At 42.2% G+C, this 486490-nt stretch overlaps 5 protein-coding genes, 1 long non-coding RNA gene and 1 other non-coding gene across 9 annotated transcripts; 2 read left to right on the forward strand and 5 right to left on the reverse strand.

Moving 5' to 3' along the window:
* Window positions 1-6246: 6246 nt before the first annotated feature.
* On the reverse strand, window positions 6247-74574 carry CLUL1 (clusterin like 1). Of its 3 annotated transcripts, none has more exons than XM_047791647.1 (9): window positions 74344-74574; window positions 43073-43191; window positions 41528-41676; window positions 35524-35691; window positions 33205-33637; window positions 25412-25549; window positions 18122-18336; window positions 15042-15226; window positions 6247-6453 (listed from the first exon to the last, which is right to left on the reverse strand). In XM_047791647.1, exons 2-9 carry the CDS (start codon window positions 43176-43178, stop codon window positions 6450-6452), a joined length of 1398 nt encoding a protein of 465 aa, XP_047647603.1. In that variant the 5' UTR covers window positions 43179-43191; window positions 74344-74574; the 3' UTR covers window positions 6247-6449. The 3 variants fall into 3 exon arrangements, with proteins under 3 accessions (XP_047647603.1, XP_047647604.1, XP_047647605.1); XM_047791648.1 differs by lacking the exon at window positions 74344-74574 and adding an exon at window positions 44042-44102; XM_047791649.1 differs by lacking the exons at window positions 41528-41676; window positions 74344-74574 and having other exon boundaries at window positions 43073-43127.
* On the reverse strand, window positions 44314-44419 carry LOC125134738 (U6 spliceosomal RNA). The gene has a single exon (XR_007136749.1). It is a non-coding gene; the product is annotated as a U6 spliceosomal RNA (small nuclear RNA).
* A 1725-nt stretch (window positions 74575-76299) lies between the features above and the next one.
* On the reverse strand, window positions 76300-77029 carry CETN1 (centrin 1). The gene has a single exon (XM_047793470.1). It carries the CDS (start codon window positions 76991-76993, stop codon window positions 76475-76477), a length of 519 nt encoding a protein of 172 aa, XP_047649426.1. The 5' UTR covers window positions 76994-77029; the 3' UTR covers window positions 76300-76474.
* Window positions 77030-143124: 66095 nt separating this feature from the next.
* On the forward strand, window positions 143125-332475 carry COLEC12 (collectin subfamily member 12). The gene is made up of 10 exons (XM_047793871.1): window positions 143125-143296; window positions 165834-165884; window positions 293869-293991; window positions 302572-302670; window positions 303671-304717; window positions 315248-315736; window positions 316680-316816; window positions 318300-318409; window positions 322536-322681; window positions 331006-332475. The coding sequence occupies exons 1-10, from the start codon at window positions 143290-143292 to the stop codon at window positions 331023-331025; spliced, it is 2229 nt and encodes a 742-aa protein (XP_047649827.1). The 5' UTR covers window positions 143125-143289; the 3' UTR covers window positions 331026-332475.
* LOC125134497 (uncharacterized) lies at window positions 316721-373805 on the reverse strand. The gene is made up of 3 exons (XR_007136652.1): window positions 373638-373805; window positions 319187-319293; window positions 316721-317114 (listed from the first exon to the last, which is right to left on the reverse strand). It is a non-coding gene; the product is annotated as an uncharacterized LOC125134497 (long non-coding RNA).
* THOC1 (THO complex subunit 1) lies at window positions 373281-418059 on the forward strand. Its single transcript, XM_047793873.1, is given in 24 exon segments — window positions 373281-373940; window positions 376115-376188; window positions 376282-376342; window positions 377827-377893; window positions 381494-381612; window positions 382491-382539; window positions 383037-383096; window positions 383099-383131; window positions 391801-391883; window positions 394363-394436; window positions 396039-396147; window positions 397382-397513; window positions 405487-405587; window positions 407679-407745; window positions 407944-407994; window positions 408080-408100; window positions 408102-408151; window positions 408814-408884; window positions 408887-408908; window positions 409477-409542; window positions 414145-414228; window positions 416261-416408; window positions 417090-417165; window positions 417662-418059. Coding segments are annotated over 24 exon segments (2091 nt in total). The 5' UTR covers window positions 373281-373763; the 3' UTR covers window positions 417958-418059.
* A 2272-nt stretch (window positions 418060-420331) lies between these two features.
* USP14 (ubiquitin specific peptidase 14) lies at window positions 420332-469776 on the reverse strand. Its single transcript, XM_047793874.1, is given in 17 exon segments — window positions 420332-421089; window positions 422123-422230; window positions 422890-422950; window positions 430347-430475; window positions 433995-434038; window positions 434041-434086; window positions 434240-434305; window positions 437345-437459; window positions 438423-438508; window positions 438879-438959; window positions 440835-440965; window positions 443959-444017; window positions 448997-449100; window positions 449829-449933; window positions 460739-460771; window positions 464660-464805; window positions 469558-469776. Coding segments are annotated over 17 exon segments (1479 nt in total). The 5' UTR covers window positions 469574-469776; the 3' UTR covers window positions 420332-420940.
* Window positions 469777-486490: the final 16714 nt, after the last annotated feature.

A 486490-nucleotide genomic window follows, 5' to 3' on the forward strand; every position in this document is an offset into this window, starting at 1 on the left:
GTCAGCATTTACATTTTCCCCCATCTTCATTCAAGGCTGGCAGCTGAAGCAAATGGTATAAGGCAGCTTTTTTACTTGATTAATGACAGCCAGTGGTTTAAATTTTTGAATAGCAAATCTTACAATTTTAGTGAAATATTTATTATAAGAACACTCGTGGGTAGGACATATTTGATAATGACTTTAAGGGGTATTAATACATGTACATGCAACAGCAGTCTTTGGAATCAACAACAGTTTATTGAGCACATGGTAGTAGATGGTGATAAATTTTTTTGATGTCCCTGCATCTTAGGTTATGAAGAACAAGAGTATAGGCTGAAACAAACCAAACACTGTCTTACCATTCAATTAAGTCAGTGGTCTTGCTTGCTTTGCCTTTTGTTTTCCCCTTCTGGTTATCTCAAGTTTATTGTCGGTGCAAGATTCTGGAATCTCTGCTAAAGGACACTCCCAAAATTCAAGGTTGAAATTGTAATAAGCAAACATTCTAAGAGGAGGTAAATATTTTTCACCTGCAGCTCGGCCTGATCTGCTCAGCAAAAACAATGTCGCATTTGTGGGGCACAAAGCCTGAAATCCAACCTGGAAGACAATTTACAAAGTAGCTGGCCATTTAGGTTAATTGGAGGGGAAAACAAACATTAAGAAGAGACTAAGTAAGTTTTTCAGGGACTATGTCACAAGCTTCATAGTTGGAATGCTCTTGCTGTTTTGTTGTATGAGTATTCACAAAGGGTACACTGAAATGTACAGTTAGCACATTTTAAATCTATTTAATCTATTGAATCTATTTAATCCATCACCTGGTAGGCCGGCCTTTCCTGCTTTGCGAGTTTCATTCTTCCCCTCCCCCAGCATCTTCCCAACCCCTGCCCCTGACACCAGTATAACAATAACATTAAAAAGCCATCTGTATCTGCTTGGGGGAATGATGGCCAGCCTGTGTTGTGCTGTACTGTGTAGACAGTACTGTGCTGGGTTGTCTCCAGGCACGGTGGGCATTCTTCCTAATGGTCATTTGGGAAGAGATTGCTTATTTGGAAAACCGGAACTCAGAAAACAGGCTTTATGGAGTTCCCACTGTGGCTTGGTGGGTTAAGAATTGGACTAGTGGAGTTCCCGTTGTGGTGCAAATCTGACTAGAAACCATGAAGTTGCCTGGAATCATGACGTTAACCCTGGCCTCGCTTAGTGGGTTAAGGAGCCAGCGTTGCTTGAGTGGTGGTGTAGGTCCCAGATGCGGCTGGGATCTGGCATTGCTGTGGCTGTGGTGTAGGCTGGCAAATGTAGCTCCCATTCGACCCCTAGCCTGGGAACCTCCATATGCTTCAGGTGCAGCCCTAAAAAGCGAAAAAAAAAAAAAAAAAAAAGTATGCGGGTTTGATCCCTGGCCTCACTCAGTGTGTTAAGGATTCCATGTTGCTGAAAGCTGCCTGGTCGGTTGGGGATTCCGGCTCGGATCTAGCGTTGCTGTGGCTGTGGTGTAGGCAGGCAGCTGCAACTCCAGTTGGATCCCTAGCCTGGGAACTAATATATGCTAGACGCGGCCATAAAAAAAAAAAAGAAAGAAAGAAAAAGAGGTTTAGACAGGAATGGGGCCTTTAGCAGTTGTTTGCCCTAGCTTGAGAGCGTGCTCCTGGTGGAACAAGCTAAAATGCTGTGTGGAGGCACAGGCTTCGCTGTGCAGGATCATGGAGCACATTAATTACTGCAGGACCGTAGGTGCCTGCCCAAGGACAACTAAATGCAGATATTCCACCCAACCTCGTGCAGACCAATCATGTGCAGTGTCTCAGGCTGAAAATCTCCCAATTGTCTAGTTGCAGTTACTTTCTGTTTTATTTTCCTTTTGTTATTTGAGCCAAGGCTCTCCTGCCCGCGTGATTTCTCTTCCTTTATAGTATTTGGAGGATCTTGGTTTGACGATAATGGGGAAAGAATGGTTCCTTTTCGGACGGCTGCTCTGTTAATGAATGATCCTCACAGAACAAGTGTATCATTCATTCATTCATCCTGCAGCATTTACCTCACAGTGCCCACCAGGGGGCACCGAGGAGCAAAACAGATAAGGCCCCTCTGACCAAACTGGTACTCTAGCCCAAGAGGAGCGTCTCGAAGTCTGGGTACAAAGGGTACAAGACGCCTGCAGGTAGGGACAGGTGCTGTGTCGATAACATAACTGGGTTCTAAAGGACTATTTTTTTATTTTTTATTTTATTATTTTTTTGCCTTTTAGGGCCGCACCTGCCGCACATGGAGGTTCCCAGGCTAGAGGTCTAATCACAGCTACAGCCGCCGGCCTACACCACAGCCACAGCAACTCGGGATCCGAGCCGCATCTGCGACCTACACCACAGCTCAGGGCAACCCCGGGTCCTTAACCCACTGAGCTAAGCCAGGGATGGAACCTGCAACCTGATGGTTCCTGATGGATTTGTTTCTATTGCGCCATGAAGGGAACTCCAAGAAGGACCATTAAGGTCCTTGAGAAGGTCACGTTTGAGCTGAGACCAAACAATGAGAAGAAACCAGGAGGGGGAGTTTTGCGGAAAGAGGGTTCCAACTATGAATGCATTATACCAGCCGGTTTTCACAGCGCTTTCATCTATAAAAACCCAACGTGAGGATGATACTGATGCTGAATCCTATCTCACTCTAGAAAGAAATAAATATGAATGTATCCGCTAACTTATTGTAGGGGAAAAGCTCTTTTTATTAAGAGATCTATTTCTGTTGGACTTCCCTTGTGGCCTTCAGTATTTCTGTTAAAAATTTCACTGTTTATGTTTAATAGTCATAGAAATGTGTAACATTTATTTTGATCAATTATGTACAAATAATAAACTGCAATGAATAAATACAAATAAATAACTCAATCCAGAATGAGTATTTGATACCTAGATTTTTGTGTCCCAGAAAATGTTTTAAATTTAAGAATATTTACATTTTATTGACCAATAAAAAATGTTTAACCATAAAACCCTATTAATTAGAATAAATTCTCTGAAGAAAGTAGGATGAAAATAAGAGTTTAAGGAAAAAATGGAATGATAAAATTTCTTACTGTTGAAGAAAAACTCGTTTGTATTATTTCTTTAAATGATTGATACTGAGTATCAACTTACCATGATACATGATATGCAGATTCCATTGGGGACTTTTGTTTGTTTGCCATATACAGGGCATGGGGAAGTTCCTGGGCCAAGGATCACCCACACCACAGCAGGGGCCTGAGCCAAAGCAATGTCAATGAGGAATCCCCAACCCACTGATCCTCCAGGGAACTCCCACTGGGTACATTTTAAAGAGGAGTGAGATAGTTGTTTTTTGGAGATAGTTTTATTTTTAAGATGCTAACATTTACAATATACAGAAAATTAAAATTTTCTATTCTTTTAAAATATTGAAAAATCATGTGCAAGCACATACACACATTTTTCAGGTTCCTTTTAGGGTGCCAGCTTTCAAAAAAGTTGGCACAATTAGGTAAGGGAAAGCAGGAAGCTAAAATTTGAGAGCCAACTGTGAATCAAGTACTAAATAACAAGAGTTCCCTTGTAGCACATTGGATTAAGGATCTGGTGTTGTCACTCTTGTGACTTGGGTAGCTGGGTAGCTGCTGTGGTGAGGGTTCAGTCCCTGGCCTGGGAATTCCACATGTGATGGGCATGACCAAAAAGAAAAAAAATTTAGTATTATTTATACAGTCAAAGCTGCCATCTATTGATGGCATTATGAATTATTTACTGTAGTTCTCAAAACTACCCAATAAAGTAAAAACTATTACTTTTTAATCATTTCATAAAAACACTGAGGTTTGGAGAGATTAAGGATCTTGCCTAGCCAAACACCTTGAAAATCTGACAGCCAGGATAAAAATCTAGGTAGGTCAGCCTGCACACAAAGGCTTCTTTCTGCCAGCTGCTTTGAGCCTGATCTCTCTTTTCCTTTCTTCACTCTACAAGTTTTTGATAGCGCATCAGCTATAAAATAGTCAGGCTCCCTCTGTAACTTGTTTTTAGGCACTTTCTCTGACAAATATATCAAATGTATGGTTGAATAGGCTCTGTTTATTTGAGGTTTACTGTACATTAAGGAATCCAGTTTCTTTCAATAGTATCCTTTAAAAAAAAAATAGCCTTCAGTTATGATAAGAGAGGCTTTGTCTTCATTTGAAATTTTTATATTCAGTAGGTGGCCTTGGACCTGACAAGACTTCCTACCAAATAGCTCAAGACAGGGTGAAAAAAAAAATACTTTAAAGGTCTTGAGAAGTTTCCTTCATGGCTCAGCGGTTAACAAACCCAACTAGGATCCATGAGGATGTGGGCTCGAGCCCTGGCCTCGCTCAGTGGGTTAAGGATCCAGCATTGCTGCAAGCTGTGCTGTAGGTCGCAGATATAGCTCAGATCCCACATTGCTGTGGTTGTGGTGTAGGCCGGCAGCTGTAGCTCTGATTGGACCCCTAGCCTGGGAACCTCCATGTGCCATGAGTGTAGCCCTAAAATAGTGAAAAAAAAAAAAAAAAAAAGGTTTTGAGTTCTCTCCTTTAATTATATTTCTTTTTATAATTTGAAAGGCGAACATGAATATATCCCCAAGGTAATCCTTAGTGACATATATTGGCAAATGACTCCCTCTGTGTGTTGCACCAATGTCCAAATTCTGAGGTTAAGTAAGTGCCAGCCAAAAACACCATCTTGTGTTTTATTGTAAAACATGTATGGCCTTGTTAAAAGAGAGCACGGTTATGTGTGTGTGTGTGAGGGGGGTTAAAATGGCTTTTCTTTTTAAAAATAATTTACATTTTCTTTCTTTTTTGGCTACCTTGTGGCATATGGATTTCCTGGGCCAGGGATCAGATCTGAGCCAAAGTTGCAACCTACACCAGAGCTGTGGCCATGCTGGACCCTTAGCCCACTGTGCCAGGCCAGGGATCAAACCCCTTGACACCTCCAATCCCCTTGTGCCACAGTCGGAACTCCAGTTATGTTAATTTTTAAAAGAAACTCTGCAGTGCACCTATTCGCATGGCAGTACAATGACCAAAAGATGGAAGCCACTCAATTGTTCATCTCCAGATGAATGGATAAGTAAACTGTGATACACATGTACAGTGGAATACTATACAGCCTTAAAAAGGAAAGAAATTCCAGCATATCCCACGACAGGGATAAACCTTGAGGACATTATACTAAGTGAAATAAGCCAGTTGCAAAAGGACAAATACTATATGATTCCACTTATATGAGGTACCTAGAGTAGTGAGATTTATAGAGGCGGAGTGTTGGTTGTCAGGGATGGGAGAAGGGGAGAAATAGGAGTTACTGTTTAATGGGGACAGAGTTTCAGTCTGGGAAGATGAAAAATGTTCTGGAGATGGATGATGGTGATGGCTGCACAATAATGTGAATTTACTTAATGCCACTGAACTGGACACTTAAAAGTGGTTAAAACAGTAATTTTTGGAGTTCCTGTCGTGGCGCAGTGGTTAACGAATCCAACTAGGAACCATGAGGTTTCGGGTTCGGTCCCTGACCTTGCTCAGTGGGTTAACGATCCGGCGTTGCTGTGAGCTGTGGTGTAGGTTGCAGACACGGCTCGGATCCCGAGTTGCTGTGGCTCTGGCGTAGGCCGGTGACTACAGCTCCGATTCAACCCCTAGGCTGGGAACCTCCATATGCCGCAGGAGCGGTCCAAGAAATGGCAAAAAAAACCCCACAAAAAAACAAAAAAACAGTAATTTTTGTTATTCCTATCTTATCACAAAAAATCTAGGCAAAAGCTATAGATCTTTACATAAAGGAATGAATTACAGCTTTTTTCAAAAAGTCAAATATTATATAAGCTCAAAACCAAATTGGAAGAAATCTTTATTAATTAGAAAGTGGGGGTTCCCATTGCAGCTCAGCAGTAACAAACCTGACTAATATCCAAGAGGATGCAGGTTTGATGCCTGGCCTTGCTCAGTGGATTAAGGATCCCGGCAAGCTGCAGTGTCGGTCCCAGACGCAGTTGGGATCTAGTGTCGTTGTGGGCTGCGGTGTAGGCAGCTACAGCTCTGATTTGACCCCTAGCTGAAAATGTCCAGATGCCGTGGGTGTGGCCCTAAAAGCCCCCCCCCCCCCCCACCAAAAGTGGTATATTTGTAGTAGAAGCAATAGAACACAGACACCTTAGTGATTCAATATTTAATATACAAACTACTAATATACCATAGGATACAGTAATATTTACCTTTGATTTAAAAAAATGAATTTTCATTTTAATTCAATTTGAATAGCTATTAAACTACCATTCAACATAAGAAAATTAAAAGTACTTTATAATATATAACTGACATACTTTCCTGCAACTACATTTACTGTATTATCTTATGTGTTCAGGATTTTCAGGTATCAGCTGAAGAGGTAATTCTACTTGTCAGGTATAGGATGCATCAGATCTCACCTTTAAAAAAAGTATCAACAGTCAAAATGTTAATAAATTACTTGTAGACTGAATTTTTTTTTTTCTTCTTAGGGCCGTACCTGCAGCATATGGAGTTTCCTAGGCTAAGGGTTGAATTGGAGCTACACCTGCCAGCCTACACCACAGCAACAGCAACGTGGGATCTGAGCCGCATCTGTGACCTACACCACAGCTCATGCAACACCAGATCCTTAACCTACTGAGCAAGGCCAGGGATCGAACCCGAAACCTCATGGTTCCTAGTCGGATTTGTTAACTACTGGGCCACGACAGGAACTCCTGTAGGCATATTTTTAATAACACTGTTTGAAGGGGGGGTTTCTCAGTTCTCCTGGTTTATTGAATCTCTATGATGGCCCCTGCCATAGTTGCAGCTTAGGTCGAGATTGTGGCTCAGATCTGATCCCTCGCCCAGAAGAAATCCATATACTGCAGGCTGACCAAAAAAGAAAAAAAAAAAAAAGGAAGATGATAACAGCAGTTTTGTAAAGATGATGGGATGGTGGATAATTCTTGTAAATTTTTGGAATTTTTGATTTTATTACTTTTAGAATTAAAGAACTATGCATTAAAAAGAAAAACATTAATATTGCCTTTATGAAAGATCACTTTGTGAGCCTTACTAGTAAATAATTTTTTCACTCTCAGTTTTTCAGCCTATCATTTCACATTGTCATTGCAGTCTCTTCATTCCAAAATCTGTGAAGAGATTTTATTGAAAATATTTTTATTTTTCAATTATAAATAGTACTTATTTGAGCACCAGCACACTGTTTTCTTCCTCAAAATCCTACACTTATTTTCTTGGTCAGACCGTAGTCTTCCATTTCTTTTCATTGAATTGATCTTGGTTGCTTACAACTAAAGAATCCAAATTCCTATGGGGGAGATTCCTGGACAGAGGGAGGTGGGAATCATCCTGGTTGGAGGAGACTAGTTTAATAGGACTTCTTAACATCCCTAGTGATGAGGCACTCCAGTCTTTCACCCCCATTTGCTCACATTTCTCCCTCTTTTTGGAATCGATTTTGGAATATACTCACTTTCATATCTGATCATTATATATAAAATTATCAAATATTATTTTGATAGTATATGTGAGCAAATATACATGATGTGTATCATATATACTTGGGGGGGTGGAGGCAGCAGCAAGTGGGGGAGGGAGGGAGGGAAGGAAAGAGGAAAAGATGAAAGCGGATAGAAGGCTGATAGGAAAGGAAGAGAAAAAAAGGAAATATATCATACTGAGAAGTTTCTCCCCAGAGAAAAGTAAAGACCCTCCCCTCAACTCCTGGAAGTTCCCCTTGGACACTCACTAAACGCCTCCTGGCCTTACTGTTTTGTGTCATGTACCTCTCAAATCCATCATTTTCTCCTCCACAGTACTGGGTCCTGTGCCTTCACTTAGGACATGCTAAAAAGATATTGGTTGATTGATGTAACTTAAACAAAAACTTCTCCAAAATTTAGAGGTAAAGGAAGAGTCCTCTAATCCAGAAATATCCAGCTTAATTATACGTTGATGGTGACCTACTAACAAGATCTCTTATGAATAACACCTTAGGATTAAAATTTAACTGGTCTTTAAGCTTGACCATATTACCACATGAGAATACTATGTATAGTTTTTCTTTTTTGGCCACCCCACAGCATATGGAGTTCCCCGGCCAGGGATCAGATTGAAGCCATATGGCAATGCCAGATCTTTAACCCACTATGCCAGGTGGGGGATAAACCTGCATTCTGGCGCTGCAGAGATGCCGCCAATCCTTCTGTGCCAGTGGGAACTCTTCTTTTTTAATTTTTATGTACAGTTTTAATTGTGCTGTTAATTTAGAAGGTCATCCTAAATTTAAGTGACACATGTAATCTTGAAATGTCATTCAATTATTTTCCCTGCCAACTTAGTAGACCTCCATTTTATCTCGATGTAGGAATATCATGGAAAGAAAGTACTTGTACTAAGGTTTAAAGATGCACAACACATTAATATGTTGTTCTATCTCCTTTTAACTAGTTATTTTAGTAAAATAATGACTTCTTCTTTTCTTTTTTTAGGGCCTCACCTGCAGCATATGGAAGTTCCTGGGCTAGGAGCTGAATCAGAGCTGCAGCTGCTGAACTGCGCCACAGCAACACCAGATCCTAGCTGCATCTGTAACCTATGCTGTAGCTGTGGCAACAGTGGATTCTTAACCCAGTGAGCAATGCCAGGGATCAAACCCACATCCTCACAGACACCGGGTCAGGTTCTTAATCCACTGAGCCACAATGGGAACCCCAAAATAATATCTTTTAGTTTGAAGTCTTAAAGTTATTTACTATAGAAAATTGTAAAAATTTCAGAAAATGAAAAGATTTTCAAAAATCATCCATTCCCCATTGTAATTCGTGCCAATTCTTTGTTTTTAATGCAAATTTTAGATTTTTTTGTTTTGATCATGACATTTATAGATTTTGTGTCTTGCTTTTATTTTTAAAAAAATTTTTGGACCAAATGTTCTAATGGGAAGCAGTATAATGTAGTAATTATGAGTCAGAGAGAACCAAGTTAGAATTTGTCTCTACCGCCTACTGACTTGACTAATTCATATAACCTTGGACCCTGAGTCTCAAGTTCTTTTCTGGAAAATGGTAATAATAATATTTACCTCATAGATAGGCTTATAATAAACCCTTGTTCCAGTAGTTATCATGTCATTATTTAAATTTTGTAAATATTTTTAGTGGTTTCATAAGATTTATTGAGCATATTTATTTATTTATTTTTAATTTTTAAAAATTTTTTTATTTTTTACAAGGACATTTATATTTGTCAGGGTCCAGCCAGGAGCACAAAAGACATGCCAGATCATTCAATAGCGGGGATTTAATATAAGATTAATTGCAAATGTTTAGAGGCAAATATTTTACATCTAGAGGGTGGTGACCCAGAGTCACAGGCAGCCCTGCAAACAAGGCTGGGGAGTGGGGAATCAAAATTCCTCTAAGGCCATTTCTTCTACTCCTTCTTCTATTCTTCATCCTCCTTATTCTTGCTCCTCCTTCTCCTTCTCCTCTTCCTCATCCTTCTTCTTCTTGTCTTTTTAGGGCTGCACCCACAGCATATGGAAATTCCCAGGCTAGGGGTTGAATCAGAGCTACAGCTGCTAGCCTACGCCACAGCCACAGCAACACCAGATCCAAGCCACGTCTGCAACCTATATCACACCTCACAGCAACACCGGATCCTTTAACCCACTGAGCAGGGCCAGGCATTGAGCCAGAGTCTTCATGGATACTAGTTAGATACTAGTCAGGTTACAGCGGAACCATGACCATGATGGGAACTCCCTTTCTGCTTCTCTTTGTGTATCAACTTTCATTTCTCTCTGTAGACCATCTTTCAAATGCTTCTCCATGCACATAACTGCACCAGCTTTTTTTTAAAAACACTTCAAGATTTTATTTAAATTATTAATTAATGAACAAACCATTAAAATGCTATCCCTCATTCCAAGCAGAATCTGAAGAACAGACCTCTATAGGCAATCAGCAATGCTGAAATAAATTTGACCCTCTTCTGAGCTACAAGCCCATTGGATAGTAGACAGAAAGAAGGGGTTGAGCAGAGCAGCTTATAAGAGTTATTGTCTGTGAGCTAAACTGTCACTTGAAAACCTTCAATAAGACATATGACATTGGGCAGCTTACTTTTGATCCCTGATTGCATGAAATATTTTCTTCCATCCTCTTACTTTCCAGTTTGTAAGTGTCCCTAGAAGTGAAGTGGGTCTCTTGAAGACAGCATATATATGGGTCTTGTTTTTGTATCCATTCAGCCAGTCTATGTCTTTTGGTTGGGGCGTTTAGTCCATTAACATTTAAGGTAATTACTGATATGTATGTTCTTATTGCCATTTTATTAATTGCTTTGGATTTGTTTTTACTGCTCTTTTTTCTTTCCTTTTTCCCTTGTTCTCTCCTCTTCTGGTTTGATGACTATCTTTAGTGTTGTATTTGAGTTGATTTTTCTTTGTTTGTGTATCAATTGTAGATTTTTGGTTTGCAGTTATTCTGAAGTTTTGATATGAGTCTATATGTATATGAAATTGTTTTAAGTTGTTGGTCTCTTAATTGCAAGTTCATCTCCAGTGTCCTGCATTTGTACCCACCTCTTCTCATGATTTCTGATTTTGGTGGTATAATTGTGAATGGATGATTTTGTATCTTTACTGTATATATATATATATATATATATATATATACCTTTACTGGTAAGCCTTTACATTTGTGGAATTTTTGTTTCCTGTTGCTGTTTTTTTCTTTTCTGCCTAGAGAAGTCCCTTTAGTATTTGTTGTAAGGCTGGTTTAGTGTTGCTGAATTCTCTCAGCTTTTGCTTATCTGTGAAACTTTTGATAAATCTGAATGAGAGCTTTGCTGGGTAAAGTAATCTTGGTTGGAGGTTTTTTCCTTTCATCACGTTAAGTATATCATGACACTCCCTTCTGGCCTGCAGAGTTTCTCCTGAAAAATCTGCCAATAACCTTGTTGGGGTTCCCTTGTATGTTGTTTCTTTTCCCTAGCTGCTTTCAAGATTTTCTCTTTGTCTTTAATTTTGGTAAGTTTGATTAATATGTGGTCTTGGTGTATTCCTCCTTGGGTTTATTTTATATGGTATTCGTTGTGCTTTGTGGATTTGAGTGAGTGGTTCTTTTCCCATGTTAGGGAAGTTTTCGGCTATTATCTCTTGGAATATTTTTTCTATCCCCTTCTCTCTCTCTTCTCCTTCTGGCACCCCATAATACAGATATTGGCGCGTTTAACGTTGTCCCAGAGTTATCTGAGACTCTCTTCATTTGTTTTCAATCTTTTTTTCTCTTTTCTGTTCTGCATCCATAATTTCTACTAATCTGTCCTCCACCTCGCCTATTTGTTCCTCTGCCGCCTATATTCTTCTAGCGAATTTTTTATTTCGTTATTGTATTTTGCATCTCTTCTTAAGTTTTATATCTTGTATCTCTTTGGTCAGTGTTTCCTGTAAGTTATCCATCTTTGCCTCCAGTTTATTTCCAATGTCTTGCATCATCTTCAGCATCAACAATCTAAAGTCTTTCTCCTGGAGGCTGAGAATCTCCTCCTCACTTAGCTGATTTTCTAGGGTTTTTCCTTTCTCCCTCATCTGAGTTAGTTCTCTGTCTTTTCATTGTTATAGGTTTTTGCTGTGGTGACGTTTTTACAGATACTAGAGTTGTAGCCTCTCTTACTTCTGGTGTCTGCCCCCCTTGTGGCTGAAGTCTGTGTGGGGGCTTGCTGTAGGCTTCCTGATGGGAGGGGCTGATGCCTGCCCACTGGTAGGTGGAGCCAATTCTAATCCCTCTGGTGGGTGGGGCTTAGTCTCTGGGTGGGATTAGAGGCAGCTGTGTGCCTGAGGGATCTTTAGGTAGCCAGTTTACTGATGGGCGGGGCTGTGATCCCACCTGGATTGTTGTTTGGCCTGGGGCTTCTCAGTACTGACTGACAGGTGGGGCCAGATTTTCCCAAAATGGCCACCTCCAGAGAAAGGCACGGCTGCTGAATATTCCTGAGAGCTTTGCTTTCAATGTCTTTCCCTAACAACAAGCCACATTCACCCCTGTTTTCCCAGGATGTCCTCCAAGAACTGCAGTCAGGTTTTACCCAGATTCCTATGGAGACTTTGCTTTACCCTGGGACCTAGTGCACGTGAAAGTCTGTATGCACCTTTTAAGAATGGGATCTCTGGAGTTCCCATCGTGGCGCAGTGGTTAACAAATCTGACTAGGAACCATGAGGTTGCGGGTGCGGTCCCTGCCCTTGCTCAGTGGGTTAAGGATCCGGCATTGCCGTGTGCTGTGGTGTAGGTTGCAGACACGGCTCGGATCCTGCGCTGCTGTGGCTCTGGCGTAGGCCAGTGGCTACAGCTCTGATTCGACCCCTAGCCTGGGAACCTCCATATGCCGCAGGAGCGGCCCAAAGAAATAGCAAAAAGACAAAAAAAAAAAAAAGAATGGGGTCTCTGTTTCCCCCAGTCCCATGGAGCTCCTGCACACAAGCCCCACTGGCCTTCAATGCCAGATGCTCCAGGGGCTCTTTCTCCCAGTGCCAGATCCCCATACATGAGAGTTTGATATGGGGCTCAGAACTCTCACTCCTGTAGGTGAGTCTCTGTGAACCAGTTAGTTTCCAGTCTGTAGGGCTTCCCATTCGGGAGGTATGGGGTTATTTTGAAATTGCCCCTCCTACCTCTTGACGTGACCTCCTCTTTTTCTTCTGGAGTGGGATATCTTTTTAAGGTTTCTGGTCCATTTGGGTGAAGATTGCTCAGCCTTTAGTTGTGAATTTTGTTGCTTTTAGGAGAGAAGTTGAGCTCCAGTCCTTCTATTCGCCATCTTAATCCCATCTTATTTAGCATATTTAGCCATAGTTTTTTAAACTTTGTCTTATCTTAGACATTAAGATTGTTTTTAGGAGTTCCCGTCGTGGCGCAGTGGTTAACGAATCAGACTAGGAACAATGAGGTTTCGGGTTTGGTCCCTGCCCTTGCTCAGTGGGTTAACGATCCGGCATTGCCGAGAGCTGTGGTGTAGGTTGCAGACGCAGCTCAGATCCTGCGTTGCTGTGGCTCTGGCGTAGGCTGGTGGCTACGGTTCCGATTAGACCCTTAGCCTGGGAACCTCCATATGCCGTAGGAGCGGCCCAAGAAATAGCAAAAAAAAGACCAAAAAAAAAAAAGATTGTTTTTAGCACTTGACTCAAATAATTTTGCAAATATAGATCTTGGGGTGGGGGTGGGGTGGGACCTTTTAGTCAAATTTAGATTTATTCCTTTGGATTGATTCCAGAAGTGGAATTATTGTGTCAAAAAGAAATTTCATAGATTCCTATGGTCAATTAATCTTTGACAAAGGAGGCAAGAATATAAAATGGGAAAAAGACAGTCTCTTCAGGATGCTGGCAAAACTGGATGGCTACATGTAAATCAATGAAACTAGAACACATCTTCATACCATGCACAAAAATAAACTTGAAATGGCTTAAAGACTTAAACAAAAGAAAAGACACTATGAAACTCCTAGAAGAGAACATAGGCACAGCATTCTCTGACATCAACTGTACAAATATTTTCTTAGGTCAGTCTCCCAAGGCAATAGAAATAAAAACAAAAATACACCAATGGGACCTAATCAGACTTACAAGATTTTGCACAGCAAAGGAAAACATAAAAAAAAAGACAACCTATGGAATGGGAGAAAATAATTGCAAATGATGCAATCAATAAGGGCTTAATCTCTAAAATATATGAACAACTTATACAATACAACAATAAAAAAACCCAAGCCAATTGAAAAATTGGCAGAAGACCTAAATAGACATTTCTCCAAAGAAGATATACAGATGGCCAACACACACATCAAAAAATGCTCAACATCACTAATTATTAGAGAAATGAAAATCAAAACTATAATGAGGTACCACCTCACACTGGTCAGAATGGCTATCATTAATAGGTCTACAAATAACAAACGCTGGAGAGGATGTGGTGAAAAGGGAACCCTCCTGCACTGTTGGTAAAAATGTAAATTGGTACAACCACTATGGGAAACAGTTTGGAGGTACCTCAGAAAACAAATTACAGACTACCATGTGATCCAGCAACTCCACTCCCGGACATATATCCAGAAAAAAACTACAATTCAAAAAGACACAAGCACCCCTATGTTCATTGCAGCACTATGCACAATAGCCAAGACATGGAAACAACTAAATGTCCATCAACAGATGAATGGGTTAAGAAGATGTACACATACACAATGGAATACTACTCAGCCATAAAAAGAACAAAATAATGTCATTTTCAGCAACATGGATGGAACTAGAGATTCTCATACTAAGTGAAGTAAGTCAGAAGGAAAAAATACCATATGATATCACTTATATACAGAATCTAAAATATGGCAAAACAAAATTATCTACAGAAAGAAACTCATAGACATGGAGAGCAGACTTGCGGGTGCCAAGGGGGAGGGAGAGGGAGTAGGATGGACTGGGAGTTTGGGGTTAGTAGATGCAAACTATTGCATTTAGAGTGAATAAGCAATGAGGTCCTGCTGTATAGCACAGGGAGCTATATCCAATCATTTGTGATGGAACATGATGGAGGATAATGTGAGAAAAATAATACACACACACACACACACACACACGGGTCAATTTCTGTACAGCAGAAATTGACAGAACATTGTAAATCAACTACAATAACAAAATTTTTAAAAAATAAATTTCATGAATCCTGATATGTATAATTGAGTAATTTTTCCAAAAGGCAAAAAACAGTTTATATTCCTGGCAATAATATATGAGAATTCTCATTTCGTCACATCCTATCAGGACTTATTTTTTTATCTGCAAATATGATAAGCCAAAAATGCTATCCTGTCTTAGTTTTCATTTCTTTGATTATTAAGGATGTTGAAGGTATTTTAAAAGTAATTTTGTTGTTTTTTTCCTTTTATGCATCATCTCTTCCTGTCAATAGGCATTCTGAATCAGGCACTCTACTTACCGAGTTTTAAAATGTTCCTTAAACTGCTGTACAGCTTTTGCCAGCATGTGGCTAATGAAGTTAGAACTCTCAGCACTTTCTTTAAGAGGGATGGGGAGTGTGAAATTAGGGGAAGGCGGAATGCTTAAGTCTATCCTCATTTCATCTTCTTTGGAAAACTTTCCTTCGTGAACACCTGGAACTACCTAAGAAGAAGGATTATACAATAAAAGATTACTAAATTCCAGTGCACATTCAGGATTAATTTAATACCATATAAGTCAGGATAGGCTAGGCTGTGCTGAAATAACAAATTAGTCCTAGCATTCCAGGGGCTTCAAGTAACAAAATTCAGAAAATTTTCTTAAAATTTTCTTATTTTCCTCATTCATCACAAGAATTTTTCCTCTTTAAATTAAAAGTGTTCAACTATATCAAAATATTTTACTCTCTTAAGAGTGTAATCTGTCTAATTAGGTAACAGAATCAGAGAGTCAGCTGGGATTGAAGAATAGCTTTAAAAATAATTTGTGGTCTACAGTTTCAAGTACATTTCACATCATGATTCAAAAACACACCTCTACTTATGTGCAAACACACATATTTATACACACACATCATGGAAAAGGAATGTTCCATAACAATTGTATATGACTTATTAGATGCAATGCACCTTAATATTTTCTCTTCTAGTTTGTCCTATTCCAGTCTTTATTTTTGTTTTAATGTGATAGTTGTGATCCTCTAAACTTATTTCTCAAACCACACATGGGCCACAACTTTGCAGTATGAAAGAGAGTGAATCACTAGGATACAGAATGTCTTGGGTCAGATTCCCTAGAAGCAGAGCCTGAGACTCTGACACGGGTAACAGATTAAGGATGCTTTCAGGTGAAACTTTAAAGGGGTTGAGGCAAGTAAGACAGAGAAGAGGGAGAAGCTAATCAGGGAGATGGCTTCAGGTGACCTCAGCCTAATCCTGCAGGGAGCTCTGGGGCATAAGTGGTCCCAAGCGCAACCATGTGGAGAAGGTTGCAGGGGTGAGCAGTTAGCAGCAGCACCAGATGGGGTTGGTAAAGCGATCCGGGGGAAGTGGGCAGGGTACCAACATTACCCTGCTGCAGAAAGGATTGTACCTTCAATTGCTCTACCCTGTGGGGTTTTTTGTTTTGTTTTGTTTTGTTAATTGCCACATCTTCAGCATATGGAAGTTCCCAGGCCAGGGACTGAATCTGAGCTGCAACTGTGGCAACACCAGGTCCTCAATCCACTGCCCTGGGCCCAGGATCAAGCTTGTGCCTCCACAGCAACCTGAGCTGCTGCAGTCAGGTTCTTTACCTACTGTGCCATAGTATGAACTCCTTTACCCTGTGATTTTTGTAGCCAGATCTTTTTAGGAGTCCACCAATACCAACCTCATCAGGAATCACTAGCCTGGTACATCACATATTTTGTAGTGTGTGTGTGTGTGTGTGTGTGTGTGTGTGTGCGCGCGCGCGCGCGCGCTCAGGTGTGTAGGGACATCAGGAAAGAAATTCAATCACTGTCTTATCTTATGCAATAGAAGTTTTTTTGGTTTTTTTTTTTTGTCTTTTTGCTATTTCTTGGGCCACTCCTGTAGCATATGGAGGTTCCCAGGCTAGGGGGCAAATCGGAGCTGTAGCCACTAGCCTAGGCCAGAGCCACAGCAACGGGGGATCCGAGCTGCATCTGCAACCTACACCACAGCTCACAGCAACACCGGATCGTTAACCCACTGAGCAAGGGCAGGGACTGAACCCACAACCTCATGGTTCCTAGTTGGGTTTGTTAACCACTGCGCCACTACGGGAACTCCCTTTTTTTTTTTTTTTTCTTTTTTGGTAACACCCACAGCATGTGGAAGTTCCTGGGCCAGAGATCAAACCTGTGCCACAGCAGTAACCAGAGCCACAGCAGTAACCAGAGTCAAAGCAGTAACAATGCCAGATCCTTAACCTGCTGAGCTACCAGGGAACTCTGCAACAGGAGTTATTGATTGTAAGTGGGAGAGATAGTACAAGTGCAAAGGAAGATGGCAGTATGTTTATATGTGAATATTAATATATAAATGTGTTTAATTTTCAAGGTAAGTCAGGAGCTTAATGTGTCGAAACTAATGAGAGCTATAATTTACCAAACTCTTTTTTGGATAAGGAACCTAAACTCATTGCTTTGCAGATATCCATTTTAAAGTAGCTATTATGGCAGTTCCCATCGTGGTGCAGAGGAAACAAATCAACTAGGAACCATGAGGCTGTGGGTTTGATCCCTGGCGTTGCTCAGAGGTTCAAGGATCCGGTGTTGCTGTGAGCTGTGGTGTAGGTCTCAGACACAGCTCGGATCCCACGTTGCTGTGGCTGTGGTGTAGGCTGGCAGCTACAGCTCCAATTAGACCCCTAGCCTGGGAACCTCCATATGCCACGGGTGTGGCCCTAAAAAGATAAAAAGACAAAAAAAATAAATAAATAGCTATTATTATTTCCATTTTCCAGGTGCAAAAAACTGAAGCCTAGAAAGGTTATGGAACTTTCCCACCATACTCAGCTGGTAAATTTCTGAGTCAGCTTTTGAATTCAAATTGCTTCATCTAAAAGTCTTCTGGCTTAAAAACGGCACTGGCCAGGTCTCTTCAAGGTTACCTGTGGTGTTCCCGCTGTGGAGCAATGGGATTGGCAGCATCTCTGCAGCACCAGGATGCAGGTTTGATCCCTGGCCTAGGAACTGCATATGCCTGGTGGCAGTCAAAAACAAACAAACAAACAAACACCCACCCAAACAGAATAAAACAAACAAAAAAGTTTACCTGTATCAGTGACAGCACTTTAGCTCTAAGCAGAATTAGCCATCTCTGGATTAGAAAATATTGTGTGTTTTAAATTGGTTTTATTTATAGTATTTCTTGTTTTCTAAAGACTAGGCCCTACATTATATCAAGTGAACTTGAGTTCAATCAAAATGGAACTATGAATATCCTCCTACAGCTTGTTTTCAAATTCAGATGTATTTAATAAGAAAACTAACAGAAAAAATCAATGTGTGTACACATCATCTCCATATCTGTTCTTGGGTCTCTCCATTACCTTCATAGAACTGAAGATGTCCTGGGTTCCTGGGGTCTGGTTTGCCAGTTCTGTCACCCAGCCAAACTGCTCTCTCATCTTCTCCATCAGATACGTGGTGTCCTCCAAGTGATGCTGGGTCATCTGGAGAATCTGGGTGTATTGCTGATTGGACAGGTTGACCAACTCAAGGGCCTCATCTACTTTTGTGTGTAGTTCAGGTACATTAGGACAATCTAGCAAAGAAGAGGGTAACATGGTGAAGGAAAAGGTTCTTGGGATTTGGAGTTGGATGCTGTGGATTTAAATCCCAGCCCTTAAGCTTTCTACCTCCGGCCCTTTCTTTTCTTTCTCTTTTTTTGGTTGCACACAGCATAAAGAAGTTCTGGGGCCAGAGATCAAACCCTCACCATGGCAGCCACCCGAGCCACAGCAGTGGTAATGCCAGATCCCCAACCCGCTGTGCCACCAAAGGAACTCCTACGTCCAGACTTTTGATCTCAAGTGAGCTTTTGACCAGGTACAAAGGGCATGAACAAATTAACACTGTAAAGTGCCTGATCAAAGGGTCAGCACACCCTGAAGATTTAGCAAATGATCCTTTTCCTTGTCTTCCTTTCCATAGTGTTTCTGAAGGTCATCAGGGCTATTCACTGACACTCTGACAAGGACATATGGGAGACAGCACTTCTCTGCCTCCTTGAAGTTGAGTGTGGTCATCTTCAAAGTGATGTGTCTCACAACTGGAGAAAGCCTTTAAGAACAGTTTAGGATTTATTATGCTCCCTTGCCTGACAGTGGAACTGGTTTTGCTCCATGTGGGGGAGGCCCATCATCCTGAGTGAGGTGTGTAGCTGTAATTGACATGCAAGCTGTAAAGGACATGCTGTAACTGACATGTCATAGAGTGAGAAAGAAACCTTTGTGCTTACAAAGCACTAAAATCCTACAGCTCTGTGTTATTATTGCACAATGGCCCATCTGAACTGAAACAGGGTTAAAGGAACTTCTATAGCTGTGCCAACGAGCAGCTGGATAGTGTGTGAAGATTATCTGCAGACAACGGAAGTGTCTCTGTGTTGGGGCATCAGGGATCATAAGAGATTGTTGTGGGAAAAGACCACCAACTCTCTAATCTGCATCTCCTGGGACAGGGGGTGATGGACTGGGAGTTTGGGGTTAGTAGATACAAACTATTGCATGTAGAGTGGATAAGCAATGTGGTCCTGCTGTATAGCACAGGGAACTATATCCAATCACTGTGATAGAACATGATAGAAGATAATAAGAGAAAAAGAATGTATATATGTATAACTGGGTCACTTTGCTGTATAGCAAAAGTTGACAGAACATTAGAAATCAACTATAATAAAAAATTAAATAAATAAACTACATCTTCTGCAGTTTAATAAAAACCATGCCTTCAAGAAGATGGGGGAGAGAATCCACCAACCAGAAGCTAGGTGACTACCTCATCTCAGCTCTTAAAAATCAGTTTATTGTTGGAGTTCCTGTCGTGGCACAGTGGTTAATGAATCTGACTAGGAACTATGAGGTTGCAGGTTTGATCCCTGGCCTTGCTCAGTGGGTTAAGGACCCTGCGTTACCGTGAGCTGTGGTGTAGGTCGCAGACACGGCTCGGATCCCGAGTTGCTGTAGCTGTGGTGTAGGCTGGTGGCTACAGCTCTGATTGGACCCCTAGCCTGGGAATCTCCATATGCCACAGGAGCGGCCCCAGAAAAGGCAAAAAGACAAAAAAGAAAAAAGAAAAATCAGTTTATTGTTTCTTTTTGATATATAGATATGTATGCAGGATTCTCCAGCCTTCACACTTTTCCAAAAATTGTTTTGGGATCTTCAGGAGAAGGAGAACTTTGTACTTGCAAGTAAACAAATTTGCAATAGGATATGTTTGAAAAGTAACTCAAGAAAATATTTTGAAAACAAAGGGAGTCACAGCTAGCAAGATATAGTATACATTTGAAAGGAAATCCAAATATTCTTTAATTTTTATTTTCTTCAGACATTCTTTTAAAATGTCTTCACTTGCAAGTTTAAAATGTCATTTGTTAACTTTTAGGATAGTAGTATAAATATTTTTTTAAATTATGAGATGAGAAGTTCCTGTTGTGGCTCAGCAATAACAAACACAACTAGTATCCACAAAGATGTGGGTTTAATTCCCGGGCTTGCTCAGTGGGTTAAGGATCTGGCATTGCTGTGGCTGTGGTGTAGGCCAAGACCTGCAGCTCCTATTGGACCCCTAGGCTGGGAACTTCCATATGCTATGGGTGCGGCCCTAAAAAATTAAATTAATTATGGGGTGAAAGGTGTTGATGTCCCTCATGACCTTAGGCAAGGCGAATTCTACAAGGGACACTCATTTACTCTTTTAGAGAGTGCCACTTGGGAGAAAGATTTCCCTAAAACAAAGGTGAAACTTTATGCAAAACACAATCATATGACAAAGGAAAAAGTAAAACTGCTTCTATTTACAGATGACATGCTCTTGCATGTAGAAAATCCTAAGGGGTACATACATATAAAAGAACTATAAAAGTAATAAATAATTAATTCAGCAAGGTTACAAAACACAAGATCTATATGCAAATATCAGCTGTTTCTTTATGCTAACAATGAGCAAGCCAAAAATGAAATTAAGAAGATAATTCCATTCACAGAAGCATTAAAAAAAAAATTAAAAAAATGCTTGGGAGTTCCCTTTGTGGCTCAGCAGTTAACTATCCTGACTAGGATCCATGAGGATGTAGGTTCAATCCCTGGACTTACTCTGTGGGGCTCAGTGGGTTTAGGATCTAAGCTGTGGTGTGGGTCATAGACGCAGCTTGCATCTAGCGTTGCTACGGCTGTGTTGTAGGCTGGCAGCTATAGCTCCACCCCTAGCCTGGGAACTTCCATAAGCTGTGGATGTGGCCCTAAAAAAGCCAAAAAAAAAAAAAAGAAGAAAATGCTCATGAACAAATTTTTAAAAACAATATACACTAAAACTAAAAAAATCTGTGAAAAAAATTAAAGAATGAGTTCCTGTTGTGGCACAATGAGACAAGTGGTATCTCTGCAGTGTTGGGATGCAGGTTTAATTAACACTGGGCACAGTGGATAAGGATCCAGCATTACTGCAGCTGCATCACAGGTTGCAACTGTGGCTTTGATCTGATTGCTGGGCCGGGAACTCCATATGCTGTGAGGCAGCTCCCCCCACCAAAAAAAAATTTTTTTTTTTTTTTTGCTTTTTAGAGCTGCACCCATGGCATATGGAAGTTCCCAGGCTACGGGTCTCATTGGAGCTATAGCTGCTGGCCTAGGCCACAGCCACAGCAACGCGGGATCCGAGTTGTGTCTGTGACCTACACCACAAATCACGGCAACACAGGATCCTTCACCCACTGAGCAAGGTCAGGGATCCAACCCACAACCCCATGGAAACTAGTCCAATTTATTTTCCCTTTGCCACAACGGGAACTCCTGATCTACATTTTTAATGCAATCCACATCAAGATCCTAATTTCCCTTTTTGTAGAAATTGACAGGCTGATCCCAAAATTCACATGGAAACGTAAAGGATCCAGAATAGCCAAAAACAATCTTGAAAATAAAGAACACTGAAGTACTCACATTTCCCAATTTCAAAACTTACTACAAAGTATACAATAATCAAGACAATGTGGTATTGGCATAGGATAGACATACAGATTGATCGAATAGAATTGGGAGTCAAGAAATAAACTCTTGAGTTCTGGCTGTGGCTCAGCAGAAATGAACCTGGCTAGTATTCATGAGGACGTGGGTTCGATCCCTGGTCTTGCTCAGAGGGTTAAGGATCCCCTGTTGCTGTACTTGTGGTGTAGTCTGGCAGCTGTAATTTAGATTTAGACTCCTAGCCTGGGATCTTCTATATGCTGCACCTGAAGCCCTAAAAAGCATACCAAAAAAGAAAGAAACTCATATATTTGCTCTCAATGGGCTTTCAACAAGAGTGCCAAGGCAATTAGGGGAAAGAATAGACTATTTATTTATTTATTTGTCTTTTCTAGGGCCGAACCCACGGCATATGGATGTTCCAAAGCCTCTAATCGGAGGCGTTGCTGCTGGCCTATGCCAGAGCCACAACAACGCCAGATCCGAGCCGCATCTGTGACCTACACCACAGCTCAAGGCAACGCTGGATCCTTAACCCTCTGAGCAAGGCCAGAGATCGAACCCGCAACCTCATGGTTCCTAGTCAGATTCGTTAATCACTGAGCCACGATGCAAACTCCAAGAATGGACTTAAAAAAAAAAAAAAAATGTGTGGCTGGATTTCCCACTGTGGCTCAGCATTAACAAATCCAACTAGTTTCCACGAGGACCCAGGTTCGATCCCTGGCCTCATTCAGTAGGTTAGGGATTTGGCATTGCTGTGAGCTGTGGTATAGGTTGCAGACTTGGTTTGGATCTGGCATTGCTATGGCTGTGCCGTAGGCCCGCAAGTGCAGCTCCGATTCGACCCCTAGCCTGGGATCTTCCATATGCCACAGATGCAGTCATAAAAAGCAAAAACAAACAAAACCATATATACACACATATATATACATATATACATATATATACATATATACATATACACACACATATATACATATATACACACATATATACATATACATATATATATGGCTGTACCTGTGGCACATAAAAGTTCCTGGGACAGGGATTGAAAGCAGGTATCTCTTAGGAAATGAGACAACATGTCCCTATTAGCTTTTGCAGCACAACAAACAAGTACTTAGTATTTCTCATGTGTTTATGTGTTGCTTGGACTATTCTTTTTTTTTTTTGTCTTTTTTGCTATTTCTTTGGGCCGCTCCCGCGGCATATGGAGGTTCCCAGGCTAGGGGTCGAATCGGAGCTGTAGCCACCGGCCTACGCCAGAGCCACAGCAACGCGGGATCCGAGCCGCATCTGCAACCTACACCACGGTTCACGGCAACGCCGGATCGTTAACCCACTGAGCAAGGGCAGGGACCGAACCCGCAACCTCATGGTTCCTAGTCGGATTCGTTAACCACTGCGCCACGATGGGAACTCCTATTATGATAATGTTTTATTCCTTAATCTAGGTGGTAGGCACATGGGGTTTTTTTTTAATTCTTTACACATTAATAAAATGCATTTTATAATAAAAATTTTAAATTGCATGGGAGCACATTAGGAATCCTTTCCTTTGTGTTTTACCTTTGCAACTATAAATTTATAGTGCATGAATACTGTGTTATCTGATGCACTTATATGTATTATCTGATTTATTTTGTATTGCCTTTGTCCAGTTTTATCGAGAAATAATTAACACATTATCATATAAGTTTAAGGTATCAACATGATGGTTTGATTTACATATATTGTGAACTACTATAGGTAGTTAATGTCCATCACCTCACATGGATACAATAAAAAAAAATTCTCCTTGTGATGAGAACTCTTAGGATCTATTCTTTTTCTTTTCTTTCTTTTTTCTTTTTGTCTTTTTGGGGCCACACCTGTGGCATTCGGAGGTTCCCAAGATATGGGTCGAATCAGAGCTGTGACCGCTGGCCTACACTACAGCCACAGCAATGCCAGATCCGAGCCATGTCTGCGACCTACACCACAGCTCGTGGCAATGCTGGATCCTTAACCCACTGAGCGAGGCCAGGGATGGAACCTGCCTCCTCACGGATACTAGTCAGATTCATTTCCGCTGAGCCACAACAGGAACTTCCAGGATCTCTTAACAACTTTTCTAGGTATTGAACAGCAGTGTCAGCTACAGCCATCGTGTTGTATGTTATATCCCAGTCCTCACTCATTTTGTAACTGGAAGTTTGTACCTTTTGACCACCTTTCTCCAGTCACTCTCCCCGCCCCTCCCCCCACCCACCCGCCATCTCCTCTATTATCTTATGACAGTCACGGAGAGGTTATTCATCAAAGCTTTTAACTGGATGAAAGGAAGTTAATAATTCATAGGTGGGATGTTTGAGTGGGGCTATTTTTGTAAGTGGTCAGTAAATTAGTGTATATATTTCTGTTGTAAAAACTTATGTCTGTGACTGCAATTTTGTAACTGTGACTTGAAAAGCAAACAGGAATGACAAAAATCATTAGTACTTCAGACATTTTCCTTATTTCTCAAGACACCTGTGTGAAATAGGAATATGAATTTCATTTTCCAAATGATGAAAGAGAGGTTCAGCGTCACCCAGGGAGCGATTCTAAAAAAACAAGACCCTCATAGGCTCTGACAAAAAAGAAGGTCCGGGAGTCCTGTCGTGGCACAGAGGAAACGGATCCGACTAGGAACCATGATCCCTGGCCTCGCTCAGTGGGTTAAGGATCTGGTGTTGCTGTGAGCTGTGGTGTAGGTTGCAGACACGTCTTGGATCTGGCATTGCTGTGACTGTGGCGTAGGGTGGTGGCTACAGCTCCGCTTAGACCCCTAGCCTGGGAACCTCCAAATGCCATGGGTGCGGCTCTAAAAAGACAAAAAAAAAAAAAAAAAAAAGAATGTCCAGTTCATATTCAGTCTTTTGCTCCAAATTTTAGCCACACTTTTTAGAATTTCCTTCCCTTAGGGCTTTGGCGGGGTAAAAAGCAGAAGCATAGCGATTGAAAGCTCTTCTGGACTTTTGTAAGAAAATTGTTCTCAGGCTCTTGCAAGTCAAGGGAAAGGAATGGGACAGGTGAGAGGAGGAAAGGGGGAAGGGGTGGCCAGTGGAGAGAATTTTTCACCTGGAGAAGGAATGAAAGGCTGCTCCTCTTGGGGTGGAGGCTTGTGAGCAGAAGCCTCTATCCATATTTAAATACCAATAAGTAATTAACCCACCAAATGGAAAGAGTGAACGCCACTTAAAAAAAAAACAAAAACAAAAAACGAATTCAATTGGCTAAAAATTTGCTCATACACAGTGAAGATTTCTTCATTGGTGGTTTTCTGTCTCTTTGCAATAAAAGGAAAAGTTTGCCCTAATTTGTTCAGGAAAAGTTTGCCCTAATTTGTTCATCGTTCTCTTGCACCCGAGTGTTCCTTTGGTCTGTTAAAACATAAAAAGTTTTCATAGGAGCAATGAGGGAATTTTGAAAAGGGAAAAAGCGGGTTGACTTACTTTTGAATAATAAAAGTTTATAAGCCTGCCCTGAGCATCCCCAGATGGCAAGGAGCACACACAAAAGCGCTTGAAGGGAAGCGAATGAATCCACCGGGCTTGTAAAAGTGAGATTTTTGACCTCTGACGAGAAGGCAGCTGAAACCCCCCCAAAATAATAATAATTTACCTTCCCATAGGAAATCCTGACATTTCTGGCATCTTGCAAGAAACTGGAAACATTCTGACGAATTCTGGCTGGGTTCGCCACACAGTCCCTGGCCCCGCAAGGGCAACATCGTGGAACTCAGGCCGTTGCTGGCGGGCACTGCAGGTAACACAGCACGTTCACATCAGTGTCATCAGAGACTCTGAATTTTAGAGGAGTGGCTACAATGTCATTTCTCTCCCTAACCAACACTTTCAACATCCTTGTTCTGTATTCCATTGTAGGAGTGCATACTGGTGCAGCCAGTCTCTAGAACAATTTGACATCTATTAAAATACTTACATCCTTTAGTCTAGCAATCTCATTGCTATTATTATTACTCAACATTACTATTATTATTCCTTGCTTCTCCCACCCCCGCCTCCAAACACACACAGGTTAATGCATATAATTTTATTTTCAAGAAGGAATCATGAAGCGTTATTAATAGTAACTATCTATGGGAAGAAAGACTTGGTGGGGGTGGGTGAGGCCAGATTCCATTTATTTTGTTCCTTTGTATATTTGAATTATTTTAAATTTAGTGTGTCTTATTATTATCATTGTTATTCCTGACGTCATTGGTGTTAACCAGTTAGGGATTAGTAAGCCATTTTTCTCTTTGGAATTCTATTACTTTTTCCTAGTAGTTATTTTAATTTCTTCAAGCTATAATTTGGATGTGTGTTGGAGTTCAAAAGTTATTGGAAGTGTCTATTTCTTAAACTGGGTGGTAGGTATTTATTACGATTCTTTCGTGTGTTTCACATATATACTGTTATGAACAGTAGGTCAAAGATTTTGGTAAACATCTAATGCAGATCAACTTTTGAGAAAACTTTTTTTTTGTTTTTCCTGGAAGAGTTAACCATATCTATAAAAATGATGATGTAAAAAAGAAGTCTATCCAACAGAAAACTGACAGTTCCCAACTGAGCGTTTTATATTAGGAAAAATTTATTAACTTGTAATGTGATGATATTCTGTATATTAAATCCTTGATGTTAAAAGATGAAATAGGAGTTCCCTGGTGGCCTAGTGGTTAAGGAGTTGGTGTTGTCACTGCTGCTCAATCTCTGCAATCCCTGGCCATGGGCACAGCCAAAAAAAAAAAAAAAAAGAGGAACATTTTACTTTGAGATAAATTGTGAAGTGTATTGTTTAAAAATCTACACAGGAAACTATGTCCAGTCTCTTGGGATAGTCCATAATGGAAGATTACAAGAGACAGGGAATGTGGGAGTTCCCATTGTGGCTCAGTGGCTAACGAAACTGACTAGCACCTGTGAGGACTCAGGTTCCATCCCTGGCTTCACTCAGTGGTTTAAGGATCCAGCATTGCCGTGAGCTGTGACGTAGGTCACAGATGTGGACTCAGATCCTGTGTTGCTGTGGCTGTGGCTGGAGGTTACAGCTCCGATTGGACGCCTAGCCTGGGAATATCCATATGCTGAGGGTACAGCCCTAAAAAGCCAAAAAAAAAAAAAAAGGGAATGTGTATTTATGTATGGCTGGGTCAATTTGCTGTACAGTAGAAGTTAGCATAACATTGTAAATCAACCTTACTTTAATAAAAACTATGTAAAAAAAATCTAGAAGACATTTGCTGGATCATCTGGTGGGTAAGGCAGCTACCCTCTTTGTTTAATGAGAGTTTTCAGAGTTCCTGTATTGGCTCGACAGAAACGAATCTGATTAGGATCCATGTGGATGCCTCACCCAGTTGGTTAAGGACCTGATATTGCTGTGAGCTGTGGTGTAGGTCGAAGATGCAGCTCGGATCTGGCTTTGCTGTGGCTGTGGTTTAGGTCAGTGGCTACAGCTCCAGTTCAACCCCTAGCCTGGAAACTCTATATGCCGCAGGTGCGGCCCTAAAAAGACAAAAAAAAAAAAAAAGAGCTTTCAACAAATTTTTCTCCCACTTTCCTCTAGATTTAGTGGCATCTCCTCTTGCCCCACAGAACCCCTGTGTTTTGCTGCAGAACATCTGTGCTTTATGTGCTATTGATATCTTCTCTATTAGACTCTGAGTTCTTTGAGAGAAGGGATTTGGTCTTGCCTTTTTTTTTTTTTTTTTGGTCTTTTTGCCATTTCTTGGGCCGCTCCCGAGGCATATGGGAGGTTCCCAGGCTAGGGGTTGAATCGGAGCTGTAGCCACCGGCCTACACGAGAGCCACAGCAACGCGGGATCCGAGCCGCGTCTGCAACCCACACCACAGCTCACGGCAACGCCGGATCATTAACCCACTGAGCAAGGGCAGGGACTGAACCCGCAACCTCATGGTTCCTAGTGGGATTCGTTAACCACTGCGCCTCGATGGGAACTCCCTTTTTTTTTTTTTTTTTTAAAGGTCACATCTTTGGCGTATGGAAGTTCTCAGGCTGGGGATTGAATCAGAGCTGCCACCGCTGGCCCATGCCACAGCCACAGCCACAGCCATGCCAGATCCAAGCAGTTCACAGCAACCCTGGATCCTTAACCCACTGAGCAGGGGCCAGGGATCCAACCCACATCTTCACAGACACGACGTCAGATTCTTAACCCTCTGAGCCACAATAAGAACTCCTTGTCCTTTTAATCTTGTTTTTCCATACAGTCTGTCATTCCAAGTACAATATGGTAGTGCAATTGTCCACTGGTCTGTTTTCCTTTCTTTGGACTGAACTCCTAAAAATCAAAGGCTGTGTTGGAATCATTGTCCTATTCCCAGTATCTGGATAAATACCCAGTATACTCAGGCATGGCAAATTCCAGGTCTGTGGGACACCAATTCCCCATCCTCTACTCATGGCAATAACCTATCACCTGCCTTCAGCCATGCCATGACACAGCCTCCGACCCTTCTAGGCAGCTACTTCTGGTGGTACCATCGCTGATCTAAATCATCTACTCTCCCAACTTGCTTGTTTCCCACCAAGGGAAAAATCAAAGTCAGCAAATTCTTCAGGGCAGGATTAAAACCCAGTCTCCACAATGTGTGAAGCCACTGCACCCACAGTTTGACTCAGAGGATCTCATCTATTCTCACCAGGGATTTGTAAGTCAAGTGAGGAAAACTGCAAGTCCTATCTTACTCTGCTTCACCTGATTCAGGAACCAAAGTCTAGAAGGACCCGAGTAGAAAAGAAATTTCCTCATTTGGAGTTCCCGTCATGGTGCAGTGGTTAACGAATCTGACTTGGAACCATGAGGTTGTGGGTTCGATCCTTCGCCTCTCAGTGGGTTGTGGTGTGGGTTGTGGACGCGGCTTGGATCCTGAGTTGCTGCGGCTGTAGCGTAGGCCGGTGGCTACAGCGGTTGGACCCCTAGCCAGGGAACCACCATGTGCTGTGGGTAGAAAAAAAAATTCCCTCATATGGAGATTAAAATAAAACAATACTCAATAAAGTAAAAATATTAAATGATTTTTTTTTTTTTAGGGCCAAACCTGAGGCATATGGAGGTTCCCAGGCTAGGGGTCTAATTGGAACTGTAGCCGCTGGCCTACACCACAGCCAGAGCACTGCCAGATCCAAGCTGCATTTGTGACCTATACCACAGCTCATGGCAACGCCAGGTCCTTAACCCACTGAACAAGGCCAGGGATTGAACCTGCATCTTCTTGGATATTAGTTGGGTTCCTTAGCCACTGAGCCACAATGGGAAATCCCAGATATTTCATATTTTTAATATCACCTTTCTCCTTACAATAGTGTTTGTTATTCAATTTGAGCTACTTTCCTGATTTTGGCTCCTAGGATGATCATGACAAATAAAGCCCATCCGTGAAGATCGCTGGATACACAGTGCAGACTCAGAAAATCTTAACCACTGCAAGTGATGAGAGGCATGTAAGAGTTTCCTATTGCTATTGGAACAGATTACCACAAAGCTAGTGGTTTGAAACAGCATGGATTATTTTACAGTTCTATGGGTCAGAAGTCTGAAATGGATCTTGGTGGGCTAAATCACAGTGCTGGCAGGCTGTTCATTCCTGCAGGCTCTGGGGGAGAATCCATTTCCATGCCTTTCCAGTTTCTAGAGGCCACCCACCTTCCTTGGCTCATGTTCCTCTTCCTCTATTTTCAAAGCCAGCAAAGCAGGGCCAAGCCCCTCTCGTGCCGCCATCTCCACTGATTCTTTTCTGCGTCTTTCTACTTTTAAAGGCCCTTCTGATTATACTCAAGCCACCTGGAGAACCCAGCGTCCTCTCCCTATTTTAAGATCAGCTGATTAGCAACCTCAATTGCATCTGCAACCTTACTTTCCCCTTGCGATTTAATGTAACATATTCACAGCTTCCAGGGATTAGGATGTGGGTATCTTTGAGAAGTTTTATTCTGCCTACTCCAAGGGGCAAAGCTCAACATGTCTTCCCATTAGTTGCATTTTCTAGGGGCAGTGGGTTCATTCCTCACCTGTCCAGAAAAGCGATGGAAACCGCATGCAAATACCCACATTCCCCTGCCTGTTTTTGCTAAACAGTGCCTATGTGCTCATCTGGGAAGAGCATTCCCCTGCTTTGAGCTTGCTGTTGGGTTAGGGTAGGGATACTGGAGAAAGAAGCCTACAAAGGTATAACAAAGCCTTTTTGTGTTTGCTCTTTTGTTTTTACTTTTCACATTTGTGGGGGACCCTTGAGTATCACCAAGGTGAAGATGGGGCTGAGGGGAAAGGAGAGGGGCCCAGGAGCCAGCTGAGAGCAGGGGCTGGTGCTGGGTGAATGGGAGGGACCTGGGGCCAACAGGTGGAAACCCACAGCTCAGGAATTAGTGTCTCCAGTGGGCTGAGTTAGTTCCCCAGGGGCAGCGGTTTCTCCAACGCCCTTCAGGAAGATGATGACCTTGACTTTTCTCTGCCTGACATTAGATTACAAGAGAGAGTCATGGTAGGTAAAGAACAGACCAACCTGCACTGGCTGTACCAGGGAGTTGCAGTGGCTGGGAAACTGTTAGATTGTAATTGTGTGTGAATCAGGAACTCCTCTGTCACTTTGAATGTGGCAACCCATGTATAAGATTGCTACATAACGGGAAAACAGGTGGGGGAGGTTTTTTTTTTTTCTTTTTTGAGTGGGCATGAGTGAGGGGTCAGGAAAAGGCACTTGTGATGAAGCAGCATTTGCCTCTAGTGTGTGATGTGGATCAATACAAACATTTCTAAATCTATTTTAACTCACGTTTCTCATACAATTAAAAAAAGCATCCATTGACCATAAAGAAAAAAAAAAGAACACATCAAAAGGTGAACGGTTCAGGAGCTGATGTCTATGAAGTGGGGCCTGAAGACTTTCAACCTCCCCCTTGGCACCAGCCTGCCAGAGGATCCAAGGATTGTGAGAGGGAAAACTCCAGAGGCATCCCTGAGGATACACTCTTATTCTGACAAAGATAATTTGGCCCACATACTTCTAACCTTAAATTTTCTTGAGTGTTTCAAGTGATATTGGAGCCTTTCATGCCATAGTCTGCAAGCCTGGGATTTTATATTTGTGGGGAATAGACCCAGGTCAACAGCCTCAGGGTCTTCAAGTTTCTGGGAAGCACTTGGGGGTTTGGAAGAGAGATCTACGTGTTCTTCCTAATCAGCCAGTAAAATGAAACTTAGCTGAGAGATGCTTTTCCAAATTGGTACTTCTTGGGGACAGTTGATAGTATTCATTTTACTTTTTTTTTTTTTTTTTTGGCTTTTAATGCTAAGCCTGTGTGCATTTCTAGGAACTGTATGCCTCTGCCCCCCGGGAGGGTCATTCTGTTTTAATGAGCACATTATGCATATTATTCCAAGACAACTGATTTAAATCTATTTAAAAGGTCAGGCAAAAATTATTCAGTATCATCCCAGGACAGATCTATTTAGTCTACTGCCTTGATCTCTTTCCTTTACTGCCCTGATGCTTTTCCTAATATTTGGTGAATTTGGAACTTCAGAATGGAATACCAGAAAAACACCTGATTTCCCAGAAAAGTCCACCAGACCCTGAAATAGAACCTAATGACAGTTCCAGTAATGACCTCCGTTCTCTGCCTGGGAACAATGGGGTGGGAAGGATGTAACACATTGTTTCCTGGCTTCAGTCTCACACCTAGGAGATAAATCCCTCCTATATAGGCCAGTTATGCAATGTCCTGGCCATTTTATCAATTTGATTCAGGTGTTGCCGGCTACAACTGATATAAGTAAAAAATAGCTAGGAGGAGCCCATTTTTTCCCCTATATACAAAAAGCTGTGTATAATTAATATCTACAACTTGATGAGTTTGAACATAAGCATATACTCATGAAACCACCACTGCAGTCTATACCATAAAACCATCACCCCCATCCACCCATCACCTTCAAAAGTTTCCTCCTGCCCTCTTTTTAATTATTGTTATTTAAATTGCTGTTGCTGTGTCAAGCACTCTTCACAAAAGATCTACTCTCTTAGAAAAATTAAGTGTACAGTACAGTATTAGATGGTGTAGAGTTCATCTTTAGGACTTATTCATCTTGCAAAACTGGAAATTTGTACCTTTTGATCCAACATTTCCCCATGACCCCCTCCCTTCAGCCCCTGGCAACTGCCAATCCACTCTCGGCTTCTATAAGTTTGGCTAGTTTAGATTCCTCATATAAATGGGCTCAGATAATACTTGTCCTTCTGTGTCTGGCTTATCTCATTTAGCATAATGTCTTCCAGGTTCATCCATGCTGTCACAAATGGTAGGGATATTCTACCAATGGGCTTTCTAGAAGGAGCCCATTTCATTTTTTCTTGCCAGGGGAAAGTAGCCCTATTCTTGACCACAGTAGTTAAGTGCAACGGAAAACGGGTTCTATCCATGGCCCACATGGCAACTCTCATTTCTAAGATGCTAGGTCCCAGTTACTCCACAGAAGCCCAAGAAGTTACCTCTTTCTGCCTTAAAACAAAAAGCAGCATTGTTTTTCCATCATGGAACATCAGGGGGTACGATTGGCATCGGTAGAAGGCGATTCTTATCTTTTACAGAAATTTCAATAGTTTTGGGTTTGTCTGTGAGCATTTTCTCCAGTTTTGTGCATAAATGTTATGATTAAGGGAATTACAGTAGCGATGCCGAGGATGTCCTGGAGGGCACTAAATATGACCTGGTTTTATGTGGCACTAAGCTTCTTTCAAACTGGGAGTTGAGGAGCCTGGGCTGATTTTAATGAAACTCTATGATGTTCAAACAGAATACAGCTGAGCATCTGCCTGAGTTTAATAAAGGAGGCAACAATCTTTTTCAAGTTCTCACCTTACTAGATTTTTTTTCAGCTTTGAAATTTTGCTTTAAAAGGAGAGAACAGCCCCTCAGAGCTCTTGACAATGATGGAAGAGGACTGGTGTTTGGCAGACTTCTAAGCTGCTTCTACAAGGCTGTGAGACTTGTTTTTTGTTTTTTGTTTTTGTTTTGTCTTTTTAGGGCCGCATCCATGGCATGTGGAGGTTCCCAGGCTAGGGGTTGAATTGGAACTGTAGCTGCTGACCTGCACCACAGCCACAGCAATGTGAGATCCAAGCCATGTCTGCCACCTACACCACAGCTCAAGGCAACACTGGATCCTTAACCCACTGAGTGAGGCCAGGGATTGCACCTGCTTCCTCATGGCTGCTAGTCAGACTCACTTCTGCTGAGCCACTATGGGAACTCCTGTGAGACTTTGATGATCCATAAACCATCATTCTCAGAAACATCATACAATGACAGACATGGCTACCATTTCTGAAGCTAAATAAACCTTGACTTTACTATAGATATCTAAGTAAAAACAATCTTTTAAGACTTACCTTTGTCTTGTTTTGGTAAATCCTCTATTACCTTCAGCATCTCAGTAACTGCTGCACTGACACTTTGATAAATAGAGAGACTGAAATTGCAAAAGCGCTGGAAGAAGCTGGGAATGTCCCAACTTTGCACAACATGTGCTTTTTTTGTTGGCTCTCTGGATAAAGCTGGAAAAAAGTAAGGCTCGATGAAGTCTGTATCTGACATGAAATATGATTGAAAAGCCTGGTCAAATTCTTGCTGCATCTGTTTGAAGACATTATAACTCCTATTATAGAGAAATCTCACATCCATGGTCAGTTGGCTGAACACATTCTCTATCTGGGTCAGCTGCGCATCCTCCTCAGTGAACTTCTCACCCATGGGGAGATCTTTTTCATTATCTCCATGGAAAGGAAACAGAAACTGATATATCTTCCAGATAAACTGTTCAATCTGTGCAGTGGGAACAGAAATGAAATAAATTTATGTTCTTTCCGGACTAATTTTTATTATATATATTTTAAAATCAACTGACAGTAGGCATTCCAAAGCAAGAACACTTCTGGGCAAACTAGGAAAAAGTTATCTGCTTTAAGATAATTGATTAACGCCTGGCTTTCACTTTACGGAAATAGGTCTGAAATCCCTCCTGGTTTCTGTTTACCTACCAAAGGCCTAAGAAGGCCAAGATTTCAATATTGATGACAAGCCACAGCCCTGATGTACCAGTGGTAGTTGGCATGAATAATTTTTCCCTGTGTATATTGCCTGAAAACTGTAAAGGCTTTTGTCTTTCACTTCTGCCTTCGTGTCTTGGTTCTTTTTTTTTTTTTTTCTCCCTTTACTGAAATGTTATTTGTGTCTTTATGCGCTCCTCTTTCTTTTTTTATAAATTAGTCCATGGAAAAGAAAATATCAATACATTCACACTGACCAATAGAGGCTTAATACAGTTAAATGGGTTACTTAGTGATGGTTACATATTACCAGTGATCAAAGCCCTCCTTGGCTGTATTCAAAGGAATGAAGCTCTAATTATAGAATGTTCTACTTAGGGGGAGATCTTCCAGTAGTCACACCATGCTCTCCTTCATCTATGTGACACATAAGTTCATGCCAGAATATAGGTGCCCTGTGTGATAGTGATATGGCCATGTTGTGTGTTATGGGACATAGCAACCACCAAACATCACTGCTGATGCCCCCCAGTGCTATTCAAAGAATTCTCTAGGAATTCTTAGAGAACATGTGCCTTTCTCAAAAAGCCATCTGGGTGGATCATCTGCCTCTCCCTCTGACAGCTTCTGTTTCTCTGAATCTAGCCACAAGAACAAAACATTAAAGGCCCAGGAAATTGTCATAATGTCACACAACTGGCACAGAAAGGAATGGTCCCCAAACCTTATGACTTCTAGCCAGAGCTCATTCTCCCATATTCTGGTGTATCAGAGAGTGGCTATAAAAATAGAGCAGATGCAATTAACAGTGGAAGCAAATTAACTTGGCATATAAATTATCCTGAGGGTTGCTTTCTCTGTAATTGGGTATGGCACTGCCAAGCCAGACACAGACTCTAATTAGTGCATTCTCTGATATGGGGAGGGGAATTTCACTGTCTTTCATACTCAGCCCACTTCTTGAAGGGGAAGGGAAATTCAAACCAATGGAATAAGAGCCTTTTATGGGTCAGAGCTCATCCTATTCAGGTCACCACCCTCTGTGATTCCCTCTGCCCAAAAGAGAGCCAAAGGGGACAAAAAAGTAAACATGTAGTCCTACAGGACGTGCATGGATCTGGGTAGAGGGGACAAAAGTGTGGGCATGTGTGTGTGCACACGCATGTGGGCACTGCCACAGGGCGGCGAGTGCATTGAAGGAGAGACTCAGGGAGCTGAGAATGCCTTCAAGGGTTTGGCCTCCCGGGAAACAATTAAAGCAGGTTGAAATCAGAGACCATAATACTATTATTCAGAATGCAATTCAGCAAATATTTATTGAATACCTATAATTCTTAAATTAATGCAAACAAGAAATGGTTCCTGCCCTCAAAGAGCTTACAATCTGGTGGTAAGATAGTCACACATAACAAATACAGGGTAGAAAGAGGGTATTTCTGAGAGATACATACAGTGTCATGCAAGAGAGGGACAAAAATTATATATTCACAGGTGATTCACGTATAGGCATGGATGTTAGATCCTAGCGTTTTGCTAGGTTGCAAAGGGTCAATATCAGGTCAGCTATCTCTATTCTAAACGTTAACATAAATTAATTTTTAAAAGTAAGCTGAAGCAGGTACCTTAAGAACTTAGGAATCTTGAGCTCTATTTTTCCCTTACCGTGCTTTTCATAGAGGACCAACTGTTTTGGCAGGTTGTGTAAAATCTCATGCAGTTACTTTCCAGGCAAGATTTGCATTCTTCCCAGGAATCTCTAGAAGACACCTGGCATAGCCTTTCTTCTTCTTCCAGATGTTCTTGAACTTCATTCATAAGTTTCAGGGCCTCCTAATTTATAAAGTAGAAATATATATCTTATTTCCATTTCATGACTCTGTGTGTTGTACCTTGGTTGGTTTACACTTTTAACGAGACCTGCGTGTGCTAAATGAAAACTCATTCCTTCTTCAGGCCCTTAGTACCAGGCAGATCTACCCTGAAGCTTTCTGTTAGGTTAAGAGAGCACTGGTAGATCCCTATGAAGACTGCAGTTAAGAAACCCACCTGTTCATTCATTCATTCAACAACGATTTACCTATGTTCGTTCATTCATTCATTTCATTCATACACTCATTCAACAACCTGCTACCGGACAGACATTGACCGCCCCTCGGTGAACCGACCAAATGCAGCCCCTACTCCGGGGAAAGACTGCAATGGATCTGTTTACTTGTCTGTCTTCACTTCTAGTCCTCGGAGGATGTGGAAGATGGGTTTTAAGATTTATAAAGTTGATATTTATTTCCTTCCTTCAAGCTGCCTTTAATGTTTGTATGTTCTTAGACATTGCAGGGACACACAGTTCCTAAGTATTTCGAATCAAGTTTTCGCAGCCAGTTGCGTTCTAGCGGCACAGACGCTGTAGCCTGAGCGCTTCCTTCTCGTCCGTATTCCTAGCACGCCCCCTTGCGGTGCCTGCTGCACTCGGTCAGGTCCCGTCCGGCAGAGGCGACGCAGTCCCTGAGAACATCAGTGACACGGTCCCTGAGAACATCAACCCGGCCCCCAGAGCTCCCGCTAGGCCCGCACACATGCACGTGTGGACTTCTACAGACCCGCTCCCCGAAGGCCTGAGACACAGTTCGGGGGAATCAGGAGCTACAATGTACCCGTCGGTAAGAAGACAGCTTCTGAGCTGACAGCAACTCCCTTAAAAGAAAAAAATACGATAGAAAAAAAACCTCCCTTAAAAGAAAAAAATACGATAGAGCACAGTTTCTAACCCCAATTTAGCGTGCACTTTTATCTACTGGAAAAAGAAAAAGAAATCATCCTTTCCTGGCATAGTAAGCCCAAAGTAGCTGGGCGCTGACAATCTCTGACTTCTCTGCTGGGCTCCACGTTTTCAGCTGCTCCTCTGGCAAAATCTTGGGGCTAAACTAGGTGCCACTGGCGATGTCCCACGTAAGAAAACGGGCAGGGCCCCAGCCTGCCAAATGCACCTCATGATCTAGACAGGTTTTACTTGTCTCTTTGGGCTCTGCAGAACAATTTTGGAATCTGACATCTTCCCAAGAAAGGTTGCCTCACTGGGGCAGGCGGCAATACTGCCCAGATTTCCTCAATGTAAACATTCTGCTCATTAGCACATAAACCAAAATCCCAATATTTCCAGTTACAGACTACACTCAATGTGGACCCTTGGGCAAATTACTTAACATCTCTGAGCTCCTGTTAGCAAATAGGAATAACTGTAGGATCTACAGCTTAAGGTTTTGTATTAAGTGAGATGAGCAAGCAAGGCACCCAGTCAGTTATCTGATTTCCATCACTTCTAAAGCATAACAAAACCAATGACCAATCAAATGTCCCGAGTTTTGGTTGTGAACCTCTGCCATGGAGGAAGTCAGTTTCTGGTTTACAAATGCCCTGTCCATTTCTTCTGTTTACCCTTAAATCTCCCACCCACTGATAGATACCATACTTAGAACTCCTGGCCTGCAGTTTGTAGCTTATCAAAGTTCCAAATAAATCTGGGTCAGGGCAGGGCATGGGTGGGGAATCACTTTAAGCTGCTTTAGGGTTTCCTGCTTTAGTAAGAGCAAGTTTCAGATGCTCTCACTAAATATAAATAGGGAGAAGCTGAGGAGGGGGATGGAGATTATGCTGGGTTCCCTGAGCATAGGGGGTGTTTTGTACTGGAAGCTGGGGAGTTCTTACATCATATTTGCACACAAATTCATATTTGTGTGACGAATCCTTTATTTTAGGTTTAAAATCATTTTAGGGAGGGAGACGCTGGGTTAAACAGGTCTTTTCTTTTTAAAATTAATTTTTCAGTGAGTGCCCAAAACTTAAGAGTAAAATTCAATGATTTCAAAAAAATAAGTAGGCCTTCAGAAAATAAAATTAAATTTCTACCAATTCCTGGATTCTTCGGGTCAGAAATGAAACGGACACTTGCTTATTTGACCCGCTCCACACTGAGGATTCTTTTCATAGTATATGTAACATCCTTGGCTTGCCAGGAGGCCTGAGAAAGGGAGAAAAACAAAGTTCCTGGGTTCTACAGGCCCAGAGCCAGCTGACTTTCTCCCGGGGTCAGTCATTGCAGGGTTAACACATTAATGAACATCTCAAAACTCAGTTTGCTTGGCTGTCAAATGAAAGAGTTTAGCCAGGTGCTGGAAGGATTACGCGTGCTAATGTGTTTTATACAGGGCCTGTAACTGATATCTAGTGTGGTTATTCCTAGGGGCCAGACTCACCAGCCAGCCAGGCAAGAAATCAGCTAGAAGGGCTCCCACAGTCTCCTCACAGAGTTGCTGGTTTTGATTTCCTCAGTCTTTTGCTTGCTGCCAAAAGGGAGGAGGGCTGGCAGCTGCTGGTCAAGCAATCTTTCCTTCTGGGGGTCCCGTGTGATGCAGGGAGAGGTGTGGCTGCAGGGTCAACCAGCCTGGTGACAGGCTGACTACAACTTTGAAGTCACAGCCTGTGACATAGCCCTAGTCTAGCTGCTCAGTAGATACTCAGTGGCCACCGTGTTCAAAAGTGAATTCTAGCTGCTCCTTGGAACTTAGTGACCTCCACCTTTATAGGTCTAGGTATAGGACTAGGGAGGGAGATATTAGAACTTCTATTTGTATTTTTCAAATTTAAAAATCAATGATAGGAAGGAGAAATGGGGAGTTGCTTAATGGGTATAGAATTTCGGTTTTAGGAAATGGAAAGGATTCTGGAAATTAGTTTCCTAATAATGTGAATACACTTAATACTATTGAACTACACATAAAATGGTTAAGATGGCAAACATTTTTTTCTTTTTTTTCTTTCTAGGGCTGCACCTACGACATATGGAAGTTCCCAGGCTAGGGGTCCAATCGGAGATGCAGCTGCCAGCCTATACCACAGCCATAGCAACAGGGGATCTGAGCCACATCTTCGACCTACACCATAGCTCACAGCAATGCCTGCTCCTTAATCCACTGAGTGAGGCCAGGGATTGAATGTGCACCCTCACAGACACTTTGTTGGGTTCTTAACCTGCTGAGCCACAACAGGAACTCCCAAGATGGCAAATTTTATGTTATATACATTTTACCATAATTAAAAATGTTTAATAAAATAAAATTTAAAGTAACTCTCAATGTTAAATTTTAAAATATTTCCCAAATTTTTGTAGGAGAATCTTTTAAATGTTTATTTATTTATTTAAATTGGGAGTGGTTCCTCTGCTTTTTTTGCTTGTTTGTTTTTTTTTTTTTTTTTTGCTTTTTTCTTTGGCCACAGTGTGCAGTGGCTTGATGTGGGATCTCAGTTCCCAGGCAAGGGATTGAATCAGGGCCACAGTGGTGAAAGCACCAAGTCCTAACCACTAGGCAAACAGGGAACTCCCCTCAATTTTTGTTAGAGTTTTGATATCAATTTCGATTTCAGGGTATGTTAGAAAATAAAATTTTAGAAGTTTTGATTGTTCTGAGTTATGTTAACAGTTTATACTATTAAACTATGAGCCATGTGATATTTATAATTTAGAAATGTATTGAGCTTTATATTCTAACATATGAACAATTTTTAATATGGCCCATAGACATCTGAATATATTGTATATCCTCCATTGGTAAGATATATAGTTTGGGCAACAGCTAAGGAAATGTATTTGAATTAAAAAAAATTGATGAGGCTGATGTACTCTTTTTTGTTTGTTTTTTGTTTTCTTTTTTAGAGCCTCACCTGAGACATATGGATGTTTCCAGGCTAGGGGTCAAATTGGAGGTGCAGCTGTCAATCTATGCCAAAGCCACAGCAATGCCAGATCCGAGCCTTGTCTGTGAACTATACCATAGCTCGCCGCAACGCCAGATCCTTAACACACTGAGGGAGGCCAGGGATTGAACCTGAATTCTCATGGATACTAGTCGGATTCATTACTGCTGAGCCACAATGGGAACTCCCGGATGTACTGTTTCACATGCACTGGTGCTCATGTCAGGCCATCGCATGTGGCCAGCTGTGCATGAGGACCCTGTGGAACAGGGTCCCTACATGTTCCAGAAGCATCGACTCTGGCTGCCTCTCTCTTTGTTCACCTGAAGCTGCTTGCAATGAATTTCCATTTAAGAGGATTCAGGTAAATGAGGATTTTCAACTACTTTAAACTAAACTAGCCCTCATTAAATGGATAGGAGGCTTTAAAGTTTTCTTGGGAGGAAAAACCCCCAGCAGATTAAAAAAAATACAAAGGAGTTCCCATTGTGGATCAGCAGTAACAAACCCGACCAATATCCATGAGGACCTAGGTTTGATCCCTGGCCTCGCTCAGTGGATTAAGGCGCTGGTGTTGCACTGAGCTGTGGCGTAGGTTGAAAACTTGGCTTGAAATCCAAGTTGCTGTGGATGTGGTATAGGCCAGCAGCTGCAGCTCCCATTTGACCCCTAACCTGGGAACTTCCATATGCCACAGGTATGGCCCTAAAAATAAAAAAAAAAAACAACCCAAAACCAAACAAACAAAAACCATGAATAACTTAAGCTCAGGTAAACAAGAAAAAAATGGTAAGGCTGCCGCTTTTTCCTTATGAGCTCTTTATTGGCCTTGTGTCAGTAAAAATACAACGATCTAATCAGATCTTGCCATCAGCTAAAATTTTTTCAAAGTATCTAAAAGATTATTTGAAATGTGGACTTACATCCATCCAAGCTAATGTGAACCTCACCCTAAGTGTATTTTGTATTAATTAATCATGGTAGCAATCCACGTGTCTAATTTATAAATAATATACATATCTTCAGGAGTGAATACGAACAGTAATTATGGTATTAGGGATGGGAGAACAAAAAACTTTGGAGGCCACTGATCTAGCTGAAAACTCCACAAACACTTTTGACTCAATATTTCCAACTTGGAAAGGACCAAGGATAAAGGATTTTTTTTTTCTTTTGCTTTTTGGGGCTGCGCCTGTGGCATGGAGGTTCCCAGTCTAGGGGTCCAGTCGTAACTACAGCTGCCAGCCCTTGCCATAGCCACAGAAACTCAGGATCCAAGCCTCATCTGCGAACTACACCACAGCTCACGGCAATGCCAGATCCTTAACCCACTGAGCGAGGCCAGAGATCGAACCTGCAACCTCATGGTCCAAGGATAAAGGATTTTTAAGAAAGCAGAACTTTTCAGGGAGTTCCTGTTGTGGCTCAACAGTAACAAACCCCACTAGTATCCAGGAGGATTTGGGTTTGATCCTTGGCCTCACTCAGTGAGTTAAGGATCCAGTGTTGCCTTGAGCTGTGGTGTAGTTCGCAGATATAGCTCGGATTCCACATTGCTGTGGCTGTGGCATATGTAGGCTGGCAGCTGCAGCTCTGATTCAACCCCTAGGCTGGTAACTTCCATATGCTGCACCTGCAGCCCTAAAAAACAAAAACAAAAACAAATAAAAAGAAAGCAGCACTTCTCAAACAACCGAAGTCCCCAAATTCTCAAGTTGGGAGTTTTTCGAAGGCCTATTCCACGAGGAATATGTTCTTTGAAGAAATTTGAAATATCCTACAAATTCTTCCTCCATTAAGCGCTGCTTTCCAGAAAACCTATGATCATGGTAAATACGTAATTCCTCCACTGCACTCAGACATGCACTATTCCTGGTCTGTGTATGTTGAAGAACAGGTATGATTTCAGGGATCGTACCTGCTTTTCCTCTCTGCATTTCTTCAGGGTTCTCATTAGGCTGCTGTGTTCCTCCTCTCTTCTTTCCATCAGGATTTTCATCTGCTTCATGCCAATCAAAGCCTTCTTCACCTCTTCATCTATATCTATCTCCCCAGCCTCAGAAAAACCTAAAAGGTTATGTTGTAGGTTTTTTTTCCTTTGAGATCCGATCAGATTACATTGTATCAGAAAACAAGTAATTCACTAATTTTTCACAGTCCCCCCAACAGAGGCTTAATTTTTTTTGTGTGTGTGTGTGTTTTTAGTGCCACACCATGGACATATAGAGGTTCCCAGGCTAGGGGTCCAATCAGAGCTGTAGCCGCCGGCCTACACCATAGCCACAGCAATACTCAATCAGAGCTGCATCTGCAACCTACACCACAGTTCACAGCAACGCCAGATCCTTAACCCACTGAGTGAGGCCAGGGATCGAACCCGCATCCTCATGGATGCTAGTTGGGTTCACTAACCGCTGAGCCACGACGTGAACTCCTTAATTTTTTTTTTTAATAGCATCAAACTCTGAAAGCAGATCACCATAATTCAGATCTCAGCTGCTACACGGACTCGGCTACCACCCAATAATACCTTCTGTTCCTCACTTAAGAGCTTCTAGCCAAGTCAGAGTCAATTTAACCCCATTCTTATCATTTTCCTCAGAGCCTGTTTTCATTTATCGAGTTTTTTTTTCCTTTCCTTTAAAACCCAAGTGTGTTTAGATTAGAGAAAATGTTGAATTTTCTTCACAGACAATTTATATTAAATGCCCAACTGGGAGCCTCAAACACATTGAACACTTTCCCTTTCTTTCAGCTTCAGTTACCTTCCCTGGAGGCATCAAATCTAAAAGTATCTCATATAATGCAAGATTCTTTAATAACCTACTGGACATCTCTTACACCCTTTTAATAAGCATTTAGTGCGTATGAAATTCATTGCCATTGTCTCTTCACAATAGCCAATGTGGCCACCAAAGAAGCTTAATCTTGCCTCCAAATTTAATTATATAGATCCCCAAGAGGAAAACTTAAACTCACTATTTTTCTAAGTGTTAGGTACCCAAAGCATCCATCAAGCAAAGGCCACACATTAATGAGCACAGACCAACCGGATTCAATGTCGTTACAACCTATTCTTTCACTGTCTCAAGACTAATGGCATGGATTACTTTAATTGTTTAAATTTTTCAAATGCTGGAAAAGAATTTCACTGTTCATTAAAAACTGTGCTCAGAAGACACCAAACATCTGGATGAGACCAAGCAATGCTGCCGAAACGTTGGCAGGTTTTATCTCCGTGATAGCAAACATCTGGCTATGCGATATCCATTGGAATGTTCTATTTTTATCCAGATGTTGGGCGTCGTGTCTACTTGGCTTAAGTGCCTGGAGATTGGCTCACCGTGAAACTAGAGGGAGTCCTAAACACAGTTATCTCTCAACTGTAAATCACCGTAAATGCCAGTAGGACGTGCAAACAGGCACACAGGACACAGTGCAGATAAAGAAACCAAACCCTTACCCTTCAGGTTTCCACGGATGGCAGTTTTGTCCTCCCAGATAGGTGCACAGTGACAATCTTTCAACCACAGCAGATACACAATAAACACCAGGAGTGGCAGCTTCATGGTTCCACAGTTACTGCAAAGGAAAAATAAACCTGCATCAAATGGCTTAAGTTAGTTTCTTGTGGCAGCAATTGAAAACACATGGTGATCCAAAGAGTTTTTCTGTCAATTTTTCTTTATGACTTGAGACAATGTATGCTAATATGGCTGAGACAAAAGGAGACTTGAAATCTAAATACATTTAAAAAAAAGACAACACAAGCACTATTTTGTTTACATTCTTCATAACAGTTAAATAAGACCATCATCTGAAGCTTTTGAAATTTAAGGCAACCAATAGTGTGGATCACAGCCCCATAGAAGCCAAATTTCACTTTCTTTCCTTATCAATAGCAAACATCTCCAAACACAGAATTAATTAATTAAAATATGTTGGCAGATTGCTTTTTCTCCAAAATTCTGAGTCCTTAATTAAGTTTTTACCTAGATGGTTTACTACTTATTTTTAATGAAAGCAGAAACAGCCTCAGATTTTTCTCATACATCTTATAAAACTCATCAAGATACACGAATCAGGCAGAGTTAAATTTTCTTTCTTCTCAGGTAATCAATTTTCTTTTAAATTTAATTTTATATACATTAGCTGTAAACATTCCAAATAACAATGCATGCTTTAATAAAGTTATATCTGTAAAATAAGTTAGATTATCTTGACTCCTCCCAAAGGGGATGTTTATCTGCTTTATGTATATTCATTATTTTGGGGAAAAAAATGCTCCATTATTTAACCAACACTTGGAATGTCTCTTAAAAATACCAGTAGTTACAAAGCTATTACATTTTACATCTACATTTACCATTTGGACTAATTCTTCTCTTTCTATTAAGACTCTATTTACCAGATGAAATTTTAATATATTTACCACTAACTTTGCAGGCTCTCCCCCAGTGAATTTTCCACCAGCTTCTGGAAGGACCCTCACCTTTCTCTGATTTAATTTTCATCTGTGTCAGGGATTTACCCTTGTTCTATTAATTTGATGACACAGTTCTTAATCCTATTAACCTAACATTTTGAGATTAAGAGTATGGTTTAAAATGTGGTAGGGTTTAGAAAGAAACACTAGAGGGCGGGCTGTCTACACGATCAGGAACAATGACCTTGAGATACTTTAAACACGCAAAAATTTTTTTTTTAAATATGGATCGCTTCGCCAAATTTGCCAGTCATCCTTGCGCAGAAACCATGCTAATCTTCTCTGTATGGTCCCAAGTTTAGTATATGTGCTGCCATAGTGAACAGACACAAGTATGTTTTGATAGACATTAAAGCCTTAAAAAATTTATTTTAATTTGAATTGTATTGGAGTTTCACTGTGGTGCAATGGGATCGGTGGTGTAGCTGCAGTGCCAAAATGTAGATTCGATCCCGGCCCAGCACAGTGGATTAAAGGATCAGGCGCTGCTGCAGCTGTGGAGTGGGTTGCAACTACAGCTTGAATCTGATCCCTGGGTCAGGAGCTCCATATACCGAGGGACAGCCGAAAAAAAAAAAAAAAAAAAAAAAAGTATTACATGTATATTTTTATATAGGCCAAATAAATTCCTTTAATTGGAAATATAAGCAGAAGTATGAAATAGAGTAAATAAACTCTTCAATAAAAAACAATTTGAGGAGTTCCCATGGTGGCTCAGCGGAAACAAATCTGACTAGCATCCATGAGGATGCAGGTTCAATCTCTGGCCTCACTCAGTGGGTAAAGACCTGGCGTTGCCATGAGCTGTGGTGTAGGTCTGCAGATGTGGCTCAGGTCTGATGTTGCTGTGGCTGTGGTATAGGCTGGCAGCTATAGCTCCAATTTGACTCCTAGCCTGAGAACCCCATATGCTTTGGGGGGCAACCCTGAAAACAACAACAACAACAATTTGAAGATTATTTACATAGTTGCATAGCATTTAAAAAATATATGCAAACACATTTAACTAGCTAAAGTGATACAATCTAGCATATAAACAGTGTAATAGCTATTTCACCACAATTTGGTAACGGATTCATTGAACTGCAAATTCAGAGACTGATTTGTTGAGAGTTACCATAGCCAGGGAGAGTCTGGGTTTCTGGCTACTGAAATCTCAAGATTGCCTTGGGGCCCCTGGGCAACTTTTGAGAGATTAGCCAATTAATACTTATTATCCCTCGTGCTTTCTAAGCAGGTCACACCGACTGTTCTGAACTGCTTCACCTGACATTCAGGGGCCCTTAGAAGTTGGTCCTTGTGTTTGAGCAACCTGCAGCCTGCAGTTTATCTCTGCTCAGCTTGGGCACCCAGATGGGCAATTATAGGACATGCTCTTGCCTACACCCCATTTCAGCTGTCTTGACTGCCTGCTAATTCTCTGCTGGAAAACAGATCAGCTCAAAGCAAAGCTTGAGCTATTATTTAAGTAGCCCAGTGTCACTTTTGAGCAACTACAAGCCACACCTACAAACAGAAGTGTCCGCTCCTGAGAGGTGATCTGTTGGCCAAGGGAAGAAGCTGCACTTTGGCTATTTTTCTCAGGAAGAGGAGAGCCCAGTTCTGGAAAAGTCAATCATAGGAAACAGTGCAGCGTCACTGCGAACTCTGACCCTGAGAGCCTTTCTTGTTAGTTTGCTATTGTCCAGGTTTGGGCCCCTTTTGAAGTCATGGCTTCAACATGCTCTTTTTCAGCAAATACACATTTTGTTGAAACTGGTACCAATGTTTAGGAAGACCAAGGGCTCATCCTCTAGTGGCAGATTTTTCCTGAATTCCATGTTCCCCCTTTAATTGTAATTTCCGAGAACAGAATTTTATTGCTAATGAGAATTTTATTACTAATTATTTTAAAATAACTCCAAGCTTCCAAAACATTTCTTCCTCTAATTATTTCATCTGTTTTCACAGCTGCCATTTTGTTCTTAAGATTAGGCAATACTTCTTGTGAATCCAGTTACTTTCCTAATTATGACATCACTGTGTTGAAGACTTAAGTGGGTTGTAAAACATTATAGGTAGTTGGGTGGTAACTAAGGAGACCTAGCAGCAAGATTGTCTTAATTAAGCAGGGCAACAAGAAGATGCATGTGGTAGGAACTGAGAAATAGAGTAGTCAGTCAGATGGACTTCAAAATGTCAGGCTTATTGTTGCTAAGTTAGGGCTTGGACAGAGCATCTTAGATGTGTGGCCATAATGGAATTGCTACTGTGTTACCCCTGATTAGATTTGCCCTCAGCCACAGGCATAGCCAGACAACCTCTGGGCTTCCCTTTGGGTACCTACTTGTCAGAGAGCAGCCTGGGAAGCCTGTGCCATTTGTTCTACCTCCTACATGGAGCCCAACTCCAGGACATAATGTCAATGGTTCCTGGATTCGTGCTACCCAGAAGCCCTGTGCGTGTCCTGTGGATGAGCTGGGGTTCGCTGTCTTGCAGCAGAAAGATCAGAAGGGAGAAGAATGAGAGCAAATCCCTAATGCCTTCCCCACAACTTGATGAGAGCCATGGACAAATGGACTAAAGTATTCTCCTGTGAGTCAAATAACCCTCTCCCACTTGGAAGGAAGTGTTAGTTACTCTGGTAGAAGTCCCTTCTTCTGCCATAAAACAAAAAAACAAGGAGGGAATACACAAGAGAAGTTAAATAAAAGACAAAAGCATAAAGATCCAAATACATGATTTATGTAGATTATAGTGAAACTGTGGGTAATCATTAGTCAAGTCCATTTCACCTGCCTCCACTAATCAAGGTCATTGCGTGTCCTCCAACAGCATGTAGCCTAAGCAATAAGATGTTTGCCCAAGTTCTTTTTCAGGAACCTGGAGTCAGTTGTGTTTAGTTGGAACGGAGCTGGATGCGACCTCTGGCACTCCAGATGGGCATGTGCCATTGTCCACTTGGTGACTTTTTGATGTCAGAGACTGAAAACTCCACCCTTAGATCATGCTAAGTGCTCCATTTTTGGATGTGCAGAAGCCTTTGCAGAATGACAATTACCACTCCTTTTCTCAAGCATTTTTCCCTCACATTCCCCACACTCCCCACCCCTCAGACCAGCCAGCTTCCTTATTCTTTATCCCTGAAATACCCCCAGTCCTTTGCCTTTTGGAAAGTGGATCTGAGACTTGTTCTCCCATCTTCTCACTTGGCTGCCTTGTGAATAAACCCTCTCTGCTCCAAATCTGGATGACTCAATGTTTTGGCTTGCTGTGTGTTGGGCAAAATGACCTGGTTCAGTAATAATAATGGTAATTAATTTCACTGGATCTATTTTCTGCCTCCCTCCCTCCTTTCCTTCCTTTGTTCCTTTCTTCCCTCTCTATTTTTATTTATTTTGCCATTCATTTAATAAACAAATATATAATTCACATCAGAAAGCAAAAAATTAGTAGTAGAGTATTAATTAATCATTTATTTATTTTTTGGTCTTTTTTTGTCTTTTAGGGCTGCCCCCATGGCATATGGAGGTTCCCAGGCTAGGGGGTCCAATTGGAACTGTAGCTGCTGGGCTACTCCAGAGCCAGCAATGCAGGATCTGAGCTGCTACTGCAACCTACACCATAGCTCAGGGCAACGCTGGATCCTTAACCCACTGAGCAAGGCCAGTCCTCATGGATGCTAGTCGGGTTCACTACCACTGAGCCATGACAGGAACTCCTGAGTGTTAATATGCTCAAAAATTTCCCTCTTTTTGGGCAAATGTTGGCTAGCTTTCTAACAGAGAGGGCCAGTGGTGATGTCTAAAGTTTATGGATTTAAGAATCAGTTTCCATCAAAATCCTTGTCACACACTGGGCCCTGGATTTCTCTGGGTCCTCATCTAAAGATGAGAAGTTATTGGAAGAAATAATCTCAACTGTTACTCCCAGCTCTAAATTTCTGTGATTATTATTCATTTATTCTCATCAAGCTTCAACAAATTTGAGTCAATCTGTAAAACAATATATTACAACTACCTTATCTCCTGTTTAGAGTTGCTGAACAGGTCAAGTTAGTTAATACAAATGAAAATGTTCTACTGAGCCATAAAGCATGATGTAATTGGAAAGTAGACCAACTACCTCTTTTAAAAATTCAGACTAAACTAAAATGATTATTTTAGGCTCATATAACACAGGCAGCAAAAGTAGGCATTGAACCCAGACTTCAAAGTCTTTTATGAAAAAAATCAACTTTGAAGACATGAAGAAATTGTATCCCGTTTAACCCTATCATGAAATCAGACAGAATTTATCTATACAGACCAGTGCCACATAAACTTAATCATTGATCAGGATGTACAGAAATATCGAACACAGTCTATAATTTCCATCACAAGAAAGCATGGTTCCTTTCTTGCTTCTGGGAATTTCAGTCTTGGACCAGTTCCTTCATCATCAAATGTGTGTTGGGCAGATTTATGTTCCCCACTCTGAGGTACTCAGGGTACCAGGAACAAAACAGATGGTCCCTCCTCTCTGGGAGCTCCTGTTACACCCCAGGGGGAGGGAAGTGGACACAATAAATAAGTAAGCAAGAACACATCAGATCAGGAAAGCTTATAAAGAAAATAAAGCCGGGTATGGGGTTGTGAGTAATTTGGAAAGTGGGGGTAACTTTAGGTCGGGTGGCCAAAGGAGGTCCCTCTGAGAAGGGGACCTCTAGCTAACACCATCCCCGAGAGCAGGGCCCAGCACCAGATGGAAAGGGGAGGCTGAGCCATTTAAAAAATGAAGAATTTCAAGATGCCAACGGCAGAGCATTAAACTGATACCAGAGCATGGGGTGCAGGACACATGTGCAGGAAGCTGGGGCTGCCTGGAAGACAAGAGCAAGAGCAAGGGTAGGAATCAACCTGGTGCATTTGAAGAACTGAAAAGCGGCCCATGTGGCGGAGGCGGCGGGAGGAAGGGGAAGTGGGATGTCAAGTGAAGAGGAAGACGATGCAGATCGAGGGATGGGCGGGGCCCTCAGTAAGGACTGTTTCTAGTAACCGGATCATTGCGGAGGGCTGTACAAAGGGTGATGATGTGGTCTGGCTGCCTGATTTTAAAAGACTCGAATCTGACTGGAAACCATAAAGTTGTGGGCTTGATCCCTGGCTTCCATCGGTGGGTTGGGGAGTGGGGATCCACGCGTTGCCGTGAGCTGCGGTGTAAAGTCGCAGAGGCGGCTCAGATCTGAAGTTGCTGTGGCTGTGGTGTGGCTCCAATTCTACCTCCATGTGACGCAGGTGCGGCCCTAAAAAGCAAAAAAAAAAAAAAAAAAAAAAAGAGAGAGAGAGACTACTGTGGTTGCCATGAAGGATGATGGTTCATTGCACAGTCAGGGCAGCCAGTGAGGGAAGCGGTTTTTCATCACCAGGACAGATGGCTACACAAGGGCGGCTCCTTGGGCGGAGTGAGAAGTGGCCTGATTCCGGCTTACTTGGGAGGCAGGGCTGGACTATGAGTTGAGGGAAAGGGCAGAATCACGCGGGGACGGATGGGGTTGTGATGAGCTAGGGGTGGACAGCGACACAATCTCCCCGATGAGAAAGGCTAGGGCACGTGGCCCTTCCTTCCCCTACCCTCTCCGACACTCAGAGCCAACCTTCTGCTGGCGGGTTTCTCAGACCATGTGGCCCACAGGCATTTCAGACTCAACAGTTCCTAATACAGCTTTTTCTCCTCAGACTCGCCTTACCATGGTTTCCCTGTCACCAGACCTAGACATTTGGGAATTAGCCCAGACTTTGCTCCCTCCTTCAGTCCAGTGGCCAACCCAAGCAGACTGCCAGATGATGTGTTGTATCTGGGCTCACAGAATGTCAAGACTCATGTGAGTTAATGGTTTTAGAAGCATTATTATTGACAAACTAAAGCATGCAGGAATCAGCAGACCATCAGAGCAAATAAGTGAAATCATACATAATGAAAATCAACCCTTTCTTTAAATTCTGGCCACATTGTTATGACTGTGGCAAATGTGTTTTAATTTGGTTCTTGATCTCCATGGCAACAGGATGGGTAAAAATATTGGATTGGATGACAACTGTAGCCTATCTCAATGACCTGTGAAAGAGTAAATCTATCAAAGTTGTGAATTAATATGATTATTTCCTTATGGTAGGTGAAAGTGAATATTTTTTAATGTATTTAATTATTGTTTTGCTTTTTAGAGCTGCACCCGAGACATACGGAGGTTTCCAGGCTAGGGGTCAAATCGGAGCTACAACTGCTGGCCTACATCACAGCCACAGCAATGCCAGATCCGAGCCACATCTGTGACCTACACCACAGCTCATGGCAACTCCAAATCTCTGACGCACTAAGCGAGGGCAGGGATTGAACCCACATCCTCATGGATACTAGTTGGATTTGTTTCCATTGTGCCACAATGGGGACTCCCAAAAGTGAATGCTTTTTAAAAATTATGTGTCCACAATAAGAAAAAAACCCAAATCCAGTCTCTGGGGATAGAACATGATGGAAAATAATATAAGAAAGGGGATGCAGGAATTCCTGTTGTGGTGCAGTGGAAGCGAATCCAATTAGTATCCATGAGGATGCAAGTTTGATCCCTGGCCTTGCTCAGTGGGTTGGGGATCCCAAGTTGCTATGGCTATGGTGTAGCCTGGCAGCTGTAGCTCAGATTCAACCCCCTAGCCTGGGAACTCCTACATGCGGTGGGTTCAGCCCTAAAGAAGAAAAGGAAAAAAGAAAAAAAGAAAGAGAATGCATATATATGTATGACTGGTTCACTTTGCTGTACAGCAGAAACTGGCACAAATTGTAAATCAACTATAGTCTAATAAAAATTAAAAAACAGTAAAGAAAAATCCCAATACCTCTCTGATCACCAAGATCAAATAATACCTAACAGAGTTGTGTATTATCTGTTCTGGCCTTTGTGTCTGTCAGAATCCTGGAATAAAACAGACTTTATCTTATAGGACTCAGATGAAGAGACCCTAAGGACAGGTGCTCACCAGTTACCCTGGAAATTTGTGACCACTCCTGAGGCTGATGCAAGGAGGGGCCCCCGTGGTTTTGGTGAGCAGGAGAGGGGCTGTCTGGTGAGAGAGGTGGTCCTGGAAGGGGACCCCAGGGATCCAATGAGTATGAGGCCGGGTGATGCCTGGGTTCAAACTTCTTGGGGCACAAAGCTAGGCAGAGAAGTGGGGGTGAGGTGGCTACAAGCAGATGCCAGTCACAGCCCCACTCTCGGTCTGGGGACCAGGCGAAGGCTCCCTAATCTTTGCCAGTGCATTTTCAGTAGGGGATTGAATTCATCATGCTGCCCTGTGCAGCTGATAAGCTCCATCTCCCTCCCATCTAATTATCTTCCATAGATGGAGAGGAATGCACATCACTGTGAAAGAAATTTTAGGGGACCTACTAAAACTATTACACATATTTTATTAACACTCCAAAGTAGTGGGAACTGAAGGTAAACTGAACTTGCTGGTTGTGGGGGTGGGAAGTGGCGGAGGAAGGGGGAGGGAGGAAGCGGGGAGAGAAAGGAGCCAGATGCCCGGGAGAGCTCGTGGTCAGAATACTCTGGGAGAAATCATATCTAAAATCACCTTAGGCATGTGTGTTTGATGTTTTATTTTTATTGTAATTTGTTTCTCCTAATCTCTAAATCTTCAATAAAATCTCTTATTTGAGAAGAGACTTTCCTAGCCTTCTGGATCTACAAAAAGAGAGTCTTCAGTTAGGCCAGGATGAGTCTGAGGAGAGGGAGCTAAAGGTTTTGGATTTTTTTTTTTTTTTTCGGGTCATACCTGCAGCATATGGAAGTTGCCAGGCTAGGGGTGGAATTGGAGCAATGTGGGATCCTTAACCCACTGAGCAAGGGATCGAACCTGAGTCCTCAGGGATACTAGCCAGATTCCTTACCACTGAGCCACAACAGAACGTCTGGTTTTGGATTATTTTTGAGGTTGACTAATGTTTTGGCTTTTCCTGGCCTGGGGTGGGGTGAGGGGGGGAGTAGTGGAAATGAGGGTAGGGGACCCAGCCAGCATGTAGAGATATGAGCCCTGGGACTTCAGGAAGAAATGTCATGAAGAAAGAAAGAGAATGCTGCATTGCATTCTCTCTCTGCAGCATTCTGGGGCCTAAGAGGGAGGTGGTCCACAGTACCCTGAGCTGTTTTCTGCTCTGTGCTATATCCTTCTTGGGTCAAGCCTGGCTGTGTGATATTAGGAGTCAGCCACACAGGACAGGGGCCAGGAAAGGGACTTTCCTTTCCTTCTTCCACTGCTGGGCCTGCCCAGTGGTGGCAGCATCCTGTCAGGGAGGAGCCTGACCAAGAAGCCTCTGGGGCAGTGGCTCACAGCCAGAGGTGCCAAACCCAACAAAGCGGGCCTGTCATCCTGTAATCCACAGGGCCAGGACTTGAATCATCCTTACTTGAATATTAAAGGGAGGTGTGATCCTAGAAGGCAGAAAAACTAGGGAACATTTTAGGTTATGTATAAATTCATTAAAAAGTAGAATAATAGGGAGGTCCCGTTGTGGGTCAGTGGTAATGAACCCAATTGGTATCCATGAAGGTGCAGGTTCAATCCCTGGCACCAATCAGTAGGTTGAGGATCTGGCATTTCCGTGAGCTGTGGTGTAGGTCACAGACAAGGCTCGGATCCTGTGTTGCTGTGGCTGTGGTGTAGGCTGGGAGCTGAAGTGCTGATTTGACCTCTAGCCTGGGAACTTCCATATGCCATGGGTGCGGCCCTAAAAAGAAAAAAGAAAGTAGAATAATAAAACAAAACAAGAGTTCCCGTGTGGCTCAGTGGGTTAAGAATCCAGCATTTTTACTACTGCGGCTTGGGTCACTGCTGTGGTTCAAGTTTGATCCCTGGCCCGGGAGCTTCCACATGCTGTGGATGAGGCCAAAAAACAAGACAAACAAAAGAAAAATAAACTATCCTGAAATGTGTCCATCATATTTTTTCCTTTTTTAAGTGATTTTTTAAAATTATAGTTGATTTATAGTGCTGTGGCAATTTCTGCTGTACAGCATAGTGACCCAGGAATACACATATGTATATATATATATATTTTTTCTTTCTTATATTATCTTCCATCATGGCCTATTCAAAGAGACTGGATATAGTTTTCTGTGCTGTACAGTAATGATCATCATTTTCATTTTGACACTTTCTTTTTTTTTTTTTTGTCTTTTTGCCTTTTCCAGTACCCGCACCCGCGGCATATGGAGGTTCCCAGGCTAGGGGTCAAAACAGAGCTGTAGCTGCCAGCCTATGCCAGAGCCACAGCAATGTGGGATCCGAGCCACATCTGCGACCTACACCACAGCTCATGGCAACGCCAGATCGTTAACCCACTGAGCAAGGGCAGGGATCGAACCCGCAACCTCACGGTTCCTAGTCGGATTCTTTAACGACTGAGCCATGTCGGGAACTCCCTGGAGTCGTTTTTTTTTTTTTTCCGTCTTTTCTAGGGCCGCACCTGAGGCATATGGAGGTTCCCAGGCTAGGGGTCAAATTGGAGCTGTAGCCACTGGCCTACATCACAGCCACAGCAATGCCAGATCCCTAACCCTCTGAGCAAGGCCAGGGATCACACCCTCATCCTCATGGTTCCTAGGATTCGTTAACTACTGAGCTATGATGGGAACTTCAAGCTTTATAGTTTTAATTTTTTAACCTTTTTTTTTTTTTTTTATGGCCGCATCTGTGACCTACACTGCATCTTGTGGCAACGCCAGATCCTTAGCCCACTCAGCGAGGTCAAAGATCAAACCCTGGACACTAGTCAGATTCGTTTCTGCTGAGCCATGATGAGAACCCCCTAGAATTTTAAATTCAAAATTTGCTTTTCTTAAATTATTATTTTAAAAGATACTAGATTATTGATAAAAGTATATATACATATGTATAATATACACTACACATATAAGACAAAATAAACTCTTTTTCTAGTGCTTGGGGCTGCATGTGCATTGGGCTCATTTTTACTAACAATGCCAAGCTTCATTCCTTACAGTTGGTCACTTCATCCTCAACATTCTTTTTTTTTCTTCTTCTCTTTTTAGGGCGACACCTGCAGCATATGGAAGTTCCCAGGCTGTGGGGGGAATTAGAGCTATAGCTACTGGCCTGTACCACAGCCACAGTACACCAGATCCAAGCCACATCTGTGATCTACACCACAGATTTTGACAATGCCAGATCCTTAACCCACTGAGTGAGGCCAGGAAGTGAACCCTTGTCTTCATGGATACTAGCTGGATTCATTATTGCTGAGCCGTGATGGAAACTCCCATCATCTACATTCTATCTTATACACTCACTCAAAAAATGCGTCAGTTGTACACAATTGTTCATCGCAGCTTTGTTCATAACAGCCCCAAACTGGAAAGTACTCACATGTTTTTCAGTGGGTTCAATGGGTTGAACTGACACTGGTACATCCATGACATGGAATACTACTTAGCCAAAAAAAAGGGGAGGATATTGATACACACAACTTAGATGAGTCACAGGAAAAGCCAACTTCAAAGGATCCATGATACATGATTCCATTTATGTAACATTCAGAAATATGATAATTATAAAGATGAAGGACAGATGAGTAGTTGCCCAGGATTGGGATGGAGGATGAGTCTGGCTATAAAGGGGTAACATGACGGTTTGAAAGTGTTCATTATGGCAGCAATATCACACACATGATAAAATTACATAGATACACACATACATATACACCCAAGTGTGTGCATAATTGATGAGATCTGAAAACACTATGAATTATATTAATGACAAGTTTTTGGATTTGAAAACTGTGCTGTAATTGTATGAGATCTGAATATTGGAGGTGGCTGGGTGAAGGGTACATGGGATTTCCCTATACATTTCTTCCTTCCCTTCTTTTTTTGAGCTGCGCCCATGGCATGTGGAAGTTCACAGGCCAAGGATCAAATCCGAGCAACAGCTGCAACCTCTGCCACAGCTGCGGCAATTCTGGATCCTTAATCCACTGTGCCCCATCGGGATCTCCCTTATACATTTCTGCCTTCCAAGTACTAACCAGGCCTGACCCTGCTTAGCTTCTGAGATCCGACAAGATCGGGCACCTTCAGGGTGGTGTAGCCATACACTCCCCTGTACATTTCTCAGTGACCTCCTGTGAATCTATAATTATTTCAAAATTAAAAATAAAAAAAATCTAGGACTTGTTTGCATGGTCCTGGGCATTGTTCTCCTTTTTAATTTCCTTATTATCTGTTTTCACCTTTATACCGCTACTGCTGCTGCCCTGTTTTGGATCTCCCACCTCTCTCTGATTTGTCTTACCTGCCTCAAGTTTATCTGTCATGCTCCTATCAGAGGATCTTTTAAACAAGTGCTTTTTAAACTCTGCTGTGCAAATGAACCATGTGGGATCCTGTGAAAATGATGCAGATGCAGATTCAGTATGTTTAGGTGGGACCTGGAATTCTGCATGGCTAACAAGTTCCCAGGGATGCCAGTGGGGCTGGTCCTGGACCACACTTCAAATAGCAAGGATCTTAAGGACTTTCCCCACCCACCATGGAATCCCTATGCTTAAATCTCTTCAACTAATTCTCACTTTTGTTTTGTTTTGTTTTTTAGGGCCCCACCTGCAGCATATGGGAATTCCCAGTCTAGGGGTCAAGTTGGAGCCGTAGTCACCAGCATACACCACAGCAACACCAGATCCGAGCCATGTCTGTGACCTACATCACAGCATGGCAAGGCCGGATCCTTAATCCACTGAGCAAGACCAGGGATTGAACCCGAGTCTTCATGGATACCAGTTGCATTCGTTACCACTGAGCCACAATGGGAAACTCCTCTTACTTTGCACAAAGTAAAGTTCAATCAGAGTGGGTAACCCTAGCTCAAAAGTCTCTAATGGCTCCCCACCTCCCTTGATGTAAAATTCAAAGGATTTCCAATAGCTGATGAGGCTTGCCCAGAACTTCCTGCCCTGAAACTCTCTGACCTCACCTCCCATTACTCTCCTTTTCCCTGCAGCTTCACTGGCCTTATTGATGTTCCTGGACTGTGCCCGTCATGGTCTTGCCCCAGGCCTTTGCCCTGGCTGATCTCTGTGCCCAGAAGGCTCTTCCTCCAGATATCCATGTCCTTAACTCCCTCCACTCCTGCAGCTCTAACAAATTACCTTCTCAGTGTGGCCCATCCAAGGAGGCCTCTCTAAAACTGCAGCTGACTACCTCCTTCCCATGCCGGTCTTCCTTTCCCCTCTACTTTTTCTTTAACATAACACATCACCTTCCAACATATGAATTAATGTATTTATATAGCATATATATTGCTTATTGCTTGTGTTCCCCTAAGAGTAGAGAACGCTGTTTTATTGTCTAATGCATCTCAAGTGCCTAGAACAGTGTTTGGTACATAGTGTGTGTGTGTGTGTGTGGTGTGTGTGTGTGTGTGTAATGAACAGAATCGGTTAGCAGACGTCCATGGCCTGACCCCGGCCTCTTTCTCTACCCTACCTCCCACTGCTGCCTTCCATACACGTAGCGCTCCAGCTGCCCGAAGCTGGTAACAGTTGCATGAATCCATCCTGGTTAATTTTCTCTAGACTTTGCCCCTTCCCAGTCTTTCTCCCACTTGTTACTTATCCTTCCATGTTCAGATCAAGAAGCATTCACTTATCCCCATTCTCTGGGCATTCTTGAGAGTGTCCTTTATACCATCATTCCACTTGTATCTGCCTCTATTATGTTACTTACCTGCCTTGACTTCAATAGAATATTAACTGATTGAATCAGTCAGGGTTTGCCCTGGAAGTAGAAGGCACACTCATGTGAAACCATGAAAATAACTGTATGTCAGGCCTATTCGCAGAAGTGGGCAGAGGCAAGGAAATCAGTTCTTGACTTCGGGAGCCCTGTGAGTGCTGGAGGCTTGGAGGAGGCATGACCAGGGCTTCAAGCCAAAACAATGCCTCCCATTGGCTGAACTCAGCCAGAAGCCACAGAACAAGACAGTCCCCCAGATGCTGCTCATAGACATCAATCCATAAAGCTTGGGGGTGAGACAGAGAGATGCATAAAATGGATCTGGAGATAGTGGAAAATAGAGACCAAACCAACACACATTTATCTCCCCATTAGATGGAATGTTCCTGAGGGCAGGACCAGTCTTCATTCATTCTCTCTCTCTCTCTCTCTCTTGTTTTTCCCCCAGCCTCACCTGCAGCATATAGAGGTTCCCAGGCTAGGGGTCAAATTGGAGCTATAGCTGCCAGCAATGGCAGGATCCAAGCTGTGTCTGCGACTTACACCACAGCTCATGGCAACGTCGGAGCCTTAACCCACAGAGCAAGGCCAGGGATCAAACCCATGTCCTCATGGATACTAGTTGGATTCATTAACCACTGAGACACGATGGGAACTCCTTCATTCATTCTTGTACTCCCAGCCCCTTGCACAGGGCTTGGCCAGGATAAGCACCCAGTGAACCCTGGTGAAAGTGAATTACAATGTTAGAGCATATACTATCTTTAACTTAATATTTATAGGAAGGTAGGCAGAAAGGCAGAAAGGCAGACAAGCTGTTCACAGTCTAGCTTTGCCTGTCTTCATTTACTTTCACACAGAATTGTTTCTCTCTCTCTCTCTCTTTTTTTTTTTGTCTTTTTTAGGGCCACACCGTGGCTTACAGAGGTTCCCGTGCTAGGGGTCAAATTGGAGCTGAGGCAGCTGGCCTACATCACAGCCACAGCAACGCCAGATCTGACCCATGTCTGTGACCTACACCACACCTCACAGAAACACCAGATCCTTAACCCACTGAGCAAGGCCAGGGATTGAACCCAAGTCCTCATGGATGCTGGTCGGGTTCGTTAACCGCTGAGCCACCGTGGGAGCTCCCAGAATTTTTTCTTGATGTAATATCTAACTTAGATGACAACAGCACAAGCAGGACAGAGTCCACTGGAAAGTTCATTTTGACTTGCTGAGTTCAGTCTAATAGCTCCCAAAGCAACATGAACCTGGAAATAGAAGTATCCAAGTGGGGCTCTTGGTATAAGACGCAAAGCGTGAGAACCACACATTATTTCAGTGTGTGATGCTTGTCCAGCAATTGCACAACATAATTTCCAGATCCTGGCCCCCAGGTGGCAATGAATAAAAGCTTGTTGACTCTGGAATTTCCATCGTGGTGCAGCGGAAACAAATCCGACTAGTATCCATGAGGTTGCTGGTTCGATCCCTGGCCTTGCTCAGTCAGTGGGTTAAGGATCTGCTGTTGTCGTGAACTGTGGTGTAGGACACAGACATGGCTTGGGTCGGGCGTTGTTGTGGCTGTGGTGTAGGCTGGCAGCTGTAGCTCCAATTGGACCCTTAGCCTGGGAAACTCCATATGCCTCAGGTATGGCCCTAAAGAGACAAAAAAAAAGCTTGTTGACCATCTAGAGTCAGGCAAGCCAGGTAGTCTTTTGAGGCAATAAAAGAATCCAGATATACTATCTAATGATATGCATGAGGCCATTGGGTCTGGGGGACCAACTATCCTGGTTTGCCTGGGACTGTCCTGGTTTTATCACTGAAACCCTTCAGCCTAAGAAATTAGTCCTCTGACAATCAGGGTCAATTAAAAAAATAGATTTTTGAGTTCCCATCGTGGCTCAGTGGAAACGAATCTGGCTATTGACAATGAGGATGTAGGTTTGATTTCTGGCCTTGCTCGGTGGGTTAAGGGTTTGGTGTTGCCGTGGCTGTGGTGTAGGCCCGAGGCTACAGATCCAGTTCATCCCCTAGCCTGGAAATCTCTACATGCTCTGGGTGCAGCCCTAAAAAGACAAAAAAAAAAAAAAATCCTTTTGATTTCTCATAATGTGGTTTCATTAAGAGGCATTATTCAGAGATGATAAAGCTCTCCTAGCTTTCTGACAGTTATCTTGAGTTTTATAAAACTTAGAATCTTCCTCACTTGGGGTCTGGTCACTTTGCTGATGAATCAATTTAGAAGTCCTAAGAAAAGCCCTTCACTGACAGTATTTTCTTAACCCCAAACCTTAAAATACATACTTAATCTAATTACTTCCTCAGGTGTAAAATCAAAATGTACTCTAGCATATTTATAGCAATAACAAGCCTTTCTTTCCACTAGTTTCCTCTGGTTTCTGGATATATTTCCAAACACCCTCCCCAGCCTTTTCCTCTGTAAACTACAAGTCCCTTGTTCTAAGAGTCAGTGGGAGGAATAGGCACACACAGCTATTGTGCCCATGGCCATTTCTAGTCTTTGCATATGCTAAGTGAGAAAGTGGTTGGGAACTAGTTAAGATGTTTACAGCAAACTTTTGGCTGAACTGTAGAAACTCAATCTGCAATAAAACGGCCTGATTCTGGAATCAGATAAACTTTTATGAGTGAAACACATCATATACATACAGATTATGTGTCCTTTATGTAAGTACAGGGAAGATTTAGCCAGCATGTAGTATTTATAATTTATGAGAGATTTTTAGGAACCCCCCCCCCCCCCCCCCGCAAAAAGGTTGTTTTGTTTGGTGGGAATGGCTTAAGCTACTGAAGCAGGTTAAACAAAAAAAAAAAATCAACTGCTGTGTACAGTGATGATGAGTGAGTGATAATAGGTCAAATGAGTTTGCACATAAGAGGAATAGAGAAAACACCCCCAAATTAAGATCTGCCTATGTGATGTGATATTAAGGGAAATAATTAATACTTATTTAAATAATCATTCATTTTTATGATTGTGGCAAAAATGTCACTGACGTTTCTGGTGCTAGAAATAAATAATTTGGGGGGTATATTTTAAATGAAGGAATTGTGTGGTATGTAAATTATATCCTTTTCTCTTCCAGTTTTATTGAGATATAATTGACATATGGCACTGTATATGTTTAAAGTGTACATACAATGTAACGATTTGACTCATGTTCATCATTACCATAAGAAGTAATGATTATCACAAGAAGCTTAGTGACGCTCCATCATATAGACACAAAATTAAAGAAATAGAAAAAAAATTTTTTTTCCTTGTGCTGAGAACTCTTAGGATTTACTCTCTTCACAACATTCATGTATAACATACTACAGTGTTAATTTTCTTTTTTGCTTTTTAGGGCTGCACCCACAGCATATGGAGGTTTCCAGGCTAGCAGTCAAATTGGAACTATAGCTGCCAGCCTACACCACAGCCACAGCAACTCGGGATCCAAGCCATGTCTGCGACCTACACCACAGCTCATAACAATGCTGGATCCTTAACCTCCTGAACGAGGCTAGTGATCGAAACTGCAACCTCACGGTTCCTAGTCAGATTCGTTTCCTCTGCACTGTGGCTGGAACTCCCAGCAGTGTTACCTATATTTATTATGTTGGACATCACCTCTCTAGTAGTTGTTTATCTTTTTTTTTTTTTTTTTTGCTTTTTAGGGCCACACCCTCAGCACATAGAGGTTCCTAGGCTAGGGATCAATTCGGAACTACAGCTGCCGGCCTACACCACAGCCACAGCAACTCAGGATCCAAGCTGCTTCTGTGACCTATACCATAGCTCACGGCAATACCGGATCCCTGACGCACTGATCCAGGCCAGGAATCAAACCTGCATCTTCATGGTTACTAGTCGGATTAGTTTCTATTGCACTACACAGGGAACTCCCAGTTGTTTATCTTATAACTGGAAGTTTGTACTTTTGACCACTTTCATCCAGTTCCCCTTCCCCCAAACCCGTATGTCTCATAACTGCAAATCTGAACTCTTTCTGTGCATTTGTTTGTTTTTGAAATATAATCAACCTACAACACTATATTAGTTTCTGGTGTACAACGTAATGATCTGATATTTTTATACATTGCAAAATGATCACCATGGCATTTAAATCATTTGAAAAATCAACTATTTCTAAAGTTTTAAAAAATTTGTCTAAACTTTTTTTTTTTTTTTTTGCCTGCTCCCACAGCATGTGAAATTTCCCAGGCCAGGGATCAAACCCTCGCCACAGCAGCAACCCAAGCTGCTGCAGTGAAAACGCCAGATTCTTAACCCACTGCACCACAGGCGAACTCTGGTATAAGCAACTTAAGTCACCATCACCAAAGAAAACTACAAATAATGAGAGTTACTTTAACTGAGCATCTTATACCATGTCAGGTGCTCTTTTAGACATTTTACATAGAATCTCATTTAATCCTCTCAACTCTGTGATATGAATTTGCCAAATCCATCTTATAATTAAATTAAACAAGGATCAGAGAAGTTAAGTAATCTGCCCCATGTCACAAAACTGTTAAGGCAGAGAACTAAAATTCTATCCAGTCCAGATCTTTTTGTTCTTTCCATTACATCACACAATTACCTTAAAAATAAACCAAAATCACTTATAAGGTGTGTAAAAATACTATTCCAGTGACTGTATTATTTTGCTTCTCTTTGTAAAATTACATTGTATTTTTCTAATTAAGAGTGAAGTTAAATAACAGACTTACATAGCATTATGAGAGCTACACTGATGCTTTTTGTATATTCGAGTATTTGTGCCTTGAATGCTTACTGAATGGTACTTGCTAATTCTAGTCATTGCTAATTTGCTCATATATTTCCATTTCTGAAAATGTTTCCAAAAGCTGTTAAAAGGGAACAATGGGCATATTTTAAAAGCTTAGTAAATCAAAACAACATGGGCACATGCTAAAGATTAATTTGGGATCATTTACATATACGGCATTCTGAAGAAAAAAGAGGAGGTGCTTTTTTTTTTTTTTTAAGTGCAGAAAAAGGAATGCAACCTATTTCTTGCAAGGGCACATGAGTAGGTCTCATATTCTCACACATGGCTTTGTTTTCAAATTCTTGAAAGTGCAGAAATTCTTTTAATTTAAAGGTGAGCCCATGGAAAATCTGGAACAGCTGTAGAAAACTGCAGATGAACACAGTGCCACAGCCACTTTTTCTCCCTGTGACACCACCCCAGGGAGATCTGACCCTCTGCTCAGCACTGTTCTAAATTATCAAAGAGGCAGCCCTGTCGCCCTTTCTATGAGCGAGATGCTTCCATGGAATTGATTGTTTTATTAACTGCTCCTGCCTAAAGGTTGTTAAGTGCAGAGAGGAACTCAGACGACCCTTTAGATACAAGAGAGACTCCAGGCTGTTCAAGGAAGAAGGCTTAGATGAGGTCTAAGTTCACCCGACTAGATAGTAAGACTTGGGAAAAAGTCATAGCTCAGGGACCTAGAGGAACATTGCCATGACTTTCTTCAAGGTCATGCAAAGTTGAAGTGATTTTTACTCTCCCACATTCCAACATGTCCTTCTCTGTCCATTCATTTCCCATGGTAGTTCATCATTCTTTATTTATGGCATCTTTATTAGGTAATAACATCCCCTCTCTCTCAGTAATTGTGCTGCCGCAAATTTTTGGAAACTTCCCCTGATCACTATCAGGGACTGAGGGATTTTCATCAACGTTGAAGGGGGAGTTTGAAAATCTTATTCTGGAATGGGACAGGTGAAAAATGGTCTTACTAGGATTCCTGTTTTCAACATCCAGAGGAAAGTCCCAGGAAGAGAAAAAACCGATAACAGAGCATTGTGTTGTCCACTGTTAAGATTTGCACACTGAAAGTAGGCTAAGCTAGAGTAATCGGCTTAATCTAGCCATAAATAGTGTATGCAAATCTTCATTTGGTTAACATTATTAACCAGGGTCTGTCAGGAACATGGGCTGAAACCACTGGCCCCTTCAGTTTCCTCTGATGCTGAATTTAGCAAACTGTGCTGAGAGTGTCATGAACTGCCTGTCACTGATGCACACATTTCAGCCCAATTCTTTTGGTGCCTGTCTTGTGTGTTTGGTGTTTTTTGTGTTTTTGTTTGCGTGTTTGGTGTTTTTGTGGTATTTGTTTGTGGGTTTTTTGTTTTTTGGTCAATGGTTTTGTGGGGATGGACAGTCTCTTTGCATCTACCACCTCCTCCTGGCTGATTTGATAAAGAGAAGAAATGAACTGGAATAGCCCAGGAGGTCACCTGAGTTTTGCAGGCAGCCTCAGAAGCAGCCACCAGTGTTTCCCGCGTTCCCTGGAAACAGGCGATGGCTTTGTTCTGCCCACACTGGAAGGGGCGGATATCCACGGAGCCTGCCTGACCCAAGAGTGGCTTTCTCTGGCTCCTCGGTGAGGAAAGAAATTTCTCAGTCCCAAAGGATGTCATTCCTCACCTGTCACTCATATGCATGCAAGTGCTGCCCCCTTGAGGCAATTATGCCACTAGCTGGAAATCAGACCTATTAGCCCAGAGCGGGGCGTTGTCCCTGGACGCTCCATTCTGGGGATGAAAAAGCTACCAGGCTCTTGGGCCCCTGGGAGAACCAGCCAGGTCTGCAGAGACCAGTGAGCTATTTGGCTCCAAATAAAATGCCCAACTGGAATGTGGGCCTACTGTGGAAAGAACATTCTGTTTTCCAAAAGATGCTAGAAATCTAGAAATAAAGATTCCTGCCTGAAATTCCTGACTTTCAAATGTGGCAACCTAATTCAGTCAAAATAGAAAAACAAAACAAAAAAACATTCTGATGGCAGGCCGGTGAGTAATGAATGTATACAATGATTTGTGTAAATTAGAAAGAAAAAAAAAAAGCACCCCTCTGGGCAGATAAAGCAGAGAGTTTAAAAAAAAAAAGCAACCAGGGCCTGTGTGCCAAGTAAAGGGAACTTCTGGGCAGTTGCGCCTTGTGCCGGGTCCTGGGTTTAATGAGTGAGCCCTGGCTGGGTTTCAGCCTCCACTGCTCATTGGCTGCACGCTGCACCGAGGTACACCCTGCACAGCTGCAGGCGGCTCTTGTGTGGCCGCTGAGTGAGTCTGTACAAGCCAAATTCTGCCCCTGGGCCTCCGGGGCCCAGCATCACAAACTCTGGGCCATGGAGGAGGAGTTAGAAAGCAGGGAAGCCAACAGAAATTGCAAGCCTGCCTTTGCTATGTGACCATAAAAATTTTAAATATTTTCCCCATACTGGATCTCAAACTTCCTCTCAGTAGGTGTGGTGGGGGTGTGTGTGGTATAAACATTTAGACGGCATTTTTTGTCCACTTTGTCTTTTGGGATACAATTCATCTATTATTATTATTATTATTATTTTATTTATTTTTTAGCTGCCACACGGTGTATGGAGTTCCTGGGTCAGGGATCAGATCCAAGCTGCAGTTGTGACCTACGCAGCAGCTATGGCGACCCACTGCTCCAGGCCAGGGATTGAACCTATGTCCTGGTACTGGAGAGATGCAGCTGATCCCATTGCACTATAGTGGGAAATCCCATGTATCATAATTTTTTTTTTCTTTTTTAGAGCCACACTTGTGGCATATGGAGTTTCCCAGGCTAGGGGTCAAATCAGAGCTGTAGCTGCCAGCCTACACCACAGTCACAGCAAGGCAGGATCTGAGCCACATCTGCAACCTACACCACGGCTCACAGCAGCACCGGATCCTTAACCCACTGAGCAAGGCCAGGGATCGAACCTGCGTCCTCATGAATGCTAGTCAGATTCGTTAATCACTGAGCCACCATGGAATTCCCCATATATTACAATTTTCAATGTCTTCCCTTTTATTGGTCTACTATGGGTGAGATCCCTTAATAGAAATTATTTCTAACTCTGACAACATCCTGACAAGATGTTGTTTTACAGATAAAGACACTAAGGCTCAGAGAAGTAACTTTTTCCCATATAACCAGCTAGGAGTTGACTCTGTGCTGGGCTTCCAGCTTCAGACTGTCTTGCTAGGAAGTTGTTGCTTGCCCTAAGATGATCTGATGACTCTGTTACTTCTATCTGAGATGCCAAAGGCTTTTTCTCTCTAATGTTACCTAGTGAAGATTTGTGTTATTCAAGTACATAATGCATGGAAATCTCAATATTCTATGCCTTCTCCCTTCTCCTTTTTCTTTCTTAATAATGCAAGAACAGTTCTTTTTATATAAAAGATGCATCTGTGTAGTGTATAACTTTGAAAATAACAACATCACCAGATGCGCATTTCCCAGTGAGTGTTGTTCCTTCAAACACTGGGTTGCCTTGGTGATTAGAGACTTATTTCAGCAATGCTGTCATCAGTCACCACCTTTCCCGTGCTTCGCTTTTGGAAGGGACTTCAAAGCCAGTTTACAAACCATTCAAAGATATCAGGCTCATCATTTCAGTGGCATTGACAGTTTTGAACCTCAAGTGATAATATCCAGCTTTTCCAGCCACTCTGTTCATCAGATTTGAGTACAAATAACTTGAGGCTCTTTCAAAAACTCAAGCTCAGTCTCAGTGGAGTTAGATTTGCCTCTTGAGAGTGTTTGGAAGAATTTGCTAGAGATTTTTATTTTTTCATTTATAATGATTTTTTTTTTTCCATTATAGCTGGTTTACAGTGTTCTGTCAATTTTCTACTATATGGCAAGGTGACCCAGTCACACATACATGTATACAATCTTATGCTAGAGGTTTTTAGATTGTCTCCAAAAGAGGGGTTCAAAATTATTGAGCCCAGTGGCACCATTGGTTAAGTGTGACTTTTGAAGGGGACATGTGCATTGGACTGCAGAGGTCCTGACAAGTTGATTGAACTAAATTAAAGAGTTAGGGTGGTGGATGGGGTATAAATTTTTAGTCTAGACTTAGGAGTCAGACAGACTGGGTTCAAACCTCCCCTTTATAACTTACTATTTTGTAACCTTGCACAGATTATTTGATTTCTCCACATCTCAGTTTCCTCTTTTTTAAAATGGAGATAATAATTGAATATGTAGGAGTTTTTAGAACAGTGGGTGTTGGCTATTGTTAAAGTCACACATATCACTCTATAGCGTCACTTTGAATTATAAATATATCAGGCAAGATCCGTAACAAGGCAGACATTTTCTGCGACTATCATCATCAACTGTAGTAATAAAATGATCTTAGGTGGGAGAAGTAATTGTGTTTGGTTGTTCAAATCAAAATGGAATTTTCCAGGCTAAAAGTTCTGTATCTAAATACATTTCATTTCAGATTTAACCGGCAAAAAACCTGAACTACTACGCTATACAGTTGAAAATTACATAATATTGTAAGTCAACTATAGTTCAATAAAAATAAATAAATAAATACATTCCATTTCATTTTACACCCAAGAAATCCATATGAAAATGGAGATGCCTGGTATGGTATCACAGTATCAATAGCCTGGAATACCTGTGGCATCCTGGCAAAACATTCATCTAACTCATATCTTTGCACCTTTATAATAGGACTATAATCTTTATTCAGGGGCAGGGCCATCTTTGGGCAGCTTTGGTTGTTGCCCAAAGTCTTCCTGGTACTAAATTGAGACCGCTTTCCTTTATCATTCCCTCTCTCTAAAAGAAAAAAGATGGAAAATGATGTATCTTGCAAACATTAAGGAAACAGAAGCACTATATTTATATCAGATAACATAGACTTCAGAGCTCACACAATTACCAGAGACTGAGAGAAATGTTAAATAGTAAAAGTGTCAATTCACAGAGACGTCACATCAATGTCTTAGCACCAAACAACAGAGCTGCAAAATATGTGAGGCAAAAACTAATAGAATTGTAAGTGGAGGCTTTAATGTCCCTCTCTCCAACAAGTTGATAGAATAACTGGACAGAAAATCACCAGGGTTTTAGGAAAATTCAACATCACTAACAACCAACAGAATCTAATCATCATTTAAATAATAGATATGCTAAGGACACCAATCAAAAAAGTGGACATTATGAAAGAACAGATGTGTATGTAAGCAGAGAGATGGAAATTCTCTCTGAAAAGAGTCAAAAGGAAATGCTAGAAATCAAAAAGACTGAAATAGAAATGAAGAATATCTTTTTGGGGGGCTCATTAGTAGACTGGACTTAGCCAAGGAAAGAATCAATGAGCTGGAAGACACGGCAATAGAAATTTCTAAAACTGAAACATGAAGAAAAGAAAGAATGAAAAAGACAGAACAGAATGTATAAGAACTGTAGGACAATTACAAAAGGAATAACACAAGGGAATACTAGAAGAAGAGAGGGAGACAAAGGAAAAGAGGAAGTCTTGAAAATAATAATGGCTGAGAATTTTCCAAAATTAATGACAGATACAAACCATAGGTCCAGGAATCTCAGACAACACCAAAAATCTCCATGTAATTATCAAACTGTAGACGTGGTGATCCTTTTGTAACATATAGAACTATTGAATCACTATGTTGTGCACATGGACCAAACACAGCGTTGTAGGTAAATATATTTAAATAAATAAATAGAACACCACACTATGTTACCATAAATAGTAAAATAGGGTGCATTTGCAGACCCTTTTAAAAATATCTTTTTGGAGTCCTCCCGTGGCACAGCAGGTTAAGGACCTGGAATTGTCACTGCTGTGACTGAGGTCACTGCTATAGCAGGGGGTTTGATCCCTGGCCTGGGAATTCCCACATGTTGCAGGCATGACTAACCACCCCCAACCTCCATTTTTTTTATTATTTTTATGATTCTCCTTTATACTTTTAAATATACACATTAGCTGAACACCATGTATTTTATTTTATTGTATTTTATTTTATTTGTCTTTTTGTCTTTTTAGGGCCACACCTGCAGCATATGGAAGTTCCCAGGCTAGGGGTCCAATTGGAGCTGTAGCCGCCGGCCTCCACCACAGCAATAAGGGATCTGAGCCATGTCTGCAGCCTCCACCACAGCTCACGGCAATGCCAGATCCTTAATCCACTGAGTGAGGCCAAGGATCAAACCTGTGTCTTAATGGATACTAGTCAGATTCGTTTCTGCTGAGCCAGGATGGGAACTCCCCACCATGGTATTTTAAATGCTTGCTATTTAATTTTAAATTTTCCAAGTATTTCTTGGTATTTAGTTAAACTTAAGTTATAAAACTGTAAAAAATGGCACATGCCAATAATATTACAATTAAAGCCTTTCATTAACAAATTTTTTAAAAACTGCAGAAAATCAAAAACAAAGAGAAATTCCCCAAAGAGGCCAGAGGTGGGGTAGGGGAAACACCTTACTTGTAGGAAAACAAGGATAAGAATTACACTGACTTCTCTTCAGAAACCATGCAAGCAAGAAGAAAGTGGAGTGAAACATTTAAAGTGCTAAAAGTAAAAAACCCTACCTTAGAATTCTGGGTTCAGTGAAATTATCTTTCAAAAGTGAAGGAGAAATAAAGACTTTTTCAGAGAGGCAAAAATTGAGGGAATTAGTAAAGCTATCACCAGGTGACCTGCTATGTAAGAAAGAAATTCTTCAAGAGAGAAAGAAAATTATTTAAGTCAGAGACTCAGAGCTACATAAAGAAGAACATTAGAAACATTGATTTCACCTCTACGTGGAATCTAAAATACAAAACAAATGAACTCACATGACAAAACAGAAACAGAATCATAGGTACAGACAACAGGTGGTTGCCAGAGGGGATGGGGGGGGCTGAGGTGAGTAGAAGAGGTGAGGGGAACAGAGGTACAAACTTCCAGTTGCAAAATAAATGACTCACAGGGATGTAACATATAGAGTAGGAAATACAGTCACTAGTAACGTAATATTTTTGTGTGGTGACAGTGACTAGATTTACTGTGGCAATCATTTTGTAATAGAAATTTTGAATCACTGTGTTGTGCCCCAGGAACTAACATGGTGTTATAGGTCAATTATACATTAAAAATGAACAGACACTCATAGAAAAGAGACCAGAAGCACATTAGAGAGGAATAAATGAGGGTAAATAAAATATTTTATTTTGGGAGTTCCCATTGTGGCCCAGTGGGTTACCAACTGAGTATTCATGAGGATGGGGGTTCGATCCCTGGCCTCGCTCAGTGGGTTAAGGATCTGGCATTGCCGTGAGCTGTGGTATAGGAAGAAGACACGGCTCAGAGTCCACATTGCCACAAGCTATGGCATGGGCCAGCAGCTGCAGTTCTTACTTGACCCCAGCCTGGGAATTTCCATATGCCTCAGGTGTAGCCCTAAAAAGAAAAAAAATTATCCTTCTTTTTCCCAATTGATAGAACACCTTCTATTTTATTTTATTTTTTGCTTTGTAGGGCTGTACCTGCAGCATATGGAGGTTCCCAGGCTAGGGGTCAAATCGGAGCTACAGCTGCCAGCCTATGCCGCAGTCATAGCAACATCAGATCTAAGCCAAGTCTGCAACACACACCAGAGCTCACGGCAATGCCAGATCTTTAACCCATTGAGAGAGGCCAGGGATCAAACCTGCAACCTCATGATTCCTAGTGGGATTCATTTCCGCTGTGCCACAACAGAAACTCCCTGAATGCCTTTTAAAAGAAACTGACAGGTTGGATGAAAAAGCAATACCCAACTATATGCTATTTATAAGAAACATACTTTAAATATAAAGACACATGTAGGCTAAGAAGTAAAGATATTCCATGTACTTCTACTAATCCAAAAAAAAGCTGAAGTAATAATATTAATTTTAGGCAAGGCAGACTTCAGAGCAACAAAAATTATCTGGGACAAAGAGGGGCATTTACTAATGAGTAAAAATGTCAATTCTCCAAGAAGACATAAAAATTCTTAACATGTATGCGCCTAAAAACAGAGCGTCCAAAATACAAGGCAAAAAACTGATAGATCTGTATGGAGAAATAAGTGAATTCATTGTTATAACTGGAGACATTAACACGCCTGTATCAGAAACGGACACATCCAGGAGGAGAAGCTCACCGAGGACAGAGTTGAACTCAAAATCACCATCAAGGAGTTCCCATTGTGGCAAAGAGGAAACGAATCTGACTCGTAACCACAAGGTTGAAGGTTCGATCCCTGGCCTTGCTCAGTGGGTTAAAGATCCGGCATTGCTGTGAGCTGTGGGGTAGTTCGCAGACATGGTTCCGATCTGGGGTGGCTGTGGCTGTGGCATAGGCTGGCAGTTGTAGCTCCGATTTGACCCCTAGCCTGGGAATCTCCATATGCAACAAATGTGGCCCTAAAAAGAAAAAAAAAATCACCATCAATCTGCTGGTTATAACTGACATCTGTAGACAAGCTTATCTGAGAAGAGCAGATTACACATTCTACTCAAACTCACACCAATCTTTCACCAAGATGGACCGTACCATGGAGTATAAAACACAACTTGATGCATTGAAAAAAGCAGATCTCAAAAACAGATGCTCTTGGACCACGGAGAATTGATTAGAAAAGATAGAAAAATAGCAGGAAAATTACAAACTGTTTGAGATTAAATAATAATATTGCATGGGTCAAAGAAGTGTCAAGAGAAATTAAAACATATTTGGAATGAAAATAAGAACTCAGAAGGACCCAGTGAAAAGTGGAGGGAAATTAGTAGCACTGAATGCATATGTTAGAAAAGAAGAAAGACCTAAAACTGATAATCTGCCACCTTGGTAAACTAGAAAAAGCAGTTGTCTGGCATCATGCACAAGCAAGCCTAGAGGGCACAAGTCAGCTGCTTGATTGATAATCTGTTATCATCAGATGGTACCAGACCTGCTCCCTCAGCTCATACCTATGACCACACGGGGGCAGGGGGCCCCTTATGACCAGCTGCTGGAGGAGTAAATATGCTGAACTTGGTTCAGGATAAGTCAGCTTGGCACAATGGACTATGGATGCATTACACTCAAAGGTAAGCAGTCAGAGAGCAAAACCTCCCAATGGGCAAGCCTCCTAATAGAGCAGAATCTACTTTGCATGACCAGAAAAGCAGTTTGGATTTAGAATGTATGTGGACTCTGACAGCAGTGACAATCAAGTTGTTGATTGCTCAGGACCCTGGAAAAGGAAACATTGGGGATAAAAGGGTCTGGAAAAAAGGCACATAGATGGATTCTATGGCGATGGATAGGAGTATAAGGAATACCTATCAGTGTTTCTATCGTAGAAGACACCAAACAACTAAGAAGACAGAATGACTTGGGCAGTTGACATCTGTCTGCTCTGTCATTGCCACCCCAGGCCTGGCACTGTATGCACCTGAATGGAACAGTCATTGTGCAGAGTCAGAGGCTGTTCGTGGGTTCCATTCACAAAGGGTGATACAGCTACTGCTGCCACTGAATGCAGAGCAGCACTGTGTCCCAAGGAGCCTCCTGGTGTCAGGGAATCTAACTGGATCGCTTTGACCCTGGAAAGACCAGTGACTCATCTCGCCTGGTCTGAACCCATGTTTTGGTCATGGGTTTGCCTTTCTTGCCTGTGGAGTTTGAGCCACCACCATAGCTGAATATTTATTCTACCCGTAGAGGATCCCACATAGTATTACAAGGGACCAAAGGACCCACTTTACAGGAAAGGTGGTGCAACAGTGGGAAGACAGGCATAGAAGCTGCTGGTCCTATCACACACAGAAATTTCAACCTGCTGGAGTGATGGAAAAGCTTGCTGGAGATGCCCCTGAGGGGCCAGTCTGGACATGTCAACCAGTGGGGTCAAGTCGCTCTAAATCAATGACATTATATGGTATGGGATCACACGAATCCAGCACTCCAAGGTGGAAGGAGTTCACACCACAACTCATAGTCATTAACTCTTCAATTTGCGCTTCCCATCCCCACAACTCTGGACTCTGGATATGGAGAGAGCTTGGCTCCTAGAGGGGGAATCCTCCTCTCAGGGGGCACAATGGGAGTCCCATTAAATTTCAGACTATGTGTGCCATCAAGTTATGATGGGTTCCTCTTGCTGAGAGGGCATTGGGCCAGGGAAGGCACCCCCACAGAGGGTAACTGCCCCTGGTCATCAGATGCTGAGTTTCGAGCACGACCTGATGAGAATCATCAGGTAACGCACTGGAATGTCTCTTGAGGCACCTTCATTCAGTTTTGAAGGCAGAGAGCTGAGTGCAGTGAAACAGAGCCTGAGCAGGGCCTGGGGACTTGGTGACTGAGGGCTCAGATACTCCTCAGGAGGAGGCGGGACACCTATGTCAGCACAGTGGAATTGGTTGGGGGAGAGTGATGAGCACCACCTGTGGCCTCGAGACCACCTGCTATGACAGGGCTGTTGTTTGTCCTTCTAGATTTCCTTTGGTAAGTTTCCCTGAAGAAGAGCGATCCATCAGAATCCTGAATTAGCTTCTCTCAGACCTAACACAAAGCCATTGGATCTACATGGGGTGGGGTAAGGTATGGGCTGCAAACTGTGGGGCCCCACCCAGATCTCCCCTCTGCCTATCCCCAGGTGATTGGAGTCTTGATGACTAATAATTTGCAACTGAGTTCTCCTCCCAGTGATTGATTGCCCTTGGTTGAGGACAGCCACATTGCTCAAGGTCAAACTCCCTTTCCTAGAGACAGCTCAGGTCCAGTGACTGTCTATCAATGACAGGTATTTTTTGCTGTTGTTATTTTCTCTTTTTATGGCATATGGATATTCCCATGCGAGGGGTTGAGTTGGAGCTGCAGCTGCTGGCCTACACCACAGCTTGCAACAATGCCAGATCCTTAACCCATTGAGTGAGGCCAGAGATCAAACCTGAACCCAAATCCTCATGGATACTAGCTGGGTCCTTAACCCACTGAGTTGCAGTGGGAACTCCCAACAACAAATTTTGTTTGTTTGTTTTTTAGGGCTGCAACGGTAGCATATGGAGTTTCCCAGGCTCGGGGTCGAATTGGAGCTACAGCTGCCAGCCTACACCACAGTCACAGCAACACCACATCCGAGCCTCGTCTGACCTACACCACAGTTCATGGCAACGCCAGATCCTTAACCTACTGAGCGAGGCCAGGGATCGGACCTGTAACCTCATGGTTCCTAGTCAGATGCGCTTCGCTGCGCTACAACAGGACAAGTTTTAAAGTAAAAACTTCCTGGTCCCAATTTGGGTTACCTGCAGGGTCACCCTTGCTCCAGAGCTCCCTGTGAGATCAGCTGAGGCCTTTTCTGTGACCACATTATAGCCCAATTTCTCCCTCTGCCCAGTCTTGGTTTCTCTCCCTGGCCCCAGGTGATCCAGAGAATGCAGTCAAACTTTCTGTACATAATCCTCACACTCAGAGTCTGCTTCCTATGGAAATCAACCTACAACAATTCAGAGTCTAACCCATCCCATCCTCATAAACATAAGATGCCTTTAAAAAAGAAAAAAAGAAAAAAAGAAAGAAAAAAAAAACCCTTTACCGTCCCCTGCTCACTTGGGGCATTGCTATCTTGATAGCTATACAACCTGGAGACTGTCTGTTTTCACCCTTGGCCTGATGCTCTGCCTTTCACCTGCTACATTGACCAGTAGAAGCAAGGGCTTATCAATGAACTCCCAACACAGTTTCTTTGGTCTATTTCTTGCTCCTTTGCTGGGACCATTTGTAATAACCTAATGAAAATTACTTTTTTGGTTCTTCCCAACCTTTATAGCTGTGTTTACTTATCTGCAAAAAGCATTTATAAATTTTCATTGGAATTTTTTTGGTTCTACTTGTGTAAAGACTAGGATACATGTCCTAGTCTTAAAATGCAAACGTTGGAGTTCCCATCATGGTGCAGTGGGAAACAAATCCAACTAGGAATCATGAGGTTGCGGGTTCGATCCCTGGCCTTGCTCAGTGGGTTAAGGATCCAGCATTGCCATGAGCTGTGATGTAGGTTGCAGATGTGGCTTGGATCTGGAGTTGCTGTGGCTGTGGCGTAGGCTGGCAGCTACAGCTCCAATTAGACCCCTAGCCTGGGAATCTCCACATGCCCCGGGTGTGGCCCTAAAAAGACAAAAGAAAAAAAAATTCAAACTTCATGGGAGTTCCTGTCATGGCTCAGCAGTTAACGAACCTGACTAGCATCCATGAGTATGTGAGTTCAATCCCTGACCAAAAAAACAAACAAAAAAAAATTCAAATGTCAATCTAAGCCTGCGCCAGCTGGCCCCTGCCACTGCTTTACCCTCCATGCCCCATAATACGAGCCAATTGAGAAGCAAGATTGAGTGTGTTTAGAGGTTCTTCCTCAGCAATGGATGGGAGCCCCCTGCCTGTGTGTGGGATGGACTGTGTCCTTAATGCAACCCTCTAAGTATGGGGCTACAGCCTCCACAGTTGACTCCACGGTATTTGGGCAGCCCGACAGCTGGGCTTCAGCCCTGGTTCCTGGTTTTTGCTTCTCTCCTCTGCTGGGCTGGGAGCCAAGACGGAACCCAGTGCAGCTGGCCGAGGCTCTGACCCTCTTTTCTAGTCTCTGCCAACTTTCTTTGTTTCTGGTTTTCCTACCTTGATCCGTATGTAGATCCTTGGTCCAAGACTTGGGTCAACAGGATGCCAGGAACTCTTGTTTCCCAGAATGCCACCTTCCTCCCCTGGCCCTCAGCTCAGGCCTTTTCACATGGATGCTGATCCCAATTGCACCTGTATTCAACTGCACCTGAATCCACAACATCCCCACAATCTACCTGAATCCTTGAACCTGAACTGTTAGAGTTCGCAGCATGGGTGTGTTCCTCTGACCCGTAGCAGCCACCTCAGCAAAATCCTTTCTCACAGTAAATGGCCACATACCCATCACTTCAGCTAGTACTGCTGCTTTGACAAATCAGTCCCTGTTAATGAGAATTAAACCCAGGGTAGTTGTTCCCCTAATTAGATTCCCAACTCTCTGAAGGGTAAAATTGCTGGCAAAGCAAGTGAAAAATTTTCCAGAATTTCAGCATTTATTTTAATGGGACTTTGTATGAAGATTTAATTTAGGCTTAGTTGTGACCAAAATATCTTGCTTGTTTAATGGTTTTGTTGTCTATTATCAAAACATTTGTGTAGGCCTCCACCTCAGTAGATATATAGTTTTCCCACAATTATGATATTTAAATTTTTTCCAACTTCATTTTTGTAAATGTGCAAAAGGTGACGTATCTTATTTTAAAACAAGAAAGACTTGGAGTTCCCTGGTGGCTTAGTGGGTTAAGGATCTAGTATTGTCACTGCTGTGGCTCAGGGTGCTGCTGTGGCTCAGGTTCACTATCTGGCCTGGGAACTTCCACATGCTGCAGGCTCAGCCAAACAAACAAACAAAGAACCTAGAAAGGCTTCATTTATAACAGAGGACAAGTAGCATTAAAATGTACACAAGCCACAGTGAGTGAATAGTTTCTTGGGATTATAAAATAAAGAAATACCTCTATGCCAGACACTCTGGCATTGACCACATACAAGAGGTGGGGGAAATTAAGTATCAAGAACCAAAATGTTCTAAGAATTAGAAGGTAGACAGTAGCTTATAATAAAGTAGTAATAAAATGACTGACTAAATTATAGTTTAATCTAACAGTTAAACACTAGTTGATCTTTCCAAGGACAGATAAGTAGTTTAAAATGTACTACAGATATATATATATGTATATATAAAATATATACATATATTTTTGTATGTATATATGTATATATGTGTGTGTGTGTGTATATATATATATATTTTTTTTTTTTTGGCAATTCTCCTGGAATGTGGAAGTTCCTGGGCCAGGGATCAAACCTGTGCCACAGCAGCAATCTGAGCCACAGCAGTGACAGCACCATATCCTTAACCTGCTTCACCACAAGAGAACTCCCACAGACGCTTGTTAGTTTCCTAAACTGAAATCTTACATTTGTAAATATTTACTCAAAATCATTAGTTAGTTTAATCTCTTAAGCAAATTATACTTTACTTGGGCCGGTATTAAATTTTGTTTTTATTCTGTAGCCCAAGAATGAATACATTCCAGCCCTGGATAATCCACAGTAGATAACATATACACAAATGGAGAATCGTTTACATGTGACGAAGTCAGAGAATAGTCTCAGTTGCACAATTTACCACCAGCCAAAGGCAAGCCTATCCCTTAGAACAGTACCTTTCCTGAGCGCAGTAAATAGCTGCGATGTTTTCCTTCAAACCAAGATTCAGTTAAGTGAAAAGCAATGGCTAGGATGACCCGCTGATGAATCCACCTCATCCTGCAAGAACAATGACTTGAATTTAAGGAATTACATATGAAGCAAAATAATTTAAGACCACCAAAGAAGCGCCAAGAGAACAGCACTGCTGTTTTGTCCCAAGAAGCCACATTGCCTTCACTTTAATGGATGTCCACCAATGCAGGGCACATGGCCTGGGGACAAGAATTTCAGAACTCTTGATTCAACTGAAACTACTCCAGGTCTGCCCATGGGAATTACAAACCAAAACTCATGTTAAAAGCATCTTTAAACTTCTGTAATTGAGCTAGAGATTTGGAAGTAGAGCTTTTAAGACAAATTGGGGGTAAGGAGAGAGGCAGTGAAGTCCTCTAAATCAAGGTTTCCCAAAACAGAAGCAGGGAACCCGGCAAGTGAGACTCAACTCTGCACGTGCTTGCCTGAGAAACCAACATTAATACAGGTTGGTCTTTTTCATGATCCGAAGAAATTCTTCCTCGTTCACTTCGCCGTCTCCATCCCGGTCCGCTTCGTCAATCATTTCCTGCAGCTCCTCATCCGTGAGGTTTTCCCCCAACTCATTGGCCACGCGTTTTAGATTTTTGAATGAGATCTTGCCAGTTTCATCGTCGTCAAAGAGCCTGAAAGCCTTCAGGATTTCCTCTTTGGTATCTTTCTCGGCCATCTTCTGAGTCATCACGGCCAGGAAGTCATTGAAGCTGATTTTCCCTGTGCCTTCCTTGTCCACCTCCGAGATCATCCTCTTCATCTCCTCCTTTCTGGGTTCAAAGCCCAGCGCTCGCATAGCCACCTTCAGCTCCTTCACGTCGATGGTGCCGCTGCCGTCAGCATCGAAGAGGTCAAACGCTTCGCGAACTTCTTGCTTCTGATCTTCAGTGAGTTCAGGCTTAGGTCCCACCTTTCTTTTCTGGCTGGTGGAGGCCACTTGTGGCTTCTTGAAGCTGGAAGCCATCCTCCGGCGGTGGCGGTGGTTATTTAACGCTTGACCTCACTGCGCTTGCGCTGGGGCGCCCCCACCTGGAACGCGGGCGCGGGGCCTCCCCTCCTTCAACCCTCGTGCCCTCTCTGGGGGCTTCGAGGTCTGATGCACTTTAACTGCCGCAGTCTCCTCCATTACTACCCAAGCTGGCAAGACTTGCTTGTATCCACTGTTGTCCTCTGTAACTTGTTGGCATTTGTTCTTTCCAGGCCATCTGTCAGCATTCATAGGACAAGGTTAATATGGTTATTTGGAGGTTATCTTCCTCTCTCCTTTTCCATACAAACTTAAAAAAACCCTCCTGGCCTGAGGTTACCTAAGGGTAAGCTTAGGATCATCAAGACTGAGTTTGATTCCTTGACATAAAATGTGGGGAAGGAGGAGGAGAGTATATTAAAAGTCACACCATGTGTTCAACTTGACATAAATGGAAAACAGATAAAACGGAAAAAGTTATGTAGAAAATTTGTACAAGTGTGTTTCCTGACATTATGCTCAACAGTAATGAAAGTTTCACGAGCTTATTTGGTGTGCACTGAAACATGAGATGTGATATCCACAGGAGAGATTTACTTTCAGTGATTCCATTTTACATGCTCAGTATAATTGCAGTTGAATAATGGTCATAGTTTCATTCACTAGGCTTTGACTTGGAGAGACAGGGGCTGAAATACTGCCTTCTGGGTTGGTAGTTTAGAAAACACTATCAGCGTATTACTCACTGTTTATCATCCAGTTGGGGCTGTGCTGAAAACCACATTCTGATGGCCCTGCTTGGGCAGTGGACACAGGAGGAGGTGATACTGGGCATGCTGGGACTCAAAATTGCCTCCTGAGAACAAAGGGGCAAGAGAAAAACAGGCTTTTCAGGTGAAAAGAAAGAACAAATTCACCAAGTCAGCCCATAAAGGGATTGTGTCTGGAATTGCTCTGTAGATGCTAGGACTCAGTGATTTTTGTTTGAGCAAAGGCTGGACATCTTTAGGGTTTTCCCTTCGCATCAATGAAAAATGAATGTTTCTTTGCACATAATTAAAATATTTTGAATAAACTATTGTTGCTTATGGTGGTAAAAATAAAAAAAGAGAGTGATTGTTCCTTCTTTAAATGATTTAAAAAAACACAACAGAAAGCTGACTTTAGCATTCTTGCAAAAAAAAAAAAAAATTCTCGATTTATCCCTACTTGATCAGTTACAACTGAGGGCAATTTCAAGAGTTTTAATTGAAGGATTTTTGTATCCTCAGCATCTAGAACAGTGCTTAACATATATTAAGTAGGTTAATAAATATTTGTTGAATAAATAAATGACAGTTAATGATGGGCTTAAAATACTTCTGAATTGCCAAAATAAAACAAACAAAACCCCAAAAGATTAAAATATGCTAGGAGTGTTTTTTAAAATTCGTGATCAGATATTGTTTACACGACAAGCTTAATTAGCCAGATCTCACTACCTGCCTCGGTCGATATATGACATAATGGACAGAGGGCCTGGGTCCAGGCTTTCTAAAGGTCAAGGAAACTTACTGGGACATTCCTCCAACACCCGCCTTCCCTAGCACTTGTCACAAATGGTGTCAACTTGAAGTAGACTTTGGCAAGTATAAATTGACATTGCCTGCCTTCCAACCCTGCAAATCCTCCTGCTTGCTTGCTTTCTTCTTTTCCTTCTTTTTTTTTTTTAGCTATGCCGATGGCATACAGAAATTCCCAGGCCAGGGATTGAACCTGTGACACAGCAGCAACCTAAGCCACAGCAGTGACAACTGGTAGGTCCTTAACCCACCAGGCCACCAGGGAAGTCTCAAGCCTCCTTTATCTTAACTGGGTCAAAGAGCTTGGGATCTTATACCAAACTTTATTATCCCTGTGACTTTGAGAAAGTCACTTAACCACCCAGACTTGGTTGAAACATCTGCAAGTAGGCATACTTTGCAGTATGCTTACCACATAGTAGGAATAGAGCTTCCTATTAGGGCTCCTGAGAGTGTTCAGGGAGCTACCCCAGGGACAGTGACTATAAGAAGCTACTTCAGGGGCCACACAGGGCTGGGTGATTGTTAGCTGAATATGAATTTGTCCCAGACATTGTGCATTTCTTTTGACATCCACTCTTCTACCCAAATGCAAGCCAAACTATGATGTGTTGGGAAAAACTGAAGGATAGAGGCTGCTTTATATAGAGCTACATTTGGGCCAAGCTGAGCTCAAAGCAAAACGGTTGTCATGGTTTCCAGATGTGTGCAATCAGCAGTCACAGCTAAGGGCCACCAGGAGCTCCTTTTGGAGAAAACAGTGCCTTTGGCCAGAGTCAGCTCTCTTAGGGAGTTACTTTGTGTTCATAGTCTGTGATCTGAAAAGAAGAAGGGAAGCTTACATTGATTAGGTGCCTAGCATTGGGCTTGGTCCTCTCATTTAATCCTTGTCATCCTTTTGCAAATGAAAAAAAAATGAGGCCTGGGAGGGGCTGTCACATATACAGGGGTGCACAGCCAATAAATGGTGGCTCTGGAATTTAAACCTAGTTGGTTTGGGTCCACTGCTGAGGCTTTGTTCACCACTCCACACTGCCTTCTTTAGTAGTTGAGATTATTACCAAAGTGCAGTGTCACTGGGAAGGTACGATACTAATTTTCTTCCCTTAGCCTAACAACAATTAATCATCTTCCCTAGAAAGATTTAACGAGATTTTGTAGGATCTCAGGCAGGAACCCATTGGGGCTGAGTCACTGAGAGGAGGAGCAATATGCTTGGAATTTACATTCGTTCTTCAATTCTGCTTCACCCCATCCCCTTTCTGCTGGGAAGCAGTCTGGGCAAAGTGTTTTTGGTTGGCATCAGTCAGAGTCTACATAATGCTTGCGAAATTCAGCTTCATTGCTTTAAAGTCACTTTTCAAGTTTGAAGAAGACCAACATAAAGTAAATGAGATGTTCTGGAAAATCCATAGTTCTGAGCGGTTTTGTTTGGTTTTGTTCCTGCACTGAGCATTTTCTATACCACATTGTCCTAGGTAGTATGCTCAATCAGTTGTTGATTGAAAGGGGGAAGAGGAGAGACGGTTGTTTAAATCTGGTCCTAAGAGCTTAACAGCTGGAAAGGGCTGGGGTTGGGGGGGGAGTGAAGAGGAGCTGGAATTCCACAGCTGGGTCCAGAGTCAGCAGAGAGCAAGCAAAAGGACCCCTGCAGTTTGCTTATTCTAATTATTTGGTTTTCCATTAGACTTACAGTGGCTTGAAAAAGGTGAGGCTCAGGAGCCTTTTAAATTTAAGTTGAACTCAGCAAATTCAGCAAATTCCAGGTGCCACCCAAGGCAGAAAACGTGCATAATAAAGTTTCTTTATTGCTGCCTATTTACTTTCCAACAAATGCAGAACAGAGAAAATGCAAAATGCTTGACACTTCTGCATGAGCAAGATTACTGTGTGTGGGGAAGGTGATCCCCAAACCAACAATAACAGAACTATTTATTCGTGAATACGTCAATACGTGGAGCCTTTACAAGAAATGGACTCAGCAGCAGCAAGTTTTACAATCCCGGTGGTCTCAGAGTGGGAAAATGAGGTCCAGTCCAGTGACTCAACCCAAGCCTTTTTGGCAAGCCCAGGAGCAGACTTAAGTGTTCAGCCAACGGCTACATAATTTCTCCTTCCACGGACCCCAGAAATACGCCTCTCAGATACAAAAGCCGACTGTGTTTCAGAAAAGAATTTACCAGAATCTCACACTTCTTCTCAAACTTTCACCCACATACTCCTAAGAGCAGGGGAGATTTAAAGCACTCCCTAGGGATCTGGGGAAACATTTAGAAGAAGACTACACCCAGAATGAAAGGTCTTTTATTTATTTATTTATTTATTTATTTATTTATTTATTTATTTATTTATTTATTTTTAGGGCCGCACCCACAGGCATATGAAAAATCCCAGGCTAGGGGGCGAATCAGAGCTGTAGCCACTGGCCTATGCCACACCCACAGCAATGCCAGATCGGAGCCGCGTTCTCGACCTACACCACAGCTCACAGCAACACCAGATCGATCCTTAACCCACTGAGTGAGGCCAGAGATCAAACCCGCCTCCTCATGATTGCTAGTCAGGTTTGTTAACCACTGAGCCACGATGGGAACTCCCAGAACGAAATGTCTTTATAATCCTGTTTTCTCTTTTTAAAAAGTGAATTTTGCTTTCTGCTTCGTTGCATATTTGGTGGTTCTATTATAGTTTTAAATGACTGACCATCAAGCAAATTTGATTCCTTCTCAAGGGAAAAAAAAAAAAAGCACTGTGTGCCACGGTCTAGGCATGTGGGTCGGAAGGAGAATTTCTGGACTCATTTCAGGGTAAAAAGAGGAGTTTATTGAGCATGGCGAAGTGGAGAGAAAGTAGAGTTTATTGAGATAAGAGTCACTGCAAGCACAGTGGGATGGCTTCCTGACAATCAGGGAGAGCCAACAATGAGCGCATGGTCATGTCTGTTTTTATAACCCAAGGAGAAGAGAGGTCTTGCCATACACCTGCTGACCTGCTGATTGGTGGGGGAAAGAGGGGTTTTATGATACACTTGCTGGTTGGTTGGGGGCCCTATAGGGGTGGGGTGAGGAGTGGGCCACATGCCTTTCCTAGTAGGGGGTAGGAAGGAGTAGGCTAGCTTGTTCAAGTTGGGGAAAGGGGTATTACAATGGTGGGGCATTACAAGTTGGGGTGAAGATAAGGGTCTGGTAATTCTCGTCTTGGCCAGAGGCTTTAAGTTCAATCTCCTTGAAGGGGCCCTGAAGCTCAGCACTATGCTTATTTGGTGACTTTAAGTATACCTCCAGGAGCTGGGAGAACCTTGTATGTTTTACTAAATTCTAACCTAAAGTGGAGTTTGCAGTGAAAGGAATAAAGATCAGCAGTGTTTTCTTCTCCTACCCAACCAAGATCCTCTCCACTTATACATCATTTGGATTTTGGTGTCCAAGAAGAAGGAGGAAGGAAAAGTGTGAGGAGTAGAAGAAGGAAGATGAATGAATCTCTAGAGCATCTGCAACTTGAAAGCTGGTGTGAAATGAAATGCATGTTACAGCCACTGTGCAGCAGCCCTATGGCTGCAGTGTATCAGCTCCATCAGCCTTTTACCTGGCGAGAAACAAAGTGAGCACTTGGAGAGTTGGAGAACTCAGGTTTATTATGCTGGCTGGCTCAGAGGAGATCACGCTCCAGAGTCTGCGCCCTGAAGAAGCATTTCACAAGGTTTTTATGGGCTAGCTCTTCTGGGTCCATGCTTGGCAGGACAGACAGGAGTGACAGCTGTCAGGGTCATGGCTGTGGAAGCAAATTTATAGAAGCAGATGCATGGGGGAGGGAGTAGTTAGCTGGATTCTGCTTAGTCATCATGGCTGGGGTGGATCTTCCCTACTTTTTATCCCAGGATAGTTCCTCCTTCACATCCATTGAAAGAATGGCTGCCCTCTATTCCCAGAGCCCAAATTAGCCCAACTTAAGCATTGCTTTATTGGCAATAAGCTTGTAACTGAGGAGGACCCTGTGGGGCTCCTGGGCACAAAAGCCTTTCTATTTCCCCCATTTCTTATTTCTAGGAAATGGGCCTCATCAGCCACCATGATCTTCCTTGAGTCCAAGGGGCAGGTTCAGACAGTTGCTGATCAGGGAAGGGAAGGGATGCAGAGACAAGGGAGGAACAGTCAAGAAGCAATAGTATGGCTTTGGGGCAGGATCCTAAACCCCCCCCCAAAAGGATATACAGAATGATGTAGGCATTTTATACACCTAAGAGACAAGTTATATTCCTATGCTTCTTTTAGAAATGAATTCTTTAAAATTGAACAGCTTGGAGCCCTTCTGTGTGCTTCTCCCTCATTTAGGATTGCACCCTAATACAATCACCAGTAAGCTAAAGATTAGGCACCCTGAGCACAATTGCCTGTGGGCTAGAGATTATTAGCTCATGATATTTAGCAGAAAATTTCCTAGTTTGTTAATCTCTGATTAATATGTCTTTTTTGCAAATATGGTTATTCTAGGTGATAACCCAGAAGACCACCACCAGGATCACATTGAGATCTCCTGATACCAGCTTCGATGACTAAAATTTCCCCAAAGAAAGAAGAATGCATGTTTGTCCCAATCCTGATTATTACCTGAAACACTGTTTCTCTCCTTTTAGACTATAAAATCCTTACAGTTCTTCCCCAAAGGGGAGCACAATCTTTAAGGCATTAGCTTGCTATGGTCTCCTCTGCCTGGCAAAGCAATAAAAGCGATTTTTTTCATCTTCACCCAAAACTCTGTCTCCACATTTCTATTTGGCACTGGTGGACAAAGGCTGAGTTTTGGCAATGAGCTGGCAAAGGACACAATCTATGTTGACATAAACTCAAAGCAGAGCCTCATGGGATTTATGACCCAGCAGTTGACCACTGAATTCAGGCACACAACAGAAAATGCAGAACCAAAAGGACCAGGAGCAGCTTAGTTGGATTTTTAAAATACCTCCTAGAATAAGCCATTGGTTTCCTCTTTGATCTGCTTTCTTTCCTTCTCCAAGGCTGAGACTTTAGCATCTCAAGCTGATTCCTCTACAGAGAACTTCCCGCTCACCAGAAGCAAGAAGGTCAAAAGCCCTCAAGGCTGGTAGTGACACAAGATGGGCCAAGTGGCCTGCATGCTAAGGGTGTCTTTAGGGATTAGCAGTGAACTGGAGAGTTTGTGCCCTTTCAAAAGACATTCAAATTCAAATTCAAATTAAAAAAAAAACAACACAACAACAACCCCAAATAAACAATAAATGGCAGGCCCAAGAAAACTGGTCTTCTGGAAAAGAGGTCAGACAGAACGTGGCCAATGGGCTGCATGGTGTTTGTCTCCTCCTTGTATCAGCCACTTCTGTTGGGGTTCAAGCAGTACAGACACTTCTCAGAGAATAGGACAGAGACCGAGGGAAAATTGAATTCTGGCTCCATGCCTGTTCACACCTAGTTCCTTGAGCACAGCATCAATAGCTTTATTGCAGGATAAACTGTGCAATAAAAGGACCAGCCCATGGGGAAAGGGAACTTCTGCAGAGGTAGCGATAAGCTGTTTATTTTTCTGCCCCAAGCCAGCTGGGAAGGAGAGGAGCCCACTCTGCCTGCTGTATTCCTGTGACCTTTCCTACCAGGACCCCTTTGGGAATAGATGGTCCCAGTGATTGGCAGCAAGGCTGATCCAGGTCCGATCCTAGAGCCTCCTCCTGGGTCCCATGCTTGGCACAGTGAAGGAGCAGAGTGGTAGGGGCCTACCTCCATCCCGGCCACAACTGCCAGGTTATCAGAGGTCGGCCTCTGGATTTACTGGGAATTGGGAAGGGACAGTAGATGGTAGAGAAAACATACGCCTTTTAAAAGAGGATTTATTTGCCTTAGTAAAAATTTCTGAGAAGTGGATTTCGACTCAAAATCAGTTCTGAGACTGCAACAGATAAGCTTCTGAACTAAATTACAGCTCCATTGCATTTCAAAGTTTAGCAGTTGTATCAGCAAACAAAACATCAAAGGGAACCAATGGGTCCTGTTAGTCTCCTCTGAAGCAGTCACTAGAAATCCCTTCATCCAAAAGGAGTCATATTACAGCTCCTTCCAGCTAAGCCTCTAAAAAGGAAAGGGGTACAATCAGGACAGGAGAAAATGACGCCCCGCTCTCGTCCTTTCCAGGTGGCAACCAACCTTCCCCATGGAGGTTTTTCGTTTAGCTGTTGGTGAAAACATCTATTGAAACCTAGTGGATTCACAACCTGGAGTTACTGACCCTCTGCTTTCCTTCAATTCTGCATTTACTACTTTGCCTCTACAAAGTCCTTTCCAAATTCCTTTGGTTTCTGGATCATTCTTATCTGAAAGCCATGTTCTTTCTTTCCTCCCCCTTTGGCATTGGTCAGGGTTTCTTTTGCCCGGAGTGCTGTGCATGGGACAAAGCTTACAATGGAAACAAAGTCGTTAACTCGTGGTCTTGTTCTCAATTACACCTCATACAAAGTGTTTGCCAGGGTGATCTCAGGCTCCGGTGCCTTAGTGCAAGCCCATCGTGAGTTAATTTTGAAGCTCTCCTCATTCTCTAAGAACAGATTTCCTGCAGGCACTTTGAATAATGTTTTAAGGATAACAGATGGGAATGAGGCAAGAAGAGAAAGCTGACTCCCAGATATGAACTCACATTTCAATCTCATCTACCAATTTGGGTTGAAAAAGGCGAGGAGGATACACCTCACTGCAGTCCTGTCTTGTGACCTTATCAGAATCGTGCATATTTAGTGAAACCTAAGAAAGTGATAGATTTTATATAGCTTCTCTTTCTGCTTTCAAACTGTGAACATCCTAACTTCTCAACATAGTAAAATTTTATTTATTTATTTATTTATTTATTTATTTAGTCTTTTCAGGGCCGCACTAGCGGCATATGGAGGTTCCCAGGCTAGGAGTCTAATCAGAGCTACAGCTGCCGGACTATGCCAGAGCCACAGAAACGCCAGATCCAAGCCGCATCTGTGACCTGCACCACAGCTCACGGCAACGCCAGATCCTTAGCACACTGAGTGAAGCCAGGGATCAAACCTGAAACCTCATGGTTCCTAGTCAGATTTGTTTCTGCTGAACCACAACGGGAACTCCATAGTAAAATTCTAGAGAATGGAGTTCCCACTGTGGTAAGTGGGTTAAGAATCCCACTGCAGTGGCTTGGGCCATTGCATAGGTTCAAAGGAGGCACAGGTTCGAACCCTGGATCCTGCGTGGCCACAGCTGTGGCTTGGATTCAGTCTCTGGCCTGGGAACTTCTATATGCTGTAGATAGAGCCATAAAAAAAAAATTTAGAATTTCCCATTGTGGCACAGTGGAAATGAATACATGAGGACTTGAGTTGGATCCCTGGCCTCACTCAAGGGGTTAAGGATCCGGCATTACTGTGGCTGTGGTGTAGGCTAGCAGCTGCAGCTCTGATTCGACCCCTAGCCTGGGAACTTCCATATGCTGTGGTGTGGCTCTAAAAAGCCAAAGCGAAAAAAAAAAATAGAGACTAAGACAAACTTATTTTATGTTTACGTATTATTCAAATAAAAGAAAGAATGCCTTAGAATCATTCTCCTCCGTTCCTTAGGATTAATTTAGAATGCCCCAAAACAAATACATTTGAATTTAGCACGGAGGCACTCCAGACATTGACATGGCTAGATAAATGGGTTAATGGCTAAATAAATGGAATACGATTAAGAACATGTTCAGAAGCTGTATTCTTCATCTTAGTGAAACAAGCTCATGGGTGGAGAGCTTTCTGTCCTCCGGAGGTCATTCCACTTCAGCCAGAGCCCGTGGTGGCCCCAACGAGGAGAAGCCAGACAGTGCAGCTCTCGGTACATTCTGATCTGAAACGAGTTGTTATGTCCCTGGTCTGTAACTGCATAGGGGGTGAGCTTATGGCCCAGGTGCACAGGTAGCTGCGTGGTGAGAGGCTTGAGGGGACCCAGAGACCTGGGTGCCTGCCTTGCCACACCAGCCCCAGCCGCTCAGTCGTGTGACCTCAGGCAAGCTAAGCTGTCATTTCCCATAGAACAGTGGAAAAACAGTTTACTTGCAGGGCTGCAGTGGTGATTAAATGAGATAGTCCATGTAAAGGGTTTAACACCGTGTCTGGTCCACAGCACATGCTAAGGGAATGTAGTGCTTTAAGGTCTACAAAGCCCTTCTGTATACACATATAACACCCTGTTTCACTTCTCAAGAAACTACAATGTATGTTTTATTGTTGCCATGTTCTCAGTGCAGCACCTGAGATCAGAGACTCAGCCTTTTTCCCTAATCACACAGCCAGCAGCCAGCAGGGCAAGCACTCAGCCACTTACTCAGCTCACCTCGGGTACTTCTTCCTTCCAATCCCCAAGGTCACTTCCTTCTCTTACCCCTCCTACCTTTTAACCACAAGGCAGGTGAACTACTTATTTTAGACTTTCCAAAGTCCCAGAGAAGAGCAAAGCTCAGAGCTTGCTTCAATCAGATCTAGCATAATGGGTAAATCACGGGCTTTTGAGCCAAACAAACCTGGGTTCAAACCCCAGCTCTTCCACTTCCGCTGGGTCAAGTTGCTCCCCTCTCTGTCCCTATCTCCTCCTTCATGATGTGGCACCAACTTCTCTTTAGATCACTGTGGGCACTTTGAAGGAATGTCCAATGCAAGGCTCTGTCAAGTTCAGTCACATACTAGCCATCTGCTACAAGTTTGCTTATTCAGTGGGGATGTATTTAGTGTTCTATGGGTTATTTCATCCTCCTTAAGAATTGGTAGCATTGGTGATATATGATAATCATATTTGTAAAAAAATGATTTTTTGCATTGCATTGTTTCAGCTTAAAACATACTTTGCCAAGGCAAGAATGTGTATATTTAATAACATGTTTGGAGGGGCTGAGTTTGGAGGGCAATGCCAACCAGTTAATCCAGTGATTCAGTACCAAGTTGTTGGACCTCTTCTTAGGAGTCCAGGACCGAGCCATGGGGTGGTGAGATTCTCAATGTGACTGTCATACAGACCATGCATCTGACAGCTGTTTACTGACACCTAACATTTTTATTCACTTTCAAAAAAAAAAAAAAAAAAACCCTCCGGTTTGATATGTACAGCTTATGATGATCAGACTTATCTTTTCTTAGTACTCCAAAAAACAGTTTCAGTAAAGAGATGCATTTTTCCTTCTCTCTCATCCAGTCCAAGCTCACATGGCAACCCAGACATTCCCAGGGTGCCAAGCTCCTTCAGTATCATCGTTCCAGCCCTCCTAATGGTTTGCTCTTGTTTTACAGTCTGAGATGCCTCCCCAGCAGCATCTTGGTCAGTAAAAAGGAGGGCGTATCAGGCACCACTTCAATCCTCTCAGCTCCACCTAACCACTCCTTGGGGTGCCCAAAGCTGTGCAGTCTTAGCCATTTTGCACAATTGCAAGCTGGCAATGCAGCCAGGCTAGCCCACCCTCCAGGCTTCACACCTTTGTTCTGGGGCTTCTTGGACAGAGTAGCAAATGCCAACTAGTGGTGCAGAATTTACACCTTGGCCAGTGGCAGTCAGGTATCAATGGGTATTTCCCCTTTCTGTTTCCCCATCAGAAAGTCCTGTGGGCCTGTGTGTGTCACCTATGATAGTGGCCAATTAATAACATTCTTGCACAAGTTCTTCTTTCTTCCTTGTCACACTCCTTCTTGTCACCTCACTCCTGCTCCCTGAAACCACTTCCCAAATAAACCTGCAGTCAAGCTTTAGCTTCAGATCTATTCTCAGGGGAAACTTGGCTGAGAGAGGGGAGCACATAGTCCTATGAACCTGAAATTGTCCCATCCCTTCTGCTCACAATCCATGGGCCACATGGAGCTGCAAGGGGGACTGAGGAATGCCTTCTTTATTCTGAGTGGCCATGAGACCTGTTAAAATATCTGTCAGTATGGATGAAGTCTCTGCACATGCTTTGTGTGGCTATTTCTGTTTCACAAATTTGAATGTGTACACTAGATCCTGGATAGACCAGAGAAGTGGGACCTGAGTTTTTACCCACATTCTTTTTTTTTTTGGCTGTGCCCATGGCATGCAGAAGTTCCCTAGCCAATGCCAGCGCCCAGTAACCCAAGCCACAGCAGTGACAACACCAGATCCCTAATTGCTAGGCTACCAGGGAACACCTTTGTCCATGTTCTTCTACCCATTTTCTATGTGAACTTAAGCAAGTTGCTTAAGTCTTCTGGGCCTAAATGTCCTCACTGGTAAAATGGTGATGGTAAGAATGCCTTTCTCTGAGCAGTGGGGAGAAAAATGAGATTGCAGATGGGAAAGTGCTTTAAAATAGACCAAGACCATGAAATGTAGGTTAGATTTGGTTACTGCCTAAATGTAAACTGTAAACCAGTAGCAGAACGTTAGCTTCCATTGTGTCACTAGATTACCAGACAGGTACACCTACAGTGTGATCCAATTCACCCCACAGGTAGATGAGCTCACTCGGCCTACCATCCCAGAAAACAGTGATCAGCATCAGGGAAATGTTTGCTTCCTCAAATGTTGCACCAACATGGGTTCTTGCAGAAAATCTCACTTCATTTCATCTTCATTTCCTTCTCTTCCAAGAGATTATTTACCTCTGGAATTGATCCTTTAAAAATAATCACAGGAGTTCCCGTTGTGGCTCAGCAGAAACAAATCTGCCAGCATCCATGAGGATGAGGGTTCGATCCCTGGCCTCACTCAGTGGGTTAAGGATCTGGCGTTGCAGTGAGCTGTGGTGTAGGTCACAGATGCAGCTTGGATCCCGCATTGCTGTGGCTGTGATGTAGGTCAGCAGCTACAGCTCCATTTGGACCCCTAGCCTGGGAACCTCCATATGCTGCGGGTGTGGCCTTAAAAAGACAAAAAAAAATCATAAAGAGTAGTTTTTCTTGTGGCTCAGTGGGTTAAGGATCAGCATCGTCACTGCTGTGGCTTGGGACACTGTTGTGGCACAGGTTCGATCCCTAGCCCTGGAATTTTCACATGCCACAGGCATGGCCAAATAATTACAATAATCATAAAGAGAAGAAAGAGGGAAAATGTTACTCGATGTTTGCTATGTGAGCCTAAGGGACAAAACTGCATTCTCTCTCCCCATCAATAACCTATGCTTTCAAACATTAAGGATTCCTTCTGGACTATTTTAAGAAGCAAATTTATTAGTTCTATAGAATCTTGTAATCCTGAGGCATTTAGGAAAACTACATTCTTTGGATTCTATAACCCTGGCTGTTTTCCCAAGCTACTTCAAACAATGGAGCTTTTGCTGATGGGGCACTTCGTGGGCCAGCAGTGTTGTTGAATTGTAAGTAAATAATCTTGAAACAAATCCATGGTTGACATACTGTCATATTATGTTTACTGCTCCAGAGGAGGGATTTATTCTGAGGATATTGAAAAATTCCATTGCTGGTTGGGGGAAGTGACAATTGGGATCACTCATAAATCACAGTGACTGCCCTCTGTACCATACACAGGGTCCAAAACATTGAACATGCACTCAAATGTCATGTGCGAAATAGAACAGTGCTGGCTAAAAATATGTAATGTTGCTAAATAAAAACAGATTCTGTAGATATGACAGATGTTTAAATTGCAAAGTTTGGCTATTGCTAGTGCTGTTCTTCTCCTCCCAGGATTAATAAACAGGGGAGATCTAAAGCGGAGCAGAAAAACTTCAGTTCAAGTGCAACTTGTTTCGAATAGATTTCATGATGTAATGTAGCTCAACTGTGGGGTTGTTTGTTTGTTTGTTTGTTTTTTTCTTTTTAGGGCCGCACCATGGCATATGGAGGTTCCCAGGCTAGGGGATGAATCAGAGCTGCAACTGCCAGCCTACACCACAGCCGCAGCAACTCGAGATCAGAGCCACATCTGTGACCTACACCATAGCTCATGGCAATGCCAGATCCTTAACCTACTGAGTGAGGCCAGGGATTGAACCTACTTCCTATTCATCACCGCTGAACGACAACAGGAACTCCAACTTTTTGGTTTTGAATGGTTCACTGTTTAATGAGACAGATAGCTTTTTTCTTATAAGAAGGACATTGTATTGTAACTTTTTATTTTTATTTTTGTCTTTTCTAGGGCCATACCCGCAGCATATGGAGGTTCCCAGGCTAGGGGTCTAATCAGAGCTGTAGCTGCCGGCCTATACCAGAGCCACAGCAACACTAGATCCGAGCTGTGTCTGTGACCTATACCACAGCTCACAGCAACGCCGGATCCTTATCCCACTGAGTGAGGCCAGGGATCGAACCTGCAACCTCATGGTTCCTAGTCGGATTTGTTAACTCCTGAGCCACGATGGAAACTCCTGTATTGTAACTTTTTAAAAACCAGCAACTGCTCTGTCATCTCCTCCATGCCTGGCTCTCTTGGGGATTGGTCTGGCTTTGCAGTTGGTGGGTATTGGTGAGGGGGTGTCTTTCGTGTGATGTAGGGACAAAGGGTGGGGAAGGCATACACCACAGTCCTTTATTTCAGCAGAAAATTCTCTAGGCTAACTCCATCTAAATCACAGCAATGTGCAATTACAGATCGAGAAGAACAAAACTAAGGTTAAACTACAACATCCCCTAGTGCATATAATAACCTTCCTCTGATACCTATGATTTTTTTTTTTTTTTTTGCCTGGCTGTGTTCACTGGCCTGCAGAGGTTCACATGTCAGGGACTGAACAAAACAGCAGTGAAAACTCGGGATCCTTACCCCACTGAACCACCAGGGAACTCCCTTCTATAATCTTTTATATAGTGAACATGTACTTTTTGAAGACAATTGATTTCCCTACCTATAACAATATCCATAGAGAGACAAAAAGAAAAAAAAAAAAGGAGCTCTTATATACTGGTGGAATACTCAGCAAAGGACAGTTCAGCAGAGTGGAAGAAACCAGAATTGCTGCAATAAATTATAGCCCTCTGCCTGTAGTCAGGGAGCACTTCTTGGAGGAGGCTCCATTAGAACCTGCTCTAGCAGGATGATTATGAACCGCCCAGGAGTGGAAGGCTTTCAGGTAGAGGGAATAATGTGCGCAAAGGAATAGGAGCAAGAAAATGCGCCACAAATCCAGAGCTGCACTTTTGGGCCTTCCTGGCAGAGTATAGGCTGTGTGGGTGTGAACATGAGGGGTGGGAAGTCGAGGATGGCCAGGGATGGAGGTCTGGGGCACTCATGCTTGGAAGGCATTGGGGTGGCAGGCATGAGCCTTGAACGTCCTGGGAATGAGTTATAGAGTCATGGTATAGGATGGTCTAGGGAAGATATGGGTTTCCCTATTGTCAGCTGCCCAGGAGAGGTGGCCTATGGCTGGTGCAGCACAAGTTGACCACAGCATTTCATCTGCTCGTGCCCTTTTTCTGGCCAACCCAGAGGCCCAGACCCAGAGGCAAGACCATGAAGGTCCTCAGCAGCAACAGGAGAGGGGATGGTCTCTTGCACAACACCTAGGATGGACCGCGGCCCCCATGATGGTCTCACCTCCACCCACACCCCCCTGCCTGGCTGGCTGGCCCTATTATATCTTCCTGCCTGCACATTTCACGCGCTCTAGCTAACTAGACTCTTCCCCACATATAAAGAACTGGCAAGTCCCCCTTTCATTTGCTCCCCTTCCTTTTTAATCTCCTCTGTTTTACACTTTATAGCCAGGAATAGTTAACATTCAGATAATCAGTAAATACCCTCAATTCTCTTCTGTGAGAATTCTCTACACCTACACCCCTGCCTCTCATGCCAAGACACACACAATCATAGGAAGAAGAGCAAAATGAACTCTCATGTGCCTATCACCCAGCTTCAGCATTTGCCAACTGCTGGTCATACTGTTTCATCATTACCCCCATCCCTAGGTTATTTTGTAGTTGGTCCTAGATATTTCATCTCTAAATAGTTCATCATGAACTAAGAAAGATTTGACTCCCATGACAGTCTGATGCCTCCATCCTGGCCCCCTGGCCAAATTTAAATGTGTTATTTTTATGTTAATTGTCATCGGAGCTTTGGTTCTCAGTTAACAACTAATTGTAAGGCCATTTGCCACTTAAAAAAACATTATCCATGCAAAAACATTTATGTCACATATAATATTAGAACTAAAACTCTTGGAATAATATTAGAACAAACACCCATGTGCGATCATGATCCAGTGAAAGACAGAGAAAGAAAGAACATTCCCAGTGTTTTTGAAGTACAGTGTTTGCTTCTTCTGTCTCCTCTAGTTACCATCTATCCTGCAATTTGAGCAACTCATAGCTCTGTGAGTGTATGTTTGTGTGTGTATTTACCACTCATAAGTTTGAACCTCTAACCAATATATTATTGAGTTCTGACTATTTGTGAACTTTTCATATAAATAGAACCACACTGAAATACTCTTCTGTGACTTTTTCTCCTTCAACATTATGTTTTGCAGGTTGACTCATGTCTAGCTATAAATCATTCATTTTCACTGCATCATGGTATTTCATGATATGAAAAGATTGCTATTTATTTATCCATTCTATTGTTGATTGACATTTGGATTGTTCTTGGAGTTTTTCCTCCAAGAAAATGCTCCTAAGAATATTATTATACTGGTCTTCAGGGCATATGCTCAAGAATTTCTCCCAAGAGTGGAAGAATATGCTTATTAATGCATATTCATATTTACCAGGTGATACAAAGTTTTTTTTCTAAAGTAGTGTATCATTTTACATTCCTACCATCTCTACATCATAGTTCCCACCAACTTGGTCTTGTCTGACTTTTGAATTTTTGTCTTTTGGTTGGTTTCATGTTTTTCCTCCATTAAAAATGAGAGTAAGGGGAGTTCCCGTCGTGGCGCAGTGGTTAACGAATCTGACTAGGAACCATGAGGTTGCGGGTTCGGTCCCTGGCCTTGCTCAGTGGGTTAAAGATCTGGCGTTGCCGTGAGCTGTGGTGTAGGTTGCAGACGCGGCTCGGATCCCGCGTTACTGTGGCTCTGGTGTAGGCCAGTGGCTACAGCTCCGATTCAACCCCTAGCCTGGGAACCTCCATATGCCGAGGGAGCGGCCCAAGAAATAGCCACAACAACAACAACAACAACAAAAAAGACCAAAAAAAAAAAAATGAGAGTAAGCATCTTTCCATATGTTTATAGGCCATTCAGTTTCTTTTTCCATAAACATCTGTGTTTTCACTTTTTTTTTGGGGGGGGGGAGTCTTTTTCTTGATGCTTCCTGGATGTTTTTTACATATTTTGGATACCAAAACTTTGTTGGTACATAGAATGTCTGCAAAGGAGTCTACCAGCAAGGCCTCCCATCCCTGTAGGCACAGGCTGCCTTCGTTGGCCTCTCTATCGTCTCCTCTTGGGTCCGAGCTGACCTGGTGTCTTGCTTTGATCAACAGAATGGGGCAGCAGTGATGCTGTGTGACACCTAGAGGCCTTAAGCTTCCATCTCACCCTCTGGAAAACCAGCTGCCTTGTGAAAAGTTCCAGCTACCCTACTGGTGAGAAAGACCACGTGGAGAGAGGTTCTTCAAGATGAGAGATGGTGTAGGGAGAAGGGGAGGCCCAGAGAGGTCCTAGCCTTTCAACCACTTCAGTACATATGCTGCACATGTGTATGAAGCTGCCTTGGAAGTTTTAGTCCCAGCCAGGCTCCCAGCTGGTTGAACATGTGACCTCAGCTGATACCTCTGGAGGCTGAAGAACTGGCCACCTGAGCTCAGCCTGAATTCCTGACCCACAGAATCATGGGCATTAAAATAATTGTTTCCAGCCAGCCAGTTTTGGAATAGTTATACCATAGATAATAGAAACAATTTATTGTATATGTTTCTAAAAATCTTCTAAGGTCTGACTTTTTTACTATGGTATCTTTTGACTATCGAAAGTTTTAACTTATACCATGGTTGAATTTTCCAAGATTTTCTTTTACGGTTAGTGCTTTTTGGGTGTTGAGAAATTGGTTCCTACTTTAGCGTATTTTCTACTAAGAGTTTCAAAGTCATCTTTCACATTTAAGTGTCTTAATCTCTCTTGAATGGGGAAAAGCAGGGGTCTGTTTTCCTTTTTTTTTCCATTTGGATAACTGTTTCAGCATCAGAGGTTTTGTTTTTTTGTTTTTTTTGCTTGTTTGCTTGTTTTTTGCTTTTGCTTTTTAGGGCCATGCCTGCACCATGTGGACATTCCCAGGCTAGGGGTCAAATTGGAGCTGTAGCTGTGGGCCTATGCCAGAGCCACAACAACGCCAGATCCAAGCCACATCTGCAACCTACACCACAGCTTAAGGCAACGCTGGATCCTTAACCCCACTGAGGCCAGGGATTGAACCCGCATCCTCATGGATGCTAGTCGGATTCATTTCTGCTGAGCCACGACAGGAAGTCCTGGCATCAGAGATTGAATGGTCATATACTGACTCTGTGTCTGGACACTAATTCTGTTTGTCTGTTTCTGTTTGTTGCTACCTGTATCTCACTGTTTAAATTACTACAGTTTTACAATTAAGTCTTGATCTCTGGTAAGACAAATCTTTTTCTTTTCTTTTTCAAGGAAGTCTTGGCCATATTCTTACCTGTTTGGACTTATTTATAAATTTGTTATCACCTTATTGAATTCCATAATAAATCCTCTTTGGGATTTAGATTGGATTTTCATTGACTCTATAAATCATTTGGGAGGAGGATTTATGTCCTAAATATTGGGTTTGTAAAAATCTAAATCTATGTCTTCATTTTTAAAAAAGTGGTTTTTAAGTTCTTTTAAAAATTTTTATTATTTTCTACATATGTCTTGCACAAATTTTGTTGGACTTATTCCTAAGTATATCTTATTCCTAGGCATCTTATTTTTTTGTTGATAGTTTTTTTCTTTTATTTGAATATTTTAACTGATGAAAGAAATCCAGTTCACTTGGTATAGTAATTTAGTATTTTGGGCATCTTACTAATATTATTTTAATTCTAATAATGTGTACATTTTGAAGGTCTTCTTTGTACAACTATATCATCTCTGCACAGCAGTTTTGTTTTTCCCTTTACAATTCTTATTATTTAAAAAACCAAATCTGTTGTCTAGGACCTTCAAGGGTTGCATGAAAATCCTTATCTTTTTCATAATTAAGTAAAGATTTACTTTCAGAGTTCCTTCTGTGGCTCAGCAGGTTAAGGACATGATGTTGTGCCTTTGAGGATGCAGGTTCAACCCCTGGACTCACTCAGTGTGTTAAGGATCTGGCATTGCCACAAGTTGCAGTATAGGTCACAGATGCAGCTTGGCCCTGGTGCTGCAGTGGCTGTGGCATAGGCCTTAGCAGCAGCTCTCCTGGGAAGGGAATGGAAGTAAAGAAAGAACAAAAAAAAGTTTTACTTTTTTTCTTTTTTTTGGCTGCACCGGCAGCATGTGGAAGTTCCTGGGCCAGGAACTATTTCACCAGAGCAGTGACCCAAGCCTCAGCAGTGACAATGCCGCATCCTTAACCTGCTGAGCCACAGGGGAATTCCAAAAAGGTTTAATCTTCCATAATTGATTGTAATGTTTCCTCTGTGTGTGTGTGTGTGTTCATTTCATTTTATTTTTTATTTTTATTTTTTGGTCTTTTTAGGGCCACATTTGCGGCATATGGAGGTTCCCAGGCTAGGGGTCCAGTCAGAGCTATAGCTGCCAGCCTATGCCACAGCCACAGCAACACAGGATCCGAGCCTCATCTGCAACATATACCATAGCCCACGGGGATGCCAGATCCTTAACCCACTGAGCAAGGCCAGAGATTGAACCTACGAACTCATGGGTGCTAGTTATTTCCGCTGAGCCATGACAGGAACCCCAGGTGTTTTTTATTTTATTTTATTAATTTATTTATTTATTTTGCTTGTTAGGGCCAAACCAGAGGCATATGGAGGTTCCCAGGCTAGGGGTCTAATCGGAGCTGTAGTCACTGGCCTACGCCACAGCCACAGCAACCCCAGATCTGAGCCACATCTGAGACCTAAAGCATAGCTCACGGCAATGCCGGATCCTTAACCCACTGAGTGAGGCCAGGGATAGAACCGAAAACCTCATGGTTGCTAGTTGGATTCCTTTCCACTGCCCCATGACGGGAACTCCCAGGTGTTTATTTTATAATTCTTCTTTTTTTTTTTGGTTCCACCCATGGCATGCGGAAGTTCCTGGACCAGGGATCGAACTCATGCCACAGCAGTCACCTGAGCCCTTGCAGTGACAATGTCAGGTCCTTAACCAACCCTTCCACAAGGGAATTCCTAGCCAATATTTTTTTTTTCTTATTGTCCTGGTTAAGTTTGGGATAGTATCATAATATGAGTTTGGGATTAATTTATCTTTTTCTATAATCTGAAAATACTGTAAAGCTTGGAATTTTTTAATCCTTGAATGTTTGGTAGACCTCAACAGTTAAACCATGTATCTGATATTTTCTTTGAGAAAAGATTTTGAATTGCTTCAGTTCCTTTTATGATCCAATTTCTTTAATGTATATAGAACCATTATGATTTTCTATTTCTTCTTGAACCAATTTTGATCATTTACATTTTTCTAGTAATTTGTGTATTTCACATGATTCTAAAATTTATTGGATAAAGTTGTACATAGTATTACGTAGTATTCTAAATCTTTTCTGCTGTATCATTATGTGTCATTTTCTATTCCAACATTATGAATGCCTTATTTTTTTTCTTGGCCAGTCTTGCCAGAGATTTGGCAATTTTATTAGTCCTTTTAAATAACCATGTTTTGGCTTTGTTGATCCACTTTAATATAGCATTTTCTCCCATTAATTTCCTCTATCTTTATTATTTTCTTCCTTCTACTTTCTTTTTCTCCTCCCTGCGACTCCTTTAAGCTTGTTTTTTAAACATTTATTTTATTTGTGGCTCCATCTGATCAAGGTTAGTTCTAGATTCAAAGTAGAAGTGCAGCCACCCCCTCTGATGAGCCTGCAGCCAACAGCGCATGGCAGTTACTTCCAGCGCGCGGAAGTTTCTGAAAAATCTGCTTCTCTGTGTTTTGCCATTTAATATTATGTAATTCTTTCTTTCTTTTTTTTCAGGGGCTGAATCCACAGCATATGGAAGTTCCTGGGTCAGGGACTGAATCCGAGCTGCAGCTGCATAAACACTGGATCCTGTAGCCCACTGGCTGGGGGTTGAACCTGAGCCTTGGCAGCGACCTGAGCTGCTGTAGTCAGATTCTTAACCCACTTAACTATGGTGGGAACCCCCCTCTTTTTAACTTCTTAAGCGACATGCTTAGTTCACAAATTTTCAGCCCTTTTTTTTTTTTTTTTTACTGCTATAAGTACATAAGGCTATAACATTTCTTTAATCTTTAGAATATTTTAATGTTTAATAATTAGAATTATTAATATTAGATACTTTAAACTTTCATTAATGTTAAGCAATCTTTGCTGTCACATTGTTGAGATAGTCGATTCACTTCATCATATTTTAAAATTTTGGTTTAACAGTTTATGACAACTACTTGAAAGTCTGGCTCTAAGTTCAGCTTATTTCTGTACTGGATATTAATGACTATCTCAGCTGAAAAACATAACTTATGATATATATATAAACAAAAAATGAAAAATGTGCCTGGTTGGGCACACTTACTACTGACGGTATCCATTTTTTTTTAAGTTTCAGACACAAATTATGAAAGGTTTTTCTGAATATGTGGTTAAAAAATTTCCATCTTTGATGATCTGAAGACACTGCTTTCTCTATATTTGACAAATGGTTCAAAACCGACTGCCATTCTTCACTTGGAAGAGTAAATAATAATAATAATAATAATCTCTTCCCAAGTCTAAGTAGTTAGATAAAAGAGTTCTAGGAACTGAAACACATCTTTTGGGCAAGAAAGTTACATAATAATGGAAGGATTTCTAAACATAATGGTGTAGACACTATCTTTTCTCTAGTTTTTATCTTGGATATAAAACATTTTAGTGAGTTTCAGTTCAGTTGAAGCTTCCTACTCCTTATGGGTATTTCACTGCATTTCATTTTTTTTTTTTTTGTCTTTTTAGGGCCACACCTGAGGCATATGGAAGTTCCCATGCTAGGGGTCGAATTGGAGCTGCAGCTGCCGGCCACAGCCACAGCCACACCAGATCTAAGCTGTGCCTGCAAACAGCTCATGGAAACACTGGATTCTTAACCGACTGAGTGAGGCCAGGGATGGAACCCACATCCTCATGGATATTAGTCGGGTTCGTTACTGCTGAGCTGCAATGGGAACTCCCACATTTCTTCTTAATCATAGTTATTTTTGTCAAAAGTCTGGATAGTGGATTATTTTAAAAAGCTTATTTTGTTTGTTATCATTATTTACTTCTAATAGGAAGGTAGAGAGATTGAGAATATGCCCATCTACTATCCTTTGTTTTTGACCCTGGTGGCCTCAGCATTCACTTACGTCCCTTAAAATGACCAAGTGTTTTATGATCACTGCCATGAAGGGCATCCATAGCAAGCCCTCAACAGGTAATGGCTGGATGTATGTATGAATGAATGAATGACCTCTTGTTTGGCTTCCTCCATAGATCGCGAAATGAAAGAAGGGACCGCTTATTTCTTTATCTTAAGAATTCAGCACAATGCTGCACATAGTAAGTGCTAAATTTTTTTCGGGAAGAAAGCAGCAGAAAGGAGGGAAAGGAGAAAGGAGAGGGAGAGTAACTGTCCATGTTCTTATCTGGGTGTCTCAGTTCAAAGGAATGCTTAATAGATTCGGCTAGTTCAACTTTGACCTTACTTAAAGCCTTTCCGCGCTTATTTTTAGTGAGAGCCGTCAAAAAATATTTTCAGGATGATTATTTCTCTCTGCGTGAAAATGTGTTCCCCAGGGACAGAGGAGCGCGTGAATTCGATTTTCACAGAGTCTCAGGGCTACCCCTAATTGCCTTTGGATTGGAAAATATTCCTTTGTCTTTGATGTTAGTATTTCACTGTCTTTTCAGTGATAGAAAGGCAACAGAGGTTCCGGACTGGATGACGCCCCTCCCACCTCTGCCCTGGAAGTCCGCGGACGCTGGGAGTCAGAAGGAAGAGCGAATGAAGCTGCAAATATTCGGCCACGGCGGATTTACATGAGGGATGCATCTCACGGGGTCCTTCACCTCATGCCAGGTTGTTTAATCAACGCCTCTGACCAAGTGACGTGGTCACCTGCAGTGAGACGCCAGTAATACTTTTAGAAACCAACCCACCAGTGAACTCTCGCTGTGAAGGTATTTCAATAATTAAAAACATTCCGCTATCAAAGGAGTCTCCTTCTGACAGTGGAATCCACGACTTCTGCAGCTTTTCTTTTCAAGGCTCTTAGATGAAAGAGGTGATTGTGTTTTGTGCAGCACCAACTATTTGGGAAAAAAACAAAACAAAAACAAAAACGAAAGGAGGCCCAACTTTGTTCAAAACCTCATGGGATGAAATTTTAATAATCATAGATGGGGGCACCCAGCTTCTTGCTGGGAGGGGATGTAAAGTCTTCCTGGAGGAGGAGCGAGTGGTCTGACTGGGCTACAGGAGATGTTTGCATTTTTTTGTTTGGATCTTGACGATCTGTTTTTGTTTACACAGGAAACTACTGGACAGGAAATCTCAGCAGTAGGGTCCAGGCTCAAATCTCTGAAGATCAGTGACGGGAAACAGGAGTGTCTGAACGCCCACGTGCGTGTGTGGCACACACGCGCAAAGGCTTCATGTCTTACTCATCGTGGAGGAAATACAAAGAGCCTCAAGAAAGGCCCGGAGATTTAAGAGGGTACACATCTGGAGGAGGAGGAGGTCAGGAGGAGGATGTGACCACACTCCAGTGAGGGAAATACCACCTTCTGAGCATTTTTTTTTTTTTTTTAATGACAACCATTACAACAGAGATCACTTCCAAGATTGAAGTGATTGAAATGCACGCAAACTGGTCCAGATGGTCGGAAGCCCTCTCAGAATGAAAGGGCTCTGCTGTGGGGTTTCAGGAAACGTTACTGATGAGATTAACATGCCCCTGTTAGCTGTCAGAAGAAACAGGCACCATCGCCATCACCATTTTGTCTCTGAATTGTCACCCACAGTGAAGACTGGATGGTAAGGAGGAGAAGGAGTGTTGTCATAGCAACAGAAAGTGATGGCTATCAGGGAAGCTGGAATCGGAAAGTCTGTTCAGGACACTGAGGAATTCTGATTTGTGTGGCAGGTTGCTTCCGCTGCAGACCAGAGCTGGATCCAGCCAGCTGCAGACCTCATTCTTTGCTTTTGAAACCTCCATCCTCCAGGCAAACTGACAAGGAAAGGTGGACCCTGGCCTGGGGGCCAGGTTGGACACTCCCCATGGCAATCACATTGGCCTTCATAATTGATACACCTGTTCCCTGTTCATAAATCAGTTTTCTCAAGTTGGGTTAGTGTAGACATTCATTCCCAGGCTCTAATATTCCAGAATGAACTGATTAGAGCAGGATTTTCAACCAACAGATAAAATCTGAGGCCCAGTCTCCAGGCCTCAGCTGCCCCAAAGTCCTCAACTGATGGAAAGTGGAGCTGGGCATAGCTGTGACTCCAGCCACACTGAGTGCCCAGGGAAAGACCAGAGCAATATTTTAAAGTCAGCTAGGTTACTTCAGTTTGTAATAAATTCACTACTTTGTGCCTTTTCTGAGCTTCGATTTCAACTTTCAGTGTTCTTACCATGAAGCCCCACCTTCTTTTAGTCTGATTTCTGGCTCACCTTTATCAAGCACTTCCTCTTTGTAAAGCCTTTCACATTCATTATCTGTGCTATTTATTTTGTTGCTCAGATTTTTCCAGCTTTGGCCATTGGGAGTTCCTCTATCCCTAGACATGCCAACACACTTTTTTTGGAGGGTGGGGTGGGGGACAATTCCTTACTTGCTGGATTACACGATGTTCCAGGTTCATCTTGTATTTTCCTTGCCCAGCCTGGAATTAGTCATTTCTCCCAGGAGTCCTGGTGCCTTTCATTGGAGAATGGTATTTAGAAGCCATTGTGTGCTCATTGCTGTTGGAGTGTCATGACCTCTAGGCCCATTCAGTAGACAGAACTAGAGCACACATACAGAGATGTGTAAACTAACTCACATTTCCATACATAATCATTGGTTTTTAACTGACAACACAGGGGGGGTAAAAAAAAAAGAAAGAAAGACCCAAAAAGAATTGCATCTTTGGCTGAATTTTCTAAAATATGATACCTCATTTTCAATTTTATCCACCCATTATACAGAGCTTTATGTTCAAATCCATCTAGCAAATGGATGGATTTATTTTTCCTGATGTCAATCTGTTGGTTCCTGCAATTTAAAAAGTGTCACGGAGTTCCCATTGTGGCTCAGCTAGTTAAGAGCCCAACTAGTATCCATGAGGATGCAGGTTCGATCCCTGGCCTCACTAAGTGGGTTCAGGATCTGGTGTTGCCATGAGCTGCAGTATAGGTCACAGACCTGGCTTGGATCTGGCATTGCTATGGCTGTGGTGTAGGCTGGCAGCTGCAGCTCCAATTCAACCCCTAGCCTGGGAACCTCCATATGCCACAGGTGCAGCCTTAAAAAAAGAAAACCCAAAACAAACAAAAAAAATTGTTGCATTTCTGTATGTGCATTCAAAAATAGATTAAGGGAGTTCCTGTTGTGGCTCAGTGGGTTACGAACCCGACTAGTATCCATGAAGATGTAGGTTTGATCCCTGGCCTCACTCAGTGGGTTATAGGATCCTGTTTGCTGTGGCTGTGGCATAAGCCAGCGGCTGCAGCTCTGATTGGACCTCTCACCAGGGAACTTCTATATGCCATGGCTGCAAACCTAAAAAGAAAATAAATAAATAAAAACCAGCCGAAACTCTTAAAAAAGAAGCTACAAGTTCTCTTTCCAAGATTTTAAAAAATGCAGATATCAGAGTTTTAGAGATTGACACATTCTATTTTCTGCATCAAAAGTCTATAATCATGGATGGAGTTCCTATCGTGGCTCAGTGGTTAACGAATCTGACTAGGAACCATGAGGTTGCGGGTTTGATCCCTGGCCTCGCTCAGTGGGTTAAGGATCCGGCATTGCTATGGCTGTGGTGTAGGCCTATGGCTACAGCTCCAATTAGATCCCTAGCCTGGGAACCTCCATATGCCATGGGAGTGGCCCCAGAAAAGACAAGCCAGAAAAAAAAAAAAGTCTATGATCATGGAAATACTTCTAGACATCCAGTTTCATAATGCTTTTTTCAGAGCACAAATTGCATTTAGACAATATTTACTTTCTCATTCACTGTGAACATATCACCTTATCATGAAACTGTAGAATAAGAATGTTTATTTTTATTTATTTATTTACTTATTTTTTTATTGTGGTAAAACATACATAGCATAAATATTACCATTTTAATCATTTTAAAGTATACAGTTTAGGGGTAATATTCACACTGTTCTACAACCATCACCGCCTTCTGTCTCTAGGACATTTCAAATTGCAAATCTGAAAATATGTACTCATTAAACTATAACGCCCCATTTCCCTCTCCCTCTAGCCCCTAGCAACTGCCATTCTACCTTCTGTCTTTATTTGATTACTCTAAGTACCTCATATAAATGGAACCATACAATATTTGTTCTTTTTTAACTGGGTTATTTCTCTTATCTTCCTACCTTCAATGTTCATCCATGTTGTAGCATGTGTCAGAATTTCCTTCCTTTTTTAAGGCTGAATAATGTTCTATTGTAGTTTGTATCATATTCATCCATCTATGGACATTTGTGTTACTTCCACCTTTTGGCTATTGTGAATAATGACACTATGAACATGAGTGTGCAAATGTCCATTCAAGTCCTTGCTTTTATTCTTTTGGTGGAATTGCTGAATCATACAATATCTCTAATATTCAATTCTTTTGAGAATTTCTTCATCCTTTTCCATTTCATGACAATCTCATTTTTATAATATCAATCTCAACAAAGACATCTTTAAAACCTTGAAATATACTGAAAGTGAACACAAAAATTTTTTTGAACAAATGGCTTGTGTGAACAAAGTGTTGGTACATGGGTTCTTATAGCAGATTATGGTACATATTAGGAAATCTTCATTTTTCTTGTTTTTTTATTTATGTATATTAAAAAAAATTTTTTGTGTCTTTTTAGGGCCACACCCACAGCATATGGAAGTTCCCAGGCTAGGGGTCAAATTGGAGCTGTAGCTGCTGGCCTACACCACAGCCACAGCAACGAGGGATCTGAGCTATGTTTTCAACTTACACCACAGTTCAAGGCAATACCAGATCCTCAACCCATTGACTGAGGCCAGGGATTGAGCCTGCGTCTTCATGGACACTAGTCATGAGGACACTAGTCATCCATTAGATTCATTTCCAATGAGCTATGATGGGAACTCCCATTTTTGTTTTTAAAATAGAATTTTAATAAAGGCAGAAATCCTTTTTTTTTTTCCCTTCTCTTATACCAAAGGACCACTGCTCTAGATGGCAAGGGAGGGAGTGGGGTGGGTGACAGCCTGGGTCTGATTTTTGGTTTGCCTGCCCTGCCCTCTCCACCTTGGAAAGGTGTCACTGACTGCTGTGGGGGGTGGCGACCAAGTCCCAGGCCTCCCTCCCCTGTACTCTCCTATTCTCACAGTTATCACTACCACCAATCCCATTAATCATTATGGTCCCATTAACCCCTTGGTATCTCAGGCCCTCAGCCTAAAACAACTTGCTGAGGGCTCATCCGTTTTCTTAATTTTCTCATAAGCCAATACAGCAGAAGGCTCTGAGCCCCTGGGGCACCTGTAATTGGATTTACAGTAGGAATTTGCTCAGTGGATTTGCCCCAGGGATCAGCACCTCCTGCCAGTGTTGATATTCACTCAAAGATTGCTAGAAGTTTTTGATTAATGGATGTAAGTAGAAAAGCTCCTGCAGGGACCTACATATAGGACTTTGGCTGGCGATACGTGTGACAAAAGAGTGACAAGCAGTTCTCACAACCGTCTTATGGAACTCATTAGCAATGGCCCGTGCCCAACACTGCACAGTCAGAATGATGACTATTTCTGTGTGTGGGGCTATGTGTATGTATCCAACTAAAACGTAGAACCAGGGCAGGCTTGGAATTATTCTACCGTCATGCAACTAGGCCTGCTTACTTCATTTGGAAGGACAGCCAGTTTTAGGTCGTTCCGTGCAAGTATGCTTATTGAAACTGTCAGACAATTGGTGAACTCATGCTGGGTTTCCTTCAAACACCCTTGGTGCTTTTCTTGTGAGAGGGTCTGCCGGGACCCGTATCAGCACCTTCTCCCCCATGATCAATGCTGACACTCTTTGGGGTGAAAAAAAATGAGTTTTCTCATTTAAAGTTACTGATGTGGCAGAACCACATGCCTACATGCCAAGTCATATAGAAAAGAGAGAAGGGGCATACAAAAAGGGGAAGCAGAGAACTGTTTCCTAATTAATCAAGATTAACATTTAATTAACAACAGCACTTCAGTTTTTACCCATGAAATACCACTGTGTTCCACAAACTGACATTTGGGGCTTCAACTGAGGAAGTAAGACTTCAAAACGAGAAAGAAAAAGATGTTAATGTGAAAGAAAGTACAAAATAAATTGAGATTTTTTTTTTTTTTTTAAATGGCCACACTTGTGCCATATGAAAGTTCCTGGGCCACAGACTGAATCTGAGTTGTAGCTTTGACCTACACCATAGCCATGGCAATGCCTGATCCTTTAACCCACTGCTGTGCTGGGCTGGGGATTGAACCTGAATCTCCACAGCGACCAGAGCCACGGCAGTTGGATTCTTTACCCATTGTACCACAGCAGGAACTCCTAAGTTGAGATCTTAATTGTTGCTCTCTACTATGAATGTGCGCCTATGGATTAAATTCTACACTGAATCACAAAAATCTACTTTCAAAACCATTATTACCTATGTGGAGATAATTTCCCCAGGTTTGTTTGTTTGTTTGTTTCTTTTTTAAAAAAATTTATTTATTTATTTTTTTAGGGCCACACCTGCAACATATGGAAGTTCCCAAGCTAGGGGTCGAATCAGAGCTGCAGCTGTTGGCCTACACCACAGACACAGCATCTGCAACCTACGCTGCAGCTTGCAGCAATCCTGGATCCTTAACCCACCAAGCGGGGCCAGGGATTGAACCTGCATCCTCATGGATACACAGATTCTTAACCTACTGAGCCACAATGGGAACTGCCCTAGGTTTTTTTCTGATAAAAGTAACCTTAAAGAATGCAAGGAAGATTTCACAGGCATAGACTGACTTTTGTTCATACACTCAGCTCTGGACGCAGGATGCACGTAAGCACAGAGCATTTCAGGCAGGGGATAAGAAACAATTTGTGGAGGAGGGAAAATATGAGGTGGGAATTGAAAGGATGGTGGAAGGTGGGCATTAAGGGTGCAGAGAGGTTTCGGGCCATCAGGGGACAGAGGTAAAGGGCAGCATACAGTATATCCAGCGTGCCCAGAGCATTGGGGGTGTAAGAAAGTCCAAGAAGGGCTTTTGGAACCAGATGCAGCTGCCCTTGAGTGTGAAGTGAGGGGGTTGTAAGGGTCCCTTGCAGATTTTTTGAGCCCGAGAATGAAAAAACATTTCTACTTCCAGGACAAAAGGCCCCAGTTTCATAGTCCTCTGAGGCTGAGAAGAGAAAGCCGGTCTGACGTGAAGAACTCCAGGAAACTTTACACTGGTTTCATGGAGTCAGGCAGGGGCAAGGCAATACTCCAAGTTTAGCTCTAAGAAGTGTGTTTTGACAAAGCATCATGTGTAAGGTAATCCCAATTTCTAAATCTATATTTGAAAAATGTGTTCTCAGTTCATCTTCTCGTCATCGTAAAAAGTCATAGGAGCACTGTCTAGAGGGACAGGAGGAGTGATCCTGTCTCCATGACCTTTCCCCCAGGTAGATGGATGTCCTTGTAGGTATCCTCCAGTTACATTAATTCTGGGGGTTGCTTGGCTTCCCACTTTCATTACTGAACTCAGCCAAATCATGTTTGGAACTTAAGTGCCCCTGATATCTTGGCACTGAGTCCATTGCTACAGTCCACATGTGTTTTCCCCAGTTTGAGCTTCAGTAGATCAGAACTCAACCAAAATTACATAAATGTGTCAAATCACACAAGGAAACATGAAAACAACACCACTCTCAGACAAAACCAAATGTGCATCACCACCAGCTGGCTTCACCCTCTGAGAGTTGGGAGATCATGACTGTCTTTCCAACATCCATTCCCCCTTTTCTTTTTCTTTTTTTTAAATTTACATAATGATTTTAATTTTTTTCCCAGTATAGCTGGTTTACAGTGTTCTGTCAATTTTCCACTGTACAGCATGGTGACCCAGTTACACATACATGTATACATTCTTTTTTTTCTCACATTACCATGCTCCATCATAAGTGACCAGACATCGTTCCCAGTGCTACACAGCAGGTCTCATTGCTAATCCATTCCAAAGGCAATAGTCTGCATCTATTAACCCGAAGCACCCCATCCATCCCACTCCCTCCCCCTCCCCCTTGGCAACCACAAGTCTATTCTCCAAATAGAGTTTCTTTTCTGTGGAAAGATTCATCTGTGCCATATATTAGATTCCAGATATAAGTGATACCGTATGGTATTTGTCTTTCTCTTTCTGACTTACTTCACTCAGTATGAGAGTCTCTAGTTCCATCCATGTTGCTGCAAATGGCATTATTTTGTTGTTTTTTATAGCTAAGTAGTATTCCATTGTATATATATATATCACATCTTCCTATTCCAATCATCTGTTGATGGACATTTGGGTTGTTTCCATGTCTTGGCTATTGTGAATAGTGCTGCAATGAACATAAGGGTGCATGTGTCTTTTTCAAGGCAAGTTTCGTCTGGATATATGCCCAAGAGTGGGATTGCTGGATCATATGGTAGTTATATGTATAGTTTTCTAAGGTACTGCCATACTGTTCTCCACAGTGGTTGTACCAGCTTACATTCCCACCAACAGTGCAGGAGGGTTCCCTTTTCTCCACACCCCCCTCCATCATTTGTTATCTGTGGACATATTAATGATGGTCATTCCAACTTGTGTGAGGTGGTATCTCGTGGTAGTTATGTTTTGCATTTCTCTAATAGTCACTGATGTTACACATTTTTTCATGTGCTTGTTGGCCATTTATATATCTTCCTTAGAGTAATGTCTATTCAGGTCTTTTGCCCATTTTTAAATTGGGTTGTTGGCTTTTTTGCTGTTGAGTTGTACAAGTTGTTTGTATATTTTAGAGATGAAGCCCTTGTCAGTTGCATCATTTGAAACTATCTTCTTGCATTCTGTAAGTTGTCTTTTTGGTTTTTTTATGGTTTCCTTTGTTGTGCAAAAGCTTGTCAGTTTGATTAGGTCCCATTGGTTTATTTTTGCTTTTATTTCTGTTGCTTTGGGAGACTCACCTGAGAAAATATTTGTAAGGTTGATGTCAGAGAATGTTTTGCCCATGTTCTCTTCCAGGAGTTTGATAGTGTCTTGTCTTATGTTTAAGTCTTTAAGCCATTTTGAGTTTATTTTTGTGCATAGTGTGAGGGTATGTTCTAATTTCATTGATTTGCATGCAGCTGTCCAGGTTGCCCAGCACCATTTTCTGAAAAGACTATCTTTTTCCCATTTTATGTTCTTGCCTCCCTTGTCAAAAATTAATTAACCATAGGTGTCTGGATTTATTTCTAGGTTCTCTATTCTGTTCCATTGGTCTGTATGTCTGTTTTGGTACCAGTACCACACTGTCTTGATGACTGTGGCTTTGTAATATTTCCTGAAGTCTGGGAGAGTTATGCCTCCTGCTAGGTTTTTTTTCCTCAGGATTGCTTTGGCAATTCTGGGTCTTTTGTGGTTCCATATAAATTTTTGGATTATTTATTCTAGCTCTGTGAAAAATGTCATGGGTAATTTGATAGGGATTGCATTGAATCTGTACATTGCTATAGGTAGTATGGCCATTTTTACAATATTAATTTTTCTAACCCAGGAACATGGAATATCTTTCCATTTCTTTACGTCTTCTTCAATTTCCTTGATTAATGTTTTATAGTTCTCAGCACATAAGTCTTTTACCTCCTTGGTCAGGTGTATTCTCAGGCATTTGATTTTTGGGGGTGCAATTTTAAAAGGTATTGTATTTTTGTATTCCTTTTCTAATATTTCATTGTTAGTATACAGAAATGTGACTGATTTCTGAATGTTAATCTTATATCCTGCTACCTTGCTGAATTTGTTGATCAGTTCAAGTAGTTTTTAGGTTGAGTCCTTGGGGTTGTTTATATATAGTATCATGTCATCTGCATACAGTGACAGTTTTACCTCTTTTCTTCCAGTTTGGATACCTTTTATTTCTTTTGTTTGTCTGATTGCTGTGGCTAGGACTTCCAATACTATGTTGAATAATAATGGTGAGAGTGGGCATCCTTGTCTTCTGCCAGATTTTAGTGGGAAGGCTTTCAGCTTTTCTCCATTGAGTGTTATATTTACTGTGGGTTTATCATAAATGGATTTTATTATGTTAAGGTATGTTCCCTCTATACCCACTTTGGTTAGAGTTTTTATCATGAAGGGATGTTGGACTTTGTCAAATGCTTTTTCTGCATCTATTGAGATGATCATGTGGTTTTTGACTTTTCTTTAGTTAATGTGGTATATGATGTTGATTGATTTGCATATGTTGAAGCATCCTTGTGCACCCAGGATGAATCCAACCTGGTCGTGGTGTATGATCTTTTTTACGTGTTGTTGGATTTGGTTCGCTAAAATTTTGTTCAGATTTTTACATCTATATTCATTAAAGTTATTGGCCTATAGTTTTCTTTTTCGGTGGTATCTTTGTCTGGTTTTGGAATTAGGGTGATGGTGGCATCATAGAATGTCTTTGGGAATGTTCCTTTTTCTTCAACCTTTTGAAAGGAGGAGAATGGGTATAAATTCCTCTTTGTATGTTTGGTAGAATTTGCCTGTGAAGCCGTCTGGTCCTGGACTTTTATTTGTAGGGAGTGTTTTTATGACATATTCAATTTCATTTCTAGTGACCAGTCTGTTCAGCTGACCTATTTCTTCTTGATTCAGTTTTGGCAGGCTGTAAGTCTCTAGAAAGTTGTCCATTTCTTCTAGGTTGTCAAATCTGTTAGTATACAATTGTTCATAGTATTCTGTCATGGTTTTTTGTATTTCTGTTGTGACTTCTTTTTCATTTCTTGTTTTATTTGGGTTTTTTCTCTCCTCTTCTTGGTGAGCCTAGCCAGAGGTTTGTCAATTTTGTTTATCTTTTCACCCCTTTTCTTAATATCTATTCTAATTTTAAATATCCACCCAATCAAATGTAAGCATCAGGGGAAAAGTTTATACCCTTGCATGGAAAAGCTGGGTATATGGTCAGAATTCCTGGTCAGAGATGGTCATATGGGCCTATTTTGGGTAATAGGAAATGAGGAAAGCTTTCCTGAGGTCTTGGGAGAAGCGCTGCTGGAAGAGCTGGCTGGTAACAGCCAAAATGGGAAGGCCTGGAAGAAACTGAACCTTATTGGAAAAGGTAGTTTTAGGTATGATGATTTTTATTCTTTTTTTTTTTTTTGTCTTTTCAGGGCTGCACCAGTGGCATATGGAAATTCCCAGGCTAGGGGTTGAATCGGAACTGTAGGTGCTAGCCTACACCACAGCCACAGCACCTCAGGATCCAGGCCGCATCTGCAACCTACCCACTGCTCATGGCAATGCTGGATCCTTAACCCACTGAGCGAGGCCAGGGACTGAACCTGCATCCTCATGGATACTAATTGGATTTGCTACCACTCACCCACAAGGGAAACTCTGATTTTTATTCTTTCACTCAACAAATATCGCATGACTGTCATGTCCTGGGAGCCAAGTTCCTGCCCTCAGGACACACAGACCTGGGGGAAGCCTGGCTTATACGTGGATAGTGGCAACACAAAGAGATGAGGACATTCAGCACTGAGTGTTCAGGGTGTCGCCAGAGGACCCATAACTGAAGGGATCAGAAAGGTTTCTGCATGAGTTACCTGGTGGGTGTTGGGTGGGGATCGTCGCATGGGCCCTGCAGATGTGTGGGGCTATGTGAGGCAAGGTGTTGGTCGGGTGTGCACAGGAGACAGATAAGGAGCGAAGGTGTTTAGAAGGAGAGGCTCTTACCCCAGCCTTAATAGGGAACAGGGTAAGTGGTCATCCTTGGTATGGTGATCAATGTCAGTGTCTGGGTGAATAACCCAGATGTCCAAAATGACATGCTTCTCCTCTAGGGGAGAGACAGCTGTAGGTGGGGGAACAGGAATAGTTTTCATTTCTCTCTCTTTTTAACACCACAGCAGGAACTCTTTTTTCTTTTATTTATTTATTTATTTTTATTTATTTATTTATTTATTTTTTGTCTTTTTGCCATTTCTTGGGCCGCTCCCACGTCACATGGAGGTTCCCAGGCTAGGGGTCCAATCAGAGCTGTAGCCACTGGCCTATGCCACAGCCACAGCAACGTGGGATCCAAGCCTCATCTGCGACCTACACCACAGCTCACGGCAACGCCAGATCCTTAGGCCACTAAGCAAGGCCAGGGGTCGAACCTGCAACCTCACGGTTCCTGGTCGGATTCGTTAACCACTGCACCACGACAGGAACTCCTATTTTTTTATTTTTTAACTTCAATGAATTTTACTGTATTTAAAGTTATACAACTATCATCACAACCTAATTTTAGAACATTTCCATCCCAAACCCCCAGTCCATCCCACCCCCCGAACCCATCCCCTTTGATAACCATAGGTTTTTCAAAATCTATGAGTCTGTTAGTTTCCACTTCTTGAGTTCCTACTGTGTGTTCATGGACTGTTAGATGTTTTAAACATCTTGCCTATTATATTTTATAATCCCGACCATCCTCATTAGGAGAAAGATGCACTTGAAATTGATAGTTTAAATCACTCTCTTAAGGTCATGAAGCCCATAAGTATTGGAGCAGAGATCAGAGTCTAGGTTGTTCTGGCTCTGATGCTCGACTCTACACTTGGTTTTGCAGCTTATATAGAATCAGCTTGAAACTTCAGTTTGAATGAAACCACGTGGTATTAATTAGAAGGAGAAATTGGCAAGTGCTATTTGTGATGCTTTGAACAATTCTCTGGAGAGCACATTAAATACCCCAAAGCAAAGCAAAAATGTATGTTAATAAGAACACAGCCATTCAAAAGGCAATTGTTCACCATCAGTTCCAAAAAGAATAAAGGGAGGGGGAATTCAATTTCCCCACTTTTCCATGCCAAGCGCTCAGGCTCCAAATTTCCCTCACTGCTCTTTCTTCACCTCCTCTCCTTACACGTTGCACGTTACCCGTTACAGCTTCATTCCATAAGATGTACGCGGTATTTATAGGAAATGCTGATCACTGCCAATGAGTGAATACTCCCGTTAAACACGATTTAAAACAATCTTCTCTCCAGTTGTTTATAATAACCTCTTGGAAGTTTGAAATTAAAATCTGTATCCCATCCAGCCCTTTTCCCGCCTCTTATATTAGACCAAGCCAAGAACTTGCCCTTGAACATACTTCAGTTCCCTGGCCCACCACCCTGACATGCTCTGCAGCTAATTATCTCAATCCCTAAATATTAGTCTTTTCTCTTGTCTTCTCTGGTTCCCTGGATATGATTCACCCTCCCTGGGTAGTTCATTGTTTATGTCAATGAACAAACTCTTTGTCCCTTCAACAGATTCTTTCTCCTCCTTGCTCCATCTTCCTCCAACACCTTTGCAACAAAATGTTTGCAGAACTCTTCTTTCCTAGGAAGAGACCCAAAAGTTGGGAGTTCAGCCTTCCCATTAAAGAGACAAGGTCACTGAGACCCAGAGAGACTATGCCATTTACCTAAAGTCACACAGCTGGAAAGAGGCTATGTCAAATCAAGAAGATGGGACCCTTGGGTTCTAGGACCATGTCCTTTTCACCACCCTGCAGCAACCCCTGATCCACATCCTTCCCAAGACCTTGTCAATTTATTTTATTTTATTTTATTTTTGTTTTTTAGGGCTGCACTCACGGCATATGGAGATTCCCAGGCTAGGGATCCAATCAGAGCTGCAGTTGCCGGCCTACCCCACAGCCACAGCAATGCAGATCTGAGCCACATCTGTGACCACAGCTCACAGCAATGCTGGATCCTTAACCCACTGAGTGAGGCCAGGGATCAAACCTGCATCCTTGTGGATGCTAGTGAGATTTGTTAACCATTGAACCACGACGGGAACTCCACACCTTGTCAATGTGGTGTCGGATTGCATCTGCCCAAAGCAGAGAGCATGTCCATTTTCACCCTTCAAGTGACCAGAGTGGGATGGCATGGTGCAGTTGCCTTGGATACTTTGTCTCATGGCCCAAATGCCACATGCGTGCTCATCATTCTAAACCCAGGTATCTTCCCAAAAGCTTCCCTCCCAAGCCATTCCCAGGTGTGCACCATCCCTCTTCTGAGGACATCTGAAGAGGACAAAGTTTTAGCCTAAACATTTCAGAGAGAGAATGGTAAAGGCCAAGTGCATGAGGGTGGGTGGGCTGGGTGGGGCTTCTAAGGCAGGGCCCAGAATTGCTGAGCTTGCAGGATCTGGGAGGGATGCGACCAATAAAGGCTTTGCTTTGTTCCCATTGCCTTGAGATTCTTTGAGACTATTGCTCTTCAAACGAACACAGCAAAACAGCACTCAGGGAAAGAAAGCAGAAAAGGCAGATTTCTCTTCAATGTGGGGTGTGTGGTTCTATGTGAAACTGGCCTCAAGCCGCTTAAGGTCACTTAGGTCCTGACATCTGCCCAGTGAGGATATTGTCCTCTCTGGGCCTTTTAAGGCCTGAAAGACTTGTAAGCACTGCAAAAAGTTGAGCTTTCTTTTTTTTCTTTTTAGGGCCGCAGTTGCGGCACATGGAGGTTCCCAGGCTAGGGGTCATATAGGAGCTGTAGCCACTGGCCTACACCACAGCCACAGCAACACCAGATCTGAGCCACATCTGTGACCTACAGCACAGCTCATGGCAATGCTGGATCCTTAACCCACTGAGCGAGGCCAGGGATCGAACCTGCATCCTCATGGATGCTACTCAGCTTCATTTCCCCTGAGGCATGACATGAACTCCTAAAGATGAGCTTCCTGACATCCAGAGAGGTGGCCTCAGTAAGGAAGGAAAAGCCCTGGCCCCTGATTTTGGTGCAACAGGGCAATGGCTAACCCGCCCCCAAGGCTGGCTGGCTTCAAGTAAAGCTCTGCTCTGTTTGACGTAAAGCTCTGCTGTCATTGCCTGGAAATTCTTAACAGGGTTTGAAATGAGTCTCACATTTTATTTTTTATTTTTTTTGGCTGCATCCATGGCATGCAGAAGTTCCCAAGCCAGGGATTGAACTTGCACCACAGCAGTAACCAGAGCCACAGAGGTGACAATGTTGGATCCTTAACCCACTGAGCCATGAACGCACTCCTCTCACATTTTATTTTGCACTGAGCCCCACAAGTCCTGAAGCTAGCCTGGCACCACACACCACACACCACTAGTTTCACGTATAACTTCCCTAAGCGAGACAAAAGGGACAAAATTCTGTTCATTTTTGTTTCCCACCTGGGCCTAGCAAATTGAGTTATAATTAGACCACAGCTTTTTTTTTCCTTCCTGACCAATGCCCAACTTTATTCATGCTCAGAACATCATTACTGTCACACAGCTACACAAGGGCCTTTAACCTTATTTCTAAACTTTTCCAAGCTCTGCAACTTCTGACTCTACCTTTCTTCTTGCTTGGGTGCTATTTAATTTTGGAAACAGGTTGTTCATAGCAACTTCTCAAAATTACTTTCAGAAAGCTTGAGAGACAGGTTTCTTTCACTCGAAATGAAAATAAAAATGTCTTACAAGATTGCTTCAGAATGCAAGATTTTCAAAACCTTTTTCTGTAAGATGAATAAAAAATCAGAGTGTCATTTAAATTTCACTTGGTCAATGATACACATTTTCTTCTAAGAATTAGCTTTTGGGCAATCCTCATGGACAAAAGAAAGCACTTGGGAATACTGTAGCTGTTGGGAATGAAAATAAATATATCATTCTATTATTCACCATGTCAATAATTAATTTCATAATCATTTAATATGTAGTAAGGCCTTATTAGGTTTAACTTTAATAGTAGCAAGGAATAATGCCTTGAGTGGAAAAGACTCAAGACCAATAACAAAAAGTAAAAATCAAACATGCCAACACGAAAGATAAGATGCTTGTATGCAATTTGCCGTAAATCTCAAATTCGGGCACTTCGAATGCAAGAAAGAAATTGAAATCCTTTGCTTCTTCATTTTCAGAAAGCATAGTGGCTCCTATCACTCATTATAGGTCAAACATGCTTATCCTCTTAGTAAATGTTTACTGAAGAGTTCTAAGCATAAACGCTTGAGGGAGGTGCCATGTGGGCAGAAAAGGGATCAATTTCATTTTTGCATTTAAGGAGCTCATTCTCTGGGTGGGAAGACTGACATGGAGCCTAATGCCTCATACTACCAGACAGTGAGGTTTTGTTTTGTTTTTTTTTGTTTTGCCTGCACCTGTAACATGTGCAAGTTACCAGGCCAGGGACTGAACCCATGCCAGAGCAGCTATCCGAGCTGCAGGAGTGACAGTGCCAGGTCCTTAACCCACTGCACCACCAGGGAACTCCTCAGCTGGTGAGTTTTGACCAAAATGTGAGTCTGTCTTAAATCACTTTTTTCTAGTGCACACCTAGCATAGAGCCTGTGATATCTAAATGTACAACAAATACTTCATAACTGACTGGCTGAGTAAAGGAATGCATGAACACTCATGAGTAAAGTACTAACCAGCTTCTCTTTTTCTCATAAAGACCAGCTATCTCTCCTTTTTTTAACTTGGTTTTTTTTCCCCCCTGCTGTACAGCACGGGGAGCCAGTTACACGTACATGTATACATTTTTTTTTCCTCCCTTTGTTCTGTTGCTATATAAGTATCTAGACATAGTTCTCAATGCTACACAGCAGGATCTCATTGTAAATCCATTTCAAGAGCAATAGTTTGCATCCGATAACCCCACGCTCCCAATCCCTCCCACTCCCTCCCCCCCGCCCCTACCCGCCCCAGACAGCCACAAGTCTATTCTCCAAGTTCATGAGTTTCTTTTCGGTGGAAAGATTCATCTGTGCTATATATTAGATTTCAGTTATAAGTGATATCGTATGGTATTTGTCTTTCTCTTTCTGACTTATTTCACTCAGTATGAGTCTCTAGTTCCATCCATGTTGCTGCAAATGGCATTATGTAATTCTTTTTTATGGCTGAGTAGTATTCCATTGTGTATATCTACCACATCTTCCAAATCCAATCATCTGTCGATGGACATTTGGGTTGTTTCCATGTCTTGGCTATTGTGAATAGTGCTGCAATGAACATGCGGGTGGATATAAGACCAGCTCTCTTTAGTTTATTACCAACCAAACCATTGAACAAGCCCCATTCAGAGGAGAACATAGAGTCAATACATTAGGCCACATCTACCTGACCTTCTATACCCTTTTTCATATTGCCTTCAAACAGGAAAGGAGTCATGACAAATGATGATACTGATGATACTGATATGTTCAGTTAATAACATGAAACACCTTATTTCAACAACCCAGGATTGGCTAGACAAGATACAGTACCAACATAAAGTGGAATTCTATGCAGCTAGAATACATAGAAATGTATTTGTGGGCATGGAAAAGTTTCATGATACAGTACCATGTGAAAAAAAATAGGTGGAAACTTAGGCCCCCAAACAGCCTGAACATCACTTCTGAGGGTCAACAATTGTGGATCTCCAGGGAGGGGCCTGCAGGGAGCTTGCTGGCCTGACCCTAGGAAGCGCTGGCTTGTATCTTCCTACTGTTGTTCCTGCTGTGGAATGTACCTGTGCTCCTTTTATCCTGAATTCCAATACAGGATCAGTGATAAATTAGACGAGGCCTTAAATTCAGAATACACAGAGAAGACTTGGGGCCGCTATATCTGGAGTGGCCATGGTGCTTACAGGCTGAGCCGGGAAGCACTGTCTGAGCAAAGAGACCTTTCCCCAACCACTTTATAGTGCGGACCTCACACATAAGAGATTATCACTCAAACCAGAAAATTTCTGTTAATATAACATTGGTGTGTGAAAATGGATCCTAAAATACAAGTGTGAGAGAGCAAAGGAAGACAGAGTGCAAAGCATTTGGTCCAAGATCCAGAGTTCCAGCCTGGCCCCTACTACTCAATAGCAGGTGATCCCTGCTATTGAGGAAATTCTTCTACTAGCCTTGCTGTTGTAGAAATAATAATAGCCTTGCTATTGGTAGAAATAATAGTAGCTGCCTGGTCTCATTCCTGGGCTGAGTCTCATTTGAGAAAGTGCTTTGTAAAGCATTGAACTTTATACGTGTCTAAGGTGTAATGATTTGATGGTGAGGAACACCTGGGGGTTGGGAAATTTGGGTTGAATCCTTGCTCTAGTTGTGAGATAACTAGAGACAACAACTTAAGTTCCTTAGGTTTGTTGACTCATGGTCAAAAGTGGAGTCTACCTAAGTGCTTTCATTCTTTTTTTTCCTTTTTTCTTTTTTTTTTTTTAAGACTGTGCCTGCAGCATGTGGAAGCTCCCAGGCTGGGGGTAGAATCAGAGCTGCAGTTGCCAGTCTATACCACAGCCATAGCAATGCGGGATCTGAGCCACATCTGCAATCTACACCACAGTTCAGGGCAATGCCAGATCCTTAACCCACTGAGCGAGGCCAGGGATGGAACCCATGTCCTCATTGACACTGTGTCAGTTTCTTAACCCGCTGAGCCACAGATGGGAACTCTTGCCTTGGAGTTTTCTGAAGATACTTCCAACATGAAAATTCTATTATGTTAAGAAAATTACCCTTATGCTTCATCATCATTTTTAGTTTTTCTCATGTAATGGAAGACTGAGTCTTGAATTTGACTTTGTGAAGCTATTATGTGTGCAAGAGTATGTCTGTGGGGGAGGGGGTGTTGGGGAGCAGGAGGAGAAAGGAGGAGGGTGGGAAGGAAGGGGGAGAGGAAATGGGAAAAGTGATGAGATAGTACAGCAGGCTTCATAGGTTAGGAAAACAGACCACCCAGAACTGGAGACCTCTGATTCCGTGTTCTGAGGAGCCAGGAACTCCAGCCTGGGGCAGAGTGGATGCCAGGACAAGCCCTGCTCTGGCCAGGAGTGAAGCCACACTCCCTCCACCCTCAGCTCCACCAGGAGCTGCCTCCGCCATGCCAAGTGTTCCTAGACCTGATTTTGGTGTGGTCTTTGGCTTTTCCAAATTCTTTCTCTGAGAAAAATGACTTTTATCTACTTTGCACACAGTGGCTTTGATGAGTAAAGAAGCTCTTGGGAATAAATACAGACAAATCCACATTGAACTATGGACAATTTTCTACTGAAATTGATTTCTTTCTACTGTTCCCAATTAAGATTCTGTCTTCTGGGATTTGGCTTCGATGTTTGCATTTTTCCCTCATGGAGGCCAAAAAACATCCGGTTACAATTAGCATCGGGACAGTAAAAGACCTGACCACATCTAGGTGGTTCTTATAGGCACAGGGTGGTAGGAACCCAGAGCAGCACTGTCTGGTTAGGGAGGTCAGAGCAACCGGTGCAGCCAGGCAATCACTAGCAGTGGGCTTACGACAATTCTTTTTGGCTGAAATTATTCGGGATGGTTAACCCAGTACTTTGATTCATCCTACCTTTCTAGGTATACATTCTGACAAGGAAAATCAAGTGCCCCAATTAAATTCATAAAACAAGTCCCTATATAAGGGCTCTTTCAAGATCTGAGATGGAGGGAGCTGGAGACCCTAGAAGAACAGCTTTCAGGGTCTCAGAACATAAGCACTAGAGAGATTCTTGCTTTCCAATCAAGGATTCAGAGGTCAGAGAAGTTGGGTGACTTGCCTAAATACCTCAAGACCAGGACAGTCTTGGTCAAGACTCCTAGGCCATTTTTTTTTAAGATATATATTTTATTTTATTAAAGTATAGTTGATTTACAATGTGCTGATTTCTGCTGTGCAGCAAAATGACTCAGTCATACGTATATATACATTCCTTTTTTATATTATTTTCCATCATGGTCTATCCCAGGAGATTGGATATAGTTCACTGCGCTATGCAGCAGGACCTCATTGCTTCCATTCTAAATGTAATGTTTTATAGCCACTAACCCCAAACTCCCAGTCCATCCTACTCCCTCCCACTAACCCCCATTCATCTTTTCCATCATAGCCCAAGGCTTGTTGGGTTAAAAAGAATTTAGAGCCTTAAACATAACACGTCAGAGGTAAGGTTATAGAAAGATGTCATCAGATCAATTTGATTAGCACCAAAATAAGACTTTGTTGTGAAATCTGAAAAAATAAGTACAAAAGACATCATCTAAAAGATACCTGTTTCCAAGAGCATGAAACTGGGAGTTTCCTTCGTGGCTCAGCGGTTAACGGTTAACGAACCCAACTAGGATCCACGAGGATGCAGGTTTGATCCCTGGCCTCGTTCAGTGGGTTAAAGATGCGGCGTTGCTGTGAGCTATGGCTGTAGGTGGCATAGGCCAGCAGCTGTAGCTCCGATTCGACCCCTAGTCTGGGAATTGCCATGTGCCATGGGTGCAACCCTAAAAAGCAAAAAAAAAAAAGCGAGAATGAAACCTTTAAGAACAGTCTGGTTGCAATTTCCATTTATTTATTTATTTAAAAAGGCTAGTTGCAGTAAATAGCAGTAGTTAACTGATACTAAATAACAGTAGCAGTTAACTAGCTAAAGGTGTGGGAAGGGAATGGGGTGGGGGAGTGGAGTGGAAAGTGGTGGGAAGGGGTCAAGGCTGGAGGGTGACCAACAAATGTGAATGACCGGCTGGGGATAAGTGCTGAGCCCACTTGCTTTTTTATGATGCTTTCACATGCGTTTTGAAAAATTACAGTTCCAATGAATCATGTTTAGTAGTTTTAATAAATGTGTAGGTTAAAGGTAGTTGCTACGTTAAAATGTGTCCTGTAAGTGACATGTTCCTAATTTTGGCTTGACCTTGTGGTTGAAGAGTAAGCCTCGAGGAGCTGCCATGTGGTTAATTTCAAGTATCAAACCTACACGAAGAAAAAGAAGCTGTGTTCACCAGAGAGAGAAAGAGGTGGGGATAGAGGAAAGAAAGAAGAAAGAGAGAAAGAGAGAGAGGAAGGAAGAGGGAAGGGAAGGGAAGGGAAAGGACAGGAAAGAAGGAAAAAGAAAGACGGAAAGGAGCGAAGAAGAAAGGCTGTTCTTTAGCCGTGAGAGTTTATCATGGAAACTGTTTTCCTTTTCTGCTTAATTTGTTTTGAACATTTTTCAGTGTTTAAGATTGAGTTCATTGTAGTTTTGTAATGAACTTTGCGTGGTTGGTACTCAGATTCCTTCTAATGCTGTCAACAGTGAAAATGCGATTATGTTATAGTTTCTGATTCTCACAGGCTATCTTTTGAAGCCCTGAGGAGTCTGATGAAAAACAAGCAGGACTGGCAAAATCTTGCTCTTGAAGGACTGATTTTCACAGGCCTGTCTTGCTTTTCCGAGCCATTAAGTCAAAGTTCTCGACTATCTGTCAGGTATGTTCAAAAGCCTTCAAGATACGCTTGTGTCAGTGAGCATCTCACTAGAGATGATTACTTTTTTTTAATTTTTATTTTTGTATTAGTAACGGCGTTCTTTCTGAGAATGTCAAGACCCTGTGTTGATTGTCTCTAAAATTTAGATTTTGAAGATGTTAAAATTATTTATAGAATGATTCTCCAAACTTGGGAACTTCCATATGGAAAAGGGAGAAGGAATCTATCTATGGACACAGCACACAATGGACTTACAGCCCCTAGAACATGGTCACCTCTGCAGAGACTCCCCAGAGATGCCCCCCTCCCTCCTCCCTCCTTGCTCATCTCCCTGCAGCGTGGACCACACTGAGACCATTTGTTACCTGTCTGTCTCCACACTGGACCGTGAAATCCCCCAGGTGCCTTGGAGCTACCCTCAGCATCTAGACCACTGTCTGTTCCAACATAACGCATCAAGAAAAATGTGTCGATGTGTTAAATAAATGAGTGAGTCCTGACAACGGGTGACTACTGTCTGAGTAAATGTGCTCCATTAAGAGAACTAACCAGCCATCTGTGTCTTATCTCCAGCTTGATCTAAGCCCAATGAATAAATTAATGACATCATTTGAAGTGATACTCAGACATACAGTTTTATCTGATCACCAAGATTTCATCCTGTTGAACCATAGCCAAATATTTAATAAACGTTATCACTCATCATCTCTCTCTTTTATCCAACTAAAACCGAGGCGTTGACATTTTTTTCAATCCAAAAGGACAGCATCAGTATTTCTAGCCTTTCATTCAGGTACTTTTCACAATTATGATTCATGGTTTTTTTTCCCCTTTGGTATATGTTGGCTCACCTGTGACAATTTATAATGCCAAGGCTGCTCTGTGACATCTGAGCAAGAAGGCAGGCTGTTTATCAGGACCAGGTCCGTGAAAGTGGCAGAGGGGTTCAACATTGGGTCAAGGAGCACACATGAAAGGACCAGGGTTACCATGAAGTTTGGTTTGCATCTCTAAGCAGATTGGTGGAGGAGCAAACAAGAGCTGGGTATCAGCGAGAAGCAGTGGGTCATACAGGGGGTTGATCTGGGCTTAGTGCTGAAAGGTATGACAAAGCCATTCAAATGAGGATGCCCTTGACAGAACCCGCTAGTGCCTATGATGAGCCGCCTGACAAAGGATCCCAGTGACTCAGGACTAAGGCTGGTCCCAGAGTGGAAACTAAGGTATAGCCTGCCCTGGTCTTTTAGGAATCAGGGAAGTAGTGGCCCCTAAGCAGAACAGGAGTGTGAGATGCAAAGAGCATTCCTGCTCATTCTGGGTAGCCATGGGGCTCACACCCTCTGAGTTTGAAGGGTGAGGACTTTGTGGCAGAGAGCAATTATCATCGATAATCATAAACTATCAGGACTACAAATGATGAGGCAGTGCCCTCTGTTAGGCAAGATGGACACATTCAGTGCAGAGAAGATCCGGAACCAATCAGCCAACACTTTGGACAGAGGTGGTTCAACTGACCACAAAGGTAAGGGGCTTTCAAAAGCGTTGGAAAGACTGGTCATCAGCAGTGGCTGCATTTATTGAGAGCTCACTAGGTTTTCAGCGCTTTACACATGCATCTCATTTAATCCTCACAACAGTTCTGTAAGAGACATATTATTCCCCAGATTTTACACTTGAGGAATGAGAGATTAAGAGCCACAAGCAATTCACCCAATGTCATGCAGCTGACCAGTGGCACAACCAGCATTCAACCAGGGCTGTAGGACTTCACCACTCAGGCTCTGACTCTGAGCAGCTGTGTTGTGACACAGCTGTGCCACAATCCCTTTTGATTCACGTTTACTACTCAGTGCTTCCTATAGTTGAGGGTCCACAGTGTGAGAAAAGGGATGTGACTTGCAGTACAGCTCACAGTAGAATGTAGTAAGATGTACATTCTACTGCCATCCAACACTGAAGAAAAATATGCTTATGGGTGGGGGATTTGCTGACTACATTGGAAGGGAAAAGCTGGTCAGTAAATAGTTGTATGTATTGTAAGTATGTATTTATCTTTCTATGGCCGCACCTGAGGCATATGGAAGTTCCTGGGCTAGGAGTTGAATTGGAGCTGCAGCTGCTGGCCTACACCACAGCCACAGCAACTCAGGATCCAAGCTGGATCTGAGACCTACACCTGCAACTTGTAGCAATGCTGGATCCTTAACCCAGTAAGAGAGGCCAGGGATTGAACCCACATCCTCACAGAGACAATGTCGGGTCCTTAAGCTGCTGAGCCACAATGGGAACTCCAGTAAATAGTTGTATTTATACAGAAACTTTGCTGAAAGTCAATAGAATATCAAGATAGTGGTTGCATTAATGCCTGTACTTTCATCTTTTTTTTTTCCACCTGATGTCATACCAGGGATCAGACCCAAGCCATAGTCAAGACCTAAGCCAGAGCTGCAGCAACACTGGACCCTTAATCCACTGTGCCAGGCCAGGGATCAAACCCATGTCCCAGTGTTCCCAAGACATGTCGATTCCATTGTGCCACTGTGGGAGGTCCTAATCATTTTGAATGTACTACATAGAAATCTATATTCATAAGTGCATAGCAAACACAAAATTGAGACCTGTCTCTGTTAGCTCATTGCAAAAAAAAAAAAACCCCAAAAACCAAGTCACTCTAATGGAAAATCCAAAAACAGAGTAAGTGGCTGCCAGAGAGGATTTCAACTAAATGAATCTCCTCTTTAAAAGAGGTGAGGAAATAGATCAAGAGCATTTACACATTCTTGAGATAATCCTTGCCTGGCATATTTTCTTTTTTTTTTTTGGTCTTTTTTTTTGTCTTTTTGTTGTTGTTGTTGTTGTTGTTGTTGCTATTTCTTGGGCCGCTCCTGCGGCATATGGAGGTTCCCAGGCTAGGGGTTGAATCGGAGCTGTAGCCACCAGCCTACACCAGAGCCACAGCAACGCGGGATCCGAGCCGCGTCTGCAACCTACACCACAGCTCACGGCAACTCTGGATCCTTAACCCACTGAGCAAGGGCAGGGACCGAACCCGCAACCTCATGGTTCCTAGTCGGATTCATTAACCACTGCGCCACGACGGGAACTCCTGGCATATTTTCTTAAGAACCAGTGCAATTTCACTTTATCAAGAAGATAAATACTGTTGAAGTCGTTGAAAATGTTTCAAGTGATTTTTAGCAACAATACATTTTACTAATTTATAAATAAATATATGAATAAGGAAACAAAGGGTGAGAAAGGACTGTTTTTATGCTCAAAAAATTCAGATGAAAATATTTCAATGAACCCCCCCCCCCCACATTTTTAAATATTCTCACTATTTGGGGGGATATGAATTTAAATTGGAAATAATGCACATTCAGTTAGTGAAATTTATGACTATCCTGTAGTAAGCTTGTAATTTTGTAGCTAATACAGAACTAAAATTGTACTCATAGCTACAGATAAAAGCAACCAGAAATAAAATCATCTCTAGAACAAATTCAGTGCATACATAAAGGCCAACGAACAATATACTTTTCACTCTCCTTTTTTGTAAAGAGAAAACCAGAGTACTCACCATGAAGAATCAAACAAGGATCTCAACCACCTTTGAGAACAACGGAGGGAAAAAGGTCAAAAAAAAATCCGTCACCAGCTGCCTGAAATTCTCTGGCTCTCACTTCTCCCCGAGCCCAGCAAAGAAACCAGAGCACCGCTGTCTGTGGACACTGCACCTGCTTCCCACTAGCTCCAAAGGGAGTCCTGCTGCTCAGACAACAGCGTTAAAAGTGAACTCTCTGAAGTCGGACAGCCACGAGTTTGAGGCCTGATTTTAACCCCGATCAGCTGTGGGACCTCGACCAAGCTGCCTAATTTCTTGGCCCCTCAGTTACCTGCTAAGTGAGAAAACTAATAAGGAATAACCATATGCTCAAAGCAGTCCTCAGACTGTTGGCTCATGGTATCGTGAGCACAGTATGTGACTAAATCACATCTCCAGAAGGTAAGAGCCTAGAAAGGTGTGTGTTTGATATATCTTTGAATTTTCCACACTTCGCAGATCATCTTCTCCAGAGCAGTGACTGAGTGAAGGTTTACTGAATGAATTCTGGTTGCACCTGCTGCTTGCTGGGGGGTAACTATGAGATTTCATAGTTGGGTTGGATCTAAGAATGGAGTTGGTGGAGCCAGTTTGTCCTCATGGCCTACCCAGCCAGTGAGTTGGGTTTGCTTTTTCCTTGGAAGACACCTCATTTCCCTTCTGTGGATTCCCTTTATAGCTGCTCGGCACAACCCTGACCCATGAACTAAGTTATGGATTCCGCAAGCTGGGTCTCTTGTGTTTTTGGCTCCAAATTCTCACTAGCTTCAATGGCCTGGAAAAATTAACTGTGAGCCCCGCTTTCTTTTCTAAACTTCTCTTGCTATAAATCTACCAAACATACCTTGATGGATCTCTTCAAGATCTAAAAAGCTTTTTCATTTACACATACTTTTTTTTAAAGCCCAATTCCAAAACAACTGATATAAACTAATTCATTTCTAAACGTCCTTTCATTGAGCTCCATTTTCACATTGCTCCCTCCTCTAAAGCTAGTTCTCTCTGGTCATTCTAGAAATTGCATTTCTGGTAACATAATTACACATTTCGCTTAGAAAATGAGACAGGAGAACACTTCTTTCTGAGGCAGTGCAAAATTTACCAAGGGCCGAAAATGAGTGGCCAGTCTATTCTTTCTTTAAAATCAATCCTCTTGGAGTTACCATTGTGGCTCAGTAGGTTGAGAACACGACATAGTGTCTGTGAGGATGCAGGTTCAATCCCTGGCCTCTCTCAGTGGGTTAAGGATCCAGCTTTGCTGCAAGCTCCAGCAGATGCAGCTCAGATCCCGTGTTGTGGCTGTGGGGTAGATTGGCAGCTGCTTGGCTGTGGCTGTGGCATAGGCCAGCAGCTGCAGCTCTGATTTAACCCCTGTCCCAGGAACTTCCATATGCTGCAGGTGTGGCACTAAAAAAAGGGAAAAAAAAAATCAATCCTTCTTTTTCCTTAGATGACACTTCTTTGTCCTTTAGGACTTAGTGTCAATGCTGCTTCCTTCTGGAGGCTATCCCTGACTTCTCCAGACAGACTTAGAGTCTTTAATACAAAACCGATAACTGTTAAGAGTGCTGTGCATTGTCTTAAGCTCTTTTCATGTATTATCTCATTTAATCCTCAAACTAGCCTGAGAGGGTAAGTTACTTTTATAATCTCTATTTTGCACTTGACAAAGCTGAGTGCAGGGCAGGACAGTAAGTTAGCAGAACTGGCATTTGAACCCAGGCAATGTGATTTCAGCGGCCTTGCCATCCAATACCATCCTGCCTCCCAAGGCACTGTTTGCTCACAGAACACGCTATACTTTTCCTGACTCAGCACCTGTAGTAAACATCAGTGGATCGCCTGCTCAGCACCCATCCTGTCTTTCCCTTACAACAACTTTTTCTTTCAATCTGCTTACATAGTCTTCATCCCTGGCCCCAGAGGTGAAATACATAATGTAGACTAAACTAATCAACATATCCCCTCCCACTGCTCACAGTGATTGGCTCAGGGTAGGTGTATGGCCTAGGGTGGTCCAATCAGAATAAATCTTGAGACTTTTTCTAGGAAGCTGGGACTGCTGGGCCACAGGTTCTTGTTTCCCCACCGTATGTGAATGATATAGCCTACAGTTGCTTGGCATCATCTTGGGATCATAAGGGGGTTCTCATGCCAAAGAGCATACATCATGGAGGTAATGCTGAGAAATGAAGAGAAAGAAGCGCTGGGTCTGGTCACATGCTTTGAGCTGCCTCAGTCAAGTCTTGCTAAAGCCCCCCAATCTCTGAACTTCACAGGCCTATGTAAATTTCCTTTGTTGTCAACCCAGTTGGAGTTGAGCACTCAAAAGCTTTTTCACTCATCAGCACTTACACATGGTATTTTTCTTATTTAATTGCTCCTTTCTCCCAACTAACACTAAGATCCTTGAGGGTAGAAATCACTGTCCTGTCGTTGTTGTATTCCTAGTGCTTGATTCCTTTTAGACACTGCATGAATGTTTGCTGAGTGAATAAAATGGATGAATGGCACATTTTAGTGGGTCATGAGTGATCCAAACCAAACTTTCAGTTTGCTTAGATTTCGTGCCATTTTTAGGTGCTTGAAATCTTCAACATGAAAAGTTTGGGTTAGTCAAGCCAGGCAGAGACTAAAATGAAAATTCTGATTCCCAAAACAGTCTCAGGGAAGATTGTCATAAAGGGTCCCCAGTCCATAAGGGCCCTATATCATCTCAACTTTTGCTCCTTTACTTTCTTTGACCATCTTTCAGGGAGAACCCTCTGCATGATGGGGGCTGCATCTTCTGCACCAGCTCCTGGGGTGCCTCTTGTGTCCACCTGTAGCAAAGACTTATTCTAAGCCTGGAAACTTACCTCTGGGCCTTTCCATGAAGAGGCTTATTGGCTAGACAATGGATCCTTTGAATTGGAAAAACTATATATTTGAAAAAAAAAATTAAAGAACATTCACCCTCAACAACAGTTTTACTGGTACCTATGGCAAGATCAAATTAAAAGGTGGATAGAAAGAAGTATAACAGCCAGCCTCAGGGACTCCCTTAACAAAATGAAAGAATGGAAATAAACTAAGAACAAAAAAATTTAAACTCTACACCAGCGTAAATTCCCCCTCCTTAGAATCCAGAGTTCAGCATGCTACCTTTCAGCATACCTCCTTATTTTATGTCTAAGAACTACAGGTTCCAGAAGCTATAAATATCTACAACAACAAAAACAAAAAAGGCAAAGTGTTCACTAAGCTTGTTTTGTGTTCTAAGAACTTGGCTTAGTTACCTTTCGTTTAGGGCAGGGGTGGAGGGGCTAAAAAACGTGGCTGGACAGAAGTGTGGGTTGCACTCTAGGGTCCTACTGAGCTGCAGCAGTCCTCAGGGGAATCCTCATAGGCATTAGAAGGAAGGTCCCCATTAGATAAGATCATTTAAAAAGTGTGCTTAAAAGCCATGGCTTTCAAATCAAACAGAATGGAAGACCTATTTTAATTGGTATGCAAGAAACTCTAGAAGTTCTCGTGGTGGCGCAGCGGAAACAAATCTGACTAGGAACCATGAGGTTGCAGTTTGTCTTTTTGCTTTTTCTAGGGCTGCTCCAAGCTGTGTCTACAACCTACACCACAGTTCATGGTGCGCCGGATCCTTAACCCACTGAGCAAGGCCAGGGATCGAACCTGCAACCTCATGGTTCCTGGTCGGATTCACTAACCACTGAGCCACAACGGGAACTCCATGGGAATCCATGTGGTTTTCTTCTTGTTTTTGTTTTGTTTGCCACACAGGCAGTATGTGGAAGTTCCTGGGCCAGGGATCGAACCCACGCCACACAGCTGCAACCAGAGCCACAGCAGTGAGAATGCAGGAGCCTCAACCCACTAGGCCATGAGAGAACTCCTGAGGTTGCGATTTGATCCCTGGCCTTGCTCAGTGGGTTAAGGATCCAGTGCTGCCATGAGCTGTGGTGTAGGTCACAAATGCAGCTCGGATCTGGCGTTGTTGTGGCTGTGGCGTAGGCCAGTGGCTATAGCTCCAATTAGACCCCTAGCCTGGGAACCTCCATATGCCGCAGGTGCAGCCCTAAAAAGACAAAAAGCCAAAAAGACAAAAAAAAAAACCTCTAAAAGTTTTCAAAATTCCAATTAGCTTCATTGAGAGATCTGTTGTAAAAGGCTAATGTAAAGTCAAAATCCAGGGAGCTGTCTAAGCGGGAGGATGCTGAGACAATGTGACCCCCACTGCTCCCCTCTGGCCTTCTTTTTCTGAGTCTTCACTTTTATCAGTTCTCACCTGAATTGCCTTTCCACTTGGAGGAGACTATTAAGCAGTTGCCTTTGAAAATAAGATCGCCTGAGGCCACAGGCAAGCTTGAGGTAGCTTTCACTCCTTAAGTCAAAAGCTGAACTAAGGGCCATAGTTAAAGAATTTCTTAAAACCAGGGAGGATCCTCAAATTTTTGTAAATGGATCACCTCCTGAGATTAGTTAGGGAATAAATATAGCTGGTAGAAAAACATTTTAGGCCTTCTCCCTTAAATTAAAATTGTTTACCCAGAGGGAAAGGACAAATTGACGATGATGAAGTCAGATGGGTGAATCAATCTATGACGTCAGCTAAGTCACAACCCAATTCTTTGAGGAACTGAGAGCAACTGGAAATGAACCTCTACAAATGGTTCAAATTCCACCCATTCCTTTCCACCAATCCCCAAACCTCCCATATCTATCTCAAAAGGCTGGTAACCTTTCCAGGAACTCTTATCTTAATCATCCCCAATTCCTAAGACTGGAAAAAAAAAAAAAAAAGGAAAAAGAGGCCTTTAAAAAACAAACTGCTGGGAGTTCCCATTGTGGCTCAGCAGTTAACAAATCTGACTAACATCCATGAGGATGCAGGTTCGACCCCTGGCCTCACTCTGTGGGTTAAGGATCTGGCATTGCCGTGAGCTGTGGTGTAGGTCGCAAATGCAGCTCGGACCCTCCATTGCTGTGGCTGTGGCATAGGCCAACAGTTATAGCTCCGATTTGACCCCTAGCCTGGGAACCTCCATGTGCTGTGGGTGTGGCCCTAAAAAGTAAAATAAAATAAAATGAAAATAAAAAACAAACTGCTATAGAAACACCTTTTTCCAGAATCTATTCAAGAACAAAGGCAAATCTTAAGGACCTTCTCCACAAGTATTAGCACAAAAACCTTCAGCCCTCTGAGCAGATAAACTTAACTTATTCCAAATAGTTATTTATAGCTACTGAGTTTTATAGTTATACTTGATTCATGGCCAGACATTTTAAAATGAAAGCCACATGATCTCTGTTTGTATCTGAATACTTAATGTATGTCTATATAGGTATATTATGGATATGATATTTTCTAGCTCTGTATGGTATTGCTAAAATTAATTTGTAAAGTGCTCTATTTAATTGGCTTAAACACATATAAACTACATTCTCAGAAAATAGGATAGGAACTAATTCAAATGTTTTTCAAGTTCATGTGATCTAGGATAATTTTCAGTACATAAAATCTAGTTTAAGGATGTTGGTTTAATTCATCAGACATATCTTTAGAGTTATCAATAATAAGCATACTGTTATTCTACGTAGGCTTACTAAAAGTTAAATACGCTCATGTTATCTCTGTTACAAATTTGTCAGCCAGGAAAATAACTTAGCATATGACTGATGTTGTCTAATGTCAAATGAAGCTTTTGTAAGTAATCCAAACACGATTGCTAAGAACAAATAAATTAATGTTAAGTAAGAGTTTTTAATGCAAACTTTTAAGCAATGACTGTTTTATGGTATGTCTACTTCAATAGTTTCCCAAGAGAAATTCACCAAAATCTACAAGTATTGCTGGCAAAATCTGATGGTAAAATCTTGGCTTGGCTAGTTAGCCTAAAAAGGCATTTACTTCATTTTATTTTTTTTTTAACATATTCTTCTTAAAATTTTTAAAAATATTTTTATTAAAGTATAGTTGATTTACAATGTTGTACCAATCCCTGGTGTGCAGCAAAGTGACCCAGTCATACATATACATGCATTCCCTTTCTTATATTATCTTCCATCATGGTCTATCCCAAGAGACCATGTATATACAGGAGGGTTATACAGGAGGATCTCATTGCTCATCCATTCTAAATGTAATAGCTTGCATCTACTAATCCCAAACTCTAAAAAGGCATTTAGAAGTCCAATCTGAAATCCTAAAAATCTGTCAGAAAATATAGGTCAAAAGTGAAGAAATGGCAATTAGGCTGATAAATTTCTCTTGAGCAGCAGTATTTGTCAGAAGCTAAATTGTTGGGAGATAGTAACTGGCAATGCATGTTCTATACCTTGATAAGTGGAGAAAACAAATATGTGGCTTTTTTGCTTCTACGGTGGGAAAAACCATTACCTCCCTTCAATACTCACCTGGTGGTAGGGAATTAACTGAACATAGTAGGGAGATTCAGGTGCTAAACACCCCAAAAGAATGACAAGTATCTACCACAATCCTTAACTCCATCAATGAAAAAGTTTAAGAAAATTACACGAGTTAGCATTCAACTAAAAACAAAAACTAGGAAAAACAGCAGAGTAAAACCAAAGGAAAGCCATAATAAAAATTAATAAGGGAGTTCCCGTCGTGGCGCAGTGGTTAACGAATCCGACTAGGAACCATGAGGTTGCAGGTTCAGTCCCTGGCCTTGCTCAGTGGGTTAATGATCCGGCGTTGCCGTGAGCTGTGGTGTAGGTTGCAGACGCGGCTCGGATCCCGCGTTGCTGTGGCTCTGGCGTAGGCTGGTGGCTACAGCTCCAATTCAACCCCTAGCCTGGGAACCTCCATATGCCGCGGGAGCGGCCCAAAGAAATAGAAAAAAAAGAAAAGAAAAAAAAATTAATAAGGATAAGTGCAGAGATAAATAGAGAAATAAATATAGATAGTAGATGATACAACATCATCAAAACTGTTTCTTTGAAGTAAGCAAACCTCTAGCAGACAGAAGGTATAAATAATGTCAAGAATAAGAAGAGATGATATATATTTTTAAAAGCAAAAGCAACTACTATGAATTTCATGCTGGTAAATTTGAAACTCTACATGAAAGGGGAAAGTTTTGAAATATCTAGCAAGCATTTGGACAATTGTGTTGGAGCTCAGAGAAGTCCAGGTAGGAAACTGAGGTCATCAGAAATGGAACATTGTTGTTTTTAAAAATTGTATTAGAGTATAGTTTCTTTTTGGTTTCTGTTGTTTTGTTTTTTAGGGCCGCACCCACGGCATATGGAAGTTACCAGGCTAGGGGTCCAATCGCAGCTGAAGCCGCCTGCTTATGCCACAGCCACAGCAATGCGGGACCGGAGCCATGTCTGCAACCTATAACACAGCTCACAGCAACACCAGATCCTTAACCCACTGAGCAAGGCCAGAGATGGGACCCACATCCTCATGAATACTAGTCGAGTTCGTTAACCACTGAGCCAAAATGGTAACTCCTTTATTAAAGTATAGTTAACTTACAATGTTGTGTTAGTTTCAGGTGTACAGCAAAGTGAATTAGTTATACAGATACATATATGTCCATTCCTTTTCCGATTCTTTTCCCATATAGGTCACAACAGAGTATTGAGTAGACTTCCCTGTGCTCTGCAGTAGGTCCTTGTTACTCATCCATTCCCTATAAAGTAGTGTACATATGTGAAGAAAAATTACAGAAGGGAAAGAAGCTTTTTTATTTTCAATGTCCCATTTCTGGCTTACAGTCAGCACTTGTTAACATGTATTGAATGAATAAATAAAAGGATAAATGCAGTAATTTTAAAAAAAGAAATGGAAAATGATTGAGTTATGGGAGGTAGAACTGATGGCAGGATCCTTGGGAGCAACTTTACTTTGAGGCAAGGCAGATAAAGTGGAGCCACAGTGAAGACCAAGAGTAAAGAATGAGGAGTTGGTGCGAGAATCAGAGCCGTGATGACATCTATCCGAGGGTAGAGGGAGATTCAAGAAGTTTAGTGTCAAAAGAAGAGAAGTTAAGGAGCCAAGGGTGGAGCTGGTTGCCCATTGGATTTGGTGGTTTGAATGGCTTGAATGACCTTGGTTATAGCAGAGCTGGTGCCACTGTGTGGCCCCAGAGGTGTGGCCATGTCTGAAGAGGGAACAGATCCTGGAAGTGGACACTGCAAGTGTAGCCGACTTCAACAGCTTGGCTCTGATGGAAAGAGGAGTGGAAGAAATAAAGGCAGAAACCACAAGAGAGAGAGAGGGAATAATAATAGATGCGGATGGAAGGTGGATGGAGCCCTGAATGACAGATAAGACGCCTCTTCCTGGTGATAAGGAGAGGAAGTGGTGAGGCCAGGTGCTGAGAGAGATAAGTTGTAGAGGGCTGGGGGTTGGGGGGAGAGTGCAGGAACTGGAAGGGCTTCCTGCCAGATAACCTCTGATTTTCTCCAAAGGAGGAAATGAGGACTTCTGCTGAGAATAGGAGAGTGGGTGTCAGGCAGGGTCTTTGAGAAGAAGGTCAGGAGTAGCTGCTAGAAAAATGGGGAGTGAGCTGCCCAGGGCACTTCCATACCCAGCAGAGCCAGCTATGAGCAAGACCCTGGGTTTTGACTTGTAGGCAGTTTCCTTAAAGCTTCTTAGAATCTAAGATTCTAATATATGATAAAAGATTTCATTAGCCATATTTTCTCATAGGAGGTATTAAATAGGATGTAAGAATGATCTGCATTCCTATATTTCTACAACGTCCTAGATTTAGTTATAAAATCCCTATTCTTTCTTTTCAGTCTCAAGTTGTTCATTCAGCTAAACTCTAATTCTCAGAAAATCATGCTTGTTTTGAACACATTCAACAGGAATCTTAATAGAAACTTATTCTTGACTTGGGCTCAGAAAAGTTGTAAAACTCTTTTAGGCTTTAGCTTCCATTATAGGAAATAATAAATATTTTAATTGAGTGGGATTGGAAATCTACAACTTAAAAAATCTGTAGAGTAGATTGACTTAATGGGTGGGGCCATATAAGAATTCACTTCATCATGGGAGCAATTGACAATAAATATCTTTCAAATTCAGAAAACAAAAAAACCTTTGAAAAGATCATATTTAACAAATTATTTGCACTTTCATTTTGCTTTTTCACTTTTTTTTTTTTTGGTGACCCTGAGAAACCATGATCTGCCCCCCACCCCCCCCCTTATTTTGCTTTTTAGGGCCGTACCAGTGGCATGTGGAAGTTGGGGTTAGGGGTCAAAGTGGAGCTACAGCTGCCAGCCTACACCAGAGCCACAGCAACGTGGGATCCGAGCCATGTCTGAGACCTACATCACGGCTCATGGCAACACCGGGTCCTTAACCCAGGACCAGGGATCGAACCCACATCCTCATGGATACTAGTCGGATTTTGTTTCCATTGAGCGACGACAGGAACTCCTATTTGCAGTTTTTGATGCTCCTTATTTATTTATTTATTTATTTAGGCTGCACCCACGGCATATGGAAATTCCCAGGCCAGGGATCGAATCCAAGCTGCAGCTGCCAGCTATGCCACAGCTGCGGCATTGGATCCTTAACCCTCTGCACTGGGCCAGGGATAGAACCCTCAACACTTTGGAGACAACGCCAGATCCTTAATCTGCTGCATCACAGGGGGAACTCCTTGATGCTCTTTATTTTTAAGTAAATCTTTTAGAACATTGATATTCACTATTTTTTTTTGTTTTGTTTTTGCTTTTTAGGGCCGCACCTGGGGCATATGGAGGTTACCATATGGGGTCTAATCGGAGATACAGCTGCCAGCCTATGCCACAGCCACAGCAATGCCAGATCTGAGCTGTGTCATGGCAACGCTGGATCCTTAACGCACTGAGTGAGGTCAGGGATCGAACCCGAAATCTCATAGTTACTAGTTGGATTCGTTTCCACTGCTCCACAACCGGAACTCCCTATACTATTATTAAGTGCTAAGAAAGCACATTCAAGGTACAGTAAAATTTAAGTTCAAGATAATGTATTGTCTCAATGAAAAATATAAATTAAGTGGAAAAAATTACTGGATCTTGACCTTGAATAAAAAATGTAGTGTAAGATATTTATAGGAGTCCAAAACTCCAATGAAAATTGCTAGTTATTTATAAGAAGTAAAGGGTAAAATACAATTTTGCCAGTCTTGAAAGACTGTAATATCAACAGATAATACCACATACGAATAAAACTGTACTGTGAAACCTCACCAATCTTGATATACTTATTTGGAATTTATAACAATTTTGACAAAGGCTTAGCAGAAGTTTACCTTTCCACCATTATTAATCAAATTATAGTATAAACAAAATTCATAAAGTTAATGTTTAAATTACTTTAGAGAACAGATTAAGTTCAAATATCTTGTGCACACCATACTTAGTAACAATGAACATGTGAATTATAAACATTTTAATCTATCTCTTAGAGTATTTTTTTTTTTGGATCTCCACTATTTTTGTACTTGATTCCTCTTAAAAATGAAACTGTCTCTTTAAAGCTATTCCATCATTCAGATTGGGGTTCCGGTTGTGGCTCAGCAGAAACGAATCTGACTAGTACCCATGAGGACACAGGCTCTATCCCTGGCCTTGCTCGGTGGGTGTTGCTGTGACCTGTGGTGTAGGTCGCAGATGCGGCTCAGATCCTGCATTGCTGTGACTGTGATGTAGGCCAGCGGCTATAGCTCCAACTGGACTCCTAGCCTGGGAACCTCCATATGCTGTGAGTGTGGCCCTAAAAAGGAAAAAAAAAAGAAGCTATTCCATCATTCAGATGTTAAGTTAGTTTTACTAGGCTCTTCCCTACCCAGCCAAATTATTATTTCACATAAAATAATTGAATGAAATTATTTTGCCTTTGATCAATTTGGTCTTCTGCTGTACTTTAAAAAGCAAAATAGGGGTTTCCGTCGTGGCTCAGTGGTTAACAAATCTGACAAGGAACCATGAGGTTGCGGGTTGGATCCCTGGCCTTGCTCAGTGGGTTAAGGATCCGGCATTGCTGTGAGCTGTGGTGTAGGTCATTAGACTTGGCTTGGATCTGGCATTGTTGTGGCTGTGGTGTAGGCCATTAGACTTGGCTTGGATCTGGCGTTGCTGTGGTGTAAGCCGGTGGCTACAGCTCCCTGGCATGGGAACCTCCATATGCCGCAGGTGCGGTCCCAGAAAAGACAAAACAAAAACAAAAAAGCAAAATAGAAGGTAGAGAATTATGAGAAAACTATTACATGTCTCCTAAGGTACAGGTAGTGTTTGAGGGATTTTAAAGCATTCCCTCTAATCCCTCCCCCCAAATATTGCAAGATAGATGTTATTGTCCTCATTTCTCAGATGATCAAATTGATACTCAAAGTTAAATGGTTTCCCTAAAATCCCAAGTATTTTCTGAATCGGGTAACTAAGATATTGTGCATGAAGGGCTAACCATGGTATCTAGAACACGGAAAGCACTCAGTACATGTCAGCTGTAGCTGCTGTTGTTACCATAATGAAGAGGCTCACTTTAAAGATAGGTGAGAACTGAAGGGCAGATGAAACAGCTTCTCTGTTTCAGTTGTGTTTACATATTCATTCATTTAATCATTCAACAAACATTTACTGAATGCTTACTCTGTACTGGGAATACCAGCATGAATATATGGACAAAAGTATAACTCCGAGCTCATCCAATATTTTAAAAAGTGATCAGCTACATATATATGTATATATATGTATACACACACATATATACAAATCAGTGATCAGCTACAGATATATACACACAAACATATATCTATCTATCTCCAAACTATGTCTGAATTTCCAACTTCCACACTGTGTGTTTATTCTCTACTAAATAACATTGATATACATTTCATGTTAAGGTTTTTGAGCCAAAAAGACCTTGGAAATGAGTCTAAAACCTTTCATTTTACAGTGAGACTACTTAGGCTTTGAGATGTCAGAGGCTGGCCCTAATGAGAGTGGCACCTGATAGCAAAACAGGGCCTGGAGTCAAACTCTGTGGATTGCCAGTTTGTGGCTTGGCTCAACATGCTTCATCTCCACCAGAACGAATGAATAAGACCCTTTGGAAGATAAAACAAGTAAGTCCCTCTCATCTATGCCACCTCAAAAGACACGTGCTGCCTTAATAGGGCAACAAAAACTCTGAAATCCTTCTTCATATAGGTCAACTGTCTGCGATGTCCAGGTGTAACACACCTGAAACCTAATGAGAAAACACTCATTAACATTTTGGGTTGGAATGGAACCATTGGCCATCTGCCTCATACTTGGTAGGTCCTGATGAGGGGAATGTAGCTTTCCCTGTGGTGTACCCAGGTCTCCATGCTGAGATGCAGGGATCCCGTTTCTTTTTCTCTGTTTCTGTTTCTCTGGGTCCTTGCCTTTGCACTGACATTAAAAAGAGGCTCCCTGGAGTTCCTGTTGTGGCTCAGCAGAAACAAACCCAACTAGTATCCATGAGCATGCAGGTTTGATCCCTGACTTCCCTCGGTGTGTTAAGGATCCAGTGTTGCCGTGAGCTGCAGTGTGGGTCATAGATGTAGCTCAGACCTGGTGTTGCTGTGGCTGTGGCAGGCAGCTGCAGCTCTAATTAGACCCCAAGCCTGGGAACTTCCATACGCCTCGGGTTCGGCCCTGAAAAATAAACACACACACACAAACAAATAGGCTCCTGCAGCAGTCCCGAGAACCGTCAGTGGCCTTGTGGCGGATGAGAGGAAAAATCGCAGACTGATCCTCTGAACCATGAAACAAGAAAGGAACAAAATATTGGCTTTTTGTTCAACCAGAGAAAATAGCTCCCCATCAGAGCCTCCTTTCAAAAACCTTAAGTTTATTTAAAAACTAAAGAAACAGAAACACTAGCTGACAAAAGCTATAAACTTGTAAAGACCTAAAAGCTCTTTCTTATCCAAAAAAAAAAAAAAGAAACAAACAAAAAACCCACCCCAAACTTCATGCAGATCTCAGGCATAATTACATCTCAGAGGATGGAAACATAACACCTGGTGTCCACTGTAACACCATTAGTCTCTTTACAGGGTCAGAACATTTCAGTGGACTTGCTTAATTGCACAGCAGCTCCTCTGGTAAGCAAGGTTTATTCTTTGTCAAGTATGGAAGAGAATATGAAGTGACTCAGATAACCATTCTGTAGAAGCCAATATCCTTCTCAAAAAAGCAGCTCATCCTCCTGCCATATCCAAAGGCTTCATTCAGAGCAAGGGGTATCATCCATTGATGGCCATCCTAAGGGGGGTGCCATGCACTTTGTTTTCCCTGGTCTGCAGTTCCCTCCATTATTAACCTTTTCCCATTTATCCAGACTTTCATTGAATTTTTTTGGTTTGTTTTTTAGGGCTGCATCTGTAGCATATGGAAGTTCCCAGGCTAGGGGTTGAATTAGAGCTATAGCTGCTGGCCATGCCACAGCCACAGCAACTCCAGATCCAAGCCAAGCCACGTCTGTGACCTACACCACAGCTCAGGGCCACGCCAGATCATTGACCCACTGAGCAAGGCCAGGGATCAAACCCACATCCTCATGGATCCTAGTTGGGTTCTTTACCGCTGAGCCACGATGAGAATTCCCCAGACTTTCATTGAATGTTAGTTGCTAGAAGCTATTGTTACAAAGATGAAGAAGACATGGTCCTTCTCTTAAGAAGCTGAGTTTAGTGAGCACGAAAATCAGCCGGGGAGCTTAGAAAACAGAAACAACCAAGTTTACCCCTGAAGGATTCTGATTCAAAGGTCTGAGCTGAAGCACAACCTTCTGCACTTTATGAAAACAAGGTGAATCGGGGCAGTGTTGAGAGGATGTGAATGGTGCGATTGGAGGAAAGGGAGAGGCTTTAAGATGATGCTTATGTTCTAGCTTAGACAGCCGGGCTGCAGGCTGAAGGCACTGCAGAAAGGGGCAATTTAATAATGTAATCATTTATTAAATTATGTGTTTATTAATTTCAAAATATTAACCTGAGTTAATAAAATTAACCCGTGCAAGAAGTGACTCACTAAGGTAGTTACTCCATAATGGGGAATGACAGAGAACAAGTTGGAATACAAAGGAGGCTCAAGTATGGTTTAAAGGTTTCCCATGAAGTTCTGTTACCTTTTTCACTCCCCAGCCCCAAATGGGAGGCAGTGTGGTTGAAGTTTTAGATGGCCACCTAAGGAGAGCTTGTGGAGGCCGAAGAAAAGATGGCCACAGATGAAATCCAACAGCTTAGGGCAGGTGGAGAAATAGGAAAGAGAAAATGAAGGGAGCGATTACAAACATGAATTGAAAAAATAAATAAGTAAATGAATAAAAACGATGACCAGCAAGATAAGCATAGTAGTGGGATAAAGTTCAGTAGGATAAAGCCCAGAAGGAGAATCATGGATTCGATAAGCAGGAGGTACCGTGGCAGCCATAAGAGCAGTTTTTGTGATGTCAGGAGGCCTCAACTTGGGTAGTAAATCACAGATCAAACGAAAGTGGCATATTTCATGGAAAATAGGATCTGAGGAACTTTATGAGATGGGAAGACTTGAGCTTATATGGAGGTTTAGGGAGGTTTGAAGTTGTGAGAAAGGGGTCAAATAACAACATGTGATCTAGGGAGACTTAATTCATATACTTATTTGTACACGTTGGTCTGCGGTTCAGCGCTGAATGGGATCCACGTGGTCCCTGTCTTCATGGAGCTTGCAGCCAGTGCGAGAGTCACTATTCTAGAAGACAGTGTGGAATGCAGTTTACTACAGAGGCACAGGTTGGGTGGGTGGGAACAATAAACTACTTTAGGGAGAAGAGGAAGATTAAGCTGGGCCAGAAATTTAAGTTAGGTAATGAAAGGGTAGGCCTGGGGGAAAGTGCTTCCAGCAGGAAATGGGGTATTTGAAGGCTGAGGTGAGACAGAAAGAGAAAGTTAAAACAAAAAAAGTGTGGGCTAAAGCATAGAGCACAGAGGGGAATGTGAGCTGAAGCCAGAGAGATAAATATGGGTCCAGTTATAGAGACCCTGGTAAGCTGAGTTTGAGACTTTAGCCTGAGGTCAAACCATTGAACTTAAGTTTTAAGTAGGAGGTGACAGGATCAGATTTGCATTTTAGAAATGTTTAGGCTGTACAGGGTGAACAAATTCAAGGAAGCAAGACTGGAGTCAGAGAGGCCAAGTAGAGGGGGTGGGATCAAGTGTATAAGTAAATTAATTTCAAAGATGGGAGAGGAGGAGATAAAAATGATTATTTATAGGAAAATGATTTTTTTTATAGGAAAAAGCAGATGCTTATGGACAGGGAAGCTGAGGGCATTCATATCTGATTAGGTAGGCTTCGAGGGAGCAACAGTGGGCCACTTGGAGAGTTATGGCAGAATCACAGATGGGCTACTGTGGTCTCTTCATAGGGGGTGGGGTGGCGATGGAAAGAAGTGGGCTGTGAAATGTATTTTGAAGGAAGAAGCAGAGCTTGGTGAGGATGGGGTTGAGGGAAAGGGAGGAGGCAAGGGCAACTGAGATTTTTCATCAGTAAAAAGGTGATACTATCACAGGGGGTGGGGTGAGGATGAAATGAGACGTCTTCTCTAGTGTTTTGAAGGTAATGTGATCGAAGGGTGCGGCTGATGATTCTGGAGCTGGGAGACTTGGGTACCAGCTGGAGGCACTGCAGCCCATTTCTGCTGTAGAGTGCAAGGCATCTTCACTAGCGTGACTTGGTCCTTTCCAACCACACCATCCTTTCTCTCCCTGGGTCCCTGCTCAATCCTCAGCTCTTCCCAGAGCTCTGGACCAGAGACATCTTGGTCAGCTGATGATGTGCATGTGACCACACGCTTCAGCCCCTGTATCCTTCAGAGTAGGGCTCAGAGGAGGCACCGAGCTGGGGACCTTGGGGCTTCACGTGCTGAGGCTCAATCAATCTCACAGAAGCCCCTCTTAGAACTTCCTCTAAAGAGGTGCTGAGCTTCATCAGCCAGTCTGCGAGTTTAGCCCATTGTAGCCAACAGTTTTTGTGGATTTTTTTCCCAACCCCATAATTCTGTTAGATTGTGTGTGTATTAAAATACACATTGCATAAAACTTACCATCCTAACTTTTTAAGGTGTACAGTTCAGTGGCATTAAATACATGTACATTACTGCACAAACATCACCGCACAAACATCACCACCATCCAACTACAGAACTGTTAGCATCTTGCAAATTAAAATTCTGTTCCGGGAGTTCCCGTCGTGGCGCAGTGGTTAACGAATCCGATTAGGAACCATGAGGTTGCGGGTTCGGTCCCTGACCTTGCTCAGTGGGTTAACGATCCGGCATTGCCGTGAGCTGTGGTGTAGGTTGCAGAAGCGGCTCAGATCCTGCGTTGCTGTGGCTCTGGCATAGGCCGGTGGCTACAGCTCCGATTCAACCCCTAGCCCGGGAACCTCCATATGCCGCGGGAGCGGCCCAAGAAATAGCAGCAACAACAACAACAATAACAACAACAACAATAACAACAAAAAAGACAAAAATAAAAATAAAAAAATAAAATTCTGTTCCCACTAAATAGCTACTCCCCATTCCCTCCCAGCCAGCTCCTCCTGGAAACCACCATTCTACTTTTTGTCTCCATGAATTTGACTACTCTTGGGACATTGTATAAGTGGAGCCATACAGTATTGGTAATCTTGTGAATGGCTTATTTCGCTTAGCGTAATGCCCTTAAGGTGCATTTATGTAGCATGTGTCAGCATTTCATCTGCACCTGAGACATTCTGTAGTTCCTGGGCCAGGGATCAAACCCATGCCACAGCAGTGACAATGGCGGATCCTTAAACTGCTGAACCACCAGGGAACTCTGAGAACTTTTTTCCTTTGTAAGGCTGAATAATATTTCATTGCTAGTATGTGCCACATTTATTTCATCCATTTATCCACTGATGAACACTTTTGGGTGCTTCCACTTTTTGGCTACTGTTAATAATGCTGCTATGAACATGGGTGTACAAATATCTGAGGCTCTGCTTTCAATATTTTGGGGCATATATCCAAGAGATTGCTTTTTGATCTTATTGCTGGATCATATGGTAACTTTAATTTTTAGAGAAACCACCATACTGTTTTCCATAGTGGCTGCATCATTTTATATTCCTACCACCAATGCACTAGGGTTCTAAGTTCTAATTTCTTCACATCTTTGCCAACACTTGCTATTTTCTGTGTAAAATTTTTTTCTTTTTATTTTTTTAAGGGAGGCACCTGTGGCAAATGGAAGTTCTCGGGCTAGGGGTCAAATTGGAGCTGCAGCTGCCAGCCTATGCCACAGCCACAGCAATGCCAGGTCTGAGACACATCTGTGAGCTATGCTGCAGCTTGCGGCAACCCCAGATCTTAAACTGTTGACCGAGGCCAGGGATCAAACCTGAATCTTCATGGATACTAGTTGTGTTCTTAACCCACTGAGCCACAATGAGAACTCTGAAAATTTCTGAAAATTTTTGTGTAATGGTCATTGTTCTGAGTGTGAAGTGTTATCTCATTGTGGTTTTGATTTGCATTTTCCTAATCATTAGTGATATTGAATATCTTCCCATATGCTTATGGTCATTTGTGTATTCTCTCTGGAGAAATGTCTCTTTGAGTTATTTGCCCATTTTTTATTTGGGTTGGTTTTTTTCTTGTTGTTGAGTAATAGGGGTTCTTTACATATTCTGGATATTAACCCCTTATCAGATATATGGTTTGCAAATATTTTCTCCCATTCTGTGGGTTGCCTTTTCATTCTGCTGATAGTGTCTTTGATGCACAAAAGTTTTTCATTTTGATGAAATCCACTATACTTCTTTTGTTGACTGTGTTTTTGGTGTCATAGCTATACTTTAGGTTTTTAAAATGATTTTTTTTCTATTCGAATATCGGAGCCAAAATTCTCTCCATTTTTCAGTTGGAGAGATTATTCAAAGAAACTGATGGGCTTATTCCATCCTGTTTGCTGTGCAAAACAAGGCAGGTACTTTGGAGAAAATCTCTGGAGTAATCTTCAGGGACCCTATAGTTTCATCACCCCCCCCCCAAAGTGAAAAAGTGCGTTTTCATCTTTTTCTTTGCCAGTCATGGACAAGTTTCCCCCTAATGTTCAAAACAGAAAGCTTTTGGAATAGAGAGTCTGTGAAATATTTTAGAATGTATTCATTTCTGGGCACTGCCTTTACTAGAGCAGAGAGTTCCCTGTTTACAATGAATCAATGGGCTGGTGACACCCTGTTACCAAGTCTTCAGGAGTGGAAATCTGAAAAGCTGTGACCACTGCCCAGCCAGAACTGTACTGCTTTTGGTGCGCTAGCAAGCGCACAAGTCTTCTTTTATTTCTTCATTGAAGGAAGTTCCTCCACACTTCCCTCCTCCTGCTCCCCTGCACCCCAACTCCACTCACCACTTAGCTTTTGTAGTAAAGCACCAAAACAATGGGTCTGCTTAGGAGAGTTTCTGAAAGGAATGATAAACACAGTGAAGCAACATGATGAGCCACAATGAAAAGCACTCATTATGAAGCCGCTCAACAGCCCAGCCTCCTTTCCTAGTAAAACTGGCGTCAACCTGGTCTTTTCAGGGGCTGTGGGTGGGAGGAAGACTTTTCTAACCAAGGGGAGTGTGGTGGGTCTGTTCGTCTCTCTCTTCTTGAAGTCTAGCAGTTATAATCCTGCTCCGAATTCTTCAGGGAGAGCATCTAATGGTGACTGCGGATTCAGCGACAGCTCTTCCCGGGTGACAGTGAGCACGATTCCTTGTGCCCCTTTGAGCATCAACAAGCGCACTTGGAAACTTCGAGCCCCAGGACGTTCGCGCCCCTCTTTGATCCTCTTACCGTCCGTGCCCAGAGCCGTTTGGGGACGGGAAGAGCTAACTTTGTGCCCCCATGACGCTGCTGCTCCTAGTCCTCTCCACACTCTAGGTAGTCTGGAGTCTAGAAACAAGCCCAGCGGCAGCATGTTCTGCCCACCCCGAGGGTGAGCGCTGACTACCCTGGAAGACGCTTTCCTCCGACGTCGCCCCGCTTCTGGTCTAAAGCTAAAAAGAGGGAGCCTGGGGAGACCCGGCGAGCTGCGGCGGGGCAGGGGCGGATGCCGACCTGCGGGCGGGCGCGCGCGGGAGGGCGCGAGGGGGGCGTGGGCGCGGCGGCTCGCGCGCCCCGGCGGCCGGGCCAGGGGGAGGGGCGCTGGCGGGAGCGGCGCCTCCCGCCCGGGGTGAGCGGCGCGCGCGGCGGCCCAGCGGCACAGAGCGCGGAGCGGGAAGGGAGGGCTGGAGCGCAGACGGCCGACGCGCGGGGGCTGCCATGGGCGCGCACTGACCCGCTGCTCAGCGCGAACTTCCTTGGCGGCGCGGAGCTCCCCGGCTGGCGGTGCGTCTCCTCCGTCACCATGAAAGGTAGGGCGGGCTCCTGGGCGCGAGGAAAGCGACAGAGGTGCATCCTGCGCGGACTTTCTCTGCGCGTTGTCCTGGGGGAGACCCGGCGCCCATTTTGTGAGCGCACCCTTGGGGCGCCCCTGGCCCCTAGCTCGGGAGTTGGGTACCGACGGAGACCTAGAGGTTGGGGTTTTGAAGCGTGCAAGTATTCCCTTCTGCATAGTGTCTGCAAAGTAGTTTGAAGCCCCAAGTCATTGTTTACGGATTCCAGTTCCCAACTTTTTATTGAAAAAATATGCCCAGGAGAGTGGCGGCATCATCATGCACCTCCCCACCCCCCCCACCCCGCGCCAGTCCGTTCTCGGCTCTGCAGCCCTACCGGCTCTCTTCAGGGTCCTCTCTCCTCCCCGCTGTTCCCGTTTCCCTAACCCAGAAGTGAACGGGCTGCCGGCCGGGTGTTTTTTCTGGGACTCGGGGATGTTCTCGGTGCGCCCTCCCCACATCTGGCAATGATTAGGTGCCCGCGGAGTTCATCTGACTCGGGGAGTGAGTTTGGCATCTTTCGCCATCAGAACCACTGACTGGAAAATAACGCCCTCGGTTCCGCGTCCTTTCCATGTGCCGCCTCCGAGTTGTGCCCACGTGTGTTCAGGGGTGACAGAGTCACCTCGTTAATCGTCGCCCGGGCGGTGTCCTCTGCAGGTCGGTTTTGGGGACGTGTCAGATGTTATCGTACCTTTAAACGCAATCGCGAGGAGAAGGGCTTCGCAGGGCCGCCGTCTAAACGTAAAAACACGAAGATTTTTCAGCAGAATCCAGATTTATATGCGAGATAAATCATCACAGCAGAGGCATCCAAGGGGATCGTTTGGGGATGGTCCGGCGAGGTGTTTACACAAGACTGGAGTCCTGGTCTTGGGCTAGGGTAACAATTTTCAGTCCCCGCGCTGGACGGGAGTGAGGGGGCTGGGTGCTAAATGCCATCTGACCGCAGGGACTGAGTTTCAAGCCACCAGAGACCAAGCGATGCGGACCGCTTTGACTTGCAAGCGTTGCGCCCCAGGAGCCTCGCAGACTTGGAGAGTAACTTTTGGCTCTGGGTTCCTCTGGAAGGCAGTTCACGCTAAACACTCCGGAGCGATAATGTCTTACCAATTAGTTCTCCTTTCAAGGGAGTCCTGTGTCCTCCTCTGGAGACCCTGAGAAGGTGGAAAGGGGCCCACCCGAGGGCTAGAGAAACAAAAGACGTGATGTACACTCTGGCTCAAGAATTGCAAACACCTTGGCTTGTGTTCCTTCTTTCTCCACCTCAGTTTCTCTTTGCTCATTTACATTCTAGGAAACTCTCACACTTTCTTTGGTTAGCGCTGATTGAAGGATCCTCCCAGAAAGGAAAGTGTTCCTGTGGCTAAACATTACTCTGGGGCTCAGTTACTATCATTTTTAGCCAGAAGTTAATCTTCTCATTGCTGGTTACTGTGGCCAGTAGATTTTTGAACTCTTAGCAAGATAAGCCAGCTACTCATTTCATCAGCTCCCATGTGGATTCCTAAACCTTGAAAATCTTGTTATGCTTTTGACTGGGTCAATGACTGTTATTGCATTTTGGGGTATTTTTCACTGTTAATTCAAATCTGCAATGGAAAAACACCTACAAGTCTAAACATAGTTTTTTGTGAAATTTACACTGCATTCTGGACCAGCTTGCAGACCTCCTGGAGAAGGCTCACTGCTTACCCGCTCTGATCTGGGCACTGTGGAAAAGACCCCACTTACCTTCTGCCTCAGTGGGACAGAGGTCTGAGGGACTGGTGAGCCCCGGGGTAGACTAGTCACTTTGAAGCCTCTTTTAAAACAAAATATTCTGTAAGAGGTTTGCTTATCAACTCTTGCTGTATAATTTGCACTTATTTGTCTGGTTGGTGAAGTGGGGAAGAAAGAAGAGAGTAAGAATTTTTAGTACCTACTTAGTGCCAGCTGCTGTGCTCTACAAGCAATCTCTCCATGAATCCTCTTAACCACTCTAGGAGGTAGGTGTTTTAATCCCTACATGATAGATGTGGAAACCTGGAATCTAGAAGAAATAGGCACCAGCAAGGAGGAGGGTGGTAGGTGTCCAAAGACAAGCTTTGCCAGTTTCCCAGTGAGGCTTGGAGAGGACCTAGGACAATAGATATGATAACCTCTGGACTAGTAGATAAGCGAATCTGAGAGTTAAGTTGCCGAGTAATTCAAAGTTGGTGCAGCAGCCAGGAAGGGGTGGAACCAAGAAATCGGACACAAGGCTTCTGAAGCCAAGCAAAGTGTGTTTTAGCCAAAAAGGAAAGCTGCCTTTACCAAGCAGAATTATTTTGACAATTTTCTATAGGTAACCAATGCAGGGTTTTCCTTGGGTTTGTGATTATGTCGTATAGCTATTAACTCACTCTGTTTAAGAAAGGCAATGTTTGGAGTTCCATCTGTGGTGCAGTGGGTTAAGAATCCAACTGCAGGAGTTCCTTTTGTGGCACAGTGGAAACAAACCTGACTAAGGTCAGTGAGGACGCAGGTGTGATCCCTGGCCTCACTCAATGGGTTAAGGATCTGGCATTGCCATGAGCTGTGGTGTAGGTTGGCAGACGAAGGTCGGATCTGGTGTTGCTGTGGTTGTGGTGTAGGCCAGAAGCTACAGCTCCGGCTTGACCCTAGCCTGGGAACCTCCATATGCCGAGGGTTCGCCCCCCCCCCTCCCCCAAAGAATCTGACTGTAGTGGTTCTGGTCACTGCTAAGGCCCAGGTTAGATCCCTGGCCTGGGAACTTCCATATGCTGCAGGTGTGCCCATAAAAAACAAACAAACACCAGTGTTCATTAGAATTTGATTTCCCTAAATGATAAAAGTCAGTGACAAGTTTTAACCTAAAACATTCTTTAGCCAAATAGAAAATTAGTGGATACCTTAGAAGTTTTTTTTTTTTTTTTTTTTTGCCAAAGCAAAAATGTAGCTACTATGTGAGTCAGATGCCTTTTCAAGATACCTACTTCACTTTCTAGTTCTGATGTTTAAAGGTGGGATACAGCCTTTGTAAAACCCCAGGCCCTTGGAGTCTAATTCCAGGTCTGCCATGGGCCACAGCGCCACCTATCTGTTGCATTCAGCAAATATGTCTCTTCTATTTCTCCCATCTCTGGAGTCACAAGTACCAAATAATGACATCATTATATATTTTCCAGAAGAAAATTACTTGCTTCATTGCCGCAACACTTGAAGTCTTGCAAACTGCTTAAAACATGAAGTTGGTTTTAATTTATTTCCAGTTACATTTTCAATTAGCTGTACTGCACCATAAATCTCATGGTGTTGGATAAATATTCACATTCTTTATGGAGGAATCTGACTCCTCTAGAGTTAGGTGTGTCATTACGAAATCACATTTCTGGTTCTGAAAGTTGAGAATGTTGGTGAGTTTTAATGCAACAGCACTCGTTGCCTAAGAGACATCTGAAAACAACCACCAGCACACGAGACCACGGGGGTTCAAAGCACTGTTCTAATTTAATAGAGGAAGAAAGTTGGTGCCATCAAAACATAGCATCTAGCTGCTTATTTTTGTGCTTTTGTATGTGAAATTTCTGAAATGCTGCTTGGCAATAATACTTTTTTCTCTCTCTTTTTGTCTTTTTAGGGCTGCACCAGAGGCATATGGAAGTTCCCAGGCTAGGGGTCTAATCGGAGCTGTTGCCGCCAGCCTACGCCACAGGTCACAGCAACACCGGATCCTTAACCCACTGAGCGAGGCCAGGTATCACACCCGCAACCTCATGGTTCCTAGTCGGATTCGTTTCTGCTGTGCCACGATGGGAACTCCCTGGCAATAATACTTTAAAAAATGCACTAGTAAGCAGTATATTTCTCCAACTGCCTGTGGTTTTCCCAGATCCATGGTCTCCTTGCTTTCCTGGTATCTCTCTGAGATGTCTTGTCCTTAATTGGGATAAGGGAACAAGCACCTAAGGGCTGACTGCATTTAACATGGAAGGAATCATGTTTTCTGCAGGGAAGTAGAAACAAAGTGAAGGCTTTTTCCTTTCACCCGATTGGGAATTGGGCCTGCATTTCCTTGGGAGGACATTTACAATCCAATTACACTTTTGACTTTTTACTAGTTTGAAAATGCTTGACATTCTTAAGCTCAGGTTTAATTATTGCTAAGTATAGATCATCCCCGTGGTCTCCTTTGCAATTTTCCAAGATTGTTCCCATTCCCCCCTCCCCCCACCATGCAGCTCATCCACTGATAACGGTGTGAATGGGAAAAAGCTGTAGCATAACTAGGTGTCTAATTTTCCGAATTAATGCCTATTCTCAGTAAAACATTATTTCAAAACCATTGATGCAGCTGCTGCCAAGGTAAGTTAAATGGCCCTTGAAATATTAGTTTCCAAATGGGAAAAAAAGACATTTAAGTTTTGTGATAGAAAAAGTCTGTTTTCGCCTCGTGTAAACCCAGCACGTGAGTGATCTCTCAGGGGGAAAGTCTGATCCACATGTCTCCCTGTAGTGGAAGAAGAGGGGGTGGGTTGCTGGGAGAGGAGCCCAGAGTGGTGGCAAATTTCAGCCCTCCTGCTTTTAGTGAGTGAATCTGAGTGAAATGGATGAGGCAGTTGGGGGCCAGGGGACAGCGTTCTAGGTTGTTGGGGTAATCAGAGAGTCTACCGTCACCATGGGGTCGGCTCTACCCAGCTGGTCCTGCCCTTTGCATCTTCTGTTCCTCTGCTGTTCCAAGGGCACAGGTTCTCTGAGCTGCTGGAATTCCTGTCTATAGCCTGGGGGCAGGGAACAGGGTCATGAATTGGCAGATAAATGACAGGGATGAGGTGGGTCTATAGCATGGTTTGATCATGAAAAAAACTTCTCAGGCATGACTGATGGACCGATTAATCTCCCCACTTAATATTTTCCCTTTTAATGATGTTAATATTTATTGATCATTGGCCATGCCAGACATTTTTTTCCTTCTTCATTGTACAGATAAGAAAGCTTAGGCTCAGAGAGTTTGCGTTACTTTTTTTTTTTGGTTGTTTCCCAGGCTATAAGTCAAATTAGAGTTGTAGTTGTCAGCCTATGCCATAGCCACAGCAATGCAGGATCCAAGTTGCATCTTCCATCTACACCATGGGTATAGCTCACGGCAATGCTGGATCTTTAACCCACTGAGCGAGGTCAGGGATTGAACCCAAGTCCTCATGGATATTAGTCAGATTCATTACTGCTGAGCCACAACAGGAACTCTTGAAATAGAGTTACTTGTCTAAGGGCATCCAGCTAGCCAGTAGGGAAATGAATATTTAAATTAGACAGACTGATTCCAGAATCCACGTTTTATCTCTAAGATTCCCTCTTAGCCACACTCTCATGTTTCATTCAGTAAACACGTCTTTGTTAAGCACCTACTGTGTGCCACCTTCCACCAGATACTGAGTGAGCAGGGTGCAGAAGGTCCTACTGTCTGGGCTTGGACCTCAATAGCCTGGCATCAAAGGTTGAAGAAATTGCTGTGCCCTTCTGCTGCCAGAGGCATCTCTAGGCTGGAGCTCCTGCAGAGATGAGGCAGATTCCGGGGTGGCTGCCATGTGTAGAATTTATCTGCTGGGAGGTTTTCTTGTGACTGATTGAATGAGTGTGAACGGCCAATTGAAGCCATAAATTCTGAAAATGGTCCCTGCACTGTCTTGCCCACAGGTTTGCTGTGAGACAAAAAAACATGGTCAGATGTGCCATTTTCAAGAACAGACTGTAACCACTAGTAGGTGATCAGTAATAATAATAATAATGATAAATAAACATCTTAAACAAGGGGTAGGGAGGTCCTAACGTTCTTCATAGAGAGTATCTCAGTCTTTACTGCTGATAACACAGTTTCTAACCACACAAACCATCCAAAGCTTGTGGGAAGTAACTTTTCTATCAAGCAGAGATTTGGTTTTTATTTAAGTGAGTGATGTTTGAAGGGCCCAAACCAATGGTTTGTTTTGTTTTGTTTTGTTTTGTTTTAACGGCTGCACCAGTGGCACATGGAAGTTCCTGGGCCAGGGACTGAATCTGCAACTCTGCAGCAACCTGCTGCTGCTGTCAGATTCTTAACCCACTGTGCCACAGTCGGAACTCCCCAATATATTATCTTTAACAGATCCTGCTGATTGCTTAAGGAAGTTTTGTAATTATATAGCAGTGAAAGGCAATGTAAGCAGAAATTAGTAATCCCAATTTAAAATTCCAAAGAGATCCTAGGAAATTTCTTAACCCTTGAATTTATTACAAATATTCAGTCAATACTCTTGAAAAATATAAAGGATATGTATTTTTCAACATGGGAGAACGTTTAAAAATTAATTTATTTGGAGTTCCCGTCATGGCTCAGTGGAAACGAATCTGACTGGCATCCATTAGGACGCAGGTTCGATCTCTGACCTTGCTCAGTGAGTTAAGGATCCGGCATTGCTATAAGCTGTGGTGTAGGTCGCAGACACAGCTTGGATCTGGTGGTGTTGTGGCTGTGGTGTAGGCCAGTGGCTACAGCTCCGATGGTTGACCCCTAGCCTGGGAACCTCCATATGCCACAGATGCTGCCCTAAAAAGACAAAAAAAAATTATTTATTGGACTTGGGTATATTAACTATGCCTCCCTTATGCTTCCTGAGCCATTAGGGACTGTAAGTCAGTATCACATGAAGTCATATGCACTTGCCTAAGAGGTTGGACCTTTGACACTATGTGACAAAACTAACTTTATATTGGTATGTGGAAATATCTGTACTTCTTTGGGCATAAGTCACTTTCTTGTGACATAAAGATGTTTGGAAACTAGCTGATATTTATATGACATTTTATTACTCAAAGGCAAAATTGCCCTAATTCATAATTGATAATACATATTTTAAAATACTACCATTTCAGAAAATGTAATTACATGTAGTGTTCCCAGTGAACCTGATGGTTCTAGTGTGGTGATGAGGATTGTGGGATCTGAAATGAGAGGGCCTGGTGACTGCATGCAAACAATTTAGCTCCCTGGAGCCCCCAGTTTCCTTATCTGTCAAATGGGGGATGATAATGGCATCTGAGGGGGTCCATTAAAATTTTTTGTTTGTTTGTTTTATTTTCATTTTGTTGATTTATTCTAAAGATAAAATAGATTAGTAGAGCTCCATTGTGGTTTTTTTTTTTTTTTTGGTCTTTCTAGGGCCACACCTGCGGCATATGGATATTCCCAGGCTAGGGGTCAAATCAGAGCTGCAGCTGCCAGCTTACACCACAGCCACAGTAATGCCAGATCCGAGTTGAGTGTGTGACCTACACCAGAGCTGACAGCAGTGCCAGATCCTTAACCTACTGAGCAAGGCCAGGGATTGAACCTGAGTTCTCATGGATTCTAGTTGGGTTCCCAACCCACTGAGCCACGATGGGAACTACAAGCTCTATTGTTTAGAATGGTATCTAGCACTTAAAGAGAATGCAAGACATATTGGTCTTTGGAATACCATGTAATTATCACCTGCTGCTTTTTCCAGGCAGCAACGGAATTGCCAATTATAAGCCAGTTATGTTAAGCTAATCAAGTGATAGAGTTTCTACTGTGAAGAAGAAAGTTCAGTTTTGACTTGAAAGTAATTTTCAAATCACAGATGTGTGTTAGGGTGGGTGACCTTAGGGGCAGGAGGATGCTGTGCTCTGTATGGGAAACAGTGTTGCAGTTGGCCCATCTCCGGCTATCATCACTTGCGTTATTGTCATTGTCATGCAGTCAGAAATCAGCCCTACTAAAAGGGCATGGACCATATGTATAGTGATGTTTGTAACTATAGTGGGAATGGTACCGTTTTCTCACCTGTTACGATAGTGGTAGGAAATTGGTAAATATGTGCAAATACATTTAATTTACCTCGGAGCACTAATTTTCCAAGAGCACTAGTATTCAGGTGCCTACTGATGGTGAACATCACATTTTCAAAGATCTATATTTCAAATCCACGGTCCAGGTTTATCCAGTAAGGATGTGACATCAAAGAATCAAAACAACCCCCTTGCTGTACAGTGGGAAAATAAAAAAAAAAAAAAAAGAAAACATAAAACAAATTCGTCTCTAAATAATTAGGACAGATGTATTGTATTTGTGCTTTTTTAAAGCATGTGACATCATGTCTCCTTCATTAGTAGTATTCCTTTCTATTAAGCTGTCATATTTCTATTTTATTTATTATTTAAAATTGGGCCACCAAGTCCTAGCCAGCTTTCATTTGTCCTTTATGTAGTATATTATTTAAATGTATTCAAATATTCTTTATATTAAATATAGTCAGATATTCTTTGTTTAGTGTATTATTGAAACATAGTCAAATATTTAGTATGTATATAGCCTCTGTCCTCAAGATGCTTGAGGTCTGATGGGCAGAGTAGGACTTATGCAGCATACCTGGGATCCAAGGTAGAAGACGGCAAGCGCCTTGTTTGAGGTTCAGATAAATGCTGCTGGATGACAGGAGGAGAGGGCTGAAAACAGGGATGTTTTCCTTTTCGGGGGAGGCTCAAGCTGATTCACTCTCTCAAATTATGTTTCCTATTTCAGATTACATTACTCTAACAGTAATCAGAGGCAAATGGTGTCAGGGCCACCCTGAAATCTTCAAGTAAGGACATTTCAGTGTGGGAGGTGAGAAAACATAAAATTCAAAGTTTTCTCAAACTTTGTCTCCTAAGCTCAGTCTGGGTCCATCCTTTGTACCTAATTACAGTCTATTACTTTGGTCTAATTGTTTGGATAACCTAAATAGAAAGTTAAATGATTTCAGAACAAAGCAGATATATCTGTTTTTGTTTTGCTTTTAAACAACGACCACTTATTTTTTCCGCATGCCTCCAGAGTAATGGACGGCATTCGTTTTCTTGCCAAATGACCCATGCATTTGATGCCTTATAAAATGTGGGTGAGGGACTCAGGTCCTCATCCTGGCTCTGCCTGACCATCCTGATGAGTTGAGCAGGTCCCTCATGAAAGAAAGGGAGGCCTATCACCTCCCCTGTAGTTCCCCGTGAAGGAGAGATGGGACAGGGTCAGTGTTTTGAGTCTCATATTTATTTCCTTTTAAGTTGTTGAAGTGGGCTGCTGGAGGAAATCTTGTTTCGCCCCCCACTACCAATTTAGAAGTAAAAGTTACCAGAAAATCTCTTCAATTTTGTGGAACTGTAAAGGAAGAAAGCAACTATCGGCTGTTTTGTTATAAGCATCAGAATTACAAGTTGTGCCAGACATTGGAGACATTTTATGTCTTTCCAATTTTAACATTAAAAAAATCCCCAGAGTTTCTGTCCTGGCACAGCATGAATGAATCTGACTAGTAACCATGAGGTTGCAGGTTCGATCCCTGGCCTCAATCAGTGGATTAAGGATCTGGCATTGCCGTGAGCTGTGGTGTAGGTCGCAGACGTGGCTCAGATCCTGCATTGCTGTGGCTGTGGCGTAGGCCAGCAGCTGTAGCTCCAATTTGATCCCTAGCCTGGGAACCTCCGCATGCCATGGGTGTGGCCCTAAAAAGAAAAAGAAAAAAAAATCCTCAAACCTATATACTATTGAACCAAAAAGTGATCCTATTGCTGTGAAGTGTAAAATTCAGAAAGCAGCTGAGTCATCAAAAAAAGTCTCTTGTAATATTTGGAATAATCTATTTACATATAGAGTATTTAAATATAGAGTATTTAAATCCCTGCAAACTCCTTTATCCATTTGGGGTGGGGTCTAGGGAGACCTGGAAGCAGCTGAATGGAAGGCAGATCTGATTACCCCACGGACATGATCTTGACACTTTCTTATACTGAACTGAGCTCATTCACTTCAGGAGACAACAACTGTGGCCCAGAAATGCCCCTGGGGCAAAAGCAAACTATACAGGGGGCCACATCATGCTTTATATCATAAAGCTATAAAACCAAGGTGGATATTATCACTATGGATCCTAGGGTTAAATCAAAGTTAAAGAATGTCTGTCTTCAGTTTCTGTAGCCCAAAGACATAAAGATAACTCTTCAATATCATATAAGATACTTCAGTGCTGGTTAGCTGCAGTCTGCATGGAACTCAGGAATGGTGCTCACCAGCTGCTTCGGAAGCAGTGAAATATTTGAACAACCTGTGGGCCTGCACTGTTTTGTTCTGACAGTGACTCTACAAGACGGGACAGGGTGTACGGCCGCACTGAGCCCAGCTTGGAAGGGAAGAATTCAGCCTCGCCTCTGTCCACGGTCCTTCATTCAGCCTGGCTTCTAAAAAAGGCCTGAACTTGTTCTATTCAATTTGGTGTCTGCTGGAACCCACTTTGTGCCAGATAGTGAAGGTGGTGAGTCCACACTTTCTCCGCTGTTGCTTCAGATTGATCTCTGTGCTCCCACCCTTTGGAGCAAGGGACCTTCCTGGTCGTCAGCGTCTGTTGGACGTCTCCTTGACTTGTATCTTCCCTTCCCATTCCCTTGTTTTGTTTGCTTGACTTTAGTTATTTTTATCAAAGTTAGAGATGCACATAGTTTAAAGCATCAAAGGATATCGCATTTATTATGAAAACCAGCAGTTTCCTGCCCAGCGCATTCATTTCATCATTTTCCAGTCCCCAGTGGCAACCTCCTGAGGACATTTTTTGCATTTTCTTTCAGCATTGACTTTTCTTTCACTTATCTACTGATGCCTCTAACACACCATCTGCAAACCCTGTAACTTCAAACAACAGCGTGTATTTGTTCACAGTTCTGCCGTGATGGGCGGGGATGGCTGGTCTCTGCTTCACGAGGTGTTGGCTGGGCTGGAGGATCAGCAGGGTGGCTGTAGTAACCAAGGGTTGGCTAGTCCTCAGCTTCCCTTTGGGGTCCCTTATGCTCCAGGGAGCCTCTCTCACCAAGTGGCCTCTGGTCCTGCAGGGATGTGGGACATTTCCCACTGTAACTGGCCACCAAGGCTAAAATCAGAAGCTGAAAGGCCGCTAAGACCCAGGTCCTGAGGTCACTCACTGCTACTTCTGGCAAATTCCATTGGCCACAGCAAGTCACAGTCCTCCCAGATCCAAGAGAGCAGAAATGACTTGCACGAGGAGGGATGGGAAGAATTGTTGGTAGCTCTTAATGCAGATGAGCTACTATGGCCCCATGTCCTTAAGTGACATGCTTATGGCACTCTTCATTTTCCTCATTTGTAGCCGATGAGGACTTTGTTCTTTTATCCTTCACCTGCATCTGACAACCATCATGGGCACCTCCTGTTGCTCGCCCCCACCCCTCATCATCCCAGGATAGTTATAGCAAAATCTGGACTAGATCGATATTCAGCGTTTATGTTATTGAGATGATGTAAATGCTATTCACAGCTGACTTATATTTCTTTCTTGCATAACTTCTGTTTCCTCTTGAGTTAATAATCCTTTAGTTATTTTGTCTATCTTCCCACGTATGGGGCCACCCCCACAGTTTCTTCTACTGCCCTCAATCTCTGCAGTGTGTTCATTAGTAGGTATTATCTCATTTTCACCTTCTTGAAGAAATCATTCCTGGAGCCTTCTGACCTGCTCAGGGTTAGGATTGGGGTTCGGCTGGAGTGTACACATGTGCGTGTGTGCATGCACGTGCACACACATATCTTTCTGGGTTTGTTTCTTTTTTTAAAAATTTATTTTTGTTTAACTTTTTTTTTTGTCTTTACCTTTTTGCCTTTTTCTAGGGCCGCACTCTCGACATATGGAGGTTCCCAGGCTAGGGGTCGAATCGGAGTTGTAGCTACCAGCCTACACCACAGCCACAGCAACTCAGTTTCCGAGCCGCATCTGTAACCCACACCACAGTGCACGGCAACGCCAGATCCTTAACCCACTGAGCAAGGGCAGGGATCGAACCCTCAACCTTATGGTTCCTAGTCGGATTCGTTAATCACTGAGCCACAACAGGAACTCCCCTAACTTTTCTTTTTTTAACAGGACCTGTGGGTTTTTTTTTTTTTTTTTTTTTGCTCTTGAGGGCCACATATGGAAGTTCCCAGACTAGGGGTCCAATCAGAGCTGCAGCCACTGGTCTACACCACAGTCACAGCAATGCAGGATCCAACCGAGTCTAGGACCTCCACCACAGCTCACAGCCATGCTGGATCCTTAACCCACTGAGTGAGGCCAGGGATCGAACTCTCATCCTTATGGATCCTAGTTGGGTTTATTAATCATTGAGCCACGAAGGAAACTCCCTGGGTTTGTTCCTTATTTCAGTGGAATGCTTTCTCCAATAAGTTCTCGTGAAAAGTATGCATAAGAAGTACATTTCTGAGGAATATGTAGGTCTGAAGAGGTCTTTATGGCATCCGTTCATTTAGTTGAGGGATTTCTTTGTTGCAAATAATGTAGCCTTAGAAGGTTTAAAAGTATTTTTTAGTATTTGTTTTTTGGCTGCACCTATGGCACCTGGAAGTGTCTGGATCAAGGTCAAACCCATGCCACAGCAGCAGCCTAAGCCACTGCAGTGACAACACCAGATCCTTAGCCTGCTGTGCCACACGGGAACTCCCTAGGCTTAGAATTTTGAAGTCACTGATCTGCTCTCTCTCTTTTTTTTTTAATTTTTTTTATTATGTATTTTTTTTTTTTTTTGCTTTTTAGGGCCACACCCGCAGCATATGGGGATTCCCAGCCTAGGGGTCTAATCAGAGCTATGGCTGCCAGCCTACACCACAGCCACTGCAATGCAGGATACGAGCCACAACACATCTGCGATCTACACCACAGCTCATGGCAATGCTGGATCCTTAACCCACTGAGCAAGGCCAGGAATTGAACCTGCAAGCTCATGGTTCCTAGTTGGATTGTTTCCACTGCTCTATGACAGGAACTGCTCTCTCTCTCTCTCTTTTTTAATGATTTTTATTTTTTCCATTATAGTGCTCCATCAACTCTCTACTGCACAGCAGAGCGACCCAGTCATCACACATACATTTCTCTTCCCACACCATCTTCCACCATGCTCCATTACAAGTGACCAGACATGGCTCCCAGCACTACTCAGCAGAACCCCACTGCCCATCCACTCCAAAGGCAAAAGTTTGCATCTATTAACCCTAGATTCCCAGTTCAACCCACTCCCCCACCGCCCACAGCAACCATCTCCAAGTCCACAAGCTTTTCCTCTACGGAAAGGTTCATCTGTGTCGCACATTAGACCCCAGACACAAGTGAAATCACATGGTACTTGTCTTTCTCCTTCTGACCCATTTCTCTCAGTATGGGAGTCTCCAGTTCCATCCATGCTGCCACAGACAGCACCATTTTGCTCTCCTTTATGGCTGAGCAGCATTCCATTGTGTATATATACCGCGTCCTCCCAATCCATTCATCTGTTGACAGACACCTAGGCTGTCTCCATGTCTCGGCCACCACGAACAGTGCTGCAATGAACATACAGGTGCATGTGTCCCCCTCAAGGAAAGTTTTGTCCAGGCATATGCCCAAGAGTGGGACCGCTGGGTCGTATGGCAGCTCTATATCCAGCCCTCTGAGGTACCTCCGTACTGCTTTCCACAGTGGCCGCACCAATCCACATGCCCACCATGGTCTGTGCTCTTACAGCTCCAGTTTTGCTGGTGACATCTGTGAAGCCACTCTTTTTTTTTTTGAATTCTTGTAAGTAATCTTTTTATCCCACCCAGAAGCTTTTGGGCTTTCTCTTGGTCCACAGGGTCCTGAGATTTAACCAAGATGTGCATTGCAGGGGATCTTCTTCGTTTCTTTGTGCTGGGAAGGGACGAGCCCTTTCGTTCTGGTGACTCATGTCCTTCAATCTTGGAAAATGCTGTTTATTACTCTGCTGGTTCTTTCCCACTGTTCCTTTTTCCTGGGACACCTCTTATTTGAATATTGGACCCACTGAATTGGTTTCCTAATTCTTTTTCTTCTCTTTATTCTTTTCTATTTATTTGCCCTTTTTCTGCTTTCTGGAATATTTCAACTCTATCTTCCAACTTTTCTATTAAGTTTTCATTTCTGCAGTCATATTTTTAATTTCCAAGAGTTCTTTCTTTTTTTCTCTGATGAAGTTCTCTCTTTGTCTCTTTTTTAATCGTAGCACCTTGTTCTTATTTTACAGATACATTATCTTCTCTTATCTCTATAAGGACATAAATGGTAGGATTGTTTATTTTTACCATCCTGCATAATGTGTATTTCCTCTAATCTTTGTCTATGCCTTTTCATGTTAGAGGCTATGTTGCATGTCTGATATCTGCTCATATATAAGAGCAGAGCATGTAAACATTCATTGTTTTGGGAAACCTCATTGTTTTGTTGGGTTTTGTGAACTGTGACTGTCACCTAGGCTGAAGTGGCTGGGCTGTTCCATTGGAGACCTCCTGGAATCAGAATCATTAGATAGGAGTTCCTGTCATGGTGCAGCAGAAATGAATCCGACTAGTATACATGAGGATGTGGGTTCGAACCCTGGTCTTGCTTAGTGGGTCAGGATCTGGCATTGCTGTGAGCTGTGGTGTAGGTCGCAGATTTGGCTTGGATCCTGTGTTCCTGTGGCTGTGGTGTAGGCCTACAGCTGTAGCTCCAATTGGACTCCTAGCCTGGGAACTTCCATATGCCATGGGTGCAGCCCTTAAAAAAAAGAAAAAAAAAAAGAAGAAAAAAAGAATCATTAGTTAATTTTTCTCTTAACTGGTCAGATTTCCCAGGAAGAACCTTTCCAGTCATTAGCCTGGAGGGTGGAGTGTAGTCTGGTCCACTGGGTGGGCCAAGAGGGCTGAGTGTCTGGACATTCAGTTGGAAATTTTCCCCTGATTCCATTACAATTCCCCTCCTCTCAGCTGTTGCTCCTGTCCTCTGGAGAAGGACACCATTTGCATCCTTTTGTTTTAACTTCTGTGAGTTATAAACCTTCCATCTTTTGCTATGGTTAGGGAGGGACCGTCACCCAGCTCTATGAAGGACCAGGAAGGTCCAGCTGCTTTATTTATTTATTTTTAACTTATTTTTAAAATTTTATTGCTGCACCTGTGACATATAGAAGTTCCCAGGCCAGGGATTGAATACAGTAAGCCACAGCTGTGACCTGTGCTGCAGCTGTGGCAACGCTGGATCCTTTAACCCACTGTGCCAGGCCAGGAATCCAACCTGTATCTTTGTAGCAACCTGAGCAGTTGGGTTCTTAACCCATTGTGCCACATCAGGAACTCTCAACTACTTTATTTTTCATATACCACACAAATCACCTATTTAAAATGTGCAATTCAGTGTGTATATATATATACACTCCCACACACAGGGTTTGCAACCATCGTTACAGTTTTAAAACATTTTTATCACTCCCCCCCAAAATCCATACCCACTAGCAATTACTCCCCATTTTCCCTCAAAAGCTCCAGCCGTAGGCTTGAATCTGCTTTCTGAGTATGAATTTGCCATATGCAGACATTTCATGTGAATGGAATCATACAAGATGTGGCCTTTTATTACTGGCTTCTTTCACTAGCATAATATTTTCAAAGTTCATTCTTGTTGTAGTATGGATCAGTACTTCATTCCTTTTTATTGCTGAATAATAGTAAATTCATATTTTGCTTATCCACTCATCAATTCATGGACATTTGGGTTGTTTCCGCTTTTTTTTTTTTTTTTTTTTACTATTATGGATGATGCTGCTATAAGCATTCATGTCCAAGTTTTTGTGTGGACATATGTTTTCATTTCTCTTGGGTAGATACCTAGGAGTAGAATTGCTGGATCACATGGTATCTCTATGTTGAAACTTTCGAGCAGCTGCCAGACACTCTTCCACCATGGCCGCACCATTATGCAGTCCCATCAACAGCATCTGAGGGTTCTAATTTCTCCATATCCTTGCCAACATTTAGCATCTATCTTTCTGATTATAGCAATTGCTTCTTAAACACATGTTCAACAAGTCCTCCTCTTTTAGCCTCACTTGTAGCCTCCTTCCAAAGTGGCCTATGTCCCAAATTCCTGGGCCTTTTCAGGATTCTCGAGTCACTTCCCAGCATTGTCACTTCCCAGCATTTTCTGCTGTTAGCACAGGGTTCAGTTTCCTGAGTGTGTGAGGTCAGCACCTCCCATGGTGTAGACCTTGAGGGTAGTACAGATGTGTGTCTTAGTGTTGCCCTGGCTGCTCACAGGTTGTGGGACCCTGGGTCAAATTGTGTGAATAACTCCTTTGAGCCTCATATTTCTCACCTATAAAACAGAGAACTATAACATATTGGAAGTAACTGACATTTGGTAGATATTGACTGTTAGTTCACTTCTCTTCCCCAGACGTGGACATTCAGAAAGTGAAAGAAGGAGTTCCCCAGTTCTGGTGCAGTGGGTTAAGAATCTGGGTTACTGCAGAGGTGAGGGTTTGATCCCTGGCCTGGCTCAGTGGGCTAAAAGATCTGGTGTTGTGGTGGCGGAGGTGTAGGTTGCAGCTGTGGCTCAGATTCAGTCCCTGGCCTGGGAACTTCTATATACTGCAGGTGTGGCCATTAAAAGAAAAAAAGGAGTTCCTGTTGTGGCTCAGTGGTTAATGAATCCGACCAGGAACCACGAGGTTGTGGGTTCGATCCCTGGTCTTGCTCAGTGGGGTGTAGGTCGCAGACGTGGCTTGGATCCCGAGTTGCTGTGGCTCTGGCGTAGGCCAGCAGCTACAGCTCTGATTGGACCCCTAGCCTGGGAACCTCCATATGTCGTGGGAGCAGCCCTAGAAAAGGCCAAAAAAAAAAAAAAGAAAAGTGAAAGAATTCCTTCAGGAGTTCATCAGCTAGTGGGAGAGACAGACACACATATAACTCTATAATCTGCTTAATTGTCAACAACGACTATTGAGTGCCTACGATGTTTCATAAATGTGATAGTTGGTGGGGGTCCTGTGGGGCAAGTTTCCTGTTTTCCACAGGCTTGCCAACCAAACCAGAATATAAGTCAGGCGGAGGTAACTGCTGTCACACTGATACAAAGGGAATGTAGGGGAAGGAGAGGTAAATTCTAACCATAGAGATATTGCACAATTTGGTCCACAGATTGATTGGAACGCATTAATATGTATGACTCTCAACTCTCCAAGCCAACTAACTAAACTTCACTTGAACTCGTGGTTCTCTGAAATAGTGAAGCTCAAAGAATAAATCAGCAGCAGAATTCTGTCCAGCGTTTCTCTGTCACGAAACCTCTGGCCAGTGTGTCTCTGTGCCAGTTACCAAGGAATGGGAAAAAAATTAATGAAAGAAATAAAAATCGCATTTTGAAATAGGCGAGCAAAAGGCAATGTGGCCCAGGCATTACAACAGAAATGCTGCAGTAAAGCTGTGGCAGCCAAAAAAGTGTGTGCTCGGAGAGTCGTCTCCAGCTAAACACGTTTTGTTATTTAGGGTGTTAAGGTTACTTCTTCCCTGCAGACTAACTCCTGTCAGAAGCAGGGATGACATTATGGCCACTGCAAACCTTAGAGGCCTTATTATATCTTCACAAAATCCTTGCTGGTGGAGGAGTGTAGCCGTTACATGATGTTGATTGTGTCAGAGGCAGATTTTGAAAAGTGGCAAGTTCAGAGTTCCTGTCGTGGCTTAGTGGTAACGAACCCGACTAAGTATCCATGAGGACGCAGGTTCAATCCCTGGCCTTGCTCAGTGGATTAAGGATCCGGAGTTGCCATGAGCTGTGGTGTAGGTGGCAGACATGGCTCGGATCCTGCATTGCTGTGGCAATAGGCCAGTAGCTGTAGCTCCACTTTGACCTTTAGCCTGGGAACTTCTCTATGCCACAGGTGCAGCCCCAAAAAGATAACAACAACAACAGAAAGGAAAAGTGGCGAGTTGCAAAGGTGATGGCATAGTCTCCAGGGAGAATATGCTTAGTTGAGCCCTTCACCTCCGCAGGCCCCAGAAAATCTGGGTTACATTTAGCCTGGATCTGCTCAGTGTGAGGAAGAGGTTTTCAGAACAAAATATAACCTTGCACGTAGTATCAGGCTGTTTGTCCTCCTCAAACCCATCTGTCAACCATGTGGGCCTTGTCAGAGTCTTTGGCCTCTGAAACGTTGAGGCGTTGGAAACAGCTGACCTCTCATCCTCTCTCCTGTGGCCCCTGTAGCCTGATGCGGGTTGTCCACACAGCCACAAGTCCCACCTCTTCCTCAGCTCCTGAGATGCCTCACTCCATTACCAGCTGAATGTCAACTACTTAACTAGGAGAATCTGGCAGGGGGCCCTGGGGAACCTCTGGTGACAGAATACCTGCTAAGTGTTACCTGTTCAACTCCACCCACCTTTTAGGGGTGTGAAAAGTCAACTCTGGAAAATGTTGAGTACAAGAAAGTTGAACAAGTTTCTCCCTTCCTCTCCCTCTCTCAGCACCTCCCAGAGTCTCTAATAGTTCCAAAACCACTCTGAGTTTCCAAGAAAGGGATATGGTATGCAGTGTTTCCCAAACTCTTTTTCCTTCCAAAGAATAATTGTTAAGAAAGATTGATTTTTTTAGGCTTGTGTTTGCAAAGGGGGAAGGGGGAGGGAGTGGGATGAATGAGGAGTTTAGGGTTGGTAGATGCAAACTCTAACATTTATAATGGATAAGTGATGGGATCCTACTGTACAGCACAGGGAACTATGTCCAGTCTCTTGGGTTAGAACATGATGGAAGATCATATGAAAAATGTGTGTGTGTGTGAGAGAGAAAGAGAGAGAGACTGGGTCACTTTGCTGTACAGTAGAAATCGAAGGAACATTGTAAATCAACTATGCTTTAATACATTTTTTTTTAAAAGAGAGACTGCTTTAAGACACTTCTCTAGGATACTTTCCCTGATAATCCCAATAAGACATTCTCTATGTTACTAACCCCAGTGCCTCCTATGATTTGCTCTGTATTTGTAGAGTTGGACAAGGTAAAAATTAGTATTCTTTTAGTAGCTGCTGTAAGAATTGCTCATCTTCTTGGGATGAGGGTTAAGACAAGAAGCAGGGCATCCTCCTGGAGTCCTGTTAGGGACTGCCTGTAAAACCTTTGTGTCCTTGAGCCCCTAATGGGTTTGAGTCGGTTCACTGGGAGGCAGCGCTGAATTGCTTTAATAACAAAAATATGAGGCATCTGAAGTTCCCAGGGAATTTCAGGAAGGAGAGAGGAGTCAGTCAGACTAAATGCTGCATGGGAAAAAGACCAGAGAGGAGAAAGAAAACAAACAAACAAACTAATGGTAGGTCTGCTGAAAAGAAGCTTAGAGAGAGCAGAAATTTTAAAGCTATTTGTTGTTGGGGTCACAGTGTAACTGCTTTTTCCTGTGCACTGTGAAGTCCTCAGTGACGGCTCCTTGGCCCACAACTGGGCATGTCAGCAGATGCTTTTGCAAATGTGGCTCAGGAGTGGATGGTCTGGGGCTGGCAGGGAAGGCTGGCGTATGGATGGATCGTTACCTGTGTTCGTGTCTCATCAACTCCACTAGTCTGGAAGCATTTAGTGAATGAGTGAATAAATGAAAGCATGGGTTTCTATCTTAGCGGCAGATAAGGGTTTCTCTTTAATCCAGACTGGACTAGACCTCTCAGCCACTAATAGAAGAGTTAGGAGTTCCATTGTGTCTCAGTGGGTTAAGGACCTGATATTGTCTCTGTGAGGATATGGTTTGATCCTCGGCTTTGCCCAGTGGATTAAGGATCTGGCCTTGCCGCAAGCTGCAGTGTGGGTTGCAGATGTGACTGGGATCTGGCCTTGCTGTGGCTGTGATATAGCCCGGCAGCTGAAGCTCTGATTCAGCCTCTAACCTGGGAATTTCCATGTGCTGCAGATGCAGAAGTAAAAAGAAAACAGTACAAAACGAAATGAAAAACCAAACAAACAACAAAAAGAGAATTACTTAGGGAAGCAGTAGGGGCTTCATATGTATTTGTTGGATTAACCAATCACCGAGTCAAGGAGAAGGATGCTGTTCTTTCGGTTGTAAGCACATTCTTCCATCTAGAAGGAACTAAAGCTTTAATCCTTGATGTAGGAAGATGATTTGAATTGTGAAAACCTAGTTTTCTAGATTCCAAGAAAGATCTCTTCCCTATTCTCTGAATAAGGAAACAGTGATCAAATACAAATAGACCCACTTCTCCATTTTCTTAGGAGTCTTCATCCTGTAACTCATATTTTCATAGCACTTCATACCAAACTAGTGTGCCAGGGTTCAGCACTTTGTGTGGTATATATCATGCATCTAGGGTTTTTCTCTAATATTTCAAGGTTCGGTTATAGCCAGGTCCTGTGTCCCATTTGGGGGCTGAAAAATATGACCACAGAGGCTATATTTCCCCCCCCTTCCCCCGAATGTCTTTTTTCTTTGAAAGCCTGTCAACTTCTTGAGGGAAGGGACTGAGACTCACTCATTTCTGCTGCCCCACCGCCTGGCAGTCTCTGGTCCATAGTGAATCAGTGCTTATGAACTGAACTGCACATGGGGATGGAGCTGGGTCCTGGTGCAGAGATGGTGACCAGCTCAAGAATAATTGATTAGACAATGGGCAAGACATGGAAGCAACCTAAATGCCCATGGCCAGGAATTCCTGGCGCAGCAGAAAAAAATCCAACTAGGAACTGTGAGGTTGTGGGTTCGATCCATGGCCTCGCTCAGTGAGTTAAGGATCTGGTGTTGCTGTGAGCTCTGGTGTAGGTTGCAGATGTGGCTTGGCTCCTGCGTTGTTGTGGCTGTGGTGTAGGCTGGCAGCTGTAGCCCCAATTCAACCCCTAGCTTGGGAACCTCCATGTGCCACAGGTGTGGCCCTAAAAAGTAAAAAAAAAAAAAAAAAAAAAAAAAGCCCATGGCTAGAGGAATGGATAAAGATGTGATACACACACACACACACACACACACACACACACACACACGCACTCTCACACACACACACTCTCACACACACACACATACACACGCACTCTCACAAACACACACACACAATAGAATACCACTCAGCAACAAAAAAAGAGTGAAATAGTGCCATTTGCAGCAACATGGATGTACTTAGAGATTATCATACTAAGTGAGGTAAGTCAGAAAAAGAAAGGTAAATACCATATGATATCACTTATATGTGGAATCTAAAATATGACACAAATGAATTTATTCATGAAACAGAAACAGATTCATAGACATAGAAAACGGTTACCGAAGGGCAAGGGGGTGGGGAAGGATAAATTACAAGTTTGAGAGGAGCAGATACAAACTACTATATATAAAATAGATAACAAGGGCCTACTGTATTGCACAGGGAACTATATTTAATATCCTGTAATAAACCATAATGGGAAAGAAAAAAAGAAGAACAATTGATTAGGGCTCCTTGCAAAGGCCTGGTTTTGACATCTTATTTCAAAAGTATCATTAAATTGCACAATAAATTGCCAGACCCACGCCTGGTAGAAGTGTCAGCTGAGAAGTTCTTTATCAGTGATAAGGAATTGCGTCATGTCCATGTAAGGAAGGGGATAAGCTTTTGGTAGAAAGCATGGCTGACGTAACATCTCTCTTGTTTCCACAGTGGCCCTACTTTTAGGAATTCCCACAGCAAAGCTGTCTCTGTTTTTTTTTTTTTTTTTTTTTTTTTTTGCTTATTTAGGGTTGAACCTACGGCATATGGAAGTTCCAAGGCTAGGGGTCGAATCAGAGCTACAGCTGCCAGCCTACACCACAGCCACAACATGGGATCTGAGCCACATCTGCAACTTACACCACAGCTCGTGGCAACACCGGATCCTTAACCCATTGAAGAAAGCCAGGGATCGAATCTGCATCCTCATGGATACTGGTCTGGTTTGTTACCCTGAGCCATGCAGGAACTCCCAGCAAAGCTGTCTTTTGAAATGCATTTACTAGGAAACCATCCATGAGCCCCATGTATCCAGTAGAGAGAGTGGGGAAGGATTTAGCTGTCCTTGTAGGAATCATGCCAGACTCCTGAGGTGGTGGAAAAGGTGATCTCAGAGCCTGGCATCAGAAAAGGAGGGCTTTAGGTTCAGTTACATGAAGATAACTTGACCCTTTGGCCAGTTGGTTATTCAGTCATTCATTCACCAAAATTTATTAAGCCCCTGCTCTGTGACAGGCACCATTCTAGGCACATAGGATTCATTCATGAAGCTAGACAGAAACAATTTCTGCTTACATGCTGCATGACCACACACACACACACACACACACACACACACACACACACACACACACACACACGGATGATATCAGCCAATAATAGTAAAATAGGATGGTGTGACCCAGAGTGGCTGGGTGGTGGTCTGGATAGGTATCTCGATGGTATCACACCTCGGCTGAGACCTGAATTAGGAGTCACCTAAGGAACAGGAGGAAGGGCATTCCAGGCAGAGGGTACAGGATCCTGTGCTCTTTCTCAGAAAGAGCAGCCACTGTGAGGAGTGTGGTGGGGGAGGGGAGGGGGGGCGCAGGTGGAGATGGCTGCAGCTAAGTCCAGCACTGACCCTGCACTTCCAGCCTGGCCACAGTTAATGCTCTGTCTCTTCTTTTCCCACAGACGACTTCGCAGAGGAGGAGGAGGTGCATTCCTTCGGTTACAAGCGGTTTGGTGAGTTCTGACAAAGCTCTGTTCCTTCCTTGTGCGCAATCTGGGATGTGGTAATATGACCACGACTGGGCCTCAGACACACACAAATGTGTGTGGCTCAGAGGCCCGATTTTGGTTGGAAATTGAGTTTCTGTATCATAGGTGAAGGATTTCTCACAAAATCTGAGGTAACAGGATGGGAGTTGTGCCCGGGCATGGGGAAGGCTCGGGAGCTTGGGGGTTTCGCCGAGTACGGAACAGATGACTTAACCGTTAAAACACAGTGGGAAAGGTAAACCTGTGGAAATATATGGCACTGCTCTGTGTTGATGCTTAGGAAATATTGCTTCCTTTTTCTCTCAGGCCCTGTGCACATGATGTAGTCAATGCAGTGACGTGAGAGGAAGACTCTTTTCCAACTAGACACAAGTGCTCCATGTGGGCTGAACAGGGGCAGCAGAGATATCTTCATCCTCAGTCCTGGCCCATGAATGTTACTTAATAAGCAGCAAGTGCTTTGCAGATGTGATTAAGTTTAGAGCTTGAGAAGGGGTGGTTATTGTGGTGTCCATACAAGAGGGAGGGAGAGGAAGGTTTGACCACAGAGAGAAGAAGGCCATGTGGCAGTGGAAGCAGAGGTTGGGGTGCTGTGCTCTGCAGTGGAGGAAGGGGCCGCAAGCCAAGGCATCTAGGTGGCCCTGAGAAGCTGAAAAAGGCAAGGAAAAAGAGGTTCTGTTCACAGCACTCCAGTGGGGCTGCAGCCCCTCCAGCATTTTGGTCTCAGCCAACTTCGGCTCCTTTCAGACTTCTGGCCTCTCAAACCATAAGAGGAGAAATCTGGGTTGTTTTAAGCCACTGTGTTTGTGGTGATCTGTCACAGCAGCCACCTGGAACTAATGCCCACTCCTCTGCCCCCTTGGCTGTGGCACACGGGTGCTGTTCTATCTTTGACCAGATCTCTGCTGCCTGGCCTCGAATCTGCCAGTGAAAATATTACAAAGTTCCAAAGACAGATCAAGAGCACTGAGGCTTTTCTGTCCTGTTTGTTTCTGTGCCTTGATGGGGGGGAAATGAAGAAGCATCGAGGAGAAAAGAGTGAGTGAGTGAGTGTGTGTGTGTGTGTGTGTGTGTCTGAGAGAGAAAATATGAAAGAGAGTAAATCTACTTCCCGTTGCCTAAAAAAAAAAAAATCCTGGCGGGACTCTGATTAAAGTTAACATCCCCCAGCTGCTCTGGCTCCCTCATTGCTTTAGCATTTTTCCTTCTGGATGCACACTTCTGCATTTCTTTCTGGGAAAAAAACAAAAACAAAAAGAGGGCTTAAAAGTGGGACTTCAGGGGCATGGAACCCACGGCCCCTCTGTTCATTGGCTGCCAGAGAGGCTTATGTCCAACACGCTCTCCCCTCCCCCACACCACTGTTCTTTAACTGCGTGATTACACGTTTGTGGATTGATACCCTGTGTGGCTCTGCTTTTCCATCGTGGGTTTGCTGAAGGTGGTCGTAGGAGTGAAGAGGAAACCACACAGTATAAAGGAAAGAAAAAACAAAACAAAAATTAAAACACAGAAATAAAGAGGAAGATCAAACTTATAAAAAATAAGGCAGAAGAAATGCCGATGTGCCTATGAGTTGTGGAGATCAGTTGTTTTCAAATCTGTATTTGGAAATCTGTAGCAATGGGAAGAACCAAAAGCAAAGGTTTTGGACCTGCTATAGAGCACAGAGAACCCTACCTGGTATTCCGTGATAATCGTTGTGGCAAGAGCATCTGAAAGAGAAGGGATGTGCGTACGTGTATGACTGAAAAAAAAAAAAAAAAAAAAGAGTGACCTTGAGAGAAATTTTATTCAGAATTTCATGACCCTGGAACTAGCTTGATGGGTGGGGATTTGGTGGAAAACATGAAAACGTAGTAACTTGCTGAGAGAATTTAATTTACGGTGGTGAAGTTATGTGTGCAAACCGCAAACTGATGACTCAGAGGGGAGACAGGGTAACAATGTGCAAAGAGCGCAGAACCAGAGACGAGGAGTAATGCCAAGGAGCATGAGCAGAAGAGGGAGATGACGTTACGATGGAAACTTGGGACTGGGGGCGGGGGTGGGGATTCTCGGGTTCAGCTTTTAGGCACAGTGATGGATATCCAGCATGGGGGCAGAGTAGAATTTGGGGAGTGCAAGAGCCTTTCAGAAGATTTATTAGCCTTTATCAGATAAGGAAGGCGAGACTCAGATTAAGTCCTTGCTCAGGCACGTTAATTGCAGCTGAGGTGGGGATGCTCACTCGCAGGCTAGTGTTCTTTTAAGGAAGATCTGGGAATGAGATTGAGGTGACCATTCAACTCCTGTGTCCTACAAGGGCCCCTGTAGTTCTGGAACCTGAAAGTGGGCTGGCCACCCAATTTTGCCCCCCTGCCCAGGGAGGCCTCGTCACTTTCACAGAGCCGAGGACTCTGGACCTGGTTTTACAGAAGATAAATGGGTTTTTAGTTCCTAAGAAGTGGCCTAGGCTGGTCTGTTGAAAGCAGCAGGACCCAAGAACCCATTCCTTCAGGTATGATTCAATTTTGGCCATTAAAGGAAGACAGGCAGTCGGGTAGGCCTGGCTCCTATATACTCTTGTGACTTGGAACCAGTCACTTCCACTCTGGGGGCCTCAGAGGCTGCATCTGCCCTGTGGGCAGAGTGATGCAGGCCCTGGTAGTAAGTCTGCCTCACGGGCCTTTGGACACCAAGGGGCAGGTGGACAGGTGCCTCGAAGGAGCAGCACTATAAAACAAGGCTGAGCTCCCACTTGCCTGAGTGTTATCACTGCCTGGTGCTGTTATCACTCTGGACGTTTGGGCCCAGCTACTGCCGGATATCAAAATGTGACAGGTCTGAAGGGAGATGTAAAGATGAACACGGTAATATCATTATTGGCTTTTATTTTTGCCAAAAAGACTGGATAACGTGTAGAGGCTAGTTATTGTTTAACTTTAGGTATGTCTTGTTTGTGCAAATGCAGTGCTCACAACCAGAATTTAGACTGCAGATGAACCAGGGATTACTTAATTGCAGGCCAAGGGGGCTACTATTTTAGCAAATTGTTACCTGGTGGCTGGTTTCCAAAGTTATTCATATGTAGTTATTCAGAAACATTCGCTACCTAAAGCTAAGGCTTGTTTACATAGTAGTACTTGTGCTTTTTCAAATTCAGTACAATATTACAATAAAGAGCAAAATGGGTGATCATCTCCAGTGATCTAGAGCATGATGGTATTATTTTAGGCTAATTATCCCTTGTCTATTCAAGAATTTTTGTTATCGCATTTTGGGTTCAACCAATTCTGTTTTTCTTCAGTCTCTCTATTTTGCTTTTTAGCCTCTTTTCCAAAGTTCTGGGCAGGTGTCTGGAGAAGATATAGGGTTAAACTTGATAAGTTTGCCTCTTACCTGTTCCTCTGACAAAAACTCCAGTGAGGGGAAATTTTGAAATGTTAATGAAGTGAGCATTTTCAAATTTTCATCAGGTCTGTGGGTCAGCATTTCTGGGCCTCATTACTCAGAGCTCATTAACCTAGGATGTAAATATAGTTACAGTTTGGCATAGCATTCTCTGGAACATGAGGTACCAGATATTAAGTTTTATTTTCTATGGGTAGAATATGGTATATGCTACAGTGATATCTTTTTCAGGAGACAGCTACTGTTTTCTTCCAAAATATCACAATGGCTCTAGCATCCTTTATGGTCATGCTTAACAGAAAGATTAAGTATGGAGGAGTTCCCGTCATGGCTCAGCAATTAACCAATCTGACTAGCATCCATGAGGGTGTATGTTCGATCCCTAGCCTTGCTCACTGGATTAGGGAGCCAGCGTTGCCGTGAGCTGTGGTGTAGATTGAAGACGTGGCTGGGATCCTGTGTTGCATAGATCAGCAGCTACAACTCCAATTCGACCCCTAGCCATATGCTGTGGGTGTGGCCCTAAAGAGCTAAAAAAAAAAAAAAAAAAGGGTTAAGTATGGAAAGAGAATTTGTTCATATTCTAAGTACAAATATGAATTTTTAAAGTTTGGAATTTGTGATAAGTTGATCAAAAAAGTCTGAAACCTTCTGATTAGTCATATGATTAACATGAGTGCATTCAAGCTTAAAAAAATTTTGGAGTTCCCGTCATGGCTAAGTGGTTAAAGAACCTGACTAGTATCCATGAGGATGCAGGTTCTATCCCTGGCCCCGCTCAGAGGGTTAAGGATCCAGCTCAGTGGGTTAAGGATCCAGCATTGCAGTGCACTGTGGTGTAGGTCACAGACGTGGCTTGGATCTGGTGTTGCTGTGGCTGTGGTGTAGGCCAGAAGCTACAGCTCTGATTCAACCCCTAGCCTGGGAACCTCCATATGCCATAGATGCAGCCCTAAAAAGAGAAGAGACAAAAAAATTTTTTTTTTGTATTAAAATGATAGAGTAGGAGGAATAAGGAATGTCATTTCAGTTCCAGGGGATAAGTGCCCTACAGTTCCATAGAAGCGGAGAAGAGTGGGGAGAGGGGTGAGTTCCAAATCCCACTTTTCAACCCAGTAGAGATGCTCACCACTATCCAGCTCACATCTGTCTTCTATCACTTTCATCTTCCCCAAGGATGTACTAAGGTAGTTTTCCTTCACCGTGACTCCATGAGGCCAACAGGCCAGATGCCATCTTTCCTACTCGATGCCTTCTTGTCATTTTTCCTGGGGAGTGGGGTGGGGGGGTGGGGAGTGAGGGTGGGGCATGGTGCCCTGGCTGGGTGTGTGGGTGCTGGGACCACGTGGGTAGGGTTGGACCCAAGTTCCAACACTCACCGACTGTGTAACCTTGGGCACATGATCGTCCAAAGCTGTAAAATCTATTTCCTTCCTTGGAAAGCCTAGGTCAACTCCACAGGGTTGTTGTGGAATTAAATGTGCTGCCAGGTTGGCACTGTGCCTGGTACACCTGACTGTCCCGTACATGTTGACCATTACTAGGTTCCTTCTTGAACCTTTTGGTCTTGCTGCTTGAACATGGTACTGGGGTGTAGTAGGCCCCTGGAGCCTTCTGATGTTCCACAGCCTCATGGATTCTGGCTCGATCACAGCCCCTGCTTTTATGCTAAAAGCTGGGGAGGGCAAGAAGTCTTGGGGACAGTGGCTCCCTGCCTCAGCACTCTGGATGTCCTAGGCCCTCCCTCTGGAACCTGCTTTGCCCCTTTTCTGTGCCAGGATAAGTAGGGGGGGACAAGATTGACTTTGTTTCATTGGTTGCATTGTGTCCTCTGGTGTTATCTTTGCAGCACAACCTGGTATTGATAATAGGATGTTCGAAGTTGGAATGATGGAGCAGTAAGACATATGTGGTTCTGCCAGTGAAAATCATGGGTAGACTGAAGGGCTGACAATGAGCAACTGGGGGCAGCTGGAAACATTTGTTGTTTGTGTTTGACAAACAAGGCTTTGACAAAAGTACTTCCTTGGGCTCAATAACTATGAGAGAAAAAGATCTCGAAAATTGCAAAGTGAAGTAGTGTAGTAACAAAAAGTACCAGGAAGCACATTCAATGGTGTAGAACTCAAGTCTTTTGTAAAAGCTCAGTGGAAAAATTCTAAGAGAACTATTGAAAAATTACTTAGGGGTTAGAGTCCAAAAAGCCTCACCAGAGGCCTTTTCCTAAGTGTTATTTCCTCACTGTTTCCGAAGTAGGTTCTTGAATTTTTTCAGGAAAAAGTGAGTTTTGTTTGCCTGCCCCTTCACAGGCCTCCCTAAACCTATAGTTTTATACAGGCTGGGCTCTTTTCCCTTTCCTCCCTTGGACAAAACTTTGCAGACTAGCAAGAATATTTTTAGGTTGCATTTGCACAGTGCAGGGCCTGTAGAAGCAGCTGGAGAGATGGATGTGGAACAGAACCCAGCGTGCCCCTTACCCTGCTTCTTAGCTCCACCCTCCATGCCCCCCTTCCCAGCCTGTCCCCCAAAGAGATAACATATGAAACTTCAAAACGAAATCATAGGGATGTTTCTTCCCCAAGGGGTTTGAGGAACTGAATGTTGGAAAGGGCAGGGGACTACTTGGGCTTCTGAAAAATAGTGACATAGGTGCGCTAAGCCACATACCCAGAGAGAAACGTTCTCACTGAGGCGCTGGGTGAATTTCTGCTTTCCATGTAGAGAGGGTTGCAAGAGTTTATCAAGAAGATGCCGGACTGTCTTTGGGAAGCTGCTCAAAATAAACACTTGGCAGCCTCCACTTCTGGTTGTTTGTGCTCAGGGACCAGGCGGCCTGTCTCTCCTCTCCCGGCCTCTTCCCAGAAGCCTGGCTTCATCTTTGGATTTGGGGAAAGTGCTGCTTTGAAGTCACCCACCTCCAGCAACAAAGGAGGGCTCCTTGCATTCCTCTCCCCTCGAGATGGACACCAGCAGGGTTCACCCCTTTCCCGATAAGAATCCCAGGAATTTCTATCATTTCCTGTGGGGAGTGACTAAAGAAGGCTGTCCTTTCAACAGCACCTTTTCCAAACATCTCTAAATGGAAAGGATACAGCACCAGCCAAGGGACTGACCCTGGGCAGAGAGATAAGTGAGGATCAGAGGCCAACTTGGGCCCCCGTGGTGCTTCTCTTCAAAGCCATCTGCCCCTCTTAGTGGCAGGGTCTTATGTATGTAGCTTTGCAAATCCTAATGGAGTTGATGTTTCTGATTTTGCAAGAATTGGGGGTCAAATGGCATGTGGAGAAGTAAATGCCGAAGAGCTTCCCTGGGCAAAATCACCTTTCAGGGGATTCTCAGATTAGCTTCCCAACCCCTCTCTGTGCTGCTTCCAGTCAAGCAGGCACGGTTCAGACCCGAGATAGGGTTTGCTGGCTGTCATTTTCTTCTTCTTTTGATTTTATTGGAGTGTCATTGTTTTACAAAGTTGTGTTAGTTTCAGGTGGACAGCAAAGTGAACCAGTTATACAGATACACATATCCATTCCTTTTTCCATTCTTTTCCTGTATCGGTGATTACACAGATTTCCCTGTGCTGCACAGTAGGTCCTTATTAATGTCATTTTCTTTTAAATAACCTGAGAGTTCCTCATTTTTTATCATCTGAGATGATGTATACAATCTCCTCCAGCAACAATGTTTGTCCAGATTTCACCTTTTTTCCCCATCAGGAACGTCTCAACAGTTAGGTCACATCCTCCCTGCCTCGTCTTTCTTACTCATCAGTAAAAATTTGTTCACCTCCATATTCCCATGTAATTATGATTTTTGTTCCCCCTATTTTCATGTGAAAGAAACCATTACACATTTTTTCTTGAATATGTGCGAGGTGGGTTTCCGCCCATGAGTTCACTTCATTCTTCCAGAAATCCTTCAAGGTGGGAATTCCCTGCAAATGAGGAAACCGAGGCTGAGGCACAGCAACATCTGAGTTCAACTCCACTTCAGTCCGGCTGGCTCTTCCTCTTTTCCCCATGGCTGAGACACACACACACACACACACACACACACAGATGCGTCCGTTCTCAGAATACCCCAGCATTTTGATGGGAAAATACTTGATCATCGATGTATGTGGATTAAGTCAGCAGCTGTTTACACACGGTCTTACATTTCAGAATTTCATCATATGTTGAGCTTGAATACTTGAGCCCTGAAATGTTCAACCGGTTTAAGTCTAATTCTGCCTGCCCTTTTCTGATTTTCATTCACTTACGAATTCTGGAAAGAGGGTGGGGAGGGAGCAGAGAGGGAATAATTTGTTTTTCCTACCATTGGGTTGAAGCTGAATGTAGTTTGCTTTTATTTTTGGAAAAAAATTAAAGAAAAAAAAATCTTTTCGGCCATGTTTCTGTTAGGACAGCCTGAAGACATTAGGTGGTTTCCAATGTTTAATGGTTGGGGGTAGGGTGGGAACGAGTTAGTCCTTTTGGTAGCAGCTCCAGGCAACTTAAAACAGATGAATGCTGGAACTTTCCTTGAAAGATTTGTGTTTTTGTTTGGAGGCGCTCTGAGAAAGGCAAAGATGTCCCAGATTTTGAGGGGAGACCATGACTTTCAGTGAAGTGTGAACTTGAGTGACTTTTTTTCTCTCTCACATCCCCTCTTGGCACCCTAGGTGTTCAGGACAGTGGCTGGTTAGGCGGCAAGCAAGTGATCCAGCCTCTCCAAACCTCACTTTGCCCATCTGTGAAATGCGACTGGCGGGAACACCTTCTTTGCAGGATATCTGAATCATAAAAATCTATAAATAATATTTTTGTGGGGCCAGGTGTTTGGCAGGTGTGTCACTGAACTGCTGACAGCCCTCAGGCCTCTGCTATCTTCTCTTCCCTCCCAGGTCCTGGCACCCGTGGGCTGGCCTGGCCTCTGACCTCCCTTGGTAAAGCCCATCGGGTCTCCTGTTCTCCCACCTCCTACCCTCCCTCTATTGAAATCTTGCTGCCTTCATGCTTGCATTCTCTGCCCTGCATCACAGTCATACTTTGTCATTCAGGAAATAGCGAAGGAGTCTGTTTTCTTGCAGGTTTTTTTTTAATTGAAAGGCTTGGTGGCCACCAGCAAAGCATGCATTTTGAGGAAGGTTGTGTGCATTGGGGGTTAAGAGCAACTTCCTCAGAGGTGGCATAGCAGCCTCATGGCTGAGGGAATGTCCGCCAGAGCTGGCTACCTGGGCTTAGCGTCCCACTCTCTCACTTGCCAGTGAGATAGCCTCGGACCAGTTAACCAACCAATGCCACAGTGCCTAAAAGATGAGGGCGGGGGGTGGGGGGTGCAGGTAATTAGAGTGTCTGCTTATCGGCATGTGGCGAGAACTGAAGGAGTTAGAACGCCTTGCACACAGAAAGACCACACAAATGTGTGCCGCATGAAAAGAGACATAAATGGTCACGAAGTGGCTGTGGCAGTTCCGGGGGGCGACAGTCTTGGGTTTCTGTGGCTTTTGGGAAGCAGGGAAACTTTCCCCAAAGGCCTTCAGTAGACTTTCTCTCACATGTCTTTGGCCAACATTTAGTCTGTTCCTAGATCAGTTATGGACAAAGGGAACAGGTTGGCTCTGGTTGGCTTGGGCTAATGGTTTGGGGTGAAATGTATGGTGAGGAATTAATCACTCTTACCACTATTATTATGTATAGGTTAATATCCATAATATAGACTATTATAAATACATAATGTAATGAATATGATAACATGTAATGTTATATTTACAATTTAGTGTTAAATTAGATAATGATTAATGCTTTAAAAAATCTTTATTAGGAGTTCCCGTTGTGGCTCAGTGGTTAACGAATCCAACTAGGAACCATGAGGCCGTGAGTTTGATCCCTGGCCTCGCTCAGTGGGTTAAGGATCCGGCATTGCCGTGCGCTGTGGTGTGGGTCGCAGACGTGGCTCGGATCCCAAGTTGCTGTGGCTGTGGTGTAGGCCAGCAGCTATAACTCCGATGAGACCCCTAGCCTGGGAATTTCCATAGGCCACAGGTGCAGCCCTAGAAATACAAAAAAAAAAAAAAGACAAGTAAAAATTTTTCATTAAAGTATAGTTGATTTACAATGTTGTGCCAATTTTCTGCTCTACAGCAAAGTGACTCAGTCATACATATATATACATTCTTTTTCATAGCATTTTCCATCATGGTCTACCCCAAGAGATTGTATAGAGTTTTGTGCACTGTACAGTAGGACCTTATTGTTTATACATTCTAAATGTAATAGTTTTCATCTACTACCCCCAAACTCCCCGTCCATCCCGCTCCCTCCCCACCCTCCTCCCCCTTGGCAACAACAAGTCTGTTCTCTGTGTCTGTGAGTCTGTTTCTGTCTTGTAGGTAAGTTCATTTGTGCCATATTTTAGATTCCACTTATAAGTGATGTCATAGGGTATTTGTCTTTTTCCTTCTGACTTACTTCACTTAGTATGAGAGTCTCTAGTTCCATTCATGTTGCTGCAAATGGTGTTGTTTTGTTCTTTTTAATAGCTGAGTAGTATTCCATTGTGTACATGTACCATACCTTAATTCATTCATCTGTCGATGGATATTTAGGTTGTTTCCATGTCTTGGCTGTTGTGAATAGTGCTGCAATGTACATAGGGGTGCATGTATCTTTTGAATGAAAGTTTTGTCTGGATATATGCCCAGGGGTGGGATTGCTGGATCATATGGTAGTTCTATATTTAGCTTTCTGAGGACCCTCCATACTGTTTTCCATAGTGATTGTATCAGTTTACATTCCTACCAGGAGTGTAGGAGGGTTCCCTTTTCTCTACAACCTCTCCAGCATTTGTTATGAAACAACTTATGAAAGATGGCCATGCTGACCAGTGTAAGGTGGTACCTCATTTATAGTTTAGACTTGTATTTCTCCAATAATTAGTGATGTTGAGTGGAATAATTAGTGATTAATTGTTAAATAACAATATAATTTACTTATAATCTAATCCATTATTATATACTTTGTTCTGCTTATAAAATTATCATGTTTTATATAACATTGAAAAATTCAGTTTATTCACAAAATAGCCACAAGTTTCCTGCTATGATTTGGAATTTTGTTGTAAATGGATCTGCCAGGTGCTGAACTCTCAAGCACCAAGAGTTCTTCATTTTTGACAGTTTTTATGTATAAAACTTCGAAAGATAAGAGATCAGTGTCATCAAGAAGGGAATGAATAAATGGATGAACAAAAGGTATTTTGTTTTCTTGGGACTTAGTCTTCTCAGTAGTGTTCAGCATATTTGGAAGAAACAATTTTTCTTTCAGAAGAGGAACTTGGGAAAAAAAGAAAAGGAGAAAGTCCCAAATCTCAGTGAATATAACGCTTGCCACAGGAAACGTTGTGAAATTGGTCTTCTGTTCTGAGTCATAACTATAAACATTTTCTGCTTCTTCTGATATTGCATTTTTATCCTTCTTATACATTTTTGAAAACTGACATTTGGCCCTGATTGAAACAAGCTTCTCTTTTTATATACTAGAGTGTTTTTTTCCTGATTGGTATAAATATTTCCATACACAGATCAATTTCTTTCACACACTGCAGAATATGAAGGATTTTTAGACTTGCTGGGGAAACAGGAGAAAGAACTAGAAGACTGAAAAATTTTTGGCTACATTCTAATTCCAAATACCTAAAGATGCCCTCTATGCACTAATATTTGAAATAACCTTTTTTTTTTTTTTGCTAGGGGTCCAATTGGAGCTGCAGTTGCTGGCCTACATCACAGCCACAGCAACACCAGATCCAAGCGACATCCACTACCTACACCACAGCTCTTGGCCGGGCCAGGGATCGAACCCTCATCCTCATGGATACTAGTCGGGTTTGTAACCTGCTGAGCCACAACGGGAACTCCCTGAAATAACCTTTCTAACATGTCCTTCTTGTTCTGTGTAGCAGGAAAAGGTGTATAAGTCAGATCATTGCTGACATTTTAGATTTCGAATCTTCAGTCTAAGCTCAAACATTCAAAGCAGTATAAGTGAGAACCATATTCTCTCCCTTTGGGTTTTTTTTCTTTTTTTTAATTTCTAAGAGGAAGTCCTCATGACAGCTTATATAATACTTGTTTGGGGGAATTCCTGTTGTGGTTCAGGGGAAGCAATCTGATTAGCATCACGAGGACTCAGGTTCAATCCCTGGCCTTGCTCAGTGGGTTAAGGATCTGCTGTGGCCGTGAGCTGTGGTGTAGGTCGCAGACGTGGCTTGGATCTAGCATTGCTGTCGCTGTGGCGCAGACCAGCAGCTACAGCTCCAATCTGACCCCTAGCCTAGGAACCTCCATATGCCGTGGCCCTAAAAAGACCACATGTGCTGTGGCCCTAAAGAAAACAACAACAACAGAATACTTATTTGGGTTCATTTAATGAAGAATGTCCAGATGCATTGTTGCTCTACCTCAGGTTTTACATAGAAGGCCTACTATTGAGTTCCTTTGGGAAATCATCCAGAGGAAATAGGAGTGCTTTTCACTCTGGTAAGCATTCACTGACTGCCCTCTGTGTGCCGTGAACTGGGGTACAAAGATGAATAAACATGGTCTCTGCCCTTGGCTATTTTATTCATTTATCATCAACATTTCTCATTCATTTTAAAAACATTTCGCAGAAAACAAAATGTGTAAAGGCCCTTATGAAGACACAATTTTTCTCGGAAAAATGTTTATACTAGGAATAGCCCAGTTGATAAGCCTCATCAAAGGCTTCACCCAAAGAGTCATAAAGTAGATAAAGAAACAGGGCTGCCTTTTTGTGATGGATGTGATATGAAATAGGGTGTCAGAAATTTGCATATAAATTCTGCAGGTGGGCTTGGAAAGAGAGTGAAACAGATGGGGAACAGAAAGGAAGCCCATTAGCTCAGGGAAAGATGAGTGAGGCATTGGTGGAAATTTGGGGAAGAGATTCAAGCAAGGAACACAAGCCTTAAAAATGCCCTTTTTCTGTGACATATATGCACTTTGTGAGATTTGCTGAGAAATTGAAGCAAGCAAGACTCCTGGGAAAATTTCATTCTTAGTCAATGCAGTATGAAAGTGATGTGACATTTATTAACTATCCATTATATGTTGGTACCATGCACAGTAAAGAAGGGAGACATGGCTTTTTGCCTTTGGGAATTTCCAATGTAATGAAAAGCAGACAGAGTTTTCCAACAGGGGTATATTTGCATGAAAGGAAAACATCAGCCAACCCTACAAATTGCTTCCCCTCCCACCCGCAGGATTTCAGAAGGCACAATAGAGGGCACCCCGTGCCAGATGGAATGCGAGCCGAGCCGCCTCTTCTCTCTGTTGTTCTAAGTTCAGTGTCGGCAAGACTTCAGTGGTTTCCGGATGAGGTGGGGGGTTGCCTTTGCACCCGCCTTGCATCTGCACATGAAGAGGGAGTGTGTGTGACTGTTTGCCTAACAGGAAAGGTTCAGGACGAAGCATGAGAACCTGTTTGATGGAAGCCCAAGAGAAAAGGTTGGATGGTAATTTCCATCTCCATATGGTGGCGTGCCATCAGCCCAGCTGTCAGCAAATTGCTGCCAGCTGAACCCACCCTGCTTATTAATGGCAGTTACGGTGCTTTAAAACACAGTTCAGAAAGTGTGTAATAAAATGACCTGGGGAGTTCCTGTTGTGGCTCAGCAAGTTAAGGACCTGGTGTTGTCTCTGTGAAGATGCAGGTTTGATTCCTGGCCTCACTAAGTGAGTTAAAGATCTGCGGTGCATAGGCTGTGGCGTAGGCTGGCAGCTGTGGTTCTGATTCAGCCCCTAGCCCGGGAACTTCCATATGCTGCAGGTGTGGCCATAAAAAGAAAAAACATTAAAAAAAAATAATTTGGTTCAGAAGCCTTCACTTTTGATGGACCAAAATGTACCTCCTATAAACAGTAAATAAGGACCTCAGAGGGCCTGAGTGACCTTAAATATGTAAATTACCATCTCTAAGCCTTCTTTTTTACTTGTTATGGAAAGAGGGATGATGAGACTGCCCATTGAGAGGGGTGCTGCAAAGATTAATGTAAGTGAAGTGCTGAGCACAGTGCCTGACGCTTAGAGGCTATTCCATAATTGCACATCCGAGGAAGAGAACTCGATTTTTTTAAAAAAAAATTCAGTTAATTAAATTAAATTAATTAATTTATTTATGGGCACCCCATGGCATGTGGAAGTTCCTGGGCCAGGGATCTAACCTGTACCATAGCAATGACCCAAGCCACTGCAGTGACAATGCAGGATCCTTAATCTGCTGAGCCACAAGGAAACTCCTCAGTTTTTTTTAATTGAACCATTTTTCTCTCTGTCATTGCATGCACACACACACACACACAATACACACATGTAGGGGTGTGTGTGTGCATTTGTGTGGGCATCACTGGATATTTGAAGAGTTCTGAATTGATAGCATGGAGATTAGAATATCAGTCTTTTTCTGCATGTTAACTAAATCTGTGAATTTTGCAAAATGATGTAAGCTCTCTGGGTCTCAGATAAGCTCTTTGAGGAATGAAAAAGGGGGTTGGAATAGATGATTTCAAAAACTTTTTTTTTTTTTTTAAATAGCCTCACCTGCCACACATGGACATTCCAGGCCAGGTATTGAATCCAAGCCAAGCCGCTGCTACAACAACTCGGATCCTTTAACCCACTTCGCCAGGCCAGGAATCACACCCACATCTCTGTGGCAACCCAAAGTGCTTCAGTCTGATTCTTAACCCACTGAGCCACAGTGGGAACTCCTCAAAGACTTCTTTAGGCCATGCTGTGTCATGGGTTTGTATCTCTAATGTAATCCAAGGCTCTATTTTGCCACTACATGCAATTTTTTAAAATATATGTTAATTTTCACCCTTTCTTTTACCTCAGAATAGGTATTTTGGTACCCTCATTTCAGATATATTTTCCCAGGTATCTGATACAAAATTGAACAAAAATTGGCCGAGGGAAAACTTTCTTCTGTTCTCATTAGTTTTGTTCAAAATATCAGTGACCTCATGATGTTTGGTTTTCCATTTGGTTGTGTTCCTATCATGTAATGTTAGAGATATTGAAGCATTCTGTAGGCTTAAATGTTTTGAAATCACTTTATTCTAGACTTCTACGCTCAAAAATGGAAGATTGTCTTCCTTCCAAGCTTCTGAAAATCAGTAATTACTCAAATACACGTGTCTGCAAATTTAATAAGAAGCATAATGGTTCCATTAATAATCCCCCCAAAATTTGTCCATTTCCTCTCAATTCAGTGATCTGTTTATCATATTATGAAATTTTTCTTTGTACATCTCATGTTAATTAAAGACATCCTGAATGAAAAGATAAATCTTCTACTTATGAATAAAGGGAAAAAAAATCACTTTAGCTATGCCTCTTGTTGAGAAAAAGGCCCACTGGGAACTCTGACTTTCACACCTTCTTGGGTTAGTGACCAAATATTTGAATCCACCAAAAAAAAAAAAAAAAAAAAGAGAGAGAATCAGGTAGTCGTCTGTGTCTTGAGGCTTTTTTTCCTTCCTCTAAGATTACAGTTATATAAAGTGGGACGATGCACATTTAAAAAGCTTGCGAGGTTGACTTTCTTCTAGCTGGGAAATTTTTAGGTTAATTCCTTCCCTCTCTGCCTTTTTGTAAATAGTTAACCTCTCTTTGAAAATTGTGAATGGGTCAGCATTTAAAAGAAAGAACGGAAGAATATTAAATTTTTTTCTCATTTATAATTGCAAAACCTAGAAGTGGTAGATTCTGATGAATTGAGAGTCTTTTTTTCCCTCCTGCTGGGCCCTGGGGTGGACTTAGGTATGGATGCAGGTAGCTGGAGACCTGAAGGATTAAGGGTTCCTGGGGCTGAAAGAAGGAAGAAGGAAAAGCCACACTGGAGGGGAAGAGAAATCAGAGTGGGGGTTGCCGAGAATTCCTCAGGCCATGGAATAGGGTTGTCAGGCAGTCAGATTTAGTTCTCAAGGACCAGGGATTACAGGAAGAAGGGAATGATCAAACCCTTGCGTCCTTATAATATCTTACTTTTTTTCCCCCTGCTTTTTGGGCCGCACCTTAGGCATAGTATGCAAGTTCCCAGGCTAGGGGTCGAATCAGAGCTACAGCTGCTGACCTATACCACAGGCACAGCAACACCAGATCCCAGCCGCATCTGCAACCTATACCACAGCTCATGGCAATGCCGGATCCTTGACCCACTTAGGGGGCCAAGGATCGAACCTGCATCCCCATGGATACTAGTTGGTTTCGTTTCCTCTGCACCACAGTGGAAACTCCTCTTTCTTTTTTTTTTTAACTGTATTTTTCCCTGCCCTGGTGTGAGTTCAGCAGGAACAGAGAAGGTGTGTTTTGTTTACCATTGTACCTGGGACAGTTCTTTGGCTCAACAATTCCTGAGGAAAGAAAAGTGATACACTTGGTGTGCTTAGAAGTTGTGTTGTACTCAGTGTGTTTTCTTAAATCTTACTGAAGCTCATGACCTGGTGGGTGTCTCCCCAAAGGTGCCTGTGTGGATGAAGAACATTTTGCAAAGTTGATTTCTGGGGAGGGAGAGGCAGAGACGCCTAGTCTGGCAGCCAGTCCCGGAGCAGACTCAAATCCAGGACAAGTACACCATGGTGGGTTCTCTTTTTCTTTTTTGGTCACCCTGAGGCATATGGAGTTCCCAGGCCAGGGATCAGATCAGAGCCACAGTTGTAACCTGTGGCAGCTATGGCAATGCCTGATCCTTTAACCCATTGTGCTGGGCCTGGATGAAACCTGTGTGCTCATGCTGTAGAGATGTAGCCCATCCTGTGGCACCACAGCGGGGTCTCTTAAAGGGAGAGACTGAAGGGAGCTCGGAGCTGCTCTGAAGCACCTGAAAATCTCTGAGGTGGGTCCATGTCCCTGTCCGCTTCTTCAGAAAGACATTGGGACGTCCTTTGGCGTCATCTGGATTTATTTTGTGCTTACACTTAAGGAAGAGTAGAGAGCTCTGGTGAAGTGTAAACACACTAGGAAGTTGTAGAGGGAGGATGGATGCTGGTTACTCTTAGTCGTCTGCACTTTAGGGTGAACTGTTTAATCAGATTGCTTTCTTCCTCAAATCTCGATGTAGATTGAAGATTTGAAGAGTTGAGTTGTTATTGTGAAGAGAGTCATCTTTCAGAAATATGAAAGGTTCAAGGAACTTTGGATCTCAGGCATCTGGGGGAGAAATTTTAAAAATATCTGTTAAGTCTCTATTATATCCTTACCTTTGCTAGACCCTGGGGTGGGATTGCTAAGACAGGACACCAATATGTGTGGTCCTCGGGGTCTACCAATGGAGGGAAAAAAAAATCAGCATCATCGTACTATAATTGGAGAGGTCCTTCAAAGGAAATAGAGGATAAATATAGGACCTAGATTCTTTTTTTCTAAGTTTTATAGCAGTGTAGTTGATTTATAAGGTTATGATCATTCCTGCTGTACGGCAGAGTGATTCAGGCATGCACGTACACATATCCATTCTCTTTCAGATTCTTTTCCCACATAGATGATCAAGGGATACTGGGTAGAGTTCTCTGTATAGGACCCAGATTCTGAAGTTACTGTTTCTGCAGAGAGGGGAAGGAACCCGTGATCAGAGAAAGCCACAGAGAAGTGTGGTTGTTTAAGGAGGGCTATTAAAATGAGGGAGGCACCAGGCAGTCGGTGGAAGAGATCTTCAAGGCAGAAGAAACAGAGGGAAGTTAGAACGGTAGCATGGAGAGCATCAAGGGGCAGGAGCTGCTGCTGTGGTGCAACGGGATCAGCAGTGTCTTGGGTCAGCTGGGACATGGGTTTGATCCCTGGCGCAGTGGGTTAAGGATCTGATCCCTGGCCCAGGAACTCCATATGCCATGGGAGCGGCCAAAAAAAAAAGAGTGTCAAGGGGCATTAAGTCCTGTATTCAGGGGGAAATGGACTGGGGCTTGGTGCAGGGGTGGAGGAGACACAGACAGGCACACCTCAGAGATATTGCACTTTCCGTTCCAGATCACTACAGTGAAGTGACTGTTGCAATAGTGTGAGTCACACCATTTTTCTGTTTTCCCAGGGCACATAAAAGTTACATTTAGACTATACGGTGGTCTATTAAATATGCAGTAGCATTATATCTTTAAAAAACCAGTGTATATGGAGTTCCCATCATTGCTCAGCGGTTAACAAATCCGACTAGGAACCACGAGGTTGCGGGTTCAATCCCTGGCCTTGCTCAGTGGGCTAAGGATCCGGCGTTGCTGTGAGCTGTGCTGTAGGTTGCAGATGCGGCTCGGATCCACCGTTGCTGTGGCTCTGGTGTAGGCTAGTGGCTATAGCTCCGATTAGACCCCTAGCCTGGGAACTTCCATATGCTGTGGGAGTGGCCCTAGAAATGGCAAAAATACAAAAAAAAAAAACCCAAAAAACATTGTATAAACCTTAATTTAAAAATACTTTATTGCTAAAAAAATGCTCACCATCATCTGACAAGGCAGGATTGCCACAATTACCTTCAATTTCAAAGCATGATAAATCAAGGTACACCTGTATACACCTGCAGGCAGAGGTGCACCCCGCCTCTGGGATCCAGTATCCAGTGATAGTCACTAAATGCTGTGTCTCTTAGGCCCCTGGTATATTTTAGGGGCTGTGAAGATTCAGAATAGAGAGTCATGGACTCCGCTGTCAGCATGTCCACAACCAAGTTAAGAGGACAGAAGTGACGCACATGAAACAAAGCAAACAATCCAAGCCAGTATATCCTAGAGGTCTGTAATGAAGATGAGTCCAGATAAGAGGAAATGAGGAAAGAAAAAGTAAAACTGCTGAGTGCAGAGGGGCAGGAATTAGCTGAGGGTGCATGTGGGGGTGAGGAGAAGAGACCCTCAGAGAGGGAAACAGGAAACCTTCCTGCCTGGAGCTGGGGTTGCATGTTGGGGCGGAGGATGGGCCAGGCTAGAGAGCTGAAAATTAGGCAAAAGAATTTAGATTTGATTAGATTGAAGTACCTGATCTGGGCATTCCCACTGTGGCACAATGGGTTAATGGTCCATCTTGTCTCCGTGGCATTCCCCAGCCTGGTGCAGTGGTTAAGGATCCCACATCGCTGCAGCTGTGGCACAGGTCACAGCTCCAGGTCAGATTGGATCCCTGGCCCAGAGAATTTCCATATTCTGTGAGTGCAGGCAAAAAGAAAAAAAAAAAAAGGAGTTCTGGTCTTGGCTCAGTGGAAATGAATCTGACTAGCATCCATGAGGACACTGGTTCGATCCCTGGTCTCGCTCAGTGGGTTAAAGATTCTGAGTTGCTTGGCTACAGCTCTGATTCAAGCCCCCTAGCCTGGGAACCTCCATATGCCATGAGTGCAGCCTTAAAAAGACCCCCCCCCCAAAAAAAAAAAAGAGAGAGAGAGAGAGAGAAATTAACCAGTCTCAGAGTGTTTTAACAGAGCCATCTGTGTAGCAAAAGGAGTCTTGAAAGGGATTTATGTGATGTTACTACATTGTTTTATACAGAAAAGAGAGAAAGTGGAATTTAGGAGAGGCGGCCATGAGCTGTAGCTGTCACCAGTGAGTAAGCTGATAATGTACTTGTGACACGGGGAATGAAGTGAGAGAGACGCCATCATCTGTGACTCCAAGATGTCTCTGACTCTTAATGTGGTCACTGATAGCATCTGCCACTGAGATTCAAAGGTCAGTGAGGGAGATAACGGCCACGGCGAATCACCATGGAGTTCTCTGCCCTGCCAGGCACATGCACTGTTGACGACACAGGCGCCACCTTTAATTGCAGGGAGACTCTTAGGCAACTAAGTATTTTTCTTTGTATGTGTGTGGTTTCTTTCCTTCTTAATTTCACTAGAACATTTGGTTTGTTTGGTCATTGCCAGATGTCTTACATGCAATCCTGTATCATCAGATATGGTTAATAAGCACTTTTTAGGAAGTCGCTGCTGCTTCATTGGGGGTGCCAGAATAAAGCTGGAAATCTTTGATTTGGAGGAAAATGAAACAATAACAAACCAAGCCTAAAACAAAACATTGCAAGAGGAGTATGAAACGAAAAATCAGTGAGGTTCATGCTCTGGCAAGGGTGAGTAAACCCCTTTCTGGAAGAGCTGATGCTGGAGGTGGGCTCTGAGGTCAGCAGCCCATTTGGGGAAGCAAGTCGAGGTGGGGGAAGCCGCAAATGGGAGGCGCTGGGAAGGCAGCGGGATTGCAGGGCTCGGCCTGCCTCACTCATTGTGGAGCCGCTGCTTCTGCAGAACTTGCCGCCCTCTCCTCAATCACCCCCTCACCCATCCTCCAGAGAGAACAGATCTGAAGTTGCTGGCTCCTCTCTTGCTGCTGGGATGGCTTAAATGTGAGATATTGCACTTGACTCCTCTTACTAAACTCTGGCTAAGGAGAAATTAACCTGGAGCTGCTCTACCTTGCTTTTTCCAATTAAAAAAAAAAAAATACCAGCTTCAACATTTCAACCATTGTTTGTGCTTGTAGCAAGTGTCTCCATCTGTATCCCTGTGGCTCCATCTCCTAAGAGCACCTGATAAATTGCACACAGTTTGGAGGGACCTCAGGCATCGGTGCTTCTTCTGTGTTTTCTTTTAATAACAGCTGTATTAGGTGCAGTTCCCATATCATACAATCCACTGATTTAAAGTGTTCTGTTCGATAGTCCTTAGTGTATTCAGAGTTGTGCAGCCATCATCACAATTTTAGAATATTTTCTTCTCCCAGAAAGAAACCTTGTACCCATTAGTCATCACTCTCCATTCCTTCCAAATCCTCCTCTCCTGCAGCAACTACTAAGCTACTTTCTGACTCCATGGATTTCCCTGTTCTGGGCATTTCATATAAGTGAGATTGTACATTATAGGGTCTTCTGTATCTGGCTTATTTCACTCAGCATAACGTCTTCAGGTTCATTCATGTCATGGCAAGGATCAGTACTCCATCCTTTTTATTGCTGCATAATATTCCGTCCACATTTTGTTTATCCATTCATCAACCGATAGGTATTTGGGTTGTGTCTACTTGCTGGCTATTCTTAATAATGCTGCTGTGAACTTCTATGGACCGGTTTTTGTGTGGACAGGCGTTTTCAACCAACCAACATTCCTTCAAAGTTAATTCATTGCCTATCCCCAAAATAAGACAAAGCCTTGACCAACAGAGAACACATCCACAAGGATGTTAAATTGAAGTTCTGTGATAACTGAATTGTGCCCCTTCACTGACCCTCCCGGTCACGGGCTGCCTGAGACGGTGCTCCTCTCTGTTGTGTGACCTGATGGACATTGCAGACTAAAAAAGCAAAGAAGATGGACACGTGTCTCGAGCTTGGGGAAGGTTGATCGCTGAGTTGTCCTACAATGAATGTGTGAATTCCACTTAACTGTAAATAGAGAGGGTTGGCCCTGGGCTTCTCATCTGCATTGTATGTTGGAAGGTCAGTATTCAGGTTACCAGGTAAGCTATGTCTTTAACCCTCTTTTGTAAAACTCACAACCCTCTTTTGTAAAACTCACATTATGTGCTGGCAACCCTCTTTGCGTAAAACTCACATTATGTGCTGGTGTTTTTAATCTCAAATATCTGGACATAAGTTTACCACTAGCGGTTTCATGATTCAAAACAGAGAACAGACCTGTGTTTTGGCAACATCCCCAGGTAACATAATTTAGCTTGACTGCAGACCTCAAGACAGATAAATTCCTGAATTTCACTCCAGTAGGAAGAAAACTTCTTCCCCTTTGGCTGAAACTTTCGCTGATGTGTAAAATGAAACTTGGGGCGAGGGTGGATTCAAAAGGTGAGATGAAGTCCATAAAACCTTAGGGCGTATAGTGAATGAAGAATTCTGATGTCTCTCGTGGCGCATTCCAAGTGACCGTGGAAGAAGAGGAATAAAAATGGGTAGGAGCCAGCCAGGATTTTATTCCTGGCTGACAGCAGAGGGACTCCACGTGTGTTTAAATGACGTCTCTTGTCAGAAACATTCTTACTGTTTTATTGATGTTGCTTACTTGAGCTCATTGCCAGATCAGAATAGCTGGGTTCATTTTCTTCTTCTTTCTCTTGATGAGTTCTTAAGTGAAAGATTCACAGTTATATCAGTCACCACTCATCACTTGCCCATTTTAAAGGAAGAACCTCAGGGAGATCCCTCTGTGGCACAGCAGGTTAAGGATCTGGCATTGTCACTGCGGTGACATGGGTTCGATCCCTGGCCTAGTGCAGGGGTTAAGGATCCAGCATTGCCACAGCTGTGGCATAGGTCACAGCTGTGGCTCACATTCTATCCCTGACCTGGGAATTTCCATAAGCCTCGGGTGTGGCCACACAAAAAAATAAGTAAAGGAGGAATCTTAGGGCAGCCCCTCTGGGAAGTACTGAGAGGTCACTATGGTTTATTGAAAAATGAGATAATTAAGAGAGAGACAACAATCCCGTAAATGAATTCATGTGTTGGACACGTGTTTTGTAGGATTTCCAGGTTGATTTTGGGGCCAATATTATGGCAACAACCTCCTCTAAGAAGGTCCTCAGCATCCTTTTTCCTGCTGTACTCTGCTACCTTATACCTGAGAGGCATGGGAGAGTTAGGAAACCACCCTGCCTCTGGCTTCACTTCTGTCCACCGTGAAGCTTCCCGAAGAAGAGAAAGGAGGAAACAAAAGCCATCTGACACACTCACAATACTCACTGCCCTGCGTGTGCAGAGAAAGCTGGTCTGGGGTCTCCTGACAAGGATGTGGCCTTAGCAGAGTTTCAGGCAGATGGAACTATCTTCAATGTGCCTCATTTCTCCACTCGGGTTTACATACTGGGCCCCCATCCACCTCTTCCATTCTTCTGGCCCATCATCCCTGTGAGCTCTCCCCGTGAGAAATGCTGTTTGATTTACAGTTTCTCTCATAAACTCATTCAGCACATGCATGCCGGGCACTGTGTGTGTTCTTACTTTTCCGTGGATTGTTCATTCGTAGACTTTTGTCAGAGGTCTCATTGTGCCTCAGCGGTAATGAACCTGACTAGCATCCATGAGGACGCAGGTTTGATCCCTGGCCTCACTCAGTGGGTTAAGGATCCTGCCTTGCTGTGAGCTGTGGTGTAGGTCGAAGATGCAGCTTCGATCCGGCATTGCTGCAGCTGTGGTAGAGGCCAGCATGTGCATCTCTGCTTCAACCCCTGGCCGTGGAAATTCCATAGGCTGTGGATGCAGCCCTAAAAAGACAACGACAACAACAAAAAGTAGACTTTTGTGATTAGGGCACAGCTTAGCCCCCCAAAAAAACACACAATACCTGACTTTTGAGACTTAGGGCAGATGGACAGGACAGAGGCGGTTTTGTTAGCACCTTCACATCTTAGAGGGATTTCTCCACCCACACCTAAGAGCCATCCTATCCCAAATTGGTCCAAGCTCCTCTCGGAGTCCACCGAGGGAGAACTCTCTGAGTACCCAGCATGTGGGGTGAGAGGTCCATCAAGGACCGGGGTGGAGCAGAGAGGAAGCTGGGAGAAAAGACTTCACCCAGGAAAGAGAAATCTTGGGATGTGGTTGTATGGGGTAAGAATCTGGGATCATAAATTCTTTTTTTTTAAATAAATTTTATTGGAGTATGGTTGACTTAGGAAGTTGTATTAGTTTCAGGTGTGCAGCAAAGTGACTCAGTTATGAATATAAATTTATCCATTCTTTTTCTGATTCTTTTCCCATATAAGTTATTACACAGTATTGAGTAGATTAACCTGTGCTCTGCAGTGGGTCCTTGTCACCTATCTATTTTATATATAGTAGTGCGCACATGGGATCATAAATTCTGCTAGTTGGAAATTTAGATGGAAGAAGCCCAGAAATAAGGAGGGGCCTTTTTTTTTTTTTTTAGATCCCACAGCAACTTGGGATCTAAGCCGAGTCTGCGACCTACACCACAGCTCACGGCAACTCAGGATCCTTAACCCACTGAGCGAGGCCAGGGGTGGAACCTGCGTCCTCATGGATGCTAGTCAGATTTGTTTCCACTGAGCCAAGATGGGAACTCCAAGGAGGGGCTTTTTAACAGGTGGAACTTGGCTAGCGTGGCCCAGGCCACTCGTAGGTTCATCATCAGCTCCTAGGTCCTGACCTGCCACTTTTACGCAGAAGCCGAGACCTGCCTTTGGAAAGCTGGGCTGTGTGGTCAGGACCACGGTTCACTGGTGCCTGTAGGGAGAGCATAGGGCCGGCCTGGATAGTGCAGGCAGCCTCTCCTCCTCACCCCCTCCCCAGCCCACCCTCACGGCTTCTCAGTTGTTTGGAGAAGGTTGCAAGGAGAAAGGAGAATTGCCCTAAATTACCAGAGATCTATGTCTGCTCAAACACGAGGCTTAATTCAGTAGCAGTTGACATGATCATTGCTTCCTTAACAGGAGAAATAAAAATACCTCCTCAGCGGGATGTTTCAAGGATCATTTAGGAAATTAGTACTAGAGTGTTTGGTCTTGTCTTGACAGAGTGTGTTGAGAGAATTCTTAAAAATTTTACAAATAAGAAAACTTAGAACAGAAAAATAATTGCCTACGAACCTTTCCCAAAGATCATAAGTGAGCTGAACATTGTTCTTTTTTTCCAGCTTTGGGCTTGAGGGTTATTTCACATTCATAGTCCTCTGGTCTGGGTGCTTTACTGGTGGGATCCAGCCCATTCCTTTTGCCACAAGGAAGAGGCAGTGCCTCTGGTCAGCCATTTCTTTAGGCCGCCTGTGACATGTTTATGTAACTCAGAAGAATTTTAAAAGATAAATGTCCAATCCTGCAAACTTACTGTAACTTTTGAAAAACGATGCATATCCTGCCAGTAAGACAGGCCATCCCCTTAATCATACACTCAAAATGGTCAAGGATCCCGTTTTTGTTGGCAGGGATGTTTCCAGATGCTGAATGAAGAAGGCTTGTTTTCCTTCCACTACCTCCCCCTACCCCGCCCGTCCCCGCCCCCCGCCCCGGGTGGAGTGCTGAGAAGAGCAGAAAGGGGGAAACAGCTGAGAAATGCTGCAATTGTAGGAACTAGATCTTCATAGACGGGTTTAGTTGGCTTCATTTGCACCTTATGTTAAGTAAATAAAGCCTGGACTTGGCGGGTGTCCATGAAACAAACTCCACCAAAGGATTCTACCGCCGATGCGATACCCCCTCCTTCATTTCAGAGATGAGGAACTCTCATCCACATAACTCAGTCCACGCTCTCTAAATAAGTGTGCGTTGCTTAAGGACCGTGCTTGACTCCATCAGCCTGAGCATGTGACATGGACATCTTTCAAGGCAGGGTTAAAAACATCTGCAGCCTAGAAAAATCAGCCGAGTTCCCCAGGGAGGGTGTTAAATCCAGAGTGTGCTGATCTGTTTCCTGTCTTTGTTATGATTTCTTCCCTGTAACTGAATATCCTTCGGCGCGCTAGGGACTGGGTACGCGGGCGCAGCTGTGTCAGCAGGCCAAGGACTGTTGGCTTACAGGGCTCTGCGCATTTCCAGCACCAGCCCCCCTAATCCCAGGCAGGCCTAGTAATTTAAAGGGTAAGCCTTTCCTTGTCTGTGGATCAGCGGGCCTCGCTGAGCAGTCCCTGCTGTTAAATATAATCTAATTAAGGCTCATTAAGAGGACGAGCTGTCACCCTCCCTGGGACTTGATCCTTGCCAAGAGAGCGCGCGCAGGGGACCCCAGCAAGCCGCCATCCTGACAAAATGCCCGTGAAGGCCACCAAAAAGCAGTGAAATATTTAAGCCCCCAAAGGCCTTTCCAGGCTCTCCCCAGGAAACGCCGCAGGGCCGAACACTCAGCGGTGTTGTGCATTACGCAGGCAGAGCTCTTGCTTACCACCTCTGGTGTATTTTTACTTTCTGGCTGGAAAGCTGATCTCGCCGTCCCAACAGCCTTTGATCCTCATGTGCGATCCTTCCAGAATCAAAATAGTGAGTTTCGAGGGGTGACCGCTGCCCACAGCCCAGTCAGAAGCTCCTCTTTGTCGGAAGCGAAAATGTGCCTCTTGGAAATCTTGAAAATTACGTAGTTTACTCTCCAAACAACTCCATCAGCTGCCAGTGGGTTTCCAGTAAGCTGTGAGGGCATCGAACCCAAAGTGGGTTTGTGACCTTCTTGAGCCTTGAGTGTGGGAAGGCTCCAGGGAAGCGTGGGGAACAGCTCATTGGTAACTCAGAAGTCGTTCTACTGGTTCTGGCCCTGAGGGGAGCCCTGCCAACCCTGAGTGTTTCTCCAGAGGAGGTTTCTGGGCTACTTTTCTCATCCTGTGCAAAATGATTCAGCTCTGTGGGCCTGGCTTGGTGCGCAAGCTGCTCACGGAACACAGTTGGTCCAAACCCCCAGTGCTTTCTGAGCAGCGAGGGGTTTGAGTTTTGCAGGAAGGTTGGAGATCTCAGCCGTGTGCCAGATGGAAGTCAACGAAGCATCATGCCAGCCTCGTAGTTCTGCACTGAGAATTCGGGCTGAGTGTGGCCAGATCGCCTGCCAGATGTTCATGCTGAACCACCCACCTCTATGAGATGGGCCAGATGTGGGAGTCAGGTGATGTTGCTCAAACCTGTGGCTGCGTTCAATTCAGAAAAGTAGAAAAATGCTCCATATAATGGATTGTAAGACCCTCTTAAACCAATCAGGCTTCAGCCACAAGTTCTATAATCCCACCTGAGGGCTGACACACAAGTCTGATTTCACACCCTGTTTGGGTGTGCCTGATACACTTAAGTATTGTGTCACTTAAACTGCTATTTTTATGTTATCCCATCCCTGTGCTGTTCATTTCTATTTATCTTCCAGTGGGGCTTTCCTGCTGAGCTCCCACGTCATCACGGAATGGGAAGCAGTGATTTCTGCTGGCTTACAAGCACGGGTCTGAACAGTAATGTGTGGTCTGTGATCACAAAAGGTGACTCTGCTGGTGGGGGAGGGGGGGTGCTTGGGCATCAGTAAGATCAGGACATCTGGGATCTTCAAAGATGCTTCCAGCCACTGTGTACCCTTCATCTCTTTGAAAATCAGACTTAAAATCTGACTATAGCAAGTCCTTTCTGGCCAACCTCAATGGCTCAACTTTGATTTATTTGGGCATTTATCGAACACCTGTCATATGTAAGACTCTCTTTTAGACTCTGGGAGTAGAGTGGAGAACAAGATAGAGTACCTGTCCTCAGGCAGGTGGAGGGGGGCGATAGATAGTCAACTAATAAAAACAACTCAAATAGTGATAGGTGCTATGGAGAAAAACTAGGTCGGGGGACCAGGGTGTGGAGACGGTGAATGGTGTTCTAAATAAGATAGTCAAGAAAGCCTCTCGGAGCTCCCTTCATGGCTCAGTGAGGAACGAACCAAACTAGGATCCATGAGGCTGTGGGTTAAGGATGTGGCATTGCTGTGAGCTGTGGTGTATGTCACAGACGAGGCTCAGATCTGCTGTTGCTGTGACTGTGGTGTAGGCCAGCAGCTGTAGCTCTGATTATACCCCTAGCCTGGGAACCTCCATATGCCTTGGGAGCAGCCCAAGAAAATGGTGAAAAGACAAAAAAAGAAGGAAAGAAAGAAAGAAAGAAAGAAAGGCCCCTCGGAGGAGGTGATGTTGGAACAATCAAGTGATGGATGCTGTGATTTGGGGGAAGAATTATAGCCTCAGGTGGAAACAGCCTGGAATGTACAACGAACAGTACTAAGCCAGATGTGGCTAGAATAGAGTGAAGGGGAGATGGAGGAGGTGAGGTTAAGAGATAGAGGGGCCTGGAATATGTTGAGACCTAGGGTCCATGGGGAGGAATTTGGAGTTTATGGAAAGCCTCTGTGGGATCAAGTAGAGAAGTAAGCTGGTCTGACTTACATATCCTCGTGTAAGCCATCTGACTCCTCCATGGAAGAGTGATTCTGAGGTGTGGAGGGTGGGGAGGCAAATGTGAAGGCAGGAGGCTTGTAGGGGGGGCCTGCCAGGAGACTAGATGGTAGAGGGGCGGCTGTCTTTGACCGGAATGGGAGAGATGATGGAGCTGATGGAAGTGATGGGATCTAGGGTGTATTTTAGAGGCACAGCTCATCTGGCTTGCTAATGTGGGTGTAAGAGAAAGACTGAGGTCAAGGATGTTTGGGTGTTTGTTTTAAGCATCTTGTGTTTATTGGCATCAGAACCTAAGGGAGGAGCACATTTGGATTGTTTTTTTTTCTTTATAATGATTTTTGTTTTTTCCATTATGGTTGGTTTACAGTGTTCTGTAGATTTGGAATTTTATTTTAAGTCAATTTTGAGATGCTTATACATCTGGTGGGATAAAGTTGCATGGTCTGGAGCTTGGTGAAGTTGTGGCCGAAGATAGGAATTGGGAACTTCAGCATTAAGTCAAGCGACTGGGGGCAATTACACAAGAAGAGGGTGTCGGTAGGAAGGTTGGGAGCTACGGACTCTCAGTATTATGTAAAGGTTGAGAAGAGGAAGAACTAAGTAGTCTGTTCCTCAAAGTTCAGCACTGACACCTGAATCTGCACACCAGTTCCTCACTCCCAGCGGAAGGCTCTGTGCTCTTCCCGTGTGTCGGGGACAGGGAAGACAGGTCCTAACATTCCCTCCTCCTCCGCCTCTCTCGTCTTTCCATTGTTCCTCTTCCCTCTTTTCTCTCTTGATTGACTCCCGAATTCCAGAGTTCCCCAACCTAGCCAGGACTGGATCTTGTTCTGGCGACTTCTCTACATTCTTGTCCTTGCTGATCCCCAGAACCAGCCCAGTGACAGAGATCACGTGTCAGTAATTCAGAATTCTTGCTTGCTAAGTCCACTGCCCCTTCTAAGTAGGGGAAGTTGGACTTGTGATGGGGGAAGGAGGAAAATAAACCACCCAACCCTAGAGCCCTTCTTTGTTGTCCAGAAGTTCTACTGTGTATCACAAGGATGGATTTGGCAGTATGTCATAAAAAAATAACTCCAGTTTCCTGCTGGGTTTCATATGATGTCTTTTGGTTACGTTCTTTCAACTTGTAGAATGTCAACTTCAAATTCCCATGGGTTAGGGCTTCTGACTTTGTGTCCCTAAGTGACACTGTTTCATGGGGCAAAGGCAGCATCCTTCCATCCCTCCCTCAGGAGCAGCTCCAGCTCCCGTTGGAAGTAATTGTTGCCAAAGCACTAAGGCGCTTGTGGGGCAGGAGGAGCAGATGTGAAATTCCGTAGAAAAGACACACAAGGCAAAAAAAAGATATTGGCAGAACACGGTAGTTAAAAAAGAACAAATAAACTTGCAAATAGGTCCTGGAGATCTAATCTTTGTGTCCTGGCTTGGGTTGGGGAAACTTTTGTTTTGTTGGGGGTGATATTAGCTGATCTTCTGCACGCCCATGGAATCCTGCCAGAGCCACTCTTGGATGCATAAGATTCTTTCCAAGATTCGTAAGAAATGGTCTTTGATGGTGGTGGCGAGGAGGAGGAGGAGGAGGAGGATGCAACAGAAGCAGTTTCTAGGAGCAGCAACCAAAGCCTGAAGGGAATAACAAATGAGAATGATAATAACCACTGTTCTGTGAGTCCGTACATGCACCAGGCACTGTGCTGTGCTTTACATGTCTCACCTCATCCTTACTGCGGTCCCACAAAGAAGGAACTAAGCTGAGGCTTCAAGGGGTTGTATAAGTTACCCAACATTACAGGCTAGTAGGTAGGAGAAATTTGAAACCAAGTCTGTTTGATTTCAGAACCCAAGCTCTTACTCTAACTCATATAATTGGAAACAATGGTGCACAATTCAGGTTGGTTTTCTTTTTCTGACAGAGTCTGTGTGAGTGATGATAGATGCCAATGAAATTTATTCCCTCAATAATATCTAGTTTAACACTAGATCATGCATAATGGGGACATTCAATTATATGCTACTTTAGTCTTTTCTCCAAGCAAGTTAACAGTCTATGAGAAAAGACACAGTCTGAAAAAATAGAGTCTCTGGTCATATTGGCTTCTCTCTGTTGTATGATTTCTGGGGATTCAGTCTTTTAAAGAGAAGAACAATGCAGCCCTGAGATAGTCTCAGCCAGGCTGATGGGAGCCCTGGAGCAGAGATTGCCTCTTAGGAGTATTCTCTGTGGGGAAGAAGTGACCTTGATCTAGTGGCCCTGCCATGCTCAGTCATTGACTCAGGGCAGACCTGGGACAGCATGGCCTCAGCAGGAACACTGTGGCAGGTCCCTAAGGTGCAGTAGCTGGTGGTCACAGCTAGTTCTCTCTCTCTTGCTCTCTTTTTAAATTCAAGTATAGTTGATTTACAATGTTGTGTTAGTTTCAGGTGTACAGCAAAGTGATTCAGTTATACGCCTGTTTATGTATGTGTGTATCTATATCTTTGCAGATTCTTTTCCCTTATCCATTATTACAAAGTAGTGAGTATAGGTCCCTGTGCTATACAGTAGCTCCTTGTTGTTTGTTTATGTATAGTAGTGTGTTTATGTTAATCCCAAACTCCTAATTATTCCTCCCCTTCTTTCCCCTGCAGTAACTATAAGTTTGTTATCTGTGTCTGTGGATCTATTTTTGACTTGTTAATAACAGTTGTATTAACAACTGTATCATTTATTAGAATTCCATGTATAAGTAACATCATATGATATTTGTCTTTGGCTTACTTAGTATGATAATCTCTAGGTCCATCCATGTTGCCGTAATTGGCTTGCTTGCTTGCTTGCTTGCTTGCTTTCTTTCTTTCTTTCTCTCTCTCTCTCTCTCTCTCTTTCTTTCTTTCTTTCTTTGTTTCTTCTTTTTTTTTTTGGTCTTCTTAGGGCCACACTTGCGGCATATGGAAGTTTCCAGGCTAGGGGTTGAATTGGAGCTACAGCTGCCAGCCTACACCACAGCCATAGCAACATGGGATCCAAGCCACGTCTGCAACCTATACCACAGCTCACGGCAACACTGGATCTTTAACCCACTGAGGGAGGCCAGAGATTGAACCTGCATCCTCATGGATATTAGTAGAGTTTATTACCGCTGAGCCACAAAGGGAACTCCCTATTTCATTGTTTCTTTATGGCTGAGTAATATTCCACTGTGTACATGTACCATGTCTTCTTTATCCATTCATCTGTTGATGGACTTTTAAGTTGTTTCCATGTCTTGGCTCTTGCAAATAGTGCTGCTGTGAACATTGGGGTGCAGGTATCTTTTCAAATCATGGTTTTCCCCAGATATATGCCCAGGAGTGGGATTACAGGATCATATAGTAGCTAAATAGATTTAGTTTTTTGAAGAACCTCCATACTGTTCTCCATAGTGGCTGTACCAGTTTACCCTCCACCAAGAGTGTAGGAAGTTTCCCTTTTCTGCACACCCTCTCTAGCAGCTGGTTGTCTCTTGAAGGGAGATCTGAGTGGTGCACATCCATGACCCAGAGCGGTTTTCCCCGTACCCTAGAAAGGCATCTCAGTGTGGGAACTCCTGTAAGAGTTTGCTGAGGAAGCTTCATTATGTGGTTCTAAGGCAACTGATAGCACTTGAGGGTTTTTGTCTACATGGCACTACAAGTTGCTTTCAAAACGAGTGCTGGTACTTTTTGATGTTTGCCTCTAGTTAGATGGTAAACAACATCATCAAGAACATTTGTTTCCTCAACCCAGCCTCAGAGACAATGTCTTAAACTAGAGTCGCTTTTTCAATTTCTTTTTTAAAATTTTTACTAGAATATCGTTGACTTATAAAGTTGTGTTAATTTCAGGCATACAGCAAAGTAAATCAGTTATATATGCACACATACATCCATTCCTTTTCAGAGTCTTTTCCCATATAGGGTACCACACAGCACTGAGTAAATTTACCTATGCTATACAGGAGGTCCCCAGTACCTGTCTATTCTATAGGTAATAGTGTATAGAACTAGAGTTTTTAACTAACATTTTTTTTCTGAGTACTAAAATAATATGCAGTTGCTAGAACAATTTAGATTTAGAAACATGCAACGTAAAAAGCAAAAGTCTTGGAGTTCCTGTCGTGGCACAGCAGAAACAAATTGGACTAGGAACAATGAGGTTTCAGGTTCAACCCCTGGCCTCGCTCAGTGGGTTAAGGATCTGGCATTATTTTGAGCTGTGGTGCAGGTGGCAGACGCAACTCAGATCCTGCATTGCTGTAGCTGTGGCGTAGGCTGGCGGCTACAGCTCTGATTCAGTCCCTAGCCTGGGAATCTCCATGTGCCACGGGTGGGGCCCTAAAAAGCAAAAATAAATAAATAATAAAAAATAAAGAGTAAAAGTCTGCTAGAACACTCCACCCCCAAAAGAGAATCATTGTCTTTAAAAATGTGTATGTCCCACATTTAAAACATGTTAATATACAGACTTCAGATTGCTTTCAATGAAAGAGATGAATCAAGTAAACACATTCCCCTTCCGTCTCTCAGGTGTCGTTTCTTTGGAAGCAGAAAAATTACCTCATTTTGTATATCTGGCCACTATTCTTTTTCTTGTTTGTGAATGTACTGAATGTGCAATATTCCTTCCATGAAAATAACTTTTTAGAAGAAACTCCTGAATTTATTCCTCTGTGCCCTATAACAAATGGCATTGCTTTACTTCAGTCATGTTTAGGTCCAGTGTAGTAATTTAAAAGATCTTTTAAATCCAGTAAAAATAATGTTCTTACTTGTCTAATGGAAACGCTACCTGTTAAAAAAAATTTCTCCTCACCAGTTTCCTTTGATCATTTCTGTTCCCTTAAATATTCTAATCCACGCTTATTTTTGGCCACTGACACTGACAACCTCGTTGTCAGAGGCATCTCATTTTTATTCGACATCTTCCACTAGTTGAATGCCATCTCCTCTTTGGACTCCACAGGATTTTGGACAGTAATTGTGAAGTTCCTGGCAGGGAAATGAGGGTCGGACTGCCCATGTATTTTGAAAAATTGCGAGAGAAGAGAAAAATTGTATTTCAAGTTACTTTGGTTTTGCATAGCAGAGTCTGTGCCTAAGCATTCATTCTCCACATTTCCACTGAGGGTTTTAGGAAGTCAGCCTGTGTACACTGTGTCTTAAGTCAACGGTCCTATTTTTACACAAAATGTGCCAAACCAAGTTGTACTATGTCAGTGTTCTGCCAACACAAAGATGATAGGATCAAGCCCTTCATGAGCCCTCATTTGCCAAACAGAGTTGGTGGTATTTTATCTAGACAACCTCAGCCTCCCCAATCCATCTTGGAAAACTCCATTGCGTTGACCCCATGATGTTGACCAAGTGGCTACGATATTTTCAAGAAAGACAAAAGACATTGATACAGACAGGCTTTGGAGAAAGATAGACTTTGTGGCCACCACTTGGGTATTTGACAGCAGTGGAATTACTGTTTTCCAGCCACAGCAGGGCTGCATGCCACACGGAACGTTTTAGATACATATTTTCACGCAGTGTTCCCCAACGTCAGAATCCCCACCACCAGCCCCAATACAATTTACCTTGACTGCTGGCTGTTTTTGAAAAGAGTTCTAAAACATTGGTTAACTATCAAAAATGAGGGGGAGTTCCCGTTGTGGCTCAGGAGTAATGACTCCGGCTAGTATCCATGAGGATGCGGGTTCAATCCCTGGCCTGGCATGGTAGATTAAGGATCTAGTGTTGCTGTGAGCTGTGGTGTAGGTTGCAGACAAGGCTTGGATCTGGTGATGCTGTGTTGATGTGTAGGCTGGCAGCTATAGCTCCTATTCGACTCCTAGCCTGGGAACTTCTATGCGCTGCAGGCAAGACCCTAAAAAAAAAAAAAAGACCAAAACAAAACAACAAAAAAATGAAGGTTGAGGTTTTTCCTCCCCATGTGATTGCATTGTTGATAAATTTCACTCTATGAGAAGAAAAAAAGGGATCTGTAGCTTTATACTTAGTGAAATTAGAGAAGCAGGACCTGCGTTTATGGTTTTCCTTGCATATTTACTCCCTATTAGTGAGAGATCCAAGCACTAGAAACTGCTTCCAATGTTTGTCAAGTATATGTGTTGGGGTGAATTTTGCAACAGGAAGAAACTGGGGTTATCACCTCCCACTCTTGATGGTGGCTCATAAAGTGTACCAGATTCCCAGCACGCCAAGGTCACGCTCTGCTATTTTTCCTGGAGTGCTTCTATGTGGATCTGTTTCCCTTGGCCTGGCAAAGTCGTCAAATTCTATTCAACCGGCCAGACTGGGTGGCCTCCATTCAGCACAGCAGGCAAGAACTGTGGGTGAATTTCCGAAAGTTGTGGGCTGATCCGCCTTGCCTCTACCTCCACAAGAAATGGGGAAGCTTTCTACTGCCCCAGGGGGAGTTGAAGGGAGATGGGATGGTCTCCTGAGGAAGTCTTAGCCTGCTCATAGCAAGGTCTCTCCCCATGTAAGAAGGACCTCAAAGGTGAGTACCTCTTAGATGATACAACCATGGCTGACCCTGAATTATTGTTGCTGAAAACTCGGCCTCTGTCCACCAGTGCGGAATGGAAATGTGCTGACAGAGTTTGGGGTGAAGGAGAAGAAGATGCTTTTATTGCTTTGCCAGGCAAAGGGGGCCATAGCAGGATAATGCCTTAAAGACTGTGCGCCCCTTGGGAGATAGTGTTATTATTTTGGGGGTGGAAAATAGGGCTGCAGACATGGATCGTGGTAGAAGCAAGCTGGCATTGTTTTCCAAAGCTGGTGGTTAGTGGCCCCAGAACTGGTTCTGGTGGTCCTCCTTCTTTCCAAGCATTGAATGAAGAATGCTTCATTAAGTAGTAGTTCTGCAGAAGAGCTCAAAGATACTGTTATGTATGGTCCTTGAGGAGGAACCAGACCCTGCCCCAAGGTTGCACTATTGTCTCTTGACTGCTTCTCCCTGGTCTCTGCATCCCCTCCATTCCCTGATTAGCAACTGTTTGAACCTGTCCTTTTGGAACTCCGGGAGGGTCATGGAAGCTGAAGCTTATTCCTTAAAAACAAGAAATGGAGGACACAGAAAGGCTTGTGTGCTCAGGGGCCCTCAGGGTCCTGCTCAGTTACATTATGTATAGAAAAAGAGGATGTACTTGGAGCTTTCCGTGCCACAGCGAGTTAAGGATCTGGTCCCTGCTGTGGTGCAGGTTGGATCCCCGGGCTGGGAACTTTTTAGGTGCAGCCAAAAAAGGCACGGGGGAGGTGTGGGGGGGGGGTTGTACTAAAAGATACCAAATTTTGTTGGTTAACAAAAGCTATGAGCCAAGGAAAAAGCCTGAACATAAATGTCATCTTCACAGCAGGAACAGCTCTTCACAGGGAGAGAGTCAACGTGTGACTAAAGGCATGTTATTCCCAGGAGGAAATCACTCCCTCTAATACAGGCACCAAAGGAGCCCAGAAATGGTTGGCTTTTGAACATGGGAAGATACTTCAGTACAAATGATTAAGAATAGCCGTGAGGGTGGCACTGCCTGCTCAAAGTAAACTGTCAAAGACAAATGCATGAAGCCTATTGATGGGCTTATGTGTTCCTGTGAAACTGACAGCATTAACGCCCTGAACCTAGCCAGAACACAGACTGGGACTTGAATCCATGTGCCAGGACTCGAACCCAGCCTAAACCCAGATTGGTACTTGAACCCACGTCCCGGACTCGAACCCAGCTTAAAAACCCAGTGTGGGACTTGCACCTACATGCTGGGACTCCAACCCAGCCTAAACCCAGACTGGGACTTAAACCCACGGTTTTAAATTAGAATCACTCCCCTGTGTCTGGACTCACTGAGGTTCAGGTTCTTCATTCAACAAGAGACAAAGTGATAGGCAAGAAATAGATTTATTAAGATAAGGACGCTTGTGAGCGATGCAAGCGGGCAGGCACGGAAGCTCTACCCTGAGAATCCGGTGGGCTACAGTTTTATCATCCAAGAGGAGTGGGGGTTAGAAAAGCCTGCCTCTTTCTTTCTGGGAGTAGTAGCTCCTCCTAGTATCCGGTAAGGTGTGTATTCAAATCCGCAGAAGGGTGGTCCTCAAACTCTTGCCCTTGGTCTGAATCTGAATGCAGGCCTCATCCCATCCCCCACTCAACAACCAGAGGCATTTCTCACACCTCCACTAGTCAAGCAAGCCTGCATTGTGCTGATGGCCTTTTTTTTTTTTTTTTTTTGTCTTTTTAGGGCCTCGGCACATATGGAGGTTCCCAGGCTAGGAGTCTGATTAGGAACTGTAGCCACCAGCCTATACCACAGCCACAGCAAGATGGGATCCGAGCCACGTCTGCGACCTACACCACAGCTCACGGCAACGCCTGATCGAGGCCAAGGATCAAACCCTCAACCTCGTGGTTCGTAGTCGGATTCGTTAACCACTGACCCACGACAGGAACTCCGCTTTTTTGAGCAATTTTTTGACTTACATTGATCTCCCAATGTCCCCTACGCTTCCGCTTTTATCTATGGTCCTTTATTGGGACTTTACAACTACCTGTGCCCACTCTATCCCTATCAGATGCAGGATTTTTTTTTTTTCATTTTGCATTTGAATTTGTTCACAAAATTTGTTTACATACATAAGATTAGTATCAGAAGTTCCTCTAAAGGATAAGACCCAGCAATTCCACTCCTAGGTGTGAAAGGAAAACATACATAAAATTGCACGTGTATGTCCAAAACAGCATTATTCATAATAGCCAGAAAGTGGAAACAATTCAATGTTATCAGCTGATGAATGGATTAATAAGATACAGTTTCTATTGTGGCCTCACCATTCTTGTCTCTCTGAGGATGCGGGTTCAATCCTTGGCCTCGCTCAAAGTGTTAAGGATCCAGCATTGCCATAAGCTGTGGCATAGGTCGAAGGTGTGGCTTGGATCTGGCATTGCCGTGGCTGTGGTGTAGGCCAGCAGCTGCAGCTCCATTTTGACCCCTGGCCTGGGAACCTCCATATGCTGCAGGTGCTGTTGCAGGATTCTCGTACAGAGGGATGGGACACCAAGGCTTTTTGCCAGGAAGCCACGTTTATTCATGCACTGGCTCAGTGGATTCACATCCAAAGCTGAGCCCTGAATGCAGCAGGGTGCTGTCTTATATACCCTCCATTATTTTCCCTTTTACATTTTGGTCCCTTTGTCCCCCTTGTAAGATGACATACAAGCTGTAATTTCTGGTTGGATGGTCTGTGTTACAAAGTTGCACATGGATACTGATTACATCATGCTGCTGCTGAGTTATGCATGTGCACACAGATGCTGGTCATGCCATGTTGCCTTCCCTTTGTTCTGGGAGGGCCCTTACCACAGTGTGGCCGTAAAAAGAAAAAAATAAGTAAAATATAGTATCATCATGAAATGAAATATTATTCAGCTATAGAAAGGAAGTACAGATACCTGCTTCAACATGGATGGACCTTGAAAGAATTTTGCTAAGTGAAAAAAAACCAGGAGCTCCTAACATGGCTTAGCAGAAATGAATCTGACTAGTATCCACAAGAACACAGGTTCGATCCCTAGCCTCCCTCAGTGGGTTAAGGATCTGGTGTTGGACTGAGTTGTGGTGTAGGTTGCAGATGTGACTTGTATCTGGCATTGCTGTGGCTGTAGCATAGGCAAGTAGCTACAGCTCTAATTTGACCCCTAACCTGGGGACCTCTATATGCCATGGGTATAGCCCTAAAAAGATCAGTAAACAAACCAGATACAAAATATTATTTATTTATTTATTTATTTATTTGCTTTTTAAGGCCACACCTGAAGCATATGAAAGTTCCTAGGCTGGGGTCGAATCGGAGCTACAGCTGCCAGCCTACCTACACCACTGCTACAGAAATGCCAGATCTGAGTCACGTCTTCGACCTACACCACAGCTCATGGCAATGCCAGATCCTTAAACCACCAAGTGAGGCCAGGGATCAAACCTGAGTCCTCATGATACTAGTTGGGTGTGTTACCCCTGTGAGCCACAACTGGCACTCCCAAATGGTTATTTTTATATGAAATGTCAGGACAGGCAAATCTGTAGTGACAGAAAGTAGATTAGTGGTTGCTGGGTACTGCAGGAGCTGGAGAACTGCTGATGGGTGTTTGGTTTCTTTTTGGGATGATGAAAATATTCCCAGATTGATTATAGTGATAGTTATACAACTCTGTGTATATGACTAAAAGCCATTGAATTGAACACTTTAAATGGATGAATCATGTGGAATGTGAATATATCTTAATAAGTCTCTTCTGTTAGGGAGTTCCCTGGTGGCTCAGCAGCTTAAGGATCCAGCATTGTCACTGCTGTGGCTTGGGTTTGATCCTTGGCTAAGGGACTTCTGCATGCTGCAGGCATAGCAAAAAAAAAAAAAAAATTGTTCTAAGAAGGTAAATATCAATCCATTCTTATCAGAATTTTCATAAATATGAGTAATTGGCATTCAGGTGAATGAGATCTTATAAACACCTGCAAATTAAGAGGAGCAAAGGTGAGTAACAGTAGCTACAACCTGGGAGAGACTGGTAATGTTTTTTCCAGGATGCTCTGACATCCTCACTAAATGGAATCTGCTGACTTCATACTTGGTCAGAGTGAACAGTCTTGCCCCGGTCAGGTTTGATTACTTTATTATATGTTCACCTCCAAGTACAAACATCATGTGGAAAACCATTTTCAACTGAAAGAAACGAACCGTAAATATCATATGAAGAGGGCAGTGAGTCGGATTTGACCTCTGTTGTAAAACGGTACGTAAGGAAAAACATCTCAATAAATAAAAATAGCTTAAACTGATAAAGGGGAAACAAAGCATAATAAATCAAGGAGGAAGTATTTTCCTAGATCTGGAAAAACTTTGTCAGATCTTGCACACCATTTAGAGAACTGTGGTCAGCATGGATTTGGGACCTGGTGAGATGACTGCAGGATATTGTTTCTGATGAATAAATTTCTCACTTTTTGGCAGTATGGAAATATCATGTGTCTAGCTCATTTACATATAGGTATATATTTTTCAAGTAAGGGTTGTTTTCACATTAGGGAAAGAGTCTTCTTGTTTTTCATTCCTCTACTTATGATTTAACCTTTTCTTTGCCCTTCCTATTTCATCTCCCCCGACAAAAAGAAAACCCCCAAAGAAATGATGGGCTGTCGCTCCAAAAAAAAAAAATAATAATAATAATGTCAAGTGTCAGGACTGGAAGCCACTTCTGAGAATATCATGTCTCAAAAATTAATTTTGTATCAAAACTGCTTCTTTCCTTTTACACTGAAGTGGAAATATGGGCTGATAGTTTCTTCTTTTTTCTTTGCTTTTTTTTTTTTTTTCGTCTTTTTAGGGCTGTACCCGTACACATATGTACATATATGTAATGAGAGACAGCCTTCATCAGCTACATACCTGCAGAGGAGACCTTTTAATGATTCTTTAAAGGGCTGCTTTTTTTTTTTTAATCAGGAACACATGTAGAATTCTGACTGGAACACACAAGGGTGCACTTAACCTGTGCTAATGAATGTTTTCTAAAATCACACTGCAGTGCAGCCCAGGCAAAGATGGTAGTCACCACACCCCAGCCACCGTGGTACCCTGACAGTGGCTGGAGCTTTATACAGGCGGATCTCCCCATTGTCTGAAACCTCTAGACAAGCCCCAAACTGAAGCTTTTTTTTTGTTTTTTTGTTTTTTTTTTTTGTTTTTTAGTAGTCTATGGAAAAGAAATATTTACTAGTGAAATCCCTTTGTAAGAAATACTATTTTAACAATTGTTTCAATAGGGAAATAGGGCAAATATGAGATGGGCAAACTGTAAGCGTCCATTACAATAGCAACGTTGAAGGTTCCCAGGCTAGGGGTCCAATTGGAGCTGTAGCCGCTAGCCCAAGTCACAGCTACAGCGCCACAGCAAATGTGGGATCCAAGCTGCATCTGCAATCTATAACACAGCTCACAGCAATACCAGATCCTTAACCCACTGAGCAAGGCCGGGGATCAAACCCGTGTCCTCATGGATACTGATGGGCTGGTAATTTCTATCCACGTGCTTTACTAACTGTACAGCTGGAATGTTATTTTTAGTCGCAGCTTGGTTTTTTTTTTTTTTTTTTTTTTTTCCTTTTTAGACCATAGCCGAGGCATGTGAAAGTTTTCAGGCCAGGGTTCTCATATCGGAGCTGTAGCCTCCAGCCTATGCCACAGCCATGCCATGGCAACGCCAGATCCTTGCTGCATCTGCAGTCTACACCACAGCTTACAGCACCGTCAGATCCTTAATCCACTGAGAGAAACCAGGGATCGAGCCCTGTCCTCATGGATACTAGCGGGGTTCGTTAACCGATGAGCCACGATGGGAACTCCATGACTTGGTTTCGGATAAGGGTGTTTGATCAAAAAGTTTGGAGAGCTCACTCTTTTTTCCTAACGTCACCTTAACCCTTATGCTCCAGCCTCGTGATCCATTCCACCTGGTCCCCTTCCCCTCTCCCTGCACCATTAGGCAAAGGGAGCTCAGGCACATAGCTGGAGCCAAGGGTGCCTAGGGTCATGGACAGACACACATTTCCACGAACACCTGAAAGGACAGCCTCACTTCCAGAGCCAACTGTTCTCAACCACCATTTCAGCAGACAGCCAGGAGAATATTTAAACAAAAAGTTATAGTGGTTTCACTTGACGCACCAAAAGACATGAAAATGAGACACAAGGTTATTGAGTTTCTTTCAGGTTTGACCTTTGGTTTCTTTCAGCCCTGAGAGAATGGATGTATCCAATTTTCCAGATTTGGAGATTTTGATCCCTAATTTAACTCCCATCTGAAATACTTAAAGTCAGTTAAATACTCATTAAGTACACACTATATTTTATTTGTTTTTCTGTCTGCTTCCCTGATTGGGTGATTTCTATTATTCTGTCTTCCACACTAATTCGTTCCTCTGCATTATTCATTCTGCTCTTTATTGCCTTCAGCTCAGTTTGCATGTCTGCAATGAATTTTCTAATTTTTCTTGGGTCCTCCTTGTATTTTCTAGTTCTGTTCTAAAGGAATCTGCATTACTGTTCGTATCTTCTCTTAATTCCTTGATATTCAGCCTTAATTCCTTCAGTATTTTCACTATCTCCCTTTTGAACTCAAAGTCTATCAGACTGCAGAGGTCTGCTTCATTGTTGACTGCTTTAGGTGAATTCTCCTGTTCCTTTAACTGGGAATGGTTTCTCAGTTTCTTCATCTTGCTTATGTTTTTATGTGAGTTTGGGGAAGCCAAACTGCAGTCTTGTAAGGCTACTTCTATGCACGAGCACCCCTTTGTATTTTTGGGGGGGGTTACTATTTATTTTTGGTGTGAGAGTTTGAATATTTGCTGTCTCTTTCGTCAGTGTGGGCAGGGTGTTATCCCCAGGATGCTCAGTGTGTTTTCAGGGAGAAAGAGGCAATGGGTAGGGCCAGCATTCAGTGCTTGGTCGCTGGGCTCTCAATAGCAGCGAGGACCTGCAGGAAGGTGGCACAGGCAACTCGTAGTTGCAGGGCCCTGGGAAGAGGTAATGAGCTCTAGGCTACGAGGTGACCAGAGTATTTGGCAGTAGCAGCAACAGCAACAGGGTGTGTGGATTCCCAGGGGTGTGAGAGCAACAACAGCTAGTGTTCGATTGCAATGCCCTCCTCTGAGGTGATTGGAATCTCAGGTGGTGCCTGTTCGGGCACCCCTAGTGGGAGTGGGCTATGACCATCTCTAGAGTCAGTGATAACTGCGGTGGTTTGCCCTCGGCGCCTGTAGACCTTGCATGAAGCAACCGTTTCACTTAGTCCACATAGAAGGTGCTGTGCAGGCTGCTACTAGTTGCAGGATCCTGGGAAGTGACAGATCAGGCGTGTGGGTACTGCCTGGAGCATTCGGCAGTGGCAGGAGCAGGGCGGGTGTGTTCCCAGGGGTGCAAGAGTACCAACAGGTGGTATTCGGTCACAGTGCCCTCCTCTGTGGTGCCCCTGAGGTGAATGGGGCTGCAAGTGGTGTCTGTTCACGGACCCCTAGTGGTGGCAAGCCACTCCCACTTCTGGAGCCAGAGATAACTTCGGTGGTTTGCCCCCGCCTCCTATAGACCATGCAAGAAGCACCATGCAAGAAGCACTTCATCCTCCTTGGTCCCCACAGGAGGTGCTGCACCAGCTGCTCCTAGTTGTAGGTTCCTGGGAAGGGACAGGAATCAAGCCTCTGGCCACTGACCAGAGCATTTGGCAGTGGCAGCAGCAAGGGCGGGTGTACTCCCAGGGGAGCAAGAGCAACAACAGGTGGTGTTCCGTCGCAATGTCCTTCTCTGTGGTGCCCTCTGAGGTGGCTGGGGCTGCAAGTGATTTTTGTTCAGGGATCCCCAGTGGCGGTGGGCCATGCCCACCTCTGGAATCAGAGATAACTGTGGCAGTTTGCTCCCATTGCCTGCAGACCACGCAAGAAGTACCCTGTCCCACTTAGCCCACGTGGGAGGTGCTGCACCAGCTGCTCCTAGTTGTAGGGTGTTGGGAAGGGACAGTGACCAAGTGTCTGGGCACCGCTCAGAGTGTTTGGCAGTGGCAGCTGCAGGGCGGATGTGTTCCCGGGGGAGTGAGAACAAGAGCGTATGGTGCTTGGTTGCGGTGCCCTCTTTTTTTCCTTTTTGTCAAACTCTGAGGTGACTGGGGTCGCAGGTGGAGCCCATTCACAGGCTCCCAGTGGTGGCAAGCCACACCTCCCTCTGGCCTCCAAGACGACTGCCATGGTCTGTCCCTGCCACCTGTAAATCAACAGACTATATTTTAGAGGCCATGGGAAAAAATCAGAAAAGTGTTTGTTCTCCAAGAGCTTTCACAATAATTGGGAAGAGAATATGTTTTTCACATATGTGAAATATATATATATATTTCCATGTCAATACACGTGTAGAAAGTTAGTGAACAGCCAGGATTGTATATGAGACAGCTTTGATTTATCAGCAAAAAGAGATGACTTTCCTGTCAGCAGGTGTCCAGATGAGCTCTTGCAGGGACTTCTGAGGGATGCTCTAGGGCTGTGCAGAGGAGCTGGTAGTAAGGGTCCTAGGAGTTTGGAGAAAGCAGAGCTCACTGCAGGTTGGAGAGAAAGTTCCACAAGCAAGATGAAACATGAGTACACATAGGATAAGCAATATATTCAAAGAGCTAAAGGCAGGGACAGGCAGAACTTAATAAGTGAGCCTTGGAGTTCCCAACGTGGCACAGTGGGTTATGAATCCTACTTCAGTGACTTAGGTGGCTGCTGAGGCGTGGGTTCAATCTCAAGCCTGGTGCAGTGAGTTAAGGATCCATTGTTTTCATAGCTGTGGTGTAGGTCACAGCTGAGGCTCAGATTCAGTCCTTGGCCTGGAAACTTCCTTATGCCACAGGTGTGACCAAATACATTTCTAAGTAGAAGTAACCACAAAGAGTCGGACCTAGGAGTTCCCATTGTGGCTCAGCAGTAACGAACCAGACTAGTAACCATGAGGATGCAGGTTCGATCCCTGGCCTCACTCAGTGGGTTAAGGATCCAGCATTGCTGTGAGCTGTGGTGTCTGATCCAGGTTGCTGATGCAGCTTTGATCCCGGATTGCTGTGAGTGTGATGTAGGCTGGCAGCTGCAGCTCCGATTTGACCCCTAGCCTGGGAACTTGCATATGTTGCGGGTGCGGCCCTAAAAAGACCAAAAAAAAAAAAAAAATTTGGACCCAGCTATGAAGAGCTCAGGAGAGAAGTCAGGGCTGAAGATAAAGTTTCAAATGCCCTCTGCATGGATGTCATAATGAAAGACTTTAAATACTAACCCACCTCTGAGGGAAACATTGTGGAGATGGAAGATCAGTGAGTCACGGGCTGAAGGAGGACAGACAATGACAGCCTACGTCCCACGCTTCATAAGCTCTTCTTCGCTGTCTGCATCTTTCCTGACTTACCCCTCAGACGCCCTCAGCACCAAGGAGCACAACGTTGGCATACAGGCTCAAAATCCCTCCTCCTTCCTTGAAGATGGGCCTCAGAGCATTACTTTTTTTTTTTTTTTAATAGATGCTAGAACTTCATATTAAGAGAAGGAAGTGTTCTAAGTGAGGTCAGGCATACAATGAGACACCAACATCAAATGCTTTCACTGACATGTGGAATATGAAAAAAGGACAGACTGAATTTCTTTGCAGAACAGATGCTGACTCACAGACATTGAAAAACTTATGGTCTCTGGAGGAGACAGTTTGGGGGATGGGGGGATGTGCTTGGGCTGCAGGATGGAAATCCTGTGAAATTGGATTGTTATGATCATTATACAACTACAGATGTGATAAATTCATTTGAGTAATTAAAAAAACATTAATTCATGCTTTAATGGAAAAAATAAAAATCATATAAAAAAAGCAAATTTAGTAATTAAAAATAACTTATCTAATAAAGTATTTAATTTAAAAAAAGAGAGAAGGAAGTGTTGAAAGAAATCAAATGATAGTGTTGGAAGAGACTTTAGACATTTAACCACTACTCAGAGTTCAAGACTCCATTTTAAGCACTATATTTCTCTGCCACTTTATCCCCTCTTCCCCACCTCCAGCCAATTTTCATGTCATCTCTTTGGTACTCCAATATCATTCATTCTGTTCTGTTATTATGGCACTCATGGTATAGGATGATAATGTTTGTTAGACGGTGCTGTTCTGAAGACTCTAAACAATTTCAGGGGAGAGACTTTGTCTCATTCCTCTACACAGGGTAGGTGGTCAATAAATATCTGTTGACTAATTTTCTCTCTAACCCCTCAAATAGTTTCTTTTTCTTATATAGCTGGGTAAGGAACATCCCTAGTTTTCAAATATATTGACTGAAGGAAACTGATATGATTTTTTAAAACTTTTTTTGGTGTATGCTCTTTTTAAGGCCGCACCCAAGTCATATGGAGGTTCCCAAGCTAGGGGTCAAATTGGAGCTACAGCTGCTGGCCTTCACCTCAGCCACAGCAATGCCAGGTTCAAGCCGCATCTGTGACCTACACCATAGCTCATAGCAACGCTGGATCCTTACCCACTGAGCAAGGCCAGGGATCAAACCTGCGTCCTCATGGATACTAGTCAGATTTGTTTCCACTGAGCCACGATAGGAACGCCATGATTTTTAAAAACATTTGACTGATTACATTAGACCAAGAGATGTTATTAGTTTCCTGTTAGGTTGGGTACAACTACAACTCTATAGGGAAAAGTATTCTTGTTTGTCCCAAAGTTTTGTATTGGGGTTTTTATAGTGGCATATTCACTGGCAAAAGAAAGGTACAAGCTTGAAGTAGAACAGGCACCACTGAGGTTGGTCCAGGCGTGTGGACAGTGTCCACCTATGTCCATCCCCATGGATGCCCTGAACTGCAGTCTGTACTTGGCAGAGCACTGTGTCTGCTTTGCTCACCTTATCTACCCACTGTCATATAGTGGGGCAGACTCTTCCAAGTGGATGCTGAGTGATTAAGTGTGGTGTTTACCTAATTTTTTTCTTACAAAATAGTGCCCAAAGGTGATCCCTGGCAAAATTCCTTGGTCATGTCAGTGGAGGAAAAGCTTCCCTAGCACAGCCTTCTGTGGAGATGTGCAGTATGCATAGATTTTCAAGTATGCAGAGCCCTTTAAAGGGAAGCCCTGCTGTAGGGACCCTGATTAATGTGGTCTAACCCAGCATTTCCCCGAATCACCTATAATTGTGAGTCAGGTATCTGATATGTACAATTGAGATGATAAAATCTACAGTATGTAACTCAAAGACATTTTGAAAGACTCCAATACATTAACATATTTGAAAATGCTTTTGCTTTTTTTTTTTTTTAAGGGCTGCACCCACAGCATATGGAGGTTCCCAGGCTAGGGTTCCCAGCTAGGGCTGGCCTACACCACAGCCACAGCAATGCCAGATCCGAACAGCGTCTGCGACCCACACCACAGCTCACGGCAATGCCAGATCCTTAACCCATTGAGCGAGGCCAAGGATTGAACCTGCAACCTCATGGTTCCTGGTAGGATTAGTTTCTGCTGTGCTACAGTGGGAACTCCGTGAAAATGCTTTTATATAAAACTTTATGTAGGAGTTCCCACTGTGGGACACAGTGGGTTAAGAATCCAACTCCAGTGGCTGGGGTCACTGTGGAGGCACAGGTTTGATCCCTGGCCTGGCACATTGGGTTAAAGGATCCGGTGCTGCTGCAGCTGCAGCGTATGTCACAGCAATGGCTTGGATTCAATCCCTGGCCTATATGCTGCAGGTGCAGCCATTAAAAAAAAAAAAAAAAGCTTTTATTGGGTGCAGCCATTAAAACAAAAAGAAAACTTTATGCAGATGTAAGATTTTAGTCCTGTTTCCTAATTACCACTGCATGTGCTGTTCTCCAGATGGACAGTATGTGAAGTGTATCTCAATGAGATTGTTAGATAGATAGAGAGATAGAGAGATAGAGAGATAGAGAGATAGAGAGATAGAGAGATAGATAGATAGATAGATAGATAGATAGATAGATAGATAGATAGATAGATAGATAGGCAGGCAGGCAGGCAGACAGATAAAATTAGGGAAATGGAAAAAGGAAGACTTCATGCTTCTGGAGACCATGAGGTTTAGAGTATTTGAACTGTGACTATTAGTGTGATTCTCTCCTCCCCTTTCTGGGTTTTCTTTCCCTTGCAGCCTAGATACCTCTTTCCATTCATTGGTTCATTTATTCATTCTTCTATTTATCCAACAAATGCATATTAAGGACCGAAGATAATGTACTCTTTTGGTTGGCATAGGTATACGGACAGTGAATGTGAAGAAAACAAAAAATCTTTTATGTTGTTCATCGTTCTGAGGAAAAGGTAGACATGGAAACCAGTAAAGAAGTATGTACAGAGAATGCTGGGAAGCAGGTGATGTCTCAGAGCAGGGACACTGTCAGAGGAAGGAAGAGGGGTGTGAGCTGAGTCTTGACAAAGTTTCCAGGAGAGACAAGTCATGTTAAGGGCAGCCAGTTCCTATGCAAAATCATTACTTCTGCTTCCTTTATTTATGATTCCTTCCTGCCAGGTGTACCTGTCTCCCTGTGATCATGGCCTTGGCCCCTTACTCAGGTCTTCTTTTTTCCATGACTATTCAGACAGATCCAGTGAAAGTTTGAAAATGTGAGGTGGTTGGGGCTTTATGGAATGAGAACTTTTGATCGTCCATTGTGTGCCTTCTTTTTCCATAAAGTGCAGCTAAATTTGACGTATAAATTTTCAAAGTATTGGCAGTAAAATGACAGCTATTCACTTAAGATTTGAATACAGTTAAAAATAATAAATAGTTGGCAGAAATATAGAGTATATTAAAATTTGGAAATGAATTTCCACTCCATGATATAGTACCACTTTATATTTGAGGCCAAGTGATCAGCTTAGAAGAAAAGAGTTGGGGAAAGTAAATGATTCATTCATCTCTTAGCCCGGGTTGTGTTAGCAGGAGGTCTGAGCGGGCACTACAACTTTATACCGTCTGCAGTCGCTCATGTCTTTTTTATATCCAATAGCATCTCCATGGCCAAATTACTTCCTTTGTTACATTTATTTAAGAACATAGCTTTTACCTTATAATCTAGCACATATATCATTCTTACCCTTTTCATAATTTTTTTAAAAAGTTAAACAAGAGTTCAAAGCTGAATTATAATCAACTATATACATGTAATGTAGGTATATAGACTGTAAATTTCTACAACGTGCATTTCTTCAAAAATATGTGTGCTATGGGATGACAGCCCAAAGCTTTAAATTCTACTTTCCATTGTCTATATCATTAGTTGCCAGAGACATAACAGTCCATTCAATAAATTAATAGATGCAGAAGAGCCTAGAAATGTGTCTAGTACTTGGCGAGGGCTCAGTAAGTGCAAACTATTGTCGTGGTTATTATTTCTCCAAAGACTTTTTAATTCAAATACTGTCACATGCAGTATCACCATCTGGGTTGACTCAAGCCACTTATCCCAGTCAGAATAAAACTTTTAGCCTCGGAGTCATTTCCTGTCCTTTCTAATTGTACTTAGGAATATACGAAAGAGAAATAACTCAACCAGCTATCAGCTCAGCAGATGATTGCAAGTTCTCCATTCTGTGTGTGCACTCATACCACCAGCGTGGTGGAGACCAGCTTGAGCGTCTGAGAGGGAAGAGACTACGGAAATGGACTTAAGAGAGAAAAAAAGAAAGTCTAGTTTAAGTGGAGAGTCATGGGACAGGTCAACATGGGCAGGGGAAGGAATTTCAGAGAAACAAAAATGTTGTGCAGGTGGCCACCCCGAAGCTAATTTAGCTTGGATCATCTCTGATGTCTTCCAGCTGTGAACATGTGCACCGTGGCCCAGTGGCCCAGATGTTCCCCCTTGGTCTTTATGTTGCGTAGCCCATAAAATTAGAACAGGATTGGAATTTAATTCTAGGCCTTTCACGGTCCTATCATCAATATTTAATGGAGCTGTTCTCTGAAAATAAACAGTCCTGGTAAGAAAGGGCCCTGGTTTGGGTCAAGACAGGCAGCTATACCCTGTGATTCCTCCTCAGTGACTATTTTCTCCCTCCTCCACTGCCTCCCTCTCTCTCACCTCTGCTTTTATTCTCCTCATGGAATTGCATCTCATCTTAGAAGCTCCTGGGTCATATACATGTGTGGTTATTTAAGGTGATGAGCTAGAAATCATCTGAAGACCACACGTATTATGCTACTGATCTTTCTAGGGCAAAATCAATTATTTGTAGATAGTTACTAAACATGTGCTAGATATTTCAACATCGGTGACTCTATCAGCCATGTAAGGGAATACAAATAAAATATGAGGAGTTCCTGCTGTGGTGCAGTGGGATCGGTGGCTTCTTGGGAACACTGGGGCTCAGGTTCGAAACCTGGCCTGGCACAGTGGAGTCTAATCCCTGGCCCAGGAACTCCATATGCTGCAGGGAAGCCAAAAAAAAAAAAAAAAAAAAAAAAGAGAGAGAGAAAGAAACATGGTCCTTGGCCTCAAGAACCTTGCAGTCTGGTTGAGGGGGGAAAGTGAGCACACGTAAGATCATCACAGAATAATACAAAACACTCCCACAGGAGTTCCCGTCATGGCTCAGTGGTTAACGAATCCGACTGGGAACCATGAGGTTGCGGGTTCAATCCCTGGCCTCGCTTAGTGGGTTAAGGATCCGGCATTGCTGTGAGCTGTGGTGTAGGCTGCAGACTCGGCTTGGGTCCTGCATTGCTGTTGCTCTGGCGTAGGCCAGCAGCTACAGCTCCGATTAGACTCCTAGCCTGGGAACCTCCATATGCCACAGGAGCAGCCCTAGAAAAGGCAAAAAAACAAAAAAACAAAACAAAAAACCAAAAAACAAAAACTCTCCCACAGCCGTTTAGAGGAAAACAACATGCCTGCTCTGATACCTGCCTCTGGTTGTGACTTTTGGTTCAGGTGACTCCCAGATTGGCTGAAATGAAAGGCCTGAGAATCCCTGTTGAACACAGAAGAGATCTTTGTGATGTCTAGACTCAAACTGCATTTACAGTGTAGGACCCCAGACCTAAATTCCTGAAAGCCACCCTTTCTTCCTTTATTACCTGCAGAATAAATGGACGTCTATATGAGAAAGACCCCTTTCTAGAACTAGTCCCCTGACAGTGCAGGGCTTATTAGAGCAGAATTTCAATCACGAAGTAGGGCTCTTTCATGCAGTCAAGTAACGTGACCAAGAGCAATGTTATGACAGAGAGTTGATGGCTAACTGGAGGAATAGTCTGGCTGACATACTATGAACATTAGTCACGGATTCTGACTTAAATTCTCTCCAGAGACAACACAGACACATGGAAGGCCAAAGGGGAAAGGTGAACAGTTATTAAGAATATCTGACTGCCAGAAACACAGTCACAGTCTTTTGAGGACATTTGCTATGAGTAGGAGATGAAGAGTCTAGATTTCAGTCCAAATTTCTGTTGTGTGTTATCAGAAACAAGAATACAAAGTTCCAGGAAATTCTTCAGGCCGACTCATCAAGATAATAGTCCTGATATTTCAACACTTTCTGCATTGTGAAGACAAATGAGTTTCTTCAACTTATGTGCAGCAGTTATACAATATAATGTGATATCCAGATTTTGGATGTCCAGAAGGATTTTTCTTTTAAGTAGGCAAAATTCTGAAGCTTTGTCTAACTCTGGATATTCATAAAAATCCAGTGTGTAATAAGAAACTTCAAATATGTGTCAACCATATATATACAAAATAATTTAACTTCTTATATTTTCTCTAATTAGCAGTTCAGCTCAATTACATTTTAGTGAACATTAACAGTGTTTATTATGTGTGAGAGAGTGTGCCAGCTGCTACAATCTTTAAGAAACTCAGAATCCAGGAGTTCCCATTGTGGCACAGGGGAAACGAACCCGACTAGTGTCCATGAGGTTGCGGGTTAGATCCCTGGCCTTGCTCAGTGGGTCAGGAATCCGTCTTTGCTGTGAGCCGTGGTATAAGTTACAGATGTGGTTTGGATTGTCTGTTGCCATGGCTGTGGCATAGGCCAGCAGCTGTAGCTCTGATTCAACCCTTCTCCAGGAACATTTATATGTTGCAAGTGTAGCCCTAAAAAGCAAAAAATAAAAATAAAAAATATAAAAAGAAACCTCAGAATCCAGCTAGGGCAGAATAAGCGAAGAGAATTATACTATCAGGAATAAGTGCTAGTTCAATACCCAAAAGCTGCTAGTAAATATCAGAGGAGGAGTACAACCACTATGGAAAACAGTCTGGAGGTACCTTAGAAAACTATATCTAGAACTACCATATGACCCAGCAATCCCACTCTTGGGCATATACCTGGACAAACTTTCCTTGAAAAAGACATATGCACCCGCATGTTCATTGCAACACTACTCGCAATAGCCAAGACATGGAAACAACCTAAATGTCCATCCACAGACAATTGGATTAAGATGTGGTATATATACACAATGGAATACTACTCAGCTATAAAAAAGAACAAAATAATGCCATTTGCAGAAACATGGATGGAACTAGAGACTCTCATACTAAATGAAGTAAGTCAGAAAGAGACAGACAAATACCATATGATCTCACTTATACCTGGAATCTAATATATGGCACAAATGAACCTTTCCACAGAAAAGAAAATCATGGACATGAAGAACAGACTTGTGGTTGCTAAGAGGGAAGGGGAGAGAGTAAGAGGGACTGGGAATTTGGGGTTAATAGATGCAAACTATAGCCTTCGGAATGGGTAAGCAATGGGATCCTGCTGTATAGCACTGGGAACTATATCTAGTCACCTACGATGGAGCATGATAATGTGAGAAAAAAGAATGTATACATGTATGCGTGACTGGGTCACCTTGCTGTGCAGCAGAAAATTGACAGAACACTATAAATCAGCTATAATGGAAAAAATAAAAATTGTAAAAATTAAAAAAAAAAATAAGCATCTGTCCAAGAAAAAAAAAAAAAAGATCAGAGGAGGGGCAGGGAGTGTCATGGACTGGGAATTTGGGGTTAGTAGATGCAAAGTATTACATTTAGACTAGATAAGGAGGAGTTCCCGTTGTGGCGCAGCAGAAACGAATCCAACTAGGAACCATGAGGTTGGGGGTTCGATCCCTGCCCTTGCTCTGTGGGTTAAGGATCTGGCATTGCTGTGGCTGTGGCATAGGTCTCAGAGGTGGCTCGGATCCCCATGTTGCTGTGGCTGTGGCGTAGGCCAGTGGCTATAGCTCCGATTAGACCCCTAGCCTGGGAACCTCCATATGCTGCGGTGCAGTCCTAAAATAAAAGGACGAAAGAAAAAAAAAAAAAGATAAGCAATGAGGTCCTGCTGTATAGCAAAGGGAACTCTATCCAATCACTTGTGATAGAATATGATAGAAAATAATATGAGAAAAAGAATGTATATGTATGTATGACTGGATCACTTTGCTGTACAGCAGAAGTTGACAGAACGTTCTAAGTGAACTATAATAAAACATTAAAAAAAAAAAAAAAAGATCAGGCGAGTCAGGGAGAAAATAGGCAAGGATGAGGAATTGACACTCCAAACTAAGCAAACGTTAAGTGGTGGCCTGGAGAGGGGCCAGATGGGGCCCTTCTGAGAATGGTCTGGGTCAGTTGGCGGGATGTGTGGCTCTGACGAGAGATGAAGCAGGAAAAAAAAAAAATGGTTTAGGCCAAATCAATAGGGTGCCCTGGGGATGGTATTTGCTTTAAAAGCCATCTGAAGGAGGCTGTGAGGAAAGGTAGCTACTGTGGATCGTGGGGGAGAGTGAGCTTCAAATCTGAGCTTTGGGAAGATCATTTTGAGAAGTGATTAGGGAAAGGAGTGATCTGTGATAAGGATTTGAATTGAATGGTCTGTAGCATCATTCTCAGCAGGGAGTGGTGGCAGCCTGAGCTGATCAGGACAGTGACAAAGACCTGTCCTGAGGAAGTGTGGCATCACAGAGGAAGAAGCGCTCAGATAGTATAGAAATGTGCAATAGCAACACAGACACTAAGCCAGATCTAGCTCATAGTTGACTGTGGAAGCCAAATGTTAGTCCCAGTTACGGAGATTTAGCGTGAAATACCATGTTGTGCATTTATCTTTCTGGATCATTATCAACCATTATTGGTTTATGTATTTTTTAATATCTCCAATTATAAAAAAATGAGTTGTAGTTGACTTACAGTGTTGTTTCAGGTATACAGCAGAGTGATTTAATCATGTATATATATTTTTTCAGGCAATTTTCCATTATAGGTTATTGTAAGAAATTGAATGTTATTCCTTGTATTATACAGTAAGTCTTTTTTACCTCTAGTAGTTTGTATCTGTTAATCCCATACTTCTAATTAATCCCTCCTCTCTCTTTCCCCTTTGGTAAGTGTGTTTTCTATGTCTGAGTCTCTTTTCTTTTCTTTTCTTTCTTTTCTTTTCTTTTCTTTTCTTTTCTTTTCTTTCTTTTCTTTCTTTTCTTTTCTTTTCTTTCATCTTTTGTCTTTTTAGGGCCACACCAGCAGCATATGCAAGCTCCCAGGCTAGGGGGCGAATTGGCGCTATAGCTGCCGGCCTACACCACAGCCACAGCAAAGAGGGATCCAAGCTGCATCCGTGACCTACACCACAGCTCACAGCAATACCAGATCCTTAACCCACTGAGCAAGGCCAGGGATTGAACCTGCATCCTCATGGATGCTAGTCAGATTTGTTTCCACTGAGCCACAATGGGAACTCCATCTGTTTCTATTTTGTATGTAGATTCATTTGTATTATTTTTTAGATTTCACTTATAAGTGATATCATCTACTATTTGTCTTTCCCTGACTTATTTTTCTTAGTGTAATAATCTCTAGGTCCATCCATGTTGCTACAAATGGCAGTCTTTCATTCTTTTTGTGGTTGAGTAATATTCCATTGTATACATATACTGCATATTCTTAAACTAGTTGTCTGTTGATGGTCCATTTAACATGTTTAGGTTAAACATGTTAGATTGTTTCTATGTCTTGGCCATTGTAAATAGTGCTGCCATAGCACTGGAGTGCATGTACCTTTTCAAATTTGAGTTTTCACCTTTTCCAGAGATATGCTCAGGAGTGAGATTGCTGGATCATATGGTAGCTCTATTTTTAGTTTTTTAAGGAACCTCCATACTGTTTTCCATAGAGATGTACCAGTTTACATTCCCACCATCAGTGTAGGATGGTTCTCTTTTCCTCACAACCTCTGCAGCATTTATTATTTGTAGACTTTTTGATAATAGCCATTTTGACCAGTGTGAGGAGACACCTCATTGTGGTTTGGATTTGCATTTCTCTAATAATTAGCAACATTGAGTATCTTCTCATGTGCCTATTGACCATCTGTATGTCTTTGGAGAAATGTCTATTTAGGTCTTTGGCCCATTTTTTGTTTTCTTTAAATATTGAGTTTTATGGGCTATTTCTGTATTTTGGAAATTAACTCCTTGTTGGCTGCATCATTTGCAAATATTTTCTCCTGTTCCATATGTTGTCTTTTTGTTTTGCTGATGGTTTAACTTGCTCTGCAAAAGCTTTTAAGTTTGATTAGATCCCACTTGTTTATTTTTGCTTTTTAAAATCTGTAATTTTTTTTTCTTTTTTTGGCCACACCTGCAGCATACAGAAGTTCCTAGGCTAGGGGTCAAATCCAAGCTGCAGCTACCAGCCTACACCACATACAACACTGTATCTGAGCTGCATCTGCAACCTACACTGCAGCTTGCAGCAACACTGGATTCTTAACCCACTAAGCCAGGCCAGGGATCAAACCCGGATCCTCACAGAGATAGAGTTGGACTCTTAACCTGCTGAGCCACAATGAGAACTATGTGTAATTTTAACCATTGTGTGTCTTCTTTTATTTCTTGCATTTTCAAATGATGCTTTTACAAACTTTTCAATTGTTGTTGTGTTCTTTCACAGTATTTTGTTACATATATTCTAATAATTCCTATTACCTTTTCCCAATCAATGAGAATAGCTTAATGATTTGGATAATATCTCAATAGTGTTACATTATTAGTAATAATAATGGTGGCCTCCTATATTTGTGTAATGACCCACTCTTGGGGTGAGAGTTTGGTTTTTGTGGTAGACTTTGCAGGGTACGTAATCATCCTCCTTTCTTCTCTTTCTCTCTTAAATGCCATGTAGGAGATGACCACCTGACACAAGCAGATCTCTTCTCCAGCCTTTAATAAGCAGGACAGTCCTGAACTCAGGATGTGATGGTCAGACCAGGCCTGTCAAGCCTCTTGTTGTCCTTTGCAAGTGGTGACTCTTAGAGCTGATTGGCCTCTGGGTGAATAGCAACTTGACACCAGGGCCTTCTGGGAATGCCAGAATCTTCTAAGAAACCAGCTGTTCAGTTCTCATAGGAATCAGAGAAGAAGCAGCCTTCTAATAGCCTTCAGACCACAGGAAGTTTCTTGGGCCCGTACAAGACCTGCCTTTAATGAAGTCTCAAGCATCCGAGCATCCGTGGTTGAGTTAGGACACCAAGTGACAGCCTTTCTAAAGTGCTGGACCTCCACGTGCAAGGAAGGAAGTGCTTTCCCCAAGGGAGGAGCAAAAGGCATACTGAGTAGGTGGTCATTTTCATGCTCTGACTTGATTCTTTGATCCTTAAGCTCCGAATCACGTCTTATTTTCAGCCTCCTATTGCTGTGATTTGGTGTTAAGTTTTGTTTAACGTAGCACCAAAGGCAAACATTCAGTGTAGGAATGGCACCGTGACGTCAGGCAGAACCAAAGGTTAAATTTGAAAATGGTCTGGGTACAGTCCCAGCTGTTTCCTTGCAGCATTTTGCCTTCCTGAAAACCTATACCGTGTGAAATCCTGCGACCATAGGCTTAGGGTAAGGGATACAACACTCAGCAGCTTTGCTGATGACATATGTCAAAAAAAAAAAAAGAGAGAGAGAGAGATAAGAACCTATACGAATGCTAATGCAGTTATGCACATGTTAATGGCCAAGTAGATATGTTCAACTAAACAGGGTACTTTGAAAAGTTTGCTGGAGGAGGCAGGCGCTGGAAGGGTTGCAGCTTGTGAAGGGGTGGAAAGAGGGCTGTCTGATATCAGATGGAAAGTTCTGGCACAAGACGTGGATGTGTGTGACTCACTGCATGCGGTGAATGGAGGTAGCTGGTAGATATGCGGAGTGCAAAGTGTGTGTGCACTTGGTGTGTCCCAGTGTGGCTCAGTTTGGCTGGATGCACTTTTCTCATTCCCTTGATGTTTATCATCGGAGAAATTGTGCAAAAGCAAAAAAGCGAAATTCATGTCATGCTCAGACCGCTCCCAGATCTACCAAATGGGTTGGAAGGAGCATGTGTTTTCGCAAGTGATGTAGCAGAACTAACTGTAATCTTATCCCTTAACTTTTATAGAAGGACATTGAGACCTAGGTTTCAATGAGGTTTTGTAGCCAGATTGGTAGCTGAGCTGAGTGTGGGTTCCCGGACACCAGGCTCATTTTACAGCAGGAGCATTCACACCCTCTGTTGTCTTTCTCTGTGTTTTATAAACTCCTGCTATCATTATTTGTATTGCTGGTGATAATATCATTTTAGTACTTAAGTGTTTTCATGTAGATTTCAGAACTAGCTCTTCAGTGTGGATGCCAGCCCTTAATGGAATATCTGGAACTGAATATATATTTGTTAGTACATGAATGACTAAATTAATGAAATGAATGGAGGGACATAATCAAATCTAGGTTCACTGTGGATCCAGTTCCAGACATGAGTGTAGCTGGACATAGAGAGGATATATCTTTAGAGGTAAGGATGCCAGTGCTCTATCCTTATACTCCTCACGTCTTCTTGGGTTGGTGTGGAGTTTAGCAAAATGGTTAAGAGTATGGGCTTGTGACAGATCACCATCAAGTTATTTACCCTTTCTAGATGATCCTGATGGCTACCTCATTGACTTTCCGTAATAGCTGAGATCATGTATATAAACCCTTAGCACAGTGCTGGGCACGTGGCAATGGATCAGTAAGCGTTAGCAATTATTCTTATTATCAGCATCAGCGTTAGCATCACTACAACTACTACTGTTGCTGCTTTTCCAGCACACCCCTCTGTATGTTGGAAGGAGCCAGTGAAGATGAGAAGGGACCCTGGTACTTGTGAGCTGTAGCCTAGTTTTCCCAGCTACTTACCGGACCTCTCCACCCAGATACATGACCTCAAACTCAGTGCCCCAAGTCAGACTCATTAGCTTTTTCATATATGTTCCTCCTCCTGAACCCATTGTTACCAGTGCATCACTCTTCACCCAAGCTGGACACCTTGGTCTTCCTTTATTCTCTCCTTCCTCTTCCACATCCTATGGGTCATCCATTCATACAGCAGTAGCTTTATTGAACACCAGCTATGTGCCAGGCACTCTCCAAAGTGCTTCAAGAAATAAACATGTTACCCATCCATTTTACATATAGCAGTGTGCATATGTAACAGGGACCTACTGTTTAGCACAGGGTAACCTACTCAGTGCTGTGTAATAACCTATATGGGGTAAGAATCGGAAAAGGAATGGACATGTGTGTATGTATAACTTTGCTGTACACCTGAAACAAACACAACTTTGTAAGTCAGCCCTACTCCACTAAAATATATTTTTATTTATTTATTTATTTTGTCTTTTTGTCTTTCTTCTAGGGCTGCACCCATGGCATGTGGAGGTTCCCAGGCTAGGTGGTCCAGTTGGAGCTGTAGCCACCAGCCTACACCAGAGCCACAGCAACGCCAGATCCGAGCCACGTCTGTGACCTACACCACAGCTCACGGCAATGCCAGATCCTTAACCCACTGAGTGAGGCCAGGGATCAAACCTGCAACCTCATGGTTCCTCATCGGATTCGTTTCTACTGTGCCATGATGGGAACTCTTAAAATATATTTAAAAAAAGAAAAGAAAAAGAAAACTGTGTCAAAGAAAAAAAGAGAGAGAAATAAACATGAATAGGACATGATACTGGTCCTGTAGAAATTTTAGAATATCGTAAGACAGAGATGCAAAGTATGAAGTACTTGATCCAAATCCCATGTCAGTAGGCTAGTCACCGTAAAATGCTGTAAGTGGCCCTGGGATATGACCACAGTTCTTATAAGCTGCAAGCCACTTAAATGCTTAAAGTGAACAACTATTTACATGCAAAATTGATGAAGGAATTAATCCTAGAGTCATTTTATATTTAAAAATTTGGGCCCCTTGGGCTAACAAAACATATTTGTTAGGGATACTAGTTTTATTACTCATTACATTTTTTATTTTGAATCCTAAAAATGTTCTTTTATACAATAGTAGCTTTACAATAAGTTTTCCCTCTTTTTTGGAATATTCAGTCCTTTGGTTGGATTTGTATCTATAGGGTGATTGTTTTTTGTGGTATAAAGGTAGGCTGAAAATAATTTAAAATTGAGTTTTCAGTTTAAAAATATTTCTACTTTTTTTTTTTTAATGGCCACACCCATGGCATGTGGAAGTTCCCGGGCCAGGGACTGAATCCAGGCCACAGCTGCAACCTGCACCACAGCCGTAGCAATCCTGGATACTTTAACCCACTGCACTGGGCTGGGAATTGAACCATACCTCTGCAGTGACCAGAGCCACTGCAGTCAGATTCTTAACCCTCTGTGCCATGGTAGGAACTCCCAAAATTTTCTACTTTTTATATACTAGGTTGACTTTATAAATTTAGCTTATAAGTCCATTTATACTCATATTCTTAGAACTTTGTACAAATAAAGCCTTAGAGATTTTTAATTCAGTGTAATTTTCAAATAGATGAAAGGGGACATTATTTTTCAAAATGTATGTTAATAACTGATTATTTATTAATAGGTAATTAGGAAAGAGCTCTGAAAAATATAATTTTTAAAAATAGCAGTAATTCATAGGCAAGGTTATCCAGGTACATACAGAGTCTGTAGTTCTCCAAAGGATTTATTCATTCTTTCATCAAATATTTATTGATCAACTTTCATGTACCAGGTGGAGATGCAGCAGTAAGCAAACCAGGGCCCTGTCCTGAGGTAGAAAATAAATGAGTAAATAGTATCCCTGTAATGCCAGACAGTGATAAGAGCTATGAATTAAAATAAGGGCAGCAAGGATTAGGAGTAAAGGAACTGGATTGGTTGGACAGGGTGGTGGGGAACCTCCCATAGATTGTAGGGCTTCTCCCTCCTTGGTTCTCCCCTGAGATTCCATTCATTCACATAAGCCTGGAATTAGACATTCAAATCCACAGTCCTCCTTTCCTTTCACTCCGGCCTGTTCTCTGCTAGCTTGTGTGGGTAATGAATTGCGTGAGTAGAGAGCTTGCCTTGTTTACTATCTAATCAGCCAAGTATTGAGATTATCTGGTGCAGCACACATTGTTCCAGCAATAGTTTAAATGCTTTGCAGTCTCCATCATTACCACAGGGGAGACACAATGCTTTAGTTTAAGAAAACACATGCAAACACACAGAGCAGATAGTTAACTAACAGCGAATCGACAGGAGCAAATTTTCAGTCTCAAATTCTGTGACTGCACAATCTCGGAGGGATTTTCCTTCTTACTGTTCAGGAAAAAATCACTCCCTACTGCAATTTTAAAGAATTCAAAGTCTCACTTGTATGTTAATAATATTCGCTTTGGCCTGTTAAAAAAATTATGATTACCCCCAAAAAAGGCAGCTTTATGACCTTTTACATTTTAAAGTAAAGCCTTGCGTCTGGTTATAAAATATCTTAAAATTTTTTTTCTTAACTGTGTTTGTGTTCCCTAGTAAATGTTGTATTTGGTCCTTAGAAAATTTGCCCTGGGCGAGTTCATTTGGGCCTGATGTAATTTAATCCAAAGGGAGAAAAACATTAAGTTAATGAAATCTTAATGGAAAGCCATTATATTTATATATAGTTTGGTGTCTTAATTTTTTTTTTTTTGTCTTTTTTTCTTGGGCTGCTCCCGCGGCATATGGAGGTTCCTAGGCTAGGGGTCTAATCGGAGCTGTAGCCACCGGCCTACGCCAGAGCCACAGCAATGCAGGATCCCAGCCTCGTCTGCAACCTACACCACAGCTCATGGCAACCCCAGACCCTTAACCCACTGAGCGAAGCCAGGGATTGAACCTGCCACCCTCAGGTTACTAGTCGGATTTGTTTCTGCTGTGCCACCAGGGGAACCTTGGCTTATAACTTTTAAGTTAGGTCTCAGAAAATTTTAGTTACCTAATTAAATGCAATGCTGCTTCATTTGGGGAGTAGTGCTTTATTTGAAGTAATTCTTTTTTATGGTTTTTTTTTTTGGAATGATTTTTACTTCTTCCATTACAGCTGGTTTACAGTGTTCTGTCAATTTGAAGTAACTCTTTTTTAATGAACTCCTACAGACATGTGTCTATACATATCAACTGGATATAATTTCTAATCAATTTTTCCCCTTTTTTGACCGCACCACATTAAATCGAAGTTCCCAGGCCAGGGATCGAATCTAAGCCGCAGCTGCTATCTGTTCCACAGCCGCAGCAATGCCGGATCCTTAACCCACAGCACCATTGCAAGTTACCTTTTTTAGCCATAATATCGGATGGCTGAGCAATGTGTGTTTGTGTTTTGATCCATTCAGTTCATTTATCCAATGAGTAACTTGAAGTAACCAATTACTTAGCACTAGAACTGACAAAAAGAATCTGATTTCTCTATTGTCTGAAAGTGGGAGATACTGAAGAAACATGTGGAAATCAACCTTCTTTGTCATCATTTAACTTGTCCTGAAGAATATGAAAGGTATAAATTTTTAATGCTTAAATTATTTTTTATTTTATATTTTTGAAATTCAAGACAAGATTTCTAATAATTTAAATTTTTTTCATAGTGCAAAGCTTTTGAAGTTTTTTAGTGAATATAAATTGACAAAATTATAAAGTGTTTAGTGTACGCACAATGATTCGCTGTATGTATTCATTGCGAAAGGACTCCCCCCCCCCCAGAGTTAACACATCCATCACCTCACATAATTACCTTTGTATTTTGGTGAGAATATTGAAGTTCCACTCTCTTAGCAATTTCAATTACAGAATACAGTTTTAGCAGCTATCATCACCATGTATGGATCCTCAGACCTTTTTGTAACAAAATCTGTATTACCAACCTCTCCCTATTTCCCTGCATTCTCCAGTCTCTGGCACTTATCTTTCTACTTTATCTCTGAGTTCAACTTTTTTTTTTTTTTTTTTTTTTTAAGATTCTACGTATGACTAATAAACGGCAGTATTTGTTCTCCTGTGTCTGGCTTATTTTACTTAGTATAATCCCCTCCAGATTTGTCTATGTTGCTGTAAGTGGCAGGAGTCCCTTCTTTTTTAAGGCTGGATAATATTCCATTGTGTGTGTGTATATCACATATACATATGTATGTATAAATATATGTATTCCGTGTGCATGTGTGTATATATACACATACACATATATATGTGATATGTGTGTGTTTGTGTATATATATATGTGTGTGTGTGTGTGTGTGTGTGTGTGACTTTTTCTTTATCTATTCATCCACCTATGTACACTTAGGTTGTTTCTAAACCTTGGCTGTTGTGGATATGTTGCAAAGAATATGGGAGTATAGACATCTCTTTGAGAAAATGATTTTGTTTCCTTTGGTTATGTACCCAGAAGTGCTGGATCATGTGGTAATTCTATTTTAATTTCTTGAGGAAATTCCATACTATTGTCCATAGTGGCAGGACCAGTTTATATTCCCACCAAGAGTATACAAGGGTTTCCTTTTTTTCCACATTCTTGCTAGCGTTTATTTATCTCTTGCTTTTTGATAATGTCCATCCTAACAGGTTTGCAGTGCATCTCTTTGTGGTTTTAAATTGCGTTTCCCTGGTGATTTGTGTTATTAAGCAAATTTTCATATAGCTCTTGGCCATTTGGGTGTTTTCTTTGGAAAAATGTCTGTTCAGTTCTTTGTCCATTTTTTAATTGGGTTATTTGGGGTTTTTTTTGCAGTTGAGTTTTATGAATTCCTTGCGTTTTTTGGGTATTAATCCTTTAGTGAATATGTGGTTTGCAAATATTTTTTCTCATTCCATAGGTTGCTTTTCATTTTGCCGATGCTTTCCTTCACTGTGAATAACCTTTTTAAGTTTTATGTAGTCCTGCTTGTTTATTTTTGCTTTTGTTGCTTTTACTTTTGGTGTCAAATCCAAAAAAATCATTGCTAAGACCAATATCAAGCAGCTTACCCCTATGTTTCTTCTAGGAGTAACATCCAAAGTCCTCCTAGAATCAGAAAACCGAGAAGAGTGAACTAGGCAATGTCCCTGGATCCTTTTGATGCATTTCAAAAACTTTGGCAATTATTCCCTACACAGTTTTTATTATTTCTAGTCCCTTGCTTGCATCCTAGGAATGTTTTGAGGACCAATAAATTCATGTATATGAAAAGTTGTCATAAGCATGACATGTATTTATTTATTTATTTATTATTTATTTTTAAGGCTGTACCTGCAGCATATGGAAGTTTCCAGGCTAGGGGTCAAATTGGAGCTGCAGCTGCCGGCCTACACCACAGCCACGGCAACACTGGATCTGAGCCATATCTGGGGGCTCTGCAGATGCTTGCGGCAATGTGGGGTTCTTAACGCACTGAGCCAGGCCAGGGATGGAATCTGCATCCTCAGGACAGGACATTATATTTCGTTCTTAACCCGCTGAGCTGCAAAGGGAACTTTGTGTTTTTTTTTTAAATTGAGTTATAATTAACACACAATACTATGTGAGTTCTGATACTTTTATGTGGTCTTGAGGAGTCACTTAACACCTTTGGGCCTGTTTTCTCAGCCGTAAGTCAGGATGTAAGATTCGCTGCACCAGGTTATCGTGAGGATCCAGTGAGGAGGTATGTAGGGAAGTAAGAATCCTGCACAGAACTTTGCTGTTCGAAATGCAGGATGAGATGTGATTATATTATTGCACTCAGCCTAGGTTTTGGTTCATTTTTCTTGAAGAAGAGACTATGGAAGAAAAGATGCAGTGATGAGTTCTTAAACTCACCAGGTCAGTGTTACTGCCAGTTGTAAATCACATGGAGAAGTCTTTAACTCTGTAACAGTGATTTATGCGACTAGTGTTAACCCAAAAGCACTTCTCCAATATTCACCCACATGTCCTGCTGGCTCCGGAGAGAGGCTAGGGGTGCCAAGAACGGTAATGTTAATGACTGTCGGGGCCAGGCGTCCCTCCTGAAGCCTCTGGGACCGTGTTTCACTCTCCCCCAGTGCTGTCATCCCCGAGTCTCCCCTGGTCATCATGTAAAAAAACCTCATTTAACCAGCCTGTGGAGACTCTAAGGAATTTGCAGGCATTGGGAAGGGAAATCTTTGGCCCCACACACTTCTCTTCTGGCCCCATTCTGGGGTTTGTAATTGAGAAGGGAAGAGGAGAGTTTGGAGTGAGTCCAGGACGTGACATGGAAAGCTCTGAAGGTGATGCAGGAGTCTTGAGTGGAAGAGGTTGAGTCCGCTTGGCTCAGGCAGGAGAAGGAGGGGCTGGACTCTAAGTATGGACAGAGGCTTCTGGAGGCTGGCTTTGTACTGAGGCTGGGACAGGACAAAGGAACCTCAACAAACAGCTCAAGGATTGTGGTTATGGAGACCCAAGAGCTTTATGCTCTCCCAACACATTTATGAAGGCTATACCAAGCTTCTCGCTAGAGATTTTATAGAACAAGAAAGGGTCCCTCTTAATCTAAAATAATCATCTCCTCCAGAGGCAGAGGCCTGGTTCAGATTTGCAGAAGTGAGAACTGAGACAAGGGACCCACACCTTGATTGTCCTCCTCTGTTTATTAGGAGTTAAGAGGAGATGGGGGGGAACCAGACTGACCTCTTATTCACCTCCTGCTCCTTCCTGGTACCCTGGGAGGTCACCCAGCACACCCTGCTTGTCTCTTACAGCATTTGTCACACTGTCTCCTAGTTGTTGGTTGACTTACTTCCTTTTCCTCAAAGGCAGAGCCTTGATTTTCATCTCTGTGTCCCCAGCCCTGACATAAGACCTGGCACATAGTAGGGCTCAACAGATATTTGTTGAATGACAGCATTGATGAATAACTCCTTGATGGGCTGAAGTCAGGTCAATAGAAACCCGTTTTAAAAGCTGAGCAAGCTTTGGGCTTTAACTCTGATGAGCTGTCTGCCATGAAATAGTAGGGAAGCCTGGGTCCAAATTTCAGCATTCGTAGTGAGACTATTTTCAGCTTTCTCAGAGACAGCATCTGTAAATAATCAGGCAGAAGCCTTTTATAAAACAACATAGAAAACCTCAGAGACTATTCTAAGGCTGCAACATTTAAACAAGATTTTTAACCCATGAGGACGCCAAGATCAACATGGAGCTTCCTGCACATAAAAGCATGGAATTTCATAGCAGCGTGGGGGCAAAAGCTATGATTGCATTTCCCCCTTTCTAAATTATATGCTGCATAGTGTTCATGTGAGCAGAGTGCTGAGATGGGGACAGGCCTGTGGTTACGTAAGTCTCACGAAACCTTCATTCCTCCTGGGTTACAACATCCACGGTGATGGTGGCTGGGGGAGTCACTAGGCTGGTTGGGAAGGTCACTTGTAGGTCATGCCATGGTATAAGTATTCAGTATAATTTTGACTGGGCTTTCACTCTCCTTAAAAAAATGATCAGGGACATTTGTTGTACAATGTTTTCTCTCACTAGAAGATATCTTTCTTAAAATCGAGTCTAGGGGCAGATATAAAGGCCTACCAATAGCACATTCCAAAGTCGCGTTCTTTTCCTGCCCAATTGGAGGAAGGAGCCAGTTGCCCTGTCTTGTTACCTGAGAAAGTCAACATTGGAAGAACTAGCATCGTAACACTTGATCATCATCCAATAAAAAATTTTTTATAACCAAAAGGATTTTTGAGGTTATTTTCTTTAAAAGTAGAATTTGGGGAGTTCCCATCATGGCTCAGTGGTAACGAACCTGACTAGTATCCATGAGGACTCGAGTTCAATCCCTGGCTTTGCTCAGTGGGTTAAGGATCCAGCGTTGCTGTGAGCTGCAGTATAGGTCCAAGACGCAGCTTGGATCCCGAGTTGCTGTGGCTGTGATGTAAGCTGGCACCTGTAGCTCCTATTTGACCCTTAGCCTGGGAACCAACATATGCCATGCATGCAGCCCTAAAAAGCAAAAAAAAAAAGTAAAAATTTTATTTGGAGAAATAGGATATATACTCATTTTAATCATGTGTATTCTGGATTTGAGGGTAAGGGTACATGTCTTCATTTTTGTACTCCGAGCTAGCACAGTGTCAGGAAGGCAGTCTAAGCCCAGTAAATATTTTTGAATGAATGAAGTGAGAAGACTACTTACGGAACAAAAGCCTCTGGGCTGGCTGGCTGTGAGTCCAGGGGTGTCTTCTTTCTGCAAACTCCAGAAAGTGTGTCGAAACAAAAAGATCAGAGTGAGAATTTAAAAAGAACATTTAGTATAATTTTCAATAATTTATACTTTTAACCTCATGAATACCATATATTTACAATTGTGTGTGAACACGCACACACCTCAGCACTTCCGTGTGCATATGCTTAGAATGTAGTATATAGAATGTGCATGTGTGTGTGTGCACATATATATTTTTTTCTTTTTTTTTTTTTTCTTTTTAGGGCAGAACTTGTAGCATTTGGAAGGTTCCAGGCTAGGGGTCCAATTGGAGCTGCAGCTGCTGACCTACACCACAACCACAGCAAGGCGGGATCCAAGCCACTTCTACAACCTATGCTGCAGCTTGTCACAATGCTGGATTTTTAACCCACTGAATGAGGCCAGGGATTGAACCTGCATCTCACCAACACTATGTTGGGTTCTTAACCGGCCGAGCCACAACGAGAATCCCTATAATACACATTTTAAAGCTATAGAATTCTTTTAATGATTTTTATTTTTTCCATTATAGTTGGTTTATAGTGGTCTGTCAGTCTTCTTTTGTACAGCAAAGTAACAGAAATAAATGACATTTAAAAACTGACCATTAGTAATGAAACCAATTAAAAGCAAGATTTAAGAAATTGTAACTTCATAACATTGAATATAAATGTAAACCTATACTCTTGAAAGACAAAATGTGTACTATAAAATAGTGCTTTAATAAGTACTTAATTTTTTTTTTTTGGTCTTTTTGCCTTTTCTAGGGCCTCTCCTGTGGCATATGGAGGTTCCCAGGCTAGGGGTCTAATCGGAGCTGTAGCCGCCAGCCTATGCCAGAGCCACAGCAACGCCATATCCGAGCCACGTCTGCAACCTACACCACAGCTCACGGCAACGCCGAATCCTTAACCCACTGAGCAAGGGCAGGGATCGAACCCGCAACCTCACGGTTCCTAGTAGGATTCATTAACCACAGAGCTACAATGGCAACCCCAGCATTTAATATTTTAGTATTTAATACTAAGTAATAAAAAAATCCAAGATCATATTTACAGAGTCAAGAAAAAAATAATGCTGTAGAAAATAGAGATCATCCCATTCACAGCACATTCCATGGGTAAAATTGGAGGGAGTAAAATTGGAACAGATAAAGGGAACTTGCACATTTTTACCTATGTATTTCTCATTTGTTGAAGCCTTCTTGTCATGAGTGTTTGTTTGCCTCTAAGTCTTCGCACGTGCTGCAGCCCTTAGCAAATACTCAGTGTTAAACACAGAGGGAAATCAGTCAATAGAGAGGCATAGAAATTATGCTCGAACATCTGGCTTTGAGTGAGTTAGGAGCGAGGTGAGGATAAGGAAATTGAGCCCACGGTTTAGGGAAGGAGAACGCCATCTGGCTCTGTCGCTGGAAGAGGCCATTGGAAATAAAGGAACGGTTTGGGGGTTGCCATCGCTAAACCGCCTGTTTTCCACTTTTAAAAACGAAACTGCTCCCAATTAGCTACCAAACTGCTGTTGGCAAATAACACAGTGTTATGTGTAGTCACCTAGCATTACACTGAATCGCAGGTGTTCCTATGGGTTTTTGCACTGCCTGAACAAAGGCCGGTGGCCTGGCAGAAAAGGCCACTCACCCCAGCGACCTGCACATTAGAGAGGGCTGGGCGCGTGTGATGGTCTGAAAGGCCTTTGTACTCATGGCTGTGTTCAGGCTACAGCTGGTTCGCTGGGTCATCTGCAGTATGAGTGAGGCCACTGGGGGAAGGAGGCAGCAGGCCAGTGGCTCAAACACTGGCTATGTGCCTGAACTGATCAGATTGGTCTGCCCTACCACCCGACGTCCCAAACTGGACATGATGGATGAGAGCTTTTAACCCCTGTCTAGCTGACATGACCCAAATGCATGAAGCTCTTTCTCAATCCCTCATCCAGGCTGTGAGTGGGCGACATCGACATTTAAAATGCTGGAATGGCAGCTTGGAGTCTCTTGGGGAGACGCTGATAGAAAGATCCTCATGGCAGGAATGTCTAGATTAAACTATCAGGAGTCAATCGCTGGACTCACTCAAGTATTTTAAGTGAATAAAGTACCGCTCAGCATCGGTCTGGGTGGCAAGGATCCTTCTAAACGTGGCGACAGCCCGGACTTTCTGTGACTTACTCATGCTGTGCAGTAGGTGATTTAAGCCTCTGACTTCCTAAATTAAAAGCACAAAAAGGCAGACATATAATTCTTTTAATTACACCTCCAGATCCCTCCTACATTCCTCTGAGTCCTTCATGTTTGCCTACTGCTTTATTGACCTACCAGCAGAAGACAGCCATGGGGAAGGCAGAGGGTCTGGGGAAGGATCAAAGACCTGAATTCATTTGTTTTCCCTGTAGCCTGTAGAGACACTGTGTTTGGAAGTTTAGAAGATATGAAATCTGATTTCTGTTGCTAGCAGAGACTAGCAGAGCCTTTCAAAGTAGAAGTGAGTCATACCTTTTTACACTTTTCGCCATCTGTTCTCTGCTAATGTGGGCTGTTAATAAAACATATTTGGTTTATATCACCAGGCAAGAAGGTTCGATTTCAGCTCGTATTTCTGTTAAAGCATATGCTTATAACCATAATGTGTGGATTTCACAACTCAGCATTAGAGACAGACTTCATTTTCCGCAGATATGTAGCCATGTGCAGTTTAAAACTGGGAGCGCAACCATTTCAATATTTTAATTTAAAGAATTAATCTAAATAGATGTGTATATAGCTCCATAACTTTTCCCCCGCTAGACTACATGAAGAACTGAATTTGAGAATGAAGTCGTTGAGTTTCTTCTCTTCTGCTCTCGCTCATCTGCCCTCCTTTGTAAAGAAAATATGACTCTCCTCCCTTAACAGTGAGGGTCTCTGGGTTAGTTCCCTAATCTTGATCCAGAGACATCTGTACTTGACACCTGGCCTCACTGACATGGCTGCAACAGTCCAGGGCCGGGGAGGGGTTTACAAGGTTTGGGAGCAGAGAGAAGCCTCTCTGTAATTCTATGGTCATTAAACTAGCCTGACCTCACCCGCCCCAGTTTCCCACCAGCTACACTTGACTTTAGCTGTCTTGGCCACGTAAACCTTTGGATGATGTTCTAAGAATGTCCATGTTGGATATGCTATGGTAAAAAAAAGCCACAGCCTTTATTGGGGTTTGCCAGAGGAAGGCAAAGCAGGACAAGGTAAATGGTTTAGGATGAGCTAGTTTAAATTATTTTTTTTCTTTTTTCTTTTCAGGGTCGCACCTGTGGCATATGGAAGTTCCCAGGCTAGGGGCTGAATCAGAGCTGCAGCTGTTGACCTATGCCACAGCCACAGCCACAGCCACTCGATATCCAAGTGGCAACTGTGACCTACACCGCAGCTTGCAGCAATGCCAGATCCTTAACCCACTGAGCCATGCCAGGTATCAAACCCTCCTCCTCATGGATACTAGTTGGGTTCTTAACCCACTGAGCCACAATGGGAACTCCTAGTTTAAATAATTTTGAAGGGCTTTGGGCTACAGGGTGTTCTCAGTTGTCTAGTACCTGGCCTTGGGATGAGTCAGGCAGAAGAATAATGTGGGGGTGAATGGCCAGACAGAGGAGGTGTGGCTCTGGATTCGTTTGCATGTCAAAGAGATGCTGCAGGCTGGGTCCTTTGCCATCTCCAAGGATTGGCTGCCTCCTGGAGGGGCAGTCCCTCCCCAGTTGGGAAAGATTTTTTTGAAGACCTCAAGATGTCATAACATACAGAAATTAAAAATACATGCAATCCAAATGAGTTTAACATATTTGTTACCTCTTGTGGAGTAGTACAGTCATTTGTTAGATATGTTCTAGAAGTAATTTGTCTTCACAGGTCTATGGGATGCTGAGTGCATGGGATAGTATTTATACAGTTCTCAAGTTATCATCCAGTAAGGAGTTTACCCTCTACTGGGTGGCACAGAGGATGTGAAGGGGAGGTGTCCAAACCTCCCTTCTCTTTACCCCCAAAACATTTTGAGGGCTTTTAATAGTTTTTTTTTAGACTTTTTTTCTTTTTCTGCTGTATTTCTGCAAAAGAGATTAAGCCTATGTAGATTTTGTTGCTTGACAAAACTTAATGAGGCTTTTCCCCTTGTCAGGGTGCTTGGAAATACTGAGGAACTATTCCAATATGCTATAATTTCTCAGACACCCACTGGCAGCCAGCCACAGGAAAGTGTTTTCCTCTTCTAAGACTGAAACAGCTCTGGGACTGAAATTTTCATTTTGGTGACACATGCTTTCATATATTGGCATCACATATTTTATTATTTCATGTTTGGATGATTTTCTTGTTTTCTATTACTATGAAACAAACCAGTCCAAGACTTTGGGCTTTAAGTTATTATTCTTATATCTCTGATCCTGTGGGTCAGGGATTTAGACAGTTCACCTCTATACCACCATCTGAGGTCTCAGCTGGGATGATGAGAATGAGAGGCCTGGGGGCAGCTAGGCAATTCTCTGTCCTCAAGTGACCCCATCCGTTGAGCAGCTTGGGCTTCCTCACAGAATGGCAGCCTCAGGATAATCAGAATTCTCACATGGTGGCTCAGGCCTCCAGAAACAAGTCTTCCAAAAGGCAGAGAGTGGAAGCTGGTAGTATCTTAAGGATTAGCCTGGAAATTGCTATGGCAGACAGCCTCTTTTCTGTAATATTCTTTTTTTTTTTTTTTTGGCTTTTTAGGGCTGCACCCGAGTCATATGGAAGTTTCCAGGCCAGGGCCACAGCCACAACAACACCAGATCTGAGCCATGTCTGTGACCTACACCACAGCTCACAGCAGCATTGGCTCCTTAACTCACTGAGCATGGCTAGGGATTGAACCTGTATCCTCATGGATACTGGTTGGATTTGTTACTGCTGAGCCCTGACAGGAACTCCTTTTCTGCCATATTCTGATGGCTAAGTTTTCCCAGAGACACCCCTACTCCCACCCTACAGATTCAAGGGGAGGGGACCTAAATTTCATCTGTCAGTGGGAGGGAGAGCAGAGAATCAGTGGTCATCTTAAACCTACCACAGGTGGTAAATAAAGAATTTAGCCTATCTACAAAAAGAGATTTTTCTTTCTATCCTACTCTGCACTTGCCTTAAAAAGGTAAATTTTCAACTACAATTCATTTCAGAGTTTGTTCTATATAAAGATCGCTGACTGCAAATGTTTTGATGGGAAAATTTCAATCTCCTACTCAAATTGTGACTTCGGAACTATCTAAATATATACATGCATGTATGCAGATATTCAAATGTATATGCTTAAATTTATTAGGTATTTTCCAAAGAACACTAAGATGTATTATCTGTCCCCTACATCAGTTCTTAGGTATTAGTATCTTCAGGTTGTAGTTGAGGAAGCTGAGGATCTGTATGGTGAAGTGTTCTAGATCACATAGCTACTAATGGTGGAAGAGGGAGGATCAGAATTAAGTTAGCTGTATATGTTCAGTTACAGCTTCCTTGAATTCTGTAATACAGGTAGAAGTAAGCCAAAGACTATGGGAAGGCTTTCTAATGGATGTCATCATTTGGATGTTTATCTCCTAACATGAAGAAAAGATTGCACGGTTCTTCTAAGTATTTTTGCACCCATTTTTTAAACGATTTTTATTTTTTCCATTATAGTTGGTGTCGCACCCATTTTTTATTTTGTTCTACATGCTAATCTCATGAGAAAGGTATTATTATTTTTTGTATTATTATTATTATTTGTCTTTTGTCTTTTTAGGGCTGCACCTGTGGCATATGGAAATTCCCAGGCTAGGGGTCTAATCAGAGCTGTAGCCACCAGCCTATGCCACAGCCACAGCCACACCAGATCCGAGCCGCGTCTGCCACCTACAACACAGCTCACGGCAATACTGGATCCCCAACCCACTGAGTGGGGCCAGGGATTGAACCTGCATCCTCGGTGACACCAGTCGGATTTATAACCACCTGGTTATGAACAGGGGATCCTGTTGTGGCTCAACACCAGCTCCCCCACCCGCTGAGCCACAACAGGAACTCCCAGTACCCTTTTTCTGATGAGGAAACAAAAGTACTGAGAGAGAGGTTAAGTAAACTGCTTTCACAGGTCATACAGCTAACTGGCGGAGCTAGTGCCCAAGCCCACAACTTTAAACTCTCAACACCATGATTTCTCCCTCACTGACCCCCCCACCCACCCGTGCCCCAGGTTTTTTGGCTTTGGAAGACTTATAACAGCATAAAACTGGCTTAGACATCTAGGGTGGCACCATCCTCTTCACGGAGAAGAGTGGGAGGCCTCAGGAGACGGAACAACCCAAAGTAGTTAGAGGAAGACGAAAAGATCAGGGCAGCGCCAGCACCGTTGGAGGAAATGGGGACACTAATTGCCGGCAGTTTGGATTTGTCTCCAGGGAGAACTCATAGTTATGATTTCTCCTGATGCATGTGAAATCAGTTGCTATAGCAATGACCAGGGTTTCTTGGAACTTGCTGACAGCAGCAGTCTTAGGAACAAACTCTCTCCTCTGTTATTTATGCTTCTGAGGCTGATGTTAATGAACTTGGCTCCACATTTCCGTACCCCCACCATGTCCACGTGCTACCATCTTCTCATGACTCTGCTCGCGCCCCTTGATAGACATGTGGACAATGGCTCTAGGAACGTGCATCATCGGTGGTCATGTTCAGGGGAAGGGGAGCTAGGCCGATGGCAAGAAGGACAAAGCAGGAGTTTGGAATTTGGATCTGAACCTGTATCGATGAATATTTAGGTAGACCCAATATCTCATACACATCTATAGCTGTCACAGAGATACTATGGAATAAGTGAGTTTAGTTCAGCCTGAAGCAACATTAAGAAATACTTCCCTCTTTTTCATTTAGATGTGAGCAGCGTGTCTGAATGTCAGCTGAGGCTACAGGATGCATTTCCTAGCACCCCATAGCGTCCCCATAGCGTCCTCTTTCTCTCCTCTAACTCCTACTTGCTTTGGGACCTTTATCCTACCCATTCCTTTTCCCCAGTGTTCTTGGTGTGACTGGTTCCTTGCCATTTGATCTCCACTTGATGAGCATCTCCTGGCTTCCTTGAGTCCCCAAGCTCAAAGCAGCCCCTTGGACTCTACATAGTGTTGACCTGATATTATCATGTTCCTTTACTTGTTTATATCACATCTTCTCCCCAAAGTTCTGGGGTGGGGACTTTAGGTTGGTCACCACTGTAACCCTTAGAACAATGCCTGGCCCAGTGCTCAACGAGACATATAAAATGAGTGAAGCAGTCCCAGTTACTGCCATTCTTTAAACCTCACATCCCTGCCCTGCACCTGCTGGATCCCCGCATGCAATGCCCATTCCCTCCCTTCTTCCTTTTCTAGCCCTGCCATTAGCCAGACTTCAACTTATGCCATCGAGAATGCAGGGTAGGACTTCTAACCTTAATATTCTTATTAGTTTAAGAAAGTTAAAAAAAAAATCAAAATGACAAAACAGGACTTCCCGTTGTGGCTCAGTGGTTAATGACCTCACTAGTATCCATGAGGACTTATGTTCAACCCCTGGCCTTGCTCAGTGGGTTAAGTATCTGGCATTGGCATGAGCTGTGGTGTAGGTCACAGATGCGGCTTGGATCCCGTGTTGCTGTAGCTGTGGCATAGGCCAGCAGCTGCAGCTCTGATTCAACCCCTGCCTAGCCTGGGAATCTCCCTATGCCACAGGTGCAGTCCTAAAAAGACAAAAGACAAAAAAAAAAAAAAAAAGATAATGTGAGAAAAAGAATGTATATATGTATGTGTGACTGGCTGTCTTTACTGTACTGTAGAAAGTTGACAGAACACTGAAAACCAGCTCTAATAGAAAAGATAAAAATCATTTAGAGGGAAAAAAAGTAATATGGGCATGGTTTGTGTGCCTCAAAACAATTAGAATAGTAATGTCACAGATTACCATAATAAAAATAATAATAATGAAAAAAAGTTTGATGTGAAAAAAATAAAATAAAGTTTAAGTACAGAGACCTAGCAGAGCTGGTGCTTCCCCATGACATGCACTCCCCCCCACCAAGAGAGCTCCATGAACAGTGTCGACACCGTGTCAGGGAGCAAGCAGAGCCTCAAAGAGTCCCCACACCCGGTTACCTCCCTGCTCCTAAGGAAAGCAATTCCTTGTGAGAGAGGAGGCACAGAAGATGCTTAAATGAATCCTGGAATTTCTCTGGGATACAGTAACAAGACATTTAATCAAAATTTATAGAGAGCAATTAGACACATAACTTGGCAGTGACTCTTCCTTTACAGATTTTCAGCCTCTGAGCAAATCCTTCTTTTCTTCCTTTCCTCCATATCCGAAAATCTCCTAAAACCCAGTCCTGGTTCATGTTTCCATCACCTACCATGGCCAGCGTGTGGTAAGTGCCTCACTCCATGTTCCTGGCTGGCCTCTGCTATTTTCAGCAGGCTTTTGCTTTTTGATGAAACAATTCCCAAATTGAATTTTTTCTGGGTCAACACCCATAACATGTCAGGTTTGAATTTTGATCTGTGAGATCTTTATGACTCTTTAAGCGAAGAAGAAAATAGAAACTCAAGAATCCAGAAAAAGCCTAAAAAGTCATCTCCCCATGCCATAAATATTTTCCCCACATCTACTAGCATCATGATAACTCATTTGAGGGCAGAGAAAATCAGTAGCCTGACCAGGAACCAGGGCTATTGGCTATCATTTCTCATTTATTTTTCTTGAGTCCAGCTTTTTTTAAGCCTGACATAATTGACAGCAGGGTATTGAGTAGCTGAAGAAAGACAGACATGAATTACAATGTAATTAGGTTCATATGTCACTGTGACAGGCAAGTGAATAAATCTTGTTATTGCACGTGAAGCCAGAAAAGCTCCATTTATTCTATTTCTCTTAGTTCCTGAAGAGCCAATTCCTTTTCTCTGGTAGTACATACCTGCTTGCCAGTGTCTTGTAGGAATTTCTAAGGGTATAAATCCAAGAGCCTTTCAATTTCCAAGGGGTCATCAGATAAGACAAGCAGAGTATGGACAAGACAAGAGAGGTCACTTTTACAAATAAGTCACTTCAGTGGTTATCTATTGCAGGGGATTCAAGGGGATATAATTTTAATTCCATTCATCACAAAAATAAAAGCATGTTGTTGCATCTGGTGACTTGGTGGGGCAGAGACAGTCTGAAGCCAGGATGGTAAGGAGTTAGGTATAACTTTGGGTCTGAAGAGAGGAATTCCCATCCAGGAAAGAGTTAACTTTGTGAGGATTTAGTTATATCTTGTCCCCAGGTCTGGGAGGATGGGATAGCTCAACAATTTGAGGAAAGGACAGCAGTAATTGAAGGGAGAAAATCTAGGTAGGCATCCTTATTCTGCCATTGGCTAGTTTTTGACTTTGGGTTGGTTATACAGCTTTATGGAGCCCTAGTTACATCATCTAAAAACTGGAGAAGGCAGTAATTCCTAGGCCACATAGAATTGTTGCTATGATCAAGTGAAAGAATAAATTTATAAGTGGTGATGAACTGTAAAGCTTCACGCAAATGTTTATGGTCCTTACCTTGAACTGAACAATGTATGTACTTCTAGAAGAATGATCTTAAGGAATGGATTCTTTCCATAGTTGCACAAATGCATTTTGAATTCAACCTTTAAAATCAAGGCTACTCTCTTGTCTTTAAGACAGTAACTTTAGTAGGTGCAGAGAAGTAGTGAAATAATAATCCAAGTAGTCAGTACTCAGATAAGGAAATAGCTCCTGAATTCCCTTTAGCTATACAGGCACTGCATCTGTTCTCTGTGGCCTGCAGGCTGGGTGTCTGGGACCAAGACTGTTTGGTGGTCAGAGTCCTAGATCTGTCCTTGAATGAGTCACTTCACTTCTGGGCTTCCATTTCCCAACTTCAGATTAAGAAATCAGATAAAGTGATAAGTAAGGAATCTGTTATCTTTAAAATCCGTTTTGCCTATGAGTTTGGTTTCTGTTTGCTCATTTTGTTTTGCTTTTTCTTACTTTCTTTACCAGTTTGCAAGTCACCCCTGGAGTAATAATTTTTTAATTAAGTTTTATATTGTAAATTCACATGCAGTTGTAAGAAGTAGTAGAAAGTGATCCTCTGTACCTTTATCCAGTTTCCCCAATGGGAACATCTTGCAGATCTAGTTCATAAGTAGGATATGAGCATTGGTAGAGTCAAGATACAGAAAATGTCCATTATCACAGGCTCCCACATTTCCCTTATGTAGATAGCTTCACTATCTTCCCTCCCCTCCATTATCTCCTTAATCCATGCTAAGCACTAATCTGCTGTCCATGTTTATGATCTTGTCATTTCTAGGATGTTATATAAACAAAATAGTCAACATATACCCTTTTGTGGTTGGCTTCCAACCACCATTCCTCCAACCATGAACATAATTTTTGGAGCTTCCTCAAGATCGAAAAGTTCAAATCAAAACTGCAATGAGGTACCACCTCATATCAGTTAGAATGATCATCATCGAAAAGTCTAAAAATAATAAATGCTGGAGAGGGTGTGGAGAAAAGGGAACCCTCCTACACTGTTGGTGGGAATGTAAATTGGTACAGCCACTATGGAGAACAGTATGATGGAGGGTCCTCAAAAAACTAAAAAGAGTTGTGTATGATCCAGCGGTCCCATTTCTGGGCATAGAGTGGGACAAAACTCCAATTTGAAAAGATACATACACCGCAATGTTCATAGCAGAACTATTTACAACAGCCAAGACATGGAAGCAACTTAAATGTCCATCGACAGATGAATGGATAAAGAAGATGTGGTACATTCATACAATGGAATACTACTGGGTCATAAAAAAGAATGAAATAATGCCATTTGTTACAACATGGATGGACCTAAAGATCATCATACTAAATAAAGTGAGTCAGAAAGAGAAAGACAAATGTCATATGATGTCACTTATATGTGGAATCCTAAAAAATAATACAAATAAACTCATTATCAAAACAGAAATAGACTTATAGACATAGAAAACAAACAAGAAGAGTTCCTGTTGTGGCACAGCGGAAATGAATCCTACTAGGAACCATGAGTTTGTGGGTTCAATCCCTGGGCTTGCTCAGTGGGTTAAGGATCCGGCATTGCCATGAGCTGTGGTGGAGGTTGCAGACACAGCTCAGATCCGGCGTTACTGTGGCTGTGGTGTAGATGGGCAGCTGCAGCTCTGATTAGACTCCTAGGCTGGGAACATCCATGTGCCACAGGTGCAGCCCTAGAAAGACAAAAAGACAAAGAAAGAAAGGAAGAAAGAAAGAAAGGAAGAAGGAAGGAAGAGAAGGAAGGAAGGAAGGAAAGAAGGAAGGAAGGGAGGGGGAGAGAGAGAGAAAGAAAGGAAAGAAAGAAGGAAGGAAGGAAGAAAAGAGAAAAGAAGGGTTGGATAAATTGGGAATTTGGGGTTAACAAATACACACTCTATATGTAAATAGATAAACAACAAGGACCTGCTGTATATATAGCTGTTGTTGTTGAAAATGCTCTGTCCTCCACTGCATAACTTTTGCACCTTTGTCAAAAATTGTTGCTTCAAATAGCAACAACAACAATAACAACAAAAGACAAAAAAAAAATTGTTGCTTCACATCAAACATAATTTTAAAAACTCAAGAGAAAGAGGAAAGTTGATTTTGTGTATATACACACACACACAATCGATATATATGTATTGTGTACACACACACATATTTGTTTCATGTATTCTTTCTTGCTTTTTGACATTCCAGGTCTCTTTCCTTTTCTGTTTGGAAAATTATTTAGTTATTCTTTCTGAGTAGGTCTGTCAGCTACAACGTCTCTTAGTTTTCCATCCCCTTTTATTGGTGAAGGATATTTTTGCTAGGTATAGGATTCTGGGTTAACAGTTTTTTTTCCCTCTCTACACTTGAGAAATATTGTTTCCTTATTTGTCTTTTCTGATGAGAAAGCTACTGTTGTTTGAATTGTTTTTCCCTATAATTAAATTTGTTTCTCTCTTACTGCCTTCACATTTTTTTCTCTGTCTTTAGCTTTCAGAAGTTTAGGAATAACGTGTCTTGGCATGAATTTCTTTGGCTTTATCCAGTTTGGGGCTCAATCAGCTTCTGAATCTCTAGGTTTATGTCTCTTGCCAAATTTGAGAATTTTTCTTCAAGCACTTTTCCAGCTCCTCTCTCTCACTCCTCTCCTTCCAAATTTCTAATAACGTGAATGTTAGATTTGTTTTGTTTTGCTTTGTTTTTGTCCCATAGGACCCTGAGGCTCATCTTGTTTTTAATCTATTTTCTTTTTGTTGTACAGATCATTGTGCAAATAAGAACTATTCTATCTTCCAATTCACTGTTTCTTTCCTCTGCTCTCACCATTCTGTTTTCGAGTGCTTCCAATAAGCCTTTTATTTCAGTTTTTGTGTTTTTTAGTTCCAAATTTCCACTTGATTCTTTTTTTAGGTCAGATTTTTCTTCATAGAGACTTTCTTTTCTGAGGTTTTCTATCTTTTTCATTTATTTGAAACATAATTGCTCATTGAAGCAGTTTTTCATGACTCTGTTAAAACCCTTGGCAGGGAATCCTAAACTCTGTCTTCTGGGTATTGGTATCTACTGATTGTCATTTTCTCATTGAGTTTGAGATTTTTTGGTTTCTTAGTGTGACAGTGATTTCAATTGAAATTGGGAGATTTTCATATTATTTTACGAGACTCTGGGTCTTATTTAAATCTTGTGTTTTAAGCTGGCTCTCTCTGGTAGGACTTAGGCAGGGCAGGGGTGGGCCCCATCTCATTGCTTAGGTCGGGATAGAAGTCCAGGTTCCCCATTCAGCCTCTGTTGACACTGGAGGGGTGACATTTTATTCATTATTATCATAGCTCATTGTTAACCATCAGTCCTGGGCAGAGTTGGAAATTCCAGCTATCCATATGGTCTCCTTCCGCACCACAGTGTGAATTACCTTGTTATCACTAGGCAATGGTCGAAGTCCTGACTCTTTAGTAGGCATTCTCTGACACTGCCCCAGTGGGATATTGAGGCATCTCATGGGGTGGAAGTCTACACTCCTCACCTGGGCTTTACTGGCATGGGTAGAGGTGTGGCGACCATTTTTGTAGAAGTGTTTGGCTGGAGCACAGCTTTTATTATTTAAAAGTCTGCTGTCTTGCCAGGTTGCCCCTTTCCTTGAGAGAGCAGGCTCTCATTGGGACTTTTTTCACCTGTGCCCTTTGGTGTTTCCAGGTTGCTAGTTTCTTCAACTCTAAATGTGGGGCTATGAAATAAGAAGAAATAAGAACAACTCACCACCATGTTGTTCCATGGGTCCTGAGATCCCTAGCTAGTCTGTCTTCTTTTTTCCACTTTTTGCAGTCTTAGGTTTTGTTTTTTTGTTTGTTTGTTTGGGTTTTGTTTTTGGGGGGTTTTTTTGCCTTTTTGTTTTTTGGGGGCCACCTGTGGTATATGGAGTTTCCCAGGCTAGGGGTCTAATCAGAGCTGTAGCTGCCAGCCCACATCACAGCCACAGCAATGCCAGATCCAAGCTGTGCCTGCAACCTACACCACAGTTTACGGCAGTGCGGGATCCTTAACCCCCTGAGTGAGGCCAGGAATTAAACCCGCAGCCTCATGGTTCCTACTCAGATTCGTTTCCACTGCGCCATGATGGGAACTCCTGAGGTTTGTTTTAAATCTAATGTCCAGGGTTTTAGTTACACTTAGCACTATACATGGGGGAAAGTGTGTCCATTTCATCTTCCTGGAAGCGGAAGTCCTAAGCTTTAATTTTTAGTCAGCTTGGTTTTCCAAGCTTGGTATTTTGTGAACATATGGCACCACTTAACAAACCAGAAGGACACCAAACCACCTGTAGGAAACATTTGTTTCTAGGATTTATGTAAGAAGGAAAGTGTCTGCCATGTGCTTGGCACTTTACGCATAATTTCACATAATCCTCAGAATAACGCTACAGGGTGGGTATTATTAACCCTGACTTACCGAGGTGAGAACTGAAGTTCAGAGAAATTAAGTAACTTGTTCCAGATCACACAGTAATAGTAATTGGCAGAGCCAGGACTTGAGGCCAGTTTGGCCCACACTTTTCTCCCACCACATGCCTCAGTAGGTTTGTAAGCTCCCTCACACAGAGGTGATCTTTCTTGCTTCATTCGCATGCCTGTGCCCAGTAAATCCCATGCAACTCCAAATCAGTTAGGAGAGACACATTCATATACGTGTGGTTCTGTGTGTAAATGTAGATGTAACTGCATCAGCAGAGAGGAGTCCTATACTTCCAGAAGGTGGTAAATAAATACCTAAAGGATCAAATTAGTGAAAGTTTCCACAGTGTTAACATGTTCCAGTGTTGTGACAGCAAGTGTGCTCATGGTATAATAGACTGATTTCATAAGTGAATAAATACCTACAACTGTAAGTAAAGCAACTCATTGGCACTCTCTATAGGAATGCTTGCCTCTCGGGGGAAAGAAGACGTGTCTCTTAGAGCCTAAAACAATTGTCTGCATGCAGAATATCCAGTTAACATTCTTTAAGTTGTGAAAAATCACTGACTTTGTTTAAGGTTAGTAAACTGGTAATAATTCTGGAACACGATCCTTTCTGAGTCAGGCATTTCATCCCCTATTTTACTGTAAAATAAATTGTAGCAGAATTATTTCCTAAGGAGCCCTACACATATTAGTGACTTTACACCTATTTCCTGTCTCTGAAATTTGACTTAACCTTAAAACTCTTTCCTTCTTTTTTTACTTTCCCCACTTCCCCCTTTTTCTTGATATTTGGCAATACTCAAATTCTTTGGAGAGTTTCAACTTTGAGACAGCTATGGATAAATCAGATTTAATCCTGTATTCATTCCTTTCCACGTTCAAAATTTGACATCTTTTTTTCCCTGTGTGTGAACTATAGGAGTTCGTAGCACAAGATAGTGATTGAAAAGAAAGACTGCTAAAGGAAGGAAGTGCAGTATGTGATGTATTGTTAATTTCATGAAATTAATGGGATACATCTATTAATAATAGATGGGATTACACGTATGATAAGAATGTCTCTGTTTCTCAAATTTTAATAAGACCTGATTCTTACCAAGTTAGAGGGAGAGATTGACATTTGCTGATTCTACCAGGGGTCAGGCACTGGGCAGACCTTTGATAGTGTCTCAGTGGACATTATCCTTAGTTTACCAATTAGGAAGCTGGGGTTCCAAGAGGTTACACAGAGGTGTGATAGGGCTGGAATTAAACCTAAGTCTTTCAGACCCTCAGGCCTGTGCCCTTTCCAGGACCTGCCCCCTCCCACCCTGCAAGATGAGGGAAAACCCTCTTAAGCTGAAAACCAAGAAAATTAACCTCTTGCATTCTGAAGAAAACTTAACTAAAAATTCATTTCCTAGATTAGCACCAGCCAATAAAATCCTCCAGCTGGTCATTCATTTGTCTGGCCCTCTGTTTTATTTCTTCCTTCTAGTCCAGAGCTTTGCAGTTCTGACTACACACCAGACTCATCTGGGAAACATTTTTAAAATATAAATTTCAGGCTCCACCGCACCGAGATACTGATCATTTTGGCCTGGGATGGGGCCCAGGCAGCTGTGTTTAAAGTCCCCAGGTGAGTCTTGGAATTCCCCTCGTGGGGCAGCAGCAACGAATCCAACTAGGAACCGTGAGGTTTCAGGTTTGATCCCTGGCCTCCTCAGTGGGTTAGGGATCCAGCATTGCTGTGAGCTGTGGTGTAGGTTGCAGACAAGGCTCAGATCCTGCATTGCTGTGGCTGTGGTGTAGGCTGGCAGCTGTAGCTCTGATTGGGCCCCTAGCCTGGGAAACTCCACATACTGCAGGTGCAGCTCTAAAAAGCAAAAAAATAAAATTAAATTAAAAAATAAAGTTCCCAGGTGAGTCTAAAGTGCAGCCAGGACAGATACATGGCTAATCTCTGACGTCATTTCCTGTGATGGTTAGTTTAATGTGTCAGTGTGCTGTACCACCAGGTGCCCAGATATTGGTCAAGCATTATTCTGGGTGTGTCTGTCAGGGTGTTTCTGGATGGGATGAACATTTAAATCATAACTGACTAAAGAAGATGGCCCTCTAATATGGTTTGGGCCTCATCCAGTCCTTCTGGGGCCTAAGTAAAACAGAAAGGATGACCCTCCTGCCAGTGAGAGGGTCCTTCTGTCTGACTGCCTCAAGCCAAGACCTTGGTCTCTTCCTGCCTTTGGATTTGAACTGAAATACTGGCTCCTCTTGGGTCTCAAGCCTGCTGGCTTTCAGACTGAAAACCTACATCCTTGGCTCTCCTGGTTCTCTGGCCTTAAGACTCAGACTAAACAAAGCCATCACCTCTCCTGGGTCTTCAGCTTGCCAACTGAAGATTTTGGGGCTTTCAGCCTCCACAGTTGCGTGAACTAATTCCTGTACATCCTCTTGGTCCTGTTTCTCTGCAGGATCCTAACACACTTTCTTCCTAAGACTTCTAGACATCTTTCCATTTCTGAGCTTTTTCATACTTTAGGTCCCTGGAGACATCATAAGGAAAGCTCCTTTGAGATGGAGTTTGGATGGATACCCCCTCAGGTGATCGACACAGGGCAGATGCAGCTCAGCTGTGAGAAGCCAGCTGAGGCCTGACTCTTGGCCTCTGTCCCTGTGCTCGTCCAGCAGAAGCAGCTGTGAGATCAGGGAACACACCGCCTTGCTACCCAGCCACAGCCTGAGTGAGATGGTCCCATCAAAGGAGCAGCAGCCTGGGGTAAAGCCACCTGAATATTAGGTACCTACTGTTAACTCACATTATCCTCCTGGGGATCTGGGGTCCGTCTGCTCAGGGTGCTGGGCACGTGGCTAAAACTGGACTTGGGGTCTAAAGCTGAGTGCTGAGGAGGGAGGTGATTACCCAAGGAGACAAGCAAAAAACAAACCAAAGAGGGTTGCCAGCCAGTCCTAGAGAGCACAGAGGTACAGGCCCATGTCCCATGCCAGTCCACCAGCTACGTGGCATGAATGGATCAGCCTGGTTGAATGGCCTGTGTCAGTTTATACAGCCCCATCCTTAGTCCCACTTTAAGTCAATGTGTGGCTCCCTCCTATCTTTTGAATATTTTGTTTTATTCAGGAACACAAGTTCATGACTTGGTCAAAAATGCCTTGGTTTACAACATCATAATCTGGTTCCCCATAAGTTTCTATCACACTGATAATATCTTTAAACACATGAAATGGCACTTTGAGAGTCTGTATTGTTTAGAGTAAATTGTAATTCATTTTAGTGTCTTATAAATAAAATGCAAAGGGTAATATTCTTGTTTTATCACTTGCTTTTCTCCCCCCCCCCTTTTTTTGCTGCATTTCTCCAAACTTTGAAAAACAATTGCTAATAAACAAACAAAGCCACAGGAATTATTCCAGTTCAAGGGAATAAACAGATTCAAGGGATCAAAACAAGTCACCGAGTTCATCTCACAATGCTTTCGTTACTGTATTACACTAGCATATCGGCACTGCCATGTGTGAAGATGAAGGCATCCAAATTTCCATTTCATGCTGAATCTTCCCATGGTTTTGCTATTCTCATTTTACCTAAAATAAATTGAAAAATAAACCAACTAGAAATACATTTGGGAAAAAAGGAAAATGACCTGGGATGTGTTGTGAGGTTCTTCCAATTCCAGAGCAGCAAAAGAAAACATCTTCCTTTCCACACCCCCCCCCTTTTTTTTTCTATTCCATAGGTATATGAGGACAGGTGAGCCAACCCTATGCCAGGCTTACCTGGCTTAAGGTGAATCAGAAGGCTACCCAATAAGCTGGTGAAATTGGCTTTGGAGACAGTTGTGGACATTTTAGATTTGAAAGGATAACTATGCTCTTTTGCCCAAAGTGGGTAATTCCCTCAGCTTTCTACTTGGGTTAGCTAATGGAAGTATAACTGTTCATCCACTCCATTTATCCTTTGGATAAAGATTTCCAAAAGAAGTTAGATTGATGTATTTTCAGTCAAAGCTATCTTTTAGAAGGTTGGATAATAAAGCGTCCCTGAAGATAAAACAGGTACCACCAATGAAACACTCTTTGCTTAATATTCTGTTCTTTACTGCCTCTGTGCAAGTGTGTATAGCAGTAGCACTCCCAGTGCTGTCTATGCTCTGTGTGTAGAAGGCTGTGGCCAATGGGTGCTGCTAGCCTGGATTTTCCCACTCTGGGCATCAGAATCTTATCTTTTATAGTCGCCTGTGTCCAAATCTTTTATAACAACCCCTGAAAGACTATTTGTTTTTTCCTTTTTTTTTTTTTTTTTGGCTATGCCCATAGAATGAGGAAGTTCCTAGGCCAGGGATGGAACCCACACCATAGCAGTGACCCAAGCTGCTGCAGTGACACTGCTGGATCCTTTATCACTGCACCACCAGGGAACTCCTGTTTGTTTTTTAACCCAGGGTCTGTATAGAGATTTCTTGGGAGTGGTTGAAATCACACTCTGTGATAAGCAAAGACCTTTCACAATTTACCATTTCTGTGTATATACAACAAACCATACAGAAAATAAAGTGGGTTTTGCTACTGGTCACCAGTTCCATCTCATTAAGGACTTGGTCACCCTTAGCCAGGGGCTCTGGTCCAGGTTGAGTCCTTTCTCTCAAGATCTTGTGACATTGGTCTGCTTGGTCCTTCTTACTTCCCTAAGCTGCTAAGACCTAGCTTTTTGTGTTTATTTCTGAAAGTCTAGTCCTTAGGAACCAAGTATTTAAAAGTCCTCTCAGTAGGAGTAACATTCTTCTGAGTGCTAAGGCTATAGATGCAAAGTTGAAAAACCCCTTTTGAAGGACAGAGTCACTTATCCCTTGAAGGAAAAGTGAGTCTCGATGGCTCACTGTTGGGAACAGGGCCACATAAGACACTCCCTGTGAAACGCTTGGATGCTCCTCCAAAGTGCTCACTCAGGCCATGGCTACTCAGACACTTTGTGCCCAAGTTGTGTGCTTCTAGCTTTCGTGCATGTGCCCCACCCTCCAAGAGGCTCCCAAACGTACACCTAAAAGCAAGGAACAAACCTGCACTGCTGCCCAGGGGAGGGCGGGATCATTCTACCAGCCTTGGAGATATAGCCCCAATTCAACTGCCGCTAAGACCCTCATCGTATGAAGGGTGGACATTTCACAAGGCAGGACTTCTCCTGGGTCTTTCAGAGGCCTGCAGTAGCAGACGCTGGATGTCACCTTCTCACTTCATTTCTGGTCAGCCTTTGTGTTGTCTGGCCATGGTTATCTGTCATAAGTACCCTCTTTCGTACTTATAGCTTTGCTCTCCCATGGTCAGCTAGGGTCTAATGCTCTGCAACACAGAATTACAGAATCACCCAAATGAGAACTGGAAAGTTTCTGAAGGTTGCTGAACATACCCAAACCCTCGTCTTACAGAAGAGGAAACCATAAACCATGGGGATGCCATGGGTGGACTCGGAGCATTCACTGTGCCTTCCAGCCTAGAGCTCTTTCTGCTGTCCTAGGATGGAGGCCTTTGTCGGAGCTTCTTCCAGAAGACACATGTCCCTTTTAGGTCCTCTTGGGTCCTCTGGGTCATCAGGTAGACAGCTGGTTTTCAGCCTTCCTGTCCCTGGTCCCTGAAGAAAGAGGGCTTGAAGCCTTCTCTGAAGCTCATGTGACATGATGTGGCCATTGCAAGGCCTCTAAGAACTATACTGAAGCAGGTTTTCGCTCACATTCTCTTGAGGTACTTCTTAGACGATCTCTAAGGGAGAAAAGAGCCCAGCTTCATAAATAAGAGTGTTGGCTGCCACAAGGATGCATTGTGAACCTAAGCCCAGCCCTGCCACTGGTCCTGCCCACAACACCTGGACATTTGTAGTTCCGGACATCACAGGATGCTGAGGACAAGTCCTTGGTGGCAGTTAGAAAGTATCTCCTCTGTTAGTAATAATTGTGCTTTCACGAGGAACTGCAGAGTTGAAAACTGTTTTCCTTCTTGCAAATCTGGTCTGTTTTCCCAGGAATAAGGGCTGACTCCCTGTCAGGAAGCCAGAGGTGAGGGCATTGCTTTGACTGATGGAGCTGCTGGGGACTTTACAGAGGAATTATTTAAAAGACTAGCCAGCATGAGCAGTGACAGGTCAGAAGTGCTATAATGCAATGAAAATATTTGATTGAACTCGTAAATAACTAATATAAACCACCTAAATACTAAGGTGGTTGAAGGCAGCCTGAATGCAGACAGTCTCAAAAGGCACATGCAGTTCCTGGGTGAGGACACCAGGGCCACAATCAGAGACATTCGTGTGGGACAGTTTATCTCCCAATAACCCTCTAATGAGGTTCATGCCCATGTGTAGATAAGTCCCAAGGAAATAAAATTCCATGAACTTCTAGTCTTGGTTTCACTGCAGATAAAGAATTCATCTTAATAAAATAAGGAAGGAAAGTTTATTTTTCAAGAAGCTGTAACCATATGTTCCCAGATGTTCCCTTGCTCCCAAACCCAGGGAAAGGAGGTTTATCCTTCTTATTATTTATTTATTTATTTATTTATTTTTATTTATTTAGGTCCTTTTAGAGCCACACCTGCGGCATTTGGAAGTTCCCAGTCTAGGGGTCAAATTGGAGCTGTAGTCACTGGCCTACACCACAGCCACAGCAATGCCAGATCCACGCCATGTCTGTGACCTACACTGCAGCTCATGGCAACACTGGATCCTTAACCCGCTGAGCGAGGCCAAGGATCCAACCCACATCCTCATGGTTCCTAGTCAGGCTCATTACTGCTAAGCCACGATGTGAACTCCTAGTTGCCTTATTTTTTAAAAAATACAGACTCAAATTGTTATTTCTTAGACCAGAACAACAAGCCCTCCAAAATAGTAAATGTTACCAGAACAATAATAAACACTGGCACACATGCCCGTCTTAAGAAGCATAGTGGGTCACATCTCATGTTGCACAACCAACCACAGACATAGACGTTTCTGCAATGATTGAAGACACACTCCAACAGCTATAAACATCCATCACAGACTCAAGTGTGCATCTCAGGATTCCAGAACCACAGCCTGCCGGTTGCTGACCATTAGTGACATACCGAGTATTCCTGAGATCCCTGCGAGCCCTCTGGGTTTGCACAACACAGCTGAAATAGTACTCAGCATAAGAAAGTACCTGGGGTGAAATAACCCTTCAGGAAGCCTCATAAAGAAGAAAGGAAATGTGCCATTTAAAGCCAAAATTACTTTCCTGAAACATGGTCAAGTCATACATGAAATACAATGGCCCTTCCCTGCCAGCGACTAATAGCTCATTTCCCTTCAGTTTTATTGCATGTTTTAGTACACATTATTGGTCGTTCCAAGTGCATGAACTATGACAGACTCAAAGGATCTATTTAGCCTGTAAACCATTGAACACACAGTTGGCATGATGTAGACTAAAAGTTGCTCTGCTGTGAAGGTACGCCAGTACACAGGGGTTATCCACATTAGAATTTATCTGGGCCTGTTCCATCTTCTAGGTACCCACTTGCCATAGTTTTTTTTTTTTTTCCCCTAGTTTCATTCCTCCCCAGTGCAACCAGCAGAGCTGCACTGGGAACGCAAATGGAGATGAAGAGGGTTAGTTGCTCCTACTAAGAAAAGATGGAATGTCCTTACTGACACTGTCATGGGGTTTTTCTATAGCCTCTGGACAAATAGAGCCTCTCCAGTCACCCACCTCAGATGCCCTCTAACAGGGGCCGTCTGAGGATTGAGCCAAGACCGGGGGTCTGTCACAGGCTGGCTTAGTCCTAAGCCAGCTGTAAAACAGATGAAAATTAATTTCCTAAATGGTCCACCATGTTCCTCCAGGTACATGTGCCCCAGGACAGAGCAGGGACCTGTTCCTCTGAGCACTGAGCACCAGCCTGGATTTTAAAAAGTCCACTTAACAACTGGTACCAACACAAAGCACAGTTCCACCCCACAGTGCCCGACTTTTAACTGGGGTTAAACCTCAAGCCAACAACCTGCCAGAGAGACTTAGAGAAAGCTTCACATGATGGTAGAGGTCGTGTGCGTTCCATTCACATGTGTGTCACCAGGGCCTGACCCTTCGAAGGAGTTCAATAAATATTTGCTAAATGGATGAATAAATTAGTGAGTGACATGACGTGGGATGGCGGAGCGCAGCTTGCCCTTGGGTTTTGACAAGAAAGGACTCCAGCTTGTAGGAGGAGTCCAGCCTGAGGGCCAGGCTGCAGAGCTGCCCCCCTGGGGGTGGGGACGGAGGAGAGAGTCCTTTTGAGTGAGCTGCACTCCTGGCCCCACTTCCCCACCGTGCACACCAGGCCTCAAGTGGCAGGTGGCTCCCCCCGCACCCCCACCAGCCATCTGAGGTTCCATCTCTCGGTAGCATCTTTCGCTTGACTTGAGACCAGCGAGGTCCTCAACCTCAGACTCTGTTGTGCCTTTTCCAGGAGGACATTTCAGGTTTGGGGTTTTTTTGGTGGTGTTTTAGGGTGTTTGGTGTGGTTGGTTTTGCTCTTTATAAACAGTGCCTTGAGCCGCCGATAAAGTAGCCTAGTTTCCATGGGTGGCCCCTAAATGCTTGGCATTATTGGGATCTGCTCTGTTGTCTTAAATTGGTAATAAGATCAGAGGAATCTGGATATGTTTAGGTTAGGATTCAGGTCTGGATGCTGCCTACAGGTCAGTTTTTGATTCTTTCCTTCTGGTGTTATTTTAGTCCACGGGTATATAAACACCTCCACGCAGCACGAGGCGGCATGCGGACGAGGGCAAAGCTCATATATCCCACCCCACCCCCAAACGCGGAGGTTCCCCCAGGCTCTGTTCCTATTTTTGGTTGGCTTCAATGTCAGTTTTCTTCTCATTCTTTATGTAATGATTGATTTCTGTGAATTTCATTATAGATGCCACTGAGTCAGATGATTTGGGGTATAGGCTAGCTTGGAGTTAGCTTTGTTAACTGGCTCTTCTAACTCTTCCCCATTTAGGACCTTCCTTTCCATCCCAGGCTTTCTGGTGGCTGACCTTGCTGCAGGCAGCTACCTGTCCTCCCCCAGCCCCTGGATGAGGGTCTACTGAACCTGCAGAGCTACTCCCACCCTCTGAAGGAGACTGGGTGGGACAAGTTGGTTGTTTTGGGTTTGTTTGTTTTTTGCTTTTTAGGGCTGCACTCTCGGAATATGGAGGTTTCCAGGCTAGAAGTCGAATCGGAGCTACAGCTGCCAGCCTACACCACAGCCACAGCAATGGAGGATCTGAGCCTCATCTGCAACCTACACCACAGCTCACAGCAACGCCAGGTCCTTAACCCACTGAGCGAGGCCAGGGATCCAACCCATGTCCTCATGGATCCTGGTTGGATTTGTTTCCATTACCCTGAAATCGGAACTCTGAGTTGGTTGTTTTTAGGCATTAGAGAAGAGTCTTCACTGGCAATCAGAGAAATCCGCTCATCTTGGGTTTTCACCCTAGAAGTGGGTGGAAAGGGAATTTGCTGTTCGTTCCTTTCATCTTGATGGAGGTTGCTTGTTTTGGATAAAGTAGCAATATCCCTTTAAAACTAGAAATTGTGATCCTTGAGATTGAATGTGTCCACAGCAGTTCTAATTTTTTCACACCCAGAATGGGGTGACAGAATCAATTTCCTTGGAGGTGTTAAGGCTGTAGGTATTACTGTTGCTGGATGAAAGTTAGTGTGGGCCAGTGGGAGGAGGAACAGCATGGCCCTCTCCACTAACATTTTGTAGAGGAAAGATGTGTCAAGACAGACAGATCCCATTTGGGGATACAACCTAAAAAGTTAGGTTGTACATCTTACCTGCTTCCCTTTGGAGGCATCTGAAACATTTGGACACACTTAGTGTCTCTAGTTTTCCTTCTTTTGTTGGAAAGTATTCTAAACCAGAAATGGTGTAGATGTGGAATCAGCGGTGAAAGTGGCATTTTTCTGGCAGCCCCCAAACTCTCTGCATTTTATCTTGACATGGTATTAACCCTGAATGAATGAATGAATGGGCCAGTCTTGAGTCTTTTGTCTCCAAATTTTCCAGTTCAAAGGCAGAGTGTTCTTTGCCTTGTTAAATGGCTTTACTGATTGTATTATCTAGTTTTAACCTTCACAAAATGGACACATGGCTTGAAAAGACTCCTGTAAAGAAACCGTAGATTAAAGATAACACTCTAACAATATAATCCCCAAGAAAACTAAACCGGAATGGCAGAAGTACCATCCTGCTACTCCCACCGTGGAATGTTTGCCAGCCACACTACAAGGTCACGGGGTTACAAGGTAGAAACGGCGGCAGTCTGATTTGATTTGCCAAGCAGTTGGCCAAAAAACCTTCAAAATTATTAAAATGTCACTTGAGGAGTTCCCTTTGTGGCTCAGCAGCTAACGAACCTGACTAGGATCCATGAGGATGAGGGTTCTATCCCTGACTTTGCTCAGTGGGTTAAGGATCTGGTGTTCCGTAAGCTGTGGTGTAGACCACAGATGTGGCTTGGAATCCTGCATTGCTGGGCTGTGGTGTAGGCCGGTAGCTACAGCTCTGATTGGACCCCTTTCCTGGGAACCTCCAAATGCCTCAGGTGCAGCCTTTAAAAAGCAAAAAAAAAAAAAAAAAGACACTGGGAATATGGATGAAAATTTATCTGTGTAATTGTTGTTACATCGCAGAGTATATTTTGTCCCTTGAATTGTTAGGTAATGATAATAGCTTGCGTAGATAACATATATGTTTAAAAAATAAAGAATAAAGTAAATAAGGAATTTGGGGATATATGTTTGAAATGCTTGAAATCCACTGCTCTAGGGAATGACATCTCCTAAGGTTGATGATCAAGGTTGGCGGCATGTTCAAAGGTAGAGGTGGCTTCAGAGGACAGGCCTGCCTGCAGGCAAGTTCTGAGGGATAATAAGGCCACTGATGAGACGTGAAATGCAGGGAGAGGACATTTTGCACAAACCAGGAGGATGCGAAATCTCCCAGAGACTGGCAGAACTAAAGAATGACCCAAGGAAAGTGGCACTACCTCACCAAAGGAACCAGTTCTGTATAGCATGTGGCTGTAGAGAAAAAAATGAATATTACAAGGTCACCTGGCCATATGGAGCCTGTTGGGTCCTGATAATTCATGCCAGCCTCTATGCGGAGGCTCAGCATTCAGAGAACACAGGCATAATAGATTTTGATTTGCAGCTTTGGCTCTTGCATTTAATCAGCCTTGTATGGCCTTTTCCAGTTAAGGTGAACCAACTTTAGAGTGTCATCACTGTTTAAAGTTCCTGGAAAGAAAAGGCCCATGAGCCCCTGCCATTCAGTTGTGCAGGTTTTCCTTTGCAGAAAGGCTTCTGGAAGGGCTGAGCTGCCTGGACTGGCCACCTTTTTATAACTCACACAAAGGCACCTATGTGAACCTGCCATGGCCATGACCTTTGGCAGAGTAGAGCCAAAATCAGAAAGAAAAAAAAAAAAAAAAGACTCAGAAGACAAAATGCTAAGTCTGATGAATTTTCACTTTTCAACCCAAAGTGTGGCTTGTTCTAGGCCCTGGTAAAGTAGGTTCACCTTGCACTCACTGTCAGTGTTGTTAAAGAAGCTGTTTGCAATCAGATTAAGTGGCGGAGAGAAATGCAGGTGAAAAGTGTGCTGCGATCACCAAGCTCCATCCCAGAAACCGCATGGGTTTAAAAAAGAAAGGGCATATCAATTTTGTTTTGTAATCAAGACTTTTGGAGGGGGTGCACAAATGCCGTTTGTTTCCAGAAGCTGACAAGCCACATGTCTCTGTTCATCACCTGCTGATGCTCTTTCCCAAACACATTCCCTTTGGAGTCCTCACCAAAAAAGGAGAAGCATTGGTTGTGACTCTGGCTGGGAAGTGAAAGAGGGGCTCAGGCAAGGCTGAAGAGGGTGTCACCTCCATTTACAAATCTGGCAGCAGAAGTCATCAAAGACGGCAACCCAGGCCAGCATCTTGGCCACGTGCTCAGGGTTGCAGTGGGCCCATAAATTGCACGGTAATGGCTGGTGCCTCGGCAGGAATAAACATGTGCTTTGAGTTTTCCAAATGAGTCAGACGCACGCTGCGAGATAAATGCTGATCGCAAGCAGATGTGACGTGTGCTTTTCAAGAGGGACAGGCCAAGGAGGATCGTGTATTGGCATCATCCACACTCTTTGAGATGATGGACTGACACTGAATGGGGTCTGGTCCCTTAACAAGAAACATTGGATGGTGGGTGATTCTCCCCCGCCTCTTCTTTCTTGCCTTAAGAGGAATCTACATTTTAAGCCTTCAATGTAAACGTGTTCTGGCTCCAATTTGTCGGCTGACTCTAATCGCCTCGGAACTTATATAAACTCTAGGTGAGTAATTTCCCCCAAGTACAGTGCCCCATTGGAATGTGTGTGCTGTGAACTCAGATTAAACTTTTAACCTTGCATTTTTCTGGGAAGGATTATTATCCATGTTTTTATTCTTTAAAAAGGGAAATCAAAAACTCAAAAATGTCTAGTGCTTGTTCTGTGGTCAAGTTGGTACACCTCTCAGAAGCTTTTCTTTTGCACCGTTCAAGCCCAAAGATGGCCCCTGAAATTGGAGTGGGAGGCCCTGTGTGGCAGAACTAAGACCGTTCGGCACCGACACCCTTGCCTGCCTTGTGAGGCCCCCAGCTGAATTGTGAATTCTGTGTAGGGCCCTATGCTTCCCCCAACCCAGCTGCAGAAATGCTAAGTATCTTTCTGCTGATGCATGCCACGTCCCATTGCCAAGTGACACATAGAACATGTTCATCAGAGTTCCCCGTTGTGGCACAGAGGAAATGAATCCGACTAGGAACCATGAGGTTGGGGGTTCGATCCTTGGCCTCAATCAGTGGGTTAAGGATCCAGCATCGCCATGAGCTATGGTGTAGTTTGCAGATGCAGCTTGGATCCTGTGTTGCCGTGGCTATGGTGTAGGTTGGCAGCTGTAGTGCCAATTCCACCCCTAGCCTGAGAACCTCCACATGCCACTAGTGCAGCTCTAAAAAGCAAAACAAAACAAAACAAAAACACATTCCTCAGCAGGGCAGGGGGCTGAGTCACAGGTTTCTGCCACATTCCTCCCGGCTTGGCTTGCATGCATCTTGTCCCCTCCTTCCTGCAGTTGGGTCAGCAGATGCTAGGCACTGCTAGAGTGTTGGAAAAGTCAGTCACAGAATGGGCCCCCCGATGCCAGGCTTGAAGAATCCCATCCCTTTGTAATCTTAGTCCCTGTACCCACAACTCACATGCTCAGTCCATCCACTGAGTCTGTTAGCCCTTCAATACAAGGGTTTGGGGGACTGAATTGGCATCAAGGTGGAAACAAGTGGCTTGTTCTCCCAGGAGCTCCTGGTTATTTGTACTTGGTTTTTGTTGGATTATTACAGAGAGGCAGCTGGTCTGGTGTCCTGGGAAGACTAGTGGGTTGAGGGTCCAGTATTGGTTCTGCCACCAACTCATGTAGCATTCATCGAGTCATTGCATCTCACAGGGCCTCAGCTTGGTCACTGGTAAAATGGAGATGTGGGTCTCTCTGTTGAAACAGTAATAATTCTGTCAGTTCTGCTGTCAGGTTTCAAAGGAAAGCAAATACCAAAGGGGCAAAAGTGGGAAACCTTCAAGGTAGAGAGTAACTGCCTATCGTACCGAACCTTGCCGTGCAAGGCTCTTTTAACATGTTGCGATTCGACTTTCTGCAGAGAACACAGTGATGCTGTTTTCACGGTCTAGTTCATCATCCGAAGGATATTCTGGATTCTTGAGCAAATGAGAAACACGCTGTTCTGGCCCTGGAAGAATAAGTCGGGCTGTGGAAGCATCATTTTCCACCCCAGTGTTTGGAAAATTGATGGAATAATTGATTTCTGGTGTCAACTTTCCTCAGCACTCAGGGGCATAGATACTGGCCCCCTCTGTGCCCCAGCAGACCAGGCTGCTGCCCACAACCCTCCCTGGGCCCCTTTCCTCTGTCCTGTGGAATCACAAAACAGAATCAGCTGCATTTTTCCTGTTTCTGGCTGCTTGTGATTGCCATGCTAGCCTCATCCAGGGCAGACAGCTGGAACTGACCAGGTTTGCAAATGCCACAGGCAGATGTTGGGAGGGGAAGCAGCCAGATAGTCTGTTTCTTTGGAATTTTGAGGATTGGGGGCTGCTCTGGGAAAGGACTGATGGGGCCTGGCATTCCTCAAGCTGGGAGACCTCATTGCCTGCACCCAGACCTCCAGCAGCTCCTGCCGTGGAGCCCAGGTGAATGTTGAAATGCATTTTGTTATCAACCTTGGAAACAAACATCACAAGGGTCCTGAGTGCTGTGCTGGAATGGGAGCACTCCTTCACTCATTCATTTCACAAACATTTGTGGAGCACCTGTCGCATATCTGGAACTGCGGGTAGACACCAGAGATACAGAGACAAGTGAACGTGGCATTGCCTTCGAGGAGTTTGTGATCTAGCAGAGAACAGAGATGTGCACATGGTCTTCTGTATAATGTACGTGCTTTGTGGGTGGTGTGGATGAAATCTGTATAGGAACAGACGGGAACTCTCTGCTCTACCAGGATTCACTTGGCTGAGAGGCAGACAAAGGCTGTTCCAGGCGGAGGAACCTGCATAGGTAGGTCTAGAACAACACAAAAGAGCGCAGCATAGTGAAAGCATGATGTGGCTCCAGTAGATCGGAGCACAGATTCATGGTAGAAAGTGGCAGAAGACAAGGCTGGAAAGGCAGATTGGGATCTGGAAGAACCTTATGCGTGGCCAAGGAGTTAAATACACATTTGCTCCCATAAATATTCAAAGGGGTATTGTAAATCACCTATAATAAAAAAAAGATTTAAAAAAAGATTCAGAGGAGTTTAGGGGAACACTCAGGGCATTAAAAGAAATTAAAGTGTGGGAAATTTAAGGGGTGAAAAATAAGACCATGAACATTTAGTTCATATACTGTCTATGTACAGTTACTTGTTAAGGGTGGGACAAAAATTTGACTCTGAGTTTCCTAGATGCCAAAGCAAAAAGGGGAATGTGAACTTTGTTGTGCCCATAAGAAATAAGCCAATTGCTTAAAAGAAGCAGGCTTTTGCTGCAACTAAGGGCAAAGGGAAATTTCTCCACTGATTCTCCTCAAAGGCTCGGTGTGCAGATACAGAGGAAATATCTTCCCTATACTAGCTATTTTTATAGGACTGTTTCTTGTAATGTCCCTCAGTGCAAGCCAATGGCATACAGCCAAAGCGTAGTTCAGTAAAAGCAGCTCACTATGGGGCCAGAACAATTCAGCCTAAGCCTACAGCTTTTTGATGGTTTGGCTTGGTGCATGGATACAACTTAGGGTATCAAGAGAAATAGAAGTTCTTCATATCTTTTAGGCAATCATCCATGAATATTATTTCTTACAATGGGCCTCTTAAAAGGCATTGGATAGCCTTTTAAGAACTTGAGCTTCCATTCATTGGCAGAGACCTCAAGAACAAAAGAGTTTGAACTGGGTTATATAACAAAGAAAAACAATATTTTCCAAAGATGTTTAATCATGGAAGGAAAGTAATCGGTTGTCCTGGACTAATAGTGGCTCAGCTCCAACTGACCTGGAATTAGGGCTGGGTTGCTAAGTAGGGATCCCTGACCTGCCGGCACGTGTCTTGCTGTGAATTCTAGGTTGAAGGTGGTGCTGTAAAAAGTCCTCATATTACAGAATTAAAGCGGTGAGTTGAGCATCTTTTGAGATTTGGTTTTTTTCCTTAGCTGCTGAAGTAATTGTGTGAAGCACAAATCTAAGTCCAAGAGGCTGGTGTATGTGAGTGTTGTTTTGCTTTGGTCTCAGAAGGCTTATGGCATTCACCAGATAGCATCTAAGCTAAAAGAGAGTAAGTTTTGCCAAATGTAAATAAATCCCAAATATTTATACAACATTGTTCAACTTGTACAACGCAGTCCCATCCTTCCCATTCAGGGTCTACTCTGAATTGCATAAAAACCTTGAGCAGGACTTGGTGCAATTCTCCCATTAGACAGATGGGAAAACTGAGGCTTGATCAAGTTAGCATGGATGTGGGGTGGGAGAACCAAGATCTTAACCCAGGTCTTTTGATTTCATTACAGTTATTTTACTACCTTCCCAGGCCTAACTGATTGACCCAAAGGAATAGTGAATTGTACATAGGTTATGATAGCCATGCTTGGCAGCCACCAGGCTACAAAAGCACCTGTTAGGAGAAAATTGCAAAACACTGTAGGTATGGAAGGCTCCCTGCCGTTAACTCAGAAAAAATATTAACTCCTTAAAGAGGATGCTAAAGTGATGCATCTGTTTATGGGAAGATGAGGACACTCTAGTTCCTGGACCCCATGCATAGCCCTAGGTATGACTACCAGAGACAATTCAAGGATTTGTTTCTTCACCCTTCCGTTTGCCAGATATAACATGTTGCCATCTTTGAGTGTGTGGACAGGTATATTCTCAGTGTAATGCCATAGCAGTTTCACAAACATCATAGAAACTTTAAATAGCTTACCTGTTGGGTATTAAATGACCAAATCTTCTCAAAGCTAACTTAACTCATTGTAAATAGAAGGATAAACTTGAACTCTGTACGTCCTATTAATTGCTTTTCCGAGTACTCAAGTATTGCCACCTCCTGCCTACTTTTCATTGAACATCTGAAGAGTTAACTCATATCTAGTTACTTTGGTGTACAGTGGAGAATTTGTGGACATGGACTGTGTTCCCTTGATTCTCCCTGAAAATACCAAGAGAGGGTAAAATTCTGACATTGATGCTACTGCTGATACAATGTACTAAATTGTAAACTAGTGTCCCCAAAGAAGGACTCTCCTCCTGATCAACAAAATTACTTATAATAGAAAGCCGTAAGTGCTCAAAAGGATGATCGCAGTATAGCACCAGATAATTCATACTATATAGCCAGGGAGGAGATTCCAGATCTCAGAATGGTAGGCAGTTCCTGGTAACTCAATACATGTTATATGTTCACTGACAAACTGAAACATTTTTGATGTAATTACTTGCCAAAGTTTCCCCAAAGCAACCCATCCCCAAATTGATTGGGGTAAAATGTTCCACAGTGTTCTTTCCTGTTCTTTTCTCTGTCAGGGCACACACATTACCACTCACCTCTTTGCAGTTGGCACCTGCGCACCCCATCACCCCCAAAATGAGAGAATCCATCATCTCCCTATTTTAAATTCAAAACACTGGGAGTTTACAGAGGCTGGTTCTATAAAATGAAAGTAGCTGCATACCAGAGCCTGCATCTCTCCCATGTCCCCAGTTGTTAGAATTAAAGTTTGTTAATTCAGTGGGAACAAAACCATTTGACAGCCAAACCTGAGACTAGTTTGGGAAACCCATTGTTTAGAAATGGCTTTACAATAAAATTGGAAATTCAGGTTTAAAAAAAGAAAAAGAAAAAAGGATGAAAGAAAAGGGTGAGACCAGTTCCCCGTCAACCCACAGTTGCCACAGCCTCCTGCACAGTTACTTCCTGACAAACACCAGGTTACAGCTGTGGGGACAATGTCTGTCTCACCAACCTAGCAGCAAGGGGTATCCCAGTGCCTTATGTAACCTGGGGCTAAATGGTGACAAAGGCATTAGGAAAGCAGAGCCTTCTTAACTGATGGGGATTACAACACACATGCCAAAGGAATCACTGCTTCTGTGATCTTTTCAATCTTGGAGCAGAGAAAAGAGTATTTGCTGAGTCATCCTTCATGCCAGGAAATAGTTAATGGAACATCTCCCAAAACATCTGAGTCCCAGAGAATAGTTACTGCTTTGAAAAATTCCAATTCAAGTTTTTCATCTTGCCTCCTTTTCAAAAATAGCTCCTAGGAGGGGAGGCAGAAGCCATCTCTGCTTCCATAACAAATGTGTTTGGGTAGCAGGACTCACTTCCCTTCCCAGATTTTGGGAGCACCTTAGGCCTCCACTTGGAAAATGCAGATGTGATGGGGAGCAGTGTAGCCTCCTGCTGGGCAAAGCCCTTCTGGGTCCTGGGGTCCTGGAGTCCGGCAGTGCCTTCTCTCAGTGTTTTGCTTTTTATTTATTTGTGCTCTTAATGTTAAAGAAAAAAATTTGATTAGGGGCTTATCTTTGGCCTTTCGCTTAGAACAAAAGCCAGTGGCAGTTGCTGAGGGAAGGGAGGGAAGGTGTGGGATGGACTGGAAGTTTGGAGTTAGTAGATGCAAACTGTTACATTTAGAATGGATAAGCAGTGAGGTCCTACTGTACAGCACAGGGAACTATATCCAATCTCTTGGGATAGAACATGACAGAAGATAATATGAGAAAAAGAATGTATATATAGGTACTGCCACTTTCTGTACAGCAGAGATTGGCACAACATTGTAAATCAACTATACTTTAATTAAAAAATTTTTTTTAAAAAAACCAGTCATTCAGAAAGCTGTAGATGAGGCTTGTGAAGACCACAGAAGAAAATGAATTCGCATTTTGTGGCCTGATCTGTGAGTGTGACTTTGACCACGAATGAGATTTCCACATCCATTGGCCAGGCTCAGGGATTAGCAATTTTTCAGAAGTACCAAGCCAAGTTGCCAGCTCCATTCTTCAAACTTGAGTCTGTGGGTGGCACTGAGTGAGCCTGACTCTCTTGGGGAATAGGGTTAGGAGAGGGGGAGGATTATTCTGAATTAGTGGAGGGCGACCAGGGACAACTTTATTTGTGACCTGTGGTTGGATTCAAGAAGCCCAAGGGGGGCTTGCTGTTACAGTCTCTTGGAGAGCTTCCGTTTTAGTATCTGCAGGGTTATTTGATTTTTAGAAAATAGATGTATTGTATTCCATAGCATGGTGGTGTGGGTGTGTTTGAAATGGATATATGTCTTGTTTTTCAAACATTCTCCCCCAAGTCTCCCTAAAATAACTTCCTTTTCAAAGGTTTATCAGTATAAATTCAGTTGTAAGTGTAACCTCATCTTTTCAATTGTTGATACCTTTAAGCCTGTTGTGGTGAGTTGGTTCAGTCTGTTTTCACACTAAATTGTGAATAATGAAATCAGGTTGCTTTCTTTCTAACACCTGGCTCACACACTAACTGGAGAGGGAGTGCTGGAGGAGGAAAATGTACGTTGACCAGAGAGAACTAGGAAGGAGGGCTCAGAGTGAGCACTGGCCATTAGCCAGCAGGCACATGCGCACACCGGGATGGGGAAAGGCTGTTGGGCAGAAAGAAGGGCAAAGATAAACTTCTTCCCTTGTTGCAAATGTAAACAAAGCTGACCTTGGTTCAGGGAGGTAAGATGTGGGCTCTCCTAACGGTGCTTTGGCTGAAAAGAAAGGGAGCAAAGGTAGGCAAGAATTTTATTAGCACAGTCGGACGTGGCAATTGCTGATGTGTTGATTCCTCTTCAAGGGTACCCGGAAATCTGATTTTGTGACAAGATCTAGTTTTAACGTCACATTCATTAGTTGGGGGCCCATCATTGCCAGGAATACCTTCAGTTATTTCCCGGACTTAATCCCTAGTCAGTCCAGGTCTGTGGCATACCAGCTCACTGGAACATGCGTGGCTACAGGTAAAGAAGTGACTTCATTGTATTTAAACTGGGGTTTATAAACTTCGTTGGATGTGTGGTTGCCATTTGGGGAGACCCACATAACACCCGAAACTTTGGACGACCCATTCTGTATAGAGGTGGGTCAGTGGGCCGCACACCAGCTTGGGAGGCACGTGCGCATGCGCACTGATGATGGCGCCACGCTAATTGAGACTAAGGACAGAAAGAGCCATTGCTAGAATCCAATTAGACGGATGGAGTTAGAGATTACACAGATAACTCTGATTAAGACATCAATCTAGCTCAATTTTACAAGGCCTCTATTTGAAATGAGGTGGTATTTGACTATAATAAAATAGTATAATAAGTAGTTTACTGTGTCTTTCCATTGTGGAAGCTGAGGGCTAACAGCCTTAAAAATTACCATTTAAGCTTGATTTTTTTTTTCCTAAGACTAATTATGTTGATGGCTTATTACCAAGTTCTTTTTGTTCCTTAGCCCTCCTGCTGTCCAGTTGAGACTGTTTTACAGTTCATTAGCCCTTTGACTAGAAGGTAGAATGGAAGAAGATAAAACTCATATTTATCTGCCTAGCAGCAGATCTGGTCAACTGCTTTAGGGAAGATACTGAAACTATTGGCTAAAACAGACTTTTGTGTTTCCCATGGATTAAGTTTTCCCTTGATTTCCTTACATCGCCAATGTTGGAGAGTGCTAATAATTAGCTGAACCTATTATTTCTTGGTGGGGTAGAAAGTCAGCAAGCTTCTGCTTTATATGATGTTAATTTTTCACACAAGGTAAAACACTGATAAACCCAACAGAATTACTCATGGTTTCTATTGTGGGTACAAAATGAACTTTGCTTAACTCTGGAAACACTGTCAACAAAGGGTCTGGGAGTTCCTGCTATGGCTCAGTGGGTTAATAATCTGGCTTGTCACTGTAGACGTGCTGATTCCATCCCTGACCCAGCGTTGCTGCAGCTGTGGCATATGTTGCAGCTCTTGCTCAGATTCGATCCTTGGTCCAGGAACTTCCATATGCTACAGTTGTGTGGCTGGAAAAGAGAAGAAAAAAAAAGTCTGAATTTTCCTGGAGTAGATTATTTATTTTTAAGAGCTATGAAAATACATATATAATTGTACCTGAATCAATGATGCCATGAGAGATTGATCAGTTCTTAAATATGACAGGAGAACATCACCAAGGGATTGCATTATGGCAAGAAAGCCTTCAAACATTTCAGTGGAGAAAGGAAAATCACAATGTTTTACTGGTGGAAATTTCCTCATGAAGCTTTGACTCGAATCAAGAGTTCCTCTGCCTCTTGCCGTTAGGCATGGACTTAGCAGGTGGAGAGAAAGAAGGGGTGAGAGGATAAAGAAAAACCAGGAAGAGTCCTATAGCCTCAGTGGACTTTTTGCTTCTAGTCACTGCTGCATAACTTCCTCAGTGTGCTCTTCAGTTTCGCATCCTGATACAAGAGAATACCAGCTTAAAACAGGACATACTCTGTCCCTCTTGGAAAAAAACAAAATATTAATGCCACAGCTCACAGGAACCCAAGTTTATTGGCAATTAAAGGGAGCTGTGCTGACAACTCTAATTAATCTGCCAAAAGTGACCATGTCACTGTTAGGAAATAGGACTGGAGCATCCAGGGATCTATATAAAGCATGGACGCCAGTCTTCAACAGCAGCAGCAGCAACATGGCACCACCCTGTAGCAGATGAAGGGAGTTTGGCATTCTTTGTCCAAGAAAACTCCTTACTCCGTGAAGAACCCCCAGCTTGAATCAGGTTGACACCCATCCTCTTCCACAGGCTCTATGCCCCTCAAAGGTACCTGTAGGAACAGAAAAAGATTTTGGAAGTTAAATTTTTTGAGCACCTCGGGTACTTTGGGGTATGTTATTTTACTGAACGTTCCTAATTACACTTCCAGGGAAGTCAAAGCTTCGTAGTGTCCACAGGTGAGGAAAATGAGGCACAGAGCTTCCCATGGCAGGTCTTCTGGTTTCCATATCCGTTCTTCTTCTATGAAAACATGTATATCAAGAAATGCTTGTCCTAGATCTGGCTACTGTGAATTCATGGTATGACTTTAGGCAAATCACATAACTTCTCTGAGCTTCAGCTTTGTATCTGAAAAGTAAAGGTTATTCTTACCAAAGCTGAACATACTCCAACCATACAATCCAGCCATCACTCTCTTTGATATTTACCCTGAAAACCATCCACACAAAAACCTGAACGTGGATGTTTGTATCAGCCTTATTCATAATTGCCAAAAACTTGGAAGCAACCAAGATGTCCTTCATTAAGTGAATGGATAAACAAACTGTGGTACCTGCAGGTGATTAAATATTAATCAGCACTAAAAAGAAATGAGCATTAAGTCATGAAGAGACATAGAAGAAGCTTAAATGCACATTACTAAGTGAAAGAAGCCAATGAAAAAAAAAGCCTACATACTATGTATTTCCAACTATATGACATTTTGGAAAAGGTGAAACTATGGACACAGTAAAAAAGATGGGTAGTTGCCAAGGGTTTTGGGGGAGGAAGAGAGGGGTGAACAGGGAGAGCAGAGGATATTTAGGACAGTGAAATTACCCTGTGCGATACCATAGTGATGGATACATCATTATACATTTGTCCAAACCCACAGAATGTGCGACCCCAAGAATGAACTCTAATGTGAACTAGGGACTTGGGGTGATGATGTGTCAGTGTCAGCTCATCAGCTGTAACACATGTACCACTCTGCAGGGGGTGTTCATGGGGGGAGGCTGTGCATGTGGAGGCATGGGTAGGAAGGACATGGAAAATCTCTATACCTTCCCTTCAATTTTACTGGAAACCTAAGACTACTCTAAAAAATAAAGTTAATTTTTAAAAAACCTAATGAAAGGATATAAACTCAAAGGTTTCTTACTGAAGTGCCTTTCCAACTTGAATGAGCCTGGAATCTCACACAATACAGATTCCGATTCAGTAGGTCTGGGTGGAAGCCTGAGGGTCTGCATCTCACAAGCTTCTGTGTGATGCTGCTGCTGCTGGTATGAGTGTGCAGGTCATAGAGCATTATCTTTCTGGGATCCCCAGATGGCAGTGACCACATCTTGATCTTCCAGTCACTGCTGCATGCCCGTGTTTGGTAGGTGCCCTGCGAAGCTGGTACTCAGTACTGTTAGATACACTGGATCTAGTTCGTACAGTGTAAGTGGCTCAAAGGAACTCGATCAAAGGGAAGTTTGTAACTTTAGCTCTTCACTGATTCTGCAGTTCCCTTAAGGCTCCATCTTTCAATGGCCAAACGGAGCCTGGCCTTCCCCTAGCCCCAACCCCCACAGCAGATTCCCTGATAATCCTTTCTCCATGATGGGCTTACCCACCCTAACATGTCTATCCACAGCTCACTCTGACTTGTTCCAGAATGAGACCAACCTTAAAGGACATCTGGAAAATGCCACAAAGAAGCACCTTACTCTTCCAAAGATTTTTATTTATTTTGCAGATTAAATCACATCATCCCCCATGTACGTTGTGACATATAAAGTTTCTTACTGCATTCAGACACACTACTTTGTTCTGTGAACCACTGCCAATACTTTATTAGCCATCTATGAAAGCTCCATGCCTTTTTTTCCTTGTGTAGCGGTAGTTACTGCTCTTAGGAATGGTTGCAGAGGCAAGATTTTCATAACCTCTTTGGGGAAACATAGTAATAAACCCAAGACCAAAAATACGGCATGAATTCAAAATTTCTTTTCTTTCTTTTGAAATCCCATTTTAAGCCACTTGTTTAGAGTTGGGTCTAATTAGAGTACTTCGGAAATAAGGGCTTGCTGTGTTGAACCTATAAAGAAGTGAATACTATTTTTTTAACCTGATCTTTTCTTCAAATGCCCAACAGGACAACACTATGTATTTTTGTACAAGTGTCAAGGGAAAAAGGCAGCTCCAAATATTTGACCCAGATAAACAGATTACCATTCATTTCATCTGAAAATATAGGGATAATTAACTTGGACAGCCATATAAACAGCAGGGGTCTCCTCCAGAGTGTCTGCCTTCCTAAAACAGCAGATAACCTCCCAGAGGGTTTCCATGGCAAGGCAGGGCAGTGTAGCTGCCTTCTGTTGCTGTATTTATAATTGTTCTAAGGAACTTTATGGGCTTATGGAAAGAACTGGGCATTTCAGTCTTCTTGGGTGTATTCCTGTGTGCCAGCCCACTCATGTTTATCTGTTTGGTAAGGTTTATAATGGATTTGTTCTCCTGAGTTAAGCAAATTTTTTTCTTCATTATGCAGAGTTGGTAATTTAGTCCATTATCAGCCATTGGGCCTCTGGCATTAAAGACGCCTGGAATCACAGAGTCACATGTCTGTGGCCTGATTTCCCCTCTAGAATCTCTGCCTGGTGGTGGGGCCTCACCATAGTCTGCACTTGAACCTGTTGAGCTACAGATTGTAAGTTGTCTTTCAAGAGTTCTTCTGAGTTTGAGCTGAAATCCATTTCGCTCATTCCCACCCTTTGCTAGCAAAGCAGGGAAAACCATACAGAACCATTTCTTCATAGAGCTGATGGGGCCTCTGGTAGTTTCAGTACCGATTATACTCCCCTGAGTCCACTGTCTCCGTGTCCTTTGCCAGTTGTCTTTGTCAGAGATCAGACTCTCCCCTACCCTGGTCACTCTTTGAACAGAATCCTACCTTCCCAACCTTCCTCAGGTCTGTGGCCAGGACCTGGTTTCATCCTCCAGGTTGGCGTGGGTCTGGCCTTCTAGAACACTCGTTCTCCATCTTGGCCACAGGTGGGATGCCTGGGCCCCAAATTCAGAGGTGCTGATTTCGTGGACCTGGGGCATGGTCTGAGCCTCCAGATTTGTATCAACTTCTGGGATACACCAAAAGGACCTGAGCTTTAGAATGACTCTGTGGTGGAGTCTTTGCCAGTCAGAGGCATTGCCAGCCTCTTGGGCTGAGTGTGAAGAAGGGATGAGAATGGGGGAGGCTGGCAGGGGTGGAGGAGCGGCTGTAGCCTATCATTGAATTGCTAGGTCTCCCCAGAAGCTGAAACTCATATTTGTTTCTTGGTTTTCAGATTTTCATCTTACATTTTTTTATGTGGCTTCAAACCCAATAGAAACATAACTCGGGAGTTCCCGTCATGGCACAATGGAAACAAATCTGACTAGAGACCATGAGGTTTCGGGTTCAATCCCTGGCTTCACTCAGTGGGTTGAGGATCTGGCATTGCTGTGAGCTGTGGTGTAGGTCGCAGATGCGGCTCGGATCCCGTGTTGCTGTGGCTCTGGCGTAAGCCGGCGGCTACAGCTCCGATTAAACCCCTAGCCTGGGAACCTCCATATGCCTCGGGAGCAGCCCTAAAAAGACAAAATGACAAAAGAAGAAAAAAAAAGAAACATAACTCAAGTTTCACAGCTGAGCTAGCTGAGCTCATGTTTTTGTGTTTCATGTTTTACGTATCATGTTTCTGGCAGATATTTTATCTTGCTCTCCAGGACATCGTGATGAAACATTTGTGGAGTTGGGATGTGGATGAACATACATCTTCCTCCTGAGATGTCACCTCCCCCATCACACTAATATTACAGTTTAGCTGCACTAATCACTAACTCATGGCTATACACTTGAACTCCTAGGTCTTTTTACTTCTAAACCTCACCTTCCTCTTATATTTTGGCAATTGCTTTTTTTTGAATTAAAAAAAAATCTTAATTTAATACAGATAAGGGCTAGGCAGGAGGGTGTGTCTCAGGTGTACCACAGCAGTGAGCTTTCCAATCCTGGACTCCAGAATTAGCCAGATTTTGCAGGAGGTCACGGGCAGTACTGGAAAACCACAGATGTCCATATGGGGACTGTCTTGTAAAATGTGCAACATGGAGGCACAGACCCAAAAGTGTGCTCTCTGTCTGCAGGCAGACACCTCTAAAAGGAATTGCTTCTTAAAGGAGAGCAGAGGGAACTACAACACATTGACCTAATACGTGCCCCATTCACCAGATCCTTTGGAAATGCATGATCTCCTTGAACTTATACAATAACCCTGTGGTGGGCAGGTAATGATGCCCATTTTATGGATGAGGAAGGGTGGGGGCCTAGAGGGGCTAAGCAGTATGCAGTGGGGGCATCAGGATTGAGTCATGCCCTTTCCACCCACCACACTGCTGAGTTAGAGAAGGCTGTCATCCTGCATTTCATCGAGTTGGGTCTGCTCCAGAGTTCCAGCCTTCCAGTCATGCTGAAGCCTCTTCCTTCACGCTATGCACTTGCTAGGTTAGGAAAACCTACTCCACTGTGATGAGATGCAGAACCCTTGGAAGACGCTCATCCTGCCTTTGAGCAATTTGCCATATAAAGGAGTAAGCCAGACCATATGCTTGTGAAACTAATTGATCCTATATTCGTGAGCCCGTGCGTGAAAAGTAGAATGAAAATGGAATTTTTTTTCCCTGAGTGCGTCGAAATGATTTATGTAGGTAGTCCCCAACTTGGAACAGTTGTGATTTTTTCAGGCAGATGTTTGATCATCTAAAGTTAGATTTTTGCCCCTGAGATAGTATTTTCTCTTCTGGCCATCTGCATTGCCTTTTTACCCCATCATAGGCCGTATGTGGTGATGAAAATACCTTGCCCACTCCATCGTGAGTATATTCCTGTCTCCCCCATGGTGGCAGGTAGCTTTTTTCAGATCTCTAGAAGATCACAGACCTGGTATGCTTGTTTAACCAGCCCGATAATGAGTTCTTGATGTTCATAAATCTAGCAGTTATTTTCCTGATGAGAGGTGAACTATTTTAATGAAACACAAATGACACCAGATTTCAGAACTGCAGAACAGTCTTGATTTAGGTACCCCCTTCTCCTCTTGCCAATTTCATGCCAGACTTACTGAAAATGAAGGTTTGGGGGCAGAATTATATTTCAGGACAATAGATTATTTCAAAAATTCCTTAACGTGTAGACACCAACTTCTACACTTTTCTGCACATGCTTTGGAATGTAAGGGGTGCCTTCCAGCACTTAATTTTTCTGAGTCTGTTCCCACTGACTTTGACATTTATGAATGTCTCAACTGCTTATCCCAGCACCTTTGACATTCTGTGGCTCTTTGGGAAAGGGCTAATTAAAAATGGAATTACACTTGGTGGAAATAATAAATGACTTGAGGGAGAAGGACTAGGCAGGGGCCATGTTCCCAGGAGGCTGGGAGGGGACCGGGCGGACACTCTGCACAAGACCGGTACTTGCCTTTCTCTGCTCTCATCACTTTGAGCTGCTCTCCCCTCTCAGGCAGGCATAGATACTCTCCCTGAGTTGAAAGCTGTGTCCTGTGCCTAGGAGGTCTCCAAGCACTGGAAGCCATTCATTTCCAAGTTTTCAACTTGGTGTCTGATAGACCACTCTTGCCATTTCATCACATCCGTCCCAACCCTGGGGTTCTGGTCGGAAACTTCATGGCAGGGTTCCACATAGAACCTTACAACCCTAGAGATGCAGGACATGATGGCTCCGTGTGTGTGTGCGTGCGCGCGCACGTGCATAATTAAACGTGTATACCTGTAGAATCCAAATGAATACCACACACAAACAGTTGGCATACATTGGGAGTACTTCCTGTGTTCTAGCCACTGGTGACAAAAAGAGGAAAAAGATACAATTCTAGTCCCTATTACAATGAAAGATAATTCTTATAATGGGATGGCATTCGAGTGCATTGGGTGGGAACCCTTAGAAGTTAGGCTTGACAGAGGAGCTCAAGTTTTGAGATGGGTTACAGAGGAAGCGTAAAATTGCAGCAGGCAAGCAAGCAGGGGAAGATATTCCACGGAAGTGTGAGATGCTGTAATGTGCTCTGGAAGATGCAGGTGCTCTGAAGGCTAAGCTGAGGATGTAGGAAGAAGACCGGGGAAGAGGTGGCAGGGCCTGGGGCAGGGGGGGGGGGGGGCGGGGGGGGAACGGGTCCCACCTTACTTGCCATGCTGTGGTGTTTATGTTTTACATTCTAGGCAGTGGGAAGCTACTGAAAATATTCAAGCCGGGGAAAAGACATGGCCGGACATATAACACATCAAAGCTGAGGCACCTAGGCTAAAAATAAGCCCAAATCAGAGGGAAGTAGGATTCTTTCTTCATCACTGGAAAAAAACACAGAAAATACACAAATAAAGCTCTTACCTCAGCTTTGGGGAGAAAGCTTTGCTTTTTCCTCCGGAAATACAGCTTCATGTTCTCCTTTGTGGTTTCTGTGCTGGTGCTTTCTTAATCTGGTCTTGCAAGCGAAGCTGCCAGATGGCTCCCGGCCTGCACACTGTCCCAGGCACGCTCACGTCTGGGGTGATGGACAACTCCTCCCTCATCCATCTGATCATTGCATCGTCACCTTCCCCACCAGGCGGCTCGGGGCCTCGCTTGCTGGAACCATCCTGCATGGAGATTCATGAGCCCCCTTGAGAGCAGACCACATCTCTTAAATCACTTGTCAGAGGCACTAAGAGGCCACTACTGAGTGGAACATTAGAAACAGTTTTAGTATTTTGAACTTTGACCTGAATGAGTTGTGATCCCTCTGAAGTTGGGTCTTTCTCTTCTGCTCTTTGTTCCTTTTCTTTCTTTCTTTCTCCTTCTGATTTTCCCCCTCCATTGCTTCCACTTTTCCAAAATGGGTTGCTTGCATGGACCTGGTCAGGAGTAAGTGAGCCTTTCTGCTCGTGAGAACTTTTTTCTCCTAAACATAAGTCTAGTGTTGTGACAAAAGGGTTGAACAAGCCATCCAGCCCTTGTCTCCCAAACAGAAGGAGTTGTTGGAAGCATCCTACACATTTCCAGTGTCCCCCTCCACCCTCACCCAAGGGAATGCAGATTTCCTTCTGATGGTTGGGACGTCAGGTTTTCCAGGCCTCTGGTGGGAAGAAAGAACCGGAAGAAAAAGTTCAGCCGCTAAGAACGAAAAGGACGGCGGAGGAGGGCAGGCATGTGGGGAAGGAGGGAAAGCAAAGCAAGCACGGAGAAGGTGATGGTCTAAAAGTAAAAAGGACAAGGGGAAATCAGTTGGGAAGAAGCATCTGGTGTTGGAAAAGTGTTGAAAAAACAAATACGGTTCTCTTCATACACCTCCTGGCTCCCCACGTCCCCACAGGAAGCAGTACGGACTGCTCCGAGGAGGGAGCTGGTCATCTCTGACTTTACGTGAATTGCCAAGACCTCGCTCAGCGTGAGCTCCTGGCGGGCAGGGTGCCCTCCTTCTTTCTCCCTCATTGGCCACACCCTGCAGGACCCGATGTTGGTCTCCAGCCGAAGGACCTGCGGCTGTCACATCTGAGTGTTATGGTTCCTAAAGCGGTGCCCTTGCGGTTTTTACACAGTTTCACGGGAATGGAAGAATCTTCTCTGAGCCCTGGCACCTGCCCTATGGCTGCTTTCCCTAACCAGAGGAGCGACTTAAAATAGCCAGCCATCTGTCTGCTTTTGTGACAGTTTTTAATTCCCAGCTGGGGCAGGGAATCCATCTTCTGACATCCCATCAGCTCTGTGTGGCCAGGCTGCTGTGGAGGAGGGTGCTCTCCAGGAAGAGCGCCAGGCAGCCCACGCTCCCAGTCAACAGTGGAAAGTGTGTTGGCTGTGCTGGGATATTCCACTCTGAGGAGTTGCCGTAATGTTTTTAAAACATCTCTGTTGGGGCGGGCAGAGCAGCTATTCAGCTGGGAGCACCACAGGGCATCCCTGCTGGTCATCAGTGCCCTGCAGGGCATTTATTAAAGATGTGGAATATCACCCCTGGATATGGTGTTGGGCTGCAGATGATCTTTGGCCATTACAGATTCTCCTTTGGCCGTGCTGGTATTTGGGATGTGGGGTGTTTTAAGGTCTGTATTATACCACATCCCTCTCACTGGGGAAGGGGTATAGGCCCCACCCACATTCCCCACCCCCACTCCCTGCCAGGCCGAAGCCCAGGAGTGAGGGCTTTGCTGTGCCTGCTGATGGTACCTCTGAATCCATGTCCATGGTTCTGCTCACCAGCTTCCCCCTCTTTCTTTGCAAGGCAAGGGCTCCAAGTGCAGGCTCTGAAGAAATGAAGGATTAAAGGTTTTTGAAATCAAAACTATGGAGTTCCCATTGTGACACAGCAGCTTAAGAACCTGACTAGAATCCATGAGGACGCAGATTTGATCCCTGGTCTCACTCAGTGGGTTGAGGATCTGGCATTGCCATGAGCTGTGGTGTAGGTCACAGATGTAGCTCAGATCCTGCGTGGCTGTGGCTGTGGCTTAGGCCAGCAGCTGTAGCTCCTATTTGACACCTACCCTAGGAACTTCCATATGCTGTGGGTGCGGCCCTAAAAAGGAAGAAATTAAAACTAGGTCTTTAAAGCTGCCAATGGCTGAGGATTCCCTCTCCTCAAGCCTGGATCCCAAACCTAGCCCAACCCACAACTCCCCAATGCCATGGGAAGCTCATCGCCTTTGTGCCACAAAGCCCTGCACTGTCAGTGGTCTTAAGCTTGGCTGCTGCAGAGCAAGCATAGCTGAAGGGAGGTGGCCACTGTACCATCTGAAAACCTGCAGGATCCAGGGCATACGCTCATCACCTGGGATCTTCTAGTTTGCTGGAAGGTCTGGTTCTCACTTCTGTGGGTTCTTTAGGAGTTGGGTCACAGGCTGGAATGATGGGCATCAGACCCCTTTGCCTCCCATGTTCAGAGTGTGCCATGTGCTCGTTGCTTTTTGCTATTGGGAAGCCATGGGTGTTGAAGCAGTTTCAGCCACTTGCTGTGCTTGCAGGAGACAGCCCAGCATAGCCCTGGTCCTAGGGGCCCAGAATGTGACCCTTGGCTCCCTGTCACATTTTCAGTGTCAAGCCCAGCAAAGCCCTACCCTCCAGGCCACTATCAGGTCCCCTTCTCTCCCTTCCTTTCCTCCTTCTTTGGACTCCGAGAGGAATGACACATGCAGGGGGACCCTAGCGTCTCTCCTTCTTCCATTTCCTGCCTGCTTTGCAGGTTTCATTGGAAGGGGGTGCAGATTAAGTCACTTTTGAAAAAGCCCCCCCGGAGGGCATTGCACTTCATTCATGTTGTGTGCATTTTGTAAAAGCCGTGTCTTAGGAGAGCCCTTGGAGGATATCAGGACTCGAGCCTATAGACATTTAAAGCATAATAATAACTGCATCCTAATGATAGCGGCCAGTGGTGCCTGGTGATGTGCTAGGCATGGCATTTGCCTCACTAACATCCTCCTAACAGCCCTGTGGACTGGGCTGCCAGGTCTCAGAGTTAAGCAGCTAGTAACAAAACGCTGGGCTCCACCCGAGTTCTTGCCGTTCCAAAGCCCGCACTCTCTTCTCCACAGCCTCGGGCCCGTGTCCGGCCTGGGTAGGATGGAAGCCCCAGGGGACAGAGAGCAAAGGAGGAACAAACATCTGCAGTTCACACTAGACAGTCCAGTCGTGGGTTTTTCTAAGGAAGCAAAACGATCTTTTGAAAGGAAACTCACGCAGTCTGTCAGCTTCTTGCCAACTCCCCTAGAGTACGCCCGGCCAAAAACAGCCAAACCTTGTTTGGGGTATGAAAGCAGCTGTTATAATAAACTCCTCTGCTCTACCTCTTTTTCCTGTTATGGTGGAATGACTGTTTAAAGTAAATGTCTCCCATACACGGATTTTCTGGGGTCATGAAAACATTTTTTAATTGGCCGGCTCTGTTACATTTTTGGGGGAAGTTAGGAAGTAAACAGAATGCCACATGCCATTCCAGATCCATGCAGCAGAAATGTCTCTGAATTCTGGAAACTTGATTCCCTCTCACCCACCTCCTTGGGCTGGAACCTTCTCGGGCTTTGAGCTTGTTCCAGAATGAATGGATTTTGGCCTCTCTTCTATCCCATGGAGGGAAATGAGTGTGCAGAACATAGAGTTAAGATCTGTTTGAATCCTAGTTCTGCCAGCTACTAATGAGCAACCTCAAGGTTACTTTGAGCCTCAGTCTCTTATATCTGTAAAATGGGTGTTTTAAGAGTAGCTATTCATTAGGTTTGTCATGAAGTTAAAACAAGAATCAAAACCATAGCAAAGATTTACACCTGGGCTTTTCAGGTGTGCTCTGTGTCTTAACTAATTTTATCTTCCTAAAATCCTTCGAGGTGGGTAATGTGCTAGCCATATTCTAACCGTCAGGGGTACAGTAGTGAATACAAGTCATAAATGCTCTATTTTCATGAAACTTAATTCTTGTTCTTGTTGAGGAACGCTAAAAGATAAGTAAATTACATAGTATGTTAAATGGTTATAAGTGCTCTAGAGAAAAACAAAACGAAGAAGAATGGGGAGAGTTGCAATTTTCAAAGAGTTGATTAGGGAAAGCCTCTCTAACAGGATGTATTTGAGAAAAGACCTGAAAAAAAATGAGAGAGAAAGAGCTCTAAGGGTATCCGAGAGTCAGAGTCGTAGGCAGAGGAAACAACAAGTGCAAAGGCTCTGTGGCCATGTGTCTGGTGTGTTCAAGAGGCACCGAGGAGGCCAATGTGGCTGGAGTGGCAGGAGAGAGGTGCAGAGGAGATGAGGTCGGAGAGGGAATATTTGGGGGGCAGGGGTGGTATAGGGCCTTGCAGGCCTCAGCTCTTTATCTCTGTGAGAAGCTACCAGAAGAACTTGATCAGGGGAGGGACATGATCGAGATGAGGCCAGATTGAAAGGACATTTCTGATTCGTTCACTATAGCTGCTGCTCCTGCTGTTGGTTCCCATGCAGACAGTTGCCAACTTTTTGAGACTATTTAAGTAGGACATTTCTTAACAGGACATGTGGGCCTCCACTGTCAACATTGTACTTGTTGGTTTTGAGCAACAGATGAACCTTCCCCAACTTCCCTTGTATCTGTGTCCACCTTCCTCCCCTCTTCTGGACGATTCTGTCCTTTGTTGCCTCTCTACCTTGAGTTGTCTGGGGGGGTGTGGGCAGGGAGTTATACCTTCGGTATGTGGAAGTTTCTGGGCCAGGGATCGAACCCACGCCACAGCAGTGACAATGCTGTATCCTAACCCACTTTGCCACCAGGGAGTTCCAGCACTGGGTTATCTTGATGATGCTACTTAAGTGGCTAAGTAGACAACTGCGATCTATACTCCTGATTCACAGTGTGTTTCTGTGTTGAATTAGTGATTGGGCCCAGAGACTCACAGATAAATATTGCCTGGGCCACACAATCAAGAGAAGGATAAGGTGGAGGGAGGAAAGATAAGGGAAGAGATGTTTGTTGATGGAATTGCCCCTCCATCTATTCGATAGAAGTGTGGCCATGTGACAGACGACTTGCCAGCACCTATACATTTCCATGGGAAAGGCTTATCCTCAGATGTTCTCTGAGAGGTTGGGCATCACCAGTGCTGAGCCCCCAGTCTGTGGGTGGCACTTGAAGCCCAAGGATCTCCTGAAATCATGTCTACATGGATGTCTGTGCACATTTTTCCAAGGAGAGGTCATAGCTCTTGTGTTGGCTTGTTCATCGAATGGTTTCATCACAACTGTAGGCCATATTCACGAGCTTGGATAATATGTGCGAACATGTGAAAAGGCACACATTTTACATTTAAAAGGAACCTTAGTTGCTTAAGATTAAGAATCTGTAATAGCCATATTTGACAAGTATTGCTTATAGTGTTCCCAAGATAGAGAAATTATGGTCCCTTAGAAGATGTGAGATGGGAGTTCCTGTTGTGGCTCAGTGGGTTAAGAACCCAACTGGTATCCATGAGGATGTGGGTTGGATTGCTGGCCTCACTTAATGGGTTAGTGATTTGGCATTGCCACAAGCTGCAGCATAAGTCGAGGATGCAACTCAGATCTGGTATCGCTGTGGCTGTGATGTATGCAGGCAGCTACAACTCTGATTCAATCCTGGGAACTTTCATATGTCGTGAGTGCAGCCCTAAAGACAAAAAAGAAGAATATGTGGAATGTACTTTTGAGGACCTCAAGATATGCTATCACTCAAGGTCCCTTTTGCCTCCTTGCCCAGTGACCAACTCACCAGGAATTCACCCGCTGTATTAGATCATTTTCTCACATGCTCCTCCTTACCTTTGAAACACTTCCAGTTCTAGCAATGCTTTAAAGACATGCACATGGGCCAAGTGGTTTGAAACAACAACCTAGGCCCCAGGTATTTGGAAGCCCCCATCCCCTCAGGTCCTTAGTGGAATGGGACCCACACATAAGACGAGGATCCAGGCTTATAAGGGGAACAAAGGAAAGGACTTGACAAGGCAATGTAATGACTTGGCTTCAGTACGATGGAGAAATGCATGTTCCTAGTCCCCCTGGCACGCACTGGCCTCATTTGCAGATGGAGGCAGGACAATCATGCAGTGTTTCTGCTGTCACCTGCAGGTGTGACACACCAGGTGGCTTTGGTGGGGGCACTGGAATCCTACCGAGATAAGCAGTTCCTCTCAGTTCAGGGAAGCCCTCAAGGGCTTCTTAGCCAGGACTTAGGGGAGTCAACAAAAGGATTGTGGAGAATGACTGATCCCACGCCCTGGAATGCAATTCCCGCACAGTTGGTGGTACTTAATTATATACAATAAACTATAAAGGACATACAGTGGATTTTGATATCAGGTTCCAGTCCTTCCGTGCTAAGGCCCTGGTAAAAACCCTTCATCAGTGCAGCTAAGGAAACAGTTCCCATCCTGTCTGAATCTGGCTGGTAGGTCCACACTGCCCTCCCCCACTATCCAGCAACTCCTTGGGTCAAGGTCAGAAGCATCAACACGCCCCCTTCCACTGTGGAGGGGAAAGGGTGACTGTCAGAAATATGCATGGAAATTTCATCATCACCTTTTTTCATCAAGGTGGGAATCTAAAAAGTGGAAAACTATGAAAAATGCCCTGGCACCGTATTGAGTCTGTGTGCCTGTCCACCACCTCTGCCAGCATTTCAGTTTAGTCCTGGTCACAGGGGCAGGGGGGCGCAGGCTGGGCTCCTCTCTAACTCAAATGGACTGTTAAAAGTAAATGGAGGCATGTTAGGAATTTTAAGAGTTTGAGCAAACTGCTCTGGATGTAGCACCAAACCGGAAGTGGTTAGAGCACTGGGGCAGGACTTAGAGAAGGTGCAGAAGCAAAGAAAGGAGACTATTGATTGGCTCTAGTTTAAAGCCTAATTGGCTATTTGTGGTTGGTTGTCCTTGGGCTTAGATTTCCTAACCTTGAGGCATTTCAGGTTTAGGTTTTGGTTTGTTTCCATAGGCCTTGCCCAGAGTAGAGCCCCTTTAGTCTGATGGCCTCCTTGTTTCATTAATCACTAATCAGTATCTCAGAGGGATTCGTTATCTTTTGCTACAGAGCTGTTCTCTCTGTTTCCTTTAAAGATGGGAGGAAATTTAACCTGTTAGGTCAGAGCCCTTTTCTGCTGGAAGATCAGACTGATCCATTTTGGATCCCGTATTTGTGAGGCATTGATACACTTCCTGTGTTACTGCATGAAGTGTCCCCCTTGGCAGGAAGTCGTTAGAGGTGTTCCCTTGAACTGTGTACTGCTCCACCTTGCATGAATTGTTTTACACAGTGTCAGGAAATAACACTTTTTGTCATGACCTACAAAAGGATGTAGGTAGGAAACTGTTGCACCAACCTCTGTACCAACTTAAGGGTTTGAATAGCCTGCTCAGAGACCTCAAAACTGTGCCCCTTGAATGTAACAGAAATGAGACAGTCCAATAAGCACAGTCAGTTTGGTCTCTTTAGTTTATTCCTTGTCTTGTGTTTCTGTAGAGCTCATGAGCAGAGGGGTGTTGAGGTTGGAGTCATCCAGAATGCATGTACTTAAGGTGGGGTGTTTTCATTGTCTGGGCATAGTGTGCCCAACTGGGGCACATCTGACAAGGGGGGAGCCGCAATGTTTGGCCCCCAATCTTGTGCCACAAGAGAGCACCTGCCTGTGGGAGCGGTGGCAGGGGGCAGAGGAGAGGGAAGCAAAGTCCTTCCCTGCTCTGAGCACCAGGTATGCAGGTATGAGACCTTAGTATTGGAAGCAGATTGGCCATTTGGTAACTAAGAATCACCACATTTGTTTTTATTTTTGTTTCTTAAAGTTTTATTAAAGTATAGTTGATTCACGATGGTTGTGATAATTTCTGCTGTACAGCAAAGTGATTCAGTTATACATGTACAGATATCTATTCTTTTTCAGATTCTTTTCCCATTTAGATTATGAAAATATTGGGTACAATTCTTTGTGCCATACAGCAGGTCCCCGTTGGCCAGTCATTCCATATACCTCAGTGTACATATGCCAGTCCCAGACCCCGAGTCCATCCCTCCCCGCCACCTGTTCCTTTTGGTAACGGTAAGTTTGTTTTCAAAGTCTGTGAGTCTGTTTCTGTTCTGCAAGTAAGTTCATTTGTATCCTTTTATTTATTTATTTTTGGATTCCACATGCAAGTGATATCATATGATATTTGTCTTTCTCTGACTTACTTAGTATGATAATGTCTGGGTCCATCTGTATTGCTACAGACAGCATTATTTCATTCTTTTTATGGGCAAATACTAAGAATCAGCACATATTAACAGTTAGATCGGCACGCTTTTCCCTCCCTGATAACACTGGCTCAGTTTTGCCCTAGCTGTCCAAAGAATTTATATGACTGTTGTGCAGATATTTGTTTCATGTTCTAGTTGGTTTCTCCTTCACTCACTAGAAGTGGCTCTTCCTTACTCACAGAAGTCATCCATGTCATCTCTGTGTCGCATCGAGTGAGGCACAGACACACCACTTCAGGGTCTACCAGCTTGTTGGGACACAAATGACTCGATGGTAGGGACCTTCCTTTTAGTCTCTTCCAGGAAGCCAGTCGTTGTTTGCTTATATTTCCCCATTGCAACGGCCCTCCCCTTTCTCAGGTTCTGTCTGGAGACTCACAAGTCTTCACGCTTTTCCTCCAAAGTCTTGTTTCCGTCCCCTACTCTGTGATTCTTTCCATCCTACCCTGGGCCTGTACAACAGATTGAAAGCCCCAGGGCCCACCTGGAGCCCCTGACTTTCCCAGCTCTGTTTGGATAAACATTTCTCTTAAATGACTTGTGCCCAGTGGCAAGTGAGCAGGGCTGGAAACCAGCTCTGAGCCAAGAAGATTTACGCCTGTGCAGCAGTCCTATAGATAAAATGTAGTAAATATTTATTTATTCATTTTATATATGTTATAAATATTTATTGTAAATACTTATTATAAATATATTATTTATGTATTAGGGTATACAGGGCCCCACAGAGTCATCTGGGGCCCTGTATACCCTAATAAATTAGTGCTTCTGATTTTATAAGCACTGTCATAACCACAGTTATAAGTGGGATTTTTCCTTTTACTCTAGTATATGTTCCTTTGCTTTACTAGGTGTTGTTTATTAGGTGTTGTTTCCCCCAAGTGTTGTATAAAGGGACAGATTGTTTCAGGGCAACCAGTAAGTTGTATTTACAGGTGGCTGGCTGTCTTTAGTAGCTTTGCTGCTAGAACACAACTGCTTTCCAGCCGGAAGGAACCTTGCAAAGTAGTTGGAGCTGTTAGGTCCAGACTTCATCTAGAAGCTCAGTTAGGAACAGATATTTAGTGAATCACTGAATCCTTCTTGTTCAGTTCCTCTCCAGGGCTGTGTGTAATGTGAAGTGAATGAGATAGTACTCTCTTTGCATTCCCGAAATGACACTGCCAGCTCAGCATCAATAGGACCTGAGCTTCAAGTGGCTTTTGCAACATTAGGGTGGGGCTTTGCTGGCCCAGGAAAGAAGAGCCCTACCCAGGCTCTGTTCTAGAAGGGGTATGTGTCCTTGTTCTGGCAAGCCTCCCATTGTGTAGTGCACCTTCTTAACCAAATACATCTTCTTAACCAAGAGGAACTACTCTTTTACCACAAGAGATTTTAAAGAATAATAAGCAATGGACTCACACTATGTTCTAAACTACATACAGGTTTCTAGGAGTTTATGTAAACCAATAAATGATGCATATTAGAAATAAAATAGATGAATGACACCCTGGTGGGTGATCCTGATACTAATTCCAATTTCCGCATTCACTGGGGAGGTAGAGAAAACCCTGCACTAGGTGTGGCCTGGTCATTGTTGGGAGGAACTTGTCTAAAGCCGCTCCTTCTTTCAGCCTATTTAACCAGTTGATAACTCTAATTAGGAACTGTTTGGCCATTTGGGCAATAAAATTCATTTCTTTGAGCATGAAATGCAATTAAGTGATTTTCCCCTAAGAATTTCATATTGTTTGAAATTGTGTATATATGTTCTCCACCACTGATGCCCATTGAATAGTGGACCAGAGCTGATGGGGCCCTGAACCAAACTTTGCACTTTGCTGCTGTAGGATGTCAGGTTCAACAGGCATCCTGCCTCCACCATGAGCGGCTCAGCTTGCGTATTTCTGATGTTTTCCCATTTCTGTTTCTGATCCTTTTGTTGCTGTAGCAGACATTTGTGAACGTACAGAGCTCCTTTGGACTCTTGGATTTTTTCTGCCTAGCAGGTGGGGTCTTAATTCCTGCATGACTTTAGGAGGCCAAAGGGAATATCTTCCAGACTCAGGGTTGTCATTTGAAGGCCCTTCCTCCACGTGAGAAAGATATTGACTTTCAGGGTGGCTGGTCAGGGTTAAGTCAAACCTGTGTAGGTGGTATGAAGTTAACAGACATGTGGGAATTGAACCCTAAAATAAACATTGTCAGTTTCACTGGGAAAGTAAGGTTATCTCTTCCTGCAGGGATTATGAATATACAATTTTTTTTGGTCTTTTTAGGGCCACACCCACAGCATATGGGGGTTCCCAGGCTAGGGGTTGAATTAGAGCTGTAGCTGTCGGTCTACACCACAGCCACAGCAATGCCAGATCCGAGCCACATCTGTGACCTACACCACAGCTCATGGCAATGCTGGATCCTTAACCCACTGAGCAAAGCCAGGGATCAAACCTGCATCCTCATGGATACTAGTCAGATTCGTTTCTGCTGAACCATGACAGGAACTCCTGAATATACAATTTATGAACTGTCCATGAAAGCTTTAAATTCAGAATTTCTTGTGTTCACAGATCACTAGTAGGAACACATACACTCTCTCTCTTACCTGTATGGGGAAGGAGGGAACAGGGCAGACTCTACCAGGAACAGCCTGATGGTGTGATTCTATGGACAGAACAGTTGTTTGACTTGTTTAAATGTAACAAGCTTGAATGGCATGCTGCCAAACTGTAACAACCAGTTCTCCAGGAGCCAAACCCCTGATTTGTAGTGCCTGCCAATTTCAGTGGTGTAAATACTCCCAGCCTGACCAACTTCAAGCTGCCAACTAAAGTCACTGAATATGGAGTGTGAAGAGATGTGAACAGTTGGCTGTCACCAGTCAGTGTCAGCTGGCCCCAGCACACCCCTGAGAAACAATGGGAAAGCATGAGTATGAATATGGCCTTGGAAATTCTTTTTTAAAAACATGTCTACTGTCTGAAAAGTTACTGTCTGAAGGAAGTCACTGTGTGTGTGTTAGTGTGTGTTGTGGGTACATGCAAATGTATATTTTTTTCATGTACTTATTTCAGTTTCAGACAATTTTCCAAATTTAATGCTGTAATTTATGAACTCTTTATAAGGGCATGGAAATTTTAATAAGCATGTACTTTCCCACTTACTTTACACTCGATTATAATTGATTGCATGCCTTCTGACTTTTTGGTGTAGTGGTTTTCCACTTTTACTTTTCCAGTATCATTCTGTCGACCTCTACAGCCAGAACTGTCTGCTTCATGAAAGGATCTCTTCCTCTTTCTGTCCTGTGTCCAGTTTTAATACCAAGTGTGACTACTCAGCTGGTGAGTTGGTGCTCTTCACTGAATCTGGGGGCCACACTCCCCTTATGAGGGGTCCTGTGAGCTGTAAAATAGATCCTTTCCATTTTCCTTATTTATTTTTACCAGATATCCCCCGCCATCTGGGTTATTTCAAATCAACTGACTTCCCATCAAGGTTCAGAACAAAGGCTACCTTCATTACAGAAAAGAAAATTACTTTAAAATGCCAACAATAAAATCTCTGTCTCTGTCTTGGCTCACTTTTCCTTTAAGTGTCCTCAACTATAGTCTTCATTTGAAGAAAGTGAAAAACACATATTCACACAGGAATGAAGAGTGTCTGTCAGGCTGATTGATATTTTCACTTACACTGAGGGCCCCCACCCCCACCCCCGTTTTTTTTCTTCATTGAAACACTAGTTTTGTTGGTTTAAAAAAAACTCAGGTAGATATGTAAGAGATCATGTATTGTCTTTTTATTTTTTGTCAGCACCTGCCGCAAAGCCTCATTTCCACATGTCCCAACACTGCCTCAGCGATAAACAACAAATACACTGTCATTAAGTGAGATGTGCCCACTCTGTTCAGCCATCTCTAAATGACACTTTTTAAAACAATGACCCTCAAGGCAAGTGTTGGGCTGTGGGTTTACTTTCTCACCTCAGCCCCATCAGATTTCATTTTGTGAGTGCTGAGGGACCCCCAAACATAGCCCTGTGGCTGGGAAGGTCCTACAGGCATGGTTTGCATTCCTTTAGTTAGTAAATCCCACCACACTCCCTGCTCCTGTGGGCAAAAGAATATGCTTCCTTTCAGGCTGTGGGTTCCTCATTGTTTGGTTGCAAGATGTCCTGTGTGTCTGCGTTTTAACTGTCAGGCCCCTGAGCTGAATGCCTCTCCCAGGATGTCTACACCCTGGCCTGCAGGACAATGAGATCAGCGTGTCACTTGTCACCTAGGAGGCTGGACACAGAGGTGGGAGAGAAAGTTGTGAAATCCCTGCACCTGGCGCTATTGCTAGTGTGTGTGATTGAGTGTCCCTAGAGTGACAGAGCCCATCTTCCACGGCCAGGATCTCCACCCTGGCCTGTATTTGTGAGCCTACAGAGTGTACAAAGTACAAGAGAGGCCTGGTTTGTTCCAAGAAATGCAAAAGCAGTCCTGCAGACAAATTAAGTCCCCATGCCATGGCAGTAGCCATGAGGATGAAGCCATGACAATGGCTTTTAAATTATTTGAAAAACAGGAGTTCCTGTTGTGGCTTAGTGGGTTAAGAACCGGACTAGTATCCATGAGGATGCAGGTTCAATCCCTGGCCTCCCTCAGTGGATAAGGATCCAGCGTTGCTATGAGCTGTGGTGTAGGTCACAGATGCAGCTCGGATCCCATGTTGCCGTGGCTGTGGCCATCAGCCTAGCTTCGATTCGACCCCTAGCCTGGGAACTTCCATGTGCCACGGGTGTGGCCCTAAAAAGTAAAAAAGAAAAGAGAAACTAAATTATTTGAAAACATATGAATGAGTCTAATAGATGTATGCAATGTGAATGTCACAGGTACCCAAGCAATTCAGGCCCAGCTGGGCTTGGGGCAAGACTAATTAGGAAAGGATTCATCCAGGGAGAAATTTGTGAGGAAGGTTTTAAAAGAAGTCATTTGGTAGAGTGTTACAGGGAGAAGGAGGGTGAATCTCAAGACATGGAGAGAAATGGGAAGACTCAGGCCATGGCCCACCGGCCAACCCCGACGCCACACTCCTACCTGCACTCCTTCAAGCTTTGGCTCAAATGTCATTGCCTGAAGCCTCCTCCAACCACCAGCTTAAATTGCCACTCACCTCCTATTCCACAGGCTCTTTGTGCATTCCTTTATTTTTCTCCATCGCATTTATCACCCTCCAAAGTATTAAAATATTCCCCCCCCCCCGTATAAGTTCCATAAGGACAGAGATTGTTGTCTGTCTTATTCCCCAATATACTTAGCACTTGGCACATACCATCCTTGTTTCTTGAATAAGTGGGATGTAGTAAGGAAGAAGTCTGGTGGGCAGTGTTTTGGGGTCTAAAGACCTCAGGTGGAGAATGTGGAATCCTGAGTCCTCAAGCCTAGGCCAGCCTGGGAGGGCAGTCAAGGTCATTGTGCCATGGTTTCCTTACTGGTAGGATGAATGTTGGTGAGATGACGGCTGATGTCCTCTGAGCTGCACTGTTCTGAGAACCCACAGGGTCAGAAGGCAATGTGGTGAGCATCTTGGACTCTACTTCAAGCCACCTGGAGCTGTTACTGTGACAGAGAATTTCTGAATCATGGGGTCAAGCTGGTATTTGTAAAAAGAATCGTTTTTTTCCAATGTACTCTGGACAGGTTTGTTTGTTTGTCTTTTTAGGTCCCCACCCGAGGCTTATGGAAGTTCCCAGGCTAGGGGTCAAATCAGAGCTGCAGCTGCCAGCCTGCACCACAGCCACAGCAATGCAGGATCTGAGTCGCATTTGTGACCTACATCACAGCTTGGGTCAACCCAGGATCTTTAACCCACTGAGTGAGGCCAGGGATCAAACCCACCTCCTCATGGATACTAGTCAGGTTCGTCACCACTGAGCCACAACGGGAACTCCACCAAGCAGGTTTTTTAAAATGGGAGAGTAAAATCTAGATAAATTAATTTTTTATTACCACCTAATAAATCCTTCTTTCACCTCCTTCCTTTCCACTAACTTCTCTCACCCAACTCCTGCAGGCTTGAACCAGCAGCAATTTGGGTCCATGGATGAGTGAGCCATTGGCTTTCAAGGCTCCTAGTTCAGTGAACTAGAACTTCAGAAGAAAACTCAATAGGGAAAACCAACTTGTTTCAGTTTCAAGCTCAAGACTCTTTTGTGTCTCGTGGTTTACCTTGAAATTATAAAGCTACCTTCTCGTCCCAGGCCACTCTATTCCAGAAATTTCACTGCCACTGGAGGATGATTTCCCCCAAGGGGCTAAGAAACCTACCAGCCAAACCTCTAAGCCAGTCCTGACCTCTCACAGAGATAATGAGGATTTGTTTAGGGGGGAATCAACTTGCTGCTAAGTATGTCACCACAGAATAGGAAGAGAAATTACAGCCTGTAGAAACCTCAGGCCTATAATGGTTAACTCCCTGGAGACTAAAAATTTTCCTGCTCATTTCTGAGTAAGGCTTATCTGGCAACATTTGAAAAGATGTTTCTGCACCCCTGTATTTTGACAGGACACCTCCACAAGTCTAACCTGTTCGCCTTCTGTAGTTTATCATGCTAGGCATCCTTCATCTTGCTTTGCTTTGCTTTCCATCCCTGGAGGTCAACAAGCTTGGGGGAGCAACCTGTGATCATCTGGGTTCATCAGCCACTCACTGGCTTGGGTACTCAACTCCTTTGACCCCCCCCCCCCCACACTTTGCTAAAGAGCTACAAAATTAGGGTCAGAATCCCTAATTACAGGATTCTGAAAGGGATTATAAGTGGCTGGGTGGAGGTACGTGGCACAGCTCAGGTCCTGGGAACTGGCCACCGTCCTTACCAATTCCTCTTCGCGTTCGCAGCAAGAGCAAACTCTTGCCCACTAGACAACTATCTAGTGGCTTTCCTCCAAATACCTGAGCAGTCTAAGTGTCCAGCTATATTAGACAGCAGGCTCTGATGGCCCAGGCTGGAGCCGAAATTTCATGCGTCCTTTTAATTAAAAGATTCAGTGCCTAATCACAGAAGGACATTGTTTGCTAGTGCCGATAATGAAGTAGTCAGGGCTGCCGAAGTGAATCATTAGGGTGGTTGATGGTTTACTCTGTGCCCATAGGATAAAATGAACAGGAAGGGAGCCAAGAGGAAGGGGCCGCCAGGAGAGACAGATGTAAGAGACGTGATGGATGAACTCCCCGCCGAGCGAGGAGTCCTCGCTTCAGAATTGAAAGCATTTGTGTACAGTTAGTTCCTATACGAAAGGGTATCTTATTATAAAAACCACAAAGAGAAAGTAATGGCGTTCTCTTGAGACACTACGAGTTCTGGCAGACATTCTATCTGCTGAGTGGCATCATTATCTGGCTTTTGCCTCCAACAATTCTTTTTGAGCAGACAGGGTATACATTATACATTTCAAATAAATCATACATATTTTTTTACATTAAAACCAGAACTGGCTGCCTTTTTAAATTTATATACATGAACAATTTTTTTATTTTATTTTATTTTTTGTCTTTTTGCCTTTTCTAGGGCCGCTCCCACGTGGCATATGGAAGTTCCCAGCCTAGGGGTCGAATCGGAGCTGTAGCCTCCAGCCTACACCACAGCCACAGCAACATGGGATCCAAGCCACGTCTGCAACCTACACCACAGCTCACTGCAATGCCGGATCCTTAACCCACTGAGCAAGGGCCAAGGATCAAACCTGCAACCTCATGGTTCCTAGTCGGATTCGTTAACCACCGAGCCATGACGGGAACTCCTATACATGAACAATTTTTAATGAAAGAAAGTATACCTTTGGTAAATATGCAGAATATTAACATAATTAAATCCAGGGTGAATGCTAGAGATTTTAAATTCATAAAACTCTCTTCTAAATCATTTTTCTGGCATGAGTACATCTTTATGGCTGTAGAGATGCTCTAGGCTTCATTTATTTTGCACAGGAAGTGATTTTGTTTTTAATTCTTGCCCTGCTTCTGTGATCATGATTCTCTACATTGTTTAAGAAACTTGGCATAATAAGGCATCCCAGGCTGGGATTTGTATGTGGGGAAAAAAATATTCATTAATAATTTTCAAAAATACTAACTAAATCCATATACCATCATTTAGTAAATAGCCTTTATAATCAGGAAAAACTCATTATTTGTGGAATGATGTGTTTTCTGTATTTAACTTTTGTTCTAGTGACCTTGCATAACATCCAAATAACTAGGATGTTAACTCTTACTGTTGTGTTGCCTTTGAGGGCATTTTAATTATAGGAATTTATTTGAATCATCAGTTTTACTGTTAGAGCCAAATCATTCTCATGGGCTTATGGGAATATATGCCACCAGGCAGTAGATTAATAACTATGAAAAAACCACATGAAAAGGTCACAGCAAAACGCAGATCAAAACCTGTGGTTTTCTGGATTTTGCAGTCTACCAGCGTTTTGAAGCTTCTTTAGGGTAATATGATCTTTATGGCAACATCACTGAGCTCTAGACACTTGTGATAATTAAGACCATCCGGAAGTGCCCCACACTCGCCCACAGGGCCAGCCTTCACCTTACAAGGGACAGGACTGACAAGCACACATCCATTTTAACTAAGAGCCCGCCTGCGGTGATGCTAGAAAAATATGATAGTGAAGGAAATCCTTTTGTTTTCCAAAAAGATTGGAAAAACAGACTGGATTGGGGCCGGAACCACATAACTTGGGAGGGCTCTTTATGGAGAACCACAGCAGAAAGGAATTCTCTTTGCTGGTGATTTTTTCTGGCCTTCTGCACTGTCATTCCTATAGTGTTTCAATTATTCTCTCCAACCAGCTAACCACCCTCCCAATCAGTGGCCTCACCGACTCCCATCTTCTTACATTAAACATGTGTTATTGGAAACAGGGCAACATAGAGAACTTTTGAGTTTGGGCACCAGGGACCAAATTGTCACCCTATTGTGAACTTCTATGGAATACTCGAGTTAACCGGAGTGATTCTGGCTTCCTTTGGCCTCCCCGATGTTTCTTGTATAATAACGACTTGGACACTGGAAAATACATTGAGACTATGAGCCAAAAATCAAGTTCAGTGGGAATCATAGGAGAGGGATAACCAATGAGAGGGCATGGATCCTGCAGGCGCGTTGGGTCTGTGGCTGCTGAGTTGAAGATGTGCCATTTGGGCCAGGTTTTGCCATGAGCTGGATCCCAGTGGTGAAGGGCAAACTGCTTCACTTCCTGAGCTAGAGGCTCTTATTCACAGCTCGCAGATCCATTCTCTGCCCTTCCCACCCACCCCACGAAATGAGAACCAGGCCCCCAGTATCGGGAAAGTCATGCTAGAAAAACAAACACTACAAAGGCTGGTAACAGGGGGATATCTCACTTGAATGTTTTTTGTGACCATCTAGGTTCAAGGAGGAAGGGGTCCTCCAGCTACGTTAGCCAGCAGGGGGCCTCTTTGTAGCACACACCCGTGTGTTTGGCCAGATGTCCTCCCAGCAGAGGGTGGGGGAGGGGCGAGATAAAAAAGAATTCTTATTAAAAATAAGTCTTGGGAGGAAGGAAAAACAAGACAGAGAAAGTGTGTCAAGTGTGACGGAAGACCCGGCAGGGCCATCTGATATCGATTAAATGTTGATACACTCAACAGCAAGAAATGGGTGTCACGAGGAATTGACCCTGCTCTTCAGAATGTGGACCAGCGACAACTGTCTGGGGGCAGATCAGTATGGCGACCCATGCACCAGGGGCCCAGTGGCAAACACAGCGCCAGTCCACATGGCAGGGAGTGGGGGGTGGGGAGGACCCCTGCACTGGGAGTTAGGGCACCTCATCAGCCTCACTCTCCGCCAGTCACACAGTGACGCTTGACCAGATGACTACTAAGCAACCCTCCAGCCCCAGATTCTCTTATCTACCATCATCTCCCCCCTGATGACATCTTCCGAGGCTCTTCTAATGGAATGTGAGAAATAGCCATGGAGATGCATAAAATGTTCACCCCCCCCCCCCCCCGCCAGGGTCTTAAAATCCCGAAGGAATGAAACCTCCCATAGACCATAAAAGTGTCATCCAATCTTTCCACAGCATCCCTGGGTCTCTCCTCCTGTGTTTTACAGTTACCACCAAAGCACATTCATTGTTTTCTAAACATGAGATGTGTCATGTCTGTGGGTCTACCTGGGCTTCCCTCCCCTCCCAATTCCAAAGATATTTTTGTTCTAACTGGCTATAAGGTTAGTTGGTAGCTGGTTGGTTTTATTTCAAACTCTCAGGTGATAGAGAGCTTAAGAGCAGATGAGCATGTGTGCATGAATGTGTGTTCATCCTTTAGTTAAGGATGAGCCATTGAAGGTTTTTTGTTTTTGTTTTCTTCTTTTTGCCATTGTCATGAGATCAGCAGTATTTTAGAAGAGGGTGAGGCTGGATTCCAGTGGGGCTGGGAGTGGAGGCTCCCACTGAGATTAGAAGATCTCACACTAGGATGGTGGCTGTGAAAATGGACAGGAAAGCCTAGCCAGAGAGGCACCACAGTGTTGGGGAGAGATCATGACGTTTGGAGTCAGACAAACAGAGCCAGGTTTGAATCCTGGCTGTGTTGTCTATGGAATGTCATTTCAGCTTTCACTACTATGCCCAATTGAAGGGTTATTATATGAATTAAAGGTGCCATCAAGTACCTAGCTTACAGTCTGGCACGATGTAGGAACATCAGTAAACTGTCGATGAGAAGACTGTGATAAAGATGTCCCACAGGAAGATTAGCAGGACCTGGTGACTGAGTTGGAAAATTAGTGTAAGAGGAGACCTCACAGTGTCTGAGCTTGACCACCTGGGAGGATGGGATGGTAGGAGTATTTAAATCAGGTGGAAATAAGAAAGCTGGAGGTCTCCGTTGGCAGGGCTAGTACCATGGCCAGTTTTGACCTTTTGACATGGCACTGAAAACATCCAGGTGGCAGTGGAAAAGGGCAGATGAAATGGAAAAGGAGTAAAAGAAATGCAAAAGCTGGGATGCTGGGAAGGTGATTCATAGGTCCGTTTGATCAATGAGTCGGATTTTATAGCTTCATCTTCAAGGAGTTGGCTAACCAAAGGTTGAGCCAGCGTGACCGTTTTCTAAAACAAACCTTAACTCCTCAAAATAGGTTCTTCCCACCAGGCCTCTCCTAGACCTTGTTAGAAATGCAGAATCGAATCGTAGCTCCTGCATCCGCCCTACTGGCTCAGAACCCACATTTCAAAACGTGATTTGTAAGCACTCAATTGACACTTTGAGAAGCACCCTTCTAAAGCATGGCAGCCAGACCAGCAGCGGCCGCACCCCCTGGAAACTTGTTAGAAATCCCCATTTTCGGAGTTCCCATTGTGGCTCAGTGGTAATGAACCCAACTAGTATCCATGAGGATGCAGGTTTGATCCTTAGCCCCACTCAGTGGGTTAAGGATCTGGCGTTGCCATGAGCTATGGTGTAGGTCACAGAGAAGCCTCAGACCCTGCGTTGCTGTGGCTGTGGCATAGGCTGGCAGCTGCAGCTCTGATTCAACCCCTAGCCTGGGAACTTCCATATGCTACAGGTGTGGCCTTAAAAAAAAAAAAAAAAGAAAGAAAGAAAAAGAGTTCCTATAGTGTCTCAGTGATTAACGAACCTCCATATGCCATGGGTGCAGCCCTAAAAAGACAAAAAGACAAAAAAAAGAAAAAAAAGAAGAAAGAAAAAGATCCCCATTCTCAGGCACCTTATCAGACTTCCTGAATTTGAAAGGCTGTGTTTTAACAAGAGCTTCAAGTGAGTCCATTGTACCCCAGAGTTTGAGAATCACTGCTCGAAGTCTAAGAACAGACATATTGAACCCGTTCCCCTTGGGTGTATAGCCGAGAACTCCGGAGGGGTGGGTTAAACCCTGAAAGTTAAATATGATTCATTGTTCTATGCTGTTTCTCTCATCATTTTGCATTAAACACAGCTGAAGAACTCTTTTCACCGAAGAAGGGCAGAATGCGTAAAATTATAAACCAAATGAGAGAAACTTTGGCCATGCTTAATCTTCATGATTTACCCATCAAAAGTTATTGAGCACAACTATAGGAGATCAGTCTTTTACATGCAGTTGCTCCTGGGGGACGCTATTAGTGAGACACGCAGAGGAAAAGAAGGACCCTCTTGATGCTCCTTACAATGTGATTTTCACATTAAAATGTACAGTCTTTGTTTTCTGTGTTTCTAATCAATTCAGTGGAAAGTTCCCTTTTTATGGGTTAAGTTTCTGGAGTCATTTGCAGAAGTAATGGTGGTTTACCACTTAGACTAGAATGTTTTTCAAAAAGTTCAATTGTGAGCAATAAAAGTTTACCTCTTCTCATCAAAAATGTCTGGTTTTTCTGGTTGTTCCTTAGGTGTTATTCAAATCACTGTGATAACTTTGATAAGGGTCAGTGTCTGTGTACATGTAATGTACAAAAATGGCTAGATATTGAGCATTTCAATCATCAAATTATGTAGATTTTCTGCTATGGGTTATAGTACATTACAGCAGGTGGCATGCTGGTAAACCAATTTGGGATGTGGGAGGCCATCATTTGTAGTGTTTGCCAATTTCCATGGTGTAAATACTCCCTCCAGGGTTGATTTCAAGCTACCAATGGTTTAATAACCAGCTCCCCAAATTCCTACAAATTTGACAGTTGACACTTGCAAGCCAGTAGGAACTAGCCTGAGCACACCACTGAAAAACAGTCAAGGGACAAGTCACAAATTTTTTTTAAGTTTTGGTTGGCTGAGTTGGAATTACTGTAGGTCCATAATGTCTGAAACAAATAGATCTGGGTGTTTTAAGTCTTTTATAATGTAGAGATTTTTATTGAAATTATAATTATAATGGAATGTGATCTGTAACTATTCTGTAAGACAAAGTTCTGTGCTATTTTCATGTCATTCAATACATTTATAACAAAATAATAGTGACATTTAAAGCTTGTGTTGCTCAAGTTGTGAATTTTTTCTGCTTGTTTGTCTTTTTGTCTTTTTAGGGCCACACCCACAGCATGTGGAGGTCCCCAGGGTAGGGGTTGAATCGGAGCTACAGCTGCCAGCCTGCGGCACAGCCACAGCAACGCAGGGTCTGAGGCTTCTCTGTGACCTACACCATAGCTCATGGCAACGCCAGATCCCCAACCCACTGAGTAAGGCCAGGGATCGAACCCACAACCTCATGGTTCCTAGTCAGATTCGTTAACCACTGAGCCACGATGGGAACTCCCTCAGGTTGTGAATATGTTTAATTTTAAAATACCAGTCATCCTGTAGTAAGGCATAGGTAAAAATTATTCTCCATTATAGTATTTGAGCCAAAATGCAAAAAGATTTCGAAGTGGTGGTTTTGGTTAATATTATTAAAGTTTGACTTTTCTTACAGGTATTCAGGAAGGAACACAATGTACCAAATGTAAAAATAACTGGGCACTGAAGTTTTCTATCATATTATTATACATTTTGTGTGCCTTGCTAACAATCACAGTAGCCATTTTGGGATATAAAGGTAAGTAGTCTTTGCTTTTTACTTCCAAATAGCAACCTTCCCTTGACTAATTTAAGCCTGAAAACACAAGCACATTTGCAAGTATGAGATATTTCGCTAATACAACTCAGAGGCAAACCTTAGAAAATCTTAAACTCCATCTTTGTGTCTCGAGCTTCTTGTAGTTGCAGGATCTGAAAGGAGGGACGGAAAGTAGCAATTCCTTCGGAGTCATTGCCACCATAATCATGGTCCTCTATGAGTTGTCAAATTTCTTCCTCTTGGTTGCTTTTTCCTACTTATTTCCAGATAATCCCTCTTCCTCCATCTTTTCTTATCTCTCAGACACTCTATGAAAACCCTGGAGTCAACTCACAGGAAAACTGTATTGACAGAGGATGAGATTTCCAGGGAAACAGTTAACTTCACCCAGAGACTGGTCAACTCATTCCCTTTTTTCTTTTCAGCACATTTACTGTGGTTACCGTTGTTTATATAGCTCCATAAACACATTGCCCTGGAGAAATTAAGCACAGAGGCAGCATTGCCACTTCAGCGATACTTGATGGGATGTTGGTGTTCTTTCAACGTGTCTGATTTAAGGTCAGGGGAGGATTTTTGCCTGAATCCTCCAGAATTGCAGTCAGAGTAGGCTGGTCCCCTCCCACCCCCGTCCCTGATCTGGACACCACACGTAGAAGGTGTCCTGATTCAGAATCATGAACTCTGTAAACCCTTTTATAGCAAACAGCAGTGGAAGCTCCATGAAGACATATGAGATAGACATGCTGTCTGGTTTCAGCATGAGGCAGACATGGGGTCTGCTGATCTTCAAAACCTTCACTTAGCAGCCATCTCAGCTGCCTTCCCTCACAAATGACAGATTAACAGTGGAGAATTCCCATACGTTCCCTTCTCTTTTTGTTGCCCCATAGATTGGACCTGGCGACAGAAGGACTCAAAGTGAATTCCCTCTAACATGTAACTCCTCCCACTGCTCTCCCAGTGATCAGTGGTTTCCTGAGAAAACAATGCACTAAAATGAAAACGGGCTTTGGATCCGGATGGTCCTTATCCAGTTCTGGAGTCCACCATTTGTAGCAAAACTGTGTTTATTAAGTGCTCACTGGCATGCCAGGCATCATGCTAAGTTCTCTGCACGGCTGTGGGTGTGAATCATGACCTTTTAGAGTTTCTGATTTCTTATCTGTAAAATGACAATAATAATGCCACTCTTCAAGGTGACTGGGATGAGCAAAAATGATGTAACTGAGCCACCTGTCCTAAGGTTGGTCCCTCTGTTCCTTGCTTCTTCATAACTGCATTTGTATACTCTTGCCATGAGAATGGCACAACCATGTTAAAAATACTCAGGATAGTCAAGGCTTATTAAGTCTACTTCTATGACTGTGGAAAATTGTGTGCATTTTGTAGTGTGTTGACTGATAAACTTGAGCAGTGGAAATTTGGAAAATTAACAAGTCATTTTATCCAGTTGTGATGAGTTAATCTCACCTAGGATTAACAGAGCAAGTGTTAAGAAAGGGTATTAAATCATGGCAAGGGCTGGACAGAGGGGAGGAGGGGTGAGAACTTAGGGAAAGCTGGGTATTTTATGTCCCAGGTAATTCAGCCTGGCTGTCTTCCTCTGCTGGGTTCTTGAGATTATTATTCACATCTCCATGACTTTTCCTGGTGAACTCAGATAAAGGAGACTTTGGAAATCAACGGCCATTGAATAGGTGTCTTTAGGGCTCAGCACTGTGTGAAATTATGAAAGTAAACAGAGATGAGAAATGTTTGAATAAATGCCTCTGTGTGGTATTTTGAGAAGAAATAAGATCTAGGATCTTTATGCCTTCAGAATTATATAAAAAGATCCAAAAGAGGGGGCTTTCTTGTTTGTTTGTTTTTAAAGTAGAAATATTTCCTCCTTTTTTTTTTAATCTCTTTTTTAGGACTGCACCCATGGCATATGGAAGTTCCCAGGCTAGAGGTCGAATTGGAGCTGCAGCTGCCAGCCTACACCACAGCCACAGCAACACGGGATCCAAGCCACATCTGTGGCCTACATCACAGCTCATGGTAACGCTGATCCTTAACCCACTGAGCGAGGCCAGATATCCTCATGGATACTTGTTGGGCTCATTACCACTGAGCCACAATGAGAACTCCATTTTTATGACATCAGAAAGCCCTTCTCAGCATTGGCATGTTTGCACAGGCTGGTTCATTCTCCTGGAACACCTTCTCCCTGCTCTCCACCTTTCTCTTTGTGACTTTTTCTCCCTTTCTGTCTTGCTTAGACATAGCTCCTGCAAGAAGCCTCTGAAAGCTGAGTTAGGTGCCCTTCTGCTGGTCCCTGTGGCATCCTTTTTTGCTCTTAGCCCCTATCACACTGTATCATTATGGCCAGTGGGTCTCTTTCACAACCCAAACCCAAAGCTCCACAAAGACCAGAGACTATCTTTTGTTATTTGTATCTCCCACTAGCACCCTGCCTGATGGTCCTTAATAGGTACCCAATAAAGTTTACTGAATGAATTAATGAGAAGATGGATGGATGGATGGATGGATGGATGGATGGTGAATTGTAGATTACGGCTGACTTCTGTAAAAGCAATAAACTGAAGCCCAAGGACCTCTAAGCCAATTGCTGCAACTCAGAACACTGCCTAGGAGCTAAAATTCTGAAGATCACTTGGCTTCCTCTTCATCTCACTAGGATGAAGGGGGAGGAGGTTGAGGGAGGAAGAGATTGAGAGAGTGAATCAAGTTGGAGACAAGATGATATTCTTGCCCCTTTTTCTCTCCTTCAAGACTCCCATTCCTCAGGCCTCTACTGACAAAAATAAGATAATACAACATGCAATTTTGGTCTTCAAACGCAGCCTTAATGAACTAAAATGTTGACATTTTCCAGATGTGTTTTCTCTTTACTTGAATGATGATTCCTCTTTCTTTCTGATAAGATTCTGGTGACCCAGCATGGTAAGAGGTAGAAAGATAAGTTCTCCCTTCACACATCTCCTTTTGAAGTCTGGAGAAACTCTCTCCACTTTAAAAAAGAAAGGAAGGAAGGGAGGGAGGGAAAGAAAGCAAGAGAGAAAGACAGGAAGGAAGGAAAATATTCAGTGGAAGAAGAGGTTTCTCTGAAGGAGAAGTTGGAAGGAAATAAAATAGAAACTCCTTTATTCATCAAAGTTAAACTCCGTGGCATTTTCCTCAAAACTGTCCTTTACTTCTCCTTTCATGTCACTTATGCAACTACAAGTTAGTATATAACTTAAGTTCCTTGCAGAGAATTTGCTGAACAAGTCAGAGGATTGCTGAGTCACCCAAACCAGTCAGGACACTGGCTGTGACCATGAGGCATGCCAGCCCCTTGACAGAAAGCACATTCTTGGACAGTTACAGCTTGGTGTACCCTCTGCACTGTGCTTTTCATTAGAAGGCAATGGAGCTTCCATGGTAGAAGCCACCTCCTGAATTCAGTGGGTCATTTTTCCCCCAGAACATTCCCTGAACAGGAAAATCCTACTCTGTGGTCCTGCCCAGCAGGCATCCACCTTAAGGTAATTAGGATAAAGAAGAAAGACAGGGGAGTTCCCGTCGTGGCGCAGTGGTTAACGAATCCGACTAGGAACCATGAGGTTGCGGGTTCGGTCCCTGCCCTTGCTCAGTGGGTTAACGATCCGGCATTGCAGTGAGCTGTGGTGTAGGTTGCAGACGCGGTTCGGATCCCTCGTTGCTGTGGCTCTGGCGTAGGCCGGCAGCTACAGCTCCGATTTGACCCCTAGCCTGGGAACCTCCATATGCCGCAGAAGCGGCCCAAAGAAATAGCAAAAAAAAAAAAAAAAGACAGACATCTGACTCTTTCTCATTCGGAACCTCCTCTGAGGCAACAGTCCTAGTCATAGGTGTCGGCCTTGCTGCTTAGCTCTGCCAAAGTGGCCGTTACAGCTGGGCAAGTAGGCTTTCAGATGTGCATCAGAGCACAGTCACTGTTGTGAGAATCCAGGATAACACCCTATAACCACATCTTCCTGTATTTTTGTAAGGAAACCTGAAATAGTGTTCAAGGTAGAAATGTCTTTATTGCATTCTAAGGGAGCGTAACTGATATTACCAGGAAGTCCCAAATACCAATGAGGGAGATTTGTTTCCCACAATCAGACTGGTACAGACCCTCGTGAGCATCAGGCAGGAGTTCTGCTCTCGTTCCTTGTCCCCAGGGCCTGGGCTGTGAGCTGTGTCTCTTGTGCCCTTTGTGTCAAGCCCTGGGCCACAAACATGACAGATAATTGGTAAACATCTGAGGGTGGTGACTGTAAAGGGAAGATAAAGAAGATATAATCCTTCCCCCCCAAGGGACTTTTCTTGAAAGAAACCATATTTAGGAAAAAATACTTGATGAGAGGCCATGTGGAATTATAAAACAAGTAGGTTTTAGAGTGAGATCTCTCTCCTGACCTGGTATCCCACTTAGTCACTTAGAAGCTGTGTGACTGTGGGCAGGTTACTGAACATCTCTGAGCCTCAGTTTTTTTTTTTTTCATCTGTAAAATAGAAGTGGTAAGGATTAACTGCAGTGAGGATGTGCTGCACCTTGCAAAGAGTAGGCATTCAATCAATAGAAGTTTTTGTTGTTGTTTTTGTTTTTTGCCATTCTGATTAAAAGCCCTATTGGTGTGGAGTCAGCTCATGAGAGAAGGCTTGGCATGATGGGCCAGTGAGATTTGGAGTAGACTTGAAAGGATGGGTGGAATCAAGAAGAAGAAGGAAGAGGTTAGTGGCCCAGGCCAGGGGATGATACCAAAGTGTTTTTATAGAAAAGGTATTATTGTCAGATTATCCTAGAGAAGTGGGCTTCAGGTACTTGAAGTGGGGTGAGGGGCAACACTCCAGCTATAACACCTAAAACATCGATGTTTTGAAGGAAAAAAATCTGTCAAGGAACACTTTACAAGAATGGGGAGCTTGTGACAAAAGACTGCTAATGACCCTTCTGTGTCACATGCTTGTTTTCCTCATAGGAGAACAAGTCTGTAAACTGAGGTCTCCTCCAAAGACAGGGAGTTTCTAGGGTCAGAGAAGATGGCTTTGCCACTATTTTCCTGACTGAAAATTTGTGCTAATGAGTTAAGAGGAAAAACAAAACAAAACAAAAACCCAAAAATGCTACATGCTATTATAGCAAGTGTTACTTCTGGCTCTCCATCGGTGTGGTGTTTTTACACAGTAGCCAGCTGCCAGCTTTGCTAGCCTGAATATACCCAGATCCTATTTTTATACACTGACACTCACACCCCAGTGCAAGTTACCAGTTCACTGCCATTTGTGGGTGGGGCAAAGAGTTTCCTAGCATCAAAGAGAAACAACAGTTTTTTTAATGAATGTATTTATTCCTTTTACTCTATGCAAACCTGAATGATCTATCTGTGACAGTTCTGTGTTTTTAAAAGTAAAATGGAAGAAAAATTAGAGAGGGTAGAAAATGACTGCCTGTCAGCATATTCAGAGGTTTCTTTGGTTTCCAGGAAAAAGGGCAGGACTTAAGGTCCTGTGTGTGGTTTGAGGACAGACGGAGGCATGTGTTTTGATTTGAGGATCAAAAACTGAACCTATACTTGTAAACATCCCATATTATTTTTTTAAGTGCAGCTTTGTTAAAATGCAGATGAGATATTCTGTTCCTTGGTGTTTCCAGGGACTTAGGAATATGCATGCCTTTCAGATGACCCTCAGGTGCAGATTATGATAACTATATCTCTGTGTCTCTATAGTCATTTTTAAAAAAAACGATAATTATTCAACTAAATGCCATTCTCACTGCCAGCGCTGCGGCCGTCCTGGGTTGGCTGGTTTGTATGTTTGTTTGCATAACCTCTAGCTCAGCCAATTTTTTCCCATAAGCCTCGGCAGCCAGCAGGCAAATTTTCATTAATTTAAACAAATGGCATAATGAATAACTATGTGCTGAATACCTACTACGTGCCACATGCTAAGCTGAGAGCTGGAGATAAAACCAACACAAAATTTCCTACCTTTAAGGGTCTCAGTATAGCGGAGCCATGACAGCACAGTGATGTGAGTCCTATACCAGGAAGAGAGAGGTGCCTGCATGATGCAGAGATTTCTCACAGGATGTGACCAGCTGAGCTTTGAAGAGCAAGGGGCCTTAGCTTGAGGAGGAAGCCAGGGAAGAACATTCTAGGTGGGAAGCACCACACCTGGGAAGTCTTGGGGGGAGAAAGAGCATTTGGTGCAAGGCGCAGATTTCATTATGGCCAGACTGCCAGAGCTTGAGCCTTTCCCGGGAAGGTGCCAGGAGCCCTGGAGCTGGTTTGCTTTAGTTCCCATAGATGCATGGGAATGTTCTCCTGCTTCCTGGTGGGAGCTGGGAGAATCTTCTCACACAGTCCCGAGTGGGTGGATCACTTGGTGAATAAAATAGATTGGGCCCACTGGCTCACAGGTAATGTACAATGCATATTCACGCTTATGAAAATGAGCCATTGTTTTTAAAAAGCTGTTGAGGTGGTCAGACCTCATCCCAAGCTGCCAGAGGTTGGATCTCCCAGGAGAAACTTCTGGAGAGATATGCCCTTATTAGACATTTTATTTTTTGTTGTTTTTTCACTTTGTATACTTTATTTCTTTTCTATCTTTATTTTTTATTCAAGTGTAGTTGATTTTTAATATTATGTTAGTTTCATGTGTACAACATAGTAATTCAGTGTTTTTATGGATTATACTCCATTTAAAGTTATTACATTTTAAGTTATTAAAAGTTTTTAAAGTTACTTAAAGTTTTACAAAATAATGGCTTTATTTCCCTGTGCTGTACAATATATCCTTGTTCTTCTTCATTTTATACAGTTTGCATCTCTTAATCCCCTATCCTTGTCCTGCTCCCTCCCCCTTTCTCTCTCCCCACTGGTAACCACTAGTTTGTTCTCTGTATCTGTGAATCTGTGTCTGTTTTGTTATGCATATTTACTTCTTTTATTTTTTAGATCCCACATGTAAGTGATAACATTCAGTATTCATCTTTCTGTCTTTGACTTATTTCACTTAGCATAACACCCAACAGTTCCATCTATGTTGTCACAAATGGCAGAATTTCATTCTTTTTATGGCTGAGTAATATTCTACCATACATATGCCATATCTCCTGTATCCATTCTTCTCTTGATGGTCACTTAGGTTGATTCCATATCTTGACTATTATAAATAATGCTGCTAGGAACATTGGGGTTACATGTATCTTTCCAAATTAGTATTTTCATTTTCTTCAGCTATATACCCAGCAGTGGAATTGCTGGATCATGTGGTAGTTCTATTTTTTGTTTTTTGAGGAACCTCATCACTGTTTTCCATTTACATTTTTACCAACAATGTACTAGGGTTCCCTTTTTTTCCACATCCTTGCCAACACTAGTTTTTGGTAAACTTGGATGATAGCCATTCTGACAGGTGATATTGTGGTTTTGATTTGCATTTCTCTGATAATTAGTGGTGTTTTGTGTTTTTTTACATGCCTGTTGGCTATCTGTATATCTTATTTTGAAAAAATATCTATTCAGGTCTTCTGTCCATTTATTTATCAGCTCGTTTGTCTTTTTGATATTGAGTTATATGAGCTCTTTACATATTTTGGTCATTAATCCCTATGGGCCATATCATTTGCACATGTTTTCATTCAGTAGATTCTTTTCATTTTGTCAATAGTGTCCTTTGCTATGCAAAAGCTTTTAAGTTTAAGTAGGTCTCATTTGTTTATTTTTGCTTTTGTTTCTTTAGCCTCAGGAGACACTTCCTAGGCATTTTAGAATGATAAACTTAAATTCATAACCATGGAGAATTACTGCCTTCTGAGAACGAATAAGAACTGTGGGTTTATTTAACGCTGCATCACTTTCCCTATCATTTGCAACCAGGACGATGCTGGGGAAAAAAAAAGTATTCCCAGCAAATTATTATTTGGAAACCCACTTAGGCATCTTCTTGGGAACTGATAGATTCACTTGTCATAAGCAGGTTTTCAAGCCTCAGTGGTAAACTCAGAGTGGTAAACACAAAGTGGCAGACACCCTTGGCTTTGCGTCCCTTTTATGATGACTTTACATATAGAATTGAGCTAAATGCTTCTTGCCATGGAATCTCCTCCCAGGTAAGTGAGTCACACCTGCCAAGCATGGTAGGGAGTCTCATGAGCAATGAAAATTTGTAAATAATTACAGTGTTAATGCCTCCATCTATGGAAATTAATGTAAAAAATAATACAGACTGAAGGATTTCTATAATACAAAAATGTTTTAATGAGTTGCAAACAATTTCTAAAGCCTCCAAGGAAATATAGAATCATGAGAAGAGTTAAGAACATATAGTTCTCAATCAAGTAAACTACCACTGGGGCTTGCAACAAGTATATTTCTAAAGAAAGGGGGAAAAAAGCCTTCTCCCTGTATTTTATTTCATTTATACTTTTTGTTTTACTATCTTTTCTTTATTCCATAATGAAATGATCTCTTGCTAAAGCTGAAAGATAAAATATGAGCAGGTCTGTGTATTAATGCATTGATTTTCAAATCTTAGTTGTAGAGAAAATGGACAATGTTACAGGTGGCATGGAGACATCTCGCCAAACCTATGATGACAAGCTCACAGCAGTGGAAAGCGACCTGAAAAAATTAGGTAATCTGCAATGAAAGCGAACCATTAAGTTGAATTCCCTAACTCTACTCTGTGTAAATGACCACACCTTTTTAGAATGATGCTGCTATAAACTCACATTCACCCAGAAAGACATTAAACTTTTATGTTGCATTGGATCTTGCCTCATGATTTAATGCAAAGATGTTAAAATTTTAAAGTTTAAGACCAATTTTGAAATCCCCCCAAAAGACATATGTACCAAATAAAACCTGAAAACCAATCCTGATCAAAAAGAATCACAAATAACCCTTTATTAAAAACTCTTTTGGAGTTCCATTGTGGCTTAGCGGATTAAGAACCCAAGGTGGTCTCCATGAGGATGTGGGTTCCATCCCTGGCTTTGCTCAGTGGGTTAAGGATCCAGCATTGCCACAAACTTCAGCATAGGTAGCAGAGATGGCTTGGATCCCACATTGTCGTGGCTGTGGTGTAGTCTGGCATCTTCAGCTCCCATTTGACCCCTAGCCTGGGAACTTCCAAATGCCTCGGGTTCGGCCGTAAAAAGGGGGGGAAAGAAAGCTCTTATATAAAATGCTCGGTAGATTCCTATTTGAAATATTTTAAACTGCAGAAAAGAATTGTATAAAGTGATGTGAAAAAATAAAAGACTCCAGCCTATTCTTACCCCGTGATTTTGTTTTTCAATTTTTTTAAAAAAAGAATGTTTGGTGAATTTGATAAACCGAAGGTAATTTCCTTCTTGACATCCTGCCCAGTGCTCTAGAAACAGGTAAATTCCCCCTCCTTCTTTGAGAAAAGTGTTCACCCAAGCTAGTCTGTCCTAGTAATTGGCACCCTTTCCAATTCCCAAGGACCTTGTTTTAACAGAGATGTGGATTTTACTAAGGCAATGCTGTCTGCATATCCCACAAGTTTTATAAATGAAAGAGCACATTCCAGTTAAGTCTCTTAGGGATATGACCTCACCTGCACACTTCTCCACCCCACCAATCTGAGTAACAAATGTGTCTTGTTCCAGGGGACCAGACGGGGAAGAAAGCTCTCAGCACCAACTCAGAACTCTCCACCTTCAGATCAGACATCCTGGACCTTCGTCAGCAACTTCGTGAGATTACGGAAAAGACCAGCAAGAACAAAGATACGCTGGAGAAGTTGCAGGCGAGCGGCGATGCGCTGGTGGACCGGCAGAGTCAACTGAAAGAAACTTTGGAGAATAACTCTTTCCTCATCACCACTGTCAACAAAACCCTCCAGGCCTACAATGGCTATGTCACGAATCTGCAGCAAGACACAAGCATGCTGCAGGGCAATCTGCAGAGCCAAATGTATTCTCACAACGTGGTTGTCATGAACCTCAACAACCTGAACCTGACCCAGGTGCAGCAGAGGAATCTCATCACGAGTCTGCAGCGCTCCGTGGATGACACAAGCCAGGCAATCCAGCGGATCAAGAATGACTTCCAAAACCTACAGCAGGTTTTCCTTCAAGCCAAGAAGGACACAGACTGGCTGAAGGAGAAGGTGCAGAGCTTGCAGACGCTGGCTGCCAATAACTCCGCCTTGGCCAAGGCCAACAATGATACCCTGGAGGACATGAACAGCCAGCTGGGCTCTTTTGCGGGGCAGATGGACAACATCACCACGGCCTCTCAAGCCAACGAGCAGAACCTGAAAGACCTGCAGGATGTACACAGGGATGCAGAGAACAGAACGGCCATTAAATTCAACCAGCTGGAGGAACGCTTCCAGCTCTTCGAGGCAGATATTGTGAACATCATTAGCAACATTAGCTACACAGCTCACTACCTGCGGACGCTGACCAGCAACCTGAATGAAGTCAGGACCACATGCACAGATACGCTGACCAGACACACAGACGATCTGACCTCCTTGAATAACACGCTGGCCAACATCCGTTTGGATTCTGTTTCTCTCAGGATGCAGCAGGATATGATGAGGTCGCGGTTGGACACGGAAGTGGCCAACTTATCTGTGATTATGGAAGAAATGAAGCTAGTGGACTCCAAGCATGGTCAGCTCATCAAGAATTTCACGATACTCCAAGGTAAGGGAAAATTCTGTATTTATGTTGGTTTTCGTTATCTATGGCTATATAACAAATGACCCCAAAACTCAGCAATTTAAAACCACAAATGTATATTATCTCATAGTTTCTCTGGTTCAGGAATTTAGGAGCAGCTTAGCTGGGTAGTTCTGGCTAGATATCTTTCATGAGGTTCTGATTAAGATGTCGGCCAGAGGAAAGAATCTTCTGAAGCCTTCACTAGGGCTGAGGATCTGCTTCCATGATGGCTCATTCCCATGGCTCTTGGCTTGTCAGCTGCTGGCAGGAAGCCTTGGATCCTCACCCTGTGATACTGCTTGAGTATCCTTACAACATGGCAGCTGGCTGCCTCCAGAACAGGTGACTCAAGAGAAAGCAGGAAGGAAGCCATGATGCCTTTCATGACCTCACCTCAGAAGTCACATACCAGCACCTCTACTATATTCTCTTCTTTGGAAACAAGTCACTAAGTCCATCCCACAACCAGTGTTGGGAGGCAGGAAGGGAATAAGCTCTATTTCTTGAAAAGTATGACTAAGAATTTGTAGACAGTGCTCAAAGGTATTCCATTAAATGTTTATTGAATGAAAGATTGGTTAATTAGGATTTTCTCAGTACCTAGCTATTTCAGTGCCGTTATAAGCCAGGCTTCTTGGGAAGAAAGATTCATTCTTTTAGACCATGATTACCCTTAAGACATGCCTACTTTCCAAATGTCATGAGCAGATGGATGGGTGGCCATTGCAGTAACTATAAGGCCACAGAGGTGGAAAATGATGTGACTTCCATATGAAATCTGAGTTTTACTCCTAACCAGGTCATCCCTATAAACTGAAACTTTCAGTTTTTATAAACTGAAAGTCCTCAGATAAGATTAAATCTACTTCTGAAGATTTGCAGGAACTTCATATTATTTTTAGTCATAAACTGTTTTCCCAAACTTTTAAATACATCCCATCACCTTTGCCATGTTCTGTTGGTAAGAAGCACGTTATAGGCTCTGTGCTTAAGGGGAAGGGATTACACAGGGACATGAGTCATTGGGAGTCCCCCAGCATGTGACTGCCATACTAGTTGAATGGCTGAGTATAACAAGTGATAGTTAATGCACCCCTGTGAGCCTGGAGGCAGATGTCAGGCCCTGTTCAATAGCTTTGTCCGGGCCTAGCATGGGGATATGGATGAGCTGGTCATCCAACACTTATATGACATGAAACTGTATGTACTAACTAATAGGTGATAGAATGATAATCCGGAATGATCTGGAGAGGCTGGAACAGTAATAGAGGGCAGCAGAATGAAATAGAGAAGATAATGTAAAATCCTGCTCGTAGATGGAAAAGACCAAACACAAAGGTGGATGGGAGGGAGTGGCTTAGAGGAAATGTGCATGAAAAGGATGAGGGCTTTAGTTGACTGTGAGCAACTAAAATACATCTGCCAGGGAAGCTAGTGTGATCTTTGTATTAATAAAAATCTGATATCCCAAATGAGGGAGGTGGTATCTTGCTCCCTTCAGCCCTGCAAAACCACCCCTGGAAGATAGTGGGTACGCTGGGCACCCCTTTCAACAGGGGCACTCACAGACCAACATGCTCAGGAAAACATGGTCAGGGTGATGGGGTTTAAAACCGCGTGCTGTGGAGAAGGATTGTAAGACCAGGAACTTTAACCTGTAGGAGAGACTGCTTAGTGGGGGATAAGGCCACTGTCTACAGCTATTTTAAAGGCTGTCATGTGGAAGAGATTTTAAATGACATCTGAGATACTCCAGAGGGTGAAACAAAGACGAGTGGATACTCATTAAAGGGACACAAAATGAAGGCAAGGAGTTGAGATTTCCTTCTACGTGTGAGGGGAAGTTTTAAGGAAGACAGTGACATGACCTGATTTTATATTTTTAAAAGGTCATTTTGGGTGCTGGTGGAAGAATAGATTATGGGGGCATGAACGTGGATCTAGGGGTCCAGTGGGAGGCACTGGACCAGTTATGGGTGACTTGGGATAGGAGAGTAGCAGAGGAGATGACAGAAGTGGGTCTGCTCATTGAGGAGGGATCTTGGAGGTAGAAACAAGGGCAGCTCTGCCCTTCCCCAGGCAACAGGCCCTGACTGGCCTCCCCTGGCTGTCTCTCCCCACACTCCTACAAAGGTGAGGAATCCCCAGGCTGGAGGGGTTGTGATGTTCAGAGCCCACACCCTTTCTTGATGATGTTTTATGCACAGGATCCTGGAGTCCTCCCCACCCCCACCCTCTGAAGTGTCCCAAGCCCAAAGGGGCTGCCAAGAAGCACCAATGCACTGTAGGAGTTGGGGGGGGGGGTGCTATGGACGGAGATTGAGCATGGGGTCAGGGGCTACTGTGTGCAGCTGGATGAGGCTTATGGGTGGATCAGCCATGGAGAAGAATGAGGCAAGGAGAGAAATGAGTATCTTCTAGGTTTTTTGCTTGAGCAGCTAGCCAGATGGCAGTTTCCACCAGAAGATGCAGCAGGAGGGGGAGGGGCCTGTTTAGATCCATTAAATGGGAGAGGTTGCTTAGGTTGAGGTTTCTGACTCAGTGTCTCTGAAATACCTCAGAGCCTGGATTCTGAGTGGTATTTTCTTTTTCATGTATGCTTTCCCATTTCCATTTATTCTTGGTCTTCTCACTACTTGTGCTTTCTGAGGGCTGACCTGAGAACCTTCTCAAGCCAAGCCATTCCCTTCCTATTCAATCTGTTCAACCGCCTGCAGAACAGCAATGCTGTTCCAAGAAAACTGGGGGGAGAACTCCATTGCTGAAAGCAAGTGTTTCCTTCCGCATATCATCTTTTTTTCTGTATGCACATTCCATCCCTGAGGATGAGAGACAGATGAGATAAAGCAGGAAGGAGCAGGATGGAATAAGGTTGCCTTATGCCGAGTTTGCCTCTGCAAGATTCAGAATACTCTGAGGATTTCCAGGAAATCCTGGGTGACTCGAGCTTCATGAACCCTAATGCTTCCTGGACAGTCCAGCCGCTTGTGATGTTTGCCTCATTAGGAAGTAAAAGCTGCAGTAGACTGATTAGATTGCACCTGCCAGATGATAACGTGGAAATTGACATGAAGTCAAATGTTGAATAAGACAGCAATGGTCTCTAGGTCTGTAAACCCCCAAACCTTCAGAAAGCCTTACTTCTTTGGTCACATTTGTAACCAGTTAGTTTTATCCCAGTTAGGCACATGGAGGATGTCTACCTCATAACACAATCTTGGGTGGCAAGTTCACCTCACCACCCCCAGCTATTCCTCTGCAAGCTGTGTGTCAGTCACAACCTCCCAGTGCAAACGGGGCCCTGCACCTGCTCCTCTGAGAGAAGCAGGAGATTTGGTGGGTAAGACCAAGCGCCCTAGAGCTGAACAGATCTGGGTATGAGTACCATATCCCTTAGCCCTGTGCCTCAGTTTCCCCATCTGCATCCACCAATTTGAGTTATGAGGACTTCATAAGATCATGTAAATAAAACAGTGTGGTGCCTGGCAGGGGGTTAGCTCACATTCATACCCAAATGTGAGCTTCTTTAGTTCCTAAGATTCCCCTCCACTGTAGCCCCAGCCAGGACATCACAGTGGAAAAACAACAGCTTCATGCATTCAAGGAGGACAGTCATACCCACAGGGTTAAGGTTGATGTGGGTCTGATAGTGCTTACTGGTGCCTGCCCCTGGAGGGGGATTAGGCTCAGGTGCTGCTAACCCCTGGCTTTCACTCTTTCTTTCTTTTCTTTTTTTTTCTTTTTTTTTGGTCTTTTTAGGGCCGCACCTGAGGCATATGGAAGTTCCCAGGCTAGGGGTCAAATTGGAGCTGCAGCTGCCAGCCTACACCACAGCCACAGCAGCATGGTATCCAAGCTGCCTCTGCGACCTACACCACAGCTTAGGTCAATCCCAGATCCGTAACCCATTGAGTGAGGTCAGGGATCAAACCCGCATCCCCATGGCTACTAGTCAGGTTTGTAACCCACTAAGCCACAGGGGAACTCCCCAAAACACCTTTTTCATACGTAAATGTTAAATAAGTGTTTGATTAATTTCTTATGCAAAGTAGATTTTTAAGTGAAGAGAAATACATCAGATTATATTACTGTTTTCTCCTGTCTTCCAACCTGACCACTCCTGGTTGTAAAACAGAGTCTCCAAGATGTTGAATGGCAGTAGAAATTAAAGTGGTTTCTCTGCTTTCTGTTAAGCACCAGCAGTTGTGTTGGAAAACACATTGGAAAGTTATCTCGGGGGTAAGACAAGGAGCTGTGCTGTTCTTTTTTTTTCTTTTTTGACTACCCTGGCATATGGATTTCCTATGCCAGGGATCGGATCTGAGCTGCAGTTCTGACCTATGGTGCAGCTGCGGCAACACTGGATCCTTTAACCCACTGTGCCAGCCGGGGATCGAACCTGTGTCCCAGCACTGCAGAGACACTACTGATCTTATTGCACCACAGGGGGAACTCCTGAGCTCTTCTCAAGGCCTGCAGTTAGGTTGCCAAGGCAGAAACAGCACTTTGTGGTTTCCCCTCGTGGCTCAGTGGAAATGTAGAACATAGGTTCCATCCCTGGCCTCGCTCAGTTGGTTAAGGATCCGGTGTTGCCGTGAGCTATGTTGTAGGTCACAGACACAGTTCAGAGCCCATGTTGCTGTGGCTGTGGCGTAGGCCAGCAGCTGTAGGTCCGATTGGACCCCTGGCCTGGGAACATCCGTATGCTGCGGGTAAAGCCCTGAAAAGATACACACACAAAAAAAGAAAAGAAACAGCGCTGTGATTTAAAGTCTTCCATACTCTTTGAGCTGCTTGTATAGAGGATTTGGGTGTTCAAGGTTCCTGGCTCTGGAGCCTGGGAATCTGGAGAGGAGGTTTTGCTGGTGCAAACCCAGGCCACCCTAAGTTTCAGTCTCAGCATATACAGCATTGCTGGAGCCTTAGACAACTTAACACCAACACAGGTATCCTGGAGTTTTAGACTGCCCAGCCAGGCAAACACCCACTTGGTCTTGAAAGCAGACCTCCAGCTTGCTTCTATGCAGGACGTCATGTGTGCCTCAGAGATAGCATTTCCATTTTCTCTACTCAGAGTCGCACAAGTGCATGAACAATCCCACATCATTTGTCTCAGTGTCTTCAGTTCTAAGGCACTGTAGGTGGCTTTTATTTCATTTTCACTTCAATAGCTGCCCATTAAAAGATTCAAGTAATACCTAAAAGCCTGGGACCATCCAGATGCTAAACGCAGGTCCTAGAGGAAAATACACCCCTGGCATTCATGATCAACTTTGTGGGCAGAGATCCATTGCTGACTTTTCAAGTGGTTTTAGCTTTTTCCTAGTGATTTTTTCTAATATTTAAAAAAAATTTTTTTTGTCTTTTTTTTGTCTTTTTAGAGCCGCACCCGCAGCATATGGAAGTTCCCAGGCTAGGGGTCGAATCAGAGCTACAGCTGCTAGCCTATGCCACAGCCGCAGCAATGCTGGATCTGAGCCACGTCTGTGACCTACACCACAGCTCCCGGCAATGCCGGATCCTCAACCCACTGAGCAAGGCCAGAGATAGAACCCACAACTTCATGGTTCCTTGTTGGATTTGTTTCCGCTGTGCCACTATGGGAACGCCCTGATTTTTTTTTTTTAAAGAAATAATTTGCAAGTGTTCTAGGTCTTAAGGAGCAAAGTATTACCTTAATGACCCAAGTATATGAATGAATGAGTCCCTAGACATGGGACACACAGTACGTTTTCACACAGCCCAGCCTCTGAAGGCAGAGGGCCAGCTTCCTGCTCTAGCTCCATGATGGTTTTCCCAAGGCTGGGGCAGCTGTGGATGACAACATCCATAAGAGGGTGCTTGCCAGGAGTTTATCCACAGCTATGAATACAAAACCTTATCTTAGAGAGACAGATAACCTATTTGTGATGAACATAGTGCTTCACATACAAAACTCAGGGGTTTTTATTAAAGTATAGTTGATTTACAATGTCTTGCCGGTTTCTGCTGTACACAGAGTGACTCAGTTATACATATTCTTTTTTAATATTCTTTTCCATCATGGTCTATCCAAGGAGATTGGCTATAGCTCCCTGTGCTATATACAGTGTTTAGAACACCTCGTTGTTTACCCATTCTAAATGTAATAGTTTGCATCTACTAACCCCAAACTCCCAGTCCATCCCACTCCCTCCCCTTTCCCCTTGGCAACCACAAGTCTGTTCTCTGTGAGTGTTTCTGTTTTGTAGATAAGGTCATTTGTGCCATATTTTGGATTCCACATATAAGCGATATCATATGGTATTTGTCTTTCATTTTGACCTACTTTACTTAGTGTGATAATCTCTAATTCCATCCATGTTGCTGCAAATGTCATTATTTTGTTATTTTTTATGGTGAGTAGTATTCCATTGTGTATATATACCACATCTTCTTAACCCATTCATCTGTGATGGACATTTAGGTTGTTTCCATGTCTTGGCTATTGTGACTAGTGCTAGGAACATATGGGTGCATGTAAACTTTTTGTATAGTTTTGTCCAGACAAATGAATAGAAGTGGCATTGCTGGGTCATACAGTAATTCTATTTTTTGTTTGTTTTCTGAGGCACCTCCATACTGCTTTCCATAATGGTTGTACCAACTTAGATGCCCACCAATAGTGTAGGAGGGTTCCCTTTTCTCCCCACCCTCTTCAGTGTTTGTTATTTGTAGACTTATTTATGATGGCCATTCTGATTGGTGTGAGGTGGTATCTCATTGTAGTTTTGATTTGCATTGCTCTAATAATTAGCGATGTGAGCATCCTTTCATGTATCTACTAGCCATCTCTCTGTCTTATTTGGAGATATATCTATTTAGGTCTTCTGCCCATTTGAAAAATTCAGTTTTTATGTTAATCCAGCTAGGCAGCTCATCACAAGTAGGATTTTAGACTTTACCAAAGATAAACACTTGCCTCTCATCCCAATATCTTATTCCTTTTCAAGATCTGGAGATTAGCCTATGTTGGTATTTTGTGTTGAATGTGGGATCCATGTTTTTATGCCATTCATAAAATAAGCCAAAATCCTATGTGGAATTGGGGCAGGGGGGAACATTCAAACAACTACAGTTCAGAAAGTGCTGAACACTGTAAAAGACATGACCCCAGGAAGAAGTAAGATTAATGAAAAGCTGTCACCCAGGTAAGCGAGGTCGTGGATCCATGTCAGGAGAGGAAGATAGAGTTGTATGTCTTTGGAATTCTGTTGGAAACCAGAGGAAGGTGTTCTGGAAGAAATATAACTCCCTGCCCCAGGAGTCTGTCAGCATTCAGAACAGGGAGGCAGGTCCCGGAGTGGGCACTAGCTCATGGCCTCGGGTGAACTCATTTCACGTAATTCACAAGTATGGCAAAACCCCGGATGTCAGAGACCAAGAAACACTGATGGTTGGCCAAATCCACAGAGAATAAGGATAAAGGATTTCTAAAGTACTTGAATTTCCCAAAAGACCTTCCTCATTATTTGGATTTCTTAAGTCTAAACATGGAACATAAACAAAACAGAAATAGTTAAGGGGAAAAAAAAAGTTACTTTGATTTTTGCCTTTATTCCAAATAAATTAGATGGTTGCTTGTTTTGGCCACTTGTCAGTATTGTTCCACTAGAACCTTCCATTACGCTATATCTGTTATGGAAGAATACACGTGCCACCTTCCCCGCTAATAATCTCTATGACACCATGTCTCAGTTACACAAAGGAACTAAGTTACCTTTTTAAAGGAGCTAGATCTAGCAGTGAAAACCTACCCTCTCTTTACTACATGGTGTAGGCTATTTAATGAGCCTCCACAGGCTAAACAGAAAAAGAAAAAAAAAATCAGATTGTGGCTAAGAACTACTAGGTCAATTCTGAAGTGTGAGTAGAGTGAGGAAAAACACCTCCCCATGGTCATTCTACACTGGCAGCCAGGGTCAAGCTGCTGTGTGGATTGCGTGGAGCCACTGTGCTTCCTAGAATGAGATGAGGGACACCAGGCAGGACATGGTTCCCCAAAATCTCTCCCTTCTCTCTCTCTGGGTGCCCGAAATGTTACATTAGTGCCCTGGGCCTTTTGACCTGTGATGCCCACTGATTGGATAAACACCTCCTGGATAATGACCATGGCCCATAATCTAGCTGCTAGATGGGCAAGGCCCTCAAAGAACAAACCAGAACCAAAAGATTATAGGAGGAGGAAAAACTTCCATCTGGAGTGACCTAAAAAGATCACAGGTGGGAAAACAGGAAATCTCCAGATGGATGGGGGCAGAAGACATTCTAAGAGAAGAAACTTGCAGAAGTGCAGGGGAGGATGGAATAAAGATGAGAGACTAGGACGTGAAAGGCTTGACACCAGATTATTGAGAGGGGGCTGAATATTATGAAGAAGCAGGCATGTGTAAGGAAGGCAAATGTGCAGAAGATGCAGAGTGGGCTGAATGGAGAGGAGTCAGAGGTAGGAAGAGCAATTTAACAATGTTTTCTGGTAAAAATCTACCAGAAAGACAGAGAGGGGCAGGAGGAAGAGAGAGACCATTCCCACTAGGATGGTGATGAGATGGCTGTGATGATGCAGTGGGATAAGGGATGACGGAAGGAGGACCTACACAGCAGAGATGACAAGGTCAGTGTAGACATGCCAGGTTGGAGGTGTTGGCAGGACATCCGAGAGGAAACGAACCATCAGACTAGGAGATGGAGCTAAGGACCCAGCACCCAGGAGAGTCAATGATAGGAGGAGATGGCTCAGGGTGAGGATGCTTCATCCTGAAGTCTCCCACTTCTGAGGCAGAGAACCATAGAAGGAACGCACTGAGGGCAGTTCTGGCCATTGGCATGAACTCGCTTACAGTTCAGTGGAGGGTCCTGCCAGTAAGTCCGGGGTGATGTCACGGGTAGCTGTAGTAGGGAAAGATGAGGCCAGGACCTAGGTTCCTGCGGAGAGAACGTAGAGATGGGTGGGCTGGACTTGCAGCCTTGGCTGGTATATGTGTGCAGTGATGTGCATCAGGATCCGGGATGGGATGGGGAGTGAGAGTCCCCTGCTCAGGTGCGAAGGGCTGCCTCACTTTTCCGACCCGACCAGCTGGTGGGGCGTGCTGGTGTCGGGGGACAGAAAAACTGAGTATGAGGAGTTCCCGTCGTGGCGCAGTGGTTAACGAATCTGACTAGGAACCATGAGGTTGCGGGTTCAGTCCCTGCCCTTGCTCAGTGGGTTAACCATCCGGTGTTGCCGTGAGCTGTGGTGTAGGTTGCAGACGCGGCTCGGATCCTGCGTTGCTGTGGCTCTGGCGTAGGCCAGTGGCTACAGCTCCGATTCGACCCCTAGCCTGGGAACCTCCATATGCCGCGGGAGCGGCCCAAAGAAATAGCAAAAAGACAAAAAAAAAAAAAACTGAGTATGAGAGTCCCACCAACCCTTCATCTCCCCAGCGCGAAGGCTCTCTGCATCTGTCCAGAGAACGAGTGTGGGTCTCTCGTTCACATAGAATTGTGAGATCTCAGGAACTCCGAGATTCCGGGAAGCAGAATGTTTGAAAACAGTGTCCTCTGTGATGTGTTCCTTGCATCATGGGAAGCCCTGAATTCCTGTCCCAACTCCACCCCCAGATGGTGACTGTCTGGGACTCATTCCCCGGGTATATTTGTCCTGAGTCGCTGAGTAACCTTGAACACAGTGCTTGGTGTCTCTGGTCCTACGTGTCCTCAGATGTGCTGTGAGATTACTGTCATAGATAAAGGACAGGTGACACAATGGATGTGAAAGTACCTCAGACTGTCACTTATCCTGGTTATGATGTGTTTGTGTGACATCCCTGTTACCCCTGAGAACGTAGAGAAAACCAAACAATTCCTGTTATGTGAACTTCCTTTTAGAACCAGAAGGAATAAGCGGGTGTTTGCCTTCTTGCCCCAACCCCCTCCCTGCCATTTTTAGGGGGAACCGCCTTTTTTTTTCCTTTGGTGGGAAATGGTGTCTTTTTTTCTCCCTTGTCAGTTAGATGATCCATCTATTTTTTTTCTTCTAGTTCACCTTCCCTATTTGTATCTGATTCACTGGAAAAAATGAAACAGATCCCCCTCAGCCTGGGCCCCAGGAGCACTTCCCACAGAGACCTCCCACCCCTCTGAGCTGGTCCACAGGGAGGCTCAGCCCTAAGGCCAGCAGTATCCCCGTGGCACCAGTGCAAGGGACAGGAGCGTTGGCTGGGATGCAGCAGAGGCAAGAGGCCAGGCTGGTGGGAGGGGATTACGGGACAGTACTCAACACTCAATAGCATCTTTTGATCCAGTTCAGCCCCTTGTCCCACACCTTACATGGTGCTTGTCCTATAACAGGTAATTAATAAACATTCATCAAATCGACACAAAAAGGAGCAGATAAGTAGGAAGGCATCCTGATCCTCACCTGCACAGCCTATCTGGGGTGACAAAACCATCCCAGGTGACCAGAGGTGTCATGGATTGTATGTTTATGCCATTTGTCTTGTTTTTCTGTTTCAGGTCCTCCTGGCCCCAGGGGTCCGAAAGGTGACAGAGGACAGCAGGGACCCCCAGGTCCCACTGGCAATAAGGGGCAGAAAGGAGAGAAGGGGGAGCCTGGGCCACCCGGCCCCGCCGGTGAGAGGGGCCCAATCGGGCCAGTTGGCCCCCCCGGAGAGCGTGGCAGCAAAGGCTCCAAGGGCCTGCAGGGCCCCAAAGGCTCCCGTGGGTCCCCTGGGAAGCCCGGCCCTCAGGGTCCCAGTGGGGACCCAGGCCCCCCTGGCCCACCTGGCAAGGAAGGACCCCCGGGCCCCCAGGGCCCTCCTGGCTTCCAGGGACTACAGGGCACCGTGGGGGAGCCTGGGGTGCCGGGGCCACGGGGACTGCCGGGCTTGCCGGGGGTGCCAGGCATGCCAGGCCCCAAGGGCCCCCCTGGCCCCCCAGGCCCATCAGGGCCAGCAGCACCCATGGCCCTGCAGAGCGAGCCCACCGCAGCGCCCGAGGCCAACGGTGAGTCAGCCCCTCACACCCAGATGGGCCGTGTGTGTGTGCTCGTGCAGGCTGCACGCCCCATTTTATTTGGCAGTGAAGGTGCAGCGTAGGGAGGCTGACCCTGCTGCTGCCCCGGCCCCAAGCCAGGTGGCCTCACTCAGCACAGGTTTCTCTCTAAACACCATCAGTCCCTTCAGCACTTGTCCACGTAGCTGAGCCCAGCTTGCGCAGACAGACTGGCCCCAGACATCTCCTCCAGGAAAGTCCAAGGCTGGCCCCCCCACCCCCGCCAACCCATCCCTGTCCGCATTTTATGCACTTTGCCTGGGGATGGACAGCCCTTGGTTAACATGTGGCTGGAACCTTCTGTTCCTGAAGCCCAGATCGCATTTCTTTTGGAAAAGGTATCATGACACCTTCTGGTCTTTTGATAATGAAACCTTTGGTAAAACCCTGAGCGCTGGGTTTGCAACCAAGCCTAGGTCCCTCTCCTTTGACCCACCCCTGATTCCACTTAATTTCCTTCAGTACAACTCAGTCTCCTTTGTCCCGTGAGCCCAGCTCAGGTTCTGGGCCCTCCCATCCATGTGTTTATAGGCTCCATGTGACTCCAGGCTGATGCTGAACATCTGTGCCTGTGCTGCCTTCTGCTGCTATGTCTGTTATTTCTGTCACTGTAAAGACTAATCCAGACCCAGAGGAACAAGGGCCCAGGGTAGATATTTTCCAGATTATGTAGTTTTAACTACTGTGTGTTCTGCAGGCCACTTCCCATACTAGTCTTTGCTCCTGGCCTGTCCTCGAGTGTCAGTCACGGGCTCTGCACAGGACGCCGGGGAAGCAGGGCCAGGGCTGTGGTGTCTTGAACATAGCTGAAGAAAGCCATGGTGGTGTGTGTGGGGGTGTGTGTGTGTGTGTGTGTGTGTGTTTTAATCAAAATTTTTAAACTCTGCATTCCTAGGCTGCCCACCTCACTGGAAGAACTTCACAGACAAATGCTACTATTTTTCGGTTGAGAAAGAAATTTTTGAGGATGCAAAACTTTTCTGTGAGGACAAGTCTTCACATCTCGTTTTCATAAACACGAGGGAGGAACAGGTATATCTGCAGCATACTTCTGGTTGGGGACCAACTATAATTTAAGGATCGTTTACATCTAGAAAGTGGATGCTTACTGAGAATTCAAAGATAGCAAGAATTCACGGTCACATAAACACAGAAGGGCCGCATTATGGAGATTTGGACTTTATCCAGCCACAAGAGGAGGCATTCCTGGTCTGAGATTTAGGTCCTCTTCCTTCCACCTGGAAGATCTGGCTTTATCAAGCCTGGAGTTGTGTGGCTTTTCCCGGTGGCTGTTGACAGAGCCACAAGCCTGTAGACCAGCACCAGACACCTGTGAAGAGAGAGGCAGAGAGCTGTGAGCACCATAGGGGTGGGGTGGGATGCAAGGGCCTGGACATGTGGCCCCAGTAGGGTCAGGAAGGGAAGAGGAGGCCCTGGAGCAGAGCCCACAACAACAGTAACAACAGTGACCATTCATTGGGCCCCTTCTGTGTGCCAGGCACCGTACGAGGCATTTTCTCTTATAAACCTCACAACATTCCTAGAGCCTACGAGTAATATTATTCCCCCATGGTACAGATAAGAAAACTGAAGCCCTGCAAAGTTTAAATGACTAATGCATGAGACAAGTAAATACAGAGCTGAGACTGACACTGAGGTCCATCCGCAACAATACCAATGCTCTTTAACGCCACACTGTTCCAGCGGTCCCCTCAATGACTCCGGCAGACACAGCCCTGAAAAACAGTTATTTCTGCAGTAATTGACAGGGAATGAGCATCCAAAGGACATTTGGGCAGGTGCCTGGGCTTTGGAACATACAGACCTGGGCCCAATCCCAGTTCAGCCATACATCATCTTTATTAGGATGGTGGTTGTAACGGCCCAAAGGCACACTGCATGAGACACACTGGATGTGGTACCCAGCCCAGGAAGAGCTCAATAGTACCATGGCTGTGACGGTTATTAGAACATGGGAGGGACAGGGAGTAGAAGGGGGTGGAGCCTGGGGTGATCTGGATATTTTAAGTGGGAAAGAAGAGCACTTAAATATCACATATATACTTCTAAGAGGAAAAAATGCCAAAGCCTCCAAACAGAGCAAAACAAAACAAGTGTGATACAAAGAGGACAGCAAAAGCAGTGCCCACATCCTGACAAAAATCTTCCTAAATATTGTCCTTCTTTTCTAAATGTTGGAGGGAAAGTCCCCCCAAACTTCCTTTCAAAAAAAATAGTAACATGGATTTCCCACTGTGTCTCAGCGGTTAAGGACCTGATGTAGTATCCATGAGGATGTGGGTTCAATCCTTGGCCACACTCAGTGGGTTAAGGATCTAGTGTTGCCCGTGAGCTATGGCATAGGTCACAGATGTGGCTTGGATTTGGTGTTGCTGTGGCTTTGGCGTAGGCCTGCAGCTACAGCTCTGACCCAACCCCTGGCCAGGGAAGTTCCATATGCTACAGGTGTGGCCATAAAAAAATAGTAATATACCGTCTCTGATTTATTTTCCAGCAATGGATCAAAAAGCAGACGGTAGGGAGAGAGAGCCACTGGATTGGCCTCACGGACTCAGAGCAGGAAAACGAGTGGAGGTGGCTGGATGGCACGTCTCCAGAGTATAAGTAAGTCTCAGAAACTTCCAGATTGATGGTCTGTTTTTACCTCTTGCCAGACTAACTCCCTACAGTTTCCTCCTTAATGACCTGTGTCCTACATGTTCCTGAAATGGAGGCTCTAGGTACCAGCTGCCTATTTATTTCCACGTAGGGAAAGCATGGCTGAGAATCAACAGGCCATCAAAGAAGGTTTTTCTTTTTTTCTTTTCATGGAGTGATTTCTTTCTTGGTTTCTACGAAATGACTCATAAAACCCACCCACTCATGGCCAAGCGTGCTCTTTAAATGCTGCTCTGAGGGATGAGGTGGGCCTGGCCACTCTAGGACATTCCGAGCTGCCCCAGCCATGTTTCTGACAAGGGCCGGGCCACCCTTCAGTATGACAGCATCAATGCCCCAAGCCTGGCTGGGCTTCAAGTTTATGACTCTCCTGCACACAGAAGGTTCAAGTGTACCACGAACAAAGGCATTTGTGGGACAACTGTCTCCTACAGTTTGGAGGAGTCCCTGCAATTCAGATGGCACCTGAGTCCTATAAAGGCAGCAATGAAGGACAGAAGCTCTTCACAGAACCTTCTCGGAGCTCCTCAAGGCAAAGACCTCTCCACAAGCTTCATCCAACTCCAGAGCCCAGTCCTGCCCCAGGGTCTGAAAAGCAAATCAGTTGTGCCAATTTAAACTTCACCTTTCATCCTCCTCCTTCCTTGCTTGCTTCTAATGCATGTGAAAATAGAAAAATATGCAACACGCTGTGCCAAATGGAGCAGAGTCACCTGTGACTACCTTTGCTGGAGACAAAGAAGGCAGGTCCTGCAGAGGTCAAGCAGGCATGAGAGCATCTGGGCCTCAGGACCAGGTCTGAGCATGAAGGAGCCACAGCATCCATAGTGCTGGGAGAAGAGAAAGCAAGCATATTTCAGGTCTAAGACAGCACCCCGGGCATCAAGGCTGGAGTAGCAGTGGTCAAGGACAGGGAATGGGCTTGGAGGGGAGGGGCCAGATGGAGCTGCCGTGTGTGTGGGGAAACAAGCAGGCTTCTTTGTACTTTTAAATCCTTCACACAAAAAGGCATGATTAGAGGACGTAGATGGGCCCCAGAAGAAGGCCAATTTCTTCTCAAAAGAGTGACCTATGTGGAGATGCCGCCTTTGAAGATTTTAGGTCTGCTCTGAAGGTGAGGCTCAGATGCCCCCAGGGCAGTGGATCCCCACCTGCTGGCCCGCCATCCACCCCATCTGCTCCCTGGGCACCTGTCCTTGGGGAGAGGATGTCACACCATAGTCTGGCTCTTGGGGTTTGGCCAACAACTTGGGGAGGGCACCCGCATAGAACAGATGCTCTTCAGGAGACTCCAAACACTTGTGAGAGTTGTCACCTAAACAGGAGAAGTGGAGGGCCAGGGGAGGGGACAGGAAGCAGAGACTGTTCAGGGGAAGATAAATCCGTGGCTTTGATACTCAAGACTGCCAGGATCTTTTTTTAAAGGGAGTCAGCGGGGAACTAAAAAAAAAGTTTTTTTTTTCAGTCTCCTCCACTTTCCTTGTAGCCATAAATGCAAAAAGGTCTGGGTTAGACTCCCTAAGAAATTTGATCAAGCAAAAACTGGACTTGCCCCCACAGAATGGATGGAACAGAAACACAACTGTCTATGCCAGCTCTCCCACGGTGGAACTTTCCTCCTCCTTTCTAGGCTCCAGCAAGAATCCTATGATTTGAGAAGAGAGTCTCAGCATCGGTACCTGGGACCCAAGAAGGATTTTCATGAACAGACACCTTCCCAGGGGCTCTGTCCCCAGCCATAGCCACCCTGGGGCCCCTGCTCCCCAGCTCCAACCCAGACCATGCTTCTCATTTTCCACCCTAAGGAATACATAGACACATAAAAATCCCCGGGATCAAATTTTAAAAGCAAGAATAAATTAGGCAGACATATTATGAGGCCTCAATAGCCGAAGGCTAATTTAACTTGACATGTAGTAATAAAAACAGTGCAGACTAGAAAAAGAGCCAGTGCAGTGGGGGGAGAGAGCACATGCCCTGGGGTCGATGAGTCTGGGCTCCAGGCCTTGACCCAGCACTCAGCAGCTGCATGACCTCGTGTGAGTTACTCAGCCACGCGGATCACCATGCTCTTGTCTGGAAATGAAGATTACAGCAGGACCAGCGTCTGTATTGTGAAAATTAAGTGAGAAAATATATATAAAGCATCAAGGACAGCGAGCCCATGGGAAGTGCTCAAGAAATACCATCAGCTGGTACTGGCATGATTACGCTTATTATTATTGTCGCCATCATCATTTTCACACTAGTCAGTAATTGCAGAATGGCACCACCTAGCAGGTATGCATCACACCATGTCCCAATGGAGATGCCAGCCACAGTGTCACACTCGCATCTCATGACAGGTTTGTGATGAAGACAAGAATGTTCTCTGCCAGGGCCTGGGGAAGGGGCTCTAGGCTCTCCAGGGTCTCCCAACGTGATGCAGCTCCCCAGGTCCCTCTCCGTCTACTTTCTCATCCTCTTTGCTCCCATTGCCTCTACGCATGGTCCAATCCCTTTCCTTTCCCCTGCCATGCACAATGGTTTCTGGATCCGGCACCTCCCCACACCCTGCCCAGGCTGGAGAAGAAGCCCGTCTCCCTTTCCCTCTCACACATGCACATTCACACACATGCGCCCCTTTTGAAATCATTTCCGGCTGTTGCAGTGACTATTAAAGAGGAAAGAGACAAGGGATAAAAGGTTTTTCCTCTGCCTCTTGCTCCCAACTCCATTTTTATGCTGTGAGCTGGTTGAAAAAGACGGTGCTGAAATTAACAGACCAAAAGCAATGGTAACATGGATCAGAGTCTCCCAAAACACGTGTGAAGCTCCACACTTCCTCTTGTCCACTTCGTGGTCCCCAGCACAGGACATCATTTAGAGAGAGCAGGCTGTCAAGTTATAAGTAACAGCTTTTAGCTCTACCTAGCAAAGAAAACATGGGTTGCCCTTCTGTCCACACAGTCTGCTACATATCACATTACATACTACATTTTTTTTCTTTCCTTTTTTCTTTTTAGGGCCGCACACAAGGCACATGGAAGTTCCCAGGCGAGTCAAATTGGAGCTGCAGCCAGCGGCCTACACCACAGCCACCCACTCTGATAGAAACATAAAGCATGGCCCAGAGTGAGTTGCCTCTGAATTAGATGATGCTGGTGGGGTAAGGAGTCCTTGTTTAGGGGAAGCATCTCCTGCTGCAGATGTTTTTCCAGACCTTCCCCACGAAACAACAAGCTGGTCCTCTCAGGAGGTAACCACAGCTTCTGTGCCAAGGACTTGCTTCTTAGAGCAGACAGTTTTCAGGTTTTTGGTCGTGGAAGCATGTCTAATGTGTTGCATGGAAATAGGATCAGGAACAGTGAATGCTGAGAAAGGGAGGATTTGAGCAGCATCAAGTTAACAAGCCTCAAGTAAGCTCATCCTAAAGAAGAATTGTTTTTAAGAATCTCTCTCCCCAAAAAAGGCAGTGAAATGCATGGGTCATTTTCAGTAAGATTAAATTACTATTTCTCTCTAAAGCAATGAACAATCTACAACTTAGCCAGACAAGCACCACCAAGTGTTTACAATTGTAGGTTCTTGTAAATGTATATGGAGGGTCCCTCACTCTCTCTTCCTGACTCTGACTTGTTATAAGCATGATATCTGAATGTACAAGGATTCCTCTGGGTTCTCATAAGAGTGTGAGTGTGTATCATGGCCTCAGAATGCATATATATTCACGCAGAGATAAACACACACATGCCTAGAAGTCAACGTTCCAATACACATTAGAAGGTTATCATTCATCTAACGCCCTCAGCACTGTGAGGAGGCAGCTCAGCGAGTTGATTTCATTGTAGCAAAGACAGCCAGCCAGCCAGCCTGCAGGGGAGATGCTGCAACTCACACTTCTCTGCACAACAGCTGCTTCTTATTCTGAAGAAGGGTGTGCACAGCTTTTTAAACAGTGCCTTTTCATTCCAGAACAAATGACATGCCTCGGTTTTTTTTTTTTTTTTTTACATTTCTCTGCTGCTCTTGGGTAAAGAAAACTTCTGTGTGACTTTGTGAGTCTAACACTCAATTTCTGTTTCCTTAAAAGAAACTGGAAAGCTGGACAGCCAGATAACTGGGGTCACGGCCACGGGCCAGGAGAAGACTGTGCCGGGCTGATTTATGCTGGGCAGTGGAATGATTTCCAGTGCGAGGACATCAATAACTTCATTTGCGAGAAGAACAGGGAGACAGGTGAGTAGGGGGGTCGGAAGAGCTGCACAGATCCCATCTTGTTAAAGGACAAGAGGTGGTGAGTGTAAGGGCTTTGGGTGCAGGCTCTGCAATTGGGTTCTGTCACATATTAGCTGGGCACACTGTTAACCTCAGGAGAATTAATAACATTATCCTCTTATGCAGGTTGTTGTGAGGACTTAAGTTAATAAATGTGCCTACTATATAGGAAGTATAACGACTTATGGATGTAGGTCATTACCTTATAATATTGCCAGTCAGTTATGCTTTTAACATATGGCACCAATATTAAGTCTTTTTCATAGAGTTCCATACACAGATAATTCAGATGGCCAAGCATTCAATTCCACAGGTATTTATTGAGCATTTACTATGGGCCAGATGCTGTGCCAGGTGGTGGAGGGATATAGTCTCTCCCCCTTGTAAGTTTCTAAGCCAAAGAGGCATTTGGAGATTTTTTTCATTTCAAAAGAAATGTAAAGCTTCATTAAATACTTGATCCTCTTTGGAAGTTAGTACTTTAGTTTTTCTTCATCAGAACTGGATTAAAAGTTTGTGGTGGAGAACTCCCGCTACGGTGCAGTGGTTAAGTATCTGACTGCAATGGCTCAGGTTGCTGCAGAGGTGCGGGTTCAACCCCAGGCTGGCACAGTGGGTTAAAGGATCTGGGATTGCTGCAGCTGTGGCAGAGGTCTCAGATTCAGTCCCTGGCCTGGGAACTTCCATCTGCCACAGCTGCAGCCATAAAATTAAAAAAAAAAAAAAAAAGTTTATGGTGGGAGAAAGGGAAAATGGAAGTGAATGGTAATATGTATGGGTTTCTTTTGGTAATACGTATGGGTGATGAATATGTTATAAAATATGACTAGATAGTTCTAAACTATACAACTTTGTGAGCATTATGTAATCCTGTCTCATAGTCTTTAGTTTAAAAATTGGTGGGAAGGGCAGGTAGTATCTTTGTACCTCCCTCTGCTGTATTCCAGAGCACCAGTATCTCTGGTGCCCCAGTTTCTGAAGCTGCCACCTTGCAGGCACCCTTTGATCTCCTGTTCTAGTAGCCAGTGAGCTTGCATTCCCAGGTCAGGTCCCATTAGACTATAATAAACAGATAACTCTTGGCCAGCTGCCACCCCAGGGGACTATGCAGACAGTGGACTGATCACACCCCCAGTCTTTCTGTGAAAGAGGCCTATCTACTTGTCCTGGAGCTCTGGCAAGAGGGGCAGCCTTTTGGTTTGGCTTATCTAGGTACCTACTGAGGTGCCCTCCAAGGATGGAGGCTGGTGGATGCTATCTCTGCAACTTCTCTGTGCCTCATGACAGGGCACCAGGAGCTCCCAGGATGGAGCTTGTACGCTTGTCTGGCATCCTGATTTTTGCAACAACTGCATGGGAGACATCTCTAGGTCACACAGATCTGGTGGCCAGTGGAACATATGCTTTCAGTCCCACAAGCATATATATATTTGCATACTTTCAAAACTGCTGCCTGAAGGTCTGACTTCTAATCAGCCAGACTCTAATTGCTGACTGAGATCCTCTTCTTTGGGATATGGACAGATCTTGGCCCAGTCAAATGCTGGGAGCCACTAAAGATAATAAAATAGGCTGCTTGTACAATAACCATGGTTTGAGAGACAAGAGCTAGGGCAAGGCTGAAAGATAAGTTCCATTCCTACAAGATACTACTCCCTCAAGACTGGGAAAGATGGCTGTTTTATCTAGTGCATAGAATCCAACACTAGAGAGCCAAGCAAAATGAAGAAGGGTAAATATGTTCCTAGTAAAAGAACAAAATAAAACGTCATAAAAAAGTCCTTAATGAAACAGATATAAGTGATACATCTGATAAAGAGTTCAAAATAATAGTCTTAAAAATGCTCACTGAACTCAGGAGAAGATTAGATGAACACAGAACTTCAATAAAGAGTACCAAATAGAAGTCACAGAGCTGAAGAATACAACAACTGAACTGGAAAATATACTAGTAGGGTTCAATAGCAGACTAGATAAAGCAGAAGAAAGGATCAGGGAGCTCAGAAGCAGGGCAGTGGAACTCACCCAATTGAGAGGCAAAAAGAATAACAAATGAAACAAAGTGAAGATAATTTAAGGTATTTATGAGACAACATGATGTGGGCCAACATTCATATTATAGGGGCCCCAGAAAGAGAAGAGGGAGATTAAAGGTGTAGAAACTTCTTTAAAAAATAATGGCTGAAAACTTCCCTAACATGGATAAGGAAACAGACATCCAAATCCAGGAAACAGTTCTGAATAAGAGGAACCCTAAGAGACTCACACCAAAACACATTATAATTAAAATGTCAAAAGTTAAAGGCAAGGAGAGAATCTTAAAAGTAGCAAGAAAAAAATAACTTGTTACTTACAAGGGAACCTCCATTGACTATCAGCTGATTTTTCAGTAGAAACTTGGGAAGCCAAAAGGAATGGTAGGGCTTTATACAAAGTGATCAAAGAAAAAAACTTCCAATTAAGAATACTCTACCTGGCAAAGCTGCCCTTCAGAACTGAAAGAGAGAGAAAGTTTTCCAGATAAGCAAAACCTAAAGGAGTTCACCACCATGAGACCAGCCTTAAAAGAAATGTTAGACTTCTTTACACTGAAAAGAATGGTGCCACTTAGGAACAGGAAAACATATGAAAGTATGAATCTCACTGGAAAAGGTAAATATAAAGTTAAGAATAATCTAAGGTAAAGGTAGTGGATTAGTCACCTATAAAGCTAGTATGAAGGTAAAAAGACAAATTAGTAAAAATAACTATATAATAATTTGTTAAGGAATACACAAGATTAAAAGATATAAATTGTGATGTCAAAAACATAAAATGGTGTGGGGGGCAGAGAGTAAAAACTGTTTTAGAATTCATTCAAACTTAAGTTGTTATTAACTTAAAATAGATTGTTATAAATGTAAACTGTTGTATGTAAGCCTCATGATAACCACAATGCAAAAACCTGTAGTAGATACACAAAAGGTAATAGAAAGGAATCTAACTATATATACCACTATAAAAAAAGTCATCAAATCACAAAGGAAGAGAGCAAGAGAAGAAGGAATAGAGGGACTATAATAGGAGACAAAGAAGGTCATTATATAATGATAAAGGAGTCAGTCCAACAAAAGGATATGATATTTGCAAATATTTATGCACCCAACATAGGAGCACCTAAGTAAAAACAACAACAACAAATATCACTAGATCTAAAGGGAGAAATAGACAGCAGTACAGTAATAGTAGGGAACTTTAGTACTCCACTTTTCGTCAGACCAAAAAATCAATAAGAAAACATTGGCCTTAAATGGCACTTTAACCAGATATGCAAAAAACAGCTATGTAACAGCTATATAAGAACATCCCATCCAAAAACAACAGAATACAAATTCTTCTCAAGTGCACATGGAACATTCTCCAAACTATATCATGTTAGGCCACAAAACAAGTCTCAATAAACTTAAGATTGATTTCTAGTTTCAGACCATGTGGTTGGAAAAGATGCTAGATATGATTTCAATCACAAGAAGAAAACTGGAAATATGAGATTAAATAACATGCTACTATACAACCAGTGGGTCAAGGAAGAAATTTTAAAATGTGGTGAGACAAAAATAATAATGAGATAGGAATTCTCCTGTGGTGCAGTGGGTTAAGGATTTAGCATTGCTGCTGAATTTCTTGGGTCGCTGCTGTGGCACAGGTTTTACCCCTGGGCCCAGTAACTTCCACATGCCACAGGCACAGCCAAAAAAATTTTTGTGAGACAAATGAAAATAAAAATGCAACATACCAAAGCTTACAGGATATAACAAAGCAATTCTAGGAGTGAGGTTCATAGCAATAAATCCTACATCAAGAAATAAAAAAGATCTCAAACAACCCCTCAAGGAACTAGAAAAAACAAATGAGGCCCAAAGTTAGTAGAAGGAAGGAAATAAATATAAGAGTGGAAATAAATAAAATAGAGACTAAAAATACAATAGAAAAGATTAATGATAGAGCTGGTATTTGAAAAGATAAAACAAAAATTGACAACCTTTTAGCTAGACTTACCAAGAAAAAGATGGACTCAAATAAATGAAATAAAAATGAAAGAGGAGACATTATAACTGGTATTACAGAAATACAAACTGTCACAAGAGACTACAATGAATAATTAATTATACACCAACAAATTAGACTAGAAGAAATAAATTTCTTAGAAACCTACAATCTACTAAGACTAAATCATGAAGAAATTTAAAAAATCTGAACAGACCAATTACTAGTAAAGAGACTGAATAAGTAATCAAGAACCTCCCAATAAGTCTAGGACCAGATGGCTTCACCAGTGAATTCTACCAAACATTTAAAGAAGAATTAATACCAATCATTCTCAAAGTCTTCCAAAAAATAGAAGAGGAGGAAACATTTCCAAACTAATTTTATGAGGCCAGCATTACCTTCATACCAAAGCCAGACAATGACACTCTAAGAAAAGAAAAGTATAGGCCAATATCCCTGATGAACTATAGATGTAAAAATCCTAAACAAAATATTGGCAAACTGAATTCAACAATACAGTAAAAAGGATCATATGCCATGATCAAGTGAGATTTATCCAAGGATAGTTTAACATACACAGATCAATCAATGTGATACACTATATTAACAGAATGAAAGAAAAAAAAATCATATGGTCAACTCAGTAGATGCAGAAAAAGCATCTGTCAAAATTCAATGTCCATCTGTGATTAAAAAAAAAAAAAAAAAAAAAAACCTTTCAGCAAAATAGATTCCCTGTAGAGGGAATCTCTCAATAAAGGGAATTTGACAAGATCACAATTAACATCATACTCAGTGATACAAAGCTGAATACTTTTCCTCTAAGATCAGGTACAAGACAAAGATGCCCACTCTCACTGCTTTTACTTAACATAGTATTAGAAATCCTAGCCAGAGCAGTTAGGCAAGAAAAAGAAATAAAAATCATCTGAATCAGAAAGGAAGAAGTAAAACTGTCACAATTTGGAGGTAACATATTTTATGCAGAGAAAACCTTAATGACTCCACCAACTGTTAGAATAAATGAATTCAAAAAAATTGCAGGATACAAAACTCAATATACAGAAATATGTTGTGTTTCTATACACTGTAACAAACTATCAGAAAGAGAAATTAGGAAAACTATCATTTACAATTGTTGCATCAAAAAGGATAAAATACTTAGGTATAAATTTAATCAATGAGGTGAAAGGCCTCTACACTGAAAACTATAAGACACTTATGAAAGAAATTGAAGATGACACAAATAAATGGAAAGATATTCTGTGCTCATGGATTGGAAGAATATTGTGAAAATGTCCATACTACCAAAACAATCTATAGATTCAATGCAATCCCTATAAAAACTTCAATGGTATTTTTCATGTAAATAAAACAAATAATCCTAAAATTTGTATGGAACCACAGAAGACCCCAAATAGCCAAGTAATCTTGACAAAGAGCAAAACTAGACACACTCCCTGATTTCAAACTATATTACAAAGCTACAGTAATAAAAAAATGTGTGGAGTGGCATAAAAACAGATACATGAAACATGAAATGGAATAGATAGTCCAGAAATAAACCCGTGTATATGTGGTCAATTAATTTCTGACAAAAGACCCAAGAATATACAATGGGGAAGGACAGTTTCTCAATAAATGCTGTTGAGAAAACTGGACCACTCTCACATCATACACAAAATAAACTCAAAATGGATGAAAGACTCAAATGACCTGAAATTATAAAATTCCTGGATGAAAACATAGGCAGTTATCTCCTTGACACTGACCTTGGCAATGTTTTTTGGATCCAACAACAAAAGTAAGAAATAAACAAGTGAGACTATATCAAACTATAAATCTTCAAAGCAAAGGAAACCATCAGCAAAACAAAGAGGCAACTTACTGAATGGGAAAAAAATACTTGCAAATTGTAGACCTGATAAGGGGCTAATATTCCCAAAACATAAAAAAACTCACACAACTCAATAGCAAAACACCAACAGTCCAAATGAAAAATGGGCAGATCTGAATAGACATTTTTTCCAAAGAAACATACAGATGGCCGACAGGTACATGAAAATGTGCTTGACATTACTAATCATCAGGGAAATGCAAATCAAAATCACAATGATATTTCACTTCTCACCTGTTAAAATGGTCACTATAAAAAAGACAAGAGGAGTTCCCGTTGTGGCGCAGCAGAAACGAACCTGATAGGAACCATGAGGTTGCAGGTTTGATCCCTGGCCTTTCTCAGTGAGTTAAGGATCCAGCCATGAGCTGTGGTGTAGGTTGAAGACATAGATCTGGCGTTGCTGTGGCTGTGATGTAGGCCTGCAGCTGTAGCTCTGATTAGACCCCTAGCCTGGGAATTTCCATATGCTGTGGGTGTGGCCCTAAAAAGCCAAAAAAAAAAAAAAGATAAGAAATAACAAGAGTTTGCAAGGAGAAAAGGGGAGAAATGTAGAGAAAAGGGGAACCCTTATGTACTTATGTATTTTCAACAACCTCTCTTGTAAGAGGTCACCAACACTCATCAGAAATGTTCCCCTTGGTAAATTGGTGTGGCCACTATGGAAAACAGTATGAAGGTTCCTAGAGATATTAAAAATAAAGTACCATAGGATCCAGGAATTCCCCTTTAAGTATTTTTCTAAAGAAACAAAAACAGTAACTTGAAAAGAAATATGAGCCCCACATTCAATGAGCATTATTTACAATAGCCAAGATATGGAAGTAATCTAAGAGTCCATTGGTGGATGAACGGGTAAAGAAAATGCCCATACATATATACATACAATGGAACATTATTATTCAGCCATTACAAAGAATGAAGTATTGCCGTTTGCGACAACATGGATTACCCCGAGGATGTTATGCCAAGTGAAATAAGTCAGAGAAAGACAAATACCATATGATTGCACTTATATGGAACCTTAAAAAAAAAAAAAAAGGAACTTACAGATACAGAAAATAGGTGGCTGCCAGAGGCAGGGATTGGTGGTGTATACAAAATGGGTAAAGGAACTGAAAGGTATAAGTTTCCAGTTATAAAATAAATAAGGCATGGTGATGTGATGTAATGTACTATACAGCATGGTGACTATAGTTAATAATGCATAGAAGTTCTTATTCAGACTAAATAAAAGATAGAATTCATTTTGAAGGATCCTATAATGAGAAATCCTTGTCCCAACTCAAATCCCAAATGGCCAAAGGTAGCTGACAAATGACAAATCTAGGGTCATTTGTCACTCTCTACTGTAATATCTTGTTTAGATATTTGTGTTCTTTTCCTGAAACTGACCAGGCTGGGCGTTCCTTATGAAATCCGGAGACCCCTAGCACTTAGACCAGTGCTGGACACACTAAAGGTATTCCATACATGACTGTTGAACAGATAAATGCATAATTTGTGCCCCACTTACTACCAAAAATAGTTTGAGCAAAGTCTATTGGAGGTTTTTGTTTATCTTCAACTTTGTTTTAAAAATTCGAGGCATTCCTGCTGTGGCTCAGTGAATTAAAAACCCAATGTAATGTCCATGAGGATTCAGGTTCATCCCCAGCCTTGCTCAGTGAGTTAAGGATACGGTGTTGGCTTGAGCTGTGGCATAGAATCACAGACGTAGTTTGGATCTGGCATTGCTGTGGCAGTGGCTGGCAGCTGCAGCTCCAATTTGACCTCTAGATGGGGAACTTCCATATGCTCCAGGTGCGGCCCTAAAAAGAAAAAGTAAAATTAAAAACTTAAAAAAATTTTTTGAGATAAAATTGACATATAACATTATATTAGTTTCAAGTGTACATGATTCCAAATTTGTATGTATTGTAAAATGCTCACTACAGTAAACCAATGTCCATTGAAATGTTTAAGTATTAAACATTTTTAATATTTACTCTTTTAGCACTTTAAATATACAACAGGGTTTGAAATGGGACTAAGATTCCCCAGAATAGGCTCCTTCAAAATGAAATTTACCTTTTATTTAGTCTGAATAAAAACTTCCAGGCATTTCTTTTTGTTCGTTTTTACTATTCATAAGTGTTTTTTATTACTTATTGAATTTTATAACATTTATAGGCATACAACAATCATCACAACCTAATTTTACAGCATGTCCATCCCATCCAGGCATTTCTTTGAAAAAATAATTATTGAATGATTTTTGGAATGTTTCCTATAAAAACATGTTCCCTTTTTTAAAATTGTATGTTAACATTATTCTTTAAGAAAAAACTAACACCCACCCTTTTTTCCTCTCTTCTAGTACTAGCATCTGCATTATAATGGACCATGATATAATAATAGGAGCAAATTTTCGGACAGTTCTCAAAGGCAAAGGATACTTCTTTCAGATTGCATCAACTTCTCAGCAGATTGAAAAAAAAGCACTGAAAACCAATTACTGAAAAAATTGACAGCCAGTGTTCTTTACAATCCGCCATTACTCAAGGACTTTGGGACAAAAATGTCCCCCAGTAATGATATATTGATTTTTCAGTATGCAAATGGACTGAATGGCATAGATTTTCCTCAGCTAGTAACCATACTGTTATGCAAATCGTATCTTCCAGAGTATGGAACACTCCAATCAGAGAAAGCTTATCATTGGTTATTGAGCTTTAGGAAGAACCGGAAACATACTGTGTAAACAGTACCTTACATTTCTAAAATCCCAAATGTAGGAAAAATATGCAGACATACAGATATATAAGCCAACTCTTAGTAACAATAAGAAATACACTTAAAGAGCTTTTAAAAACTTTGTATTTTTGTACAAAATATTTGCCTTTTTACAATTGTTTTCCTTTTTATCCTTTTTTTTTGTCATTTTACCAATATAGTACATGAAACCAAAGAAAACAATAATGGTACTAATAAAAACTCATAGGGTTACTTGTCAGATTTAATTCTACCCAGTGGCAGAGAATTTGTTTTCAGCTGTGGTTTTAAAAAATTATTAAATATATGTGTGTATATATATATATATTTTTTTTAATGTATCATTTCCTCAGAGGAGTCAATCACTTGAAATATCTAGAAATGTCCTTGCAGATTTTGCCTGTGTAGGTCAAGCCTGAGCATACACGTGTCAGTCAAGTGGGCTCTGTATTCAGTGAATCCATCAGCAACCAACATTCTTGCTGTGTCTGCCAGACTCAGAGGAAGTGGTCAACTCAGGATGTGCTTTTATTTCATTTTGGTGGAGTCAGGGGTGGTGGAGAGGCATCTGTTGGAAAAGGCAGAGCACCTGAATCTGGCTATCTAGAAGGCCCTGATGTTTGAATATACTTGGTATCAGACCCATCAGAACTGACACTGAATGTCAGCCCTGCTATGGGTCATCACATTGGCCAAAGGCAGAGATGCTAAAAAGATGGGGACAGCTATATGCTACCTAGAAAGTTTGTGTTTCCTTAAGTCAGATTCAAAAAATACTACTAATAATAATTCCAAAGCACATGCATGATGAAAAGCAAGAATAAACTTTTGGCCACTATGTTGAACTCTTGCAAAGAACCTTTCCTCTGAGCCCATCTTCCTTCAACTCCTTGACTTTGCCATTGAAAAGTCAAACATGAAATGTGCTGAAAATAGGCTTAGATGTAACTGATGCTCAAAGGTAAGATTTCCATCAACAGATACCCTCTCCTCCCTTCCCAAGGAGCTCCCCAGGCAGTGCTGCTACCTATCCCACATACGACGGTAAAAGAATAAAGACAGAGTTTGACTTTCATACCTGCAGCCGTGTGGACTGTGTTGTCTTGCCCCGGGTCACCATTCATGCCGTTTCTGCAGCCCACGAATGGCCACCCCCTCAGCACCTTTAGGTCCTACTGTCCTGTCCAGGTGCACCTACTGTGGTCTGGGCCTTGTGACACAAGGCCAGCACTAGGCTCTGGTACCTCTTCAGCTCAAGACCTTCCATAGACTATACTCTATCCTTTTTTGCATCCTCTTCCAGTTTTTTAGGTGGGTCAGTTAAGATTCACGTTCAGGAGCAGCTTGAAATTAAATGTCTGATGCCAGCTGAAGTGCTTCTTGCCCAGCCCTAATAATAGTTTACCCAGCACTTCTCACTTGTCAGGCTTCAGTCAGATCTCATGTCATCCTCCCAGCAACCCTAAGAAGCATTTTATAGACGGGGATGGGGGCACTCAGGGACATGACATCATTTCCTGGGTCACATCATTACCAAGGAGTGAGGCAGGATTCAGACTCAAACTTTGAAAAGGTTCTAATTTTCCTTAGGAAGCAGGTTCCATCTTAATAACCCACAGATGAGGAGTTCCTGCTGTGGTGCCGTGGGTTAAGGATCCAGCGTTGCTGCAGCTGTGACAGGTCGAAGCTGCGGCTCAGATTCACTTCCTGGCCTAGGAACTGTCATATGCCATGGGTGCAACCAAAAGTAAATAAATAAATAAATAAACAACAGATTAAAATCTCACATTATGAGATGCTTAACATACTCCTCTGTATCTTTAGCTATTTACATCACAGGTTTCTATTCACCTCCTCACAAGTGATGCTCTTCTGGGAAGAGAGACTGGGGAAGTCTAATGTCATGAAGTCTTCAGGCACCTGAGTAGCTATGAGAAGATGGAAATGGTTTTGCTTTTTAAAGCCCTTTTGAAAAAATGAATGCATGACCAGAAAGAAAACTCCCTTTCTTTTCCCCTTCTGTGATCAATGTTCAACTCTTTCCATATCTTTCCAGTTTCAGCAGTTAGAGTTTAAACTAAAGCAGACAACAAACAGTAATACCTGCTCCCATTGAAAAACCAGATGTTTAAGGAAGTAGAAAGCTACATAAATCATGTGCATCTATAAATCAGGTAACAATACTAAGCATGTGTATTTTGCCTCAGATGACAAAACTGATCCCTTTGTGTGTGTGTGTGTATGTGTGTGTGTGTGCGTGTTTAGGGCCACATCTGTGGCATATGGAGGTTCCCAGGCTAGGGGTCTAATTGGAGCTGCAGCTGCTGGCCTACACCACAGTCACAGCAATGTGGGATCCAAGCCACATCCACGAACTACACCACAGCTCACAGCAATACCAGATCCTTAACCCACTAAGTGAGACCAGGGATCGAACCTGTGTCCTCATGGATGCTAGTTAGATTCATTTCCACTGAGCCACGATGGGAACTCCAAGGCCGATCTCTTATTGAAAAAGTATATTAACTCATTTATGGCTCAAAGAAGTCTAATAATAACAAGAGTAGTAGTAATAATAATAATAAAAGTGGAGTTCCCTAGTGGCCTAGTGGTTGAGGATCTAGCACTGTCACTGCTGCGGCTCAGGTTTGATCCCTGGCCCATGAACTTCCACGTGCTACGGGTGAGGCCAAAAACAACAACAACAACAATAATAATAAAAGTGTAAATGTATTTAGCACTTTCATATACATTATCTCTTCTAATCTTGGTGTGAAACCTTTTTCTCTACTTAAGAAATGCAGGAGTTCCCATCGTGGCACAGTGGTTAACGAATCCAACTAGGAACCATGAGGTTGCGGGTTCGATCCCTGCCCTTGCTCAGTGGGTTAACGATCCGGCGTTGCCGTGAGCTGTGGTGTCGGTTGCAGACACGGCTCGGATCCTGCGTTGCTGTGGCTCTGGCGTAGGCCGGTGGCTACAGCTCTGATTCAACCCCTAGCCTGGGAACCTCCATATGCCGTGGGAGCGGCCCAAGAAACAGCAACAACAACAACAAAGACAAAAGACAAAAAAAAAAAAAAAAAAAAGAAATGCAGAAACTGAGGCTAATTTGAAGACTTGCCCCTTGCCCACATCACTGTCATGCAAATCTAACCAGGTTCCTTATTTTTATGTCCCCAAATCTAACTCCATCCTAACCCTTAGCCCCAGTTTAAGATTTTTGGAGTTGCCCATAGGACCTACATGCAGGGGAGATGAGGCCCTGGTGACCAGGTTCCCAACCACACCTGTAGCCTTTCCTCCAGCTGCAACTCTGCCCTCGTTCGGCATGTGCCAGAACACCCTTACAAGCCATCTGCAGTTTCCTCCAGGCTTTTTCTTACCCCTATCTCCTACCTGGATTTCCCTTCCCTATCTTTTGTACCTTGAAAGTACCACCTTTGGAGATCCCATTGTGGCGCAGTAGAAACGAATCTGACTGGCATCCATGAAGATGCAGGTTCGATCCCTGGCCTCACTCAGTGGGTTAAGGATCCAGCATTGCTGTGAGCTGTGGTGTAGGCCGCAGATGCGGCTCGGATCCCATGTTGCTGTGGCAGTGGCGTGGGCCTGCAGCTACAGCTCCAATTCAACAACACCTAGCCTGGGAACCTCCATATGCCTCAGGTGCAGCCCTAAAAAGACAAAATAAAAAAAAAGAAAGTACCACCTTTAAGATTCAGCTCAAGCATCATTTCTAGCCTGAATCCTTTCCCAACAGAGGCACCCCAAAGAAAGAACTAATTCTTCTTGCTGTGCTAAATGCTACACACAAGTGCTCTAGGTAATACAGAAGAAAACCCTTTCACTGCGTTGATGATCTACAGATTAGCTGAGAGGCCTAAACATTACTGAACTAAGAAGAGAAAGGTGGGAGTTCCTGTAGTGGCTCAGTGGTAACAAACCCAACTAGCATCCGTGAGGACGTGGGTTCTATCCCTGGCCTTGCTCAGGGGGTTAAGGATCAGGTGTTGCCATGAGCTGTGGTATAGGTTGCAGATGCAGCTTGGATCTGTCATTCCTGTGGCTGTGGTGTGGGCCAGTGGCTGCAGCTCCAATTAGACCCCTAGCCTGGGAACCTCCCCATGCCACAGGTGTGGCAAAAAAAAAAAAAAAAAAGGAGGAGGAGAAAGGTGAATGTGGCCAGTCAGCCATGAAATATTAAAAGAACTGTTGAATGGGAGAAGCCAAGCAGGAGAAATGAAGGAATTTATGTGGATAATAGTTATTCTACATCCACTATATTGGGTATATGTGTAATATACATATTATGGGCAGAAGATTGATTGAAGAGAATCAGCTGGCAAAACAGATTCATGCTATTTATCAAAATACGGTCCTGAGTCAAGGAAAAGTTTTAGAAACCTTTTCTAAATGGCATTGTAATGAAGTATCTCTTTCCTTACAGTTATATTCAATGGTTCTAGAAGTAAAGGTGAACTTTTGCCATCTTTCAAAGAAGGCATTTCTTTGCATGGTAGCTTTATTTTCCTGGAAAGAATCCCTTAATGGCATGACGTCACGCTTCTTTTATAAATCACAAAGCAGATGTTAAAGAGATTTTGCTCCATCCATTCATCCTTTTTCCTCTCTTCCTAGATATCCTTGTTCAAATAAGTATGTAGCCTGCCCGGGTTACACCAGGTGGGCAAAAGTCCAAAGAAAAGCAGGCTTAAGCAGGAGTGCTTTAATTCTCCAGAAGCAGAGCTCCTGGTTTTCCAATTTCTCAATGAATGAGTCTACGAATGAACTGTTTCAGTCCCGCCCTGCCTGCCACAGCCAGGATGATGTCTCAGCCTTTAGTCTTCCCCCAAGGACTGAGGGGCCTTGGGTTTGTAAAACAGGGATCACCTATGCAACCTGGGCAGGAGGCAGCTGCCAGTGAGGACACGCCTGCCAACTGTTGGTCCATACAGGTCATTAAAGGGGCTTGACCAAAGGGTCTCACTCTAATCCTTTTGGCCAGGGGTGGAGAATTGTCCTTTGGCCAGTCTTCCAATCTTTGGTGCCAGACTTTGCTGTATTCTTTAATCATCACTCATTGCCATGACCCACTAAATCATGCCTGCAAGCTGCAAGGAATTTATAAGATTCTTAAAATAAGTTCCTAGGCCTGAGAGCAAAGGAGCTAGGCCAGGCCTGACAAAACCCAGCACAAAGCAGTGGCTCCACAACAGCCCCCATAATAGCACCTCTTATGGGTTACGAACTCGGCATATACTATCTCCAACCCCTAGGGAAGGAAACTGAAGATTAGACAGGTTAAATAATTCTCCAAGTACTGCAATTTGCACCCATGGCCACCTAGCTTCCACCCCATCATGCTGTCACCTATGCTCCAAGAGTATCCTGAGAGTCTGGGCTTTCTGCGTTGTATTTTGGTTTTTTGCCACAAGAAATCAGTCAAGCCACCAAGTCTCTCTATATAGAGACAGGGAAATAATGGAGGACTCCCGATTTGTGCACTTGAGATAAAAGTTCTAGACCTAGAGTTCCCGCTATGGTGCAATAGGTTAAGAATTCGACTGTAGTAGCTCTGCAGAGGTGTGGGTTCAATTCCTGGCCCAGCGCAGTCGGTTAAAGAATCCAGCATTGGTTATATAGATTCAATCCCTGACCTGGGAACTTGCAAATGTCACAGGTGTGGCCATTACAAAAAAAAAAAAAATACTGGACCAATCCCTTCATTATCAGTGAGCAAAGAGGCAGAAGTCCATCTGGTGCCCATGCTGTGGCTGGCCAAAGAGGTCCAGTTTGGAGAAACTACCCTAGATTCCAGAGTAACTGGACCTTTCACAGAGTTGTCTGATATAATTAGTGTCCAATGAAAGGAGATGAGCTTTGGAGCCAAATAAACCCAAGTTTGAATCCTGCCCTCCATTTCCTGGTTTTGAGACCTATTCAAACAAGCAGCAAATAGCTCCCTCCCTTGTCTTTCTCTCCCACCAGGCCCTCTGCTCCTGGACAAAACCAGCACTGGTCCAGAACTGATTCAGAACTGGCATTGCTCAGCCTGTTATCATTAGGGAGACTTTCCATCAATGATTGAAAGGCAGTCACTCCTAGTGCCTTCTTCCAAAATACCAGACAGGAGTTAACAAGGAGAAAAATTTAAATTGCGATACTGGAGTTCCCGTTGTGGCGCAGTGGTTAACAAATCCAACTAGGAACCATGAGGTTGCGGGTTCCATCCCTGCCCTTGCTCAGTGGGTTAACGATCCGGCGTTGCCGTGAGCTGTGGTGTAGGTTGCAGACGTGGCTCGGATCCCGCGTTGCTGTGGCTCTGGTGTAGGCCAGTGGCTACAGCTCTGATTCGACCCCTAGCCTGGGAACCTCCATATGCCGCGGGAGCGGCCCAAAGAAATAGCAACAACAACAATGACAAAAAAATAAAAAAAATAAAAATAAAAAATAAATAAAAAATAAATAAATTGCGATACTGCTTCTCTTTTAGTCCAGTAAATACTGAAAGCATTTGTACCTCTTTCTGTGTTATCCCTTCCACTGGGTCTCAGAGTAGAGGCTCCTATCCTTTTGCACTAATTACAGATTTGGCTGCTGAAATAAAAACCCAAAATAACAGCAGCCTAAATATGATGGAGGCTTCTTGCCCTCCACCTAACTATGTGAACATAAGCTGCCCAGGGAGCCACCATTCTGTCTTCCCACTCTGCCATCCTGAAGCCATCACCCTCATCTGCAAGGTCCAGGAGGGCTCAACACTACACCCACATTCCAGGAAGCAGGCTTGAGGGAGAGGTGGGAAAAGAAGTGAATCCCTTTAAGGGCAGAAACTGTATAATCCTTTCCACTTACATCTCTTTGTCCAGAACTTTATCACATAGCTTCACTTCAGCAAGGGAGGCTGGGGAATATAGCCTTTAGCTGTGAAATACAGTCACCTGCTAAGCTAAACAGTCTGATAAAAGGAAGAGTGGGGATGAGTAGGAGGGGTGTAAATAGGAGTTGTACTTCCAAAGCCCCCCACGGCAGTTCCCCTCCTGTACAACAAAGAGTTGACCCTTGAACAACATGGGTTGGAACTGTATGTATCCCTTTATTTTCAGATTTTTTCAATAAATGCAGACCACAGTACCACACAATCCATAGTTTGTTGAATCCATTGATATGACGGCATGGATACAGAGGAACCAAATGGTATATATGGAGAGAGGACTACAAGTTATGTGCAGAGGGTTGGTACCCATCACCCCAGGTTGTTCCAGGGTCAACTGTATTTTCCACTTCACCCTCCCATGGAGACTGGTGGATTGAAGTACTGGTTCCAATCTTTGTACCTCCCTGAATCTATCCATTTGCCATTCTCTTGTCTCTCTGGGAGGAGGGTACCTTCCAGGCCCCTTGACTTGGGCTCAGCCATGTGACTTGCTTTGGCCAATACTGGTGGATATCATGTGACTGAAGACTTGGTAAATTCTTGGGTAATTGTGTTTTCCCTCTTGCATATCTGCCATCACCTTAACGAGGGCTTCTCCTAAGGAGCTGCTGCCCCTGAGGTCTGGGGTCTAGAGTGAACACACATGGAACAAAGCCGTCCCAGCCAAGACAGACCTGCAACAAGAAGCAGAGCCAGCTCCACCTTCAGCACCTGCAGCAGAGCCACATGGACAATCCACAAACCAGTGAGAATAAATATGTACTGGGATATACATTCCACTGTGATTGGGGGTTGTTTATTACACAGCATTACAGGAATAAGAGCTAACTGATACAAGGCTTTAGGCTCTAACTCAACAGCTCTCCATGTGGTTATTTTCTATTTGTCCCTCCAGCTCCTTCCTTCACCATTCTCTGGGCTTAGGAAGGTAGAGGCTTCCCAAAGTTGATTTGGACAATGAGAAACACTGGTGGGACAGAGTGACATGGGGTGTTGGTTTTCATGGCTTCCTCCCTGAAGGTCACCGGGGACAGGCTACATCCCTCTATCAAAGGCCCACCTCTGTCAGACAATCCAGCTCTCCCTCTGCCTTCAGGAGTGGCAACCTCCTCTTGGCCCTAGAGGTGGTTCACAGCTGCCACTAACACCAAGATTCTGCACATCTTTTATTGTTTTCCCTAAACCTGTCTGCACATTTGTCAGTTATTACCTCCTCTTCAATTCCGCAGCTGAGGGTGCCATCATTCTCTTATTGGATCCTGAATGACACCCTCTCCCCACCTGTACTCATATGATCCCTGGCCTCTCTCCTGCCACTTGGTGTGTCCCCCCTCCCTTCATGGGTCCAAACATGACTCCCCTTTCAAGGCACACTCTCTCTTTAAAGACACAACCTCGAACATCTCTGGCCCCCAATGGGCTCTCCCTTCCCTTAATGCCCCCAAGACCCATAAAGGGACCACATCATCAATACTGTTTCATACAAAGCATAGAAGTCCGTAAACTGTGCTGCAGGGAGCTCAGGGATCCTGAAAAGATGCATAGGGTTGGAAGGAGGGTATCTGCCAAGCAACTGTAGCAACATCTAGATGGCTGCATATTGATTTCACATGAGGTTCCATTTGAGGTTCATTGTTTAAAAAAAAAAAAGATTGAAAACACCAATCTTTAACTTTTTACGTGCATACATCATACATACCCAAAATGAATAAAATGAATTTAGATATCTCCAAAATCAAAGAATGTGTGATCTCCCTTTGTTTTAGGGGCAGATGAATGATGGACAGATGGAAAGATGGATGCATGGATGGATGGATGGATGGATGCTTGGACACATAGAACAGCTCTGGCCCCCATCCTGAGCAGTTCCTTCACAGGTTCTACCTCCCCCTTCATGATCTATACAAATATTGTGTTTTTGCTCCATACAAATCCCACCAGAAGCATCTCTCCTGGAACTTCAACCAAACTCCAAAAAGCCAACTAAAAGGGAACTGAAGGTCAGAGGGATATGGGGGAGGCTTGCTAAACTCAGCTGCAGGAGGGCATCCCCAGGTCCCACTTACTGACACCTGAGAAGAAACAGCAAAAGAGGAAAAGCACAGAAGCCTGATGCTCTGGGAAATACCACTCAAACAGACAAAAAACAAGAGAGTCCCCAGTGGACTTGCTGACACATTCTTAAAAATCTATAATTCCACACCCAAAAAAGATTTCCGCTCCAACCTTCCACTACGATATTCATAGATAGGAAAATTAATAAAATATTCATTTTTCTCTTGCTTAATCGGCACGTACAATGGTCATATGTTCTATAGATACACTGCTTTTGATGATAATAGTAACTTGTTCCTAAATAACTAATTGCTATGCCTCCATTTGCACAATACTATTTTAAAATAAGCTCCTTTTACTCCAAAGGTATAGTTTGGGGTCCACTTGATAAGAGAGTCCAGATTTCAGGTCCTATAAGATGCCACTTAATTGACACTCTACAAAGAAATAATCATTTTATACCAGTATTGCAGCAATTTCAACCCTACACCTACAGCTTCACTGGGTGAAGTATACCAAGAGGCCTGAATCAACAGGCACAAGGAATAATGACCAGCACCTTCATATAGACCCTAGTGCTTCTCCGAGAGATTAAAAAAAAAAATTAAGGGATGGATGGATGTAAAGAAGGAAGGATGGAAGGAAGAAAGGAAGGGAGGGAGGGAGGGAGTGAAAGAAGGAGAAGGGGACAAGGGAGAGAGGGAGGGAGAGAAGGAGAAAGTAAGGAAGAAAAGCAAAGAAAGAAGGAAGGAGAGAGATAGAGAAATATAGATACATCGATAATAGATGCATAGAATGGAAGAGAGAGAGCTTGAGAATCAGCCAAGAGAAAGCTGTTACCTTTTTTATTTTTTAAACCCATAATCCATTGGAGAGTTCTTTCAGTGGAAAAACCCTTAAAGTCCACTAAAGCCATCTGCCCACCTCAGCCCTGGGCTTTGGCTGAGAGCAGCTTTGGAGCCACCAGCACCACTGCACACACTCCTCCAGGGGTGTGAACAATCATCTGCTCAAAATCATCTGCTCTCACTTTTTGGCTCCATGGCTATGGTGTTTGGAAATTACAGAGCCCCAGAATTACCTTTTCCTGTTTCCGTTTTTCATCACAGGTGACAGAATCATAAGCACTGCATTTTCCCCATCTTTTCTGCAGCAAGAACTGGCAGCTTGGTCAACTGACCCTAGCACTTAGGGCTGTTGCTTCACTCCTTGCCTGGGAACAGTTTTCCTCCCTCTGCAACTCAGCTCGCTAACACATACCCTGGAACAACAGGCACCTCGTGAGGCCAGAGCAGGGGAGGGCAGGACCCAGCATGTTATCCAAATACAGGTTGGAACTGACCCTCCCCAGGAACAGACCTGCCAGGGGCAGGCTGGTCCCAGCAATAGGAAACCCTACGGGAAGGTGCCAGGCACCAATGAAAAGTAGGCAAGGTTGATCTTCTGTCTGAACACTTGCATGAAGTATGGATTCTCATTCTTTCTAGTCCAGTCCCATTGCTCTTTTTGAGAAATGATCTCCTACTGTTAGAAATTATATATGAAAGCACCACTTCTCATAAGAAAATAAACCAATCCCCATGATTAGCATTTGAAGGATAACATTCTAAGCTTCACCCTAAGCTTCACCTTCTCCTGGGCCCTCTTGGACACCTACCATCATCACAGCTGGGAGGGGATTTCTGCTCCCTCAACACGCACACCCAAGCACAGACAAAGCCTTCCCTTTCAGTCTCAAGGTTAGAAGCTCTGATGAAGGTTTACAGTCAAGGCTAGAGCACAATAAAAGATAGTCACAGAGACCATCCCGTTGCTAGACAACCAAAGCGTGGAGGACAACCTTGGCCATCGAGAATTCCAGGGCATAGAGGCCTCACCTGGATTCCTCCCCGCCCAGCTCCAGGTTGCCACCTGAAATCGCCTTGAAATCACTCTATCCAGGAGCACCGTTTAGGCATTCAGCCCCATGAGGTGCCTTTCTCCTCCCTACAGACTCACACGTCCACCCCGAGAGACACCTGACTCAGGTTATTACAGGAAGAGAGACACCTGACTCAGGTTATTACAGGAAGACAGATCTCAGCCTTGAGGCAAGATCTAGCCTCTCAGGGTGTCTACACCAGAATATGCAAATCTCAATAATAAAGCCCAATACATGCACCCTAATATTCACTGCTGTACCATTTACAATAGCCAAGACATGGAGGCAACCTAAATATCCATCAACAGAGGACTGGATAAAGATGTGGTCCATATATACAATGGAATAGTACTCAGCCATTAAAAAGAGTGAAATAATGCCTTTTGCAGCAACATGGATGGACCTAGAGAGTATCATACTAAATGAAGAAGATCAGAGAGAGAAAGACAAGTATCACGTGAGATCACTTATACGTGGAATCTAATTGGAAAATAATACAAATGAACTTGTTTACAAAGCAGAAACAGACTCATTGATCTCGAAATCAAACTCATGGTTACCAAAGGGGAAACATAAAGAGATGGGATAAATTAGGAGTTTGGGATTAACATATACACATTACTTTACGTAAAATAGCACATGAAAAACAAGGGCCTACTGTATAGCACAGGGAGGTCTATGCAAGATTCTATAATAACCTATGTGGAAAAAAAAATACATGATTCATTTTGTTGTATACCTGAAACTAATACAACATTGTAAATCAACTATACCCGCAATAAAATTTAATTTAAAAAATAAATAAAAATACGGAGTTCCTGTCATGGCACAGTGGTTAACGAATCTGACTAGGAATCATGAGATTGCAGGTTCGATCTCTGGCCTTGCTCAGTGGGTTAAGGATCCGGCGTTGCCATCAGCTGTGGTGTAGGTTGCAGACTCAGCTTGGATCCCAGTTTTAATGTGCTACACTTTTTACATTTGATGAACCAGTAGTGCTATGTTAATTGAAGTCCACAGTTTACGTGACCATATCCGTCTTATAGCTTGATACAAAATACTGTCACTACCCTAAAAATACCCTGAGCTCCACCTATTCATCCTTCTCCCCCTTCCCTGGTAACATCCTCCTCCCCTGCCCAGTAACACTGATGCTTTTACTGTCTCCATAGTTTTGTCTTTTCCAGAGTATCATGTAGTTGGAATAAAATAGTAGGTAACTTTTTTTTTTTTTTTGCCTTTTTAGGGTCGTACCCATGGCATATAGAAGTTCTCAGGCTAGGGGTTGAATCAGAGCTACAGTGCCAGCCTACACCACAGCCACAAGAACATAGGATCCAAGCTACATGTGCAACCTACACCGTAGCTCATGGCAATACCAGATCCTTAACCCACTGAATAAGGCAAGGGATTGAACCCACATCCTCATGGATACTTGTTGGGTTATTAATCCACTAAGCCATGCTTACAGGAACTCCCTGTAACCTTTTCTTATTGTCTTCTTTCACTTGGTGATATGCATTTAAGATTTTTCTGTGTCTTTTCACAGCTTAAATATCTCATTTCTTTTTAGTGCTGAATAATATTCCATGGTTTGGCTGTACCAAAGTTTGTTCACTCACCTATGGAAGGATATCTTGGTTGCCTCCAAGCTTTAGCAATAAATAAAGCTGCTATAAACATCTGTGTTCAGGGTTTTGAGTGGACATAAGTTTTCAGTTCCTTTGGATAAATACCAAGGAGTGTGATTGCTGGATCATATGGTAAGAGTATGTTTAGTTTTGTAAGAAATCTCCAAAGCTTCTCCAAAGTGGCTGTAATATTTTGCATTCTCACCAGCAATGTATAGTAGTTAATCTTTGGTAATTTTTACTGAACTATTTGGCCCACTTATAAGAAATGTAATTCCCATGTATTTGGATTTAAGTCAAGCATCTTGTGTTTTATGTCTGTCTTAAACATACCCTTTCTCATATCCCCTGGCTTCTTCTGGATCAAATATTGTTTTGCCCCTTTCGCTAGTTTTTGTCTTGCTATTTAGACATTATTTTGACATTATATTAGTGGTTACATTAACTTGGAAAATACCATATTCTCTTTGACTTTTAAAAATACAATTTATTTAAACTATTTTTTGAAAGATCACCCATTTCTCCCATCCCACCTCCCACCTCTTGCAATCACCAACATGTTCTATTTCTGTACTCCATTTTTTTTTGTTTTGTTTTTTTTCAGGATTCTGCATATAAGAGAGATCATACAGTATTTGTCTTGTTCTGTCTGCTTTATTTCACTTAGTATAATGCTCTCAAAGTCCATCCATGTTGTCACACATAGCAAGATTTCATTTTTTAAGGCTGAATAACAATCCACTGTATGTATACGTGTGTGTGTGTGTGTGTGTATCACAATTTCTTTATCCATTCATCCATTGATAAATACTAAGGCTGTTTTTATATCTTGGTTATTGTAAATAATGCTACAATAAACATGGTGATGCCTATAGCTTTTTGAATTAGTGTTTTTGCTTTCCTCAGATAAATATCCAGAAGTGGAATTGATCACATAGAATAGATAGTTCTATTTTTAATTTGAGGAACCTCCGTATTGTTTTCCATAGTGGTTGCACCAATTAACATTCCCACAGCCAATGAATAAGGGTTCCTTTTTCTTCACATGCTCACCAACACTTGTTATTTGTCATTTTGCTAACAGTCATTCTGCCAGGTGTGAGGTGACATCTCACTGTGGTTTTGATTTGCCTTTTCCTGATGATTGGCAATGTTGAACATCTTTTCATATACTTGGCCATTTGTACTTTTTTTTTTTTTTTTTAGAAAAGTGTTCATTCAAATCCTCTGCCTATTTTTTTAATCAGTTTTGTTATTGAGTTGTATGAATTCTTTACATATTTTAGATAGTAGTCCCTTATCAGATCTATGATTTGCAATCATCTTCGATTCAGTAGGTTGCCTTTTCATTTTGGCGATAGTTTCCTCTGCTGTGCAGAAGTTTTTAGTTTCATGTAGTCCCACTTGTTTATCTTTGCTTGTTCCTTTTGCAGATTCAAAAACTCATTGCCAAGACCTAGGTCAAGGAGCTTAATGCCTATGTTTTCTTCCAGGAGTTTTATGATTTCAGGTCTTAACAGTCAAACCTTCAATTTTAGAACACATAACTCTTATACTTTTTTCTTCACTACTAACTAGATTCAGTATTCTTTTTTCTTTTTCATTTTTTGGCCACACCCATGGTACATGGAAATTCCCGGGCCAGGGATTGAACTTATGCCACAGCAGCAACCATAGCCACAGCAGTGATAATGCCAGATCCTTAAGCCACTGAGCCAGCAGGGAACTCCCTAGATCCAGGATTCTTCCTTGGTAGGTCACATAAAGCACTGTGATTATCTCACAAACTCATTGTTAACATGCAGCCAAAGGTTGATCGACATGTAAATTTCATTTTGGGCACAACTACAATACTTACTGTTACAGAGATGTTCAAAAAATAAAACGCAGAGATAAAGTTGTGCAAAGCAACCCAGAACTATGTGGAACTTATGGTAAGGACGTAAAATGCGTATTTTTATCAGTACCAAAGGCAGGTTGTATGCTAATTTAAATATGAGAGCAAAAGGCCAGGGCAATGAAAATGTCTTCAATAACAACCTGGCCTGAAAAGCTAGCCAAGTGAATGAGGCAACAAACATCTGTGGATGCTTTCAGACACCATGAGAAAGTCTTCAACCCTAGCAGTGACGGCATGGTAAGTTATGGCTTACTTGTTTGCTCTTGTTCTGAGTGGTTCAATCTCTTCCAATATGCCTCCAAAGTTCTAACATACAAGAATGCACTAGAAATGTCAGAGTTGAGAATGAATGAGCCAGGCTTTCAAAACGTCAAAATTTAAGAGAAAGTAAAAAAGATGGGAACAGAGTGAAAGACTGATAGATTTCTTTCTTTGTCTTTTTAGGGCTGCACCTGCAGCATACGGAAGTTCCTGGTCTAGGGGTCAAATTGGAGCTGCAGCTGCCAGCCTACACCACAGCCACAGCAATGCCAGATCTGGGCTGCATCTGTGACCTACATCACAGCCCCCGGCAATGCCAGATCCTTAACCCACTGAGTGAGGCCAGGGATCAAACCCACATCCTGGTGGATACTAGTCAGGTTCATTACTGCTGAGCCACAATGGGAACTCCAGACTGACAGATTTCTGACCCTGTCAGCAAAGCCTCTACTTTCAGCATTGGGCACTGGGCAAAAACACCTCCAGGTCCACCCAGGCCTATGATTGCATCTCAAGAAGTTGACTCATTGGTTGGAGAATTCATCTCCTACCAACTGATCCCAGGAGAGAGAGAGAGATGAAGAGGCAGAAGGAAAGCAATTTTTCGTCTAGCTGAGCCTTTGACCACTGTCAACGCTATAATTAGATTACAGTTGCTATTCATTTTGGTAATTTGGTGGACTAAGGTCCATGGGATAATTGAAAAACTGAATTCATCCAGTCATTGACAAAAACATTCAACTAACTGGCTTATGTGTGGAGCAATAAAGTGTGAAAGTAACACAGCATCCAAATTGCAGCCATGTGTGATTAGTTTTTTATTGGGGGAAAAGAAAATGGTTAAGCCTTAAGGATAGTATTTCTGTCACTCTGATTCCAGAGCAATAATGGTTCCTGCTGGTGACACAGTGGCTTGGGGGAGGCAAGCACAGAGGTGGTTTGGTGCACTTCCAACGCTGTGTGCGAGCCTTCACCACGAGACCCTGGTTCTACAGAAGCAACTAGTTAGTGACCCTCACGGATCAGGGGGTGGCAGTGCCACTTGTAAACATGCAGACCACCCTGAGATCTCTAAGCACATCTCAGGGTGAATGAACTTGAGCACCTTTCCTACCAGGCACAGTTTTTCACTCATATATTCATGAAAGATTTGGAGCAGATAAGCAATGAGGTCCTGCTGTATAGCACAGGGAACTTTAGCCAATCCCTTGTGATAGAACATGATGGAAGATAATACAAGAAAAAGAAGGTATATATGTGTATAACTGGGTCACTCTGCTGTACAGCAGCATTTGACAGAACATTGTAAATAAACTATTAAAAAATTTTTAAAAAAGATTCAGACAGTCAACCACACAGGGCCTCCCTACTAGATCTAAATCCTGTGCCAGGTATTGGGGATCTTCCTTGAGTTCCCTGAAAAGCAGATGCCAAGATAAAGACCTCACTGACCTCCTACCAGCCAGGCTAGACTTCACTCACCTTGGCCAGTCCTCTAGATGGATGAGGCTGTCTGCCTGGTGGGCTGAGCCAGAACCTCAGCCCTGAGTCCTTTAACTGCCTTGGCCTCATCAAGCCATAGTTGTTGAAGTTTCCCACTGTTATCCCTGGCAGGGAAGCACCATGAGACACCCAAGCGAGTCCCCTGGGTTCCAGTCAACTCCTCCACATCTTTGGTATATAGGATCAACCCTACTCTTCATGGTAATCAGGGGCAATTCTGCCCACCAATGGAGTAATTCCTTTTTTTTTTTTTTTTTTTTTTCCTTTTTAGGGCCACACCTGCAGCATATGGAAATTCCCAGGCTAGGAGTTGAATCAGAGCTGTAGCTGCCAGCCTACACCACAGCCACAGCAACACCAGATCCGAGCCATGTCTGCAACCTACACCACAGCTCACAGTTAATGCCAGATCCTTAACCCACTGAGCGAGGCCAGGGATCAAACCTGCATCCTCAAGGATACTTGAGTTCTTAACTCACTGAACCACAAGGAAAACTCCTGGAGTAAATCTTTTCTTTGCCAGTTCTTCCACGGACATGAGAAGCCTAAAATGACCTGGTGCAGTCACAGCTGCAAGTTCAGTTGTGGCCTGGTGTTCCCCCTGTGGAAACCAGAACCTTTAAAATGGTAGAGTCTAAAGTTGCAAGCTTGCTAGGCAGTGATGGTGAGAGGATCCATTTCTATACTTTGTTCCTGTACTTGTGAATTCTAGTTATTGGGAACATGGCACTATAGCCACTGACGTAGTACATGTATTGACCCTGGAGGAGAGCACCCTTGCCCTACAGGTTACTGCCCCAAGGCTGGAACCCTAGCTGAGCCTCCCACAGTCCTCCCACTGTTCCATTACACTAGTTACTTCTGGTTGAACAGATATATGGGGAGAACAATGGATCTCGTGGTCATGTGCCCACTGCCCAAGGTCACACAGGGTGCCATTTTTTAAAATCAAGGATAAGTAATACAGTTATTCCCATTAAAAAAAAAATTATCGGAGTTCCCGTCGTGGCGCAGTGGTTAACGAATCCGACTAGGAACCATGAGGTGGCGTGTTCGGTCCCTGCCCTCGCTCAGTGGGTTAACGATCCGGCGTTGCCGTGAGCTGTGGTGTAGGTTGCAGACGCGGCTCAGATCCCGCTTTGCTGTGGCTCTGGTGTAGGCCGGTGGCTACAGCTCCGATTCAACCCGTAGCCTGGGAACCTCCATATGCCGCGGGAGCGGCCCAAGAAATAGCAACAACAACAACAACAATAACAACAACAAAAGACAAAAAAAATTATCTTCAGCTTTGCCCATGGCATGTGGAAGTTCCCAGGGCCAGGGACTGAACCTGCACCACAGCAGTAACCAGAGCTATAGCAGTGACAGTTCCGGATCCTTAGCCTGCAGAGCCACCAGGGAACTCCCAGAATGCCGTTTTTAATAGATCAAGAATACTCTGAGCCCTTGGGTGGTAGTATTAATAGAGACATACAGAAAGTTCCTGTTGTGGCTGAACAATAACAAGCCAGACTAGTTTCTGTGAGGATGTGGGTTCAATCCCTGACCTCACTCAGAGGGTTAAGGATCTGACATTGCCATGAGCTGTGGTGTAGGCCAGCATCTGTAGCTCTGATTCAACCCTTAGCCAGGAAATTTCCATATGCCACGGGTGCAGCCCTAAAAAAAAGCAAGAAAAAAATAGAGACATATGGGTAGGGAATGCATCAATTCTGGTAAGGACATATTAAAATTGAAATCATTCTGCCACCAAGTGGGTGGTCTGGTCTCCCCAGGGCTCATCTCTATTTGTCCACATCCACAAGATGAGACACCTTGTTACCTTGTGGTTGAGTGCTCCCTCTGCAGTGGGAGTTCTCCGGTGAGCATTAAGGTAAAATACAAACATATATGCACTTTGTGCCCACAACCATAGACTTGCCTCATCCTCATGCCTCTCCCCCAGATTTCCTTACCGTGGACCTTCCAAGCTGGTTCCTTGCTCAAGCAGTCAAGCCATTCACCTTTGTCCAAGTTGGTTCCTTGCTCAAGCAATCAAGCTATTCACCCTTGTCCAAGAATTCATATCAATCTGAATCTTGGGTGGCTTCTCCCTCTTTATAAAGTGAGCCACCAAGTATGCTGCTTGCATCTCTGCCCACTGGCAGAATTACCCTCACTGCTTTCTGATAAGGGCACCTCGAGAAGGGGCTACAACAATGACAGTTGTCCATCTCCAGCCAGCACTAAGATCCTGTGATCTTCCTCTCCATCAGGCTGGTAAGTGGATTGTAAGTGGCCGGTGAGCCTTCCCACTGTGGTAGGTTCAGGGCAGAGATGTGATATGAGGGAGGCTCTTTGGCACTTAAGTCTGTGCTTTTCCTTGGTGCCCTACTCTGCCAAACCAGAGAGTAGTTCTGGGCTGGAGAATACATAGCTTCTCCCGTAAGTTCTTTGCCCAGTGGGTGGTCACTACTACAGTAGTGACTGGCCAGAACATGACACCCTCTACAGAGCAGGTCAGAAAAATATCTGTGTGCCAGATCCCACTCTGCCCAGCTTTAGAGGGTACACTTTACGCTGTGGCTGTTATTACCACATTGAATGCTATTGCTATAGAGAAATGAAAAACCACAATTCGGTTTGGGCCAATCCTGGCTCACAAATGGTGTTCCAGCCAGCTGAGAGATTGGCATTCCTAGGAGAATAGAAAAGTTAAGAAATCTGCAAGAGGTCTGCCTTGTGTTGATTTTTCCAGGGACTTAGAAGTTGCTGGACGCTTTAAAGTATTGAGTGACTAATTTCCCTTTTTTCTAAAATCTCACATGGTAAGCATTTATTTCTCGAAAACATGCCAAAAGAATGATTTTTTTTTCAGAGTTGGAATATTATTTTAAAATGTAAAATGAAGTTCTAATAGCAAATGTTATCAGGGTAGGCACTTGAATCTATCTGCAGCAACCTAAGAAGTACTGCCCTCTCTGGTTTCAGGTTTGGGAAGTTTAAGAGCGAAAGAGAGAGAGAAAAAAACTCCCAAATGTTTTGGAAGTGCTTATTTTTCTCTAGATTCAGGCTTGCTTATTGGATGAGAACAGTCAACCCAGGACAGCTGGCAACTCCAGGTAAAAATGTGCCTGTGATTTGTTTTAAGTTGTGTTATTATACTTTTCAAGCCAAGGCTGCAGGTTGGCAGTGCCCTGGAGAAGGGAGAGAACCAGACAGCACCCACACTTGCCATTAGGGAGGCCTCCAGACAGAGCCTGGAGCAAGGCCGAACTGGAACTGACCCAAGCCAGGTCTTCCTGTGCTGCCCAGAATCAGAGCATCACCCTCAGAATCCATCTTTGCTTGAGCCCACTCTGGATAGGCCAGTCTAGGGCCCAGATATAGATTTGTTAAATGTGTGTTTGTTTGTATAAGAAGTGTCTCTATCAAATCCATAAGTTAGGTTGGAGGATGGTGATAAAATCCTATAGGGGAGTTGCAACTGTGGTGCAACAGGATCAGCACCATCTCCGGAGCCCAAGGATGCAGGTTTGATCCCCGGCCTGGCACACAGGATTAAAGGGTCTGACATTGCCGCAGCTGCAGGGTGGGCCACAGCTGTGGCTGGGATCTGATCCCTGGCCTCCATATGCCACATGGCAGCAAAAAAAAAAAAAAAGAAAAAGAAAAAAATGTTATGGGAACTACTACCTGGCTTTGCCACTTAGTGAAGGTGTAGGCCTTTCATTCTAGAAAGATTGAAAGTAAGGTATTTTGTCTCAAGAAGTAGATATACAGTTAACCTGGAATTTTTGAGTGTTTTTCTGCATTAACAAGTCTCAAAAAACAAATGCCAGAGAGGGTATGGAGAAAAGGGTACTTTCCTTCACTGTTAGTGAAAATGTAAATTGGTACAACCACTATGGAAAACAATATGGAGGTTCCTCAGAAAACTAAATATAGAACTACCATATGATCCAGTGATCCCACCCCTGAGCATATATCCAGACAAAACTTTCATTCAAAAAGATACATGCATCCCTATGTTCATTGCAGTACTAATTCACAATAGCCAAGACATGGAAACAACCTAAATGTCCATTGACAGACATATGGATTAAGATGTGGTACATATACGCAATGCAATACAACTCACCCATAAAAAAGAACAAATTAATCCCATTTGCAGCAACATGGATGGAACTAAGATTCTCATACTAAGTGAAGTAAGAAAGAGAAAGACAGGAGTTCCCGTTGTGGCGCAGTGGTTAACAAATCCGACTAGGAACCATAAGATTTCGGTTCGATCCCTGGCCCTGCTCAGTGGGTTAATGATCCAGTGTTACCGTGAGCTGCGGTGTAGGTTGCAGACACAGCTTGGATCTGGCGTTGCTGTGGCTCTGGCACAGGCCGGGGGCTACAGCTCCGATTCGACCCCTAGCCTGGGAACCTCCATATGCTGCAAGAGTGGCCCAAGAAAATGGCAAAAAGACAAAACAAAACAAAAAGAAAAGAAAAAAGAAAGAGAAAGACAAATACCACATGATATCACTTATATGTGGAATCTAAAATATGACACAAATGATCCTATCTACAAAATAGAAACAGACTCTCAGACACAGAGAACAGACTTGTGGTTGCTGGAGGGGAAGTGGGGGGAGGAAGTGGGATGGACTCCGGGTTTGGGGTTGGTAGATGCAAACTATTACATTTAGAATGGATGAGCAATGAAGTCTTGCTGTATAGTACAGGAAACTATAACCAGTCTACTGGGACAGACCGTGATGGAAGATAACATGAGAAAAGAATGCATATATATATGTATGTATGACTGGATCACTATGCTGTACAGCAGAAATTGACACGACACTGTAAATCAACTTCACTCTAAAAAAAAGAAAACAAAAATAAAAATAATTATTTTCCAAAAATAACAATAAAACCTTGCATTAAATGAAACTGGTTAAGTGCCTTGTGTACTATGAAATTCCTTTGATGAGTGAGTCACATTATTTACGGACTGTTGGAAGACCAACCTTTTATTGTACAAATTGCCAACTGATCATTTGGAAAGGAACCAAAGAGTCAGGAAGAGCTCCTTCTCACAGTAATGCAGAAAGACACACAAAGCATGACCCAGATATTGAAAGGGGCCGGCACTGCTAGCAGAAGCCATTCATGATTGAGTGAGGACACTGCTGCCTGGAATCTCTAATAACAAAGAAAACATGGGGGAAGAGGTGGAGAGAAACACTGCCCAGGGTGAAATACAATGGGGAGACCAGAAGGATCAGGGAGGGGTCTGGCTTCAGTGAACAAACAAGATGTAAAAGGATCCCATTTTTCTAGTCTCCCAAAAATCTGAATCCAACTAGACAACATATTTGATTGCAAGTATTTACCTTTTCCATGCATTCCATCTCAGTTAGAATGAAGAGAAGAGGATATTAATTTGGATAACACTAGCTGCTATAACAAACAGCCCCTCAAAAAAGTATAAATGGCTCAAAGACCACAGAAATTTCCTTCCCACAATTCAGTGTGAGGGAGATACTGTTTGGCAGCTCTCTCTTACGTGGCCATTCAGGAACCCAGGCTCCATCCATTTTGTGACTGTGTCATTTCCTAGGGCTTTGTCATCTTCTGCTCAAGACACTAAAAAGGGAACAAGTATGAAAAGGGCACTTAAAAACCCTGCCTCCCAGAAAAAGAATGTGTGTGTACATACACACACACACACACACACACACACACACACACACACACACCCCTACAACTGGGTCACTTTGCTGTACAGCAGAAATTGACAGAACTTTATCAATCAACTATAATTTTTAAAAAAATGTTTTTCAAACCCTGCCTCTTGGAGTTTCTGTCGTGGCTCAGTGGTTAACGAATCCAACTAGGAACCACGAGGTTGAAGGTTTGACCCCTGGCCTTGCTCAGTGGGTTGAGGATCAGGCGTTGCCGTGAGCTGTGGGTAGGTCACAGACCTATCCTGCTTTGCTGTGGCTGTGATGGAGGCCAGCAGCTTAGACCCCTAGCCTGGGAACTTCCACATGCTGAGGGTGTGGCCCTAGAAAAAGGTAAAAAGACAAAAATAAATAAATAAATAAATAATAAATAAAACAATAAAACACTGCCTCTTAAAATTCTGCCTCTTGGAGTTCCCTTCATGGCTTAAGCGGTTAACGAACCCAACTAGTATCCATGAGGATGTGAGTTTGATCCCTGGCCCGGCTCAAAGGGTTAAGGATCCGGTGTTGCCAGGAGCTGTGGTATAAGTCAAGCACTTGGCTCTGATTTGGTGTTGCTGTGGCTGCGGTGTAGGCTGGCAGCCATAGCTCCAATTCAGTCCCTAGCCTGGGAACTTCCACATGCTGAGGGTGTAGCCCTAAAAAAAAAAAAAAAAAAAAAAAGGCGAAAAAGCCTCTGCCTCTTGGGAGTTCCCTCATGGTTCAGCAGGTTAAGGATTCAGCCTTGTCACTGCTGTGGTTCTGGTTATAGCTATGATGCAGGTTTGATCGCTGGCCAAGGAATGTCAGCACGTGGCAGGTGTGGCCAAAAACAAACAATGAACAAATGAAAATAACACCCTGCCTCTTAAAAACCCTAGCTTGAGAACGACATCACAAATCATTGCCTAGAACTTCGCCGCAAGGGTGCAAAGAAATTTAGTCTAGCTGAATGCCCAAAGAAAAAGAAGAAATGGATTTCTTGGTCAATGTCCAACCAGCTGCTTAGAAGAAAATGAATGCTTTATTCATTTCTGCATGAATGCCTTCTGCTGTGCATTACATGTTAGTGGTAAGTAAACATTAGTAAAACGGAGTGTTTGAGTAACTACTGAGATCACAGTAGTAATAATTATAAACTTATTAAGAGCTTGTAATGTGTGCATTCCTAAATTATTTATACATGTTATCTTATTTAGTCCTTGAAGTTTTGTGTACTTTTAAAGATGAGAAAATGGGCACGGAGAGACACATTGAAAGTCACATAGCTGGAGAGTGGCAAGCTTGAATTTGAATCCAGATTCCTCATTCCTATCCACTATGCCTTGCTTTCTCCCAGAGTGTAACTTTTAACCATAACTTTTATTTGTGCATATAGAAACTAGCTTTTAGAATACTGTCACCTGAAATTTAATATGACGTGTCTCGAGTGGATATAAATGGATGGGGTCAGTGTGACAATTTTTAAGTCTGGAGCTTCCATTGTAATGATAACCTTTTTTATGGAGTTCCCATAGTAGCTCAGTGGAAACAAATCCAACTAGTAACCATGAGGTCGCTGGTTCGATCCCTGGCCTCAGTCCGTGGGTTGAGGATGCGGTGTTGCTGTGAGCTGTGGTGTGGGTCGCAGACGCAGCTTGGATCTGGCTTGGCTGTGGCTGTGGTGTAGCCCGGCAGCTGTAGCTCCGATTCAACCCGTAGCCTGGGAACCTCCATATGCCTCGGGAAAGGCCCTAAAAGACAAAAATAAATAAATAAATAAATAATAAAAATTAAAAAATACCATGGAGGGTAAGAATCTCAATCTGTGAATTTACACATGGAAAAATATATTTCTTAATTCTCTATTATTAAGCTTTTTTTCTAACTTTGAGTCCACCCTTCCCCCAGGAGGGCAGACAACTTAACCTCAGGTCTCCTTGCTTCCCTCACCCCACATCTCCAGGGCTCTGTCACAACTCCATGACCTTTCCCAGAGCCCCAAACACCAAAGCCTAGGGGACTGAGTGGGAGGAAGGACTTATGTCCAAAAAAGTAGCCCCTGAGATGTGCCCCAGTCTCATGCCAGTGTCTTCCACTGGCCAAATCCAAGCAGACAGCAAAAGGTGAGATGTGACCAGTGATACAGTTCATAATGACCAGCCTCCAAGGACACAGATCAGGAGGGAGAAGAATGGAGAGTGGTTCTGGGGAGTATGGGTGGAAGACAAGCAGCACATTGAAGAAGAGTAGACCCCTCCCCCCCAAAAAAAACCAGTCTCTTCAGCAAGTGGTGTTGGGAAAACTGGACAGGTGCATGTAAATCAACGAAACCAGAACACACTCTCACACCATGCACAAAAATAAACTCAAAATAGCTTCAAAACTTAAACATAAGACATGACACCATACAACTCGCAGAAGACAACATAGGCACAACATTCTCGGACATCAATCGTACAAATGTTTTCTTAGGTCAGTCTCCCAAGGCAACAGAAATAAAAGCAAAAATAAACAAATGGGACCTAATCAAACTTACATGCTTTTGCACAGCAAAGCAAATGATAAACAAATAGATAAGCTACAGAATGAGAGAAAATATTTACAAACAATGCAACCAACAAAGGCTTAATTTCTAAAATATACAAATAGCTCCTATAACTCAACAACAAAAAACAAACAACCCAATCAAAAAATGGGCAGAAGAACTAAAAAGGCATTTCTCCAAAGAAGACATATAGAGGGCTAACAGGCACAAGAAAAGATGCTCCACATCGCTAATTATTAGGGAAAGGCAAATCAAAACTACAATGAGGTAGCACCTCACGCAGGTCAGAATGACCATCATTAAAATGTCTACAGATAACAAATACTAGAGAGGGTGTGGGGTAAAGGGAACCCTCCTACAGTATTGGTGGGAATGTAAGTTGGTGCAGCCACTATAGACAACGGTATGGAGGTTCCTCAGAAAACTAAAAATAGAATTACCATATGATCCAACATTTCCACTGCTGGGCATATATCTGGATAAAACTTTCATTCAAAAGATAATGTACCCCTATGTTCACAGCAGCACTATTCACAATAGCCAAGACATGGAAACAACCTAAATGTCCACCAACGGACGAATGGATTAAGAAGATGTGTTACATATACACAAAAGAATACTACTCAACCTTAAAAAAAAGAATGAAATAATGCCATCTGCAGCAACATGGATGAAACTAGAGATTACCATACTAAGTCAGAAAGACAAATACCATATGATACAGCTTATACGTGGAATCTAAAATATAACACAGATGAACTTCTCTACAAAACAGAAATGGACTTACAGACATAGAGAACAGACTTGTGGTTGCCAAGGGGGAGGTGGGATGGGAGAGGAATGGACTAGGAGTTTGGGGTTGGCGATGCAAACTATTATATATAGAATGGATAACAACAAGGTCCTACTGCACAGCATGGGGTACTATGTTCACTATCCTGTGATAAACCATAATGGTAATGAATACTAAAAAAAGAATATATACATACATTAATCACTTACTGTACAGCAGAAATTAACACAACATTGTAAATCAGCTATATTTTAAAAATTAATTAAAAAAAAAAGAGTAGACCCAAAAAGGACTTTGTCACCTGGATGCCTAGGGAACATAAACCAAGAAAGTTTACAGACAATCTACTTCTCTGACCCACTGTATCCCTCCCATGATGTCATGGGCACAGAACTCAAGTACCTGTTGGAGTGACTGGGGTAGAAGGAAATGAAAGGGCCAAAGGGGGAAAATACAGAGAGAAATCAATCAATATCTCAGCCATTTAAATGCATTATGAAACATCTGGATGACCATCTAACAATCTCTTGCCACCATAAGCTCTCAGGGCCTGCCCTTGCTTGTAATAATGTATTAGCCACAAGTACTGGGGGGGGGGGGGGGGGGGGCGCGGAGTGGTGCTCCACCTACAGCATACAAATTTCCTAGGCCAGGGATCAAACCTGTGCCACAGCTGCCATAATACCAGATCTTGAACCCACAGTGTCATGCAGGAACTTCCACCATATTTTTTTTTTCATTAACTACCTTATTCAATAGACATTTATTGAGCACATTCTATGTGCCAGGCAGTGTTCTAGACACCAAGAATGCACTAGTGAAAAAAGTAGATCCACCCTTGCTGAAGGGGTGGGCATTCTAGTAACAAATTCTATTATTATTGCCATGGGCTAATGAAACAAAAACAGAGGTGGATTTCACAACAAAATAATCATTTGGGCCAAGCAAAGTCTAAAGCACATCATAATGTGCAATAAAAATCTCAGATTTTCACAGGAGTTCAAGGAGTAAACAGCAATGTGAAATGGAATCATCACCTAGCAGGTAGAAATGCCAAAGTGAAAATTAAACCTGCACCATCAAGAATCAATATTGTGTTTATATTGCAAGCCTCAATTTTATTTTAACAAAATAATATTGTCTATTATTAATGTCATTTGAAGTTTTATTTCTATTTAATTTGTATATTTGCTTTTAGTTTTGTGGTTATATAAACACCATATACATGAGATGTTTATAACTAGTTTTATACTTGTTCACTTAAAAACAAATTTGATCAAGGGATCTATGGGAATATTTTCCTTTAAAAAAAAAGAGGTTTAAGAGTTTCCTTGTGGTACAGCAGGTTAAGGACACAGCCTTGTCACAAACCCTGTGGCGAGGGTTTGATCCCTGGACTGGGAACTTCCAAGTGCTGCAGGTGCAGCCAAAAAAAAAGAAACGAGAAAGTGAGTTTTGGAGCTCCCATTGTGGCTCAGTGGGTTAAGAACCCAACTGTGTCATCTGCAGGTTCTATCCCTGGCCTCACTCAGTGGGTTAAGGATCTGGCATTGCCACAAGCTGTGGCATAGGTCATAGATGCAGCTCAGATATGGTGTTGCTGTGGCTGTGGTTTAGGCTGGCAACTTCAGCTCTGATTCAACCCCCAACCTAGGGAAATTTCACATGCTGCAGGAGTGGCCATAAAAAGAAAAAAAAAAGTTTTACACTCCAATCAAATTTGGGAAACAATGGCAGAGTGGAAGCAGGTTTTTTTTAATGAATTTTATTATATGCATAGTTTTACAACCATCATCACAACCTCATTTTAGAACATTTGTATACATGTAAGGATAACCTGACCCCCTTGCTGTACAGTGGGAAAGAAATAATAATAAATAATTTAATAAAAAAAAATGTGAAAAAAAAAAGAACATTTCCATCCCAATGCCCTGGATAAGCAGGCTTGATGCTATTCAAATCTAAGATTCCCCAATTACCATCAGGTTATTCAATCTCCATTGGCCCCTATCTCCTCCTCTATGAAATAGGGATAATACTAACACATCAGAGGCACTGTGTTGGGAATTAGTTGAAATATGAATGTTAAAAGAGTCGTCTGGCACAAAAGATCCAGAATAGCCAAAGCCATCCTGAGAAAGAAAAATGGAGCTGGAGGAATCAGGCTCCCTGACTTCAGACTATACTCCATAGCTGCAGTCATCAAAACCATATGGTACTGGCACAAAGACAGAAATATAGACTGGTGGAACAGGATGGAAGGCCCAAAATTAAACCCCCGCACCTACAGTCAACTAATCTATGACAAGAATGTACAATGGAGAAAAGACAGCCCCTTCAATAAGTGGTACTGGGAAAACTGGGCAGCCACATGTGAAAGAATGAAATTAGGACACTTCCTAACACCATACACAAAAATAAACTCAAAATGGATTAAAGACCTAAACATACCAGATACTATAAAATTCTTAGAGGAAAACATAGGCCAAACACTCTCTGACATAAACCACAGCAATATCTTCTCAGATCCACCTCCTAGAATAATGATGATAAAAACAAAAATAAATAAATGGCACTTAATTAAACTTAAAAGTTTCTGCACAGCAAAGGAAACCCTAAACAAAAGAAAAGACAACCCACAGAATGGGAGAAAATCTTTGCAAATGAAGTGACAAGGGATTAATCTCCAAAATAATTATTAACACCTCTGCAGCTCAATACCAAAACAAACAAACAAACAACCCCATCAAAAAATGAGCAGAAGATATAAACAGGCAATTCTCCAAAGAAGATATTCAGATGGCAAAAAAACACATGATAAGATGTTGAACAGTACTAATTATTAGAGACATGCAAATCAAAACCACTATGAGGTACCACCTTACACCAGCCAGAATGGCCATCATCAAAAGTCTACAAACAACAAGTGCTGGAGAGGGTGTGGAGAAAAGGGAACCCTATTACACTGTTCGTGGGAATGTAAATTGGTGCAACCACTGTGGAAAACAGTATGGCGATTCCTCAGAAAACTAAAAATAGAACTACCATTTGATCCAGCAATCCCACTCCTGGGCATCTATCCAGAGAAAACCATGACTCGAAAAGACACATGTACTCTGATGTTCATTGCAGCACTATATACAAGTCAAGACATGGAAACCACCTAAATGTCTATCGACAGTGGAGTGGATAAAGAAGATGTGGTGCATATACATAATGGAATATTACTTAGCCATTAAAAGGAAAGAAATAATGGCATTTGCAGCAACATGGATGGACCTAGAAACTATCATGCTAAGTGAAGTCAGTCAGATAGTGAGACACCAACATCAAATGCTATCACTTACATGTGGAGTCTAAAAAATGGACACAATGAACTTTGCAGAACAGATACTGACTCACAGACTTTGAAAAACTTATGATTTCCAAATGAGACAGGTTAGTGGGTGGGGGGAATGCACTGGGGGTTTGGGATGGAAATGCTGTAAAATTTGGTTGTGATGAATCATTGTACAAGTACAAACATAATTGAGTAATAAAAAATGCTATTAATAAAAAGAGCTGTCTGGCACTTGGCATAATCCTCAGTAAATACTTTTTTTTTAGGGTCATATCTATGACATATGGAAGTTCCCAGGCTAGGTGTCGAATGAGAGCTGCAGCTGCCAGCCTACACCACAGTCACAGCAATGCCAGATCCGAGCCACATCCTTGACCTACACTGCAGCCTGTGGCAACACCAGATGCTTAACCCACTGAGGGAGGCCAGGGATCGAACCTGCATCCTCGTGGATACTAGCTGGGTTCATTACAGCTGAGCCACAACGGGAACTTCCTCCTCAGTAAATACTCAAGTCCCTTCTTTTTCTCATAATATTTTCAAAATGAGTGATAGAAATTACTTGAAATGGGAAACAAATAAGGCCCTATCTTTAAAGAAAGTCTGTCCTCTCAAAAAAAGTGGGAACATAATTGGCGTGGAAGTTTCCAGAGTCTTATCAACTAGAAAACTATTCAAAAAAAAAAAAAAGAAAGAAAGAAAGAAAGACGAATCCGACTAGTAACCATGAGGCTGCAGGTTTGATCCCTGGCCTTGCTCTGTGGGTTAAGGATCCAGCATTGCCGTGAGCTGTGGTGTAGGTCAGATCCTGTGTGGCTGTGGCTGTGGTGTAGGTTGGCAACTGTGCTCTGATTCGACCCCTAGCCTGGGAACCTCCATAGGGCACAGGGCAGCCCTAAAAAGCAAAACTGTTCAAGATGTAGTTTAAAAAAAAAAAAAGGAAAAAGAAGCTATTGCAATATAATAAAAGCCACGTACATGCTACAAATCTAAGTGAAACCCTAGCTCTCAGTTTTTGAGAAAGAAATGAAAAGGACTGCTGGAGTTTTAATCCCTCAAAGTAGCAATAAGCTAACTTATGAAAAGAATTTTAATAAACAAGTATTGCTTCTCCTGATTTGCCCATTCTGAGTACCCAAGTCCTCCCTCTAGTTTGGGTGGGAGTTGTTTTTCCTCACTTTCAAGGCCCTTTTGGTCCTTATGTTTGCAAAGGCTCAGAGTTCATTTCAGGTCTAGCTTTTAAATACAGCTGCCCACTTGACTTGTTACCCCAGGTAATAGCTTTCTCTATTTTCCTAGCCCAGCAACTCCAACTTGGGAGATCCTTCTTGAAATTTTAGCTACTACTTCAATCAGTACTCTTTCTCCTCTAGTAATTATATCCCAGGCTCAAAGGAGATGGACTTAACTTGCTCCCTTATTTTGAACCCACTTCTGTTAGGGTTCAAGCCAAAAATGGATTCCAAACATTCTTTTCTGAAGAACCGGAGCAATGATTCTTCAAGCATCACATCAGCAGTTACCTCCCCAATCCTCTGCTGTACTCCTGCACACACATCCTAAGAAAAACGACTCTAATTCAGAGCAGGGCCATAAAGACAGCTGAATAGATCAGGGAGCGTCAACCACAGCAGTGACGACTAAGCTGAGTCTTCAACCGGAAGGATTCAACCAGTTGGAGTGAGGAAAAAAGGCATTCTGGGAGAAGCAAAAATGTATGCAAAAGTTATGAGACATAAAAGAAATTGAGAGTAACTCAATCTGAATGCAGAGTATGTGGTTGTGTATATAATTATCACTTTGGAGACAAATACACTCAAGTTTAAATCCCAGTGATGTAAAGAATTTTTTTTTAATTCTCTGAGTCTTGGTTTCCTCATTTGCAAACAATATCTCAAAAAGTCAAGAATCAATGAGGTCATGTACTTAAGTATGAAAGATAACAATGGCACACATGTATGCTTAGCATACAGTAACTTATGAATATGAATATATTAACATATAAGGCTGATAGGTTAGGCAGGACCATATTATGAATAATTTTGAATGTGGAGCTAATTCAACTAGGTCTTGAAAGATATTTGGAGCCACTGAGGGAATGGATTGATTAAACTTCTATTTTCATTAAAGCAGATATTCAAGTCCAAGGCAGTATGCTAATCACTGTGGGAGAGATGTTTGAATAAAATGCTATCTTTGACTTCCAGTCTATGATTCATTACCATCCATCACTGACAATTTAGTGTAGGCCTTGTGCTGACTTCAAAACAGGAAACTTCACTACTTTCCATTTACAAAGTGGAAGGAAGGAAGCTGGAGTTGGGCAAAGAAACACTGGACTGGAAAGTCTAACCAGAACCAAGTGGCAGAGGCCTCCTTCAGCTCCGAGGGCAAAGTATTCCATTTTCCTCTAAGAAGTATGAATAAAATAGCACATGCTAGAGTGAAGGTCACAAAACCTCTTGAAACAGTCATAACTTAGTAATAGGCAGGTATCACTTACTTTTTTATTTTTGGACGCACCCACAGCATACAAAAGTTCCTGGGCCAGGGAGCAAACCTGTGCCACAGCAGTCACAATGCCTGATACTTAACCTTCTGTGCCACAAGGGAACTCCCATCACTCATTTTTGAAACTGACAAACAGTCATTAGGGGAATTCCTTGAAAGAAAAAACACCACCAAAGTGCAGCTAAGCCTTCCTGACTTTTGAAGCATGGCAGAAGCTGCTGAGTTGCTCAGAGCTGAGGATAAGGAAGTACTCTAATACAGCACTATACACATACAGCAATTTTTTTTTTTTTTTTTTTTTTTTTTTTTTTGCTTTTCAGGGTCTTACCCATGGCATATGGAAATTCTCAGGCTAGGGGTTGAATCAGAGCTACCGCTACTGGCCTACACTCCAGCCACAGCAATGCAGGATCCTATACCACAGCTCACGGCAAAGCCAGATACTTAACTCACTGAGCGAGGCCAAGGATCGAACGCGCATCCTCATGGTACTAGTCGGATTTGTTTCCACTGCACCACAACAGGAACTCCCACCAATTTCTGTAGTAATAACTTACTTTCAATTTGCGTAGACTAAGGAGTTAAAGGTTTGTACCAGAACTCACTTCAGGTAGGAATATGTTTAAATACAAAAAGTTCCTGTGATAATCTGTGTGGGAAAACAACCTGAAAGAGTGTGTGTGTATGTGTCACTGAAGCACTTTGTTACACAGCAGAAATTATCACAACTCTGTAAATCAACTATACTTCAAAACTTTTTTTTGAAGTTCACTTTGTTAGTCTTTATACTACTTTAGAGATTTCCATGCAAATGCTGACCTCTCGTGGTAACAACCAGTTACTTCAAAGAAGTTAACATTCCAATGGAATTTCAGATAATTTGTGTTACTATAGATAGAAAGAGGCAAAGTCAAATGATCATATTTCAATAGAAGAAAAAAATACTTCATCCACAAAATGCTTTCCCCTTGGAAATCCCAGAACTTTCTCTCTTTCTCCACAGGCTTTTTCATTTTGCTCATTATATTCCCATTGAAAATTATAAAACATGATCACTCCAACCAGAGATTTATTCACACCAAAACAAATACCTCTGGCTTGTTCATTTTCTCTGCTTTTTCTTGTTCATTTTCTCTGCTTTACATACGCATCAAAGGAATATTTTAAAATTTGTTCACCAATTCATGGATTGCACTTTGTGTCTTGAAGTCTGTGGCTTTACCAACAGTACCCAAATTAACATTCTTATACATGTCCCTTTGTACACATGTATAAGAAATCCCCCTGTGTTTATACCTCTTGTGTTTATACCTAGAAGGGAATTACATTTTCAACCCTAATATAATGCCAAATTCTTTTCTGAAATGGTTGTACCAGATTTCATTTCCATTAGCTGAGTACACATGCACCAATATACATGAGGCTTTATTTATTTTGTTTGTTTGTTTGCCTTTTCTCGGGCTACTCCTGAAGCATATGGAGGTTCCCAGGCTAGGGGTCTAAACGGAGCTGTGGCCCCCAGCCTACGCCAGGGCCACAGCAATGTGGGATCTGAGACACGTCTGCGATCTACACCACAGCTCATGACAACACCAGATCCTTAACCCACTGAGTAAGGCCAGGGATCAAACCTGAGTCCTCATGGATACTAGTCAAATTGTTTCCACCGAGTCACAACAGGAACTTCTCATCAGGCTTTAAAACTCATGCCAACCTGATAGATGAGAGAACAATATCCCAATATTGGGTTTTTTTTTTGTCTTTTTGTTGTTGTTGTTGTTGTTGTTGCTATTTCTTGGGCTGCTCCCGTGGCATATGGAGGTTCCCAGGCTAGGGGTCGAATCGGAGCTGTAGCCACCGGCCTACGCCAGAGCCACAGCAACGCGGGATCTGAGCCGCGTCTGCAACCTACACCACAGCTCACGGCAACGCCGGATCCTTAACCCACTGAGCAAGGGCAGGGACCGAACCCGCAACCTCATGGTTCCTAGTCAGACTCGTTAACCACTGCGCCACGACAGGAACTCCCCAATATTGTTTTATTTATTTCCCTGATTACTCAGGGAGCTAAGCATCTTTTCTTTTCTTTGTGAATTTCCTGTTTATGTCCTTTTGCCATTTTTAACTTGTTTGCCTTTTTATTAATTTAAAAATGTTTTTAATATATTCTATACACTAATCCCTGGTTATTTGAGTTGCAAATAACTTCCACCACACTAAGCCCCAACTTTTCATTTTTATTATCATGTCTTCTGATGAGCTGAAGTAATTTTAATGTTGCCAAAATTATCATCTTTTCCTTTATGGTTTATGCTTTTTTGTATTTTATTTGAGTTGTCCCTCCCTACTCTATGTAGTTAGATATATTCTAAATAATTTAGTCTTATATTTCATATTGTATCATTAATCCACCTGGAATTTTTGTGTGTAATATGAGGGATTTTTTTTTTCCCCACCTGTGGATAACCGTCGTCCCAGAATAATTTGTCATATAAGCTCTCACTTTCCTATTGACTGTAGTCACAGTGTCTTAAAATGTGATACAATGAAACATAGATAAAACTTCTACATATGTGTGCAGTCTGTTTGGGGGCTCACTACTTTCTTTCATTAGTCAATTTTTCTGTCTCTTAACCATTATTACGGCATCTTAATTATTAGGGTTCTAATAAGCTTATATCTGATAGGGTAAGTTTTAATTTTTCCCAGTGTTATTAAGGTATAATAGACAAATAACAATTACACATTTTTAAGGTATACAACATGGTTTTGATAAGCATGTACATTGTGAAATGATTACATGATTACCACAATCAAGCTAATTAGCATATCTACTACCTCATATAGTTACTTTTTATGAATGATGACAACACCTAAGATCTCTTTCAGCAAATTTCAAGTGTACAATACAGCATTATTAACTATAGTCTCCATGTGGTACATTAGCTCTTCAGCATTTATCTGTTTTACAACTGAAAGTTTGTATCATTTGACCCCTGGTAATCACCATTCCACGCTCTGCTTTAATGAGCTCAACTTTTTTCAGATTCCACATGTACATGAGACCATGCAGTATATTCTTAATATTTGTGTGTGTGTGTATCACACTTTCTCCATTCATCCATTGACAGACACATAAATTGTTTCTATACCTTGTCTACTGTAAATAGTGCTACAATGAATGTGGGAATACAGGTTATCTCCTTGAAATGTGGTTTCGTTTCTTTGATATATACAGGTACTCAGAAGTAGAATTGCTGGATCATATGGTAGCCCATTTTAATTTTTTGAGGAACCTCCATATTTTCCATAGTGGCTAAACCAATTTATATTCCTCCCAAAAGTGTACAAGTGTTCCTGTTTCTCTACATTCTCACCAGCACACTTGTTATTTTTTGTCCTTTTGATAATAGCCATTCTAACAGATACCGTTTTGATTTGCATTGCCCTGATGACTGGTGATGTAGAGCAGATTTTCATTTTGTTGGCCATGTGTATGTCTTCTTTGGAGAAATGTCCATTCAGGTCCTTTGCCCGTTTTTTAATTGGGTTCCTTATGTGTTTTGGATATTAAACTCTCATTAGATATATGGTTTGCAAATATCTTCCCCATTCTGTAGTTTGTCTCTTCACTCCTTTGTCTCCTTTGCTCTAAGAAGCTTTTTAGTTTGATGAAATCCCACTTGCCTTTTTAATGCTTGTAGGATCGGTAATGATGTCCCATTTTTTTCTCATATTGACAGTTTAAGTTCTCTTTTTATTCTTGATCATCTTGTTAAAGTTTAATCAATTTTATTCATCTTTTCAAAAAACCAACTCTCAAGGGTTTTTTTGTTTTTTAGGGCCGAACTCATGGCATATGGAAGTTCCCAGGCTAGGGGTCAAATCAGACCCACACCACAGCCACAGCAGCTGAGGATCCAAGCCCTATCTGTGACCTACACCACAGCTCAGGGCAATGCCAGATCCTTAACCCACTGACTGAGGCCAAGGATCGAACCCACATCCCCATGGATACTAATCAGGTTCATAACTTGCTGAGCCAACAATGGGAACACCCCAACTTTTAGTTTTATTCATTTTGTCTATGGTTTGTTTTCTACTTTGTTGCCTTCACATTATTTGTTTACTTTCTTAGGATTTAATTTGTATATTTTTTTTTCATCTTTTTGGGGCTGCATATGTGGCATATGGAGGTTCCCAGGCTAGAGGTAGAATGGGAACTGCGGCTGCCAGCCTATGCCACAGCAACATGGGATCTGAGCCACTTCTGTGACCTACACCACAGCTCACAGCAATGCCAGATCCTTAACCCACTAAGTGAGGCTAGGGATCGAGCCAGCATCCTCATGAATGCTACTCAGATTCATTTCCACTGAGCCACAATGGGAAAGCCCTAATTTGCTCTTCTTTTGTTTGCTTCTTCAAATGGAAATTTATTCTGATTTTTAACACTTTCTTTTCTAATAAATGCTTACAAATAATATAAAATATATTAAAGCTATAGATTTTCATCCAGGCATTACTCTAGCTGCATCCACAAATATTGTTAAATTGTGTTTTCATTGTCATTAATCCACAGTATTTTCTAAATTCTCTTGTGATTTCTCTTTGATTATTCAGAATTTTGTTGCTTAATTTCCAAATATTGGGTTTTTGTTTTTTTTTTTTGTCTTTTGTCTCTTTGCCATTTCTTGGGCCGCTCCGGCAGCATATGGAGGTTCCCAGGCTAGGGGTCGAATCGGAGCTGTGGCCCCCGGCCTACGCCAGAGCCACAGCAACGCAGGATCCGAGCTGCGTCTGCAACCTACACCACAGCTCACGGCAACGCCGGATCCTTAACCCACTGAGCAAGGGCAGGGACCGAACCCGCAACCTCATGGTTCCTAGTCGGATTCGTTAACCACTGCACCACGATGGGAACTCTTATTTGGTGATTTTTCTAGAAATACTTGTGTTATCAATTTCCAAGTTACATTATTATCAAAACATCTTCTAAATAATTTATCCCTTTGAAGTATTGAGACTTGCTTTATGCCTGAGCATATGGTCTATTTTGTAAACTACCCCTGTGTAGTTGGAGATTTATTCTGCAATTGTTGGATATAGTGTTTTATAAATATTAATGATGTCAAGTTGGATAAAAATGTTGTTCAAACAGTCTTCTGTTTACTCATTTTTTCCTGCTTGTTCTATCAATTACTGAGAGAGATTTACCAGTCTCCTACTAGGATTACAGATTTTTCTATTCATCCTTTTAGTTCTGCCAACTTCTGCTTCATCTATTATGAGGTTTTGTTTTTAGGTGTACACATATTTAGGACCGTTTTCCTAATGAGATCACTATTTGATTATTACGAGTGTCTTTATTTTTGGTAATATTCATTGACTAGGGGGGTGTTTTTTCCATAACAGTAATATTTTACTTTTCTAATTGCAATAGTAATACTGTATTTCTCATCATTGGTATTTGCACAAGTATTTTTCCATCCTTTTACTTTAAACCTATCTGATCTTATTTTTAAAGTACATCCTTGCAAACAGCATACGCCAGAGCCACAGCAACTACTCAGCCATGACAGGAATTCTTCCTGTTCCTCTTTTTTTGACGTCTTTAGGTTAATCAGTATTCCCTTTTATCTGGAGAACTGCCTGTGCTACTGTATCTTTTTGACCCTCGTTGACAACCTCCCCTGGTAGTCCATGTTAAACATCCAGGACTCTCAAGACAAATATATTTTAAATGATGTCCCTCTGATCCTCACTCAGGGCTCAAACTCAAGCTTCAGGGTACCTCTCCCCACCAAGGACAGGTTTACTGGGGTCACTGGAAGAAAAAGAGACCTGTGGCAGAGAGGACATGTAGCTGTCAACTGACATACTAGGAGAAATCAAAGAGCTGGAGTTGCCCGAGAAACTGCAGAGGAAAGTCACAGATGTGGCACAACCAATAATGAGTTGTGGAGCTGAAAAAAAAATGAACAACCCAAACTTTTCTAAACTATTGATGACAGCAAATATTCACTACGCTGTTACAGAATGAATTACCTTTGTTCTTTTTTCATCAAAGTATATACATAATTGGAGTTCTCCTGTTGTGCAACAGGTTAAGGACCCAGCATTGTCACTGCAGTGGCTTGGGTCAATGCTATGGCGTGAGTTTGATCCCTGGTGTGGGAACTTTCACATGCTGCAGACACGGACCAAAAAAAAAAAAAAAAATTATTATATAATCATTGCCATATGATGAGGTGATCAAGAAATAAGCAGTCAAGGAGTTCCCATCGTGGCTCAGTGGTTAATGAATCTGACTAGGAACCATGAGGTTATGGGTTTGATCACTGGCCTTACTCAGTGGGTTAGGGATCTGGTGTTGCTGGGAGCTGTGGTGTAAGTCGCAGACGCAGCTCAGATCCCAAGTTGCTGTGGCTCTGGCATAGGCCAGCAGCTACAGCTCCATTTAGACCCCTAGCCTGGGAACCTCCATATGCCACCGGTGAGGCCCTAGAAAAGACAAAAAAGACCCCCCCCAAAAAAAAGCAGTCAAAATAGGAGAAAAGCATTGGAGAAGGGTATCAGGAAGTTAATAATGTTACTCTGAATTTTATGTTTGTGACATCTGTAAAGTACTATAATTTCTTTTTTCCTTCCAAACAAATGTTCACTTTCATATCCAATTTTGTGTTTGCAATTTTTTTTTCCCCACTGTACAGCAAGGGGGTCAGGTTATCCTTACATGTATACATTACAATTACATTTTTCCCCAAGCCTTTCTTCTGTTGCAACATGAGTATCTAGACAAAGTTCTCAATGCTATTCAGCAGGATCTCCTTGTAAATCTATTCTAAGAGTGTTTGCAATTTTGCTTTTCTTCTTAAAGATCACCCCTCCCAAATTGTACAAACTTCTGGTTAGATCTACCCTACTTTTGATAGATGTCTAATTTTGTTTCTACCATAATAATTTTTAATGCCCTCCCTCCACCCAAACACAGAGAAAAAGACAGAATTGTGTGTGTGTGGTTTCTTTTGTTTTCTAATTCTTGTTACATAAACTATTGTTATTTTCTTTCACCTTTCTCCAGTGATCTTTAGAGCGTATATATTATTTTAGATTCCACTACTGGTTATCATTTACTTTTAAAAAAAATTTATATTTGAATCTATATTTTTTAAATTAGCTAAGACCCAAATAAACAGTTTATTTGGACTACCCTTACGTATGATTAGGAATTCAGCACATTTTCCCCCCTTACACTGGACGTCTCTTGGTCCTGCCTCACACCCTCTGGACACGCTTTCACTCTAGCCACTGCTATGACAGCCAGCTCCACAGAGGTGAAGCTGACAGCATGTCACCTCAGGTGCATCACACATTTTTTTTCTGCCCTAGGACTTCTCTAATACTATGCTATTGCATAGAAGCCCTTGGGGAACCCTCTACATAATCATGAACACACATCTGCAATGTCCCACAAGTCGGCCTCTGATGAATGGCAACTGGAAAAAAAAAAAATCAATGGACAAATGTTCTCCTGCCCTTTTTGGGGGCAGGCAACTTTGAGGCACATGACCTACAGCTTCTCAAAAGACTCCACTGAAAATAAGATCCATTTACCCACAGTCACGCCCAATACTACACCGTACCTTTGCAATGGCTTTTCCTTCTCTGTTTTATTCTCTCTTGTTCCACTGCTTCCTTCAATCACTTTGCAAATAAGACACCTATACACAAAACTTTGACTCTACTTCTGGGGGTAAACCATACTAAAACACGCCTCTTCCATCCCTCCCCAAAACTTCCTAAGCTTAGTTGACCTAATTTGAGGTCTTAGAGTCATCATTATTACAGAAAAGGAATCCCACTTACCAGATCACTTCCTGGTCATGTAACAATAGGCTCATATTCACATCTACAGCCACTCTAGTCACCCCTCACCCAAAAGGAGGCTTTGCTTTGCTGTGCATTCAGGAGAAGGTCCACCACTGCTCAGAGGCAAAGTCCAACTGCAGATTTTACCTGACTCTTGGAAGGTAACAGAGATGTATACACCTGCTAGAACCTAAATTTCCAGCACACTGAATCATTTGAAAGTCAATCCACCTCATTCAGAACTTCAGAGGGGTGGCCCAGCCTCCTCTTTTGGAGACAGAGAAATGGAAACTAGGTAACTCACACAATTGCAGATAAAACCCACTTCAGCTCCTGCATTAATTGGGACTCTTTAATGGCAAGTGAATGAAATCCAACTCCACCTAGAAGATGATAATGAAGCTGTCATCTGACATGGAAAACCCAGAGATCAAAGTATTCTTCAGTGAATCTCTTTTCCTATCACTTTTCCATCTCTCTCTCTCCTCCCCAGCAGACATCTTCCAGAGGAGTCAGCACTGCAGCATGGTCTGTAAGCTCTCCCTGCCTGCTCCTCTCCCTCCCTAGTACATCTCTTGCCCACTTAATCCTGTGTTGATGTCCGCTTCTCAATAGACTCAAACTAACTCAATCAAGACTTGCAGAAGCAACCCCAGGTAAGAATTTGTGAATAAATAATTAAGGTGCTTTCAGGAAAAACCAGTATAGGAGAGAAACAGGACAGGAAAGTGAAAGAAACCAAATGATAGGTCAATTTCAGTCAAAATTTCTGCCCAACCCTTCAGGGAAGCAGGGCTCACCAGGGCAAGAAGTCACCCATCATTCTATTTCTAAGCTTAAATTATGTTCATCTATGATGCTCCAATCAAGATCACCAAACAGAATTTTATCAAGAACACTAGATGATGGCAATGAAATAAAATAATAATACTGCATATATAACCTAATATTATATTTGTGCCTAGCAAATAGTAGGCACTCAACAAATAAGTAATGAATTGTACCATATTTACAATATAAAGTGCTTGAAAACTGCCATACCCTACTTAAAAAGGCAGCACCCACAGATCGTTTTCACGTAATTCCTCTTTTCCCCACAAAATATAAGTCCCAAAACTTACACAAAGTGCCAGCTCTCTTCCATTCTTCTTCTCAGTCCCATTTCTCTCCTAAGCCAAGAATCTCACTCTTGTTGCTCAACTTTGTCTCTCACACATCAGTTCCCTGTTAATATAATTCTTTCAATCCACTTAAACTACCTACAGAGAGAAAGGGACCTACAGATAGGGCCCAGAACTGGAACCACCAAAAGCCGCAACCCAACATTCTAACACGGCTGACTGGGGAGCCTGGAAAAGGATGTTTCCTTGGCCTGGGCCAGAGGATAAAGACCACAACAAAAGCAGACCAAGCTGCCCCTTGGTCGTCTTCTAGATCTCACCACTCCAATGGAAACTTGAATCCAGTGGACACACCAGAAGAGGAAGAAAGATGTGCTTAGAATCCATTTAAACATCCTTCCTAGAATTTCCCATGGAGGGTGTTTCCTAACAGCAAGGCATTCGCTGGCCCCTTTTACCTCGCTAGGGTAGGAGGAAAAAAGAGGTGCTCAGGAAATTTGAGTTTACATGTTATTGGATGTCTGCTCTTTGATGTTATTATTACATACTTCTTAAAAATATATATATTATTGACAATAAGATCCTTACCCTTATCTAATTATAAGGAAATGACTTATGAGGCCCATGGCTTGGGGAAGATTCATGCGTTAAGATTTGAGAAAAATACAGACTTTGGGTTTAAAGCTAGGGGTTCAAATCCCAAATTCAGCTTTCTCTAGCTATGTGATCTGGGTCAGAGGAGCCTATTTCCTCAAAGTGTTAACCATGTACAACGTTGTTGTAAGGAGTAAAAATAATGCAGAAAAAGTGTCTGGCTGATAGGAGGTACTCAATAAAACTTGGGCATTTCTTATGATGGTGTAACAGTGTGAAGCATACAAAAATTAATCTCTTATAGAGCTATTATGCAAATTACTCCTAATCAAAACTGTATACTGTAATTTTTCATTTATGTTGGCCAGCACTCCTCAAAAAGACAATTAAGCTGTATTACCTGGTCCATTCAATCATTTGTTCATTGATTACTCATCCAGATACTGTCCACTGTGTACAAAGTGCCCAACAGATGTGTGAATAAACCATTGTGTGACTAGGCTTTGACAGATGGATCAATACACTCAAACTCTTCCTGTTTGGATTTTTGTAAAAAATAATTTTATTTATTTCTTAACTCTTAGTTACCTCCAGACAGTTAACAGTCATCTATAATATACTAATCCTATTACATCAGCTACCTATTAAAATGCTTAGTCGCAGTTTATTTCGGCAATTTGTAAATTTAAGTTATACAACGGAACCTGAATGATTCTGTTGATTCTAAAAAAAATTTGCAACGCTCCGGGTAGCCATCAGTGTTCACAATTCCCACATTAGAGAGATTATGCCAAGCTATCTTTTTGTTAGCATTCTGTATTCCCGCTGGAGTCAACGAAGGAAACGAGGTAAAGCTCGCCTAGCTTTCTTCACTTAGATACACCCATATGGAGGGAGACAAGAGCTGGTGTAAAGTTCCTTGTGTTTGGGTCAGCGTTTCTTTTCCCACTACAAAATTCCAACTGAATAAATTCCGGCCACTTGGCTTCTCATTGGCCAAGCAAGAGGGGACAAGGGAGCAAACTGCCGGGAAGCCAAGGTTTTGCAACCGCTGCCTTAATCCCTGACGCGGTGCCACCCGTTATCCAATCAGCGCCGAGTACCACATTCCTCCCCGAGGTTCCTCCTCCAGTAGAGACCTCTACGTAACAGCAAAGTCAGCTAATCCCGAAATATTCCTAATAATACTTACATTGCTACACAAGCCACACTTGCACTCATTATTTCACTCACGCTCCTCAACGACTCAAGAGTAGGGGTATTGTTTGTATTTCTCAGGAGAGGGGACTGCACCCGAGCTACAGATCCCAGGAGCTCCAGGGCCGATACGCAAATCCCAAACTGTAACCACGCCTTCGAGAAGAACTGCGATCTGGCGGCTCAGGACCACTGCCGACACTTCCTCAGCCTGAAGCTTTCCGGGATAACCCACTTGCCTTGGATTCTCAGGCAGTAGTTACCCTCCCTCGCGGCCCACAGAGCCGATAACCTGACGCATTCACCCATCCTCCCCAAACCTGGAAAACCACTGTCAAGTGTGCGTCCTTGCCAGCAACCCGCAGCGCTTACAAGACGAGGCCTCGAATCTGCCGTCACTCTAAGGGTCACCCACGAACCCGGATCAAGCACTGAGTGGCCGACTCAGGTTTCCCACGCCCGCCCGACCGCGGTCACCACAATTGTTCCCATTAACAAATGGGCCCAGCCCTGAACGTAGAGGCCGCTCTAGCCTCTCGCGGAGCCAGCCCTCTCGTTGCTCCTTACCTGACGTCATCGTCAGGCGCCGCGGCGCGGTGGCGGGCACGCGCAGCCGAGAAGATGTCGCCGACGCCGCCGCTTTTCAGTTTGCCCGAAGCGCGGACGCGGTTTACGGTGAGCTGAAGGCAGGAGGGTGTAGCTCTGGCCCTGCACTAATTTTTGCCCCCCTCTTTGTGAAATTACTGGAATTTTGCTCTGGGGATAAAGCGGGGACAGAGGCGTGTGCTCCGCGGCGACGTGCTCCCGGCCCTGCCGTGCCCTGGGAAGTGGGAAAGGCGCATTACCTGCCTCTTCCGCGCGTCTTCTGGGGTCCGCCTCCACCTTCCCTCCCGCGGTTACCCGGACCCCGCTTTTGAGCTCCTTTGGGCCCTGCGTGACCACCCGCAGACCACACCTGTTCAGGTTCAGTTACTCTGGAGTGCTTGTTTAGCCGGGCAGGTGTCTTCAGAACTGGAAGGGAGGCTGCTGAAGGGGGAGGGCGATAGTGGTTTTATCCCAGAGAACCGGCTCCCGCCCCGCCTCCTAAGCTGCCAGTTATTTGTTCCAGCTGCTTATTCACCACCCCTTAATTCTCCGAATCTCACCCCTAAGAGATCGATGAGGACGGCCGTGAGTGGAAAAAGACAAACTGGTCAATTTGGGAAGGATTGTCAGCTGTCATATTATTTTTACACATTGGAGCACAGTAGTTTTAAGCATTTGGGAAACACCTTACAGAGCGTCTTCATATTAGCTTATTTAACTCTTAGAATAGCAGTGTGAAATAGGCTGTTTTATTATCCCTGGTGGTTGAGATAGAAACTGAGATAGCCCCCGCCTCCAAAAGTTAAGTGATGTATTTCCCTGGTTTTTCTGACTTCAGATCGAGTACTCTTTTTATGTTGCCCATTACCGAGGTGAAGAACCTTGTTCTAAATTGTTTGACTGTATTTGTCGCGAATGCTCTGAAATTCTGCTGGGAGTAACTTTTTGGACTATTCTGGAGGACTCATGGTCATTTAATAGTGATCTAATGACTAATAGTCATTTTATGGGAGACCATTTAGTCCAGTTCTTCACAAGCTTCAGTATGGGGTGGGATCACCTGGCGATCTTGTTAAATGTAGATTCCAGTTCAGTGGGTTTGGAGTGGGGCCTGAGATTCTGCATTTCTAACAAGTTCTCAGGTGATACCACTGCTGGTGTTGCTATAGGATCTACAACAATCTTCACCTTTAACTGGTGAGGAAAATAAAGCTCAAAAAGGTGAGGAGATGATACCCATGATTCCACAGCCTGTTTACGCGTCAGGGAAGAACATTTCCAACCTAAATGTAACTCCTGTGAGGTAATAAGATTGTTTTCCAAGTGTACATGAATTTCTACAAAATGAATGACTTGGCAATATTTTTGTCTTTGAATTATGACAGCTTTAAGACAGGTAATTACTGTTTACTATGTATCAGGGATTGTAATCCACAGGCTACCTAGAAGAGGTAAGACTTTTGATGGGTCTTCAAGAATGTGTAGAATTTGCATGAGCATGCGGGAAGAACAATGTGAATGAATACACTAGAGTGAGCTTGATAGAAGATGGAAAAATAGCTAGACCCTAGTGGAGAGTATGTGTTAGGGGCTATTGGGAAATAAGTTTGGATAGATTGAGTGGATGACATTATCAAGGACCTTTAAAGGGAGATATGAAACAAACCTGTAAATAAGGAGCCACTTGGAGAATTTTTTTAAGAAGCAAAATACCCTGGTGAATGGGTTATTTAAAGAGAAGGTAGGAGGGAAAACGTGGACTGAGAAGTCTGGAAAGAAGAAGCTGGGAAGCTCTCGCCAAGTTTAAAATGATGAGTAGGGAGTTCCCCTCGTGGCTCAGTGGTTAACGAACCCCACTAGTATCCATGAGGATTCAGGTTTGATCCCTGGCCTCACTCAGTGGGTTAAGGATCCTGCGTTGCTGTGAGCTGTGGTGTAGGTCAAAGACAAGTCTCGGATCTGATGTGGCTGTGGCTGTGGTGTAGGCTCCAATTGGATTTCTAGCCTAGGTGTGGCAGCTGTAGCTCCAATTGGACTTCTAGCCTAGGAATCTCCATATGCCTCAGGTGTCGCCCTAAAAAAAAGAGACAAGATAAATGACGCGTAAGTGGCATTTGAATAAGAATTACTAATAGAATGACTGATAGGTAAATTCTTCCAGATACAAACATTTTTTATTAAGACATACTATTGATGTATGTGCATTGATGTATTCTTCAGTAAATAATAAGCAAAAATTTCTCTACTTATTTGCTATTTTCTAGAAATCTACCAGAGACGCCCTAAACAACAAAAATATCAAGCCATTGCTGAATACCTTCAGCCAGTTACCTGGCAGGTAAGGTGTTAATATCCATGAAATAGGCTTGCTGAAATCATTATACTTACCCTCAGCTGTTTTAAAAATGCAGGTGTTTTTTGTTTTTAATAGTGAAAATGAAAAAAAATGTACCCTTGACCAAGCTTTTAGAGGTGTTCTAGAAGAAGAAATTGTAAGTATGTTTTTCTTTTATTGTTAAAATTTTGCTGGCAAATTAGTAATACTTTTAAAATTGGTTTTATTTTGAGAATGGGTATTTAAACATTTTTTTTTTTTCGAGACCGAACTTGCGATTTTGTGAAATCTGACTTGGTCATAGTCAATTATAGGAGTTATGTAATAATTAGGGGTTTTGATAGCACAGGTGCAATTTAAAGGTTGGTTTAATCAGTGAGTAGAGCCCTGTCCAGGTGAATATGTTTAAGTTGATATGAGGTCTTCCTGAGCAAGAACTAGAACTGAAGGTGCGCCCTCTTGCTTTTCTGATTAAAGGGTGACACATCCTGCAGTGGCACACAAGGTCTAGTCCAAGGGTTTTCATTGTGGGAGCTGGGATTCCATGCCCTTATTTTTCCTATGGCACCCCTTCAGCAGTTAGCATACAGAAATACCAAGAACCTATCCAACTTCAGTAGAGAAATTTAAACATGAAAAATCTGAATTTGGAGTTCTCATCTTGGCTTAGCAGAAACAAATCTGACTAGCACCATGAGGATGCAGGTTCGATCCCTGCCCTCGCTCAGTGGGTTAAGGATCCAGCGTTGCCATGAGCTGTGGTGTAGGCTGCAGATGCGGTTCAGATCCCTAGTTGCTGTGGCTGTGGAGTAGGCCAGCAGCTACAGCTCCGATTCAACCCCTAGCCTGGGAACCCCCAAATGCCATGGGTGCGACCCTAAAAAGACAAAAAAGAAAAATCTGAATTGATTTACCATTATCGGAGCACCTGAATGAAAGGAAAGGAGAAGTTTCAAGAGTTTATTCTTTGTTTAGCAAAGGTTGGGTCCCAGCAAACCTGATCCTTTTCCCATGGTGAAACAGTGGCTCTTTCTTTTTTGGACAATTTTTTTTTTAAATCAAATTCAGTCTTTCCTCTTTTTCAGACCTAGTTACTTCTTGTCAGGCGTTGGGCAAGTTACTTTGCTTTTCTGAGCCTCAATTTCGTTTGTAAAAGGGGAACTACTATTTTTTTCAAGGTGGTTGTATAAAATGGCACTTAAAGAATATTCAGTAAATGCTGGTTTTTAGGATGTTATCAAACCTAAGCATGACCTCTCTCCTGTTAAAACCCTCCCTCAGACATACCGATGCACCAATACAGTTAATTCTCCGAGACCTGCCTTTGTCCTGTGCCATTGAATTATGGCCTCAGCACATCTGTATTTGATTAGCTTAAGACTTAATCATGCTAATATAACCATTTTCCTAAGACCATTGGATTTAAGTGAAAAACTTGCTGTTTGATATACTTCTACAGTTAGGGCTATTACTGTTTATTTTTAAAATTTTCACTGTAGAAAGTAATTTTATCTTCTGTGAGAAATATCTTTATCCAGTATTTGTGATAGTCAATTTAATGTCAGAGAGTAGGTTTTTCTTATTATAGAATTAGTCTAAACTCTGGCTCCTAAATTAAATTGTTTTCTCCTCTGTTGGTAGATAAATCATTCATCATGTGAAAATGTTTTAGCTATTATTTCTCTTGCTATTGGGGGAGTAACTGAAGGTAAGTATGGTCTTTTTTTTTTTTTAAGTAATCTTGGGCATGGCATGCTTTATTTAAAATGTATTCTCCCCATACCTCTCTGCCTATCTCATTTTATTCATTTTTCAGATTCTGCCTACCCACTTTGCCCAGAAGTCCCAGTGAAATTAGCTCACACTTCTCATCACTAGTATATAGTGCACATGTTGGTACTTCTTTTGTTTTCCACTTGTTTTGTTCACTCTGTAAATATTTTTGAGCATATAGACTATGCCTGGTTCTGAGATAGAGCTTGGAGCTTCAGTGGTGAATAAAACATTTTACCTGCCTGCAAGAAGCCTAGTAACTAATGGAGGAAACATACATGTAAATGTCCCACTTAGGGAGTAATTTCTATGGTTGAAGTGATTCTCCTTCAGACGCTGAAGGAATCAGGGTGGTCTTAGAGAGGAAACTAACATGGGATATGAGGGATGGTTAATTTGTCAGGCAGAAACAGAAGGGTATAACTATAAAGGTCTAGTTCAGCATGACTGAAAAATTGGGGAGCAGAAGGGTGAGAGGAGGATGAGAACAGTGAGGAAAGAAGCAGAAGGGTAGGTCAGGGTCATTTATAAAGGGGTTAGTATGCCATGCTGAAGAGGACCTGTAGGAGAAGTGTTGGATTGGGAGAAACTGTTGGCAGGAAACTAGGTAGAGGACTGCTAAAATGGGGCAGTGGCAGTGGGGGATAGTTTCAAGAAACTCAAAGGGCATGTAGTAAGTACACAATGACTAATAGTAGTAGTTCATTAAATATTTGCAGAAAGAAGCCATGAAAAAATAGTTCATCACTACTCTCCTTTAACCAATTTGGTTAAAGTACTCATTTGATTTATTCATATAATTTATGTGAAAAGTGCCTTTTAATCTGTAAGCATTATTTATAATTTTAATACTTATTCTTACAAAAACTGGAACATACAAGCTAAAAGTGGTCTTCCAGCGTAGCACCAAGCCATTTTGTGAACTTAAGCGTAGTTCATTTTAACTTTAGGTGTTAAGCTCTTATACAAGATGATTATTCATCATTCATTCATTAAGCATACTTAAATGAGTTAGTTCTACAATGGAGACTTCCTTGCCCAGTTCCTAACAGTTCGCACCATCTACTTACTTGATTGGTTATCCTGATAAGATGCTCTTATGGACTGGTAATATTTTTAATCTTGAAGTTCTAGAGTCTGTGTTTAGAACTTTAGTTGAGAAAGGTGAAGACTTAAGAACTTAGTTAAACCTAAATGAAAGTTTAAATGCCTTTTTAATTTAATGGGAAAATTTCTTCTTGAGAGAAGTTATGTAGTGTTAATTTGTAAGACAGGTTTTCATAAATGTTTTATTACAATCAGCTCAGCAGATATTTATTGAGCTGCTATTCAGTGTCAGACTCTTTACTGGTGTAAACGTTCGAAAATACTTACACTTAAAAACTCAATAGTCTACATAAGAAAGATAAACACTTAGGATATGGTAAGTGCTATAATTTATGTATAGTATGCTTTAGAAGCATAGATGAGTGGCCTGCTCAAAGGTATCAAGAGTTTTTTAGGTACACTGTGTACTCTGTGCTTTGAAAGACAAAGTAGGAATTTACCACGTGGTAGAGGAAAAAAAGGCAGAAAAAAGCATTTCAAAACCATGGAAATATGAACATAGCAAGTGTTTGGGAATTGAGAAGTGGGTATCTGTGTCCCAAGGTTAAGATGAAGCAGAGAGAGTGGTGTAGAGGCTGGGACACAGGTTGTGAAAGTGCTGGAGGATCATGCTGTGACCCTGCTCATCAGGATGCCCAGTGAATCTCCATTTTCAAATGAGATCGCCAGGCCTTAGCTTAGTTTTACTGAATCAGAATCTTTGGAAGTGGAATCTAGGTAATTTTCTTAAGTTCTGTAATTATTAAATAAGTTAACTTTTGCCAAACTGTACTGCAGCTAATGCAGGGAGTATGCCTCTCAAATCTCTTGGATGTACAGGACATAAAGTATTACAGATTGAAGTGCCAAAGGACTTTAGAGGTCATCTAGTCCAGTCTTGTTTCTGGCCTGCCCTGTCTGCCCTCAGTAATGTCCTTGGTGTGTGGTCATCCAGCCTCTACTCCCGTTGCTGGAGCTCACTATTTGATTTCAGTTACCTTTTGGATTATCAGACCTCCTGTGGATTGAGTTGAAATTTGCTGCTTTGTGCCTCAGTGGTTCCAGGCAGTATCCCTTATGTCACATTCCAGATGTGATCTTACAAGAGCAGAGTTCCTTTTTCTGAAGATACTATATTAATGCAATATTTGGGGCTTGTAGTGACCCCTATATTTTTATTTGTACATACCATGCTTAAGTAAATACTTAAACACTTAATAAGTGTTAGTATCTATTACCTTAAAATAGAAGGAAGAATGAGCAGGGAGATAAAAAGTATTTTTAGCTAGTGTAGATGACCTTAAGATCTTTAATTTATTGCTTTACTTTAATAACATCGAATTTAGAAATAAACAACTTTTTTTTTTGTCTTTTTGCTATTTCTTGGGCCGCTCCTGCGGCATATGGAGGTTCCCAGGCTAGGGGTCCAATCGGAGATGCAGCCACCGGCCTACACCAGAGCCACAGCAACGCGGGATCCAAGCCGCGTCTGCAACCTACACCACAGCTCACGGCAACGCCGGATGGTTAACCCACTGAGCAAGGGCAGGGACCGAACCCACAACCTCATGGTTCCTAGTCAGATTCGTTAACCACTGCGCCACGACGGGAACTCCTAAACAACTTTTTATTCTACCATTTTTTCCCTTGAAACAGTACTTTTAAAGGTTTAATAAGTTGAAATCGGTATCAAAACTTTTATCTTTTTGATTATCTTTTTAAATCACACAAAAAAATTTAAATTTAGCAAGATTATGGAACATTTGGAAATGAAAAAAAGGAAAAAACACTAGTCATGATTCCTCTACTTTAAAAAACTATCATTTATTTTGGTATACGGTTTTAGTTTCTCTAGTCTTTTTAAAAGATTTTATTGTTATAACCATAATATCCACACAGTTTTGAAGTCTGCCTTTTTCACTTGATGCTGTATAATAAGCATTTTCCAAGCTGTTAGAATCATCATAACCATCATTTTAATTGGCTGCATTGTATTCTTTTAAATAGCATAGTGGTGAAGAAAACAGCCTGTGGAGCCAGACTACCTGGGTTCGTATCCCAGCTCTACCACTTACTGGCTCTGTGATCTTGGGCAAGTTATTTAACTCCTCTGTGTCTCAGTTTTCCCATTCGGTCAACTGGAGATAATATTATCTACCTCATAGGGGTATAAGGATTACATGTGTTAGTATATGTAAAGCACTTAGGGTGCCTGGCATATAGTAAATGCTCTAGAAATATTGTCAAGAATGATTATCATCATCACATACCGAAACTTACTTAAGTATATCTCACGTGGGGACTTTTGTGTTCCTTCTTTTTCTTGTCTTCACAGCCTTACTAGGATTGACAAAGTGTAACTTTAAGGTTTTCCTCAGAATCATTTTGCATGGGCTCTTTTACTTAACAGTATTCTAAACTTTTAAATTGGCCTGTGTTCCACTTGAAGGTATTTGTACCGCATCTACACCTTTTGTATTGTTGGGAGATGTTTTGGATTGTCTTCCTTTGGATCAGTGTGACACAATATTCACTTTTGTGGAAAAAAATGTTGCTACTTGGAAATCAGTAAGTGCCTTAGTTTCTTTTCTGCTAACATTTTCATTCAATAGATCCAGAGTTCTGAGTGTAGATTTTTTTTTTACTTATATTTCTAATATTGCTGATTGCCAAAAAGTTTGTTCCTATGATAGTTAAAATATTCTGCTCTTTTGGAAAAGCCAAGTAAGAGTCATGTATGGAGAAAAAAATTGAAGTACAGAATGTGAGTAGAAACAATTAACTTGAAAACACACATTTTCACATGCTTAAAACAGTTCAAATCATGTTCTGTTATATATCTGAAAATATATTTATTTCATTAAAAATGTTAATTGCTTTGAAGAGTTCCCTTGTGGTGCAGCAGGATAAGAATCTGGCTTGTCACTGCAGTAGCTTGGTCACCACCATGGCATGGGTTTGATCCCTGGCCCAGAATTTCTATATACCATAGGTGCAACCAAAAAAAATTTATTTGCTTGAAAAAAGTGAAAGTGGCACAGTAGATTCTCAGCACATGTTAATGTTCTTTAGAATTTTACTTCCTAAACAAACAGCCAAAAAAACAAAAAAAGGAGGTTCCCATTGTGGCTTAGCGGTAATGAGCCCAACTGGTATCCATGAGGATGCAGGTTGATCCCTGGCCTCGCTCAGTGGGTTAAGGATCCAGCACTGCCATGAAACTGTAGTGTGGATTGTACAGCCATCTCAGATCCCGAGTGGCTATGGCTGTGGTATAGCCTGGCAGCTTTAGCTCTGATTGACCCATAGCCAGGGAACTTCTAAATGCCATGGGCACAGCCCTAAAAAAGGAAAAAAAATTTTTTTTTCACGTCCTGTGACTTACTGAAGAGTGTGCACAATCAGAACACTCAGAACAATGATGATAATTTCTTTCTTAATTTCAGAATACATTCTATTCTGCTGGGAAAAATTATTTACTACGTATGTGTAATGGTAAGTAATTCATTGGTAAATGATTGCTTTTATAAAAAGTAAATGTGGCCAGGAAAACAAGTGGTTGAATTAAACACAAATGATAGTTTTTTTAAGTAAATTGCTATATTTATTTTTAAATACCAACCTGACTTATTAAAACTGATCATTCATAATATGAGAAAAAGAATGTATGTATATATATATATGACTGGTCCCTTTGCTGTGCAGCAGAAATTGACAGGACATTGTAAATCAACTATACTTTAATAAAAATTCAAACTATTACTGTTCTTAGTGTAAACTTAAACCAAAAAAATTAGTAAAGCTTATCTTGCCAATGCTAAACTTATTCTATTCCTAATTTTCTAGTGTTTCTTTGTAATAGTTTCTACCTCCACTTTGAGAACTACTGCTTTAGGGAATACTTTTGACAGACTGGTTAAGAAACTTGGGTATGATTATAATAAACATAGAATGATCTCTTCTGTGTAACCTTCATTTCCCTATGTTATTAGATCTCCTACGAAGATTATCAAAATCCCAGAATACAGTTTTCTGTGGACGAATTCAACTGTTTTGGCCAGGCTTTTCCCTTTATCTGAGAAGTCAGGTAAGCTTTTGTACAGAAAATGCTTTGCAGGAAATCTTTAACAGTTTTTAATAGATTAGAACCTACTATGATGATAGAAAGAAAAATGGTTCCAAAAAGTTGAAAGACAACATAGGAAATGTCAGTTTATTTCTTTTACTTACAGTTTACCTGTCCCAGTTTATTTATTTATTTATTTATTGTCTTTTTAGGGCTAAAGCTGAGGCATATGGAGGTTCCCAGGCTAGGGGTCTAATCAGAGCTACAGCTGCCGGCCTATGCCACAGCAATGCAGCATCCAAGCTGTGTCTGTGACCTACACCACAGCTCACGGCAACACTGGATACTTAACCCACTGAGTGGGGCCAGGGATCGAATCCATAACCTCACGGTTACTAGTCAGGTTCGTTAACTACTGAGCCACGACAAGAACTCCTACCTGTCCCAGTTTATAATACAAGTATCTCTTAAAGAAAGTCACTGATTGTTTATGTTTAAGGCTTATTTGTAATAATGAACAGTAGAATCACACTGAAATATGTAGATATGAATCATGTTTTTATTTTATTTTCTAATGTATACCTATTTTTCTGCTTCCATTTTCTCCCTCAGTCACTACTATTTAACCACATTTACTTTTGTTCATTTATCATTTCTTACTGCGAAATATAATGGTAACATAAAAAGCACATAAAGTAAAAGTATGGTATAATTATGAAGCAAATACTTGTTTAACCACTGTCAGAAATGGAATATTGCCAGTTCGCTAGAGCCCTCCACAATCTGTTGAAACATGCCAGTCTTTGCTTTAGTCTTCCTTTCCTTAATATCAGGCTGATACATCACCTACCTCAAATGTTGTTGTAAGGAATATATGAATTAAAATATGTGAAGAGCTTACAACAGTGCTATGGTCAGACATAATAGTATATGTTAGCAGTAGTTTTATTTTTGTTTTTTGTTTTGCTGCACCCATGGCACATGGCAGTTCCTGGGCCATGACTCAAACCTGTGCCACAGCCCAACCCAAGCCACCGCAGTGACAACCAGTGTCAGATCCTTAACCCATTGTGTCACAAGATAACTCCTGGTAGTGGTTTTTATGTGGCTTTCTTTTTGTCCTGCTAGATTTATGTGTTTTTTTTTGTTTTTTTTGTTTTTTTCCTTTCCTACTTATTTAATGCGGTCAAGATAAATTTAGATTTACCAGTGTTTTTACCACTTACATTTCTGACCTTCTGTCTGTGACTATTTTTTTTTTCCCCTTTAGACTTTTCTTTAGTGAAGATTTGTGTTTTGTCTGAAAATCTTTATTTTCTCTCAAAGAATGTTTTCAAAAGATGAAAGATTGTAGGCTGGCACTGGATATAGGATTTCATTTAGTGGGAGATAATCACTACTCTGCCTTCTCTCTTATTGTTCTATAGAGAAGTCAAATGTCAGTCTGATTCCTTTGAAGATAACCTTGGGTTTTTTTTTCCTGTCTGCTCGTAAGATTTTTTTTGGGGTGGGGGGGTACCATTTTTTCAATTTTACTATGATGTATCTAAGCATGGGTTTGTTTTTTGTTTTTAATCATTCTTCAGATTCGTAGGCATCTTGAATTTGTGGATTGGTTGTCTTTCATCTAATTTGTAAAATTTTAGCTCTTATATCTTCAAATATTGTGTATGCTTCTTTCTCTTTTTCTGGAACTCCAGTAAACCTCTACTGCATTCTCCTTATATCCTCTGTCTCTTAAACTTTCTACATTTTTCATTTTTGTCTCTCTTCATCACAGTCTGAATAATTTTTTTAGGACTGTTTTCCAGTTTACTAGTTCTCTCTTCAGCTGTGCATAGTCTGCTGCTAAATGAGTTCTTGATTTCAATAACTGTATTTTTAATTTCTAGAAAGTTTTTTTTAAGTCTGCTTTTTCACTTTTTAGTTTCTTCTTACATGCTTATATTTTCAAACTCTTGTTTTTTGATTTTCTAGCCAGGGTAAGCATTGTTATTTTTATTTATGTGTCAGACAATTCCAGTGCCTTACGGCTTAGTGGGTGTGTCTCTAGGGTCTGTTTCTTCTGTTTCTCACTCATGGTGTCCTAGCTCTTTTTTTTTTTTTTTTTTTTGACGTTATAGTTGAGAAAATAATTTTGAGGCCTAGGTTAGCTACCTTTCTCCAGATAGTGTTTTCATTACTTCTGCCAGGCGCCTTTAGAAGGGTGCTGCTATTTATCCAAGATTAACGTAATTTAGCCCAGCTGAAGGTCTGTAATTCCTTCAGTCATCAGGAAGACTTGGTGCTGGACCAACAAGTTTGGTTCATTTCTACCTGAGGACATGGCCCCATAGGTCCCAGTATAAACAATGGCTGGGGTCAATTTATTATATTCCCCACCTTTCTTGGACCCAGAGATTTACTTTATCATCCTCACTTCAGGAAGCTGCTATAAGAGGAACTCAGTTTTGCAACTGACTCTTCTTGTTTGGCAGATGGGCTCAAGATGAAAGTGGCTTTGAGGACTGCTAATGCATGGCTTATCATTCTTGCCTTCTTGATATTTTGCCAGAGATTCCTCACTGTGTGTCAGGTCTTTACTGGTTTTTAAGAAAACCATTTTTCTATTTCATTGCCTAGAACAGTGTTGTGAACATGATTTATGTGCTGTAAGTATTTACAGAATTAATCTAATTTATCCAAGTTTTTAGTTGTCCTTAGAGAATTAATCTAAATTAGCCCTCCATTGCTGAAAACTCAAGCTTTTTATAATTTTTAATACTTTATTGAGATGTAAATTAATAAACCATACAATTCACCATTGAAAATGTACAGTTCATTACTTTTTAGTATATTCACACAGGGTTGTAAAGTCATCACTAGTCTAATTTTAGAATATTTTTACTCTTAAAAGGAACCCTATAATCATTAACTCTCTTTTTCCTCTTAGCCCCATCCGTACTCTCTCTCCCAGGCCCTAAACAACCATTAATCTACTTATTGGTCTCTATGGATTTTCATATTTTGGACCTTAAAAAATGGAATAATACAGGAGTTCCCCTTGTGGCACAGCGGAAATGAGCCCAACTAGTATCTGTGAGGACTCGGGTTCAATCCCACCCTCACTCAGTGGGTCAAAGGATCTGGTGTTGCCATGAGCTGTGGTATAGGTCACACATGTGACTCAAATCCTCAGTTACTGTGGCTGTGGTGCAGGCCAGCAGTTGCAGTTCTGATTTGACCCCTAGCCTGGGTACTTCCATATGCCATGGGTGCAGCCCTAAAAAAAAAAAAATGGATTAATACACTATGTGGTCTTTCATGACTGGCTTTTTAAACTTAGCTTAATATTTTCAAGGTTCATCTGTGTTGTAGTATATATCAGTAGTTCATTTAGTTCATTCCTTTTTATAGCTGAAGAACATTTCTATATAGCCAGACAGTATTCTCTGTATGAATATACCACATTTTGTTTATCCATTCAGCAGTTAGTAGACATTTGGTTTATTTTTGCTTTTTGGGTATTGTGAATAATGCTGCTGTGGACATTTGTGTACAAATTTTATGTAGATGTGTGTTTTCATTTTTCTTGGGCATATACATAGGCTGGAATTGGTGGATCATATGGTAACTCTCTCAGTTTCTCCTGGATATATATCTAAGAGTAGAATTACTGGGTCATATGGGAACCCTGTATTTAAATTCTTGAGGGGCTACCAAACTGATTTCTGAAGAGGCTGCATCTTTTTACAGTCCTATCATTGATATAGGTGGGTTCCATTTTCCCCACATCTTGTGGTTTTTTTTTTTTTTTTTTTTTTGCTTTTTAGGGCCGCACCCACCCCGGCATATGGAGGTTCCCAGGCTAGGGGTTGAATCAGAGCTGTAGCCTCCAGCCTACACCACAGCCACAACAATGCCAAATCCAAGCATTGTCTGTGACCTACACCATGGCAATGCTGGATTCTTAAGCCACTGAGCGAGGCCAGGGGTCAAACCTGCGTCCTCATGGATCCTAGTCAGATTCGTTTCCGACAACAACAGGAACTCTTTCCCCACATCCTTGTTAACACTTAGTGTTTACTGTCTTTTTTTACTATAGCCATCCTCGTAGGTGTAAAGTGCTCTCTCATTGTTTTGGTTTGCATTTTTGTAATGATGTTCATGTAAAATGTTAAGCATCTTTTCATGTGCTTACTGATCATTTGCATATCTTCCTTAAAGAAATAGTCTATTCATATTCTTTTGCCTGTTTAAAAAATTGGGTTGCCTTTTTATTACTTAGTTGTATAAGTTCTTTTTATATTCTGGATACTAGACCCTTGTCAGATATATAATTTGCAAATATTTTCTCCCATTCTGTGGCTTGCTGTTCACTTTCTTGGTAATGTCATTTGCAGTACAAAAGTTTTAAATTTTGAAGTTTATTTATTTATTTATTTTTTTAATTTGGTCTTTTTGCCTTTTCTAGGGCTGCACCTGCAGCATATGGAGGTTCCCAGGCTAGGGGTCTAATCCGGAGCTGTAGCTGCCAGCCTGTGCTACAGCCACAGCCACAGCAACATGGGATCCAAGCCACGTCTGCGACCTACACAACAGCTCACAGCAACGCTGGATCCTTAACCCACTGAGCAAGACCAGGGATTGAACCCGCAACCTCATGGTTCCTAGTCGGATTCATTAACCACTGAGCCACAACGGGAACTCCTGAAGTTTAATATATACACTTCTTGTTGTTTCTGGTGCTCTTGGTGTCATACCTAAGAAACTATTGACCCAAGGTCACAAAGATTTACATCTCTGTTTTTCTTCTAAGAATTTTAACTCTTACATTTAGGTGTATGATACATTTTGAGTTAATTTTTGTAGTTTTTGTAATTTACAAGTTTTAAATTTGTAAATAAAATTTATAATTTTTGTTAATTTGGTGTAAGGTGGGGATCCAATTTCATCCTTTTATATGTGAATATCCAGTTTTCCCAGCAACATTTTCAACCATTTGTTGAAAAAAACTTCTTGCCCCATCGTGAATTGGCATCTTGCCTTTTATGACTTCAAAATATCAAAATCAGTTGAACCTTAGGACCTGGGCACTAACTCTTCCCGCTATCCGTAATCTTTTTGTTCGTTATTGTCACATTACTGCCCTTTGCTTTCACTCCACCTCAGTTTAAATTTCACTTCCTTAGAGAGACTGCCTTTAAGTGTCTAATCTAAACCTTCTACCTCCATTACCACCACCTGATTTCAAATCTCTTAGTATTTAGCACCATCTGACATTTTCAGTGTGTTTGTGGTGTTCACCTCGGTATTTTCTATGCCTAGAACAGTGCCATACATCTAGTTCCCATTTAAACATGTCCTGAATGAAGCTCTATGTCTTTGTGAAATGAAATGCCCCCTCTTAAGCACTGATTTGTGATTTCTTTTTCTGGGATTTACAGAAGACATAAGAACAAAGTTTGAATTCTCAGCCATTCTTTAGTCCTTCCTGGTTATCTCCAGCCTCCACTGTCATTTTTTAAAAAACATCTTAGACCTCTTTTTTCGGTACACTACATACTTAAATTAGCAAGACATAGAGAAACCACTTTTTATTTCTCTCATTAGCTAGTTGAAAGACTAACAATATGTTGCTGAAGGTAACTTTAAACTGTATATGTATTAATAAATTATATTTTATTTTAATAAAAGTAATACAACCTTATTTTAGAAAATTTGGAAAATTAAGGGAAAAAAAACTTCATAATCCTATCATCCTAGCATAAGCTAGGTTAGCATCTGGGAATATCTTCTTGTAGTATTTTTTTCTCCTTTTTTTTAACATTCATAGATGCTTAAGTTTTACTGGAGTATATCCCAAGACCTTCAGAAAGGCATTTACCCATTAAATTTAGTAAAGTATGACTGAAGTTTTTTTCGTTTTTTTTTGTGTTTTGTCCTTTTAGGGCCACACCGCGGCATATGGAGGTTCCCAGGCTAGGGGTCTAATGGGAGCTGTTGCTGCCAACCTATACCACAGCTCACAGCAACGCCAGATCCTTAACCCACTGAGCGAGGCCAGGGATTGAACGTGCAACCTCATGGTTCCTAGTCAGATTAGGTTCTGCTGTGCCACAATGGGAACTGCATGACTGAAGTTTTTAACCTAATGAGAATTATGGCATGTGCTATGTTGAGTAGTAAATAGAGAAGAGACAAAGATACTTTAAGTAGTCAGTGCAGAATGGTCAACCAGATTCATTTACTAGCTTAATGACTTCATCTAGCATACTAGCTTTTTCTAAAAATTCTTGTTTTAAAATAACTTAAGAGTTGCAGAGATAGTACAGAGTACCTATATAACTTTATCTAATGTTACCCTCTTATATAACCATGGTACAGGTATCAAAACTAAGAAATGAACATTGGTGCAGCACTTTATTTGGAAAAATCCAAATAAGGCTGCAAACTTTATTCGGATTTTACCAGATTTTATCACTGCTTTCTTTTTTGTTTAAGGATCCAGTCCAGGATCCTGTATTTAGTTGCCACCTCAATCTCCCCAGTCTCTCCAGTCAGTGACAGTTCTGCAGCCTTTGCTTTTCTCATGAACCTGACAGGTTTTTTTTGTTTTTTTGGTTTTTTTTTGGTCTTTTGTCTTTGTTGTTGTTGTTGTTGTTGCTATTTCTTGGGCCGCTCCCGCGGCATATGGAGGTTCCCAGGCTAGGGGTTGAATCGGAGCTGCAGCCACCGGCCTACGCCAGAGCCACAGCAACGCGGGATCCGAGCCGCGTCTGCAACCTACACCACTGCTCACGGCAACGCCTGGATGGTTAACCCACTGAGCAAGGGCAGGGACCGAACCCACAACCTCATGGTTCCTAGTCGGATTCGTTAACCACTGCGCCACGACGGGAACTCCTCAACCTGACAGTTTTGAAGAGTACTGGCCAGACATTTCATAGAATGCCCTTCTGTCTGTGTTTGTATGATTTTTTTTTTCATCATTAGATTGAGGTTATAGACTGGAAGAAAACCACAAAGGTGATGTGCCTTTCTCAGTGCATCATTTCAACATGGTGGTTTTTTTGTTGGTGGTTTGTTTTTTTCATCTTTAGGGCCACACTTGAGGCATTTTCTCAGGGTTAGAAAAGCAGGAGCTGGAATTGTCCTTCTATCAATAAAATCCATACTACCTCTAAAAATTTAACAAGTTCCCAGGCTAGGGGTCAAATTGGAGCTATTGCTTCAGCCCTACACCACAACCATAGCAGCAGCAATACCAGATCAAGCTGCATCTGTGACCTACACCATAGCTCATGGCAATGCCGGATCTTTAACCCAGTGATCGAGGCCAGGGATCGAACCTGCTTCCTCACGGATGCTAGTCAGATTCGTTTCTACTGAGCCACGACGGGAATTTCCTCCACATGGTGTTGATGTGTCTTTTACTGGGAATGTTATCCTTGATCACCATATTCCTCTACTACAAAGTTACTATTTTCCCCTTTGCAATTAATAAATATTTGAAGGGAAATATTTTGAGGCCTTGCAGATATTCTTTTCCTCCTTAGACCTTTGCCCACTAAGTTTAGTAGTGTTCCCTAGTGGTCGCCTGCAGTGATTATTATTAGGTTTTCCTGGTGATTTTCTATTTCTTTAATTAATTTTATGTTTATTAAATTGGGGTTCTTATCTAAAGAAAAGTTTTCTCAGAGTTCCCATTATGGCGCAGTGGAATCGAGTCCGACTAGGAACCATTGGTTGCAGGTTCGATCCCTGGCCTCACTCAGTGGGTTAAGGATCCGGTATTGCTGTGAGCTGTGGGTAGGTCGCAGGCGTGGCTCTGGCGCTGCTGTGGCTCTGCCTGGGAACCTCCATGTGCTGCAGCTGCGGCCCTAAAAAGACAAAAAGGCAAGAAAATAAAAAAGATTTGTCTCTTCTCCCTTGTTCACTTATTAAGTCAATCATCTATTTCAGTATTTTATATGGGTTATAATCTCATAGTATCATTATTTACTTTTTTGCTAATATTATTAGAGTTTTGCCCATTGGAGCCTCTTTCATGCTTTTCTGGCAGGAGAGGATAGCCCAGGTGCAGCTTGTGTTTTCCTTGTTCAACCCTTGGAATCAGCCACTTCTCCAAAGTGCCTTGTTTTACTTAAAAATAGTATTTAGAAGGCAAGATCTGGGCTAATTGTTACTGGAATATCACTGCTTCAAAGCTCTCTCAATGGACAGAGCTCAGAAAAATATATGTTAACAGGTATACACATGCATCTGTATTTATTTCTGTATCTGTCTACATTTTTCTAATGACCCGACAACAGAAACAATGATATAGTGATTGATACTTAGGAGTCTAATCCAGTAGACCTGCTTATATATAACTTCTTTCCTTGACAGTGAGAAACCTCTCGTTAACTAATTTATAAATTACTACATATTGCATTCTATAAAATTGTTCTATAGTATTCATGAATAACAAGCATCAGGTATATCAATTATAGTGTATATAGAATTCTGCATACTCTAAAGGCACCTTAAAGAAATTAACTTTGAAAGAATTTGAAAATCAAGTGTGATGTTACTTCTAACTAGACCTTTTGCTTAATTATGGGTTTATCATTTTATGTATTTTGGTTATATGACAACAATGTTATATTCTTAATGTAGGTGTTTGATGGATATACTTTGAAAAAAAAAATTTTTTTTTTTTTAAATAGGTCTTAACTTGCAGAGTCAGTTTAATCTGGAAAATGTCACTGTTTTCAATACCAACGAGCAGGAGAGCACATTGGGTCAGAAGGTGAGGCTGATATGAAATCTAACAGAACGTATTTTAAGTTGTTACTGAGGTAACCCGTATGAATGTGTCTTCTAATCAAAAATTTTAAAAACCTTTGTTTCGAGTTTATATAAATAATATGTATTCTGTGTTTTTTAAAATATGCAAAAATAGAAATATTTAAAATAGAAAGTACACCTACCTCATAATCCAAGGCTCCAAAGGTAACCACTTTTAATATTCTCTTTCTGTCCTTATAGGACTTTGTGTTTGTAGTTTTATTACAAAAATGAGGTCGTACAATATATACTGTTGTGAAATTCACTTTCTTTTAGCAACATAAAATGGTTGCATTTCTGCATCAGTACATTTAGGTCTGTCTCAGTGTTTTAATGTCTCATGATAAGTCTTTGGATATATCACAATCCCCTGTTAGTGGGTATTTAGATAATCTAATAGTGAAAAATTATTGACAACATTATAATAAATAGTATTTACATATCATTGCTAAATTATGCAGGTGACTCCTGCATAAATAAATTTTGATAAGTGGAATTTCTGACTCAAAATAAATGCATATATCAGATTTTGATAACAACTGTCCAGGTCTTTCTCAGAAAAGTTGTACCCATGTATATTACCACAGTGCCACATAGAGAACACCTTCCCATTTCCCCACAGCCTCATGCCAACACAGGAAATTATCAGTTTTTTAAAAATCTTTGCTTAATTGATATGTACTTGAAAGGTAAGTTATCTTTGTTTTGACTTAGATTTCCTTGGTAATTAGTTGAAGAGCTCACTGTATGTTCATTAGAATTTATTTTTTTCTGTGCTTATTAGAAACAAGGAAAAGAATTGTCTATTTATGATATTTGCCCATTTTACTGCTGAAATGTCCACTTTTATTGATGTTTAGAAACTCATTAATTCATGATATAGTTCTCAGTTTGTAGTTTTCCTTATAACTTTCTAGAGCTTGCTATATAGAGCTGTTAAATTTGGGTGTAGTAATGTCAACATTTTTGGTCTTTTACTGTTTTTGGTCTTAATGTCATACTGAAAGCTTCCACCCACAGGAGTATGTACTTCCCTTGGTTTTCTTCCGGTGCTTTTATGATTTTGTTTTTTCTTCTAAATCTTTTACTCAGCAGAAATGTTGGAGACTAACTTGAATTATAATTTAATTTTTTTTTTTCAAATGGCAAGCCAGTTATCTCAGAATCATTTGTTAAATAGTCCATCATTTGCCCGATTTTTTTTTTTTTCAAAAGGACATCAGCAGCGTTAACTTTATTTTCATTTATTTATTTAGCTTTTTAGGGCCACATCCACGGCGTATGGAGGTTCCCAGGCTAGGGATCTAATCGTAGCTACAGTCACCGGCCTACACCATAGCAACGCAGGATCCAAGCCGCATCTGCGACTTACACCACAGCCCACAGCAATGCCAGATCCTTAACCCACTGAGCGAGGCCAGGGATCAAACCCACAACCTTATGGTTCCCAATTGGATTTGTTTCCACTGCGCCATGACGGGAACTCCCAAGGTTAACATTATTTTTAAAGATTATGATATATCCAGAAGATAGGCCAAAGTTGGCAAGATTTGGGACATTTATGAGAAAATTATGAAGTTTAAAACATTATTATTTAGATGTAACTAATATCTCATTGTAAATTAGAGTACTTTAATTTATTCCTTAAATTGTAATCATTATCAATTTGGAAATGATATTGACTTTTCAAAATCTGGAGTTCCCATCGTGGCGCAGTGGTTAACGTATCCGACTAGGAACCATGAGGTTGCGGGTTCGGTCCCTGCCCTTGCTCAGTGGGTTAACGATCCGGCGTTGCCGTGAGCTGTGGTGTAGGTTGCAGACGCAGCTCGGATCCCACGTTGCTGTGGCTGTGGCGTAGGCTGGCAGCTACAGCTCCAATTAGACCCCTAGCCTGGGAACCTCCATATGCCACGGGAGCGGCCCTAGAAATGGCAAAGAAACAAAAAAAAAAAAAAAGATTTTTCAAATCTGTTTTTCACCTTTTTGTTTCTTTTATGCATTTCTTTGACTACCCTCTGTAAACTTATTCTTTGGAATTTTTCAATATGGAACAGGACACCCAGCATATCCTAAAGTGTTCCCAGATAGTAAGTGTTATATGTAGGGGTGGGTGAAGATTTTCAGAGTCCAAGTTGGGGACAAAATTACTTAAATCGCTTTAAAAGTTACTTGTGGTTTTGGAGTCCTTAGTGTGCTAATGATCTTCTCACTTTTCCAAAAGGACTATGTTTCTAAATCATATTTTGCTGTAGACCCTTTGTCCCCAGAGAGAATCTACTGACCATTTTGGAAAAGTACTGGTTTAAAACTTTGTGCTATGTCTTCATGACTATTTTATATTATTGTCATACTGCTCTTGAGTTCTCAGATCTGTCACATAGAATTCTTATTTTCCTGACAACTGCTTCATGATAGGTTGTGCTGTTTTTTAAATTTAGCACACTGAGGATAGAGAAGAAGGAATGGATGTAGAAGAAGGTGAAATGGGAGATGATGAAGCTCCAACAACTTGGTGAGTGTTTAGAAGTTCAGGTTTCTTGGTTTACAAGGATAATACCTTAATGACTTATCAAGTACCAGAGTGAGAACATAGACAAGGAGGAAGGAAATCATGCTTGTGGATTTCTTTGATTTGTAACTTTCATGTATATTATTGAAATTTATAATTCCTGTCATACCTGGGTTGTATCAGTTGGTTTCCAAACTGTATGCAGGCAGTTTATTGTGTAGGTAGCCTCCCTGATATTTATTTGTAACATTTGAAAAGCCAACCACAGGAAACCTATGTGTTCCTCCCCTTCTCCCTTCCATTTCACTTTGAGGTTATGGTGCAGTATGGATCCCTAAACCTGCTTTCTGTTTCCCATATAAAATGAGAGTCTTACTTGGAATGTTTGTATGGGCATGAAACTTAGCAAAGATTCCTGCTATAATCCATAGGTTCATCTTGTTTAGGTTTATTTTGAAAGAATGGAGTAAGGAAGTATTCAGTTGTGTTTATAGACAAAATTAATTTGAAAGTGATGTTGACAACTTTTGTGGCTATTTGAGTATATTAAATAGTTGATACCTCAAGCATTTTTGACATATGGTTAATACTAAAAGGCTTCGTTGGCCCATTTTGAATACTACAAAAGATTTTGTTAATATAATATCTGAAATGTCTTTTAAAATGTCTTTTAAAAAATTGAGTTGCCTGGCGGTTGGGACTTGGCATTGTCAAAGCTATGGCTTAGGTTTGATCTCTGGTTGGGGAACTTCTGCGTGCCAAAGGTGCAGCCAAAAAGAAAAATTAAAAATTATAACATTTTGTAGCATAATAATTGCTTGTAAAATTAAAAGAACGTGTATTGACACTAAGATTTGTAACATAGCCAAATTAGAAGTTGAATTAGTAATACTATAATAGAGACACTAAAGAAAGGTCTTATTTTTGTGATACTAAGTTGATAATTACCTATCGTATTTGTTTAGTACTAGGTCTTCTGGTGTGTTGGTGAGGATATAATGCCTATAGCTGCTAACACAGATTCAAAGTAGCATTAGCCTGAAAAACAAAGAAGTTGTTTTCTTTCTCCTTTAAGTCTGAAGACCAGCAGTTCAGGGCTGATGCAGTAGCACTCTTCAGGGAGATTGGCTAAGGACCCATGTTCCTTCTAACTTTTGTTCCACTATCCCCTGCTATTTGCTCTTTTTCTGTGGTCCAGGATGGTTCATCATCACATCTACATTTTAGCCAGCCCAAAGGGAAAATGATAAAACATGGCCCAAATAAGTCACATAGGACTTCCACTCCCAACTAATTGACCAGAATTTAATCACATGGCCACACCTAGTCCAAGAGAGGTTGGGAAACATAGCCTTCAATTCTGAATGTATCCAGTCAAAATTCAGCAGTTCCACCATTAAAGATACAGCAGGAATAGGGGTCTGTGAACCCCTTGAAATTATTTATGGAAATTTATGTAAGTAATTATGAATGTGTTTGCTTTTCTGGGGAAAGAAGCCATGACTTTCATCAACTTTTTAAAAGGATTTGTGATGCAGGAAAAATTAAAAGAAATGCATATTTCTAAAAGAACTTAAATGAGTCATTTAATATTTATTTTATTAGCTCCATTCCAATTGATTACAACCTGTACCGAAAATTTTGGTCACTTCAGGACTACTTTAGGAACCCTGTGCAATGCTATGAGAAAATTTCATGGAAAACCTTTCTCAAGGTAAGCTACCAATCACAGACTACCAAAAGCCCAATACTTTATTACCTAATGGCACAATCTGTACTTGACTCTTGCCAGCATACATTTCACTATATAATTCTACTTCTTACATTTTTATACCTATTTCATAATATATAGACGCTAAGTTGCAAATTAATACATAAGTAATTGATTTTGAGAATAGTTTATAAATGACTTGAAGATTTAGAGGTTGGTAAACACACCTTTAGGTTTTTTTTACATAGTATTGTCAGCATGAATTGAGGAATACATTCTACCTTTTACTTTGCACGAAATTATTTCAGCTATCCTGTTAGAACAGGAGTCTGCAAACTGGCCTTGGACCACATACAGCCTAACTACCTACTTTTTTAAACAAAGTTAGTATTGGCACACAACTACACCCATTCATTTATGTATTATCTGTGGTCGTTTTATGTTATAATGATTGAGACCATTTGCACCATATAGCCTAAAATATGTCTGACTCTTTACAGGAGAGTTTTGCTAACCTCCTTTTTATAGGAATTCTCTGTATTTCTTTTCCTTGGCTACTTAAAAGTCAGTTTATCCTTTTTGTTGTATTCAAAATCTAAGGTTAGTAAGTAGCTTTTAAAAGTAGTGTGGTGTGGGACATTCCGTGTGGTGCAGCGGATTAAGAATCTGACGTTGCCATAGCTGTGATGTGGGTTTGGCCTCGGGTTAGGCGGCTGAAAAAAAAAAAAAAATTAGCATGGTGTGTATTCTTTGTTATTTTTTTAAGTTTTTATTTTATATGCAAAATCCTTTTTTATTTTAACTATCCAAATTCAGATTAAGTGGTGAATGAGAAATCCAGAATTATCCCTTAACCAGATAGGATTTGACATCATTTTTTTATTTGGTCAGTCTTTAGCACAAGAAATGCTTGAGTTTCCAGTGCTCACTAAACAGCTATGTTACTGGTAAATTTCTGTATATTCTCAAAGCATTCCTTTCTCTGCTTGCTCCTTACACAGGCTGCAAAAGAAATCACATTTCTTCAGAAATAGAGAGTTTAGTCCTACTTTTACAATAACCATGAAATCTCATGCAAAATAATTTTACTGTCATTTTTTTATCATAATTTTTCTTGTTAAGTGTGCATATACAGTTAACTGGGAACAGATTGTAGGTTATTTTGATAAAGAAAAACACTAAACAAATGATTGGGCAACAGTGGCAAATAAAACTAATTGATATTTTTACTTTGCAGTATTCTGAAGAAGTTCTAGCTGTTTTTAAGAGTTACAAATTAGATGATACTCAGGCCTCAAGGAAAAAGATGGAAGAATTAAAAACAGGAGGAGAGCATGTGTATTTTGCAAAATTTTTAACAAGTGAAAAGGTATGAATCTTTCTTTTTCATAAGCTAGTAAGAAAGGTTTTTGTTTTTCTATTTAGCTGATATCCTATTAAGTTAAATACAGTAGAAAAGTTTATTTTTACTTAAAACTGATAAATGTTAGTTTGAGAGTTCTGTTTCTTATAGAAGTAAAACAGATTTGATTTCAGAAGTGAAAGGAGTTCTGTCTGCATTGTCTGTCTTGTAGATATATTTTAGAATTCATTTTAGTTACTTTCAAGATATATATAATTCAAACCTCAAGTTAGGATGTAATTTGCATTTATGAAAATATTTTATAATTAGTTTTCCATTTAGTTACAGATAAAGGGTTTTAAACTTCTCTGTTAATCTTAAATAAATTTGTTCAAATACAATGTTGAGGGATTATGTAAGTTTCTGGTCAAGATGGCACATTGAGTTTATGTTTCGACTCTCTCCCTTTGCTCCAAATACATAGCAATAACAGATAAAGAGAAAAAAAAAGAAAACCAGCAAGGCAAAGTTAGGCTTTTAGAAACAAGATAAATATCTTCATGGATCAGAACTGCCAAGTAGTAAGTGAAAATGAAGCTTTGGTCCTGTTGGACTGTATATCCCATGCAGGTGGTGGCTCCAGGAGTTTGGCTACATATAAGAGACCAGATGTGTTCTTTGTGGGACCAGGAATCAAAGCCACATTGACTGCCTGAACCAGAGAAGGGGTTAGAACTTAACCCACTTTTGAAAAGAAGCTAAGATAAATATTAGCAATCTGACAATGGCAGCAGTTTCATAGGAAGTTGTGGGTCTAGGGATGATAAAGGCACAGCTTTGTGTCCTTTGCTTGCTCTGGGACCAGGTATGTGATATCCTCAGTTTACTCATGAAACAGCTGTTCCAAAAAGTCACCATAAGGAGTTCCCTTGTGGTGCAGTGGGTTAAGGATCCTGCATGGTCACTAGAGCAGCCCAGGCTGCTACTGTGGCACGGGTTTGATCCCTGGCCTGGGAACTTCCACATACCACAGGCATAGCCCCCAAAAAAAGTAATCATAAGACTGTCTTCCAGACTTGGGTCTAGGGACCTAGTGGAAGAAAATGCAAAAATACTAGACAGGAAAGGGTGTACATGGAAAGAAGAAGGAATAAGCAGCCATCCCCAAAACAGGAGCCTTCCATTCAAAACTCTCTGATAAATTAAAATTCAGAAATCCAATGCTGAGACAGATCACCAACAAAATCAACTTTGGATATATGTGTATTTGTTCTAGATACACAGCCTGACCAAAACTTAAAAAAAAATAGATGTATTGGTTAATCAAAGAGAAAATTGATGATTGATCATCCATTGAGAATAAGAAGTTGTGAAACTGAAACACTTCAGCAGGAGTGAATTAAGACAGTTTAACATGACAACTACTTGGCAGTATGGAAAAGGAAAAATATGATCATTGAAACCAAAGCACAGCACACAGAATTAAACTGTAGATTGAACATAGATGACAAGAGAGCTAGTGATGAGAAGTTCATGCAGAACTTGCACAAAGAGGTGGATTTTTTTTGTTGTTTTGTCGCTGTTAACCTGATTGAGAAATTCCAGCATATCTCTTTTTTTTTTTTTTTTGGTCTTTTTAAGGCCACACCGGTAGCATATAGAGGTTTCAAAACTAGGGGTTGGATTAGAGCTGTAGCCACCAGCTTACACCACAGCCACAGCAGTATAGGATCTGAGGTGCATCTGCAACCTACACTACAGCTCACAGCAATGCCAGATCCTTAACCCACTGAGCAAGGCCAGGGCTCGAACCTGCATCTTATGGATACTAGTCAGATTCGTTTGTGCTGACCCATGATAGGAACTCCCCCAGCATATATCTAATTAGTATTTCCAAAGAACAAAATGGAGAGAATGGTGGAGAAACTAAAGGACTAAGGGAAGTCCCAAGTTCTCAGATTAAAAGTCTGCTCCAGCTCCCAACCAAGATAAAAGAAAGAGGAATCCATACTTTGGTACATTATGCTGTAACTTCAGGGATAAAGAGAAAACTTTAAAAGCCACCAAAGGGGGGTGGGGGTAGGTGGAAGACAAATAAACTGGAAAGGAACAGATTTTTAACAGATATCAATAGTATCAGAGAACAGTAGAGAAATATTTCTGCTGAGAAAAATAACTGTCAATCTAGAATTTCATCCCTAGCTAAATGCAATGAATACTGTAGGTGAAATAAAAATATTTTTCATTCTAAGACCAGGAAAGTATACCACTCTTAAGGTCATTTTGAAAAACTACTAAATGCTGGTCTCTAGGAAGAAGGAAACTGAACCCACTGGAAAAGAGTAGGATACAGAAAGCAATGGTGAGCACAAAAATTGAAAAATATTTCAGGAGTTCCCGTCGTGGCACAACGGAAAGGAATCCGACTAGGAACCATGAGATTGCACGTTCAATCCCTGGCCTTGCTCAGCGGGTTAAGGATCTGACATTGCAGAGAGTAGCCAATAAATTGAAATGATGAAATACTCACTTCACACCTACCAAATTGACAAAAATTCTAATGGTAAACATATCGGCAAAAGTGTGGAAAAAGGAGAACTTTCATATGTAGCCAGCTGGTTGAGGTATAAATTGATAATCACTTGTCAGGGCAATATCATAATAAAGAGCAAAGTTAAAACTTTTGTTCTGAGATGTGGGCCCCAGAGAATCACACATGCACAAGAAAATACATAAGACTCATTGTAACGTAGATGTTTGTGAGCTTGGAAACAACCTAAATGTTCATAAGCAGGAGACTGGGTGGATGGTTAAGTTAGGGTACATTTATATCATCGAGTTCTGTAAGCACTGAAAATGGATGACGAGAGCAGGAGTCGGCACATTGCTTACTGCCTGCTTTGTTAACATGATTATTGGCACATATCACGTGTTGCCTGTGGCTGCTTCTGCATGGCAGCAGCAGAAAGGGGCAGTCGTGATGAAGACTGCACAACCACAGAGCCTCAGAGGATTTACTGCCTGACTCTTGACAGAAATTTGCCAACCCCTGAACTGGAGCTCCACGTATTAAGATAGGTAAATTTCAAACATAATGTATGAAAAATAATTTATTGCAGCATAATATGCATAGTAGAGTTTGTAAAAATGCAGGATGCTTTGATATATTATTTATAGATGCCTCCGTATATATGATAGTATAAACTATGCATTAAGAGTCCCCAGTACCAAATACATGGTAGTGCTTACCATAGTGGAGGGAGGTTTGAGGGGCTTTTAACAGTTTCCACGATACTGTTTTTTTAACAAATGTGGAACAAGTTAAAATGTGAGGATTTGCTATGTAACAGGATCATGATACAAAGAAATTTTGTATTACTTAACTGTACCTTTTTGAACTTTAAAAAATACTTCATAATTTGAAACTTGGATAATTTGATCTGATATGTTAACAATGACAAATTAGAATTTAATGAACACACAATATTTTGGTTTTTTTGTAAGTATTCTGTGTTTAAGTAATAGAAGTGGAAGATTTCATACTTCGGTTTAATTTTACCAGCAAAATTGCTTTTTTAAAATTTTTTCTATGAAAAGTTTCAAATGTGTAGAAAGGAATATTGTTTACATGTATAATTTAGTGACAGAAAGGCACATAAGGATAAGAAGAGCAACCTGATCCTTTTTAGGTTTAGAATAGTAATCAAGAAGGCTGAAGCCTGAGCTAAGAGGTACAGTAAAATCGAAGGATGATGAAAGGCCCTTTGTTCACAAAACAAAGACATCAAGAAATATTTGACCATTGCATAATTTCAATGGTGTAACTCTTTAAATAACCGAAGAAAAGTAGAACTAGGAAATATATATTCTAGAAGGAAGAATACAATTGAGTGTTTCAGTTTTAGTCTCACCTCTTCCTCACTAGCTGTGTAACCTTACAGGGGTCATTTTAACTTCTAGGGCCTTGTTTTCTCCAGGATAATGCGAAGCAGTTAGTTTGAATGATCACACTGGTCCTCTCCCACCTCCAAATTAGTATCTTATCGGCCCCTGTTTTCAGTCCATTGTTTGGATCCAAGAAAAAGTTATCATCCAACATAAAAAATAATGTGGAAAAGGGGACCTAAAGCTCACAGTAGATGAAAAGTTCATAAACAGCACGGATTTCTTCAGGCCCAGAGCTCCCGTCTTCACTTCACACTGACCTCTTTAGGGTTGTGGCACACGGCTGCTCTCTTACTTGCCTCAGTTTTTGTACCTCTTGTTTATTTCTTCTCATGTACGCTCCAACTTTAGGTTTTCTTTTATGGTTCACAGTTGCTTCCTTTTCCAGAAAGTCTTCCTAGAGTAGTATAGACCAGTAGGTGGATGGTGGAGCCTCTCAATTAATTAGCCAACGCTGGAGAAAAGCAGACTTTGTTGGGAAAATTGGTGTGTTTTATTTTGGATGTGAAATCTAATCAGGTGTCAGCTGGACATTCAGGTAGAGGTATTAATAGCTTCTTGAGTACACAGATTTGGAGATTAGGAAGGAGATCTAGGTTGAGAGTATAGATTGGTATATAGTCTGGTTGTCAGCTTATACGTGGTAATTGAGAGTGTAGACTGGCAAGAAAGAAAAAAGCATCAAACCCAATCCCAAAGAAAATCAGCATTTGAGGGAGAACGAAGAAAGGGGGGAGGAGGAAGAAGATTGAAGAGTAGTCAGTGAGATTGGAGAAAAACTAGAAAAATATGATTTTATGGAATCCAAGCATATCAAGTAGGATAAGGACTATGAAGAGCATTCACTGGATTTAACAACAAATAAGTCACTGGTGAAAACACTGGCCCTGGAACAGTCAACCAGAACGCCGTGTGTCAGAACAGACTAGGGTTGATTGCAAACAATGAATGTAGCCAGTTCTTCCAAGAAGTTTTGCTATTCAGGAGGATAATGTGAGGCCATGCTATCTTTTTGAGAGAAGTAATTAAATGCCAGTGGAAGGGAGCTTAAAAGAAGAAAGAGTCGAAGATAAGGCAGAGGATGACATTTAGCAGTAAAGATGTTGTGGCAGAGGAAATGAGGCAAAACCCCCATGCAGCTGAAACCTCCAGTTTGATAAAGTTTTCTCCTTGTTGAAGGTAAAGGTAGTTGTCTGCTGGGAGTGAGGGGTGTTTTGGTCTGTGCAGCTGGTGTGAGGTAGTTGCTGTGGAGAATAGCAGAGAGAATAGCTTTGGAGAGTAAAGATTGCTGACTAAAGATGAGAGAGTTCGAAGCTGGAGACTTGGCAGTGGTGCCCTCCGCATGGCTGTGTGATTTCTATTTTTTTTTTTTGTCTTTTTGCCATTTCTTGGGTGCTCCCATGGCACATGGAGGTTCCTAGGCTAGGGGTCAAATCGGAGCTGTAGCTGCTGGCCTACACCATAGCCATAGCAACGCGGGACCTGAGCCACATCTGTGACCTACACCACAGCTCACGGCAATGCCGGATCCCCAACCTACTGAGCAAGGCCAGGGATCAAACCCGCAACCCCATGGTTCCTAGTTGGCTTCACTAACCACTGAGCCACGATGGGAACGTCTCTATTTTCTTTAAACAGCTAATCTGCAGCGTAGATTAGAAGCCCTAGCATTAGTACACAGCAGGTGACTAACAGTTGATTTGATCCAAGGTTGCCCTTTTGCCCAGTGGATGTGACAGAGGTGTTAGGGAGGTTGGCAAGAAAATTGTTGAAGAGAGAGACCAGAAAGTCTAGAACTGGGGTCAGCTGACTACAGCCCACAGGCCAAATCTGGCCTACTGCCTGTTTTATGTTTTTTTACATTTTAAGTGTTTACATAGGCACCTACATAATATCCATAATACACCTCTTGGCTCATACAGCCTAAAATTTTTATTCTCTAGGCCTCTAAGGAAACATTTCCTAACTCCTTATCTAGAAACAAGGTTCTAGTAAAAGCAAGATAGGACTTATAGATGGAAAATAGAGAGTTCACAGAACTTAGGGTCTCAGTAAAGTCCGAATAGGTACATTTGGACAACTGAGTGAATAATAAGAGGTTGTAGTAAGAGGGTTGTGAATTAAAGATTTCAGAGCTGAGGCAGCTGTGAGTGAAAGCCAAGTCCAGCTTGTGGCCATGTTGGTGGGGATCTAGAGTGGAGGGGCTGTGACCGTCAGCAGAGTTGAGAGCCCAGGTGGAGATAGAGTTGTCCAGAAGCAGAGGAAGGGGGGAGGCTGGCATGCCATTCAGCTTGCCAGTTTTGGAGGGCTAGTGTGGTAACAGAATCAGAACCCCAAATCAAGTCCCTAAACTTGAGGAAAATCCAACTGGAAGCATATGTCTTTTTTTAAAAAAAGAAAAATGTGGTTTGTTTGAATAAGAGCCAGCTGTGTGGAAGAAGTGACTAGGGAGTGAACTGGCTAGTGAATGTCAGGCTGCTGTATGATCAGGTCACCTGCGATGGCTGTCCTCTTGCTCTCTGTCACCCCCTGCTTGACCAGTGCCCACTTATGCCAACCCTGCGCACATAGCTGACCTCCACATCTGCCCCAGGCCCCCACCAGTGATGTTCTAATCTTTAGATCAGAACTTCTCCACCTTGAGAGCTTATCCTAGAGGCTGCGAGGGCAGGGCATGCCCCTCTGCTAGTATCCCTGGTAACCAGTAAGTCAACCTGACATCTGTTCCCCCTTTAATGGGTAACATCCCCCCCACTCCGGGGAGCAGAGATTGCTGCCATGTCCTGCCACCGTCTGCCACACACGTGGTGAGCTTTTGCTCCAGGACTTTGCTTCACACCTGATAAGATCCCCCATCCATTAAACCACTGAGGTCCCTTGTTGCCGACTCGCAGCTCTTTGTTCAGTCTTGAGGCTGGGCAAGCACACGTCTTGGAGGCCTGTGAGGTGCAGCCCAACAGCTGCATTAGTAGATGGAAGCATAGCATGTGACTTGTAGCTGAAGGAACTTGAGACCTGGAACTGGAAACCAATTCCTAGGGCTGTCAGGAGTCTTACTGGTTATTCATTTAGAAGGAGGCAGCTTCCCGTTGTTGTTTAGGTCTGGGAGGCAGAACAGCACAGGTTTGTGGACATAGATAGCACAGCTTTCCCTCAGAGCTCCAGGGACAGAATTTCAATGATGCCTTCATCACTAAAGTCGTTGTCATAGGAAGACCAGCAGTGTTGTTGAAGAGCTTCCTCATAAATACCTTCAAGTCCTTTCTAATCCGAATTCTGTGATAATACAAGTATGATACAGTTTTCTCTAAAGTATTAAAAAAAATTCCATTGAGGGAGTTCCTGTCATGGCTCAGTGGTTAACAAATCCAACCAGGAACCATGAGGATGTGGATTCAATCCCTGGCCTCGCTCAGTGGGTTAAGGATCTGCCATGAGCTGTGGCGTAGGTTGCAGATGAGGCTCAGGTCTTATGTGGCTGTGGCCGTGGCGTAGGCCAGCAGCCACAGATCCCATTTGACCCCTAGCCCGGGAACTTCCATATGCTCTGGGTGCGGCTCTAAAAGAGGGGAAAAAAGTCCATTTAAATTCTGGGTGACTTTTCATCTCTGATTCCTTCTCATTTGCTCATTTTGCACCAAATCTGCTGCAGGCACTTCCTAGGACTACAAAAATGAGCAGTGTCTGTTGGTATTTTGTTGTCTATCCAGAGACATCTTGAAGCATTATTTCTTTATTTGTGGGAGAGTAACAGCCATATTTTGATTTGTTTACTTTCTGCTTTTATCCTGACTTCAGGACCACAGATATAAATAACTTTGCTATCCTCCAACATAAATGTCTCATGGCATAAAATGGTTAAGAAATCTAAATGAAGCCTTTGCTGCTCTATCCTGGGGCTTGTACAGTAGTGCCTCCAGGCAGCCAGTTCTTGACAAATGTTTTTTGAGTTGAAATCTTCCATTTCTGTAATAGCGTAGCCTGCATCTTTATTTAGTTAGAACTTGAATTTAATGTGTCATTTTTGTGTGTGTGCTTTTTTTTTTTTTGCGTAGTTGATGGACTTACAACTGAGCGACAGTAACTTTCGTCGACACATCCTGTTGCAGTATCTCATTTTATTCCAATATCTCAAGGGGCAGGTCAAATTCAAAAGGTAAGTTAATATGGGTAGTAAGTGGTTTATAAGCAACAGCAAAGAGGATTGCTTATTGATCTATTTTTCTTACATATTGAGCTCATTATATGTGTAAGGACCATATCCCTGAAACATTTCATTTGCAGCAATATTAAATAATTGGGGGCTTTTGTTAGAGATACTAGATGCTAAGGTATTTGTTTTTGAGAAAAGTCATTCGTTGACTGTATCTACTATGAGTGTGAGTCTTTGCTACTGAACGCCAGCCATCCTCCCAGTTCTCAGTTGTATTGGTGGGTGGAGGTCTTGCTCTTAACATACATCAGTCCTTACCTTGCTCCAACCCTCTCCAAACCTGATTTGCAAACTAAGCCAATAATACTTCTCTCACCAGGTGTGGGACTGTCTAGGACATTAGAACTGAAAAGAGTAATCTTTTTTTTTTTTTTTTTGTCCTTTTAGGGCCGCACCCATGGCATATGGCGGTTCCCAGGCTAGGGGTCAAATTGGAGCTGTAGCCATTGGCCTACACCACAGCCACAGCAACACCAAATCTGAGCCACATCTGCAGCCTACACCACAGCTCACTGCAATGCCAGATCCTTAACCCACTGAGCAAGGCCCAGGATCAATTCTGCAGCCTCATGGTTCCTAGTCAGATTCATTTCCTCTGAGCCATGACAGGAACTCCCCCCAAAAATCTTTGAAGCACAGAGCAATTCCAGTTTCTTTGGGGTTTCAGAAAACCTAATTGGGATCTCTGCTGTCAGTCTGAATACCTCCACCTGTACACAGACCAGCCCCACTTGTATCAACCATAACTGAAGCAGAGCTCAGTTACTAGATGTTATTGAAAGTTTGCAGAGTAGCATTGTGTTAGTTGTTTAAAGAACATGGCTTTCCACCTGCTGGTTTTGAATCCTACTTTCATCACTCACTAGCTACAGTTCAGCTTTCAGACTTGTAATTTTAAGATAACACATAGCAAGCACTCAAAAGTGTTATTTGGTATCCTTCTGTGTATTGTCTGTTGTATAGCACAGTAGAAGGATCAAGGACTTTGAGAGTTCCCTGATGGTCTAGTGGTTAGAATTTTGCCGCTGCCACCCAGGTTCAAACCCTGGTGTGGTCTGGGGAATGAGATCCCATATCAAATGGCTGTGGGGGAGAAAAAGACTTCGAGGCAGACCTGGGTTTGAATTCAAGCTTTATGGCTTTAAGTCTCTGTAATCTGTTTAATATATACACACATCCTTGTTAGGAGAACTAAATGAATAATGTAAAGTTCTTAGATCCTGACACTTGGCAGTCTATCAATATTTATTAGATGGCTGTAAAATACAAAGCACCTAGTACATAGTGGGAGGGCAGCTATTAACAGTTTGGGTCTGCCTTCAGCCTTCTCTAGGTTTGGGTTTTGTTTTTCTGTTGTTGTTTTGTCTTTTTGTCTTTTTAGGGCCATACCTGCAGCATATGGAGGTTCCCAGGCTACGGGTCCAATCAGAGCTGTAGCTGCCGGCCTACGCCAGAGCCACAGCAACGCCAGATCCGAGCCGTGTCTGCAACCTACAACACAGCTCATGACAACGCCGGATCCTTGACCCACTGAGTGAGGCCAGGGATCGAACCCCGCAGCCTCATGGTTCCTAGTTGGATTCCTTTCTGCTGCGCCACGACGGGAACTCCAGGTTTGGGGCTTTTTATTCATTGTATTTTGAATGCGTTTTAAAGGAATGTAGCGTGACTTACTTGAATGTACATTCTGGAGAGGAATATGTTATTTTCTCCAAGGTTTTTAATCCCACTTTGAACTTATTTTAGGAAACAATCATTGCTCTGTTCATAGTTAATCAGATTGATTCATTGCATGTTTTATTTCTTTTATATACCTTCATGTCTTCATTCTGTCCATCTTATCTGGAGGATGAAGTGCAAGAACTTTCTCTTATAATCTTCTCAATGTAATTGTTCTTATCTTGGTAATTTTTGACACTACTTACAGTGTAGTTCATTTATCTGTTACATGCTTCGTATCTCTTCAAAACGGTATATTAAAATTGAATATATATTCTTGTAACTCACGCATGCTTTTATTGCTTTGTTTCCTAGTTCAAACTATGTTTTAACTGATGAGCAATCACTCTGGATTGAAGATACTACAAAATCAGTTTATCAAGTAAGTTCATCACGCAACAAACCCATGATTGAACAAAATGAAAATTTAGAATTTTCTTTGTTTCAGCCCCAAATAGGAAAATAAGGATAAAGTTAAGCTCAGGTACAAGATCACAAACACTTCTTGGTTCTCTGCCGACAAACCACTCCTATGATGCAGAAAGTTGTTGAAAGCTTAGTATATTCTTTCTAATCACAGCTACTATCTGAAAACCCCCCTGATGGAGAAAGATTTTCAAAGATGGTAGAGGTATGTATTTTACATTTACATAGTCTTCTTAGCACCAAGTTTCAAAGGCTTTATTATGCAAATGTAATTTCTTTCTTTTTCCCAGCATATATTAAACACTGAAGAAAAACTGGAACTCATGGAAAAATGAAGGCTGCCCAAGTTTTGTGAAAGAAAGGTGAATATATACTCATCTCAAACAATATCAGAAAGGCATTTCAAAATAGAGTTTATTTTGCATTATGTATATTTTGTGTAAATGTATTTCATATAAAACATGTAAATTGAACTCTATAAGAATAGAACCACTTTGGGAGTTCCTGTCGTGACTCAGTGGAAACTAACCTGACTAGTATCCATGAGGATACAGGTTCAATCCCTGGCCTCAGTCAGTGGGTTAAGGATCCATTGTTGCCGTGAGCTGTGGTATAGATCGAGGACGTGGCTCAGATCTGGCGTTGCTGTGGCTCTGGTGTAGGCTGGCAGCTACAGCTGATTTGACCCCTCGCCTGGGAACCTCCATATGCCACAGGTGCAGCCCTAAAAAAAATAAATAAAAAATATAACCACTTTGATATACTTCTATTTTATCTCAAATTTCTTGTCCACCTTCCCAGAACAAACTGATCTATCATTAATTACTGGAAAAAAGTCCTGTGTACCCACACCTTGTAATTTGTCCTCTGGTATGGCATTTTTGTCTTCTCTGTAATGAGTGTAATATAATATGAAGCTTTCATTCTTTTTAGGAAGAAAACAATAACTAAATTTTCCTTTACATTAAACATTATTCCATCTCTGCTATCTATGTGAAACTACAGTATGTTTTGTTCACCACAGAACATCAGATACCAAGCCAACAAGAGTAGTAAGGAAGAGAACGGCACCAGAGGACTTCCTAGGGAAAGGACCCAACAAAAAATTCTGATGGGAAAGTAGGTTAACCTGTTTGCATAGGTGGGGTGTTATGTTATTATAGTTGCTTTTTTATATTGTAAGGGTGTTACTGTAAGAACTCCCAGATTTTTTTTTTCCAGCTTTTTGTGTGTCTGGTATATACATAATGACTGAAGCAAACCGCACCCTGTCAATCTATAGGGCACATGATGTGGGTTCATGCAATGAGACAAACGTCCATTTGTCTCCTGCTTCCAAAAATCCATGGCTCTAGGTTCTGCCATTTTTTCCGTGTCACAGACAGTATAATTGCTGTGGTGATCCAGCTGGCTTCTAGCTGTTACAAGGTAGTATAATCCTTTCCTGTGTTTTACTTTCCAGCTAATTATTCATTGCTTTATACTGCACTTGAATATTTTTAGAAAAAAGTAATGGTTATCAATTATCATTAAATATGTTCATATAGAAAATTTGCTAAATGCCAAAAATTAATGATGAAAAGTAAACTCATCACCACCCCAAAATCCACTATTTATTTTTATACTTTTAAGGTATAAAAGAATTGTGTCCATACAAAGTGTATTTATTTTTGTGTCTGTTTTATAGTGAAGAGTTAACAAGGCTTTGGAATCTCTGTCCTGATAACATGGAAGCCTGTAAATCAGAGACAAGGCAAGTTTAAAATGTTTTATATCAAGTATTGCTTTTCTTAAATGGTAATAACTAGAGTAGAATTTTTTGTCACCTGTAAGTAGAGCTCAAAAGAAATTTTAAAGTTTATTGTGGTTGACTTTGGTCCAGGAGAATACAGCTTTCCACAAAACACTTAAAAGTGCTGATGATAATTGTAGCAATCAGAAGAAATAAGGATTCACAAAAGAAGGGGAGACTAACAACCAAAGTGTGAACTAATGTTGCAGTTCCTTCTAGCTGGGGATTAGTGCACATGATTCCCACTTTGGAGAACCAGAGAATGTGGGTTTTATCAGAAAGTAAGGCCTCAGGCCTGCACAAATATATGACTGAGTTTCCCCTGAATAAAGCTGAGGCCCTTGACACATACCATCTGTAAAATGACAGAGCAGGAGGCAGGGGGGCTTGTTCACTAGCACAGGAAGCAAGGAGCTCATGATCCATTTCTCCTGAGGTATGGGCGAAAAACTATTCTCTAAGAAATTATAACCACAGGTCTGTAATGTGGTTTGGGGGTTTAAATTTACACTACCAGCAGTGTAAAGGAACAAGTTAAGAGGGTGAACTAAAAAGTTCCGGGCTGATGATAGAAAACCTTCTGAAGGGTCACACCTTCAACCTGAACCCTACAAGGATTCTGAAGATGAAAACAATCTACCATGACTAAGAATCAGCAGCTAGAACAGGCAACAAAAGTTAGACAATCACTTCGAATAATAAAACCATCAGATAAAGGCTTAAAATGAGCATATTTAAGATAATGACATAAAAGAAGATATTGAAAATAAAAACACAACACTCTTAAAAAGGACCAGGCAAATTTGAAAAACCAAGTAATTCTTCTAGCAGTAAGAAAATATAGCCATTTTGTACAACACTGGGAATATAGTCAATATTTCATAATAAATATAAATGGAAGATTACCTTTAAAATTGTACAAAATTTTTAAAGATGTGACTAATTTTAAAAATAAAGTAGTCACTTTAAATTACAGAATTTAAAAACAGGTTAAATGGCTGACTAGACAAGAGTTGAAGTAAGAATTAATGATTAAGTAATCAGCCGTAAGCATTACAGAAGGATCAGAGTTAGAAAATAAAGAGTCAAGACCATAGAATGATGTCGTCTAACAAGTATTTGAATTAAGAATTTTTCAGAACTGGAGTTCCCATCGTGGCACAGGGGAAATGAATCCAACTAGGAACCATAAGGTTGCGGGTTCAGTCCCTGATCTTGCTCAGTGGGTTAAGGATCTGGCATTGCCGTGAGCTGTGATGTAGGTCACAGACGTGGCTTGGATCCTGTGTTGCTATGGCTGTGGCGTAGGCTGGCACCTGTAGCTCTGATTTGACCCCTAGCCTGGGAACCTCCATATGCCACATGTGCAGCCCTAAAAAGCTAAATAAATAAAAAAAATTTCTCAGAACTGAAAATAGGCATGAATTCTTAGGTTCAAGGAGTACAAGTCTTAAGTGGGATAAACAAAACAAATCCATATCTCTGTGCATTGTAATAAAGTCACCAGGGGAAAAAACTAAATCACCTGTAAAAGTACAAAATGAGACTGACAGCAGACTTCAAGAACAAAGGAGACCAGAAAACAATGTAATGATAGCTTCCAAGTGTTAAAGAAATTATCATCAATCCAGAATTCTGTAACAAGTTAAACAAGGGGTTAGTCAAAAGTGATTGAGAAATAGTTACTTTCATACTAAAACTGTGAGCTATCATCAGCAGTCCTTACTTTAAAAAAGCTATAATGGAGTTCCCTTCGTGGCTCAGTAGTATCAAACCCAACTAGTATCCATGAGGACAGGGTCGATCCCTGGCCTCGCTCAGTGGGTTAAGGTTCTAGTGTTGCTGTGAGCTGTGCTGTAGGACGCAGACACGGCTTGGATCCCATATGGCTGTGGCTGTGGCTTAGGCCAGCAGCTGCAGCTCCAATTGGACCTCTAGTCTGGAAACTTACATATACTGCGGGTACAGCCCTAAAAAGCAAAACAAAAAGAAATATATTGATGGTCTAAACTTTATTTCCTAAAAACGTAATCTCAACAAACTGGCAGACGGGAGTTCCCATTGTGGCTCGGCAGGTTAAGAACCCAGCTAGTATCCATGAGGATGGGGGTTCAATCCCTGGCCTTGCTCAGAGAGTTGAGAATGCGGCATAGGTCACAGACTCAGCACGGATCCAGGGTTGCTGTGGCTTTGGCGAAGGCCAGCAAGTCTGATTCAACCCCTACCCTGGGAACTTCCATAAGCTGTAGGTGCGACCCTAAAAAGGGAAAAAACAAAAACAGCAGGCATCGTCACAGCCAAGAAATTCAGTCATTTTAAAATACCGAGATATAAGAACTGTGGATAAAAATAATTTGCTAATGCTGCTGGTGGGAGCCTAAATTGGACAGCCACCTTGAAAAACAGTTTGGCAGTAACGTGAAGTTAATGATGTGCATAGTCCAGGCAGTTCTGTTCCTGGGCAGACTGATTCTAAAACAGTTCTTTTAAAATGTCATGTTGGAATCACTGGTCGCATGTTGAAGTCAATTTATTAAGTTACCATCAGCATTTTTTTTGTTTTTGTTTTTGTTTTTTGTTTTTTTTTTTTTTTGGTCTTTTTAGGGCCACAGCCTTGGCACATGGATGTTCCCAGGCTAGGGTCCAATCGAAGCTGTAGCTGCCAGCCTACACCACAGCTCACGGCAATGCCAGATCCTTAACCCACTAAGCAAGGCCAGGATCGAACCCTCAACCTCATGGTTCCTAGTCAGGTTCACTTCTGCTGTGCCACAATGGGAACTCCCACCGTCAGCATTTTGTAAGTGAAACAGAAAACATACTTTTGTGAAACATAAGCTTTATTTACACATATGATAACATACTTTGATGTTTGTATGTGTATTGGGTTGCAATATAAAATGAATTTACTATGGGTTGCAGTGGAGGTTTGAAAAACATAGTGTCTAAAGAAATCAACTCATCTGCACAAGGAGACAGGTACAAGGGTTAACCTAGCACTATCATAGCACAAGGTGGAAAAAAGCAGCTAACTATCTAGAGAATGGGTAGCTTGTGGCGTGTTCATATAATGGACGCCACTGGAATGAGGATGAGGGCTCCTGTACCAACACATGCCTGCTCCAGAAAAGTCAGGGTGTAGAAGGGTACAAGAAGGAATCCATTGGAGTTCCCGTCGTGGCTCAGTGGTTAAACTCTACTAGCATCCATGAGGATGCGTGTTTGATCACTGAACCTCGATGAGTGGGTTAAGGATCCAGCGTGAGCTGTGTGTGGTGTAAGTCGCAGATGTGGCTCAGAACTGGCATTGCTCTGGCTGTAGCATAGGCCAGCGGCTACAGCTCTGATTGGACCCATTGCCTGGGAAACTCTATATGCCAAGGGTACAGCCCTAAAGAGACAAAAAAAAAAAAAAAAAGGAATCCATTAATAGAGAGTTTGAAAATATTCAAAACTATATATATAAAATTTCTTTTAAAATGCACATTAGGAAATTCCTTGTGGCACAGCAGGTTAAGTTCTGACATCGCTGTAGCTGTGGCACAGGTTGTAGCTGTGGCACAGGTTGTAGCTATGGCATGGGTTTGACCCCTGGCCCAGGAAGTTCAACATACTGCAAGTATGGCCAAAAAAAAAAGAAAGAAAAACACACATACATGAATGATAAATGCCACATTCCAAAGAATGGCTGCCTCTGGGGAAAGAGGAGAACAAGGTTAGAGAGAGGTGCCTGAGTCTGAAGCAGGAGCCAGGATGTTTGTTACCGTAGTCCTGATTGCTTGCGGTATATAGGAATTGTAAAAACTAGCCAGTGGTTCCATGTATTTGTGAATGATAGTCGAGATTTCAGTGAGTTGTTTTATCTGCTGTGTTATGTAGAAAAAAGTAGTCATGAGCTCAGAAGGAAACTTACAGGTCTGTAATGTTTGCCAGTTTGAGAGCATGTCACTGTAATGAAAATCCTAATAAGATTTGATACTTGATTTTTCTTTTAGAGAGCTCACTTTTCTCATTTTAATCAAAGATGTCTTCTGATCAGATTCTTGTGTCTTACTTGCTTGACTATATCAAATTTTATTTCTAAAAACAAATTCAAGAAAGATGCAATTAAAAACCAATCATGCTACCATGGTAACTAAATAAGCTCATTAAATTCTTAAAATCTCCATGTGGTCTGGTTTTTGTTTTTTGTTTAATTTTGGTTTAAAGAAAAAAATATTCATGGATGTGGACATGATGAGAAAATTTCCTGCTTGCTGGTAAAATTTAGATGGTCTTAAACCCCTGGCTGTCCTCTATGACTCCTAACATATGTTAAGCATATAACTGCCATGGCTGTTGTGTTTCGGAGACTATAGTTTATAAAATGGTGTAGTACCACACTTCCCTCTCTTTGTTGTCAACTCTTTTGAGAAATTTAGAGTCATTTATGTCCCTAAAAATCTGAGTTCCTAAGTAATCTGACTGTAACTGAGTGTGGGTATCACTAGAATCTTTATTGCCACCATTTAATGTCTATAAAACACACATGAGCCTCACTAGTAATTTTTTTTTAACACCCAGGGAATACATGCCAACTTTGGAGGAATTCTTTGAAGAAGCCATTGAACAGGCAGACCCTGAAAACATGGTTGAAAATGAATACAAGTAAGTAATGTTTCTCCTCAGCTGATCTCTAATACCTTTTCTTAAAAATTGTATGTATACTAGAATGCTTAGCAAGGGAGAAAGTTGATGGTACTTCTCCACTTCAGTGAGTTTATATGCCAAGTTCATATTATGACACATCCTGACTTCAGCAACCACTCCCATCAACTAATAAGCAGGACTTAGAATCATGGTTTGATAGTACTTCTCCGCTTCAGTGAGTTTATATGCCAAGTTCATATTATGACACATCCTGACTTCAACAACCATTCCCATCAACTAATAAGCAGGACTTAGAATCATGGTATGTCTAAGAAGAAAAATCCCCCCTTGAGCCCACCTCTTATCACCTCTTTTCTCTGTTCCCCTTCAAATCACACTATATCCATCAGTTGTTGATAATTTCCGCCTTCATTTCCTCACCTATTCTCCCTGGCCAGCCTGTGCCTGCTGGGTGATCTTCTAGTCACTTGACTAAAATAGCTGACCAAGGTCACTTATTTTTGGACCTCTCTCCAGCAGCATTCGCCAGTTGATCATTTTCTTCCCTTGACACCTGTGAAACTACACTCTTCTCTGCTTTTTCCTTTTGCCTCATTGTCTCAGTCTCTTTTGCTGGCTCCAGACCATCTGCCAAATTCTCCAATTTTGGAATAACTACAGGAGTCAGTCTCAGCTTCTTCATCTGGATCTTCCAGGAGACACCACACAGCTCCATGGTTTTAAACAGGCATCCTGGCACATGGTCTAAGGGCCCTTTACTCTCATCAGCCTGCCTGGTCACTCCCGAGATCCAGATCCTACCTCCTGCTAGCTAGGCTTCTAAGGGCTGATTTAAGCCCTTTTTTGCATGTTTCTTCATCTGTTAAAACAGTCGTAGTACCCATTTCATGGCTTATATACACTAAACATTAAATAAAATGGTTCACTTTGAACCATGCACTGTATAGGGGTAGTATTTTAGGTGCCACACCATCTCAGAGGTGGAAGCTCATTTGTAAGCAATGACTAATATACCAGGCTGCTACTCTTAGAACTTGTGGGGGCTTTCGAATGATTTGTAAAAACTCACATTTGTGCTCTGGATTCTCTGTAGCTTACCTGTTTGCAGAAGAACATTATCTTCAGAATTTCCCTGAGGTTTTTACTTCTCACCTTACTGTTTACCACCTGTTATTTCATTAGTGAAGAGTTCATGGAGTCTATTCTTGGCATCCCTGCTTATGGTGTTGACTATTGGATGTGTCCCTTTTAGTTTTGGAGCCATTTTTACTCAGTGAGGTTGACATTTGGCAAATTACAGTTTGTTACATAAATTTTAAAAGGCAGATACTGGTTAACATGATCCAAAACTGTTTTATTTATAAAATATTCTGAAACTCACATCTGCAGGTGACATTGCTAGTTTGGATATCAACTCACTGAAGGTAGTGAACCTCTTTCTTACTACATGACCAGGCAGATGATTTCTGTCCTGCACACACAGCACCTAGCAAGTCCTGGACACATACTAACAGACTTCTAACTTAAATAAGATGTAACTTTTAAAGTTCCCATTGTGGCTCAGTGGTAACTAACTCATCTAGTATCCATGAGGACATGGGTTCAATCCTTGGCCTCGCTCAGTGGGTTAAGGATCCAGCATTGCCATGAGCTGTGGTGTAGGTTGCAGACAAGGCTTGGATCTGGTGATGCTGTGACTGTGGTGTAGGCCAGAGGCTACAGCTCTCATTCAACCCCTAGCCTGGTACCTTCCATATGCCGTGGGTATGGTCCTAAAAAGACCAAAGAAGTACGTAAACTTTTAAACTGTGTTTGCTACATATGAACCTGCCTCTTTGGACTCCATTGGTTTCTGATTTGTAAGAGAACTGAATACTGAGACGTTCTGTAGGGCTATGATCACAAGGAAGAGATGGTGCTCTCAGCTACTGACCTGAGAGGACAGTATTTCATGTGGTGAATTTCCATGCACTAGAAGGGAACATGTAAATAAAACACTCAATTACAAGATTGGCATCTCTTTTTATAGGGCTGTGAACAATTCAAATTACGGTTGGAGAGCCCTGAGACTGTTAGCTCGGAGAAGCCCTCACTTCTTCCAGCCAACCAACCAGCAGTTCAAAAGTTTGCCAGAATATCTTGAAAACATGGTAATAAAGCTAGCCAAGGAATTACCAGTAAGTAATATAGGCCAATTTTTTCATCCTTTAGTTGGCATTATCTTCCTTAAAGCCACTGTTTGAGCTAAGAGCTGAATTTAGCCTTTATTACATGAAAAAAATGATCCACAAACCCCCTTTAGAATGAGGAAGATGCACTGTGTGTTGTGTGTGTGTGTGTGTATATTACACTTACATAAATTGGTAACTTTACGTGCTATATCAAAATTATTAATTTATTATATTTTGGGTAAACTTATTTTTCCTGTTTTGCCAAAGCATTATATTTTATCAAAGATAGGGCCTTTGGGGGTAGCAGTAGGTAACCTGGCCTGTATCGTTCTACTCTGTTCTTTTCCAGTACAGTATGGTAATAACTATACTGTGTGCATCAAATCTAAGAAAATTACTCAAAAAAAAACCCACTTAAGGACATGGTTGCTCCCATAATCTGTCCTAAAGCATCGTTACTATTTGCTAGGTCCTTGCAAGTCATTTTACTATACTTCTTCCTGGCTCCCTTCTTCCCACGTTAGGGCAAAGGGCCTTTCTAACCTTCAGGTTTTCACCGTCCCACTGTGATCCTTACCTGACATTTGGGCCCCATGATTGGAATCTCTTACCTAAATAAAAAGCACTCCCAGTTATATTATTTTAGAAGTTGGCACTCTTTTAAGACATTCTTCTTACTCATTTTAGCCTCCTTCTGAAGAAATAAAAACAGGTGAGGATGAAGATGAGGAAGATAATGATGCTTTACTGAAGGAAAATGAAAGTAAGATTTGAATTTTCTTGGCTATTTTACAAAATTGGAAAAGATTGGGGTTCTTGGTTGAGAGGTACGTTATTTAATTTTGATCTACTTCTCAACTTCTACCATTTATCTCAGCTCTGTTTCTTATAGTGAGGAATCTAGAACATTGCCTGATAATAACGTTTAAAATAATAAGACATCTTATACAATAAAATTTGGAAGTATTGGAAAGGAAAGTACTTAAATTTGAAGGCAACTCATACCTCTTAATTCTTGGGAATTAGATTGGGGCAGCTGGTTTCAGAAGATGCCTTCATAATTATAATAGAGGCAATGATTCCTCAATGATCATGATAAGAATAGTAATTCAACATGTGGAAAATGCAAAAGAACCGTCTTTTAAAATAAAGCTAATAAAAGATGATTAATATCTCAGCTTCCCCATGTTCCATTATATACTTTGAATCTTACATGTCCTCATACTTTGTTCATAATCTACATTTCATGTGTTTTCTAGGTCCTGATGTTCGACGAGACAAACCTGTAACAGGGGACCAAATAGAAGTATTTGCTAACAAACTGGGTGAACAATGGAAGATTCTGGCTCCCTACCTGGAAATGAAAGACTCAGAAATTAGACAGATTGAGTGTGACAGCGAAGACATGAAGATGCGAGCTAAGCAGCTCCTAGTGGCCTGGCAGGATCAGGAGGGCGTGCATGCAACACCTGAGAACCTCATCAGTGCACTCAACAAGTCCGGATTAAGTGACCTTGCAGAAAGTCTAACTAATGACAATGAGACAAATAGTTAGCTTCTTTTTTTTTATTATTAAAACTGTGATAAGATTTTGTTACCAAGCAGCATTTGATAAGAGGTCCACTGGTTTTGGTAAACAATAAACATTTTTATAACAGTTGTTGTACAGTGGCTGGTGCTCCAAAAACAACAGAATGCATACTGGCTCTTGATGACTGACCTCAGGGTTGGGGGGAAAGGGAGGGAAGTTGGGGAAATGGCCAAAATAAAGTGACCTCAAGGTCACATAATATTTTTGTCGAACACATTTTTAATGAAGTCAGTAGGCAATATTTAGGGGCATGGCGTTTCCTAAGATACACTATGCCAAATTAGTTTCCCACATGCTATTAGTAATTAGAAAATTTAACTTGTTGTCTTGAAAATCCCACAAAGCAGAGGCTCAACAAACAATGGTCCATTTGCCACCTATTTTTATAAGTAAAATTTTAATGGCACACAGCCATGTTGATTCTTTTAAGTACTTACTATCTGTGGCTCCCTTCATGCTACAACAGCAAAGTTAAGTAGCTGCAGCAAAGACTGATGGCCTGCAAAGGTTAAAAAAGATTTACTATCTAGCCCACTGCAAAGAAAACTGGCCAACCCCCAGCTTTAAAACATACAGGGCAAAGTCTAAAACCTAGTTCTTTAGCCTTTCAGAATTCATTTTAACCTCTCAAGTCGTTAAAACAGGGTTACATACCTCAGGGATTTTTATGAAGTTCAAATGAGATACATGTGAAAGTGTCCTCCAAACAGCAAAGCATTATGTAGTATAATGGCTGAAGACAGTATCATCTACCTTTCCCATTCCACTTAAGTTAACCTTGGGTCTCTATGGGGTCCTTGTTTTGAATGCTAAAAGGAGGGCTACAAGAGTCTATCTGTTACACTGTGAATGTTCTCACTTGGGCTTCACTTCACTAGCTAGTCCAACAGTCATCCAGCCCCAGTATCAAAAAGGGCCTTGGTGCTGGTGGCACAGCATAAAAGGTACACTCAGGAATCAAGATGTTTTCTTATTCTCCCGTTTTCAAAGATCTTACATTCAAGGCTGAATTCTAAAACAGCCTTAAGAGTTTAAAATGACTAATATAAGTCCAATTTTTTATACTTTAAGAAATCTTTGGAATAATGCTTTTTTTGGATCAAATAAAATCAAGTTTTTTATAGTGACAAGTTAAGGAATTACAATTTTAAAATGCTAATTCCATGTAAAGCTTATATACTTTGTTCTAAACCTACCTGATCTAATAGCTACAGCATCCTCCAAATCAGAAAGTTTGAATTCTAACTGCTAAATTTATATCCTCAAAATTGTTCACACCAAATAACACCGTGAATAAAAAGATTTTGCAAATTTATAAGCATCATACCAGTATATAAAAGAATCACCACAATTCTTAGGGTCTCATCATCCCTATTCCATTCTGCACCCCCTCCAGGGCAGGAGTACTGACTGCCAATTATTGAAGCTCAGCTGAAAAATAGGGTTACATACCTCAGGGATTTTTATGAAGTTCAAATGAGATATATGTGAAAGTGTCCTCCAAACAGCAAAGCATTATGTTGTAACTTATTACAAATAAGTTTCCCTGAAATGTTTATTTTATCCCCTAGTGTTCTCAGATTATAGCACATCATTCAAACTTGAGAGAAAATGGCAATTATTCTCTAGGAAGCTGTTATCAGTGCTGTTATCCATTAGCAGAGCATTTTAAAACAGCATAAGCAGAGATAGGAGATTTTATGATAATCCCCAAAACTTTATTATAAATACCTAACCCAAGATCAGACATGTTAGCTAATATTCTATCCTTTCTCTAGCAATCAGTCAAGGCTCCTAAAAGAAAAATTAAATGTATTAAAATGTAAGAAACCTACCATCTATTGATATTCCACCATCACTTTAAAGATCATTAGTATTAAAGTTTGAGATAAACATGAATTTGGAAGGTGACAGGGAATAGAAACAAATGCCCAGCTGAGCCAAGAAACACATCTGATAACATGGTTGCATTCAGTACCCAAAGAACTCCAAAACTTTGTTATTTCAACAGAAATATAATGCTAGCAGGCAAAGAAGATGGTATTTTTAAATGAATGCCTAAGGGCAGAGTTAAACTAGCCTTCTGCAGAAAACTGTAGTGGTATTAAATGTATCTGAACTTCAGCCAAGCTCCAACACTCAACAGACAAAATACTTAAGGTCAAAAGCTATTAGTCCCTCTTTTTTTTTTTATTATTATTAAATATCCTCATTTTCTAAAAATAAGCAACTGGAGCTTGTCAACATTTTTTAAGGTTGATTACTACAAAACCATTGCAAAGTTAAATGTACAAACCATAGTACATCAGAGACACAGTAATAAATGTATAATCAAATGTCTATTATTGATCACAATTTATTTTAAAGTCATGAAAAGCCAGCAACAGTCAGGCTGGACAAATACTTGATTGTACCCATGTCTCCATGGGTTGGGGACAGCAGCACTGAGTTACACAACGAGATCAACACTTACTTCCTTTCCACCTTCCTGGCCACATTTTTGTTAGATAAGGCAAAGGATGGGCAGCTACTCAATCACTGGTGGTCTGAACCATGCAAGAACAACAAACAATAGGGTTAATAGGTGTGCAATAAACATCTGATTGTTGACTTTTGGGCTGAAAAAGGCAGAGAATTTATCACAGAAGGTAATAGCTGAAAGGCATTTCAACTCAAGGATTTTTAAAAGTTAATCCAAGAAATAAGCTTTTTAAAAATGTCTTCCTGCCACCTTTATCCAGGGCAGCACAGTCCAAAGGCAATTTTCTCTTTTCTGTAATTTTTTAGGTTGATACACAGAGTGGTCTGCTTCTACCCTCTTCTGTTCCACATGAGGGGAAACACATAAAATCACCTAAACATCTTTCTCTAAAGCTCTGGGTTATAGAAATGATCAACAAATAACATTTATTTCACACCTAAGCATAAATAGCTAGAATGAAGATTACTATTCACTTTCCTCTTCCATTATTTCAACTCTGCGAGGGCCATACAGTAGAACATAAGCTATATGCCAGTCTCCACCACCAGAAAGCCGCAAGATATCCTCTGGTGTCACGATGCTGACCTTATCATCATCAAACTTAATCCATTCATCTAAAGAGCAAAAGAGAAAAATGAAATTAAATCTCATAGAATCTTTTCAGAGTTCCATTTCAAAAAAGGTACTGAGTAATTTTATGTACGGTAGTATTCCATCTGACATACCAACAGTTCTCAAAGTGTGGTCCAGGGACCACAGGTTCAAGATCTTTTGGGGGTTCCATGAAGGTTACAGCTACTTTCATAAATTACTAAAGCATAATTTGCCTCTTCCCCCCTCATTCTCTGAAGTATGCTTTGGAATTCTCCAAAGGTTACGTGATGTTGATAAAGCAGCAGACTGAGTACAGAAACAGAAGAGTACAACTGTTTCCTACTAAGCCTGACAAAACCGACTTACGAAAATGTAAATATCATTTCTTGCTTTTTTTGGTTTGTTTTAAAAAATGCAATTTATGTTACTATGTAATGACTTCATTACTGTCAGTTTTATTAACTAATTTATGAACTAATTTATTCTCAGTTTTAATTTAGTAAATATTGAGAACTCCTCAAAAATAAAAGCTCTTGTGGGAATCCTGAGTATAAAAGAGTTTCTGAGACCAAAAAGTTTGAAAACAAATGTGCTATAAATTTAATCTAAACTATCAAAACAGTATGTAACAGGAGTTCTCTTGTGGCACAGCAGGTTAAGAATCTGGCGTTGTCACTTTAACAAGCTAGCTTGGGTCACTGCTGTGGCAGAGGATCAATCCCTGGCCTGAAACTTCTACGTAAAAGTATGTAACAATTTTAAAAAAATGGAATCCAGGAGTTCCCGTTGTGGCACAGTGGTTAACGAATCTGACTAGGAACCATGAGGTTGCGGGTTCGGTCCCTGCCCTTGCTCAGTGGGTTAATGATCCAGCGTTGCCATGAGCTGTGGTGTGGGTCGCAGATGCAGTTCAGATCCTGCGTTGCTGTGGCTCTGGCATAGGCCAGTGGCTACAGCTCTGATTCAACCCCTAGCCTGAGAACCTCCATATGCCATGGGAGCATCCTAGAAATGGCAAAAAGACTAAATAAATAAATAAAATGGAATCCTTACCTTGTTTCCTTTTCACCCACGATACATAATGGCCTGAAGAGCTAGACCTTCCCTGATGTGTTAGCACTGCTTGTAAGTCATAGTATCCACAATTATTGGAGCCAATGTCTAAAGAAAGATATAAATCCAATCATATTAGTTATGAAGAGAATGTGCTTTCTCAAGTTAGGTAACAAGCAACAACTCAAGTTTAGCCTAGAGAAGTACTACTCTATTAAAATCCAGGAAGATACTACTCTCCAATTAAAGCTTCATGAAAGATGTTTTAAGCATGTTATCATCCATAGAACATATATTCACTAAAAAGTGGTTTTTACTATGTCATATTAAAGTAAGTTATACTTCAAGAAACCCAATTTTCTTTCAACCACAGTGTCTTTAAAAAAAGAAAAACTGGGAGTTCCCGTGGTGGCGCAGTGGTTAACGAATCCGACTAGGAACCATGAGGTTGCGGGTTCGGTCCCTGCCCTTGCTCAGTGGGTTAACGATCCGGCATTGCCGTGAGCTGTGGTGTAGGTTGCAGACGCGGCTCGGATCCCGCGTTGCTGTGGCTCTGGCGTAGGCCGGTGGCTACAGCTCTGATTCAACCCCTAGCCTGGGAACCTCCATATGCCGCGGGAGTGGCCCAAGAAATAGCAACAACAACAACAAAAAAGACAAAAGACAAAAAAAAAAGAAAAGAAAAACTGTAGCAAGAGAGTAATTTTATCTTAAAAAAAAAACCTTAACACACAGTAAAACTCTATTGAAATGAAGATTTCACTTACCATCAGCAAAAGAAAAGGGTTCATACTTAACTTCTTTTTGGGGACTACTCTTTTTGTCACTCTGAAGAGAAAGAAAATTTAAATTATGATACTGGAAATAAAATTTGTATTCTCAGCGAGTATACAGTCCCACATATATTTACTCTCTACAGGCAAAAGAAAAAATGTCATCTGCCTTATAAATTATTAAACTGATACAACTACAGTTATCATAAAACTAAACCCGTTTCTACTCTTCAACAATATACAATCTCATATGTATAAGTAGCAAATCCTCTGATTACTGGACCAACTTCAAACCACTAAAGCTAAAGCACATCAATGAGTACAGATAAACACTGCTCTAGGGCAGAAAAGGAAAACCCAATTCTGCAACTTTTCGACAGCACTATCAAACCATATAGGTAAAAGAGTTCCCATCATGGCGCAGTGGAAATGAATCCGACTAAAAACCATGAGGTTGTGGGTTCGATCCCTGGCCTCCTCACTCAGTAGGTTAAGGATCCCGTGTTGCCATGAGCTATGGTGTAGGTTGCAGACTCGGATCTGGTGTGGCTGTGGCTATGGCTGTGGCGTAAGTCAGCACCTGTAGCCCTGATTAGACCCCTAACCTGGGAACCTCCATATGCCAAGAGTGCAGCCCTAAAAAAAAGAAAGAAAAAAAAAAGCTATATAGGTAAAGACAAAACAAAAAAAGATGCCTCAAAAAAGAGATGTCAAATTACTGCAAATAATATTAAATAAATCTAAGCCATAGCTACATGCCACTTCAGGCCAAATGAAATTAAATATTTAATTCAGCAAATATTTACCTATACTAAAACAGGCATGATTTACAACTTTCTTTTTTTGCTTTTATGGCCACACCCATAGCATATGGAAGTTCCCAGGCTAGGGACTGAATCAGAGCTGCAGCTGCCAGCCAATGCCACAGCCAGAGCAACATGGGATCTGGGCAGCGTCTGCAACCTATACCACAGCTCACAGCCAGATCCTTAACCCACGGAGCAAGGCCAGGGATCGAACCCGAATCCTTATGGACACTAGTCAGATTCGTTTCCACTGCACAACAACAGGAACTCCATGATTACAACTTTTGATAAGGGTCTTTAGTGGGAATTCTCTCACCTCAACCATTTCTGTGTCTAATACAAAACAAAAGAATTATCTGGACATATGGGCATAAAGTTCTGAAAACTATAATGGCAAACTGCTTAAAAGACAGCTAAGGTGATAAGCCAAAGGATCAACAACAAAAAAAAGGCAATTAGGTTAACCATTCCTTTACATATTTACAACACCTAGAGCAACCACCAAAAAAAGCTACAAAGAAATACATTTAAAAACATTTTATGTAAATCAGGAGTTCCCAATGTGGTCAGCACAAACAAGGCCGACTAGTATCCGTGAGGATATGGTGAACATTCAATCCCTCCTCCCTCAGTGGGTTAGGGATCCAGCATTGCCACAAGCTGTGGCTGTGGCACAGGCCACCAACTATAGCTCCAACCCCTAGTCTGGGAACTTCCATATGCCACAAGTGCAGCCAAAAAAAAAGAAGTTGGGAGAGGATTAAAAACTATGACCCAACCATGTGCTGTCAATAAGAAACTATATTCAAATATGATATGGACAAATTTAAAGTAAAAGAATGGAAAAAGATATATCATGCAAACATTAACAAAAAGAAAGCAATGGCAATATTAATGGATAAGGCAGACCTCAGAGCAAAGAAAATAATCACAAGAGAGGGACACTGCATAAAGATAAGAGTCACTCGACAAGACATAGCAATCCTAAATGTGTACACACCAAATAACAGTCATAAAACATGAAAAGCAAAAGCTAAAAGAACTGAACAGAGAAACATACAAATCCACAATTTTAGTTAAGATTTCACCACTTTTCTCTCAACAATTGATAGAACAACTAGACAGAAAAACAGCAAGGTTACAGGAAAATACATCATCAACCAACTAGATCTAATCAACATCACAGAACACTACACTCAACAACAGCAGATTACACACTCTTTTCAAGTGCCCATGAAACATACACCAAGATAGATCACATCCTGAGTCATAAAGTAAATCTCAACAAATTTAAAGGAATTTAAATCCTGAGTGTGTTTTCTTCTCACCACAATGGAATTAAACTAGAATCACTAACAAAAAGATAATGGGAAAATTTCCAAATGGAAACTAAACAAGACACTTCTAAATAATCCAGTGTCAAAGAGAAGGCTCCAAAGGGAAATTTTTTAAAAATACAAGAACATAGGAGTTACCGTCGTGGCACAGTGGTTAACGAATCCGACTAGGAACCATGAGGTTGCGGGTTCGATCCCTGGCCTTACTCAGTGGGTCAAGGATCTGGCATTGCCGTGAGCTGTGGCGTAGGTCACAGACACGGCTCGGGTCCCGTGTTGCTGTGGCGTACGACTCCAATTCAACCCCTAGCCTGGGAACCTCCATATGCTGCACGAGCGGCTCAAGAAATGGCAAATAGACAAAAAAAAAAAAATACAAGAACTTAATGAAAATGGAAATGTGATATAACAATTTGTCAGACACAATTTGAAAGAACTGCTGAGAGGGAAATAACAGCACTAAATGAATACATTAGAAAACAGGTAAAAGCTCGAAATAAGAAATCCACAAGTTAAGGACCTAGAAAAAGGAGGAGGAAAATGAACCCAAAACAAGCAGAAGAAAGGAAATAAGGGTAGAAATCAATAGAACTGGATGCAGAAAAATGGAGAAAGATCAATGAAACAAAAGGCCAGTTCTCTGAAAAGAGTAATACAATTGGCAATCCTCCAATAAGACTGACAAACTGGAAAGAAGACACAAATTACCAGTATCAGGAATGAAACAGGGGATAGATATCATTAGGCACCCTGCAGACATCAAAAGAATAATGATACTAAGAACAACTCTGCACACATAAAATTGACAGGCTAGACAAAATTGATCAATTCCACAAAACCACAAACTACCAAAACAAATCCATTTATGAAATAAATGATTTGAATAGCCCGTAACTATAAAGTTGAATTTTCAATTTAAAACACCTGATAAAGAACTCTCCAAGCCAAGACATCTGATTAGACAATTCTACCAAATGTTTGAAAAAAGAATTAACACAAAATTCCACACAATCTCTTTCCAAAAAAAGTAAGGGGGGGGGAGAAAAGCTAATAAACTACTTCCACAATGTAGAGGATACAAGATAAATTGAATCAATGAATGCAAAAATGAAACTGAAAAACTATGCTATTTATAAAAACATCAAAAGGAATAAATGCTTACAAATTTAACCCAAGTACAAGAAATATACACTGAAAACTAGAAGACGTTGAAAAAAAATTAAGACTTACGTAAATCAAAAGACCTCAAGTCCACAGATTGTGAAACTATTAAATGGCAATACTCCCTAAATTGATCTACAGATTCAATACAATCGCCACCAAAATTCCAACTACTGGAGTTCCCATCGTGGTTCAGTGGAAACTAATCAGACTAGCATCCATGTGAGCAGACGTTCAATCCCTGGCCTCACTCAGTGGGTTAAGGATCCAGCATTGCCGTGAGCTGTGGTATAGGTCACAGACATGGCTTTGATCTGGCATTGCTGTGGCTGTGGTGCAGGCCAGCAGCTATAGCTCCGATTGGACCTCTAGCCTGGGAATCTCCATATGCCTCAAGTGCGGCCCTAAAAAGACCAAAAAAACCCAAAAAGAGTCAAAACAATCTCTTTTTCTTTTTTTGGTCATTTTTTAGGGTCACACCCTCAGCATATGGAAGTTCCCAGGCCAGGGGTTGAATCTTAGCTACAGCTGCCAGCCTACATCACAGCCACAACAACTTGGATCCAAGCAACATCTGCAACCTACACCATAGTTCACGCCAAGACCAGATCTTTAACCCATTAAGTGAGGCCAAGGATCAAACCCTTGTCCTCCTGGATACTAGTCAGGTTTGTCACTGCTGAGCAACAATGGGAATGCTGAGTCAAAACAATCTTGAAGAACAAAGTCGGAAGGACTGTACTTTGCTACAAACACTACAAAACTACAGCAATCAAGACTTCAGTACTGGCCTTAAGGACAGACATATATATCGAGAATAAAACCAAAAGTCCAGAAATACACTCAAGTCTACAGTCAACTGATTCTCAACAAGGGTGCCAAGACCATTCAATGGGCAGAGAACAGTCTTTTTAATAATTAGTGCTGGTACAACCAGATACTACTCACATGCAATAGACTTAATTTGGACCTATACATCATCCAACATACAAAATCTAACCCAGAATGGATCAAAGATCTAATTGGAAGAACTGAAACTATAAAAACCTTATGAGAAAATATAAACTTTCATGGCCTACTGGCAATGGTTTCTTAGATATAACACTAAAAGCAAGAGAAACCAAAGAAAAAACCAGACTGGATTATAACGAAATTAAAATTTTTTCCACTATAAAAGACCCTGTTAATAAGATGAAAAGACAAAGCTACAAGCTAAGAGAAAATATTTGGAAACGATAAATCTGACAAAAGACTAGTATTTATAAAGACTTGTCAAAACTCAAGAGTAAGGGAGTTTCCATTGTGGTTCAGTGGGTTAAGAAGCTGACTAATATCCATGAGGACGTGGGTTCAATCCCTGGTCTCACTCAGCGGGTTAACGATCTGGTGTTGCTACAAAATGTGGCATAGGTCATAGACTGTAGATGCAGCTTGGATCCGATATTGCTGTGGCTATGCCATAGGCCTCAGGTGCAGCTCCAATTTGACCTCTGGCCCGGGAACTTCTATGTGCTGCAGGTACAGCTGTAAAAAAGAAAGAAAAAAAAAATTTCAAGAATTAAGAAAAAACAAACAGCAAAATGAGAAACTGCGTAGAAAACAAGAGACATTTCACCAAAAAGGACACAGAAATGGCAAATAAAAACATGAAGACATGTTCAACACCATTAGCCATCAGACCACAGTGCAAACCTACACATATGGCTAAAATAAAAAACTGTGGCACTACCAAATTCTAGCAAAAACCCAAAGAAAATGGATCAGCAATACATTGCTGATGAGAATTTAAAATAGTACAGCCGCTATGGAAAACATGAGTTCCTTAAAAAAACTGAACATAGGAGTTCCTGTCGTGGTTCAGCAGCAATGAACTCAACTAGTATCCAGGAGGACACAGGTTCTATCCCTGGCCTTGCTCAGTGGGTTAAGGATCCAGGGTGCCATGGATAGGGTGTAGGTCACAGACATGGCTTAGATCTGGCACTGCTATGGCAAAGGATGGCAGCTGTGGCTCCAATTTGAACCCTAGCCTGGGAACTTCCATACGCCTCAAGTTCAGCCAATAAAAAAAAAAAGACAAAAAAAAAAAACCCTGAAATATGCAACTACCATGCAATCTAGCAACTACACTCTTAAGCATTTATTCCAGACAAATGAAAATTTATATTTACAAACACAAATGTTTACAGAGAAGCTTTATTCAAAATAGATAAAACTGTAAACTATCCAGCTGTCCTTCCATGGGTAAATGGTTAAGCAAAACAGTGGTATATCCATACTACAGAATACCATTTTAATACTAATAAAGAATGAAGTACTGCTGTTAAGTACTGTTATAATTGCCAGAGAATTATGCTGAGTAAGAAAATCAACCCCCAGGAGTTCCCGTTGTAGCTCAACAGAAACAAATCTGACTAGTAACCATGAGGTTTCGGGTTCAATCCCTGGCCTCTCTCAGTGGGTTAAGGATCCATTGTTGCTGTGAGCTGTAGTGTAGGTCGAAGATGAGGCTTGGATCTGATACTGCTGTGGCTGTGGTGTATGCCGGTGGCTATAGCTCCAATTCAACCCCTAGCCTGAGAACCTCCATATGCCTCGGATGCGGCCCTAAAAAGCAAAAAAAAAGAAAAAAGAAAATCAGTCCCTAAAAGCTACAAACTGTGATTTCACTTACATAACTTTTTGGAAATGACACAGAAATGGAGACATGTTAGTGGTTGCTAGGAATTTTTGAAGGAGCAGGGCAAAAGGAAAGTGAATTTGGCTACAAAGAAGTACTATAAGGGATCTTTGTGGTGAGGAAATACATTGCATCTAGCTACCAATGTCAATATCCTGGCTGTGGTATCATAGCTTTGCAAAATGTTACCACTAGGAGAAACTGGGTAAAAGGTACTTGGGAACTCTCTGTATTGTTTCTTTTTTTTTAAGGCCGCACCCATGGCATATGGAGGTTCCTAGGCTGGGGTTGGCTACAGCTGCAGGCCTTGCTCCACAGCCAGAACTCCACCAGATCCGAGCTGCATCTGCGACCCACACTACAACTCACGGCAAAGCTATGGATCCTTAACACACTGCGTGAGGCCAGAGATCAAACCCACAACCTCATGGTTCCTAGTCAGGTTCATTTCTGTTGCACCACAAAGAGGACTCCTGTATTATTTCTTACAACTGCATGTGATTTTACAATTAACCTCAAAATAAAGTTTAAATTTTTAAAAATTGCTCTTAACACCACATACATACAATAACCTGCAGAAGAATTTAATTTTAAAATCTGATATATATTATCACACTAGAAATATTTCTAGTCACCAGAAAGTATCTTCCTTTTGAAGAAAAAAAATTCAACATATAATTCAGCTGTCCCTTCTCTGAATTTAAACTATACAGTTTACTAAAGTTGCTATGATTATAATTTTAACAGTGATAGGCATACCAGCAGCACTTATTAAAAGATACAACTTAAACTGTCCCAATTAGAACATAAATGAGCCAATATTCTGTAATGCCAATTCCTTTTTAAAAAATGGAGATAATGCTGTGACTTACAAGGAAAATAATAAAATATGCTGAATTTTACAAGGCAAGATTTTACGTAAAGTGCTGTGAGATAAATATGAAAAGAACATAAGCTGCAGATTTTAAGGGAAAAGAAAATATTAAGTTTTTTCTACCATAAAGGACTCATTTCACACAGCTAGAATTCTTTTTCTTATGCTAATATACACCTACAACTTTAAGGGCTTGCACCAATATATGAAGGATTGTATATATGCCAAATACAGGTTCATCCATTTTTACTAATAGCGTAACAATATAAAGTGAATGTGGAATACAAATTAAAGATTAACATATTAAAAGGAGTTCCTGTCGTGGCTCAGCTGAAACAACCTAATACCCATGAGGATGCAGGTTCTATCTGTGGCCCTGCTCAGTGGGTTAAGGATCCATCATTGCCATGAGCTGTGGTGTAGGTCACAGATGTGGCTCAGAGCCCATGTTACCGTGGCTGTGATGTTGGCAGAGGCTACACCTCCAATTCAACCCCTAGGCTGGGAAATTCCACATGCTGCAGGTGCAGCCCTAAAAAGACAATCAATCAATCAATATTAATAAGATTAGAAAATGAGCAATAAGAACCTACTGCCTTTGGCTGCTGATTTACTTTTTTATCTTCTAGATCCTTGAATTTTGATCGAAAAGAAATCATTTTCTCTTGAAGTTCTGGTGTACACAGTTCATACACATCCAACATAAGAGGAAATTTAACATCCTATATGCAAACCAAAAAGAAAAAGTGTAAAGGGACTTATAAAGGTAGTTATTTAAAATATTTATCCATGAGTTCCACTGTAGCACAGTGGTTCTTTTGCTTCATGTTCAAAAAATTTCTCTGATAAACTTCAGACAATACCACTGAACTGGGTTAAAATCCTAGTGGAAAAGCTGATGCCTTCATAAAGCAGGTAACAAAAAGGAATAGTTACTGAGTGAACTAGTAAACAAGGCTATACTGCTTATGGGTTTATTTTGCCTGGGACATTAACTGGTTTTGATCTGTGCTTTCCAGACATGGGAAGCCCTTCCCCTCAAGCTACTTATGACTTACAGCAATTGGGCAAATTACACCTCTGTGGATAAAACTGAAATATTTCTCTCTCTCTGCCTGGTCCCTCCAGAAACTGGAGACTCTTAGGTTCCCAACAGGCTTATCAGATGAACAGGCAAAACTGCCTCCTGTCATGTGTAGGAATCTTGGTATTTTGGGGACTTCTAGAAAGAGAAACCACCTAGGCAGAATCTGATGGCAGGCCCTTGGCATGGTTTTCCTGGCCTTGAGATGTCTTTCAGGAATTTAGTCTGAGACTCCTAAGGAATTACACCAGAGTCGATGTGGAGGAACCTATGTGATCAATGGACCAGACTTATTTGAAAATAACTTAGATTTGATTTGGCTGTGTTCAATGGAGATGAGAATAGAGAACAAGATTGTTTCAATAGATATGAAATTCTACTGTTATTTGAAGTCTTGATCTATGAAAGTTATTGTGTTAGCCATAGTTTGCACTGATGCTCAAAAGGAAAAGAAAATTATCTAGTGGAATTATCACAGAGTAACTACACGTGACATATTACTAGTTGCTTTAGGTGTGCTGTTAAAAGCACATGTACAATACTTGTGTGACAACTGGGTATAAATAATAAAATGTATGATCTATAAAGCATTTCCTCATTAACATACCTCTGAGCTTATTCATGGTATGTGACCAGTTTTTCCTCAAAGTGGATTAACTAGACAAATATAAAGGAGGCCCAGCACCAAGGGACAAACAGCTAAATCACCCCAGCATCAAGAAACAGATGTTTTCATCATCAGTGCTTTTTATCAAAGGACTTACAACTGAAAGGGGAAATGATGGCAAAAATCTGCATGTACTGAGGTATGAGGAAGTCATTCTGGCTTATACATGGCTTAACTTACACTTTACAGACCAAAGTGACCTGTTTTGTGGCCTTTCAGACATGTACTATACACCTGCTTTGGCCACTGTGGATTCCTACACATTCCTATGTTGCTGAGAACTTGAGTTTTCCGAGCTATGTCAGATGCCACTAGCCATTCTCAAAGCAATGTCTGCTGGCAACTGGTAGCTGCAACCTTGTGGTTTAAGGGAGTCCCTTATAACTATTAAAATTTCTAAGCAAATGAAGTTGCTTTAGATCAGATATGAGCAGAACAAAGGAGACAGGTAATGGCCAAAAGCTCCTGTTATGTATGGTAATATAGTATCAGGAGTTCTCATTATGGTTCAGCAGAAACGAACCCGACTAGTATCCATGAGGATGCGAGTTTGATCCCTAGCCTTACTCAATGGGTTAACGATCCAGCGTTGCCATCAGCTGGAGTGTAGGTTCCAGACACAGCTCGGATCTGGCATTGCTGCAGGTGTGGCTGTGGCCAGCAGCTGCAGCTCTGATTCAACCCCTAGCCTGGGAACTGGGAACTTCCACATGCGGCCCTAAAAAAGTAAAAAAAAAAAAAAAAAAAAAAAAAAGGCGGTTAAAACCTACTTGGGTGGAAACAGATGGCGGGCTACACTGGGTCTCCCCAAAGTGCCAGTTCCAGACTGGGTTTTGAGCTTATTCCTGAATTCCTCAGAGAAAGAGATCTATTTTGTGTATTAAAGTTCCTGCTGTCATTCTTATTTCTAACTAAATCTGCTGCACCAAAATGGTAGATCGAGGGATTGAGATCTTAATCATACAGGACTTGGAACTCAGAAATATTTCTAATTCAGTGTCCATTCCCCAAAATGAGGCAGAACTATGCCCCATTTCAGCAAGAAGTAGCTAAATGATCATTGACTCATTCCCTAAGACTGGGCGAAAGATAAAACAGAAGTGGGGACTTCAAACCAAGTCTCCCTAAAAGCAAGTTCTTCTGCCAAGTTTATGATTAATAGCTCTCTCCAAAACAATGATTCCTTTTCTTGTCCAACACCTATTCTCCTCAAAACTGACGAATAACAGAGAAAAGAGGGGGAATGAAACCGAGCAGGACCCTGTGGGACTCGTGGGCACAAGCCTTTCTGTGTCCCCCATTTCTTGTTTTTAGGGAGTAAGTTTCAGCCTCCATGACCTTCTCTGAGTTCTAAAGGGCAGGTTCAAACAGTTGCTAATTGGGGGGGGTGGGGGGTGGGGGGTGGGAATGCAGAGCCAAGGGAGAAACAGTCAAGAAACAATAGTGCATAGTGTTTGTATGTATACATAAGTGTAACTAGGTGTATATGTATATATATGTATAACTGGGTCATTTTACTGTATAGCAGAAATTGAGAGAACATTATAAAGCAACTGTAATTTAAAAAACTATAAAAAAAAAAAGAAACAATAATGCAGCCTTTGGGTAGGGTCCTGGTTCCTCTTCAAGGAATATACATAACAGAATCTCTGAGTTCTACTGCAAAACTAAAACCCCCAACAAATGAAAACCAGAGAGGAACACCACCATAACCAGTCCTGGGGCCACTAAACACCAACTCTGAAGAATGAAAGCTTGCATCTACCCTGATCTGTGGCCCCATTTTCTACTCACAAACTGTGAAACCACTTCCTAATCTCTCCCAAGGAGGGCACAGTCTTTAGGGCATTAGCCTGCTGTGGCCTCCTTTCCCTGGCAGAGCAATTAAGCTATTTTTTTCTCCTTCACCCAAAACTCTCCTTGTTTCTATCCGGAATTGGTGGACAGAGGCCAAGTTTCAGCAACAAGTTCAACAAAACAGATAAATCACAAGGCTGGCTCTGACATCGAGAGATTACAATTTATTTAAGTCTTTGGGCGCCAGTAATGTAACTCACCTCTAAAAAAAAAGAACTGCCTAGAGAGAGTGTGTAATACTGCCCCTTACCTCACTCCCATCCTTAAACCTACTGGACCAGTATCTCTGGAATTGAGGATCTGGTCTAGGGCAGTATTTCTAGGGAAAGGAGGACATCCATTAGAATTACCTAAGAATCTTTTGAAAAGTATAAGACCTCAGGCCCCACTTAACCAGATGCTTGGTGGGGGCTGAGGAGCAGGCATGTGTATGATTTAAAATAAAAAGGACAATGGATAATTTCAATACACATTCTTGGTTAAGAACCACCTGCCTAACGTTGAGTTTTCCTGTTCACAGTATTCTGAAGTGAGTTTATCCCTCAAAGAATAAAGAAACCTACTGAAAGCTGGGAATTACCTTCAAAGAATTATAATATTTTATTACAGTATGGTAATATTTATTATACTAACCTTAAGAACTTTAGCATTTACAGACTCCTTCTCTTTATAAAAAATCGAACCATCTGAATAGTCAAGTAAGCAGGTAGCCGGCTAATCTTGGACTGAAGAGAAAATGGAAAGAAATCTTATTATATACAAATACCACAAAAGTTTTTAATTCCTTGGTTTGGTAAAAATAAAGACTGCGTAACATTAATTAACTGGAAAACGTTCAACTAACTGGAATTTGATTTCAAAAGGAATGCAAAACTCACAGATTTGATGTACAAAGCATTTCTCTGCAATGTTGGAGACTGTTTGGTGATTTCTTCCTGAAGTCGCTAAAAAAGAACATAACAGAAGTCCAAACATTAAACAACTTTCTTCTGCAACACAGTATTACACCTTAAAGTCTCTTAAAAACCAATACTACTTAGTCCCCTCATGGCGCAGCGGAAATGAATCTGACTAGGAACCATGAGGTTGCAGGTTTAATCCTTGGCCTCGCTGAGTACATTAAGGATCCAGCATTGCCTCATGAGGTGTGGTATAGGTCGCAGATGTGGCTTGGATCTGGCATTGCTGTGGCTGTGGCTCCAATTCGACCCCTAGCCTGGAAACCTCCATGTGCCATGGGTGCAGCCCTAAAAAAAAAAAAAAAAAAACTAGTACTACTTAATTGACAATGTACAGCATGTCAATGGATTTATACCCCTGAGAAATAATCTGAATGAAGACAACACGGCAAGGCTTTTAGATATAGTTCACTTTTTTAAAGCCATCACATAATTTTTAACAGTATGAACTCCTCAGAAGGTAAATAATACTTGAAGTCTTCTAATTATGATCCAAATGCTCAGACTGTAAGAGTATTACATCATCAGAAAGCCTTTTTTGGCATTCCTCTACTTACGGATCATCACAATAGTCATATTTGAGGAAAATTAAGAGAATGTATGTAGACATCCCTTGTTCTTTATGCTTTATGTAACAAAGGCTTCTGGAACAAATCAATTACTGTCAAATTTGAGAAAAGTCGTAACACAAAACGTCTATTACTCTAAAACTTGGAAAGCCTTTAGCCACTGTATTAAACTATTATATCATCAGGTCTCCCTTTCCACTCCTTCCCGCCCTGCCTAACAGTGAGCAACAGTTATCCCTTCCGGGCATCATCTATAAATGGTGACAACAGCACTTATGTCATGGTGCTGTTGTTAGAAATACATGAGTTGGTACATGTAAAAAACTTGGAGAACAGTTTGGCATATATCTTATGTTCAATAAGCATGCCCCACTTGTGTAAAAAATTGTTTCACGTCTGATTTTTTTAAATTACTAACCACATTACAACAGGAATCACCATGTAGTAGTTTTTTTTAACATTTAACCAAGTTTATGCAGCAACAAAGAGGAAAAACAGGAGCCAAATTACTCAAGAATAAAACAAATGATGGTATGCATCTAATAAAATTACTAAGACAATAAATATAACATCTAATAAATACATATTTTTCAAGAAAGCCTATCTGGTACAATGTTACTCATCAGGCAAACTATCTATATTCCACCAATCCATGATAACCTAGAAGCTCCAAGCATATGAAGTTCCCATCGTGGCTCAGCAGTTAGCGAACCCGACTAGGATCCATGAGGATATGGGTTCGATCCCTGGCCTCATTCAATGGGTTAAGGATCAGGCACCGCCGTGAGCTGTGGTGTAAGTCACAGATGCACCTTGGATCCCAAGTTGCTGTGGCTGTGACGTAGGCCAACAGCTACAGTTCCAACTAGATCCCTAGCCTGGGAACCTCCATATGCCATGAGTGCAGTCCTAAAAGACAAAAAAAAAAAAAAAAAGACCAGAAGTTCCAAGTATATTTAGTTCTCCTGGAACTTGATAAAATCATGAAGATAATATCATCCTTGAGAGCCCAAGCCAAAACATTCCATCCCACATTCTCTAACACCGATATATGTTTTAATGCCCTGAAACACGCATCATAATTTGTTACAGAACTCTTGGTTGGTAGTTAGCAAGTATCTGGATGCTTTTAAAATGAACTTCTCTTAGAAGTCATTACACCTCACCACAACTCTCCCCTCAGTATCAGAGGGCAAAGAACAGACCTATCTTTCTATCTGTTTTTTACCAATGCATTTACCTATGCTATCCCTAACCAATCTTTCCCCGAACTGTAGAAGGAAGCTCCCTATAAACAAATTATCTTGTTTATCAATGTAATTCCTGCCCCAATTCACTGCCTATCCTTCAAAAGATGATCATATTCCCCCAAACTGTATCCAATAAATATCAGGCAAGCAAAACTGTTCTATTTTACCAAGCTGCTCATTAGAGTGGATTCTTCACTATGGCACTGGGGAAACAGCACTAAATGAATACTGAAAGAAACAAGTTTTAGATCTGGCTCTGCCACAAACCAATTAAGTCATTCAAATTCTAAGGACTCAAATGCAATACTAGTCCAATGGCAGAATGACGTACACACTACAATCCCAGTTTATACCTCACAATTATTAATATAGCCTCATTATAATACTCTCAGAGGCTTCTGTCAAACCTCTGGTCACATTTTTGCAAAGTAATCAATACACAACCTTGTTTTATGTGTGCTTCTGCTATTTAATGGCACCCTAATATACACTACTGATTGATTAACATGAACTCACAGCCAAGTACCCTGTCACTCATCCTTGAATGAAGCTTATCTAACAAATGATATTTTATCCTTAAGGCACATCACAGCCTTCTTGCAATTTCAACACGAGACAGTACTTCTGAACTAAGCCTAAAGGCCATTTTAAACAGCAAGATCATCAAAAAAAGGCACAATGGAGTTCCCATCGTGGCGCAGTGGTTAACAAATCCGACTAGGAACCATGAGGTTGCGGGTTCGGTCCCTGCCCTTGCTCAGTGGGTTAACGATCCGGCGTTGCCGTGAGCTGTGGTGTAGGTTGCAGATCCCGCGTTGCTGTGGCTCTGGCGTAGGCCAGTGGCTACAGCTCCGATTCGACCCCTAGCCTGGGAACCTCCATATGCCGCGGGAGCGGCCCAAAGAAATAGCAAAAAAACAAACAAAAAAAAAATGCAAGAAATGTGGAACTACAATTACTGTGAAAAGAACACTTGTTCATGGTATGAGCACTGAAACAAAAAGCGAGAGCTTCACCTTTTTGAATCTCAGGTGGGACAGGGTGAGTCAGCTGTCTCAAATTTTTGGCCACTCTGAGCATGTGTACAAATAACCATGAAAGCAATGGGAGCATTTGATGTTGGAATTAAAAATAAATTTTAGCAAGTAGGTACATATATAAATCAGAATCCATGAACAATGTGAATTAACTATAATTTTCCTTACCAATTTAAGTCCTGTAAAAAGATACTTGACTTCCTGATTGATAAAACAGCTAAGCTGAAGCTGATTTTCCTTTCCTTTAGTGACTTCTTCTTCTTCAGATTCTGTACATTTCATGCTTTGCAAAAGGAGATAAGGAATTTGCCAAAAGACAATCGACTTGTTATAGAAGGTTGAATAAATTATCCTAATGCTATTAAAATTAATAGCATCATTCACTGGTATTTAAACTATTTCGGGGAGTTCCCGTTGTGTTTCAACGGGTTCAGAGTCCAACCAATATCCATGAGGATGAGGATTTGATCCCTAGCCTCGTTCAGTGGGTAAAGGATCCAGTGTTGCCACAAACTGAGGTATAGGTAGCAAACAGTTCAGATCTGGTGTTGCTGTGGCTTTGGTGTAGGCCAGCTGCTGCAACTCCAATTCGATCCCTAGCCGAGGAACTTCCACGTGCTGCAGATGTGGCCCTAAAAAGAAAGAAAATAAATAAATAAAACAGTTGTCTCCCAGTAGAGATTCATTTCAACATACTTAATAATGCTCATTCACGGGAGTTCCTGTTGTGGCTCAACAGTAATGAACCCAACCGGTATCCATAAGGACGTGGGTTTGATCCCTGGCCCTGCTCAGTGGCTTAAGGATTTGGTGCTGCCGTGAGCTGTGGTGTAGGTCACAGACAAGGCTCCGATCCCCCACTGCTATGGCTGTGATACAAGCTGGCAGCTGCAGCTCTGATTTGACCCCTAACCTGGAACTTCCATATGCTGTAGGTGTGGCCCTAAAAAAAAATTAAAAAAAAAAAAATTCTCTGAGGCAAATTAATGAGATGCTCTACTAAGAACATCTTAGAAAAAAATAACGGATGTCCTTAAAGAGTACATTTAACCAAACTTCAAGATCGCTCCAATGGGTTTTTTTTTCCAAATTGCTAATTTCCTCGTTATTTTTTAGGCTTAAAACTTCTGAAGACTTTTCCTTCATATCCCACCTACCACTCCAAACAGTCAACAATGCTATTTATACCAACTGACTTCTAATAAGTTATGAGACAGTCTATACGAATCTTGGCTCATAAGGATACGTGGTTTCAAACTCAACTCCGAAGAACTGATCAATTAAACTTTTCTTTTTAGAAGGCGTCACTGCTGATGCAGATGAAGAATCTGTCTGCAAAAATTAAGATGAAATAAAAATTCAAATTTTACTTTACACAGACATTAATGTACATTTCCTGTTACACAATCCAGTTTAGTTATATATATTTAAGCGTTTTAAAATGTAATCCCCTCCTCCATTCAAAAAATATTAACAAAAAACTAGAGATGCTCAATAATCTCAACTGATCCAGTTTAGTAAATAATAAATTAAATTCAAGCATCAAATACAAGCTTTCAAATTCCAACTACAGATTCAGCATCTAATGTATTCCAGTACATGTCTATCTATTAAGATGAATTTATTTTAAGTCTTACAGTGAGAGTGAGATGGAGAATCAAAGTCTAATGAAAATCTATAATTGCAAATACATTTCAACTACCTCTTTAACAGTATCATCCTCTATGGCTTCCAATTTCTGTTGCAATACTCGCATCATCTGTATCCAACATTCATTAGCATCCTGTAATTTTAAAAAGTGACACAGTGTAATCTTGGCTGTTACAGTGTTTGGCCTATGAAATCTTTCCAAAATAATTACTGTTTCCATAGGGAAAAGGAAGAAATTTTTTTTTTAAAAAACATTAAGCTGAATTAGGAGTTCCCATCATGGCTCAGTGGTTAACAAATCTGACCAGCATCTATGAGGTCCTGCTCAGTGGGTTAAGGATCTGGCATTGCTGTGAACTGTGAGGTCACAGATGCAGCTCACACCCTGTGTTGCTGTGGCTGTGACATAGGCCACAGCTTCGATTTGAGCTGTAGCCTGGGAACCTCCATGTGCAACAGGTGTGGCCCTAAAAAGCAAAATACATATATATAAAGCCTAATTAAATACTACATGATCTTCAAAACATAGTTTTGAATGAAAGAATAGTTTATTCATTCATTCAAGAGATATTTAGTATATTATTCTAAACACTATTCTAGACAATTAGGAATGCACAGCAATCAACAAACTATAAAAGTCCTGGTGGGGGATATAAATAAACAGAATATAACATAAATTCAAGAGAGAGTTATGAGGGAAAAAAAGCAATATGGGAGCAGAAAGTGATTAGGGGAAGGGAAGTGTGCTATTCCAATAGGACTGTCAAGGAAAGCCTCTCCATGATGCCTCGGTATTTGAGCCAGGAAACCTGAACAAGGTAAGGAAGCAAGCCATGCCACCTATTTGAGAGACAAAGGAACAAGAGCAAAGATCCTACAGAGAGAGTCTACTTAGAAGGTTTAAAAAAAAAAAAATAGCAAGAGTGGAGTTCCTGTCGTGGTGCAGTGGAAACAAATCCGACTAGGAACCATGAGGATGTGGGTTCGATCCCTGGCCTCACTCAGTGGGTTAAGGATCCAGTGTTGCCATGAGCTGTAGTGTAAATTGAAGACATGGCTCAGATCTGGCGTTGCTGTGGCTGTGGTGTAGGCTGGTGGCTACAACTGTGATTGGACCCCTAGCCTGGGAACTTCCATATGCCTCGGGGGTGGCCCTAAAAAGCAAAAACAAAACAAATAGCAAGAAAGTCAGTGTATCTGGAGTGAACTGAGCAAGGGGAAGAGCAGCACACGATGAGCTCAGAGAGGTAGCCAGGTGCTAGACTGTTTAGGACTAAGACAGAAAATCACTAGGAGGTATTGAACAAAGGACCAACATTACCTTTACATTCTTTTTTTCTTTTTTTTGTCTTTTTAGGGCCACACCCTCAGCATGTGGAGGTTCCCAGGCTAGGGGTCCAATCAGAGCTGTAGCCACCAGCCTACACCACAGCCACAGCAAGGCCAGATCCGAGGCTCGTCTTCGACCTACACCATAGCTCACGGCGATGCCAGAATCTTAACCCACTGAGCGAGGCCAGGGATCAAACCTGCAACTTCATGGTTCCTAGTCGGATTTGTTTCTGCTGCACCATGACAGGAACTCCTATCTTTACATTCTTAAAAGGATTCTGGGGAGTTCTCCTGTGGCACAGCAGGTTAAGGATCCAGCATTGCCACTGCAGTAGCTCTGGTAACTGCCGTCTCAAGTTATATCCCTGGCCGAGGAACTTCCACTTGTTGCAGGTGTGGCTTCCCCCACCTCCACACTCTTCCCCAACCCCCCAAAAAAGGGGGATTCTGGGAGCTTTGTGGAGAAACACCACAGAGAGCAGCAGAGAGATGATCAGTTAACAGACTACTGCAGCACTCCCAGCAAGAGATAACCATGGTGTGAACTAGAAAGGACTGATATTTGTATTTCCAAATATCCCAATAAGTATATTGGGATATTCCCTATCCTGGGAAGTGCAGGAAACCCAAGTTTTACATTTACAAAATGAAAACCGTGGGACTTTGTCCTGATTACCTGTTGAAGATACTGTCCTTGTTCGCCCTTTTCTGCAAACTGTGGAAAAGCCATGTGCAAAAACTGCAGTAGGATAATAGGTGGAATACTAGAAGAAGTTTTATCCATGGAATCAAACAAATCTCTAAGGGCTTAAAAAGAAAGCAAATATTGCCTTAGTAAAGCAGTGACATATTCAATACATGCTACTGTAAATTCTCAGTTAAAACAAAAAAACTGCTTATTACCTATTTTAAGTATTATCTATTCCTTTTGCAATTGCTGGATTCCCAATAAGGAAAAAAATTGTTTTTAAATCTTAAAGAACTCAGCAGAAGACATCATAATGCAATCACTAGCTATAAACAAAGTCTGGGCCCTCCCTATGTCTCTCTCCTTGACAGCCTGTGTTTTCCAAAAAAAAAAACCAGGGTATATTCATTCAGTACTGAGAACACATAAGCTCTGTCTAGGACTCAAACAGGCAGAATGTTACAGTCCTGCCATTATCAGGACATCAGGTCACCACTGCCAATACTCCTCCCTTTAAACCAACACTTGGTTCTCAGATACTGAACTTATGAATACCAAAATCTGGAGGATATTTAAATAAATGTTTAAAGCTTTAAATATATTTATTGATTCTAATGAACAATAAGCTAAAAACCAAAACTAACTTGCCTTCTTCAAAGTCTTTCCTCTACTTATTCTCTCTTACCGTCATAAATCCCATGGTCATGGACTCAGCCCTGTTCTTGAATACTTTTCCTCTACTGACTTTCTAGCTATTACACCTCGCCCTTACCTAACGTACTGCAAAACTCTAATCGAGCTTATCTTGTATTGTTTTGTTAACTAAAATGTGAAATGTTTTCATTAGTATACAGACTGCAGCACAGTAAACACTACATACAGCACCTCAGCAAAAAGTACTCTGTGAAGAAAAATATTTTAGGGAGTTCCCGTCGTGGCACAGTGGTTAACGAATCCGACTAAGAACCATGAAGTTGCGGGTTCGATCCCTGGCCTTGCTCAGTGGGTTGGGGATCCGGCGTTGCCGTGAGCTGTGATGTAGGTCAAAGATGCAGCTCAGATCCTGCGTTGCTGTGGCTCTGGCGTAGGCCGGTGGCTACAGCTCCAATTCGACCCCTAGCCTAGGAATCTCCATATGCCGCAGGAACAGCCCCAAAAAAGGCAAAAAGACAAAATATATATATATATATATATATATATATATATATATATATATTTTTTTTTTTGGAGGGAGGGCTGAAATAAGGCATCACTACCAAGCTAATTATTTTTAAAATGAAAAAGCCTAAATTGTAGTAATACTTTAAAGTATACATTACTCAAAAAAGAGGAGAAACATCCAGATGATTTATATTTAATACATACCATGAACAGAGCATCTCAAATATTTCATTTGTTTGAAAGAAAAAGGTCAAAAGACACTCTACGTTAAGAGACTAAGGAGACATGGCAAAACAACTAAATGTGGGGTTCCCCTCTTGACTCAGCAGTAATGACTCTGACTAGTATCCATGAGGAAACGGGTTCAATCCCTGGCCTTCTTCAGTGGGTTAACGGCCTGGTGTTGCCATGAGCTGTGGTATAGGTCAGAGACGTGGCTCAGATCCCGTGTCACTGTGGGTATGGCAGAGGCCAGCAGCTATAGCTCTCAACCCTTAGCTTGGGACTTCCATATCCCAAGTGGGTAAGGCCCTAAAGGAGCCCTTGCCAAAAAAAAAAAAAAAAACAAAAACAAAAAACTAAATGCCTGATCCTAAACTGGCTCCTGAAGCAAAAAGTAAAACAACTTTACAATGGGCAATACTGGGCTAATTAGCAAAATTTAATAGTCTTTATTTTAGAATACTATAGTGTTAAACTCCAAGATTTTGAAAAATAACTGTTATGTGGTTATGAATGTCCTTATTCTTAGGAAATTTATACTGAAGTATTTAGGAACAAAAGACATGATGTCTGCTACCTACTCTCAAATGGCTCAGAAAAAAAGAACATGCATTATAGAGAATGATGAACCAGGTAAGACAAGAAGTAACTAGTGAATTATTGCAACTTTTCTGTGAATTTAAATTTATTTCAAAATATAAAAGTTTAGTAGCAGTTCCCATCATGGCTCAGCAGGAACCAATCTATGAGGACACAGGCAGATTCAATCCCTGGCCTCACTCAGTGGATTAACCATCCAGCATTGCCATGAGCTGTGGTGTAGGTCACAGACGCGGCTTGGTTCTGGCGTTGCTGTGGCTATGGTATAGGCCAGTGGCTACAGCGCCGATTTGACCCCTAGCATGGGAACCTCCATATGCTGCAGCTCTAAAATTAAAAATAAAAATGTGGAAATCATCCAAATGTCAATCAGTGATGAAAGGATATAGGAAATATAATATATCCAATACAAAAGAATTTTATCCAGCAATAAAAAGGAATGAAGTACTGACACATGTTACAGTGTGGCTAAGCCAAAGCACTCAAAGTGAAAGAAGCCAGTCAAAAAAGACAACATACTGTACAAGTCTATTGATATCAAAAGCCCAAAATAGGCAAATCTATAGACTAACAGATTAATGTTTGCACAGGGCTGGGAATGGTGAGGGGAAATGGAGACTGCTGAATGTTACCGTGTTTATTTTCCAGTGCTGAAAATACTCTAAAATTGATTGTGGTGATGATCACAAAACTCTGTGAGTACACTAAAAAATAATGAGTTGTATAATTTAAATGGGTGAATTGTATGGCATGTGAATTCTCTCAACAAAGCTTTTACCTTCTTCCCCCACCCTCCAGAAAAGGCATGGCTGTTGAAAACCCTATGAACCCAGCCCAATGAATTAAAAGAGTACTTTTATTTGTAAAACTGTACAAAATAGGGCAGCAGAAGAATACACTGCTTCATGTACTGAAGAAATGAGTTACTTCTATCCTTCCTATTTCTCCTCGTATCAATACCCACTAATCCAAAAATTGTTTTCAAAATGACAGATATCTAATAAAGTAAGTCCCAAGTTGTTTAACGTAAGTACTCCAGTGTTAATGAGGTGAAACAAATTGTGAGTGAAAAAAACATTCACTGAATACCACACTCCCTCTTGAAGAATGGTATATTTAAGATACTGACCTGCAGTAATATACTGTGCTGAAGCCATCTCCCCTGAAGCTCTCAAGGCACCTGCATACCTAGGAATATTAAGGCAGAATTAAAATGATTCAATTCATTCTGAAACTCAAATGGGAACAATCTAAGTTAAAAGGACTTATTATGACACCCTCAACTGCAAGTTTCTCCAAGTTGTTCCTACCATTTTTTCTTCTTCTCTTCTGGTCTTCTTCCTTTAAGAATTATATGAGAAAAAAGGAGTGCTAAGAAAACAATAGAATTTAGATGAATGAAGTCTACTTTAAATTCTTTCCCCTGGTCTAACTCACCTAAAACATTTTCTGAAAACAGTATAAAACAAAAAAAGGGAGCTCCCGTAGTGGCGCAATGGTTAATGAATCCGACTAGGAACCATGAGGTTGCGGTTCGATCCCTAGCCTTGCTCAGTGGGTGAAGGATCCAGCGTTGCCGTGAGCTGTGATGTGGGTCACAGATGCGGCTCGGATCCCGAGTTGTGTGGCTGTGGCGTAGGCCAGTGGCTACAGCTCCGATTAGACCCCTAGCCTGGGACCTCCATATGCTGCAGGAAGCCGTCCTAGAAAAGGCAAAAAGACAAAAGAAGAAAAAAAAAAAAGAAAAGTACATATTTACTGTCAATTATTACAAAGAAAATTAAAATATAATTTCATAAAGAAAAAACGTTAGATCAAAAACAATACCTCAAAACTAATAAACATACATTCAGCTTAACTTCCTCTATAATACTAAGTCCCTTAAATTTCAAGTCCATTCTTTCGTCTGTACAATGAGAAGTTTCTGTTAAATGGTTTCTAAATTTACTCTTATGGTTCTCAGTTAATTTACAGTAGTACTGGTGACCCAAAGGAAATATTCAAAGCACTATACTTAATGTTTTATGACAAAAGATCAGAAATTAGCATTCAGATAATACCAAACACTGGGTGATTGGAAAGATGCCACAAAACTAATATAAGGTTAGTAGCTGCCTGGGAAGCTGGGCAGTGGGAAGGGAAGGCATTGGTCAGTTAAAGATACCACATACCTTTCTGGGATGATCAAAATGTTCTATTAATTTGATTGAGAAATGAGTTACAAAGAATTTGCATGTGTCAAAACTGATCACACCAGGGAGTTCCCGCTGTGGCTCAGCAGTAACAATGAGGATGCAGGTTTGATCCCTGACCTCATTTAGTAGGTTAAGGATCCAGCATTGCCGTAAGCTGTGGTGTAGGTTACAGACATGGCTTGGATCTGGCTTTGCTGTGGCTGTGGTGTAGGCCAGCAGCTGTAGCTCTGATTCAGCCCCTAGCCTGGGAACTTCCATATACCACAGGTACGGCCCATAAAGGACAAAACAAAATGATCACACCAAGCAATTAAAATGCATGCATTTCATTGGATGTAAATTATTAATTAAAAAAATATAAACTCTAGTCTTTATGTAAGTGAACAAAAGAGGTCACAGAAAACATATGTTAAATTATATTCAATTGAGGAGTTCTATTTCTTTTCTTCATTTGTTTATCTTTGGAAACTAAATATTCTTAATTTTAAATACACAGTAATTCATAATACTGTCTAAATTAGATACGTTAATTTAAAAAATAAAAAATCATAGAGTTCCTGTCGTGGCACAGCAGAAACGAATCTGACTAGGAACCATGAGGTTGCGGGTTAGATCCCTGGCCTTGCTCAGTGGGTTGAGGATCCGGTGTTGCCATGAGCTGTGGTCACAGACGTGGTTCCAACCTGGCACTGCTGTGGCTGTGGTGTAAGCCAGCAGGCTGTAGCTCCGATTAGACTCCTAGCCTGAGACCTTCATATGCTACAAGTGCAGCCCTAAAAAACAAACAAACAAATAAATAAATAAAGTAGAAATCATAAGTCTTCCTGTCAGAAAGCTTAGCAACTTTTTAAAGGGCACTTTTGAAATTAAGATCAATTATGCAAGGAGTTCTCACTGTGGCTCAGCGGTAATGAACCTGACTAGTATCCATGAGTATGTGGGTCCCATCCTGGCCTCACTCAGTGAGTTAGGGATCTGGCATTGCTGTGAGCTATGGCACAGGCTGGCAGCTATAGCTCTAATTCAACTCCTAGCCAGGGAACTTTTTTTTTGTCTTTTGTCTTTTTTAGGGCTGCACCAGAGGCATATGGAGGTGCCCAGGATAGGGGTCAAATTGGAGTGGTAGCTACTGGCCTACACCACAGCCACAGCAACAGAGGATCCAAGCCCAGTCTTCGACCTACTCCACAGTTCACAGCAACACCAGATCCTTAACCCAATGAGCAAGGCCAGGGACTAAACCTGCATCCTCATGGATGCTAGCCAGAGTTGTTTCCTCTGAGCCATAATGGGAACTCCTAGCCTGGAAACTTTCATATGCCACAAGTGTGGCCCTAAAAAGACAAAAAGCAAAAAAATGTTTTCAAATTTAAAAATTTTTTTTAAAATCAATTACTTATAAAGTAGATGCATCCCATGTCATCATTGTAGTATGTAATTACAAACTGCCACTATTACAGAATTTCTATCTAGTTACAGAGTAACATAACTATTTCTACACTTATGGCAAAAGATGCATTAATGAATTACCAGTCTTTTTTTAAATATGAAGATTAAGGGATTAAGAAGGCAGAGTAAAAGGACTGGAGAGCTCACCTTCTCCCATGGAAACAACAAAATTACAACCAACTGCTAAATATCCTTCAACAAAACAGACTGGAAACTACCAAAAAAGATACCCTACACCAAAAGACAAACAGGAGGCTACAATGAGATGGTAGGAGGGAAAATTACATGATACAAGCAACCCCATAACCAGCAAGTGGGCAACCCAAAGGCTGGAAAGGCTCACCCACAGGAGCGAGAGTTTCGAGCCCCACATCATGGGTTCTAGCATGGGAGGAGGAGCCCCCAGAACATTTGGTGTTGAGGGCTGGCAAGGCTTGTGCCCAGGAGCTCCTCGGGACTGGGGGGAAACAGAAACTGCACTCTTGAAAGGCACTCACAGGCTTTCACGTGTACTGGATTCCAGGGCAAAGCAGAGACTCTGTAAGAAGCTGGGCTGGACCTAACTATCGATCTTGGAGGATCTCCTGGGAAAACGGGGGGCAACTGTGGCTCATTGTGGGGGAAGGACATTGGAGGCAAAGGTCTCGGGAATAATCATGAGTGTGAACTCCCCTACAGGTGGCCGTTTGGAAAAATCTGGTCCCATCCATCAGGACTGAGACACCCCAGGCTAAACAACAAACCTGGTGGGAACACGGGCCCACCCATCAGCAAACAGGCTGCCTAAAGACCCCCCAATGCAGGCACAGAGCCCCCTCTAATTTCACCCAGTAACAAAGCCCCACCGTCGTAAGAATCAGCTCCACCTACCGGTGGGCCTACAGCAAGCCCCCATTCCAACTTCAGCCACAAGGGGGGCAGAAATCAGAATCAAGAGAGGTTGTAGGGGAAGGGATGGATTGGGGGTTTGGGAGAGAAAAGTTCTAAAATTAGGTTGTGATGATGGCTGTACAACTAAAAATACAATAAAATGTACTGAATTTAAAGTAAATAGGAAGATCATAGATAATTGAATATCATGCCCCTCAAAACTCTCCTTTTTTTTTTTTTGCTTTTAGAGCCATACCAATGGCATATGGAAGTTCCCAGGCTAGGGGTCGAACTGGAGCTAAAGCTGCTGGCCTACGCCAAAGCAATGCAGGATCCTCCGAGCCGCATCTGCGACCTATACCACAGCTCAAAGCAACGCCAAATCCTTAACCCACTAAGTGAGGCCAGAGATCGATCCCACATCCTCATGGATCCTAGTCAGTCTCATTAGCCGCTGAGCCACAAAGGGAACTCCAAAACTTTCAATATTATACCAAGACAACATATAATTCCTAATTAAGATAAAACCAACCAATAAGCCAAATAACACTCATAATTAACCTTACAAAGAAAAAGTATTAGAAAAGACAAGGAAATGACAGGAGTACTGAGAGGTTTAACAAATAAAAATATTGAGAGGTTTAACAGACAAAAGAACCAATAGAGTACCTTTCCCAATAACCTACAAGAGGACATTTTTTTCTATCTGTGAAATATTCATAACAATAACAGATCAGATCAGCCCAAAAATCCATCAACAGAAAAATGAAGAATTATTTGGTATACATGCATACAATAGTGGACTCTCTACAACATGCACATGAATAAACTACAACAACATGCACACAACATGGAAAAGTCAAATGTAATGAGCCAAGCTCAAATGAACACAATCTGTATGTTTCTGTCCATGAAGAGTTCAAAATAGGCAAAATTAGTCTATGAAATTAGAAATCAGGTAAGTATAAAAACTTTGAAAATAAGGGTGGGGGCACTGAATTAGACGGGATGCAGGAGGAAATTTTTGGAGTGCTACTAGGGTCCTGTTGATCCATGATGGTTATAGGTCCCCCTGGGATAATTCAATAATACATATTTCTATATAGTTCAATAATTAAAAAACAAATTTAGGGCCAAAAGAAAAATGTAAGATTGGGGAGTTCCCATTGCAGCTCAGCAGCAACGAACCTAACTAGTATCCATAAGGATACAAGTTCGATCCTTGGCCTCACTCAGTGGGTTAAAAATCTGGTGCTGCTACAAGCTGTGGTGTAGGTCACAGATGTGGCTCTAATGCCACATTGCTGTGGCTGTGGCATAGGTCAGTAGCTACGGCTCTGATTCAACCCCTAGCCTGGGAATTTCCATATGCTGGGTGCCTTAAAAAGACCAAAAAAAAAAAAAAATTCAGAAGTGACTGCTAATGAAATTATGCTAATGACTGCTAAAATCAGACTGTAGTGGTAATTGCACAACCTTGTGAAAATAATAAAAACCACTAATTGAACACATTAAAACGGTGAATTGTACAAAAATGAATTATATTTCAATAAAGCTGCTAAAAATATATACATACGTGTGTAAAATAACACTACTCATCCCAATATGAACTTTCCTTACCCAAAGAAGATGTAAACAATTTCTCCGTCTTACCTTTTAAGGGCATCTTTGAGTTCAGGCACAGAACGAATACACTGAACTGTAGCATTCATGTAACAAGTGTTACCAAGGTTTGTCAATCCACATGGTAATTCCATCTGATAAGGAGAGGATTAAATCATTTTATACACAACACAGCATATATAAATCACTAAACACTTTAAAGCAAGTACAACTTCATCAGCTCATACCATTTTATACTCTACTTTAACCCTAAAGTAACAATGTTTTATTTTCCCAACAGAAATTTTTACTTGCATAATGCTGATAATCATTTTGTGTTTTAATTCTCTTCTTGAAAACAAGAGAACCATCAGTCCTGCCTCCTTTGCAGGCTTATCATTGGAAAGAGGTAACAAAATATATACAGAAACACTTCAAAAAAAATGAATTTGATACTTTATAAATGCTGGGTAGTAATAACAACATTTGACAAGTACATGCTAGCCAATTTCTAAAACAATAATGCATTTAAATTAAGGATAAATTGTATGTATTTTCCTCATAGAATGTTTTAAGAATTTAAACATCCCAGCATTTAAGCTACTTAACCTTTATGACCCTGTTTTCCCATAAAATAGTAAGCACTTAAATAGTGCTACCTGCCAGACACATATTATTACAGATATTGACTGACTTTATAATGAATTACCTGATTAGAAAATGACTCCTTGAGCCAATTTCAAAAATAAAATTTTCACTGCTAATAACATACACCTTGAGACAGATTAAATCTTCAAACATACAGATGCTACTTCTGAAAGGCAGCTTACTAACAGCACTTTTTTAAAGTAGTAATTAAATAAAGAAATGTGGTATGTCTTACAGCAGATGCCAGCTGTTCTTCTGTCATGTCTTCTACGAAGACAGTTTTAGCTGAGGGTTCCTCAGGAAGCGCATCTGCTGACCCCATCATTAGTAAAGTCATTCCCTGTTTAACAAAAATTAATTTCATGAAAATGCTCAAAGTTGACCATGTTTACCTAAATAGACATTTCTCCAGAGAAGACATATGGATGGCCACTAGGCACAGGAAAAGATACTCAACATCACTAATTATTAGAAAAACAAGAATCAAACTACAATGAAGTACCACCTCACACCAGTCAGAATGGTCATCATTACAAAAACACAAATGCTGAAGAGGGTGTGAAGAAAAGCATAACTTCCTTCACTGATGGTGGGAAGGTAAACTGGTACAACCACTATGGAAAACAGTACGGCAGTTCCTCATAAACTAAAAACAGAACTACCACATGATCCAGCAATCCCACTTCCGTGCATATATAAAAACAAAACTTTGTTCTGTGCACCACTGTGTTCACTGCAGCACTATTCAAATAGCCAAGACATGGAAACAACTAAATGTCCATCAACAGATGAATGGATTAAGAAGGTGTGGTACATATATACAAAGGACTACTACTCATCCATAAAAAAGAATGAAATAATGTCACCTGCAGCGATATGGATACAACCAGAGATTATCATACTAAGTGAAGTTAAGTCAAAAGAGTAAGACAAATACCATATGATATCACTTCATGTGGAATCTAAAATATGGCACAATGAACCTATACACAAAACAGAACAGCTATGGAAAGGGAGAGCAGACTTGGGTTGCCAGCTGGGAGGAAGGAGGAAATGGGATGGACTAGCTTTGGGGTTAGCAGATTCAAACTATTACATACAGGATAGGTAGACAATGAGCCTTTCTGTATAGCACAAGAAACTACATCCAATCTCCTGGGAGAGACCATAATAGAAAATAATATATATATAAAAAAAGAATGTACGTACATGTATGACAGAGTCACTTTGCTGTGACTGGCACAACAGAAATTGGCACAATATTGTAAATCAACTATAATTAAAAATTTTTTTTTTGGAGTTTCCATTGTGGCTCAGCGGAAACAATTTGACTAGCATTTATGAGGATGCAGGTTCAATCCCTGGCCTCACTCAGTAGGGGATCCAGCATTGCCATGAGCTGTGGTATAGGTCACAGAGGTGGCTCAGATCCCACATTGCTGTGGCTGTGGTGTAGGCCAGCCGCTAGAGCTCAGATTCGACCCTAGCCTGGGAACCTCCATATGCTCCGGATGCAGCCCTAAAAAGACAAAAAACTGAAAATTCTTCTAAAAAGTTGACCATGTTTATGTCCAATAAAAAATTCCAGAAACAGTGAAAACACATACTGCATGCTCCTATTAGCCAGAAAAGTTAAATCTAAAGACACAAAGTAGACTAGTGGTTGCTAGGACTGAAGTGGGGAATAGGAGTGTCTTTAAATAGGAACACATTTCCTTCTGGGGTGATAAAAACATTCCAAAATTAGGAGCTCCAGTCGTGGCTCAGTGGTTAACGAATCCGACTAAGAATTCGGGTCCGGAGTTCCCGTCGTGGCGCAGTGGTTAACGAATCCAACTAGGAACCATGAGGTTGCGGGTTCGGTCCCTGCCCTTGCTCAGTGGGTTAACGATCCGGCGTTGCCGTGAGCTGTGGTGTAGGTTGCAGACGCGGCTCGCATCCCGCATTGCTGTGGCTCTGGCGTAGGCCGGTGGCTGCAGCTCCAATTCGACCCCTAGCCTGGGAACCTCCATATGCCGCGGGTGCGGCCCAAGAAATAGCAACAACAACAACAACAAAAAAGACCAAAAAAAAGAATTCGGGTCCGATCCCCGGCCTTGCTCAGTGGGTTAAGGATCTGGCGCTGCTATGAGCTGTGGTATAGGTCGTTGCTGTGGCTGCGGCGTAGGCCGGTAGCTACAGCTCCAAATGGACCCCTAGCCTGGGAATCTCCATATGCCGAAGAAGCGGCCCTAGAAAAGGCCAAAAAAAAAAAAGACCAAAAAAAAAATTTTGCAAAATTAGACTGTGGTGAAGGTTACACAACTCTGTAAATACACTAAAAATCACTGAACTGTTCAAAAAAAATTTTTTAAAGTACTGGAGTGGCTGCTTCAGATCAGAGATCACCTGCTTATCTACAAAGGGGCATGAGGAACCTTTTTACAGTGGCAGAACTTCTAAATATCTTTTTTGATTGTTGTTGTTTTGTTTTTTTGGCCACACCGGCAGCAAGTGGAAGTTCCCAGGCAAGGGACTGAACCTGAACCACAGCAATAACAACACCAGATTCCTTAAGCCACCAGTTCTAACTCACAGAACTTCTATATCTGATTGTGGTGATGGCTACATTACTGTATAAAGTTAACCAAACTCTTACACTAAAGTAGGTGAATTTTACTCTGTATATATTAAACTTCAATAAAGCTAAGGAAAAAAAACATTGTTACAAAGAAAGCTGAGAGGAAGTTCCCATTTTTGCTCAGCAGTAACGATCCAGACTAGTAACCATGAGGATGCAGGTTTGAATGCTGGCCTTGCTCAGTGGGTTGGGATGCGGTGTTGTCGTGAGCTGTGGCAGACGTGGCTCGGATCTGGCATTGCTGTGGCTGTGGCATAGGCCAGCAGCTGCAGCTCAATTCAACTGCTAGCCCTAGGAACTTTCATACGCCACTGGCGCAGCTCTTAAAAAAAAAAAGATTCTTTCTATGAATGTACATTGTATAACTGTAAAAATTATTTACAATTAAGTAGAAATATTCTGAAAGCACTGAAATCTCCATTATTGGAAAAACATCAACCAAACATATACATTATTTCAAAATAGTCAATTTTATAATTCTACACATCACTAACCTAAGGGAATATTCTATATATATGTAACATTCCATACAAGAACAATGAAGATACTGTCATCCTGAAACTTAAACATTTTGAAAAATATCTTAATGGAAATTTCCACTGTGGTACAGTGAAAACAAATTTGACTAGTTTCCACAAGCATGCGGATTTGATCCTTGGCCTCACTCAGTGGGTTGGGGATCCAGGGTTGCTGTGAGCTGCAGTGTAGGTCGAAGACGGCTGCTTGCGTATCACATTGCTCTGGCTGTGGCGTAGGCCGCAGCTGGAGGTCTGAGCTCCGATTCGAACCCCTAGCCTGGGAACCTCCACTATACCACAGGAACAGCCCTAGAAAAGGCAAAAGAACAAAAAAAAAAAAACTAGATGAAGATTAAAATTAGGAAATTAATGAGGTCAACAATGTCATAGTCTTATGCATGCCTATGCTGAAACCAACAATCTTCATCCTACCCCCTATTGTTTTACTTCACACTTACTATAAGATAACAGCAACAAGCAGTATTAAGCTGTCACTAAAGATTCTTTTTTCAAAGACAACTGTCTCAGGAAAACCAAATATTTGAAGAATATACTACAAAAGCCAGTCAGAAAATTCAACAGAGGAGGAGTTCTCGCTGGGTTAAAGATCCGGCATTGTCTCTGTGGTGGCATGGGTTTGATCCCCAGCCTGGTCGTGTGTTAAGGATCCAGCAGCATTGCCAGCCATGGCATAGGTCAAGGCTGCAGCTCAGATTCCTCCTCTGGCCAGGAAGTTACATAATATTGAGGTTGTAGCCATAAATAAATAAGTAGAGACATAAATTAAACTCAGAGAATCTTCTCTGATCTTTGGAGAAGAGGGGGAAAAAAGCCATTGAAACTCAAAGAGAAAAAAATCACTTTTAGTCAATGCGGGGGGCAGCACTACTGTCTAGAGTTAAAGGATTAGTAAGAGTATACTATGCCAATCAATCCAACATTTAAACTAATTCTTTTTTTTTTTGTCTTTTTTTTTTGCCATTTCTTGGGCCGCTCCCACGGCATATGGAGGTTCCCAGGCTAGGGGTCTAATTGGAGCTGTAGCCGCCAGCCTACGCCAGAGCCACAGCAACACTGGATCCGAGCCACGTCTGTGACCTACACCACAACTCACGGCAACGCCGAATCGTTAACCCACTGAGCAAGGGCAGGGACAGAACCCGCAACCTCATGGTTCCTAGTCGGATTCGCCAACCACTGTGCCACGATGGGAACTCCTAAACTAATTCTTTTACACAAATTACCAAAACTGATATAAAAGGAAACAAAATATCTGAACAGTCCCACAAATATTAAGGACACTAATTTTTTTTTTTTGCACTTTAGAGCTGCACCCACAGCACATGGAAGCTCCCAGGCTAGGGGTCAAATCGGAGCTACAGCTCCCAGCCTACACCACAGCCACAGTAACGAGAGATCAAGCCGTGTCTGCAACCTACACCACAGCTCATGGCAACACTGGATCCTTAACCCAATGAGCAAGGCCAGGGATTGAACCCACAACCTCAAGGTTCCTAGGTGGATTCGTTTCCACTGCGCCACAACAGCAACTCCCTAAATTCTTAATTAAAAGTCTTCCAACAAAGAAAGTTGCAAGCCCAGAGGACTTCAATGGAGAATTCTATGAAACACTAAAATATATGTATATAAATATAAACTCTTTCACAAAGGAGAGGAGGAATGGATGCTTCATAACTCATTTTATAAGGCATCAACATTATACTGATAGCAAAAATCAGACAGAAACTTCAGGAAAACTACAAACCACTATCTCTCATGAAAAGAGATACAAAAATCCTCAACAATATACTACCAATAGAATCCAAAATTATATTAAAAGGAAAATACACAAATCCCCCTGTGGTGGACCAAGTTAAGGATCTGCCATTGACACTGCAGCGGCCCAGGTCATTGCTATGGCAAGGGTTTGATCCCCGGCCCAGGAACTTCCACATGCCATGGGCTGGGCCAAAACAAAAGGGAAAATATCTAATGGACCAAGTGGGTTTACCTAAGAATGTAACACTGGTATACTATTCAAAAAAGGCAGTGCAGGTTACTACATTAAGAGATTAAAGGATTTAAAAAATGATCATTTGAATATACATAGAAAAAGTATTTGACAAAACTCCCATTATGATAACTCTCAGCAAACTAGAAAAAGAAGAGAGCTCTTCTCAACCTGATGAATGTCTGTAAAAAGCCTATAAGACATCTGTAAAAAAGTGACCAAAATTATACAATGGGCAAAACCATCCCATATATATATACTGTAGGCTCAAAAAAGAGAAAAAAGAGAAAAAATATCTAAAGAAGTCCAAAGAAGTAAAAAATAAAAATATCTAAAGAAGTAATTAAAGATTTTCTAAATTTAATAAAAACTGTAAACCCACAGACCCAAGAAGTTCAAGCAGAATAACATAAAGGAGTTTCCTTGAGGTGCAGCAGGTTAAGGTTCCAACATTGTCAATGCAGCAGCTTGGGGTCACAGCTGTGGAGAGGCGTGGTTTCAATCCCTAGCCTGGGAACCTCCATATACTGCAGGTGTGGCCCTAAAAAAAAAAATAATAATAATAAAAATAAAGGTTCCAATTACAAGGTAGAGAGTCTAAGACTGGATAAAAAGGCAAGACCCAAGTAGATGCTGTCTTTTAAAACAAATCTATTTTCTTTTTATTTTTTTTCTTTTTACAGCCACACATGCAGCATATGAAAGCTCCCAGGCTAGCAGTAGAATCAGAGCTGCAGCTACCAGCCTATGCCACAGCCACAGCAACACTGGATCCAAGAGGCATCTGCGACCTATGCCACCACTCACAGTAACGCTGTATCTTTAACCCACTGGGCAAAGCCAGAGATCAAACCCGCATCCTCACAGACAGTACGTCGGGTTCCTAAACTGCTGAGTCACATGGGAACTCCAAAAAAATTTATTTTAAATATAAAGCCACAGATGAATTAAAAGCAAAAGAATGGGAAAATACATGAAATGCCAACAATAATTAAAAAGAAAGATGGAGGGAGTTCCTGTTGTAGTGCAGTGGAAAGGAATCCGACCAGTATCCATGAGGATATAGGTTTGATCCCTGGCCTCGTTCAGTGGGTTAAGGATCCAGTGTTGCCATGAGCTGTGGTGCAGGTTGCAGATGCGGCTCGCATCTGGTGTTGCTGTGGCTGTGGCATAGGCTGGCGGCTATAGCTCCCATTAGACCCCTAGCCTGGGAACCTCCATATGCCTCGGGTGCAGCCCTAAAAGCAAAGAAAAAAAAAAAAAAAAAGGAGTGCCTTTATTAAAGCCAGACAAAAGTAAATCTCAGAGCAAAGACTATTACAAAGGATAAAGAGGAGCAGTTCACAGTGATGAAAGGTCAATTCATCAAGATATAACAATCCTATATATGTATGCACCTAATAACAGAATTTCAAAATACATGAAGCAAAGCCTCCCCCAAAAAAGCCAAAAAAACCCCACAAGCATACACCTTAAATAGCACAAAAAGAAGCAATTTAAACCCAAAATAGAAAAAATACTTTAAAGAGCAGTATCAACAAAATAGAATATGGGCAATATATAAAATCAACAGTCAAAAACTGAACAGGTATCTGAAAAATCCTTACATAACACTGACCAAAAAAATACATATTTTTAAATTAGTATCAGGAACAAAAGAGGAACATCAATAAATAACATATTCAAAAGGATAACTAATGCTTATTTTGAATATTATGAACAACTTTATGCCAATGTATTCAACATATTAAAAATAAGCAAATTTGGGAGTTCCTGCTGTGGCTCAGCAGAAAAGAACATGACCAGTATCCATGAGGACGCATGAGGATGCAGGTTCAATCCCTGGCCTCACTCAGTTGGTTAAGGATCCGACATGGCCATGAGCTGTGGTATAGGTCATAGACGTGGCTCAGATCTGGTGTTGCTGTGGCTACGATGTAGGCCGGCAGCTACAGCCTCCATTCGACCTCTAGCGTGGGAACTTCCATATGCCGAGGGTGGCCCTAAAAGACGAAAAAATAAATAAATAATAAAATAAAATGAGAAAATTAAAGCCAGCAATAAATAAAAGATATTATTATTTCAAGTTTAATGGGTTTGCCCCAAGATGAGGTTCTTAAAGTATTGTCTGTAAACCTTTATGTGTCTCTTAAATTCTTTCACAGAACCAGCAGGGTCAAAACTATTTTAAAAATGATACCAAGATGTCACTCCCCCCCTTTTTTAAACTATATTCACATCTGCACTGATGGTGGTAAATTGATAGCAGCTAAAACTTTCAAGAGTAACATCAAAATGAACTGGTAAAAATAATCAACTTTATCAGATCTCAAACTCAGAATACTTTTTTTTTTGTCTTTTTGCTGTTTCTTGGGCCGCTCTCATGGCATATGGAGGTTCCCAGGCTAGGAGTTGAATCGGAGCTGTAGCCCCCGGCATACACCAGAGCCACAGCAACTCGGGATCCGAGCCACGTCTGCAACCTACACCACAGCTCACGGCAACGCCGGATCGTTAACCCACTGAGCAAGGGCAGGGATCTAACCCGCAACCTCATGGTTCCTAGTCGGATTTGTTAACCACTGCGCCACGACGGGAACTCCTACATTTCTTTTTTGATATTCTGAACTATAGAACGGGAAGTACAATAAAAAATTTCCTTCTCCTGGGGGTTTCCATTGTGGCTTGGTGGGTTAAGAACCCAACTAGTATCCATAAGGATGCAGGTTCAACCCCTGGCCTTCTCAGTGGGTTAAGGATCTAGCCATGAGCTGCAGCATAGGTCACAGATGTGGCTCAGATCTGTGTTGCTGTGGCTATGTTGTAGGCTGGCAGCTGCAGCTCAGATTCAACCTCTAGCCTGGGAACTTCCATATGCCACAGGTGTGGCTCTTAAAAAAAAAAAAAAAAAAAAAGCAACAAGAAAAAACTTCCTTCTCCTGGGAACCAAGATGTCCTTCAGCAGGCAAACAAATAAAACTATGGTACAACCAGACAATGGAATATTGCTGAGCACTACAAAGAACTAAGTTATCAAGCCATGAAAAGACTTGGAAACTTAAAATGTATATAATTATGTAAAGAAGCAAATTTAAAAAGGCTACAGACTATATGACTGCAACTTACAGTAAAACTATCAATAGCTGTTAAGGGTCAGGCAAGATGAATAGGTGGAGCATAGAGAATTTTAGGGCAGTGAAACTACTTTGTATGACTTTATAATGGTAGATACATGTCATTATACATTTGTCCAAACCCACAGAATGTACAACACCAAAAGTGAACCCCAACATAAACTATGGACTTTGGGCCATAATGATGTGTTAACGTAGATTCATCAATTTTAACCAATATGCCACTCTGGTGGGGAATGTTGATAATGGGGAAGGTTATGCACATATATGAGAAAAAAGTATTTAAAAAAAAAATTACAAAGTGCCAATCAATGAAAAGAAAAACCACTCTATGCATACCAAAGTATGATAGGTGGCTTCAGGACAAGTTTGTACAAATATGTGTGTTGAAAACTGGACGTTGTCTTTTTGTCTTTTTGTAATGGAATACCAGTTTTACTTAAAACAACTGACAACTGGGTTTTCAGACTTGAGTATTCAGGCAACATTTTCTCAAAAGTGAAGGAAGTGAGTTAGTAACTACAGGGAAAACTACTGACAATATTTACAGCTGCTGATGACAAAATTAGACCTTTTAAGTGAAGAGAATTTTCTGCCTGTCACTATGCACTTGACAACTTTTCAGTATTAAAAACTTTTCTGTTGAGATTGGTAGTAATATTAATGAATACAATTTGGGGAACTGTGTAACAGCATAAGCAAGATCCAAAGAACTCAGAAAAACAATTTTTCCAAATGACAAACACATGATGTTACAAAATCATGCACGAGTTTAAGATCCATTCATCAGTGAAAATCAAATAAATTTTAATGTACAAAGGGTCAATGAAGTAGTTTCTACTATATCAAACTAACCAATAAACAGTCTACCATATGTAGAGTTCCCGTTGTGGCACAGCAGAAACAAATCCGACTAGGAATCATGAGGTTGCAAGTTTGATCCCTGGCCTTGCTCAGTGGGTTAAGGATCCAGTGCTGCCGTGAGCTGTGGTGTAGGTCGAAGACACGGCTCAGACTCCACATTGCTGTGGCTGTGGCCGGCAGCTGTAGCTCAGATTAGACCCCTAGCCTGGGAACCTCCATATGCCACAGGTGCAGCCCTAAAAAGCAAATAAAACAAAACAAAACAAAAACAGCCTACCATATGTTGAGTTTTGGTGTACTATGAAAGAAGAATGTTTGCCGAATTTATCTGAAAAGACACCTACCTTTTTCAGCTACTAACTACGTGAGACCAAATTTCTTCCATATACTTTAGTGAAAACAAAATTGAGACTTCAGAAATGCAAATGAGAATGCAGAAACAAAAACAAAACCTTAGTTATCTTCTATTAAGCTAGATTGTCAAGAGATTTGAAAAACACAGAACAGGTCAGTTCTTTTACTTTTTTTTTGGAAAATATTTAAAAATATGAAATTAACAAATAACAGGTCAGATACTGCTTTTAAATAAACAATATTTTTAATTTCTCAGCCCTAATTTCTAATATAAATACAAATATAACCCATATATATGAAATTCTTTGAAGTTTAAAAAAATTTGAGACTATAAAAGAGGTCACAAAGACCAAGAAATCTGAAAACTGCACATGCCAAAAATGCAAGGTCTAACAGTTAAGAATCAATGAGACGAGCCAGATGACCTGAATAAAAGAGAAAAATCATACGATCCTTTTAATAAGAAGCAGTATGAGCACTTAAAATTCAACAGCCACTCATAATTTAAAAGGTCTTAGTGAACTAAGAGACAACAAAGATGTACACTCCCACCACTCTCTATTCAGCTCTAAATGAAAAGTCCCAGCCAGTGAAATAAAGCAAAGAAATAAAAGTCATAAAGATTGGAAAGGGAGAAGTAAAACTGCCTCCATTTGCAGACAGCATGCTTATGCACATAGCAAACCCAACAGAATGTAGCAAAAACTACTAGAACTAGGAAATGAATTTAGCAAGGTCAGAGGATAAAAATAAAATTCCTTTTTTTTTCTTTTACAGCTGCACCTGCAGCATATGGAAGTTCCCAGGTTAGGGGTTGAATTAGAGCTGCAGCTAAAGGCCAATGCCACAGCCATGGCAATACTGGATCCAAGCTGCATCTACAACCTACATCACAACTTGCAGCAACTCCTGATCCTTAACCCACTGAGTGAGGCCAGGGATCCCAATCCACATCCTCATGGAGACTAAGTCGGGTTCTTAACCCACTGAACCATAACAGGAACTCCAAACTGCATTTTTATAATCTAGCCATGAACACTGAAAAACAAAAAAATTTTTAAAGTATCATTTAACAGATAAGAAAAGTTAATTTCAAAATCTAATAAAAACCATGCAGGATCAATATAACGAAAAACTATAAAATTGTGGTAAGAGAATATAAAGACCTAAATAGAGTACACCTTATTTAAGGATTTTAGTACTTAATACCTTTAAGATGTTCATTAAACCCAAACTGAAGTACAGTCAATACAATCTAAAGAAAATTCTAGAAGTCCATTTGTGGGAAGTGACTAATTCTAAAATTATAAGGAAATGCAAAGTAACTAAAATATTCTTGAAGAAGCAGAAAAAAACTGGAGAACTTACACTATCATATTTCAAGACCTATTATAAAGCTTTAGTAATCAAGACTATGTGGTAGTAGCATAAGTTTAATTAAATGTATCAATGAAATGAGTCCAAATTAGACCAACAACTCATTTCTAAGAGACTCTGACACAAATCAATGAAAAAAGGAAAATGTTTTCAAAAAATGATGCTGGAACAACTAGATCTACAAATGATAAAAAAGGAATTTGGAATACATTTTGGTTAGTAATTAGGGAACTGCATTATAATTAATATTCTTAAGATAATACTTACATTTTTTATTTTGATGTTTCCCCAATCATCATCCTGTTTTAAAGACAAATAATAAACAGGTTAAAAACAACTCTATAGGATCCAAACATAATCTAAACATCAACTAATTTTAAGCTACTTCAAAAATAGAAATTTCTTTTTTTTGGCCACACTTGAAGCATGCAGAAGTTCCTAGGCCAGGGATCAAACCTGTGCCACAGCAGTGACCAGAGCCACTGCAGTGACAACACCAGATACTTAAACTGCTGAGCCACAAAAGAACTCCTAAATAGAAATTTTCTGTATGCAGATGTTACTTAAAATTACTGTAATGAGGGAGTTCCCGTCATGGCACAGTGGAAACGAATCCAACTAGGAACCATGAGGTTTCGGGTTTGATCCCTGGCCTGGCTCAGTGGGTTAAGGATCTGGTGTTGCTGTGAGCTGTGGTGTAGGCAGGCGGCTGCAGCTCCAATTCAACCCCTAGCCTGGGAACCTCCATGTGTTGCAGGTACAGCCCTAAAAAGCAAAAAAAAAAAAAAAAGAATAACTTACACAATGAAAATAAGGTCTACATAATTAGGGTGATTATATAATTTATCACCCAAATCAAGAGACTCTTGAGAATGAAAATGCTATTAAACATCTAGAGTTCCCACTGTGGTACAGAGGGTTAAGAATCTGACTGCAGTGGCTTGGATCACTGCAGAGGTGCAGGTTCAATCCCAGGCCTGGCACAGTGAGTTTAAGAATCCAGCATTGCCGCAGCTGCAGTGCAGGTCATAGCTGTGGCTTGGATTCAGTCCCTGGCTAGGGAACTTCCATATGCCTCTAGTGTGGCCATTAAAAATAAATAAATTCTGGGAGTTCCTGTCATGGCTCACTGGAAACAATCTGACTAGCATCCATAAGGACACAGGTTCAAGGATCCTGCATTGCTGTGAACTGTGGTACAGGTTGCAGACGCAGCTCGGATCCCGAGTTGCTGTGGCTGTGGTGTAGGCCAGCAGCTACATCTCCAATTTGACCCCTAACCTGGGAGCCTCCATATGCCATGAGTTCGGCCCTAAAAAGAAAAAAAAAAAAAATTCTGGAGAAAAATTCTCTTGCAGAACATTGGGTTAGGACCCGGCAATGTCACTGCAGCAGCTTCGGTCACTGCCATGGCGCAGTTCGATTCCTGGACTGGGAATTTTCTCATGTTGAGGGAGCAGCCAAAAAAAAAAAAGGCCTTAATAGTACTTGCTGTGTCAACAAATGTTTCTTAATTCCTAAATTTCCCATCTATGAAGGAATTAACAAATACTTCCATTTGTTCAATTAAATCGGAATTCTTTTTTTTTTTTTTTTTTTTTTTGAAAAGCCATGATTACTTCACAGATATTTTGGCCTAATGCAGCTAAGCCTTTCCCTTCTCAGGATAGTCAGCTCCATACTACTCCTCTCTTTTTATAAAAGGTACCAGGCACTCAATACACTTCCTGTTGGTGGTGCCACTCTCTCTCTGGACACCCTACTTCAAAGTGGAACAGTAAGTTCCTAAATGCCCTTCTCAGTTTATTTAAGGGCTATTACCACTAATCACAAGGAGTAATAACCCCTCAGATAATGTACTTAACCAAGGTCACACAAAGCTGGAACATGAACCCAGAACTACTCGACTTATAAATCACATGTTCTTTTGGGGACTTACTCTAAACCTCTCTGATGCTCAGTTTCCTCATTTATAAAATACGTGGGGCGCTCCTGTTGTGGCTCAACAGTAATGAACCCAACTAGTATTCATAAGGACAAGGGTTCGATCCTTGGCCTTGTTCAGTGGGTTAAGAATCAGGCATTGCCATGAGCTATGGTGTAAGTCACAGACATGGCTCAGACCTGGTGTTGCTGTGGCTGTGATGCAGGCCTGCAGCTACAGCTCCAATTCACTCCCTAGCCTGAGAACTTCCATGTGCTGCAGGTGCAGCCCTAAAAAGACAAAAAATAAATTAATTTAAAAAACAGGGAGTTCCCGTCATGGCTCAGTGGTTAACAAATCTGACTAGTATCCATAAGGACACAGGTTCGATCCCTGGCCTTGCTCAGTGCGTTAAGGATCTAGCATTGTCATGAGCTGTGACTACACAGCTACATACATACCTACATACCTAAAGTCTCAGACACGGCTTGGATCCTATGTTGCTGTGGCTGCGGCGTAGGCCAGCAGCTGTAGCTCTGCTCTGATCCCTAGCCTGGGAACCTCCATATGCCACAGGTACAGCCCTAAAAAGACTAAATAAATAAATGAAGTATGTAAGATACACTTACTTTCACTTTTAAAACTCATACAGTTGAAAATTAAGGAAAATAAAAGCCTGACACAGAGTACGTATTCAGTAAATGGTAGCTATTAGTAGTCACAGCTTCATTTAGCATTTTTCTGTAATTCTCTATAGTACATCACCAGTACACAGTTCAGCACAAATTAGGTTACCAAATTCACTAATGACCAAAAGCTCATACTGCAACTTGGAGGAGAAACAATGTTTCTTCACCAACATTTGTTTTACTGCCCAGCTAAAAGGGGTAGCCAGTCATCACTACAGTTAACTAGACTTCTACAGCATTTCATGTCTAATTCTCTCTTAAAAAAAAGTGTATTTTACAAACTATACTTATATAATGTTACAGACAATAATAAAGAAAATACCGGAGTTCCCGTTGTGGCGCAGTGGTTAACGAATTCGACTAGGAACCATGAGGTTGCGGGTTCAGTCCCTGCCCTTGCTCAGTGGGTTAACGATCCGGCATTGCCGTGAGCTGTGGTGTAGGTTGCAGACGCGGCTCGGATCCCCCGTTGCTGTGGCTCTGGCGTAGGCCAGTGGCTACAGCTCCGATTGGACCCCTAGCCTGGGAACCTCCATATGCCTCGGGAGCGGCCCAAGAAATAGCAACAACAACAACACCAACAACAACAAAAGACAAAAAAAAAAAAAAAGAAAGAAAATACCTTCACAACTTTTTCTGTAGCCCTTCATCAATGATGCTGGTAAGCTTGGACTCTTTTAACTGCAGTCAGCATGCTTATTCCAATTGAACTAAGGAAAAATTAAGTTCCCTCTCTAAAAAAAATTTTTTTCCCTTCCATCTCTAGCTAGGTGTTAGATAGTGATTACTTTTAAGAGAAAGGGGCTCTTTTTTAATGGTAGTATTCAAGGAATGCCAAAGGAAAAACTAAATTTTCCAATATTCCAGAACCTAGGCTGAGGTAAATCTGGTACACTTAAATGTATATACAAAAATACATTCTGTAGCAGCCTTTTAAAAAAAAAAAATCTACTGGAGTTCCTGTCGTGGCTCAGTGGTTAACAAATCCAACTAGGAACCATGAGGTTGCGGGTTCAATCCCTGGCCTTGCTCAGTGGGTTAAGGATCCAGCGTTGCCGTGAGCTGTGGTGTAGGTTGCAGATGCAGCTCAGATCCTGCGTTGCTGTGGCTGTGGTGTAGGCCGGTGGCTACAGCTCCAATTCAACCCCTAGCCTGGGAACCTCCACATGCTGCGGGAGCGGCCCAAGAAATGGCAAAAAGACAAAAAAAAAAATCTACTACGCTGTTCCATATTATTAACAGAGAAAAATTTCTCTTACTAAGGAAATACAAATAGTCTTTTTTTTTGGTATAAATAAAATACTTTTAACACACCCTCATAAGAAAAAAGTTCAAACACAGATAAAAGAAAAAACTGCCCCACTGCCCTGACCCCTGGAAGTATTCTGATACAATGCATCTAAAAATAAAAATTTTAATTATGCTTTATAATGTTCCCTCCTTACATTAACATGAGCAAGAGTTTTAATCCTATGGATTATATACTCTCACCATATTAAAAAATACCTTAAACGCTACATTTCTGGTGCCAGTAATTTTCACCAGTACATAATGAAAATCAGAACTAAACTTTACCTTCAGAGTTCCTCCTTTTACCATAACTTTCTGTCTGGCCGGCTGGACTCCAGTCAATGCAAAAAGCTGAGCCTTGAACACCATGGGAGGTTCATCAGTATTCAGTTCCACACCTTCAAATTTCTCCTTTCCCCATTTCACAGTAACTGCAAATAAACCATAATTTTTTTTCCTTTATAAAATAACAGATTTAAGATTGAGAAGACCCTTAAGGGAACTTTATAAGGTTAGCTCCTGAATGGCAAACTATGTTATTAACCATTTTATGCTCATAATGCCTACCTAAAAAGGAATGAAGTGAATGCGGCAGATCTTGGATAAAATTTATCTGGATCTAATCCAATTTCTCACTTGATAAATAAGGAAAATGAAGCATAAGAGAAGCTGATTGATTTATTACTGTCACAAGACTAGTTAGTAAATATTCAAGGCTTCTGTATCCTACTTCAATAATCTCTGCAAAATATAACCACACTGAAATATTTCCCAGAACAAGGGTCACAGACTTCAAAATGTGTGTATTTAAACAATCACTGAAATCAGGTGAATCTTACACGCTGTTGAAATAAAGAGGGGAAAGAAAGGCTAGAATGGTATTTTGAGAGAAGAAATAGTTTATTGGGAAAATAAAGCATATAAAAATAGGTTAAGGGAGTTCCCTGGTAGCTCAGAGGGTTAAGAATCCAGCACTGTCACTGCAGCAGCTCAGGTTGCTGCTGTGGCTTAGGTTCAATCCCTGGCCCAGGAAATTCCACATGCCGCAGGTGCGGTCAAAATTTAAAAATTTTTTTAATTAAAAATTAAATAAAAACAGGTTAAGAAATACAGACTCTAACAGAACAAAGGGTGGGGGAAAAAATGTAAATGTAATGTATGCATGTAAGGATAACTTGATCCCCTTGCTGTACAGTGGGAAAATAAAATTTAAGAAAAAAAAAAAAAATACAGACTCTAGATTATAAGAAGAAAGGTGTGAGAGAATTGAAAGGTCTGCTTCCTGAGCAAGAGGTACTCAAATATTAAGAAGAAACCAAAAATATAACTAAAGCATTAAAAAATACAGAAGTCTTATTTCGTAGCCATTCAGATGGCTACTACAAAAATAAAAACAAACACCACAGAAAATAACAAGGGTTGGCAATTAGACCTTTGTGCATTATTACAGGAATATAAAAATGGTATTGCCACTGTGAAAAAACACATGGTAGTGCCTCAAAAAATTAAGCAGAGCATTACTATATGATCCAGCAATTTCACTTCTAGGTATACACCCAAAGGTATGGGGAGGAAGGAATCAAACTGATATTTGTACATGTATGTTCGTAGCAGCATTATTCACAATAGCCTAGAGATGGGAGCAATCCAAGTGTTTATCAACAGATGAATGGATGAACAACATGTGCTATACACACACAATGGACATTATTCAGCCTTAAAAAGTAATGAAATTCTGACGCATGCTACACATGTATTAATCCTGGAGACATTATGGTAAGTGAAATAAGCTAGATACAAAAGGACAAATGTGAGGTAGAGTAGTCAAATTCTTGAGACAGAAAGTATATGGTAGTAGTCAAGAGGCTGGAGAAAGTGGAAATAGGGAGTTACTGTTTAATAGGTACAGAGTTTCAAAAAAGTTCTGGAGGTAGATGGTGATGATCGTTGCACGGCAATATGAATGTACTCAATGTCAGAAACTCTACATTCAGGAGCTCCCACTGTGGCAAAATGGGATGGGCAGTGTCTTGAGAGCGCTGAGAAGCAGGTTCAGATCCCCATCCCAGCACAGTGAGTTGGGGATCTGGCATTGTTGTGAATGCCGCTGAGATCTGATCCCTGGCCCAGGAACTCCATATGGGACAGTCGAAAATGAAAAAGAAAAAAAACAAAAAAAACAAAAAACTAAAGTTAAAAGTGTTTAAAACTATATTTTATGTTACATGTATTTTACCACAATAGAAAAATTTCAGGGAGTTCCCATCGTGGCTCAGTGGTTAACGAATCCAACTAGGAACCATGAGGTTGTGGGTTAGACCCCTGGCCCTGCTCAGTGGGTTAAGGATCCAGCGTTGCTATGAGCTGTGGTGTAGGTCACAGACACAGCTCGGATCGAGGCTCGGATCCCGAGTTGCTGTGGCTCTGGCGTAGGCTGGTGGCTACAGCTCCGATTAGACCCCTAGCCTGGGAACCTCCGTGGGAGCAGTCCTAGAAAAGACAAAAAGGCAGGGGAAAAAAAAAATTCAATCACCCTTATAAAATAGCTAACTTTTGAAATATGTAAAAAGAAACTCAAGGATATACATATTCAGTTTGTTGCCACTGAAAACTTAATACCTACTCAAAATGACAATCCAACAACTAATACTTCTCTGATTTCTCTAATTACTAAAATCAGAATATTAAGAAAATAAGCCTAACTCCAAATCCCAATTCTTTCACCAGTTCAATTAATGTGTTGGCATTCTTTCCATGATAAACTCATTAAGAAGCAATAGGGAGACTCTCTAAGAACTTATAGTTTAATAAATGACAGAGAAAAAAGGTGATGCTAAAGGAGCACGTTGGAATGTTTCATGAGTAAGGAAGGATTTCCTGGACAAAGTGATAACTGAGTTATCACTGTCAACTTTGAATTGAGTCTCAAAGAAAAAATTAGGTGCTAACCAGGAAATAAGGAAAAAAGCATTCCTGGAAAGGACATTCAGAAGCATAAAGCAGCATGGTGTGCTCTGAGATAGAAGTAATTCCCAGAGTGAAGGGAAGCAGGTGAAAAACTAGAAACTGGCCAAAGATCAAGTCAGGGAAGATAACATAAGTCATGTTGACACATACAGGCTTTATGTTGTATGAAACGTACAATCCTTGAAAGATTTTCATAAAGGCCACTTTGGTCTGATTTGAACATTAGATCACCCTGGGAGTTCCTGTCTTTGCGCAGTGGTTAACGAATCCGACTAGGAACCAAAAGGTTTCGGGTTCAATCCCTGGCCTCGCTCAGTGGGTTAAGGATCGGGTGTTGCCGTGAGCTGTGGTGTAGGTCATAGATGCAGCTCGGATCCCGAGTTGCTGTGGCTCTGGTGTGTAGACCGGTGGCTACAGCTCCCATTAGACCCCTAGCCTGGGAACCTCCATATGCCGAGAGAGTGGCTCTAGATAAGGCAAAAAGACCAAAAAAAAAAAAAAAATTAGATCACCCTAGCAGCAGCAGGGAATATACAGGTTTAAAAGGGGAACCGCCAACTATGACCACTGAGATAAGCCCGAAACATATAACAATAGTACAAACAAAAGATGAGAGAGAATCAAATCAAAACAGTAATGAAGAGGAATCTATCTGAAATTTATTGAGCTGTGAAACCACGGGCAGGTTAAACGTTTTATTTACTTATAAAGGAGAATTACACTAGTACTATAAAATTATGCTAAAAATTAAAACAAAGCAACATGTATCAAAACCATTAGCTTTCTACCAGACCCAAAAATGTGTTAACTTTTATGGTACTTATCCTTAACCATAAAAGAGTCTGGACATTCAATTTTCTTTCTACTAAAAATTTTCTACTAAAACTTTTCAGTACTAAAAATGTTTGTGATTTAATGTATGACTCTTCACAGAACCTGAAAATGTAGATTCTCAATATGGAGATGTTAAAGGAAGAAATCTGAGAAATTTAATTCAGTTCCCTCATTATGGAAATGAGGATAAGATCTGATTAAATACGTATAATAGAACTCAAATTTTAAGATAGAAAGTTTGGGGAATATATGCATTTTTTAAGGGGAACAGCGACAGGGACTGGATTTATTGTGTGTGGGTCTACCAGTGTGTTTTAAGTAGTAGCATACACTGATACTTACTGCCCTTACTTAATTAATGCCCCTTCAACTCTATATTGCATAAACGGAATATTTAAACTACCATTCTACTGTTAACTGCTGTGGCTTTAGAGATTTAATATTAAAGTATTAAATTCGAGATTCTAGAACATCAGGAATCCACCCCAAGTTTAAACACTATTGTTTTATGTTATTCTTTGAAAATGCTGAATCTTCAATAAAGAACTCATGATAGACTGTCAAGGATGGCCAATGAATCACATATCCTCAGCCAACTGGAACCACCACATATATTTTAGGTGCCATTTTGAATCAGACCAGGAGACAGCAAGATCCATTAACTGGTAAAAACGGGATATCTTGCCCACACCTTAGACTGTCATCATGCAAAAAAACCCGGTCAAATGCCAATCAAAAGGAAAACACGCTCGCGGATATTTGTATTCCTTTACTTCCCAAAGCTATCACTGTGCATCGGACAAAGAAGAGCAATACAATGTATGACGAAATGAAAACGAAGCAAAAAGTCCGTAATCCGCCTCGGGATAAAATTGAAATTGGTACAAAAAAGGCGGATGAACTTAAAGGCAGGAAAGGGTAAGCGAAGGAAGGCTACTGAGGAAGGAGAGCCTCACATCCCAGGTCCCTCCATCACTCCCTTGCCTCAGACTTCCCCTCCTTGCCGCTCCCTTCCACGGCTACCACTGAAGAGCCTAGGAAATGCCACAGCACCTCCAGCCTGGTCTCCGGGGTCCAGGGACACACCCTCACCTTTCGACGAACGCGAGTACAGCGACAGAAACTATTCTGCAGAGTCACCACTCTTGGAGAGGCCGACGTTCGCTGCTTCCCCACCTCCCCGCGCGCTCCCACCCTACCCACCCGGCGGCCCAAGCCCCACGAGGCTCCCTCGCGTTGCAGGGAGCAAAAAAGGGGCCGGGGTCAGCTCCACACTGCAGCCTCCCACCCCGTGCTCGGAGGGCGCCCGCCCTGCTGGCCAGGCCTATCAGAGGCCTACCCCGTGGCGGAGCTGCGGGGCGCGAGGCGAAGAGGGCGCTCACCGGAGTAGAGTGGCATGGCGAGGCGCGTAGGGAGGCGGCGGCGTGGGAAGGCTGGGTCTGGCAAGGGCGGCCAAGGGAAAGGGAGGCGAAGTAGTGGCGGCGGCCGAGGCGGAGGCGCGGCGGTGGCGGCAGACGAGGTGCGACGAAAGACTCATTCAAACCGGCCACTGGCGATGACGCAGCAATACGCAGCTCGCCTGCCGAGCCACGGGGCGACTGGGAGGCGACGAGGCGGGGCCTGGAGGTGGAGAGAAAAGGGAGGGGAAGGCCGGGTGGGCGGGGCGCACAAGGACCTCGCGCAGCACAGGTGCGCGCGTGCGCGCTGCACCCCGCCTGCGCCCCCGAGCTCCCAGCTCCACCCCGTCCCATTCCCCCCAACCCCCCACTCCCGACCCCGCCCTGCCGACCGCGGAAAGGCTGAGAACCTGGTAATTCTGCAGCAGCTTCTGAAAAAGTCTTCGGTCTTATTTCTAAATGATGGACGGTACGAGCTGGAGCTTTATTTTTGCTGTTAATGTAGTTGCTAATGCTCCGCCTCTCCATTTGGTCTACTTGTTAGGGAAAATGTCTAGCTCTTGTTTCAGAATTTGGCCACAAAAATAAATGTCAAAGTGCTTTGAATATTTCTGTCTTGTTGTGACATATTACTGTTGTTTCTAACAATGTGTTCCCTAGGTTAGTAAAGGAGTAGATACAATGCCCCTGAGTGGCTCTTGGGAGTTACTTGCAGCCCTCCACTTAATTGTCTTGGACCTGTTTCCCCAGGATGGAAAATGTGGAAACTAGACTGGAAGGTTTGTTTCTAAGGCCTCTTCATACTCTAAACTGTCCTGGTTGAGATCAGTTAAGATATTCCAGATGAATTAGAGAGGAGAGATCGAATCTGTCAGTGAACCAGGAATTTCAAAGAAATGCAACTTAAATTTGAGTTACTTTCTTGCCTAATATAGAGATTTTATAATGATCCCGTATGCTGCAAAAGATGAGTTGAAACTGTATTTCAAAACTAAAATCATCCATATTTCAAAACATTACAACCCATCTGGAGAGTGATTTCATCAGTGTACTTCAGGAGTCTCATTCACTGGTCACTGCTTCACTACTTCCAGACCTATCCTAAAAAAGTGACCCAAAATGTAACCAAAACGACACAAAGATGCAACAGAACATTATTTAATGTATGTAATATTAAGTGGAAAGGGTATATTGAATTTATTAAGCATTATAAGTACATAAAACCAATGGTAATAGATTCAGACTTTTCTTTTTTATTTAGTTTATTTATTTTTGGCCACATCCAGGCACGCAGAAATTCCGAGGTCAGGGATCAAACCTGTGCCAAAGCTGTTGTGCCACAAGAGAACTCCAAGGCTTTTTTATTTTTATTATTTATTTATTTATTTGCATTTTAGGGCCACTCCCATGGCATGTGGAAGTTCCCAGGCTAGGGGTGGAATTGGAGCTATAGCTGCCAACCTACACCGCAGAAATTTGGCATCTGAGCCCTATCTGGGACCTGCACACAGCTCACAGCAAGCAGGATCCCTGCCCACTGAGCAAGGCCAGGGATGGCACCCTCATCCTCATGGATACTAGTTGAATTTGTTTCTGCTTCATTACATTGGGAACTCCAACAGACTTTTTTTTTTAATTTAAGTATATTTGATTAACAATGTTGTGTTAGTTTCAAGTGTATAGCAAAGTGATACAATTACACATATAGAAGTATATTTTATTTTTCAGATTATTTTCCATTATAGATTATTACAGGCTATTGAATAAAGTTCCCTATGCTATACACTAGATCTTTGTTATTTATTTTATATATAATAGGGCGTAGCTGTTAATCAAAAACTCCTAATTTATCCCTCCCATCCCTTTCCCCTTTGGTAACCCTAAGTTTGTTTTCTGTGTCTATGAGTCTATTTCTGTTTTGAAAATTAATTCATTTGTATCTTTTTTAGATTCCACATACAAATAATATATGATATTTGTCTTTGTGTGACTTACTTAATATGATAATCTCTAGTTTCATTAATGTTGCTGCAAATAGCATTATGTCATTCCTTTTTGTGGCTGAGTAATATTCCATTGTATATATGTACCACATGTTCTTTATACATTCCCTGGTGATGGACATTTAGGTTGTTTTCATGTCTTGGCTATTTTAAATTATGTGTTATGTACATTGGAGTGCATGTATCTTTTCAAATTACAGTTTCATCTGGGTATATGCCCAGGACTGGGATTGCTGGATGATATGGATGCTGCTAACTCTATTTTAGTTTGTGCTGTTTTTGTTTTGGGGGGTTTTTTGGCCAGGGCACAACAAGGACAATGCCAGATCCTTAACCACTAGGCCACCAGAGAACATCTATTTTTAGTTTTTTAAGGAACCCCCATACTTTTCTCCATAAGGGTTGTACCAATTTACATTCCTGCCAACAGTATAGGAAAGTTCCTCTTTTTCCACACCCTCTGAACGTTTATTATTTGTAGGTTTTTTGATGATGGCCGTTCTGATCAATGTGAGTGGATGTTTCATTGTAGTTTTGATTTGCATTTCTCAATAATAAGTGATGTTGAGCATCTTTTCATGTGCTTGTTGGACATCTGTATGTTTTTGGAGAAATGTCTATTTAGGTTTTTGCCCATTTTGGGGATTGGGTTGGGTTTTTTGTTTTTTGTTTTTGATGTTGAGCTGTTTGAGCTGTTTATACACATTGGAAATTAGTTGTCAATTTCATCATTTGCAAATATTTTCTTCCATTCTATGGGTTGTCTTTTTTTTTTCTTTTTCGGGCCACATCTGCAGCACATGGAAGTTCCCAGGCTAGGGGTCGAACAGGAGCTGCAGCTGCCAGCCTACACCACAGGCACAGAAACATACCAGGTCCAAGCCGCATCTTCCAATTACACCATAGCTTGCAGCACCGCTGGATCCTTAACCCACTGAATGAGGCCAGGGATCCAACCGGCATCCTCGTGGATACTAGTCTCGTTCTAAACCTGCTGAACCACAACCAAATTCATTGTCTTTTTGTTTTGTTTATGGTTTCCTTTGCTATGCAAAGGTTTTAAATTTAATTAGGTCCCATTTATTTTTGTTTTTATTTCCATTACTATAGGTGATGGATCCAAAAAGACATTCCTGAGGAAATGCCTGTTGTGGCTCAGCAGTAACGATCCTGACTGCTCATTTTGAGTTTGGAGTTACCTTTGTGGCTCAGCGCATTAATGGCATTTGTAGGCAACATGGGTGGACTTAGAAATTACCATGGTAAGTGAAGTTAGACAGTGAGAGACAAACATCATATGCCGTCACTTATATGTGGAATCTAAAAAAAAGGATACAAATGAACTTATTTGTAGAACAGAAAAAGACTCAGATTCTGAAAAATTTATGATTACAAAAGGGGACAGGTTGAGTTGGGCAGGATGGACTCTGGGTTTGGGATGCAAATGTTCTAAAATTAGGTTGTGGTGATGGATGTACAACTCAAAATATAGTAAAGTTCATTGAATTTTTATTTATTTTATTTTTTATTTTTTGGTCTTTTTGCCTTTTCTAGGGCCCTCCTGCAGCATATGGAGGTCCCCAGGCTTGGGGTTGAATCAGAGCTGTAGCTGCCAGCCTACACCATAGCCACAGCAATGCCAGATCCTTAACCCACTGAGCAAGCCAGTGGATCGAACCCGCAACCTCATGGTTCCTAGTCAGATTTGTTAACCACTGAACCACGACGGGAACTCCTGAATTTTTAAAAAAAGACCTGGACATAGTGTCTGTGAGGATTCGGGTTCAATCCCTGGCCTCGCTCAGTGAGTTAAGGATCTGAGGTTCCCACGAGCTGAGGTGTAAGTCACAGATGTGACTTAGATCCCAAGTTGCTGTGGCATAGGTTGGCAGCTACAGCTTTGACTCTACCCCTGGCCCGGGAACTTCCATATGCCACAGGTAGTGGTAATAAAAAGAAAAAAAAAATTTAAATCCATTTTGAGTTTACTTTTGTCTATGATGTTAGGGAGTTTTCTAATTTCATTCTTTTACATGTAGCTGTCCAGCTTTCCCCAGCACCAGTTATTTTTTTGTCTTTTTTTTTTTTTTTTTGGTCTTTTTGTCTTTTCAGGGTCGCACCTGTGGCATATGGAGGTCCCCAGGCTAGGGGTCGAGTCAGAGCTACAGCTGCTGGCCTACATCGCAGCCACAGCAACACAGCATCTGAGCTACATCTGTAACCTACACCACAGCTCACCACAACGCCAGATCCTTAACCTACTGAACGAGGCTAGGGGTTGAACCAGCATCCTCATGGATACTAGTCAGGTTTGTTAACCACTGAGCCACGATGGGAACTCCTCAGCACCAGTTATTGAAGAGACTTTTTTCCATTGTATATTCTTGCTTCCTTTGTCAAAGATTAATTGACTGTAGGTGTGTGGGTTTATTTCTGAGCTCTCTTCTGTCCCATTGCTCCCTCTGTCTATTTTTGTGCCAATACCACACTATTATGATTACTGTAGCTTTGTAGTGTTGTCTGAAGTCTAAGAGGGTTATGTCTCCAGCTTTTTTCTTTTTCCTCACAATTGATTTGGCAGTTTTGGGTCTTGTGGTTCCATATAAATTTTAGGATTATTTGTTCTAGTTCTGTGGAAAATGTCATGGGTCATTTGACAGGGATCACATTAAATCTGTAGATTGTTTCATATACAGTGGCCATTTTAACTGTTAATTCTTCCAATCCAAGAGCATAGGATATATTTCCCATTTCTTTGAATCGTCTTTAGTTTTCTTCATTTGTGTCTTATAGTTCCATGATAAGTCTTTCACTTCCTTGGCCAGGTTTATCCCTAGGCATTTTTTTTTTAATACAATTTTGGGAGTTCCTGTCGTGGCTCAGTGGTTAAGGAATCCGACTAAGAACCATGAGGTTGCGGGTTTGATCCCTGGCCTTGCTCAGTGGGTTAGGATCTGGCATTGCCGTAAACTGTGGTGTAGGTTGCAGACGTGGCTGGGATCCTGCGTTGCTGTGGCTCTGGCGTAATCAGGCAGCTACAGCTCTGATTCGACCCCTAGCCTGGGAACCTCTAAATGCCGTGGAAATGGCCCAAGAAATGGTAAAAAAAAACAAAACAAAACAAAAATTCTTTTCATGCTTCCTTTCAGTGCTAGCACTGTTCCACATCCCATCCTCACTCTGCCCCATTTGTCTTCAATTCAGACCCCCAGGTCCTCCAGTGAGGTTAGAAGTTAGGTATACCCAAAGTTGAGTGTAGGAGTTCCCTTCATGGCTCAGCAGTTAACAAACCCAGCTAGGATCCATGAGGATGCCTGGGTTTTCCTGGATGTCAGCAAGAGTTGTAGGTAGCAGCAACCCTGCCCCACATTTCAAACATTGCTAAGCCCTAGTCTACATGCCTAAGGTTGACTTCTTTAAGTAATGAATAGATTGGTAATACCTTGCATGTTTATAAATAAATAAACAAGTTCCGTAAAATGTGGCTGATACCAGAAAGGTTTTCAGTTGGTAAGCCACCTACAGTTGATTACTTAGAATCCTCCCCCACCCCAACCTGGCCAACAGAAATCCTCTGCAACTTTAAAGTCTCCATTTAGAGCGTTCCCTCTGTGGCACATCAGAAACAAATGCAACTAGGATTCATGAGGTTGTAGGTTTGATCCCTGACCTCGCTCAGTGGGTTAAGGATCCAGCGTTGCTGTGGTTGTGGTGTAGGCTGGCAGTTCCCTAGCCTGGGAACTTCCATATGCTGCAGGTGTGGCCTAAAAAGCAAAATAAATAAATTAATTAATTAATTAAAGTCTCCATTTAGGAGTTTTCCTGTGATGCAGCGGGCTAAGGATCTGGCCTCATCACTGCAGCAGCTTGAGTCACTGCTGTGGCTTGGATTTGATTTCTGGCCCAGGAACTTCCATATGCTGGGGGCAGGGTGAAAAAAACAAAAAAGGTAAAGTCTCCATTTAATGCTAAGTATTTCAGACACACTTAAAACATAACTTCTTTCTACCAACTAGAACATTGTGGCTATTTGCTTCTCTTATTCAACAATCATGTATTGAGTGCAAGATACTCAGCAAAGAAGCTGTAGATAGAAATATGAATCAGTTTCCCCACCTCCCAAGACTGAGGACCTACTAGGAATACTCACACATTAACTACATAGCTTTTTGAATTAGAGCTCTTGGTTGTAAACAACAGAAACCCCAGAGAAGGAACTGATTGGTAATAGAGGGTAAATGGACAGAATCCATAGGAAAACCCACAAACCAGGCACATAGGAACAACAGAACACAGTCATGTCATAGAAACAGTCTGTCCACTCAAGCCACCACCTCCATGAGTAATTTCTAATTCCAAGTCTACCTCACTCCCTCAAAATTCTCTGTCCTGGGCAAGAATATACAATTGACCAAAGCTGAAGAGGAAAGAATGCCATTTTTTCCTCCCACCCTCTGCCCCTGATCCAGACACACTGGGGAACCGGGCCTGGGCTGCCCCTGAGCAGCAGTGCCCTGTACCTATCTTCTGTTGCTAATGTAACAAATTACCACAAATTCAGCAGTTTATAGAAGGCAGGGATGGAACCCGAAACCTCATGGATACTAGTCAGGTTGGTTTCCACTGAGCCACCTCAGACACTCCAAGTTTAGCAGTTTAAAATGTGAATTTATCATCTTACAGTCCAGGCAGGCAGAAATCCAAGATCCTAGACGCTGCCCACAGTACTCATCTCAAGGCCCCTCAGCAGCACTGGCGTCACACCAACCTCAGCTGCCATCCTCCAGGCAACTCTCTGACTTGAAGCTTCTGCCTCCCTCTTTAAAAAGACGCTGTGGTTACATTGGCCTCACCTGGGTAACCCAGGAAAATTCCATTTTAAAATCTCTGAAGTGATCATATCTGCAAAGTCATATTAAGAAACATAGTCACAAGTTTAAGACATTAAGACATGGACGTCTTTGAGGAGGCATTACATTGTCTGCCACAGGCCTTCCCCCCAACAAACACCACACAGCAAATATCAAATACACATTGATAATTTTATTTTATTTATTTATTTTGTCTTTTTTTAGGGCTGCATCCACAGCCTATGGAGATTTCCAGGCTAGGGGTCAAATCTGAGCTACAGCTGCCGGCCTACACCAGAGCCACAGCAATGCCAGATCCGAGCCACGTCTGCGACCTCCACAACAGCTCACAACAATGCCGGATCCTTGACTCCCTGAGTGAGGCCAGGGATTGAACCTGCATCCTCATGGATGCTAGGCAGATTCGTTTCCGCTGAGCCACAATGGGAACTCCTAGCATCCATAATTTTAATATTCTTACATCTTTTTCCCTCCACTAAGCTGTAAACTCTGGGAGAAATCCTAGCCTTAAAAAATTAGGGAATAATTTGAAAAAATATATATAGTCATATCCAAATTATTTCTATATGATATGTATAAATATATATATAATACTTTATATATAAAATGTATTATATTCTCAGAGTTCCCGCTGTGGCACAATGGAATCAGCAAGTGTCTCTGCAGCATCAGGACACAGGCTCAATCCCCCTGCCCAGTGCAGTGGGTTAAAGAATCCAGCGTTGCCACAACTGTGGCTTGTATCTGATCCCTGGCCTGGGAACTCCATATGCTGGGGACAGCCAAAAAAATAAAAGCAATGTATCATATTCTCAAATCATATATGTATATGTATATGTATATGAGGGGAGCAATAGCTGTATTTCATGAGGGCTTTATCAGAGACCATAATTCCTTCCATAAAGCTCCTCGCTATCCTCCAGAGCAGTGCTTCTCAAAGTTTACTGTGAATGTGAATCACCTGGGGTTTTGTTAAAATGCAGGTTCTGATTCAGTAGTCTTTTTTTTTTTTAATTGGCCACACCCAAGGCTTTTGGAAGTCCCTGGGCCAGGGACTGAATTCAAGCCACATTTGCAACCTAGGCTACAGCTGCAGCAATGCCAGATCCTTAAACCACTATGCTGGGCCTAGGATCGAACCATTGCTGCTGCAGAGACAACCAGATTCTTAACCCACTGTACCACAGTGGGAACTCTTGATTCAGTAAGTCTTGAAGCCCAAGATACTAACAAGCTCTCAGGAAATCACCCTTTTGAGCAGCAAAGCAATTAGGAATCTGTCTTTTTCTATTTGGTCAAAGACGGGATGCAGACACACCTGGGTTTCAAGGCACAGGAAGAATATAAGGTGGGACGCACAGGGCCCCAGTTTCCTTTTAAGCAAGAGGAAGGCAAGGGATGAGCACTAAACCTGTCCATTCACATTTCAGTGGAGAAAACAAGTATTCGGCCACCCTACATGGAAGTCTGGGAAATGCAGTCTCTTTTCAAGGCAGAGAGTCCCAAGTTTGAACTCTCTTGTTATGCAAGAAGGAGTCTACAGATTTGGGTGGAAAACCAGCAGTCTCTGCCATGCCAAGTAATCTTTAAGCTTGTAAAGTTTTCCTAAAACAAGTAACAAAACTTTTTTAATTTTCTCACCTGTAAAATAAAAATTATATCAGTCCCTGGATGCTCTATGTTGTAAAATTTAAGGAGGTGGCTGATTGCATCTGTGTCAGGAATAATCATAGAGCTGATCAGAGCAGAACAAATCCCAGGTGCACTCACACATTTATACACCTACCTTCTAGGCTAAGTTCAATTCCAGAAGTTTTAGTTAGTGAGCCCCAAACAGAAGAATTAAATTATTTGAGAGAAAAGAAATCTTCACATATTGAAGTATGGGGAAGTCATTCTAGGTTAGACATGAATTAATTTGAAACTTTTTTTGTCTTTTTTTTTTTTTAGGGCTACGCCCATAGCATATGAAAGTTCCCAGTCTAGGGGTCAAATAGGAGCTGTAGCCACTGTCCTATACCACAGCTCATGGCAACACCAGATCCTTAACCCATTGAGAGAGGCGAGGGATCAAACCCACATCCTCATGGATACTAGTTAGTTTCATCACTGCTGAGCCACAACAGGAACTTCTTAACTTGAATTTTATGCTAAATAAAACAGCCTGTTTGTGGGGAGTTCCTGCTGTGGCACAATGGGTTAAAGATCTGAGATTGTCTCTGCAGCAGATTGGGTTGCTGTTGAGGTGTGGGTTCAATTACCAGCCAGGCACAGTGGGTTAAGGATCTGGCTTTGCCACAGCTATGGCATAGCTTACAATTGCCGCTTGGATGCTCCCTGGCTCAAGAACTTCCAAATGCCCTGTGTGTGGCCAACAAACAAACAAACAAAGCCTGTTTGTGGCCTAGCAAACAAACATTATAAATCTGCTTTAATTTTTTTTGGGGGGGCACACCCACAATATACAGAATTTCCCAGGACAGGGATTGAAACTGAGCCATAGCAGCCACCCAAGGTGATGCAGTGACAATGCCAGATCCTTAACCCACTGCACCATAAAAGAACTCCCCATCTGCCTTAATTATTAAGGAAAGGGCATACTGACCAGAAGTAAAGAATGTCCATGTTAAAAAGAAATATTAAGTTAAATTGATTATATCAGCATGTAATATGACATCGGACTTTCTCCTCCATCTAATCTGTTAAAAACATTGAGTTGGGGGTTTAGATGTATCATTTAGCATTTGCTCTTTAATGAACCAACCTAAGTTTACTGGCTTAAAAAAATTTTTTTTTTGGTCTTTTTAGGGCCACACCCACAGCAAATGAAATTCCCAGGCTAGGGGTTTAACTGGAGCTGTAGCTGCAGGCCTACACCACATCCACAGCAAGGCAGGACCTGAGACACAACTGTGACCTACATCACAGCTCATGGCAGTGCTAAATCCTTAACCCACTGAGTGAGGCCAGAGATCAAACCTGCTTCCTCTTGAATACTAGTAGTGTCTGCTACCGCTGAGCCATTATGGGAACTCCCCTGGTTTAAAAATTGTTTTTAAAAAATTAGAAAAGAGAAATTAGAGAAACCATCCCATTTGCCATCAAATCAAAAAGAATAAAATACCTAGGAATAAACCTGCCTAAAGAGACAAAATACCTGTACTCTAAAAACTATAAAAAGCCGATGAACAACATCATGAATATTTTCTCAGGTCAGTCTCCCAAAGCAATAGAAATTAGAGCAAAAATAAACCCCTGGGACCTAATCAAACTGAAAAGCTTTTGCACAGCAAAGGAAACCCAAAAGAAAACAAAAAGACAACTTACAGAATGGGAGAAAATAGTTTCAAATGATGCAACCGACAAGGGCTTAATCTCTAGAATATATAAACAACTTATACAACCCAACAGCAAAAAAGCCAATCAATCAATGGAAAAATGGGCAAAAGACCTGAATAGACATTTCTCCAAAGAAGATATACAGATGGCCAACAAACACATGAAAAAATGCTCAACATCGCTGGTTATAAGAGAAATGCAAATCAAAACTACCATGAGATACCACCTCACACCAGTCAGAATGGCCATCATTAATAAATACAACAAATAACAAGTGCTGGAGGGGCTGTGGAGAAAAGGGAACCCTCCTACACTGTTGGTGGGTATGTAAACTGTACAGCCACTATGGAGAACAGTTTGGAGATACCTTAGAAATCTATACATAGAACTTCCATATGACCCCGCAATCCCACTCTTGGGCATCTATCCGGACAAAACTCTACTTAAAAGAGACACGTGCACCCGCATGTTCATTGCAGCACTATTCACAATAGCCAAGACATGGAAACAACCCAAATGTCCATCGACAGAGGATTGGATTCGGAAGAGGTGGTATATATACACAATGGAATACTACTCAGCCATAAAAAAGAATGACATAATGCCATTTGCAGCAACATGGATGGAGCTAGAGAATCTCATACTGAATGAAATGAGCCAGAAAGACAAAGACAAATACCATATGATATTACTTAGAACTGGAATCTAATATCTAGCACAAATGAACATCTCCTTAGAAAAGAAAATCATGGACTTGGAGAAGAGACTTGTGGCTGCCTGATGGGAGGGGGAGGGAGTGGGAGGGATTGGGAGCTTGGGCTTATCAGACACAACTTAGAATAGATTTACAAGGAGATCCTGCTGAATAGCATTGAGAACTTTGTCTAGATACTCATGTTGCAACAGAAGAAAGGGTGGGGGAAAAATGTAATTGTAATGTATACATGTAAGGATAACCTGACCCCCTTGCTGTACAGTGGGAAAAAAAAAAATCAAAAAAAAAAAGCTGATGAAATAAATCAAAGACAACACAAATAGATGGACATATACACCATGCTCTTGAAATGGAAGAATCAATATTGTTGAAATGACTATACTACCCAAGACGATCTACAGATTCAATGCAATCCCTATCAAATTACTGAGGACATTCTTCACTGAACTAGAACAAAATATTTGAAAATTTGTATGGAAACACAAAAGACCTCGAATAGCCAAAGCTATATTGAAAAAGAAAAACAGAACTGGAGGAATCAGGCTCCCTGACTTCAGACTATACTACAAAGATACAGTTATCAGAACAGTATGGTACTGGAACAAAAAGAGAAGTCTAGCTCAGTGGAACAGGATAGAAAGCCCAGAAATAAACACAAGAATCTATTGTTCAGTAATCTATGATGAAGGAGGCAGAAATATATAGCTGAAGAAAGATAGTCTCTTCAGTAAGTGGTGCTGGGAAAACTAGATAGCTACATGTAAAAGAATGAAATTAGAACACTCTCTAAAATCACACACAAAAATAAAACTTAAAATGGACTAATGACCTAAATCTAAGGCCAGATGCTATAAAACTCCTAGAAGAAAGCACATGCAGAACACTCTTTGACATAAATTACAGCAACATCTTTTTTGACCCAGGTCATAAAATACTGACAATAAAAACAAAAATAAGGTGTTACCATCATGGCACAGCAGAAATGAATCCAACTAGGAATATGAGGTTGCAGGTTCGATCCTCAGTCTTGCTCAGTGGGTTAAGGATCCAGCATTGCCATGAGCTGTAGTGTAGGTTGCAGACGCAGCTCAGGTTCTGCATTGCTGTGGCTGTGGTGTAGGCCAGGAGCTACAGCTCCATTTCGACCCCTAGCCTGGGAACATCCATATGCCACCGGTGTGGCCCTAAAAACCAAAAAAAAATAAAATAATAAAATAAAAATAAAAAATAAAAACAAAAATAAACCAATGGGACCTAATTAAACTCAAAATCTTTTGTACAGCACAGGAAACCATTAAAAAAATGAAAGGCATCCCATGGAATTGGAGAAAATCTTTGCAAGCAATGAAACAGACAAGGGCCTTATATCCAAGATATATGAAGAACTCATAGAACTCAACAACAAAAAACAAACATTCCAACTGAATAATGGGCAGAAGACCTAAAGAGACATTTCTCCAAAGAAGACATGTGGATGTCCAGTAGGTGCAAGAAATATCACAAATTATTAGAGAAATGCAAATCAAAACTACAATGAGGGAGTTCCCATCGTGGCTCAGTGGTTAGTGAACTCGGCTAGCATCTATGATGACTCAGGTTTGATCCCTGGCCTCGCTCAGTGGGTTAAGGATCTGACGTTGATGTTGCTGTGGCTGTAGTGTAGGTCGGCAGCTACAGCTCTGATTCGACCCATGGCCTGGGAACCTCCACTTGCCACAGGTGCGGCCCTGAAAAAAAAAAAAAAAGACAAAAAACCCACAAAAACTACATGAGGTATCTCCTCACACGGGTCAGAGTGGTTATCATTAATAAGTCAACAAATAAAAAATGCTGGAGAGGGTGTAGAGAAAAGGGTAGCCTCCTTCTCTATTGGTGGGAAAGGAATTGGTACAACCACTGTGGAAAAGTGTGGAGGTTCCTCAGAAACCTAAATATAGAATTACCATGTGATCCAGCAATCCCACTCCTGGGAATATATCCAGACAAAACTTTCATTCAAAAAGATACATGCACCCATATATTCACTGCAGCACTAGTCACAATAGCCAAGACATGGAAATAACCTAAATGTCGATCAACGAATGAATGGATTAAGAAGATGTGGTATATACACACACAATGGAATACTACTCAGCCATAAAAAAGTACAAAATAATGTCATTTGCAGCAACATGGATGAAATTAGAGACTCTCATACTAAGTGAAGTAAGAAAGAGAAAGAGATACCATATGGTATCACTTATATTTGGAATATAAAATATGACACAAATGATCCTATCTACAAAACAGAAACAGATCACAGATAGGAAGAGCAGACTTGTGGTTGCCAGCAGGGAAGGGGGAGGGAGTGGGATGGACTGGGGGTTTGGGGTTAGTAGAAGCAAACTATTACATTTGGAGTGGATGGGCAATGAGGCCCTACTGTACAGAACAGGGAACTATGTCCATCTCTTGGGGTAGAACATGATGGAGGATGGTATAAGAAAATTTGTGTGTGTGTGTACGACTGTGTCACTATGCTATACAGCAGAAATTGACACAACACTGTAAATCAACTATACTCTAATAAAAAAATTAGAGGGAAAAAAAGTTTAGGAATTCCTTTGTGGTGCAGTGGGTTAAGTATCCCATGTTGTCACTGCAGCAGCTTGGGTTGCTGCCACGGCTAGGATTTGATCCCTGGCCCAGGAATTTCCATGTCTTGGGTGTGGCGATAAAAAATGGAATGACTCTTCCTGGGACATCAGTGCTGGTACTCCTTCAATTATAAGACTCTTTCCCAGTTGCCAAGGCCACACCACCCCCTTGTGTACCTGCTGACCTGTTTTGTTTTTTTTTTTCGAAACCTCGCAGGAATATATCCCTGACTGATGTTCTCTGTTATGACAAGACTGTACTTGACAAGACTGTACTGAAAACCATGCTGCTTTGGAGTAGTTTCTCAAAGTTATCTGAGAGGCTCTCTGCTGGGGTATACTCCTCAGTTTAGCTAAATAAAGCTCTTTCCTATTCCTATTATTGATTATTTATTTTTCATAAGCATTTGTAATCACCCTCAAAAAGTTTCTTTCAAGAACAAACAAGCAAACAGATCTCCACAACAGTACACAAACAAATGGTTCTGGCCCAATATTTCCTTAGCTATACTACCTCCTGCTTCAATTAAATTCAGTGATGCTTGAATATACCATGCTTTCTTGCTTTCCATTTTTGGTCTCCCACCACTTCCTCGGAATCAAGTTCTCCCCACTTCCTCTTTACTTACATCTCACATCCGTGATATATTTCTGCACCTTACCAACTGCAAAGTCTTCTCTGTCCCTTTAAACAATTGCTTTTGTCTCATTCATTTTATATTGAATATTTGTTGTCTCTTTTACATATGTACATAGCAGATCTCATCTTTCTTTCTAGACCATGAGTACATCTTTGAATGTCCTTAAAAAATATTTGAGGGAGTTCTCGTTGTGGCTCAGCGGGTTAAGAACCCAACTAGTATCCATGAAGATGTGGGTTTGATCTCTGGCCTCGCTCAGTGGATTACGTGAGCTGTGGTGTAAATCGCAGACCCAGCTTGGACCTGGCCTTGCTGTGGCTATGGTGTAGGTCGACAGGCATCTGCAGCTCCGATTCAACCCCGAGCCCTGGAACTTCCATATGCCTCAGGTGTGGCCCCCAAAAAACACACCAAAAATGGATGGTTATTAATTCAATTAGAGAATTGAGTTAATTGTACTCTGAAGCACTTTAACAAGTTTAATTAGATCACTATCTGCATATCATCTGCTTCCTATCTGGGCAGCAACTACATGGATCTTGTCCATCTCTGCATTCTCTAAGGTACACACCCAGCATGGGGTAGGCATCTGATACGTTTGCTGAATAATAGATTTGGGGTATTGATGATAGGAATTCAGAACTGAAAGAAATTGAGGCAAATGGGAAGCAGTTGGGAGCAGGAAGGTGAAACAGAAAAAGTGAAACATCAAAGCAATAAAGTTCATAAATTCAACAATTTTTTATTTTAAAAGTTTTATTGAAGTACAGTTGATTTACAAGGTTGCGATAATTTCTGCTATACAACAAAGTGATTCAGTCATACACATCCATTTTTTTTCAGATTCTTTTCCCACATAGATTATCACAGAATACTGGGTAGAGTTCTCTGTGCTATACAGCAGGTCCCCCCATTGGTCAATCATTTTGTATGTCTTAGTGCACATCTGCCAGTCCCAAACCCCGGTGTACCTCTCCCCCAACCTGTCCCCCTTGGTAACCAAAAGTTTGTTTTCAAAGTCTCTGAGTCAGTTTCTCTTCTGCAGATAAGTTCATCTGCATTCTTTTTTTAGATTCTACATATAAATATCATATGATGTTTGTCTTTCACTGTCTGATTTCATTTAGTATGATAATCTCTAGGTTCTTTCATGTTGCTGCAAATGGCATTATTACATGCTTTCTTATGGTCAAGTAATATTCCATTGTATATATGTGCCACACCTTTATCCATTCCTCTGGGTTTTTTTGTTGTTGTTGTTGTTTTTTTGAGGACTGTACCTGCAGCATATGGATATTCCTAGGCTAGGGAAAGAATCGCAGCTGTACCTGCTGGCCTAAACCACAGCCATAGCAACACAAGATCTGAGCCATGTCTACGACCTTCACCAAAGCTGATGGCAATGCTGGATCCTTAACCCACTGAGCGAGGCCAGGGATTGAACCCGCATCCTCATGGATGCTAGTTGGGTTCATTAACCACTGAGCCACGATGAGAACTCCCATTCCTCTGTTGATAAACTTATAGATTGCTTCTATGTTTTGACTATCATAAATAATGCTGCCATGAACATTGGGGTACATGTATCTTTTCAAATTAATTCAACAATTATTAATTGTCAACTCATGGACCTTGCATTTGAGGAGATTTTGGTCTATCAGAAAATGTAGGGAAAAATATTAAAATAATAATTATGCATGTGTAGGATAGGAAGGAGATGAGCTGGAGTAGAGCTGGGGATGTACGTGCAGGTCTGTGGCAGCTGATAAGATAGGGTGGGTCATATGGGGCAGGATTAGAGAGCTCCTCATTGCCAGGATAAAATGTTTAGTTTCAATCAAGTGGGTTTAGCTGTCTTCTTAAAGTTGCTAGTCATCACAAACAAGAAAAGTAATATTGAAATTTCTATGCTTTTCCTGATGATCTCTTATTCCAAAGCAAAGTCCAGAATTCTGGTATAGGGCCCTCCTTCAGTCAAGACAGAAAGGCCACTTTCATGTTCTCTACTTTTACAATAGTAAAGTAAAAAATATCCAAGTTTTATCATTCAAACAGTAACAGGAAAATAAAGACAAATAAAATGCTATTGCTCCCCACTCTAACCCCAATCCCACTTGTAAAAGGCAACTGATTTTAAGCCTTTGTGATTTTTTTGTCTTTTTTTTTTTTTGTCTTTTTCCAGGGCCGCACTCTCGGCATATGGAGGTACCCAGGCTAGGGGTCGAATCAGAGCTGTAGCCACCGGCCTACGCCAGAGCCATAGCAACGCAGGATCCCAGCCTAGTCTGCAACCTACACCACAGCTAATGGCAACACCAGATCCTTAACCCACTGAGCGAGCCAGGGATCGAACCCGCAACTTCATGGTTCCTAGTCAGATTCGTTAACCACTGAGCCACGACAGGAACTCCAAGCCTTTGTGATTTTAGGGCTCCTGGTGGTCAGCCCCATAATTCTAAATAATATGCCTATATCCTACTTTTTAACTTATCAAATTTAAGCAACAACCATTGAATCCCCTTCATAAAATTAGAAGCTGTAGCTTATTATGAGAGGTTTACCTCCCCTTCCTTCTTCTTTCTTCTTTCAATTTTACAGGTTACTTTAACACTTCTCATATACTTAAATAGCCATTTCTTGTTGCATGAGACCTTAGATTCTTTCTTGACGGCAACTGTAACAAAAGTAGAATTTATAGTTTCCCCTTCTTTTT

The sequence above is a fragment of the Phacochoerus africanus genome, chromosome 8 (genome assembly GCF_016906955.1).
Source record: "Phacochoerus africanus isolate WHEZ1 chromosome 8, ROS_Pafr_v1, whole genome shotgun sequence".
Taxonomy (NCBI): domain Eukaryota; kingdom Metazoa; phylum Chordata; class Mammalia; order Artiodactyla; family Suidae; genus Phacochoerus; species Phacochoerus africanus.

Coding starts and splice junctions, on each gene's coding strand:
- COLEC12 (XM_047793871.1), top strand. Junction 318,410..322,535: donor GGCACGTCTCCAGAGTATAA/GTAAGTCTCAGA, acceptor TTTCCTTAAAAG/AAACTGGAAAGCTGGACAGC. Junction 322,682..331,005: donor CGAGAAGAACAGGGAGACAG/GTGAGTAGGGGG, acceptor CCTCTCTTCTAG/TACTAGCATCTGCATTATAA.
- CLUL1 (XM_047791647.1), bottom strand. CDS start 43,178: ATGAAGCTGCCACTCCTGGTGTTTATTGTGTATCTGCTGTGGTTGAAA. Junction 41,677..43,072: donor CATCCGTGGAAACCTGAAGG/GTAAGGGTTTGG, acceptor ATAACCTTTTAG/GTTTTTCTGAGGCTGGGGAG. Junction 15,227..18,121: donor ACATCTTCAGTTCTATGAAG/GTAATGGAGAGA, acceptor CCTTCTTCTTAG/GTAGTTCCAGGTGTTCACGA.
- CETN1 (XM_047793470.1), bottom strand. CDS start 76,993: ATGGCTTCCAGCTTCAAGAAGCCACAAGTGGCCTCCACCAGCCAGAAA.